This window comes from Pristis pectinata, chromosome 1 (genome assembly GCF_009764475.1).
Source record: "Pristis pectinata isolate sPriPec2 chromosome 1, sPriPec2.1.pri, whole genome shotgun sequence".
NCBI lineage: Eukaryota > Metazoa > Chordata > Chondrichthyes > Rhinopristiformes > Pristidae > Pristis > Pristis pectinata.
Window position 1 is genome coordinate 104,160,841 of NC_067405.1, and position 520,564 is coordinate 104,681,404.

Here is a 520,564-nt window from a genome sequence, read left to right on the forward strand (position 1 = left end):
GAAAACTGCGTTAATCCTGCACGCTCGGGACTTTGATGGTGTTGGACCGGTTGATTTTCTAGATTGTAGGGTGTTATTTCAATTATTACTCCAAGACACTTTTAATTCACTTTTTTTTAACAGATGTAACACAAATAAATTTTCCAGTGATCTTTAAGGAAGTGTATAAACGGGGCGCCGGTGAGTTTGAAGGGAGAGCAAGAAACAACGAGGTGAGTTTCAGGAGAGCGGGGGGGAGCCCGGGATTCCGGCGTGTCAGGGATCGGGCGGCTGATTGACAGGTGACATCACCACCCCGTCTATGGGGTCAGAACGTTGGGGATCACTTCCGGGGCGATGGAAGGAGTGTGCCGGAAGCCGGGAATTTGAATCTGAGCGCCATTAAGAGTAACAAAAGAGACGAGGGAAGGGTTGTTGTTGGCGCCGCGAAACGGCCGGCACAGGCGATGAGGAAGCCGGCTCGACGGTGAGTTGCCTGCCGCGGGTTGAACTGGAGATCCCGGGCTGCACTTGGACCGCAACGATGAACGGGGGTTAGAGCGGAGCCCGGGAGGCCCAGGCGCGGGGAGGTGGGGAGGGGTCGGGAGGGGAGGAGGATGTGGGCTGAGGAGAGGAGAGGAGGGAAGGAAGGAAGGGGTGAAGGGAGGGGAGGGGGGTGTGGGGTGAGGAGGGGATGGGTGGCGGGAGGGAGGGAGTGAGGGGATGGGTGGAGGGAGTGAAGGGGGTGAAGGGAGAGGTGAAGGGGAGGGTGGGAGGAGGGGAAGGAAAGAGATGGAGGAAAGGGAGGGAGAGATGGAGAGAGTTGGAGTGAGGGGGCATGGATGGATGGAAGGAAGGAGAGACAGGGGACCTGGTGCGCCCAGTAAGTAGGAATCCGGCGCCCTGAGAGATCGGCGTCTCGTAGGGCGTCCGGTATATTTATGCCCCCGAGTGTAGATTGCACTGTGACATGACGCAGATGCACTCGCGATTACTTCAGTTATTTTCAAAACCTAAAAGAGGAACCGAGGCCTGCTTCTCTTTGGCGACGTTTCTAATTGTTCTAACTAACAGGCTGTTTAAAATGGGCGTTTTTCCTACCAAGAGGGGTCTTATCCCGCGATAACAGGTGACAGTCCAGTCTCCAGGTTCCACAAGAATAAATAATTTGTACCTTTTTCGATGACTTTGTCTGTTGAATTTGTTATTTGCGATTCTGGACGACTTTTTGCACCTTGTGCTTTTCTCTAAATCAGTCACTACTCCATCACTGATTGTTCTTTAACCCATGTCCTCCAGAGTCCCAGAATAATACAGCATGGAAAGAGGGCTTTGGCCCAACTCATCCATGCTGACCAAATTGGCTACCTGAGCTAATCCCATTTGCCTGCATTTGACCCATATCCCTCTAAACCTTTCCTACTCATGTACCTGTCAAAATGTCTTTTAAATATCTTAATTGTATCTGCCTCTACCACTTCCTCTGACAGCTCATTCCATATATGCACCACCCTCTATGTGAAACAGTTTCCCCTCCGATCCCTTTTAAGTCTTTCTCCTGTCACTTCAAACCTATGCCCTCTAGTTTTTGACTCGCCTACCCTGAGGAAAAGACTGTGCCTATTCACCTTATCTATGTCCCTTATGATTTTATAAATCTCTAAAGCATCATCCCTCTGCCTCCTTTGCTCCAGGGGAAAATACTCTAGCCTATCCAGCTTCTCATTATAACTCAAACCCTCCAGTCCAAGTAACATCCTCGTAAATCTGTTTTGCATCTTTCCAGTTTAATTTCAATCATCCTTCAAAATCCTTACTTTCAGAAGCCTTCCCAAGCCTAATCTGCTGCTACTTCTCTCCAACCTTGTACTCCTGTTTTGTGTGCACCTTTTGAGGTTTCCCAGAAGAGATTATTCTCTTTGTACTGAACATATCAGAAATTGCTTATTTGCATCCAATTGACTACTAGAATTTTCCAAGTTTGTCAAGAAGCTCAACTTCTTTTGGTACCATTTTATCTCTTGCATTCATTGCTGTTGCAGCTCTTGACTGTTTACAAGTATCTAAATCATGCAGGAAGTTAGTCACCTTTGCTAAACTGGCTCTACTGGTTGTTTTTTTGACATTTTTTGAGCTACATTTCGTTATTCCAACTCCTGCTTTGATTCTCTTACCATTCTCCCTGTACCCCAATAATAACCACTATTCAGTTGGTGTAGATGGTTTCATATCAACCACTGACATTTCTGCCAGTTTCCACTTAAAAGCAAGGTCCATCTGTGTCTGAAAACAGCATTAATATTTTGCATCTAGATCTGTTTCCTGAAAGTTCTGAACTGCTAGTGTTATGATTAGAAAAAGATGTTTTCCATCATCTCCACAGGTTTCTCGCTGTCAGTTGCCAAACCTGTCTTGCATTAAATGTAAGATCTTCATTCTACTTTTTCATTCTAAAATAATAGTAAAGGAATGTTGGCTGTTCCAACAGTAGTTTTGTACTCTTGCATGAAAGGCCTTCCCTCCAGCCTGCAATTTTATTAAGATGCAAATAATTTTTTTAACCCTGCAGGGCCTGTTTGTTTCTTTGTGGATTCCACTTTAGATTGTTTTTATGTTAGGACACCCTCCAGAAAATGCTAGAGATACTCAGCAGGTCAGGCTGCATCTGTGGGAAGAGAAACAGAGTTAATGTTTTGGGTTGAAGACCCTTTGTCAGAACTCTGCTTCTTTTCCCACAGATATGACTTGAACTATTGTGTATTTGCAGCATTTTCTGTTTTCACTTTGGATTTCCAGCATCTGCATTTTTTTTGATTTTTCATTTACTTGTAGGATTTCCTGTTTTCTTGAGATTTGTGGTTCTGAACTTGCCTCGTACTCTGCTGTCACTAAAATCTATTTTATCCTGAAAATTGCTGGTATTCATAACACAAAAAAGAAAATGTTTTAAATTATTGCCACATTGAACTTCATTCAGTACACATAGTTAGTGGTGGGAGGCTGTCCACTACAGACTTGCAGGTCTCAAAATTTCAGATGCTGTCTGTGATTGCCAGCCCTGCTGATCTTGTTGCATATATCATGCATCTTCGGTTCTTTGCACTTCAAGGTTATGCCCAAACTTTTGACATAGTGATGTGGTCTGCTGTCAGTTTTTTCCTCATCACTTTTCATTACTTATCCTCATTTTCCTTCTTATTAACCTGTTTGCCTTGGGACTTTGAATAACCAAGGCTTGTCAATCAGTATCAGTTTTCAAGAAAATTTGATTCCATTATACATTTCTTCATACATCTTTTTATGAAGAAACAGCTGTTTAACTTAATAGGAAAGTTAACAAGTTCAGATGGTAACACCTTCCAAAGTAGCATGGAGAAATTATCAAAGCATTAACTGCAGTTTCTTTAAAAACAATGAACCAGAAACTGTACTCAATGGCACAATCATCCATTTTTTCCTTCCAACCCTCAACTTGCCTTTTATTTGTATGTTGTGATCGTGTTTTTATATTTCACAAACTTTTTGAATTTCACTTTGTCTTAGCAATAATACTTTAAACCATGACCTTTATTTTCTTGAGGCGTGTGGTATTGTCAGATGAATTGCTGAAAAAATGTAGCCTTATTACTCCAGATTCTATTTAATGGAGTACATTTAATGGAGTTTCAATGTGTTTGTGATTTGAAAGTTTTTCTATTATCCATAAAAATGTTTAAGATAATGAGCAGAAAATTGTGAATTATCTTGCTGTACTAGATCGCCTGTGGAGAGTACAAATCAACTATGATGTTTAGACAAGGATTGTTCAAGTGCATGAATGATTAGACAAAAGTACAGGTGTAATTTATTTTACATTTTGATAATAAATGTTCTATCCTATTCATTTGTTACTTTGATTTTATTATTGAGTTAATAGCTCAACCAGTTTGAATTTGGGAAACATGAAGATCGAGTTGGCTGAATTCTCTGTGGCACAGGCTGAAAAAGAAGCATAGCTAAAGAACTACAGTTCCATCAGTGATATGAGGGTTTAAATTCAGCATGTTAGCTTACATTGGCAGTGTCTACCCTTAACAATAGATTTTGTTGTGGGGGTATTGCTAAGTGTGGAAGAATAAAAATTGGAACTAAAATTTGTATACTAGATACAAATGTTAGAAAGTGAAACTGACTGAATTGAAAATGTTTAATAGGGAACTTGGATCTTGGATTTGGATATTTAGCATATTTGGATGATGTGCAGTCTTTCACTTGCATTGAATTATTTATAGTACAGACATGAATAGTTTGTTGCTACTTGTGTGATGTATATAGGCATTAGATCATCGCAATGTTTTTGGACTTTGGATTAATTTTGGTCTACAACCACCAACATTGGTGTGAAATTAATACACTTAATATTGCTTATCAAAGTGCATTTCTTTGCCAGGCATAACTTCATTTTTGCATAGCTATCCAATAATTGGCAGATTCTGTATTTAGAAAGCTGGTCTGATGTGAAATACCAATTTCTTCTCGAGTTAAGTTAACATGCACATTTCATGAAGCCATATGTCCTTAAATTGAGGCAAAATTAGTCCAATGAAATTATAGTAGTTTTTCTGCAAAGGAATTTTCTTCCCCTTCTGATTTTTCTGTTCCTTTCCCTGTCCACTTGGGTTAGAAATATAGAAATAGTAAATATTTTTGCGTTTGGATATGGTCAGAGGTTGGGTTCCCCATTTCTAAGGGTAAAGAAATGAGCTGGATGAATTGACAGCAGCTGCACTTGACATCAATGCAGCATTTGGTTGAGTGTGGCATCAATGGCCATCAACGGGAAATACTCTAGTGGTTAGAGTCATAACTCACTCAAAGAAAGATGGTCATGGTTATCAGAGATTATCCTAGCCATGAAATATCACTGCAGGAATTCCTTGGGGAAGATTTCATCATTGACCACCCTCCCCACCCCCACCCCAACTTCTGCTACAAGGTCAGAAATGAGGATGTTTGTTGATAATTGGCTGCTGATTGCGCAATGTTGAATTCAATTTGCATTTTTGGACTGCATGCAGTTAGACCTTGACAATATTCAGATATGGGCTGACTTGTGGCAAGTAATATTCATGCCACAAACATATCAGCCAGTGACTATCTCCAACAAGAGAGCGTCCAACCACCCACACCTCGTCATGCTATTTAATTGGCTTCCCATATATCTTGAGCATTCATTCATTCCCTCCACACCATTACAGTTCTATCTTTTACAAAATGCACTGCAGTTATTTGCTCAGACTACAGAAACAGCACTTTCCAAACCTGTGACCTCTACCACCAAGAAGACAAGGTCAGCAGCCACCACCTGCAGGTTCCCCTTCAAGTTGCGCACCATCCAGCCTTAGAAATGTATCACTAGTCCTTCATTCTCATGGGATTTAAATCCTGGAGCTCCCTACCCAAAAGCATTGTGAGACTTTCTTTATTAGAAAGACTGCAATGGCTCAAATGGCTGCTCGTTGCCCATCTTCTTGAGGGAAATTAGGATTGAGCCTTGCCAGTGACACCAAGATTTTTTTTCCCAAAAAAAGCCTACTTCTGATCAGTCTTATGACTTGTATCGAGCAATATGTATATGCTGGTCATAGAGCATGGCAACTTGGCATGACTGGCAAGCCAGCATTTATTGCTTAACCTTCCCCTTGAGAAGCTGGTAGTGGGCTGCTGCATTTCTTCTGAAGGTGCCTGTGCACTGCTACTGAGGACTGTGTCAGATGGATTTGGCTACTGTGATGATGAAGGACTGCTGGTATCTTTCCAAGTCAGGATGGTGTGAGAGATGGAGGGGAGCCTCCAGGTGGCACTGTTCCCGTGTACCTGAAGCCCTTGCCCTTTTATGTGATGGTGGGTTAGGAAGATACTGTTGGAGTAAGAGAGTAACTGCAGTGCATTTTGTTTTGGGTGGTGCAAACTGTAACGACTGTGTACCAGTAGTGCAAAGATTGCTGGATTGGGGAGTAATAAAGTGGGCTGCTTTGCCCTGGATATTTTCAAGCTTATTGAGAATTGTTGCTGTTCTTCGTCCTGTCAAGTGCAACCATATTCTATCGTACTGCTGAATTTATAGGCAGTGGAAAGGCTCTGAGATGCGTCAGGAGATGATTTGCCACTGTGACCTACTCTTATAGCCACAAGATGTAAGTGGCTCATTCAGTTGAGATGGTAATGTTATTGAATGTCAAGTGTAGGTGATTGATGTCCTGCTTGGGCAAAGAGGAGGTTTATAATTTGTCGTCATTGGCAATTTAAATGGAGATCTGTCTAACTTGGAACAGTTTAATCACTCCATGATTACATTGTTTGTCACTGTCTACTGGTTGGGTTTGCAAAGAATGGAACTGGGTTCTTCTAATGTAGCTAAAAAGAGCTAGGGAATTAAGTTGGAGAGGCTGGTCTTGGCTTCATGGCCAGCAGTACCCTGCTGTTTCACTGTGCTAACACTGCTGCACCATTTTGAAGCTCCAGTTGTACCCGTGCTCTCTTTCCTTTCCCTTTGCAGTTGTAGCCAAAAGACCTCCCGTATGGGTAAATACAGGAGCATTCAAATGGAAAAATGTGTATCCCACATAGGACAAAAAGAAAGATGTGAGATGATAAATCTCCATTAAAATAAGCAGAAACAGACCTTTGGAGCTCCCAGAAGGAAGCTTAGTTTGTGAACTATGAATTTTTCAAGTAATTTCTTTACAAGCTCAATCAATAGAATAGTGTTATTTTCAAAGTCTGTTTTTGATGAGAAACTGGATTTTGGCAGTCTGTTTCATATAACTAACAATTGGCCGCCTGCTGTAAATATGAATAGATGGTTTACAGTATATTTCATGTCAGCTGTTAGATTTGATATCTAGTTCAGCTGTCAGCATTTTTGTTAGACAACTAGTTTTGTTGGATTAATTGTATTTGCAGTCCCATTTTTAGGAAAGGGAGAAATGTGCCTCAAAATCTATTTTAAAAGGCTTATTTTGTTATGGCACTTAGCAATATAGCACAGGCTTATTATTAAACAATTTCATAAAGAAGCCACAGCAATAAATTCAAAAATTTTACAATTAGAAAGATGCCCTTAGAGTATCTTGCAAAATCTTATCAGTTGATAAATATATTGATCTATACCTGCTGGCTTTGCTCATGGGTTGGGGAAAATATGGATAGGAAAATCCATCTGCAAGATAGAATAATGCTTATGAAACACAACCAAAAAAGTCCAAAATATAAATGTCTATTGCAAATGAAAGATTGAACTTCATTGGTGTACAACTTTCACCTTTAACCCAGGCAAGTATCCAGATTGGTTTACAAACGTAATCTTTGTCCTTTTTTGCTTTGTATAACTGACAGCAATTTAAGTGTTATACTTTGATCATCTGAAGTATAGTTGATGTAAAATGAGGAAGAGATGATTCTGCTTCCTGCCAACTTATTGAGAACTTTTTGAACAAGGTTCCATCTTGAATAAACAAGGTTAAATCTTGAACAATATTTTCTGAACCTTTAACATGCTGAAACACAAATCCCAGTGCACTTCATAGAAGTTAGTTAACAAATCAAAATTTTACATTGTGCCATGTGACAGCCAGGTGACCAAAAACTTAGGCAAAGAGGAGGCTTATAATGTACCATCAGTGACGGTTTAAATGGAAATCTCATATGCCTAACTTAAAATCACATACAGCTGACCTGGTCCATGCCAGTGTTTATATTCTGCACAAATCATACAAATCTCATTCCTGTTCATCCAACCCTATTAGAATAATCCAATTTCCCCTTCTCTTCTGTGTCCCTCTCTCCTTAGGAGAGATTTTTATTCAGGTAGGTATACAGCCTGTTTTTGTTTGTTCATAAATATTTGTATCTGTTTTATCTAGGAAGTTTTCTAAATCTGGCACTACAATTAACTATGTCACAAAGGCAAAAAAGAAGCTGCAGCTGAGTCAAAATCCTCGTGAGTATCGCTGATATTACACCTGCTGTCTTAATTTTGTATTTGTATCTGAAAATCGAAAATGGAGAAAGCACATTTGGGTAATATTGGATATCATCCATCTATACATTTTTTGCGATAAATTTGCATATGATTGGAGCAATATTTATAAGCCTTGAGGTTCTTAAGCCTCTACATGGCCTTTATGGAGTGGGAGTTTATCACAAATGTATTCCCAATGAACCTGTATTTAGGTCAAGATGTGATGACTTGGTTCACTTACTGATAATACAAAGGTAAGTGGAAAATTAAATTACAAGGACGTCAGGTGCTACAAAGTTAAGTTAAGTGAGTGGACAAAGATCTGGCAAGTGGAGTATGCTGTGGGAATTGTTTTATGTAGGCATGAAAAATAAAGCACATAATCTGAATGGCAAGAGGATGCAGAAGTATTAGGTATCCTGGTGATTGATCTGAAAAAATACTATCATGCAGGTATAGCAAGTAATTAGGAAATTTAATAATTGTTGTTTATTACCTGTGGAATTTAATACGAAAGTAGGGAGGTTATCCTTCAATTATATAGGCCATTAGTGAAGTCACATTTGGAGAACAGTACTGTATTGGTCTCTGCATTTAAGAAAGAATGCTAATGTGCTGGAAGCTGTTCAGAGAAGATTTACTAGACAAACATTTGGAGTGAGCAGGTTGTCTTATGAAGGAAGTTTGGACAGGCAAGGGTTGTATCTACTGGAGTTTAGAGGAGTGCAAAAGGATTTGATTGAAATATATGGACCTCGGGGATATTGACAAGGGAGTATGGAGAGCATGTTTCCTCGAGGGAGAATCTGGTACTAAGGTCACTTTTTTTAAGAAAAGTTAGAGGCCACTCATTTAAGACTTGGATGAAGTGCTACTTTCAGAAGGTACTGTGGAAGTTTTGCCTTTGAATATTTTTAAGGCAGAGGTAGCAGATTCTTGATAAACGAGCGTGAAAAGTTAATGTGGATAGAGAGGAATGTAGAGTTGAGGTTACAGTTGGATCAGCTGTGATAATGGAGCAGGCTTGAGAGGCCAAGAATCCAATTTTTGTTAAATTCTATGTGTAAAATGCTGGTTAGCAATATTGAGGTCTGTGGAATTGGTAATTGGCAACTTCATAGATTCGAAGAAATTCGTAAGAGTTGTACCACATACTAACAGGCCCTTTGCCCAACTCATCCACGCTGACCAAGATGCCTATCTATGCTAATCCCATTTGTCTTCGTTTGGCCCATATCCCTCGGAACCTTTCCTATCCATGTACCTATCCAAATGTCTTTTAAACATTATAATTGTGCCTGCCTCTACTACCACCTCTGGCTCATTCCATATACGCACCACTCTTTGTGTGGACAAACTTGCCCCTCAGATCCTTTTTTAAATCTTAAACCTATGCCCACTACTTATAGACTCCCCTATGCTGGGAAAAAGACTGACTTTACCCCTCAATTTTATGAACCTCCATGAGGTTGCCCCTCAGCCTCCTTCACTCCAGGGAAAACAGCCCCAGCCTATTCAATCTCTCCTAATAAACAAGCCCTCCAGTCAGACAACATTCCTGTGAATCTTTTCTGCACTCTCTCTAGCTTAATCCCATCCTTCCTGTGGCACGGTGACCAGAACTGCACATAACACTCCAAGTGTGGTCTTGCCAACGATTTTAAAACTTGGATGGGATATTGGCTTAAAAGTAAAAAGGTGGAACTAGTGGTTTAAAAAGATGACCATATTTGAATTATTGCTGCTATTCTCATCTTCCTATGTCTTTGGAAGAGGCATGGTGCTGTCTGAATTGGGGGACTGCTCACAGTTTTTTTTACCTCATTGTTTAGCAACTGACTGCAACTGCACCTACAACCATGTTACTTGTGTGAACACAAGTTTTTAAGTACCGTTATTAAAATAATTTGAATGCTTGTTAACTTTAACAATTATTCAACCTGCCCAGAAAAGATACTTGCTTATAGTTATGTCCATAATATAGTTCTGCAAAGCCATTGTTTTGTCAATCATGAATATGTACCAAAACCTAGATGTCAGGCTATAGAAATGAACCACTTTCACTAATCTGCATGAAGAAACTGAGGAAAAAGCATGGTAACATCCCAAACACTGGCAGGCATTCTGAGCATCTATACGGATGCAATCTCTGATGAAACGAGCAAGCCATGTCACAAGGATGTTAGACACACGAAATTCTGCAGATGCTGGAATCTGGAGCAATATACAAAAAGTGCTGGAGGAACTCAGCAGGTCAGGTAGCGTCCATGGAGGGAAATAAACAGTTGACGTTTCGGGCTGAGACCCTTCGTGAGCACTGGAAAGGAAAAGGGCAGAAGCCAGAATAAGAAGGGGAGGGGGAGGAGCACACACAGGCAGGGGATAAGTGAGCTCAGGTGATAGATGAGAGGGGGAAGGTATGTGAGTGGGGGAGGGGAGAAGATGTAATAAGCTGAGGGGTGATACGTAGAAGAGGCAAAGGGCTGAAGGAGGAGGAATCCAGTAGGAGAGGGCAGTGGACCATGGAATAAAGGATGGGGAAGAGAGGAGATGGGCAGGTCATCAAGGCAGGGGAAGGGAGCCATAGGAATAAGGAGTGGGGGAGGGTGGGGGAAGAAAAAGAAGTGATGGAGTTACTGGAAGTTAGAGAAATCGTTGTTGAGGCCATCAGGTTAGAGACTCCCAAGGCGGAATATGAGGTGTTGTTCCTCCAACCTGCGTCTGGCCTCAACATGGCAGTAGAGGAGGCCATGGATAGACACGTCAGTATGGGAATGGGATGTAGAATTGAAGTGAGTGGCCACTGGGAGGTCCTGGCTGTTGTGGCTTTAGAATGTTAGAACAACTTCCAGACATGATCTACAGTGAGGTAAAAGAGGACAATATTTTCATGAGGCGGCTCTGAAGCTTTTCAACATTTCCTCGTGTTTTGGGTGAATTTTATTCATGTATGTTTCACCTAATTCAAACATAGCTACAGCATACAAGTAAAAGAACCCCATTGAACCATAAGAACACAAAATAGGAGCAAAAGTAGGTTACTTGACCCCTCGATCTGCCTCAGCATTCAATACAGTCATGGCTGATCAACCCCAGGCTTCAACTCGTCCTCTCCCCATAGCACTTAATTCCCCAGTCTTTGGGGGAAAAAAAATGTTTCTACCTCCACTTTAAAGACTTCCATTGAGCTCTTCTCCACAACTCTTTGGGACAGCGAATTCTAAGTATTCACCACCCTTTCTATGTATCTCCGTTTTAAATAACCAGCCCCTTATCTTGAAACTATGTTCCCTCATTCGAGATTCTCTGACTAGTGAAGGTGAGTTAGAACAGAAAAGCAATCTAAACATTGCTCATTTGCTATTAATCATACAACCCAAAGCTATTTCTTTTGTTCATTGTGCCATAGTTTAAAGCACAAATCAACAGCTACTCATGTTCACAGAAGCCAAACTAAACAGTAACGTCATAGTTGTTTACAAACTCAAAGGATAAACAACAACAAAAAATTGTTGTCAATGCTGGAAATTCTGTGGCTCCAGTTTTTTTTTAAATTCATTTTCTGGGATATCAGCATTGGTAATAAAGACAACATTTATTGCACATGTAATTGTCCTCGAGAAGGTGGTGGTGAACTGGCACCTTGAACTGCTATGGACCTTCTGGTGAAAAGACTCCTGCAGTGCTTTTGGGTAATGAGTTCCTGGATTTAGAACCAATGACGATGAAGGACCAACTATATATTTCCAAGTCAGAGTGGTGTGCATTGCCTCTGTCCTTGCTAGTTGAGATCATTGGTTTGGGAGGTGCCATTGAACTATACTGGGTGAGTAACTCCCGTGCATTTTGTTAATGGTGTACACAATACAGCCACTGTTCCAATACTGGATGGGGTGCCAGTCAAGTGGGCTGTTTGTCCTGGATGGTGTACAGTTTTTGTGAATTGTTGGAGCTGCACTCATTTAGGCAAGTGGAGAGTATTTCCTCACACTCCTGACTTGTGCCTTCTAGATGGTGGAAAGTCTTTATCCGGTGGCGAGTCACTGGATATACAGCCCTGGCCCGTTTTTATGGGGGTGGTATTTATTTGATTGGTCCAGTTGAAATTTTGTAAGTGATGACCAGGAGTTTATGATAGTGAAACTGATTTTAGTAATGCCATTGAATGTCAAGGGTTGTTGGTTGACACTTGTTTGAGAAGTGGATATGTGGTGAAGACAATAACGGTGGAGGAGGGAAGTGAGAGAAGGAATGTGTGGTCAACCATATCAAAGATTGCTGTGAAATAGAGGACTAGAAACAATAGTATGTCATAGTCAGAAATGATTTCATTTTCTCATCAGTTTTCTCCATTTCTTCAGAAAATATCTTGGCATTGTTTGAGGATATTTGTATCGTTACGGTTGTGAATCAGCTACAAGAAACTACTTGAGTACTGTTCAGATGCATCTATTTCAGTACTTTCTCATCGGGTTTGCTGCAAAAAGTGCCTCATCCATTAGATTGTTCCTATATAGCTTGCTGTAAATGTGAATTATTTGAGTGTGATGAGTATCACAAGCTTGTCTAATCCAGCCCATGGAAGTGAAATACTGCAGATGGTGGAAGATAACATAAGTAGCAGGAGTAGGTCGTGGTCCCTTGAGCTAGCTCTGATCTGATCTGCACTTCAGTTTCACTTTCTTGCTTGTTCCCCATAACTTCTATAAAACACCAATCTGTCTTTTGTCCTTGAGTATATTCAATGATTCAGAGTCAACAGCACCTCTGGATAGAGTATTCAAAAGATTCATGAACCTCCAAAAGAAGAGATTATTCTGTTTTATTCCTTTTTTTCTGAAATGACAGCTCCCAGCTCTAGGTTACCCTGATGAGAGAGGACATCCTCTCTGCAGCCATCCTGTCAAACCTCTTTAGAATCTTGTGCTTCAATAAGATCCTTTGCTTTTAAGTTCCCATGGGCAGAGGCCTCATTAGCTCAACTTTTCCTTGTCAATCCTTGAAGTCAACCTAATGAACCTTCTGAGCTGTCTCCCTAAACAAGGAGTTCTTACCAATAACCTATGCAGGCAGCAGCACAATTTCCTTGTGTTTGTATTTGAATCCCATGCATTAGAGGCCCACATTCCATTTGCCTTCCTATTAACTTTGTGTCTGCCTGCTAATTTTGTCTCATGTTTTGGGATACCAGGATCTATCTTTACTACAGCACTGTGTAATATCCCTCCCATTTAAACTATCTTCTGCTTTTCATTTTTTCTTATAAAGTGAATAAGCATAGATTTTCCCCTCAATAAACTTCATCTGCCAAATTTTTCCCACTCACATCCTATTTATATTTTGTAGAATCCTGCTCTCTCCTCACAGTTTGCTTCCTTGCCTACTGTTGTGTGTGGACATATTTGGCTGCAACGCACCCTGTTGTTTGTAAATTATTGATTTAGATTGTAAGTAGATGAGGCTGCAGCACTGATTAATGAGGCTCTCCATGAACTCATTGTATTTCCCAATGACTGACCCCAGGCTAACTGGGTAAAGGTTGAAAATCAAAAAAGCTGGAAATTTAAATTAAAAACAGAAAATCCTGAAATGTTACTGTTTCTCTTCCCACAGATGCAGATTGAACTGCTGAGTATTTTCCGCATTTAAGGTTCCTGCTTTGTTTCCCTCCTTCCCTGATTAGGGTTGTTACATGTGTGCTTTTCCAATCAGCTTAGACCTATCAGAATCTGGGCAATTTTTGCAGGTCACAACCACTATATCCACCATCTCTGCTGCCACTCCTTTTAACATTTTAAAACGTGGGCCTTCAGATCCAGGGAACATATTAGCCTTCCCCTTCCTGTAGCAATATGAACATCAAAATCTAATGCAACTGTGTTCCTGTCTTCACCAGTGTCACAGTAGAATGCAATTGACAATTTTGGTATTGCTCATGCACAATTGTATTAGGAAATAACAGGTTGCACTTATACACTATAGAAGCCTAGAAGTAACAGACCCAGCATATTTTGAGCAAACATTGCCCTGACCAAAACCATGTGTAATATCTTTCTTTTTCTGCAGTTTGAGGGGTGCTTGTAATACTACTTTTCCATGAGCTCCCCTCATCAAAAGTGAAGGTACCTGAAATTACCATGATTTGAGGCAGGTTGGCACAGGAATTGTTGCTAACAGGAGTCGACTGGAATAACAAAGCTGGAATGGGGAAGATCTTCCAAAGTGATTTTTGCTGGTGCTGCTATGTACTTTTCATTTGAAACATTTTCAGGCAATGGTTTGCACTGTGTTTTAATTCAGATCATTGTGAACTTAATTTATTTTCTTGTAGCTTGTGCATTTTGTCGACGGAATGATGACTGCCCAGAAAAATATGGCGAGAAGAAGACCTGTGATGGTGGGATAACTGTGCATTACTACTGCTTAGTAGGTTTAAAACATCTTTTAATTTATTTTCTTGTTTTGGTTTAATGAATGACTGAATTGAAATGGTTATTATACTCCCAGTATTTTTGAAGGAGAAAATTCAGACCAAAATATCCTAAATTTGATTGCTAGCCCCGAGTGGGTTGAATTATTATCCTACTATTAGCTTTAAAAACACTTGCCAAGGGAATCTATTAGGATTCCTCAGTTGTATGCTTTGCCAGAAAGTGCCCAATGAAGGGAGGACTGGATCAGGCTGACAGTGATGTCCTCAATGCTTTAATGATCTGCTGTGCTTGTAGTTCAAATTAGTGCAATAAAATGCCTGTTTAAGCAAGTTACCAGCAGATGAATGGTATCCATGGAAATCTTCCCCCAGCATGAGTTAACTACTTTGGGGAAAGGTGGGAAACTTTTGTTTTAGATTTCCATAGTGGCATATGGCATGGGAGGCATTCAGCCCATCAAGATTGCCAGCTGCCAGGAATCCCATGTAATCTATTCTGTTCCCTATAATCTATTCTCTCTCGCATGCCCAATAACAATCCCTGTTCTCCAAGGAGCAATTTAGCTAACAGCCAACACTTTGGGATGAAACCAAAGTACCCGTGCACACCCTAGGTAAACATGCAAATTCTACACAGCTCCCAAGGTCAGTATTGATCCTGGGTCGCTGGAGCTGTGAGGCAGCTACATTACCTGTTTAAAGCAATGGGCAAAGTAGCATAACCATTCAGTACAATGAAAAACATATATTTTCTGTTCGGATTTTCCATGTTATTAGCCTGATGGGTGTGACCACACAACTGTACCCCAGGTAATTCCTTGTCCAGAGATGCAATAAATCATGTATTGCTGACAGCAACTGCAGAATTTGCTAATGTGTGTGCAAATGCATGGAAAGCCTGAACATTATCAGTTTTGTGATGTAATGTTGCAAAAATTGCTGCCAGGTTGATTTTGTAATGGCAGAGATTTCTGCCAGTTCTTGCGTCAATATCTTGCAAAATCTAGGCCATCGAGTCTTGCACTTAGCTTTAGTTGTGATCCTCCTGTAGAAGTTTCAGTGCATCAGTATGCTTTTCTGGACGAACCCAAGTAGCTTGGAAACGGACTGGAAATCATCTTCATACTTTACATACTTTATCTTGTCTGCATTGTGCTCTGCTGCACTGCTAACCGGGCAGAGATTGGAAATTTCCAGATGTAACAATTTTTAAATAAGCAATATTGAAATAGGATCATTTTTCTTCTTGGTGGTTTAACTCCTTCAACATGGAGATTGTTACTTAGCTGATGGCCTTTAAGTTTGCATGCGTCATGTGTACAATCTATATGATGAATTCAACAGAGTCCAAGTCATGCCATAACCAGTGCCGAAGGTCTACCAAGTCTGCACTGAAGATCAATCACTCACCTACGCCAATTTTATGCTAATCCCATTTTATTCTCCTCAGATTCTACCAATTACAGACACGTTATAGGCAATTTTCAGTGGCAGTTAATCTACCAATCCTTGGGTCTTTGGGATGTGGGTGGGAACTGGAAACATCTAAGGAACCCCACATGGAAACGGAGAGCACATGCAAACTCTACACAAGCAGCACCGGAGGTCAGGATTGAACCTGGATCGCTGGAGCTGTCGTGTGCCTACTCTACTAGCTGCTGCGCTACTGTACAGTACCATGACTTTATGTAAATACAAACAATCCTTTAAACTGCAATGCTGAATTTATTTCATCAGCCTCTCAGTTTGAAACAGAATTATCCGGTTTCTTTGTTGATTGCAGATTTCAGGATAAAATGGTATTGTCAAATATGTGCAAGCCTACTGGTGTGTAATCTGTAGAAACAGTAGGATTTCAAGGCTATAACATTTTTTTTTAGACGTGAAATTTTTCTTTCTGTTGATGTTTACAAATTTTGAATTGAATATTGGGTATTTGTTTCCTCGTGCGAAACATTTTTGATGACAACCAAGGCAGCACTGTAGGAGTTGGAAGAGAAACCATTGTGGGTGATTGTCTGGCTATAATTGAATTGATTAAAAATGAAACATGGCTAGAATGAACCCGCACAGCTGGATGGTGCTGGCAAGGCATTGCAGGAGGGTGGTATAGTCAGATGGTTTTGGATGAGGAGCCATTGTCACATAGAGTTTCTTGTAACTATGATAGCTGTTTTCTAAGATGCTGCATCCAAAGATGTTGCAGTCATCTGTTTAAAAAGACATTGGGCACCATTAATAGTTAGTAATAAGATTTTAAAAAGTTATAAATCATATTGAATTTTACTGTTTTTATCATGATCACAAAATCAGAGTTATGTAATTTGACTTTGTAGATTATGTCAAGTGGCTTATATCAACGTGGGAAAGAGAATGAAGGAATTTATGGATTTCTAGCTGATGATATCAAAAAGGAAATTTATAGAGCTGCAAGGATGGTAGGTATAATTCACAATTTTATTAAACTTCTTTCCGCATTGTTCCTTTTTCAATTGCAATTCCTAACTGTAGAGGGCAACAGTCGAGGGTAGTAAGAACAGAGACTATGTCAGAGGAACAAAATCATTGTGTGGCTTTGGACATAGAGGGTGGTGTGCTGGCTTTTGAGATTCTTAAAGGATAGAAACATAGAGCAACACATGGAGTAGGTACAATTTGAATAGAAATCAGCTAAAGTGTGATATAATGATGAGAGGCCACACTGCCACTGGCAGTTTGTACAAGGCAGATGGCACAAGCAGCATAAGGAAAATTTAGCTAAATAGCAAAGTGTCACCATCAACTGATGGTGCAAGCAGTAATTACATTCTGATTTGAAGTTTTCAGTGATTTAATAAGGCACTTTTACTCTTGATTATGTAGGATAGAATTTTAGCACCCATTTTATAGATAGTATTCTCTGGTTCTGTCCACTTTTAGGTGAAAACTGAATATTGGCAGACTTGGTGTTCACTTTCTCAATCCATATTCCATTCCATATTCCAACTGAGTCCATTCCATATTCTGCATTACGCTGAGCTTCTAAACTCTTATTTTCTCTGTAACAGTAAGCACCAACCTCTACTTGGTGATATCCATTATTTCTGCTCCTGCATTATCTGTATGCAACTGAAACTCTTACCAAAAGGTTTATTACCCTCATTTGACAATTATAAAACTCCCTAAGATGACCTGCCCCCTCAACCACACCCTAAAACCTCATCTCATTGAGGGCTTTGCTAATCTTAACTAACTCAAAGTTGTATTTGTTTATCACTCCTACCCTTTTTAGTTTAATTGATCGCAAGTCTCATCCTTTCAATCATTTCCTCTTATGATCTCAAATTGTCACTCCCCAGAACACTTGCTTTGGCAAATATAAACATGTATTTAAACCACAGGAATTCTGATATTGTGAGCAGCTATTTATTATTTCTAATTTGTGGTTGGTCACTTCAGCATCCCCTCTCCCCCTCCACTGTAGTTTTCTGTCGTATTGCAGGGTCAGCCTGTTTGAATTTCATATTTGCTAAGGTTATTGGATTTTATTTCAAAGATTTCAAATGAGATTAAATGCTTCATTTCCAATTTATTTTTGTAGAAATGTCGAGTGTGCAACATACGTGGGGCATCAATAGGCTGTGCCATTAGGAAATGTCGGAAGAGCTTTCATTTTCCTTGTGGTGTGGAGAATCAATGTATTTTCCAGTTTACAGGACAGTTTCCGTAAGTTCTTTAAACATTTTCCAAAAGAGCAGGTACAACCTAATTGCAATCGTCTTGTGCATTTATGCCCTCTTTTTCTCACTTTCTCAAACTTATTCCCACCAAACTGCTGAAAACCCAACTTGCTTTCCGCCACCTATGTTATATGGTATTGTTAATGGCTCTCCTTTGATGGCATATTTTCCAAATGCTCCCTCGTATCCCTTTCAACCTGATGTCATCATTATTTTCAAACAATTTCCAGCTTTGCTGGCACAACCTTTCCTCTTAGTCTTTTAATTTTTCTCTGCTTCACAAACCAATGACCATCTTTTCTGCTGTTCAATTTGAATCCCATGTTTCAATACTAAAGTAGCCCATGTCACAGTCACAAATGCCATCATATATTGTCCTCTTCAGGCAGGAGGTACAGAAGCCTGAAGTCCCACACCACCAGGTTCAAGAACATCTACTTCCCTTCAACCACAGTTCTGGAACCAACCAGCAAAACCCCAATCACTACAGTTTAGCAATGACCATTTTGACCACTTTACACTAAAATGGACTTTGTTTTGTTCTAATTGTGTTCTTTCTTGAAAAACTTGTGTGTAATTTGTTTAATTTGTTTTTTTGTGAATGCTGCTTGTATGATGCTATGTGCCTGTGATGCTGTTGCAAGTAAGTTTTTCATTGCACTTGTGCATATGACAATAAACTCAACTTTGACTTTGACTCATCCTTAACCTGTCTGCAGTCTTTTTTTGTTGATTACTCTTTCTTTCCCTCCCTACCCCCCCCACCACTGCGCTTTTCTGTCATATAGCAGTTTCAGACATACCCCTTGATCCAACAGATCCAGTCATATCCCACAATGACTTTTTTTCCATTCCCATAATTCTGTGAAATCACCCAAGAGTTTATCCTCGAGGCCCCTTATTATTTCTTGTCCACTTACTGCCATTCAGTAGCATTTGAAAACATGTCAGATCTCTCATGTGGACAATGTCTGCCACATTTACTCTCCCACCATCTCTGTGTCAGACTGGATGAGCAAAAATTACTTCCAACTAAGCACTGGGAAGAATGATGACATAGACACCTGTTCTAATATCTCTGACTTTGTCAATTTTTTGTTCATAAAGCTTTTGTGAAATGTTGAAGGCACTATGCATGAATGTTCTTGTCACATTAGACATTGAAACGAATAAACGAAATAGTAAAACCTCTAGTCCGATGCAGTGTAATTTTACTGAAAAAACAAGTAACTGCACCTTGCCATGTGGATAAGGCCATTCATTTTAAAGTTGTTTTTTTTTGGTTCTGTGACTGAGTGACGCCAGCACGACCACATTTACTGCCTTTTCTCCGGAATGTTTTCTTCAAATAGAAAAGTTTCTCCCTTGGACACCATATTGGTCTCCCTTAAAATTGCAACATAGACCCAAGGACATTTTCCTTGTAATTTAACTGTTGTTGTCCCACAACATATACATAAATTGAACTTTTAGCATATATGTGAGTCCAATAGTTAATATCTCCCAAATAAGGATTAGTTGGCAATAATTGATTTAAAGGAACAATGTTGACGTGAACAAGTGAGGTTGGATGACACAACTCAGAATAAAAGGTCAACTTGTTGGAAGAACAGTCAATTTAAAGAGCAAAGAACAATGTATTTTAAAGGGCAGGAGAACAAACCAAAGCAACTTACCGCAGTAAGAGAAGGGTGAGTCAAGGATAGTTGCGCACAAATTATATGCATATAATCAACTGTCAGTGTTGGTTCCCAAGTTTGATGGGCAAAGCAATGCATAGTGGTTAAGTTACTCAATTTAGCAGCTTGGGACCAGAGTTTGAATCCAGGGCAGCTGGCAAATTTCAATTCAAATAATTAAATAAATCTGAAATTTAAAAAAACTATCTCATTAGCCATGAAACTATGGTTTCCCATCTGGTTCAAAAGTGTTCTTCAGCCTAGCTTTTATGTGACTCCAGATCCATCAATGTGGTCAATTCTTAACTGTCTCCTTGGTTCAGAGGGACACTCAGGGATGCATAATAAATGCTGGCATTAGCCGTGATATCTACGCCCCACACGTAAATAATTTAAACAAAAACAATCATAGAAAATAGCAGGAGGAGGCCATTCCAACCTTTGAGCCTGCTTTGCCATCCATTACAATCATGGCTGATTATCTGTATCAATACTGTGTTCTCAATCTTTGCACACATCCCTTGATATGCTTTGCATTAGGAAAGAGAAAGTAGAAACAGGAATGGAGTATGTAGTCCTTTAAGCCTGTTCTGCCATTTCTATTTTGGCCAGCTATGATATAGTCATTGTCCAAGCCTTGAAGGGTTCAGCTGCTTGACTATCAGCTATGAATCACTGATCCAGTATTCAATGGCTGAATATGCACAGTTGAATTACATTTGGATGTTTTTCCTGTTTGGGAGAATAAGCTGTATTGCTTTTAGTGTCAAGGTATCAGTGTTTAGCAACAATCTATCCTGAATGAGCTGAAAATTCCACTACCATGGTAGAAGAAATATTTCCCTACAGTAAGCCAGTTCGACATAGTTTTAAAGTTTTTTTTTTAAAATGTAGATGTTGGAAATCTGAAATAAAATCAGAAAATGCTAGAAATGCTTAGCAGGTCAGGAAACATTTGGGAAGATAAACTGTTAGTGTTTCGGGTCAAAGTCTATTTGCCAGAACAGAGGAAAGGTGATTTTTTTTTAAGAAAAATGTAGTTTTAAGTTGCCAATAATGTGATGAGCAGGATGCATAGGACAAGGGGTGTTTCTCTGATAGGCTGAGGCCAGGTCAATGCATTAATGGGAGCAGTGAGAGGCTAGTTAAACTATTAATAGCAGGTCAGTGGGATATGTCAAGTAGGTCATGCTGTACGAATGAAGACTGGAACAACTGAGCCAATATTATGGATTGATGACTTACTGGAGAAATGACTTGTTCTGGTACAGTCAGAAAGTGAGTTATCTAATATTGGAGAATTTGATATGAAGTCCAGAAGGCTGCAATGTGCTCATTCAAAAGATGAGGTGCTGTTCCTTAAATGTGTTGGGCATTTTATGAGTACAGGAGACCACAAACAGGTCAGAATAAGAGTGGGATGGAGAATTAAACTGGCAAGTAACAGGAAGCTCAAAGTTGCTCCTGTGGACTGAACACAGGTGCTCCACAAAGTGATAACCAAATCTTTCTCTAGTGTAGAGGACACCACATTATTAACTCTGAATGCTGTACACTAGAATAGAAGCAGAGCAAGTGAATTGTCACTTCATTTGGAAAAATTGTTTGGGTCTCCAAATGGTGGAAGAGAAGAGGTGAAAGGACAGATTTTGCATCTCTTGTGGTTGTGTGGGAAAGCCCATTATGCAAACTTTGTAAATGGTATTAACAGTGTTCCTGTTCTTTTAACCTTCCAGGTCTTACTGTTGGGATCATAAACCTGTGCAAAAGATACCATGTGCATCCATATGGTCAGGTGGTCCTAATACATGTGCTGTCTGTTTGGAATCCATTGACCCACTTCCTTCCTACGATGTCTTAAAGAGTCCTTGCTGTAAAAATACATGGTTTCACCGACAATGTTTACAGGTGAGTGAAAGTTAAAAAGAAAATCTGGTTCAGTTTTGGGTATTATTTTCAAAATACTGTGGATACAGGAAATTGGAAGTAAAAACAGGAAATTGTGGAAATACTTTGCAGGTCAGCAATATATGTGGTGGAAAATTGGAGTTAATATTTCAGGTTGACTGTCTTTCATCAGAACTAGGAAAAGCTAAAAATGGATGTAATAGTCCTTTGGGAATGCTAAGAGTGGAAAGAGATCTCTCTAGCATTGGAAAGGATGATCTATTGAATGTGGAGACATGGAGGATGAGGTTTGGAGGAATGCTGTTCTTGCTCTGGGGAGGAGGGGGCCAGCAAAGGAGTGACAGCAGAAATGTAGGAGATGAAACACATGATTGAGAGCCCTGCTGATTATTGTGGAGGGGAAGCTGTGGCTAAGGACAAAAGAAGACTTCTCATAAGCACTTTTGTGGATGGAGTTGTCATCAGAAAGGATACCATGGAGTGGCAGAAACTGGAAAATTGAAATGGAGCCCTTGTGTGATCCAGAGCGAGAGGAGATAGTTATTTGTAGTCTGTGAAGTTGTAATGGATATTGGCTGTTGATCTATCCTAGGATGAAGATAAGTTGAGAATTGTGTTCAGTTGTTTTTCTCTGTACTTCAAAGTCACCCCAGTACATCATTCAGTATTGAAGGTATTTTCATTGATTAGTGATTATTGGACTTGAATGTGATGTGCACCATTGGGACCTGGTTGCTTCTGACTTCTTTTGGAACCAATTTCCTTTTTTTTTCCCCTCCTTGTACTTCTCCAATTTGCAACTTGGAATCTGCTTGCCATTTTTGTCCCATATTAATTTGGACCAAAGCCTTTTGTTTTATCAACCTATATCTTTTCCCACTCCAGCATCCTCTGACTTGTGATTAACTTTCATGGGTGTTTGCAGTAAATCACACTTAGGCATAGCTATAATTTCCCTATTGTTCTCCTCTATCACTTGGCATACTGAGCTGCCAGCCTTGTAGTGTTTCCTTAAAATTGTAATTGCAACCTGGATAAGTGCTGATTATTACCTGTGACTTTTAGTATTTGTTGATGAATGTAATTGCATTTTTTTTTGTAGCATCAGGCACTGAGTGCTGGGGTGTTCTTCTTCAGGTGCACTATCTGCAATAATAAGGAAGACTTCCAAAAGGAGATGTTGCGATTGGGGATCCATGTACCAGAAAAGTATGTTTGCATTTATCAATATAGTTGAATCTTTTTTCTGATATGAAGAAAATTTGTGAAGAGTTAATAGGCTTGATTGCACGTTACTGATTTAAGCTTAATTGAAGGTAATCCTGCCCCAATTAGTTCCCATTACTTTAGTTGTGTTATGTCATTTCCTTCACTTTGCAATAGTGATTTGTCTCAGCCATTTCTCCCGCTGGGAGAATTTAGGCTTTTTAATTATCTCATTTGCATACATGAAGAGATGAAAACATTATTGCAATTTTGAATCCAGATAGTTTTATTTTAAAATGTTTTACCAACTCGTATTGCTCATTGCAGAAAGCATGTCCCCATTTCCACCCTTTCTCTTGATGCAACAACACTTGTTCTTCTGTTACTGACTGCTTTGTTTCATTGTGTGCAGAGATGCATCCTGGGAACTTGAAGAAAATGCATTTCAGGAACTGTTACAGCGTTATCACCGATGTGATGCCAGAAGATGTCTCTGTAAAGGTGGACGAGAATATGCAGAACCTGAAGGGTAATGTCCTGTTTATTTTACATTAAAAATGAACTGTTGTGTAAACCAGGTGAAATTAATAATTCACAACACACTGAATTCTTTAAAACCAAACAAAATAGAGTTTTGAGAAGCAATTGGGGTGACAATTGCTATTTTCTGATGAGATCTCTATTTTTATCTCATTGTGGACACAGCATGTGGAAACTTGCTGTAGGTATGATGCTGAAGTGATCATTTTTTTATTTGTGCCTGTAACTGTTACTTCTCAAATGGTTAACATCTCAGGATTATGAAACATTTGCCTGGAATGTCTACTAAAAATCTGGGAATTCTACACTGAGCTGCAGACTTTTACCCATGTAACTGCAGAAGTCTAGGGCTCCTAAATGAAGGCTGGAATCCTGAACATCCACCTGGCTGATCACAATCCTTGGGTAACTGCATTCTGCCATTGGACTCCTGGAGTCCATTATGGGGTGGTGCTGACATCTACAGATTTCCCTACACTTAGACTGGGAAACCTGCCTGCCAGGTTAACCTAGTAGTAGGCCTATTCATCTTGATGGGGAAAAACAGCTTTGAAGTGAGAAGCAAGTATAAGGTAATTTACATCTTGTATTTAATTTACTTGTATATAATTATTTCTTAATGTCTCTTATTTTTTTAATTTTTAAGATTTATGAGTATTTTCAGTGATTTCTAAATATTGATGAATGTTAGAGGCACAAACATTTATTCAACTTGACAGATTGGATTTAACAGCAAGGTTTAACAGGATGTCAAAGTAGTTTGGTGGGGTGTGCTCCAGGTAACTGGGTTTTGAGGGCAGACACCTGAATAGCTATTCAGCTTGCGGGTCAGTGGAACGTCAGGCAGTTACTTCATGGACGGTTATCTTTGAGATAGGGTATAAAAAACATATACTTCCTATCATACATGGGTGTTCAAATCTATTCATTTGTTGAAATCTGTCAGTCACATAGTGACATAACCAATTAACTTTTATTTTTATCTATTGAGTGGGAGTTTGCTTTTGCATGAGACTTGTGCAGTGACAAATGGACTCTTGATCTGAGGTGAAAAACTGTATATACTTTGTATGTTTGTTACAGTTTAGATATTTTTTATAGGTGATTTGGCAAAACCATGCATCCAAGTAGCTTTGATAATAATCAATGACATTGTTTGTCCACATTCAGAATATAATGCACTTTGGTTTCCAAAACATTTTAAACCAGATAGCAAAAGAAAACATTAGTGGTATCTTTGGCCCCTTCTATTTTCCATCAACGGATAACATTATCTCAATACATGCATCAGGTTCAGTTTTTATTCTAACAGCTTTGTCACTGCCAACTATCTAAGGTAAGATAAGATCTAGATGACTTTGTCAGAATTATTGCCCTGTATTGAGTACTAAATGGGCTGAAATTTCTGTCAAGTACATATTTAGAAGTCCAAAATCAATGTCTTTAATCTCTGCCACAAACACTGCCATTGTTTTGGGTCAAAGCAGACCATCCTTCTTGAATCATGCCTCTGAAGTATTTGGTTATCTGTCCAGATTTTTTTTTCTCTCCCCCCTCTCCCTCATGTGTATTATATTTAATGCAATTTTTTTGTGTGTATTTAAATCTTGTGATAAATTGACCTTTGAAATCAAGTGTTCTTAAGCTTTTCTGTATTGGCACTCAAAAGGATACAGCCCTGTCTTGGCATGGTACCCAATCCTGTTTGTAACAATATACTATTTGGTTGACTTTCAAAGTTTGTGACTGAAATGCCTTTAATTGCATTAATAAGATCAGTTGTTAAACCTGGATTGAACAATGGGATCCTGAGATCTCTGAGCTTGTCGGCCAAAGGTGGTTATTTCCTCAACTTCATGATATCCAATGCAGAAAAATGTCCTTTTTGGGCTTTTTCACTGTAGGATCTTTGCATGGGGAGTGGGTAACATTCAACTCCCTCCATTTCATAGAATAGAATCAAAGAATTGTTACAGCTTTGAAAGCGAGCATTCAGTACATGGACTGTGCTGGCTCCTCGTAGACTAATTCCATCAGTCTCATTCTCCTGCTCTTTCCCCTTAATCCTGTAAATTATTCCCTTGTGCCTATCCATTACCTTTTGAAGCCAATGCGACTGTTTCCATCACTCTTGCAGGCAATGAATACCAGATCCCAACTCTGTAATTTTTTTTCTCCCATCCTTTTTATCTTTTGTCAGTTTTTATTCTTTGTCTCACGGTCCTTGATTCAGTCTTCTAATGGGAATGGATTGGCTCAGTCTGCCCTTTATAAACCAATCAGTCATGATCTTGTACATACCTCAGCCCTTTTTGCTCATTTCTCAGCTTTGTTTCTCTATTCTACCCTTAGAGCTACAATACCTCCTTCCCTTGAATTGTTCTAGTATTTTTTCTGCCCTCTTTAAAGACCTTCACATCCAGTCCAGAAATGAATTTCAGATGTTAATATTTTGAACAGATTCAATAAAACTTTTTTTGTTTTTGTTCTCAATACATCTTTATGAACTCCTTGTGCTTTACTAATCATTTTCTTAGTATGCCTATCACTTGCAGGGTTACATGTACAGGTCTCCCTGTCTCTGAACATCCTTGAGTCTGTTACCTGTCATTCATTCTGCCAAAGTGTATCACCTTGCAATTCTCTCTATTAAATTTCTTCCACTTGTCTGGTTGTTCAGCCAGCTTATCTGTTTTCTTACTGTATGTTCTGTTCTAGCACTAATATTTTCCTCAATTAGCACTACCACCCACCATTTTTTTTTTCCTGCACCTGTGGTTTCTGAAAATGTATGATAATAAGTGCTAAATCCTGTCATGTTTCAGTTAATCACAACTACATCATAATTCTTATTCACCATACTTTACAAAAGTGGGTTTAAAATGTATGTATGTATTTGTTTTAGTCTTCTCCCAAAAAGTACGGTTTACATCCTTCTCTGTTCCCATTTATCTCTCCCATTCCTTTGTGCACTTTATTCCACTTTCTAGTACTATATGCTGGTATTCATTGTCCATTATTTTAATTGCTTTCAGTCACATGAGTGCATCTTTGTCTATAACACTGGTCCCAGTCCTGTTAAGTTGCAAGTAATTCTTCATGAACTTCCAATGAGAGGAGAGGAGTAGAATGACGAAGCTGACAACAGGAAAGAAGTCTTCAGCCCATCAAGTCAAGGCCAGCTCTATGCAAGAACTGTCCAGCTAGTCCCACTCCCCTGTCCTAACCTTGTGGTCCTGCAATTTTTTTTCAACTAATCCAATTCCCTTTGAACACCACAAATGAAGCTAGGCTCTATTATCACCACCTGCAGGAACTCTCTATGTCTATAGAGTTTCTACAGTCTGACTTAGGGGCAAGGGAAGAAGTTTAAAAAATAGAATATCAACTCTCTGGATTATGAATGCCACACACTAGCAAGAAGACATCTCCAATACCAGTCCCTCCTGAGAGTACTGATGCTTTTGAGCAGCATACACCCTGAAGGTTCCAGCTCTTCTTTCCCTTCCAATGGTCATTCACTTGTCATCCAGGACACATTCAGAATGTGGGATGGTACTCTTGGAATTTGCGGTCAGACTTTGAAATTCTGACCTTGAGCCTGTCAGTTGGAGGTGCTTCCTCTATGCATTGTGTGTCCTGATGGTATCGTCTGGTGCTGGAATTACAGGTAGTAAATCTCAGCTGCCCACACGTCTTTTAGTTCATTTAGATGCCAAACAGCGCTTCACCCTTCCTTCACCAAATTCCTCCTCTTAATCAGTGAAAGCTGCTCTTTGTGGTAGCAGAACCCAGGTAGATTTACACTATGAGGATCCCAAGTTCTGACTTAGCATGATCATTGTTTCTAGCTGACCACCTAATTAACTAAGACTTACCAGGCAGCTTGCTTGCTACTACCACTGCATCTGAAACTGCAAGTGGAAGTTAAGGAATTGTAACAGCAAAATTTAATTAAACTTCTGAATGAAATCACCTTCTTCTGAATTCCCTGGTCACTAAATTGCTGTTCTTTGCAGTCAAATTGAAGCTGCACTTTGTGCTTAGCAAACAACTTGGCTTCACTGATCTCTAAATTGTCCAGGAAATTGTCTGATTAAATAAATGTATTGAAATTTAATGCCTCTCAATGTAATACTTTTGGAAAGAATTAATATTATTTCTACATTTACATCTCTCATGCAAGATGATTTAGGAAAATATTATTGATGACTCAAACCTTAGTTGAACAGCTTATGATTATCAAAATGGAATGGAATACAATGCTCAGAAGAATGTAGCTTCTAAAGAAGTCTTATTCAGCTGCAGAAGGTGGTTCTGCAGATCTTCAGAGTTATTCCTGCTCCAGAATTCCAGGTGCCCATTGAGGTTACCTTACAACATATTATGCAGCCTTTCAGCACAGGTAATATAGTTGGAAAGTTGCTATGCTTAAATGTAGTTTGAGCAAAGCAAGTCCATTTTTTTAAAATATGTAATTTAAATGGAATATTAATCCATGTAATTGCATAATTTTTTCTGAAATTCTACCAAAATGGTATCTCTTTTTCATATCCATGGCATGCACAATTATAACTAACCTGAGTTTGTGTATTGTCCTGTCTTGTTTTCAGAAAATGTTGATTATCATCTTCAAGTACCACACCACCCAATTGCTGAAACCACTTCATACAAGATTACTAGAGATGAGGAATTTATTGATGAGCATTTGTGGTTTGAAGCCACTCAGTGTCCATGTTATGAGAGGAGTGCATGGTCATATGATAACCACAAGAAAGAATTATCTCTGGTTCCTTCAGGGACCCTGCTACTTCAAATTTTGAGGTTCTGTCACACCAAAAGGGGCATCTCAACCACCAGAAACCTTTTTTCTGCGTGCTCTTTTTCATATAAATCATTCTGAAGCCAAACAGAAATTTGCACACCATCTAAAGTAAGCATAGGCTTTATCCATTAGAGTATGTAACCGGGCAACAGTGAGAAACATACTAATAGAGTTTAGCTACAGAAATGATGTGGATGAATGATCTGGTCAGTCTTAGCACATGGATGTAAGACCTATGGTCCAGAATTTGCAGTTAGTAGCAAGTTGCCTGCACTTGTTGCCCACCTATGAAAAGTATCCCCTGCAGGAGTTTGCTGCAAGAAGCTTGCTGCAGCAGAAATGGAGATTGGACTTTCTGCAGGCAGGGTGAGGCTGATCTACAAAACAGACAGCTAAACTACAGAATCATACTTATCCAACTGTCAAAAACTATTTCTGACAATTAATAGTTCTCAAACTATTAAAGTCTCAAAAGTGTTAGATGGGGGGGGGGGGGGTCGGGAGAAAATTGACTTTTAAAAGAAACTCTGTTTAAAACCACGGAAGCATAAAATCTGGAAAAAAATATTTAATACAGATATATCTAGTAATAGTTGCTGCTGTTCCAAGCAAATAAAATGAATATAGTTTTATCACTTTTTCTGTTTATTTGGAATCAATATAGTAATTGGGTCTAATCTTTCACAGAAGATTTGTGCAGAAATTACAAATGTGGCTGCCATTATTTACCTACAAAAATTCATTCTGTTTCAGAATGGAATTGTTTAGGGCTTTTGGAAATCCATTAGAAAGAAAGGGTCAGTGACTGCTTCATTCTGATTGAAATAGAGGACTAGTTTCAGTGCAATATTTTTGAGTTTGTGATGACTGATTTGTCCTTCCAAACCTCTTTTTATTTATTTATGGAAAAATTTAAAAATAATTGTATAAGTAATGACTGAAGAGTATTTTAGTGCTGTCTCTTGCACACACTTTGATATTTACATTGTACTGGTACTGTTTTCAGTTGAGCAGATTAACTCAATGTAATGCAGATGATTACTTAATTTCTGAATAAAATATTTACCCATGCTAACAGAAAAATTCTGAGAATAAAGATTAGATCTGTTCTTTTTCTTCAGTGTTTTGTCTCATCCAAAGCTTTCAAGCTCAGTTTGCATTATGGGAACCTCAGAATGGTTAGCTGCTCACCTCTGGTTTTGAAGATAACCCTGCTCACCTGCAGTCAATTCCAACAGATTCTGATCACGTTATTATTGCAGTATCATGCATGGTGCAGGGCTTGTGGTATTATAGTCTCTGTATAACTGTCTTACTATGTATACCACAATGCAATGTACTGTATATGCTCATTGCAATAAAGCAGTGTTTAAAATTGTTTTGTCATTTCTGTTTTTAAGGAAATGCATCAGTTTGGCAGGAATACACTCTATTTAATATTCTTATCACATATTGATGGATATGATCGGTTTGTCACATCAATGGTTCTGTTAGATTAAAAAAAGACTGGAAGAAAATAATTAGATTCACCCCAATGAGTTATCATAAAATGCCAATCTTGTTAAATCCAAAGTAGGAAATTGTGATCTGTGCAATATATTGTAGATGGTGTTAATCTACAGTTAACTTTTTCTTGTTTAGATTAACCTTCATAATTGTACCACTTACTAGTAGACCCTAGTCACTAATTTGCATGTTAGAATATGACAACTGTTAATTGGCATTGATTTGTCACAGTTAATGTAATGAAAAATACCTTTGAAAGAAATTAATAACAGTACTTTTTTTTTCAGTAAATGGGACATAGTACTTTGTAAGTACTGCGGCTCCAGTGGAACTCATCAGGCCTGTTCATTGTTGGCAAGCTGTCTGGAAAATTGGGAGTGCCCCGAATGTAGAGAGATTATATACAAATCAGGTAATTTGCAAATAACATTTTTATTTAAAGCATGAAAATGGTTAATAAGTTGCTTTTGTCAATTCTAGGTTATCACTTGTTTTGATCTTTCACATTATTGAATACAAGGACTTGAGGTTTATGTGGAACTTCTTTCAAAGAACTTAAGATTCAAGTCAGATGTATTCACTAGGTAGCTTGCATCCTGAGCTATCGTGTAGAACTGCAAAATGTGTTTGGTCATTTGACTCAGTAAGATCTTGTAACTTCTCCATAAGCAACCTCTCACCATACTTCATCTCATCCTAACCCCATATCATTCCTACACTAACTAGACTGTAGAAGTGCTTTACTGACCTTAAAATACATTGGTGCATTGTGAGGTCATTATAGCTCCTGTTAATATATTTATTTTTTTTGTATTCTTTTCTTCCACTTATGTTTCTATCTTCTCAATAAATACTTCCATTTGATAACAAATGTCACATTTTCCTGAGGTTTCAGTAGATTTATTAGTGACCATCTTATGGGATCTAGTTTTGGACTAAATGATGTATTACCTCATTGTCCATCACTTCTCACCTCTGCTGTTTTAAACAAACATTCCATGTAGTCCTGAGCTGCAGAGGAGGTTGCAGTGTATGAATCCAGTTGTACGTAAAGATACCAATAATTCCTGCACAGTCAGTATGAACAACTGGGCACCAAATTAAAAAGCAGAAGTTCAAAAACATCTCTGAATTATTACCCGAACCAGGCGCATGTTGCCGCAGAGGGCAAATAAGATTGGAGAAATGAATGCAGGCCTCAAGTACTGGTTGAAGTGAATTCCAGTTCATCAGGCACTGGCCCCAGAAGTCAGGAAAGTGGGAGCTGCACATTGTAACAGTCTGTACCTGAGCCACGTTGGAACCAGTGTCATAGCGAGCTGCATAACTAGGGAAGTAGAGACTATTTTAAACTAAATAGTGGGGCCAAGGGATCAAAGTTAAGATGATGTGGTAAATTGGAGAGTAGAGAAAAGGCTAGTGAGAAAGAAATAACAATGGAAATGATAGATTGTGAAAGGAAGGAGTAGAGAATACAAATATAAGAATAAATCAGTGGATAAGGCTGGAGGTTGCAAAAACAGTAAAAGGTCAAAACTAAAGTCCCTGTATCTGGATGCACATAACATTCAAACCAAAACAAGAACTGCAAGTGCAAATAGAAATGATTTGATAATCATTGTAGAGACATGGCTGCAGGATACAGACTGATATCTGAATATTCAATCCTGAAAAATCAGGATAAATCTAATCTGGCTAAATACTGGTCAATTGTCAGCAAAGTGATGGAGGCTGTCATCGATTGTGCTATTAAGTGGCAGTTGCTCACTGATGGCCATTTTGGGTTTCACCAGAACCAGTTTGCACCAGACCTCATCACAGCCTTGATCCAAATGTGAATTACAGAGGGAGGTAAGTGTGTCTGCCATTTACAACAAGGGAGCGTTTGAGTGTGACACCAAAAATCCCTGATGAACATGGTCAATGGTGGTAAACACTTAAGTGAATGGAATTATTGCTCAAGAAGAATGTGGTTGTTAAAGGTCAATCATTCTAGCCCCGGGACATTACTGCAGGATTTCCTTCAAAAATGACCTTGTACCATATGATTGAAAGTATGAATGTACATATACAGAGAGACATAAGGGCCCTTGTACACAAATCAATTGATGTGCAGGTATGGTAAGCAATTAGGAAGGCAAACAAGATGTTGGCCTATATTGTAGGCAGATCTCAGGGTAAGAATAAACATATCTTGCTGCAATTATATAGAGCCCTAGTGAGACACCACCTAGAAAATTGTGTGAATGTCTAGTCTCCCGATCTAATGAAACCTATGTTTCTGTTACAGGATGTAGGTTCACTAGATTGATTCCGGAGATGCAGCTGTTATCCTGTGAGGAGAGAGATTTGGTACAAGTTCTCAAGTTCAGAAGAATTAGTTAATTTCATTAAAATGTATGAAATTCTTAGAAGCTTTACAAGGAAGATCTTTCCCTGGCTAGGGTGTCAAGAAAAAGTCAATATAGGGATTGAGATGAGAAGAAAACCCTTCACTAGACAACAGTGAATCTTTAAAATTCTGTACCTGAGTGTGTACGGTATGTTCAAAACAAGGGTCAATGTATTTTTGAATATTAAAGGAATCAAGGAAAAAGGTGTTAGTTCAGGAAAGTGGCAGTATATTGGTATTGTATTGGTTTATTATTGTCACTTGTACTGAGGTACAGTGGAAAAACTTGTCTTGCATACCAATCGTACAGGTCAATTCATTACACAGTGCATTGAAGTAGGACAGTGCATTGAGGTAGTACAGGGTAAAACCAATAACAGAATACAGAGTAAAGTGGCACAGCTACAGGGAAGTGCATTGTAGGTAGACAATAGGTGCAAGGTCAAACAAAATAGACTGTGAGATCAAGAGTCCATCTCATCGTATAAGGGAACTGTTCAATAGTCTTATCGTTGTCCTTGAGCCTGGTGGTACGTGCCCTCAGGCTCCTGTATATTCTGCCTGATGGAAGAGGAGAGAAGAGAGAATGACCTGGGTGGGAGTGCTCTTTGATTATGCTGGCTACTTCACCAAGGTAGCGCAAGGTATGGACAGAGTCCATGGAGGGGAGATGTTGAAAGGGTAACCATGATTTTACTGATTGGCACAACAGTCACAAAGGATTGATTGGCCTATTCCTTCTGTTTCTTATGTTATCTACAGCTTTCACACTTTTGCCATCTAACTAACTTGAAGTTTATGACGAGTATTTTTGTTTATATTATGCTTGGTCTTTACTATTTGATGAAAATATGAATGATATTTCATTAAAAGCCAAATGAACAATCTGGTGGATTGTAAAGATTCACTTTTTAATAGATTTTGTAAAGTTGCTAGATAGAACATTATAAAATTATTTTGCATTTTTCCTATAGAAAAATTAAGGAAAAGAAACCGAAGCTCGGGGATAAAATCAAGAAAAAGGAAATTTACAGAAAATCAGGATTCGCTCCATTCACCTTCCAAGTGTCCAAGATTATCAGGTGGAACGCGGAAAGAATGCAAAAATAGGTTAGTGCTCTGGCAAAAATTCATTTTTGTTTTGAAATATGAAATAAATCATACAAATTGATTAATCGATACAATATCCTAAATTTGACGTTCTGTAGGTCACAAATATTTGTCCAATTACTTCTTGTATCCCTTGCCATTTACATCTCCCACTCGTATTTTGCATCTGACCCTATCTTTACATCACTTTGCTCATCTTTGACTTTGATGCTTTTGTTTTCAGCAAAACATTCACTATCTTGCACCCTCATCATCTACTGGTCCAGCCTCATTTCCTTTCAAAGGAAAAAGACTGCCAGCATTTAGCCTTTTAAATGACAATAAGACAAAGACCTCAATGCATGTGTTCTCCCAATTCAGAAGTCCCAAACTTACCGAATGACAGGTGACATCGCATTGTTGCTTGACTTCGCATGGAATTTCAGCATAAAGCTCTATCATGCTGAGATTCTCTTAAAACAGTTCTCCAGGGTAATTTTTTTAATATAAATCCAAGGCTGTTTCTTTCAATGGGGATTGTGGAGTTGCGGAAATCAAGGGAAAGTCAAGTTCCTTTTTAATTCACTTTATTCTTCTAATTCTAACCCTAATGTATGTGGTTTACTAAACTTTATTATTTGTTTGGAGATGCAAAAGACTGCAGATGCTGAAATTATTGGAGCTACACACAAAGCATTGGAGGAACTCAGCAAGTCAGTCAGCATCTATGGAGGGAAATGGGCAGTTGATGTTTTGGGCTGAGACCCTTCATCAGGACTGGCAAGAAGGTGGGGGGGAGGGGTGGAGCAAGAGCTGGCAGGTGATAAGTGGATCCAGGTGAGGGGGTTGATGGGCAGGTGAGGGAGGGGAGAGAGTGGGAATGATGCAAGAAGCTGGGAGGTAATAGGTGGAAGTGACAAAGGGCTGAAGAAGATGGAATCTGATAGGAAAGGACAGTGGACCATGGAATAAAGGGAAGGAGCTGAGGAGGAGAACTCATGGGAAGAATGTGTGGGTAATGGGCAGGGGAGGGGAAAGAGATGGGGGGCCAGTGGGATAAAGGAGAGAAGAAGAATGCAGGGACAGAGGAGAATGGTTACCGGAAGTCAAAGAAATTGATGTTCATGCCATTAGGTTGGAGACTACCAAGTCAGAATGAGGTGCTGTTCCTCTAATCTGCATCTAGCCTCAACTTGGCAGTAGAGGAGGCTGTGGACAGACATATTGGTGTGGGAATGAGAAGTGGAATTAAAATGACTGGCCACCAGGATATCCTGGCTGATACGTCGGATGGAGTGAAGGTGCTCGACAAAGCGATTTCCCCCTGCGTCGGGTCTCACTGATGTAGGGGAGGCTGCAGTGGTTGTAATAAGTGAATCCGATGGATTCACGTGAAGGATCGCCTCACCTGGGAGGACTGTTTAGGGCCCTGAGGGAGGTGGTGTAGGGGCAGGTGTAACACTTAACACATTTGCAGGGATAAGTGCCTGGAGGGGGATTGGTGGGGAGGGACAAACAGACAAGGGAGTCACAGAGAACGGAAAGAGTAATTTAAAACCATTAATTATCCCTCGCAGCTTTTACACTTAACAAAGTAGGTGTCGAGCTTTGCTTGCTGTCGATAATTTTTTTTAGGGCTACTTGGGGGAGTGAGACTATTATTAAATCAAAATGTATTTCCTTTATCCTAATCTAATTATAGAAGGGATTAGGAGATTTACATGGAGTACATATCAAACAGTAACAAAAAGAAAGTTCTTTTGCATAGAAAACAAATACATGCAGACTGTTTTACATTGTAAAACAAAATTGACAGCAAGCCACATAAGGATATTAGAAGATATGAGGAGCTCTGAAGGTTATTGGACTGGAAGGGATTACATAGGTAAAGAGCAAGAGCACAGCTTTGAAAATAAGGATGAGAATTTTAAAAGCAAGGCAATACAGGTTGGCAAGCAGAGGGATAGTTAGTAAATGGAAATTACTGAGTTAAGGCACAGTTTTAAGTGGCTGAAAGATTTTGGAGAATAGGCGGGAGGACAACGAGAAGAACATTGGAATAATCATTTAATTACCTTAGTTTAATTTCACAATCTGGCTACGGGCTAGAAGACAATTACTCATATTTCTGGTACTGATTTATAGGTGTTGTATTCTGCAGAAACGGCTTGTTTAATACCTTGTTTATGCTCATGTTACTAATGCCATTAATTATTTAACAAGTTTCTATCATTTTCTTGAAATTGTCTCTCATCCCTCAAATTCAATTCTGTATCTTGTCCTTGAACCTTATTTCCATTTTTTAGTATATAAATCAGATTTCTCTTTCAATTTTGCCAATTCCATTCATTGTCAATCTGAAGATGTAGCATAAAATTCAATGATTATTGCAATTTACAAAATGTTTCACAAATATACTGTGTTGTTTCAAAACATTATTGCAAGTTGAGCTTTACCTGCCAGGTTGTTAAATCGTCCAAGTCCTTCCACCTACTATTGACTTTTCCGAAGCAAAACCAACAACTGTCATGTTACAGCCTAAGGCCATTTTACAATTTCTGGTATTTGTTTCTGAGACAATTCAGCACGTTTGGCATGCCCAAAAACATGGATTTGGTTTTCCTATTTTGTGAACAAGACATCCTTTAAAATGTAAAGCAATAAGCAAACGTGGCTCAATATTCCCTAATTATACAGAAGATCCTTTGCATAAGAAATCTTCATAGAAGTAAAGATTGCAACTTTAGAAATCTTGTAAAATAATCACATTCTGAAGTATATTCTGCTACTATCACATTAACTAGAAAGACTTGATTTGTACAGAAGATTTAGGATAGAGTTTGAATTGAATGGAGCTTCAGGACTAGATTTTTTTTCTACCTAGCTGCAATTATGTAATCTCCTTGGAGAGGCAAGCACTGGTTGAAGGAGGGGGGAGAGCTCTACCATTGATTCAGGAGGATTTCTGTCCCCTTATTCTCCTTTCAATCCATCAGTAAGTATTGGTTCCCAAAATTCTGGTTTTTGTTTTATATTTCTTGGCTTAAAGGTTAACCTTGTGATCTGTTTGGTGCTAAAGACTATGAGCCATTAGGATACCTTTCACTTTTGATATTATCTTAAATTGTAAAACGTTTCAAAAACTTATTGAGAAGATGCAGATTATTATGTGAAATAAAACGTGACATAGCATAGTTACTTTATCAATTTCAAAATTCTCTTTTAAATATTTTTTCAACAGCCAGATTTTTGCAGCAAGACCACTTGCAAGCATTTTGAAAGAATTAAGGTCACAGATCAAATTGAATGTCATCTCAAGAATCAATGTTGACAGAACAAAAGTATGGGAAGGAGCTCTGAGAGAGATGAAAAGGAAAGTATTCAGGCCTACTAGCACAATTTGCATTCAATATTCAGATGATGCTGGAAAACTTCAAACTCCTGATGTAGAAAATCCTCTTCATGATTTCTTCGATTTGCTCATGCATCATCTTCAGAATTCAACCCTATTTGACGGTCTGACTACCTCAAAGAACTTAACTCTCAATTCTCAAGGTTAGACATTTTTCACAAATATTAGACTTCATGATTGTGGTTTATATCATTTTTTTGCATTCACATTTGATTTTGACATTGTACAAGAAAAGCTGGAGAATTAACACATTAGGTTTGTTTGTTATTTGAGTTGACATTTGCTTGGGTGCATTTTGCAATCTGTGTTTTGCCCAAGATCAGATGCACATAAAATACTCAAGTGGCTGCACAATTCACTGTTAAATGGAAATACATGTTACATTCATTGTAGGATTAAAGCTCAACAGGTAAACTAAAACTTTTTAGACCTCAAATAGCAACCTCTTTAAAAAGTATCAGGTACATGTGCACAAATGAGCATATCCTTTTTGATATCCACATTCATTTGAATATTCTTCATGATGCCCTTCCACAATTATTGCATGTTCAGTTTGTCACGTACTATGAACATCTGTAAAAGTCACTAAAAATGCCCTGTCATGCAAGAAAGAGGGAGCCTCAGAGGGGCAAATGTTTTCATTGCATTAGGATGCGAAAAGTTTGTTAACCAATTACAATGTATACAATCTAAGAGGATTAAAATTAACAGTGCTAATTTGCATTTTGATATAATTTTGGTTTTCCTAATTTTTTTCAATAACAAATGGAAGTATACAAATACTAAATGAGAATGGAAAGATTTGCCTCAGATTTTACTGATGGTTAACCATAACTAATTAACTAATAGTTTAATATTTTACTTCTCTAACAGCACTACTTCCTAAAGGAATTCACCCTCTTGTGTTGTGAATAAATCTACATAGTATGAAGTTTGTACGTGACATTATACTTGCAAGATTTCTTGGGGTATTTCTGTTGGTGTGATGGTTGGATATCTGTGGTCTTGTTCTATTGAAGGAAATGGAGAAATGAGTTATATCTATCGACCTGTGTTATTTTTCGTTTGCTCCATTGCAACAATATCATTGCACATAATTCAACATCAGGTGCTGTAGGCAATTAGCAACAAAGCTTGGTTTGAAACGACGTAAAGCAAACTGTCTGCCAGGGGAAAGCAAATCAATTATGTGGAAACTTGCTTACTTTTAATGCACGGTATGCATATACTCGGTCAAGAATAACTTGTTTCCTTGATATTTGAATAATTCAGGTTTAAAATAAGAGGCATATTCTTCCAAGTTGCTGCTATATGTCTGGCACTCCTGATAATTAGGAAGTTGAATCAATTTAAGTAAATATATTTGTACATTATTTATTGCTAGGGTTGCAAAGTGCTTCAATGCCAAGTATTGATGTTTTGGGTGCTGTAGCTGGTGTAATGGAAGGTAGTGAATGGATTGCTTGCCTATTAAATCTTCCTACTCTCAGTGCATTAGAAAATATAAATCCATGTATTTATGTTTATTTTTTTCTATAGCTCTTAGGTTGGACTGGTATTATGAGGCTGGACGAATGATCGCACTATCCTTAGTCCATGGTGGTCCATCGCCAAACTTCTTATCTAAAACACTATTTAACTGTCTGGCCTATGGACCAGAGATAACTGAACCAACTATAGAAGATGTGGCATCATTTGAGGTGGCACAAAAGATCATAAAGGTAAAATCTTGAACTACTTTTAAATGCTGTTGTCAAGGGCACTCTCCTGGCACAGTTTTTGCCAAAACGAGATTAGTTCCAATCTCAAAACAATTGATCTTGGAATATAAATCCTGTTTATTTGTTGTGTATAAAGTAATAATGCAAGGTGAAGAATGAGTTAAATAAAATTGCTAACAGGCTTAAGCCCATAGCCTAAAAATGTTTGACAAAATTTGGCAGCCCCTCTCAGAGAAAACTTTCTATAGAAAATGGGGAGACAAAGTATCATGTGCAGTTAGAGGCAATGCTCTGAGGAAAAGAGCTTTATTGTGAATTGTTTTATTTAACAAATGCTTGATGCAAATGATTTGTGTGTTTTTAAGTAAGAAATGATCCTTTTCTAAAACTGACCTCTCTTGAAAAATGCACATCTCAGCAACAGGTTGGTGGTCCTCAACCCACCACTCTTCAGTTCTGAATTACAAGTACTTCCCACAGAGAGGGAGGCAAAAAATCTCTGACTAATCCAGGCAGCAATATTGTGTGCCATGCACACCTGAGAGTAACTTTTCTACCCACTCTCTTGATCTTGAATTCAGTATGGAATGTGGGGAGGAGAGAAATTATTGGACTGAATCTTAATGGCAAATGCTGGCTATTCTGAACAAAAATACTCAACTCACTGAATGACTTAATGTGCTCCATTTCTTGACTCCATGTGAAGTCCAGTAAAGGAGCTCCAGATTAGACCTACCACAGTGTCTGAGAATCTGGTGATTCATTGTGGATTATAGTGCTGTATAGGGGAAGGTGAGTTTTTAATTATTCCTGTTTTTAGTTAGTGTTTTTAATTACTTTTGACTACTTTAAGTCCTTTTCCAATGATTTTTTTTCTTGTTTTAAAATAGTTTAAATTTTTTTAAACGTCTCTAAATGATGAAGACATTTTTAAAAAAAAAACATTAAAAGACCTCCTCAGCTGCAGGCAGGGCTTTTCAACATGTCCAAGCTCTCAGATTTTCAGGGCTGCAGCTTCCATAGTATTCTGTTGGAGCCTCAGCTACTGCTCAGGCCATGCCACTGGAGTTCAGTTCATTTGAGGTGAGCAAGTTAGGTCACTATATCCATACCAGGTGAGTATGGTTTGAGAGAGATATGGTATTGCAATTCTGTGCAGATGGCCAGGTGAGTAAGGTTCATCCCCCATTCGTTCAGCGTCTTGACATCCTTGCATCCATCATTCAAGCATTGCCCCATATTTTGAATATTACATTGTACATTAAAAGTCAATACAGCCATGCATCTTGTAGAACTGCAGTCTCGTGGGGCGCCAGTGACCCTGATTCAGTCCTGACCGCCAATGCTTCGGTGTGGAGTTTGCACATTCTCCCTGTGTGTTGGTAGATTAACTGGCCACTGTAAATTAATGCTAGTGTGTACGTGGATGGTGGTTGGGGGGAGTTGATGGGAATGTGGAGAAAATTAATGGGAGAATGGGATTGCTATGCGAGTCAACATAGATGTAATAAGCTAAATAGTTTCATTCTATGTGGTAAAGAAATATGTAGCGTGGAAGCCACATTTGCATCTGATTTAAATTACAAACCAACAAAATGCAATAAATCGCACCTAAGCAGCGAGATTTGCCTTCAAAAGTAGACGAAACTGGTATTTTTTTCCCTATAAAAAAAACTTCTTGTATGATACATGATCCATTTAAGCAAGCCTGCTCCAAGTAATCATATATTTGGCTGCCAAATTGGATTTAACCCCTCATCATTGAGAAACAGTACAGAAAGTCATTTAATGTATATTTGGGAAATAAACCATGTTCCAAAATTTGCAGTGAAACTAAGTTAATTAATACAAAGTTAATTAATACAATCTTAGTGTTTCAGCTCATTGCTTCTTAAAAACTGTTGTTCAAAGCTCAAGGTTTTTATGGCCCTGGTTGTGGGTGAGGGAGAGGTGGTTTAAAATTGATGCTTAAATGTTCAAAGTATTTCTTTATTATGTTTGATCATTCAGATTAAAGAATCCTCAACCTTGGAAGAATTGAAACTATTTATCAATGAAAATGCTGATTACCTTTCAGTAGCTGGATGCTTAAGACCGGTGTGGTCACTGGACGATAAGGAATTGCTCTTGAAAGATGTTCTGATCTTTCACGTAATCAATCGAGTTCACTCACCTTTAGAAAGGTTTGCCTTTACTTTCTATATTCTATTAGTTGTGTGGATAAGTGTTCAAAATGTCCTTCAAAATTGAAAGCCTTAATGTAATCACTCGGGCAGTTTTGTGAATATTTAATTTCTGAGCAATTTTCAATGAAAGTTTAGCAAGAAGTTGCATTTGATTGGAAGCTCCAACAATTTTACATTTGTTGGAAATTCTTTTCAATTTTCACCAGGATGCAAATGCAGGTTGCATTTGACAGATAGCCAGTTAAGGTGGTAATCATCCAACTTTATACAGTTCCAGGTGATTTTAGAGAAAGCTCAAAGCCATTGGTATTGTATCCTCTAGGCCTACCTTTTGTTCTGGTGGAAACACTAAATCCAGTCTTTTCAGTTTGTTGTTCATCAATTTCAAATGTAATTTCATGCTGAAGTATCAGGTCACCAAGAAGTGGAAGCCAACCTTTACTCAGCACTTTTGATCAAAGGCTTGCCATTTAGCAGTTACAAGGAGAGGCTCATGAATCGTTTGCGGTAATAGGGAAATGGCACCAATACTTGCATCATTCGCACTTCAGACATTTAAAAAAAAAATAAGTTTTGTACACTGCTTTAAATCCCCCAAATATAAATCTTCTACTTTATATTTATGCACGAAATAATCATTGAATCCCAGATCAGGTTTATGACTTGTAGGGTGTAAGTATGTATTTCTTTTCATTGTTTGCATGTGCGTCCTTTCCTCAATGTCCCTGTCATAATTCTTGGCTTAATTATGTAGATATTTAATTTGCTCTTGATAGTTTATTGTCAGTCTCCATTTGATCAGCTGTAGGTCAGCATGGAATATCAGCATCCTTAATTATGACTAATTCTAAACTTGTATTATGCTGTAGGATATTAAGATTTATCCTGGGGACTATTCCAGTCTCGTGTTGGAATTCTAATGGGAATCTGCAGAATTCTCAAAGCAGTGAAATCTAGGTGGCCTTGTACCATCATAATTGGTGGCAGCCATTATGAGAACGAGTGTTGAAAATCATGTTCGTCAAAGCTGGAAGCCTTAATTGCTTTGGACGCAAATGCTCCTTCAGCTGTAGAACAAATGGCAAAATAAAAAAAGATAGCCTAATTCTGCTCTTGTATCTTTTATGGACACAAAATGATTAAATGTTTTCATGAAAGAACAGTTGGGGTGACTCTACTTGTATAATTGAGTGAAGGAGAATTTGTTTTGAACCAGTTCTCAACCTAAGAAATTGCATTTGAAATCAAAGTAGAATTCTGTGTTCTAGAAAAGTTTTGATTTCCACTATTTAGGATTTTTGTGTCTCAGCATTGGCAGGGAGGAAAAGTTTATGGGATTAACATAGTGAACATTTGTGGGGCCAAGTTTTTGATGTGTATCAATGACAGTGGTAGGAGTGGGGGGAAAAAAGCTTTCGATGAAGATGAAAGAGGCAAGATTGATAAGGGTAGTTCATAAGCAACCCATCTAGTCAAATTTAGACAGATTGGTATAGCATATTGTCAATGCACAAACCTGTTTGGGCTATCGAAGTTTTTGTTTAAAAATAAATCAGTTGAAGAAATTTTGGGGCTTTAGTTGAAAACTCTAATGCATAATATTCAACAGTGGTCAGCAAAGGCAATGGGATTTTGAACTGATAGGATTTTGGCTAGATGAATGAAACATTGTACCATTTGCTGTCTTTCACATTGCTGGACCTGCAATTTGATAGCTTTTTGGAGATAATTCTAACTTCTGTCTGCTGTCAGATGTTTAAAATAGTGTATGGAACTAGACATTGTAAATCTTGTAAAATATATGGTGTTTATTTTTGGTTTAAAATTTGGTTTGCCAGGCCAGTGGGAATATCGTTCATATAAAATAGGATGTGGTTACATGCCCTGCATCCTTTTATTGACTTTAATGTGTAATATAAATGAACTTAAGTTGCAGTGTATGAAATTAATAAGTTATGCATTGTTTTAATGAGAATGCATTTGTTTTAATGCTAAGTGAAATGTTTGCTTCTCAAGAAATCATTCCGCATGGAATCAGTGTCTTAGTTATCCTCATTGTCAACAGCATGGCCTTCTATGGTGTGCTTCATTAAGTTGATTTAATTCTACCATGCTGATCATCTAATTTCTGTTGATTTTTTTTTGTCCATCCCCATGTTGCCTCTTGAAACTGATATGACTTTTACTTCTAATTTGGTTCCTTATCTTCTCAGGTTTCGTGAAGGATTGAAAATTCTTGGTGTGTTGGAAAATATTCAAACATATCCAGAAAAATTCTCTGAACTGTTGTGTTACAAACCACAGAAATTGTCTTCTGAGATAATTGGAAACCTTTTCTCAGTCAACTTTTCACCAAATGGAAGTAACAGAATAATTGCAGAATCTAAAGTAGTCAGCTTCTGGAGAGATTATTTGGCAGATGTAGAAGGTATGAAAATTTTACAATATGTTTTTGCAGAATTACGCAATTACCAGCAACATTTGTGCAGCTGAACTTTTGTGGTATGTTCCTGGTCAAGGGGAATGAAACAGTAATGATGTTGGATCCAAATAAGGTGATTTCTGTATTGGTCAAAAGCAGTAATCACAAAAGATATTTATAAGTATTACAACAAGGAAATTCTGCAGAGAATCCACTTATCACCAAGAGAAATTACACATTAGGTATATTAGTTGTCTGGTGATTATTCATTATTGTTCATTTTCCATCTTTGAAAAATTTTAACCGTTTGAAAATTTGCTTCCACCAAACTCAATAGTTTTTCACTTGCTATAAATGAGATTCGTAGTAACATTGTGGTTACGTTACTGGAGCAGCACCCAGAGTTCTGGATACCAAGACATGAATTCAAAATCCCAGTTGGGGAATTTAAAATTCAAGTACAGTAAAACTCTCAATTCACCATCCCGTTGTTTGGCAATCCCAATAGTTATGCATCTGACTCACCTGGGCCCTATTCCTGTGCTCCTTTATAAATTCACCAGACTCCCATTCCCACACCCTTCATAGATTCACCAAGGCCCTGTTCACATGTCCCTTTAAACTCATTGGGTTTTATTTCCCACACTTCTTTTAAACTTGGGCTCTTTTCTCAAGCTCTGTTTAAACCACCAGGGCCATGTTTCCCATGCTCCATTTCCAGCACTCCCTTTACACACACCTGGTTATTTCTCGCCCTCTCTTTAAACTCACTGGTCCATTGATAAAGTTATACTACTGTGTAACATCTTTCTTTTTAAAAAAAAAGTGAATTAAAGTATGTTGATGAGTTGATAGTACTAATATCCAATAATCCAGAAAATCTGCCAATCCAGCATCACCAAAATCCAAAAGGCACTGGATTATTGGAGTTTTACTTAAAACTGATTTTAAAAAAAACAGCAATTGTTGCCATGAAACCAACCGATTACTGTTATAAACTCATCAGACTCATTAAGCTTCCATTCTTTCATAGTCCGATCTATATGTGTCTCCGGAGCCTCTAATGTGGTTAGATCTTAATTGCACCTGAACTGAAGAGGCGGTTAAGTATGAACAATAAATGCTGGGATGGCCAGCAATGAACACACCATGTAAACAAATTTAAAAACAGAATGCAGTTTGAAAATAGTGCCAGCCCAAAGGAGTACACTGGTACTTTGGTGTTCAGGATACATTCCCCTGAACAAAGTACACTGGTACTTTGGTGTTCAGGATACATTCCCCTGAACAAGTGCTAATGAAATTGGCACTAAAAGGGGTCATTGCAGCATTATACTGTACATAGATGTGTTAAAGCACTGCTGTGCCGGGTGCCTAGCTGGAAATCCCCGACCTCAGCTTGCACTTCTGCAGCAATGATTCATCAAAGGATTTGATTTTGGGCAGACCGTGGCAAGTGGTGCAACCACAGTTGGGCTTCTTACTGTAGGCTGGGGAGAGCTGAGCAGCAAAATAGAGGGAGGCAGCAGCTTTCCTCACATCCAACAGAAATAATGAGAGAGACCAAAGGAGATCCAGGTGATCAGTCAACACATGGAGGGCTGTTGCCAGTTCCCAGCAGTAGCTAGCACTCACTGTGCTGGTCAAGGTACAACCCTGATCCCCCTCATTTCAGTACTAAGTAGCGGTGCTGTTCACTCCAGCTAGATCAACAGTAACTATCTGGTTTTGAATATTTGGACCACTGGCCAAATTGTTTTGTAGAACCACATTCTAATGCATACTATTTTTGTGAATTAATGGTATTTTTCTTTTCAGGTGGAAAAACTAAAGCTTCTTTTGAAGGAATCTTGACTTTTGCAACTGGCACAAATAATATTCCACCCATCAGTTTTCTTCCCAGCCCAGCAATTAAATTCTTGCATAGTGATGGAATCATACAATACAGATTTCCAACTGGACAAACATCCCTCAATTGTTTGAAACTACCAATGTCAAAAACATATGAGGAATTTAAAGAATGCATGGATTTTGCTATTTGTAACACACCTGGATTAAAAAGAAAGTAATGCTGTAAATATTTTTAATCAAATATTAAATTTGTACATTAGTATGTAGCAATTTTCTTTGTTAGAAAATTAGTTACAAAAGTCTTGGTTTTTAATTTCCAGTTATTTAGCAAAGGCTTGCAGAAAACTTTTAAAAATAAGTTTACAACATGTAAAGGATAATGATTCCTTCTTAGGGGACTTGTGGGGTAAGTATTTTATGCGCAATGTACTGGGAGGGAAGCAGAAACTTAATTGGAAATGCTTTTGTCAAACAGCTTCCCTGCCAACATATTGTGTTTCAGTATGCTTTGCTGTGGAAGCACATTAACAATAGCAATTTGCATTAGTTTCTGATCTTGCTGAAGCAGGAGTGAAAGTGTTCACTGAAAACAAGAAAAGGAATCTTAATGGTTTCTCAACTTGGACAGCCCTCTGCCTGGCTAACTGTAAGTTCTTGAGTCCTCGTAGCAATTCTGTTTTTCTCTGGCAGGGGAGGTGAAGGAACAAAATATTGAAACAGCAGGGAAATTCAAATATTTCTAAATATTCAATGTTATCCACAAGTGATTTTGAAGTTTTGATTAATGTAATATACATTTGCTTATGAAATTGCTTGATTAGCTAATTTAAAGTTTCCTTTAATAACTTTGCATATGACTCCCACATATATCATCAATAAGTTTATAATCAGCTACATGTACTGAAAAAAAGCTTCATTTGACCACACTTCCAGGTGACATTTTTTTTACATTGAAATTTGAATTTTCTAAAGTGCAGTAAATTGTAACTTGCCAAAGTAATATTTTGAATGTCCGAAATATGTCAGGTTTGTTTTGTGTTTACTTTTAAAATGAGGAATTTGAGATTTTGTTTTGTATGTACACTTTTTGGACTATTCGCTGGTTTTGCCAGTAATGAATATAAACTTTATTTTATTTCTGATCTTATAACTATCATGATGGACTATACTTGTAACGTAAATAGAAATTACCTTGTATTGATAACCCATTTAGTTTTCTTCACTAAAAAAATTATAACTATTTAGAATTGTTATAAATATATTTAATTTCCAACAAAAAAATGAAACTTTAACAGTATTATTAGTAGCTTGGTTTTGGCAACAAAAGGGTGGGTTCATTAGGTGCTGATATTGTAAAATATTTGTTCTTGTTTAATGCATTTCTGTGAAAGATACTGCTTTACACGTTGTACATTCTTCCTTGGACTGCAATGGCCTTGCTCTTTTAAATGCTGATTTCTGATCTTAAGCAGTGGGTGAAGCATTCAGTATTACAAATGTATGTTTATATTTGAACAAAATCCACATAGCATATCATTCGTCAAATTCATGATTTCCTTCTGTTAATTTATATCTGAATCCCCCAACATTTCACATTGAGAAAAGATTTGGTGGGTAGATTTATCTGAAGAGAACGTAGTTTGCTGCACATTTAAACAGAAAAAAGCAAACAAAATAAACAAAATTTAAGTACCATTTCTGAAGAAAATAATTAGAGTACGAAAGAAAAGATGAGATTTAGGGGGGAATAAAAGACTTTCAGTACAAAGATTAGCATTAGTGAAGTAAAAATTCATGTAGAAAAACAGTGTGCTGAATGTGTACAAATTAACTGTTATGTGAATGAATATTGTTTGTGAATAAAATAAACTATTGCACTTGACTAGCTATCTATCCTAAATAATTTATCCATGTGATTTACTGCATAATTGTTCGGTTTGACTTACATGCTGTTGTCAATGCATATAACATTTGACTGATACAGAAATAATAGAAAGTATAACCTTGATTACAAATTGAGATGTTAGAATCTGGTTGTCAATTAAAAAGATCATAAAACAACTGCTAAAACATGTAGCAGTAGAAATGTAATAATCTCATTGGAATAAAAAGTATGTTTGGCATTGAATTCTTGGGTTTTTTTTTGGCAAAATTGCTCAGTAGTTGATTATGGATAAGCTGACCTTAATTACATACTTCAACATTTTAATGTTCAAATTGTGAAGACATCTGTAATCTGTGATGTATAATTGTTTTAGCTATAGCTGGATGGAGTCTATTTACATGAGCTTGTTTCTGTATGTCTGCATAAATAATAAATGTAAAGAAGTCACATTTTTTTCTGATGCACTTCAGATTTTTTCCAAGTTTTTTTTTCTTGTTAGCCTCATTTGAAACTTTGATTTCTAAAGTGCAAACTGAAAGGTTTAAAAGTAAGGATTTTGCATATGTTGCAAGCAGAGTGAAATTTTGCAGTCAATTGACATTTGTAAAGCAAAAAAAACCTGCAAATGCTAGAAATCTAAAATAAAAATGGAAAATGCTGGAGGTCAGGCAGCATTTATGGAGAGAGACCCAGAATCAGGTTGATGGCCTTTCAACAGAACTGGAAAAGTGAGAAAACAAGCTTATTTTAAATAATAGTGAGGACAATGGTAGGACAACAGGGATGTCTGTGAAGGGGTAGAGACCAAGATTATCCAGGTAACACAACTGCTTTCAGTGCCATCTAAGAGGCAAATAAATGTTAACCACAGCTGATATGTCTGGAAGAATTTAAAATAAAGGAAGACGAGGGAGCAATGGTGTGAGAGAAAACAAAAATATTGATACAGATGCAGAACACAGCTGCTGGAAATGTTCAGTAAATCAGGTAGAATCTGTGGAGAGAGAAAAAGTGAGTTAAAGTTACAAGTGGATGGGCTTGCATCAGAACTAGTCAGTTTTGACACAAACAGGAAATGCTAGTTTTCTGAAATTGTTAAATTCAAAATTGAATCTCTAAGGCTGCAGTATGCCAAGGCAAAAGAACGAGGTGTTGTTCCTTGAGCTTGCTTTGCGCACTGAAGTGGTGAAGGGGCCAAAGATAGAGATCAGAGTTGGAGTGGGATGTAGAATTTAAGTGACAGGAAAGTGGAAGGTCAGGTATTTTGCAAGCTGACACCCAATCTGCATTTGGTTTATTGAATGCAGAGGAGAATGAAGAAGAATGTGGATTCCCATTCATTCTCTATTTTATATCTTTATTTTCTATCTCTATGGAAGAAATCTCATTATAGTACCAGGACTCTGATTCATTGTCATAATGATTATAGCATGGAAAGTGGCCAGTTGGCTCATTGGCTCCATGTAAAATTAATCTAACTGGACCTACTCCACCCTCCCCATAGACCTGCAAGTTCTTACATTTCAGATACTTACCAAGCTACCTTTTGATTGCTATCATTGACACAGCCTCCGCCTCCACTTCCACCCAGAAAAGTGCATCCCAACCTCTCACTGTATTTTTATTAAAAATTTTCACTCTTGTCATTTTTTTGGTTCAGTTTTCCCTTGTTACTTTTGTGCCAATTATCTTAATTCATTGTACTCAGATTCTTGATCCTTGTGCTTCTACTGCCCATACTCAAGTATCTTTGAAAGATCTCACAATCTATCGTATTCCAAGGGGAACAACCTTACTATCTCCAGTCTACCCACAAAATAAGCTCTTTTCTCCTTGGAATCACTTCAGTAATCCTCTTCTGCACAGTCGTCTTTGCTTCCTTGAAGTGTGTTTCCCAGAACTATAATATTCCAGTTATGGCCACAGAGTTTTATAATAGTCCAATGTGACATTTTTGTCCTTGTACTCTTAAGGCCAGGCAGGATTCAGTATGTTTTTTTTAAGCTACAAAGCCCAGCATCCATACAGTTTGAACTCTGGTGAGAATGGCCTTTGATGAGGCAAGGGTAATAATGCAGCTTTATATTTAAAGAATTAAATTATTCCCATTGCTTCTTAGTGAGCTATTTTAAGCAGAAAGAGGCATGCAAGAGCACCTCAGACCTGTGGAATGTAAATCATGCAATATGGGAACTCCAGGATGCTTCCAGTGTCCCTGACAATTATAGGTGCAGGAAGTGTAAACTAAAGGAGCTTCAGCTCTGGGTTTTGGAACTTAAAAAAAAAACAGCTGTTTCCATATTCTATTCCTGAAACCTTACACTTTAAAGACCTCCCATCATTCAAATGTGGTTTTGCCTGCCTGGCTATAATTCCATTTAACCCTCAGATTGGTTTCTAGGCTTTTTCTGTGCATAGTCTAAGTCTTTATTATGATTGATGTTTCCCAGATATTCTCCTGAAATACTTCTAAATTCACATCTACAGCTACCACTTTCTCTTGCTGTATGATTTCAAATAATTAATTTAAAGCCCAACCTTTCACAAATCTATGCCGAATGAGTATTTCTGGCACTTTCTGTTTTCATCAAAAAGTTAGTGCAAAGTAAAACAGTTCAGTAATGAATAAGGAACTAAGACACAAAGGGAGTAGAAGAGGCATAATCTAAAACTATTGAACTATGTTGTGTCTAGATGGCAACAGTGCACATGATCAAAAGATAGGGTGCTGTCCCTCAAGCTAATGTCAATGTAAACTTGTGGCCCCATTGCCAGGAATGAATGTGCAGCTCTGAGGGGCCTTGCAGTGATCTGCTGCTCAGTTTAAAGTCTTCATACGCTACCCAGAAACTGCACTAAAATATGGGTTGAGTGGGACACAGATTAAATTGACTGGAACCTGAGGGTGACCCTTGTGGATTGAATGGAGGGTTCTGCTAAGTGGTCAGTAAATCTGCATTTAGTTTCCCCAGTGGAGAGAAGAGCACATTGTGGGTGCCAAATGCCATCAGACAAACTGGAAGAAGTGCAGGTTAATGCCGGTGCAGATGAAGGGTCTTGACCCGAACGTCAACTGTCCATTTCCCTCCACAGATGCTGCCTGAACTGTTGAGTACCTCCAGAAGTTTTTTTTTGTTCCAGATTCTAGCATCTTCAGTCTCGTATGTCTCCAAGTTAATTAATTGCTGCTTCACGTGGAAGGACTCTGTCCCTGGGTGGTGGGAAGAAGCATAAAAGACAGGTGTTGCGTTTCCCAAGTCTGGTTGTATGGAAAACAACCGTGAGATGCAGAGTGGTGGTTAAAAAGGTATGTGTGAACCTGGGATTCACGGAAGCTACAGTCCCTTTGAAAGGCTAACTTGTTTAATTGGAAACTACGCAACAGCACGATATGTTGCTTGATCTCCATGACTATTTAATTTTCTATTTTTGTCTCAAATTTCTAGCATCTGTGATGTTGGCTCCAATTATAATTCCAGGCTGAAGCCAAGTTGATAGGCACAATACTGCAAACATTCACTTCTGAAATGGAAACTTACCATGTAGTGAACTTCTTGGTGGGGTAGGGGGAGAAAAACTGCTGGAGGAACTCTGCGGGTCAGGCAGCATCTGCAGAGAGAAATGGACAGTCGGTGTTTTGGGTCAAGGCCCTTTATCAAGATTCTGGAGCAAGAAACATACTGCTGGAGGAACTTAGCGAGTCAGGCAGCATTTGTATATGGAGCAAAAAAAAACAAACCACTAAACATGCAGTTTCTTCTGTCTCCCCTCAGTAGGAAACTCATGTGGGTGGGGGATCCTTTCCAATGAGGAAAAATCATCTTTCCCTTATCATCCCACTCTGGTATCAGTGACAAAGAAATAATTTGGCTCAAAATTTGTTTAAAGCCTCCCCACCCACCTGGGTCATTCTCTCTTCTCTCCTCCCTCATCTCCCATCAGGTAGAAGATACAGCAGCTTGAGGGCACATACCACCAGGCTCAAGGACAGCTTCTATCCCACTGTGGTAAGACTATTGAACAGTTCCCTTATACGAAGAGATGAACTCTGACCTCACAATCTACCCTGTTGTGACCTTGCACCTTATTGTCTACCTGCACTACACTTCCTCTGCAGCTGTGACACTATGTACTGTTATTGCTTTTACCTGTATTATTGGTATTGGTTTATTATTGTCACTTGCACTGAGGTACAGTGAAAAACTTGTCTTGCATACTGATCATACAGGTCAATTCATTACACAGTGCAGTTACATTGAGTGAGTGCAGAGTGTATTGAGGTAGTACAGGTAAAACCAATAACAATACAGAGTAAAGTGTCACAGCTGCAGAGAAAGCACAGTGCAGGTAGACAATAAGGTGCAAGGTCACAAGGTAGATGATGAGGTTAGAGTCCATCTCATCGTATAAGGGAACCGTTCAATAGTCTTATCACAGTGGGATAGAAGCTGTCCTTGAGCCTGGTGATATGTGCCCTCAGGCTCCTATATCTTCTACCTGATGGAAGGGGAGAGACGAGAGAATGACCCGGGTGGGTGGAGGGGAGGCTGGTTTCCATAATGTGCAGGGCTGTGTCCACAACTCTCTGCAGTTTCTTCCGGTCCTGAGCAGAGCAGTTGCCATAACAAACCATGATGCATCTAGATAGGATGCTTTCTGTGTTGCATTGCTAAAAGTTGGTGAGTGTCAAAGGGGACATACTGAATTTCTTTAGCCTCCTGAGGAAGTAGAGGTGCTGGTGAGCTTTCTTGGCTGTGGTATCTACGTGATTTGACCAGGATAGGCTATTGGTGATGTTCATTCCTAGGAACTTGAAACTCTCAACCTCAGCACTATTGATGTAGACGGGTGCATGTACACCACCCCCTTTCCTGAAGTCAATGACCAGCTCTTTTGTTGAGGGAAAGGTTGTTGTCATGACACTCTTCCACTAAGCTCTCTATCTCCTTCCCGTACCTACTACATGCTGTCATCTGCAACTTTGTGGATGGAGTTAGAGCAGAATTTGGCCACACAGTCATGAGTGTTTAGGGAGTAGAGGGCTGAGGACGCAGCCTTGTGGGGCACCAGTGTTGAGAATAATCGTGCTGGAGGTATTGCTGCCTATCCTCACTGATTGCAGTCTGTTGGTCAGAAAGTGAGGGATCCAGTTGCAGAGGGAGGTGTCGGGTCCCAGGTCTCGGAGTCTGGTGACGAGTTTGCTTGGAATTATAGTATTGAAGGCAGAGCTGTAGTCAATAAACAATAGTCTAACATAGGTGTCTTTACTGTCCGAATGTTCCAGAGCTGAGTGTAGGGCCAGCAAGATGGTGTCCACTGTAGACCTGTTTCGGTGATAGGCAAATTGCAGTGGGTCGCGATTGTCTGGGAGGCTGGAGTTGATGCATGCCATGACCAGCCTCTCAAACCACTTCATGATGGTGGATGTCAGAGCCACTGGTCGGTACCTCAATGTGCTCCATATAACTCAATGTAACTGCACTGTGTAATGAATTGACCTGTATGATCAGTATGCAAGACAAGTTTTTCACTGTACCTTGGTACAAGTGACACTAATAAACCAATACCAAAACCAATACCAACTTCAGCAGATGCCGGTGCTGGCCAGCTGCCCGGCTATTAGGATCATTACGGCGGTGCGCGGTGCCCCGGCCTGCAGTTGCCACGTCACCCTGGACTGCGTCAGGCTGGGAGCTGCAAGCAAGATGGCGGCGTCCGTGCGGGAGAAGCAGATCGGTGAGTAACCGCTCAGCGACGCCAAGGGACGGGCTCTGCGCCGGCCTGACAAACCCGGCCGCGCCGACACCGCGGGCACCGGGTCAGCCTGGGGAGGAGAATGGCACCGCGCCGCCCTCGTTGTGTCTGCGACTCCCAGCCGGGCCGGCTGCGGTGCCAGGCCTGAGCCCAGAGTGAGCGGCGCTGCTCGGTGATGTGCGGCTGTTGGTGGCGGGATCCCCGGCCGCTCCTCACGGTCGAAGCGCCTTCTCACTGGCCGTTGGTGGCGGGATCCCCGGCCGCTCCTCACGGCCTCTCTCACGGCCGGAGCGCCTTCTCACTGGCCGTTGGTGTCATGTCTCTGAAGGCAGCAGTCTGTCAGCAAGGGGCACCGGTTTCCCAGGAACGCCGGTGTTTGTGTGCCAGCGGGAAAAACAAACTTGTCTGAGGTAGTTTCTGTGTAAAATGTGTTTTATTACTTTACATAATGGACAATTATTCACCTATTGAACATATTACTGTTGAGCCTCGGTGATACGGTATATAGCTGTGATTGCGTTCCCGCAAAGAACTGGATTCGGTGTCTTTATTTTATTTAATATCCCCTTTACCAATGTAGGATCCCTCCGTTAAATAACGTTCTGGTTACTAATTTTAGCAACAACTTTATTAGCTCTTGTTGGGGACGTGTAATCGATTTACGAGTTTTTGTTTGCGAAATGATAAGTAATGCTTATGTCAGTAATTATCCAGTCGAGAAGAGCGGTCTTTGTTGACATTCGGACTGTCAACAATGATCGCTTTCCTCTTCAATAGCCCCACAGGATCGGGGATGATAGGTTTTGCGCATTCTTAGGTGGCTAATGAGGCTAGTATGGAAACCACAAACTCTTGGACAGATGGTGCAGTAAGTTCCTCCCAGGATGGGTGGGTGAGTGCTCTGCCTCTTTGAACGCTCACACACAGTTTTTATGTGCTCCTGATGCCCAGCCTTGAGGTTCTCAATACCATCCCAAATGCACTTCCTTCACTTTGAGTGGTTGTGAGCCAGATGTTCCTAAGACATTGAACTTCTTAAAAAGATTCGAGTGCATCCTTGAATGTCTTTCTCTGTCCTCCTCATAATCTCTTCCCATGACATGTGCATGTTTAGTGGTGTTAGTCCTGCAAACAACATGACTTGCCCAACATAGCCAACTAAGAGCAACTAAGCAACAAACAATCTGCTGAAAGAACTCAGCAGGCCAAGCACCATCTGTGGGAGGAAAGGAATTATTGACGTTTTGGGTCAAAATCCTGCATCAGGACGTGAGAGTAACTAAGAACTCAGTGATGGGAATGTTGACCTGGGGGAATGCTGATGTTAGTTTGCTTGTCCTTTGAGTGAATTTGGAGGGTTTGTCAGAGGCAGTTTCAATATTATTTTTCCAGTGCCTTTAGCTGTCTGCTGTAGGAATTCTAGGTGTCAAAAGCACATAGGAGGACAGGGATCACTGCTGTCTGATAGAATGTGAGTTTCATATCAGGATCACAATGCATTCAACTTGCAGGAACCTAGGAGCGAGGAGATAGAGGGATGTTGGGGCACTGGGTTAGGGAGGGGAGAGAGATAATGAGAGCCAGTAGGGAGCGACGATGGCCAGAGACTGAAGGGAAGGGAAGGAAGAGAGACCTCTGGTATGTTTCATTTGGTGAATACCCTGATTGTGAGCAAAAGGGTGTTTTATTATTTTAGATGGTTGTATTGATTTTTCAATATTTAGGTTATTTTGGCTGATATTCTTGATTTTTGGAGCACCGATATTTTTACATTGAAGCTAATGGGAAGCACCTTTTGAATTTACGAATATTTACTAATGGAATATTTACCTGACATGCAACCCTCTTCAAAATTAAGGAATTCATGTATATAAGCCAACGTAGCTATAACCAGTACTGAGATCTATGCTGAAGAGAACAGCTGTCTCTTTTTTTTAAAAAATCCCTAATTAGGAAAACATTACATAAACTGAGAGTCTTTCCCATCAGAATATTGTGTTTAAGTATTCCAGCTAATCCTTAATTAAAGGGCTCTTAAAAAGCAAGTCTCTTTTCATATTTTAACCATCATAATCTCTGATTTATCCATATTTACCTGTTGAACAGTACATGGTGTGCAACTTAATGACTTTACACAGTTGGCAATGGATTTTGGTATTCAAATGATGATTGAAGTGAAGAAGTGACATCACGGCTGTGCAATTCCTAGCTCAATATCTGGACAGATTCTTTCACCTGAATGAAGTGCATAGTAGTAGATTGTCATGGAGTATACGGTATATGTGAAGGAGAGTCATTTCTCTATTTTTAAATGGTATAAGTTTGAATGGCATTGATGTTCAGAAGAACCCAAATGTCCAATTATGTTAGGTTCTGGTGAGACGACACTGCGTACAGCTCTGCCCTTGCTACCTAAGGAAGGATACACTTGCCATTGAAGAAATGCAACAAAAATTAACTCAATTGATCCCTGGAATGGCGGGTATTGTCCTGTGAGGAATGATTATGTTGACTAAGCCTATATTCTCTAGAGTTAAGAAGAATGAGAGGTGATCTCATTTAAGCATACAAAAGTCTTATGGGACTTGATAGAGTTAAGGCAGGGGTCATGGTCTCAAAATAAAGGTTCACCAATTTGGGACAGAAATGAGAACAAATGTTCTTCATCCAGAGGGTAATGCATTTTTGAAACTATCTCTATCCAAGATGCTAGGTCATTGAGGATATTCAAGATGGAGTTCAATAGAATTAAGGGAATCAAAGGATGCTGAAGAAGACCTGCCACTATCTAATTGAAAACAGAGCTGGAACAAAGAGCTGAGCAACCTACTCCTACTTCAGTTGCCAATGTTTTTGCCTTCAATACAGTTAGCAGAAGCAGACCAGCCTGACTAGGCAGAGATACGATAGGCTGGGTTTCTTTTCCTTGCAGCAGAAGAGGGACTTGAGAGGTATAAAAAAGGGTAGATAATAAGAAACTTTTCCCCAGGTGTCTAGGATGAGAGAGCATAGGTTTAAGGTGAAGAGTGATAGATTTAGAGGGGATCTGAGGAAGAATTTTTCATTCAGAGGATGGTTGCCTGAGGAGTTACTGCAGGTGGGTTTTCTCACAACATTAAAGAAGCATCCGGACGAGCACTTGAATCATCAAGGTATAGTAGGCTAGGGGGCCAAGTGCTGGTAAATCAGATTTGTGTAGATGGATTGGCTTAGATCTTGTGGGCCAAAGGGCCTTGTTCTGTGTTCTATGATTCTTTGAGCAGCAGAAAAAGCTGATTCCATGTGAAACATTTGGGTAAATAGCTTATAGTATTATTGTGTCAAAAGTTAATTCGAAGTGTGGAATGCACAAGTTACTTTAAAAAAGAATTGAAATATATGAATATTTAAGTTAGTTTTAATTTCTTAATTTGTTAGAATCCTGAATGAGCTAAGTTTGTTAAGATAATTCATACAGAACTTTCTTTTGTAGTTCATTATTTATGGAAGTGGGAGGGATGGGGAGAAGGGAGGTGGAGGTTGTTCCTTGCAAGTGTCCAGAATATCAGTCCGCAGATTCGGAATGTAATTTTATTGAACTACTTATCTCCTCTTAGATTCTAGATTCAGTTTTTAGTTTGTATTTTTTTAATGTGATTTGGTTCCCTAATGGAAAATGTCAATGAATTTAAAATTGTAGCCATTCGTAAATAAATGGGGAAATATCTAGGCCAGGTTTGAAGGGACTATGTTTGTCATGGGAGATTTTAAACCACATATTGATCGGACAAATCAAACTGGCAAGGGTATCAGAGAAGAAGAATTTGTGAAGTGCATCAGAGATTGCTTCTCAGAACATCATGTTATGGATTCTACCTGGGAACAGACTATTTGTCATGTGTAATAAGGAAGGATTAATTAGAGATCTTGTAATTAAAGATCCGCCTAGGAGGTAATGATCACAGTATGATAAAATTCCAGATGTAGTTTGACAGGGCCAAAGCCACTGTTTTCAACGTGAATAAGGGCAATTGTAATAGTACGAAGGTGGAGTACTCTAAGCTTAGAGACAGGTGTCACGAACCAGCAACAAAAGAAACACACTGAGCATGATTCAGTGTTAAAAACTATTTTATTAATTACTACTTATGATAATACGTAAAATAAAGGTAAAAATTTTAGTATGTTAGAATTCAAAAATGTTAAACCCCGAATGTTAACCCCAAAACTAAACTCTTCGTGTGTGTGTGTGACAAAGTCCCAAACTCCAAGTTCCGGAATGGTTCTTAAAGTTCAGTTCCGCAAGTCATAAGGTGAAACATGAGCAAGGGCTTCTTCAACAACCACCGTTGTCTGAAGATAAGACGTAGATGTAGAAAAACAGAGAGAGAGTACATACGAAATCCAAATGTTCCACGATGGAACCCAAACGACACTCCAGTGTTTACTCGGTAGTGACTTCCTCATCCCGAAAAGCATCCGAATCATGGTCGTCCACACACACAAATACCTGTTTCCTTCTACAGGTCAGCAACAAAGTGAACTCCACCGGATTACTTCCAACTTCCATACATGGATTTCAGTGGCAAACACAGTTATTGTTTCTCATCCATCGATAGAGAAAACAAGCAGGCTGGTGTCTCTCTCCCTTCTCTCTCTCTTCTTCTTCTTCAACCACGTCATTACGTCCTTTATCTTCTATTGACGTAAGCACGCCCCACACACACATACACACACACTCTCTATCTTAAAGGGACTTTCACTGAGTCCGTAACACAGGTCAGTAGATGAACAGTGGCAGACTCTAAAACAGCTGGTCCATTACACTCAACAGGAATTTTTCCTGATTAGAAAGAGGGATTCAATGAGAAAGAGGCACAATCTGTGGTTAAGGAAGGAGGTCAAGGATAACATTACATTGAAAACTTGGACTTACAAAGTGGCAAGGGCTGGTGATAGGCTAGAGGACAGGGAATTCTTTAGGATTCAGCAGTGAAAGACTAAAAAGTTCAAAAGAAGGGAGAGAATTGATAGTGACAGAAAACTTGCATGTAATATCAAACCAAACAGTAAGAGTTTCTATGGATACATCAACAGCTAAGGTAGTTTTACGACCTCTAGAGAATGAGGCTGGTGAATTAGTAACAGGAAACAAAGAAGTGGCAGATATGTTAAACTAATTTTTTTTAGATCTGTCTTCACCATGGAGGATACTGCAAATATCCATAATATATCAAATAATAGGGAAAAGCTTTTAAAAATCAAAATCACAAGGAATAGAGTAATAGAGAAGCTCACTGGGCAAAAAGCTAATAAAAATCTGGGACCCAATGGCTTACACCAAGGGGTTTTAAGGGAAGTGTCTGCAAATGACACATTGGATGAAATATTTCAAAACTTGCTAAATTCTGGGTGGGTACCAGAAGATTGGAAAGTAGCTTCCTTATTCAAAAAAGACAGAAAACGGATAACTGTAGTCTAATTGGTTTGGCATCTATTTGTTGGCGAGATGCTGTAGTCAATAATCAAAGAGGAAATAACTAATCATTTAACAAAACTGAATATAATCAAACCTATTCAATGTGGTTTTATGAAAGGTAATTCATATTTGACAAATTTGTGGAATTCTTTTGAGTATGTGACAGGGAGATTTGATAGAGGGGAACCTATAGATGTAGTGTATTTAGATTTCCAAATTTAATTTGTAAGTTTGCAAATGAGAAGAGAATTGGTGGAGTTGCTAAAGGATGCAGCAAGATATAGATTTGGGTGGAGAAATGGCAGATGGAGTTTAATCTGGACAAGCATGAGGTGTTGAATTTTAGGAGGTCAAATGCAAGAGGAAAGAATACAGTAAATGGCAGCACCTGGGAGCATTGATGTACAGAGGGATCTTGGGGTGCAAATCCATAGCTTCCTGAAGGAGGCAACACAAGTGGATAGGGTGGTAAAGAAGGTATATGGTATGCTTGCCTTCATTGGTCAGGGTATTGAGTATAAAAGTTGGGAAGTCATGTTGCAGCTGAAAAAAATTTGTTTCAGCCACATATGGAATATTGTGTGCAGTTCTGGTTGCCACACTATAGGAAGGATGTGGAGGCTTTGGAGAGGGTGCAGAAAAGGTTTACCAAGATGCAGCCTAGATTAGAGGGTATAGCTATAAGGAGAGGTTGGACAAACTTGAATTGTCTTCTCTGGAGGCTTGGGGTGGGGTGGGGGAAACACGATCGAAGTATATAAAATTATGAGAGGCATGGACAGGGTAGATAGTGAGAGTCTTTTTCCCAGGGTGGAAATGTCAGATGCTGGAGGACATAGGTTTAAGGTGAGAGGGGGAAAGTTTAAAGGAGATTTGCAAGGCAAGTTTTGTTAACCAGGAAGGGTGGGTACCTGAAATCTGCTGTCAGGGAAGGTGCTAGAAGCAGATACAAAAGCAATGTTTAAGAGGCATTTGGATGGGCAGAGAATAGAGCTGTACTGACCATGTGCAGCCAAACAGGATTAGTTTACTATGGCATTCTGGTCGGCTCAGATATGGTTGGCCTTGGGGCCTGTTCCTGTGCTATACCTTTCTATGTTTCTAAAAGGTATTTGACAAGTAGCATATAAAATGCTGGTGCATAAATTATTGGCGGGAAGTGTGTTAGCACGGATTGAAAACTGTCACAAAGAAAACAAAGAGTCCTTTGGGAATAAATGGGTCCTTTTCGGGCTGATATAACCAGTGGAATATCACTGGGATAGGATCTTAGCCCTCAATTGTTTACTATTTGCATTAATGGCCTGGAGGAGGGAAAGAAATGTAAGGTTTCCAAGTTTGCCGATGATACAAAAAAACTGGGAGGTCATGATGCGATGAGGACATTGTGATTCTGCAACAAGATACAGATGGAGTGAGTGATTGGGCGAAAACCTGGCAAATGTAGTTTAATTTTGAATAGTGTGAGCTTATGTACTTTTATAAGAGGGATCAAAAGCTGGAGAGAGACTGCAAATGAGTGAAGTTCAGAGTAGATGTTTCTGTGCATGAATCAGAAGAAGTTAGCAGGTAGTTCCAACAAGTAGTTAAGAACAGCAAGTTGGCCTTTATTGTGAAGGAGTTGGAGTTTAAGAGTAGGGAGTTTTGTTACAGTTGTATAGAATGTTGGTGAGGAAACACATAGAATACTGTGCATATTTTAATCCCCCCACCTTAAAAAAAAGATATCGTGGTATTGGAGGCAGTCCAAAGCAGATTCACCAGGCTAATTCTTGGGATAAGAAGGTTGTCCAATCAAGTAAGGTAAGATGGTTTGTGACTATATTCTTTGGAGTTGAGAAGAATGAGCGGTGACTTTATCCAAATATATAAGATCAACAGGGAACTTAACAGGGTAGATAAATGTCGATGTATTTTTACTGGTGTAAGGGTCATGAGCAAAGGACACAACTACAAAATAAGGGACTGGTCATTCAAAACTGAGGTGTTAAGAAATTTCTTAGAGGGTAGTGAATCTTTGGAATTCTCTGCACCCAAGGGTGGTGGAGGCCAGATCATTGTGGACACAACTCAGCACATCACGGAAACCAGCCTCCCCTCCATGGACTCTGTCTATACTTCACGCTGCCTCGGTAAAGCAGCCAGCATAATCAAAGACCCCCCACCCCAGACGTTCTCTATTCTCCCCCCTCCCATCGGGCAGAAGATATGGAAGCCTGAAAGCACGTACTACCAGACTCAAGGGCAGCTTCTGTCCTGCTGTTTTAAGACTACTGAACGGTCCCCTAGTACAATAAGATGGACTCTTCTCCTCTGCCGTCAGATTTCTGAACAGTCCATGAACCCATACACTACTTCGTTATTCCTCTTTTGCACTATTTGTTTTTGTAACTTATAGTAATTTTTGTCTTGTACTGTACTGCTCCTGCAAAACAACACATTTCATGACATATGTCAGTAATAATATACCTGATTCTGATTCTGTTGACCTCAATCTACCTCGTTATGGCCTTGCACCTTACTGTCCACCTCTCTGCACTTTCTCTGTAACTCTAGCACTTTATTCTGCATTCTGTCATTGTTTTACTTTGTACTACTTCAAAGCACTATTGTAATGAAATGATCAGTATGAACGTTAGGCAAGACAAGTTTTTCCACTGTACCTTGATACATGTGACAATAATAAATCAATTACCAATATTTAAGTGGGAGATATATATTTGTAAGATCATGGAATTGAGAGTTACGAGGAACTGGAACAGAAGAATTGAAGCCTGCTAAGATCAGCCATGATCATTTTCATTTGCGGGACAGGCTTGAGGACCCTGATGTCCTTCTTGTGACAAGTTTCAGATAATGCCTGAAGTGCATCATTAAGTGCACTAGTTTTCAAATTTACAACAACTTCATGATTGGTTCCATTGTGAATGTGATTCTGTGAGGCTGGGAATTCTGAGGTTATGATGAATCATTGTAGCAAGTCAAGGAAACTATGTTGGATTGAACAAACAGCAGTACTGAAGTGAAGTGACACCTTCGTGATGGGTTCTAAGTTTCATATCTCGTATGAAAGGAAACTGTGCACACCACAGTTCTTTAGACCTGAAGGTTCCTCTTTAGGTTCACAACCTTTTGTGTACTTCCACTAAGAAGATAGTGTTAGAATTTTCATATTATTTAATGCTTGTTCATTGTTTACTTAATTTGACTGGTAGTTTAAAGCTAGTCTGCTTTGGCATGCTGTAATAATTATCATGGAGTTGAGGTGGAATAATTCCAGTAGTTTAAAAAAAAATGACAAGGTCAGTTTTAATTTCTGTTGAAAGTGGGAGAAGGGGGAAGAACTGAGTGGTTCCCAGAGATCAGATCTCATGTTCAGAAATGTAGTGCAAACTGGTCAAATTCACTTTGAGTCATTAATTTTAAGAGTTGGATACAATCTGTGGCTGAACAATTCATTCAAATTAAATGCATTGAATGAAATTTGGTAAGTTTAGAAATAACTAAAGGTGAAATTGAAAAACAGGTGTAATGATAAAAGTAAGCACTGGTGAGTGAAGAGCTATGCTGTCCAGAGGCAGAATCTCTTGTCTCCTAAATCAAACTTTGCTTACCTCTGGTAGCTGTAGTTAAACAGCTTGATTGGTAGTACTCTCATTTCTCAGGTGGTTTAGAATTCTAAGGTTGCATTCCAGATGCTTAACTTGCTGATGCTCTGGTGCTGCAATGTAAAAGATGTTGTCATTTGCATGAGATGTTAAACTGAAATATAGTGAACCTTCATGAAATAATGGAAAAAGTTATCTGTTTGTATTTAGTGGTTAAGTTACTGATAACCAATATCCAGGGGTATAGGGTATTGATCTGAAGCCTTTAGTTCGAATCTCCTCCACAGCAGTTAGGGTATTTAAATTCAAATAAATAAAATTGAAATAAATACTTGGTATAACTTGTCATAATCGTAAACCTGCCAAACTTTGAAAATGTTTATTAATGTCCTTCAGCTAACAAAACCTGCTGTCTGTACACTTTGGCCTATAAGTGATCCTGGAGACACAGCTATGTGGTTGACTCTTAATTGTATTTTGAATGACCCAGCAAACCAGTTAATTCAGGGGTAATTAGATATGCTGCACTGGCTAGTGACATACATGTGAATAACTTAAAAAAAATTAGAGAAAATCCCATGCCATCCATTATTCTGAGAAAGAGCAAGAAAATCCTCCCTGATGTCCTGAGTACTAATCACTCAACCAGTATTGCTGAATCTGATGATCTGGTCCTTATCACAATGCAGAAAAAATTATTTGATAAGGTATTTGGAGCTTCCTGTATGCATTCTGACATTACAATAGAGACCACACTTCAAAAATACTCATTGGTGCAAAGTGCTTTGGGATATTCTGAGGTCACAAAAATGCAATTTTCAAGCTTTTTAAACTATATTACTAATAAAACAGATTCCTTTAAGTAATGTTGTAATATTTGGAATATAAATCAACAAATTATTTGAATAACAAAGGGGACAGATTATTATTCAATATTACTCTTAACAAATTGGCTTGATCCAAACCATCAGTTTAGAGCTAAAGTGCACTGAAATGACAGATTAAATCTTCAAGAGTCAGTGGTTGGAATAGTGTATTTGTTTGAGGAAATATTTTGATAACATATTGGTAAGTCTCTTTTTTCCCTCCAAGTTCTTTGTTGTGAACAAAAAATCTCTATTAAACAACTTCATGTTCACTCTCACACCATGAGGAGCTGCTGCACCAAATGAAACCAAAGCCTTCAGGGTACAAAGGAGTTTGGTGATTTTACTTTCATTGAAATTAATCAATCCACTGCTCTGTGGCATCACAAGTCAATTTTCTTACCAGGAATTCATTCATGTTTTGAAGAAAAATGGTGCCTTTTTATGGATAATGAGTCCAGAATTCTAGCTTTACTTAAGTCATCATCTCAGCCTTATCCTGGATATTGGAAATGGTCGAAGGTTTCGCATATTCAACCAACAGGTTATATCTGATGAGTAGCTCAGCTGAGAGAGCATGGCATGAGGCAAGGGAATGGGAATGGGAAGGGAGTCTTGAGAGCAAGAAGGAGTACAGGACTTAAGATAGAATTTATGGGAGACACTAGAGATGAACCACTTGCTGGATGATGCTGACATGCAGTTACAACCTTTACCCAGAATATGCCTGGAATAAAATGTGTTCTTTATACTCCATAAAAATTACTGCTCAGATACTGGAATGTATCAAGTCTTCCCTGTGATGAATAAATTATAATAATCACAGTCACCAGATATGAATCAACTCCAATTAATTTTGAACACTGAGGGCTTAATTGAACAAACCAAACAGGTGTTTTTGAGGCATTAAGAGCAATAATAATAATCTGCAAAAAATCCTAAATATAGAACAGGGTATTCTGAGAGGAAATGTGATAAGTGAAAATTAGCACCTTTAATAAAGAGAAGGTCTGCATAAGTTAAAGTGGTGCCATGTTTCCCGAGTCTTTTTAACATTGTAGAATGGCCTATGATGTAAATAATGACAGTTCTCAAAAGCAGCAATTCAAAGCGTACTACTCACCTCACTCCTCTCCTCGCATCCTCTGTTCCTGATTTCTTAAAAGTTGCCATGGTCTCACCACAGCTATTCTATTTGGCAAAGCTTTCTCTGCTCTGAACATCGAGATGTACAGATATATGGTAAAGGCAGAGGATTTACATGTTCTTGGAATAAATGTTTGCTTATATATACCAAATGCCTCTTGTGCGTAAATATAGTAATTAATTAATAAAAGTAATATAAAATAATTAATCACTAAGTTAATTTCCTGCTTTTTTTTATTTTGCAAGTATTGAATCTTTACTGGGGCACATGAAAGTCCACAAATCCCAGAGTTCCTATGGTAACATGCTCTTTGTGTGTAATGATAAATTTCCTAAGAAATTAGTGGAATTTTTCCTGCTGTTTATTGTAATTGAATCATTGCAAAATAGTCAGTTAATACTGTAGAAATGTGTGCACTTGTAATTCTTTGAAATTTAATAATAGCTTTTAGGTTTCAGTGCTTATTTTTCTTTTATTTTACAGCCGCTCTAAAACGAATGTTAAACTTCAATGTCATTCCTGTTAAAAACAGCACCACGGAACCAGTATGGAAGGTGAGGGAATTTTTGATGAATCTAGACTGCTGGCAAATGTCATCAAACATAGAACATCCTAATCACCAAAGTTCTTAAGCTAAGTTTTTAAAATATTGCATCTTTGAACTCCATTCATCTCATTATTAGATCAACAAAATCAAAAGATTCAAACCAGGTCAGCTATGAAAGACTTTTTTGGATACAGTGACCAGATTTAATTAAAATTCTCTGCAGTTGTAGTTCTACTTAATTTTAAACTCTATCACTATAGATTAATACGCACCTTTTTTGGTAGTGATGGAAATTAAAATTTGGGAGTATTTATAGTGTGTTTATTGACAATGGGACAGATGCTCAACTATCAGTGGAGAAACTTGTAACACTGGAGTACTAACATTAATGAGTAGATGCTGAGGATACTCAGCAGGCTAAGCAGCATCTGGTGAGAGAATCTGAGTTAATGTTTTGTTGTCAAAACTAGAAAACATTAAGGATAAAAGCAATTTTTAGGATGCGTGGAAAGTGGAGGTGAGAGCAAAAGACCAAAGGGAAGATCTATGATTAGGTGGAAGTCGTTATAGTGATAGTTCTGGCCAAACTAATCCATAGATTTGAACATGAACTCTGGTCACCTATTACTTAAAATTCTCATCCCATGCTCACTCTGGCCTCTGCCTTAAGCCTACTGCACTTTTCCAGTGCAATATAACCTTCAAAACAGCATTTTATCTTTCAATGAAGTGCAATACAGCCCTCTGGACCCTATTTTCAATCATTTCAGATAATTCTGCTATTGCCATTTGTATGTTCTCTTGACTGATCCATTCCCTTATATCATCATCCCTCTAGCTGTATAATGTCTGCTGTTTCCGATTTCTCTTTTGTCCTTTCCTCCCCTTCCCCTTAGTTACATCTTAAAACTCATTCCAGCTTATTGATCTGAAACATAAACTGTTTATTTTTATCACAGATGCTGCTTTACCTGCTTTTGAGCCCTTTGATTTTTTTTGTTTCAAATTCACAACCTCTGCAGTAATTTGCGTTCATATTACTATCAATAAAAAGTAACAAGTATTCTATAAGCCATAATTCTAGTTTTCTAATATAATTGTTTCTTCTGTAGATTCTGATTTACGACCGATTTGGTCAGGACATCATTTCACCGTTGCTGTCTGTGAAAGAGTTGAGAGACATGGGCATTACTTTGCACCTGTAAGATAAATTTAATTTAAGTCAGTACATAATGGAGCAAGGCATGTTTTAAGGAAGTCCTTTTTTCCCCTCAAATATTTTAAATTAATCATCATTGTCCTTGTTGTTGAATCAATTTGTTTCACTGATAGATTGTTATATTTGCCTCAACGATCTAAAAATTAACTTGATCAGATTTGCATGATTGTAAAAATGTTTACAGAAATTAAGTACATCAGAAATCTGTTTATATCAACCGGACTCTCATAAGCACATGATTGTAATGATAAAATTAGTAGACATGTTAAAGATTCCCTTTTAATTTGATGTTCATTGATCGTGAAGTTGTTTTGATTTTTTTGGTTTGTGAATAAACTGCAAGTAACCATTAGAATTTGATTTGCGATTTTTCTCATCTTGGAATTAAATCTTTGAGTCACTGCAAGATATGCACTCTGTATAGTGCTGTCTACCTTAATCACTCTTAAATAACTACAGAAGTGTCATGAATCATAGTGGTTAGACTATTCATTTAGCATTATGTTTATAATCCATAAGTCATTGGAAAACAAACCATGAATTTTACTTTGAAAATGTGTGAAGTGTTTGCATAAATCAATTTTAGTTTTGTTGTGCTTTATTTTTGAGAAACGTTGCTTTTTCCTGTATCAATATGCTTAACTTTACACTGTAGTATTTACTTTGGTTTTAATTTGCAATTAAATTTTTCAGGCTATTGCACTCTGACAGAGATCCTATTCCAGATGTTCCAGCAATTTATTTTGTAATGCCAACAGAAGAAAATGTTGACAGAGTATGCCAGGTAATTAACGGCTTTTTGATTAAAGCAGCTTTTATAAATCTGAAATGCAAGGCTTTAATTAATGTTAAGAATTTTACTTAGTTATTTAAATATTTTCAATTTCATTTTTATGATTGACTATTAATTCTAAGAGTAATTGTTTCTGTAGGATCTTCGGAATCAACTTTATGAGTCATATTACTTAAACTTCATCTCAGCAATTTCAAGAAGTAAACTTGAAGACATTGCGAGTGCAGCTCTGAGTACAAACGCAGTAGCCCAAGTTGCCAAGGTCAGGTGATCTTATTAGCTCAGGAACTTGTTCTTTGTTCTGATATCCTTATTTTTATTTTGCCCTGGATGCAAAAAAAAGTTGGAATACATTGTTACAATAGATTTAATTATGGATTTCAGTGTTTACATTTGCTTTTTCTAAAATTGCCAATTAGCATGTTTGCTGGATGCTTAGATCTATATTTTAAGTCTTAAGTGTAATCTTTCAACGTAATGAATCATTTATGGTCCTGATCTGTTAAAAGCGTAAGTTCGCAATCAAAACAATAACTGTTTCTTTTAAACACAAAATATTTGAATATGGGTCATTACCATTGTGTTCGGTATAATCAGTTTGTAATCACCAGACTCGATTCTGATACAATTTTAAAGATTATTAAATGGACGCATGATCAGAATTTGAGTATTGCTTGATAAACCTGATTTTCTGGTAACAATTAAAATGTGCTTCACATATAGCAAGCTTAGGTTTTAAGATTATTGTGCAGATTAATAAATTTGATTAATATCACACCAAGTTGATTTGATATATGGCCTTCATGGTGAACAATATTCTATTACTTTGACTGAAATGCAACCATTCGTAAGTTACTCTTGTATCAAAAGAAAATTGTTAGGAATGCTTTAGAGATTATTATTTTCCTTCTAAATCAGAAGTTTCAGTTACACTATGAATTTTGCTGATATTAATAAATTAATGAATCTAGATTCATGCGATATTGAAATCCTTTTCTGCTTTTCTTATTTTTGCAGTTATTTGATCAGTATTTAAACTTTATCACTTTGGAAGATGACATGTTCGTATTGTGCAATCAGAACAAGGAACTCATCTCATATCATGGTACCATCTCCAATCTCTTATTTCTGTATTTATATGTGCATCAGAAATGTTTTTCTCAGATTCAAGGCAGTTTTCAATGATTGTTCAAAGTAATAAGAAATTTAAATAATACTTTTAAAATAAAAAAGAAAGATTATGCATTTCCTTTAGCAAGAAAATTAATCCAGGCCTTGTCTGCTGATGAACCTATGGTGTATTAAATTTGATTAGTGGAAGTGCTGTGCCAGAAATCAAAATAGTATTGACTAGTCTAAAACATGAAATATTTTTGTAAATAAAATGCACAATGGTTGAATGTTTAAAAATAATAAGTTATAATGCTACAGTTATTGATCAGAAATATTTTGTGGTTCTACGAAAATCCTTGTCAGATGTCACCTACAAGAAAATACATTCAATTACCAAGATTTTGAAATGGATTTTTGTACTAATAGAAAAGGAAATCCTGAACTGAATAAAAAATGAGAATTGGAAAATCAAGCCCTACTTATTAACTTTTCTGTGCTGCTCTCTGCTTTGTGACATATCTAAATTTAATCTATTCTTTATCTTTTTTTTAGTGTTATTTAGACATGAGTTCAACTCTTGTGTATTAATTGTGCCATAGAAACCTGAGCATAGGAATCCAGGTGGAAACTCCAGTGCAACGCTGAGGGTATATTGCATCATTGTAGCTAATGTCATTTGGATGCAGTTTTAAACTGAGGCCACTTAGCACCTCTTGGGCAAATGTAGGTCCAAGGGCACCTTTTCAGTGAAGGTGAAGAGAGTTATCTTAATGTCATGGCCAATATTTTTTATTTTGCCAACATTACTAAAACATTTTTTTATTTTATTGCTCTTTGTGATAGCTTGCTATGTGTATATTGTCTACTACATTTTCAACAATGTAATAACTGATTATATTTCGAAGGTACTCAAGTGGCTGTAAAGTGCTTTGGGATCTCTTGATTCATGTAAGACACAATATATAATTTGTTTTTTTTCCATCTTAACTCAGCAATCAATCGACCGGATATCACTGATACGGAAATGGAAATAATTATGGACACTCTGGTGGATAGCCTTTTCTGCTTTTTTGTTACGATGGGTAAGTAGACTGTAGCAAATCCCTATTTTTGTTATTGCAAGTGTTTTTAAGGCAGGAGACTTATGAAATTAGTTTAAAGAAAATATACTCTTATGAATTTCTTTAATATTTTCATAAGAAAATATATGATGAATTTCTTTAATATTTTGAATTTCTTTAATATTATGAGGGAGGTTGGGTGTAATGTGCAATTGCACCTCCATGGTTGCCTTCTAAAGGGTTTTGAATCACATGGACGAAATTTTGGGGAAGAGGCCAAGTGGAGGTGTGCTTCTTGAGTAAGGAATCTGCCAGATTACACTGACATATTGACTGATGTTAAATTTGGAGTGGCATTGAGTGAAACTCGATGGTGAGCACATGATGTATGTGCTCTCTGAAATGGCCTGTGGGGAGGGAATCAGCAATTGGATACAACTGCTCTACACAGACATCAGTGGTGCAGTCCATATTATCAGGTGGGAAACAGCAAGCTTCCCCATCAAATCTGCAGTCTGGTAAAGTTGCCCACTCCCCTCTGTCTTGTTTGTGTGTCGTTTTTAGCTTTGTGCTAATTCCATGAGGAAGGATGGGGTGATGATGCCAGGCAGTTGGGGGCACTCGGATCAAAGCTCGCTGAATGTGGATGATGTCATTGTCTTCTGCTGGTATTCGTGATCAGACCACAGATTGATCAGCATCTGCGACCAGCATGAATTAACCTTGTGGGCTGGTGTCAACTGCAGCAAGGATAAAAGCATTTTCTTTGGCAACTTGCACAACCTTCATCATCAAGTCTGTCTACCTGAAGGTGCTGGGAATCTGATTTAGAGGAGCTGGGGCAAGTGCCAAGAATTAGCTGAAGCATATGGCAAAGGTGAAACAGAAATTGAATGTGGGAATGGCACTCCCTCTTGATGGCAGGCAAGAAAATGGTCATCAGGTGTGAGGTGCTCTCACTATGGCTAAACATGGCGCAGGTGTGGACCATACCTGCTTTATATATATATATATATATATATCTATATATCTATCTATCTATATATATATATATATATATATATATGCCTGATTTTTATAAATGACCTGGATGAGGAAGTGGAGGGGTAGTTTAGTAAGTTTGCAGATGACACGAAGGTTGGGGGTGTTGTGGATAGTTTGGAGGGCTGTCAGAGGTTACAGCGGGATATAGATAGGATGCAGAGTTGGGCTGAGAAGTGGCAGATGCAGTTCAACCCAGATAAGTGTGAAGTGGTTCATTTTGGTAGGTCAAATATGTTGGCGGAATATAGTCTTAATGGTAGGACTCTTGGCAGTGTGGAGGATCAGAGGGATCTTGGGGTCCGAGTCCATAGGACGCTCAAAGCAGCTGCGCAGGTTGACTCTGTGGTTAAGAAGGCATATTATGTATTGCCCTTCATCAATCGGGGAATTGAATTTAGGAGCCATGAGGTATTGTTGCAGCTATATAGGTCCCTGGTCAGACCCCACTTGGAGTACTGTGCTCAGTTCTGGTCGCTTCACTACAGGAAAGATGTGGAAGCCACAGAGAGTGCAGAGGAGATTCACAAGGATGCTGCCTGGGATGCGGAGCATGCCTTATGAAAGCAGGTTGAGGGAACTCGGCCTTTTCTCCTTGGAGAGGCGGAGGATGAGGGGGGACCTGATAGAGGTGTATAAGATGATGAGAGGTATTGACAGGGTAGATAGTCAGAGACTTTTCCCCAGGGCTGAATTGGTGGCCACAGGAGGACGTAGGTTTAAGGTGCTGGGGAGTAGGTATAGAGGAGATGTCAGGGGTAAGATTTTTACTCAGGGAGTGGTGTGTGCGTGGAATGGGCTGCCAGAAATGGTGGTGGAAGCTGATACGATAGGGTCTTTCAAGAGACTGTTAGATCGGTATATGGAGCTGAGTAAAATAGAGGGCTATGGGTAAGCCTAGTAATTTCTAGGGTAGGGACATGTTCGGCACAGCTTTGTGGGCCAAAGGGCCTGAATTGTGCTGTAATTGTTCTATGTTCTATACCCCACTCACGTGCCCTGGCAGTCACCTGAGCCCATCTTCCATTTCATCTGGAGTCCAGAATGGACTTCATCCATTGGTCATTGTGTACAGGTCTTCAGTGAAAGGGGGGAAGAATGTTCCCAACATAGTCCTCATTGTGATGGCCATCTTTGCGTGTGGCTGCATTAAGCAGTGCATAGAGCCAGGGTACGCAAACACCAATTGTCACTATTGCTGAGGTTTTTACCTATCCCATTTTGCGATGGGCCTGGCCTTGTTGCCATGCAATGTTCCATTCTGGTGGATCTTGCCATGCTACCTGTCCTTCATAAAAAGGTTTCTGCAGCAAACACCTTTGACAAGTCCACCAGGCAGTGGTGAGCTTGGAATGTCCTAGAGGCAATTTGGAAGAAGGAGACAGTTAATCCTGTGGGACGGTTTCCTGAGTAGACTGTTAAAGTCATTTAGCAGAATGCTTCATCACCAGATCTCCCAAGCATCCACCAGGACCTTGTTTGACTGGCAGTGAGAAGGGCCCTCCCTGTTAGATCCTCCTTGCACAGCTGGACTCTCACTTCCACCGCACACTACCTCAAGATGGTTGCAGCAAGGATGAAATGACCGCCCATCTCCTCATGCACTGTGCATTTGCTAAGAACACCTGGAAAAGGATGCAGTGCTCCTCATCAAGCTTCACAATCAGCAGCTGCAAACGGATCACTCTGTGATCTATGGGCCAATCCCAGGAATACATACTGAGATAAACATCAATTGGTGCTGGAAGATCATCAACCTGATGGAAGATGCACTTTGGTCTACCCAAAATTTGTTGGTTTTCCAATGTAAGAGGTCCACAAACGAACACTTCTGACTGGCACAATCCAAGTGCAGGATTACATGCTGAGGAATGCACTGAAGCTTGGTGCAGCAACTGCAGAGACTCTGAGTGAGCCTTCTGTAACACTCTCTCAAACATTTAACATACAGTATGCTCTGTTGGAGGAAACATGAGCAGCATTGATATATTATAAGGTAATGTATTGAATTGATAGTATTGTGTGTGTGTGAGATTATGACCAAAGTATATTTTTGAAATTAAAAACAAAATGGGTAGAGCTTAAGTTGATGATGAGCACAGCAGGGTGAGGAAACAAAAAAATCTGCTCCTTAAAAAATTAGTAGGTAAGTTTTGGAGCTTTTGAAAATCTTGTAGTTTGATTGTTGGTCTTAAATTAGGTGCTGTTCCAATTATACGATGCTCTCGAGGAAATGCAGCTGACATGGTAGCAGTGGTAAGAAATATATTTTCATTTGTTTCAGTTTGCATAACAAATAATAAGGTTTATACAAACTAGACATGATGCATGATCCATAATGTGTACCTGATAAATTTGTGTTTATAACTGTTTACTGCTGTTAAAAAGTTTTATTTCCAATCAATCAGTAAAACATTAATTAATGTAAGCTGTCAAAATAAAGTCCCACTTGCCTCCTCACATAGATGTTAAGTATCACATATTGTAGAAAGCTCTTGCAATAGTAACAACAGCTTGCTGTAGCTTTAATTAAAATTACCAAGTCATAATGCAGGACTGAATTGGACCACAGCCTAGAGCCAAAGGAGGGAAAGTTAAGGTCAGTGACAAAAAAAAACGAGTGAAAGGGATAGATTTTATTGAGGAAGATTTGTTGCAGAGTGGTTTAGAGAAGGAATTCCATAGCACAGGGCCTCGGTAATTCAGAATATGTCAATTGATTCAAATCTAATGTTATTTTTCTTACCAAACTGTGACTTGGTTTGGAAAGTAAGCACTAATGAAGAAATTAAAGAACCGGTCTACAATACCTCATAAATGTTAACACCAGGTAGCACCACTTACACTGCCACCTAATGCTCTTAAATACTGAGCAGCACGTATGATATAAGTAAGGTGAATGAAGTGTTCTCAACCTATACTTAATACAGGCATTTGGCACTTTTCACATGCAAGTAGAGGGCATAATACCTGTTTTAGGACCTGCATCAACACTGATTTGCTTTGCTCAGGGGGAAGAAAATCTCTGATCATCACATCATTTGCAAAAGGAAAGTAATAAAAATTTTGCATTTCAACTTTACACAGTGACTACACTTCCAAAGCTAAAAGGCTTGGGCAGATCATGAAAGGTGCCTTTCAAGATTTTAGAAATTTGTTAGGTGCTTTACAGCCATTGAATTACTTCTGAAGTGTAGACATGTTGTAATGAGGCTTTTTTTTTAAACAGTTAGTCATCCAGATGATACCCCTTTCTAATTGGCCTTGAAAAGTTGTGGTGCACTGCCTCCTTGCACCTGTGTGATTTAGTAGGGAGTTTCAGACTTATGACATCGAAACTGAAAGATTGGTGTTACTTTCCAACTAGGATAGTGTGTGACTTATGAGTGTAAAATTTTGTATTGGCTGGTGCAAATGTTCTTGCAAACTAAGTTTTTCAGCCTTTTGACAGTTGGTTAAGAAGTCAAATACTTGTTAATTGTGAAAAAGTATAGAGTGCATGATCCAATGTATAATATGAAGTTTGCATTTTTATTTCTAGCTAGAACAAACTGTCCAAGCCTGTATTAGCTTTCTTACCAGTTGTTTCAAGAGTAATAGTTTTGCAATGATTTCCTTGCCTTCTGCTACATAATTAAATAGATGTTTCTGCAATTAAAAATGACTCCAATTGCTTTTCCTAGAAATTGGATAAGAAACTGCGAGAAAATCTACGAGATGCCAGAAATAGTCTCTTCACAGGTGATAGTCTTGGTGGAGGACAATTCAGGTACAATGCGATAAATTAGCTCTGTACAAAAATAATGCAGAGTTGCAAGCAAGTAGTTTTCTACAATTTAGCATTGTTTAAATAAGTAAAAACACTTGCTTTCACTTTTTGTACGTACACATGGTAAGCCATTGCTGGCACAGTGACACAACAGTTAGTGCTGTTACCTCATAGCTCCAGGGACATGAGTTTGATTGTAACTCTGGTACTGTCTGTGTGAGGTTTGGTTATTCTCCTGGTGGCCACGTGAGTTTTCTGCAGGTGTTCTGGTTTCTTCCCACGTGCCAAAGACATGCTGGGAGGTTAATTGGCTACTGTAATACAAGTTAATGGCAAACTGTTGATGGCATGTGTGAGAGTGAATAAGTGCAGGAAAATAAGGAGAAAGGGAATGGAACTAATGGGATTGCAAGCCTGCATGGATGCGTTGAGCCAAATGACTGCCTCCTGTGTCATATAACGATAAGACAATGAAGAAAAACGTTCAAACAGTTTTTGTAGGACATTTTGGACTCTAACATTTCTTTATTAGTCACTTGTATATCGAAACACACAGTAAAGTGCACCTTTGCGTAGAATGTGCTGGAGGCAGCTTGCAAGTGTCGCCACTCCTCCTGCGTCAACATAGCATGCCCACAACTTCCTAACCCATACGTCTTTGGAATGTGGGAGCACCCGGAGGAAACCCACGCAGTCATGGGGAGAACGTACAAATTCCTTACAGACAGCGGCTGGAATTGAACCCAGGTTGCTGGCGCTGTAATAGCGTTACGCTAACCGCTACACTACTATGCCTGGATTCTGACTCAGGCAGTAATCTTTAATTTTGAGCTTTGGTGAATGGTACATTAATATAGTTTGATTACTGTGTGATAGGCCTACACATTATAAATAATATCAAAGCTGTGTTTAATGTTAATGTTTCTCTTGGAAATCAATGGCTACATATTGACTCCCTGAAACACCACCCCATACAACAGCAGGTGGGAGAGGGATGAAGTAGTTAAAAGCTGAATGCAACCCTGACCTGGTGTGAATGTACTTATTAGGGTGTCCAAAAATCCTGCCATGGACAAGAGGGATGCTTAATAGAGTATTTAAATCGGCATCCTAAAGTGAAATAAGGACCTAATTTGAACATCAACTACTGCACTGGTTTTCTAGAGGGCCAGGTTCTAGAGGGCCAGTTCCATAACCTATGTGGTCTCCTATTGCACTTTGCAGACTACGAGGAGCAGAGGTGCTGCACTATGTTATTTCAACAAAGCTAACTACTTCCACTCCCTTTATTTAGCATTTTAATAAGATTAAATGTATTTTAATAAAGAATGACCAAAAGCTTCTTGAATAAAACAGGAAAAAAACCAAATAAATATGATTCATTAGGCTAATAATTCCTAATGTTCTGCTTCAGACTGCATTGTAGCATTTAACATTGAGGCATAGTATTTTTAAGCTAAATGACAGGTCAGCTGTATATTTTTATTATGCAGGTTAGAATGATAAGTGGTTCATGAGTGTGAATGTTAAAAATGCGATTTCTCCTGTACAAATTAAATAACTAATGTGATTAAAGTTGTATTAAAATTTTGCAGTAGATCATCCACAGTTGAAAGCTCTGACAATTTAAGTTTGTTTCTGAAAAATGTTTGGACCAAAAATTCTCAAAAGTCCTATGGCATAGCATGGAGCTTTTGTTGAAGCATGTCGACACGTGAATAGCCTGTAACTTTAATATAGCAAAAAGTCCAGTTCACTTATCTTCTTATATTTTTGTTCCTTTTGCTTCTACTACAGTTTCCAAAGACCATTATTAGTCCTTGTGGACAGAAATATAGATTTAGCAACTCCATTACATCATACTTGGACATACCAAGCCCTGGTTCATGATGTGCTGGTAAGAAATTAACAGTGCAACACTTTGCTTCAATCCTGATGATGCTGTTTAATGGCAATTATGTACGAAGCTATTGAATTATAGTACAAAAAAAACTAACTGATGAACCATGCCCAGGTTATGATGAAAACATTGTCTGAATGGCACGTGCTGTTATTAATGTACACATTGGTTGGCAACTTCTACCAAGGAAGAGAACCTGCATGAGTCGCAAATCACTGTATTAGCTTTCCTAAAACAATATCTCATGTTTAATCTCCCCATTATTTTTCATGAATTTACTTTTCTAAGCACGGCTTGGGAAGTTGCTACTATTTGACAATGTAAGCATGTTTTTAATTAAAATAGGAATAGTCAGTACCTATCAATCAATCTCACTGGACTATTAAATGAATAGTTATTACCTGTATTGTGAGAAATAGAGGGAATATTTCAATTCATTGATTTCTGTTACTTTTTTTTCTCTTGTGTCCCATTCTTCATCCCTGAGTCTTTCTTTCTCTCCAATTCTCCTTCTACACTGGATTTGACATTGAATTCATCCACTCACACTTACTATCCTGTTTATTTCTTAATTGTTTAATGTGAGTGGTTAAGCAGATGTGCTATTTTTTCTGTTATTCAACAAGATCCCAAATATTCCATTGTATATGTCGCACTGTTTACAATTCACACTTCCTGCAACATCAGAGAATTTTCTCACACTTAAAATGTGTAGATTCAAATCCAGTGAGACGCCACAAGATGCACTAGATTGATGCATGTTTACTCAGAAAGTGATTGATTTTTAGATATTAGGAGAATTGCAGAGAACTGGTTCTAAGATGAAAGATCAGCCATGATCTTATTAAATAGAAGAGCAGACATGAGGGGATAAATAGCATACTCCTGCTTCTGTTTTTCAAGTTATAATTTTTATGTTCTTTATGTAAGTCAGTATTAACCTACAATTACCAGTAGATGGTGATGTGATGCTACAGCACTTTTGTTTTATTCAGCACAACTATATGAATTTAAACAATCCTAACTGGCTAAAAGGCCATTTTCTTAACAGCAATTTTTTTTGCCATTGCATGAAATCATTTTAATATTATTGTATATTAGAAATTTGAATTACAGTGGATGGTTGAGATATATTCCGAGTTTAAAGCTTATATTGGTGAAATAACTAGCCTTCTAGAATAGATTCAGTACTCAAAAAAGGAACAGCAAGCTGGCCAAAGCATAATTATGTAATGAATAGGTTCAAGGATGGCCATGTGCATCATCGAGCCTGATCTCTCATTTGCTCAGATCGTGGCTGAGCTTCTACGTTTTATGACTTTGCCCCATATCTTTAGTGCCTGGAAGTCTATCAATCTCCATCTTGACTATGCTCAGATTCGCAGCCTTGTGAGACAAAGAATTTCAGACACTTAAAACCCTTTGAAGAAATTCCTCTCTCATACATGGATGATAAACAGCTGTGGGAACTGTGGTCGGTTTGGTGAAGGATGCAAGATTGAGCAGGTGATTGAGTTGGAGATGAAACAAGTGAGAGATTGTGGTAAGGATGGTGTTTGGCAGCAGCTGGGGAGGTGATGAATACAGATTGATTGGGGTGGGCAAGACAGGGTTTAAAGGCTGGCTTGTTATGCTTAGAGGAAGCTCTCCTGGCAGATAAGCAGTCCTGTAAAGGCACTTGTCATGCATTGAGCTATTCTGTATGGTTTCTCAAGGTCGTGAGAAACTGATCATCTACAGTTAAAAAATAGAATGACTTAAAATGCAACAGTTTATATTCTTTTATATTGATGGCAAGATCAGGATTTTAGTCCTTTCTTATTTGTCCTCGAGAAGGCACTACAAAGGCTTTGTCTTGAACTGCTACAGACAGTGTACTGAAGGAAATCCCATGAATGGATAAGAGATTCCAGTGACTATGAAGTGATGGAATATATTTCCAAGATAGAATTGTCTGATTCAGAGGGGACTATGCAAGGACTATTCTCCATTGTGCCTGCATTTGTGGTTCTTCTGTAACTGACGTCACAGGTTTGGCAGGTGTTGTTCAGGAGGTATTGGCAAGTTTCTGCAGTGCATTTTGTAGACATGTGCATAGTGTTGCCATGGTGCAGTGGTGCACAGTGATACGCTTCCATGATGTTTTAGGTGCGCACTTCCAGGCAGGTACTTTCCTTTCATGCTTCTAACATCTACTTTTATAGATGTTGAAAAAATTTTGGGGAGTCAGGAGATGAGTCATTCAGCCTTCTGACTTGCTCTTGTCTTAGTAATTATGTGCTAATTCAATTAAGTTTCTGGTCCTGCTGATCCCCAGGATGTTGTTGGTTGAGGACTTAGCGGTGGTGATGCAAAGACCATCAAGGGGAATCTGCTTTCATTAATACATGTAATATGCCCTCTCTAAACTCATGGAGCTACTTCCAATTGTAGAAGGCAATTGTTGTGCCTTGACAAACTGATAATTGTGTCTAATGTTCGAGCAGTCATGTGATCAAACAAAGATCATGACATTAGCTTTAACCTCAGCTCCATTCCCCTAACCCATGAAATCATACTCCGATTTAGAGCCTGACCACCAGTTGTTGAAATTCCTCTCCATGTAATTGTGGAAAACATGCACTTTGATTGTGTTGCTCTGCATTTGACATGTTTATAAATGCTTCATCTCTAAGCAAAAAGTAGACCATTCAAAGAAATTTTTATGATTCCAGATTCCATGAGCAAATAATGGAAATGCATTAGATGTAGTTCATTTAGATTTTCACATGGCCTTTGATAGGGTATCCTATAAAAGACGAATAAATAAGGTGGGAGAATGCAGAGTTGGGGAACAAGCAGGAGGGTGAATTGCTTGCCAACTGCAGGATGGAAAGCAGGGCAACGAGATAGCTATGGATAGTGGTGTTCCACAAGAATCAACTTTGGGATCATTGCTGTTCCCAGATTACATTAATAATTTAGATTCTGGAATCGAAAACATTAAATTTCTGAATGATAGCAAATTATGTTGGGAGGGAGCACAGGGGTGCTGTTGATAGTGTCATTACTTTGGAGGACTGCAACAAATTGTACAAGGATATTAATAAATGAATAATTGACAAATGAGGTTCCATACAGATAAGTATGGGAGCATGCATTTTTGGAAGAAGTATAGTGAAGCCGTTTATAACATGAAAGGTGTGAGTATAGGGGTCTAGATGAACCAAGGGATCTCAGAGTATAAATATATCAATCACTAAATCTTGTGGCACAGGTAGGCAAACTCATTAAGACACACCAAACCAAGCAGTGTGGTTCATTTCTGGATGTATAGAATTGAATCATAGGGAAGTTATGCTATACCTGCATCAAACTTTGATTAGCCCACACTTGAAATGTTGCATGCAATTCTGGTTGACAGAATGTGAAAAGAATATTTAGGCACTGAGATGGTGCAGAGAAGATTCGTAGGGATGGTACCAGAAATGTGAGAGTATACTTATCAGGAAAGGATTTCCTTTTTCCTGAGCAATGGAGGCTGAAGGCTGACCTGATAGGGCTCTTTAAAGTAGTGTCAGGCTTTTGCAGAGTGGATGCAGAGAAAATGATTCCACTTGTGGGGATGAGCATAATTAAAAGCCATCAGTATAAAGCGATCACCAAGAAATCCAGTGGGATCTCAGCAAAAGCTTTTTTTAGCCAAGGTGGTCAGAATGTGGAACTTGATACCATAATTTTATTGAAGCAAATAGTATGGATGTATTTAGGGGGAGAATGGGCAAGCATATGAGGGAGAAGGGAAAAGAGCATTGCATTGATAGATTTAGATAAGAAAAGGTGGAAGGAGATTTGAGTGGAGCATATGTGCTGGTGTGGACAGGTTGGACTGAAAAGCCTGTTCTGTGTCACGTATTCGTTCTAATCTCATATAACTACAGAAATGCCATTGGTCTTGATCCAAGCAGTTATTCACCAAATTATTGTCTTGCCCCTCTGGTAACTTGGTTGGTAGTTACTGTACAGAACCACACTGAGCAAATTAGCAGGTTTAAGGTCTGATAGCTGAACTCAGTGGAACTCTGCACTTCCTGCTGATGCTCAATGTAGAAATAGTGCGGTCTTTCTGTATCCAGGGCAGTTGATTTAACAACAGAATGAGTTCATTTTCTTTGTTCTCTCCTGTTCTCTTGACCTGTTGGTACATGAAGAATGGGTACTTGAAATTAGTACCAGAGATCAGCAAGTGTGCCAAATATAGCCCTCCAAGAGTAGATCTGAACAAGTGACTTCCTTCAAACACTCTAGTTTGGAAAAAAAAATGAATATTCATCTTCTTGGAATGAGAACTAAATAATTTTTGTGGTCTCTTTTGTTTCAAAGTTCTCATTCTGTGATCCATCCCCGTGTCTCTTGAAAGCTTAGCTTTCTTAAAAAAAAATGCTTTTTTGAATGAGTGCATTGTGCTATTGCAGATGCTTATCATTCTTCTAAGCCTTAAGGATATGCAAAAATCCCTTTGAAAATATGAATCTTGGAAACTGCACATCCCTTAAGTACCACATCTGCAAACAGTAACACGTCACTTCAGCTTTGAAATCTTATGAGATTTGATGTGACTTGCTTTCATAAGACACTCTTTCCTTTAGGAAATGAACTGAATAATATTATCTACTTTTCTGACTGTCATTTGGTCATTCAAATCTTGTGAGTTTTAAGCATTCTTAATGAATGTTTAGATTTTGCTGGTAATGAATAGTTAGAGAAAAGTATTTGTTAGATTTTTCATGGAAGAGATTGTGGGTTATACTTCAAATTTTTTGCAGTGATTTAAGCATTCAAATCATTCAAAATGTTTATTAACTTAACCCTTTAAAACGATGACTGCATTGGGCTATGAACCCATGATGGCAGAACCTCTTCAGACAGAAGTTAGTATTTTTCATTGCCAGCATACCTATGATGGGAACATGATTCTTCCACACTTTCCCGTCACAACCATCTGTACCCTTTCAGTTGTCCTTCAACTGCCTTTTTGTTGAAAAATATACTTGCTAGATTGCTCAGAGAACTTTAAGCTAATAGGTGAAACATTTGTAGATGAAATGAAAGTACAGTTTTTAATTATTGTGGTCTTGTGTAGGTAAAAGAATTCCACTTTGTATATATGCATCCAATTATATTCAACTCGCTTTGCCCTGTTTGTGTAATAATTCACGTATTTTGCATAATGGCATTGTTTTCATGGGTTCAAAGTGATTCCAGAACTTCTATTCAGAATCTAATAATTACGGTTTCTACAAATGAGTGTGACCCAATACCAGAAGTTTGTCCTGTTTTCAATGCAGTTTCCAAAGACTAATAGTGTTCATACATAATAATTTCCACACCTGATCTGCAAGAACTGATTTTCTGCCGTGTACAATGAGAGAAAATAAGTTTTGAACTTTCTAGTTACAGAACTTACATTTGGGATAAATTTAATATTTTTGGCAAAGCTGGTCCAATGAGAGATGTCTACAGATGACCCCCGCATTACAGCTGTTCAGGTAACAGAAATTCACCGTACAGAATTCACAAATCATTACCCTGAAATTTGAGATGCACAGCAAAATATGCTCTCATGGAATTTGTGTGGGGGAAAAAATTAATAAATAGAACATAGAAGAGAATAGTACAGTGTAAGAACAGGCCCTTCAGCCTATGATGTTGTGCCAGACTAATTAAACTAGTAATTAAATGCCTAACTGAACTAATTCCTTCTGCTCACGCAATGTCTATATCCCTCCATTCCCCACACATTCATGTGCCTATCTAAAAGCCTCTTAAACACCTCTATAGTATTTGCCACCACCCCTGGCAGCGCGTTCCAGGGGTGGTGTTTTAAAAACAAAACTTGCCCTGCACATCTCCTTTGAATTTACCCTCTCTCACCTTAAATGTTTGTCCTCCAGTATTAGACATTTCAACCCTGGGAAAAAGATACCAGCTGTCTACTCTGTTTATGCCCCTCATAATCTTATAAACCTCTATCAGGTCTCCCCTCAGCCTGCACTGCTCCAGAGAAAACAACCCAAGTTTGTCCAACCTCTCCTTGTAGCTCATGCCCTCTAATCCAGGCAGCATCTTGATAAACCTCTTCTGCGTCCTCTCCAAAGTGTCCACATCTTTCCTATAATGAGGCAACCAGAACTGAATGCCATACTCCAGATGCAGCCTAACTAGAGTTTTATAAAGCTGCAACATAACTTCCCAACCCTTGAGCTCAGTGCCTCAATGCCATATGCTTTCTTTACCACCCTGTCAATTTGTGCAGCCACTTTCAGGGAGCTATGGACTTGGACCCCAAGATCCCTCTGTACATCAACACTGTTAAGAGTCTTGTCATTAACAGTGTACTGTCCCTTTAAATTTGATCTCCCAAAGTGCGGCACCTCCACATTTGGCCGGATTAAATTCCATCTGCCATTTCTCCACTCATATCTGCGACTGATCTATATTCCGCTGTATCCTTTGGCAGTCTTCTACACTATCCACAACACCTCCAATCTCTGTTTCGTCTGCAAACTTCCTAACCCACCATCTACATTTTCATCCAGGTCATTTACATATATATCACAAGCAGCAGAGGTCCTAGTATGGAACACCAATAGTCACAACCTCCAGTCAGAATAAGTCGCCTTGGATTCCATGCTTCTTAATCTTCTGGATGAGCCTCCCATGAGGGACCTTGTCAAACGCCTTACTAATAATCGATGTAGACAACATCCATGGTTCTATCTTTATCAATCACCTTCGTCACCTCCTCAAGACTCCATCTCTCAAGGACAGCTTCTACCCCACGGTAATAAGACTATTGAACGGTTCCCTTATACAATGAGATGGACTCTTGACCTCATAATCTACCTTGTTTGACCTTGCACCTTATTGTCTACCTGCAATGCACTTCCCTGTAGCTGTAACAATTTACTCTGTATTCCGTTTTTGTTTTTACCCAGTACTACCTCAAAGCACTGTGTAATGAATTGATCTCTATGAACGGTATTCAAGACAAGTTTTTCACTGTACCTCGGTACAAGTGACAATAATAAACCGATACTAATACCAATCAAGTTGGTAAGACATGACTTGCCCTGCAAAAAGCCATGCTGACTGTCCCTAATTAGACCATGGTCTTCCAAATGCTTATAGATCCTATCCCTAAGAATCCTCTCCAATAACTTCCCTACCACTGATGTGAGACTCACCGTTCTATAGTTTCCAAGATTGCCTTCTTGAATAATGGAACAACATTAACTATGCGCCAGTCCTCCAGGACCCTGCCTGTGGCTAGAGAGGACATTAAGATCTTGGTCAACGCCCCAGCAAACTCATTGCTTGCCTCTCTCAATAACCTGGGGTATATCCCGTCAGGTCTTGGGGACATCCACATTAATGTTCTTAAAGAGACCCAACACTACCTCCTCTATCTCAAAATGCTCCAGCATATTAGCATGCTCCAACTGATCTCACTATACTCCATGTCCTTCCCCTTGGTAAATACTAATGCAAAGTACTCATTTAGGACCTCACCGGCATTCTTTCCCTCCAAGCACATGGTCCTACCCTCTCCATGGGGGTCCATATCCACAGATCCCTGAAAGTTGCCTCACAGGTGGATAGGGTAGTTAAGAAAGCTTATGGGATGTTAGCATTCATAAGTCATGGGATCGAGTTTAAGAGCCGCGAGGTAATAATGCAGCTCTGTAAAACTCTGGTTAGACCACACTTAGAGTACTGTATCCAGTTCTGGTCACCTCATTATAGGAAGGATGTGGAAGCGTTGGAAAGGGTGCAGAGAAGATTTACCAGGATGCTGCCTGGTTTAGAGAGTATGCATTATGAGGAGAGACTAAGGGAGCTAGGGCTTTACCCTTTGGAGAGAAGGAGGATGAGAGGAGACATGATAGAGGTGTACAGAATATTAAGAGGAATAGATAGAGTAGACAGCCAGTGCCTCTTCCCCAGGGCACCAATGCTCAATACAAGAGGACATGGCTTTAAAGTAATGGGTGGGAAGTTCAAGGGAGATATCAGAGGAAGGTTTTTTACCCAGAGGGTGGTTGGTGCATGGAATGTGCTGCCTGGGGCGGTAGTGGAGGCAGGTACATTGGTCAATTTCAAGATATTGCTAGATAAGCATATGGTGGAATTTAAAATAGAGGGATATGTGGGAGGAAGGGGTTAGATAGTCTTAGGCAAGGTTTAAAGGTCGGCACAACATTGTGGGCCAAAGGGCCTGTATTGTGCTGTACTGTTCTATGTTCTACGTTATCCTCTCACTCTTGATGCATGTTTAGAATGCCTTAGGATTCTCTTTAATTTGACTTGCCAAGGACTTTTCATGGCCCCTCCTGGCTCTCATAATTCCTTTCTTGAGTTCTTTTCTAGCTTCTTTATAAACTTCAAGGGCTCAGTTTGATTTTAGCTTCCTAAACTTTACATATGCTTCATTTTTCTTCTTGACTAAATTCACCACCTCTCTTAACATCCAAGGTTCCCTTACCTTTCCATCCTTTTCCTTCCTTCTTACTGGAACATACCTGTCCTATACTCTGTGTAGTTGGTCTTTAAACACCCTCCATATGTCAGATGTGGACTTGCCCAAAAACAGTTGTTCCCAATTAACTCTCCCTAGTTCCTGCCTAATACTCTCATAAATTGCCCTGCTCCAAGTTAATACCCTCCTGCAAGGTTCATACTTATCTATAGCTATCTTAAAACTTAAGGACTTGTGGTCAATGTTCCCTAACTATTCTCCCACTGCAAGGTCAGTCACCTGGCCAGGCTCATTTCCCAACACCAGGTCCAGTATGGCCCCTCCTCTAGTTGGACTACCTACATACTGATTTAAGAAACCCTCCTGGATGCACCTAACAAATTCTGCCCCGTCTAAATCTCTTGCACTAAAGAGATCCCAGTTTATATTAAGGAAGTTGAAGTCACTCATGACAACAATCCTATTGTTTTTACACCTTTCCCTAATCTCCCTGCATATCTGTTCCTCAATGTCCTGGTGGTTATTTGGGGGGGGGGGGGGTTGAGGGGGGCAGTAGTCTGTAGTATAATCCCATCAGAGTTGACTGCAGCCTTCTTATTCTTGAGTTCTACCCATATAGACTCAGTTGATGAGCCCTCCATTATGTTCCCTCTGAGTGCAGCTGTGATGTTGTCCCTGATTAATAGTGTAACTCTTTCCCCTCCCCTCCCCACCCCCACCCCCCCCTTTCCCTCTATGTCTTTTCTAAAATACATTTTTTTTCAACTTGCTTTTCTTGACTTGTGCACTGATGATATGGCTTTGCATTACGGAAAATTGTGATAGGGATTGTTTTCTAGGATCGCAGTCCCCCTCCCCCCATAGCACGGTCAACTATATATGAATTTGATTTGTGATTGATTCAGTACTTCTAAAATAGCCTTCTATGTTAGGGCATTTATAGTCTAGTATTATGAGTAAATGTAATTATGGTTACCCTAATGAGTACTTTGCTTATCAACTTTCAAAACTCTCATTGAAATCAAATGTTTGCAAATGTCTAAATTGTTAAATCTAAAATATTGACACCCAAAACAATGTAATATGTAAATACATTTAAACTTACTAACTCTAACCCTCCTGAATTCAATTGTTTGTTCCCATTTATTTCAACAAGGCCACAGTACTTGCATCAGGTCTAAACTGATGGAGTCTCTGTAGACAAATGTGCTATTTTAAGAGTGAGAGAAATCTCTGGAAATCTGAGGCATTCCATTGAACTCCAATGGAAGTCCATCAGCACAGCACAGATGTTTCAAGGACTCTGGTCAGCTAACTGAAGGTTGCATCTCGCATCTGCTTGGGAATCTGAAGCTTTTGCTCATTTGAATGCTTAAAAGCCAGAAGATGAATATGTTTTGGATAGAATAAAAAGCAATGCAGTCCATGAACAGTGTACATATGTTATCAATGTTCATTTGAAGGATATAGAAGCACTGGGTAGTGGAATTAAAAGCAATAAGTTATTTAGTTAATGTAGAGTTATTAAAGACTGAACTAATGAAATAAACTTAATTCCTCTTGCATTGCCTTATTCTGCCATAAATCAGTGAACATAAGAATCTCAAGTAATAAAAACTGTTTGCTGTAATAAAACTTTGAAGGTGTTATGAGATTTAGGTGAATTTTCCGTGGAGTACCCAGTCATAATTATTGCTGAACATTTCTCTAGCTCTAGGAAAAAAGTGTTTTTATTTTGTGTGTCAACACAAGGGAATCCTGCGTGAATGTGGAAGTCCAAGACTTGTTGGTCGTAATTTGCCAGTCCTGTTCCACTGTTAGACTTCACATGGATTATACAGGTTACAATTTTTAGGTGTGTTTGCCTTAGTCTTTTTTTAATGGCTTTTTGAGAATTTAATCTTTTTAATTTTTCAAAGGATTTGAATGTTTCAATAGTTTTGGAATGCTTAATATCTGCATATTCTGAATGCCATCAGAGGATATTTTTACTTGGCCATTTCATTGGCAAGGTCTGTTCTAGCTAACCCATGTGCATGGATTTTGTCATCCAAGGTCCAACTACACAAAGGCCAGGATCGATCCTTGAAGCTTTGGAACCACAAGTTAGCCTATCGGTTACAAAATGTGACACTATGCAGGGTTAAAGGTGACCATGGGCAGTGATGTGCTTTCAGTAAATTTTGGGCCTGTATCTCCAGGGCACAGTTTTGCAACTTTTAGTTTGAATGGTCTGGGACTATGTAAAAAATGTTATAGTAAGAAAGTTGTTTAAACATTGTAATTTTCTTTCTCCTGGTGCTTCCATTCATTTGAAGTGGGAGGAATTTTTTTGATGATGGAACCTTGCTTGCTTAAGATTTAGAATGAAGGTTTACATTATTTGTACAGGCCATTTGTAGCCCAATGTGGCAATTGATTAGATGATCCAAATCAATGTGGTGATGTTCTATTTAATCCAAAGAAGAGTTTGGCCTGGTGAGCCTTTCAACTTAATGTTCTTGCATTTGATTGGACTGAGAGAAAATAATGATGCACCATTTATTAATGATAAATGATTTGAATGCCACATAGATTATATTTAGAACAAAAATGTTTTGAATTGGAGGCAAATACAGGACTCCATTATGATTGAAGCTATAAAATTTGCAGGGAAGCTATTTAACATGGAGTACGATTTAGCATTGTAAGATACATTTCTCTCTAATGTGCTGATTGTCTGTAATCACTATGTTAATGCAGTTAAATGAAAAAATTACCAAAATTATTTTTTATATTTTGGACATAATTGGTGAAACTTGATCTTAATTTTTTAAGGCGTTTTTCTGGTTGCACTATTCGTCTAGCAAGCATATGGTTTCTGTTTTAGTCACAAAGATTAATACTTCGTACCTTTTATTATCTGCAATGAACTCACTCGATTCACAAACCAGCTAAGTTAACAGAAATGTTTGAAAGGAAAGTGTAAAAACTTTTCAAAAATTTAGACCTTTCACCGTCAGATGGCTCATAATTAATGCCTTTCTGAGTGGCAGCTTTGAATTTCAGTAGCTTTTTAAAACTGTGGATGTTAAGAAATATCCATTCAAAAATAAGTAATGTTAAAAAATACATCTGTTTTTCATCTATGAAAAAAATTTAACATTTGTTAGCCACCATATGTTTAAACGGAAAGTTAATCATTCTCATGGACAGCTAGGACGTTGTGGTTTGGGCTTAGATGAGAGGTGCATCACTAGCTGAATTGGTCAAACACTATTCTTAGCATCTTCTGACTGGCCACAAGTCAAATTATTTTTGTTTTTCATAGGACTTGTGGATTGATGATTAGGTATGACTGTTTGGATGAATAGTGGCATACAACATCAGATCCAAACTCATGGTGTTTTTCAGTTGAGCAATCAGAAATATTTGAAGTTAGAAGTGTTAAATCCAGTACAATAAATGCTTTCAGGGTGCAGATAAGATGAAACAGTATTGAATTGCAAGTGATTTCTTGTGCGAGTCAAATAAGTTGCGTATTTCCAATGGCAACATGTTATTAAGCAAATATTTTTATATTCCATTGCCTGCAAAGGAAAGATCCATTATTTAAATCCACTATATGTTTCAGCTAAACTCTGTTTTTATATTTTTATTGTTTGGAATGTTCCACATTCAGTTTTCTTTTGAAAGAAGATAATTAGTGTTGAGTAATTAAACAAAAATAGTTAGCATATTTCTGATAAATTCTGAACTTTTTCAATTCTCTGATAAATATGTGATGATAATTAAATATCAGATAATTTTGAATCAAAATTCCAAGTGGATTAAACTAGATAGGAATTCATATTTTCTAGTTTGAGGCTTTGCCTGTAAAATTCAGTATGACAAAACCGCTATAGCTTTGCCCAAGGCCAAGAAAATCAGAATTAATGAGTTGGATGCACATGCTAATAGACTAATGTGCCCCTTTGAAGAAAATTTGATGCTACCAAGAAAATAGTGTGTTTTTCTTAGAAAAAGATGGTTCTGCTATTGGTGCAACATATGGTTGTGACTACAGATGAGGGAAGCTCTTTAAAATGTTGACTCTTGTGTATATTTTTGTAAGCCAATTCCAGTTTATTGTATCATGACTTTATTCTAGTAATAACCATAGTCGTCAGTAATGAACTTTTGAGCTTCAGCAGTCAGCTTTTTGGTGCTCCATTTGTACCACTTATGTATCCTTTTGTACTTTTGCTTTTTCTGGGGATTTAATAACAGTGTTAAGACGATTTTGGAGTTTATTTATGAAAAGCTTGAAAATTAGTTTGTTACAAAAGAAGGCTGCAGACCTTTTTTCTCCTTTCCTGCAATTGAAGTACCAGCTAATCATAAAATGGGGGCAATTCATTCTTTCTGCAGAGCTTTCCTTTTACCAACCTGTGTAAACAAAATTAAACTTTTTTCCTTCTCTCTACGCCATTAGCATATGGATTAGTTTTGTACTATCCTGCATCACAAAGGCGCTTGCTCCAAGAAGGGCTTCATTACCTGTAAAATACTTTGGGACATCCTGAAGATTCTCCTTTGTTTTGTTATGATACCTATCATTCAATGTGCATTTATTAGCAACAACTGCACTTAATCTAATTATGAGATTATTGTTACCTTTGCAAGATTAGGTAGATTTAATTAATGTTTCTACAGTTGTTGAGTAAGGAAAGTAAACAATTCACTATACTTCATTCAATTTAGTAAGAAAATTAAGTGCTTTGTCTGGTCTGGAAAGTTAATGGTCACATGAAGAAAATTATAGGTCCAAGTTAGAACAAATAAAGGTTATAATATGACCATTTTCCCTGCAGCTGTGGGATGTGGCGCTCCTTGCATACAATGCTCTTAAAATATCATTTATTGTCTCATGACAAATAACGGTAACATCTGCATGATTAAGAAACAAAATCCCAATATGATGTACTAGCTATTCTCTAACCCTAATTATTAAAAGTTGTTTTTGCTGTAACTACTTATGACTTCAGTGAACAATCAACATTTCTGCCTTTTGTATATACTACTTGGGCAGCATTCTATAAATACTCAGAAATTTTGAAAAGTGAGTTATATATTTTACCCGACCACAGTTCTCCAACACATTATCTAGTCTGGCACTTCGCTTATGTGCTCAGGTACTGTTGCATTATGGGAGGTAATCTTTTATGTGAGATGTTAACTAAGTCTGCGAATTTGGATGGACACAACATCCGTCTGCACCTTTCAAACAAGATTAAGGGAGTACCCATGGTGTTCTGGCCAATATTTATACCTCAATCAATGCCATTGGCTTAACCTGTCATTTTTTTTTCCTCATAGTTGATTCTGGGATATTATTTTGCAAAAATTAGATAATATTTTCCAGTGCATAAGATGGACAGTTAACTCATTGGCTGTGAAGTGCTTTGGGATGTACATGAAAGAGAATCTGTAAATACAAACTTTGCCATATACGCGGTCAGAAACTTGTACAAATGCCTAACCAGTGCAAGAAGTTAAAGAGGCTGTTATCACATAATTTTAATGATTGTCATCAGACATTTCTGAATTTCATAGCTATGTATTGTTTGTCTGCTTCTGTCTGATTATATTACAGTCTTCATGATAAACTATTCAAGAACTTCATCTTGAGTGAAAGAAATTAAGGTGCAATCTATGACTGGAAATATTGAAGTAGTAAGCAGAAAAATGATAGCCATTAGTTCTAGGATTCATAATATTTTGAAACCATTTAGTTAGCCAAGGTTAATAAAATATTTTCCCTTTTTTGAAGACATTGTGTTTCAAACATTTAACTTTCCAAAATCAACTTTTGCTTTCTATTACAACTAATAAACATAATGTTTGAATTATTGAATGCTGAAAATTAGTTGATAGTTCCCACTGATCAAAACATTGCAATCTGTCATTTTAGTATTTGAATACAGATATTTGACTGCATTCTCTAAATAAATTTATATCATTTGCAAATGGTACAAATTTGACCTTGCAAGATGAGAATAGTTGCTAACTTATTTTCTTATTCTGTTGTCTGTGGAGGACTCTGTGCCAAAGTGCACAGCTTTATTTACCTTAGAAGTTGTTTTTGGATGCACGCAGATTCTGTTTGTGCTGAAGGGATTTTACATTTGTACATCTGGAAGTAGCATTCAGCATTTTACACCACCTTAAGTCTCACTCTTTTTAAAAAAAAATTAAATGGACTGTTTAGTTTCAGTATTACTTGCCCTCTCACTTGCGAGTTATTGTATAGAATTGGTTTATTATTATTGTCACATATGCTAAAGGACAATGAAAAACTTGCCTTGCATACCGTTCATACAGATCAATTCATTCCACAGTGCATTGAGGTAGTACAGGGTAAAACAATAACAGAATGCAGAATAAAATGTAACAGCTACAGAGAAAGTGCAGTGCATTGCAGACAATAAGGTGCAAGGTCATAACGAGGTGGATTGTGAGGTTAAGTGTCCATTTTATCGTATTGGGGAACCATTCAATAGTCTTATAACAGCGGGATAGAAGCTGTCCTTGAGTTTGGTGGTACGTGCTTTCAGGCTTTTTATCTTCTGCCGGATGGGAGAGGGGAGAAGAGAGAATGTATGGGGTGGGTGGGGTCTTTGATTATGCTGGCTGCTTTACCAAAGCAACGAGAAGTATAGACAGAGTCCAAGGAGGGGAGGCTGGTTTCCATGAAATGCTGGGCTGTGTCCACAGCTCCCTGCAGTTTCTTGCAGTCTCAGGCAGAGCAGTTGTCCTTACAAGCTGCGATGCATCTGGATAGGATGCTTTCTATGGTGTTTTGATGAACATTGGTGAGGGTTGACGGGGACATGCCAAATTTCTTTAGCCTCCTGAGGAAGTAGTGCTGGTGCGCTTTATTGGCCGTGGCATCCACGTGGTTGGACCAGGACAGGCTATTGATGATGATCACTCCTGGGAACTTGAAGCTCTCAACTTTCTTGACCTCAGCACTGTTGATGTGGACAGGTGCATGTGCACCACCCCCCCTTCCTGAAGTCAATGACCAGCTCTTTTGTGTTGCTGATATTGAGGGAAAGGTTGTTGCTATGATACCATGTCACTAAGCTCTCTATCTCCTTCCTGTACTCTGACTCATCGTTATTTGAGATACGTCCCACAACGGTGGTATCATCTGCAAACTTGTAGATGGAGTTAGAGCAGAATCTGGCCATGCAGTCATGAATATATAGTGAGTAGAGTAGGGGGTTGAGGACACAGCCTTGTGGAGCACCAGTGTTGAGAATAATTGTGGCGGAGGTATTGCTGCCTATTCTTACTGATTGTGGTCTGTTGGTTAGAAAGTCAAGGATCCAGTAGCAAAGGGAGGTGTTGAGTCCCAGGTTTCAGAATTTGGAGATAAGCTTGCTTGGAATTATAGTATTGAAGGCAGAACTGTAATCAATAAACAGTAGTCTAATGCAAGTGTCTTTACTGTCCAGGTGCTCTAGAGCTGAGTGTAGGGCCAGGGAGATGGCGTCCGGTGTAGACCTGTTTCAGCAGTAGGTGAATTGCAATGGGTCGAGGCTTTCCAGGAGGCTGGAGTTAATGCGTGCCATGACCAGCCTCTCGAAGCACTTCATGATGGTGAATGTCAGAGCCACTGGGCGGTAGTCATTAAGGCATGTTACCTTCTTTTTCTTAGGTACCAGGATGATAGTGGTCTTCTTAAAGCAGGTGGGAACCTCAGATTGAAGCAGGGAGAGGTTAAAAATGTCTGCAAATACCCCCGCCAGCTGACTTGTACAGGATCTAAGGACATGGCCGGGGACACCATCCGGGCCAGATGCTTTCCTTGGGTTCACTCTCCAGAAGATTGATCTTACATCCGCAATGGTGGCCATGTGTTCATGTACATTGGAGGCTGTCGGGCTGGGTGGTGACATACCAATCCCCATCAACATTGACAAAGTGTTGCACATTGAAGTTCAATTCATATTTGTGTCCGTTTTAAAGGTTGCACTGCATTGCTAAGTCAGGTGTTGCAGGTAAATCTGTTTGAGGAGATGAATTGCACTGGTTTAGACCAACTTTTTCCCTCTAGGAGACACAGGACTGCAGATATTGGAATCTGGAGCAACAAACAATCTGCTGGAGGAACTCAGTGAGGTGCAAGGTTTTGACCTGAAACGTCGACAGTCCCTTTCCTCCCCACGATCCCTTTCCTCTCAAGCAATCTGCGGCTCTGGCTCTGGCTCTGATCTACTATGGACTAATTGTCCCGGTTGCCCTTTGATTACCATTTGGTCTCGACATCTGGGCAGCATTGGCAAAGGTGCATTTACTCTTCTCCCAAGTTGCTTTGCAAAGGTAGTGGAGGACCTTCTGCAGTTGTTTTTGCAACTCCTTTAGGCCACTTCAGAAAGTTTATTACACTAAAATCATTTCATTTTCTGGTGCCAGATCACAAATTACCTCATTTATTGAAAGCAATATCATATCTTCCCATGTTATAATTTGGATTTTTGACCTCTGACTGATATCAATGAACTGCATGCAAAGAACTGGATCAATGTGATCCTAGTCCGCAGCAAAAAAATGCCTCACGTTGGCACTAAAGTGGCAGTTTTGGTCTGAGAAGCCTGAAGTTAGCTGATATTGAAAATGAAGAAATTCACACAGCTTCACTAAGGGACTTCTGAGATTTGGAGTAATATGCAATACTCTGCATGAATCTGTTGATCTGTGTTTCATACGTTCAAAGATGAACATGTACTATGTGTTTTTTTTAGTTCAAACTAAATGTTTTAAGTACTCTGCAATTGAGACTCAAACCCAACTCAGACTTATGGGATGAAACTCCTGTCTGCTAACTGAATAAAGTGATAACTGCTCTCAAACTCGTTCTGCTACATGCAAGACCACAGCAAAGTACTGACCTATGTTCAGCACTGACTACTAATCTATTCAAAGTAGCAATGCAAGCATTAGCAAGGGAATTGGAAGATTTGCAATGTAGCTGCAAGGAACGTTGCACTGAGTCTAGGACTTAAGAGCACGTAGTTTTGCCACAGTGAAGGAGTTTGGTTCAGCGGCTGTTTAATATTTCTGTCACGATGCAGGTTGTTTTGGACCCTGGACTGATTGGCTCAGAGAGAAAAAATAAGTGATCTTTTCCCAAGCTTATTGTAAATCTGCTGCAAGATGCACAAAATGATTCTTTTTTTGTTCGCTGTATGTCTATAATATGCCAAGTTTTTCAATTTATGATATAGTTCTTCATTGGAAAATTAAGGTAAATTTTGCAGATATAAACTCAAGAATCTTTATCAGAATAATGCATTTTTTGCACCTTTAGTTTGAGCTGGATTTCAATCCTCATTCAAAGATGAAGTGAATCTTTGAGCTGTTTATTCCACCAAATCACGTGGCATATCATGGGCTGGTTTGTCAAATCATATTGGTGGCACTCAGCTTAGAATGTGTTTTGCAGGCTTTGCCATCCCATCCAAGTTCACATGCCTGCTCTGTCCACGGTGTCTGGAGTTCCTCTGGGATGTGAGAACTCTATGTACGGTTGCAATTGACTTCATCAGCTGTTGAGAGAAATCTGAAATGATGGATTCTTATGAACCATGAAATTTGATTTTTTTTGGTAACAAGTAATACATTTCTCCTCTAGACAGTCTGTTCAGCAATAAAGTAATTCAAATAGAAAGCATTTCTAGAATTTTGCCATCCTGGTTCCCTCATGAATTGCATTTTTTAAAGCTTCTTTTCCAAGAAACCGACTAATGCTGGGGTGTAGATCCACAGGTAGTCAGTGATTTATTTGCCAATTAAGGTGAAATAACTGGCCTAATTGTCTCAGAGGAATATCATAATTTGATCCTGTGCAAACAAGCTGTACAACAGCTAGAGTGCTAATTGCAGATAAGAAGCAAGTCTCTCTTATCACTAACCCAGGGACAAACCGAACAATTGTAGTATCTTAATTAGTAATTAGTCTGAGATTGTAAACTCATCGCATGAATTGGACTTGTGTGACAATTTCCAACAATACAATGTATTTACTCACGAAGCTGACATCTGAACATCTTTTTTTAAGTTTCCAAATGTGACTTTAAATTTCACTTGACTTTTCCAAATCTTATTAAAGATAAAATGTACTGAATCACACCAGTGGATTTAAAGGATAAGAACATAAGAAATAGAAGCAGGAGTAGGTTATGAGGTCACTCATCCTGCTCCACTGCTTAATGAGTATACGGCTGATCTTTTACCTTGGCACTGGTTTCTGTGTAACCAATATCCACCATGTTAATGCAAGAGTGACCCTGAGCTTCTAGTTGTCTGTCACTTTAATTCTCCATCCCACTCTAACTCTGATCCCCATCTTCAGCTTTCCAACAAAGTTCCAGGGAACAGCACTTCATTTCTCATCTAGGCACATTACAGTCCTCGGGACTTGACATTGAATTCAACATTTTCAGATGTTTGTATTGGCACTGGCAGCTCTGATATATGATCATGCCCCTGCAACTTTAATTCATTTTACTTTCTCCCTACACATAGGCTGCCTGAACTGCTGGGTATTGAAAAAAAATATTATCTCTCTTCAGATTTCTAGCAGCAGCTCTGTTCTGCATCTCACTGTTCCAGTAATTTGTTTTTGTTCTCTTGAACTGCCCTCATTTGTCTATTAAATAACATTGTGTCACCTGGCAAATCTTGTTCGGCACACTATCTTGGACATTCCTTTTGTTTTCTCTTCAACTTAAATCACACCTGTTTCTCCTGTTCCCAGCTGTGGTGAAGGATCATTTGCCTGAAACGTTCATTCTCCATAGCTGGTGCAGGACCTGCTGAGTATTTCCAGTACTTTGTTCTTATTTCAAATTTCCAATACATACTGCTTTTTTAATTTTCACAACTTCTATCTTTTGATTTTCTTAATATCCAAACATATGAACACAGATCTTGCTTTATACCATCAGCAAATTTGGATTTATTACATTTGGCCTTCATTCCCATCAATAAAATAGATTGTGAACGGTTCAGCCCTGGCACTGATCCCAGCTGCACCCCATCAGTTACAGTCATTTAACCTGAAAATGACTTGTGTATTCATATTCTATTATCTGTCATTTAACTAATCCTCTCCCTTTGCCTATATATTACCCCAATCTCATGTGCACTAATTTTGTTTAATTGCACCTTATCAAAAGCCTCTGAAAGTCAAATACAGTGCTTCCACTAGTTCCCCCTTATCTGTTTTGTTAGTTACAATGTCAGAAAACTAAAACGATTCATCAAACATGATATCCATTTCATAAATCCATGTTGAGTCTGCCCAGTCATGTTATTTTCTTCCAATATACTTGTTACCACTCATAAGAATAAATTCTAACATTTTCTCTACTTCTGATGTAAGGCTAAATGGGCTTTAGTTCCCTTTTTATTCAATTCTTCCTTTAAATAGTGGGGTTACATTTTCTACCTTCCTTTCTAGCTGTGGGAACAGTTCTGGAATCTTGGAAACATCTTTTATACTGTAGGATACAGATCATCAGGTCCTGAGGATTTATCAGTTTCAGTTCTACTAATTTTCTGTTCCAGTTTTTTAAATTAATGCTATTATTTTCAGCTCCTTATTATCTCCAGATGTGTAATTCTCCACAGTTTCCACAAGATTTTTTTCATTTCTTTGTGAAGGCAGATATAAAATGTTTGCTTTAATTTTTCTACTATCTCTTTATTCGCTGATATTTTCTTTGTCTTATTCTGCAAAGGGCCATATTAACATTTGCTAATATTCTCCGTTTTGCACATGTATAGAGGATTTTGCAGTTTGTTTCTTTCTCACTGGCCTCCTCATTTTCTACTTCCTTCTTCCTTCTGAATTACTTAATCTACTTTGGGAACATTTTCCAAATTCTGAAATTCTCAGTTTTACTCTTTGGTGACATTTGGCAGCCTTTTCCTTTGATCTAACACTACCATTAACTTGTGTTTCACTTTTCCTTTTTAGTTTTGGTGCCCTTAAAAGATAAATATTTGTTTCATACCATGTATTCTTTGAATCTTAGCCACTGCCTGTCTGCTGTCATACCATTTACATTATTTTCCCAATCTTTCATAGCCAACCTGAGCCTCACTTGGGGCAACATCTGTGGGTCTGCCGAGCATTTTCTGTTTTTACTTCAGATTTCCACCATCTGCAGTTTTTTTGATCTCTTGGCTGAAAGTACATCAAATTAAGTAGATTGCTTTGTATATATTTAATACCTAGGTTTCAGATTAAATTAAATAGTTTTCACTTTTAATATAAAATACAATCATATCATGATCACTTTTCACAAATGGAATGCCAGTGGTACTAATTCATTTTACAAAGGCAGTGAATAATAAATGTACTATCAACATATTATCATCAGAGTATATTTTGTTTTTGCAGGATTTTCATTTGAATAGAGTGAACTTGGAAGAAACTCCAGGAATAGAAAATTCTTCTGCAGGGGCAAGACCAAAGAAAAAAACTAAAAGAACTTATGACTTAACAGCTGCTGATAATTTTTGGCAAAGGCACAAAGGCAGGTAATGCATTTCAGGATTGTATTTTATTGATCTTTTCATGAAGAAATACTGCTGGGAATATTTGCATTGTAAAACAAATTAGTTGTAAATAATGTATAGTATGATGGGCATAAGTAGAAATATGTAGTTGTAGATCTGTGGCATTGCTTCTAGTGATTTGAGAGCTTCCTGTTTTATAACAACTGGGTTGTTGGTAATATTGTGCAAAACATTAGAGGTAAGGTGTTCTCGAACCCTTGATTCTACCTCTTCTGTTATTGTCACTTTTGCATTTCTTTTTGCACTACCTCAGTTTACACTACTATACCTTGCACCATTCCGTTGTTTTTGTGCTCATTGCTGTATTTATTATTACTATACCCACTGCTTACACTGTGAGCTTCAAGCGAGCAAGGATTTTCATTGCACCCTGGCATATATGATAATAAACTAATGTGAATCTACTTGAATGATCATATCATCTTTAAGGAGAGATTAACTGATACATTGGGGTTTGAAACCCACAATTTTACCAATTATCATTTGAAAACAATAAATAACAGTATTATGTTTATTTGTCTTGTGTTCTTAATTTATAATCTGTTACCATTTTGAAAATTGGCAATTAACACAAGGAGCTCTTGTTCACCAAGGAATTAATATCCATCCTAATCTCACTTTGCATCTCTTGGTTTGTGGTGTGGGTTATGATACATCAAGTGCTTTTTAAATGTAGTGTGGATTTTTCCACTACCACTCTTTCAGGCAGGAGTTCAGACCCCCACCACCCTTTTGGTTATTGTCCTAGCTACTTTGTTCCTGGTCCTGGAATAATCCTGGAGTTTGCTGTTCGTTCTTTTTCAATCTTTATTAGTTTTCAAATTAATACAGATTAATATATCAATGTTTATACATGTAATACAAAGAGATCAGGAGAACAATCATGACATGGATAATCATAAAGAACAATAGAGTATAAAAAAAATCTGTAGATCCAATGATCTGTTAGTGAATGAATATAATATAAAAGAAAAAGATTTATTATAAAATATAAAAGAAAAACCCCAAAACAATAAGAAAAATTATAAACAATATATCAAACCAAACTAAGCTAAAAAATTTTTTAAAAAAACAAAAAAAAACTGGACTAAAATTTCTCAATAGAAACAGAGCAATATTATGTCATCAACTCCGTTCCTCTAAATTGAAAGGTTATTATAAGGGGATCTATATCATGTGAAAATATTGAATAAATGGGCTCCAAACTTCCTCAAATTTAAGCAAAGGATCAACAGTACCACTCCTAATTTTTTCCAGGTTTAAACATGATATAGTTTGAGATAACCATTGAAAAGTAGTAGGGGGTATTGGATCCTTCCATTTAAGCAAAATGGATCGTTTGGCCATTAATGTAACAAAGGCAATCATACGGTTAGCGGAGGCAGATAGATGGCCAGGTTCTATCCTTGGTAAACCAAAAATTGCAGTGATAGGATGAGGTTGTAAATCAATCTTCAATACATTTGAAATAATGTTAAAAATATCTTTCCAATATTTTTCCAAAAGAGGACAGGACCAAAACATATGTGTCAAAGAAGCCACATTCGATTTACATCTGTCACATATAGGATTTATATGGTTATAAAAACGAGCTAGCTTATCTTTTGACATATGGGTCCTGTGAACTACCTTAAACTGTATCAAAGAATGCCTGGCACACATTGAAGATGTATTAACTAAATGAAGAATTTTCTTCCAAGTCTCTGTAGGTAGAGATGTCTGGAGTTCACTTTCCCATTCATTCTTAATTTTGTCCAGTGGATCTGAACGAATTTTCATAATTAAATCATAAATTATTGCTATCAAGCCCTTCTGACAAGGATTAAAACCAAAAATTTTTTCTGTAATTTCAGTTTTATAAGGTGTGGGAAAAGAGGGTATAGTAGCTTTTAAAAAATTTCTAATTTGCAAATATCGAAAAAAGTGTGATCTAGGCAAATTGTATTTGTTAGACAATTGTTCAAAAGATGAAAAACAGTTATCAATGAATAAATCACGAAAACATACTATTCCCTTCCTTTTCCATATGGAAAAAGCTGAATCAACTCTAGATGGATAAAAGAAAAAATTAGATTGAATGGGACTTGATAGATTAAATTTATTCAATCCAAAAAATTTACGAAATTGAAACCATATTCGTATTGTATGTTTAACAATTGGGTTAATCATATGTTTACTTAATTTGGTAAGTGCAAAAGGGAATGGAGCTCCTAAAATAGAAACTAATGAAAATTCAAGTACTGATTGGGATTCAAGGTGTACTCATTTGGGGGCATTGAATTACATCTGAATCTTGTGTCCAAAAAATTAAATATCTAATATTGATTGCCCAATAATACAATCTAAAGTTAGGCAAGGCCATACCACCATCCTTTTTTAGTTTTTGTAAATATTTCTTACTTAGCCTTGGGTTTTTATTTTGCCAAATATATGAAAGAATGTTAGAATCAATAGTGTCAAAAAAAGATTTCGGAACAAAAGTTGGAATCGCTTGAAATAAATATAAAAATTTTGGTAAAATAGTCATCTTAACCATATTAATTCGGCCTACCAATGATAGAGACAGTGGGGACCATTTAGTAAATAATTGTTTAACATGGTCAATTAAAGGCAGTAGATTAGCTTTAAATAAGTCCTTCTGTCTCTTAGTAATTTTAACACCTAAATACATAAAATAGTCAGTTACCAATCTAAAAGCTAATTGGCTATAAATTGGAATTTGCATATTTAATGGAAAAAGTTCACTCTTATTAAAATTTAATCTATAGCCAGAAAAAACACTAAACTGATCTAATAGTGATAGTACTGCGGGGATAGATTCCTCCGGATTAGAAATATAAAGTAACAGGTCGTCTGCATAAAGAGGTATCTTATGAATCTTCTGTCCACGAGTAATACCACATATATTTGAAGAATCCCGAAATGCAATAGCCAAAGGTTCTAAAGCAATATCAAATAATAAAGGGCTTAACGGGCAGCCTTGTCTAGTACCTCGGAAAAGCCTAAACAAAGGAGATCTTTGATTATTAGTAAGTATTGAAGCCATAGTTGCATAATAAATCATTTTAATTGCAGATATAAATTTAGGACTAAAATTGAATTTTTGAAGTGTACTGAATAGGTATTTCCATTCGACTCTGTCAAACGCCTTTTCAGCATATAGTGAAACAACACATTCTGGAATTTGGGATGAAGGGGTATATATAATATTCATTAATCTCCTAATGTTAAAATGTAGATAACGATTCTGAATAAATCCTGTCTGGTCTTCAGAGATAATTTGTGGAAGAACCTTTTCCAATCTAAAGGTCAATATTTTGGAAAATATTTTGGAATCTATATTTAATAAAGAAATAGGTCTATAAGATGCACAATCAGTGGGATCTTTATCCTTTTTAAGAATTAAAGTAATAGTTGCTTCATAGAAAGATTGTGGTAGTTTACCCACTGATAGGGCATCTTTAAAAATTTTGGCTAACCAGGGAACAAGAATATCAGAAAAGGATTTAAAAAATTCAGTTGTGTACCTGTCAGGGCCGGGTGCTTTACCCGAATTCATTGAAAATATTACTTTCTTTATTTCTTCCACTGAAATGGGAGCATCTAATATAGAGCGTTCATTTAAAGATAACTGGGGAATCTTCAGATCTCTTAAAAATTCATGTGTTAAAGTAGGATCCTCAAGGGATTCTGATTGGTATAAAGAAGAATAAAATTCTTGAAAGGATTTGTTAATTTGAACTTGATCTATTGTGTAGGTACCATCCGGTTTACGAATTTTATTAATCTGACGTTTAGATATGGTAGCTTTCAATTGGTTGGCCAATAATTTACCAGATTTGTCACCATGTATATAAAATTGACTTTTGTTTTTAAGTAGTAGATTTTCAATTGAAGATGTTAATATTAAACTATGTTGTAGTTGCAGTTCTGTTCTCTTTTTAAAAAGCTCCAGATTAGGAGTAACAGAATATATTTTATCGATTTCTTTAATCTTGTCAGCTAATGTACGTATTTCATTATTAGTTCGTTTTTTCAATCCAGCGGAATATGAAATAATTTGACCATGGATGTATGCTTTAAATGTATCCCATATTATCCCACTGGAGATTTCTTCAGTAAAATTAGTTAAAAAAAATGAAATCTGTTCTTTAATAAATTGGATGAAATCTAAGTCTTGTAATAGCGAAGGGTTAAATCGCCATTGTCTGACATCAAAAGATACATCTGATAATTTAATTGATAATCTCAATGGTGCATGATCAGAAATGGCAATTGCATCGTATTTGTAGTCCATAGTAAGTGGAGCTAATCTAGCATCAATAAAAAAAATAATCAATCCTCGAGTAATTATGGTAGACATGAGAAAAGAATGAAAATTCTTTATCAACCGAGTGTAGAAATCTCCAAACATCTAAGATTCCGGATTCAACTAAAAAGGAATTAATAAAGACAGCGGATTTGTTTGGAAGTGTAGGATTTAACACAGATCTATCCATCGAAGGGTTTAGGCAGCAGTTAAAATCTCCACCCATAATCACAGTGTATTCATTGAAATTAGGAAATAATGCAAACAAATGTTTAAAAAAATTCAGGGTTATCTACATTGGGTGCATGAGTTTGCTGTTCTTGTGGGAAAACATTTGATACTTGCATCCTTTGGCAAGCATGTTCGCATTTTGGGGAGAAGTGAAAATGCATGCTGATAAACATGCTTTTCATTTTAGTTGTGATCTTGTGTATCTAACAGATATTCTTGACTGTGATTGCACTGTGAATCTCTGATCTTTTCTTCTACAGTCCCTTTCCAGAGGTAGCCGAATCAGTCCAACAAGAACTAGATTCTTACAGGGCACAAGAGGATGAAGTCAAACACTTAAAGAGCATCATGGTAAGGAATGAGACAATAAAGTGAGGAGATCAATTAATAATAAAAATAAATAAATAATCTGTACAGGTACATGCACAGCATTCAAAACCATAGTAAGGGAACTGAAGGCCAAAATTCAAAACACACAGCCACTGATGCTAGAGAATAACTGAGAAAAACAATATAAGGAATAGGATGAGCCATTAAATATTACATCTTTAACATAATGAAAAAAGGATGTATGAGTTTGAGGTAATAGCAGGAAAAAAACTAACAAAACTAAAATTAAGATAAAATGGTGTAAATCAATTCTGTTGATTGGACTATTCTACAATCTGCCTCATAGTGTAATAGAAATGGAATTGTGGAAGATGAACTGGAAAAAGATATTGACAAAGAGGGAGAATAGCTGAGGAAGGTCCTCCTTAGAAATAGAACAATTACAGTTAGATTGGAACTTTCTTGAGAGGCAGGAGACAGATGTCAATTAGTTCAAAGAGACAACTGTCTTCTGATGTAAGTGAATTGTTAAGTTTAGGATAAAAGATGAAGGTCGCCAACAGCAAATTTGAGTTTTACTTTACCTTTAGAAAGTTAGCTGAAATTCAGCTATTGGCTCAATGTTCTTAAATCTATAATTATAACTGCTCTCATTTTAAGGGTTCTTCATTGGAGGCTGAACATGCTATTTCCTGAGCTTCTGTCTCTTTTAACAGTTCAAATTTGTACTGTGCTGCATTAGATATGACTTTGGAGTTCAGTGCTGACCATGTCTATGACTTTTTCCACAGGGACTGGAGGGAGAGGATGATGGTGCTATTAGCATGCTTTCTGATAACACTGCAAAACTTACATCTGCAGTAAGGTGAGCGTTGACTCGAAAAAGCATTACATTCACAAGTATGTATTTTGCAGAATTAGTATTTACAAACAAACCTATGAAATATTATGGAGGTTATTTATTACTAAATGTGATTAACTCAGCTCCATAGCCCCAGTGCTTAAGATTGATGAAAAATATTGTAATATTAAACAGCAATACATCATGTTCTGGACATGCAAGCTGGCTGAAGTATCTCTATTGATTTCATTTGCTCCAAAAGAAATAATGAGGATCATGATTTTTGACCAGATTGCAACATGTTTTCCTGGAATTCTATGCTCTCAGTTATTTGTATGGCCAGTCTGAAGTTGCAGCCCTGCTGTTTCCAATGGAACATATTTGTCATATTCCAAGAGAGACAAAAGAGGGACGAAGATCCAAACAGAGAGTTCTGGACTGGCAAGAAACTTGCCATTCAGCCAAACAATCTATTATTTTTATCTGGAATGATAATATTTTTAAATTTAATGTTCTCTTACTCCCTGCTGCCTTAAATTTGTTCCCCGCTTCAGCATTGCATGGCTGCTTCTGAGCTGCTGTTCACATTATCCAAAGATGGAAAAAAATGTACATTTAGCCAGAACTATCTGGGAAATGCCAGTACTTGCACAGTCAATGCTGGCATTTGCAACCCACAAATGTCAGAAAGTTTGGGATTCCTGCAAGTCCAAACCTTACAGGCTAAGTTCCACTGGCAGTTTCTTGGTTGTGCTCCAGATTTGAATTCCTGATGGAGTCTAATAGCGAAGCATAGTCCTGCTGAATTCACCAGCCATTGCGCAGGTTCCTGTGAACCTGCACTGTTTGTGAGCTGAATCATTTGAATGAAGAGGAGTGGCTATGATAGAAAAGGGTAAGTATAAGGTAATTTACATTTTTCTAATAAATTAAGTTTGAACATTGAACATAGAAAAGTACAGCAAAGGAACAGGCTCTTTAGCCCACTATGTCTGTGCCGAACATGATGTTGAATTATTAAACTAACTCTCTTCTGCCTGTACGTGATCTATATCACTCCATTCCCTGCACATTCATATGCCCATCTAACAGCCTCTTAAATACCACTATTGTACCTGCTCCGACCACTCCCTCACCCCCGCCCCCACCGGCAGCCCCATTCTAGGCACCTACTACTCTGTGCACAGAAAAAAAATCAACTTTCCCTGCACATCTCCTTTAAACTTTCCCCCTCTCACCTTAAATTCATGTCCTCTACTACTTGACATCTCTACCCTGGGAAAATGATTCTGACTGTCTCCCCTATCTATGCCTCTCATAATTTTATAAACTTCTGTCAGATCTCCCCTCAGCCTTTGCCACTCAAGAGAAGACAACCCAAGTTTGTCCAACCTCTCCTTATAGCTCATACCCTCTAATCCAGGCAACATCCTGGTAAACTTCTTCTGTACCCTTTCCGAAACCTCCGTATCCTTCCTGTAATGGGGCAACCAGAATTGCACACAGAATTGCTTTAATGTTTTTAATTCTTTAGAAGTATTTTCAGTGAAGTTTTCACTTTTTTATTATTTTTATATTTTAATTTTTAATAATTTTTGAATGCTTCTAAATGTTGGGAACATTTAGAAACATTCAAAGTCTTTGACGTCTTTGAAAGCTTACAAAGTTGCAGGTGAGACTTTGCCAGCTGTTAGTGTTTCATTCATTTTCTGGGCATGATTTATTCTGGCCCACCCACATCACAGCATTACTCTGTGAAAAGCCCTGCTACAATGCATAACCAGTCAATTTACCAGTTGACCTTGCCTGTCAACAAACCAACAAGATCCACAAAGATAATTACAGACATTTTGTGTTTGTGAGCAGCAAATGTGATAACTCACCTTTGGCAGCAATATCTGGCCCAATATCAAATTCTGGAATAAATAACCAGACATGGGTTCTATTATGCATAATAAACAATGATTTTCTACAAACTGTAGTATAAAGAGCAGTAAATGTTCTTCAGAATCAGATCAGTGAGTAATTTTCAATTTTTCCCCAATGTGGCTGCCCCTTTCATCTGTGCCATTGCACTCAGCAGTAAAATTAAATTATTGAAACATTGTTAGACCTGGAAGAAATTGTACCTTGGAAATGCAAACTTATTTGCAAGCTGATAATATCTAACAAGACACCTAAATACTTAAAATTACAGCAGTAAAGAGGAGGGTTGGTCAATGTTGTTTCTGTGGACTTTCAAAATTATTTTATAAAATTTCATACAGAGGTTACCAGCAAAGGTTAAGTTGCAACCAATTGGAAACGGGCTTCTTGTGCAAACAGGAAATCAGCTGAGTGGTTAAACAGAGACAGTAGATATCAAAGGGGTAATTCTTAAATAAGTGAGCAGTGACCAATGATGTTTCTTTTCCAAGAGTCCGAGCTTTTTACCTGCTTGCATGTAACCTAGGTTAGGGACAAAGGCGGTACATAAAGTTTGTTGGTGATACTTGGGAGATTCAATGAATTTGGAAAAAATGGAACAACAAATTGCACAAAACTATATATAGATGAAATGAGTGCACATGGCAAATAGAGTGCACAATGCACATAGTTGTTGTTTAAATGATACCCTCTCGTTCTAAGAATGATTGGAGCTCACAGAATAAAGTTTTTAAAGTGGAGACTCCAATGTCACCCAGACCTTATGCGCAGTGAATAATGTGATCTTTTCCTTTATTAATACTTCTCAGAAGGTCTATAAAATCAGTGAGTTTGATGAGGATTACCAAACAGATTTTGCTGGGAAAAATGAAAAATATTGGTTGCTAATGTCATAGCCTGAGTTATTCGGTGATGGTGGTTGTTCAAGCAACCACCATTAGGTCTGGATGGAACTTTAAACCCTTGAAATAGCTCTTTGGATTGATTAATTCTACTGGATAAATTCCTCTATAATCTGGAATGAGAATTTTTAAAATGTAAATTTACTAAACATATATATGTAAATATATAGATTCTGCATAGTTTTTCATTTAGTTTTCTCAACTGCATAATTTAGAAAAATCAATTAGCAATTTCTTTTTTTGCTTTAGTTGCTATCCTATTGCCAGTCAGAATTTTTTTAAATACAGTATTTCTGTTCATCATAAACTTACATTATAAGAGGTATTCTTCAATTTCTATTTGTATACCAGAATTTTAACTAGGTCTTTTAATCCAGCCATCTTTACCAGGAATTTTTGAGTGCTAGCCTACTATCAGATACAATAACAATAACAAAATGTAGAATAAAATGTTACAGTTACAGAGAAAGGGCAGTGCTGGCTGACAATAAGGTGCAAGGCCAATAAGGTGTGAGGTAGATTGTGAGGTCAAGAGTCTATCTTATACTAAGGGACCATTCTATAGTCTTATAACAGTGGGATAGAAGCTGTCCTTGAGCCTGGTGGTACATGCTTTCAGGTATTTGTATCTCCTGCCCGATGGGAGAGGGGAAAAGAGAGAATGTCCGGGGTGGGTAGGGTCTTTGATTATGTTGACTGCTTTACCAAAGGATTGAGAAGTATAGACAGAGTCCATGGAAGGGAGCCTGGTTTCCATGATGTGCTGAGCTGTGTCCAAAACTCTGCAGTTTCTTGCGATCTTGGGCAGAGCAGTTGCCATACCAAGCTGTGATGCATCTGGATAGGATGCTTTTTATGGTGCATCAATAAAAATTGGTGAGGGTCAAAGGGAGTATGCCACATTTCTTTACCCTCCTGAGGAAGTGGAGGTGCTGGTGAGCTTTCTTCGCCATGGCATCTACATGGTTGGACCAGGACAGGCTATTGGTGATGTTCACTCCAAGGAACTTGAAGCTCTCAACCCTCTTGATCTCAGCGCCGTTGTTGTAAACGGGCATGTGCCTCATCCCCCTTCCTGAAGTCAACGACCAGCTCTTTTGTTTTGCTGACGTTGAAGGAAAGGTTGTTGCCATGATACCATGTCACTAGGCTCTCTATCTCCTCCCTGTACTCCGACATCATTATTTGAGATTTCAGCCCACTACGGTGGTGTCATCTGCAAATTTGTAGATGGAACTAGAGCAGAATCTGGCCTGGCAGCCATGAGTGTATTGGGAGTAAAATAGGGGGCTGTGGATGCAGCCTTGTGGGGTGCCTGTGTTGAGGATAATCGTGGCAGAGGTGTTGCTGCCTATCCTTACTGATTGCAGTCTGTTGGTCAGAAAGTCAAGGATCCAGTTGCAAAGGGAGGTGCTGAGTTGAGGTCTAGGAGTTTGGAGATGAGTTTGCTTGGAATCATAGTACTGAAGGCAGAGCTGTAGTCAAAACACAATAGCCTAACATAGGTATCTTTACTGTCCTGATGCTCCAGAGATGAGAGTAGGGCAAGGGAGATGGCATCTGCCATGGACCTGTTTCGGTGGTAGGTGAACTGCAGTGGGTTGAGGTTGTCTGGGAGGCTGGAGTTGATGTATGCCATGACCAAAATATAATGCACTTGAAATGCACTTTATAATGAAGCAATTTGGGATCCTGAGGAATTCAACATAATTTTGAAAAGTGCTTATCTTTGGAAGCAATCTGATTTTTTTTCTTGCTGGAGCAGAATACGGATAAATTGTGATTGGTTTGTGAAAATTTTGATGAAGATATCAAAAAACGCAGTCACAAGATTTGTAAATAACCAGGTAACACAAATACTTTAGTGTAAAGTCCCATGGTAAAGGAATATAAAGCAGTAGAGGGATGCAGAGCAAAAACAAATGAAAGCCACAGTGATCAAGAGACTTAATCATTTTGTATGTTTATAATATATTCAAAGCCTTATCTGGGCATATTTTCATTACCAGATTTTATAACTTCATCAACAATTTATCCCCATAGCAACACTTGTCTCAGCCTGTCAGAGATTTTCCCTTTGTCTTATCCATCACCTCCCCCATTTAACTTCTTAAGGCTAACTTATTTTCTCTCTTTCCCAGTTCTGAAGAAGGGCCCTGGATGTGAATCATTAACTCTTTCTCTTTCCACAGATGCTGCCAAACCTGCTGAATGTTCCCTTCATTTTCAGCATCTGCATTTTCTGTCTCTCAAAACCATATTTGTGTTTGACTTTTTGTCAACCTTCCACCATCACAAATTTCTATGCCAACTTTTAAAATAGATATAGTCAATGTAAGCACAATCAAAGCTCCCCAAAGGTGGAGGTGCTAACTCCGCACCCTCAACTACAGATAAACCCCGTGCTTTAACCCATTCTATCCCTCTTTCTCCTAAATTGTTTAAATTTGCTATTCAACCATATTTAATATAATTAATGTTTATACTGACCATAATTTTTGAAGTTGTTTTATCTGCCCTGTTCTATTTATTTCCTAATGCCACTTCTGAATACTACAGTTTCATCATGACTTTTTTAAATGTAAGAAGTCTCTGTTTTGCTAATTAAATTCTGTCCTTCGTAAGGTTGCCATTTCCCCGCCAGCCCATTAAATCCACTGAGGAAAAAAAAGGTGATTTTTGCACTGCCTTTCAAGCTACTGGAAAGAGTAAACTAATCTTCTTGTTATTTCTTGATCTATTCCACAAAAGCAATAGTTAGGAACTGTAATTAAGCTAAATTTTATAATTCCTAGAGGGAAGATTTGCCTTTTAATTTTGTATCCATTTTCCTTAAAGCTCTCTCCCTGAACTGCTGCAGAAGAAAAGACTTATTGATCTTCATACAAACGTGGCAACAGCTGTCTTGGAACATATTAAGGTATTTTTATTGCAATGTGCAATTTATAGTAATTTTATCAACAAGTTCTTTTTCATATAATGTCATTTTTAATTCCACCTTTGCTTGAAATGTTGCATCATTCAGTGTATGTAACCAATATGGTTACCATTTCTGAATCTCTGCATCTGAATGTAATAGAGTAGGTTTTGAATTTTACTGTATCTAAATAACCTATTTTAATGGATTTGTGATATCCTGCAATGCATTACAATTTTATTAGTGGAAAGAAATATTATTGAAACATATTTTAAAATAAGGACAAATATAAGCAGAAACTGTTGAAAATAAATGTATGAAAAATTAGCTAACAGAGTGATTTAGAACATGGTCTGTTCGAATCCTGTTTGGATTTTTGGTCGTTCCTTCTCCAATGGCATCAAATATGTCTAAAATAAACCTGATTTTCCTAACTTTCATTTGGGTTCTGTGTAATATTGCAAGTTTGCAGTAGTGGGTCTTAATTTAGAGCTAAATTGGCAATCTCAATTCAAAAGGCGGTAAATGACTAGGTTGGGTCCACTGGCACAATAAATTGAGATTAAAGAATGTATTTTTGACCAGAATACAGGGAGGTTTATCTGTAACTAATTCATGGTACACTTGACTGCTGATACTGGTTGCTACAAAAAATGCTTCAATTTTGCTTCTGATATTCCCTTATTTACAAAAGAAATTTAATATAATTGATAAGCAATATAAATGAAATAATTGCTACATTTCTAATAAGAACATGAGAAATAGGAGCAGGAGGAGGCCAATTATCCCTTTGAGTCAGCTTCCACCATTCAACAAAGTCATGACTGACTTTCTCTCTCAGCATTACTTTCCATGTCCCATATCCTTTATTCCCTTAATGCCCAGAAATCTATTGATCTCTGTTTTTGAATGAACATAATGACTGAGCATCTACATCCATCTCAATAGAAAATTCCAAAGATTCAGCACCCTCTTCAGAAAGAAATTTCTCCTAGGTCCTAAAGTGAAGACAAATTATTTCTGGCAACTTTGTAAGATTTTTTTTAACTTAGTACTGCCTTTAATCTGTTGAATTGCCTCTGAACAATACATTGTTTAGTATTAGATTATTTTTTCTAATTTTTCCCTTTTGTACACTGAATAACTATATTGCCTTTGATCCAAACAATGGAAGTTTTCATGGCTGTTGTCATGATTATCAATGAGAGGCAATTTAATAACTTTGTTTCCATTGACTTTGCAGTCTTCAGGCTGAATGGCATTTGTCATTTCATTGTGCCATTGTAGCAGGCAAGCTAAGTACTGGGAAATCTTCAGCTGATATGAGCAAGTACAGTAATTTTCTGACTAAACTGCAGTGTAATTCCTGTCAAGTTTAATCCAGCTGCAGCGTTTGGAGCACTAAGCAGTACACATTGTCTTGGATTGTTCGCCAACATTTCTGTCAAAAGGAAACAAGCTGACTTAGGCCCTTGACAGTTATTTTGACAGAAAGGGTTTGGAAACATTTTTGGAAACCTGGGAGATTTTGAAGTTACTTATCCTAGTGTACTGAAAACAAAACCTGCAGTGTGGAAGTATTGAGCAAATCTTCCCATGTTGGAAGAAATTCTGAATGATTAATACATAAGTGATGCTTTCAAGACCCAACTTTGGAAACTGCTAGACTATATTGTCAGAATCAGAATCAGATTTATTATTGATGACATATGCTGTGAAATTTGTTGTTTTGTAACAGCAGTACAGTGCAAGACATAAAGACATTAAAAAATTACGATCATTTACAAAAATAGTGCAAAAGAGGAATAACGAGGGAGTGTTCATGGACCGTTCAGAAATCTGATGGTGGAGGGGGAGAAGCTGTTCCTAAAATGTTGAGTGTGGGTCTTCAGGCTCCTGTACCACCACCTCAATGGTAGTAACGTGAAAAGGGCAAAAAAAAGAGAAATTTAACCATGATAACCCTCCTAATTATGTTTTGATAAATTGTTTCTTTCCTGTGAGTTTAATAATGAAAGGAATTTTATCTGAAATTTATATAGTTTCATTTATATAATTTATATAGGTTCCCTTCATAACTAAGAACACTAGAGAATGGATTAAGGAAGATATTACCTTGGTAGGGTCAAGGGTGCAAGAGCAGTAATAGAAAATGGAAACATACAACTGAGTTCTCTCATTGTAAAAGAAGTACAGCAGAACTTCAAGATTCATATGACTTCCCAGGAGCTAAGTGGTACTATGTTAAATCAAATAGCCCAGGGTTAGATTCCTGGTTTGTAAGTAATAGACAGACCTAATAGGCAGAGTTTATCATGGTTAGCTAGCAAAGTTAAAAATAAGCTGGCATTCCCTTTCCTGATTTCCTTCCTGTGATCATTCAAGGATAGTAAACCTGGGCAATTTTGCGTGAATTGGACCTTTCTGTAGATACACTGCTGCCCTCTCAGTCTATGCTCTGAATTACAACAACGCTGTTTGAGATACTGAAGAGCAACGATACCTGCCCAGAAGAATTGTTCTATGTATGAAAAAGAGGAAGAAAGCTTAAGGAGGAAATTGGGCTGATTAAACTTTGCTTAATCATTTGGGTGTTGAGTTCCTTTGGCAGAAAGTCAGTCCTAGAGAATGTTTGTTTGAAAATCTATAGCATTATAACCCCATAATATGGCAACAACATCAAATATGGTTTTTAAAATGTGTGCACAAACACACATCCTCCCAGATGAACACTGCTTACTTTTCAAAGTTGATCGATTCATAGTCACTTACAATAGGCCACCATTCCATTACTTCAATTATTGTCCTTCGCTCTTATCATTTTCTGTTACCTTCTATCTATGAGAAGTTGCTTCCAGTATTTTTCTGCTTGAATTTCAATTTATCTACATATATGATGTTGGATACCTATCTATTAATAGTCATTTCAAAATATTTAACTGCTGAAACCAGATCAGTTTGTTTGTGATAGAGTCATACTTGTAGGCTTTTTTTTCTGTGTCAGTGTTTGAATCTAGATCAGTGTAATGGAATCAAAATGCTTTTATTGTCAGCTATTAGTACCTAAATGAAGAATTTTGACAGATACAGTCCAGTTCCAATTAATTTACAATCCTTGGGGAATAAAAAAATTACCTTTTAATAGACAGTTTTGGAGACTACAAAATAAAATGCCTCAGTGAAGGATTAGGGTTGCATTACAGATGTTGGATTCTGGATGTATTTAGTGTTCTTAACAGACTCCTAATGAAAATGAGAAATATTTCAGTTCAGACAGGATGTTTAATTTTCTGTATCTTTTGAGGTTAACATTTTTGGATTGAGTAAAAACAATCATACTTCAATGCTGAATTTGTTGATCCTTTGAACTTTTTGAGGGAAGCTGCACTTTTCTTCCAATTTTCTCGTCTGATTTTTATTCAGTTGCTGCTTTTTCTGTTGCCCAACTATTTAATCAGTTGCATCTGCTGTATTAGATTTATTTTTGAAAAATTTGGTTATCTGCTTCTCCCTATTGCTTCATTATCATCCACATTGTTATTCATTTTTTGTGAAAGTTTATTTCATTTATATTTACTTCCACTTACCAAAAATGTTCTGTGGAAATCCTAAAGTTGGTAATGTTTTTTTCCCTGTTAGGCTCGAAAGCTGGATGTCTATTTTGAATATGAGGAAAAGTTGATGAGCAAGTCCACACTGGACAAATCACTACTGGATATGATATCTGATCCTGATGGTAACTATTGCATTTAGAATTGAAGACTGATCTTCAGATCTTATGTAACTGGCGAAAATACAGAATGTATGCACTGACTCGCTGCACAAACAGAATTTATATCTTATTGCAAAGTGCCATAAATTGCTTGTATGTAGACTTTTTAACTTAAAGGGCAGAAATGTATTTAAAAGTTAAGAACAATGTCCACATTCCATGAACGAATAAATTAAGCTGAGAAATAAATTTGTCTAAACATTTGAATCTTATTATTTTAACATTAGTTCTGATACAAAGTCTGCAAAATAGCAATTTCTTTGCTATATTCTCATTGTTCTGAAAAATATTTTGCTTTCATTTTGTAGGAGGTACCCCTGAAGATAAAATGAGGTTGTTTATCATTTACTACATCACTGCACCACAACCACCTTCAGAGGCAAGTTTTAGCTTATTGTTCAGCAACTAAAATTATTTTCTACTTTTATTTTGAAAAGTTTCTGAAAAGCTTGCAAGATGCCACCTAATTCTAAAGGACAACTTTTCTGTATTCTTAGCTAAGTTACTGTATTCTTAGTTAACTTTATTATTACCAGTCCAGTTGATTATTTCCTAAATGGTAATAAAAAAAGTGTCTGCATTTTCACATTGAGCAATCAATAAATTATTTTTGAAATACTGTACCTGTTGTTATGCAGGGTAACCTACATCTGCAATCTCGATTCCACATCAATAAATTAGTTGTTCCACAATTTAAATTGATTTTGGTGGTGTTGATTGAGAGGTGAATTTTGGCCACCTTGCAGTTCTTCAAATATTGTGATGAGGTTTTCATATTCATCTGAACAGGAAAATGGGACCTCAAGTTAATGCCTCATCAGAAAATCAGCATGTCAGACAATAGAACATTCCCTCAGTACTGCACTGAAGTATCAACTTAAAGTATGTGCTTAAGTCCTGGAGAGGACTTGATCCACAACCTTCCCAGTAAGAGTGAGATTGGTACCATTGTAAGGGGAAGCATAAGGTAAACAAAATACCTGCATTCAGCCAACTTCCAGGACTACTTTATTTGAAAATTGCAACACCAAGAACCTGCCATGCACCCGCACCAATGAGAAGCCATGTTATCATGGCATTAACCAATTTAAAGATTTCCACCAAATGTACAGGTGATTTTCTGTACTTGTCATGATTCCATGGATACTTTCACAAACATGCACAAAGGTTTTGGACAATATTAGCTCTGTTATAATGATCAATGAAATGTTAATCAAATTCTGGTTGAAATGTTTAAATTTATACAAGAATAATATCCACTTAGATTAAGTACGATTGGGCTAGCCCTACTTTCAGCAGAAACAGAGAGAAACAGAAGGAAATTGATTTTCTTTAACCATGGTTGTCTCAAATTAAGCAAAGAATGTACTTACAAATACCAGCAAGTATCTTTGGTAATTTTGATATCATTGTAATATCTCCAGAAGTTAATGCATTTCTTTCTATCAATTTCATTTGTGCCAAATAAATCTAAAATTCCAAGCTTATGGCAATTAGGATATGCATTTAAAAACAATAATGGTGTCTGCTTTTCTGTTATTTCTGAATTTTGTGTGAAAATGAAACCTGATAATGTGTTAAAAGTTTTGTGACTGATAGTTTGAAGCTGTGATTTTGCCACATTTTAACAGAACTGGCTTGACTTGATGTCATTTAAATTTTGTCATTCTTTCTGGCTGTTATATACATAGCATGGTGTATTTATTCTGAAACAAGTTGAAGCCACCCATACTATTGTTGTAGGGAATGATCAAGGAAGATTAAGTTCAAGATTGTTGACCAGATTATGGTTGCTGTGTATTTTGAGATGTATGAAATATGTTTACTTGTTGAGATATATTATGTAATCTCCTCAAATCCCTTATGTTTGTCCAGAAATAACAATACTTCACATTGAGTTAGCATGCCAACATTTATTGTTGCAGGCTACGCTAATCAGTGGCTTTAAAAGTGCTCTGTAGTTTTGCATTGTAAAGCCTTTTCCTAATTAAAAGTTCAAATTTCATCTTTGGGCAAATCAATATTTTCAATCTCTTTTAAAGATCAAATCGCCTGTCTTATTCTTGAATTGAAAATCTTGATTTTTATTTAAAACAACTGTTAGGCCCAAATAAATGTTTCATTGAATAAAAATGAAGCTGCAACTTAGATGTCAAGATACTTGGCTGTTCGATTTAACATTCTTTTTAAAGATCTTGAACTTCATCAAAAATATCTATCTTTATGGCTCTCAATGCATACTGGAGATGGTTGTACTTCAGATCTTCCCTTTAGCTTACTTATTCTATCAGTAATAATCAACAATATAATTAAAAAGGTATGATGTAAATATGTTACGGTTTTGGTATGCAAAGTAAAATAAAATCACAAAGTTAGGTCAAATTTCAGGATAAAAATATTTGCTCAAAATTTCCTTTATATTTCAAGAATGTGTATTGATATCCTTTACCTTTTAATCCAACCAACTAATGGCCCAGATTTTGCTGGGATTTGCTGGTAGCTCCATGTGGAAATGGGTATGAATGTGAAATTATTTTCATGTACTTGTGTTTTTCTTAATCTTTTTAATTCAATTTGAAATGTTTTTTTGCTTATTTTTGCTATTGCTTATTTTTGATCCCGGGGCGAGGGTCTGTATTACTGAGCCAAAGTGCTCCAGACTCCAGCAATGAGGCCTGAGCAGGAGCAGCGCTTTGAACAATGCACTAAAAAAGCCCTGGCCTCGGCTCCCAAAAAAAAGCTGTGATGACTAGTCTATTTTACCAGCTGTTTTTCACATTCTGAAACATTTACAAATTATTTTATAAAAGCTGTTAGAATGAACCATTTAAGTAATTGAAAGCATAAAAAAAATGATTTTTTTTTAAAAGTAGCCTTTCTTCCTTGCCATACTAAAATCCTAATCATCTGTGTACACAGGGTCAGGGAGGGTTCATCAGGTTTATCCTGGTGCAAACTCCAAGAGCCAAATTACACTGGGGAATTTCAGCATGGTGGGGCTCTGCTGCTCGACTCCAGGGACAAACCGCACAAGTAATGCAAAATCAAAAACTGTAGGTGCTGAAGATCTGAAATCTAAACCAAAAATGCTGGAAGGAGTTAGCAGTTCAGGCTGCACGTGTGGAAAGAGAAACATTTCAGGTCCAGAACCCTTTGTCAGAATGGGAAAGAGAGTAAAGCAAAGTTACTTTTCTGTAGCAGTGGAGGGATGGGTAGAACAAAGAGAATGTCTCTGATAGGGTGAGTTGAAATGAGTTAATGAGGGCAATTATAATTAGTCATAGAGTTATACAGCACAGAAACAGGCCCTTCAGCCCACTTGTCCATGTCCATGCCGATCAAGGTTCCTTGCTGAGCTAGTCCCATATCCCTCTAAACCTTCCTATCCATGACGCTATCCAAATATCTTTTAAATGTTGTAATTATACCCACCTCTATAACCTCCTATGGCGGCTTGTTCCATGTACTCAACCTCATGTGTAGAAAACCTTGCCCTCCAGGTCCCCTTTAAATCTTTCCCCTTTCACCTTAAAACTATGCCCTCTAGTTTTGGACTCCTCTACCCTGGGAAAAAGACCATCCATCTTGTCTATGCTCCTAATGATTTTATAAATTTCTGTTAAGTCATCCCTCATCCTCCTTCATACCAAGGAAAACAGCCCTCGCCTATCCAGTTTCTCTTCATACTCAAGCCCTCCAATTCCAGCAACATCCCTGTGAATCTTTTCTGCACCCATTCCAGCTGAACTGCATCCTTTCTTTAGTATGATGATCAGAACTGCACACGATATACCAGGTGTGGTCTCACCAACATCTTGTACAGCTGTAACATCATGCCCCAACTCTTGCATATCATGCTTCTTTGTGTAATATGTGGTTAATTGTGAAGCTGTGGGATGTGCTCAGAAGGCCGGACTATACAAAGAGAGTAAGAAAAACTGAGACAATATGATAACAGGCAGTAATGACCAGTTCTGACACAGAGTGAAGAAGTGAATTACCTAAAGATGGAGAATTCGATAATTCTGCAACATACTCAAACGGAGTGTTGTTCCTCAGGCTTACGTTGGGCCTTGATGTAACAGTGCAAGAGATCACAGGCAGAAAAGCCAAAGTCAGACGGTGATTTAAAGTGACAGGCAACCAGTAGCTCAGGGTTGCTCTTGCACGGTGCTTAGCAAAGTGGTTATCCCAACCTGTGTTTGCTTTCTACAGTGTAGAGAAAACTACATTGTGAATACCCAATGTAGTTTACTGGATTGGAAGTGCACTTCACTTTCACTTCACTTGTACTTGCTGCTAAAGAAGTTTGTGTATCCTGTTCAGCAAATGCCGCAAGTGCAGGAATTCCATTGAAAATCTTTGTTAAAAGATGCAGGCAGAGCTTTGAAAGCTGTCAGAAGTTTCCAACAAACTTTCATGGGTGAAGCCTATAACTCACTCACGTTCTTGCTTGGTTCCAAAGACTGTCTGGACCAGAGAGATTGGTTTTTAGGGGAATAGAATGTAGACAGTGAATGAAGATGGTGGGCCCCTCCTGGGAAAAACCAGGCCAGGGTGTCTGCATTTTATGTTCCTATAAATTGTGACAGCTTAATGATGGCATTCTGCACTAGCCAGGGTGCAAGATTATATGTGCTGAAAGCAACAGCAACTGTTTAAATAATCCACTTTTTTGATTAGCAAAATTTATCTTTTCTGAGCTGCATTGTTACAGTGTGGGTTTTAAATATTTTCAGTCTGTGTGTGTGTTTGTCGATTGGCAGCTTTCTGGATGTTTTGCTCTACAAATCCATTATGCGTTTGAGAATGCAGTTGTTGTAATAGATCAATTAAATGAATAGGTAGGCTATACTGCTAACATAATTTAACAATTTAGTCTCAATCAGGAATTTAGAACTTTCAAGTACTTTATTTGCTGCTTACCACTGAGCCAAATAAATTTGATCCTATACTTTCGTAGACCACTGGTAGAACTACTTATAAATGTAAGATGATTCATCCTAATGTGATGAAGACAACTACAGTATCAACCTATTGCAAATTGATTACCAAAGTAAATTCAGATCTTCCTTCGTGGAATTCTGTCTTCTGAACTGGATTTTCAAATGGAAGAGATGGAGTTCTAGCCTATAGTTTTGTCATGGCTAAGAACCTGACAAAAGCGTCTCATTTGAAAATTAGTGTTGTTGTCTCCACTGATGGTTTCATAATTTCATCAATCATCAGTGCCTGAATGCAATAAAGTCACTTAAGTACTAAAACTTAGTTATGTGCATGAGAACATTGAGTAAAAACAATACTCACAGTTCATCAGATTTGACCTTGTGCTCCTCTGAATGCAAACCATTTTATTTTGGGTTATCACACAAAATGACCTGGCAGGTGATGGATGAATCCAGGTGATGGGGGGGAAGATGGGCAGGTGGGGGAGGGGGAAAGTGCAAATAATGTAAGAAACCATTATCGCCCGCCAGCTCTTGCTCCACCCCCTCCCCCTACCCTTTTATACTGGCTTCTCCCCTCTTTCTGTCCAGTCCTGATGACGAGTCTCAACTCTAAGCGTCGACTGTCCATTTCCATCTGTAGATGCTGCCTGACATGCTGAGTTCCTCCAGCATCTTGTGTGTTGCTGCAAATTTCCAGCATCTGCACTCTCGTGTCTTACTTTGGGTTATCATCTGACCACTGGAGGGAATGGATAACAATGGAATCATGTATCTTAAAAGAACCACTCCCATAAAGAATGACATCTCTGTTCCCCCTTGATGTTTGCATTGCTTGGGAAACCAGCCATGTGCTCCTGCTGGCCTCGATAAACAATGTTTGATACATTTATGGACTGAAAGTTGCAGGATATAGAAAATATCTCTTGGCATGAGCCGGCTTTAACATTTACTGCAAGTGATTGGAATACCTGTGGCAGATTAAAGACTTTGATAGTTTTTTTTCAGGAACCTTGCTCACTGTTGGCAGACTTTGTCACAGAGGCCCCATATGCATAATAAGCAAATAGTCCTTATTTACTCGATCTCCACCCCTCATAACTGTAAACATTAATCAAATCTCCCCTTAGACTTCTCTGTTCCAAAGAAATAGACCCTAGCATACATAAACTTCCCTCACAGCTACAATTTTCCAGTCCTGGAAATATCTTCATAAATCTCTGCACTCTCTCCAATGCATCCACCTCTTTCCTGTAATTTTTTACATTAAGAATACCTGTTTGAATGAGACCTTGTAAAACCATACCCAGTAAGGTTCAGCCACTTATGTTGACTTTCAGATATTTCCAATGTGCAGACCAGAATAGTTTGCAGTGCTCAAATGTTATATACTGTTCTCGCATAACCTCTCTGCTCTTGTATTCTGTGTATCGGCTAATAAAGGAACAAATCCCATATGGGAGGAAACTTTATTTAAACAAAAATGCCATTATTATTGAGCTTTACAGACAGTCTGTGCTTGGGTTCCAAGTGGATGTAGCATCTCCCCACTATTTCATGCCCTGTACATACATTAAACAAAAATGCCCCTGGACTATATCTTTTTGTGCCATATTATCAGTTGTATAGCATGATATTTATTTATTTGTTGACAGCATTTGGATTATTTTTTCCAGCATTAATTTAACAGTTGAAATTTATTAAGCCATATCTCCTTGCTTGGAAATATCTGAAAATCAACATAAGTGGCTGAACCTTACTGGGTATAGTCTTACAAGGTCTCATTCAGATATTCTTAATGTAAAAAGCTCAGGTAGTTAAATGTCATCTGGCTGCTTACCATGGGGAGGAAGGGCATGTATTAGTAATGGTGGAAACCTTGGCAATGTCTATTATACTGTACTGAGCCATTAGGTTCTAGGGCAAATTGATCTTAATTCTCTGATGTTCTCCCGTGCATTCTTTGTTCCACAGCATAATTTAATAGGGCTTTTGTTAAAAGTATTACTGAAAAGTTTCAAATTTATTTCCTCCAATATCCCTTCTCTTTCCAAGATCCTAGCAAAACTTATTTTGTAAAGCAAATCTGCAATGAATTTGGAACTCTGGAGTTCATTGTTCTTTGTCTTCTAAGTAACTTTATTTATACCAACAGGTTGACCTAGAGCAATATAAAAAGGCACTGACTGACGCTGGATGCAATTTGGCTCCTTTAAATTACATCAAACGATGGAAGTAAGTAACATCAGCACAGACAATGGTTTTATTATCAAGAGAACAAAAACTTATTGGACAGCACATGACTAAAGACCACTAAAGCAAAACACAAAAATAAGAAAAGTGCATGTGTTACAGTTTTAACCATTTATTCAACTGTTTGTTTATAAAAACTGTCTGATTGTTGATGTCAGAATTGAAAACCAGTTGGAAGATGAAAAGGCGAATCTGAGACTCAGGGTACTAGAGAATAAAGCACCAATTGAGTTTAAAAGTATCAAAAATATATGGTAGTATTAATAACTCCACAGAACAAACCTCAAAGACTCATTCTGTGTTTGGCAAAGCAGAAAAATGTTTTTGGGAACATATACATAGACGCAAAAGGACAGCAACTTTAATAATATGAAGATGCTGTGACTGCGCTAGCAGAATGGGGAAGAAAAATCACGTGACAATTGAAAGTCTAAAGGTAATTACTGTCTACCTATCATCAATCCAGGAAAGTGAGGAATTTCCAATCGCACATTGATTGAGATTGAATATTATTTGGGGAGTAAAACATATGACACCCTCTTCAAGTAATTACCATTCCCTGTTCTCATTTCATGTGAAAATACAAAGTAATGGTGCTGTCTTTTAAACTTTTTTGAAGATTTTTTTTCATGTTATAAGAATGGAATGCACTGCATTGAGCTCCATTAGCATGCTTCACCCAGGAATCAGAAGTCACAGCCAGTGAAAAATCCAATTAATAAGAAGTGCACCTGGTTAAAATTTGAAGCTTTCTCCCATCCCTAATGTAATTGTCCAGCTTGGGCAAATAATTCCAACAGTTTTGCCTTCCCAAACTACATTTCATAAATCTACAGCTCTGGGAAGACTGAGGGAAAAATATTTTCTTACTCTTAGATTCACTTTGATCATTTATCTTCATTTACAGAGCATTTACCAAAATGGCATCAACTCCTGCTAACTTCGGAGGCAGTGGACCAAAACCAACAAGGTACATGCTGTTACTACAGAATAATTCTGCTGCAACTACAGAATAATTCTGCTGCAATTCTGCTCTATTACAGAAAGAAGTAGTTAAGATATTCCATTCGGGAAGTATTGAACCTACTAGTAATTTGATGACTGAATGGCCAAAAAAAAAGTACATGCTGGAAATCTAAAATGCTGGAGATAAGCAGAAGGTCAGCAGTGACCTATTGACCTGAAACACAAATCTGTTTCTCTCTCCACAGATGCTGCCTGACCTAATCTATACCTCTAGCATATTCTATTTTTATCTGTAATTTGTTGACATTTGTTTATTCAAAATAAATGAAACGTCCAATACATGTGTCTAGCATAGAGCAAATTACAGTATAAAAATAGGCCATTTGGCTCATAAATCTGTCATTAGTTTGTTGCTCCATGTCTAATTCCATTCTCATCACTTTTCATATCTTTTAATCCCCTTTTTCAAGAAACATTCTATTTCTCTTCTAAATTACTGAGACAGCAGTGTGAGGTGTGGAATTCTATACCCGAAGCACTATCTATAATGTTTTTTTCTAACCCTCCCTTTGATCCAAAACATTAAAATCCCAGAGTATGGAAACTAAGCTGATTATAACCCTTCATAATAGTATGATGGGGCGCGCGCGCACACACACACGCACACACACACTTTATTGCTCTGCAAAATAGATTCAACTTTTCACTTTCTTCATAATTATCAGTGTCACCCTCCTCTTGGGAACACTGCATCTACTTCAATGCTTTTACATATTTGGTTTTAATGGATTACTAAAGCTGTAGGTGAGGTGAAGTCTATTTTAATGCTTAGTTTTGCATTCTTGCATCTCAATACAAAATTACAGCCATACTTTAACAGATTTTACCGCCCTTACTGCAATTTTCAATTACTGTATCCCTTGAAATCAATGCACGAGTATGAGCATAACATGCGAGTTATAGTTGCAGGAGCCTTTCTTATCTCCTTAAAATAATTATTCTGCTTTGAAACCTAGCAATGGTATTGTAACCATTAAATGAATTTGCCGTTTCCCTGTTTTGATTGTTACTGATATATTAGCCGAATCATGCTAATGGCTGTAAGGAACAAAGTTTTGAAGCTAGGGTTATAAAATTTTAGAAAAGACTGAAAAGCAATGAAAATTCAAAATTAGCAATACGTAATAAAAAGAGCATCTAATTGCCAATTCACAAATGATACCTTTCTTTAAGAAGTCACTTTAGAGGAGGTTATCCACATGCAGCTCCACTAGTTTTAGATAAGTAAAGAATGAATAAGAAAACCAACTGACGAGACTTGTGCTGATCTCCGCAGTATCTTTAGTCAATGCCACAAAATGTGGTGAGATGGATGATACATCCATTTTGCAACTGAAAGGAAACAGCAACAGTGCACATATGTTTAATCTATTGAAAATATGTATGCTAGGAAAAAACTTGCATTTATAAAACTTGCATCTTATACTGTTACATGGTCAATTATGTTCTGTAGCTGCATAGAATTTTGTGCAGTTAGAAGTGCAGGTAAAAAGATTTTCAGTATTTGAATTGATCATAACAGAGAAATCGGCTTTGCACAAAAAATATCTTTAGCAAATTAAATGATATTAATGAAAGCATATTTTATGGTTTTGTGTTGTAAAGTTATATTACTTTGAAACAGTTTAATTGAGTATGTTGTGGCTGCCTTTCAAAATGTGAGCAACAAAAATAACATGTGACTGGAACATTTGTACAACCGCTATAGAGAGTAGCCATAGCTTTATAATTGAAAGCAGCTCCTGTGTTATAGCAGATCTTTTGTTTCGTGCTGATGACTTGTAAGCAAAAATACTAGGATGTTTCAGCATTTTCTAAACTGACAAAAATTGTATCAGAAACATTTGCAAACATGGAAGATCTCAATGTACTCTTTTGTTTTGAGAAGAAAAACAAATAATGAATGTACTCAGTAATCTATAAATGTTTTGCTGGGCAAATTGAAGACAAAAAAATTATAATGCATGTTTCCTACTTTCAGCTTGCTCTCACGTGTAATGAATACTGGATCACAGTTTGTGATGGAGGGAGTTAAGAATTTTGTGCTGAAGCAGCAAGTGAGTATATTTATTTTAGTTAATCCAAGTGCAAAGCAGTTTAATGGTAGAATCAAAGTAATATTAGGGCACAAATTGAAGACTCCAGGCATGATTTGATTTAAAATCTGCTCAAGTGCTCCTACTTGAATCCAGCTTTGGAGTGCTGGAGTTTTGCTGCATTTGCAGGTTGTACCAGAAAAAACTGAATTTAACTGTAGCCTATCTGTGAAAAAGATTCATTTCAGCTAATAATGCCACAAAGGTGTCTTCATCTGTCTGAGCAGTGCTGCAAGGCAATATCAGAATTCTGTATTGCATCCTCTGCCTCTTGTGCACAATAGCAGCATTGTTTCCTATCTAAAGGATATGTAACAGCAACCCATGTCTACTTCCAGAATAGTTCCAAGTCCCAAAACTTCTACAGTCAAGGGCAGGAACTTTACAAGAACATCTGCAAGTTTCCTTCTGAAACCATACTTTCATTATTGCCAAGCCAGTTCCTATTTTGTATATTCGTTGGAGTGCCATCACTACAAAAAAAAACTGCAGGTTAATTTCTCCTTGCCAATCCAAAGCAACCTGAAGGTGCAATTATTCAGATTGTGCAATTTTTGTTGCTTTGACATAAGCATTTGAAATGGGTGGAGGAATCAGGAGAGTTTATTTTTTATTGAATTCACCTTGTGTAGGAATGCTAACAGTACTATTCCATGAACATGCAGTTTTGTTGTCCATTTTACAATTGCCTTCAGGTTGTTCAAATACTACCTTGCAGCACTGCTCAGACAGATGAAGACACCTTTGTGGCATTATTAGCTGAATTTGTTTTTCATGGAAAAAAAATTCAGTTTTTTCTAATACGTCCTGCAGATGCAACAAAACTCCAGCACTCCAAAGCTGGATGCAAGTAGGGACGCTTGAGTGGATTTTAAATCTAATCAAGTCTGTATTCATTACATAAGTGTTCCTTGGAGACACGAGAGACTACAGGTGCTGGAATCTGAAGCAAAAATACGAATTGCTGGAGGAACTCAGCAGGTCAAGCAGCATCTGTAGAGGCAAAGAATAGTCAATGTTCAGGTCAAGACCCTGCATCAGGAGTTCCAACAGCAGTTTGTTTTCTGCTACAAGTATTCCTATATTGATTAGTGAGAGTGCAAGTGTAACACTGCAGCAATAATGGAGCATCTGTTTCAGCAAGCAAGCCAGCTGAAAGCTTTCTGTGGGTTGATCCCAGCACAGTGTAAGTGCTTCTACTTCAGGATCACCATTTACACACTCCAAAGGATAGGATCACACTTGAATGAGCTTGTGCTGGCCACTGTGCTTTTCTCATGGCTGCTGGTTTCCAATTGAATTCGGGGCCTGGTCGCTGTGGCTGGCCTGTGAAACGAAGTAGGTTGCAAATGGCAGCAAAGCTCTGTGATAGCCTTTTGGACAGATCAGAGACGTAGAAATCTATCTGAACTCTCTCTAAATTATATTAAAAGGATATTATTTATTTTAAAAATAGATTTGCTTAAACTTCTAGAACATAATTAAAGGCAAGGTAAAGAAGCTTTAATAAAGAACTTATTTACACTTACCTTTTCAATCAAATGAATGTGGCTTTACCTTTACACCAGTAAACCATGGTGTAAAATTGAGGAGCTGGGTGTAAGGTGCATCCAAACCCTCAGCTCAGTATGTTCATGCTCCACCTCTGAACTCAATGCTGAGTTCAGCTGTAGAGAGTGGAAGCATCTCATCGCCAGTTTATCTGTGACTTGCACATTGCAGTGCTCAATCTTAAGTTAGAAATCAACTGACCAGCAAGGAGGAAATCATCAGCAGTTCCCAATGGAAAAGCCGGCCAGAGGTGAGTATGTTTTGGCCCAATCTTATCACGTATTGTCCAAGCCCTTGGGGACTGTTACAATTGTCCATTGTCAAACCTCTGAGAAGTGTTTGACTGCATGCCCTGGACTTTGTTAACACTGTACATTGCTTGGGAACTGAAGGAGTGTTAAGTATGCTGTATTTTCTGAACTGTGAGCCTTAATGCCAGCAGAGCTACCATACATTTGCCATTATTTCTGAATTCTCACAGCATTAACTCACAGGTGCCTCCATTTGAAAATATTATTGTGTTAACCTATTTCCAGCAAGTAAGACTTCCCAAATATTCAATTATTCCTAGAGGATGACTATCAATTACCAGCCCACCCAATCATACTTTACACCTTTTGTAATATAAGTTTTTCTTTGGAGAATAAAAACAGAGAAGCTGGAAATACTCAGCTGGTGATGGATTGCAAACAGTAACTCTGGTTTTTCTCTCCACAGATGCTGCTTGTATTTCCAGCATTTTGTGTTTTTATATAAGATTTCCAGCATCCATATGGTTTTGGCTCTCTCTTTGGGGAACTTTGTTTGCAACAGATTGAAATTGTGTTTTTATTTTTTTAAGTATTTGAATTGTATCATATTGTCATGGTATTGGTATTCTTGTAAGATGTGAACCTGTTTTATTAGTGAAAGCCAGGATGTAAATCAGTGTTAGTTGTGTGGTATACATACATGAAATGATTGGACCCCATCTGAAGCAATGCAAGCAATATGGACTGTCCAGTTATGAAAAAAAATTATTCTATCCTTTAAAAATGGGTAATGAACAGTTATCAGCTAAGCTATGAGGACAGGAAGAAAATGATATTGTTTCGATAAAATGCAGTTTGAAGGCTCTAAGGAAAAAAATTGCAGTGAAACATTTGTGAGAAGGATCGTAAACTTGTAGAATAAATTACGAAGGTAAGCCATTGAATAGGGCAGTATAGATAGGTCAATGAGAAGATTAAGTTAGTTTGTGAAGGTATCATGAGGCTTTAGAATAAGATGATTAGATGAGACTGGCATGTTTCTCAAATGCCCTGGATTGTTCCTTATTTGTTCCTTTCTGGTGCACTTGATAAACTGTTGTACTGATAATGATCTAGTGTGCCCACTAATGTGTATGCATTAGCACTCATGTAGCAGAACCTGGTCTCCAGTTGGACTCCCTTGCCACTGGATCAAAGCCTTGCTGTGTGAAGCTTGTGTGATAAGTGGTGTGCAACAGCTACCTCATGTTAAAAGAAATCACACACAGGCAATCTACATTCTACAGTATGAAGTTCAGGATCTGGAATGTCAGGACTCTTGTGGACAACCTGAGTTGCCACTCTTCTATCATAGATCAGGAGCTCAGATGCTTTGATGTCGGTGTTATTGCACTGAATGAGATCGGACAGGTGGTAGAAGACAAGTCTAAAGAACAAGGCTGTGGGTACACCTTCTGGAGGGGCAAACTGGAAGGGAAATGCTGCCTTCATTAAGTGACCTTTCCATCACGAATGACCTGTCCAGCATTTCAGTGACTTGCTCTTCAGAACAACTGAATGCTTGATGACCCACTAGCTCACTCACAGAATCAACAAGCTTTGGCCATCTGTGCATATGTGCAACCTTTGAAGCTCTGGACAAAGCTAAGTAGGACTCCTACTCTGATCTTGAAAATATCCTGGTCTGCATCATACCATCTAATCTAATCTGATATCTCCTTCAACTTGATCCCAAAACATCATTACGAATGGAAACATCACAGCAAGAAGATCAACTTCGAAGCTCTTAAGGACCCCACAAAGGTAGTTCTTCTCGGACAGTTCCACATACCTGTTAAATCGCAGCCTACAAAAACCTCAAAATATCCACAACTTACGGTCTCCTGTAACTGGCACCTGTAGATAGACTTTTAGCTTCTCTAATAACAAGAATCAAGACTGGTTTGGTAACAGTGACTAGGAGATTGAGGAGCTAATTAACTGCAAATGAGACATTCCTGGATTGGAAGCTCCACCTTAAGGAAAAAGGGACAGGTTTACAGGCATTTGATGGCAGCGATCCTGCAGAAAACCTGGTACCTGAAAAGAAAGATGGTAGATGGAGAGAGCAGAGGATACTCAGCAACTTGTCAACAGCCATCTCACACATGGATTCTTTAGCACTATAAAAACCATCTACAGTCCATATTCTCAAGGTCTGACCTCACTGAGAGCCAGGAATTAGGGGGTGAATTCATCAGAGACAGAAGAGCAGTCAATACTCACTGGAGGGAACGCTTCAAAGACCTCCTCAACTGTGACTCTGGCCTTGATGCAAGTGCCCTTGACCCCATCTTATAGCAACCTATCCAATTCAGCTTTGGCCCCACCACTGACCAACAAAGTTGAGAAAGCCATACCCCAACTGAAAAATAGCAAGGCTTCAGGAACAGACAGTATCCCCGTTGAAATCCTCAAACTCAGTGGTCATGAGCTACAGTCACAAATTCATAGCCTCATCACCCACATCTGGCAAGTGGAAAAAATATTCCAGGGGACCTCAGCAATGCTATAATTGTGAGCATGTTGAAAAGCAGAGACTATTTTGACTGTGGTAACTATGGAGAAGTCTCTCAGCTGTCCACCACACTGAAAGTCATTGCCATGGTCTTCCTCGACCACATTCTCCAGGTGGCTGAAGAGTTGTTCCCCAAATCACAGTGTGAATTCCATACATCCAGAGGCACAGTGAACGTGATTTCACCATGCATCAACTCGAGGAAAAATGCAGGGAGCAGTGCCAGCCACTATACATGGTCTTTTTTGATCTTGATCAGTCCACCATCAATAAGGAACGCACTCCACATATTCAGCTGCCTATAGAAATTCATCTCAATCTTATACTTGTTCCATGATAGCATATAGGCCATGATGTTAAGCAGTATGTCTCCAGCACAATCATTGTGTGTGATGACTGGTATCAACGAAGCCTGCATCATTGCCCCAACACTTTATCAATCTTCCTTTCCGGAATATTGTATCTGACCTTGATCAACAAAAACATTTCCCGTGGCAGTGGAGATAACCTTCAGAACTAATAGGGTGCTGTTCACCCAATGGGAACTTCATCTTACGACCAAGTTTACCCAACCTCAGTGGTCAAGTTGCAGATGATGCCTATCTTTGTGCACACTCAGAGGTTGAGCCATTATGGACCCTTTCACTTGTGCATCTGAGAGGGTGGGCCTATAACTGGGCATGCGCAAGAAGTTGTTCCTCTGCCAATTTGCCCCCTACGCACAACACTGCCCTCCAAAGGTAAAGGTTCATGATAGAATCCTGGAAAATGTGGGACTCCCACCTTGGGGAAGATTAACTTCATTTCCAGCTCAAATTCACCACTGTGGCCTTTGATTGAAGAAGCTGTCTGAAAATCAAGACCTCAAACCTGGCACAAACTCGTGACCTATCTAGCAGCAGTGATCCCTCTTCTGAGACCTGGACCACATATGGCAAGCATTTCAAGACACTGGAATAATACCACCAACACTGTTTCTGCAAAATCTCCAGATTCACTGGAAGGATAGTAACCTAATGCCAGTGCCCTCTCCCAGGCCAGTGTCCCCGGTATTGAGGCCCTGGCCACACTTGGTCGGTTCCATTGGGCAGGGCCATGTCTTTTGCATGCCTAATACCAGAGCCTTGAAATGGAAACCTTATCTTGAGCTCTTTCATGAGAAGAGATTACTAGGTAGACAGAACAATGATTGAAGGATATTTTTGAAAGCCTCCTTGAAGAAATGCACCATCCTTGCCTTCAAGCCCATGACTTCTCAAGGTGAGGAGTATTCAGTATTGAGAACCTCAAGACAGTGGGAGCACACAGAGGCCCTGTGTAAATACCAGAAGGTGTAGACCACCTCACACATTACCTACCCACCCACTCCAGGAGCCGGCACCTGCCCCATCTGTAGAAAAGTTTGTGGTTCCCATATTGGATCCGTTAGCTGCCTCAGAACCCACACCATCTGAGCGAAAGTAAGACATCCTCAATCCTGATGGCTGCCAAAGAAGAAGCACTGTAATTTTAAGCATCCATCCTCCTGTAGTTTGTGTTCATTGTGATTCAAAGTTAGTTCTCTGTAAGATTATGCATGCGGTTCTCTTAGCTCATGAAGGGAAATTGTTTCCTTCTGCAGCATGTTTCAATAATTCTTATGGATTTTTTCCCAGACATTAATTAATCCACCTTGACATGTAATTTTACAAAGAATTAGTCTCCTAGGAAGCATTTGATGAAAGCTGAGGCATTGGTGATGTATGTCTCAACAAAATGTTTTCAATAATCCAAATGTTATTTAATCATTTTAAATGAGATTACAAGAATCCTCAGAAAGTATTTCTACAAAGGAAGATTTAATTTTTGGAAGATTAAGTAACAGTAAAGATTTTATTTTGGCCGAGTATTTACAATACCAAACAAGTAGCAGGAATCATTATAGCCATGCAATTTATTTTCTAGTGGAGCTTGATTTTTAAAAATGCAATTGGTTGCTGATTATATTCAAGTAGAATTTAAATATCATAATACAGATTATAAATACATTAAAATACAAGTTTCTTTTGGTTTTTGTGACTTGTTTAATATCAAAGCTAGATTTTTTTTAATCCTTGGTATTTGATCTGGCATTTATTTCTCCATCAATAATTGGCTTTGAGAAGCTTTTTTGAACTGCTACAGTCCATGTGATGAAGGTGCTTGTGTGAGCGTACAGTGCCAATAAATTGGAAATTCTCTAAATCTGTCCTGCCAAGATGGCAGCATTATATTTTCAATTGCAAAGGTATGTGACTTAGGGGTGATATGTCAGCTGCTTTTGTCCTTATGCATAGTATGGTTGACAAATTTGGGAGATCACGAAGAAGGCTTGGTGATTTGCTGCAATGCATTCTACAAATGAGCAGTGCTCACTGTACCTGTCTTGTGCTTATTATAAAGGGAGTACATATTCCTTTGGTGATCAAATGCACTTCTTGGCCATGGTGATGCTGAATATCCTCAGTGTTATGAAAGTTGCATTCCTAACTTTTGCCTTGTAGTTGGAAGAAAGGTATGAGATGTGGATGTCGGGGAAAATGTGGTTGTTGGAAGTAGGGTGCATTGATGGGCATTGTACCATTAGGAAATAGAGTGTAGTTGGGAGTAAAGGCCATGGGTGGATATTGGTCTATCAGGAAATGAGGTGGGGTTTTGCAGTTGTGTATTTGGAGAAAATAGGTGGATTTTTGGCATCATGAGTTGGAGCAGTGTGGTGTGGTGGTTGTGAGTAGAAGGCATTGGTGAGTTTTGGGCCACTAGGAGATTGGGGAGGTGCATTTGTTGGAAGTGAAGGCCATGGGTAGGTGTTGGTCTATCAGGAGATGAAGTGGGGTATTGCAGTTGTTAGTAGTAGAGGGTATTGGTGTTAATTGTGTCATCAGTACATGCATGGAATATCCTGTGAAGGGATGTCAGTAGTTAAAATATCTAACTTTGTGCTCTACAAATTGCTAATGAATTCTTCAGGTAGAATTAAAGGGAAGCAATTTAGATTCTCAATTAATTTAATATGTCTTTATGTTGTGGGGTGTTTGTACAGTAATCATTTGCATGTTTTTAAGGTGAATTTAATGTTTATGCCTTTTCCATATCAATGTATACATGTGATTTTGAATGTAGAAACTAGGCAGTTTCATTTCAAGCACCCCAAGTGAATGGTACTCCCCACAGATACCTCATTTCCTATGCAAACAGCCTTTTAGTGGCCCAACTACTAGCAGATCTCCAAGCTACTTTAATGTAACAACAGATCACAGACCATCTGTGTCTTATCTCTCCATCAAATAATAATTTATATGGAAATCTCATCCAGTTCACTTTTACTCTTTATTCAAGCTGACTGAATATCATGCAAATCTGCATAAAGTATAAATGTTTATTGTATATTGTAATTTATCAAAGAGCATATTGATATGATTTAGCCAAATTATCATTAGTTTATTTCTTACAACCTTACTGGCTTTACTCCTTGAATGAAATGATAAAATTATTTGTAAGCGGGCAGATTTCTACTAAGATGGCTCACTGATGCAACTAAACACTAATTTTGGGAATGTGAAATGCTGTTCTTGCAGTTTTTGTGCTTAAATGCCACCAGACCTTTTGCACTATGTCCATCTTCATCCTTTGGATTATATAAGAATTTCTGCTTTATGAAATCTGAAGCTGATGTACATAATATTTAAATTATCTTTGTTTAGTATAACCATATTGATATCGTATTGCTTGAGTTAGAATGGAGCTCATAAGAAATGTGCAGACATAATTATGCATCTAATGTGTACATTGTGCCATATCTTTCACTGGTATCACACTCAAATGATGATGTGGATCATGGTCTGCTGATTCATTAAACACAAAGTAAGCATGCAAGTACATTAGGCAGTCAGGAAGAAAAATTGAATATTGGCCTTTATTGTGTTGATCTTCATTGTAAAGGATTTGAATGCAAAAGCAAGGTATTCAATTTGTTGTCCATTAATCTTGCTAAGTCATCCTCCATTCAAAGCAACCAGAACCTATAGCAATATTACAACATAATTCTAAATTTTGTATTTGATATCAAAACACAGCCACTTTGAAAGAATGGATTTAATAATGTTCAATGGTTTTGCTACTATTTCAAATTACTAAGGAAGCTTCATTAATTATATCATACATTCCAAAAAATGTTAGTTTATTCCATGTAATAATGAAAATTTCCCAAGTTTCCACTGTGGTTAAACCAAGCTTGCAATCAGCTTTGATAATTCTGGACTTGATGATCCTATTTCAGTCATTCCATATCATTCTTGAGCAGAAAACCCTGATGTTTTTGCTCTAGTTGGAACCTGTTTGGTAATGCATAATTTAAAGCAGATAAGCAGTAACATTATGGCTTACAGGGAAAATCCACATAATTTAAAGGGATGCTGCAGAGACTTTGAGTGCTCTTTTTATGTCAGAGTAAAACTAATTTTAAATATTTTCTTTACATAATATTTGCAAATATTATTGCTAGTGTGCTAAAACTGCTTTTGTTGAGCCATCTTTCGATGTCAAAAGTCCCAACCTGCCAGCCATTTACCAACAGAGCTTTGATATTGTAGCTCAGCAGTGGAGTACAAAGTTGTAGTGGACCTCCAGATTTAAGATGGACAATTGCCACAACTGCCTGTAAAACATGTACCACTTAAGAACTGGTGCAGGAACAGCATCTTCATTAATTTTAAAGGAGAGGAAAACCTATGAGGGGCAAAGGTAAATATTAGGCCTTTTTAATTTTGAGTTTTGATTTGGTTTAAGCATTCTTAAGTGTTCCTTTTTTTAAAATATGAATTAAGTTCTAGTTTTGATTTATTAAGTTACATGTTCTTGAATGTTTCCATATGTTAGACATGCAGAAATATTATAGGTTTTTGAAAGGAGGAGCAGCCAGCTAATCCAGGAAGTGTAAGCTTTTTTCAGCTGTTTCATGAATGGGGCCTTTTCCTGCTTTGCTATGTGACAGCAATAATGTGCACAGGAGACTGTTGTTCTGCAAGGCCTGACAGATGAGTATTGGGATGGCTTCAGTCAGGAAGTTTCCTCAAATGGGTCCACAAAAAGTATGTTTGTATTTAGTCCATGGCAAGCACAGGTTGTTTGCTGCTGACAGGAAATTCTAGACCATTAATGGAGTATCACTTAGCCAAAATTGAGTTAATAAACCGTTATACAAGTAAATGAAAACAACCAAAGAATAAAGAAAATGGCATTTTACTCTCTGCTTGGCTGAACTTGAAAGCATAGAACAAATCTTTTGGCTTCTGCAACTATATTTACATGCTGTTAGTTTAAACCACTAAAATATATTCTTTTTGTTCCAAAGCTGCCATTTTATTCATATGTACATTTTTACAATGTATTAATGGTTTCATTACTTGTAAATTCATTTGATCATTGCAATATATAAAATATTCCACTGGTAGAATAATAGATTGTCCACATCTGTGTAAATATGATGGTATCTATCTGGCTGCTGGAAACAGTTCACAGGAATGCCGAACAGAAGTACTTTTAATGTACTCTTCCTTTATTTAATCTTCATCTATCTCTATTTTTTTGACTAACTACCATGTGCACCCAAGGTCCTCTTAAACAAAGGACTGGCTCCTACTCCATTGTTTCTATTTCCAAAAAACAACAGACCACCCAAATGGCTGTCATGATAATTGATGGTGTAAACAATTCATTTTCCTCAGTTACTCTCCCTTTCAAATCAACTTCTTCAAACCCTTTCATTCTGTAACACTTCTATTTTTTCTTCTATCTCATCTCTTGCCCTTGCTGAGTTTGTTGTATTCATGAGACCACCTCCTGCTGTCTTGCCTCTGTCCATATCAATCTGCTGATCATCTAACTTCCCTTCCTGGTCCCCAGTTGTAGGTGGCTGAAAATCAAAAAACAAACTGCATATGTTGAAAATCTGAAATAGCAGAAAATGTTGGAAGCACTCAGCAGGGCAGGCAGCAAATCTGGATAAAGAAACAGAATAAGGTTTCAGGTCAAGGACCTTTCATCAGAACAAGTTCATATCAAGCTGCAGGGAGGGTGAGGCCAGTATTTCTGAAATTATTACAATGTTTATAGAGCTGTCTGAATAATAGATTGGTAAAAGCAGTTGGAGAAAAAGAAAACAAAGGGGCAGGTCAGAGCTGCTGCTGAAACCTGATACCAAAAAGCGAGTATTGGAAATGCCCACCAGATCAGGCAGTGTCTATGGTGAAAGAAGAGTTGATATTACAGGTGAATAGCCTTATAGCACAACTGATCAGTACTGATACAGGCAGGAAAAGCAAGTGATCTGAAATAGTTGAATTTAATATCAAATCCCAGGGGCTGTAACATACCTAGACAGAAATTGAGGTGCTGTTCCTTACATTGGTATTTGATGGAACAGCGTATGAAACCCCAGGCTGATGGGATGGAGAAATAACATGACCAGTAACTAGGAAGACTCAAGGTGGTTCTTGAATACTCAAAAAGGAGTCATGCAAAGCGATCAAACAATCTACATTTGGTTCTCCAGTATAGAAGATATTGGATTGTAAGCACTGAATGCAGTATACTAGTTTGGAATAAGTACAAGTGAATTGCTGCTTCACCTAGGAGAATGGTTTGGGTCCCTTGTTGGTGGAAAAGGTGTTATATCTGCTGCAGTTATATGGGTAAGTGTTGCGAGGAGTGGAGTGGTTAATGGAAATGAAAGAGCAAACTGGGGGTCACAAATGGAACAGTCCCTTTTGGAATGCCGAAGGGGAAGGTGGAAAGTGAAAATATGGTGGAATCTTGTTGAAGGTGGCAGAAATTACAAAGGAAGATTTGTTGAATGTGGAAAGTGAAGGACCACTGGAACCCTGTCCTTGTTCTGTCAAGGAAGGGAGAGGTGAGAGCTAAGGTACGTGAAATGGATGAGATGCAATCAAGGACTCTGTCAACTATGGTAGAGAAAAGTCACATTTAAGGAAAAAGAATGACATCTCAAAGGCACCTGTGTGGAAAGTCTCATCATCAGAAAACGAACTGGGAGAATGGAATGTAGTCTTTGCAGAAAGCAGGGAGGGAGGAAGCAGGATTGAGATAGCTGTGGGCTTGTAATGGATGTTAGTTGTTAATATATCCCCTGTGATGGCAACACAGAAATCCAGAAAGGGAAGAGTTGGAGGTTGACCATATGAAAGTGATAGTAGGGTGGAAATTAGCAGCAAAAATAATGGAATTTTTCTGTTTGTACAAGTGTGGAAAGCAGCACTACAACAATCATCAGTGAACTGGGAAAAGGTGCAAGCTGTCCCCATGTCTCAGAAGAAATTCTCTTTTCAGATCTGCTATCGTTGTCCAGCTTAGGAAAAGGCACCCCTCCAGTCAGGCTTCCAGTCTTGCCACAATACTGAAATGGACCCAATCAGGATCTCAAATTATTTCCTTTAGATGCCGTTTCTTTTGTCCATTTCAATCTTTCTTCAGACTTTGCCACAATTGATACCACATTGCTTTCAATACCTTGTTACTATTGTTCATCTGAGTGGAATTGCCCCACCTCACTTTTGCCTATCTGTGATTGCTACAGAATCTCCTGCATTGTTTTCACTTCTTTTCCCTGACCATTATCTCTAAATCCATCAAGGGTTTATTTTTAGTCGTCTCTTTTATGTCTCATCTATATGTTGCCCCTCGTTGACAAAGGAAGGTGACTGCAGAATCCACAGGTACTCAGCCAAGACCCATTGTTACTTCATCAATTCCAACCCCACCTTATCAATTGCCTTTGGCTAAACCATACTGTTTGCACCAGGAGCCAAACTTCCATCTCTTTATCTTTTCATTCACAAGGAGCCTGACTTCTTCTCTATAGCGTAGCAGTTAGCGCAACGCTATTACAGCGCCAGCAATTGGGGTTCGATTCCCGTCGCTGTCTGTAAGGAGTTTGTACATTCTCCCGTGTCTGCTTGGGTTTCCTCCGGGTGCTCTGGTTTCCTCCCACATTCTAAAGACGTACGGGTAGGTTAATTTGGGGTTTAAAATGGGCGGCGCGGACTCATTGGGCCGGAAGGGCCTGTTACCAAGCTGTAAATAAAATTTTTTTAAATATTTAAAATTTACTATCACCAGTATATCTTCTCTATAGTATCTTGTTTCATGGTATTTTAACTAGGAGCTTATGTCAAAAACTAGGACTGTTCCAATGAAGGGTCTTTGACTTGAAATGTTAACTCTGTTTCTCCTTCTGCCTAACTGACTGTTTCCAGGGTTTTCTGTTTTTAATGCTTTTAGATTTAATTTGCAACCCATGTTTTGTGTTCTTATAAAACTGCAGTTAGATCTACACTATTATTTGATTTGCTTCATGTTCTTATTCCCAGGGTAATTTTACTAATGTAGTTGTAATAGCTTTCAAATAACTCTCCGATTGGATAGAAGTTGAAATAGGGCAAGGATATCTTATGTCACAAAAACAGGCAAATCCACAGCTGCAGCTAAGAGGATTTAAAAGAAAAACGTTGGAAAAATATAAAGTCAAGCTATCAGTCTATTAGCAATATGACAGCAGAAGAAATGAGTTGAAAGAGAACAGAACATCCCAAATGACTATTTCATATGTAGCCTGTTATACGTGGATTAATATTAAATTTTGTTTTGCATTCTGTGAAGTTGGGGCAACAGTGGAAGTTTATATTTCCTTGGGCCAAAGACCTTGGTTGTCTAATTGCAGGAAGAATATTAATGACATAAGTGAGCATTATGATTATCCAGTCTCTTGGTTAAAAAAAAATTAAATATTTCTTTTGGAAAATAAGAAATTTAGAAATTCTCATAATTATGAAATAAATTAAATCGATTAAGTGCAAAAGTAATGCTAAGTTAAAAATTAGGACAGCATAAGGGATGTCGGGTATAATTTTTCATGGTATAAGATGGAATTCCCTGGAACCTAAAGTAATGACAGCATAAAAGCAACATAGCACAAGACTGTTTTACCCTGAAACTGATACCTGTAAATCTATGCACTGTTTCTGAAATGCCTCCACCAAAAGCAACTGCTTTTTTTCTTAGTTTATACCACGTAAAGGGGGAGTTCATGATATGTTTATGTATTTATATCATTAACACATTGAAGTAGATTTATAGGTATAGTAATGATTGAGGGAAAAAAAGGGAAAGAGACTGTGGCACCATGGAAGAATATACGTAGCTGCACCATTGGTTAATATCCCCATTGATGGCTCTGCAGTTACATTTGTTTCAACACTGCTGTGTAGATAAGATCTTTATTGGTCACATGTACTTCGAAACGCACAGTGAAATGCATCTTTTATGTAGAGTGTTCTGGGGGCAGCCCACAAGCGTTGCCACACTTCCAGTGCCAACATAGCATGCCCACAACTTCCTAACCCGTACATCTTTGGAATATGGGAGGAAACTGGAGCACCCGGAGGAAACCCACGCAGGCACAGAGAGAATGTACAAACTCCTTATAGATGGCAGCGGAAATTGAACCCAGGTCACTGGTGCTGTAATAGTGTTACGCTAACTGCTACACGACTGTGCCTGGGGAATTTGGGCAAGGTCATTGTAAGAAAAAAACTTTCCTTTTGTTCGTACAAAATTTTGTTTTCTTCCAAGGGATGCCCGTGGAGGATGTACAGCTGGTTATGCACATTTAATGAACAAAATGAGAGCAAAATTGTTGATTGATGGTATTTTCCTTATCCTAAAAATATTTTCATAATTGTGTCATAATAGGAAGTATAATTAGGACTTTCTTAGAATCTGACAATTAATTCTTTATTTAAGAATAACAAAAGGTATAATCACGATAAACTGAAAAACAGTTGAAATAATGTGAACATTACATATTTCAATAGTGCCGAAAAGATTGCCTCCTAAGAACTTGGTTATCAAGTTTTACAGTGAACAAAATTTATTATTGTCTGTCTTAAGAGCTGATCTGTTATGATGTTACCAGTTAGCACAAGAGTAGGCCCTTCAGCACATCATGGCTGTGCTGACCACATTGCTAATCTAAACTAATCCCATCTGCCTGCACGTGGTCAGTTCACGTGTTTGTCCAAATGCTTCTTAAATGTTGCCATCATGTCTGCTTCTGCCATCTCCCCTGGCAGTAGGTTCCAGGCACTACCACTCCATGTTTTTAAAAAAAGGACCTTAAGCCTGTGTCCTCTGGTATTTGACATTTCAACCCTGGGAAAAAGATTCTCTCTACCCTATCTATGCCTCTCATAATTTTATATACATCAGGTTGGTCCTGACGCTCCAGAGAAAACAATCCAAGTTTGTCCAATCTTTCCTTTTAGCTAATAAATTACAATCCAGGCAACATCCTGGTGAACTAATTCTGCATGCTCTCCAAAGCCTCCACATCCATCCTACAGTGTGGGGCCAGAACTCCATGCAAAACTCCAAATGTGGCCTAACCAAAGTTTTATAGAGCTGTCACATGACTTCCTGACTTTTATATTCATTGCCCCGATCGAAAGAAAAGCGTGCCGCACACCTGCTTTACAACCCCTGCTTTCAGAGAGCTATGGACTTGCATCTGAACGTCCCCCTGTGCATCAGTGCTCCTAAGGGTCCTGCCATTTACTGTATACTTTCCTCTTGCATTTCTCTTCCCAAATGCATCACCTCACACTTGTTAGGATTACACTTTATCTGGTATGAACAGTGAATTTTGCGAAATTCAGGTAATCCTCACCCCCAGTGTCCTCCACCCACCCACACTCACCCAATCCACCTAGTTTTCTTCTCCCTTTGTTCACATCTCCCATTCTATTCCCCCGCCTTGCTTTATCTGCCCATCACCCCCTCCCCATCTGGTTCCACCTTTCACCTACCAGTCTCTATCGCACCCCCATCCCCACCATCCTGTTATAAACTAGCAATCTTTCCTCTCCCATGTCAGTCCTGATGCATGGTCTCAACCTGAATCAACTTGCACCTTTTGCTAGTTAACCCACTCAGTTCTTCCTTTCATTCTGTTTTTTAGAAAACATAGAAAAACCTACAGCGCAATTCAGGCCCTTCGGCCCACTTACCCATAGCCCTCTATTTTTATAGAAAAAACATTCTAGGTTCAATTACAAGTTAATTACAAGTAGTCAATCCACTACTTAATGTCTCAATATCATTTGGGATGGCAAGCACAGGAAGAGAAGCAAGAAGATTAGATGGCTAGGAGTCTTGGGTCAAACCAGTATTTGTACACCATTTTCCCTTTCAAGCTTGTCAACTAGACACTGTTTGAGTTGATTACTTTAAGTGATGGTGCTGGAGAAAAATTGTATCTCAACAAATCTTAAACCAAGCCTAAACTCATGTAGAAACCCCAACTAATGCAATTCCATGGAAATGTTTCTACGCAGTGTCTCTGACTGCTGAGTTTCGTGATTGCAACTGACTGACTTTACAACGTTGCTTAAACCCAGCAGGTAGGATAGTCCATTAGTGGACTGGGGAGAAAAAAGCCTCGACTGACTTCAAACAAGGGTAGAAATTCATTTCTGTACATCAGCAATTTGTAGCACAGTACATCAGAAATATGGTTATTATCATTGTACAATATTTTAAGGAAGACTGAATTGGAAGTAAAATTACAGAAATGCCTAGGAGTGATTACAAGTTAATTTGGTTGTTCATGTGTTCCTTAAAAGATTGCATTTGGAATTTTGTAAACTTAGAAAAAGATCTAGGCCACTACTCTGAATACCTTCTCTTAGAGGAAGTTGAGTGGGTGGCTACTTGGCTAACTACAGTACATGGCTGTGTACAAGAATGCAGCTCCAAGCAATCAGTGTAAGATGTATTCTTTGGTTTGGGGTAGGGAAAATCAGATGCTGTCCTTGGCATGAATAAAATTATTCTAACCCCCTCCCCAAAATTAAGACATCTACATAAAATCACCAATTATTTTTCACATTAAATTGGTATAAAGTGTAAGCTGATTGTTGTTTGGTAGATCAAATATGGAGATGAAAACTGAATACATTAATTTCAGAAGAAATGTATCTATTAATTAGTGAATTCACCCAAGAATAATTTAGGAAGGCTCAAGTATTGAATAAATTGCTGAAAAGGGAATGGAATCATATGATTTCAATTAAAAGCACCTGTTTATGAAAAGAAATAATATGATATAAATTTGTGAGTAATATCACATTTTGAATGCAGACATTGTCTCACTAGACTTAAAATATGCAGTCTTCTGCCAGTGCTGCTAAGACTGGAAAATTTCAGTGTAGTAACTACTGCCAGTATAAAACCAAAGAGGCGTTAAACACTGATATCTTTGTAGTTTACTACAGCACCTCTTTATGATAAAGTTATATAAGGGAATCCATGTGATCATTGCATACAGCAGCTTTCCTTTTTATGCCTAATTTTTAATTCTGAGCCCTGTGTCCTAAATATAAAAGTGACAGAGAGCACAGTCTATGTATTCTTAAAACACACTTTATTCCAGTCCATCGGTCAGTAAATGAAATCTGAAAATAACTGTATCACTTCCATTGATGAATCAAATGCAGATAATAGATTTTTAGATTGTTTCATGAAAATGGACAATTTTCACATTTAAAAATGAAAAGAAATACTGTTAGCATTTGGCGACTATAGGTCATGACCAGAGACAAAAAGATTAATTTTGTAGTTGTATATGCTATTTTGAACTGTTGCAGTAGGAGTTCATCATATGCATCCATAAAATACAAAACATGGAGCAGTTTGCTTTTATTGGTACTTAACACCATCATATTGGCTTGCATGTAAGATCTTTTTTGGTGGCATTCTAAAGGGCCTTTTAGTACTTTTAGATCTGTTTGAATTGAAGCTATGTTAAACTGAGCAATGTAGCTGATGTTTATTTTGTTTTCTTGTGGCGTGAGGAAGAGGATTTGAAGTTGGAAATGCATATGATTTTTTTTTCCAAAAGTAACTGGCTGATGCTGTGAAATCTATTGATGGAAACTGAAAATAATTATTAATTAATGTGAATTTAATTGAGCATTCTTGATTATTTATGTTGATAAGAAATATTCAAGAAAACATTGGAACTCAAACTGGAGTAAGCATTTGGATGCTTAGGTCTGTTCCTTCATTTAGTTGATCCATGATTAATCCTTATTCCTTGATATCCTTATCAATACATTTCGTATCCCAGATATATTACATCAACGTCAAGGAGCTATCATGTTTGTGTTTGTAATTAAGCTTGCAAACCCTGTTATCATTCAGGTGATCGTTCTGTGCACTATTCCTCCACCATCTTTGAGCTTTGATGCCCAGGACTCAATGCAGTGTTTGCAAAAGAATTTTTAGAACATCCACTTTGAGTCTGAATGAGGCAACAAGGCATAATTTTTCTTTTTCCAAACCCAAATGACATTCTATTACCCCTTCGTACTTTTATGAAGTGTCTGTGTGCAAATATCAACTATCAAGAAAGATTTTCTAAAAAGTGAGGAGCTGCAGTCTAGTAAGAAGCTTAAGGGATAGATAAATTTAGATATAGATTATTAAGCAATATGTAACATAAATCTTGAAATATTGCATTGAAATGATTTCGGCTAGTAGTTCAAGAGGGCATGAATTGTAATTATAGAGAAGCAAATTAAAAACAATCTTGGAGGAAATAAATTTGCTAGAAAGTGTTAAATATTTGACATAGAATTGAAGACCAAAGGAGAGTTCAAGATGTAGTTGAAAATTCTTTAACTATCTGCTTAAAATATTTTGTTCAAATAATTGACTTTTTTGGAGGAAGGAAGAAACTTTCTTCATAATAAGCACTTTATGTTAGATGAAATGCTGGACACTAGATGTTCTGGAAAGATTTGAAATGAATTAAAAAATAGGATGAAATAGTGACAAGCTTTGAAGGTTTTTTCATTTTGGAAAAAGTATTTTAAGATGCAAAATTCCTTTATCTTTACAATTGATGCAGGGTTTCTTATAGTATTTCACCAATCATTGTCAGCAAGCACACAAAGCAGGCAAATTTGAATTCCAGAGGCCTATGTGACTTGAATATATGAACCTGACATTGGCACATACTATTGCTAAACATCTCCTGATCACTCATACTGCTGCCATCTTTACACTTAGTGCGGGATGGGGATGGAGGTAGCGTGCAGTGGAGATAGCAAGGTTAATGGGGTTTAGGATGAATTGTTGATGGTTTAGTAGGTGGTGGGATTGTAGCACTGTTGATTTGTTTGGTATGGAAGGAATGGGTTAAGTAAAATGTTCAGCTGAGTTGCACTTTCAGAAATCTGACTGCTACTTATAATAGTTTATGCTGTTTTTCTTCTGTCTTCACTTGCAGCCCAGAATGCAAAATGATAACACAAGTAATATGCTTGGAGAAAATGAAATGGCTGATGCTGTTGGAAATCTGAAATAAAAAGAGAAAATGCTGCAGGTACTCAACAAGTCAGGCAGCATCTGTGGAGAGAGAAGAAGAGTTGACGTTTGAGGCTGTTGACCTTTCATCAGAATTGGAAAAGTGAGAAAACCAAAGCACTACTCTCCCTGTTTCATTGACCTGAAACATGAACTCTGTTTCTCTTTCCAGAGATGCTGCCTGATTTGTTGAGTGTTTCCAGCATTTTCTGTTTCTTTTAATATTAAAAAATCTTATAGTGAATTAATGATTATCCATAGAGCAATGATTGGAAATGGCTATGAGGAAATAAGCTCAATCATGTATTAATTTTGTACTATATACCCTGAGGAAAGAACTGAAGTAGCTGCATCTGAATGTTATCTAAAGATTCTCATCATATTTCATTCCTTTTAGACCAGCTAATCACCTCTCATGTTGTACAATGGAGTCAGGACCATGTACAATCTGAAGTGGCATGGTTAGAGGGAGGCAAGAGTGTGTTGAAATAATTCAGTAATTGTCTAAAGCTGTACATTCTATTCATTATTTATCTCCATTTGTTTTGATATTATTTATATTTCTGCAGTTTAGGAAGCAGAGTAGGAATGGTTCGATGCAGAGAAGTTTACAGTGTTGGTTTGAGGAGCCTGGAGATGCAGAACCAAATTGCTAAAGACTTAGTGAACTTTATAAATATTTCACTGTCATTATTCATAGCTAATAATTGACAAAGTTCTGATTATCTCCTTTTCAGAATCTGCCAGTGACTCGTATCTTGGATAACTTAATAGAGATGAAATCGAATCCTGTGAGTAAAGATTAAGTATTAGCCTTGATCAGAAATACAAGATAAAATTATGTGACTATCTGTACTTCAGCAAAAATCATAGGCATTTATTGTAACTTTTCAAGTTTGTTCCATTACTTCCCTGATTACCTAATCTGTAAACTTCATGCTCTCATTTTTGTTCTTTTTTTCTTGACAACTTTCAGCTAACAAAACTCTACTAGGCTCAGTTTTGTAAAATCTGATTGAGCCAGCATTTGAAAGTCCAGTGCAGAAAGTTCCAAATTTCCTTTATAAAATTATGTAAAGTAACTTTCATAATATTCCATTCAAAAAGCGCGTGTTTATTATTGCAAGTGTTGTGTTGAAGTACATGGATGAAAATCATATTAACATTAATCCACAAATGAATAATAGAGACCTTGCTTTATTTTTCCCTTTCTAATGCACAGTTTACTTACTTATCACAACACAGAAGGACGATGTTCACAAAATGCCAGCTCTACAATTACTATTGAATTAATAGGTCCAGGTATCTTCTGTCAGACCTAACCTGCTGCAGGATTTGAGAACAGTTTCCCAAGTATAAGTGCTGGTGAATCACAGCAAAATCCAGCTTCATTTCTGGATTTGGAGGGGTCCAGGGAAGCGAGAAATCCAGGAATTGGCCTGTGGAGCTAGTCCAGTAAGTTAGGATCTTCTGAGTTTGCATGGAAATCCTAAAACTCTTTGGCACTTAGACTGAGAAATGCTGACAATTTTGTGTGGAACTACCACTAAAAGTTGAGCTAATGTCTGTCATTTGGGTATGGTTCAGCCTGGCTGAGTGAGAGATTAGGGCAGAACTTGGGCGAATGCTCATCAGTAGGCTGGCAAGAATATTGAATGAAAATGAACAAAAACTGCTGATGTTGGAAATCTGAAACAAAAACAGAAAATGCTGGAAACTCTCAGTAAATCAGGGAGCACGTGTGGAAATACAAACACAGTTAACATTTCAGGTTGAAGACTATTCATTAGAACAGGAAAAGAGAGAAAATAAGTTAGTTTCAAGTGGCAGAGGCTGGGGGAGTGATAGATAGGACAAAGGAAATGTCCCTGATAGGGTCAACCCAGGATAGCTGTTACAATAAGCTATTGATGAAGATCCCCACCAGGTATATTCCCTTGTCCTATCCATCCACCCTCCACCATCTCTGCATTTAATACTAGCTTGTCTTCTCACTTTCCCAGTTCTGATGGTCTTTGACTTGAAACATTAACTCTGTTTCTCTTTCCGCAGGTGTTGTCTGATACCTTCCAGTGTCTTCTGTAGAATATTGAATGTACCTTATATAATTTATTGATGAAGCTTGGTACATTGACAAGGCTTTGTTAAATCCTCCTTGCCCTTGGGGAAGGTGATTGTGAGCCGACATCTTAACCCTCTTCATTCCTTGTGGATTGCACGGTATTCCCACAATAGTCAGGTAGTGAATTTGAGGATTTTGATTCCGTTATAATAGAGGATTGATGGGACTTTACAGTCAGTGTAACCTGGAGGGTGATGGAGGTCGCTGGTTTGGAGTTGCTGTCAAAAAGGCATGGAGAGTTGTTGAAGTGCATTTTTTAAAACAAGACACTTTGCAGCCACAGACCTGTGTGGAGGGAATAAATGTTTAAGGTGGTAAATGAGTGCCAGTCACACATACTGCTTCATCCTGGGTGGTGTTGAGCTGAAGTTCTAATCACTGAAACAAATGGAGAGTATTCTCTACTTGTAACTAAGTAGCTGCTTATAATAAGACTATCTCTGTGTAGAACTAGGAAGGAGTAGAACGTCTTGTTTATGATTTGTGATAAAAATTTTACTCTGAAATGCTATCCAAACTTTATCAATCGTATGCTTTCTTGTGTTACCAAAAAGATAATTACAGGCTTAAAGAGCAGGTTCTCAGTCAAATGATGCTCCTTTGTCTTTGATTTTGGAAAAGAGAGTCAAATGAACATTTAATTTCATAAGAATAGGTTACAAGGAAAATTAGTGATAAATGGTTTGCTCTCTGAGCCAGAGTTGTCTAGATGGGCCAAAATGGCCACCTCCTACATTGTAAGGAAACATGGAATATGCTTTTAATTTGCTAAGGAAATTACCTTTGATTTTTAATATGGAAATACATTCTAATTTGAATATTTAGTAGAATAAGTAGATAAAGATAGAAATTGCAAGATATAGTTGCCACCATTTTCCAATCTACCTTGTATATAGGTGTGGTGACAAAGTACTGGAGATTGCAAATGTTGCCCCTTGCTGAAAAACAGAGAGAAAGATAAACCTGTCAGCTACAGGGCAGTCAGTTTACTTTGGTGCTGGGGTAACTCGAAGCAATAATCCAGGAGAAAATTAAAAACTATTCCGACAAATAATGAAGAGCCACCATGGACTAGAACATTTTGTACTGGTAAGGGGTGAAAAAACAGAACTGGGAGCTGCTGGTTTTTTGAATTGGTGAGCAGTACACAAGGTTCAATGTTAGAATATGATGTTTTTGATAAATATTAGTGACAATTTGAGGGCATGGAAGACGAATTGACAATTTGAAGATGAAACTGAACTAAATCGTAGAATCAAAAGGAAGATGGTATTTGACATCAAGAGGACAAACAGGTGAATCGGTAGATAAATGGCAGAAGAAATTTAATACTGTAAAGTGAGAAGTGATGCATTTTAATTGAACGAAAGGGGAGTGAGAATTCAGGTTAAAAGGTAAGTTTAAGCATTTGAAACTACAACAAAGAGAGAAGGGGTCTTTGTGTAAATCTTTGAAGGTTTCTGGACAGTTAGCAATACTGCTTACTCTGAGTTTAATAAATACAAGGGTAAAATAAGGCAGGAAGTTTTGATGTTCCTTTATAAATTAACTTTGGGGCCCATCTAGAGTATTGTGTCCAATTCTAGGCACTTAATAAGGGTATTGAAGCTTTGGAGTCAGTGCAGAAGAGATTTATGAGGGTGAAGGATTAGTGTTGTGGATAACCCAGAAAAAAAGGGATAGTTCTCCATTGAGCGTAGAAGGCTGGGAGGGAATTTGATGGAAATATCTTAAATAATGAAGACATTTTAGAATAAATTAAGAAAATGTCTAAATGCATAATGTCTAAAAGGTTGATAATGAGAGGAACAGATTTAAGATGATCCTCAAAACAATCCCGAATCTTCAGATGCAACCAATAGTTAGAATTTGGAGTGCATTCAAGTTCCAGCCTTCAAAAGGTAATTTGGTTGATGCTTGATGTGATGTGTGAAAGATCATAGTGTGTGGGTCCAACTCAATTGCAATAGAAGTTCAGTGCAGGTAGCTACCTTATTTGCCATTTTATTCGCATTCTATGACCTTTATTTTTGTGCTTTGCTGCTGATGCCAAAAATAGTGAATGAGGCTCAAAAAGAGATGCTCTAAATCACAGCTTGAAATGAGTATTTAACTACTAAATTCATTGTACGTGTACTTTTCCGTTCAGCGTGCAGGCTCAGATTATGCAATTGGCAATGAAGGGCCATTGCTCACTAACCTCAAATTTGCCCACAAAGCTTCAGTGGACTCTGTGGCTTACGTTTCCCCCTTTCCTAACGTAAGTTACTATCTGCCAAGTTCTATAGCAAAATCTGAGTTTTTAGGATGACTCAAAGGCAGGCTGAGCAATGAATCCCACTGAAGAATTTTGACAGTCATAAAAATCAGGAAGTAAAAAACTTAAATTTTTATATCTGTTTAAATATTTAACTAAGAAGAAGAAATAGAAATACCTTAATCTTTAAAACAAAATAAAAAGTTGAAATACATGTCAATTCACTGACCTTTGCTGAGCATTAAAGCAGACCCTGTGGAGGAGCAAAGTATTGCTGATGGTTGGTTCTGGGTTTCCATATTTAACAGCTCAGGTGCACACTGCAGAAATTGTTGTCATGTTTCCCACTTTATAATGGTGAGTACTGAAAGCCTCTATTATTTTAATAGGAAAATTCACGTCATGGGGAATGAGAGTTACAATGCAGTTTTGCACATGGTGACTTGGCTTTTTCTGAGTGTAAAGATACCTTAATGTTTCTGGGAGTAGGAACAATTGGAAAGTATGTTTTCCCAGCCTCCTATCTTCCATCTGCAATAGCAGCATCCTAAGTTGTTCACGATTGAGCTCTGTTCTGGGGAATCTAAATAAGAGGAGACAAAGTGAATTAGCATATTCTTTCATAAAACTTAGCTAATGCTTATTTTGTATGTTTCATTTCAGGTATTATATGTCTAGCAGTTAGTTAGATGAAACCTCTTTTGAGTTAACCTACAACTGGAACAAGCTTTAGATTACTGCTTCAACTTTTGGCACATTATGTAGCCAAGGAAGTCTTTCTGAAAATGTAATGAATTATTTTAGTGATGGTTCGTTGGTCCTACCATCTGTGGAATGAATTAAACATCCGAATGCCAACAGGGCATACATTGTGCTTCCATAGCTGGTGACTTGATAAATGTTCTTTCTTCTTGCTGATGTTATTCATCTTTGCAATGCTAGTTTTGAAGAAAATTCCTTCTTAAATATTGGGAAGGCTTAAATTTAACCAAAGATGAAGATGTGCTCAAAAATCAATCATTCATGCAGCATAAAATTTCAGTGATTCAGTAGCAAAGCAGATAAGAACATGTCAATAAACAGTTGTTCTTGTCAGAAGGCACAATGTCCCACCTTCACCAGTCAAGGTAAAGAACATTAATTATACGTTAATGATAGGTAACAGTTTTACAGAAGTGCCTTAGGAAGTAATTCTACCTTGGAATTAAAAGCCTCCTCATTGTTTCTATAGGAAACCGATGATTACAGATACTTTGATCCAAAAATGCTTCGTGGCAGTGAGAGGTAAGCTCAGTACAATTCATCAAATACCTCTAGCACTATATGTAGGTTACATTTTGAGGAGCAAGTGTTCAAAGTTTAAGAGAATAGTTGGATTTTACAAGTTGAAAGAATTTCTGCAGAGGAAGTTTAAAAAGAAAACTGCAAAGCTGTTGTGTAAAAGGAGTAATTTACAACATGTTGAAAATTGGGTACTTGTATAATATTTACTTTTTTCAATTAGCAAAGGGTAATTTCAAGGACTTTGGTCACTTCAAAAATCAATAACAAAATTTATAACTCTTAATATTCTTTCGTATTTGTTCTTTTCGTTAGTAAAGGACATTTGTTTTTTAAAAAAAAGCTTTGTTACCTGTGGACAAGTGGTTTCCCCAACGGAGTAATTGAGATTAACAAAACCACTTTTAGGTTATACCATCCACTGTTCTTTTTTTTTAATCCCTGACACAATGCTATGGGCTTCTTCCACAAGTCGTCACCATTCTAATACATTGGAGTTAAGTTCAAATTTATTACAAAATTAACTTGTTTCATAGTGTACATGAAATTATTCATTCTTGGATACCCAACTGAGTATCCACTTTGAGTGGTCATGAGCCAAATGAATTCATAGATGAGTAAACCATATGATGTAGTACTGAGGCATACCATTGAAAATGATTCCAAGTCCAGCTGATCTTGGACAAGGCAGCAGGAAGGCAACTAATAGCATCAGTGTCTCTTTAATTCACTTGATAACAATAGAGAAATTATTCATTGTTTCCACTCCTAGTTGTCTGGTGAAGCTGTGTAATGGTGTGTACATTTTTGGCTGTAAAGTGTCAACAGGTTGAAACTCAACCATGATATCTCTGCAGACATCCACCATTATAGCTTCCTTTGAGGAATAGGTATTTCAGAAAAGTAAAGACCTGTGGGATCATTCTTCTTAGGCAATCCCTCGGATTGAGGCTGACTTACCTCCAGTCTAGCTTTGTGTGTTCTGAGGTCACTAATGGGTTCCATGTGGGGAGCCTACACGCTTTCACTGATGGAGCAATTGGTGGCTATCAGATCAGTCAGCTGGGTAAGTTTGTGAGATGTCCTGCTTCTGCTGCCCATGCAGTGCATCTGTGTCGTTCTGATGTATGGCTTCTGGGTTTTCAATATCATTCCAAATACTTTTTCACCACTTTGAGTGGTTATAAGCCAGAGGGTCTCAGGAGTCGGTGGGAATTCCAGTTCACCTCAGAGTAGCTGTAATCAACAAAGGAGGTGTCTGATTGTGGCAACGACAGAGGACTCCCTTGCTGTCGGTCTTGGGGAAAGTCATCTCTAGGATCCTCCTCATCCCCCTCCTCCCATTGGCCAAAGAACTGCCCCTCGAATCACAGTACAATTTCCATCCATCTAGAGGTACAGGGGACATGATCGTCACTGCATGATAACTTCAAGAAAAATGCAGGGAACAGCACTAGCCACTATAAGTAGTTTTTTTTTGACCTCACTATAGCTATTCACAGAAATTAATCTCAATCTTATTTGAGATCATATCCTACAATGAATTACTACCTTTAGTGGAGAAAAACAAGTTTTCAGGAAGTACAGTCTTGCTGAGAGTCTTGCAAAATATCTTTGGGAGGAAAAATGCAATTTTAGAGATATGGAGATTAAAGCCCAGGGTTCTCAAAAATCAGTAATAACTGATGGCTGTAAATCACTTTTAATAAAGTGCTGGTTTTAACTTCTTGAGCATGTATCACACACCAAAAATGTAACAATGCACCAAAAAGGATCTCAATTTGTAGAACTGTGCCACAAGAAAATAAAAAGCATTGGAGGAAGCAGGTTTGCATTTTCAAACTCTTTGCATGAGTTTAAATTTTGATGATCATGGTTGAAATATCTTTATAAATGAAATCCATCATTCTTCAACTATTCTAAAGTGGGAGCACACAAAGGGCAGATTTTGTGCTAAATGAATTTAGTGCATGATTAAATTTATAGAAACACATATCAGTTACAGTGCAATTGCTTTATTTTGTTCATTGGCAAATCAGCTTCAATATAAAATGTGCATCCATCATTTGTAATCCTAACTCTGGAACAGATTATAAGTATCATCTTTTGCATTACACAATGTACACATGAATAAGTGGATTTGGAAAGCCAAGTGTTGAATTACAGTATCATTTATCAAACTAACTTTGGAAGTGCACATGGATTTTAACTTATTTTTGGATGATATACAGATTGTCTGAACATCTTAAAATCTAGAAAAATTATACATTTCATAGAACTTTTGGACATTGGACTAGCTAAATATATTTACATCCAGTGCATACCATTAAATATATACAAATCCAGGAATAACATTATTGAATTATTAATTAATAGAGCTTAGTTTTGACTCCTTTTTTATTAAGTAGTGAAACAAAAATATCTCCATGAAACAGATTTTGCTGCTTTACAACTCCTACGCTTGCGCATGAATCAGCAGTCATATGTTACTTTTATAGCCATTAGATCCATGGGAGAAAATTGACAGCTGCAGAAAATGTAGATGAAGCTTCATTTTAGTCTAATATATTTTTTCTTGTTGGAATATATTTTCAATGCAATAATTTTCCATTGATGAGTAGGTATTGCCATTAGTCCTATAGCTTTAGTCAATAATTTTGTTTGCCTTGCTCTTGCTTTGCAGCTCTGTTCCAAGAAACAAAAATCCATTCCAAGAGGTAAGTATGCTGCTCTCATAGTTTGGAGATACTCAACCACTTTTGCAAATTGTCTTAATGAATTCTGACACAAGCACTGAGGATACTGGAGAACTGTCAGGATAGTTGCAGCTGGTAAGCTACTGGAACCACATTGAAACTATTAAATTTGGATTTGCAAGTGGAAAGTCATATCCAATGATGAATTTAGTGAAATGATGTTTTATAGCTGCAAAGAAATTTAGTTGGGATATTTTCATGTGTATAAACTAAATCAGTAAGTGCCATATGTTCTTTTGCTGCCACTATGTGCTGGCTAAATGTTTCAAAATACAGCAATTTATTTTTACTTTATTCTGATATTTATTGATTTAAGGTTGCATTGGAGCATGATGCCTCAGTCTGTAGATGTCTTAACATTTAGGTGTTAACATTGAGGGACTTAATTTTATTTCTCATGTAATCTCTAATCTTGTCTAACCTCAAATATCCTCCATCACAGTAGAACAGAAGTTAAGCCAAGATTTATCCCAGTTTCTGCACCAATGTTTTTGATGGGAATAATTTGCTCCAATTTTTTTGAGGAGCTGATTAGCCAACGTTTTCCAATAGCTCTGTTCCGAGTTGTATGTAGCTTGGGAAGGCCATGCCATCTGTTTATTCACCTGAAGGCAACAAAGTATATCTGTGAGTTTTTGCTGTGAGACTAGAAAAACACTGGGTAAGTGCAGGTTCAGTAAGTATCTATCTTAATGCACTTAAATTCACAACAGTGGTTGGATTATTATTGACCTGCCTGCTACACAAATGTGCTGCTCTGGTCCCTGTACACCCACAGTGTGGTGTGATGGAGGCATACAAACCGATCCCCGAGCAGTCTCATGAGGTGAAGTAGCCACAACCGGGCAGCATGTCCTGGGGCCTTGCTCCAGAATGCCTGAGCAATTTTGACAACTTTCCAACTGCAAACATTTAAAAATTATTGAAATAGATATAAATAATGAAATAAAAATGAACTAAAATAATCAAAGCTTTTTAAATAAATAAATACATTAAAATACAGTGAAATAAGTCAAACACTTGCCTGCGCTTCTTTTCTTCACAGCATCACAGACTCCATTCAAGTGAATGGGGTTTCCATTACAATGCCCCTGTCTGTCATAAATTTGAAAGCTGGATGTGAAGCAGTTCTGGCCCCTCTTTTCAGCATATCATTGGTCTGATGTTGTACTCAAGGGTGAATGGCAGAGTGGACAGTCAGATACACTGACATCTGATCTTCAACTTGTCTTGAGCTCCTGCCTTTCACTGCACACAGGAGAGTCATATTTTCTAGTGACATAAAGGAGGCTGTTCAGTCCTTTGACTCTATGCTGGCTCTCAGAGCAGTCCCATCAATACCACTCCCCCACATTTCCCTCTGACCTACTTTCTGTAATGTGCCCATCAACTCCTCCCTACGTTGGGGTAACTTTTTTATGGTAGCCCATTGATCCAACTGATCAGCACATTTTTGGGATGCAGGTGGAAACTTGAGCACTTAGGAGAACTGTCCTACCAAATCCAAGAAATGCTGAAGTTCGAATGGCTGATCTGGCCAAGCGTATTATTTGTATAAATCCCAGATATTATATAGAGGGCCTGAAGTTAACCTCTCCCTGCTTCAATCTGAGGTTCCCACCTATTTTAAGAAAACCACTATCATCCCATTACCCAAGAAAAACAAGGTATCATGCCTTAATGACTACTACCCGGTGGCTCTGAAATCCATCATCATGAAGTGCTTCAAGAGGCTGGTCATGGTGCACATTAACTCCAGTGTCCTGGAAAACCTCAATCCACTGTAATTCGCCTACCGCTGAAACAGGTCTGCAGTGGACACCATCTCCCTGGCCCTACACTCATCTCTGGAGCATCTGGGCAGTAAAGACACTTTCGTTAGACTATTGTTTATTGACTACAGCTCCGCCTTCAATACTATAATTCCAAGCAAACTCACCGAACTCCGAGACCTGGGACTCAACACCTCCCTTTGCAACTGGATCCTTGACTTTCTGACCAACAGACCACAATCAGCAAAACCTCAGCACAATTATTATCAACACTGATGCCCCACAAGACTGTGTCCTCAGCCCTCTACTCTACTCCCTATATACTCACGACTATGTGGCCAGATTCTGCTCTAACTCCATCTATAAGTTTGCAGATGATACCAGCGTAGTGGGCTGTATCTCAAATAACGATGAATCGGAATACAGGAAAGAGATAGAAAGCTTAGTGTCATGGTGTCATGACAACAACCTCTCCCTCAATGTCAGCAAAACAAAAGAGCTGGTCATTGACTTCAGGAAAAAGGGCAGTGTACGTTCACCTGTCTACATCAATGGTGCTGAGGTCAAGAGGATTGAGAGCTTCAAGTTCCCAGGAGTGAACATCACCAATAGCCTGTCCTCGTCCAACCACGTAGATGCCACGGGCAAGGAAGCTCACCAGCACCTCTACTTCCTCAGGAGGCTAAAGAAATTTGGTATGTCCCCTTGACACTCACCAACTTTTATCGATGCACCACAGAAAGCATCCTATTTGGATGTATCACGGCTTGGTACGGCAACTGCTCTTCCCGGGATCGCAAGAAACTGCAGGGAGCTGTGGACACAGCCCAGCATTTCATGGAAACCAGCCTCCCCTCCATGGACTCTGTCCATACCTCTCGCTGCCTTGGTGAAGCAGCCAGCATAATCGAAGACCCCACCAACCCGGATCATTCTCTCTTCTCTCCTCTCCCCTCAGGTAGAAGATACAGGAGCCTGAGGGTACATACCACCAAACTCAAGGACAGCTTCTATCCTGCAGTGATAAGACTATTGAATGGTTCCCTTATATGATGAGATGGACTCTTGACCTCACAATCCACCTTGTTATGACTTTGCACCTTATTGTCTACCTGCACTGCACTTCCTCCGTAGCTGTGACAATTTACTCTTTATTCTGTTATTGTTTTTACCCTGTACTACCTCAAATGCACTATGTAATGAACTGATCTGTACGAACAGTATGCAAGACAAGTTTTTCACTGTACCTCGGTACAAGCGACAATAATAAACCAATACCAAAGTTAAATAAATGGACTTCAGAGAGTTCAGCAGGCACATTTCTGAAGTAGTGCAAATGATTGAATTTGTGTAAATTATTTGGGTGAAAAACCTTAATAAATCAAGGGGGAAATAGTGTAATAGCATTCTTGCATTGCAGTTACACCAAAAAACTTATAGAAATTTGATGCCTGTGTCCAGATGCTTTGTGAAGTTTTTAATTCCGTCCATTGTGCTTTCTCCAATGTCATTAATTCTCTTCCTGTTTTTTCTGTTTTTTACACATTGTACTGTAAGTAGGTTATGATTAAGCAGATTAGTGGAAATAATTCCAGCAACACAGCTAATTTACCTTTCCATCCTTCATTATCAAAAGAAGGAATTTGGCTTTAATGTAATTGTAGTATGCCTGTAGGCTTAAAAATTAATGTCATCAAAGTAGTTACACAATGATATTGCCACCAAGATGACAGCTTCAGTCATTTGCAGTTCATTTATCAACAATTCTTTTGAATTTTACATGGTCTAATGCTTAAGCACCTGTGGTATTCAATTCTTACTGATTTCCTATTTTGTCTTGGGTCCAAGTTTTGAATTCTAATGTCAGCAATTGCAGAACCTATTATAGATTTTCCTAAACCTGTATTCATTATCAAGTCCCATCCCCTATGTTGTTTATCTCCTTATGACAATGATTAATATGGGTGCTTCAAAGCTGCGCATGATGAAATCTATTGCATTTCAGAACACCAGGACAAAACAGTTCATAGAATGAAATAATACATAGATTGTAATATTTGGTCAGTCGGGTTATGTGTGATAACCATAAGAGCTGCAAGGAGCTTTCAGCACTTGAAAATTCATTCACTCTTTGAATCATCTCAAGCCAAGGCTGTCAGAGATGAATGAAAGAATTGTTATTGATATTTTTGAAGGAGAAGAACTTCCAGAATTAATTTATGAAGGTTTGAAAGGCCAGCAAGGGCCAGAAATGGCTTCCAGATGTGGTGTGTTTTTGTGGCTATAGAAATGAGGTCAAAGTATGCGGATACAGTATTGCCAACTGTTAGTAAGTTGTGTTGGTGATGAATAAGATCTCAGACTTGAGGCTCAATTCTAAGTCAAATAGAATGTTGCATTTCAGCACTGATCAGGAGAAGGAGGGACTTACTTCTTTAATGAGAGATTCGTGGCAGGAACAGTTGACAATTGCTTTGCTAATCCTGGTTGTATTCTGGCTCGGCCTTGCATTAATATCAAGTCTGCAAGCTAACATTTTAAAGGGACAGTAAAGGGAAACAATGAAGATCTGGACTGAGAGATTGTGATGATGCATATGGATTGTGTGACAGTATCAGGGAAAGAAAAGGAATGGGTTAAAAATTAATGTTTGTGAAACTTGGAAAGCAACAGGGTTGGATGGCAAATTTGTTGCTGGAGATAAAATTGCTGAATTGAGAATTTTGGGGAATCCCGGGGAAAAAAATCAGTGGAGAAAATATGTACATGGTCAGTGATGTGATCGTTTCAAAATGTCTGAGAGCCACAATAAAATTTATCCCTATGGACATTGAGAACAAAAGATAAAGTTAATGGAAAAAGCAAGCTCTGATCAAAATAAAATATTAAAAATGTTTCAGATGTTCCTGGTGGTTCCCAATGATTCCCAATGTATAGAGTTTGATATGTTATATCATCTGTTGTGACCAAAGCTCAGGCATTAGTTGGAGCTGAGGGATGCTCTGTTGACTATTCTTTCCTCTCTGGTCTGTTGATAAATTGACAAAGATTCACCAACAGCCTTCTTGTCCTCCCTCCAAGTCTTGTAATAATGTATGCCACAAGGCAATAAACCTGAACAGAAGGAAGTTAATACATTGGGCCGGATCATCCTTGACTTGATCCACTGCTTAGATTTGCTGCCTATGGTTTCTGCTCACTTGCACTTTTTTAAGATGCAGAGGGCTGGACTAGCTGACCCTCCACACACTGGCAAGACACTGTATCCTGAGGTGTAACCCTTGAACATGATGACAGCATTTGAACTGTTTGAAAATATCTCTGATAACCAGAGACATTAAAATCTATTCAAATAGATTTAAATCATTTAAAAAGAATAAGTTTTTACATGTTTATAGTCTTTTAGGAAAATACCTTAAAATAATTAAAAACATGAAGTGAAATAGCTAAAGCACTTACCTGCAATCACCATTTTTCCAATGGAGTCCAGAGCCTCTCCTCAGCACTTCAGTGCTCCACAGTTGGGCTGAATGGTGAGTTCAGTGATAGAGCGAACAATCAAATGCTTTGCTCTCTGGCCTACAGTTCATCTTGGACACATGGGGAAGTTCGAGACAAGCTAAGGTCTGAAGGATAGAAGGGCCACTATCTGTCAATTGTGCCTTTTGCAAAAAAAAAACTACATTTATAATAATCATGCAATGTTTTTCGGCTGGTTTGCCTCATGCCAGATTTCTGGTGTGCTGGGTGAATCATAAGATAATACCTACACTATAAGCTTGTAATAATTTATTGTATCTTATAGTTGCTTCTTTGTCCCTTCTTAATATATTCTGATGAAACAAATGCTCCTAGATGTATGCATTTATCCTTTGCAATAGACTAACACATCATGATTGGATTCTAGTAATTCAAAAACAACCATAAAAACATCAGTTTCTTTTTTTCACGATTTTAGTCAGACTTCCTTTTTTCTTTAATACTGGTTTATTGATGTATTGTGATTAAAAGTGTCAGAGAAAGCTGCACTCAAACTAATTCAATTCTTATGTTTAAGAATTTCACTATCAGGCCTAATCAAATATAATTGTTGTGTTTTACATTGTATATTTGTTTCTAATGTCTCTTTCAAATAGGGCTTTTGCAAAGAGTTTGAAATAAAAATCCTTTAAGTAGCTTTATGTAGCCAGGGAGATAAAGCAGTTGATCTAGCATTGTTTACTGAATAGTCCTTCACATCCATTGTCCCTAATCTGGGATTATTGATTCATATAGAGATTTATGTGTTTTCTGAGTTCAATTCAATTTGAATTAGTTTGAGTGCAGCTTTCTCTGACACTTTTAATCACAATACATCAATAAACCAGTATTAAAGAAAAAGGAAGTCTGACTAAGATATAAAATAATAGTCCCATCAAGTTTATGCTTTATTTTTCAAGGAATCATCAATCATTAAAATTGACATCAAAATTCCCAAGTAGCCTAGTGGGTAAAAGCACCATTCCCACAAAATCTCCCAGCTTCAGATCTCTCTGTCAAGTTCATTGAGCTCTGCAAGAAGTTTTAAAATTCTGCCATTGGCCTTAACATCTAGGAGTGAGGAGGGGGACAAATCAGCATGGTTGCAGCTGTTGGTGGTAGTCCATTTACCCTGTAGTAAAATCCATGTACATAAATGATGGGTAAACACAGATCTACATTACTCTCCATGCTCACGTTGCCAGTCAACATTTTCTGTTTACAGTAATTACCCAAGGAATGACCTTTTGGGCCACGCGATAGTGAAGGCAGGAATAGGAGGAGGTGGCAGATAAATGCGTGGCTGAGAAGCTGGTGCAGGAGGGAGGGTTTTAGATTTCTGGAACATTGGGATCTCTTCTCGGGAAGGTGGGACCTGTACAGAGAGGACGGGTTACACCCGAACCAGAAGGGGGCCAATATCCTTGCGGCGAGATTTGCTAGGGTGGTTCGGGAGGGTTTAAACTAGTTTGTGAGGGGGAAGGGAACCGGAGGAGTAGGTCAGAGGAAGAAGGGGATGGGGAAAAGTTAGATCAAACAGGTAGAGAGGCTTTGGGGAAGGAGAAGCAGAATACAGGCTATAAAAGTAGTAAGGTAGGTGGACTGAAGTGTGTTTACTTATATGCAAGAAGTGTCAGGAATAAGGGGGATGAACTGAGGGCTTGGATAAGTATGGGGGACTATGATATCGTGGCTATTACTGAGACGTGGCTGACGTCAGGAGAGGAGTGGATATTGAATATTCCTGGTTTTCGGTGTTTTAAGAGGGATAGGGAAGGGGGGAGAAGAGGAGGAGGGGTGGCGATACTGGTCAGGGACACTGTTACGGCTGTGGAAAGGATGGATGTTGTAGAAGGATCATCTCTAGAGTCTGTATGGGTGGAATTAAGGAACAAGAAAGGAGCAGTTACTCTACTAGGAGTATTCTGTAGGCCCCCCGGTAGCAGTAGAGATATAGATGAGCAGATTGGCAGGCAGTGTTTGGAGAGAAACAAAAATAACATGGTTGTTATAATGGGAGACTTCAACTTCCCAAATATAGACTGGAACCTGCTGAGTGCCAAAGGTTTAGATGGGACGGAATTTGTTAAATGTGTCCAGGAGGGATTCCTGATGCAGTATGTTGACAGGCTGACTAGAGGGAATGCCATGTTAGATCTAGTTTTAGGAAATGAACCGGGACAAGTGAAGGATCTATTGGTGGGTGAGCATTTGGGGGACAGTGACCATTGCTCCATAACCTTTAAAATTGTCATGGACAGGGACAGGTGCAGAGAAGACAAGAGGATTTTTAATTGGGGAAGGGCGAACTATGAGGCTATAAGGAGAGAACTTGGGAGTGTAAATTGGGATGTCCTTTTTGAAGGGAAATGTACCATGGAGATGTGGTCGATGTTCAGGGATCTTATGCAGGATGTTAGGGATAAATATGTCCCGGTGAGGCAGAGAAGGAATGGCAGGGTGAAGGAACCGTGGGTGATGAGAGAGGTGGAACGACTTGTTAGGGAGAAGAAGGTAGCGTACATGAGGTATAAGCAGCAAGGTTCAGACAGGGCCCGTGAGGAATATAGGGTAGCGAGGAAGGAACTTAAGAAAGGGCTGAGGAGAGCTAGAAGGGGACATGAAAAGGCGTTGGCTAGTAGGGTTAAGGAAAATCCCAAGGCCTTTTTCAAGTACGTGAAGGGTAGGAGGATGGCTAGGGTAAAGGTAGGTCCGATTAAGGACAAAGGTGGGAGAATTTGCCTGGAGGCGGCGGAAATGGGAGAAGTTCTCAATGAGTACTTCTCTTCGGTATTCACCAGGGAGAGGGGTCTTGATGACACGGAAGGGAGTGCTGGTAGGGGTAATGTTCTCGAGGTTCTAGATATCAAGAGAGAGGATGTGTTGAAGTTGTTAAATAGTATTAAGACAGATAAATCTCCAGGGCCTGACGGGATTTTCCCCAGGCTGCTTCGAGAGGCTAGGGAGGAGATTGTCGAACCACTGGTAAGGATCTTTGAGTCCTCGTTGTCCACGGGGATGGTGCCAGAGGATTGGAGGGGCTGCGAATGTTGTCCCCTTGTTCAAAAAAGGTAATAGGGATAGGCCAGGGAATTATAGACCGGTGAGTCTCACGTCTGTGGTGGGTAAGCTGTTAGAAAAGATTCTAAGGGATAGGATTTATGAACACCTAGAGAATCATGGACTGATTAGGGACAGCCAGCATGGCTTTGTGAAGGGAAGATCTTGCCTCACAAGCCTGATAGAGTTCTTTGAGGAGGTGACCAGGAAGATTGATGAGGGTAGTGCGGTGGATGTGGTCTATATGGATTTTAGTAAGGCGTTTGATAAGGTTCCTCATGGTAGGCTTCTTCAGAAGGTCAGAGGCCAAGGGCTCCAAGGAAGCTTGGCTGTGTGGATTAGGAATTGGCTTGCATGTAGAAAGCAGAGGGTTGTGGTGGAAGGAGTGCCCTCGGATTGGAAGGCAGTGACTAGTGGTGTCCTGCAGGGATCGGTTCTGGGGCCTCTACTTTTTGTGATATTTATAGATGACTTAGATGAGGGGGTGGAGGGCTGGGTTAGTAAGTTTGTGGACGACACTAAGATCGGCGGTGTTGTGGATAGTGTGGAGGGCTGTCGGAGCTTACAGAGGGATATTGATAGGATGCAGAGCTGGGCTGACAAGTGGCAGATGGAGTTCAATCCGGAGAAGTGTGAGGTGGTACACTTTGGAAGGACAAACTCCAGGGCAGAGTACAGGGTAAATGGCAAGGTACTTGGCAGTGTGGAGAAGCAGAGGGATCTGGGGGTTTATATTCACAGTTCATTGAAAGTTGCCTCACAGGTGGAAAGAGCAGTTAAGAAGGCCAATGGGATGTTGGCTTTCATAAATCGCGGGATTGAGTTTAAGAGCCGCGAGGTGATGATGCAGCTTTACAAAACTCTAGTTAGGCCACACTTAGAGTACTGTGTTCCGTTCTGGTCGCCTCATTATAGGAAGGATGTGGAGGTATTGGAGAGAGTGCAGAGGAGATTTACCAGGATGCTGCCTGGATTAGAGAGTATTGAATATGAGGAGAGGCTTAAGGTGCTAGGGCTTTATTCACTGGAAAGGAGGAGGATGAGAGGAGACATGATAGAGGTATATAAAATATTGAGAGGAATAGATAGACAGTCAGCACCTCCTTCCCAGGGCACCAATGCTCAAGATGAGAGGGCATGGCTTTAAGGTTATGGGTGGGAGGTTCAGGGGAGATGTCAGGGGGAGGTTTTTCACCCAGAGAGTGGTTGGTGCATGGAATGCACTGTCTGGGGTGGTGGTGGAGGCAGATACATTGGACAGGTTCAAGAGCTTGTTGGATAGGCATATGGAGGAGTATGGGATGGGGGGATATGAAGGAGGAAGGGGTTAGGTAGTGTTAGGGTGGTTTGATGGACGGCACAACATGGTGGGCCGAAGGGCCTGTTTTGTGCTGTATGGTTTATGGTTCTATGGGGCTAAGTGTCAGCATCCACAAACTCAACAAGAATCAGGAAGAAAAACATTGGGTGGGAGAAATTAACAAAAATTTTATTAGGAAATAATAGTGGTGTGTAAGTTTTATCTATTTCACAATATTAACTATACTTGCGTCTTCCATGCCAATTCTGATCATTAAACCTGGGATCCAGGCAGTGATATATTCAGTTAGCAACAATATGTTCTGCCTTTCATGCAAAATGCAGTGGTAAGCTTTAAGAAAAATAATTCTTATCGTGGAGAAAGTATTTTAACATTATACAGTCCCTATTAGCATAATACCATAAGAATTATATAATCCTATATAGTTCCAAGTTTAAGCAGATTTACCTAGGTTTGAATAATTGTTGCTGCCAGTTATAATGTACTCCAAAATGTTTTCCACATTTTATATTTAAATATTATAAATAATTGTATTAGCTTAAAATAAAAATGGAAAATGCTGGAAATGCTCAAGTCTGGAAATACTCAATACTGGGAGGAGAAACAGAGTTAATGTTGCAAGTCAGTGACCCTCATCAGAACTGTTTTGGCCAATACCTTAATAAAGATAAGAAAGAGAGACAACGGAGGGTGAAAAAAGCAAGAGAGAAAGATGGTAATCCCATCGGAGAGCAGAGTAGAGCATCATTTTAGGCATTCATGGCAGTGAATTCAACAAGTAAGAGAAAATTTTAAAAAAACTGAAGTTGCTAGAAATCTAAAACCAGAAAATGCTAGAAATTCTCGGCAAATCAGGTTACGGTCTGTGGTAAGAGAAACAGAGTTAATGTTTCAGGTCAAAGACCCTTCAATAGAACAGCCTTGTCTCTCTTTCCCTGCTTGCCCTCAGTGGTGGGTCATTCCCTTCTTGTCTTTGATAATTGTATGAGCTTGTCTGTCTTTGCATTCACCTTGATCTTCATTTAACCTTAAGAGATCAGTTAAAAACTTTATGTAGGGCAAAAGAGACTAACATTTCACTAAGTATTGTGTTATGGTCCAGCTGAGAATCTGAGTTTGTTTATTTTCTAGGCTATTGTCTTTGTTGTTGGTGGTGGAAATTATATTGAATATCAAAACCTTGTTGATTACACAAAGGTAAGACAATATTTAATATGGGGATAAACATAAAATACTTAAGGATGCATAGTGAGCAAAGAGGCAGTATTTTTCAAATGCCAATAGTCCTCAGGAGAATCAAGGGACAGTGAAAGTTCCACTCAACTGGAAAAATAAACTTCAAATTGCTTGTTTGGAAAAGTAAAATAAACTTGGACCAATGGAACTATTAATTCCATATTAGTAACTTGCAAAATAAATACTAGAAGAAAGTTGAGTATCTAAATGGAAATAACTCATCAATAGCACCGATCATTGTTTCAATCTGTGTGGACTACAAAACCATCACAGATTGCATGGGCTGCTCATTCTGATGTTGTGCTATGCATTTTGTGTAATATTCTGAAACTACGAGAGAATATGCAAAACATAAAACCATCAATTTAAAACTTCATGGCAGATAAAAAGGACTAAAGTTTAAATGAATATTGTGTTATGGTCCAAAAGAGAATTTGAGTTAGTTTGTTCATTTTGTAGGCCATTGCCTTTGTTGCTATACATCCCACTTGTCTGAATGAGCATGTAGAAGATGCAGCCAGGTTGACCGGCATCTTATCCACCTACCTAAACATTCATTATTTCCTACAATGCAGTTTAACTGCATCTACATATGCACTGCGTAGGCTACTCTGACAACAATTCCCAAACTGGCAAACTTTACCGCTGAGGGGGAGAATAGCAGCAGGCATGAAGGAACACCACCACCTGCAGGTTCTTCCCAGGTTGCACACCATCCTGACTTGGAAGTGCATCAACCTACCTTCACCATCACTAAGCCTAAAACCTGGAACTCCCTACCCAACCACATTGTGGGTCTACCTTCACTAGAGGGTTATAGCAAATCAAGTAGGTGCCTCATCACTCCCTTCTTAAGGCCATTAAAGAATGGACAATAAATTCTGAACTCGCCAGCAATACCCATAACCTACAGAAATGAAGATGTAATATAAATAAATGTAATATTAAAAGTTAATCCTGACAATTATTTCAAGTTGAACCATGATTTCCGGACAAGCAATGTTTGTTGTTTCAAAAAATAACCTTCTGCATAAATGTCAAGAAACATTACCAATGTCTAAAATAGTCAACTGGGAAAGGAAGAAATACTTAACTGTAAAAGGTACAGTTCAATTACAGATTGACTGAAGCTGCAAGGAGCTTGACATCTCATCCATCCTGTAGTTATAACTGGTGTTTATATTTTTCTTTATTATTCTTAAAGCATGATTTGATTTTTTTAAAATTTTCTTTGTATCCTGTGCCACAAAGTTGTATCTTACAGCATGGAAACAAAGCACTCAAACAGAAGTGGTCTAGGATGAATCCAGGGATAATAAGATATGAAGGGAGATCTTCAGAACTATCTAATTAAAGAAGGATGGGAAAGATTATATTTTAAAAACTTTAAAACATAACAAATATAGACACTGGCTTCATTTGAGCCATGACTGCAGAACGAGAGTACATCAATGCAAAATTAGCTAGCCTCAAGCAGCTAAAATATATTGAAATTTTTTTCCCTTTGCAGTACTAGATAAAGCAAGGGCCATTAATTGTTTGCTTGCTTAAAGGTGATTCTAAACCTGCATAAGAACATGAATTAAGTTTATAAGTATCAGTTGATCTAAACCATCATGGAAAGCAATGTTGGAACCCAATCTTCAATGTTATGTTGCTATCCTGAGGAAGAAAAAGGAAGGCAAGTAAAAGATATATAACTTAACAGGAAATGGATCAAATTGGATAAAAAGTAATTTTTAAAAAAATCTAAATACAAAAGAGGCAAAATATGTGAGGCGGGAATTGAATATAAATACCAAAGAACAACATAAGATGATAGGAGCTGGAGTAGTCCCACAAATTAAGCTCTGACGTTCAGTATGATCATGGCTAATCTGCCCCAGACATTACCTCCTCTTTTGTGCAAGTTGCCATAGCCGTCAGTTCCCTGGCCTTTCAAAAATTTATCCAGCTCTTTAAATAACCCCAATCATCCAGCATCGACAGTCCTCCAGGATAAAGAATTCCAGAGTTTCACCAGCTCTGAGAAGCTCCTATACACTACAGTTTTAAATTACTGCCCCCTGATCTTGAAATTATGTCTGCTCATTTGAGACTCTCTGGTAGAATAATATCAATATCTATCCTGTCATAACCCCAAATGATCTTATGTGTTTTAGTAAGATCACCACCCTACTTCTTCCCCCCCCCCCCCACCCCAATTCTTCTACAGTCCAAAGAATATTAGGTGCCTTGTGGTCAGCATGGTCTCATTGGGCTGAAGGGTCTGTTTCCATGCTGCATAACTGTCATATGGATCGAATTTCTTTAACTCTCTTATCCCAGAAAATAAGACGAGCAGAATTTAAGCATTTAAAGCTTTCATTCAAATTCAAATATTAAATCTGTAATAATTTTACTGTGGAAAAAGTTTTATGACATTGGAGTTTATTTTTGGGATTATGTTTATCAATGCATTTCACATTATTTTGAGACACTGCAATTATTGTTGTCCTTGATTGGTTATGATAAAGTCATGTGCCAGCAGCCCCACCCCTACAGCATTTATAGACTTTACTTAAAGGCGGTACCTTTTGTAGCTACACAGCAATATCAGGTGAAGGAATCTGGAGTCCAGGTGTAGTATAAAGATGCCTGGGTTCTGACAGCATAAAGGGGAGTGTTGTGAAGTCTGTTAACAATGAGATGATGGTAGTGGGGTCTGACTTGGCAACGATTTGCTGTGCCATGCTTCCCATTGCTGTATTCCCAACAATATCTCACATGAACTCAGCACCCATTTGCCTGTGCAATCCAGCATTGCCTTATTCAGTGTCAACCTATGCTATAGCATCTTTAGGGGTATGTGGTCTTTATAAAGTTGTGTGGCAACACATGAGGCAACAGCAACTAGTTATGCATGAAAGCACAGAAAGATCTTTTTTTGACTCTGCAGCATTGGTGTGCGAGACATAAAGAATTCATGAATACTTGTCAAAAGAATAAAATTAAAAGGTCGTTATTGTTGAAACAAGCATAGCTTATGTCCATACAATGATTGCTGTGATTTTCCTTATTGGTTCCCAGTCATGGCCTCATTTCAGATGTAATTCTGTGTATTATGCTCTAGAATAAATACATTTCTTTTATATTTATTCAGAATAAACCAGGTAAACATGTATTATATGGCTGCAGTGAGCTCTTCAACGCTGGTCAGTTCCTGAAGCAGGTACAGTATTTTCATTCATAGTTGCATGTGGTACTGATTAAAAGAGCAGCAATTGTATGATTGATGTAAACATTTCTGATTCTGAAGCAAAGATATCAGTGAGTGAATTGTGCTCTCAGTATTTGTGCATGGTGACATAAAATATGCTAAGGAATAATTCATTTATACTTAATGGGCCTGGTTAAATTTGCTATTCAAATTGTGTACTATTGATGGACAGTAGGAAGTTGGAATTATCTTGTTGCAACAAGCTGCTCATGTCTTGGAACTAGGTATATATATGTTATCTTGTTAGCCCAAACTTGATATGGCTGCATCATAATTGGGCAATGTCTGAAGCAAGAAAATCAACAGCAAAAACTCTAAACCTTGGAATGAAATGGAAATCTTCAGCTAGAGATAAATGGGCCAAACTTTTGTCACTGAGCAAATCCCATAGACTGTTCGGGGCCCCAAGTACAGTTGCCCTACAACTAGAACAAACTTGCCAGAACAAATTGTCAGAAATTATCCTTTGCCATTGGAGGATTCTCCCAATGATCATTGTTTTGCAGATCCTTTTGCACTGCTTGTTCACATGATACTTCGATGTTCAGTATCTTGTCACTGAAAATAATGCCAAATGTACAGAGGAAAAGATCCAGGGGTGTTCTCAAAACCTCCTTGAGAAAGCATAACATTCTCACTGATTCATGGGAATGCTTAGCTAGGAATACCACTCAAGATGAAGAAGAAGCACTTAGGATAGCATTGAGAACCTCGAGTCAATTTGTCAGAACAGACAGAAATGCAGTGCAAGCTGCAGGAATGCATTTTTTGCTCAACCTGTAGCGGATTCTGCAAGTCCCACAGTGGCTTCGAAAACCACCTCAGAACTTTCAGAACTGGATCAGAAGCAAGTCATCCTTGATTCCCAGGGACTGCCTAAGAAGGGGAGTTCTGATGTTCAATTCTTAAGCATCAAAACTGAGTGGTTTACCAGGACCCATAGCCTTTGCCCTGCCTTGTTCTTAACGTCACGTGAAGCAAACTGAATTGCATGGACAGTGGTCTATGATATCCTTGGAAGCAGGCTCATATCATTCAAATTACCTTTACCTTAAAAGGCAGTAAACATTTCATCCTTATCTCACATTTGTTCGAAGTTCTGGTATGACAGAGGATGAGGATGTCCATAGACCATCCTCTCACTAGTGGCCCAATTATTCACCACCATTCTCAATGGCACCACCATGTCATTGAGCTACAGAATTTTGGTTGTGTCTATTAATGGTGGGGCTGCCTGTTGCTGTCTTCTACATTGCCCCTTTTGGTGTTCAGCAAGCACTGTCCTTCATTAGGTTGGTCATTCATTCCCGGAGATGCTTTTGTGCCATGTCTGTTTACTTTCATTATCTAACTAAAGTTTTTTTTTCTGTTCTTCAGCTATCACAACTTGGGTCTCAGAGTTAAGACACACCATTGTACTCTCTATACATCTTCGTTGAAAGGTGGGGAGAATACAGAAGGCAAATTTTAATACAGCAATGTCATGTCACACTTTATTTACATTATTATTTTTGCTTCTTTACAATCTTGTAATTCCACTTATTTGATAATTCTTGATGCAATTGGATGTGATTTCTGTCATTTTTAATACCAAACTGTATATCATGTAATTGTGCAAATAGTTGAAATAAATTTGAAAATAGAAATCTGTAGAGTCAGTAATTCCAATTAGTACAATAATTGCAGCAATTTGTATTTACTATTTTAATTTTATGATATCTCCTACCAATTACGGCATATATGATTTTTTTTAAATGCAAGCTATAAGATATAATTGGAAGGGGGATCTTGTCTTCAGCATTTCACTTCATGGGTAAAAATTGTCACAGTCTTAATGGCCTTCCTTAATTAAAACAGGCTGAACCTGAAACTATCTTGATCGAGATGGATCAAGATTGTACCCTGCAGTGCTTTCACCCACTAGATGGCGGGATGCTTTCTCAAAAAGCAAAATTTATGACACTGGGGAGGCCAGGGAAACTAAAACAATGTATTTCAGGACAGAGTTACTGCACATTGTGCCCTAGATACTGAGTTGCCCAGGAACCCAGGGATCCACATGGTTTTCTAATCTTTGTTTCTTTGCCCTCTGTGATCCAAGTAATTAGCTCTTCCTAGTGGAAACATTGGGTACTGCTTCTCTGGCCTGATCTCACCCAAAAACTGACTGAAATTTTCATTGCATTTAAATGTATAGTTTTATGAAAAAAAAGGTAAAAGTTACTTAGGAATTGTATGGTAAGGATTGAATATTTTGTTTAAAATATTGTTAGATTGAACCAGTTTTTTTGGTTGTTGCTGATCGAACAACACTATTCATTTTTAGTCATGTTATATTCATTGAATTTATTACTTCATGGAGCCAAATTCTTTACAGAAAAGAAGCTGGTTTTATGTATTCATTGATGGGATATGGGCATTGCCAATCCCTAAATGGCCTTGAGAAGATGGTGGTGACCCACCTTGAACTGCTGCAATTCAAGTGAAGGTAGAGCGATGCTGTTCAGTTGGGAGGTACATAATTTTGACCCCAGTACCAAACAATTAATAGTGATTACATTTCCATGAGACAGTGTGTGATTTGGAGGAGGTGGGCTTCCTAGTCATCCTTGTGGTCCTGTGTGGTGGAGAATTTGGGAAGTACTATTAAAGTAGCTTTGGGAAATTGTAACCACAAATGTTTTGGTGGCAAAACTGCACTCATGTATGAAGTAGCTGAGAGGCTGAAGGTTTATGGTATTGGATAGGATGCTTTATTCTGGCTGGTGTCAAATTTCAGTGCTGTTGAGTCATCCAAATCTCTTGCCTGGCAAATCCCTGTCTCTGCTGTCCTTGTGGACTTACATTGCTTCCCTGTTAAGGAGTGCCTCAATTTTAAAAATTCTCATTCTTGTTTTCAAATGCCCCATGGTCTCACCCTCCACATCAGTTCAGCCTTCTCCAGTTGTAGAATTCTCCAAGCTATCTGGACTTTCTCCAATTCTGACATCTTGATCATCCCCAAATTTAATCACTGCACAGTTGGCCATCACGCCTCCTGCTGCCAAATCTAGGAGCTCTGGAATTCTCTGCTTAAAACATGCCATGCCTCCATCTTTAAATTTCTCTCATAATGATACTCCTTAAAACTTTGGACAAGATTTTCAGTCATCTGTCCTATCTCGCTCAGTGTCAGTTTTTATTTCATAATATTACTGTGAAGTTCCTTTGGAAACTGTAAAAGAAATTGTTTTCCACTTATTTAAGGACGTGTAGGGTATTTCAAGGCACTCCTGACTTGTACCTTAAAGGTGCTGGTAAGATTGTGGGGAATCTGACCATCCATTTGATGAATGCACTCCCATAGTGGTGTTTGGTAGGTAGAGTCCAGCATTAAACCTTCATCATTTGAAATTTTGATTGGGGGCTACAGGCACTGACACTAATACTGTGTGAAAAAGAGCTGCTCTGTTGAGATTGTCTATACTTAAAAAGGGTAGGGCCCACTGCCCCGGTGAAATGATGACCTGGGTTGGAGGTGGGGGTTTATGTTTTTGAAAAGAAAAGGGGTGCAGAGTGCTGGGTGAGGAGAAATTATACATTTAGAAAATCAATACTGTAAACAGTGTGGCAGTTTGGCTGAAGATGATCAGAGTGAGAGAAAGTGACAGTGAGAATCTTGGTCATAGTACCTCATTGAATAAGGTCAAATCAGGGAAAAACAGTTAAAGGAAAGGTAAAATTAATGAAATTTTGTTTGAATGCACAAAGCCTCAAATGGAGATAAATGGGTTTGATCTAACAGCCATTGTAGAATATAACGTAAGTGCATAAGAAATAGGCCAGTTGGCCCTTGCTTCACTTCCATCATTCAGTCAAGATCATGATTGGTTGCTAACCTCGGCAGGAATCAGAGGTATAGAAATTGGCAGGAACTTTGGACTTGAAGTAGAGGATCAATTATAATCGTATTAAAAGGCAGAGCAGACTCAAAGAGCTATATGTCTCTCTTGTAATATATTTTTTGAAAAACTCAGCCTCTGGCCTAGCCCTTGTAACCACAGTGTTTGTGGCTAGCCTACTTTTTGTGTTTAATCATTATTCCCACCATGTTAACAGGGGATTTGATGATGACAATGTCATTGCTTGTCATAGGAGTGTGATTAAACCTTTTGGAGATAGTCATTTCATCCATTTGTGTCACACATCCTTGCCATTTATCAACCCAAGGGTAGGTGTTGCCCAGGTCTTGAGAACAGATGGTTTCGTTATCTAAGGCTTTGTAAATAAAGTTGAAGAGTGCTTTCATCAGTTCCCACTTCTAGCTCTGCAATGAAAACAACAACTCACTGATTAGGCAGCCCAAGATGTTGGGCCTATAACACTATCTCAGGCTGCTACTGTACTGCTTCAAATGTCCACAATTTCAGTAGCTCAGTCAGTCAGACAGCATCTGTGGAGAAACAGATGTAACATTTCAAGGCGATGACCTTCCATCAGAGCCTGAAACATGAGCTCTGGTTCTCTCACCACAGTATTACCTGACCTGCTGACTGTTTCTCTGTTTCTGTTTCCAGATTTCCAATATCAATGTTTTTATTTTGCTTTTTATAAACTCCGTTTGTTCTAAGGATCAGCCGCTGCATCTTATTATTGCTTATCTGAAATCCAACTCTAGCTTTTTGCTGTGAGACTGCTTATTATCTCTTCGAAATGAGTTCCATATTTTCATTCCACTGCAACTGGTATCAGAAATAATGATTTCATGTCACAGTTGTCATAGGTAACAATGAAATAATATTATCTATGACTAACATTTGAAAGTTTTCTCGTAGAGGGATGAGAAACAAGGAAAATATGAAACTTTTGTCTTATCTCTAATTTGGATAAGAGCAAAAATAGCACAACAGGAAAAAATCGCCCAAATCTTGCTGTGTGGGGCCTCATAACTTCAAACTTGTAGGACATGGAATTTAGGGTAATGTACTAAACATGGATTGAGAATTGGTTATCAAACAGAGTGAATGGGAATAAACAGAACCTTCTCAGGCTAGGAATCACAGGAATCAGAGTTTCAGCCCCAGCTATTAACAGTCTATACCAAAACTTTGTCTGAGGAGACCAAATGTCATATTTCCAAGTTTGATGTCACTAAAATAGTTGAGAATGTAAATGTGATGAAGGAGGTAAAGGCTTCAAGGGGATGTTGACAAACTGAGTGAGTGGGTAAGAACATGGCAGGTGGCGTGTTCTGTTGCGAGGTGCAAGGTCATCCACTCTGCATGTTACAGAGAGAAGTATTCGTTAAATGGTGAGCGAGAAGGTAGTATCTATGTTCAGAGGGACTAAGGTCTGCTTGTTACAAATCTCAAAGGACAGCATGCAGTGCAGCGAGCAATTAGGAGGTCAGATGATATGTGAGCTTTTATTACAAGAGCTTGATTACAGAAGTAAGGATTGCAATTGTACAGGACCATGGTGAGATACATCTGGAGTATTGTATACAGTTTTGGTCTCCTTAACTAAGAAAGGTATTGGTTTATTATTGTTACTTGTACTGAGGTACAGTGAAAAACTTGTTTTGCATACCCATCGTTGTATGGATAAAAGTGGCAACAGTTCACTCACTAGACTGGTTCCAGGGATGGTAGTCTTGCTATATGAGGAGAGATTGAGTAGACTGGAGTGATATTCTCTAGAGTTAGAAGAATGAAAGGATACCTCATTGAAACTTACTAAATTCTGCAAGGGCTTGACAGGTAAGATGAAGGGAGGATGTTTCTCATGGCTGACGAGTCTAGGACATGTTGGTGTAGTTTGAGAATAAGGAGTAAGCTGTTTATGACTGAGATAATGAGACATTTTTTCACTCAGTTTGGTGAATCTTTGGAATTCTCTACCCCAGAGAACAATGGAGGCCCAATCATTATGTTTATTCAAAACAGAGATGAATAGATTTCTGGGCATTAAGGAAATTAAGGAATGTGAGGATAGTGCCAGAAAATGGCAGTGAGGTTAGGAGATCAACATGGTCATGTTTTCAATGCTTCTGAATGGTCCTGACATTCAGAAATATTTTTAAATGATTTGCAATTTTAAAATTCTGAAATCACTTAAGCAATTAAAGCAATCACAAATAATTAGAAAGTAACTTATTTTTTACCTCTCTTCATCACAGCTTTATCAACATTGGGTTCCTGGATCCTGCTGGGTGTAAACTGGTGCAGAATCCAAGAGCAGATACTCCACCATGTGAAGCTGGGATGTTATCAAATTTGTCCCCAGGTCACAAAGAAGTATCAAGATGTATGACGAAAAGCTTGGTCAAAGTGGTAGATTTTAAAAAGCCAATGAGGAGAGAGTTCCAGATTGTTTTGCAAAGAGAATTCCTGGCTAAACCAGCTGCAAACATTCCTACCAAAGGTTAGGCAATAAAAATCGGCAGATCCTGAATAGGAAGAACAAAGTGATCTCAATGCTCTATGTGGCTGCAAATGGTGACACAGGTATGGGATAAGCAAAATTTTGAAATTCAATGTAGAAGCCACTGCAGGACAAGAAACAAAGGTGATTCTACAATATATCAGTAGGTAGTTTGGAGAAATATTATTTAAGTAAGATAGGTTTCCTGAAAATCTTTATACCTGGATAAATTTCCAGAAATTAAATTTATATGAATCTTGCCCTTTTTTGATGAAAATACCGAAGTATATTCTGGAAATTGCAAAAAGCACATGGTTATTGTGACTTTATGGATTTTCAATTGAGAAGCTGTCTCATGAGAAATGCTGCTGTATTTGTTTGATGATGGTGTGCATTAACATTTTTAGCTGAAATCATAGACCTTTTACCTTGGTATTAGTGTCATTTATTGACCAATTAATGTTCTTCCATCAGCTTTAGGAACTCTAATTTTCCTAGAGTTCAATCGAATGCTATAAACCAGAATAGCAAACCTGTATCTGGCACCAAAAACTATTTCCTGTCTGCATTGAAAGAAAATTCAGTGGCTTGTTGTCTAACATCAAGGTTAATGAAAGGTTTGCTCTATTAGAATTTTCTGTAAGATCTATGCCTTCTCCATGAGAACCTTAATTTGGTATTAAACAAGCTACTGTTACAACTGGGCACATGGCCACATTGTACTGATATATATTTATTCTGGAAGACTGCTTTTCTAGTGGCAATCCTAATTGGAAAACAGGTTTGTGAACTAAAAACATTAAACATTGATATTCCTTCCAAGCTGTCTAAACGAGGACAGAATTAGGCCAGATCATACTGACTTTTACCAGTGATTCCAATTAGAACTGCATGCATTCAGATATTGAATCGGAGTCCACTGCTGAATTCTGTTCATCCATTCCAATCTTGCTGAGATTTCGCAGGCATGGGAATTTCTCCTTGGAACCTGCATCAGCTTAGACCCAGCACAGGTTCCGAAGGTCCATTGATTTCAATGAGGATTGTAGGGAAAAGATTTAGGAAATAAAGGGGAAAGTAAGTTGCTTAATTATTTTATTTTAGTTTAATGTTTGGTCAACTGTGTTCCTTAAATCATTTTAATAATTATTTTAGTTCAATTTTAAAATCTGTAAAGGGTTAACAACTTTCACAACCAGCAGAGCTCCTTCCCCACCCACCTCTGCCTCCACCTTTTGCTGGCTGTGAAAAGCTGTTCACGTCATTTCAGGAACTGACCCTCAGATCTGCATTACCAAGGCCCAGCCACTGTCCAGAATATGCTGCTGGAGTCAGGGTTGACAGCGCTGATGAAATGGGCCCTGTGCCATCAGCTCAGGTATACTGTACCTGGAAGGGAATGCACCATGGGTTGTGATTACTGGGGGTGAAGACAGTGGCAGCATAATTCATCTAATATATATTTCATGAGTCACTGATGTGCTAAATCCCTTCCATTCACAAGTCCAGAGCAATTAATTTTAACAAATGTGAACCTGGGAAATCCACCGTTGTCATGATGACAATTTTTTTTTGCTATTTTGGGAGTCTACAACCAAGTTGCAGAAAAAAAAACACTGAACTATTTACCTATTTGAATTTTGTGAAATAAAATGATCAGGCATCTGCTATTCCAGTGTCTGCATTTGCTAAAACTAAATGGAGGAATATAATTGACAAAGTTTTGCTGGTGGACAATCCTTTTAAAAGTTGGATTTATAGCACCAAAATATTCAATAGAGATCAATCATTACTAAATATATTAAGCAAGCTAAAGAAAAATACGCATAATCGTACAGTTACTTAAAAAGCAGTAAGGTAGAAAATTTCAACAAAATTATCTTCTTAGAACTATAGGACATTAGTATATTTTTAATTCTGTAATATTTTATGAGAGTTGTCTATAAACTTTTAAATGGTTTCATTAGACACAATATTGATAATACTCTCTCATTGCACTGATTGCATTATTATCTATTCAATTATAAATTATAGTTTCATATCTGCAAGATGCATATCTTTTCAATTTTAGGAGTACAAAAATTTTGTAATTAAGTTACTGAACTAGTATCCTGAGTCTCTGGATCAGTGATCCAGGTCATGAATTCAAAGCTCACCAAGGCAAATGGGAGAAATTTAAATAATTAAAATATCCATTGAAAGGCTAGTATTAGTAAAAGTGACAATGAAACTACCAGTTTGTCGTAAAAACCTTATGAGACTACAGATTCACACAGCTATCTTGACTTCATCTGTTCCATTCCTTTCTTATAACTATTCTGATGACCAGACTTTCCACACCAATGCTTCTAAGTTGTCTTCCTTTTACCTTAACATGGCTTCCCTCTTTCATAGTTGAAGGGCTCCACCCTGCTGCTTTCATCCCCTCTCCTTCCAGCCAGAACAAGGATAGGATTCCCCTTATCCATGCCTCCTACTCCACCAGCCTGCACATTCAACAGATAATTCTCCATAATATTCGCCACCTCCATTGAAATTCCACCACCAAGCTCATCTTCCCTTCCTCTTTCAGCATTGCAAAGGAGCCATTCCCCCCCTTGACTCCCTGATTTACTCATCGATCTCCACCAACCTCTTCCCCTTGCACAGCACTTTCCCTTGCAATTATTGGTGATGCAATGCCCTGCCCCTTTCCACCATCCAGTGATCCCCAAAATCGTTCCAGGTGAATCAGTAAATCACCTGCATTTCTTCCAATTTAGTGTTTTGCATTTGGTGGTCATGATGTAGTCTCTTCTGCATTGGATGAAACAAATGTACATTTGGGGAACATTTTACAGAACACCTCCATTCTGACGACAAGGGGTGACCTTGAGCTTCCAGATGTCTCGTCACTTTCATTCTCCATCCTACACCCATTATGAACTCTCTGCCTTTTGCCTTCTACAAAGCCCAATACAAGCTCAAAGAGCATCACTTCAAGTTCCATCCAGGCACATTGCAGCCCTTGGAACTCAATATTGCCTTCAATGATTTCAGGTAACCAGCCTTTTCTGTTTGTGTAAGAACTGACCACCTGTAACATTAACTTAGTTTTTCTGTTTCCACAGATGCTGCTTGATCTGCTGAGTATTTTCAACATTCTTATTACCAGATTTTACAGCAACTATTGTGCTCTGTATTTTACAGTTTCAGCATTGTTTTTATTTCTCTTACCATCATTCGTCGGCCACTTACATTTGTTCAGGCAGATCAGCTGTGAGTAGCAAGCATTCATCACCCTCTTAGACGATACCAACAGCATTCATGTCACCTGGATGATCTTGGTTTCCACCCTATAAGAGACATTCCCTCCGTTCTATCCACCCCTCCACCCCTGGACATAGACTATGGTGTGATTTGAATGGCTATAGTCACAATTTGGCCTGTTCCTCATGTTCTACATGGAGCAGGTGGCCACATCTTCCTTGGCTTGTCCTCAAGCCTTTCAGAGTCATTTTGGTTATCCTTGGAAGATCAAAGCCTGGGACAGGGTTGTGGTTGGTGATGTTTGCAGTGAGCCTAGAGGTGCACCATTGATCATTAGTTTGTTGGGTACATGAGAGTTTGCCTTTGGTAATGGGAGAACTTTGTTTCCTGTTGCGTTCTTCAGCTGGAAGTTTCCCCAGTGGAAGCCATTCCATTTGCGTTAGCCTCATTGCCCTAGACATGATCTCGTGGTTTCCCAGCAAAGCATTCATGTCACCTGGATGATCTTGGTTTCCACCCTATAAGAGACATTCCCTCCGTTCTATCCACCCCTCCACCTCTGGACATAGACTATGGTGTGATTTGAATGGCTATAGTCACAATTTGGCCTGTTCCTCATGTTCTACATGGAGCAGGTGGCCACATCTTCCATGTTACACCCATTATTTTCATAGAACTTCAATGACGTGGGAGCCTCACCCACTTCAAAAATGAACAATGAAGTATTAGTTGAGTATTTGGCATCTGCCTTTACTGAGGGGAGGCAGGGGGTGGAAGGAGGGGAGGAAGTGCTTCCCAAGTAATGGTGAAGGAGGAATTCATTGAGATACTGGATATATTAAAAATTAATAGCACAAATGTATTAGAAAAGTTAGCTAAATTTGAAGTAGTACCAGATGGGATGTATCCTAGGATTTTGAGGGGAATGTGGGAGAAAATTGCAGGGGCACTGACCATAATCTTCCAATGATCTGTGGATAAGGGGGGTGGTTGCCTAAGAACTGAAGAGTAGCTAGTATTACTCCCTCTTTCAAAAATGGGAAGTGACAGTGAGCCACGCGACTACAGGGCAATGTTTAACCTTGGTGGTGGGGAAGCTTTTGGAAACATTAATCCAGGACAGGTTTAAAAATTACCTGGAAGAAAATGGATTAATTAAGGCAAGCCAGTTTGTTAAGGGAGAATTTTTTTTTATGAGTTTTGATAGAATTTTTTGTTTGTGTTGATGAGGATAATGCAGGAAAATAGTGATGTTCCCCAGGAATTGGCGCTATGGCCATTTGTTTATTTTTTGATCTGCAACCAACAATTTCTGAATTTGTGGACAACACAAAACTTGGCAGTGTTGTGAACTGCGAAGAGGATACAGCAGGATCTAGACAGACTAGTGAGTGACCAGGTGAATGACAAATAAAGTTTAATGTAGAGAAATGTATGGTGATGCATTTTGGGAGGAAGATTGAGGAGAGGCAATGTAGAAAAAAGGATACTATTCTAAAAGGGGGTGCAGGAGCAAAGGGACCTGGCAGTATGTGTGCACAGATCATTAAATGTGGCAGGACAGGTTAAGAGAGCAGTTAATAAGACAAAATCCTGGCCTTTATCATTAGACATATAGAGTATGAAAGCGGGGAAGTCATGCTGAACTTTTATAATATATCTTCAACTGGAATATTGTTTTAAATTCTGTTCATCACATTATCAGGAAGAATGCAAAGGCATTAGGGGGGATCCAGAAAAGATTTACAAGAATGGTTCCTAGGATGAGAAACTATAGTTACAAGGATAAAATTGGAAGGTTGGGACTGTTTTGTTTTGAAGAAGGCTGAAGGAAGATGAAACAAAAATATATAAGATGATGACGGTTTGGATGAAATAGATAGTAGGAGGCTGTTTCCATTGTTGGAGGAGTCAGGGACTAGAGGCCACAGTATAAAATGAAGGAAAAGAGAATTAAGAGTGACATGAAGAAAAAATTTTCCATGCACTGTATCATTGGAATCTGGAATGCACTGCCTGTCGAAGTGAAGGCAGATCCAATGTGGCTCTCAAGAGGAAATTGGATAAATACATGGTAGATAAAAATTGGCAAGGCTACAGAGAAGGACCCAGTGAATGAATTTTAAGTGTTGCTCTGGTACAGAGAGGGTGCAGATATGATGCACAGAATGGCCCCCTTCTAAGCCATTACCATCCTGTAAATCGATGAGATCCTTAAGGAGCATTATGCTGCACTTAGGCCATTGATAATAACTATCCCAAGTCAGCCTAATATAGGTCATGATCATAGAATCAGACAACCACAATTGAACATGATACTCCAGTTGAGGCCAAACCAGTATTTTATGAATTGTATTATAAACTCCAATATCAGTTTGCAGAAGCTAGTGGAACCCAAAGAACATAAATCATGTGGACATAGAAAACTTGGTGAATTCATATATATTTTCACTATTGTTATCTTAGTGAACTCATCAAACCCTTCTGACTCCATTTGTTATTTGTTCTAAACCAGTTTTGTTCCTCAATCATATTCCCAAGAGTTTGCAGTCACATTGTTAAACATAATGCAAAATACATCTTCTACATAGTTTTTAAACAATGAAAAGCAAGAAGACTCATATGATTGGAAATTCATAAAACAGTTGCATTTATTATAGATAACTGCCATTCTTGTTGGATTCAGTGCTGGTTTGAAGCATTTCAAGTTTATGCAAACTTTAATTGAATTATACTACTGTTTGAGATTTGAATAAATCTTCTGAAATCGTTAGTTTGATTTTGAAAGCCATGTCTTGTTTTCATTTCCAACTTTTCTACCCTCAGTCATTGACTCTTGCTGAGTTTTGAGCCCAAATGAAGTGATCTTCAGAGCTTCCCAAATTCTTGCCTTCATTGACAGTTTCAATATAAATGCAGGTGGTATTGAAATGTAGTGCTAGTTTTGAGCTTGGTTGTTTCATTAACCTCCCGTCAAAGTTCAAAAAAAGGTGTCAGTGAAACTAAACATTTAAATGTTTGCAATATTCCAACATGCTCAGCTGTACCCACTGTAAGGTGATCTAATCAGAAGATCATATTCAGAGAGAACTTTGTAGACAATGATTCTCAAACAACAGAATCTGAATCACATTTATTATCACTGAATGTTGTGAAATTTATTGTGTTGTGGCAGGAGTACAGTGCAAGACATAAAGACATAAAAATTGCTATAAGTTACAAAAATAAATAAATAGTGCAAAAGAGGAATATTGAGGTAGTATTCATGGGTTCATGGACCATTCAGAAATCTGATGGTGGAGGAGAAGAAACTGTTTCTGAAACTTTGAGTGTGGGTCTTCAGGCTCCTGTACCACCTCCCTGATGGTAGTAACGTGAAGAGGGCATGTCCTGGATGGTGGTCCTTAAGACACCACCTCTTGAAGATGTCCTCTATGGTGGGGAGGGTTGTGCCCAAGATGGAGCTGGCTGAGTCTACAACCTTCTGCAGCCTCTTTCGATCCTGCATATTGGAGCCTCCATACCAGGTGGTGATGCAACCAGTCAGAATGCTCTCCACCTTACATCTATAGAAATTTGCAAGCGTCTTTGGTGACGTACCAAATCTCAAACTCCTAACAAAGTAGAGCCACTGAAGTGCCTTCTTTTTGATTGCATTAATGTGTTGGACCCAGGATAGATCCTCTGAGATCTTGACACCCAGGAACTTGAAGCTGCTCACCCTTTCCACCACTGATCCCTCAATGAAGACCGTTGTGTGTTCTCCCGACTTCACCTTCCTGAAGTCCACAATCAATTCCTTGGTCTTACTGACATGGAGTGCAAGGTTGTTTTTGTGACACCACTCAACCAGCTGATCGATCTCACTCCTGTACTCATCTTCATTACCATCTGAGATTCTGTCAACAACAATGGTGTCATTGATGAATTTATAGATGGCGTTTAAGCTCTGCCTAGCCACATAGTCATGAGTGTAGAGAAAGTAGAGCAGTGAGCTAGGCACGCATCCTTGAGGTGCGCCTATGTTGATTGTCAGCAAGGAAGAGATGTTGCTACCGATCCACACGGACTGTGGTCTCCTGATAAAGAAGTCGAGGATCCAGTTGCAGAGGGAGCTACAGAGGCCCAGGTTTTGAGCCTTGTTAATTAGTACTGAGGGGATGATGGTGTTGAATGCTCGCTGTAATTGATGAACAGCAGCCTAACGTATGTTTTGCTGCTGTCTAGGTGCTCCAAAGCTGAGTGGAGAGCCAGTGAGATTGTGTCCACTGTAGACCTGTTGTGGTGGTAGGTGAATTGCCCATGCCCACGTCCTTGCTCAGGCAGGAGTTAATTCTACCCATGTCCAACCTCTCAAAGCACTTCATCACAGCAGATGTGAGTGCTACTGGGCGATAGTTGTTGAGGCAGCTCACTCTGCTCTTGGGCACCGGTGTGATTGGTGCCCTTTTGAAGAAAGTGGGAACCTCCGACTGCAGCAGTGAGAGGTTGAAGATGTCCTTGAACACTCCAGCTAGTTGTTCAGCACAGATTTTCAGTACCCGACCAGGTACATCGTCGGGGCCTGATGCCTTGCGAGGGTTCACCCTCTTGAAGGATGTTCTGACATCGGCCTCCGAGACAGAGATCACAGGGTAGTCGGATGCTGTGGGGGATTCGTACAGGTGTAGTGTTATTCTCACTTCCAAATCATAACTGGTTACATTGATTTAGTCATATATTTTAGAAACAAAACTGTAAATCTTCAACTTGCATCCTGTTTACTTATCAGGGTTAACATTGTTAGTGTCCTGGATCCCATATCTCCACATTATACATTTTCCCAGCCTGTCTAACCTTGCTCAGTGGAAGAGACCCAGCTGATTTCAGAAGACTGTCCTACATCATTGCATTAAGCACTGCTGGAGATATGTATGCAAGTCTCATCTGGGGATCTGTTATTTGTGCATTTTCAATTTTTGCACAATAGGACAAGATAAGTTTCATAGTCTGGAAAAGGGGAAAGCATCTAAGCCAATTCACTATCATCTGAAGGACATGCTATAAAAGCACATAAGAATAAGAAGACTGGGAAACTTTTAAAAACCTGCAGAAAGAAACTAAGAAGGTCGTTAGGAAAGAAAAGATGAATTATGAAAGGAAGTTGGCAGATAACATTCGAAAGGATACTATGAGTTTTTGTTAAATATATAAGGAGTAAAAGAGAGACACGGGTTGATATAGGACCAATCGATAACGGTGCAGGAGAGATTATAATGGATGATAATGAGATGGCAGAAGAAATAAATGAGTATTTTGCATCGGTCTTCACTGTGGAGGACATCAGCAATATACCAGTTAGTCAGGGGTCTCATGGAATGGAACTGAGTTCAGTTAAGATTACTAGAGAGAAGGTGCGAGGAAAACTAAATGGGCTAAAGACTGATAAGTCTCCTGGACCGGATGAGGTGCATCCCCAGCTTCTGAAGGAGGTGGCTTTAGAGATAGCGGAGGCATTGGTGATAATTTTCCAGGAATCGATAGAGTCCAGCATGGTTCCGGAGGACTGCAGGGTCACAAATGTAGTTCCGCTGTGTAAGAAAGGTGGGAGGCAGCATAAAGGAAATTACAGACCTATTAGTCTGACGTCTGGTGGGAAAGTTATTGGAATCGATCCTCAAGGATGAGGTTATGGAATACCTAGAGGTGCAAGGCAAGATAGGTCCTAGCCAACATGGTTTTGTGAAGGGAAGATCCTGCCTGACCAACCTATTGGAGTTTTTTGAAGAAATCACAGGTAGGGTGGATAAGGGAGAGGTGGTAGATGTTGTGTATTTAGACTTTCAAAAGGCCTTCGACAAGGTGCCACATAAGAAACTGATTAATAAGATGAGAGGTCATGGAATTACAGGTAGGATAACAGAATGGGTGGAGCATTGGCTGGTTGGCAGGAAGCAAAGGGTGGGAATAAAAGGATCTTGTTCTGGTTGGCTACTGATTACTAGTGGTGTTCCACAGGGGTCGGTGTTGGGGCTGCTTCTTTTTACCTTGTACATTAACGATTTGGATGATGGAGTAAATGGTTTTGTGGCTAAGTTTGTGGATGACACCAAGATAGGTGAAGGAGTAGAGAGTATTGAGGAGACAAGAAGGTTGCAGAGAGACCTAGACAGTTTAGGAGAATGGGCAAGGAAATGGCAGATGAGATTCATTGTTGAGAAATGTGCAGTTGTACACTTTGGAAACAGAAATAAACGGGCAGATTATTATCTAGAAGGAGAGAAAATTCAAAGTACAGAAGTACAAAGGGACTTGGGGGTACTCGTGCAGGATACCTTAATGGTTAACCACCAGGTCAGATCGGTGGTAAAGAAAGCAAATGCTATGTTGGCATTCATTTCGAGAGGTATAGTGTATAAAAGTAAGGAAGTGTTGATGAGGTTCTACGGGGCACTAGTGAGGCCTCATTTGGAATACCGTGCACAGTTTTGGGCCCCATTTCTTAGGAAAGATGTGCTGATGTTGGAGAGGGTCCAGAGGAGATTTACGAGGATGATTCCCGGAATGAAAGGGCTTACATATGATGAGCGTTTGTTGGCTCTTGGACTGTACTCACTGGAGTACAGAAGAATGAGAGGGGACCTCATAGAGACATTTAAAATGTTGAAAGGACTGGACAGAGTAGATGTGGTCAAGTTGTTTCTCTTGGTGGATGAGTCCAGGACCAGAGGGCACAATCTTAGAATTAGAGGGTACAGGTTTAAAACAGAGATGAGGAGAAATTTCTTTAGCCAGAGAGTGGTGAATTTGTGGAATTCTTTGCCACATACAGCAGTGGAGGCCAGATCATTGGAGGCATTTAAGAAAGAGATAGATAGATAATCTAAATAGTCGGGGTATCAAGGGATATGGGGATAAGGCCGGAAATTGGGGTTAGAATAGTGTCTCCCCCCCCCCCTCATTTCTCATTTCTTTTTCTTTTTTCCCTTTTCTTTGGAGCAGACTCGATGGGCCGAATGGCTGCCTTCTGCTCCCTTGTGATCTTGTGAAGAACAGGCCAGTCCAATTAGCTAAGCATTTGATACTGGGTCAGGCACTGTTTATGGTATTCAACATTTTGCTACTTTGAAATGCTATTTTCAAGGATATTTAAGAATTGCTAATAAGCTGAGGTATTCTGGCAAAATGCCCCAGTGTAGTTAGTGTTGCTCTTTATAGGAAACAGAATTGTGCAAAAACAAATATTTTGCCTGTCCTTTTGGGGTGGGGGTGTGTGGGTTGTTAAGTATCTGTTGCACTTTTTCATTTTCATCAGATAACAAGAAGAATATGGTCATCCTCTCAACATCATAATCTCTCAGGGAAATGTACTATTTTATTGAAACATTAGGAATTTGCATAAAATATTAGAGTGCTTCAATTAGTGAACAAATGCGTAGCTTTATTTTTTTCTTGATATGGTGCATTAAAAAGAGTCACAATACATTTTTGGTTTTATGAACATTTTATTTTCACTGTATATCAAACATTCCACCTTCAGTTAATTCTGTTCCACTCTGGTACTGCCCATTGGTATTAAAATTCAGGTGAGGGTCAGTTATTCATAAGTTGAAATTGGCAATTTTCTTTAAAAGTTCAACCTCTAACATATAACTCTGTGGATGCAGGGAGTTCATTTCAAATTGGCCTTCTAGCTACAGTGCTGACCTTCTGCCTCAGCCTTGTAAAACTGGACCCAGACAATCTGAAAATGTCCTTCCCTGGTAGATTGACCTTAGACCAAAGAGGTGTGGACTTTGCAGCAGATCAGTGCTCTGAAATTGGTTTTGAAGATCATGGTGGAGCAACAAAATTACTTCAAAGTGGGCCAGACTGAAGCAGGCACAAGTTGGCAGCAGTGGGCACTAAGCAGAACAAGCCCAATGAGAACATGAAAGGCAAAGCAGCGAAGTTCAGGCAGATGGCCAGTGTCCAAGGAGGAGATTTGATTGTTTTATACATGGACTCCTCCAACTTTCTCCATCTAAGCTTTAAAGAGCCTTGCTTTATTTGTCCTTCTGGCCTGGTAGAATTTAGCCCAGAGTCCCAATTGGAAGTAAGAGGATAGATGGTATGGGATGCAATAAACTTGGACCTGAATTAAAGTTGTTCTGAAAGTGGATTGAGCCTTGTTCACTTGTTCAAAGAGTTTCATGTCCCTTGTGTTGAAAGAGTTTCATGTCCCTTGCATATGCTGCGCCTAATTTGGACATTCTTGTTGGTGGCAAAGTGGAAAGGATGTTATTCCTCATCTGGAAAAGTACAAAAAAGGTCGTTTACAAAAACACCAACCCGTATGGAAGCAACTGCAGACAGATCACAGAATCATGGGTTTTGGGCAATCAGAAATTTGAACAGGTATTTCATATTTCTTCATAGAAAATTGACAGTCAAAACAAATAACTAGCTTTGCAATAATAAATGCACTTTGCTGCACTAAGATCAAATATTTTATTTATTGATGACACTAGCCTTTGTGTGTGTGTATATATAGAGAGCTTTTGAAAATACATTTATAAACTTCACAAATACTTAACATCAGAGGTTCTATGATTAAAGAGGTCAATAGTTTACCAATCTCTATGAGCTAAATTGTAATTTTTGATTGAGGGAAAACCACTCTAAATCATGGACTGTACAATTATTAAGCAGAAGCTGCAAGGATGAAACCACCAGATAAAATGATGATTTCACCAAATACACATATATAACCTGGAATAGTTTTAATTGTGCTCTAGAAGTGCCTCATTTGGACGAAATATATATATGTATATGTATAGATCCTGGCAAAGCTCAAACCTTGGCCTGTGCTGAAGCTCTGCATTGTTTTCAATGCCAAAATAGCTTCTGTGACACAGATAACTGCCAGTTCTCATTCATGTTAATGGAATGCAGCTATACATAGATTAGCTTAAATCATCAAGCCAGCCTGGTCAGCCAGGTTTGTATGAGCTAGTGTGTTGATTGAGAATTATTGCACTTTGAATAGAAGATTTTATGTTTGTTATTCTGAAGAACTTCATATTAATATATGGGAAGTTATGCATCAGATTGCAGTTCATTTCTGTAACATTACAACTTTTATCACACTTTCCCTGTCACTCTTTTCTGGTGGCTTAAAGTCAAATAGAAAAGAGGATGATGCCTAACAGGTAAGGCAGCTTCTGTGGAGAGAGAAACAGAGTTAATGTTTCAGGTTGATGATCAGAAGTAGGAAACGTGGAAATAAAACAATTAGAGAAAGGAGGAGAGAACTAAGGGAAATTTCTGTGATAGGGTGGAGGGCAGTGCCAACTGAAAGGTTATTGAATAACAAAAAATGTGTCTGGGGGAGATGTAAGCAGGAGATGAATGTAAACTGAAATTACCAGAAGGGAGAATATAAAACAATGCCGGATAAATTAAAGATGCAAGGTTGGAATGACTGAATATCTAAAATTTTTGAATTCTCTGTCAAGTCCGGAAAGCTGTAATGTGCCAGTCAGAATTGAAGTGTTGTTTCTTAACTTGCATTGAGCTTCATTGAAGTAGTGTAGGAGGCTGAAGGCAGAGTCATAAAAGTGGGAGTGGGATAGAGAGTTAAAATGAAAGGGAACACTGTTGATATACAGCTTTAGAAAATACACGTAAACTTCCTGAATATTTAACCTTAGAGTTCTATGATTAAACAGGTCAATGGTTTACCAGGAGTTCTGCATAGATGGAGACAAGTGGAATCCTATCATGGTTCTTGGTGGAAGAAGAGGTGGCGAGGGCAGAAACATGGGAAATAGAACAGGATTGATTGAGAACCTCTGTCAGCTAGGCTGGAGGGACAACCACAATTAAGGGAAAAAGATGAATCAGAACCACTGGTGTGAAAGATGGCGTCTCCAGAACAGATGTGACAGAGATGGTGAAATTGGAATAGAAAGGAAGCCTTACAGGAAACAAGGAATGAATACTAGTTACTTAATTACTCCCACAATGGAGGAAGAGACGAATGTGTCGGGTAAGTTTGCCTGCTCTCCTCACCGGCAATTCCATTGTTCAATGGAGAATAAAACAGGCAGTAGATTTGTAGATTATATTGTAAATCACTGTTTCAATACAGATGTTAGTGAGGAAATGAGTGATCAGAAATTGGACATAACTTTCAACGGTGATCCAGAAGTGATAGCAAAGCTGTACCTGGGAAACACCTGCATAACAGAGCTGACAGTATTGCTTAATTTCACCTAATGAGCCAAACTAAGGCTGCTTAAAATGTAATACTATTACCATAATATTAAGAGGGCATGATTTTCAAGATGATAAGTCATTTGAAGTTGATTGAATGGTGAGTCTTATTATATGGAAATTTGAGCGACACCGAAGGAATGGCTTTATAAAAGGGTACAATGTAAGGCTTGAAATTAAGACACATGGTGAAATAATACCAACTCACCAGCTAGTGAAGTTCAAAGAAAAACTGCCTTAAAGTAATATTTTCATGATTAAATTACTTAGAGTCATAGTGTCATACAGCATCGAAACAGGCCCTTCAGCCCAACTTGTCCATGCCGACTGTGTTGCCCAGCGAGCTAGTCCTTTCTGTCCATGTTTGGCCCCTGGCCCTCTACACCTCTCCAATCCATGTACTTACCTAGACGGCTTTTAAATGTTGCTGATGTGCCCGCCTCATCCACTATTTCTGGCAGCTCGTTCCAAATACGCACCACCCTTTGTGTGAAGAAGCTGCCCCTGATGTCCCTTTTATAAATCTCTTGCCTCTGATCTTAAACTTATGCCCTCTTGTTCTTAACACCCCCTCCCTGGGAAAAAGACTATGTGCTTTCACCCTGTCTATGCCCCTCGTGATCTTATATACCTCTGTCAGGTCACCCCTCAATCTTCTTCGTTCCAGGGAATAAAGTCCTAGTCTACGCAACCTCTCATTGCAAGTCAGGCCCCCAAGTCCAGGCAACATCCTGGTAAATCTTGTTCTAGTATAATAACATCTTTCCTATAACACTGTGACTAAAACTGTACACAATACTCACCAATGTCTTGTATAACTGCAACATAACTTCCCAACTCCTATACTTAGTGCCCTGACTGATGAAGGCCACCGTGCCAAATGCCTTTTTCTACTCTATCTACCTGTGACGTCACTTACAGCAAACTATGCACTTGCAATCCGAGGTCCCTTCGTTCCATAACACTCCCCAGGGCCCTACCATTCACTGTACAAGTCCTACTCTGATTTTAGTCTCCCAAAATGCAATACCTCACATTTATCTGGATTGAAAGCCACTTGCGAATCCTCAGCTCACATACCCAGCTGATCAAGATCCCTCTGTAATTTTTCATAACCTTTTACACTATCTACACCACCTATTTTAGTATCATCCAAAAACTTACGAAACATGCCTTATACATTCACATTGAAATCATTTGTATAAATTACAAACAGCAAAGGTCCCAGCACCGACCCTTTGGCACACCACTAGACACAGGTCTCCAGTCTGAGAAACAACCCTCGACCATCACCCTCTGCTTCCTACCACTGAGCCAATTATGAATCCAATCTGCTATCTCCCCCTGGATCCCATGCAATCTAACCTTCCAGAACGGTGTGCCATGAGAGACCTTGTCAAAGGCCTTGCTAAAGTTCATGTAGACAATATCCACTGCCCTACCCTCATCTACCCTCTTGGTTACCTCCTCAAAGAAGTCAGAGATTTGTCAGACATGACTTCCCATACACAAAGCTGTGCTGACTGCCCCGAATCAGACCCTGTCTCTCCAAATGTTGGTAGATCCTGTCCCTCAGAATCCCCTTCAGCAATTTGCCCATCACACAATGTCAGACTCACTGGCCTATCGTTTTCTGGCTTGTTTTTGCAACCCTTTTTAAACAACGGTACCATATTAGCCACTCTCCAGTCCAACAGAAGCTCACCTGTGGCCAGAGATGAAGCAAAAATCTGCAAGGGCCTGCACAATTCCTTCTCTAGCTTCCCACAAGGTCTGAGAATGCACCAGCACAGGCCCTGGGGATTTATCCACCTTAATGCACTTTAAGGCCTCCAATACCTCCTCCCTGCTAATTCTTACATGGTCCAAGACAACAACACTCATTTCCCCCATTTCCTTAGCTTCCATCATTTGCTCCACAGTATAAACTGAAGAGAAATATTAATAATCTCTCCCAATTCCTTTGGTTCCACACACAGATGGCCATACTGATCTTTAAGGGGACCTATTCTCTTCTTAGCCACCCTTTTACTCTTAATATATAGAATCTCTTGGGATTTTGCCTCACCTTGCCTGCCAGATCCTTCTCTTATCCTCTTCATGCCCAAAGAATGGGCAATACTCTGACTTCTCAGAGAATGGTATCAATCTCAAGAACACATGGTCACACTAGTTTTGTTATTGGTTTGCTGTTCCAAAGGCCTGGATTAATGATTCAAGAGATGCAACATTAAATCCTATCACACCACAAGGGAAATTAACATCATTTGGTTAAAGAAAATCTGTAATTGTAAGAGTGGAATCAGTAAGGGTGACCATGAAATTACCAGATGGACTGGTTACTTACAAAATCCCCTGGGATCTGTATAAGTGCTGCTCTTCACGTTTATCAATGACCTAGATAAAGGGATTTGTGCAAGTTTGAAAATGACACAAAGAAACATTTGTTAGGACCTTCGTTGAGGAAAAGTATCTTACAGCGTGATATACATGGAGGTAAGGCAAAGATAAAGGGAGAAAAAGGTCCTTATCTGGTAGATGCAATTTTGTGTAGAAAATTGTGCTGTTATGCTCCTGAGTGGGGAGGCACACGCTATTGCAGGGTGGAATGCTCCAAGCTGCTATATGGAAGCTTGAGTGTACGTGCATTGTAAAAGTCATAGATACTCAGTTGTGCAGGGGCAATGTCTAAACATCTCAGACCACACTGTCTCCTGTTTGGAAGTGGATGCCAAAATTTCTAAACATGTCCAAATGCTGTTTATAAAATCCATTAGGAAAAATAGCAATATTAGATAACTTGTCACCATCCTAATGGCATTTCAAATGCCTGTTGTGGGAGACAGCCAATTACCTTGTTTAGGTACTTGCTCAAATGTGTCAAAACCTTCCCATCACATAACATGGAGAATTCCTGTGCAAAGTTTGAAGCCAGCTTATTTCTGAAAACAATGTTGAAACCAGTCATAATGAGTAAAGAATGTTAAGAACAGCTGCCAAATCCTATAATGCTCTGCCCAATTTTTTTGCATGGTGTTTGTTGTTCACCGGTCCTGGGCATTTCTACAAGAAATGAATCTTGAATCTTTGGAATTGATATTGGCTTATTATTGTCACTTGTACCAAGGTACAGTGAAAAACTTGTCTTGCATACCGATCGTAGAGGTCAATTCATTACACAGTGCAGTTACGTTGAGTTAGTACAGAGTGCATTGATATAGTACAGGTAAAAACAGTAACAGTACAGAGTAAAGTATCACAGCTACAGAGAAAGTGCAGTGCAATAAGGTGCAAGGTCACAACAAGGTAGATCGTGAGGTCATAGTCCATCTCATCCTATAAGGAAACCATTCAATAGTCTTATCACAGTGGGGTAGAAGCTGTCTTTAAATCTGGTGGTACGTGCCCTCAGACTCTTGTATCTTCTACCCGATGGAAGAGGAGAGAAGAGAGAATGACCCGGGTGGGTGGGGTCTTTGATAATGCTGGCTGCTTCACCAAGACAGTGAGAGGTAAAGAGAGAGTCCAAGGAGGGGAGGCTGGTGTCCGTGATGTGCTGGGCTGTGTCCACAACTCTCTGCAGTTTCTTGCGGTCCTGAGCAGAGCAGTTGCCGTACCAAGCCGTGATGCATCCAGATAGGATGCTTTCCATGGTGCATCGATAAAAGTTGGTGAGAGTCAAAGGGGACAAAATGAATTTCTTTAGCTTCCTGAGCAGGTAGAGGTGCTGGTGAGCTCTCTTGGCCATGGCATCTATGTGATTTGACCAGGACAGGCTGTTGGTGACGTTCACTCCCAGGAACTTGAAGCTCTCAACCCTCTCGACCTCAGCGCCATTGATGTAGACAGGTGCATGTACACCACCCCCTTTCCTGAAATCAATGACCAGCTCTTATGTTTTGTTGACATTGAGGGAAAGGTTGTTGTCATGACACCATTCCACTAAGCTCTCTATCTCCTTCCTGTACTCCGACTCATCGCTGTTTGAGATACGGCTAACAACGGTGGTATCATCTGCAAACTTGTAGATGGAGTTAGAGCAGAATCTGGCCACACAGTCATGAGTGTATAAGGGAGTAGAGTAGAGGGCTGAGGACATAGCCTTGTGGGGCACCAGTGTTGAGAATAATCATGCCGGAGGAATTGCTGCCTATCCTCACTGATTGTGGTCTGTTGGTTAGAAAGTCAAGGATCCAGTTACAGAGGGAGGTGTTGAGTCCTAGGTCTCGGAGTTTGGTGACAAGTTTGCTTGGGATTATTGTATTGAAGGCAGAGCTGTAGTCACTAAGCAATAGTCTAACGTAGGTGTCTTTACTGTCCAGATGCTCCAGAGCTGAGCGTAGAGCCAGGGAGATGGCATTCGCTGTGGACCTGTTTCAGCGATAGGCGAATTGCAGTGGGTCAAGGTTGTCTGGGAGGCTGGAGTTGATGCGTGCCATGACCAGCCTCTCAAAGCACTTCATGGTGGTGAATGTCAGAGCCACTGGTCAGTAGTCATTGAGGCATGTTACCTTGCTTTTCTTCGGTACCGGGATGATTGTGGTCTTCTTAAAACAGGTGGGAACCTGAGATTGAAGCAGGGAGAGGTTAAATATGTCCGCAGATACTTCTGCCAGTTGATCAGCACAAGATCTGAGCACACGACCAGGGACGCCATCTGGGCCAGATGCTTTCCTCGTGTTCACTCTCCGGAAGTCTGATCTTATGTCCTCGATGGTGACCATGGGTTCAGTTGCACTGGAGGCTGTCAGGGTGGGTGGTGACAATCCACTCCCCTTCTGTTCAAAACATGCATAGAATGCGTTAAGCTCATCAGGAAGGGATGCGCTGTTGTTAGCTATGCAGCCCGTCTTCGTCTTGTAGCCTGTTATGGCATGTAAGCCCTGCCATAACCGATGGCTGGTCTGGGACTCTATTTTGAGTCGATATTGCCTCTTGGCACCCCTGATAGCTTTCTGAAGGTCATATCTCGATTCCTTGTACAGATCAAGATCACCAGATTTGTGTGCAGCAGTCCTCGACTTCAGTAGGGAGTGGATCTCCCGGTTCATCCATGGTTTCCTGTTTGGGAACACCCGTATAGTCCCCTTTGGTGCACAGTCCTCAACGCAGTTGCTGATAAAGTCTGTGATGGTGGTGGCATACTCATTAAGGCTGGCAGCTGAGTCTTTGAACATGGACTAGTCCACTGTCTCGAAGCAGTCACGAAGGAGCTCACCTGCTTCCTCAGACCAGCACTGCACGACTCTCCGTACCGGATCCTCCCGTTTCAGTTTCTGTTTGTATGCAGGGAGAAGAAGCACAGCCTGGTGGTCTGATTTCCCAAAGTGAGGACGAGGGGTGGCTCAGAAGGCATCTTTGATGGTTGTATAGCAGTGTTCGAGGGTGTTAGCGCCCTTGGTTGAGCAGGAGATGTGCTCTTGAGGTTGTCCTGTTTGAAGTCACCTGCGATAATGAAGAGGGCTTCAGGGTATCCTGTCTCAAGGTTGTTGACCACGGAGTATAGCTCATTGAGTGCAGGCTTCATGTCCATCTGTGGTGGAATGTAGAAGAGATGAAGCATGTGTACAAACTCCAGAAATAAAGCTAGTCTTCACTTTCAATTCCCTCTCACACCTGTTAGGTTAAGATTGAAATTCTGAGTATGATTTTTGTATACTTCCAAAAGAGGACTTTATTGAACAATCAGATAAGCACAGCATAGGTGCACAATTGGATCAGCAACCTTGTGTTTGGACATTAATTCCTCCCTCTGCCAGCAACTTTTTCAATGCACATTTGGGTGTACTGGGTACCATGTCCCCACATATTTATTTACTTTGTCAGCAATTTGTTGGGGTGGTTATAAATACAGACTGTTTGACAGAGAACGTCATTTGCCTGCATTACTCTCTGAGTGACAGGCAGATCTAGGGCAGGACCGGGGACGTGTGTGGCAGGTATAAGAATCTCGGCAATCAGCAGAGTGTGTTTCTCACTGTGCTGTGTGAAAGATCAGTGAGGAGTAAAATGGAAGAGAGTATTATCCAGAACAGTAACTGGCTGTGGTCTAACAGCTCGGTGTTAAGAGACAGAGTGGTGTCTGAACCTGGAAAAACAACCATTGGAATCTATCTACTGACTCTAGGTGGGTGTAAACATTTTCCTTACACAAAGCTTAGAATTGGTCAATATTCCACTGGGAAATGACACAAAATAATTTACATAATAGTAAAATCAAATTCAGATCAATTTCAATTGCAAAATATGGCTTCTCTTGAGAGTTCTCTTGTTCAATGATTGTTTTGGTTTGCATTGAACAATAGTCAGAATGTAAGAAAATAATCCTGAAATGTTTGCTCTGGTTTCTATTCTCTTTTTTTCACAATGCAACACCAGAATTGACCTGATGAGCTAGATATTCCAATGAGGAGAGAAGGATCAGGTTGCATGTAAAGTTGTAAACAAATTGAAGATGAAACTTAAAAATATCATACTGCTTGTATTTGTTAAAAGTTTTTTTCATGAAACTGGCAAAGACATAAATTGGTATGTATTACTTTTCCAGCTTAATATTGTTCCCCCAAATATTCCTTTCCCTAAGTTATGATCAATTGATTCTCTGAGAACCAAATTAATTTTCAAATCGATGCCAGCAACAATTTATTCAAGTGCTTTGGATATATTTAACTTGTAAGAAGATTTCTAAAGGTGTCTTTGTAAGGAAAATAGTTGCAGAGTTAGATTTAAACCCAGAAAATGTTAGGTTTGTATGTGACAACACTGGATGGATAATATGACCTAGAGCCCAGGCTGAAGAACTATAATAATAGATTTTATCATGCAGTCAGTATTTTTAAGAAAACTGCTGTGTCACAAGATTATTAACTAGGTTGTTGCACCATGGAATGTGGAAGCATTGAAACCCAAGATCCCTCTCCTGAATTCACAGGTCTCCATTGGTCTGGTTGAGGAATAATGTAGTTGGTTTGAATGTTCATGAGCTGGGAAGAATAATTCTAACCTTATTCATACCAGAAACTATGTGTGAACATCCGATCATTTCAGCACTTGAAAACCTCTCCCAGTTCCACAGCCTGCTGATACTCAGTATGAAAGCTTACATAAGGTAAAAAAAAACCTTTTCAATTAGGTTTTGGGAAAAGTTAACAATATCAGTTGTAATAATTTGCACTTAATTCTATCTTAAATTTCCTTTTTTGAAAAAAACATATTCGTGCGAGCAGTGGTGGGTTCACTGAGACAGATGGTGTAGGAAGCTTAACTAATTTGTATAATTGAAATTGAAATAGCCAAAGCTAATTACTCCTCCTATATTGCTGTTGCTTCAGACCTCGTATAACGAGGCTGGATGTGCCCATCAAGGTAGCTTCATATATCTTTTATACACACTTTTAAAGCATTAACCTCATTACTCTTAAAGGAAGAACTATTTGTTGAATTTTAAAAGAAAATGAGTATTGTTGATTCTTCAGTAATCGTACAAGCAGCCATCACTTGTGGCTGTGTTTGCTCAGTCAGTCCCAAATATTCCTAGTCTATTTCCTTATGCATGCAGAATGAACCTAAGAACCATGGTTACTGGTACAATGTTATAGCTGAATGATTAACAGTAATTCACTCATCGAAACAGGAAAAGTTAACAAAAGTAAAGAACAATACTTGTATGAAGGTAGTGCTTGAGTAAAGCAGAAATGGGAAGGATTGATAACAGCCAGAAGGAGGAAGGACTGGCATTATAAGGGCACGTTATGACCTCAGGACATCCCAAAGTGCTTTGCAAACAATGAAGTACATTGTAATGGTGGAAATATGGAGCCAGTTTAAGCATAGCAAGGTGCCATAAACAGCAGTGTAACAAATAATCCATTTTGGTGATGTTGATTGTGAGATAAAAATTAGCCAGGAAACTGAGAGAACATCTGTGTCCTTCTGTGAAAAGGTTCTTCGGGATCTTTTCTGGACACCTGCATCTGGAAGGACAAAAGTATCCTCGGTTCACTGCTTTTGTTTGAAAGAAGAGCAAGGAAAACAAAGGAAAATATAAATGCAAATTCGATCCTGCTGTTTTCAGCATTCTCAAGATCACAAGATAATTAAGAATGAGCAAGGCCAGTCAGCCAATCCTAACTCATCCTGGAGCACCATGTGTCTCCTCCTATGCAGTAACCAGCTGTTTCTCAAACTGTGCCAGAGTTTTCATTTCCAACACCACCAGGAATGCGTTCCAAATGTAAAAATTTGCATAATGAAGATTCTTGTAATGTGTTATTATTTGACCCCATGTCTCTATGTGGATCAATAATAACACCTCCTCCTCAACGACTACCAACACAGGCACACCTCAAGGATGTGTGCTTAGCACACTGCTCTACTCTCTCTATACTCATGACTGTGTAGCTAAGCACAGCTCAAACACCATCTATAAATACACCAGTGACACCACTGTAGTTGATAGAATCTCAGGTGGCGATGAAGAGGCTTACAGTCATGAGATAGATCAGCTGGTTGAGTGGTGTCACAACAACAACCTCGCACTCAGCAAGACCAAAGAATTGATTGTGGACTTCAGGAAGGGGAAGTCGGGAGAACACACACCAGTCCTCATTAAGGGGTAAGCGGTGGAAAGGGTGAGCAGCTTCAAGTTCCTGGGCGTTGACATCTCAGAGGATCTATCCTGAGTCCAACACATTGATGCAATCATGAGGAAGGTGTGCCAGTGGCTCTCCTTTGTTAGGAATTTGAGGAGATTTGGTACGTCACCAAAGACTCCGACAAATTTCTATAAATGTACGGTGGGGAGCATTCTGACTGGTTGCACCTTAGCCTGGTATGCAACCTCCAGTGCACTGGATCGCAAGAGGCTGCAGAGGGTTATAGACTCGGCTAGCTCCATCACATGCACAACTTTCCCCACCACTGAGGACATCTTCAAGAGGTTCTGCCTCAAGGAGGCAGCATCCATCACTAAGGACCCTCACCATCCAGGACATACCCTCTTCACGTTACTACCATTGTAAGGAAAATAGTTGGGAAAATAGACTAGAAAAATCAGGTTGGCACTAGATTCCAAAAGAAGGAATTTGTAGAATGCCTATAAGATAGCTTTTTAGAGCAGCTTGTGGTTGAGCCCACTAGGGGAAAAGCAATTCTGGATTTGGTGTTGTGCAATGAACCAGATTTGATTAGGGACCTTAAGGTAAAGGAACCTTTAGGAGGCAGTGATCATAATATGATAGAATTCACACTGCAGTTTGAGGGGAAGAAGCTAAAATCGGATGTATCAATATTACAGTTGAGTAAAGGTAACTACAGGGGCATGAGAGGAGCTGGCCAAAGTTGATTGGAAGGGGACCCTTGCAGGGATGTTGGTAGAGCAGCAATGGCAGGAGTTTCTGGGAGTAATTCAGAAGACGCAGGATCAGTTCATCCCAAAGAAGAAGCATTCTGAAGGGAGGATGAGGCAACCGTGGCTGACAAGGGAAATCAAAGACAGTATAAAAGCAAAAGAGAGGGCATACAATATTGCAAAAATGAGTAGGAAGATCGAGGATTGGGAAACTTTTAAAAACCAACAGAAGGCAACCAGAAAAGCAATAAGGGGAGAAAAGACGAAATTTGAAGGTAAGCTAGCCAATAACATAAAAGAGGATATCAAAAGTTTTTTCAGATATATAAAGAGGAAAAGAGAGGCAAGACTGAACATTAGACCACTGGAAAATAACACTGGAGAAGTAGTAATGGGGAACAAAGAAGTGGCGGATGAACTGAATAAGTACTTTTTGTCAGTCTTCACTGTGTAAGACATCAGCAAAATGCCAGAAATTTGAGAGAGTCGGGACAGAAGTGAGTGTAGTTGCTATTACTAAGCAGAAGGTGCTTGAGAACCTGAAAGGTCTGCAGGTGGATAAGTTACCTAGACTGGATGGACTATACCCCAGGGTTCTGAAAGAGGTAGCTGAAGAGATTGTGGAGGCATTGGTAGTGATCTTTCAAGAATCACCAGAGTCAAAAATGGTTCCAGAGGACTGGAAAATCACAAATGTCACTCCACTCTTTAAGAAGGGAGGGAGGCAAAAGACAGGAAATTATAGGCCCGTTAGCCTGACTTCAGTGGTTAGTAAGGTGTTAGAGTCCATTATTAAGGGTGAGGTTTCGAGGTACTTGGAAGCTCATGATAAAATAGGCCAAAGTCAGCATGGTTTCCTTAAGGGGAAATCTTGCCTGACAAATCTGTTGGAATTCTTTGAGGAAGTAACATGCAGGATAGACAAAGGAGAGTCAATGGATGTTGTTTACTTGGATTTTCAGAAGGCCTTTAACAAGGTGCAGCCCATGAGGCTGCTAAACAAGCTAGGAGCCCATGGTATTACAGGAAAGGTACTAGCATGGATAGAAAATTGGCTGACTGGCAGAAGGCAAAGAGTGGAAATAAAGGGGGTCTTTTCTGGTTGGCTGCCGGTGACTAGTCATGTTCCGCAAAGGTCGGTGTTGGATCCACTACTTTTCACATCATATGTTAATGATCTGGATGAAGGAATTGAGGGCTTTGTGGCCAAGTTTGCAGATGATACAAAGATAGGTGGAGGGGCAGGTAGTGTTGAGGAAGCAGAGAGTCTGCAGAAGGACTTGGACAGGTTGGGAGAATGGACAAAGAAGTGGCAGGTGGAATACAGTGTAGGGAAGTGTATGGTTATGCACTTTGGTAGAAGGAGTAAAGGCATAGACTGTTTTCTAAATGGAGAGAGAACTCAGAAATCAGAGGTGCAAAGGGACTTGGGAGTCCTAGCAGGTTGAGTTGGTAGTAGTGAAGGCAAATGCAATGTTAGCATTCATCTTAAGAGGACTAGAATATAAAAGCAAGGATGTAATGCTGAGGCTTTATAAGGCATTGGTCAGACTGCATTTGGGGTATTGTGAGCAATTTTGTGTCCCGTATCTAAGGAACGATGTGCTGGCATTGGAGAGGGTCCAGAGGAGGTTTACAAGAATGATCCCAGGATGAAAGGGTTAACATAAGAGGAGCGTTTGATGACTCTGGGCTTGTACTTGCTGGAGTTTAGAAGGACGAAGGGGGGGAATCTCATAGTAATGTTGAATATTGAAAGGCCTGGATAGAGTGGACATGGAGAGGATGTTTCCAGTAGTGGGAGAGTCTAGAACCAGAGGGGCACAGCCTCAGAATAAAAGGACGTCCCTTTATAACAGAGATGAGGAGGAATTTCTTTTGCCAGAGGGTGGTGAACCTGTGGAATTCATTGCCAAAGACGGCTGTGGAGGCCAAGTCACTGGGTATATTTAAAGGGGAGGTTGATAGGTTCTTGATTAGTAAGGGTGTCAAAGGTTACAGGGAGAAGGCAGGAGAATGGGGTTAAGAGGGAAAAATAAATCAGCCATGGGCTGGCAAAGATGGGGGGATAGGTTAGCCCCCTATCCTTCCAGCTGTTTTGTAAGATGGGCTTGTCCTGGCCGGGCTGTGTCCTCCATTTCTGTAGGGGAAGACCTTGCAGTGAAAAGGGCCAGGTTGCTGAAGATCAAGCAGTTTCTTTCAGCAAATTCCCTCCAGGACAACAGCACATGGGAAGTGAGAACATTCTTCATAGGTCAGTGGTGAGCATAGGTGGCCCTCCACTAACAGCAAATTCTGCACATTTAATCCTCACCATGGCTGCCTCCTCCTAAGGGTAATTGAGATGTTCTCATTCTAGCCTTTTGTACATTAGCCCATAAATGCGAATAAGCTCCCAATTCAAATGTCTAAATGTATGGGGCAAGCAAAAGCTGTGTGATCTGCACATGGATGGGTTGATGAGCATAACAAAGCAGAAATAGAAGTTACTTGTTAAAAATTTATCTTGAAATATTTGGTGATTATTAGTGATGAAATCAAAAACGTAAGTTTTTCAACAGTGTGGCACCTTATTGTTAAATTTTAAAACAAAATATTAGGAGAATCAATGCATCATTAGTTCCCAAAAGAATGGTGAGGTTAATAGTGCTCAGTGTTATGTATGTTCATTTGGCACAACAACTTCAGAGAACAGTAGGGGTGAAGTTGAATGCAGATGACAAGTTTCTATCCAAAATCTGGTACTCTGTCATCAGCTTCACCAAAACACCATCTCAATGCCCACTCACCATTAAAGTGCAGTGAATAGACTGGAGTTGTTACATTTGTCCAATAGGCACTAACTAAGTTCATCTAGGAACGTTCAGTCTATTGTTACCACTGCTCATAATTTTGTTTCCACACTGAGGAAACCAAACACAGATTGTGGAATGGAAAATGTTGGAAATGCTCAGCAGGTCAGGCTGCATCTGTGGGAAGAGAGACGGAGTCAATGCTTCAGGTCAGTGACCCTTCGTCAGAACAAAAATGGAGTCAAAAGAAGCTTGTAAAGCTGCAGGGAGGGTGGGGGAGGGGGATATCTCTGATAGGACAAAATCAGCGTGATCTTGAGGACAAGCTGTTAACAAGATTATCTGGTCAATGAGTGAATGTGAGCAGTTAGAGAGTGAGAACATAGAAGAATGTGGGAGTTGCTAAATGCAGAGCAGGACAAGCCCAGCAGGTCTGATTGGGTTTGTTCTCCATTTCCTGAGAGAGAAAAAAAGAAAAGAAAAAGCTGAGCCAGTCTGACTGATGGATGACTGATACAGACGAAGAACTCAAGTTACCTGAAGTTATAGAATGTAGAATTAAGTCCAGAAGGCTGCAAAGCACCCAGATGGAAGATGATGTGCAGTTGCTCAAGCTTGTGTTGGGCTTCATTGTAACAGTGTAGGAGGCCGCTGACCAATAGGTCAGAATGGGAGTGGGATGGAGAATTAAGGTGGCAGGCCTTAAGTGGGAAGCTCAAGGTCACCCTCTGGACTGAACACAGATGTCCTGCACAGTGATCACCCAGTCTGCAATTGGTTTCTCCGGTGGAAAGGAGGCCACATTGTGAACACCGAGCGCAATGCACTGGATTGGAAGAAGTGCAAGTGAATCGCTGCTTCACCCGGAAGCACTGGTTCCCTGAGGACAGGTTCCCCATTGGGAGTGAGGGCAACCAAGCAAGTGACTAGGCCTGGAGCAAAGCCTGGGCCTTTTCTGGGCCCCTGTAGTGGGGACAAGGAGAGGGCTCGGGCCCTGTCGGCCCAGGATGGAATGCACTGCCAGCAAAGGTGGTGGGGGCAGAAACATTAGGGACATTTAAGAGACTCTTAGATAGACACATGAATGATAGAGAAATGGGGGACTATGTGGGAGGGAAGGGTTAGATAGATCTTAGAGCAGGATAAAATGTCGGCACAACATTGTGGGCCGAAGGGCCTATACTGTGCTGTTATGTTCTGTGATGGTAGGAAGGGAAGAGGTGGAGGGCAAGTGTCACTGCTTCACCTGGAAAGACTGGAAATTCACTTGCACTTCTTCCAGTCTGGTTTATTGCATTCTGCCAGATGCAGGGTCTCAACTTTAAAAAAAAATCATCTATTTGCCTCCACAGATGCTGCTTGACCTGCTGAGATCTTCCAGCACTTTATTTTTTGGACCAAATAACCTTGTTTACAGCTTATCCACATGGTCAACCTGGTTTTATCCAGTCAGAGACATCCCCCTCCCACACCCTCCCTGCAGCTTTACAAGCTTCTTTTGTCTCCTTTTTAGTTCTGACAGTGGGTTGCTGACCTAAAATGTTGACCCTGTTTCTCTTCCCACAGATGCAGCCTGACCTGCTGAGTATTTACAGTTTTAAGATTTCCAGTGTTTGCAGTTTTTAATTTTTTTTTGCTAAATGGAACATCTCTGTTCGGTCCTCAAGCATGACCCTGACTTTTCATTTACCTGTTCCTTTAATTTTCCACCCCTCAGCCTCTCTATCATCTTTGTCCTTGGCCTCCCTTGTTGCAGTGAAGCTCATGGTAAGTTCAGGGAACAGCACCTCAAATTCAAATATGCACATTGGATTGTTCTAGACTTCCCCTTTTTATTCTTTCTGTGCCTCTCTCTCTGCATCTGAAAACCTGTTTATCCATAACCATTCCCAGTTCAGATGGAAGGTCTTTCATTCTGTTTCTCTGTCCAAGGACGCTTCCTGACCTGCTGAAGGTTCCCATCATTTTATGATTTTATTACAGAAAAGTATATTTCATCCATTTTAGTGTATGTGCACTATTAATGTTGTCATTGTGCCATTAACCTCTGGAACAGAAGGATGGGCTAAATTGCCTTGATGGCTAACTGGTGTGAATCGCCAGCTATCAGCAGTGTCCACATCAGCAGGTTGCAGATTTACACACCAGTGCATTACAGCAGATGCAGCAAACAGTTAAGAAGGCAAATTGTTAGCTTTCATTGCAAGAGGTTTTGAGTACAAGAATAATGATGTCTAGCTACATTTAATTAAGGCCTTGGCGAGATGACGCCTAGACGGAAACCTAGTGCGGTTTCAGTCTTCTTGCATAAGAAAGGATATGCTTGCAAAAGAGAGAGAGGGCAGGCATATGGTTTTGAGATAGCAGATCAGCCATGACTCTGTTGAAAGGATGAGCTGGTTCAAAGGGCGAAATGGCCTCCTCCTCTAATTTTTCAATATTTCTACTCTTTGTGCCATTAATTTCACAATAAGAATTATCATAATCACTTGCTCTTTTCACTTAAATTCCAGTTGTCCTCACTGTGACATTATAAGCTCATTCTTCAGCAATTAAGATCCTGAGGCACCTTGCCAGCGTGGGTGTGGAACGGATGGGTTTCCTCCTGTGGGAGGATCTGGAACTAATGGGTCACAGTTTAAAAAATAAGGGATCTCCTATTTAAGTTACAGAAAGGGCAAGTTTTTTTTTCACCCCCGGGGTCTTCGGAACTCTCTTCCTCAAAGGGCAGTGAAAGCAAAGTCCTTAAGTATTTGTAAGGAAGAGGTAGATAGATTCCTGATAAGCAAAGGGGTGAAAGATTACCACAAGTAGACTGGAATGAGGCTGTAATCAAATCAGCCATCATTTTGTTGAAGGGCTGAGTGGCCGACTGCTGCTGCTTGTTCATATGTTTATATGTAGCTATGAAGAACCTATCCCTGTACCATGAGTTGACCTCACTCAGGAGTTCATGGGTGAACGATTTTTAATTTCAATGTCAGTTGAAATCATCTTAGTTTTAATGAGAAAATAATTTTAGAAGAATTCAGAGGGGAAAAATGGATTAAGTAGTTTAATTCCTTGCCTTTGTTGATTTAGCTGAACTTGGTGGGAGCTACAGTGGAACTTGGCTAAATGCCCCTCAGCCAGGATCACTGATCTCAACCATGATCCAGGGACCGGCATAGAAAGTGCGTTTGTATTGAGAATGACTGGCTTTCCAAAGTCAGAAAGTCTGCCAACGTTTTCTGTGAAGTCTCACTTGAAAAGTGATCACTTTGGAAAGATTCTGGCATGCATGGAAAAGGACTGTAGCCTGAGCCAGAGTACCTTCAAGAAAGGAAAAGAGAAATAGAGGGGAAGAAAGTACAAAAACATTTGAGGGTTGAAACACCTAGATTTTGGTTTAGTATTGATCTCGCCCAAGACTTTGCTCCAAATCTTGGTATGTATTAACTGTAAAACAGTTTACATGGAAGCTGTACATATGTTTTTTTTAGAAAGTATGAAAAAGAAGCTTTAGGTTATTGGTTAACAGTCTCCCAAAGCTGCTTTCCTTGAAGAGCAGACACAAAACACATTTTTGTGAAGTATTTATTTTTGTGGTGCATAAGTTTATCCTAAAGTGATCTCTGCTAGAATTTGGATGTATTGTTGGCATCCCAAGTAAATTCTAAATCCAATCTTATCATACTCCTGGCGTTCTTCCAGTCTTAGTGGGCTGAGGGAAGTCAACGAAAAAGAGCTACTTGTGCTCCAGCATTTCAAATTACTAGATATTCAATCAAATAGGAAGACTACTGAAAGTGCAAATACAGGAGAGGTATTCATTCAGTGTCCATACACTTTTTGAATTTGTCTGAATTTATGGCTTTTCCACACAAAAGATTATGCCTCTTGATTGACAGCTTTGCCCACAAAGTAATGGACCTGCATGGTATCTTAGATGGATTGTTGACAATTGAACTCCATTTAATCTTATTGAAAAGCAGCATCTTTCTTGCATCTCTATACTGACTGGGGGCATGTCCAATGGTTGCTTATTGCCCAGTCACACCTTAACCAAATAGTTGAAGTTTGTGTGCCCAGACTTAAGGAGTGGGAATGGTACCTAACAAAGAGCAGTCATCAAATGTGTTGTCACTCAACATGCATGTGTACTTTTATAGACTGATAGGTCTGGACTAGGATCTGGTCTGTGGTACTAAGGTCTATTGCAACCAACTGGCTAAGATCAGGCAATTCAAAGCAGGGGTTGAAACCACAAATTTCTTGGTCTTTACAAGTTCCCTATTGAGTATTTAGCAAGCTATCAGTCACAGTGAGGATCTATAAACACTTCCATAGAATTTATTATTTCACACTCCTATATTCTTTGCCCGTGCACTGAATAATTTACACAGATGCGCCAAAAGTAGATATCTAATAGCATGTTCAATCCACTGACCTCTAGCACCAAGAGGACGAAGGCAGCACGCACACGGGAACACCGCTACTTGGAAGATCACTGTAATTTAGAGGAATGAGAGGAGATCTAATTGAACCTGCAAACTCTGACAGGGTCAGGCACACTGGATGAGAGGAGGATATATCCCCTGCCTAGGTGTCTGGAATAAGGGATGAACTGAGGAGAAATATCTTCACTCTTGAATGCTGAACCTGTGGGATTTGCTATCACAGAGGATTGTAGAGGTGACATCACTCAATATATTTAAGGAGGATAAAGAAAAAAGGCATCAAGGAAAGTATGAGGAGAGAGCAGGAATGTGGCATTGAGACAGGTGATCTGTCTTTATCATGTTGAATGGTGGAAAAGGCTCAAAGAGCCCAATGGTCGACTTCTGTTCCTACTTATCTATGTTCCTAAATTGGAACAGTTTCTCCATGTCTACCCTATCAAACCCCTACATTACAGCAAATGGAACCTCAGTCTGATTGATCTTCCCTTCATATCGTCTACTGCATTCAGTGCTCCAAGTGTGGCCTCCTCTACATTCGTGAGACCAAATGCAGACTAGGTGACCATTTCGGAGAACACCTGCGCTCTGTCCGTAACCACGATCTGCATCTTCCTGTTGCCAGTGCCTTCAACTCCCCCTCCCACACTATCACTGATATGTCAGTCCTCGGCCTCCTCCACTGCCAGGAGAATTCCAAGCGCAAACTGAAAGAACAGGACCTCATTTTCCTTCTTGGAACCTTGAAGCCTAACTGCATGAATATTGAATTCTTCCACTTTAGGTAATCCCCACCCCCCTTCCCCACAACGCCCCCCCCCCCACCATGCTTCTTCTCTTCTTCCCTTTCCTAGCCTTTTTTTCTTTTCCTCTCTCTTCTCACCTTTTACCTCCTCCCCCGCATCTGCCCATCACTATCTCTTACCTGCATCTACCTATCACCACCCTGTGCCCACCCCTGCCTCCCCTCTTTTGTCCACCTATCACTGCTCTGCTTTTCCCTCCGATATATTGGGCTTCCCCTTTCCAATCTTTGACCCTGAAGAAGGGTCCTGACCCGAAACATCGACCACCTGCTTTTCACCACGGGTGCTGCCTGGCCTGCTGAGTTCCTCCAGCATCATTGTGTTTTTCATCTAGATTCCAGCATCTGCAGTCCTTTTGTTTCTCTGGTCTTCCCTATTGTTGGATTCTTTACCGTTCACAGCTCATTTAAAGAATGCAGTTTGTTTCCTAGTGTAAAACACAATGATGCTGGAGGAACTCAGCAGGCCAGGCAGCATCCGTGGAGAAAAGCAGGCGGTCAATGTTTCGGGTCAGGACCCTTCTTCAGGTCTGCTGGCCTGCTGAGTTTCTCCAGCATTATAGTGTTTTTCATCTAGATTCCAGCATCTACAGTCCTTTGTTTCTCTTGTTTCCTAGTGGGTTTTTTTAGCATTTATTGGGTAGTCTTAATTGCACAGTTCTTCCTTCCACATTACAGGTATATTAATAGAATGATCAATGCTTGGAAGAAGTTTCCAAGCTATGATTTACTGAAGAGGCCCTCATGTTGATATAAGATTGATAGCCGAATTTGAACGATGCTTTATCATAGAATGTCTAACCCAGAAAAAGACTACTGTGCCAGTATTTGACCTTTGATATAGTCACACTCCTCTGTTTCCCCATGCACTGAATAACTTCCCATCATTTTCCGTCAAATTTTCCAATTTGGGGAATATGGCCATCCATTGGATGAAGCAGCCTTGGCCAAAGCTGTTTCAAGTACTGTTCAGTTTGGTCTTTGTCAATGTTTCTTTAATAACAAGAGTAGCCCATCTTATTCTTTTAAAAAATGATCACACTATTGTCATCAAAATAATCAAATTAATGCCATTTATCTATGATATCTGAAAATATAAACTGTTAAACTTAAGCCTCTATTGATCTGTGTTGTGACTACTTTCTCTCTATAATCTACTGGGGTGAATTTTTTGCTGAAAAGCTGTAAGTTCTGCTAGTACCTGCTGGCATTACCCCCTTAATGAGATGCGTGTCCAGAACTTTTAATGGGGGAAACCCTGAACTTCCACTTAACTGATCTACAGTCCCAGGGCAATTACAGTCCACTCATGGAGACCAATAGCGTGTGCCAACTTCCACAGACCTCCCAACACTTAGTCTGTGAGTTAGCCCAGAGAACCTATGTGAGGTTAGCCTGTGTAAGACCTAGCACTGCAGCAGAAAAGACGAGACAGAAGGTTAACAAGGGTAATTGATTTAATTGAGTTGATTTGAATGTTCTTGTTGGTTCTTATTATTTAAATTACTAATATTTTTAAGTTGTAGTGGTTGTGAATGCCATGGGCAACCCTCAATCTCTCCTCCTGCTTTGACAGCCAGTGGGATTGGGGATATAATTGACGGTCAAGGTAGTTCAAGGGGTGGAGCACATTGATTACATGCAGAGGGGTCCTGGTTTTGACCGGGCTCTGCAGAGATCCATTTCAAGTCACAGCAGGTTCAAGAACATGCACAACATGGTGGGCTGAAGGGCCTGTATTGTGCCGTATTGTTCTATGGTTATGGTTCAAATGGTAAACTTGGGTGGAGAAATCAGAAGAGGATCCGTCCTGTTCTAAGCTTCAGTGTCAGCTAACTGCCTCTTGGCAAGGAATTTGTTGTAAACAAGTTTTCAAATTTAACTGCAGCAACTTGTGCCAGTAAATTTAAATTATAAAACAGCTTTGTAAAATACTGCATTATTGAAACTTAACAACTGAATGCACCAAGGATCACTGGTGTTGGCTGTGGCTCAGTTGGTAGTGTCCCTTCCTCTGAGCCAACGGGTTGTGAGGGCAAGTACCACTCTGGAAACTTACATGTGAAACTACGGGCTTATGCCTCAGTACAACAGTGAGGCTCTATGAGGTGCAAGTTCCAGCCCTCTTGTTCCTCATTTAAAATCTTCCTCCATGACCATCCCCTTCCTCCTGTGTTCACCTTCCTCCTGCAGCCTCTGCACTGAACACCAGCTCATCTGACATTTTAAACTCCACCTCAATTCCTAATGCTCTCTGCTTGGAACAAATTGCTCCCTCTATATTTCAGTCTTCCCTTCCATACAACTGCCCAGCTGATATTCACAGCTACTCATTGACCTTGCAACTTCATTTCAATCACACTGACATCGTTGATCACCTTATTGTGCCTAAATGTACATCCATCTGGCCAGCTTTTCCAAAGAGAACCATCAACAGTATTCCCTCACAGGTCAGGTCTAATCGGAGCTCCACTTCTGCGTGTTGCTGAGACCATGGACAAGCTGAGGCACCAGGTTACTTTGCATCTGACCCCTCAACTTTATATCAGGGTGGGGCACCCCCATTCATGTGATTGAAAAGGTATTTTCCTTTGCTTTGTTTTTAATTTCTACTTCTTTAGGTATTTTTAAGTAAATGTATTATTTTTCCAAATTTTTATGACTGAAATCTATTTGAAATGTTTTTGAATATGTCTGATAATCAAAATAAAACAATTGAATGGAATGAAGATCCTGCCAAAAAGCCATCAGGGTATTCCAGCGTGGGCCGTCAGCATCCCTCACCTGAGCCGAGTCACTTTGTGCTGACTGCTCAAATAGGACACCTGCAACTGCCAGTCCTCCACCTCAGTCAGTCCCACAGGACCACAGAAAATAAGTGTGGGGACAAGCGTGAACCATGTCATTAATTTATTTTCACTCGCAACCTCCCTTGCACTCCAAACCATACTTCTATTTCTACCCCTGGAAAAACTCTCCCAATTCACTTATTAATGTCTCAACCTTTTGGCCTCCATTTCTCAGCCACTGATTTGATCAGTTACACCCTCCCCTCCATTTTGATGCCTTTAATCTCCTTTAAAACAATAACTGTTGTTATAGTCAGTGCCCCTGTTATGGTTGTCATCTCTGCTCCCTTAAGTCCAAAGGACAGATATATTGATAACTGGTTTAGCCGTCACCAGCACTCTAGGGGCCGTGTTGTCTGCAATATTGAGATAGGGCAACCTAAGTGTCAACATTTGGAGGAGACCAAGCAAGCCCTCCCACAAAAGCACTGAAGGAATCTAACAACCCTCTGGCTTACCTGGCTGCCAGAGCTAAAAGAAACTACAAATGTTTCTGACATTCAGAAATGTTCAGAAACTAAAAACTGTTTAAAACTATTCAAACTATTTAAAAACTATTTAAAAATACCATTTAAAAAATGTAAAAATGCAAACACAATTTTAATACATTCTAAATAAACTAATATTTAACTTTGTCCTTCACAGTCAACCTTTTCCATTGCAATGAATTGGGAAGTTGTCCTTGCTCCAGTTCAATCCTTGTGAAGGTTGCTTGAGGAAATTCCCCACTGTAAGTGGTGAGGACTCACAGGAAATTCATGGTCCCTTACTAAACTCTGGGGGATGCAACTCGGAGCACAGTCAACAAATCTACTGCTAATAAGCAACTAAAAACCTTTGGACTTCCAGGCTCATGCAGAAATCCTGAAGTTACACAGTCTCACAGGGAAACGTTGACTGTTATGGCAGCAATTATTGGTATTGGTATTGGTTTATTATTGTCACTTGTACCGAGGTACAGTGAAAAGCTTGTCTTACAAACCGATCGTACAGGTCAATTCATTACACAGTGCAGTTATATTGAGTTAGTAAAGAGTGCATAGAGGTAGTACAAGTAAAAACAATAACAGTACAGAGTAAAGTGTCACAGCTACAGAGAAAGTGCAGTGCAATAAGGTGCAAGGTCACAACAAGGTAGATCGTGAGGTCATAGTCCATCTCGTTGTATAAGGGAACCGTTCAATAGTCTTATCACAGTGGGGTAGAAGCTGCCCTTAAGTCTGGTCGTACGTGCCTTCAGGCTCCTGTATCTTCTACCCGATGGAAGAGGAGAGAAGAGAGAATGTCCTGGGTGGGTGGGGTCTTTGATTATGCTGGCTGCTTCACCAAGACAGTGAGAGGTAAAGACAGAGTCCAAGGAGGGGAGGCTGGTGTCCGTGATGCGCTGGGCTGTGTCCACAACTCTCTGCAGCTTCTTGCGGTCCTGGGCAGAGCAGTTGCCGTACCAAGCCGTGATACATCCAGATAGGATGCTTTCTATGGTGCATCGGTAAAAGTTGCTGAGAGTCATTTCCTTGCAAAATCCAGGAATCTATTAATGGTGGTTTATCCCTCTCCTCAAGTTTGCCAATATCAATTTTCTCCTCAGGACAAAAAAATGCTGGTACAACTGACCTTGTCCCTATCACTCCACTTCCATTTGACTTTCTTGTCCAAGATCCTCATTTGAAGCTCTCCCAATCGAATTACTAAAACAGCTGTTATCAAAATCATTGCAATGTCCTGCATAATATGACAAAGGGGAATTGCTCCTATTCATTCCTTGACATGGTTGGCTACATCAGCTTCCACCGTCACCTTTAGATTGTCTTCCAGTTGCACTCACCTGGTTCCATTCTTATCCATCCAGTCACAACCAGAGAGTTTCCTACAGTGCTTTCTCTTTCCAACCGCACTGAAACTTCCAATGTCCTCTGAGGAACAATCCTTAATTCCCTTCCTATCTGTGTGCCTCATCTGAAAGTTCAGCATCAGTTTCCCTAGATAAACTGAAGGCACACCCACCTTCCCACCTGCCTCAATCTCACCACCATCTCTCAATGTCGCATAGCTTGTCTGATGTCCAGCACTGCACCAGAAACATAATTTGTTCTAATGAAGTATTGAGAAAAGAGAAGCCACTGAGCCACTAGCTTCTGAGCTAATCACAAATTCCATTCTGTAGCTTCTTTCCTCATCTGTGGAATGAAACTGAACCAGAAAACTTGGTGAATATACTTCTAGACCTCAGGTTACATATCCTCAGTATCAAAAAGAACATCTATTTACACCTCCATAACATTACACCAGTCTCAACTTAAGCTATTGAAACCATCATCCAATTACTGTCTGCATCTCAACTAGGAGCAATTCCCAGTCACCCCTCAGCTCTGCACCTCCTGGCTCCTGGGTAAGCAATGCCTTGATTTTAAAATTACCATTCTCGTTTTTAATCTCTCCATTTCCTCTAGCCGTACAACCCTGCAAGATATTTGTAGTCCTTCAGTTCTATCCTCCACAGATGTAATTGCTCCACCTTCAGTTGCCATGCCTTCAGCTGCCAAATCCCTAAGCTCTGCAATTCCCTTGCCTCTCGACCTCTCTTTCCTCCTTTAAGATGTTCATTATAAACTCCCCCATGAGCAGTTCTTTGGTTATCTGTCCCAATATCATCTTGTATGGATTGGTGCTCACTGAAGGAAATATTGGGGCAGATGACCAAAAAAATTGTTTACGCTTCGATAACGCTCCTGGCAAATACCTTTTGACATTTTGCTGCATTAAACATACTCTTTAAATACGCGTTGTTGATTAAATCATTCCACTTAAAGCTTTTTCAGCCAAAACTGGGGAAAAAACTTTTTTTTTGGAAATGACTGAGAGAACATTGATGACATTAACATAAAGGAGCAGTTAGTACTTTGATAATAAGGCACCATTTTTCTTTTTCCTCCAAATAATCATCTCCTGTGAATGTTCTGTTGTATAAATTCTTTAAAAAAAATAAACTTTAAATTTAGAAATATGTGGAATATTTAATAATGTCTCAAAGACTTTATTTAGATCAGGATGCTGTAGAATTCTGAATCCAATTGCAGCTGTCACTCCAGTAGTTTTGGCCCAGATACAATACACTGTTTATGAAGTGAACTGTCTGCAGTATAATTATGAACTCTTTTCATAAATGAAAAATGACAACCTGGTGAAGAAACAAATTATATGTGACACAGAAAATGTATTTTGAGATTTTAGCCTCTCTCTTTTGGAAAAACAATGTATTAGATCATGGATTTAAATCATTTTTGTTTAATCATTTCCTGGTTTGTTTCAGGCTGGCTGTCCTGGATTGGGAATGGGATCGTCATCTTCATCATGTACAAACAAAGGCTAGCCCTCGAGCCCCAAGATTATCTTACATTGAATCTTGCTGTATCGGACGCCAGTGTTTCAATTTTTGGCTACTCACGAGGAATCATTGAAATTTTTAATGTTTTCCAAGATGATGGGTTTCTCATCACAACTATATGGACTTGTGAAGTAAGTTAATTTAAATCCTTGCAGTTAAAAATAAAGCAATACTCTTATCTTGTTTTTTTTGTATTCTCTCATGTTATATTCAATGGTCATTATGTGCTTACAAAGCTACATTAAGTGTAAACAAAAAATGGCACAATAGATGGACAAACCCCTTAATCCATATTATACTGAGTTTTAATCATTCCACATAGCTTACACTTAAGTAATTTCGTGAACTGTTGCCATTATCGTGGTTTTTCACATGTTTATGTTAAGGAAGGTATCCTTTTTGTCTGCTGGGCAACTTTACAGATAAACAATCTCCTTGCGTGCTAAACACTCCTTTAATCAGTTCCAATCGTTGCTGTCCCATCTGACAGTATTGGTTATACAATTAAACACTAAAGAATTGTGCCAGCTTATGTACAGTTGAGTGCCTGTTGGGCACCATAAATACTCCTCAGCTAGATTAGGCTGTATGAGGGTAAACTGAATATGGATGTTTCCCTCCAGTCAATAAATATTGGTTACATTTTGCAGCCTGTTTGCAAAGGTATTAGGCAATATTGATTCTGGAGTATGATATACCACCTCTATAGTGTCACTACTTTAGTTCAACAGTACTGGACCTGGCCTGCCACCCACCCTGAGCCTGCCCACCCACACTTACTTTCTCTGGATGCAGATGACCGTGTGAGCTGACCATCCCCATCACCCAGTCTGCGTCCAGCGAGGTGGAGCATGCTCTACACAATAATTAAACTTCAGGCATCACTTCCCAAGTCCCTGCCCTGGGACATTGAGGCCTTTTGATATTTCTCCAGCTCAAAGGGGTTTCAGCTATTTTTAAACATCTTTCAGCGTCAGAAAGCTATTCAGATTTAAATAATTAAAAAATAAAATGATTGAAATTACAAAAAAATTAACATTAAAGTAGTAATAATTAAAAACATTAAAGTGAAACAAGTCAAGCATTTACTTGCACTTCCCACTTTTCATTTTTCACAGGTCAGTGGTGTTGCAGTCTATATGCCAGCCTTCCCTGGTGTGAAGCTGAGGGCTGGATGTGAAGTGCATCCTGGACCCTCTTCAGCCTAACAATGCTCTGCCACTGGATTCAATGGAGGGCCCATTGGCAGATTGGACAGTTGGTTACACTGACATCTGACTTGCAGCTCCTCTCAGACACCTGCTTTGCATGGTGCACCTGCAGAATTCTATGATAAGCTGGGCCAGGAACAGTCCCATAAGAAAAATTAAAACATAATTTAAAAGTTTTGGTTAATTTAAAACAATGATATTTTTATGCAGTTCTAACTAAAAATATAGGAATAGTTTAAAAGCATCTACCTTATCACAATATAGTTTGTTTACTGAAGGGCTTCCATTAAACATGGAGCAAAAATAAATTTTTGCAAGGTAATTCCTGGGAAATGCTTTCACAAGAATGTAGGCCTAAATTTTGGCCATGTTGTAGCTGCCATATTTGTAGAACCTGCCTTGAAGTATGGTTTTAAAACAAAAATTAGAAATTATAATTTTCCCTTGTCCAAAGGCTACAAAGATGACTTTTGGATATATATAGATAGACCATATAATCGCTAGCTTTAGTTTACAAGTTAGAGAGCATATTGAGTAGAACCGCTTAGATAATTGTAGGAGACAAGAGGTGATGAGAGAGAAATATTTGCAGAGACACAGATCTTAAAAATGGGGGGACGAAGGAATGAATTAAAAAAACAAAAATGAATCCTGACAAGGTAGTCGTAGGTTATCCAAATGTAAACTGTGGAATATGACAACATCCAAAAATCTCAATTCTGTTTTAAATTCAGTGATTATCTTCATTCTATAAGTGGCAGAAAACTAACACCTGAAAATTGCACATCTAGCCATTCAGTATCTCTAAAGGAAAAATACAGGTTGAGATCTTCCTGTGAAGGAATGACACCTCAACATAACTTTTTGTTCCAAAGATTATGGTTGAAGTGAAGTGTTGGAGCGACAGAAGATGAGAAGTGACCTGATAGAGGTGTATAAGATGATGAGAGGCATTGATCGTGTGGATAGTCAGAGGCTTTTTCCCAGGGCTGAAATGGTTGCCACAAGAGGACACAGGTTTAAGGTGCTGGGGAGTAGGTACAGAGGAGATGTCAGGGCTAAGTTTTTTACTCAGAGTGGTGAGTGCGTGGAATGGGCTGCCGGCAACGGTGGTGGAGGTGGATATGATAAGGTATTTTAAGAGACTTTTGGATAGGTACATGGAGCTTGGAAAAATAGAGGGCTATGAGTAAGCCTAGTAATTTCTAAGGTAGGGACATGTTCGGCACAACTTTGTGGGCCGAAGGGCCTGTATTGTGCTGTAGGTTTTCTATGTTTCTATCTGAAGCATGCCCTCCTTCCATTGGTTTGGTAGCTAGTGAGGAATAGTCTACTCAACTCTGGAACCTTTTGCTAATTTTTCAATGCCAATGTGGTGTAATGCATTCAAATGTGATCTTTATAGTGACAATATGGCAAAGACTGCATCATAGTGGGAATTATGAGGTGCAAATGACTGGACATATACAAGTACTTTGGATCACTCAGATGCAAGTATTTTTAGGCTGAAATGAACTACAACAATGTTCAACTTAAAAGTTAGATAAAGAATCCACTAACTGGGGGAATAGCAAGAGAGTTCCTGTTGTAAAATATTTAGGGATGACTTTTAACTTATTCCAATGCAGGGAGGAGGTGATCTCATTAAAGGTAATCCTTATACTTCTTACATTCGCCCTCTGCTCAGTAGCCTCAGCAGTGACAGGCTACCTTCTCTCACTTTCTAGCACCCCCAATCAGATCAATGTCCTCCAGTGCAAGACTTTCTGGGGTAACTGAGAACTCTACTCCAGTCACTGCCTCACCGTTGCTTCCACAATCTTCTACCCTGACATAGACATCATTGTATCTCTTCAATAGGCCACGCCAATAATATTTAATATCTCATGATATGGCTTGTGAAGCACCTTGGGATGTTTTACCATGTGTAAAGCAATATGTTGTTGTGGATACCAGTGAACAATCTGCCATTTAAAAAAGTGGGCAGAGGGCAGACCAAATGCAGGAGAATATAGTCGGCAGAATGTTGGACCATCCTTCAGTTCCTGCTGGTCTTTCCCTCAGACATTGTGCCATGATCCAGTGCTGTCCCGAACTACTACCTCAGTGCTCATTATTCCTGTTTATTCAAGCTACTAATTACTAAACTTTGCTCCACCACAGGGCTTGCCCTATTTCTAACTCCAGCTATTTGAGCACAAAGTCTAGGCTGACACACTGGTGTCACACTGGGAATATGCTGCACTAGTAGGAATATTATCTTTTTAAATGAGTAATTAAAGTGAGGCCTTGTCTTCTCAGAGAATTAAGTGATACAAGAACTGCACTCCTCCCAACTATTCATGGCCAGCACATGTAGGTGGCCTTTGGAACAGGCAAGTCCAGCACTCATTAATTAAAAAAAGGAGTGTGATCATGAAGCAGTCACAAGACCCTCAATTGCATAATATATGTCTGGCACCTGCTCGTTTTCTGCATCTCTTTGGATAATCTATGCATACTCAACCAAAGCTAGTGCAGTTAGTCAATCTGCAATTGAGGCCAATTTCAAGAATAAATAAATTGAAAAGTGCCCCCATTTGCTTCCAAGAGGTCCCTAATATCCACGTCATGCAAATTAAGAGGTTGAAGTCTGTCCTAATTTGCAGCTGGATTTGGCACCTCCATCAAGTAAGATCCTTGCAAAACTTTGATAAGCTAACATATAAGCATCTTTTAGATATTGTAATAAAAAGAGTTCTTAATTATTTTGTGCTGGTGGTGAATATGTCACTACTACAGTTTGTTTAGAAACACTGTAGGTCTATGTAACAACCCAATAAATAGCTTGTATACATTTGGTTTGGAAACTGCAGAACAATAGCAGTCCTGTTAGAGCTGGGAGTTTTACAGCTCTGGACTTAAATGAAAACTAGATGAAATAGAAGTACATTTTCTCTGGCGGCAAGCTTGTCTATAAATCGGCATGCTTCTGCTAGAATTGTTTGATTCGTCAGATATGGCCTGTGGTCATATTGAGAAAGTACTAATGCTGCTTTACGTGTCCATTTTAAACAGGTTATATAGCCATTGGTCTTGCATAATGGAAAATGACCTTGAATGAAATATTTATTTGTGAAATTGAATTAGAGCTTTGGCATTTGTCAAACTGCTATTTTAGGATGTAGTGGCTACAAAATTTCCTGGAAGTATTTAGATTCTGTAATGTGGACTGACGTTTCTTTATCTTTTAGGTGGATGGGTTTTTGACTCTGCTGTTCGGTCTGGGCAGCATTAACACTTTGACAGCCATTAGCATCATCAGATACATCAAAGGCTGTAAACCACACCAAGGTAAACCACCAGTAGGGCTACTAAACAGAATTACTTTTTCCCTTCAGTGAATGATTCCATTAGCACCTAGATTGAAACACAGCAAGTGAGATAATATAACAGCGAACTCCTATAATCTTTACTACGTAATAACAGTGAGTGAATTGTAGTTGGTAGCATATTGAAGTAAGTGAAGTCAATTAAGATTGAAACTATGCATTTCAAGGGATTCTTGTTGCAAGAACATGAACATTCAGTTGCAGTCTGGCTACCTTGCATTCAAAGCAGCAGTATTACTCAGAAATAGGATTCCTTGTCTCAGAACGTCAGCATCTTTGCCAAAAGGTTGCTTTGCATTCTTATATTCTTCTCCTGTCTCCCTGCAGCTCACAGAGTTGACAAATGCAATATTATGCTGGCATTGTCTTTTGTGTGGTTGATCGCTCTCTTCTGGTCCATAGCACCTTTTCTAGGATGGGGCAGTTACACAGGTGAGAGGTGTGGTAGAGTGTTATGCTGTAGTGAAGTGACATGATACCTGTCTTCAGAACAAATCTCTGGGACTACATCCCAGTTTGAATTCGGAGATACAGAAACTAGTTTTGTAGATATTTTTCTTTTATATTTATTATAAATTCATGATATATTGATGCAAAATTTTGTAATTATTTTCCTAATAACAGATCTTAGACCTGGCAGTAGCATATAGCAGTTAACTATATTGGTAGGGCACAGCCTTTGACCAAGATATCACTCCAGGTACTCTGTCACCTAAGACAGCTGCTGCAGATTCACATCCTTACATGTTAGTCTATAAATATTGATCCATTGTTTCCTTCAGCTGGAGACTCCTCCTCCACTAAATATCCAGGCAGGATTCCCATTTCAATACACCATATGTGTGTAGTGAGGGAAAGGGACAATATGAACATGTCCTTCCAACTGCCCAGAAAAGTGAATGGCGTTCTTGTCAAAGAGTGGATGTGTGGTTACCACTGAGAAAACTGTACTAGCCTGCACTTCACTTATGGCCCTTGAAATGTCCCCAGGACATGATGATTGTCTGCAGCTTCTATTACTTATCCAAGCAACTGTTTACCAACTAATTGAAGATGAGCCATTTGACCTTTTCCAAAATCATGTTGTTGCTTTCACATTGATCCACGTGAGAGTGTTTGTTTGCTCAATGTTAATAGATACAGGAGCTGTGGTGGTCCTACAGTCATGTGTTCCAATATGACCACTGACAGGCTAGCCCCTGTTTACTGTGTCATCACTGTTGCTTCTATTTTGCTTCTGCCACTTCTGACCACGAGGTTCTGTGAACTGGCGCCCAGCACCCACATTTGCTCCATGGTCAAGGCAGAGAATAATCAACTGTTGTTGATGCAATTAAAATTGTTTTCTAGTCTGTTGATGCTATGTGTACAGGTCAGATGTGGTAGGGCTGTGCACTTGCAGCCACCACCGTGCATTAGATAGTGAGCTGTATACTAAGTTGGGTCTTGATCACATGCAGGGAAGGGTCTTCCATAGTCAGGTGGGGATGTCTTTGCTTACCATATGTTAAAAGAAGCTGAGTTTACAAGTAAAGAATCATCTATATTTTCTAGTGATTTGGGGATTGAAGTTTTGTGTTCAATAGTCATTGAGTTCATTCTGATGTGTATCTGTGGATAGGACCAAGGGAAGGGCAGATGGAAGACAAATCTGGCCTCCAATTCCGTTGATGGAGTGAAATTCAGAAGAACAAAAAGTAATAGTTAATACTGTGTGCTGGTGACAGAAATGCAGTATTTTTACTCTTTTTCCCATTGTGTCACCAAAGGGCACAAATGTGATTTCTGCTTCCATAAGGCTATGGAGCATGTTTGTTGGAATATTGAAGTACACCATTTTAAATTGTTCACTAAGTGTTGTGTGGCCCCCAGATGAAGTCAATTTGACTTTGGTACACATTAGATACTAGACCTAATGCAGAAGCTAGGATTCTGGCCAATATACTTCTCAATGCTGAGCATAAGTTATGTGTTTTCACAATAATGAGTATTAGGAATATATTTTGGAATTCAGAAACATGCATTGTCTGTGCAAAATACTAGGCTGGAATTTCACTGTGGATAGTGAGGTAAAATGGAGAATATTGTCTGCTCCATACTCAGATCCAGTTTAAGTGGATATCAGGTGGACAAATTAAGTGATAGTTGACTAAAGCAATACAGGCTGTTTTGAGTTATCTCCCAAGACAAATTCCTAACCTTATGACTTTCAAGGTGTGTTGCAAGCACAGGCTAGTACAGTTTTATCAGTGGTAACCACTGACAAAGGGAGGCTGTGTCAGTGAATTAATTATAACTTATCTAAGTGATCACTTGGGATAAAGTGTGTTTGGTCCTTTTTAATCTTACAACAGTTAGAACAGTCTAAGATCAGTCAATAGTATCACCCCCACTCCTACTTGTCCTCCTCCTAACCCTTGCAAACGTTGAAGTCAATGAATTGTCTGAATATAGTTTCTGCCTGATTGAACTGCTTTAAACTAGTATAGCCCAGCATTAATTAAGAGATTTGCTCCAGGGAAACTCTGCAACTACTGTTTTTCTGAATGATTATTTTATTAACAGTGACCTTTACCCAAAGAATGTGGTACTTACAGCCACAGGGACTAAATGAAGAGAAAAGAGTGTACGCAGTCAAGGGGGAACTGACTGAGCATGCAAGAGATAGGAATAGAACAATGTATTGACAGGGTTAGATCAAGGAGATGGGCGGAGATCTGTGTGGCATATAGACACAGATATGAAACTTTTGGGTTCAATGGCCTTTGTCTGTGCTGTAAATATGATGTAAAACTTTCTAATGCCACAGCAAAAGCGTTAGACTTCTGATATTTGTAACAAATTGCACTGAACTTTGCTTCATCTCCATGCTTGACTCTCTTTGCAGCCATCACATTCATAAACATTTAATGCTAAAAGCATTTTTACTGCCAAAGGAACAAACTTGCCTCAAAGGAATCTGGAAAGAAATGTGTTGAATATCATTTATGGCCCAAATTCTAAATAGCAAGTTTGCAGAAGAGTAGACACTGCAAATTGATTCTGAGGAAGATTATTCAGTGCTTTCTGAATAAGTAAATTTCTGAAGAATAATTTTGATTTCTCTTTCTTGATTTGCTTTAGGATACTTAATTCTGTGAAAAGTTTTATTGTTGTTGAAATATGCCATGTTCAGCTATGCCTTTGGTGGTCTCTCCACAAAAAAACAACCTGGAAGGTATATTCTGCTTCCTCTGAGCTCAAGGCACTCAAAGAGGACTATCACCACAAATTAAGCTATATTTTAAAACTGACCTGTTCCCTGAGCTTTATCTGAATGATACTATAACCTGACATTGAGGTTCTTTTCATAGCAGTAATAGTTTTCTTCAAATAATTTTAATAACACCTCACTGAACAATAGCCAAAAAATAATAGCCTACAAAGGGCTGAGGATTAGAGAGAAGTAATTTCCCAGCTCACATGTCCTTGCAAGAATGTTCATTCATATAAATTTCAAAAAATTAACCTATTGTAAGTGAAAGGGATGTTTTGATACTAAATGTTGGATGTATTTAAGACTCAGCTATTGTATTTCTCGGTTAAACCAAAGAGGAGTCTTACTTTAATGTAGTTTCTTAATGTAATCAATAATTAAAGGACACTACATTTGTTCATGATAATAAATTTCAAAGTAGCATCAGTACCCATAAAGTTATTTAAGGTTTTTAACTACCTTAGTTTGTAACCATTTTACTTTGTTCCAATATTTTTTCAAACACTAATCTGAATTTAACTTGTAAATTTTAAATTCTCATATTTTTCCAGATTTGTTGAAGAGAGCTGAACCTACAGGCATCTGGTTTGGGAATTCAGGCATACACTATAATAGTGCTGTCCTTCAATTTGACTCCCTTTTACATACTCTTCCTAATAGGAGTACAAACAATAATAATAACTTCCACTTATATAGCACTTTTATCACCGCAAAAAAATGTTCCAAGACACTTCACAGGAACATTAATGAATAAGAGATTGACACTGAGCCAGAGATAAATGTACCTGTATCCATGCTGTACTTCTCTATGACTCAATAACTCTTAAGTAAAGGTAATTCTCTCATGGTATTTCAGATTTTATTCTTCTGCTCCAGTTTACATCTCCTCCAGGTATATCTTTGCCACCCACTTGTGTCACTCAGTCTCTTCTGCCTTCAATCCTATCAAGTTCCATCTGTTCTCTCCACCCTTCCTCCTGTTCTCTGCAACTTGTAAGACAGATTTTTTTCTGACTTCTCACACTGCTGTTAAAAAGTCATCAACGTGAAACACTGCCTCAGTTTTTCTACCCGCAAATGCTGCCTGACCAGCTGAGTATTTCCAGCATTTTCTGTTTTAATTTCACATTTCTAACATATGCAATTTTTTGCCTTTAGATTGCTGAAAGCTTGGTCAAAGAGGCAGGTTTTAAGGAACTTGGTAAAGACAGAAACAGAAGTATTAGGCAGAGAGCTTTAGGAAGGAAATTCCAGAACTTTGGGCTCAAGCAACCAAAGGGATGGAGTGATTAAACTCTGGGATAACCGTGAGGCCAGAATTAGATGGGTGCAGATAACTTGAATAGTTGTAGGGCTGGAGGAGATTATAGAGATAGAGGAGAGTGAAGCCATGGGGGGGTTTTGAAAACAAAGATAAGGATTTTAAAACTGAGGCATTGTTTAACCGTAAGCCTATGTAGTTTGGCAAGCATTCGGGTGATGGGTGACCAGAACATGAACCCTGTATATGGAGTTTTACCAATCTAGAATTACTTCATGTATCTTAATGCTGATTCCCTTGGCTCTTCCTTTCTTTTCATTTTGACTTCTGATCTCATCCTCCACTATAAACATGCATAGTCCAAAAGGCTTGTTGGCCAATGCAAACCATCGTGAGACTCAACATCAGCAACAATAGCATTCATGTAGGGCAACTGGTTGATACTGCTTGGTAAACATTTGAGTATTGCCTAGTTTTCTCTTCCTTGCACAGTTGGAGAAGTTGTGATCTAAAGAAAACAGAAATCCAATACAACCGCAGGCTCGCACGGGATGAAGCACTAATGATTAAATTAATGTTGTGTAACTCGTGCTCTAAATGTACTGCCATCAAAATTTAACTGTTACTGAAAAGGTTCTGAACTATTTTGGATTCTAGGTCACCATTTCACTTCTGGTTTCTCATTTTAGCTTATTATAAATTAGTAAATGTCTGCAATCTATCCATGACACAGGCCAAGCATTATCTTAATAATACATTGCATTCTGCAATTTAGTAGTGTCTTAGGTGAAAGTATTAGGAAAGCAAATGCATTTATATAATACCTTCCAGAAACTCAGTATGCTCCTCAGCACTTTTGATGTACTGTCATTCTTGCCCTGCATTGTTTTTTTTTGGAATCTGGGCATTATAAACACAGGCAGAATTTATTGTCCATCCTTAATTTTCTTTGAGATAGTGGTGGTAAGCTGCTGCCTTAAACTGCTGCAGTCCTTACAGTGAAGGTACTCCCACTATGTGGGGAGGGAGTTCTAGGATTTAGACCAAGCAGTGATGAAGGGATGGTGAGATATTTCATGTCACCATGGTATTTAGTGTGGAGGGGGAACCCACAGGTAGGGATGTTTCCATATGCCTGAAGCCCTTGTGCTTCTAGGTAGCAGAGATTGTAGGTTTGGGAGATGCTCCTAGGGTGACTTAGGAAAATAACCTCAGTGCACTTTGTAGATGGTATACATTGCAGCCCCTGTGTGCCAGTGATGGAGGAAATAAATGTTTAGGGTCCTGGATGGTGCCAAGATCTGAGTGTTGTTGGATTCTGCAGCCATTCAGGTAAATACCTTGTAGAGTTTAAAAAGGCCTTGGGTGTCACAGGAGGTAAGGCACTTGCCATTGAGTGCTCAACTTCTGATCTGCTCTTGTAGCCCGAGTGTCCAGTTGGCTGGTCCAGTGGAGTTCTGGTCAATGGTGACCTCCAAGATGTAGATGGTGGGGAACTCAGTAATGGTAATGTCAAGAGTAGACAGTTACTCTCTGCTGCAGATGTCATTGCCTGGCACTTCTCTAATGCAAGTGTTACCTGTCGCTTATTAGCCCATACTTGAACAATGTCTAGTTTTTGTCACATGTCAGCATGGACTGTTTCATTTGTTAAGGAGCTGCAGATAGAATTCAACATTGTGCAATCATCAGCAAACATCCCAACTTCTGACCTTATGGTAAAGCAGCTGAAGATGGCTGGGCCTTGGATACAGACCTGAGGAACTCCAGTAGTGATGACCTGGGGCTGGGATGACTGACTGCCAACAACCACCACCATGTTCATTTGTATCAAGTATGACTCCAATGGAGTGTTTTCTCCTTGATGCCTGTTGACTTCAGTTTTCCAGAGTTCCTCAGTCAAATTCTGCCTTAATGTAAATGTAAAGTAACTCTCAGCTTATCTCTTGAATTCAGCTCTTTGATCCATTTTTGAATATTTCTGACAAAATTCATGCCATCCATTGATGAGTAGGTTTCTGGTGAATAAGTGCTGCTTGATAGCAATGACCCCTTCCATTGCTTTGCTGCTGTTTGAGAACAGACAGGGCACTAATTAGCTGGACTGAATTGTCTTGCATTTGGTAAACAGGACACATCTGGACAATTTTCCACATTGTCAGGCAGGTGCCAGTGTTGTAACTGCCCTGGAACATCTTGGCAAAATGTATTGCTAATTCTGGAGCACAGGTCTTCAGTTACTGTAATTTACCATAATTTTGAGTTGGGAAGGTTCTGCCATTGCCAAGGCATTAAAGTCACTGAATAAAAGTACAAATATAAAATGTAACAGTAATTTCTGTTCATATGGAGTGCTGTAACCCATCATAGTCTGGTTTCTGAGAATGCCCCATGTCAATCTAATTCTTCACTTGCAGTTGGTATCCAGAAATGTCGTTTGTTCCTCATGTAATAATCGTTCATTCCATCATTATGTTGATGTAATACGTTGATTTCATGTTATTTCCACTTGGGAAACAAAGGAAGAGAGTTTGAATGTAACAAACAAGAAACAGGAGCAGGCTAGGGTCATACAGGCCCTCAGAACTCCTCTGTCATTCATTATGCTCATGGCTAATGGGGTTACTTTGCATCATAAGTTAAGGAGCTGAGTGATGTCAAGTATGTGCTTTATAAGCAGCACTGAAGGAAAAGTGTAATTTCAGTTCAATATATCTACATAGTCAGTTTCCATTCCAAATACACAGAAGTTTAAAATAACAGGTTTTTGGAATGGAAAGTTATGTCCAATATAAGGGTCTGGGTTTTGCAGCAACTGACCTCAATCAAAATGGACCATAACAACCCAGTGGTCTCTGTGCATAGATTTCTCCTTTCTGATATTGGTTGGGACCAAAGGTTTAGTTCAACATTGTTTCTGGCATCTAGCAGCTAAAATCCCATCAAGCTGGTTGAGCTATGAACTACCTTAAATAGTTTTCTCAGACAGCAGACCAAGAGGGGAAAAATATGTTTTTGGGTAATATTTTTATAAAATGGTAAAGGAAAGATTGGAACATGCACATAAGGTTTAAGTAGAAGCTGAAGTATCATAACCATGTTTAAAAGATGGAAAAATGTTCTTAATTTCTCAGCCAATAGATCATAAAATAAGAGTTGTGTGGACCTATTTTATCTGTATTACTGGTGCCAGCTTGCCTGCAAATTCAGCTGTGAACTGCGTCTGTGCACTTTTAGCATAATGCACTCCTCACAGTTTGAACTGTGGGCACTGCGTCTGCATACCAGAAGTAGAAGTAGTGTGTGCAGCTGGTGATGTCAGACCTTGCACGTTACTGAATTAAAGCCAGTCCTCCCAAGTTGGTCCAAATGAATTCAACAAATGCAGTGTGTTAGCCATGCATGGGAAGCCTGACCTTGGCAAAAGGAATAAAACATCTCTCCCACACCATTAGCATCATTTAAAGGGATCATCAATGACTTGCAAGTTTTATGGGGATTGATTAGGAAGCTGCCAGGATCAAAGGAAATATGAGTACATGAAGTAAAAGATCTGAAGTAAACATCTGAGTCCAATGTGGAAGATGAACTACAAAAAGGAGCACTGATTACCTACAACATAATGAACAGAAGAATGAGAGGGCCCCTGTTCTCAGGCATAAGGGCCTAAATAGCTGCCTTCTGTTTTGATGTTTCAGTGGAAATCTTGCACATTCTGGCCAGTGTTATAGAATACTCAACAGTCCTAGAAGTTCAGAAGTTATTTCTGTTATAAATTGAAATTCAGATTTTGAAGGATTTTATACTAAATGTTTTGTGAATGAAGGAAATTATCAATATGGCTACCTATTGATCAGAACGCTCTACACTCTACCTGCAATGTTTACATACATTTGAACTGTTACAGATCGTATGTACGGCACTTGTGAAATCGACTGGATCCAGGCAACCTTCTCTCTTGCCTACAAATCATATGTTATTGGCATATTCCTCTGCTGTTTCTTCCTCCCTGTTTCAATCATGATTTTCTCATATGTGGCCATAATAAAAATGGTCAGATACAGTCACAAATGTGCCAGAGGAGGTGACGTCAGCATACGCCAACGCCAAGTGGAACGTGAAATAACACGGGTAAGAACTGGGACTTGTGTTGTGGAAATAAGGGAGTAACAATGACTATATAACCTGCTGATGAGGTCGAGCAGAGAAGAACTTGGTTACAATTGCCTGTAAAAGAACCGAATGGAGAATATCAGGAAAGTACCTGGCTGCAAGGTAAAGATGTGATAACAAATAAAATTAGGAAACCACAGTACCAACTAATGAAATTAAAAATAGTAGAAATGATATTAATACTCAGATGTGATCAGAACAAAAGAACTACTGACAGATTATAGTCACAGATATTAATTTTCAAGCCAATGATTGAGACAGAAATCCTGTCTGTCCGTATCAATGCACTCTGTACTAACTCAATGTAACTGCACTGTGTAATGAATTGACCTGTACGATCGGTTTGTAAAACAAGCTTTTCTCTGTACCTCGGTACAAGTGACACTAATTAACCAATACCAATACTGTTGCCAGTAACTTTAACTCCCCCTCTCACACTATCACTGATGATGGTCCTTGGCCTCCTCCACTGCCAGGAGAATTCCAAGCACAAACTGGAGGAACAGCGCTTCATTTTCCATCTTGGAACCTTGCAGCCTAATGGCATGAACATTGAATTCTCCCACTTTAGGTAATCCCCACCCACCTTCCCCACAACCCCCCCCCCCCCCCCCGCCCCCACCATGCTTCTTCTCTTCTTCCCTTTCCTAGCCTCTTTTTTCCTTTCTCTTCTTACCTTTGACACATCCCCCAGTGGATCTGCTCTCCCCTCCTCCCCCACACCTGCCCATCACTATCTCTTACCTGCATCTACCTGTCACCATCCTGTGCCTACTCGGCCTCCCCCCTTTTGTCCACCTATCGCTGCTCTGCTTTTCCCTCCTATATATTGGGCTTCCCCTTTTCCTACCTTCAGTCCTGAAGAAGGGTCCTGACCCAAAAAGTTGACCGCCTACTTTTCTCCACAAATGCTGCCTGGCCTGCTGAGTTCCTCCAGCATCATTGCGTTTTTCAACTAAGTTCCAGCATCTGCAGTCCTTTGTTTCTCTAGACAGAAATCCTGGCTGATTTTGTTTCTTTTCCCAGCCCAGAGAGATTAATGCTAGTAGTAAATACCTTGGTTGCACCATAAAGTCACAGGGATGCTGTACAGGCCAAAAAGCACCCTGATTCATTAACTACCTGGAAGAATGTTCATGTTTAGTTCAGAAAGTTATCTGGTTTAGTCACATAAATATTGTGGCTACTAGAACAGATCAGAAGATGGGTATCCTTTGTCATGTGACTCATCTCCTTACTCCCAAAAGCCTTTCCTCTGCCTACAAAGTAAAGTCAGCAGTGTGATCAAATACTCATAACTTGCTTGAAGCAAGCTGTAATGATACATGACAGGTTTGACACCATTCAGGACAAAGCAGCCCCTTGAATGGCAGCCCAGCCCATGGCCTGAACATTTATTTCTGCTATACCATCAACTAAATGCATTACTGTTCCCTGTGGCAGCTTCTTTGGCAGCTCTGCCAATCTCTCACAGCTAACAGGAAAAGGGAACAGACAATATCACCACCTGTAAGTTCCCCTCCACATCAGGACTGCTGAAACAATCTCGATGCTTAGCTTGTCCAACAGCGAAATGTGTCTCCTCCGTTCCATGCTACCTTTTGCACATTACGAAGATAGGAACAGGAGTAGGATATGTAGCTCCTCAAGCACCTTCCAACATTTAATGAGTTGACAGTGGAGCTGTGGCTGAACTCTCCATGGCTGAAGAGTTGACTTTGGTTATCAAAATTCTTCCAGCCTCAGATCTCAACAAACAATTGACCCAGAAACAATTAGCATTTACAAATTTTGACCACACTCTGCATGCAGAAGCTTCTCTTAACTTTACTTTCTCAAATTACAGTCCCTGCTCCATTGATACAGACTCCCCAGCCAGCAGGAATACTTCCCCTCCATCTTCCCTATCACTTCCCTTCAGACTTAATTCGTATCATCCCTTGGCCCTCTAAATTCCAGGAAATAGAACCCTGGTCCCTGTAATGGCTCCTTGTAATTTAACCTCTTGCAGTCCAGTTTCTTCCTGGTAAATTTACACTGCACTTCCTGCAAGGATATTGTATTCTTCCTGTCGTGTGGTGGCAGAACTTCCCCATGTGTGACTCAGCTTGGGTTTGTGAAGGTGTACTGAGGCTACAATGGGAATGGTTAAGAGGTGAGGGCTGAAGATGACAATGATGGTCTGAATCATCCTACCCATGTTTCAGTGATACATTGTGCTACAAAAATACATCTGGAGCTTCACTTACTGCTACCTGCGTTGATTCAATTAATTAGTGGAAGTTTAGCATCAAATTGTAAAATCCAAAACATAAGGCAAAATGCTGGAGATACAAAACACAAGATGCTGTAAGTACTGTGCAGTCAGGCTACGTGTGAATAGAGAGAAGCAGAGTCAACGAAATTTCATGTGGAATCCAGCTGAGAAATTGAGTAAAGTGATTCTCTGCTTTAACCATTGTTCTAACAGTTGCTGTGCTCTGCCTTACAGGTGTCTCTTGTGATCTGTACAGCCTTCATTCTGGCTTGGTCCCCTTATGCTGTCATCTCAATGTGGTCAGCATGTGGTTACAGTGCACCAGCAATCACGAGCATACTGGCTTGTCTTATCGCCAAATCTGCCAGCTTCTATAACCCCATCATTTACTTTGGCATGAGCCCCAAGTTCCGCAAGGAGGTGCAGGCTCTGTTCCACTGCTTGAAGGAAAACAATGATGTGGGCACCATGAAATCTGGTAATCAGTTTGTGGACAGGAAGATACCAGAGCCTGGAAACAAAGGTGACAAGTACCTGGTACTTCAGATTCCTGCATCTAAGAGATCAGACCTGGGAGCAGAACTAGAATCTGGTTTAGACTCCACACAAAACATCAATGTGACCTCTAACTTGAAAAATATGCAGACACAAGGGCTGGAAATTGAATCCGAGCACCTTTAATCTGCACTGTTTAAGTTTCATTCCCAATTTCACTTTCAATCTGTGGGGGAAGTATTTTGCGATATTTTGGGATTTATTAATGATGCTTTGTTTATGTTTAGTATAGAACCAGTTGTGAATACAAGTGTATGTATTCTTAATCATTCCATTAAGGTTCATGATAATCATCAGAAATGTCAGGAGCTTCATCAGTAAGGAAACAAGTGATGCCCATTACTTGGCATTCCTTGTCCAGTCCTTTGTATGGAAATAGTTGCACGATATCCAGAAGCCAGTGTTCCGAGGCCAATGGCCTTTATGTAGTTGGGGAAAAAGTACAAAAACTGTTAACTCTTGGATTTAGTTGGCTGGATTTTGTCTCACTTAATTACTTTAATTTTCACAAATGAAAATGTGCCATGCAAAAGGCAGCAGAGTTTTGTTTATTATTGGAGCTTATTATAAAATATTTAGTGCAGAAGTTGGTTCCATCGACCATGTTTTGTTTGGGTGCCCAGGTGCCATTTTGTTTTCAAACTGGGTCCAATATGCCCTTGCACATTTGAGGGAAGGATGATTTGGTAGGCTATATGAGGAGTATGCAGCCCAAGAAGACGGTGACATCAATTAGCAAGTGGGGCTGATTTGACACCAACACTGCCATTTTAAACCCGCACTCCTGACAACAGCTTAGTTTAATGTCACATGGCTGACCATGTTTAGAGTACCAGGAATGGCCCAACTCTCCATGTCACTCCACCAGTGCTATTTAAGGAATCATTCTGGTCTGTTGCTGATTTATTTCTGCAGACTGTTCTTAATATTTTTTAATAGCTTGCTGCTTCAAGTTCTTTTCAAGTTGCTGAAAATCCACAGGAGGTGTTGTGGCCCAGTGCTGAAGGATATTTAGCTGACTTCAAGCTTCTACAAGTGTGTGTATTCATTGGCATTACCCTTGTAATACAGTGTGGCTGGGAGAGTACAGCTGCACAGATGCCAAGCCCCTAAGGTCTAATTTTCCTCAGATAACCACCTTCCTCCTTTCAGACATTCCTGAAAAACTGCCTTTGTCATGAAGCACTGAAGAGGATCGAACTGTATGGTGACAGCTGGGGGAAAGTAAAACCATTTGCGGTTTGTGAATCAGGAGTGTTGGACGAGGGGGAAATGGGATGCAGATCTCCAGATACTGGCTTTCCCCAATGTTTCAACCTTGCTACTGCAACAACCTCATTAAAGCCGACTCCATTGATGGCCGGCACTGACTGCTGATGGGGAAGGGCATGCAGCTGAGGCTGCCATTCTCTAGTTTATTACCACAAAGAATAGTCCTGTTAAAATTTATTTTCCCTTGTCCTGTTTGTTATATGTGTGGAAAGAAAACAAATGCTTGGAAAGGTGACATTGGTAATAGCTTCATATGGATAGCTGGACTTGTTGTAACTAATCACTCATTTTCATTTTTTTGAAGACTAAATACAATATTCATATTTCCATTGTGCAAGGTAGCCATACGAAGATTCACCTCTGTTATTCATACTTTATGTTGGAGAGCAGGTGGAGATGAAAGCTGACTCTGCTACCATTTTGTATCTGAGAAATGTAATCTAATGTATTAATGTATTTTGTATACATGATTTTGAAAAATGTATTTTGTTAAAGAGAGTGAAGCAACAGAGAAATGATGTTGCAGTAAATGAGAAGACTACAAACTGAACCAGAAGAATCTCAACATTTCCTCTTCCAAGAGAATCACCAAGGAAGATCCAGGAATGCTCTCTGTTGGAACAGAAACCTGCTTTATAAACATTTGTACAATCTGGACTCGCTCTTCCAAATCATATGGGAAGAATTTTGGTTTGGAGGTGCTACAAAAAGGTTTGAGATCAATATGACATGTTACCTACATCAGTGACCCATTCCCCCATCAGCTAAATTGAAAATTAGCTTATTTAAATATACTTGTAAAAGTTCTGCACTGCCTCTGTTCCATTCCGTCCTGTTCATACCTCTACTGTGATATTGAGACACGAGAGACTGCAGATGCTGGAAATCTGGACCAACACACACAAAACACTAGAGGAACTCAGCAGGTTAAGCAGCATCTATGGAGGGAAATGAACAGTCGATGTTTCGGGCCGAGGTGCTTCATCAGGACTCTGATGAAGGGTCTCAGCCCAAAACATCGACTGTTCATTTCCCTCCATAGATGTTGCCTGACCTGCTGAGTTCCTCCAGCATTTTGTTTGCATTGCTCTAATGAGATATTTATGGTATTGTGCTGTCTCAGCAACATATTATTAACCGATATAATTTGAGAGAGACAGTTTGTGATACCCAGTATGTTCTTCATTTTCCACAATCAGATTTGTTTCTGTGAAGACTCTTGGGATATTTTTCCATGCTAGAGGTACTATATGAATGCAGATTGTTGGTAAACCTGATTGTGAAATACATTGTTGTGTAAAATGGAAATTTAGGCATTTTCATTATAAATTATTAAAAATACGACATTAAGTGAGGAAATGTTCTCCAAGTTCTTATGATTGCATTTGTGGTGTATTCTAGTTTTAATGATTTCCAATGTGGGGATGACTTGATATGTGGTGATTTCCAGTTCTTTGGTTATTTTCAATTCTGATTATTTGTATCCTTGATCAATTCTGGTTCTGTTTCTTTTTTGAACTCTGGTAATTTCCAGCTGTGTTTATTGCCATTTATGGTCATTTTCCTTATTGTGAATTTCCATTATGAGTAATTTCCTTTCTTGGTAAGTTTTGGTTTTGTTGATTTCCAGTTCTGGCACCTTCCATATGTGATGATTTTGAGTTCTTATGAATTTCTGGGTCTGGTAGTTTCCAGTTTAAGTGACTTTGATTCTGATGATTTCAGGTCATGGTGCTTTCCAGTTAAGATTTTCTATCCTGGTTACTTTTAGTACTCATAACTTCTGGTTATTTGTGATTATTTCAGATTCTGCTGAGTTCCCAGTAGGGGCTATTTCCACTTCTGATGAATTCCTGGAACTGAAGATTTTCAGTTGAGACATTTGGGTGTAGTAATTTGCACGTGATAATTTCCAGTCCTGGTAATTTTGATTCAAATAATTTCCAGTTGTAGTTATTTCTGGTTCAAGTGAATTTGCAGATCTGGTGATGTTTAAATTGTGTTGATTTTTGTTCCAGTGTTGTGCACTCCTGCTGATTTTTAGTTCTGGTGTTTTCCAGTCACAATTATGCCCACGTGGCAACTTCCAACTGAGGTGATTTTTAGATCTAGTGATATCTGGTTGTGTTGACGTCTGGTTGTGTTGAAATCTTAGGGATTTCTAGATCTGACCACTTAGTGTTGTGATGAATTTCCAATTGTGGTGAATTTCGAGAACTGATGAATTTCCAGTTGTGCTGAATTCCCGGTCCTGATGATTACTATTTCAGGTGAGTTTCAGTTCTGATAGATTTCCAGTTCTGACAAATGCCATTTCTAGTGAATTATGATTCTGGCCACTTTGCAGTTGTGACAAACTGCAGTTGTGGTTAATCCCCATTTCTGGTGATTTCCAGTTGTGAAGAGCTTGCAGTCTGCTGATTTCTGGTCATTGTTGTTGTGATTTTAATTTTGGTGATTTGCACGCGATCATTTCTGGTTCTGGTGTATTTTCTGTTCTGGTTAATTTCCAGTCCAGGCGATTTCTTTCTCTGGAGAATCTCCAATCCTGGTGACATTCCAAAGCAGCACCCTTCATAAGGTGGAAATCTGAAATAACACAAAAAATGCTGGAAATATGTATCTGTAAAGAGGGAAATATAGTTTACGTTTCAGATTATGCAAATTCTCCTGAATCAGAGACAGCCACAACTGACAGGTTATCGAGTTATTTTTGGATTTTTCACAACTCCGTTTCTCACTCCACAGGCGCTGCCTGAGCTACTGATTGTTTCCAATCTTGCTGATTTTCGTTTCTGGTCAATCTCCCTGTCCTGGTGAGTTTCCCCGTTCGGGCGATGCTGCCCGCTGGTTTGTGCTTACACGTTTGCCACATCGGGTCCCCGTGATCCGTGGCTGGCTCTTCCACCGATTGTTTTCTCCTTGCTGGTAATTTACTGTCGCTCCGTTCCAATCCCGCAAGTTTGAAAACCCCTTCTGCCGCCAGAGTGCCAGATATTAATATGAAATATACAGTGATCCGCAAAATTGCTTCTGGAACGCCTCGGCGTGACGCAACCGGGCGTATTTAGGTGAATTGGAGAAGTTGGGACTCAGGCTGAGATTTGAGCCGTTGGCTGATTCCGACAGCACAGAAAACCACAGAGTGAAGCAAAAGATCATCTCGTTTCCGCAGCGAACGGTGGAAGTACCTTACGCCAGTGAGTAGAAGCACGAGGTTCTAAGGAATAGTGGGGAATGAAAGGGTCGCTCCTCTTATTAACATTGGATGGGCAATAAATAAACTACAGGACATGGGGACTGTCGTTAATACTGATCCAATACCAGATACTGTCAGGTATCTGGAGCAGTTGGTGTGAGTTTCGGGCAATGAGATCACAGAGAGAAACAACAGAAAGAGTCGAGGTAAAGCCCTTGTTAAGTGCATCTTCCCCAGACCTTAGGAGAAAGGACGAGAGGTGCCACCTGGGTACAGGGTAGGAGTTGGATACCGTCCCTGAGGTGGATCTGCTGCTTGTACAGTCGTAAGGGGCTATTTCAACCGTGGTCTTCCTGTGGTGCAGGACATTGTTAACTCGTCTTAAACCAGGCTTCTTCTTGTGTGGTTGGTTTTGTTTCAGGTATTGGCCCGTAAGCATTTTGTCGGGCGCCTTGCGGTTTCAGCCTTCCTCCCGTGATATTCACCTTGTGTGTTTTTGTCATTGACTGTAGCTCTTGGATCGGGATACCCTGGACGCTGTTACCATGTCTGTTCTAACTAGGGTGATCGTCTTTCTCGGTAAGTGCCTCATTCCCACTGACAACTCGGCAATTAATTGGTGGCGGCGAAACTCCGTCAGGTTGGGAGAGGAGATTCAAACGCCTGCAATAACCCGAAGCAGCTGAACTCACCTGCAGCCGATCTGAAACGCACCAACAGCCCGTTCCCAGCACAGACTGGGCAACGCTTTGGGCGAAGGTCCCAACTTACTGAAATCCAGCCCAGCCGTGCAGAGAGAACACCTCGCTTTTCCGCGCTCGGCGCCCCGGTTGGTGCAAATAATGTAGATTTAGAAATGGGAGAGAGCTGAACTCTCCGCTGCACTGGGCTTGGTAAAGGGTAAGAGACACAAATATCACCAGAGTACCTGACCTGGGAACCTGGATTTTATAGGGATTTGCACAAATGAGATCCTGGTATTTTGTACACTACTGAAAATTCAAAGTTATTTTCATTAAACCCCGAATATGCTCACGTAAAGGTTACTGGGTTGTGTTGTAAATTTAATTATTGGGACTGGACGGTCGTTTATTTGACTTTTAACGCAAGCCATCATTTCCAATTTCTCCAACTGTTGTGACTGATTCTTGAACTTGTGTCAGGAAGTAACACCCTGGAATTACAAGGAATTCTTCTTTTAATGCATACAGGAACCTTAACATTTACCTCACCAGCAGCGGGAGATCAAGGAGAAGGTATGTTTGTAAAAGTAAACATAATTGTATCTGTGTATTATTGGACATCATTGTATTATTGGACAAGATCCAAATCTTAAAAAAAGACTTCTAAAATTCTGCACAGGTGATCAATAGATTTATTGAAGCAAGATGATGTGTGTTTGTACAGATCCCATGAGGCAGATGTATATTTTCTTCTCTTAAATCTTACCTATATTTATCTTTAATTGCCTGTTGCCTTTTCAGTATTAATGGAACAATGTGCAATGTTGTGATGTTGGTATCATTTTGTGAAACTGTGTTAGGATTTAGTTATTATATGATTGTAGATGGGATAGCCTTGATGGTTTTGTTCCATTAATGTTATTGTGAGGTACATCACAGTGTATGCTTTGTTCTTCAAGTGCCAGTTTCAGTCCTCTGTTCCACCAGAGCTGCTGCCTTCAAAGGGGACCAGGTGGATGTGCTGTGCCCACCACATTGTGATTTTTCCCAGCATGAAGTCTGGGGATCTGGTGTGTATGCCTCAGTCTCCAGCATCTGCTCAGCTGCTGCTCACAGGTGAGAATTTCTCGATGATGTTTGCTCTTTAAAAAAGATCAAAGTGATCTCAAAAGAAATTCCCATGAGCATGATGAATATTCACTATTTAAAAAGTCCAAGGGTTTTGGCATCTTGCCTGATGAACACTTGTAAATCTCACACAGACATGTGACAGTGTAGATGGCATCATGGAAATAATAAGTACTTTTCCTTTTGTTTATCTGTAGAAATGTTGGGCAGGGTTTTGCAGTTGTAATGATGGTGAAAATATGAAACTTACGATTTCTACACATATAGAGTTTAACAGAAACAGTTTAATGGAGTTTTATTTCCCTGGCACATCATAAGCAGGAGGAGTCAATTGAATCAAATAACATCTCAAATGGTTACAAACTAGTCTCGCTGTAAAGTACCCTGGAATTGTTTTGTTGCATGAGGTTCAAATGAGTTTTAATTGCATACTAAGGGATATTTACCATCTAGGCTCTCTCTGGGCTGAAAACAATATTTAGGTATTTGGATTATAATATCCCTCTACCCCAATATCTTATCCTTCAACTTCTACTGTATGATCTAATCTTTATTTGATACTTTGTTTGGAAAAAAGCAACAGGTAAAAGTTGTTTATTTTCCTTGTCTGCTGCTATGAGAATACTTCAATGTGAATGGCTGCTCAGCCAACTTGATAATATCATAACTGCAGGGTGCCCTTTTGAACTGACAGCCGATAACAACCGGCATTGAAAAGGGAGCAGTCCTCATTGTCGAGATTGCTTGATCTCTGCAGAGAGCTTTCTTTAGGCACCATTATTTTACCAAATTCAGGGTAAGATCTTAAACTCAGTGTTTATGAACACTGGCAACTGCTCAAAAAAAACACAGTCAGCAAACCTTTTAAGTGCGGCTTTTGGAGCTGGAAGGATCAAGAGAATTTATACATGCTCCACGGAAGTTCAGGGGTCGAAGCTCCCCCATTCTGGCTTGAGGAAGAATGCCAAAGGGAGTCTCATGTTTGACTTGATAAAACACTTAGTATGTCCAACCAATGTAAAGCAAATGGAATATTGAATTGCCAAGCCAAAATGCTAAAATACAAAGTAGAAAAATTTACAATCATGTGGCATTATACCCTGTCCAGTGCATGCTCTGGGAGCTGTCTGTGTTTCTGGTCACCAGGATACAATCAAGTACTGAAGCGAGTGCAGAAATGAGTGATAGCATTTATCCCTGGTGTTATGGGTCTGATCGGTGAGGAAAGACGAGGGAGACATAAGCTTTTTAACTGGAGGAGACACCTCTGACCAGGGATCATGTTGGAAACCTTTAGTTTAAAGCACAGATTTATTTTGTTGAAGGAAGCAACAGAATGTCTAATAAATAGCAAACACTGTGAGATTACCTGTCCAGTAAATTCCAGGTGAAATTCTACTTATTTGACTTGGTGTTTGTTTTCTTCATATCAATGTGAAGCATACACACAGGTTACGACAGGGTTCTGTTCCTAACAACTGTTAGTAACCGGAACTGTTCACGGGTTGGAAATGAACAACAGTGTGTGGGAGAGGACACAGAAACAGCCGTGATGGGAGGGGACGAACAGGTGTAGGAAGAGCAGCCGCCAGCTGGCCTCACCGACTCAGTAAGCGAGTGAGTCTGCTCAGCGGTCCCAGCTCAGTTCAGGGAGTTGGGGGGGTGGGGGGTGGTGGGGGTGCGTGGGGAGTGGGAATGTGGAGAGAAGGCACACAGAAATACCACATCCCCACCTGGCAGAAGATGTCTGCATCCCCACGGCAGCTGGCAAGTCCATCCCCATCCGTCCCACCGGTCTCCCAGATGCTCATTCATATGTATGAGGTGTCCATAAGTCAGGCATTCATAACCTGGGGAGGACCTGTATTGGCTATTTCTCAATTACAAGTGTTGTATTGATCTAGTGTTGCTAATTAGGAGAAATATTTTTACTTTATTTAATTAAAGTCTTCTAACTAGACAGCACGTAGAGAAACGCCAGTGACCAGTGAGACAGCAGTGGTCTTGTTAAAGTTTAAAATTTTTAGATTCTAAAACAAATTTGTCTGTTAAGTGATAATATGGCTCATGTAAGGTAACATCTTAAAATGACTTTTAAATTAACTATTGTAAAATCTTCTGCTCCCCCAGCTATTCTCTCTAAACTCTTACTTTTGTATGTTCTCTTATAATTTTAAATCTTAGATACTTGTTATTTAACTAATAAAATATCATGAAACCTTTACTCAGTTGGGGTCTGTTGATCAAGTGTTCTTGATGGTAGAAATGGACATTCCATTGATCTGACTTTCTAACTGATTGACAATCTGGCCTTGAAATTCATTATTAACCAATGAAAAATTAATCTCTAAACTGCCTCTTCTTTCCTCAAAGTGAATGCTTAAATCAAGAGGATAACAAAGCAATACCAGTCATGGTTTTAAACTTTTTTTAGGGAAAAGCCAACAAAATATAGTGCAGGCTGATTATTGGGGGAAAAATTATTTGAAATTGTGCAAATAATGTAGCATATAAGGAATGGTGAGGAGGTTGAGTACTTTATTAAATGACTGAGATCAGGTTTAAATGTTCGCTTTAGTTCCATAGAGTTAAAAACAAAATAACAAATTGTTACCTAATACTGTAGTATCTTTATTATTGATATTATCACAACTGTTCCTCAGTGTAACAGAAAATCACGTGTCCTGCAGAATGTTGGATGTGAAATTAGATCTTGATACAATAGGAATTTTCTAGCATCTTTTAAACTCTTTGGAATAAGCCTGTTAAAAAGATAATTTAAAAGTATAACAGGATGATGTATATTCTGACTCTCTATTTATCAGAGTGTACAGATTAAATCTAAATCTTTGTATATTGAAAATTTTGGTCTCCTCACCAATCATGGACTTAAACTTTAGGAGTTGAGAAAAAGCGATATAGCATCTGGAATTTTTTTTTCAAGGAATATCCATTTATATCAAAGCACATGAGCTGAAAACTTGAAAAACTTCATATCCAGTGAGTTGTTTTCCTTATTCTCAACAACCTGAGAATAAAATACTCATTCTATTTTCCTGATAATTTAGTTTCAGTTTCAATAATCTATACATCTGTTTTCATCTGCCTTTTTGCATCCTCCCGTTTGGGAATTTGGAATGTTTCAAACAATGACCTGCCACTGATTCCAGTTACCATCCGTAAGTTGATTGGGAGAATGAATATCATCATGTTGCCTTTATACATGGTAGGAGCTGCCAATTATTACAGTGAAAGCAGTCAAGATTCAGGAGACCAAATAAGCCCGCATCCCCAGGACAATCCATCAGGAGCATAACTAGTTGAGATATCATAGGGATTTATCCTGTCAATAATGAATGAAAGTCAATGAAACAAATTGGAGTGTTTTTTGGCTCTAAATTTTCAAATAGGAATGTTCAAAATATAACACAACTTTTTTCAATTGGAACAAGTAAGAATGGTAGTGGTTGGAACAGATATACCAGCTCACAGCAAATCACTGGAAAACCATAATCTAATTTCTTTCTATCGTGATTCTAATCCAGTAATTTTTATTGCCATTTTCAAAATATCAAAAAGTTTCAGCAAAAAACGAGTATTTTAATAAAATCTGTAGTAAATCTGCTGCTTATTTTTTCCCGCTGATAACCTCAGAATGATTGCATCAGCTTCACTGAAAAGTGATGTTGTAAACTAGGTGAATCCAGATTATCTGAATTTGAAGGATATTTAAATTGCTCTTACCTTGATATGGCCATAAGATATAGGAGCAGAATTAGGCCATTTGGCCCACTGAGTCTGCTCCACCATTCAATTATGGCTGATTTTTTTTTTCTCTCTCAACCCCATTCTTCCACCTTCTCCCCATAACCCTTAACCCCCTTACCAATCAACTATGAAGGAATGATGGATTAAACTGCATGACAATATATTTCCCAACACTGCAGTGACACAGATTTGCACTTGACATCCCAATTTGCATCTCAGCATAATTTTTAAATAATGGAAACAGAGAAAGGGAGGAGAATGGCTGTATTTGATTATTGTGAGAATGTCATTGTAAAGGAGGTTTCACCATACCTCCTCATCATTCTGCTAATTTCCATATCTTGGTTGATATGAAAGCACTGGACAATTGGCCATTTTAAATGTACAATACAGCATTATTAGCAGCAACTATCACATTGAGGAGTTAATGCAAAATGTAAGATTTTAACTTCATTCAAAATACACTGCTATTTGATTTCAATACAAACTTAATCCAGCAATCTGTTTGTGCCTACCTTTGAATCACATTCACATTCAACACTTTCATCGGGGAGACTTGCCAATTCTTAGAAAGGCCACTGAATGGAGCACTGTAAGGAAACAGAGTGCTCCATTTCAGATAGGATAATAAAATACATGACCCACGCTGCCTTGTAGATGTTTGCATTTTATCAGCTGACCTTGGGCCACCCAAGACCAAAGAGTGAATAAACCTTTGTTCCAGGTATAAATTGAATAGAATTAACCTCAGATGCAGGTAACCTCACTGCTGAATTGACTTGAACCACAGTGAGCTGTCAATGATGAAAACAAACTCCCTCTTTCACTTTCCCCAGTACCTGATCCAATCATTGAAATAATCCTAGTCTTGCAGTGATTTTTATGTGCTATTTAAAGATTTAATGGCAACAAAAGTGAAAAATGCCAATTACTATTTCAAGTAGTAATGTTACTGCTATATTGATTGTATCTACTGGATGAAATAGCTGTACCATCTGTTCACAGTGGAGTGCTCTACCTGCTTCCCTGGTGTTCCGTGAGTTTATTGAGCCAGTGAGTGATGAGTTAGCTGATCTCATTCAGGACAGCAAGTCAGGCAGCATCTGTGGAAAAAAAAACAGAGTTATGTTTCACCTGAAACATTAACTGTTTCTCTCTCCACAGATGTTGCCCGACCTGCGGAGTGTTTGGAGCATTTTCTGTTTTTATTTCTGATTTCCATCATCTCCAGTTTTTTGATTTTTCAGTTATGACAGGGCTATCACACTGGACTGTAGCTTCGATTTATTAACTTAGAGAAGGGAATTCCACACAGTTTCTACTCCCCAGTGCTACCACAAGTACACGTGATTTTAAAGGAATTATGGAGGACACTCAGCAAGTTAGTTAGCCACTTGGAAAAATGGCTATGTTAAAAGTATCAAAGGGATCACAAAGAGAAAGAGAGAGAAAATAGATAAAAGAATGGCAAAAAGACTGGAAATCAAGAGTGTAGAAGGCACCAATCATGCCTTTATATATATTCATTAATGATACAAAGCCAAACACTACAGATGTTCGAAATATAAAATAAAACAGAAAATGCTGGAAATATTCAGCAGGTCATAGTTGTTTTTCTTTCCACAGATGCTGCCTAACACAGAGTATTCCCAGCATTTTCTGTTTTATTTCCTAATACTTGCATTGTATTTCACTGACATGTCAGATTTTCTCAACGGCAACAAAGTTGCAAATTTAGCATTGGCAATTTATCAACAAAAGCAAAAGAATATGAAAGGTACACACTTAAAACATCTTAAAATTGCAGACTGACCTATTTATCTCTAGCATTTCCTATGTTATTTCAGGAAGCAGGATTCACTGGGTTAGAAGTATGGTAGTTTCCTAGAGCATAGAGGAGGCCATTCAGCCCTGTTCACCAGAGGAATGAAGCTAAAACATAGCTTTATTTTGTAAGTAAATAAATAAAACAAAATATAGAGAGAAAGATTAACTTAAAATTAACAGCAGCATGAGTAAAGCTTTTTGCATTAACTTCTCTGAGTGTAGATCCAAAGTGTTTACCTGATGTGAATGGGTAAGTTTGTATCACTAAATTAATAATTTAAATTTTTATTTGCAGAGACCTATTCTGCTCAGAAATACTCATCTGAATCAGATCTATCCTTTGAAGTCCAACTTTGCAGAACTGCTTTTATATAAATAAGTTGATTGAAATCCCAAGTGCCACATTGTCATTGATTTTAATTTTAAATATTGAACATCGATATGTACTTAATTGTAAAAATCATGTTAACACTCAAGTGCACTGACAATATCTTCAGGACAGTCTTTTCAATTAACTATTGTGTACAGTTCTGGTCATCGCACTATTAGGAAGGATGTCATTGTGCTGGAGAGAGAGCAGAGGTTATTCACCGGGATGTTTCCTGGATTGAAGGATTTTAGTTTTTGGGAGAGATTGGATAGGCTGGGTTTGTTTACCCCAGAGAGAAAGTGGTATATAAGATTATGAGGGGCACAGATAGGGTAGATCTGTGCATCTTGAAGATGTCCTCAATGGTGGGGAGAGTTGTGCTCGTGATGGAGCTGGCTGAGTCTACAGCCCTCTGCAGCCTCTTTCGATCCTGCACATTGGAGCCTCCATACCAGGTGGTGATGCAACCAGTCAGAATGGTCTCCAGCGTACACCTGTAGAAATTTGCAAGAGCCTTTGGTGACATACTAAATCTCCTAATGAAGTAGAGCCGCTGGCGTGCCTTCTTTGTGATTGCATCAATATGTTGCAGAAATGTTGACGCCCAGAAACTTGAAGCTGCTCACCCTTTCCACCGCTGACCCCTCAATGAGGACCAATGTGTGTTCTCCCGACTTCCCCTTCCTGAAGTCCACAATCAATTCCTTGGTCCTGTTGACATTGAATGCAAGGTTGTAGTTGTGACACCACTCAACCAGCTGATCGATCTCACTCCTGTGCGCATCCTCATCGATATCCGCTAGTGGTGAAATCGGATACAATTACTTCATTTAAGAGGCATTGAGGCAGACACTGAAATAGAGGGCAAAAGCATAGATGGGCAAAAAAGTCAGCATGGATGTGATGGGCCAACTCTGACTGAGAAAAAGTCTCATTTTCAAAATACATAACGAGATATACTTGTGCTTACAATGCAATATTACTCAATCTGAAGATGGTTTTATAAATTAAAGCTCATTAGAAATTCAACTTTATTTCTTATTTATTTTACAACATTTACATTTCTCTCTTTTGGATGAAAGTCTGCTTATCATCTAACTCAGGCATTCTGCACATTGTATATAAGGAGGTCACTGACTACACTGCAGAATTTTAAAAGTAAGTGCATTAACAAGGTATTTATGCTTGTGTACTTCATTCCAGCAATAGCCAATAATACTGCTGAAGCTTTGGCATATTGCGTTCATGTTGGATACGTTCAATAGTAATTTATGCTGTTAAAAATTATGTTGTGGTTTTCTTTTTTGCTTTTAAGCTCTGGATTTGATTTAGCATCTATTTATATGGCTGTTTATAAAAGAAATGTATAAACCCCTTCAGAAATGAAGCAAGAATTGTAATTCACGAACCCTTTGTCCAAACACTACAACTGAGCATATCAGAATTAAATGCGAAACATAATCCAGAAAGTAAATTCCAATTTGTTAACTCAGGTTTATTGTGAGTAAGTGGATAGTTTTCAGACACAATAGGTAGCAACAATTTATGCCAGCCACCTGACTATGTCACCAAAATTTTGTTCATTGTGTTCAGTTTTTATTCAATTACTTGGAGTACCAGTCTTTAGTCACTGGTAGCCCAAGTAATTGAGGTGTGGGATTACCTAATTTCAAGGATGAAGAACATTTTAGAGGTCCAATTTCATCCACATGGAACTGTTAGCTTGAGTTCGTGTTCCTTGTACCACCATGTCAAAGGCTATATTTAATAATACAGCAGTGGAGGTGATGGTAGACAAACATAGAAACATAGAAAACCTACAGCACAATACAGGCCCTTCAGCCCACAAAGTGTGCTGAACATGTCCCTACCTTAGAAATTACTAGGCTTACCCATAGCCCTCTATTTTTCTCAGCTCCATGTACCTATCCAAAAGTATCTTAAAAGACCCTATTGTATCCGCCTCCACCACCATTTCCGGAAGCCCATTCCACACACTCACCACTCTCTGAATAAAAAACTTACCCCTGACATCTCCTCTATACCTGCTCCCCAGCACCTTAAAACTGTCTCCTCTTGTGGCAACCATTTCAGTTCTGGGAAAAAGCCTCTGACTATCCATATGATCAATGCCTCTTATCATCTTATACACCTCTATTAGGTCACCTCTCATCCTCCGTCACTCCAAGGAGAAAAGGCCGAGTTCATTCAACCTGTTTTCATAAGGCATGCTCCTCAATCCAGGCAACGCACTTGTAAATCTCTTCTGCACCCTTTCTATGGCTTCCACATCCTTCCTGTAGTGAGGCGACCAGAACTGAGCACAGTACTCCAAGTGGGGTCTGACCAGGGTCCTATATACCTGCAACATTATCTCTCAGCTCCTAAATTCAATTCCATGATTGATGAAGGACAATACACCGTATGCCTTCTTCACCACAGAGTCAATCTGTGCAGCTGCTTTGAGCGTCCTATGGACTCAGACCCCAAGATCCCTCTGATCCTCCACACTGCCAAGAGTCTTACCATTAATACTATATTCTGCCATCATATTTGACCTACCAAAATGAACCACTTCACACTTATCTGGGTTGAACTCCATCTGCCACTTCTCAGTCCAGTTTTTCATCCTGTCTATGTCCCACTGTAACCTCTGACAACCCTCCACACTATCCACAACACCTCCAACCTTTGTGTCATCAGCAAACTTACTAACCCACCCCTCCACTTCCTCATCCAGGTCATTTATAAAAATCACGAAGAGTAAGGGTCCCAGAATAGATCCCTGAGGTACACCACTGGTCACCGACCTCCATGCAGAATACGACCCGTCGACAACCACTCATTGCCTTCTGTGGGCCAGCCAGTTCTGGATCCACAAAGCAATGTCTCCTTGGATCCCATGCCTCCTTACTTTCTCAATAAGGCTTGCATGGGGTACCTTATCAAATGCCTTGCTGGAATACATATACACTGCATCCACTACTCTTCCTCCATCAATTTGTTTAGTCACATCCTCAAGAAATTCACTCAGGCTTGTAAGGAAGGACCTGCCCTTGACAAAGCCATGCTGACTATTTCTAATCATATTATACTTCTCCAAATGTTCATAAATCCTGCCTCTCAGGATCTTGTCCATCAGCTTACCAACCACTGAAGTAAGGTCTATAATTTCCTGGGCACTGAGCCTGAGAAAACAGTGCTGTCTTCTTGGGCTCAGTGTCAAGCTTGGACTGAGGAGTTGGAAATTGGTAAATTGGTTTATTATTGTCACATGTAATGAGGTACAGTGAAAAACTTGTCTTGCATACTGTTCATAGGGATCAATTCATTACAACAGTGCATTGAGATAGTACAAGGTAACTTGTGTGTCAACTCAAGGAGATGGACTCAGTTACACTAGAGGTCAACAGCCTGACCAAGACAGCAAAGGAATGGTTTATGTCTTTCTGTCTGTATCTTTCTGTATTGCACCTTCTCCCCACAACACCCCAAATTCTCCTCATCCCACTTCTCAATCACATCAGATCATTGTGTCGTCATACCTTCTCCTTAAACTCACTCTTCCAGACATTGGCTCACTCCTGATTACACGTTTTTCACTGTACCCGTTATTTTGTACATCACAACCATGACTTGCTGCTTCATGCACACCCCATGGAGATATCATACAACACTTCCTACAAGTTGTAATTGTTGTGTAGAAGAGGTTGCCTCAAGAACAAAGAAAAGGCCAGAAATAACAAGGGGAGGATGAGGGTTGGGGTTGTTGAACTGAGGTACAGTCTCCATGCAGATCCTGACAAAGATGGGAGTGAAGAAATGCTCATCACTGGTGATTGGAGAGTGAGGAGCTTCAGCAATGGTGAGGTTGGAACCAATGTCAAAAAATTCTTGAATGCTTGGCTTAGTATTTCACCTTCTCTGAACAAGAAATCACATGTGCAGCAAGGTATGCTGGTAGTGCCAGCCAGAGGGTGCAGAGGAGATTTACCAGGATATTGCCTGGATTGGAGAGCATGTCTTATGAGGATAGGTTGAGCGAGCTGGGGCTTTTCTCTTTGGAGAGAAGGAGGATGAGAGGTGACTTGATAGAGGTGTACAAGATGATAAGAGGCATAGATCGAGTGGACAGTCAGGGTCTTTTTCCCAGGGTGAAAATGGCTAACACGAGGGGACATAATTTTAAGGTGATTGGAGGAAGATATAAGGGGGATGTCAGAGGTAAGTATTTTTACACAGAGAGTGGTGGGTGCGTGGAACACACTGCCGGCAGAGGTTGTGGGGGCAGGTACATTAGGGACATTTAAGAGACTCTTAGATAGACACATGAATGATAGAAAAATGGAGGGCCTTGATGGAGGGAAGGGTTAGATAGACCTTAGAGCAGGATAAAATGTCGGCACAACATCGTGGGCCGAAGGGCCTGTACTGTGCTGTAATGTTCTATGTTCTATCTGCTGCTCCTGCTATGCTGACCCTTGTCTCTCTCTCCCCTTCATATGGATTTTTTCCATGACTTGTATCCTGCAAGAGAAGGAGTGGAGGAGATGACTCTCCTCACTCACAACATGTGATCCAAGTGCCAACAGAGGTTGGTGCACTGATAATGGGAGATAACTAGACAAAATAGTTGGAAAAGGATGCAGAGAGTGTGTCTGAACAGTACATGGCCAGCAAAAGGAGTAGCCTCCAGTACTCTGGATGACAGCAGTGACAACCACTGTTTAAAAATTAAACTCTTTCCTTTTGTGCACTGTTAATCACTGGAGGTGTTGTGTTGAGTAGTCTGTCTGTGAGTCGCCGCAGTCTGACCACCCAAATGCTGCGTCAGCAACATTCTGGCCAGTGTTGTTAGCAAGGAGATTGTGGTCAGTTCTGTGAATGCCACAAACAAACCTTCTCCACAGGAATCCCTGTCAGATGTTCTTACATCTTTGATCAAAGTTTAAACTGGTGCCATTCAGGCGCTGGGCTCCAGCATTTCTGCCAACTTCAAAATCTCCTGTAATTGGAACTTCACTCATTATTCAGATCTCTCTCTCTCTCAAGAAGCAAAAGAGATGAACAGTAGTTACATGCAAGTCAAAACAGTTTGGGTGTTATGTATAGACTCCTCTCACAAGGTTTCCTCCTTCATCACACGCTCAGCTAATGCCTGTCAGTGTGCAGGAAAGTTCACTGGATGGGACTTTCCCAGCAGTAGTCCAGACAGTGAGGTCCACATATGAATCCTCAGGACACTGAACTCCTTGCTTTGCCAACCACGGGTGTCTCAGGAGTCCTCATCAAACTTGCACCACTCATCCTCAGGCCACAAGAAGAGCTCACAGGGGCAATAGAATGGACAATAAATTGCTTGAGAAAAACACTACGGACTAAACGTTGCATGTCTTGTGATGTGACCGGAGGCAGCATGTCAGGGAAGCAAGTGAGGTAATGCCTCAGCTTTAGTTATAACAGAGGGCTGGTGGGAACTCCACATCGGTGCCCATTGATTTGGTTAAGTTGTTCTTGCTATAACGTTAAGATAAGATTTTTTTATTAGTCACATGTACATCGAAACACACAGTGAAATGCATCTTTTGCGTAGAGTGTTCTGGGGGCAGCCCGCAAGTGTCACCACGCTTCCAGCGCCAACATAGCATGCCCACAACTTCCTAACCCATACATCTTTGGAATGTGGGAGGAAACCGGAGCACCCGGAGGAAACCTACACAGACACGTAGAGAACGTACAAACTCCTTACAGACAGTGGCCGGAATTGAACCCGGGTCACTGGCGCTGTAAAGCATTACGCTAACTGCTACACTACCGTGCCTGCCAATGTATACCAGAAAACTGTTTATATCTGAGCTTTGTTATTGTCTTGATAACGTGTATTGCTCCTCTTGGATTTTGTTAAGGTTGCAAAACTCTTTTTCAGAACGATGCCTGGAAGAATAGGTTTGAGGTGTTAAGTACCAGTGATGACCGACTTCCTTTCCTCTTATCTTCAGTTAATTTCTCTGTACTCTTTTCATGTTTTATTTGACTTGCAATGTAAAACCACTAGTGCCAAAAGACCAATTGCACAGGTATCTGTTGGAAAGGCATCTCGTGGTCTCCATATTATGATGAGGCAATGCACTGATACTTGATGTGTTGAATTCCTGTTATCACAGTAGTGGCCTCCAGGTGTCGCTCAAATGCATTGTTTCCAGAAAATGCAATAATTCACAACTTTGAGTTAAGGTTTAGTATTGGAAGTTTGGTCAATAGAAAGAAAAACATGATAAAACCAATTCACAATATGATGGAATTCGATGACACAAGTGAAGCCTTAACTGGATTACTTAAAAAAAAGACCAATAGTAACATTGGTATTTTGCAATACCAATTTCAAGCTTTCTGTATCAAGTGGTATAAAATTTCATTCAGCTTTCTGATTTCTGTGGTAATACATGCATAAAATGCATGATCATTTAATTCTGACAATTTGACCATTGTTGGAACAATTTTTGTTCTGCATCGTAATACTTTAGATAAAACACACACGACTGAGAAAGACTAAAAAAAATCAATTATATTTATAAGTCATGTCACAACTTGTGTGAGATTGGGCTCAAAGTTCATTTAAATTTTTCTTCAGTTTTTGCTTTCTTGTTAATCTCAAATTAACTGGCAAAAGAAAATTTTAGGACTTGCAGGTAATGTAACGCATGTGACATTTTGTAGTGTTTAAGAGACTGCTCTATAATGAGAGAAGTGTAGGAAATCCTGGGGGGGATGAATTAAGTTTGGTTGACTGGTTTCCGTCATTTTCAATTATTTTGCAGTCTTGTATTCTTTTCAATTACCATAAACTGTAAATCCCATTCTGACTAAAAGAGTGGAGAGACTGGTTACACTCAGAAATAAGAAAAGAGGTCATTGATGTAATGGGATAATTTGCTTTCTCTCTCCACAGAACCTACTGAGTATTTCCAGTATCTACATTATTTTGCTTTTAGAGCAACTCTTTCGCCTAGCTTGTAATATGCTGTAACCAGTCCTGGGGAAATGCTTAAGCTTTTAATCATTTTGTCTCATGCTACTGGAGAAAGAACCTCTTTAATGGATCAATTACTACTAATTTTAGAAAACTAAAAAAAATGCATGAAGAAGTGAACTAAAAATCAAAGTTAATCAGCATCTCCATAAACAAAAATTTTCAAATCCCTTCACTAGAAATTTACTGTATTTATTTGGCACCTGTGGAAAATTAGAGTAGCTATTTGTAATTTTATCATGGTTGGTGAGGTTTCTATGAAACTGCTTGTTGGCTATGCATTTGTACCTTTTCAGTATTAAAAATGATCATGAAATATTATTAATAATGCTCTTACAATAACCAACCACTATTATCAGTGATATTATTCAGACTCAAGGCATGTGTTGTTTGGTACCACCTTGGTGCAATTGCATGTTTTCTTTCATTGTCCTTCAATTGAAGAAAGAATAAAGTAATTTCAATGATTTCATCAATCAATGAAACACTTTCTACTCACTATTATAATGTTGCCAACTGATTTACTTAATAGCAACAATCATCCCAAACACACGTGTAAATGACATTTCCTCACTGCCGCCTTTCATTGTGATGTATTGCAGCGGTGTGATTGACACCATGGGAGGACTGGTTCGTTTTAAGATTCTACCAGGACAGGTTGGTTATCAGGATTCCTTTGCAAATGGGATAAGGTCCTTACCGCTTAATCGATGGATGAGCTCCTTTTCAGTCTCCAGTGAGTGGTGCTTTGTTCTTTTCAAGAATTTCAAATAATAAATAACAAACTTCCCATTGTAGGCAAAAACAATATGTGAAGAGCAAATTGAGAAACAAAACAACTGTGAATGCCGAATATCTGAACTAAAGTACAAAATAACAGGAAATACTCAGTAGGTCAGACAATATCTATGGAGAGAGAAAACCAGAGAAAACATTTCAAGTTGGTGACCTTTCATCAGCATAGATGGTGACTGACCTGCTGTTTCCAATAATATTTGGTTTTATCTGGGAAAAGTGAATGCTTCACCATTCGTAACAACCTACAAATTAAGTCTCACATTCCCCATGGGAGTTTCCTGAAATTGCAGTTTTGTTAGCGTTGCTTAAATGTGAAGGCAATATTTTCTAAAATAAGTTTTAATCTTTGTTTATAAAGCCTGGGAAAGTTTAAATCAGAGCAATGGAAACTATATCGGAATAATTAGCATTACATATTAACAGATTTGGTTAAAGTTTTTTGGAATATTCATTTTGTATAAAAGTTGCATTAAATTGTTCTAATTAATTTGCAAGTTAACAACATTAATCACCAAGTTTGTTAACTTGTAAACTATTAAATATTCAGTAAAAGTTAATTTTGCTTTCATAAATCACCAGCTGATATTCAATGGCAATGTTCACAGAAACCACTTCCAAAATAAAACATAGAATTCATTTGGCTTCAAATTGACCTTGCTTTCAAATTGAGATCTAGGTTTGACTAGGCACCATGGTTTGCCTTGACCTGTATGCAGTGGTAAAATTTCAATGTGGCTAAATTTATAAAGATGTCATTTTAAACGGTTTAAGTTCTTTCACCTCATTTCACATTTGGGTGGGTGTGAAAATCTCATGCCTGCTTTCTTTATTTAAAATTTGATTGGGCATTGCAAATCACATAACCAGCATGCGGTTTACACTATTTTCTCTCAGCTTACCAAATTAAACATGTGGTGTGCATAAAAAATTCAAAAGGCAATAAATACCTACTTGCATTCAGGCACAAAGATGTAAAGACAGTTTTGTAAATAAGATGGTCATATTTCACACAGACAGAAAGCTGTTTCTCAAAGTTGTGCAATGTCTGAAATATTAACTTAATTTCTTCTGCAGAAGTGAAGAGGAAAGGTCTTGAAGTATCTGGACTGCCAAAAGCAACGGTAGTTCCATCTGGTCTGTACTGTTTACTACACATCTCATAACACTCTATGTTGTCTAATCAGACTGAAAATCTGTTGTAGAATTTTAGAATTATTAGAGCACCAAAGAAGGCCATTACGCCCTGCGATTACATCCTGAGTATTTGTAGATCAATCCAGTTAGTCCCATTCACTTACTTTTTCCATAGCTCAGTAATTTATTTTCCTTAACTACCTCTGCAATTAACACTTGAAAGCCCTGATTAACTCCTGTTTCGACCATCAATTAGTTCTACATCATTGTCACTTTGTTTTTTTTGAAACAAAGAGCTTTCCCTTGCATCTTTTGTCTCTCACTTTTAATGGGAATAACAACAATTTACCCCAGCTAAACCAGTCATGGTATTGTAACCATCTACTAATTTTCCTTCCTCCACAGAAAACAACTCCTAACTGAAGACCCCCAACCACAGGACTGTTCTAGTAACTCTCCTCTGCACCTTCACATCCAGAGCTGTGGCTACCAGAACCAGACCCAATTCTCCAGTTGCACCTTCACCAGTGTTTTATATGAAGTCAATTTTATCTTCCTGCTTTAGTAGTCTCTGCCTCTGTTTATGAAACCCAGGAAACCGTTTGCTTTATGAGCTGTTCTCTCAACATCTTCTCCACTTTTCCAAAGATATATACAAATGCTGGACTGTCTGTTCATGCATACCCTTTATAATGGTGCTATTTGGCTTGCCTGGTCTCCTTTATGCCAACATTTATCACTTTAAATTTCATCTGCTGCTTGTCTGCTCCCACTGCCGGTCGATCTCTGTCCTCTCCCAATTTATTACTATCCTCCTAATGTTATTAAATTGATTTCATCCAAAATTCCTACAGGAAGGATTCATATTTCTATTTTGGGTGTATTAAAATGTATCTATTTATGTAACTTTGAATAATTTTAGGTATTTTTTGCCTTTCAAAAGCATTTTCATTCACTTTTTGAAAAAGATTAGTTAACTCTTAGCGAAACAAAACCAGAGACATACTGCAATATGATCTATCAAGTCTTTCTCATTACAATTTTCAAAAGCCTTAAATGTTTACTGCTACAATCTGAGCTTCCCCCCCCACCCCCAGACAATTTTACTCCTGCAAACATTATATAGAGGAGTCGCCCGATATGATCTGAATCTTGTACCTTTACCCTCTGGCATATTTGTCTTGGCCTAATCTAAGTCTAACAACCATCCCCAAATCTAAATTTCTCATATTCCAGACAACAATGTACAGGAAACCTACTATGTTCTCCTGTTACCTCAGAGTGTAGATGATCAGATTGTGAAAATGTAGTTCAAAACGACCATCTAGTTTTACTTACAGATTAAAATAACAAACAAGCAAAAGATCAGGAGTAAAGTTGACTGTTTCAAAGAAAGTAAATATGTTTATGCTGCTCTTGGAAAACGTAGTGTATCTGATATAAGTGTCAAGTTTTGAGGGTTTTAGTTCTGTTGAAGTGTAATGTCATGTTTTAAAAGATAATTTACTCAAATTTTAAAAAACCCATGGCACCACAGGTTGGAATTCACATGCTGCTTTGCAGATTCCGGATTCATTTAATCATTTTCAACATTCCTCCACAACCTGGGAATATTCAAACTCTATCAGTCTAAATAGATATAATTTCACTAATTGTTACTAACTATATTCTCTTGATGCTAATATCACTAAAATGTCCAGGGCATTATAGCAAAACGTGCAGAAAGAAATTTAGTTTATAGGACAGATATAAGTTTCAGCATTAGCCTATTTTATGTGATGCATATAAAACATTCCCATTTCTATTTTGTTTTATTTACTCCTTTTTCAGGATGTGGGTGTTGATGGCAAGGCCAGCATTTATTGTCCATCCCTAATTACCCTGGAGGTGGTTGTGAGCTGCCACCTCAGTCTGGTGCAGTCCTTCAGTGAAAGTACTCCCACGGTGTTTGGGGGAAAGAAGCTTTGGCAATGAGGATATATTTACAAGTCAGGATGTTGGGAATCTGCAGGTGGCTGTGACTCCTTGCTCCTGTTGCCTTTATCCTTGGTGGTTGTGGATTTGGGAGGCAGTGCCAGAGTAGCCTCACAGTGAATTGCATTGTGTTCTGTAGATAGTACACACTGCAACCAATTGCCACAATGCCAGAGGGAATAACTGCTTAGAGTGGTGGTTAAGGGGACTGCTTTGACATATGTGGTGTTGAGTTTCCTGAGTATTGTTGTAGTAGTCATTCAGACAAGTGAAGAGTATTTCAAACACTCCTGACTTGTGCATTGTATGTGGTGGAAATGCTCTGGTGTGTCAGAAGTTGAATCACTTGTCACAAGGTATCCAGCCTTTGACCTGCTAATATAGCAACAGTAATTGAGTTCCTGGTCAACAGTGTCCCTAAAATTACTGATGGCTGGGGACTCGGTGATGGTAGTGTCATTGAATATCAAGGTTAAGTGGTTTGATTTTCTCTTATTGGTCAGGGTCATTCCCTGGCATGTATGTCATGAATGTTACTTGCCACTTATCAACTTGTGTCTGAATGTTGTTTTGATCTTGCTGCATGGAGGCATTGTGCCATTATCTGCAACCATCCCACTTTTTCTTGTAAAGGAAAGATCATTGATGTATTAACTGAAGACAGTTGGACCTGGGACACAGCCCTGAGGAGTTCGTGCAGTGACGTCCTTGGGCTGGGAATCTTAACATCCAATAACCACAACCAACTCTTTTTGTGTGAGGTACACCAGAGAAGGGACTGATTGGACAGTAAATAGCTGAAGTGGATTTGTCTTATTTTGGGTAGAAAGGGTACACCTGTGTAATTTTCCACATTTGATAAAGGGTCATTGAGCTGAAGTGTTGACTCTATTTCTGTCTCCACAGAGTGTTTCCTAGCCTGCTGACTATTTCCAGCACTCTATTTTTATTGTTGGATTGATGCCTCTTTTGTAACAGTGTGAGAGCAGTTGATAGTTCGGGGATGCACGTCTTCAGTTTTACAACTTGGACATTGACTTGTTTCAGCTGTAGAACTGAATCCTCTTGCTGTATCCAATGTTCACAGCCTTTTTGTGATAGCACATGGAGTGAAATGAATGGGCTGAACACTGGCAGAAGTGTTCTGATCTGTTGGTTACGTGATCACAGTTTTCGTTGTTTAGCGTGCATGTCATCAGCATCGTCATTGTAGGGAGACCCCCAAGATTGAGGATGACATTTTTTTTATTGGCACCACCAGTAAGGTCAATGTTTATTGGTCATCTCTAATTGCATAGATGAGGTGGCGAGGTGTCGCCTTAATCTGCTACAGCTGAGTTAACCATGCAGCAAGATCTGGAGTCACATACAGTCCAGACTATGATTTCCCCCCCCTCTCAAAAGGCATTAGTGAACCCGCTGATGAACAGCAATCCATAGTTTTTGTGTTTATCATTACTAATGGCTAGTTATTAATATTCCAAATTCCAGATTATTAATTGAATTTCAATTTCATAGTTGGTGGTGGGATTTGAACTAGTATCTCTGGATTGTTAATTCTGGCCTCTGGCACCTTGACCACTTGGTTATGACCAGTTGGTGTTCCAAGTGTTTTTACAGGCAGAGGACTCCAATGCAGTTAGCTGACTCAGGTGAATGATTTGAGTTTTCAGTCGAAGGAATATGAGCATCAACCATGAAGTCCAGTCTTATTCTCTGAACTATTCCAACAATAAGAAAAAGCGACTACCTTGTTTTTGTTTGGGAATTCTCTACAAGACTTCACCCTACTTAACATTGTGGAGAGTATTAATGTCCTAAAAAACACGAGCCTGGTCTTCAACACACCATATTGTAGAAAATATAGAAGCATCCTTTGCTCATGGAGCAAGTTATGTTCACAACTATGCAGACTCATGGCCTGGGTGAGAACAATGTACTCCATATCAGATCCACCTTTCTCAAATTAGAAATTAGCTATCGCCTGCCACTACTGCAGAAGTTTCTGGCAGTTTATCTGTGCCATTTAATCAATCCCAGGATAAAACAAAACTGTAGCTGTTGCATATTGACATTTTATCTCTAGCCACAAACTCTATTTTGCATTCCAGCAATGTAACTTCACATTTCTGGCTCAGAGACTTATTATTTGAAACTTGGTCTTTCATATGTGGAACAGTAAGTTTTCCAAAATATTCAGGGATCTATAGAATATAATTACCTTTTGTTATCCAAACATGTTTTCTGGACAATTGTACAAGATATTGGGTATTACAACGATTGTTTTGGTCTGTGCCCTGTTTCCAAGTGCCCAATATATGTGAAAGGAACTTCAGACATGGCAAAACTACACAGACCTACAGTTATTTTTATTTAATTCTGAACTGCATGATCATCTTCATCTAATTCTATTCAGTTGAGGATACAGGATTATAGGATTTTCAGTCAGACATTCATTCAAGGTTGATGGTTGAAGTTTGTGAACAGTTATTTTGTGGAGTGCTTTTGCACTTTCATGTTAGTAAAATTAATTAAAAGAAAGGTACATCCAATAATAGGTTGTTCAACTTTATTGCATAATACTAATACAAGTTTTTTAATATTATGGCAGACAAATATTTTGGCATGCAAATGAATATTGCAATATTAGTGAAAATCAAAAGACTGTAGATACTAGAAATCTGAAATAAAAACAGAAAATGTTGGAAATACTCAAGTAGTCAGGTGGTGTCTGTGAAGAGAGGAGCAAAGTTGACTTTTCAGGTCAATGGCCCTTCTTCAGAATTGGTCTGGAAACTCTGAAGGGCCATGGACTTGAAACGTCAAGTCTATTTTTCCCTCCAAAGAATGCATTCTGACTATTTCCAGCACTTTCTGTTCTTATGATGTTATTGCTTTGCTAGATTGTGGAAGTTTGAAGGAAAAAAAACTCTTCATTTAACATGCTATTTCTCTCTCATTCCAGAACTTCAGCAAGATCTGTAAACTACATGTAATAAAACATGTAAGAACTGTACTTCACCTAATACTTTCCATTATTCATATTTTAGTACGAGCTATAAAGAAAAAAGCTGCAAAACATGGGAAAAAGAATTCAAAACCAGTAAACAAAGGTAAGGTCCTTCCACACACAGCTCTTTTTCGTAACTTTTAACCAACTGATTGAAAAACAGCACATTCTCTCTTCCACAGAGTGCAAAGCTGATATTGCCTTTTTAATCGATGGGAGCTGGAACCTTGGTAAACGCAGGTTTAACCTACAGAAGAATTTTGTCATTAGAGTTACCAACTTGCTTGGTATTGGGCCAGAAGGGCCACTTGTTGGCATTGTACAAGTCAGGTAAAGTGGGAAAAGATTGTACAAAATTCTTCTCTTAACCTTTTCCAAATAAGGTTGAACCAACATTTGCAATCTTGAAAATGTGGTAGCCTCTATTGGTGTAAAATGAGTCACAATGTACTTCATGTATTACTTATACAGTGACAGTCCTAAAACTGAGTTCATGTTGAAGGATAACACTAATTCAAGAGATCTTGTTGCTGCCATCAAAAATGTGACATATAGAGGAGGCAACACCAATGTTGGTGAGTGACATGTTTTTTATAACAATATACATATTAACATTATTCCCACTTCTGCATTGTTAATTTGAGCAATACTTGTGTAACCAAATTTGTATTTTCCACACTGTTCCCCAATCAAGCTGACAACTTGGAACTGCATATTGTGTCCTAGGAATGGAATGAGATGCTGATTCCTAACCTTTCTGGCCTCTTTACTGTAGGCTGTACATATTGTTCTTGAGTAAGGCAGCATGTAATTTTCATGGTACCATTTCTGCAAATGATACTTACCAGGTTTATTTCCATTACTTTCTCTGAATATCCCAGCTCTGAGAGGGAACATACCATGTGAAGAAAACTATGTTGTGTCCCTGCTTGATTCAGTGAACTGTACGGCACCTCTTGATCTGTGCACTCATTTAATATTTATGAGGCTTGACAAGTTATGTTTTAGGGAAGCCTTAGTTTGTCAGATTTTTTCATTTTCTGGTATAGATACTCTATCCTGTGGCTTGTTCCAGAACACAAATAATTAATTTCCTGGTTAGTAATAGTGAGTGAGAGGTTTTCATTAATGTCATTAAATCTGCAATTTTTCCAGACAGTTTGCACACAGACTCACTGGCAGCAACTTTCAAAGTCGAGAAACAGTAAATCACTGTGGTAAATAAAAAAAAGAGCTTAGTTTTAATCTAAAACTCATTCTGTAAAATTGTCAATGAGAGTGAGATTGGTGGTAGATGAATAGCTGGTTTTGTTGCTGACCGTTGATCCAGCCATCTCCCTCTCCTTCATACTACCCCACACTTGCCCGCTGTGCTTCACCGCAGCCCCACTTCTTGGGGCCTGCTGGAGACCTGACTACCACACACCCTTTCAGCAAGGCAATTGTGATGTGTGAGCAGCAATTAGGCTTCAGACAGTGGATCCCGAAGCCCCACCCCCAAATCTCTCTGACAGCATTCTGCCAGCTTGCCAAAGCTTTTGAACGATCTTTAAGTGTCTCAGATAATCATAGACATTTAAGGACACTTCAAGTAGATTTAAATAATAACAAATAAAGAATTAAATTAGGTTAGGAACTAACAACTTACCTTTTCAATCAAAGTCAGTGACTCCATTCATTTGAAGGAGTTCAAGGTAGATGTGCCGTTCATCAGTAGCATAAAAGTAAGAAGGTAGATATAAAGTGCATCTGGCCTCTTAGCCCAAGATGTCCACCACACCTGGTCACTGTTGAGTGATGGGCAGAGAAGGAGGGCCGATGCATTTAACCTCCAACCCATCTGCATTGTAATGCACTGGTGTGGGAATCAGAGATGACTGATTGACCCACAGGAAGGATACTGCCAGCAGCTCTCTGAAACCACTAGTAAATGGCATGTACGCTTGGGCCCATTGCAATTAAATGAAAAGTCCCCATGTCTGTGATGAGATTGATCTCCTTTACAAAATGATAAGACAAGACAAAGGCTATCTTTTTTAAAAAAATAAGGATTGTGGCCAAGAGAAATTTAGTGGGTGAGGCTTGTTCTGGTTCCATCCACCTGATGGTCTTATTGCAAAAGACTCTCTTAATGTGGAGGAACTTGCCACAAAGAATTAAGACAACTCCAGGCAGTAAGTTCGAGTAATTACTGAATTAATTTACCAAATGCAAGTATTTTTTGCCTTACACATTTTCAATATTTTTCATAGCTGAAGGGTGAAATAGATACCCTACTGAAATCAATAGAATGAATAGAGTCCAAGATACTGACAGTACAGTAGAGTACACTTATGATCATCAACCAGGGATGAATTTCTGGGCAACTGCTCCATTTTACAGAGGAAGAGATACAGAAGAGCAGAGGATGCAAAATTAATTAATGATAAATAAATGCAAGCACTTAAATCAAGTTTGGTGAGCACACTTCAATCAAATTTCAGTGCATAATTTGTATAAAAATCCTTCATTCACTGCTTTTTTATTGAGGAAGATGCTGCTGTTTTTGTTTCTCCCCTCTCTAAACAAATTTATTCAGAGAGGTGAAAAACTGAAATAACTCTGGAAAATGACCTTGGTGCACAATAGACTGCTAAGAGTCATAAGCATTCCCCTACCTGCTATTCATTAGTTGACACAGTGTTTTAAAAGAAGACAAATATTGACAGCAATCTACCCAGATTCTCTAGTGACCAATTACTTACAGTTGGATCAATTATCTGCCATTGATGCCTGTATTTGAGGGCTATGGCACAAACCACCTTTAGTGACTTATTGCAGGTTGTGGATATTATGTTTTGGGTAATGTACCAACTATCCAATCAAAAGCTCAATCATAGTCACTATTTCTAGACTATTGACATTGCTGGTTTTACAGAAAAGCACAGAAAATGGATAATCTCCAAAATTCACTCACTGGAAAGTAGAAAGCTTTGCTTTCACATTCATCCCAGTGGGAATGATTTTGGTGCTGTTCCAAAGGACTTTATATGAGTTGGTCTGAAACTCTTTCTTTCAAATAAGGAAATTCATATGTTGAACTATATATTCCAAGAGGCCACTTTTACTTTCTTTCCCAAAGTTAATTAATTTCCAACCAATATAAAATGTATCCAGTCACTTATGTTTTACACATTTCTGCCTACAGTTATCATTTTCGAGCAGGAATTATAAATTGAATGACAGCAGCCCAGAAATTGGTTGAATCCCTTCACCTCTTTTTCAGTAAGTGTAGTGCCTCCAATCGAGATTTTAACAAACTGATCTAAACAATTCCAAAATGTGAACAAAAGTGTAGCAGAATCCTTGAAATATTAAGGACCCTTTATGAAACTAAGTTTCCTTTTACACTATGGATGATTTTATTTTATGAGGAGAAATTATTTCATAACAGGACACACAAATAAGCTATTTTGCAAGACTGCAATTTATTAAGATAAATATGATAAAGGAGTCTCAAATTATACCTTTTCAATGTTAACAAAATCACTGATTCCTTAAAGAGGCAGAGGATGGTCACGGTAGCTTTAATGTTTCTCATTCCTTGTGTTTGCATCTTCTGCTCGGCACAAACAATATCATGAAATGAGTTGTTCAGAAGTTTCTTTTTATCAAATGATGAACTTCTGTGAGGTGGATGCAGTGTTTTGCAGTAAGGGTGGTGGTGGTGGGAAATGAGGTGGAGCTGTGCATCGAAGGTGTCTTATGTTTCCTACCAAATAAGCTAAGAACAGATGCTTGCATTTCCCTCCAGCCCAGTGGTAATCTTAAAATATCCACATGGTTGTAAAAAATTAAGAAGATACGGAAAGGACCCAACACTGATAGCTTCCTTGTTTCTATACTATTTGGATAAGCTCAAATTTAAATGATGTAGAAACTTTCTAAATGTTTACCTATTTACTCAAAATGGTTCATTGTATTTACCAGGTAAAGCATTGATGCACACAACAGAAAGCTTTTTCACTGCTAGCAAGGGTACACGGACTGGATATCCAAAAGTTGTGGTTGTCCTGGTGGATGGATGGCCTTCAGATGAAGTTGAAAAAGCTGCAAGTCAGGCCAGAGAATCGGGCATTAATGTTTTTATTGTCTCAGTTGCAAAAGCCCTTCCTGAAGAGCAAAAGATGGTGTTAGACCCGAATTACACAGACAAGGTAAGATCACTGCACAAACAAAACAGTATAAATAACCCTAATCTACAGCTTTTCTGTTGAAGCAAGTGTAATAATGTAACCATTTATGTTTTCTACTTACTAAATTACACAAGTGTGTTAAAGGTTTTTATTATTTCCAATCCACTGCACCACTGACATCTACCCCCCCCCCCCCATCACTTTGTGAATTGTGTTATCTGCTAATGATGGTTTTGAATTTTGCCCTCTAGCTGGTAATATTTTAAAACTCCTTTTAATAATTTTGTAACTAGTGGCATATCATGTAGTTTGTTTTTTTTTAATATTTGCTGATAAATCTTTAGCAATTAACACATGCTGAGTTGTAAACATTTTATGGAATAAATAAAGGCACAGATGTTAATGGAAGCGAATTTAAAAAGCAGAGTGGAACCTGTGATGCGTTTCTAGGCAAATGATGACCAGCATTAAAAAATACCCACTATAATCACGTATGTATTATAGTTTAGCGCATTGTCATTGGTATAAATATAGGGGAATTTAATTGATGTCTCCATTCGCAAGTATGTCCAAAATTTCTTGTTATCACTACAATAATGATTCATACTTGAACATTGTTTTTCTCCATTCTCAGATTGTTTGCAGAAACAATGGATTCTTTTCTTACGCTATCCCAAACTGGTTTGGTATGTACAAGTTTATAAAACCTTTAGCACAAACATTGTGCTCTTACAACCAGATGACATGCAGCAGAACATGTCACAATTCAGTCAACCTGGGCTTCTTAATTGATGGATCAAGCAGCGTTGGGGATAGCAATTTCCGCACTGTTTTGAACTTCATCAGTGAAATTGTGAAACCCTTTGACATTCATCAAATTGGTGCAAGAGTTGGTGCTGTGCAGTTCACATATGATCAGAGAACTGAATTTGATTTTGATGACCATATGACAAAGGATGATGTGTTAAATGCCATCAGCAGCATCCGTTACTGGAGCGGTGGCACAGCCACTGGAGAAGCAATTACTTACACCTCAAAGAACCTCTTTGAAAAACTGAAGAACAACAATGTAAATGTGCTGATTGTCATTACTGACGGTCAATCTTATGATGACGTTAAGGTTCCAGCGACTTTGGCACAACAAGCAGGTGTGTAGATGATAAGATCATATCACTGTAGACTTAGCTATAATGTGGAAATAAATGGTCCTTTTTTTTTATAACAAATACATATAAATACAGGGCTAGCTAATGTATATCTTATGCTATATGTCATTCCCCACTTGAGGAATCAGGCAGCAAATCCATTACCAGAGATCATTCTGTAATCAGCCAGTAGGTGTCCTGTGAGTTTAATTAACTGTTTCTACTGTTTATTCCACTGATGGCTAGCGTAAATTTTGGAAATTGCGAAGCACAACATGGTCAGGTGTGATTAAAAGTACAATCCTACCTCTTGTGATCCTCTTGGCAGGAAAATGCTGGTGGAATTCTCCATGGTTAAAAATGACTGCATTAGAGAAGCAACACATGGAGCAAATACTCAGTCTGCCCACAAATGAGAAAACAAATTGACTAAATCTTAAGACTAAATCATTCACAGAAGTTATTAAAACTTGTTATTTTTTTAAATTTAAGGACATAAAAGTTGAAAACATATATTTTAAAGGTCTAAAAAGGCTTAAAAGAGTAGTTTTAACCTAATAATCCATTTGAAATACATTTTAAATTACCAGAATTGAAGTTGATGTGTATAAAATTAGGAGGAAGCCAGACAGAGAAAATGGGAATAATGAATTTCCCTTACCAGGGATCAAAAACCAGAGGCCACATACTTTAAAGTAATTGTTAGAAGGATAGAGGGATGATGAAAAACATTGTTTTACCAGCCAGAGCCTGGTAGAGGTTTAGAACTCAAGTTTGCTGTCATGACTCTTAAATCTGCGCCACAAACTTTCACCAGTAATAACAATTTAACAACAGCAAAAGAAATTTACAATCCAAGCTGACATTTTAATAATTTAGTATTTGCAGTGATTAGAGATTTGAACAGAAAGAAAGCATGATAAAAGAGAATCCCGCATTTGGAAAGCATCTTAGAAGAATTCTATTTGAAGATAGGGTAGCCATATTCATTAAGTCTCACTGCTTAAGACAACCAAGGCCACACAAAAAAACAATGCTTTAAAAGGTTGCCCACTAAAAACCAGCATCTGACAGTGGAACCCTGGTGAAAAATCTTGAGTAATTTAAAAAGAGGTAGCATCCTGAAAAATATACCCCTAGAAAGCTTAAGTAATATTGGTTTGGATTTTAACAATGGAATGTTTCTCCTAGGTATTCATGCATTTTTTTCCCCTTTCAGGTGTCATAGTTTATGCAGTTGGAATTTCGTGGGCAATGCCAAACGAACTCAAAGCGATGGCTTCAGAACCGAAGGATTCACATTATTTCTTTGCAAAGGATTTCCCAGTGGTTAACAAGTTGGTGCCTGATATTCTTAAAGGAATTTGCAATGACTATTCAGAAAAAGCAATGTGATCCAACAGCTGCCTTATGCCTTGATATTCGAAGAGAATGAACTGTCTTTTACCAACAACATATTAGATCTCTTATGACAATACTAACAAACATGCTAGTGCAATATTTTGTAGAAATCTAGGCCTGACTATTAACAAACGGTCCTGCATGTGCTATTACTCCTACAAACTATCCAAATTGATAGCAGGATTGGAAAAGCTTAATTCATTACATTTATGTACAAAGATGCATTTATAAACAGCTTGTATTGTGCAAGAGAGACAATTGCATATTTGAGGAAAATGTTGTTGCAGGTTCAGTGAGTGTTGGAAAAATGTTGTTGGCCATTTGATTTCAGTGACAAGTAACCTCAGTTAAAGATTTAAATGCGAAATGCATTTAAAGTGTCTTGTTTGCCTGAATGTTATATAAGCCACTCCGCAAAATATCTTGCTGTTTGCAATAAATCCCACAGTCTGTTATTATATTTGAGTGGGGAAGTTGGTATCATATGACGTAATTATAGTCCAGATTAATTTAGCAACTTTCCAAAAATTGTTATTCATTAATAAATAATCCTCCTCAAAATAGAACCGATCCCAAGCACTGAGTCTCGCTAAAATGTTTTACATTTTCAGAATGTTATATATTCTTTCTGTGAAATACAAAATGTCTTCCAAAACAAATTTATGGTGGCATGAATCATTTAGCAGTGAAACTTTCTATTATGTAATTTTTAAACTGTTTTACTACAAACTATTCACAATAATCTTACTGGATTGGTTGCAAGATCTGTCAGAAATAAAGTCATTATGGTAGTTTGAAAGTATAGCCCTTCACTCGTGTTTTTTTTGTAAAACAAGATTCTGTATTTACTGTTAACTTATCATAAAATGGATAATTGCATTCTGCATTTCAGGCGTGTATTGAATTTATTGCCTGCAAATTAAAAATATCAATTATTTGCGAAAGCCTTTATAATTTTACACACTTTTATTGCCTAGTGCTTCAATATTGCCTCTGCTACAGCCAGTAGGGAAGGTTTGAGTGAACCAGTCTAATTACATACTATGACTATAGACATTATAGCAAAGGCTGAAAAAGCATTAAGTAGGAACTTTTCCCAAATTCCGTTAAAGCAGACAGTACCGGCTAAACAAAAGTTTTAGTTCCCAATTTGCACTGAGCTAACTGATCTTAAACTTCTCAATGTTGCTGAAAAAGCAGGTTGAAAATGAACCAAAGTCCTTTTTGTTGGTTATAAACTTGTAATTCTTGCTGGAAAGATGTACATGATGGGTTAGAATAAAGTTACCCTTACTGGTAGAAAAGCTTTTGATCAATGTTAATAGTATCCTATTAAAAAAATGGTCAGATAGACAAAATACACAAAGGCTCTCTGTGCTCATGTAACTGCACCTCACATGAATTAGCATACATACTTGTAAATTAGGAGGAGGAATAGTGCAGCTGGCCTTCAAGTCTGCTCCGTTATTACATTCTGATCAACCATGATCTTATTTAACCTCAACTTCACTTTCCCCTATACCTACTTCTGCCTTAAAAATATTCAAAGATTCTACTTCCACCATCCTTTGAGGAAGAGAATTCAAAAGATTTACCTTGTCACTAAATTTAAATAGGCAACTCTTGTTTTTAACAATGATCCCTGGTATGAGAGGAACCATTCTCTCCCCATTGACACTGTACGTTTCAATCAAGTCCTTTTGCTCTCTTCTATATTCCACTGGATTCAAGCCTAACCTGTCCAATCTTTCTTCCTAAAACAAACCACTTGTTCCAATTTAGCAAAGGTTCCCTGAACTGCTCCCAATTCACTAATATCCTTCCTCAATCAGGAGATCAATGCTGCCCACAATAGTTCAGATGCAGGCTCAAAAAAGGTCATATATAATTGGAGCATGAACTCCCTACTTTTATTCAATTTCCCCAAGAAATAAACAAAAACATTCTGCAAGCTTTTCTAATTATTTGCTGTACGTACGTACAAACCTTTTGCAAATCATGAAATAATCAGAATCTGAATCAAATCACTCTGTATTTCGGAGCTCTGCAATCTCCCATCATTTAGATAATATGCTTCCTTTGTTTTCTTGCCAAAATGAAAAATTTCACATTTACTTTACCCGTCTATAATCCCTTCATTGCCTCCTTAAGTCTTCTTCATAACTTACTTCCTCCTATCTATGTATCATTACAAAATTTAACAATTACACCTTTGGTACCTTCATCTTACTCATTTTTGAAAATTGCTAATTGTTGAGTCCCCAGATCCCTGTGGCACACCACGTGTTACACCTAGGCTACAAGAGAAAGATACATTCACGCTTATTCCTGTTAGCCAGCCGATCTATGTCAATTTGTTACCTGCTACTGAGTTTTTCTAATGACCTTTAATGCAGCACCTTTGCAAATCGCTTTTGTAAATGCACAGCAAATGAACGGTTTCCCTTTTATCTACAACACATGGTAGTTCATCAAACAACTCCATTAATTTGGTCAAACATGAGATTCCTTTCACAAAGCCATGTTGCCTGATTACTTTCAATTATTCCATGTGCCCTTCTGTGACACCTTTAGTAACAGTTCCAAACATTTTCCCTATGCCAGACGTTAAGCTAACTGGACCGTAGTGTCTTGCTTTGTCTCCCCTTTTTGAATAAATGAGTTACATTTGCAATTTACCAATCAAATGGAACCTTCCCCATTGTTACATCTTTTAAGACCCCAGAATGAATTCCATCAGGACCCAGGACAGCACAGGCTACATGGGTACTGTGAAAGGATGGGAGAAGATCAATGAGTGAAAAACATATTACCTGTGTTTTCTTTAAACAAAGGATAACAGAGAATGGTGGTCAAATCCAGGTCAGTGTCTTCTTGATACTTTCTGACAGGAAACTCTTTTCAGCAATTCATTGAATGCTGCTGCTGAAAACAAAGAAAGCCAATAAATGACCAAGCCTAATTAGAAGCACTAGTAGTCCTGTGAGAAATACAGATTCTGAAATTAGATTGTAAAAATTGTGTTTGTTAACTGCCCAAGTTCCATGAAGAAACCAAATGACATCAGTCAAAACAAATTGTATTCAGGAAGCAACAGAACAATCTTGTACAGGATGAGGACTTTTATTCATCTGAAATTCAGAAACAGAAGTAGCCACTAATCCAAATGCTTAGGATTTTTAGCACCTTCTTGAAAAAAAATGCCGTGCTCAAATTGTTTGTGGCATATCGACAAGGTCTTATTCGATGGCCATTGCCTGTACTTGTAGTAGCAGAAGCCACAAGGCATTTGGATGCAGCGTGTGCAAAGTTTTTGGGGCCAGATCAGAGTCCCAGAAATCATCCAGTGAGGAACCTTGGAGTGGAAGAGGGTTGAGGATTGGGACCCATCAATGGGATGGGGATGAGGGTTGGTGGTCTGGGGATCACTGTCACTGTCAGTTTACTTGGAGAGTGGGATCCTTAGATTGCCAGTCAAGAGTGGAGTGACCTCAGTTAGTTGTGGGCTTGTGGAACAATTAGGAAGAGGTTGGTTAGGCTTGGTAGTTTGGGGGGGGGGGGGGGGGGGGGTGCGGAATACAGTCTGTAATCAGGGGGCTGATTAGTCTGGTAAGGAGGTGGGTGGGAGGGGGTGGGAGGGAAATCTAGTCCTGTGAGGGTTGAGTCTGGAGCAGTGAGTGGAGTTTGCTCTTTCTGGGTGGGGATGCAAAAAAGAGAGCCAGCTCAATATGTTACCTGCTACAAATATTGTCAGGCCCAATCTAAGTCACATAAAAGCAGATTCCACACATGCTGCAAAACCTGCTTCAGCATGAGTAGCCACAAGAGCATGCTTCAAAGTTACAGTAATGCCACATAGGCCTATATTGCATGCTGTTGGACACCCCAAGTGCATTTGGAGTCCTCCATGCATCATTGAGTCAGATGAACACACAAAAATCTGTGGACTTCATAAAACTGGCATGAAGTTCCCCAATTTTCAAAGGTTTCAGTTTTTATTGTGAAGCGCACAAAAAATATAGTAATACAGGATCCAGTTTCCAGGCCAATATGGAGTCACAAGAAATTCTGCAGATGCTGGAATCTGGAGCAATACACAAAAAGTGCTGGAGGAACTCAGCAGGTCAGGCAGCATCCATGGAGGGAAATAAACATCTTCTCTGCCTCCCCCACCCTATCTTCCCCCTTTCACCTGGACTCGCCTAACACCTGAACTCACCTATCCCCTGCCTGCGTGTACTCCTCCCCCTCCCCCCGCTTTCTTATTCTGGCTTCTGTCCTCTTCCTTTCCAAGTCCTGATGAAGAATCTCTGCCCGAAACGTCAACTGTTTATTTCCCTCCATGGATGCTGCCTGACCTGCGGAGCTCCTCCAGCACTTTTTGTGTATTGCTCCAGGCCAATATGCTTGCAAGACTTGCCACAATCAAAGATATTAGCACAAAAAGGTGAAATGGATATGCATAGCTAATGATTAGATGGATGAATAGTTGGCATTGATGAAGACAGAAAACTAAGCTAGACAAATAGCAATATGGCAGAACAGCATAATCTTGGAGATCACAACCAGGTGCCCCACAAGTTCTCCTGGAACCAACAGTCTCCTTGGAATATGCAGATCTCAATGTCTCAAAGTATTGCTATGATTTCTCTCCCCAAGAAGAGATTCAAGTGAGCTTTAAATGTTTACTAGTGTTCAAATGGTTTTAAGGGTGAACAAATGAAGCATACAAATCACAAAATGTTAAAAATAAAGGCCTGTGTGCTTCCTAACGATATACGCAACATCTGCCTCTGGAATATGATTAATTGTGATAGGTGGGAAATGGATTTGAAAGATAACAACATATTCCAAAATAATTGTTTGGATCACAAAGGAGGGGGAGCATACTGTTCAGCCAGAGAGAGCTGAAACAATTTGGACACAGATTTTGCATTGTTGATCCATGGTAAATTCTGGTGTTCTTGGCAGAAAATTCAAGAACACATTAAGAGAGTTGCAGATCAATGCAATGTTACTGTATACGGGTACCATCTATTAATTCTAATCTTGTACAGCCAAGGGAAAAGTAATGTGGGATGCTTACTGCTGACATTGTTATAATTGTATCTTACTCAGCATATTAAGATAACCACAGTAAAGGACAGGTTCAAATGTGTTTAGTTTCTCAGAGCTATTATCTAATCTTTGTGAGAGAGCATCTGGGAAATTTTACTGTTTTGTTAGATCACAGTTGACAAAATATTAAATGATAATTTATTGTTATTACCTAATTTTATAAGGGAATTTTTTTCACTGCTGAGGGAATGCATGAGAATATGCTGTTGGCTAATATCTGCCTTGAAGTTAAGGTGCAACCTAAAGTATTGTCGGCTTTCACTGATAACTTTATTCCATGTGCCCCTGATGCAGAAATCCTATCAGGGAAACACACCAGATGCTCACTTGAATATCCAGAGTGTCACAAAAAGATTTGGAAATGGTCATTATCTCATTTCACTCCAGGGAAAAAAATAATTTTCAATTGCGTAATGCTGCAAACACAAAATCATACAACTAAATTTCTGGGAAGGTGACTATTCATCAGCCTTCCATCCATTCTCCCTTCCACTGCCTTCAAAGACAATCATTCCTCAGGCTTTTTCCTGCCCTAATCCCAACAGTGTCAAAATTTTCAAAACTGCTACAAAATACCTCCAAGCCACCTCATATTTATAGATGTCCGTAAGTCAACTTCTCTGTAAGACAGAAATATCCTATTTCTGTAGCTTCACTACATGCACTTGCTATAATTCTTTCATTTCATTGAATAATCACCATAACACTATCCATAATTAAACTAATGGAATATATATTGTGTCCAGTCATTGAATACTATGAAACATATTATTATTATTAGCTTGAAAAATGCTTTAAAAATGGATAGGCAAATTTGTGTTCAGTCAGATTTCCGTAAGTCAGGTCATTAGTAACCTGGGGAGCCCCTGTCGAGGGATACTCGAGAAAGCAAAATGAACACGAACTTGACAAATGTGTGTTGCATTCTAAATTCTCCAGAGAAATATTACATGTTCTTTATCGATGGACATAACACATGCTCAAAGGCCAACTCCTACCAATTTAAAAATCTAGATATGGAACTGAAAACCTTTATTAGATATAAATATATTCATAGAATGATACAGCATAGAAGCAGGCACTTTGAACCTACCTCATCCATGCTCACCGTGATGCTCACCTATGCTAATTCCATTTGTCTGCATTAGGCCTGTAACCCTCTACTGTTTTCCTGTCCAATTGCTTCTTAAATATTGTAATTATATCCGCCTCTACCACCTCCTCTGGCAGCTATTCCAGATAACCACCACTCTGTGTGAAAAACTTACCCCTCAAATCCCCCCTTAAATTTCTCCACTCTCACCTTAACCCTATGCCCTCTAGTTCTGGACTTCTCTGCCCCAGGAAAAAGATTCTATCTATCCTATCTATGCCCCTCACAAATGTTATATACAAAAGATATATGTACACACATGCATATAAAATCACCCTTAGCCTCATATACTCCAATGAGAATAAACCCAGCCTATCCAATCTCGACCTATAACTACAGCCTTCCATTCCAGGCAACATCCATTGAATCCCTTCTGCACTCGCTCTATTGCTACCACATCCTTCCTGTAGCGTGGCACCAGAACTGTATGAAATACTCTAAGTGCAGTCTAACCAAAGTTTTGTACAGCTACAACATGACATTCCAACTCCTATACTTAATACTTCAGCCTATGAAGGCAAGCATACAAAACACCTTCTTCACTTACCTTAACCACCTCTCCATTTTCAGGGCGCTATGGACAAGCACTCAAGTCCTCTCTGTACATTATTGCTCCTTAGATCCCTGCCATTTACTCTATCTGTCTTACCAGAATTTGACTTCCCAAATTGCATTACCTCACACTTGTCTGGATTAAATTCCATCTGCCACTGATCTGCTCAACTTTCCAGCTGATCTATATCCTGTTATATTCTTAGACAACCTTCGTTATCTACTATTCCACCAATTTTTGTGTTGTTTGCAAGGTTACTAATCAGACCACAGACATTCTCATCCAAGCTATTTAATATTTTACAACTGACAAAGATCTCAGCACCGATCCTGGCACACCACTGGTTACAGACTTACAATCAGAAATCCAGAACTACTCTCTACCTCCTATCACCAAACCAATATTGGATCCAGTTTGCCAACACACTGAGATCGCTTGTGCTTTAACCTTCTGGACCAACCTACTATTCAGGGCCTTGTCAAAAGCCTTATTAAAACCATGTAAGCCACATAGACCACCGTCTTCATCAATGTTCTCAGTTACCTCCTCAAAAAACTCAATCAGATTTGTGAGATATGATCTCTCCTGCACAAAGCCATGCTAACTCCTCCTAATCAATCTCCACTTTTCCAAGTGAACATAAATCCTGTCTCTCAGAATCTTCCCCAACAAATTCCCTACCACTGATGTAAGGTTCACCGGCCTGTAGTTTCCAGGCTTATCTCTATTGCCCTTTTTGAACAAGGGGACAACATTAGCTATCCTCAAGACTTCTGGTACCTCACCTAGGACTAACGAAGATGCAAAGATCTCCATCAGAGCCCCAGTTTATCCCTTGCTTCCCTTAACATCCTGGGATAGATCCTGTCTGCCCCTGGGGATTTATCCATAATAATTTGTACCAACAATTTTAACACTTGCTCCTTCCTGACATATACATGCTCCAGAATATCTGCGTATCGCTCCCTTAACTCTTCAGTCTCCACATCCTTCATCCTGGTGAATACCAATGAGAAGTATTCATTTAGGACCCCACTTATATACCCTGACACTGCAAATAGATTACCCCTTTGGTCCTTGAGGTGACTTGCTCTTTCCTTAGCTACCCTCTTGCTTCTCAAGGCTTTAGGTTTTTCCTATTTGCCAAGGTAATTTCATAGCCCCTTTTTGCCCTCCTAATTTCTTTCTTAACTTCTCTCCTATATCCCATCTAGGCCTCAAGTGACTTGTTCGATACTAGTCTTCTAACCCTGACATGAACTTCCTCCTTTTCCTTGATCAAACCTTCAATATCCTTTGTTAGCCAGGTTTCCCTTAACTTACCATCTTTGCTTTTTACACTTACATGTTGACTCTGAACTCTCACTATCTCACTTTTAAGTGCCTCCCACTTTTCCCCTCTAGCAGCTGCTTCTGATCTACTTTCACCAGGTCACATCTTACACTATTGAAATCCGTCTTCCCTCATTTTAGGGCACTACATTGAGAACCGGCCTTATCTTTTTCCATGACTACCTTGAAGCTTAACAAACTATGGTCACTGTTCCCAAAAGGTTCCACCACAGACATTTCTAACACTTCCCTAAGATAAGGCCAAGTACAGCTCCAAGTATGACTCTCTACATACTGCTTCAAAAAACTCCCTTGGGTGCCTTTTACGAATTCCAACCCATCTACACCCCTTGCACTAAGTCAATCCCAGTCAATATTTGGAAAGTTAAAATCCCCCATTGCTTTTATACCCTTCTGCAATACCAAAAACATCTGTTCTTCTAATTTCTACTGACTATTGGGAGGCCTATAGTATGACCAGGTCAAAGTGATCACCCCTTTCTTATTCTTAAGTTCTACCCATATAGCTACATTGGCTGATCCCTCCAGGACATTCTCACTGAATACTGATGTAATGCTCGCCCTGATCACATCCCTCTGTCACACCTGAAACTTCTATACCCTGAAACATTAAGCTGTCAGTCCTGCCCTTCCCTGAACTACATTGTGATTGCAACAATATTATAATCCCATGTGCTGACCCATGGTCTCAACTCATTCGTCTTACCTGTGTGGCTCCTTGCATTAAAGTAAATGCAGTTAAGCCTACCGGCCCTCTCATGCTCCCCCACCTGTCTCTGGACTTGCCTGTTCTACTTTCTACGTAAGAGTACACCTCCCCACCTGCTGCACTGTTGTTCCGAGTCCCACTTCCCTGCCTCACTAGTTTAAATCCTCCCGAGTAGCATTAGCAAATCTCCCTGCAATTTGTCCTTCTTGCACAGGTCATCCCTGCCACAAAGAGATCCAAGTGATCTAAAAACCTGAATCCCTCGCCCTGGCACCTGCTCTTTAAGCTATCCTATCTTCAGCGGTCCTATCTTCACATTCTATTCTCACTAGCAGTTGGCACAGGGAGTAATCCTGAGATTACATTCCCAGAGGTCCTGCATTTCTACCCTGAATTCCCTTTGCAGGACCACATCTCTCTTCTTACAGATGTCGTAGTACCAATATGGACCATGACCTCTGGCTGCTCACCCTCCCTTTCAGAATGTTCTGTACCCACTCCAAGACATCCTTGACCCTGGCACCTGGGAGGCAACACACCATCCTGGAGTCTCACTCACGGCACAGAAGTGCCTGTGGCCCCCCAACCATCGAGTTGCCTATCTCTACCGTTCACCTAGAATTTGTCCTTTCCTGTTGTACAACAGAGCCAGTCATGGTGCCACTATTCAGCTGCTTTTGCCTTCCTCTGAAAGGCTATTCCCAACCGCATCCCCCCCCCCCACACACACACACCCTCCCCACAACTGTATACAAAGCAGTATCTGTTACAGAGGGGAATAGCCACAGGGGACTCCTGCGCTGCCTGCCTGCCTTTCTGGCAATCACCCATCTACTTATCCAGCTGAACCTGGGGTGTGACCACCTTCCTGAAGCTCCTACCTATGACACTTTCTCCTGTATGCTCCTCAGTGAGCCCAGCCGCTGCTCCAAGGGATGCATGCAATTTGAGAGGAGCTGCAATTGAACACATTTCCTGCAAATGTGGTCATCAGGGACACTTGACTTCTCCCTGATCTCCCACGTCACAGGAGGAGCATACTACTCCACTGATTTCCATCACTAATTCTTCTAACTACTGATGTAAATAAAAGGGAACAACCTTACCTTACCCTACTGCTGCTCAGCTTTTTCAGTGAAGCCTCCCTCATCAAAGCCTTTTCACTTTGACCTCAACCAAAGCACTTCGACCTCAGAAACACCCATTCTCAAAATGGCTGCTCCAATATAAATGAATTATCTCAAATCTGCATAGAGAGAAATAAGGTAACTCGAAGAAATTGGAAGAAAGGTTTAAAGGACTTTAAATTTCTCTAAGGTATGAATTAAAACAAGAAATGTTGGAAACAATCAGCAAGTCAGGCAGCATCTGTGGAAAGAGGAACTTTTTCCACACATGCTGCCTGACCTGCTGTGTCCAGCATTTTCTATTTTTATTTCAGATTTCCAACATGTGTAGTTCTTTGATTTTTATCTAAGGTATGAATTATCCATTTTATAGTAAAAGAAATACTCTGTTAGATTAAAGCATCAGAGAAAACATTTTAGAGCAAAAGTCATCAAACCAGTAACAAACTTCGGGCAAGAAAATATTGATCAAACTAAAACACAATGTGATAACCTTTATTCAAAGCAAGCACAAAAATATTTTAGCTTAATGATTTAAAAAGTGGAGAACCTGATTGTTTTTTTTCTGCAAGCTAAAACAATGATACAATTAAATGAATGTTGTGTATAAATGTAGTAAGATCAGCTGAGAACATTGGCCAACACTAACTCTTTGACTGCCACTCTTTATTCAAGTATGGCAAAAACAATAGCGTTAGTAGGTTAAAAGGAGATAAAAGCTGTGCTTATGACTAATTCTCCCAACAGGAATCATTTCTACAAAATTTTTGGGAAAATAGTATTTTTGACTGCTGATTTTCTTAGTAAGGCAAACCAGAGAGAAGAACTTGTAATATTGCTTCCATTTAAACAAGTAAATGCCATTTATAGCAACCAGCTTTTAACAACAAGCTACAAGCCATAAAATATCACAGGCTAGTTTATATTTCATTTTATATCAATCTTTATTGGACTATGGTCAAGAGAGATGGAATGATGCTAAATTAAAATTAAAAGAAAACAATGTCATTTGCAGAGAATTTATTTACCCAGCTGCTGTGAGGGGATTTAACTCATGCTTTCAGATCTCCTGGACTTTGGATAATAGTTTGGTAATTTAACTACTATACTTACATAGAATCTTCCATTTTATTAGGACATCCCAAAATACTTGGCAGCATTTTACTGTGAAGTGTGGTCAGTTGAGACAAGCATTAACAATTTGCTCATATAACAAAAGGAGAATTCTTCAGCTTTCCTTTAACTAATACTATCTGATCTTTTATGGTCACATGAACAGTCAGAAGATGTATCCAAAATCTGACTATCAGCACTGTATCAGACTCAAACAGTTATGCGTTCCTACTTGATGTAAAAAAATACAAATGGAAAAGTGACCCAACCATGGCTAATAAGTTAAAGACAGTATTAGACTCAAAGAGAATCACATAAGATTACAAGACAAAACAGCAAATCTGAAGATTGGAGGCAGTTTAGATTTCTGCAAAGGATGACAAAGAAATTGATTAAGAGAGTAAAAATAGAGCACCAGATTAAATTTGCAAGGAATATAAAAACCGGACTGGTAAAGGTTCTACAAATATGAAAAAGAAAAAAAGTGACGATCCCCTACAGTCAAAATTCATAATGGGAAGCAGGGAAATTGCACAGCAAATTAACAGAGGACACAAGTAACTTTCCAGAGATGTTATGGAACCAAGAATCTAATAAAAGTGAGAAATGAAAGGAAATTAGTTCAAGTAAGGAAGTAGTGCTGGACAAATCAATAATACTGAAAGGTAGCTGTGGAATTAGTGGATGCATTGATCATCGTTTTCCAGAATTCTATAGATAGTGGAATAGTTCCCACAGACTGAGGGGTTGCAAGTGCAACTGTAACTCCACTAATGAAAACAGGAAATGATGGACTAGTTACCCTAACAACAATAATGGGAAAAATGCTAAAGGCTACCATAAAAAATGAAATAACAGCACACTTTGAAAATATGAAGATCAGACCAAGTCAACACTGATTTCTTAAAGGAAATTTGTGTTTGGCAAACCTACTTGAATTTTTGAGGATATAACCTGGTTGAGTAGATAAGGGGGAACCAATGGATGTGGTATAATTGGATTTTCAGAAAGACCTTGATGAAGCCCCACATTAAAGGTTACCGTGTAGATTTAATGCATATGATATTAGTATAATGCACCAGATTGAAAATTGATTGACAAGCAGCAAACAGACAGTAGGAACAAAAGCTTTTTTTTCCAAAGGTAACTAGTGGTGTACAGCAGGGATTAATGCTTGGAGCTCAGTTATACTTTAATCAGAAACCCAGAAGAGGGAACAGAAAGCAATAATTCAAAGTTTGCCAACAACAATACACTGGGCAGGACTGTGAATTGCAAGAAGGATGCAAAGAGGCTTCAAAACTACAGGCAGATTGAGTTAGTGAACAAAAACATGGGAGATGCAGTATAACATGGAAGTTAATGTGCAAACAGACTTGGTTGTCCTTGTATATTAGTCACTGAAAACAAACATACAGGCATAGCAAGCAGTAAGCAGGTAAGAAGGCAAATGGTATGTTGGGTTTCATAGCAAGAGAGTTTGAGTACAGGAGCAATGATGCCTTGTTACAAATATTCAGAGCCTGAGGAAGACCACACTGGAGTATTGTGTGAAGTTTTGGTCTCTTCATGTAAGAAAGGATATACTTGCCTTAGAGGGGGAAAAGGTGGGAAACTGGGATTGATGAGAACTGACATAGACAATAAGCTGAATGGCCTTCTTCTATGTCATAAGTAAATCAAAGAACAAAATATGAGTGTAACAAAGATTCACCAGACTGATTCCTGGGATGGTAGGGCTAGGTTTGAACTCACTGAAGTTTATAAGAATGAGAAGGATCAAAATAAAACCAACAAAATTCTGGTGGGGCTGGATGGACTAGATGCAGGGAGGACATTTACCTTGGCTGGGTGTCTGAAACCAGGGGTCACAGTATCAGGTTACAGGTCAAGTGATTAAGGACTGAAATGAGAAGAGTGGTGAACCTGTTAAATTCACTACTACAGAGGGCTGTAGCAGCCAAGTCACTGAATATATTATTTAGGAAGGACTTGGACAAAATTCTAGATGCTAAAATCATTGAGGGGTATGAGGAGAGAGCAGGAATATGGTATGGAGATACATGATCAGCCACTTTCATATTGAATGGTGGAGCAATTTTCTATATTTGTAAATACTAAACATAAAGTGATGAGGAACAGAGAACAGTATGTTAGTAATGTGCCAAATATTAGTCTCCACTGATCTCTGATATGGCCTAATCAAGTTCAAATTTTAAGTCATGCTCTTTAAAGTACCATCATGGGTCAGATCGTGCTGGCACAGGCCCACTGCCTGCAATGGCACTTGTGGTGGCCCCAAGCACAAACTTACCTGGTCTAGATGCAAGGGGGCTATTCCATTGGTCTAAAATGTCTCAGACATCAACAGTTTATCTAGAGTGGCATCAGGGCCTCCAATGGCTCACCTAGGAAAGAGTGCCCTCAGAACACCTGAAAGACTTTGACAGCTGTCAAAATCCTGTCCTCAGCTTTGTCAGCTGTCAAAGCTGTTAACCTTCTAATAATTTTCAAATGTCTCAGATAGCCAGAAAGGGTCATTTAGAAACCTTTGCAAATAAAGTAAATAATAAAATTATTTTTAAAAAGCTACAAACATGTAAATATGAAAACATGCAAATTAAACAAAAATAATTTGAAATGGGGTCAGTTTTCTTTGCAGCCCTACAATTCCCATTGAAATCTTTGGGTTCTTGATCCTGCACCATGTCTAACCTGGGCCCATGTGGATGGAGCAGGCCAAAATAATGGAATAAGCAACCATCCACATCCACAGAAGTCCTGGACTTGTTTCCATTTAAATGGATAAAATCGGTGGCTTTGTTCATAACAGTGAGCATTTACCAGCAAGGCCTAAGCCATGAACTATCACAGGCTACCTTTTACTTCATTTTATATTAACCTTTACCGGACTTAAGCTTGGAGAGATGGAATGACTGTGGTAAATAAAGATAAAACAATGGTCAAAATGTACACGAGAATTGCATTCTTCTGCACAAATAACTCTTAAATTTATGGCTCGAAAAACAGGATGACCACATATTTCAAAACAAAAATGGCAAAAATACATTCCTATCATTACTTTTCTAAATAAATCGTGGAAATGCATTCCAGGTCAATCAACATGTAAAAGGAGGCATGTCAACATTCTGAGTTTAAATAGGATTAGGTGTTTTTACTTACTTGTTAATGAGATGAAGGCATCGACCTGAAGGAGTTGTGGTGCACTACCTTCTTGAACAGCTGCAGCCTGTGGTGAAAGTACCCATAGTGCCATTTGACATGTTGCAGAACTTTGATCCACTAATGGTATATTTCCCAATCAGGATGCTGTACAGCTTGGAGAGAATCTTGAAGATTATGCACCTGTCCTTCAGTATGGGAGAAGGCAAGAACCTGCAATGCATCTCGTAGATGGTACACACTGTAACCACATTGCACTAGTGGTAGAGCAATGAATGTTTAGGTGCATACCTCAATCAATCTTTTTCTTTCTCAGGTACAGAATGACCTGCTAATTTTTTTCAGCATTTTCATATGAATCAACTTTCCAGCATTCATGGTTTTACATTTATTTCTTAGGTAGTCAGATGATGCCATCATGAGGTTTCTGTAGTGGATAAAAATAAAAATGCACCTTATATCCTTGTTTAAAAATGGAAAATTATGAATGGTCCACAATGCAATTCAGTGGAGTTAAAGAATATATACTAAACAAAACACAGAATAAGAAATTAAAAGCCTCCTCACATTCACCTCTGTGTCAAATTTGCTCAAAAGCTGGTTAAGGGAAAGCTGCACAACAAACTGATGTAGAATACATGAATATACCTGATTGGTGATTAAAGAGAATTGGAAAAATCCCTTTATAATTCTAATGTACACATCATTGCATTTACTAATGGTCCAAAGACTTGGATATGTATTGAAATGCTGACTTAGAAATTGATTATGATTTTAACTACAACTGAATTAAATGATAAATGAAAACTTTATGCCAATCTGTTTTAACCATAAGCTAGACTCAAAAGCAATGGTAGTAATAATAATGAATATACAGGTCAATGTGATGCACATGCAAGGAAGAGACGATTGAAAGATGATATATTACTATTTTGTAATGTGACAAACTAAGGCAAGGGGCATCATTTCTAAGTGATCACAAGTCAAGTTTACCAAAAATGCATCTGACTTCCTCCCTCAATAATTGAAGGGGTTTATAAAAATTATTATTCTTTCCTTGATTGGTGGTAGACCCTTCATATAGTAGATTCACAGTTTTCTTATGTCTAATTGTATAAGTCAACAGCTAGCCTGCCTCTTTTCAGAACAGTACTTGAAGATCTTCAGAACAAGATATGGCCTTCAGCCTTCTGAGTCCGTTCTACCTGCCAACTTTGGCTCAATTGGAAACACAGTTTCCTCCAACTCACTGATGTGGGTTCAAATTCCCACTCCAGATCAGTGAGTATAAAAATCTTAGCCGTCCTTTCGGTGAGGGAGTGCTGCACAATCAGAAGTGCTCTCTCAGAGAGTGTGGCCTGCCTGCTCTCTCAGAAAGGTGCAACAGATCTCACTACAGTATTTTAAAAAAACAAGGGACACATCCCCAGTGATATTGATGATTGCCAAACTGATGGTCTGAGAATTCTCTGTATGAAAATTGGCTTCTGCATTTCCTACAACAGAGATTATATTTCAAAAAGCACTTCGTTAGCAGTAATGTGCTTTGGGACATCCAAAGTCATCAAAGATGCAATATAAGCACAATTCTTTCCGGATGATCTCTCGTTTGCCAGTTGACCCAGATGCAACATTTGTGGAGAAATGATTCCAGATGTCTACAAACTGTTTTGCAAAAAAGTGCTTCCAGACATTATCTAATTCACAAAATCTTTTAATCACCTCAGTCATCACCTCAATCTTCAGCACTCAAATGGTATTATAAAACTAATCTATTTACTGTGCATTCATAAATTAGCCTGTTTATCCAGTACTATTCAGGTCAATCTTGCTGCATCTCCATCAAGGCCAATAGATTCTCTTTGAGGCAAGGTACCCAGAAATGAGTATACCACTAATTACAATCACTGGTAATGCTTGCTTTAACAGTGAAGTTGGGTCTGGTTGGAAGTTAAGAAAGTGATCTATGCATGACTTCACTCACAGTAACTGTTTACTCCTCACTACCCTTGTACTTAACATTCAAGCTTTTTATTGAAGTACAACAAAGCCAGGTATCAGAAATGTTATACAGTCACAAAACCTATTCAACCATGCAAAGTCATTCTTTAATATTTGGATTTGTGTTTCAGACAAATCAAGCAACATCCTGACATTCAACCAAAATCTGTTTTCTCCATGGCCATCCCTGGGTACATCCTTTCTTACCAGCAGAAGTATGCACATGCAAGGAAGAGACCATTGAAAGATGATGTATTACTGCTCAGAAGTATGCATTTGGGAGTGACATTCAACATTGACTCCAGATATCAGGAGATTTTATGACTTGCCAAACATGGGAAACAACTCCTCCTGCTAATGACCATCTACCTATCACTTGCAACCAATTAATTATTGTTGAAAGAACCATTATGTAAAGGCGCAAAAGTAGTGTGTACTTACTGAACCATCACTGGTGACAGACAATGCTTAAACCCTTAAGGAACAAAGCTATTAGGCTGGATATGTAGTAGTGATGAGGCAACCAACGTGACAAAAAGATTTATTTGGCCTTACCCTTTTCAATCTGCCTTTCACAGATATACTTAACCAAATAAATATTGGTAGAGGTGACTACTGCACAGCCCTCATGAATTTCTCTTCCCACTCGGGACACAATATTATGTGTCCCTGCCATTACATCAAATGAAATAGATTCAACAGGGGATGTCACAGCTGCAAACTGGGCATTCACATGGAGATGTGGGTTACAGGCAGCAGAACTGTGCTCGACCATGTCGTCAAGCAAATTCCTCACATTAGCGTAAGCAAAGTCAATGGATCAAGGCTACTTCAATGAAGCATGTTAAAAAGCAAACAAGGGACAGTAGAGAGAATACTTAAAATCAGGTACTAAAGTTGTTAGGCTACAACTGAGAATTACATGCATGCTAAACAGGAGAAGCAACATGCTATAGGCAGAGCTAAGCCTACTGATAACCATTAGATTAAATCAAAGTTCTATAATCCTGCCACTGACCAAAAGAGTTGGTTCAATTAACAACTTAATCCTTAATGATGGTGGATCCCAGCAATCTATTTCAAAGGGCAAGGCTGAAGAAGTCACAATCATTTTCAGCTAGATCTCTCTTGGGATCCACTCATAACAAAATAATCTTCAGACAATTCAGTTCACCTCGTGAAATTGGGAAATTTCTGTGGGTGCTGGATATAGCAAATGCTGCAAGTACAGTCAACATTTTGGCTGGAATGCTTCAGAATTTGGTATTCCGTTAATCAAGTTGTTCCAGCTACTTCAATGACACAAATCCAATGAAATGTGAAATTGCCCCGTTCACAAAAAGAATAGCAAGTCCAATCCAACCTAGTACTGGTCCATCAAGCACTCAAGCACTAGCAAAGTGATAGAAGATGACAATGACCTTTTTAAAACATGGAACTTTAATCACCAGTAAGTGCTCATTGAAATTCCATTCAGATTACACCAGGATCACTTAGTTCCAGATCTATGACAGATTTGGTCCAATCAAGGACAAAAGTGCTGAATTCTCAAGGTAAAATGAGAGGAAGTGCCCTTGGTATCATTTGACTGGTCTTGCATCCAGAAACTCCAGCAAAACTGAAGTCAGTGGGAAGGATAAAATTTTACCCGGATGAAGTTGTACTGAACACAAATAAAAGTAGATGTAGTTATTGGATATCAATCATCTCAGTCCCAGGACAGTGTCTTTGGCTCAAACATTTTCTGCTGCTTCATTGTGTAGTTGGGATATTTTCTGATGGTTGCCTGGCACTTGGTTCCATTTGCAGTTGCTCAGATAATGTGGCAGTATCCACATATAGCTGCATGCAGACAACATCCAGGTTTTAACTGATCCGTGGCAAATAACATCTGGGCCACAGAAGCGCCAGTAATGATATTTCCAAGTGTACAACATTTCCTCTTTACATCTGACATTACCAATTTCCCTAAACTTCTGGGAATCACCAATGAATACTTGACTCGAGCCTGTTCCAATATTCAATGAGATCATGGCCAATCTGCAACATAACTCCACATCCCTAATTAGTTATCAAAAGTCTGTTAAAGGTATTCTCAAATTTAAAATTAACAAGTGACGTGGCATCGATTGCCACTTGCAGGAGAATTCAATACTTCTACCACCTTGTGTACCCAGAAGTATTACTCAAGTTCACTATTCAAAAAGCTGACTCTAATTTTTACACAATGCACCCAAGATCTAGACATCCAAACCAGTGGAAATAGTTTCTCTTTTTACCCTCCCCTTAATATCTTGGAAGCTTCCTAATTCCATGAAATACAACTCTATTTTGTGTCAACTGATGACACAAATCTCAGAGACCAGTACCATTGAAGAAGAACTACACTGCACTGCCCAAAGACAATACATTCTTCCTAAAGTATGGTCTTAGAACTATGGAAAGTACTCATTTGTGGACTAACCAAGACTTTGTATAGCTGTACCTAACCTCCATTCCATTGTATCATCATTGTATCATTGTACCTTATCACAACTCCATTAAATGGGGAGCATCTTCATTATCTTACTTCTAATGAAAGGTAGGCTCCCTGTCTCTAGCTTCTCCTCCCAAAATGATCAATCAGCACTTCTTCTACAATCTGCAAATCTTAATGTCTTGAGATCCTTTCCAAAGTAAAGTAACCAAAAAGGGAATCAATATTATACCTCTAATCTTTTTTTGTCTTTCCTTCTGCACCCTAGTGATAAAATGTACAGCTCCATAATCTGTTCCAAGCAGTTTATCAATTTCCACTTTTAAAGAGGGCATATTTGAACCTTTAAATTTCCATTTGTTTTTAAAAGGTTTTATCATTTAATTTACAAATTTCTTTATTCTTCATCCCAAAATGCATCATTTCATATTCTGTACTTTAAATTTCATTTTACATTCACCCGTCAAATATACTAACCAGTCTATGCTGTCCTGAAATTATTCATAGGCCTCTTCACAGTGAAACAAACTCCTTACATTTGATTGTGCACCCATATCTAAATCCACATCATGTCTATGTACTGAAAAAAATACATAATAGTTACATGGATTGAAAAAAATCTCCAATCGCTTTGGGGAAATTGGAGAATGGTGTTTTAGGTAACGATTGTAAAATATTCAGATTCAATGAAATCTATACTTAACCTCCAACAATTAGGTAGAAAAATACAGTACTTGGCTAAAGAACATAAATGAAAATGCAGTTGCACCCAGAAGATATATATTTGTTTATTTCCAAATCCCTTTTCTAAATTGATAAATGATAAAAGAAGGGACATAATTTCAACATAATCTTATTTTACATCATTAGGACAATTAAGGATACTCTGAATTCCACAAAATACTAAGGCGGCATTTTTGAAGCTATACAACTCAAGTAATGTAATAACAAACACTAATTTACAGGTACACCATTTAATATTTATTATATGCATTTTATATACATTACTTTTAAAGAACTGTATTTTAGCTATGTGGTACAATCTTACAAATTTACTTAATCATGTATTGTAAAACAAAAACCTTACAAAACTCATCAGAACTTGCAAACTCATCAGAAATCTTTGTGGAAGACTAGAAAAAATACTTTATTGTATTAATCATGCATTACACAAACAAAATCTTTAGTTACACCATTAACTGAAGCACTTTGAAAATCTGGGATAGCTAGATCAAATACAGCAGCTTTCTGAATCTTGATTTGGCCATTTCAGTTTTCTATATTTAATCCAAAATAAAACCTTTTCACTCCGGATTTCACACAAATTCTTCAGTTTCACGGAATTAGGGCAAGCCCCTAAAGCAAGTATTCTGACAGGAAATCCTGGGCTGTGATATAAACAGTGTTCCACTTTAAACCTATATTTAGAGCTTGCTAGTCTTCTGCAAGAGTCCCATGTTAGACAAAGATATACAAGGCCCGTTAACACACAATACATGAAGGATATAAAGACCAACAGAAAAGTGAAATAAATAACAGTAGGCCAATAGCATTAAGATGGTTAACCCTTGATAAATAAACTTGTAAATACAATAAGATGTACAAAATATCACATAGTGATAGGATGCTGTAATTTTATTTAAAAGAGTTAATTATGGGTGTTAAACCCTCTGTGTTTAATTCCAACACATTTTACAGTTTTCAATGATTACACTTAACAGCTTTTATAGTGATGTTAAAATAGCATCCACGTGGAAGGATTCACTGAGGATTTTGTTTCCTTTAAGCTGGGTAAGGGAACGATGCAGTTACATAATAGTGGATCAGTGAAGATTTTACTGGGTTTTAAGCCAATGAAACATAGTATTAACCCTGTTTGGAGCATTATTCTGACAGGAAAATTATACAAAAGACATATAAAAACTAGACATCCTGTCAAAAATACTGTAAAACTAAGGTTAAAATATATTTAATTTCTATTTTCTTTATAATGCTGAAAGTTGATTAAAAGTATGTTTGGTGGTGGAAAACTGATAAAGGAATTGAAGGATGACATTCTATGGTTCAACTTTAAGCTTGCTGCCCACCACTGTACCATAGTCCTAACCATCAGGCAGGACAAGAGCCCAAAGTATTTACTGCTGTAAGAATAAATTCCACAAGACTTTGAATACACCTACATAACAGTAAATTAGCTCAGTTTAAATCCAGTCAAGGCTACAAATACTGGTTTGTTTCTTTTTTAATTACAGTAATTAAAATTAGTCAGCCTGACATTATTCAAGGATCTGGTGATACCTGATCAGTAAGCACCTGCCCTTAACAGATATCAGGAAACCACTGCCCAGGGAGAACAGACCAGTACTTAGTGTTGTATGATAACCGGGTAACTAATGGCAGTGTAGCAATTCCTGTTTGTTTCCAGCTCACCTGCTATTTTGGGACTAACGTGTTCTAGCAATTGTTACACAAACACCTTGGCAAGGGCATCAGCTCCTGCACTAGCAATATAGGCCTTTGATGGATGGAAGGCTACATCATAAATAGATTCATCACATTTCTTTCGATGGACAGTAATTTCTTGAACACATGTCTTGCTATCCAAGTTCCATAGGCGAATAGAACAATCATGACCTGGTACAAATTAAATATAAAAAATCTGTATTACGGTAGAAGTGTTCAATGCTAATCAGTGATAATATCAACAATTCTTTTTTGCAGGCTTATTACAAAATTTTGATCCAATTATAATCAAAAGCCAAAGTAAAGAATTTTCCATAAACAAACACATGCAGCCGTTAGTCAATATAATTCCAAATGCTAAAAGGCTTTAAAAATTACATAATTTCTGCAAACTGTGTGTAATTCTTTTGTATAATTCAGTGTTTTATTTAATTCTTGATTTGGAAAGTTTAACTACAGTAGATCACCTTAAAATATCTTAACATTCAAAAACAAATTTTCTATCACAGAAAGGAGCCACATACTTCCTGACATCAAGTAGATTCCATTAGGATCCACTGCTAGACTAGTAACAGCATCCAGGTGAGCGACCATAGCATGGATCAGTTTACCTACATAAACAAGCAAAGCACTTTCAGAGGTAAGCTAGATGAATGTGTAATTTTATGTCACAATTCTTGATACTTGCTATTACTCACCTGTTTTATTATCAAAAAACTTAATATGCCTATCTTCATGAGCCGTGATAGTAACGGGCAATGTGGGATGACTGACAACTTTATTTATTTGATTGGCTAGAGGAGACACTGTGAACAGAAAGCAAGGCAAAAATTGATAAAAAAAAACATTCAAATCTAAACAAAATTATAATCATACCAAACTATGAAGCTCTTATTGTGCCATATCCAGAAATCCCAGAGACTGAAGTTTTTATGAAATGGAAAAGGTGCAACTTGATCAAAAAGTTGCAGTTCTGAAAATTAAGCACAGCCTCCTTGGGCCAAGTTCCAAATTTCTCTTTCTATGCCTCTTAAACTACAGATCCCCTCACCATCCCCCCCCCCCCACCCCAAGATGTTCCTCAAAAGTGATCTCTTAAGAGAAAATTTTGAGTCCTGTGACCTTACATCCCAATGTTTCTCAGTGCCAAATTTTGTTTGTTAATGCTCTTGTGAGGGACCTTGAGATGTTGGAACTGTTGTTTATTGCTGTTTGTGTCAACTGATTACTACATTTCCCAATCTCTGGGAAACTGTACTGACTTATATATTGTACACATTTTATTATATTATATTTTATTTTAGTTTGACTTAAATCATCCACAATGTGACAGTTTGGTTGCTTTATATGCGCAGTATAATAGATAAACAAAATGAATTATTCAATAGACATGTCTGAGAAGCATTCAGCACTTCATGTCCAAACTGTGTGGCTGACTCTTAAATACTCCCTGAAGTGGTCTGGCAAGCCACTCAGTTGTACCATCACCACTACAGTTGGTCCACTGGCATTGATTCGGACTCAGCAAAGTTTTGCCAAGCTCAGCAACCTTGCAAAGTCCTATAAACATCTGGGGACTGATGTCAAGATTGGGAGAGCTGTTACACAGACAAGTCAAACAATAGCCTACATTATAGTACTCACAGAATCATACTGTACAGACAATGTGCCAGACTCCTCCATCACAATCCCTGGGTACGTCCTGTCCCACCAGCAGACAGGACCACCAAGTGTGGTGGAAAAGGTAGGGAGAGAGTACCCCTTAATGTCTTCACTATCAACTCCAGACCTCATGAAATCCCATGAAACCTTCCCCTGATTACCACCTACTGTCCTCCCTCAGCTGATGAATTAGTACTCCTCCATGCTGAACAGTGCTTGGAAGAAGCAATGAAAGTAGCAAGGACACAAGATGTATTCTAGGTGGAAGATGCCTATGTCCATTGGCTTGGTAGCACCACTAAAGAGCAAGATGGTCAGTTCCCAAAGGACATGGCTGTCAGACAGAGCCCAAAGCAGGTTATGAGTAAACCAACACAGGAGACAAATCTACTTGACTTTGTCCTTACCAATCTACCTGTGATATATGTGTCTGTCCATGAGAACACTGGTGAAAGTCTTTATGGAGACAAAGAACATTTTTACATCCAGAACACTCACCACTGTCTTGTGTGGCACTACATACATACTAAATGGAATAAATTTAGAAAAGATCTGGCAGATCAAAACAAGGTATCCATGAGACACTATGCACCATTAGCAGCAGTAGAAATGTACACTGCCACAATATGAAACCTCAAGACCTGGTATATTCCCCAGCCATTACTATAAAACTTGGTTCATAGAGGGGAATAGGAGGGGAGGACAAGAACGGCTTTAGGTAAATCGAAAAACAGAGGTATCACCCAAGTGAAATTGCAATACAGGACTATATGTCTGCTAAACAACAAAAACAGCATGCAATAGACAGTGAATAGCAAAGTGATCTCACAACCAATAGATCAGAATGAGGCCCTGTAGTTCTACCACACCTTCCCATGGAAGGTGGTGAATAATTAAACCATTAGCCGCAGAAGGCTTTCAAAAATACCCTTGTCCTTAACTTCATCCTCAACAACGGTATGGCCTTGCACGTGAGTTCTAAAGAAAATGCCAAAACATTCACAATCATGTTCTGCCAGAAGTGCCGAATACATGACTTACCTTGGCTTCCTCCTGGGATCCCCACCATCACAGAAGCCAGTCTCCAGCCAATTCAATTCAACTGATGTGATATCAATAAACAGCAAAGGCCAAGGAATCAGACAACGTCCACCTCTAGAGCCAGCTGTGCCTCTAGCCAAGCTAATGCAGTATAGTTACAACAATGGTATCTACCTAACAATTTGGAAAATTGCTCATGTATTACTTTTTCCCAAGAAGAACAATTTCAATCTGGCTAAGCATCATTCAATTCATCTACTCTCAATCATCAACAAAGTGATGGAAGCTGTCACAGACAGTGCTGTAAAGTTGCACTTCCTCAGCAATAAGCTATTCACAAATGCCCAGTTTGAGTTTTGTCAGTACCATTCAGCTCAAGACCATGGACGAATGAGCTGAATTCCAGGGGTGAGATGAGGTCTTGACATCACAACATTTCAAAATGAAAACACTCCAGTGGCTGAAAGTCAAACTTCACACTAAGGCGTTGGATATCAGAGGACAAACATTTCAACCCCAGTTTATCACGGCCCAATTGTCTTCAGCTGCTTCATTAGTTACTTTCCTTCCATCATAATGTCAGAAGCAAGTAGGTTTGCAGTGTCAAATTCTGTTCACAAGTATCATTGACCAGAAACTCAATAGGACCAGCCAAATAAATACCATGGCTATGAGCATCGTCCAGAACAAAGGCAGTCACTTGATCCATCACTCTAAATATTCACCCAACCTCCACCGGTACACAGTGGTTGCAGTGAGTATCATCGACAAAATGGTCGACATTTACTCACCTAGGCCACTCTGACAGGACCTCTCAAACCTGTGTCCTCTCTTTCACCAAGAAGAAGAGCAGCAGGTGCATAGCACCAACATGTCCTGCAGGTTCCCTTCCAAATTGCATGCCATCCTGAAGTAGAAATATATCACCGGTCCTTCGTTATTGCTAGGTCCAAATCCTAGAACTCCCTACCCAACAGTACTGTGGGACTACCTTCACCAGCAGTTGAGAAGACACTTCACCACCACCTCTTGAGGACAGACAAATGGGGGTATGCAACAAATGCCTTGCCAGTAATGCCCAGATCCCAGAAACGAATTAAAAACCATCTTTACAAATTTATATAAAACTAATTACTTATCAGAATCAATTTGAAGGAAGTTTGCAGAACTATAATAAACAAAACTTCTATTACATCTTTACCACATAATTACCATTCTTCTTTGCTGTACTGACCCTCAGTGCTATTGTTTTCAATTTTATTAGTTATAAGCCCACATGAAATTACTGCTTTCAATAATTAGAACTACATAAAGGATATGGGTAGTGAAGGAAGCACACTAACGTGACAAAGCAGCAACCCAGCTATCTGAGTCAGACCACTTTGGAAGGATGTATTTCTATATAGGGGGAAAATGAAAACCAGCAAACTTCCATGGTATTACTCAATCCTCCCTGAAGATGTGTTGGCCTAGATCCAGGCCATCTGCCCACCTATTTTTAGGGAATAGTGTACGATGTGGAATCTAAATTTATCTGCAAGGGGTAGAAGTAAAAAGAGAAATAATTAACTGGTCGTTTGAAATATGTTTGTTTGTTTTAACTTGCATTATAAAAGCATAATTTAAACTAGCATTTGCAAGAAGAGTAAAAAAATCACTTTTTTTTGTACACAAGTCGAAAGAAAACATAATGGCTTTCATACCTTTATCTTGCCATAAAGAAATTTTAATGTTTCTGTATCATTAAACAACATGATAGCTTAATACTTATATATTAAATCATCCTCAAAGTACATTTGTATTAAAGGTGATCCATTTCTTATTAAAGATTTAATTGGACATTCAGTTTGTTCTTGCATCAAAGAACCCTCCCTTCCGGAAGAAAACTGTAGACCGCAGCAGAGTAATGTGACAGGTGGAATACTGAACCTCGTACCAATGTAGTATTCCCTTTGATTTATTATTAAAGAAAGACCATCTGAATGGTTGTAGGAAGTTTTCTGCTGAATGCAGAAGGCTTGTTTCAGGTGTCTTGCATAGTTTAAAGTAAGGAAGACAAAAGGAAGCTGAAGAAAGGGAAAGAGGTCAACACTTTCAACTAATTTGGATGCATTGGTGAATGCAGAAATGAAATTGGATCTGCAGGACACTGAAGAACCATGACCAGTTAAAAAGTCAGAAGAATCACTATTAAATCTATTGTTCATATTTTCTTTCATAAACTAGAATCAAAAAGATACAAGAATCTGCTCTGCCAAAATAATAGGGTATGAATCCAGCCCTGTGTTGGAGTATATAACACACTGTCATATTTCAAAATGGTTATATAAAATAGACCCGCTTGTGGAAATATATTTTATGAATCACGTCCATTTCATAAAAAACTAGTCACTAAATAGCATTGTGCAATCAGACCCTAGCAAAGCTGCTGGTTCAGAAGAAGAAAGGTACTCAGTCTTATTTCAAATCAATAAAAGTAAATTCCCTTTTACTCCAAGATATCAAAAATATAATGAAACAATCATTCTTGTGACTTTTTATAGTCAAGATAGTTATTTCCTTTGTTCAATGCCCTTCTTTTATCCTGACCTTGAACAACGCGGGAATCCCAAAATAAATGTAGTGCACTCAGTAGAAAAATTCTTATTACCAATCAGGAATTTTTATGTATTAATGAAAGAAATTTGACCTTGGTATTAGGTTCAATTTTCTACCTGCTGAGAAGGTCAGAAATGCTTGAATGTTCCTTGAATCAAAAAAGCAAACTACAGTACAGAAAACAGAAGAAACAGGAGCAGGAATGGGCATTTGGGCCTTTAAGTCTGCTCTGTCATTCAGCAAGATGGTGGTTGATTTGCTTTTGGTCTCAGTTCCACTGTCCTGTTTCCCAATAGCCAAGCCACTATAGACCAAATATTTGCCAGTCTTTATCTTGAATATATTCAATGATTCAGCCTTCACAGCACCATGGGGTAGAGATTTCCAAAGATTCATGAACCTCTAAAATTAAATTCCTCTTCGCCAGTTTTAAATGGACAACCCTTATTCTTAAATTAAGTCCTTAGTTTTAGATTCCCCCCCACGAGGAAAAATACTTTCGCATCTAGTTCGTCGAGCTCACTCAGAACCTTATACATTTCAATGAGATGACCAAATACAATAACTCAAAGAAACTGTATGCAGAATAAACCTTTTATAAGGTAGTATGAGGTGTAATTTGAGAATATAGTAACAGGAACACAGCCTCACTCAAATGCCGTCTAAAGCATGTTTTAAGGGTCAGCATGGGAGAAGTGGGATGCGTGAAAAGGGGGTATAAAAGGAGCCAATTTAATGATTTTCCTCAAGGAGTACCTGATAGCAAGCTGAAGAATGAATAATTTCGAGAAAAAAATGTTTACTGCATAACAGAGATTTTCTAAAACTTATCTTCATGCAACTCACCAGCATCCACCTGTGATGCCAGCATCACCAAAGACTGAGAAGTTTCCATATCATAAATGACTGTGTTGCCACTATTAAAGGAACCCACTATATGCGCCGGATCAGCACCTACGAAGTCAACAGATGTTGGGATTCCATTCTCTGAAGAAGAAAGTTTAAAACAAATTAATTATACTCTTATATCTTCATAAAGAACTATTAAATGGAGGACAGAACGGTAGAGTGGGTTAGGCATAGATTTTTCATCTCTGAGACTAAAATCCAATTATACACGCCTGCTTGTTGCAGAGGTTTTATGTGAAATGAATTTTGCAGTCTCAATCCAGTTTCTGTAGGGCATGGGTACAAAGCACAAAACGGCCCAATTTGACTTTAAATAGAAAACCTGTGAGCTGGCTATTGGAAGGAAAGGAAAAATGTTGCATTGGTAACATTTGGGGCATTAGGTCACATTAATTATATGGAGTAGAACCTTACTTTGCATCCAACCATATTTTACCTTCCTTAAAAGTGCTTAGTGTGAACAATAAATATTCCACTCATGATCAAAGAAACAAAAATGTAGCTGAAATACATATAATTTGAATATTTAATATTTTCTCTCTGGACACTTCTATCAATTCTAATAAATGTATGTAATTTACTATTAAGAGTTCATTCCACAAGTGAACCAGCTTTCCACTCCAAAAGGCTGGGTTGGGGATGGGAAGGGAGAAAGAATGCCTTTTTAAGTGAGGATGACGTACAACTTTAATGCAGCCGAAGTATTAACGTGGTGGGCTTTTCTCATTCCAGGTACAGAACACCACAAATTAAAACAGCCCCAGCCACCATAAAGAGATGGTGACTGCAATATCTCTCAACTATCTAAACCCTGAGTTAACTTATTTTTTAAAAATTTTGCTCATAAATCAAGTACACTAATTGCACTTCACAGTTTGTTTGCTTTGTATGTAAACTAACAAATAACTGCACCTGGCTCCTTCAATGTTTGAAGTACATACCTTTCATCTTTACATCAACAGTCAAATCATTTTTCTTTTTTAGCACACTATTTGCCTTGTACAATTCACCCACATTAAGCAAAATTTTAATGCTGCAACTATGCAACTGTCCAAAAAGAATACACTTCAAATCTAGTATATGAAGAAAAATTCATTTACCCCTTTCTACATTATAAGTACTGAGGCAAGGAGACTTCTCAGCTGGATTCCATAACCGAATAGTGCCATCTGCTGAACAAGACAGCAACCGGTTCTTTATACCACTAAACGAAAGACCCCATACTGCGTCAGTGTGGGCGGCCAATGTACTTAATATGACACTTGGATCTGCAGGCCAAAGTGAAACAAAACAGTTAGCTTGGAACTAGTTAGAGCTCTTCCACACTTTCATCAGATCTTTTTTTAACAGCAAAGACACCCTATCACATTCATAACCCTCTTCAATAGAATTACAAAAAAAAAGTCATAAGATGATCATCCATGAAAACAAAATTCAAGTGGTTCAACAACCCACTGGGGCATTTCACTGACATCAAAGCAACTCTCCTAATGTAGATTAAAAAATATCAATTTGTTTGTGTAAATACTTCTTATTTGTAATAGTGAGGCAGGTGGTGACTTATTTTGATTCATTTGAGTGATTTTACAACCACTCAAATCAATCAAATGAGTGTGATGATGTACCATGATTTCATAAGCACAAATTTTGGAATTTAGCTTATACATAGAAGCAAAATTTCTATGTACCAACTGACAACTTATCTTGAGATTATTATAAGAAAAGAAAAATAACTGACAAAAAAATTTCAAATCACAGAAGTAATTAAAACCGTCAAGACAAAGCTTAAAGTCCATAACCTTTCCAATTCGTAGCCCATTTTCCAATGCATCTCTTTCAATGGCAATGCTCCTTTTGTTCTTTTAACTGGAGAAACATCTTCCATTTCCCATATTCACAAAACTATGTGCAAATATCATAAGCATTTACAACTGTGGGACCTGACTTAGCACTCAGGTGGTGTTCTTGGGATTGGAAGTGGAAGCTCTAAAAATGGTCAAGGTGTGCAGCACTCTCATTGACCTGGCACTAATTATGTGATGTACTCTCATTGGCAGAACAAGCAATAATAATGTGGCTGTGATCAGCAAGCTGTTGTTCAGCAAACTAATTAACTGCTAAGTTTTGATGATTTTATTTTTAATTATTGTTTACTAATATTTTAAGTAAAAATATATTTCCCCAAAACCAACTGCACTATAATGGATCAGGGCTCAGAAGGGTAGTACGAAGCAGGGCCCCAGAACCATGCAAAAGGAAAAAATAACTTATTTACTAGATGACCATGTCATTTCAAAGTCACACATTCTGGGCAGATGTCTGAAGGTTGATCTTCAATTTCCTTCCATTGGAATGTTGACTTTAACCATTACATATGGAACAATCTTAATGACTGAATTGCACATTGATGAAAATACATGTTCTAATGCATGTTATAATGCATGTTTTTATATGATTAAAGCAGTTACAAAATATTCAAAAGCAAAAATATTGAAGTTATTTAAACAGGCAAGAAATAACCTCATGAAATATAAAAGTGAACAAATTCACTCAATTTTAAGTGAAATCAAAGGTACAGTTTTGAAAATATACTTTTGATTCAGTACATACCATATGTATCATATGGATCAACACTGGGACTTGGCATGTTCCAGCATCGTATTGTTGCATCAATTCCACCACTGAAACACTGTTCACCATTAGAACTGACAGCCAAAGAAAGCACGGGTCCACTGGACACAACAGAGAAATATTTGTACAGAATTATCAACATCAGTATTTCACTGCAACAACTTATTGAACAATTTAAGTATACAAAGAAACAATATACTTCAACAAAGTATAAATATATTTCATTGGCATTCTAATTATAAGTGTGCTTACAAGGGTTTCATTTTATCCAAAATTAACAAGTAATTAGAGTCAAGTTAATGTATTGCTTAATTTTTGTGGAAACTTCTGTAAGCGTACTCCACTGTACATTGCTGAATATCCTCATCAATGGTAATAAACTATACAAGTGACTTATCCGACATTACTTACATATGGGCTCTAAATGTATATATTGGCTCCACATCTAATGAGGTGCTCCTGAAAGAAATGATACAGAAATGATATGCAACGTGGCTACAGTTAAATACAGAAGAAATTATTTTCCAAACCATTAATTGGCCCATATGAATATGTAGAACAACAGAGAGTTGCCACTTAAAGCCTAACAAAATCTCAGCAAATCTAATCTTTAAAATTACAATTAAAATTCATGCTAATATAACAGCAATGCAATACAAAACAAACACTGTATTTGAGAACTTCCACATTTCTTAACTTTTCTAAGCATAAAACAGGTTACAGGGGTTGATAATTTAAAATAATGTCTCATGGGGAAAGCTTCTGAGTACTGTGTCCAAAATTTCTAAATTCATCAATAAAGAAGCAGCACATAACACACTGAAAAAGTCATGTAGCAATGAATAATGAATGATCCTGAGGACAATATATGCAATGCAATTCTAAGCTTCACTTCATTTTCCTCTGGTAACTGAGCATTACAGCAATTGATTTTAAATACAAAACACATTGGTCATTTATAAACCCACCTGTCTGCAGAAATTCTCCTTTCCGATCCTCTCTATTAAAATCTGCCAATTTTTCTCAATCCATTTACCCACAAGAAATCCTTTCCACCTTCAGCTCTGCACACAGAAAAACTTCATATTCTCAATGATTTTGATATCCTTTCCAGCACCCCTTGATCTTCTTTGAATTCACTGCTCTCCTGTCATATCCAAATTACCATATACCTATATTAACAATCACCTTCAACCTTGATATCTTCTGTGACCACTGTTTTAAAAGGGACATATTTAGAATGACACCTGACCACGTGCCCCTATATGATGTTGTGACACACAGAAAGCAATGTGGAATCTTCCAGTGTGGCAAACTGCTTATGGCCACATCTGTCTGATGTTCACACAGGTGAACACATCTACCATTTATTAAAAAAGTGATTAAATTTTCCTTCAAAATAACCACATTATCTTAATTGATGAGAGGCATTTTGAGACACGGTTGAATTAAAGTTGTTATTGAAGTGGTTGGTGAGGTGCCACATATAATCCATTCTCCAGGGTGCAAATGATAACTTTTCTCTGCCACTACAAGTTATGGAAGTCATAGCCCTCCATGGCTGAGTCATTACTGAGTAAATCCAAGCCAAACTCCTTCCAGCTGGGAAGTGCCCACGATCAGCACTGATGCAACTTGGGGTTCCTCTACTTTCAGTTATTGATCTGGAGCTCTACGAGTCAGGGAAGCTGGCCACCACTGGAGGTATGTGATGTATCCATCTGGAAGCTCTGAGACAAATGCTGTCGAGGTCATTCAAAAGCCCTGGCCTGGACTTCAAAATTCTTTATAATTACAATCCACCCAAACAGGTCACTCAACAGGTAACCTCTCATTTTCATAGTTGTGTGGGCAGGCATGATAGTGTAGCAGTTAGTGTAACGCTATTACTGCGCCAGCGACCCGGGTTCAATTCCAGTCACTGTCTGTAAGGAGTTTGTACGTTCTCCGTGTCTGCATGGGTTTCCTCCGGGTGCTACGGTTTCCTCCCACATTCCAAAGACATACTATGTTGGCGCTGGAAGCATGGCAACACTTGCAGGCTGCCCCCAGAACACTCTATGCAAAAGATGCATTTCACTGTATGTTTTGAGGTACATGTGACTAATAAAGATATATCTTATAATACAGCCATCAATTTACTTTGCTTACCACTGACACCGGCCTACTCTTACAATCACTCTTTCTATATTTGCTGTTGGGGAAAAACTCTTCTGTTAATCCCCATGCCAAATGAAATGATTTAAACTCAACCAACTTTGATGCTGTCATCCGCAACAAACCATTCACATGTGTGAACTCATTGCCCCACTACTTGGTCTTCAATATTGCCTCCTCAATAACAAAGGGCAAATGCTTCAATATTTGTAGCTCAAACTGCATTACCCATTCATTAGCAGATCTATGTGAACCCCATCTAGCCATAACAGTTTCATTCTTCTCCATCAAGACCAAATATTACTCTGAAAGTGCTCCTGATGCACAATGACAAACTCCTATTTCTTTTCACCTTTAAATGTCCCTGATCTGCACACTCATGCAATTAGTAAGTCCAGCAATGTGGAGTCATTTATAAAACATGGTGAATTTCTGCAATTCCTTTGGGTCGTGGAAGCTCAGTCATTGTGTTCATTCAAAACGGAGGCTAATAGATTTCTGAATGCTTAGGAAATCAAGAAATATGGGGATAGAAAAGGAAAATGGAACGGAGGAAGAAGACCAGCCATGGTCTTGAGGAATAGTGCAGCAGGCTTGAAGGGCCAGATGGCCTAACCCTGTTCCCAAATTCTTTATGTTCTTACGTAACTGAGTCAGTTATTAGCCCCCTTTCCCCACTCATCCCCCAACCCAATCCAGCCTTTAATCTACTTTCTCATACAGTTATACAGCAAGGAATCAGGCCATTTGATCCAGAGTCAGCACCGACAAGAAACACCAATTTACACCAATCCTGCATTAACACCATTTTATTTTCTGCACATTCCCATCAACAGCCCTCAAATTTACCACTCACTTACACACGAGGCAAATTATTGTGGCTAATTAACTTGTCAACCTGCAGGTTTTTGGGATGTGGAAGGAAAATGGTATACCTGGAGCGATCACAGGGAGAACATACAAATCCAAAAGCAGATAGCACCAGAGTTGACTGAACGCAGGTCACTATTGCTGCAAGGCAGCAGCTCTACTAGTCGCCCCATTGCTTCGCTGATTTCTCTCCCAATTTCCCATTCTATCTCCAAGTTCACCTCATGAGATCCAACTCTATGTAGTTTCAATCCAACCAAACTAAATTATTCTCCTCATCACAAAATCCTTGTAAATTATGTTTTCATTTCAGGTGTCTGCCATCACTTTCCAAATTACAGCTATATATTCCTCCTCAACAAAGATCCCTTCAAAGTTCTTAAATGTGGCATCACCTGCCAGATATATTCCTTCCCCTCTGTTTCAAATGCTCTGGTCAGGTTCTCACCACACTACAACATGAAAACAGACTCGAACAATTGATTGCTGTGACTGAGTCTTTGGTGCATTATCTCTCTTTGTTCTCCTCAGCCTCCTGCAGTCTTTGACACATCATGGTGCTATCATGGTGCAACTGATCATTGTTTTACCTTACCTATTCAACTGCAATCAGTGCATTCATCGGGGAACCTCCCGCCTTTTGACTTGCTATCTCCAAAGTCCTGCATGGGTTGATCTGCCCTTGGTCTCACCTCTTTCTCATGTTCCCTCTGGCAACATGAATTAGCAAGTATACCCTAATGTCTCCCAATTCTCTCTCTCCACCACGTTCTCAGCCCCACCAATGCTTCAGTTGCTTTTCTGACAACTACTCTTCTATGAATTATAATAAGTGTGAAGTTTTCATTCTATTTTATAATTCCAATTGGAGGTGTTTTCTTTGGATTTTATTGGTTGCTGCGAAATCAGTTCATTTTTGTTATTAAAAAGTTTAGTCAAGAGATACATCGATTTCAAGCTTTTTCAGTCAAAGTACAATTATATTGAATTGTAACACACCCACGTTCAAGTCATATTAATTGACTTCAAGTTATTTGATCAGTTGCTTGTACTGTGGAACCTTTTTACCATATAAATGATACAGAGATTATAAATATTTAAAATATATCCATGACAATAAAAAATAACATAAATACATAAAAGGAATGGAAGTCTGGGTGTCAAAAATTCATAAAATTTAAAGCAGCAAAATATACTTTCAATGAATCTGTAGCTGTCTATTCTTTGCAGGCACTGATGATGTGAATCTGACAGAGGTAACACCTCACATTTGTATTGGCTTTGGGCACTACCAACATAACCAAAAATGAACGCAGCATTGTTTTGATCATGCCCTTGTGTAAAACAATTAAAGATCAAGCTGTAACATCTGAAAGTTTTGATAAGTTACTCCTTGTGTAGAATCTTCAATGCCAAAATTGGAATGCTTACTCTAAATATTCCATTGTCACTTGCCATTTGGTAAATATGGAACAGGGGAAAACAATAAAAGATGCTTCAAGCCTTCCATACATTGAATGGATAGTTCAGCAGACCACAGGTTTCAGACCATAATCATGAAAGTCTTCTTCAAATTTTCATTGAAATGTGGTTTTAATTCTCACTCCAATATGTCACAAACCTGGTGAACATTGGTTGCTTTATTTTCTAGGATTTTGGTTGAAACAATCAAAGGGATGATGTTCTCTGATACCAATTTAAGTTTACAAAATAGAAAGCTTCCTTTTTTTTAAGAACAGATGAAGTTATCAGTCTGAGGAATTTTGCAGCAGAGGCTTTATCATCTAGCTGTAATTTTGTAAAAAGTCCCCAGTATTCAACCAAGGATTTAATAGATATAGCAAAAGAAAAACAAAGCGTTGCAACTGACATGATCACTTTCAGTTCTAATCTCACCTGCTGATAATTTTTGAAGTAGTTTTACTTCAGTTCTTTTGTATGTTTGAATCAAGCACCATCATGAATGACAAATCCACTCCTTAGAAAAAGTAGAGTTAAGGCCTGCCTTTGACATTCTAAGGAAGGAAGGAAGGATCTTGCATATGGATTCCTCTAAAATCAAGATTAGTAAATTTTAAGTCACTGAAGAACTTCACCGAGTGGCTTGCAGAATCAGTACAAATATACTACAATTGTCCAAGACTTTGAACAGACAAAAGGAATTCCATGCTTGCGCTATTTCCATGTTTAACCATTATTATTCCTCCCATTCGTGTTATAATCGTAGAAAAATGATACTTAAATCTGGATTGGCATGTAGCTCAGGGTTTTCATTGACATTCATGGCTTTTGTTTTCCAAATAACCATGCTTGCTATGCATCACAATCTTTTTCTGAAAATCTCAGGTAAATATTTGCTGTAAAACTGACTCAGATCGCAAAATTCCCACAGCAGGAGCTTTTTTGCCAGACAGCTCACCAAAGGGATGTACATGCTGATTCAAAGTGCTTTTTGGTACCACAACGTGAACAAATTCATGAAGAAGAGTATGTCACTCCTGGTTTCTTTTTATTTTAGTTCAACTTTCTGAAGAGCACTTGAAGTTGAGACTGGATTTTTAAATTCTATTTGCAATGCATTGCAAAATCCAGCAGGTGTTTTTGCCAGTAACCACAAAAGTGGCACGCTGTAGTATTTACAAACTCCTGCCATGCACCTATGCTGGCAGTCCATTAACTTACCAACCAGCACATCTTTGGGACATGCGAGGAAACTGGAGCAGGCAGTCACATGGAGAGCATGCATATTACATACAAACAGCACCTGAAGTCAAATCGGGGTCACCTGACTAACTGCTGTGCCACCCTCCAAGTTGTGCAACACAAATATACAACTTAGATACTTAGATGGAGTGAGGTGTACACATGGTGAGTAATTGCTGTTATCAGCTTGGAACTAGGCCAGTAGGGAAAGATAACCTGGGTACCATTTCCCCAAAGGGCAAGGTTTGACAGAACTTCTGTGGGTGGGGGTGGGGGAGAAACATACATGGTTGCAGGAAGAATGTGCAAACCCAACACATACACCATCCAGGGTCAGGATCAAACCCAAGCCACCAAACCTTGTATTCCATACCCTTCCTGATAAACCACAACACCCCAGATGTTCTTTTCACCACATTCTCAATCTGCCCTGTCACTTCCAACAATCTAGGCACATACATCTCCATCTCTCTGTTCTTGTACCCTTTTTAGAACTGTGTCTTCAAGTTTATATTACTTCTAATTCTTCCTACTAAAACTTAATACTTCATAATCCTGAGCATTAGTTGGCAGATGAAATTTATCTGCCCGATCAACCAGCCTGTCCACATTTCTTGGAAGTCATGCCAAAACCTGCAGAAATAAGAAAGAAACAAGGGTCTAGTAAGAATGAGGAGAATTCAGTAAAATTGAGTGCTGATAAATACCAAGGATCCAGGACATCAGATGGAGCACTGAGCTCCTGCTTAGCAGTGTTGGCATCATTTGATCACTACACACTTACTGACTGCATATTTATGGTATGCATTTGCTGACAAATGATATTGCCTTTCCTAATGTAATGACCGGTGCAATTGGCACCACAAATGGCACATGAGAACTGCACATTTGGCCAATTTACTTGATCTTCACAGAGTAACACTGAATTATCAAGATGTGCATGCAACAAATGTGCATTTTGAGTTGCATGTCTGCAAGGCCACCGGCAGCAAGTATCAGAAATAAAGGCCCAAACTGCACTCCCCTTTGGCCACTGATTCTGGACAGAACTGGAAGCTCTGGAGGAATGGTGCAGTCAGCACATTCCCAAATTCCATGCCTATACATCGCAGTGCAGAAATACAGCACGTGCTGGAAGTTAGATGCTGGTACATATGATCTCCAATTCTATTTCTGGATTCATCACTGAACTGGGGGCCTGGACACAATTTCTATCTGTCCCCTTGCCCCTTGGCTTTATGTCAGCATCTAATGCCACAGCATTGAGTGGAATGGCGTTCCTGATCTGGGTGAAAAGGATGTGAAGATAAATGTTCTCATTTTTCCTTATTTTAATTAATATTGTTTTAATGACTGTACATCAATTAATGTTCAAAATAATTCTTACCTTAAATTTTTAAAATTATTTATATCTATTTCAACTGATTTAGCAAGTTCAGAGACCTAGTCACCACTCAAGAATTGCTTTTCTTCACAGGAAAGCTGCTGCAGCCAGGTCTCAATTGGACATGTAGGCCAACAAAAGGTAACTGTGGCTGCGGGGATGGTGCAGCAGAGTGCAACATGTGGGCCAGGTATAGCACATCCAGCACACTATCTTTCCACTGGCTCTTTATGCTAAGTTGGGAGACAAAGTTCCCGACTCCAAGGTACTAGGGGAGCCAAGTTTCCAGGCTTACGTACTTTTCTTGCAGAAAGACAGTTCTAGCAGTTTGGATGGCAAACAGTTTCCACGACTTTTATATACGGAGAATTCACAGATACGTCAAGGCTCCTGGGACAGTGTAGACTCAGGTTGAAGATGCTTGAAAGAGAAGGTTTTTCTTTGCATCAACTGTAAAGCTTAAAAGATATCCCTAACAACAGGGCACTTTAGGGGTAGGGGTTACATCAAGCAGTAGACAAAAGAAAATAATGAGGAAAATGTATTAAGCATCAAGTGTAAACGTTCTTCTGGCTTCACCAGTTAGCCCTAAAATTTACATCAATATCTACTATGGCAATGTCCATCACTTGAGAATTAGTCACTCACAAATATTGTAATGTAGAAAATTAAGTGAACTGCTTTAGCAGTTATATATCTTTCAAGTTTCAAGACTGCTATTTTTCAAGGTTATAGCCTATACCTATATGTTCAACACTGCGGTTCCCTAAAATTCTGAGCTCTTTGGACTATATTATGATTCCCAGATATGATTAATGAGCCTTGATAGATTTCTATTTGAATTTGAATAAAAAGTAAGTTTTTTTTTAATAGGAACTATAGAACGTCTCTGCACAATACAATATAGAAACCTTACTTGATGGATTGCATGTAGAATCTTGAATGTACTTTCAAATGTAGTGACAACCACAAATTGCTATTAAGTTTGAAAGTAAAGAAAGATCATGTACATATGATTAGGCTGATCAAAGAAGTAGCCTTCACACGTCATTCTTACAAGTCATTTAAAAACTGCGATCTTCCAAGGCCATACTGGAAATTATACCCATTGTTAGGATTATACAACTACTGTACTCTGGGTCAATGTCGAGTCAGGTTGCAGATGCTTAGAACGTGATCTTTTGCATTAACAGCACAGTTGCATTCTATTATTCCAATAACTCTGGCTGCTAGTAATAGTGATGGACCAGATCTCACAAAACATCTAGTCCAATAAATTTTGCAGAATTTGTATTCCATAATGCATTTTTTCCAGTGTCGTTGAGACTTCATTATTTTCTTAAGTCTTTAGCAGTTAGTCTAGGCCAACAGCATTTCTCAAATGTTTAAGAGTTTACCTCAGAACATAATGTGTTAATTAAATTGAGGTTTTAAAGATGAAGCTAGCTGCAAGATTTAACAGAATAGTTTTACTAAAAAATTCGCCCAATAGTGAAATTAGAAAGGTTAACACTGAACACGCTAAAAATTGCTATATTGTACTTATAAGTAGTTCAGCATTGACAATTTGCCATTAGTTATGTGCATAAGTATGATAATATCATCACAAATCATACAGAAAACAAAATATGCAAAGTCTACCTTTCTCAAGTCAAAATTAAAAATGTAAGATTTTTAAATATTTTTATCTTGCTTAAGCCACGCACCTGAATTGTTTGAATTCAAGTTTCATTCAATTGTGAATTCATGGAGTCATAGTGCATAGAAAGAGACCTTTCAGCCATCAATTACCTATCATCCTAATCCTATTTTCTAGCACTCATCTTGTAGCCTTCTATGCTATGGTGTTTCAGGTGCTTATCCAATAACTTCTTAAATGCTGTGAGAGTACCTGCCTCCACCACGCCTTTAGGCATTCCACTGCATTCCAGATTTTAATCACCCCCTGGGAGAAGAAAATTCTTCCTCAAATCCCCTATAAATTTCCTGCTGCTTACCTTAAACATTTGAACTCTGGTTGAACTCTTTCTAAAGGGAAAGCTTCCCACTTTCTACCCTATCTTTGTATACCTCATGAACGTGTACCCCATAGGAAAGAGTTGGTTCTACAATAGGCACTTGATTGTAAACTGTTGAACCTTAACTTCTGAACCTGATTATTCAAATGACATTGATGGGCTTTCAGTTCTATGCATGCATTCAGAGAGTCTGTCTAATTGAAGGGTGGAAGGTAGCATCAAAATAACACATTGCTGCTACTATAAAAAAGCAGCTTGCACTCTTAAAAGGTGTCCTTTAATTAGAAGGTATTGTAACAATGGTTAATTGCGAGTCTGCAGGGACATTGCATTTTACTAATGTTGTACTAATACTGGTGGAGATGGTTGGAGGGAGCAAGAAATTTTCTCTCTGGCAGCAATGACAATTCATCAAAACAAACTGCCCAACAAGATTAGGCTCAGGTGGCAGAGTGTGTCAGTGCATACAACATTATCCTGAACACACAGCAGCACTGCTAGAGATCATCTAATAAAGTCAAGAACAGTAAATTGTGACACCTAACATATCTTTCATTACCTTTCATTTAGACCTTCACCATGCATTAGCCCAGAATTCTCAACTCTTGCCTGGACACCAATGGTCTCTCATCACCTCAGAATACTTCCCTCTGCCACTTCCTGTTTTAAAAGTACCATTAGATTACACAGATTGGGCCCCTATTCTCTAGAGTTTAAAAAAATGAGAGTGACCTCATCGGAATGCCTAGATTTCTGAAGAGGCTTGGCAAAATATATGTTAAGCCAATGCTTTGCCTGGCAGGGGTGACTAGAACCAGGAGTCACAGTCTGAAAAATAAAAGATTGAACATTAAGGTGTGACACAAGGAGAAATTTCTTCACCCAGAGGATAGTGAATCTTTGGATTTCTCTACCCAAGAGGGCCACGGAAATTCACTCGCTGAGTATGTTCAAGATAAATTGATAGATTTTTTAGATATTAAGGGAATCAAGGGAAAGGGGATGGCTGCAGGAAAGTTCTACTGAGGTAAAAGATTAGCCATGATCTTACTGAATGGCAGAGCAGGCATGAAGAGTCCAACGACCTCTTTCTGTATGTTTTTTTGTTGTGCCAATCTCCTTTCAATACTTCAACTATCTGCCTTTGTACATACACCACTCTACCTTCACAAGCATGACTTCAAACTTCACATTGTTCAAATACTGTCAAAATTTCTCCTTTCTTACACATGAGCTTGCATACAACAAGAAGCTGGCAACTAGAAGAGGAGATCATGCATCAGCCATTTCCTCCATCAGGAAGAACCATTGACTGACATCATGGGAAGAAGGCACATTGGCGCCTTGCATCTGCTGATAATGAAGGACAAGTACTACTGCAGGATTTTATTTAATATTCCCATCCATTTAAATCACACTGTTACACTTTAAGTTTTAGAAGCCAGTCAGCTGTCCCTGCCTAGCCACGTCACTAGAAAATATTATCCCTTCTATTTTAGCTCCAGAAGCTTCACACACTTCAAGGAGCACAAGAAAGTTACAAAGGGGAAAGGAATGCATTACACAACTTAACGACTTTCAGACACCAACTCAGAGGCTGGTACTGTACATATTTTAGAGGGTAGGCTACAAAGGCACATGCATGGAGGTACGCACATAGGGTGAAAGCTCCTCAATGATGCCACCACTGTCCACATGAAGTGCTCCATAGAAAGTTAAGACATATTTCACCAGAAACTGTAGACATTGAAAGAAACCATCTCATAGGACACTATGAAAGGTAATCAAGATCACAGAGGAAATAAAGTTTTGCATAACATAATTTATAAATAGACACCGATCATGTAACCATTAAAGAAGTGAGCGTTTTGAAGTACAAGGTGAAATATTTTGTTTTAACCATTGGTCTTCAAATGTTTCGTAATGAAGTGATACACTGCTTCAGGACATTAATTTGGTGGGGATCAGATTTGAGTCAGATGGAAGGAGGGATATTGGTACTCTGGGTCTGGTAAGGATGATTCAGGAGAATTTCTCATCAATAAATTGAAATCTAATAGTATTAGCAACTTGCTACACTGAAGGGCATGATCTTTCTTTGCAGACATTGATTCCTCCATCTTCTTGCAGCAATTTTACCTCTTCAGACACCTCTGCAGCAACTGATTTGAAATCTTTACATTTACTTAGGGTTGCACTGAAGGATCTCTTCCATATTGTCCAGACAAGGAATCCATTACTTCAAGATGGCATTGGTCTGCTCAACCAGAACCCTTCTTGCTGTCAGGTTACCTTGCTCTGCTCAATTACAGCTCTTTTTGCAGCCAGTATATTGATGCCCAACATTGTTCCCAGGGTTCCTACTCAGAATCACAAGCCATCTGACGAAGGGTGGCCCTCCTCTGTCAGCAGCACCTTCTATGAGAAAAGGTGGTAAATTGCTGACATACGCAATCAGTTTCTCAGTGATCTTCTGGATCGCCATGTGCATAACAAGCTAATTAACATCGCTAAAATCATCAGAAGAGATGCAGAGGAGCTAGAGGGACAAAACGACCCAAACTCACAGTGCCCTTTACTGCCACAGACGGTGCTGTGCATACCCTGTGTTGGACCAATTCTCACTCCAACAGGGAACATAAGTAAATGATTGTCTCCTTGTTAAGTATATTGCTCTGCTTCAGAATATCAACACGCCATGATGCCGCATTTACTTGCCCGTTGAAGCTGTTGTATTTGCTACCCTCCTTGCTGCTGCTCCACATTATTCGTAGGCTTCAATGGCAAACCCTGCAGTATTCTTATAATCAGTTAATGAAAACAAGCAAATCCTTTGAATCACTTCTCGTCTACACACTTTACTCTATTGAAGTGTTTCACATGCATAATTAACAAAACAATCAAACACCCTAGCACAAAACCACCTCCAGAACCTAAAATGACTATCCAGAGACTTGATGAAGACATCTTACAACAAAAAGGACTAAATAGAAGTGGCAAAAAAAAACTGCAGATAATGGAAGTCTGAAACAAAAACAAATTGCTGGAAATATTTAGATCAGTCAGAATTTGTGGAAAGAGAAACAGAGCTAACATTTCAGATCAACATTTCAACAAGTCATTGACCCAAAAAAAATCACATTTTTTTATTCTCCCCAAATGCTGCCTGACCTGCTGAGATTTTCCAACATTTTCTGTTTTTATTATAGATAGAAGCAGGAATTGTTTTAAATAGCATTGGTGAAAGTTGACCCATTTATGATATGATGGGCAAGTTTTAGGTGCATCTGGTCACAAATTTCACCGAAAAGTCCTGACTGAGGCAGAGAATCCCCTTTAGTATCTTTCATTAACACCAGTGTTTGTTTCAAGTGGCCTCCAGGGATCGTTACTAAGTGGCAAAACCAAGGCAGAGGTGCCAACAAAAAAGCTGTTTCTCCGACACAAAATTATGCTTTGCCATGTCTGCTTGGACCCAGAAAATATGCATGTGCTTAACATATACCACCTCCATCTGACATATAAATATGTAATGGTTTAAAAACTGAAAACATACTTTTTGGCAGGGACAGTTTTCTGTAGATTCCAGAGCTTAAGGGTGTGGTCTTCAGAGGCTGTAACCAGCACAGGCTCTACAGGATGGAAAGCTAATGCACGTACTCCATCAAAGTGACTCCGTAGTGTGTACTTGGGGTTCCATGTCTTCCTAAACGCATCCTTATTAGCCGGTAACTGAAAATAAATTTAAAATATATTACATTGCTGAATTACATATTCAGAATAAAGATGTTAACATCAAAGGAGGAAGTAATCTTCACAAGTTATCACGAAAGCTGCACAAAAAACGCGGATTATGTCATCTTCCAAGTGTTATGAAAGCAATATTCAAAGTATGTAGCACCTCAACAAATACACAGATGAACAGATTATAACCAAAGTACTAACAAGTGGGCCTAATTTTAATAATAAATGAATTTCTCTGAACTCCAGTTCTCAGTGGAAATTAAAACACAATTGTTCTTTGGCATTGACAGAAAGTTAACATGATCCATATATGGAAAAAAAACATTAATACTTCAAGTACATCAGATTAAAGGGATGTTGAACAAAGGGAGTTTTGCTTAAGGAATAAAAAATACATCCAGAGAATGTGGGCAGGAGCCACAAGAAACATTGTTACAATTGCCTCTTTCTTCAAAATCCAAATACAAAATCTTAGCAAAGCTCAATGCTGGACCACCAGTGATGTGCATTATAGAATGAAAGAGTTAGATATATCAATCTTGGAAACAATGACAAACAGCCTCAAAAAAGTTAATACCACTTCTACTGGCCTGATAATTGAAAAAACATGCAACTGTAAAACAGCTCTGAATACTGACCACTGGCCAAGACCACAGTTTCAAGTGACTGAAATTACTTCTTTTGTTACATTGGATTTTACAAGCATTAATTTTTACTGTGAAAACTAAAACCCAATATTCTCACAATAGGCAGACCGAGGACACCACATTTATTAGTGAAAATATAGTTAAACATGAAACTAATGGTGCTGAACTACAAGGGTATTCAAGTTTAAAGTTAGAAACATTAGGCAGCACCTATGGAGAAAGAAAAATGTGCTTAATTTTTCCAGTTTGGGACCTTTCAGAAGAACCAGGGAACGCTAATTAGGAAGTTTATAATGAGGAACCAAGCTTGGGAAATCAGAGCAGGGAGAAAAATTCAGGTGGGGAATTAAAAAATGTAAGTGATGATGACAATAGCGGCAAGAGTAAGCAAAACTGGAAACCTCAGCTCAGAAGCTGCAGGAATGCCTGTACCAGAACATCAGCAGGGGAAGGAAACATGGAAACCCCTGCCAATCAATCTTCTGATACAGGGGAATATGATGGAAGTGAAAATAGGTACCAGACAGCAACCTATGCAGGATAAGCTGTAATAGAGAATCCCTAAACCAAGCTAATCTCCTCAATTTCCTGAAATGCAAGGAGTTTAACCACAACAATAATGTTCTCTTGGACAGCAGGTATTGGGAGCATTGGATATCTGTGAATGAAAAATCTCTCTCTCTCTCTCTAGATGAGGGTGCTAAATGCCATGAATTTCCCATCTGTGCTGTAATTTGCCCTTCCTGCAGTCAGAAGTCCATTAACTAATGACCAGTAATCAGGCCACCCACTCTCTGCTATGTAACATGAGTCCAAGATCACACATTCCAAATGGTAGACACCAAACAGATTTAAGCGGAATCAGGGTTCAATCACAAAGTGAGAAGCAGGTACTTATTCACATTCACTGGGGAATTTCACATAACAATTGAAAGCAGAAAAGATGGCAGAGCATCCACTAACAATAGAACAGCAATCATCAACTTTCAAAAATCATCACCCATTTACTCAGTACCAGGAATGAGACCGTCGAGTCCTTTCTGACTATCAATCACTCTTACTCAAATTTGGATGCAAAACCAAGCCAAATATTGGCTTGACTCACATTTGCATCCATTCAATTATCTTCATAATGTCTCCTGCATACTGCTGGACTCCATCATGGTTGAGAATGGCTATATTCACTGAGCCTCTCCCTCCTATTAGCTATCAATAATTATCCTTCAGTGTTTGACCAACATGACATCTAGGAGCCAAAGTAAAGGTGAAGTCAATGGGGATTTGGCGGAAAAATCTCAACCGGATAGACACCTCGCACAAAGGAACACAGCTATAATTGCTGGAGATCAATCTCAGTAACTCCAGGAAATCCCTTTAAGACTATCTCCAGGTAATATGTTTGGGGAAAAAAAGACATTTGAGTTGCTTTGTCAATGGCCTATCCTCCATCCTAAGGTTAGAAGATCAATTTCCATTCACAACTAGATAATGGAGTAATCTGTGTCAACATACAGCAAGACCTGGTCAGCATGGAGGCATAGTGTTATGTGTCACGAAACACCCTTGCCTTACAAAGGTAAGACACTGACTAGAATCTAACCACCTTCTTTAGATATTCTGCAGCTTTACCATCATTAACTACTTTGCCATCAATAGCCTGGAGCTCATTATCAACCAGACACTTAACTGGACAATTCACATAAGTATCATTGCTACAAGAGCTGATCAAAGACTAAATATTCTGTTTTAAGTAATTCACTGAAGACACTAAAGCCTTTTTTGTTAGCAATAAAGCACTTCAGGAACACTCACCATTTGCCTGGATGAGTGCATCCAAAAATATTCAAGAGACTCAACATTATCTAGGACAAGGCAGCTCACTTGATGGGCACCAGGTGCAAACCACCTTGGTCAACACTGTCAACAAGATGTACTGCTGCAACTCACCAAGGATCCTTCTAAAACATCTTCCAAAACATCCGGAAGGACAAGGCAGCAGGAACTTGGTTACCTGCCAAGTCACAAACCATCATGGCCTAGAAATATACTACCATTCCTTCAATATCACTGGTTAAAATGTTTCATCTAACAGCATCATGGGAACACCTTCATAAAGTAATAACTCATCAATACCATCTCAACATCATTTAAGTATTAGCCTTACAAGGGCTGAATGAATTAATAAAAGGAAACAAAAATCCGCTATGCTTGGACATGGTAGGGCTATGGAGCATTATGGGACCACCCAGCTTGGACCTTCATATTTCAACGTTGGCGATTGGTGTAGAAGTAACTCCATGTTATAACTTCACTAGCTTATCATCTTACTTCAAGGTAATATTGGGTACTGTTCCTCATACGCATGTCTCTGCTTCCTGGTGAGACTTTAGTGCCCCAGATAAATGATGATAGGGAAGTTGAAAATGCAATGGAGTACAATTTTATCAATTGTGGCTACATACAATTCTGCATTCACTGTTGGTTTTCAATTTTTCACAAATATCAAATATTTGTCTGCTGAATAAGTACTTCATCTGGTAACAATGTCCTTAAGCACTCTGCCAACTTAGCCAGTCAACAATGGTACTAACAAATCCCTCTTTGTGGCTGACATTGAAGTCAGCCACCCAGAGTGCCGATGAATTTTATATACTCAGTGCTTCCTACAAATCGTTTGTGGAGTTAAATGATACAGAGGCAAGGTTTTGTATAATCCAAGACAAAGCAGACATTAGATCTGCCACTTTATAATCAGGTAAGGGAAGTATGACAGAAGAGAATAAATGGTTAAGATGGACCAAATCTTCTGGGCTAAATTGAGAGGAATAATATATGAATAATGAAAGAGAAAACAGGTTTTCAGATATACTATATGGTACAAATAATTACAAAGCCGACAAAATGGCAGATGATATTGCTTATGGTGAAATTCAAGGAGAAAAATAAGAGCAAAAACTCTGTTTTTATAAAGCAAAGTGGACCACACATTCAGGAGGGAGGACGACAGAGTCAGAGTAAAATAATTTCACAAATATACAACCATACACAGCAAAGTAACCATATATCAATTAATTAAGGAGGAAATACAGCTGAAAAATTCCAAACCAAAAATACAATGTCAACAAATAGGATGAATCATTGCTAACATTATACTCAAGTTCATGAACATAATAAATAACAGGAGTTGGTCATTCAGCTACAAGAGCTTGACCTGCCATTCAGGGCCAAGCCCTTGCCTGATACTATAATTCCAGCTAAAGAAAATCATCCCTTCATCCAGCCCATCAAGCCCCACACTTTAATGGACTTCCCTCAACAATGGCCACAGGGAGTGTCAGGCCGACATCAAGACTCATCTTCTAAGCAGCCTTTCCAGCCTCCAAATGGATTCCTGCGTCCCACCACTCCCTCCTCCCACTTCTGAGTTTCATCTCTAGAGTTTGAAGGTCAACATGCAAGACATGTTGGCTCCTCAAGTCCTAACCAACCCCACCAGAGCAAGATGGAACCAATGCTTGTGCAATATCATGCATTACACAGAATAACATTTCAGCCTTAACCTATAGACTGAGGCAAATGCTACAGCAATTCTACTGATACAAGATATATTTTTAGAAAAATGGAATCTCATGTGTAAAGATGACATGTCTAAAATCAGAGTTCATAATAGGCAGAATTGTTCTAACTTTGTGCTTTCTGACTAGTTATTCCAACATTCACCCCAGAAGTGAAAAGCAATGGTAATTGCTCTGATAACACTGCCCAGTTTTGAATATTTATCAACCTCTTGTTGTCCAGTCTGTTGCCTTGCACTATGTTAGCCTTGTCTTCAGCTAATTCATAATTACTTGACCCATAGTTGGATCAGCATCTTTTCAGTACCGAATCTCAGCCTTTATTGTTCCCAATCCCATAGGTTTCATTTTACCACCTTTCAGAACTGCAAAGTCAAGGGAAAGGACTGCATATCAAAGAGTGAGGGCTAGGTTAAGGGTTAGGATATTATTAAAAGAATGATATTTAGGTTGCATAAGCAGGTAATAGAAAAGCTGTTCGCTGAAGATGATGTTAGGGGAAGAAATGGGGTAAATAGCAATGTGAAATAAAAGCAAACGGGGCGGGGATGATTAGAGAGATAAGTAGAAGTTAGGGAACAATAATTCAGTGGAGACACAAGAGACTGCAGATGCTGGAATCTGGAGCAAAAAAACAATGTGCTGGAGGAACTCAGCAGGTCAGGCAGCATCTATGGAGGGAAATGGACAGTAGACCTTTCAGGTCAAGACCCTTTATCTGAATTACTTGACAATAATTCAATGTCAGAAAGACAAAACTGTAGATCTTGAAAATTTCAAAAAGAAACACAAGATCCTGGAAATACTCAGCAGGATGGACAGCAACTATGGAGAACGAAAAATAGAGTTCATTTCTCAGGTTGATGGTTTTAGACTGAATATGACACAGGCAATATTGCTAAAGAGAAGACGGTAATGAATAAGAGGCCTACAGAAAAATATTGAAAGGGCAAAGGAAGACATCAGGATACAGGAAGGCAATCTTGATAACAGAAGAGAACACTGTATGGATAAATGCAACTTGGAGGAAACAATAAATGTTAGGAGGGTAATATAAGAAGAGATAAAAACTTAAGAAACAGCAGCAGCAGTTGCCCATTAGGCCCCTCAAGCCTGCTCCACCATTCAATATTATCATGTTCTTGCTCTCAGATGCAGTTTCCTATTTGAACCCTATTACCTTCAATTTTCCCTTAGATCAAAAACATATCCCTGTCCTGAACATTTGTAATGATTAAAGCTCTACAGTTCTGAGTAGAGAGAATTGGGAGTAGGAATGTGGCAGGAAGACAAAATGTTAGGGGTGGTGCAAGAGGAGGTTTACAGATTATGGTAAAGGTGAAAGGTAAGAGGGCACTGGAGGCACATTAGTTCAACATAGGAGAAGACATCAGGGGATCATCTTCATATTTTTTTCCCCAAAATTACTGGTGCAGTTATGCATGACAACTCATTCTGCTACCACTCCAGTCACTCACTCAAAAGATAAAAAAGTAGAAAGCAAATCTGATATCCACTGAGATACAGCAACAGGCGAAAGGAACATTAAATGCTTTCACAGCTTAGAAGTGACACCAAAGTATGATCAATGGAATATTAAGGCCAGGACATAGCAGTATCAATTGATATCCAACCTACGGGTCTGCACTTAATATTTCCCTTCCGTGCCACCAGGTGGTGCTTGAATCAAACTTTTAACAACGTGAAGGAGAGAAAGGAGAAAAGGGAAAGGAAACTGAGATAAACAGAGAGGGGATTACGAGGACACAGAATGAATTAATCAATAGCAATTAAATCTAGGAGAACACAGCAAGACTAATAGATTTCAAGGAATTTTAGGATTTGTGAAAGTGTAAAATTGGTAAAAGAGAAAGAAAAATAGAGCAGTCACACAACAGAAGGAGAAAAATACAAGTGCCAAGTGGAATGGTCTACACTGAGTTCTACCTTAGATTTTCACCATCACAGAAGACAGTCTTCGGCCCGTTTGATTCACTTTACATTTTATCAAGGAATAGCTGACTACACTGAATACAGCAAAGGTTACAGAGCTAAGCAACACCCCATATATGTTGCTACTGCTTCAGAACTAGCCACACTCCAAGCAAAAAAGCAAAATACTGCAGATGCCTTAAGTCCTAAATTAAACAAGAAGTGCCGGAAATACTCAGCAATCAGGCACCATGAGTGAAGAAAGAAAAAGAGGTAAGGTTTCAGGTTGCTGTTCTTTCATTAGAACTGGAATAAAATAGGATGAGATAAGTTTTAGGTTGCAGAGAAAGCCAGGAGTGGAAGAGAGAATGAAAGGGAAAGATCTATAAGGTGGAAACCAGGAGATGCAACACCTGCCATTATATCATGTCCTTTCCCATCTCCTGGAAACCTAATGGCCCTTACAGGTGAAGCAGCAATTCACTTGCACTTTTTTCTAATATAGTGTATTACATTGGGTGCTCATGATATGGTTTCCTCTACTCTGAAGAAACTAAATGCAGATTGGCTGACGTCTTTGCTACATAACTCTACTACATCTGCAAGGGTGACCCTAAGCTTCCAGCTGCCTGTCACTTTAATTCTCCATCCCACTCTGACTTTGGCCTTGTGGAACAGTAGCTCATCTTCCATCTAGGCAGACTGCAGCTCTCAGGACTCAATAATGAATTGTATAATTTCAATAACCAATCTGTTTATGTCAGAACTCGCTACTTTTGATGCAAGGTCACCCACCCAAAATATTAACTCAGTTTCTCTCTCTTCACAGCTGTTAGTTGGCATCCTCTACCTCTTCATTCACTTCTTTCCTCATTCATCTTCCTCCAATTGTACTCTTTCAGACCGACCAAGCAAGATTAAAAAGTATTCACTTCCTTCTCTCAGACAGCACTGAAAGCAATAACGTCATGTGGACAACATTGGCCCTCACCCTAGAACAGACATTCCTTTTGTTCTCTCCACATCCACTCACCACCCCTACCAAACTTTTGCCAGTTATTGTTTTCTCACTTTTCCAGTTCTGATGAAAGTTTATTGACAGATGGTACCTGACCTGCTGAGTCTCCCAAGTGATTTCTGTTTTTATTCAAAACCAGGTGAGATTGAATAAATCAAGTGGTGGCCATGCTAACTGAAAGAAGGTGGTAAAGGCATTTCCTGACAGGATTGGGATAAGAAGGAGACGACCAATGAAATTAAAAATATCAGGAGAGAAAGAATTATGAAATTCAAGTCTCAATTAGCAATTTTTTTTTGTTGCAATTGCTAAATTTGATGTTGGTCCTGAAAGTACTAAGGTGGAAGAGGAGGTGCTCTACTTTGAGCTTACACTGAACTGCATTGGACCAGCGTAGGAAACCAAAATCAGAGGTCAGAGCAGGAGTGGAGAAATAAAGTGACAGACAACTGGAAGCTCAGGGTCACCTCGGGACTGAATAGAGGTACTCTGTGAAGCAATCACACAATATGTGTCATCTTTCCCCAATGTAGAGGAAACATTTTAAGCACCAAATGCAGTTTACTAAATTGGAAGTAGAAGTAAATTGCTGCCTCACCTGAAAGGGAAGTGTGAGCCCCTGGAAACAGGAAGGAGGTAAAAGGGCAGAGTTGACAAACCTTTTGTTGGCATCAGAGGGTACTGTAAGAAGCAGAGCATGTATTGGTGTAGGTGGAGAAGGTGACCAGAGCATTGCTTTTGGAATGTTGTAAAAGGGAGAAGAGGGGAAGAGGCATCTGTTTGTGATTTCACACTGAAGGTGGCAGAAATCATGGAATACCATCCCTGGAATGTGGAGTCTGGTATGGTGGAAGCCAAGAACAAGGGCAATTCTACCCATATATGGAAAAGTAGAGAGAACTGCAGGAAATGGTTGAGCCCTATCAACTATGGTGGAGAGGAAGCACAGTTGAGGAAAAAGGAAAACATATTAGAAGTACAGGTGGAAGGTGGCGTCATCAGAACAGATGCAACTAATATGGAGAAACTAAGAGAATGGCACGGTGTCCTTAAGGAAGTAGGGTGGGAGGAAATAAAGACAGGGCTCTCAAATGCATCTGTTTCCTTTCCCACACTTGTGTGCTCAACCCTTTCCTCCCAAACAAAACACAGATTCTCAGTGGTTATAGCACGTGTTTCATTCATTTACGTCTAACAAGAGAAAACACAAAAATAGCATATTCTGAAAGAGTTTCATCTGTACTTATATATTTCAGCACACAAGCCCCATTCAAAAATTTACTTCAGCATTCACTATGACAGCAACTGGGCTTCAAATCTGTCCCGTCCTTTAACTACACAGTAGATAATCTAAAGGACAACACTTACCCACTAGTGATCCTATCAATGGATACATTTACCAGTAAACATCTATTCTTTAAAAAAAGTGGATGTTCAGACCCTCTATTCTTCTACTCCCAAAAAACTGGCCCCTCCACAATGGCAGTCAACCCAGTTAAACTTGCCTAAAATTGTTCTTGTATTGAACAACTTCTCACCTGACCCTTGCCTTTTCTTCCAAACAAAAAGTGTTTCTATGCGAACCCATAAGGAACCTGTCTTCATTTGATGAGGCACATTCTGTGTTTATATCCTACTCAGGTCCATTCCCTCACATTGTACACTGATGACTATTGATGTCATTAGCCTTGAACTAAAAATGTCAAAGTTTCCTTCATATTTCCACCACACCATCAGCTTCATGTGGTCGATGTATAACTCTTCCCTTCCACTCTGAATGCAGAACAAGCAAGCTATGATCATGAGCCCATACACCCAACCCTGCTAACTATGGATGTAGCCAAGGAGAACTTCTTTTCCAACCTTGAGAAAACCTTGGTTCACGTTCCAGAGAGAGAGAGAGGGGGGGGGGGGGGGGGGGGGGGAGGAGGGGGAGGGAGGGAGGGAGGGAGGGAGGGAGGGAGGGAGGGAGGGAGGGAGGGAGGGAGAGAGAGAGAGAGAGAGAGAGAGAGAGAGAGAGAGAGAGAGAGAGGGAGAGAGAGAGAGAGAGAGAGAAGCTGATCCTCTTGGGTGACTTCAATGCTAGGGTCAGAAATGAGCTCTCTTGCTGACAAAGTGCTTGGAACGAGTCTTGTCATAAGCAACATCGTGTTTTGTCAGAGAAAAGCTCCTCATGGCAACAACCTCAATACAGGCAACGGCACCTGTGAGAATCATCCAAATAAGACACTGTTCATAGCACCAATGCCACGATGGGTACCAATGTCTGTTGAACTGACCAGTGCCTAATCTATTACTTGCATTACCCTGGCCCAACACAACAGTAACAACAGAAACTTTGCTGCAAAAAAAAAATCAACATTGAAGGTCTCAAGAGATTCACAGACATAGCTCTCCTCAAATGACACCTCACGTGCAATATGACAACCCACAAGTAACAAGAGCCACAGAATGTTCAACATATGGACTGCCTGAAGTCCACTGTAAATAGCACTTGTGAAGAGACTCTCGACTTCTCTACCAGAAAACATCAAGACTGGTCTGAGACAAATCTTCAGGAGAGCCAGAATTCGAAGTCTCAAAAGAAAAGGAACACCTTCAGGGCAAAATTGAACTGAAAACCTGTGACTTCGAGAACAGGTGGTGGGTGGAAAAAGTGATGAGGTCCATGGCATGCATGGATTCTTGAGCACTGACGAGGTAATCCACAACTTAAACAGCCAAGGGTTCACCCTGCTGAGAGCCAAGAACCAAGGCAAACTTAGGAAGGGCAAAAAAGCAGTCAGCATCCACTGGAAGAACTTGAAAAAACTCAACCATGAATCTGCCCTTGATTCTATTCTGCAGTTTCACAGCTGCTGCCTCGCAGTTCCAATGACCCAGGGTCAATTCTAATCTCCAGTGCTGTGTGGAGTTTGCACATTGTTCTTCTGACTGCATGGGTTTCCTCCATTTTCCTTCCACTTCCCAAAAGTGTGCAACGTAAGCTAATTGGCCACCGTGAATTACCTCACTGTATAGGCAAGTGGTAGAATCTGGAGAAATTGATGGGATTGCTGAGAGAATAAAATGGGATTATTGTAGGATTAGTTTCAGTTGGGGCTTGATAGATAGTACAAATTTGCGGCCCAAAGAGCCTGTTTCCTTGTCTTATCTGATCCAGCCTCACTGCCACCTCTGGCTGACAACATTTTGAAATGGCCTTAGGCACCTGAAAAACAATAAGGCCTTGGAAGCACAGAATTATACAACACCAAAATGGGTCCTTTCAGCCACCTCATCCATGTCGACCGTGATGCCCATCTATGCTAATCTCATTTACCCACATTAGGCCTGTGTCCCATTATGCCTTTCCTATGCAAGTACCGGTCTAAACACATTTTAAACATTGTAATTATATCTGCTTCCGCCAACTCCTCTGGCAGCTCATTCCAATTATTCACTACCCTCTGTATGAAGAATTTACTCCTTGGATCTCCTTTAAATTTGTCCCCTCTCACCTTAAATCTGTCCCCACTAGTGCTAGATTCCCCTGCCCTAGGAAAAAGATGTCTCTCTATTTTATAAATTTCTGTAAGGTCACCCCTCAACCTCTTACGTTCCAGTGAGAGTATACCTTGCTGATCCGATCTCTCCATATAACCACGGCCTCCGTTCCAGGCAACATCCTGGTGAATCTCTTCTACATTCTATGTGGTAACCATAACTGTACACAGTAATCTAAATGCAGTCCAACCAATGTTTTTTATGATCCCTTAAAAAGTGTAACATCCACACCAATTTCTGGGAATCCCTGCCAGAGGTCTGTTCCGAAAAGACAACTTTTTTTCTGAACCAAACTGATTTAAAAGAGAATCTACAGCATAGACAATGAGATTTTTTTCACATTATGCTGTACTGATGATCATACAGATGGACAATTAATTAGATGAACTATATCAAAATTTTCTTGGCCTGTAGAACTTATTTCCTTTTCACAAAATATGATCAGATTTGAAATCTTCAGAGTACTGCAATTTAGCACATCCAAAACCTTTACAAAACTCTCCAGCAATATAACATAAATTTTAAAAAAATCAAAGGCTCAGCTTCAATCATTGACCTATATTTCAGTATCTGATTTATAGATTTCACAAAACAGCAAGTCATTAAAACTTTCATCATTTTGGTATTCACTGGTAACTTTGCTGAAAGATAAATCAAAATGCTATTATAAAGGATAATATAAAATGCATTCCTCATGCCAATGTATTCCTAATATCTTCATGCAAATCAATTCAACTCATTTCAATTTAAAGACTTGTAGTTATTAATCCATCAGCCACCAAATTACCAAATTGTGAATTTTATATCTTCAATTGCTATTGTAGTAAAATCTTCTGAAAGGACATACGTTGATAAATGTGTTATCAACTATATCACAACTGAATCAATTGCCAAGGGGGTTGAGGGGAATGAAAGATTAATAGTTACAGCAAAAATTAATCCTCTTATTCTATCATTTAATGAAGAGTCGATTTAGCAGAGATAATCCTCAATGTGAAGGTTAAGCAGCATTTAAATAACAGAAATAATTTGCACTCAATGCAATGTTCATATTTTCAGGACAACTCAAAGTAACTCATTGCCAATAAACTATTCTGGATCATAGTCACTGTTATAAAGACAAGTTGGTGTGCATCACGATCACACAAACAGCACAGATTTAAATATCCAATTGAACTATTCAGGCATGTTAGAATAGAATAAATATTGGCCGGGAAGAATGCCTTTGCTTTTCTTTGAAGAGCAGCAAAGATTTTCTCTGTCTACCTGAACCAGTGAGAGGAAACACAGTTTTAACATCCGACCTTACAAGACAGCGCTTCTGAAAACAAAGGCCCTTTTCTGAGTCCATCACTCAAATGCCCTACAACTGTAAATTCATGCTGTGCAGATTTCCTGCCTGCCACAACGTCATCTTCTTAATTTGCTTCATTCATGTAGCCACTACGGGCACTTACTGCCTATTCAGTATTGCCCTAAGCAGTTGATTGGTTTTTTGTATGATTGTTTTTAAAACCAGTTAATTTAACTATACTATTTCAAAGGACATCAAGAGTAAGCTATATATTGTTGGATGATGTGAGGCTGTAATACCCAAAGAACATGAGTGAAACAGTTGGAATTTTTTCAACCATCTGGCAAATTTCATTGGTGTACCTTCTGAAACTACCCAAAAATTAATACATTTATTGAATTCAATTTCACTTCTAGAAATGTCATCTGTACTCAGAACATCTAAGTGGCAAATTAGGTATAATAATTATCATAATCATTTCCTCAAGCAAAATAAAATGACTGAGGGAATGACATGGCTGAAGGAAGGGCAGAACATAACGGAAACACCCCTGAGAGAAGGGCAGGAGTGGCAGCTCAATGTTCCAGGATACAGATGCTACAGGCATGACATAGGTATAGGTAAGAGAGGAGGGGGAGTTGCCTTCTTGATGAAAGGACATAACAACGGTCCTCAGATTGGATATTCTTGGGGGATCAACCAGTGAGGCCATATGGGTAGAACTCAGAAACAAGAAGGGGATGATCACTCTGATGTGATTGTATTATAGGCTCCCAAACAGTCAGGTGGGAATTGGAGAAGCAGACATGTAGAGAGATTGCAGCTAGCTGTAAACATAATCGAATAGCATTAGTGGAGATTTTAACTTCCCTAACATTGACTGCGCCAACCATAGTGTAAAAGGCTAGGACGGAGTGGAATTTGTGAAATGTGTCCAAGAAAGCTTCCTTTATCAATATATAGAGGGACCTACCAGAGAGGGTACAACAATGGACCCCCTCCTGGGGAATGAGGAAGGGCAAGTGGTGAAAGTGTCTATTGGTGAGTACTTTGGGTCCAGTGACCATAATTCTATTAGTTTTAGAACAGTTATGGACAAGGATATGACCAGTTCACAGGTTGAAGTTCTGAACTGGGGCACAGCAAATTTTGGAGCCATTAGGTGGGATCTTGCAGAGGTTGATTGGGTGAGATTGTTTGCAGGGAAAGGAATGTCTGCCAAGTGTGAGGCTTTTAAAAGTGTGATGTCAAGAGTTCATGGTCTGCATGTTCCATTAGGGTGAAGGGCAAGGCTGGCAAGTTTCAGGGACCCTGGTTTACAAGACATATTGAGCCTCTGGTTAAGAAAAAGAGGGAGGCATACACTGCGCATAAGGAAGTGGGAACTAGTGAATCTCTTTATGACTACAAGAAGTATAGGAGTGTACTTAAGAGATAAGTTAGGAAGGCAAAAGGAGGATCTGGCAAGCAAGGTGAGTCAAAATCCCAAGGTATTCTATAGGTATACTAAGAGTAAAAGGGTGGCTAGGGAGAGAATAGGTCTCCTTAAAGATCAGCATGGTTGTCTGTGTGTGGAATTAAAGGAAATGGGAGAGATTTTTAATGAATATTGCTCTTCAGTTTTTACTGTGGAGAAGAAGATGGAAGCTAAGGAAATGGTGGAAATGAGTGATGTCTTGGACCACATATGAATTAGGAGGGAGGAGATTCTGGAGGCCTTAAAAGTTCATTAAGGTGGATAAATCCCCAGGGCCTGACCTGGTGCATTCTCAGACCTTGTGGGAAGCTAGAGAAGAAATTGTGGATGCCCTTGCAGAGATTTTTGCTTCATCTCTGGGCACAGGTGAACTTCCGGGAGGACTGGAGAGTGGCTAATGTGGTACCATTATTTAAAAAGGGTAGCAAAATCAAGCTAGGAAACTACAAGCCAGTGAGTCTGACATCAGTGGTGGTTAAATTGCTGGAGGGATTCTGAGGGACAGGATCTACCAATATTTGGAGAGACAGGGTCTGATTTGGGGCAGTCAGCATGGCTTTTTGCATGGGAAGTCGTGCTTGACAAATTTCTTGGAGTTCTTCGAGGAGCTAACCAAGATGGTAGAGGAGGGTAGGGCAGGGCAGTGGATACTGTCTATATGGACCTTAGCAAGGCCTTTGACAGGGTCCCTCATGGCAGGCCAGTCTGGAAGGTTAGATCACATGGGATCCAGGGGGAGATAGTCGATTAGATTCATAATTGGCTCAGTGGTAGGAAGCAGTGGGTGATGGTCGAGGGTTGTCTCAGACTGGAGGCCTGTGTCTAGTTGGTGTGCCACAGGGGTCGATGCTGGAGCCTTTGTTGCTTATAATTTATATAAACAATTTGGATGTGAATGTTTAAGGCATGGTTAGTAAGTTTGTGGTAAAATAGGTGGTGCTGTAGGCAGTGTAGAAGGTTTTGAAAAATTATAAGGGGATCTTGATCAGCTAGGCATGTGGGCTGAGGATTGGCAAATGGCTTTCAATCCAGATAAATGTGAGGTACTGCATTTTGGGAGCTCAGACCAGGGTAGGACTTATACAGTGGGGCCCTGGAGAGTGTTATGGAACAGAGGGAACAAGGAGTGCAAGTGCATAGTTCGCTGAAAGTGGCTTCACAAGTAGATAGGGTGGTGAAGAAGACGTTTGGCATGCTGGTCTTCATCAGTCCGGGCACTGAGTATAGGAGTTGAGAAGTTATGTTGCAGTTATACAAGACGTTGGTGTGGCTGCACTTGGAGTATTATGTACAGTTTTAGTCACCCATAGGAAAGATGCTTTAAACCAGAAAGAGTGCAGAAAAGATTTACCAGGACATTGCCTGGACTTGGGGCCTGAGTTACAAGGAGAGGTTCTATAGACTAGGACTTTATTCCCTGGAATGTAAGAGATTGAGGGGTGACCTGATAGAGATATATAAGGTCATGAGGGGCATAGACAGCATGAAAGCACATTGTCTTTTCCCAGGGAGGGGATGCTAAGAACAAGAGGACATCAGTTTGAGATCAGAGGCGAGAGATTTAAAAGGGACGTCAGGGGCAGCTTCTTCATGCAAACCGTAGTGAGTACTTGGAATGAGCTGCCAGAAATAGTGGTTGAGGCGGGCACGTTAGCAACATTTAAAAGATAAGATATTTATTTATTAGTCACATGTACATCGAAATACACAGTGAAACGCATCTTTTTACGTTACTGAGAATTTGCTGGGGGCACCCCGCAAGTGTCACCACACTTCCTGGGCCAACATAGCATGCCCACAGCTCTTAACCTGTACGTCTTTGGAATGTGGGAGGAAACTGGAGCACCCGAAGGAAACTCATGCAGACACATAGGGAGAACGTACAAACTCCTTACAGACAGCGACGGGAATTGAACCCGGGTCGCTGGCACTGTAATAGTGTTACACTAACCACTACATTACCGTGCCACCCACTAGCCATCTAGCTAAGTACATGGATAGGAGAGAAGGAGAGGTTTAGAGGGCTATGGGCCAAACATGGGTAGAAGGGACTAGCTCACTGGGCAACACAGTCGACATTGACAAGTTGGGCCGAAGGGCCTGTTTCCATGCTTTATGGCTCCATGACTGAAACAGAGATGCTTTGGAGCCTTTGAATGAAATGTTCTTCACTTACCATCTCCATTCATTTTCATTAATTTATATGCAATATTTAATCTGGCAAATAAAAGCTGAAGAATTCCAAAAAAATACATTCTAAACCCAAAGTGATCAGAAGATAAATAAGGAGGAAACAAAGCCTTAACTTCCAAAACTCTTCAAACACAGTGATGCAGTTAGTAGAGCCAATGCCTCACAGTGCTAGACCCTTGGCTTCAATCCTGACATTGGGTACTGTCTGTGTGGAATTTGAACATTCTCCATGACTGTGTGAGTTTCCTCTGGGTGCCCCAGTTTCCTCCCATATCCCAAAGACACACCAGTTGATAAGTTAATTGGCTGCTGTAAACTGCTCCCAATGTGTTAGCGAGAGGTAGAATTTGAGGAGTTGATCAGAATGATGGGAAAATAAAAAGTAGGGATTAATGTACGATAAGTGTAAAGATGGCTCAGAGTGCGGATTTGGTGGGCTGAAAGGCTTGTTTCCGTGCTGCATCGTTCTATTACTCCATAACAGCAGTGGCATGTGTACTGGTCATAGAATATTCCTCAAAAAAGCCTTTGCAACCTGATATGTAGGGTTAATAAGTGAAAAGTATCCTGGCATGAAAAATATTACAAATGTAGATTTTCACATGGCCCTAACTTGGAATCTGGTGGTGGTATTCTCCCAATACAGAAGCAGTGCAGAATGAAATAAGAAAAACTTGCCAACACCTGCCTTAGACACGCTTGCTATGTACACTGAAGCAAATGCATCTCTGTTTGTAGTTGGGTTTGGAACAACAAGTTTAAAGCAGAGACAGGTACGTCCTTGACAAGGGGGTAGACAGAGATGCAGAGAAGGGGTTACAATCAGATCGGCAGATGATTGTAATTGATGTCAAAACAGGCATACAAGCAAGTGCCCTGCTCCCAGTCCTCATTCATATGTGTTGCCATATGGGTAGTTGCACAAGAGTTAAGCAAAGAGTTTGTATGTTCTCCCCGTGACTGCATGGGTTTCCTCCGGGTGCTCTGGTTTCCTCCCACATTCCAAAGACATACGGGTTAGGAAGTTGAGGGCATGCTATGTTGGCGCCAGAAGCGTGGCAACACTTGCGGGCTGCCCCCAGAGATGCATTTCACTGTGTGTTTCAATGTACATGTGATTAATAAAGATATCTCATCTTATCTTATTAAATGTTTAAAATTGCAAATCTGCCACAATTACTGCATAACAACTATCTGACCCTAAAATTCAAACTTTAGGTATGCAGAATAAACTTAATTCAAAGATATTTCAAAATACAATGGATTTTAAAGTAGCTTGCAAAACATTTAACATTTCAGCTGCTTAATTTTGCATGTCACTTCAATCTTCATTATGCACTCTTCAAAGTATTTAAAATCAAACATTTTTTATTTTCCTTGTTTGCTCTGTGAGAGATTTTCTGTATGACTGTGATAAGACAGTTTAGTGACCTTGCCATTGCTGAGTTCCAGGAATCCCTTTGAAATGACAATGGGAAAAAGTCAAAATAGGAAAATGTCCACACCACAATGCTGCCAAATCTTTTAAGTAGCTTTCAAGAACAGTGGCAAGCATTGTTACATTACCACTGACTGTCAAAATTGGACTACACATGTATAATAATGCTTTTTCTATCAATCTGGAAATAGACTTCCTTCATTTTTTTGCTCCAAAACACTCATTTCGTTCAACTGCAAAAAATTTCGAACTTACTTTAGAATAACTTCAGTCAATATACTTACATCATAACTGAAGTCTGCATCATTTGCTACTGTCAAGTCTGCAAGGTCACCAAGGCCCAAAACACTTTCCAGCACATCATCTGGACCCATAATAAATGATTTCCCAGTTCCAGATGGAAATGTTAGTGGCTCAGCTGTTTGGGGGAAAAAAAACATTTCCTGTCAAATAAGTAAATTAGAAAAGTAAATGTATTACAGAACATGCGTGGAATTTTTTATACATTTCCCTTATAATACGTATTTTATTTCAAACTGGTCTACTTTATCCACTCTAATTTCTCAATGATCAAACAAGCTGCCTCTGTAAAGTACCTGCAAACTATCATTAATTTTAATCTTGCCATGCAAAGTCCAGACATGTCACAAGATTCAACAGAAGACACATTGATCAATCTAGCACACATACCAGAGCCAAGTTTATAGAGTATGCTAGCCTATTCTTATCTTGGAGAGGGGAAACAAGAAAAGAAAAATTGTAAAAAAAAAATCCACAAAAGGTAGTAGTTACATCAAAAATACTCCAAAAATTCAGATACTGCTGGGAGGAACTAATTTGGGCAGCAAATACTACATAAAGTTGTATTCTACTTGCACATTATTATATACCAGATGGTAAAGCACAAAAAGCATCATTCAAACAATGCGTTTTTCTCCTTGGTGTTTTTATTTTTAAACAGCTCATCTAGACTTGAGCATTCTCCCTTGCTTCCCAAAGAACACATTTATTACACTCAAGGATGTTTCTGGTTCCAAGGATTTTGCTCCCTTTCCTTATGATTATTATTCTTGAATAGTCATTCCTTACGTAATTTTTTTCATTTAACTCAAACAATAAAGCCAATGGAGAGAAATGAAAAAGAAAATTCTAAAGAAAAACCAGAAAACAAGGCAAGATTACCACTGAGAGAAGAAGTCAAATGTGAAATTATGAAAAGGCAATATAGCCCAAAATTTTCAATGAAACAGTAATACTCAAGCAGACCTTGCATGCAGCAAACATATTTACTCCGAAAAACCAATCATTCAACACGTGCCATGACTGTGGGTAATGCTTAAAATCAACTGAGTGAAGGAACACTGGTAATCTACTGTGAAAAAATATTCTCAAACGCAAATGGGGAAAGTTTAGTCATCAGGAATTTCCTTGCCTTAAGTACTGGCAGGTTATCTACTTCTCTCTTTGACACAACTGAATAAATATTAAATGTAACCATGCTCTGTAGTTTTGCAAATAATCTATTACACTAAACAGCCATGACACAGTATAGTATCTACCAATGTGAATGTCTGAGTTTCACCATTTCTTCATAGTTATTGCAGCTATGTTGTCTGTGGACTAAAGTAGATAAGCGCAATAGAGAGCAAGGAAAAGAAGTTCTTAGCAGAAAATACACGCTCCATCTGACAGGAGGAAACAAAGTAAAATAAATCAAAAGACAAATAAGCCAAGATCATTTTCATGCACGTTCCAAATACCAGCTATGAAGCAAGTCATCAGTCAGGAAACATCCTAACTGGAGGAGCTAGATCGAGTAAATAATATGGGCATTCTTAACTCTTAAGTATTATATGCATTGTTTATACAAAGATATGGGATTAACTCAATCATGCAAAGAAAATGTTTCAACTCTTCTGTTGCTCTACAACAAATTCTTGCTCAGATTTCTTTCCCAAATATTCTGTGTTCCCTAATCCATACAGAGACATTACTTTGCCAACAATACAAAATATTTTAAATTCATTTTCAATTACAATCAATTACTGTACAAAACATTGGGGAGATTTACACTTGCAAATCAGAGAAATACTTTTTTTTATTAAATATGTGGATACATGTGCAAAGGTAATAGATTATCAAATTCAGAAGTAAAATGTGGTCTGGAAGCAGTCTCCGTGATTATACAGGTTTCACATGTTTGGAAAACAATTTTAGCATATTCAAACAATCACTTAATGGGATATACAGTATAGTGCATCATTTCTGTCATTAACTCTAAATAACAAATTGTATCATGCATCACCACAGTCCAATATTCCACTGATAAACTGCTTTATTAATTTTGCCAATTTACCCAGGAGAATATGGTGCTTTGAACGTCACAAAGATTTTTTACTACATATCTTAAATGATTTCCACATGGATTAAAATAATTTGGTTCAGATAACCTTACAAAATCCAGCAACAAACTGATCAGTCTGATTTTATTATTTAGTAAACAGAATCATAGAATAAAATTAGTGAATTGTTGCGGCATTCAGTTGTGGCATAGGAGGAGGCCATTCAGTTCATCGAGTCTGTGTTAGCTGTTTGTAGTATATTTCAGTTCCATTCCTCCCCTCTTGCCCATTCGCTGTACAAATTATTTTCCCTCAAATGCCTATCCATTGTCTTTTGAAAGCCATGATTGTCAGTTTCCACCAACCTAAAAAGCAGCATGCTCCAGGACATAACCACTCTCCTCATCAAACAGTCTTCCTCACTGTATGTTTTGTCCATTGGCTTAAATCTGCACCTCCTGGACTTGGAACCATCCACTCATGGGAACAACTTCTTTCTATCTAACCTATCTAAACCAATCATGATCTTATACACCTCTATCAAACCTCCTCTGAACTTCCTTTGCTCCAAGGAAGACAACTCCATTCTTTTCCAGTCTTACCTTGCAAATGAAATCCATTGTCCTTGAAGCAATTCTAATCAATTTTTTCTGCGTCCTTTGTAAAAATTTTCCCGTTAAAAGCAACATACTTATAGCTTCAAGGCTACATACTACAAGTAGAACCTGGACTATGAAATACAACCATTTTGTAGTCCACTGACTCTATTCATGTCCCCTAGGGAAAAATCTTAACATTATATTTAGATCTGAGTGCTATGCCCACTCATTTTCCATTCTACATCAAAATCAAAAACTGACCAAAAGTACTGTTTTTCACCATCAGTGATAGCAAGGCCGATGCATTGTGAGGTTTATATTCTAGGCACGGATAGAGTATAATTATCAGGATGTACATTTCATTCACTTCTTGCCTCTACTGCAAGTATTATGGTGGGAGTTGCCCAGCACATTGGGCAAAACCTATTTGTTAAATTCAAAGGATGGCTAGGTTTGGAGGATAATTCAGAATTATGATCTAACAAGAATTATTAACTTTTGCCTAGGTTTTGATTTAGCAACAGTCCCTTCAAAGCTCAATCAATATGCTTAAAGCTTAACAGCCAGAATCATGCATCAGGTTCATGTTGATAGAAAGTTTGCTCAAAAAATCAACAAGAGCCCTGAGATAGATTCGAATAGAATTTCCAAACACATGCAAACTTAGTAAATGTTTCATTATGTACATACTGTTTGTTCCTTTTCAATTTAGTAGAGCAGATAATCAAAATTCAATCAGTCCCAGTAACTCAAGTCTAGAATGCAAAAAGGAGTTGCTCTGTTCAAGCATATGAAAGACAGCTGTAAAATCTTTACAGAGTGGCAACTTAAAAAGATGCAGCAATACAATTCGTCTCCTCCCAGAAATGCTTGATGCTCTTTCGTGAAACCTTTAATGATTCTTGAAAGTTAAGGCAATTCTTGTATGCCACATTAACTTGCAGAACTACAAGATTTCAAGGTTGGTTCCTGACCTATGTGGATTTCAGCTATACAAGCAATTAAGACTCAGGAAAAATGACTGGGAATTCTTCTAATTAGATACCTTTTATTTAATTATCTTCCAATGATGCCTACTGGAAATTAAATCACAGCAATTGACAAGAATCCCATCAAGTCCTTGTAGACAAATACTCACATTTTTCAAATTTTTTGAATATTTATTCAAGAAAAAAGTTATTATATGAAACAATTGCTATTACATAATGTGTAACAATAACAGACAAGGGATTAAATTGACAAAACATGCAAGATACCTCAGAAAACATCTGGGACATTAACTGGAAGTAGGTACAATAATTGAAATTAGACAAAATGGTTGTTCATAGAAGCATAGAAATTTATAGCACAGAAGGCCAATTGGCCCATCTTGTTTTAGTGGCTAAAAAAGAGCTATTCAGCCTAATCCAACATTCTAGCTCTGGTATGCAGTCTTGTAAGTTTTAGAACTTCAAAAGCAAAGCAACATACTTGTCAAAAGGCGATGAGGTTTTCTGTCTCTGGTGCCCCTTCAGGGTGATCATAGCATCATCTTTTCAACAGATATCTCAACTCTCTTCTCATCCAATCAATAACCTTAAATCTATTCCCTCTTACTAGTGACCTCTTAATAGGTCCTCTTTATTCCTTACTTTTTGATGCCACATAACTTTACATACAATTAAATCTCCCCTCAGCCTCTTCTGTTCAGAAGAAAACAACATCAATCAAACATTCCTTACGGCAAAAGTACTTCAGTCCAGGCAACATTCTTCAAAATCTCTTCTGCTTTTTCTCCAATATAATTAATCCATCTGTAACATTGTGACTACAACTGTGCAGAATGCTCTAGGTATTGGCTAACTAGTGTTTTACAGTTCTCGGCCAATTTCTTTGTTCTTATGTCTCAGCTAATAAAGTTATCTAAATGAATGATGTTGAATTGATTGAATGGTGTATCATGCTATAATATCAGCTTGAGGTTGTTCATTCACACATACAATGTTAGAGTGGCATCATTCAGTTTAGTCTAATGACCCATGCCAAGTAGAGCACCAGCTTATTGAGTTCAATAAACTAATCCTATTTGCTGAGTCATTTTATTTCTATTGCTGAGTCATTTTAGTTTTCTGTCAAATTGGAACAAGAAACCTAGAGTGAAAACAAAAGAAGAAATCTCTCTTTTAAAAAGTATAAACAATTCTGCAAACTGTAAGTTACAATGTGAAGTTAGACCATGTGAAGGGCTGAGTTTCCTTTTATTCTTCTTTTTACATGGAACAATAATCACACTGAATTATAATAACTGTATTCCATTCAGTCCTTTAAAATATAAAATTAGTTAGTTTCTTGGCTTTCAATTACCCTCAACTTATTGCAGTTTCAGTCCATCTTCCAGAACCTAGGACAAATACACAAGCAAGGTTACAGTCTTCAATGCACACAAGATGCTTTATTGTTATGCTTCCTGTGCAACATATTAGCATGACTAGTTGAGAAATATTAATCCAAACTGATGCAAGGTCTACTCATGGGAGCAATCAATGATACTGACCCAGAGGAAATTTGGTTTTCATAAGGACATCCAAAAGTTACAACATCTGCAAATACACAAAGCAATGACCACTTGGGTCAGATACTTGATATTTTGCCAATGCCAATAGAAACAGATCTCAACATGAGAAGAGAAAATTGAAAAGAAAATGGAAAAATTGGAAGAGGAATTGCAAAATGAAAATTAAATGTGACTAGTGTTGATTGATATTCCAGAAATCTATGCAGAACCATATTACTTAACACAAGAATTAACCTTTATAGGTAAAATTTAAGATATGTTAAAAATTATAAATATGTACCTGAATTGCAACTTGAATAAAGCACTGACAGAGATACATAAGTATGCAGAAATAGTCAACTGAACAAATGAACCTGCTTTAGACACCATTAATGGTCTTACAATTTTGAGTATTACACTTTAAAATTCCTAATGACTGTGAATCACAAACCTTAAGACAAGTCTTGCAAACGTAGCATCAACAAGGAAATCGCAATTTAATTACAGAAAAATCTGGTTTCTGATCGGCCTATATGGCAAGAGTGACTAAGTTTTGAAGCAAGGGCCATTAAATGATATGAAACATTAAATTGGTATAGAAACGCCAATTAATTTTCCTTATTTCACGTATTTTGTGTAGGTTGATTTCCACATTATTCAGTTTTGTAATATTATGACAATTTAATCAATTTTCAGGATCAGTAAAATTTTATTTAAGTACTAGACAAACTAAAATTATGTCCACAATGCAATCAGTTTTCCTCAGTTCAGCTTCTAGTGTGCAATCGACCAGAAGAATACATTCCTTAAGACAACTTCCAACAACAACATTACTAAAGCTTACAAAGGCTGTGATGCTTTAGAATTAAGTCCCATGAGACATATACTAGATTCTCTCAAATCTATCATAGTGAAAAATTTTGCGTGAATGAGACGCAAAGATTGTGTCTCAATCATGCATGTGTTAAGATTATGCAGTATTTTATAAAATAATGCAGTACTAATGGAAGTACTTATGAAAGTCCTAATGAAAGTACTGCATAATCTTAATGCATGCATGATTGAGTTAAGAGAGCTCTTTCAGAAATAGAAGAAGCAAAACATATGGTGGAAATCTAATTAAACAGCTACCTGGAAAATTAATATCATTATTTCTTTGCAAAAAGAATACACCTAAAAATCAGACAGCTCATAAGACCAGATCACAAACAATGGCTAAAGCACGTGAGCATATTTAAAAGCCAGTCCTAGAATATTTGTCCATAAACTAATAATTTTCTTTCTATATTCTCTATATTATAATTTATTGGAAGCTGTATGGCTACTTAATTAGCATTATTAAAATTTCTATGGTAAGAAAATTTGAATAAAAACTCATAAAACTATTACATTTTAAGTCATGACAGTACAACTCTCATATTTGAGAAACTGATGACTCAATTCCCACTGCATGATTTGAATGATTATTTTTAATTCACTTAAGGAATTATACATAATTGCCCTTGCAAAAGTGATGGTGAGCTACTTTCTTGAACCACAACAGTCCTTGTGGTTTGTTTATAGTGGATACATTAAGAGACTAGGGTGGATCATGCAAGAACCACTTCTGTCTGAAAATGGTTTCAAACTCTTCAGATCTGTCATTTGCACTATGTGTTACATCTCCAACCTGATGGCCTCAACATTGATTTCTCTAACTTCTGGTAACCCCACCCCTTCTTTTGCTTCCCCCCCTTGTCTTCCCTTATTCCTGTGGCTCCCTTCCCCTGCCTTGATGACCGGCCCATCTCCTCTCCTCCATCCTTTATTCCATGGTCCACTGCCCTCTCCTACCGGATTCCTTCTTCTTCAGCCCTTTGCCTCTTCTATCTATCACCTCTCAGCTTATTACACCTTCCCCCCCTCACCTGGACTCACCTATCACCTGAACTCACCTATCGCCTGCCTGTGTCTGCTCCTCCCCCTCCCCCTCCCCCCCCACCTTCTTATTCTGGCTCCTTGGGCCGTAACGTTGACTGTTTATTTCCCTCCATAAATACTGCCTGACCTGCTGAGTTCCTCCAGCATTTTGTGTGTATTGTTCCAGATCCCAGCATCTGCAAAATCTCTTTTGTCTCCACCTTACCAAGCTGCTCAGTTGTTGTCATCGGATACTGATCTTCCATGACATCAAATATCTCATGTGTTACACCATAATCTTTGAGGATGGGGATTTTCCAAGTGTCAGCTCCTGCCGGTATTGTTTAATCAGCCACTGACATTTATGACAGGACAAATAACTTCAATCTGATCCAGGTATGCTTAGCCTCATTTACAGCAAGCGGCTTTCAATGCTTAGGTTCAGTATGGTGCATGCAGCTCCTAACATGTCTCTTTACATTCATAACTGAAACAGGGTCAATCCCTGCATTCCGATTTGATGGTGATGATCAAGGAAGAAAATGATGAGCCATGGTGTCAGCTTCAAATTATGGATGAATTTAGTATTAATGCCTCAGGGGGTCTTATTGATTCTCTGGCTTTAACTTCTAACTATCCAATTTAGCATAGAGGTATTGCTGATGGCTGGTGCTCTCCATGACTTTATGTCCACAAGGAGCTACTAACGATACTTGGATGGGCAAATGGATTTATAATAGGCTGATTGGTAAATATGTTTTGGAGGTGCTTTTTTGAATGAAAATATCTAGTAGTCTGCTCTCTCATGTGGAAATAAAAGATTCCATGATTTGCATGGGGAGTTCTTCCAGAACAGATCTCCCCAATTAACAAAAGAGTCAAGTTCCTAAAAAAACCCATTATTGTGCAAAAATTCATAGTGAGAGGTACAGTTGCTGCAGATGGTAAGGAAATAAGTCAGAAGCTGGTTAATCTCCTCCCATTAAGAGTGCAGTAAACCAAAACATCAAGCTTACAAGCTGAACCTTAAAAGTCATTCATCCAATGACTATTGTTGCCAGATGGAAGAGTGCAGGAGCTTGGTATTTTTTTAATTTTAAATACATTGCAACTAGAAGAGACTCTGTCCCATTAACCCGATCAAAAAGACTGTTAAACATAATGGTTTTCATGGACCTATGTTTGAAAGACAGCATCCAAATGTGTTCCCTAATCTTTGTTGTGGCAATTAAAGCCTTTGTTAAGTGACAAATTACATTAAATAAACCCCTTCATTAAGTGAAGCAACACATAAAAAAAATGCCGGAGGAACTCAGCAGGTCATGCAGCATCTCTGGAGGGAAATGAACAGTCGACATTTTGGGTCAAGAGCCTACATCAGGACTGGAAAGAAAGAGGGCAGAAGCTAGAATAAAAGTGGGGGGGCATGAGCTGGCGGATGATAGGTGAATCCAGGTAAGAGGGGCAAGGTAGGTATGTGGGGGAGGGGGGGAAATGGGAATGATATGAGAAGCTGGGAGGTGAATCATGGAAGGGGCAAAGAGCTAAAGAAGTTGGAATCTGATAGGAGAGGAAGTGGACCATGGAATAAAAGGGAAGGAGGTGGGGAACTAGAGGGAGGGAGGTGCTGGAGATGGGCAAGTCGTGAGGGTGGGGGAAGGGAAAGAGGGGGTAAAGGGGCCAGAGGGATTAGAGAAAACAAGGGGTGGTGGTGGTGGTGGTGGGGGGGGGGGGGGTGGAAACAGAGGGGAGTAGTTACCAGAAATTTGGGAAATTGATTGGAGACTACCAAGACAGAATACGAGGTGTTTTGTGTGATGCTCCAGATTTCCAGCATCTGCAGTCTTCCTGTGCCTTCATTAAATGAATGTTCCCTAACTAGGGTAGACCTGTATATTTATCCCTCAATCAACACCCTCAAGAAATAGATTAGATGGTCATTACTACTATTGCATGGGAATCAGCTTCATGTTTTCCTTTAAAACAATGTTTATAATTTAAAAGTAATGAAATTGTATATTTCACTTCAGATAGCAAATGTTTTCCTTGGCTCTATGTCCAACTGGAGAAGAGAATGTTAATTGCGGTTTAATCCATTGATCAGACAAACCTGAAAGATTTTCTTGATTAGCTTCCTTAAATCCATAAGAAACTTTTGCCTTCATTAAAGGGATGGATAAGGGTTGGGGAAAGGTAATGGTGAAAACCTAATAAATTCTCATTCCACCACCTCCACCCCCACTTCACTTTCCTTTCCTTCATTTGAGAAGAGTGCGGCAGTTTTACAGCTGACTGCTACCTTTCAGTATTTCACTTAATTGACAATTCTACATGTGCTATCAATGCATGCAAAGTATTCGCTAAAGGGGGCACCACAATGGTATTGCACCAACACTCACTTGAGTATATTCCAACACGGATTATCTGAAATAATGGATTAAGATGCAAAATCCATATTATAAAACTCAAAATGTAAAGTCACAATAAAAATTAATGAAGTCTTGAAAAATATTCATGTACAGAGTTTAACAATAATCCAGATGACAAAAATTCCTTCTACTATTACAGCAATTTCTTCCAGGATTTTATCACTGACCTCTTGATTCATAAAGTGAAACCAATTGATTCCACTCCACATTAGAACAGGATGTAATGGAGAAATTCTACTTCTATTTGAGAAAGTCTTTGAACTATATGATTTAAGTTTATGATTTTGGTTGATGATTTAGTTGGAAACAGCAATGTCTGTCAGTGCAATAAACATAGTTTTACCAGAGAAGGAAACCGATGTGGTTAATCATCCTATTTTTCAGATTCTCACATGAAAATAAATCTATTTTTCTGTATCAGATTAGAACTGATGGATATGTTTGCCAACACAATTATGTTGGGATGAGAAGAAGATACCAACACAAAATACTGACGGCTGAACAGGGAGATACAGTAACAATTTTAATTATACCTTCTTCTGCTCTTGAGCTGTCATGATCAGCCAGTCTGGAAGGGATTGGTCTAGACTGAATCATGGTTCCAGATGGCATGTGAGGCAGCTCATCATCTCTAAGATCTGCAATCATATCCTGAAGTTTTGACCTGTTTACCCCTGTAAATGAAAGCCATCACAAACTGTTCAGTCACATATTTACATTCTTGTTTGTGTAAAATAGGTACTATGACTACATCTCTCTTTGTTCTGGTGGTCAAATTAAACATAGATTCACTCTAATTCTTGCAAAAGCAGTCCAGTCTAAATAATGTTTCAGGCATCATTAAACAATTTTCTCAGTAATCACATTATAGAAATTCAGTATGTACAATTTCAAATAAACTGAAAAAAGAAAGTCATTATGTTACTGTTGAATTATATGAATAAGAGTTCATTGATTATGCTTGGAAAAAAAACATGGAACAATTCATTTGAACAACATGAATGGAGAACAAAACAAAGATAAAAAAGGTTTAGACTTTACTCTAGGGGTGCAACCAACTAGAACTTCAACTCTGGGGTCACAATATTCAACAAATGATCAGCCTCTACCATCATGATTTCATTTAACATCTTCTGACAACAAAGAATACTCCAGGGTACATAAACAGGAGCAAAATATGAAGCTACTATTAATCTTTCCCTTTGTCTTCATTTCCTCTTCCTATCCTACCTAGATATTTCACCAAAGCAAACTTTAGAAACCTTTCTTTTAATGAAAGAGCAACAACCACTAGCAAGTAAATTATATTTCTCAGATAACAACTACTCACCAGGGTAATTCCAATCCTCCGTGGCAAGTCTTCTATGTCGTTAGGTTTGTATCATACTACCTCATGATCCAGAGGTTGAGTGTAATGTCTTCTAATCCATTTATGGAATTAGCTTTCACCACAGGAATCTTCAAAGGCCAGAGGAACTTATGCACCAAAGAACTTTGTGGATAAAAGATGTGGAAGTGCTCTTGATTCAAATCGCTCCTGGGACCATCTGACATATCCAATGGAGTCCTCACACTCCAAGAAAGCACTGTCAGTTAAGGGATATGAAACTGAGGAGTAAGATCCAAACATAGACTGAAGGAGTTCAATCACCAAAAACAGAGGAATGGACTTAAGTGCTAAAGATTTTCTTATTTAGAAACGGTCAGCAGAAAGTCCAAAGAAAACATAGTAAATAATTGTGTGCAAATGCATAGCAAGCAACTGTTCTTCCATATTCAGTATTGGTGCTTCTAGCCTCACTCTAGCGTGAAACAAATTGGCAGTCGAAAAAGAACAAGACATTGCCAGAAGGATCATGAAACAAACATCCATGAACGGGGTTTAAGGGAAGAGACATTCCAGACAAGGCGAAAAATAGATAGTTTAATTGCTCAATCAGTTAAATGATAGCATTTGAGTCATCCTGTGGAATCTTATCAACTGTTAAGAGATGGAACGCATATATAGTAGGTAGCATTCATTCTTCACAGATACAGCTTCTCAAAAGCACGTAAAATCTAATACCAACACCAACTTACAACTAAAACACACTTGCAAGCCTTCTACAACTTTCCATCTTCTCTTTTAAAAAAGAACATGGCCAGACTATAATTCCAGCACACTTTGGGGTCTTTTTTATTGAACATTAAGTGCTTGCTTCCAAACAGAGTCCATATCAATTTTAGTAAAGTCACACAAGCACAGAAACAAGCCTTTCAACCTACTGAGTCCATGCTGGCCATCAAGATCCAATCTAATCTGACAAATGAAAAATGTCCAGTCCATGTATCACAGGAAGCAATATTCACTTCCAAGAGGGAAACATACAAGAATGCTACCCATGTTTCCATCACCCAATGAACAGCACCAATCGCTGAGATTTGAAGCTTCACTGCTTTTCTCTGCTACTGAAGATACAGAAAGCCATGCAAAACTGCTTACAAAACAATACTTTACACAAAACAACTGCAAATGAATATAGAACTAACTGTTGTTAAAATTATCCCAATGGCACCTGGCACATTTTAAACCAAAAATATTAGGATATTTCCACATTCAACCAATGGTTTTGCTGGAGTCAAGTGACCTCAGCTGGTCAGTGGTTGAAAGATTGCTAATGATGTCCAAGACACTGAGCTAATGAAGGACCGGGTGAGGAGAAAAGTGGAAAATTAGCTTAAGCTCCAGGATGCAATGATTATCCCCCAACTCCCCATCCAAAGTAAATATGTGCATGTCAGGTATAAGCAGGATGCCTGTGTTCCATCTTGAACAGAATAGTCTGTTGACACTCACTATTACAACTCATGTAAGAATAATGCTTATTTCAGCAAAAGTCAACATCTTCAAAATAGATTTTAAAAACTATTTGTTATGGAAACATTCCAAAACAGAAGAATGTTGTTTTAAGTAGATAGGCTGCAATTCCAATATATAGCTTTGAAATTCGCCAAATTGATGATATCCCGAAATTGTTACAAAACCTGTTTCTTGCACAGCAATCATCAGACTATGTACTCATCTCAGCAAAATGACACAGTTAAGATTATGACAGTCTGGGGGAAAAAAAGTCCTTGGAGACCTATACATGTTGAATTATTAATCCTTAATTGTAATCATTGCACTTCATTTCCAAACTATCACATATGGTCCAAGATCCAAATACTGAGCTTAAACAACCTTGGCTAACCATGATGCTGTCTTGAAAATAAATTACTTCTAAATCAGCAATTTCAGACTTACAGCATAAAACTATGTATCTCTTTTACAGCAGTATTCATTTGAAATTTAATGTCTACTTTTGCTGATTATTGGTTTGTGGTACATAGATGCATTAAATAACACAAAAGTAGTAACTTATACTATCACTGTCAGAGATTCTCCCACAAACAGCAAGTGCTGAAGAGGACATGGATGCCAATGTCTTTAACTGCAATCTGGGAACATAAAGCAGTGCATGTTCTCTTCATAGCCAACTGCATAGAAGATTCACAGGGATGATGACCTGAATGCATTTGTCTATGTTCCTTTCTTTTGGAAGGATTTTAAATAAATAACTGGAGTTTTAAATATGTATTAGTAATACTTTACATGAACAGTAGGAATGAAAGAACTTATTTGTTACTTATTACATCAAAAGGTGCCCCAATGGTTGAAGTGACCTTGGAACTGTCTTGACTTGAAACAGTAACAATATTTGTAATACCAAGGACTAATGCTTCAGTTAGTTTTAATATCCACCATATTAAATTGCTTATCCCTGGTGAGTTTGATCCAATGCAAGTCTCATACTACTACAAAAGAACTGTAATTGATGACCAACACATGACAAGTACTTAACAGGAATTTTTGCATTAATGTTTCAAAGGCAGTATAATGAACCTTAATTTGAAAACTACATGTTGAACTAATATTTGCATATCTGAATCACATTCAGGCAAGGCATCAGAGCTAAAAACTAAAATTGTTATTTTATAAATACTTAATAACCTGGTCCTCTATCTTGAGAGAGTCAGGCAAAATAAATGTCACACTTTGATGCATACCATCACGGTTCACACAAAAGTCTAATAATAAATCAATAATATAGCCAGAAATCACAATGGATAAAACAAGTTTATTTTAACCTCCACACTTGTACACTTAGAAATCATGACCAATGTAGTCAAGCATTTCTCTCTTCTCAACACAATATAAAATTTTTATCACTATTAAAAGTATCATTGCAATGTTATACTGTTAACTAAAATTAGCTCTCCTCACTTACTAAGTTTAAAATGGCTTCCCTCCCTTGTTTCCAGGACAAACTGCTGCAAAAAAAAACTTGAACACAGTAGAAATACAATTTCTGACAAGAAGTAATCTGCTTGTCCACATCACTATGCGAGTTAAAACAACCCATTAAAACTACATATTGCATATTTGTCTAATTCTGCATTTGTAGTTTATGACTCAGATGCTGTACCAGAGGTCAATATGCAACTCTCACTATTGTCCTCAAGTCCTTTTGTATTTTTTAAAATTCTATCCATTAAGTGTCCACATCCTACTTACCTCTCTGCTTATCCACTCACCATTGAAGGAATTTCATTCTTAAACATGATGGCTACTCATGTCAATATGCCATTCCCCAATTCTTCCTAAAGACAATATATAATGCTGAATTGAGTTTCCAACTGCCTTGTAGCTATGCATCAATAAGAATTACTGCATCTTACCTTCCCAGATGAACTTTTTAAGATTAGCTGGATTAGCTAAGGTTAGCTACAATCTGTTGTCCTCTGCAAATTCAAAATCTCTTTCAATTAAGTTTCAATTTACAACACTTGTAAATCTGACAATCATGAAATAAATACTTGTTTGCGATTCATTTCCAGAATAAGGATGTAACTGAGAAGGCCATCAACGGTGCTGAAATTGGACAAGGATATCCCTGGAATATGAAAGCAAGGTTGAGAGTTTCAAGTTCCTGGGAGTTAACATCACCAATAGCCTGTCCTGGTCAAATCACGTAGATGCCACGGTCAAGAAAGCTCACCAGTGCCTCTACTTCCTCAGGAGGCTAAGGAAATTCGGTTTGTCACCTTTGACTCTCACCAACTTTTATCGATGCACCATAGAAAGCACCCTATCTGGATGCATCACGGCTTGGTACGGCAACTGCTCTGCCCAGGACTGCAAGAAACTGCAGAGTTGTGGACACAGCCCAGTGCATCAAGGACACCAGCCTCCCCTCCCTGGACTCTGTCTTAACCTCTCACTGCCTTGGTGAAGCAGCCAGCATAATCAAAGACCCCACCCACCCGGGTCATTCTCTCTTCTCTCCTCTTCTATCAGGTAGAAGATACAGGAGCCTGAGGGCACGTACCACCAGACTTAGGGACAGCTTCTACCCCACTGTGATACGACTATTGAATAGTTCCCTTATACGATCATATGGACTATGACCTCACGATCTACCTTGTTGTGACCTTGCACCTTATTGCACTGCACTTCCTCTGTAGCTGCGACACTACTCTGTACTGTTATTGTTTTTACCTGTACTACATCAATGCACTCTGTACTAACTCAATGTAACTGCACTGTGTAATGAATTGACCTGTACAATCAGTATGCAAGACAAGTTTTTCACTGTACCTTGGTACAAGTGACAATAATAAACCAATACCAATTTATTGTCCATCCCATTCTGTTATTGGGTTGGGATTTCAAGGATTTAGACCCAACGATGAAGGAATGGTAATATTTTCCCAAGTCAAGAAAGTGCAAAACTTTGAGGGGAACCTGTAGATAATGGTATTCCATGTATCAGATGCCCTTTTCCTTCTTGCCAGTCAAGGTTAGGGATGAAGGAGGTGGTTAAAGAGGAGCCTTGGCTAATAACTGCATTGCATTTTGAAGTCAGTACACACTGTAGCCATAGAGTGCCTGTAGTGGAGATAGTGAATGTTCAAAACAGTGGACTGAATGCCAAACAGTTGGGCTGCTTTGCTTTGGATGTTATGGTGTTCTTGGAGCTGCATTTACTCCGGCAAGTGGAGAATGTTCCAATGTACTCGTCTTTATCGATGGATTGCAGAATGAAGCAAATCACTCGTTGTAGGATACCCAGCCTCTGAGCTGTTCTTGTAGCCAAAACATTTAGGTGGCTAGTCCAGTTTCTGGTCAATACTGACAACAAGAATGTTGATAGTGGGAGACTCAATAACTCTGACTTGCTGGACATGGTCTTTGCTTGGCATTTTTATACGGCAAATATTACTTGCCACATATCATGCCCCATATTTTGGCGAAGTCCTGATATATGCAATTACACACTGCTTCATTCTCCGAGGATCAGCAAATAGAATTAAATATTGTGCAATCCTCAAGTGACGTCCTCACGTGTGACCTTATGATGGAAGGTCATTAACGAACCAGCTAAAAATTGGTGTGACCCTGTAACTCCTGCAGTAATGCCCTGGGGCGATGAAGATTGATCATTAACAACCACAACCATCATCGTTTGTGTGAGACACAATTCTAACCAGCGAGGAGAATCCTCCTCAATTTCCATTGACTTCATTTCTAACAAGACTCCTTGACGCTACTCTCAGTGAAATGCTGTCTTAATGTCAAGAACAGTCATTCTCACTTCACCTCTAGAATTTAGTTCTTTTATCCATGTTTGGACCACATGTGGGAAGCAAGTAGTTTTAGTAAAAATCAAACTCAACAGTGGTAAAATTAACAATGATAGGTTCTGCTTGACAGCACGGTCAAAATCTCGAACCATCAGTTTGTTGATGATTGAGTGTAAACTGATGGAATGGCAATTATCTAAGTTGAATTTGTCATTCTTCATTCCACTAATGATACATCACAGATTTAGCATTGTGGTCGTACCAATGTGCCAAGCCATCACATGAATGACACAAATTTGATATTGCTGCTAAACTGCAATTTTAATTTCACTATATAGTGAAGCCTGGAATTGTGGCCAGAAAACACAATAATGAAAAAGAAATCTCTGCTCCGATCCATTCTGCACATCTTCCTGAGCATGAACAGCAGAAAATTGAAAAAAGATCATGGGCACATATGGTACTTACAGTGACAAAACCAAGACTGAAAAAGACAGATGCACAGTACTAAAGAGTTTAGTGCAATTATATCCTATTTTATCAGTTGCAATTAATTGGTAATGGTCACCTTCTTTGAATTCTATTTATCTAAGATTATAAAACTGATAGAAAGGATCATGTTTAGAGTCAGAGAAAATCTTATGCTTCTCCACAATTAATACATAATTCCCTGGGAATTTAATTTCTTTCACCTTTGTCACAACTGTATTAAATTTTGTGCTTATCAACGAAATAATTCATGTTCGTCCACTTCCATTGTGATCTCAAAGTAAACCACTAGTATATGATCCCTAGCATTTGTGTACTTGAAATGTGTGCTTAGATACTTATAGCAGCACAAGCCTCATTCAGAAGATTTCTCCACGGAGAACTAAAGTTGCCAGAACATAACTAAACAACTGCAGCGATAGCTCTTCGTGATTCCCTTTGCAGGTCCAGATACTGATTCTGCATTTTTAAAACATATGGAACATGAACTCTTCTTGTTTTCAAATTTTCAGCTTAAAATCTCCTCCCCACATGTATTTTTGTTATATATAAAGCATATAGATAGGATTTAAGGATAACATGGACTGCATAACAATAATATAGAATTTAAATATTTTCTTCATCAGTGTCCTTAACACCAATGACATAAATGTAAATTGTTTTTTCAATCTCAATTATATATTCCATTTGATAAAAATTATCGAGTAATATTGCATTCATGGACTTATATGGCTTTAAGTCTATGTTAATTCTGAAAATGAAACTGTCTTTAACTTAAAAGTTAGTGTCATCTTCCCCTCTCCACCCCTGTCGTCCCATTCCAGAATCCAGTTACATGTGAAAAATGCAATAATCCTATTTCCAGTCAACATTGCAGAAAATAATGAAGGATCTTTCTTTGCAATTACCACAATCAACAAAAATTAAAAAGCTTGAGGCTCTCTTACTAAATCCTACATTGTTCACTCCCTGCATCTTCCATGTTTCTTATAGGATTTTATTCTAAGAAAGCCGACACTTTAATTATTTTGATAAAAGAATTATAGTCATACACATGCATCCATCTGAAAAAAATATTTGCAAGACTAAACCAGTGTGCGTGCACTTCTCTTTGGATGACACACATGCAGTTTAAAATGTTTAACATGCAATGTTAGTTCTGATGTGGCATATGCAGTATTTCAGCTTTATCCTAAGGTAAAATAGTTTATATTTCACTTGCTATCACTACATTAAAGACAGAATCAGTAATTTGATGTTCTGCATCTTGAATCTTCACTATTTAATAATCTCTTAATCAACTGTTTTAGCTTTCAACAAACATTCCAAACATTCTTGAACTTTCTGAAACAGCGTTTAGTAGTTTGCTTATAAGGTACAAATATATCACTTTAGAATTATATCAACAATTAAACATGTACATTTTTGAAAATAAAGCAATCTCACCAACTGGTTCTGCCTGATACAAAGGAAATGTCAGTTTATGAACTAAACAATTTCAAGAGAATAGAAAATTTAACAAGCATTGTATTCTGAAGGTTTAAACTGCAGATATAACTATTCTCAGAGATGCAACCTATATGACTTCCACACTGCAAATTCAAACCCCACTAACCAATGTTTGTTGCACCCCTAATCTCTAGTTTTAGATTTTAAAAAAATGAACAAATAGAAAGGAAGTTAATGAAAAAAATGAGGGTAGAACAGATTCATGTCAATAAGAAAGGTTGCACTATATGGTTAAGAATCATCTGCACTTACTCTTGACCCCCTTCTTGCCCTTCCGCTCCTTCATGTACTGTTCCTTCAGTTTACTTATTAGTACCTTGTCTACAGCCCAAACCTCCGAAGATGGTGAGAAGTCATCTTTGTCTACATGCAGCACATCATTAAAAAAAAATGTCAGCCAATTGGAACGCAAGCAATCATTGCTGCTATTTCAAGAGGATTAGTGGCTTATAATAGAACCAAAGAATAATTACACAATTTTTTCAACAATTTTAACTCATAACAGAACATTTGCAAGCAAATTATTATTTTGTTATAGGCCCTATTCTTAATGGCCAATGTGAACAATGTGAAAATGTTATTGCAATTCCAAACCATTGTATCCAATATTGCAAAACACCATTACAGCCAGCATTTTCGCTATTACTTTCCTTACAAGCAATAAATTGGACAGCAAACATACAAGAATGGTTCTCCCTTCACCCTGCTAACAAGTTCACTCAGAGGCAAGCATCAACATGTGCCAAGATCAGTAATAGACTTCTTTAATTTGATTATGCTAGGGATTGTCTGTTTATTGAATAATTAGCCATAGATTAGTTTCACCATTATACTATATTAATTTATTATCTTTTGAATTGTATTTCTTCTGTTTTTTTTGTCCTTTTACTATGTTGCTTACTGATGGCACGAAATTGCTTTGTGGTCATAGCCTGTTCTTGACATTGATAATCCACATCAGCAACAAGAGGCCAACTACAAAATGTTTAGAACCCAGATAACAATATATTAGTAACTAGAGAAACAAAGGAAATGGAGGATAAATGATGGAAAAAAAATGATTCAGAGTTCTTGGGACTGTGAAGTTGTTAATTCTTGATCATTTTATGGACCTATTCAAGGATTTCATACAACTTATGAAAGGAAAATAGCGTTTGCAAAATTAATGGAGGTTTTGGTGGTTCAAGGCAAAAGAGAGAGTGGGAATTGAAGTTGATGTACACATTCAACCACAATCTTATTGAATGGCAGCTTTGGCTCAACCATCTATATAATCGCTACCCTTAAATTTTATCTTCTTATCTTTTTAATGGTCCTCCAGGAAGATGTCCCAATTCAGTCAAGTCCCCAATCTAAACAGCTTCTTACTGACATACGATTATTTAACTATTAAGGGGGAAAAATCTAGTACAGGAATAAATGCTAAAAATTAAGAAAACTTATGAGAGAAATTTAAAGGTTTTTTTGGATAAAGAGCTAACATTCACTTCTCCTAGAACCCAATATTTCTTTTTGCCTCCTATTTCATCTAAAGAAATTGGAACTTTGTAATAATAAACAACTGAAAGCAAAATGTCTAAAATCTTGCTTTGAAAGTTAACGATACTATTAAGACACAGCACAAATTCATCACCACCTGCAACTCACAGATTTTCAGATATACATTTATCAAGAGAGAGGTTTAGAATCAAACTAATTTGATTCACTATTCATTGGACAAGTGATAGAGCTTAAGAGAATAAAACAGAATACTTCTGGAAAAAAAATCTGGGGTTTTCCTTAAATTTCATAACATGATTATAAATTATTTATCCCAATCAATTGAATTATGCAAAATTCCAGCAAACAATTGAAAACTTCAAATGCTAACATTTTGTTTTCAGAATTATGCTGATTACTTTATTGCAAGAGATATTGTGTAGAAGGTGAATTTTTACAACAGGATAGCAGGGAGAGCTCTTCTAAGAAAGGTAATATGTTATAGGGTTGTGGGCCATCACACAGTCACAACAGAAAAAAGGCAAAATGAACTTCCAAAGTCAAGGCACAGCAGTAACACATGCTTTAGACAAATTCGCAGCACCAACAGCTGGCAATTTACTTTTCTTCTTACGACTGCATACACCACTACTTACAGCATCTTATCGATTATTGATGATCGATTAATCAGACAAACTAATCATAGGATGCATAGGTAAGACTAGCAATCACTGCAGATTTCCTGGGTTACCCTCAAGGTAATGGTGGGCTGTGCAATTTCTTTTGAACTGTTGAGATCCACATGTTCAAAGCATTCCCATACTGGAATTCTTTAAGTTTCAGGATATTGACCAAGTGTTGATGAAAAGCTAATATAGATCCAAGCCAGGAATGTGCGAGACTTGGAAGAGGATTTGGACATGATTCTGCTTCCTTGCACCTACTGAACCTGACCTTCCAGGTGATGGAAGTCAGTTTTAGAAAGAGCAGCTGAAGAAGCTTCAGTGGATAGCTGAATTGCATTCTATAGGTAGAACATGTTGCAGCCAAAGTATGCCAACGATGTAAAGGGCAATCGTACTGAGTAGTAAATAAGTGCCAATGAAGCAGACTGCTTTCAAATGGATGGTGTTAAGTTTTTCAGTATTATTGCAACTTCACCGATTCAGCCTACGGATAGTATGCCTTCATACTCCTGAATGGTGGTGCCTTGTAGATGTTAGAAGTGCTTTGGAGGTTTAGAAAGTGATCCAATTGTCCTAGCCTCTAATCTGCTCTACTTAGTCACAATAGTTATGTGGCTGATCCAGTCTAATAATGACCAAACTCCCTCCCCAGATGATGTTGGGAATCACATGCAGTAGTAGCATTGAATATCATGGGGAGAAGGTTAGACTCTCTCTACTTGGAGATGTCACCATATGCCACCTATCAACCCAAACTACGATCTTGTCTAGATTGTGGATATACATGGTGATATACATTGTACAAAATGCATCATTACCTGAGGAACTAGAAGTGAAGCTGAACCTACACTGCTGATCTTATGATGGAGGGAAATTCTTTCATGAAACAGATGAATATTTGGATATAAAATATTAATGCTTAAGTGCAAATGCTAAGCCCTCTGGTTGTTTCAATAACAATCTCAATTTCTTCCTAGTTTAATTAAGTTGAAGTGTGAAGAAATAAAACTCTGGAACTGTTTGTCTATCTGTGACACAGCTAATAAATTCAATCACATCAGGATTATGCTAAATTCTGAAAATCTATTTTTGTAAGACCATTGGTGACGTTGTCAGAAGATTCACTGAAACTTAGATAAACACCAATAAACACCATATCACACGCAATGGAATGGCCTGGCACATGCAATTTGTCAGCAACTCTATAGGTTTTCTTACCCCATTCTGTTCCATCCCCAGAGCTTCTAGCTTCCCCAGCTCCTTCACCATCTTCAGCTGTTACTAAGAAATCAAATTCTTTCAAAGCCTCTTCAGTGTCATCAGGCAAGTCAGTAGCTAGCCCCTCGTTACCGATCTAGAAGTTCCAAATATTGATCATTTTAAAATCACTGTTATCTTATCCAGACACATGCTCCTCAATTTAAAGTGGCTAGCTGATACCATTCAAGGGTTTTACATATGTCATTGATATTCTTTTAAATTAAAAACTTAATTTTCAAAACATCTTGCAAGATCTCAATCAAAGAAACATGTTGCAAAAATGTTTATCTAAGTATGGAGAACTAGAGTACTATTTGAGAACCAAAATTCTTAGACAGGAAAGTAACCAAACTAATGTTCAAAAGCACTATAACTAATTACTGCTATTTTGTTATATCTCTCAATTAACTACAAAACAACTTGTTTAGGCCTTTGAGCAACATTGCAATGTAATCATCTCACATTTCAATACAAAATTTAAAACATTATTAAGTAAAATACTTTAAGTTTCAGGATATTGACCAAGTGTTGATGAAAAGCAAAAATAAGTTTTACTACTGCTTAATGTTTCACATGATGTACTTATATTCTTTACAAAGTTGCACAAGTCCCTCAAAGACATTAGCACAATAGATCTGAATATTTACTTTATGTTTCTTGTTTATTCTGTGCTTTTCTTTGCTGTCTGTGATATCTTCTGCCATTTCACCTTCTTCTTCATCATCATCACTGTCATCATCTGTGTTTTCTAAGAAATTAAATGTTTCAAGAACAGCCTCAGCTAAGCCACCTCTCGGCTTATCTCCAGCATTCCTGTATATTGAAGAGTATAGAAAAAAAATAGCAAAATCCAAAGAGAGCGTTGGTATTCAGAAATCAATTTTATAAAACAAATTAAATGCTTAGAGCAGAAAACATTTTCTTTAAGATTTCTTAATACTGTACCTTTTACTCTCGTTATCAACATATAATTAAACCCCCTTTCAGCAGCTTGAAAAACTTGATATAGCAGAAATCAAAAGTGGCTATTTTTTTCTGCTGTCCCCTTCCTCTCTTTTTAAATTTGCCCTTTCAAAAACCAAATCTATAAATTGCAAAACTAACCTTCTCCATAATAGCATGTTCTTGGTAAAACAGGAGAAATAAATGAGATCTGAATTTGAATATGAGCAAAATCTGACATTAAGCTTTTTGATTCAGAGATTTTCAATCCAACTACTTTAATTCCACTTTGATTAATATTCAAAATGTTTTATAAAATCTACACCAAATACAAGTGTTTGTGCAATCTAACTTTATGTTAACCATGACTCAACCACATGAGCAAAGTGCAATTATATTGTCAGAAATGAAGGAGCAGAATTTCAACGACTTGTAGGGAGGAGGAGAACAAGTCAGGAAGAGATTTAAACCAATAACAGTTTTAGAATCAATGTATTCTTCTTCTATGAGCATCTCACTTTTCTACAACCCTTCACTTCTTTGTAATTCTTAATTTTCTATCTACCCCCAAATAGCTTACAAGATACAAGGATATAAGCAAAGCAAAGAGAAAGAATGAGAAAAGACTGGAAGCAAACATAAAAGAAATCAAAAAAGAAAAAGGATCGGAAGAGGATATGTGGGGACAATTCACAATATAGATTGAAATGATTCATGAATGTTCTCAAAGTCTCTAAAAAAAAAGTGCAATATTCCCACTGACTCCTGAGAATCTGTGGTCCACAACATTTTGGATTGGTATTGAGAACCTCGAGTCCATGTGTCAGGACCACAAACAAGCCAAGTGTAAACATAAGGAGCTAAACCCCCTCACAAACACACCCACCTCACCTTGTCAAATACCTACTGCCCCACCAATGGAAGAGTCTGTGACTGAGAAGTATATTTTAATACTGTGTAATATACAAATAAAGTGAATTTAAAAAGTACACAATGAGCTGCTGGAGGAAGTCAACGGGTCAGGCAGCATCTGTGGAGTGAAATGGAAAGTCGATGTTTTGGGTTGAGACCCTTATCTGGAGTGAAAGAATAGAGGGGAGATAGCCAGTAAAAAAAGGTGAGGGGTAGGAGTGGGGCAAGAGCTGGCAAGCGATGGGTAGATACTGATGAGGAGTTGATTGTCCAACAGTCGGGAAAATCTGCTTGTCGGGCACTACCAATGTCCCAAATGACTGGAATTTTACTGTATTTGAAACCTTGAACTGTACAGACAGAGTTTATAGATAAAAACTGCTCCTGTTGGCAGAGGGAGCACAAATTCAGGAAGACAAAAAAAAGTGATTGCTAAAAGGACCAAAAGTGACATGAGGTAAACCTGTCTCATGCAGCAAATAGTTAGGGTTTGTTATGAGTTGGAATGAAGGTAGATTCAATAGTGGCATTCAAAAGGGAGCTGGATAAGTATTTGAAAAGACAGAATTTCCAAGGCTATGGTGAGAGACAAGAGAATGGAACTAGTTGGATTGTTCATGCATAGAGCCAGTATGGACTCAATGGCGCTCCTGTGCTGCAGTCATTCTACAATATATTCCCATCTTTATTCATTCAATCTTTTGACTTTGCAACTTTGTCTACAGACTTCAGTCTTAATTTCATCTTCTTGCACTCTATTCTATCTTTCTTATTCTTTATCTCTGTAACCACTCCCTCCATTTAAGTTTTCCTACGTCTAACTTTGTCGAAAACCACCACTAACTTTGACAGTGTTAGCGGTCTCAACTCCTGGTTTATAGAGCAACCAAAACCACCTCCAACTATTTCTTTCTGTCCCTCACACTTCCACCTGCTTCTAACTCCACCTTTCTGTGTCCATTCTTGGGGAGAAAAAAAATCAAACTACCAATTTATTTGCCACTGCTGTATAATTCCCCTTTCCTTACCATTGGTAACTATGTCTTTAAACCATAGGCACCACACTATGTTTATTCTTCAATAAGCTGTTTCTCCTTTTAAAAGCAAGATCTTGACACCCATCTGTCACCAAATATCTAATCTCTCCTCCTCTAACTTGTGGTCTATTGTTATCTGATTATGTCCTATGAAGAACCCCTATATGTTTTCCTGCATTAAAGATGCCACATAAATTAAAGCTGCACCTTTTCTTCTCAAATTCATTTAAATCCAAGACAGTGAATGTTATCACCAAAATAGCCTAAAAGTCAGCCACCAAGAGAGACTGTAAAATGCTTGCTTATGTTTCTTCTTATTTCTGTTATATAACAAAGGGAACACTGCAGCCACCATTCAATGCTACTCAAAACAGAAACTAAATTTGGCATGTTCGAAAGAACCAAAAACTAAGAACTAATGAAAACCTAGATTAGTATGTAAATTTGATTGAATGATGCTCTACAGGATTTGTTTTGTAAGTTACTTCAATAATTATACCATTTTGTTTACATATATGAATAAAATTTAATGAAGTCTCCAAGAAGTGAGGTTTGTATGATGCCGATTTTAGTCAATGTACCTAAACAAAAACAATGTTGGGAAAAGCAAGATACAGTTGGAAGACAGAAAACCTATAGGTTGCATTCTTCGTCCTTTTCAAGCGAAACGCTTTTCTTTCATCCTAACCTCCATCCAGAAGAGCACTCAAAGAGACTGGTACTCACTAAAGTGTGTCATCTGAATATTAGGAATGAGGAAATAATGAACATTTTAGTTTCTCACCTTTTAACTTCTTGCATTTTTTGCTTAGATGGTGAGTCTCCCCCATTAAGAATCTGTTCCAGATTTTTGGACTCAACTGAGCCATTCTGCTCAGAGCCAGTAAGGCCTAATAACGATCGCACTCTTTGTGATCGAACGTCTAGAATTGTGTCTGTGTAACCGACTTCCTGTAAATACCTGTGAAATTTGAAATAAAATTGTACAAGTTTCTGATTCCAACCCATGGTTTTTGTTCGGCAATTATTTTACTTTCAGATTTTATATCAAAGCATTTTACATTTTCTGCTGTACCTTTAAATTGCTACCAATGAATACTGCTGAGAAGTAATGCACGTGGAAATTTACAGTAGAATACTGGACAGTAAATGTAGGATCGAAGTTATGCCATACTTTATAATAGCTTTCAATGCTAATATTATGAAAATTTTACAAAACTTGCACAATTAACATGTTATTAGCCGAATTATAATTATCAAGTACATCCTTTCACTAAACTATCATTTTTCCAGTAACAAGAGTTGCTTTATTAAAATGTATATTTAAAATTAGTACAGGCCGTCCCCAGGTTACGAACACCCGACTTATGAGCACCTGTACACATGAACAAACTCCCATAATATTATTAAATACAAAAGTTTGACGTACGCACATATATTTGTGCTTGCAAACAACAGTACTAGTTTCCCCTCACTTTCCAGTTTTAGTAATTGTTCTTTATTAATAGTCTTATGTGCTTTTGATGCCATTCATTACAATAATGGGGGGTATGGTTATTATAATCGAATGATTTTGTGTATTTTCCAACTTACAGACAAAATCAACTTATGTATGTCTGTAAAAAAGGAAATCATTCGTAACCCGGGGCCAGCCTGTAACTGTTAACCATCGAAGAGTACGAAACAAGCCTTTACAAATTAAGACCGAACAGTTGGTAAAAAAAAAGCAACTACCTCTTAGAAAATTAAACAAACATCATATTCCATTTTTTTCCAAAATCTTGATCTAAAATGCTGTAATAATAGAACAAAATTTAGTGTACTTACTGTCTGAGTAACTGTCTGCCTTGTTTCCAAGTCAACTGACTGTTCTGAGGTACAGGTGGCACCTCCGTGTCTTTGGTTTCATCTAGAAAAGAAAACATACATTATTGAAAGATTAGAATAGTAAAACTCCATCAAAGAAAGCAAAAGGTAGCCAGCAAAAGACAATATTGCAAACACTGAGGTCCTGCCCCCACGCACAATTGTTCTGCATAGGATCGGTCTAGCTACATTGTGGATCAAGGTTCTTGAGCATTTCATTTGATATCTTATAGGTTTACATGCTGATGAGAGCCCCCAACCTCTACAAGGTCATCAACAAAATCAAAATGAATGTGCAAAATAAATTCACTTGTGTTAGATATGAAACAACTTTGCTTTGCTCATCACCAAATAGTCCGAAGCTTCAATGTTTTTCAGATCTGAGAAATGGAAGTCAAAACATTGTGCTCCAAACAGTGTGCGATTCTCAAAATGAACCTAAGTGATCACTCTTAGCTGATAAAATCTTCACACAATATACTTGCTTTCTCTTCTTTGGGAAGGAAGATTTATTTTTTAAAATGACCATCTAGTTTGTGGCAGAAATGAGCAAGGGAAAATGGTGCATAAGATATACTCTCGTTTTTCTCTTGGAGAAACCCGTTGGGCCAAAATGGCCTCTTATTAGACTGTAAGGAAATACTGCCATGTGAGCTCCCATTTATCTTGAATTGCCGAACTTCCTCCACGGACTTAAGCTAACCTAGCTTAAGTCTGTAGCTATCCATATTAGGCCAAAACCAAAAAAACAGGTGGCCAGTAGTGCCTTTTCAAATGTGAGCCGCATCTAGATCTATCCAAGCTGTTCCAGTGTCCATTCCCATGGAAATAACGTAGACTCCCACATACACACACACCCAAATTCAGATCAGAAATTGAAATGGCAATTTTCCCCACATCATGAAGATACACAACAAAAACTACTTCTATTGAGTAGAAATATTGTTTTTTTTAAAGCTTGCACAGGAAGCAATCCTTGCAAGCTTCTATAGAACATAGAATACAGAACAGGAACAGGCCCTTCGCCCACAATGTTGTGCCAAACTAATTATGCTAATGACACCTAATCCGTTCTGTCTGTCCATTCTCTGCATATTTATGTGTCTATCTAAGAGCCTCTTAAACGCCTCTATCATATCTGCATCCACCAGCACCCCTGGCCACGCATTCCAGGCACCCACCACTGTGTAAAAACAAAACTTGCCCACACATCTCCTCTGAACCTTCCCCCTCTCACCTTAAATGTATGCCCTCTAGTATTAAACATTTCAATCCTGGAGAAAAAAAATCAGCTGTCTAATCTATCTATGTCTCTCATGATTTTATTAACTTCTACCAGGTCTCCCCTCAGCCTCCGCCGCTCCAGAGAAAACAACCCTGGTTTGTCCAACCTCTCCTTATAGCACATGCCCTCTAATCCAGACAGGATCTAGTAAACTCTTTTGCATCCTTTCCATAGCCTCCCCATCCTTCCTATAAATGGGACAACCAGAATTGAATGCAATACTCCAGATGCTGCCTAACCTGAGTTTTATAAAACTGCAACAGAACTTCCTGACTCTTGAACTCAGTGCCTCAACTAATAAAGGCAAGCATGCCATATGCACTCTTTACTACCCTATCAACTTATGTGGCCACTTTCAGGGAGTCATGGACTTGGACTTCCAAGATCCCTCTGTACATCAACACTGATTAGGGTCCTGCCATTAACTTTCCCTTTACAGTTGATGTGCCTAGGTGCAACACCTCCCATTTCCCTTCAATTCATCAACGTTCCCAGAAATGCAAAGCATTTTTTGAATTGTTATTAAGTTACATCTGGTCTTTGTATTCTTCAGAACAATTAAAGAGTTATTGAGAAAGTAACACAAAATGATCCTAGATTATTTACATTGCACGCCATCTGCAAGAGTGAACCTTTGCCCACCCCATTTAGGGCATTAGTGATTCTGCACAAATTGTGCATGATTTAAATAGTCTCCTCCAAAAACCTCTATGTAGGGTTCCCGTTCAAACACTTTAGCACACCATTGAATGGAAAGTCCACCATGAACTCTTGCAATTAGACAGTGTTTTAAAGTTCTTTAAAAATTTACCATATATACAATGGCATGCAAAAGTTTGGGCACCCCTGTTCAATATTTCTGTTACTGTGAACAGTTAAATGAGTAGAAGATGGACTGATCTCCAAAAGTCATAAAGATGAAACATTCTTTTCAACATTTTAAGCAAGATTAGTGTATAATTTTTGTGTTGTACAATTTTAGAGTGAAAAAAGGAAAGGAGCACCATGCAAAGGTTTGGGCACTCCAAGAGATTTGAGCTCTCAAATAACTTTTACCAAGGTCTCAGACCTTCATTAGCTTGCTAGGGATATGGCTTGTTCACAGTCATCATTAGGAAAGGCCAGGTGATGCAAATTTCAAAGCTTTATAAATACTCTGACTCCTCAAACCTTGTCCCAACAATCAGCAGCCATGGGTTCCTCTAAGCAGCTGCCTAGCACTCTGAAAATTAAAATAAATGATGCTCACAAAGCAGGAGAAGGCTATAAGAAGTTAGCAAAGCGTTTTCAGGTAGCCATTTCCTCAGTTCGTAATGTAATTAAGAAATGGCAGTTAACAGGAACGGGGTGGAGGTCAAGTTGAGGTCTGGAAGACCAAGAAAACTTTCCGAGAGAACTGCTCGTAGGATTGCTAGAAAGGCAAATCAAAACCCCCGTTTGACTGCAAAAGACCTTCAGGAAGATTTAGCAGACTCTGGAGTGGTGGTGCACTGTTCTACTGTGCAGCGACACCTGCACAAATATGACCTTCATGGAAGAGTCATCAGAAGAAAACCTTTCCTGCGTCCTCACCACAAAATTCAGCCTCACAAGTCTGCAAAGGAACATCTAAACAAGCCTGATGCATTTTGGAAACAAGTCCTGTGGACTGATGAAGTTAAAATAGAACCTTTTGGCCACAATGAGCAAAGGTATGTTTGGAGAAAAAAGGGTGCAGAATTTCATGAAAAGAACACCTCTCCAACTGTTAAGCACAGGGGTGTATCGATCATGCTTTGGGCTTGTGTTGCAGCCAGTGGCACGGGGAACATTTCACTAGTAGAGGGAGGAATGAATTCAATTAAATACCAGCAAATTCTGGAAGCAAACATCACACCGTCGGTAAAAAAGCTGAAGATGAAAAGAGGATGGCTTCTACAACAGAATAACGATCCTAAACACTGCTCAAAATCTACAATGGACTACCTCAAGAGGCACAAGCTGAAGGTTTTGCCATGGCCCTCACAGTCCCCCGACCTAAACATCATTGAAAATCTATGGATAGACCTCAAAAGAGGCAAGATGGCCCAAGAATTTCACAGAACTAGAACCCTTTTGCAAGGAAGAATGGGCGAAAATCCCCCAAACATGAATTTGAAAGACTCTTAGCTGGCTACAGTTAGAATTTACAAGCTGTGATACTTGCAAAAGGGGGTGTTACTAAGTACTGACCATGCAGGGTGCCCAAACATTTGATTCAGGCCCTTTTCCTTTTTTGTTATTTTGAAACTGTAAAAGATGGAAATAAAAAAGTAATCTTGCTTAAAATATTAAAGAAATGTGTCATCTTTAACTTCATGCCTTTTGGAAATCAGGTCATCTTTTTCTCGCTTAGCTACTCACAGTAACAGAAATTTTGACCAGGGGTGCCCAAACTTTTGCATGCCACTGTACACGTTAAAATGTATTTTGAAACATTTAAAGCTGCATGAAATACACTTATCACAAAATAATTAGTCACATTGACAATCAACACCTGCATTACCCAAATTTAAATCATATATTTTTAAAATGAATTTTATTAAAACAATTTTCTAGTTTGTACTGTGGTGGATTCTTAATGAATTAAAACAAATATTACATTAAAAATATTTGAAATGGACATTTACTTAAAAGAACCAGGTCAATTTTGTTTTACAGCTTCTTAAAAAGCTTGCTGGTAAACCCAATTAGTGGAAGGCTGCAGATGATGACAACACTATTTCGAGCAAGAGTGGAGACATTTGGGTAATTACAATTATTGTCAAGGTCTTTGATGAGATAGGAATAGGACCATTAAGCATAGCTAGGACAATCATCACAGATACCGAAAGGAAATGGCAGAAATACTAAAGTATTATTTTTCTTCGGAAGATAGAACAGGTGGACGTGACATTAGATGAGTAATGATTTAGAGCCATAGAGTAATACAAAATAGAAAAAGGACCATAAGATATAGGAGCAGAGTTAGGCCATTTGGCCCATCGAGTCTGCTCCGTCATTCAATCATGGCTGAATTTTTTCAACCCCATTGTCCCACCTTCTCCTAATAATCCTTACCAATCAAGAACCTATCAATCTCTGCCTTAAGTACACCCAATGACTTGGCTTCCACAGCCCTCTGTGGCAATGAATTCCACAGATTCACCATCCTCTAGCTGAAGAAATTCATCCTAATCTCAGTTTTAAAGGGATGTCCCTTTATTCTGAGACTGTGCCTACAGATCCTAGACTCTCCTACTAATGCAAACATCCAAGCCTTTCAGTATCCAGAAGGTTTCAATGAGATCCCCCATCATCCTTCTGGACTCCATCAAGTACAGGCCCAGAGACATCAAATGCTCCTCATATGTTAAACCTTTCATTCCTGGGATCATTCTTGTGAACTTCCTCTGGACCCTCTCCAGGGCCAACACATCCTTCCTTAGATACGAGGCCCAAAATTGCTCACAGCATATTTTTTCAGCAAAAAAAGAGGATGAATTAAATAAACAAATTAAGTTCTAAAGGGATAAACCCCTGGTCTAAATGGATTACATCTGCACATTTTAGAAGTATCTACGGAAAAATTAGCAAAAGTAATGCTACACACACACACACTGAGTAAATTATTAGAAAAGGGCACAGTACCAGAGGATTGGCAGGTAGCTAATCTAATTCCTATATTTAAGAAGGGGGATAGAAAACAGGGAGTACGTTTCCAATTAGGGGAAGAACATAACAGGAGTCCATCAGTGTAAGATCATTAAGAAAAATCCAAAAAGAAATCCAGAAGAAACATCTTTACCAAAGGTGTTCTATGTGGTTAGAATGTGGAGCTCACTACCTCACCAGGGAGTGGTTGAGGTGAGTAGTACAGATGTACTTAAGAGGAAGGATAAATGGTACAATCCCCACTAATGAACAAAAGGAAACCCCACAATAGAATAAATATCAGAGAATGTGGGTCAAGTGACAAGTAGCAGAGTGGCTTGCAAACTAGCTTCAGAAGAGAAAGCAGAGAGTGGAAGGAAAGGGGGAAGGTGGTGTTCTGTAAGGATAAGTGCTGGAACCACTGCCGTTCACAATTAACAAAAATGAATAAGATTCGGGAATCAAAGAGACAATTCGAAAGATGCAGATGATACCACAATTTTTTGAGATGAAGGGACAGACCTAGTCAATATGAGCAATGCAACCAATTACAAGAGAGCATTAATAAACACGGAATGGGCAAATAATTGACAAGCTAAGTTCAGCATGGTTAAAAGTGAAGTAATATCTTTTGATAGGAACAAAAGGGAAATCATTTTCCATTTGGCAGGTATGAGTACAAGTGGGGTAGAAGAACAAAGAGATCTTGGAATACAAATACACCAGTTATTTGAAGTTGTGCCACAGTTAACAAGGCCATAAATAACATCAAACCAAGCTCTATTGATTATCTCTAATGGCAAGAGAATTGAAAAATAAAGTTGTTACAGTAAACCGCTACTGAACCTTGGTTAGACCACGTTTATAATACTGCATTCAGTTCTGATCATTGTATATTATGGTGCAGTCATAAAGAAGATTAAAAAGGATGATACCAGAAATACCAGGGTATAAACAATACAGAAAACAGTGAACAGATTGGGACACCTTCCTTTTGTGTGAAAGCACCTTAGGGGTACCCTAATTGGAATTGGTTTATTATTGTCACATGTACCAAGGTACAGTGAAAAAGTTAGTTTTGTAAGCCATCCATTCAGGTCAATTCAAAACCTACATACACTAAGGCAGTACATGGGGAAAAGCAATAAAAGAATGCAGAACATAGTGTTACAAGTACAGAGAAAGTGCAGTGCAGGTTGACAATAACTTGCAAATTGAGGTGTTTAAGATTGTGAAGAGTTTTGACAGAATGGATAGAGAGTGAATGTTTTCATTTATAAGGAAGAGTATAACTGGAGGACATCAATACAAGAATGATGCCAATAAATCCAACAAGGAAATCAGAAGAAATGCCTTCACCCAAAGAATGATAAAATTTGGAACTCACTATCATAGGAAGTCAATGTAAAGCACAAATAACCTTTACATGGAGGCTGGACATGCAAATAAAGGAAAATGGAAATACAAGGTCACACTGATGGATTTATTTAGATGAGGACAGAAAAGTTTAAGTGTAGCATAAATGCTAAGAAGAACTGGTTGGGCCACATATTCTATGTAATCTTATGTCTTAACTACTACTTCTGTTTCTGCTTTTGGTAAATGTTTTTCTGAATAAATTAATTTTGTTTTCTGTCAGCGCAATCATGTGCTCCAGATGATCCTCCCTACAGTTCAATGGCTGTCACTAGTTTTGCCAGCAGAATTCCTGATGTTGATGAATTTACTTTGTTACTTCTAGCCGAATGTTTTTGAAACTTGCGAAAACTCCAAGTGCGCTGAATGGAAATTATATTTAACTTTCTGCCAAATTTATTATGTAGGTGGCACCAATTTTGGCCAAGTCATCAAAATCTATCGAATTAAACAGAAGATCCAGTCTTGAATATTGATTCTAAACTCAGGATATTGGCTCTTAATAAATTTGCTTTCCCAATCCAGCTCAAATAGTTAATTTGAAAAATATCATTATATTGCTAGCGGTGATGCCCACAAGAAAGAAGGGACCAGGAGTTCAATTTTTGATGACTATTGCAATATTCTATCAATTGATATATAACACAGAAGGAGGTCATTCAGCCTAACCAGTCTATGCTGATGTCTATATTCCACATGGGCCACCTCCAGTCTTTCTTCATCTAAATCTATCAAAGTAGCATTTTGTCTTCCGATTAGTTGTATTTTATTAATTATATATTCATGTAGAAAGATAATATGGTTTGTCACATGGAAGGGCAGAGAGAAAAATTAAAAACATGACTGTTGCAAGGAGCAGTGAATTTGTAAAGGTGCAAAGTAACATGCTTGACTATCTCGACCAAATCAGCAGGATTCTTTTCCAGTAATTTAACAATAAATTTAGATATTATTAGACATCTACTGTATGTTTAATACATCAGTGCCTCTACTTCCTCAGGAGGCTAAAGAAATTTGGCATGTCCCTGTTGACCCTATCAATTTTTATCAATGCACCATAGAAAGCATCCTATCTGGATGCATCATGGCTTGGTATGGCAACTGCTCTGCCTGAAACAGCAAGAAACTGCAGAGAGTGTGGACACGGCTCAGTACATCATGGAAACCAGCCTCCCCTTCATAGACAGCTTCTACATTTCTCACTGCCTCAAGTAAAGCAACCAACATAATCAAAGACCCCACCCACCCGGTCATTCTCTCTTCTTCCCCCTCCCATCAGGTAGAAGATACAATAGCCTGAAAGCATGTACCACTAGGCTCAAGGACAGCTTCTATCCCATTGTTATAAGAATACTGAATGGTCCCCTTGTATGATAAGGTGGACTCCTGACCTCACAATCTACCTTGTCATGGCCTTGCGCCTTGTTGTCTCCCTGCACGGCACTTTCACTGTAACTGTAACACTTTGTTCTGCATTCTGTTATTGCTTCTCCCTTGTACCCTGCCTCAATGTACTGATGTGATGAAATGATCTGTATGGATGGCATGCAAAACAAAGTTTTTCACTGTACCTTGGTATATGTGACAATAATAAACCAATTTACCATGATAGCTGGTTTTCAAGATTTAGAATCTTAATGGATTTAAGGAATAAATTATAAATAGAGCTTGAATTTTTCACTTTTTATTTTTGGTTTGGTTTGGGAGTGCTTTTTCTTTATAGGTATTCAGCAAAATCAGTTAATTTGTCATAAAAATATATTCAGTAAGGTGCATTAACTTCTGGTGTCTTTTAGTCTCTATAAACACAACTAAATTATGAGGAAGTTATGTGCTGCTGTAACATTAATGTGTACATTCATTCTGTATCCTATATGGCAAATCTATTCTGTGATTCAGAACTGACTTATCCTGATCTTAGAGGATTACATGTGCAGGACCTCACCACTTGTTAGACATGGATTATAAAGGCTGATTTTAATGCTGCTTCTTTTACAGAGGCATTGGGTATCACCATTCATGCGGATGCTTTATTCAAATATGCAAAGGAGTTAAAACAAGCATACTTTGCAATGCATCACAAAATGAGTTTGAACACCAAAGATGAACCTGTCATTCATCATGTTTTGTTGTTTTTTTCTTTTCCCCACTCTGTTAGTACCTTGGTAAAATTTCTGAGATTTTCCACAAAACCCCTTGGTGAAATCCTTCAGATTGAACAGCTTCGGCAAAATTTTCATTTTCTTTAATGTAATCATTTCTACCTGCTCTTTATTCCTCTTTATTGCTCAACATCACACCATAATCAATACACATAAAACACTATCTCTGTACAAATTGAATAGGACATGCATCATTCTGGCTGGGATTGGAGGTAGGGGGCAGTTGAAGGTTTCCTTTTTTTTAATGTGTTTAAACTGAAAAATTCAAGCCCTAGCTCTAAGTAAAAACAATTCTCTAACATTAATGATACACTTTTTAAAATAAATTTATTGCCCATCTCTATAAACTAAGTGACTTGCTCAGGCACATTGCTATGGGTGCAAAGTCATATATATAGCGGTCAGGCTGAGTAAGGATTGCAGATTTCACTCTCAAAGTAAATTAATATATCAGATAGGTCTTCACAGCAATGTAATCAGCATCATTGATAATGTTTTCTATAATTGCACGTACTTTTCTAAATTTAAATTCCTTGCAGCCATGAACTCATGGCTCCAGATTATTACCCCAGGGCTCTGGATTTCTAGTTTAATACTTAACTATCGCTCTACATACACTTTGATTTTATGTATTTACACAACAATTTCCACAATCTCTGGATGCCCAAAGCACCTGAATAGCAATAAAATTCTTTTTAAATGCAGCCCTTTGATATGGTGTTGTGGAGTAATACGGCAGTGGGTCACTGGCAAGATACAAACATGTGCTAAATTACCTAGAAGAGATTACTGCTGCTAAAGTTTATTGATTGATAAAAGACTTATATTTTTATTTACACTATTTGTACAGAATTAAATTTATTTTACAAAACCGAAAGTTAAATATTACTCAAAAACTAAACAAAATACAGAAATTCTGAAATTTATGTGGAAATGACTGCCAGCAATGTTTTATTTTAAATATAACTCAAAACGATTTAATTTGTATTATATACCCCTCAAGAAATTTAGATACTAGGTCTCTTCTCAATGGAGAAACAAGTCTCAGGGATCATAAAAGATTTTAGAAGAACACAGGGTGCTGAACTAGGTTTTATTACTGTTATAGCAAATCTTTTAGAGTCACATACAGCACAGAAACAAGCCCTTCAGCCTAACTGGTCCATGCCAACCAAGATTCCCATCTGAGCTAGTCCCATTTGCCCGCATTTGGCCCATATCCCTCCAAACCGTTCCCATCCATGTACCTGTCCAAGTGCCCTTTAAATGCTAATAATGAACCTGCCTCAACCACTTCCTCTGGCAGTTCATTCCATATACTGACCACCCTCTGGGTGAAAAAGTCTACTATTAAGTCTCTCCCCTCTCACCATAAACCTATGGCCCTCTAATCCTTGATTCCCCAAGCTTGGGAAAAAAGTGGTTTATAAGTAGTTAGGCCTAAAATGAAATACTCTGCTCCTATCTTGGCACCAAACTTTAAGCAGATTTGATAAAATATTCTGAATCATGAAAGATTTTAATGTAGTAAATAAAGAGAAAGTGTTTCCGATGCTGGTGACCAAACAACAGAATGGCATAAGTTCATGTTTATTGTTGTCATAGGCATATATACACAGGGTATAAGTGCCATGAAAATTAGCTTTTTTTGCAGTAGCAGCTCAGTACAAGACAAGGACAAACATTAGTTAACATTAGTTATACATAACTTACACAGGAGACAACAACACTAGTACAAGATTGAGAAAAAGAAAAAATATTCTAAGGTAGTGTGAAATTTTTTCAGGTCATTTCAAGAACCTGATGGCAGTGGCGAAGAAGTTGTTGTTGAACCTTGAGGTATGGGTCTTCAGGCTCTTGTACCTCCTGCCTGACAGCAGCAATGAGAAGAGGGCATGGCCTGGATGGTGGGGGTCCTTGATGATGGAATTTGCATTCCTGAACCGGCATCTTGTAGATGTCCTCGATGCTGGGGTGATGGAATTGGTGAGTCCACCACCCTCTGTAGCCTCTTGCATTCCTGTGCATTGGAGTTTCCATACCAGGCCATGATGTAACCAGTTAAAATTGGTAAATTGGCTTATTATTGTCACATTTACCAAGGTACAGTGAAAAACATTGTTTTGCGTGCCATCCATACAAATCATTTCACTACAATAGTGCATTGAGGTAGTACAAGGGAAAACAATAACAGAATGCAGGATAAAGTGTTACAGTTACAGAGAAAGTGCAATGCAAGGAGACAATAAGATGCAAGGCCATTACAAGGTAGATTGTGAGGTCAAGAGTCCATCTTATCATACTAGGGGACTGTTCAATATCTTATAACAGTGGGATAGAATCGGTCCTTGAGCCTGGTGGTACGTGCTTTCAGGCTTTTGTATCTTCTGCCCAATGCGAGGGGGGAGAAGGGAGAATGTTCGGGGTAGGTGGGGTCTTTGATTATGTTGGCTGCTTTACTGAGGCAGCAAGAACTGTAGACTGAGTGCATGGAGGAGAGGCTGGTTTCCATGATGTGCTGAGCCATGTCCACAGCTCTCTGCAGTTTCTTGCTGTTTCAGGCAGAGCAGTTGCCATACCAAGCCATGATGCATCTGGATGGGATGCTTTCGATGGAACATCAAAAAAAATTAGTGAGGGTCAACAGGGACATGCCAAATTTCTTTAGCCTCTTGAGGAAGTAGAGGTGCTGGTGAGCTTTCTTGGCCGTGGCATCTACTTGGTTGGACCAGGATGTTCACTCGGAGAAACTTGAAGCTTTTAACCCTCTCGACTTCAGCAACATTGATATAAACAGGAGCATGTGTGCCAGCCTCCTTCCTGAAGTCAATGACCAGCTCTTTTGTTTTGCTGACATTGAGGGAAAGGTTGTTGTCATGACACCATGCCACTAGGCTCTCTATCTCCTTCCTGTACTCTGACATAGTTATTTGAGATTCAGCCCACTATGGTGGTGTCACCTACAAACTTGTAGATGGAGTTAGAGCAGAATCTGGCCAGGCTTTCCACTGTACATCTGTAGAAGTTTGTCAAAGTCTTCGATGACGTGTCGAATCTCCTTAAACTTCAAAGAAAGTAGAGATGCTAGTGCGCCTTCTTCGCGGTTGCATCTATGTGCTGGGCCCAGGGTAGGTCCTCTGAGATGTTGACACCTAGGACCTTGAAGTCTTACCCTTCCACTACAGACCCATCAATGAGGATGGGTGTGTGTTTGCCTGACTTCCCCTTCCCAAAGTCTACAGTCAGTTCCTTGGTCTTACTGATGTTGAGTGCAAGGTTGTTATTACGACACCACACAACCAACTGACCTATCTCACTCCTGTATGCCGCCTTGTCACCATTTGTAATTCTGCCAATGACAGTAGTATCATCAGTGAATTTGTAGATGTCGTTGGAGCTATGCTTAGCCAAACAGTTGTAGGTATAGAGAGAGTAGAGCTGGGTCTAAGCACTTAGCTCTGAAGTGCACCTGTGTTGATGGTCAGTGAGGAGGAGGTGAGATTTTCAATTGGCACTAATTGGGGTCTCCCAATGAGGAAGTCGAGGATCCAATTGCAGAGGGAGGTATAGAGGCCCAGGTCTTGGAGACTGACAATAAGTTTTGAAGAGATGATAGTGTTGAATGTCGAGCTGTAGTCAAAGACACAGCCTGACATATGTGTTCTGATTGTCCAGGTGTTCCAGAGCAGAGTGGAGAGCCAGCATCTGCTGTAGACCTATTGTGACAATAGGCGAATTGAAGCAGGTCCAGTTCCTTACTGAGGCAGGAGTTGATTCAAGCCATAAACAACCTCTCGAAGCAATTCACTGCAGTGGTCTAACTGCTACTGGATGGTCATCATTGAGGCAGGTGACCCTGCTCTTCTTGGGCACCAAGTATAGTCAATGCCATTTTGAAGTAGGTGGGAACCTCAGACTGCAGAAGCAAATGGTGGAAGATGTCCCTGAACACTCCAGTCAGTTGGTCAGTGCAGGTTTTTAGCACTCGACCAGGTACGCCTTCAGGGCATGAGATGCCTTGCAAGGGTTCACTCTCCTGAAAGGTGTTCTGACATCAGCCTCCTTGACTGGGGAGTGGGTTATCGTGTGCTGTAGGGACTCATGCAGGTGTGTCATTATTCTCCCTCTCAAAGCATACATAAAAGACATAAGCTCATCAGGGAATGATGCGTCATTGCCATTAAAGACCCAGAACTAACATATAAAATTCCTGTTTTTTTTTTACAAAGAGTTGTGACCTGAAATAATCTACCTGAAAGACCATGGGTGGCAATTTCAGAAATAGCCTGCAAGAGAAAAATCAGTAAGCACTTATAAGAGGAAAGGAGTTGGGAAGAACACTGGTTTCTGGGGCAAGCGCCAAGTAGCCAGATTAATTGGCTAAATGCAGATGCAAGCATATCTGGCATGATGAGCTGAACAGCTTTCATCTTACTGTCGTGTTACTGAATGATTTGAAGTGGTGGTCCTATGTTATAAATTTACTCAATTTCAAAAATATCAGTTCTGTTTTTACAAATTCTTGCCTGATGACACTTAGAACTCTTCTACAACCTATCAATAAATGAATGGATAACTTTCACACTTACTAACACAAAGGAGGCATCTATTTGGGGCAATGAATCCATACCAGCTCTCAGAGAAACCTTATCAATGTTATTCCCCCACTTATTTCTCTGTAACCCTGCTACCCATATGTCCATCTACTCCCCTTTGAGCCTTTTGCCAATTAACTACACAGGGGGTACTTTATAGTAACTAATTAACCTGCCAATATGTCATTGGGTTGTGGGAATAAAACCAAAGTATCAGGAGAAGCCTATGCAGTCACAGGGAAAATGTGCAAACTCCATAAAGGCAGCATCCCATGTCAGGATTGATCCTGGTTTGCTGTAAAGGTAAGGCAGCAGCACTAATCATTGCACCTCTGTGTACAGGATGTCAGGAGCTTTCTTGACAAGTAAACAAAATAGAGGATCACGCAATATCTAAATGGTACATAAGTTAAAATAGGTAACACTTTTTTTTCCACATTTCTATTAAATTGTGCAAAATTATAGTAAATGTCCTTTATCTAGTGGCGGTACATTCGGCAAGATACTATAATATTGGGATAGGATCAGATACACGTACAGGACAAAAGTATGGCAGTGGTGCAATTACCAGATGAGTAATGCAGAGGTCTGGAATATTAATCTAAAGACACGAGTTCAAATTCGAGCAACGCAGTTATGTCAGTAACTAGTCTTAGTAATGGTAACCATAAAACTATGACGTTGTGGTAAAATCCTGTAAATCCTGAACAGTTGTATCATCACTGCTTCTTTACGACAATAAGAACAGAACTGAGCAGACCATCCGATGTTAATAGAAGCAATAAATGTGGACGTGGCAAAATCTGTACCAGCCCAGTTGAACTTGTAAAGCCCCCCTACTGAAATGGTGCAGATTGGTGTCTAAATTAGGAAAGTTGTCTCACCTGTAGGCAAAGGTAATATACTTGCACTCAAAGAATCACACTTTGCAGGCAATGTACCTACTCCTCCATTACATCTCCCAACAGCTCTCACCAAACTTTCTTAAGTCCTGAGATCTTCCCCCCACTTTAAGTATTTATTGAGTTCTCTCGTGTAGGATACTATGCTTCTATACCGGAAATGGCAATACCAAGAATAGAGGAAGGAGTAGACCTGGGAGCCCTCAATGACTCCAAGCCCCATAAAGTTTTACAGCATCAGGTCAGACGTGGGAAAGGAAACCACTCGTGACCACCACCTACTCTCTTCCCGCTGCTGATGAATCAGTATTCCATCAAGTTGAACAACACTTGTAAGATGCACTGGAAGTAACAAGGGCAGATAGTAATTTAATATACTGGTAATAACCTGAACAGACATAACCTTGACTTCAAAGTCTATCACCAAGAGTGGCTTGGTAGCACCACCACCCCAGAACAGGCTGCCTGAGCTGTGCAGGACATGATTGCCAGAGCAAACAACATAAGTTCACACAACAACCTAACTTGAAAATATATATGTTTTCATCATCTTTGGATTTGAATCCTGGAAAAGTTAGTTCAAATTAATATTTAAGACTATGTGGAAATTCAATAGAGAATTATTCTTTCAGATATACATTAACAAATATTATCGAAATACTCTTTGTATGCTTAATTTGAAGGCCAAAAAATTCACCATGGTTCTGCAACTGTGTGAATGGTCCTGTTGGTGCATCTTTTTAGTTCCAAACTTCTGTGCTGTATTTTGATATGATATTTTTAATAATGGTGTGGCATGGCCAACTGGGCAATGGTGAACAACAAGATCAGCAAAGATTCTCTTTAACCAAAGAGATTTCAGAATTGAGTGGACGAAGTCAGTGCCAAATTGGGTACAAAGATTAAAGGCAAAAGCAGATTAGCTTAAGAAAGAAGGAAAAGAGACAGGAAAGGAAAAGTGAAAATGTGAAAGAAGTAATTTTGGCACTTTATAAACATTTGGATTCCACACCTACAACCTTACGGAAAAGAGTAAGGATGATTAATGGTCACTGGCAAGCATCATGTTGTTACAAGTGCACTTAAGCTAATAACTTTCTGCAATGCGATGGCCAATTAACTCACAGACACAGCAATATCATGTAAATCTTGTGGAGGGCAAGTGAGATGCCATTATAATGAAGTTAATTAACAGTACAACAATGCAAATCAACTTAAACATAGTAATTTTAACTTAACAGGATCTCTTTTCCTTGCAATCTTGTTGTTTAATTGTGTATTTACAAGCCATCCATTAGTAAAATGCATTCCTTTGGCAAGACCTGACCTCAAGTCATTGCCAATTTATGTGTAATAATTTCAACTTGGCAAAAACAACTCATTTCTTGTTACATCCGAAAACAAGTGCATTTCAAAACAGTTTCAAGATTGCCCTAAATAATTTGGTATACAGTCACATAAATACATAAAAATATCATCCAACCAACTTCAAATTAATAGTTGAACACAAATCAGAAACTACTATAAAGTAAAAATGTTTCTTTAAAAAAAACATGCTTTGTATAAGTACTTAATCCGCTTTTATTACCTGATTCAAATGTTGGCATCCTTAAGTCACCTTGATTCAATTCTGTCCCGTATTTTAATTTATGATATTTTGCCCTTTAGAAAGAAATAAAATTGTTAGCATATGTCATTGTTCTAAAAAAAAATCTTATTTAGTGAGCACAATAGTGATGCCCTAAATAAGAATGGGAAAAGTCAGTCATTGTTCTCACTCCTATAGTGTTCCCTCATTCAAATGAAGGGCAAAACTGCTAAATGATGCAGCAAGCTTGATTGTTGACCACTGCCTTCAACATGAAAAATTATATGGAAAAATATCTATTGAGTAGCTGAGTTTTCAATGTTTTTGAAAGCAAAATGCAATAAAAATCAATCTTTACTTCAAAACGTATTGCAATGTTCAGTGTGGAGAATGTTCAAAATGTACTGATTGCTATCACAGTCTAACATAGAGAAAGGAAAAGCCTGACATCAAAATTTTCACACAAATCTGAATAATTATTAAATATAAAGGCACATAAATAAGCAGGTATCTAAGCATAACACTGTCATGAGTGCTATATTTCAGATTAGACATTCTTACAGGTTGGGGAACACAGTGGCACTGCAGCTGTTGCACAGTTTCAGTGACCCAGGATCGATCCTACTGTTGGTGTAGAGTTTGGACACTCTCCATGACTGTGTGGGTTTCCCCTGGGTGCCAGGTTTCTTACACATCCCAAAGACGTCCTGGTCACTAGGTTAATTGACAACTGTAGATTGCCCCCAGTGTAAGTAGGGTGAGGGGAGGTATTTATGCATATGTGAGAGGGTGATTACAGGGAAATAAGTGAGGGAATGGTACTGATCTGAGAGTTGGCTTGGTCTTGATGGGTTCTTCTCTGAGGTGAGAAAAGTATTTTTTTAAAAATTAGGTTCCCATCTGAGAGCAGGTTTTCCTGGTGTGTTGATGACAGTCATCAACCCACCTGTGGGACTTCACTGTGTACAAACTGGCTGTAGCATCTCTCTATGTTACAACTGTGTAAAACAAAGTTGTTTTCACATGCAGTAAATATGCAGTTTAGGAAGGAAAATAGATCACAATATATTAAGAAATATAGCTTGGGCACGAAAGTCACAATTGTCTGCAAATGAAGTAGAACTCTTATATTCTGAAACCTAACTTAAGCTTCACACATTTCATTTCCTAAGTTATCACCTTGCTGGAATTCATTCACTCCTTTCAAAAATTCTGTGCCTGTATTATTAAATTCAACAATTAATGCCAAGTAATCCATGAGATTAAGATTAATAAAGTGAATTTTCATTCTCAAAAATTTTGATTTTACCACAAATGGCAGAAAGGTAGCACAGCTACTAGCATTGCTGCCTCACAGCTCCAGGGACCCAAACTCAATCCTGCCCTTGGGCACTGCACATCTTCCTCATGACCATGTGCGTTTCTCCTGAATGCTCCAGTTTCCTTCAACATCCCAAAGACATGCTGACTGTTAGGTTACTTGGCGACTAGCATGGGTAGGTGGCAGAAGAATAAAGGGGAATAAAGGGGAGGTGAGAGAACAGGTTACCCGGAAATGTGAGGGTATGGGATTGAGTGGTCTGCTCTGAGTGCTGGCATAAACCAGATGGGTTTAATAATCTCCTCCTATGCTGTGAGAAATATGAAATGCTTCATACATTATTGCATTCCAAGACATACTGGGCATGTGCATAAAACTACACAAAGTTACTTGAATTACTTTCACATTAGTCTTACAGTGGGTGCAAGTAGAATGAACTCCTGACAGCTTCTACACAGTCATAACAATCGGAACTACAGATGTGCCAAATTCACCAAATGAGACCTGCAGAGTGCAGGTTAGGAGGTATTGCCACAGCAAGGATTTAATGAAATAAGTTTACTTTGCAATTTCTCCCAGCTGCAAGAGACTCTGTTTCCATAATGTTTTTATAAAGTTTCATTATAAAAACAGATTTGTAACTGATACGAAGAAAATTCTTAACCTGGTTTACTTGCTCTAACCCTCTGGTTCAAACAGGAATACAAGTTAATAGGTTATATCAAGTATAACAGGTTAAGAATTTTCTTTGTATCAGTGACAAACTGTCTGAACCTTATACAACCAAACACTACTTTTGACCATTTAAAGAAATGAGTCCATTTATATAGCACCTTTCATAACCTTAGGACTTCCCAGGTGTTTTTTTTGCAATTAAATGCTTTTGAAGTGGCGTTACCACTGTAATTTAAGTGCCATGGCACCAAACCTTCAGATACGGTCCCACAAATAGCAATTAAATAAATGACTAGTTAATTTTAGAGATACTTCAACTTCTAATCATGTAACTAGTGGATTATAGAGGCAGGATTCACATCTTCATGACTTAACTGATTGTATAACCCATAAGAAGTTCACTTAGCCCAATAGGCCTATGCCAACATTTATGTTAAATCAATAGCCTCCCAACCTCTTTCATCAGTAAACCCTTATATTTGCCACAACTATACCTTCTGGAGGCACATTCATTCTTATGGCTCTTTGGGTAAAAATTTTCACGCAAATTCCCTGTTGAATTCATCAGTGATGCCATCTAACTTTTCATCTGAGAGGCTCAGTCTATTCATCCTTTTCAGTCAATCTTCTCAGTTCTAACATACTTAAAAATCGTTGTTGCATCTTCTTTGTGCCTCTACCTCAAAGTTATAAAATGTAGACCAGAATTGTGCATAGTACTCCCAAGTGTCACCTCCCAACGTTCTATGTATTTAACATATCTCTTTTTACTTTGTTATGTCTAGGAATTAATCCAGTTTTTAGCTTTTTTCTTTGACTTTATTTCTTTCAATCATCTGTGCATCTGCACTCCCAAATCCCTTTATTCTTCCAGTCCATTCTTGTATGCAGCTTCCTTATTCTTCCCATCAATGCATGCCAACCTACAATTACCTCTACTGAAATTAATTTGTTAATTACATACCTGTTTAGCATGTAATTTATTTTGATGTCTTCTACTTCGTTATTAACTAAGCCACATCACACACACACATTAAATTTAGCATCATCTGCAATTTAGAAATTATATTCAAATTCCTAACTCTAAAATATAAGCGACATGTTTGCTGACACCACATTAGGATTGTACCATGCAATATCTTAACAAAAGATCTTTAGAAATAATATCTTGTATTATCTCACGTACTGCGTTACTTAAAGAATTCAATGAAGTTAATCAGGCACAAACTCATTTTGAAATTCATTATTACTAATGGATTAAAATTAGCAGGGAAATGTCAGCAGTTACACATATAATTTACAGAAATTCCCTGATTAAGTGCAAGCAAGTTTAGAATTTTCATGCATGTGTGCATGGGTCTGCTGGTGATTTCTTGACCATTTTCCACCACTGGACTCATTAAGTTGCAATTGATATGGTTGAGTGTCAGTATTTCTTGTTTTTTGTTAAATGCTTACCTGCAATAAGGTTTGTGTCACAGGTTGTTTTAAGTTTAACAGTTAGAATTAATTTTTAACAAAATTTAGACTGTTTTTGAATATCAGAAACAATGTTTTAGCAGCTAGCTAAACAGGGATGTAGATTAACCGACTATCTTTTTTTTAGTATTTCTGTAACCAGAGCTTATTTTCCTGCAACACCATATAATGATATTCACAAGGCCCTCTCATAGTGCAGAATCTCACTGCAGAAATTGCAGCCAGAGCTGACAGCAATTTATCCACTATTACATTTTCAATGTTCAGCAATTTCTCCATTGCACGTTGGAGTAAAGATTCTATTATATTTCCTAACGTCAATAATAAGATAACATAACAGCATAAGGAACAGGACAGCATAAGAAATAGGTTATTTGGCTCTTAAAGCCTGCTCTGCTATTCATCAAGATCATTTCTATTTCAGCATCATTTACTGCACTGCTTCATATCCCTTGATTCCCTTAGTGTCCAGAAATCTAATGACCTCTGTTTCGATTCAACGACTCAGTCTCCAAGGACCTCCGGACTAGAGAATTCTAAAGATTCTCCACCCTTAGAGAAAAGAAATTTCTTGTCATTTCAGTCCAAAATGACCTTCCTCTTATTTTGAGACAGATTCTCAAAATAACTAGGCATCCTTGGCCAGAGAAACATCTTCCCATCTCATGTGCCAAGTCCTTGTATTTTTGTATATCCAAAAGAGATCTCCTCTCATTCTTCTAAACTCCAGAGAATGGAGGCCAAGTCTCTCAAATTCTCTTCCTGCAACAGACCCATTATCCTTCAAACCAGTCTAGTGTATCTTTGCTACACATCCTCAATGGCAGGTTCATTCTTTCTCAGGGAAGATCAACACCATACACAATACATTGTGCACAATTTCACCAAGGCTCTAAACAATGTCAGTGCTTCCTTACACTTGTATTCAAATATTCTCATAATAAAGGCTAACATAACATATGCCTTGCTAATTGTTTGCTGCATGTTGGCTTTTAGTGACTTACAGTGGCATGCAAAAGTTTTGGCACCCATGGTCAAAATTTCTGTTACTGTGAATAGCTAAGCGAGTAAAAGATGACCTGATTTCCAAAAGGCATAAAGTTAAAGATGACACATTTCTTTAATAGCTTAAGCAAGATTACTTTTTTATTTCCATCTTCTACAGTTTCAAAATAACAAAAAAAGGGCTCCGAAGCAAATGTTTGGGCACCCTGCATGGTCAGTTCTTAGTAACACCCCCTTTGGCAAGTATCACAACTTGTAAACGCTTTCTGTAGCCAGCTAAGAGTCTTTCAATTCTTGAGGGATTTTCACCCATCCTTCCTTGCAAAAGGCTTCTAGTTCTGTGAGATTCTTGGGCTGTCTTGCATGCACTACTCTTTTGAGGTCTATCCACAGATTTTTGATGATGTTTAGGTCGGGGGACTGTGAAGGCCATGGCAAAACCTTCAGCTTGTGCCTCTTGACGTAGTCCATTGTGGATTTTGAGGTGTGTTTAGGATCATTATCCTGTTGTAGAAGCCATCCTCTTTTCATCTTCAGCTTTTTTTTACCAACGGTGTGATGTTTGCTTCCAGAATTTGCTGGTATTTAATTGAATTCATTCCTCCCTCTACCAGTGAAATGTTCTCCGTGCCACTGGCTGCAACACAAGCCCAAAGCATGATCGATACACCCCCATGCTTAATAGTTGGAGGGGTGTTCTTTTCATGAAATTCTGCACCCTTTTTTCTCCAAACATACCTTTGCTCATTGTGGCCAAAAAGTTCTATTTTAACTTCGTCAGTCCACATGACTTGTTTCCAAAATGCATCAGGCTTGTTTAGATGTTCCTTTGAAAACTTCTGACGCTGAATTTTGTGGTGAGGACGCTGGAAAGGTTTTTTTCTGATGACTCTTCCATGAAGGTCATATTTGTGCAGGTGTCACTACACAGTAGAATAGTGCACCACCACTCCAGGGTCTGCTAAATCTTCCTGAAGGTCTTTTGCAGTCAAACAGGGGTTTTGATTTGCCTTTCTAGCAATCCTACGAGCAGTCCTCTCTGAAAGTTTTCTTGGTCTTCCAGACCTCAACTTGACCTCCATCATTCCTGTTAACTGCCATTTCTTAATTACATTACAAACTGAGGAAATGGCTACTTGAAAATGCTTTGCTATCTTCTTATAGCCTTCTCCTGCTTTGTGGGCATCATTTATTTTAATTTTCAGAGTGCTAGGCAGCTGCTTAGAGGAACCCATGACTGCTGATTGCTAAGACAAGGTTTGATGAGTCAGGGTATTTATAAAACTTTGAAATTTGCATCACCTGGCCTTTCCTAATGATGACTGTGAAACAAGCCATAGCCCTAACAAGCTAATGAAGGTCTGAGACCTTGGTAAAAGTTATCTGAGAGCTCAAATCTCTTGGGGTGTCCAAACTTCTGCATGGTGCTCCTTTCCTTTTCTCACTCTAAAATTGTACAACACAAAAATTATACACTAATCTTGCTTAAAATGTTGAAAAGAATGTTTCATCTTTAACTTTTGGAGATCAGTTCATCTTCTACTCATTTAACTATTCACAGTAATAGAAATTTTGACCAGGGTGCCCAAACTTTTGCATGCCACTGTATGTACAAACGAACCTAGATCTCTTGGAACACCAACTTTACTCAATCTCTCACCATTTAAAAAATGCTATATTTCTCTGTTTGTGCACTGAAGTAAATGATCTCACAAATTTCCTCATTATTTCCACCTGTAATATTCTCATGCACTGACTCAGCTTGTCTATATCTCCTTGAAGCCTCTGTACATCCTCCTTGGAATTGAAAATTCCACCTTGTTTTATATCATCAGTACTCTTGAAAATATGACATTTGGCCCCCTCAGCCTAATCATTGATATAGATTGTGAATAACTGGGCCCATGGCACCAAATGCTGTAGTTCCCCACTTGACATACTCTGCCAGCCTAGGGCAGGTCCATTTATTACCTCTCTACTTCCCATCAATAATTAGTTCCCAATCTATTCAATCCCAAGTGCTCCAACCTTGTTGACCAACATCCTGCGTGGGACATTATTGTAAATCTTCCAAAAATTGAATACACCAGATCCACTAGATTCTTCCCCACCCCCCCCCCCCCCCCCCCCCCCCCCGCATCTTACAACTTACATCCTCCAAAAAAACTCCAGCAGGTTAGTCAGGCATGATTTTCCTTCCATAAATCCATGCTGACTTTGGTCAATCCTATTATTCTTTTTAGGGTCTTAAGTATAGATTGCAGTTTTTTTCTGCTAACCTACGACTAACATTAGTCTAGCATGTCAGTATTTCTCCCTCCTTCCTTCTGAAATAGTGGGGTCAACATTTCCCTGGTTCCCCTTGCTAATTTTTAAACAAATATAGTAAAATATTGGAATTAACAGATATCCGTAAGAGAATATGGCTGTCTCTTTGAAGCATGTCACGCCACATACAAGAAGAGCAAAAATAAAACGACAGATGCTAGAAATCTGAAACACTTAGTGGGTCAGGCAGCATCTATGGAATTCAGGTCTAGGACCCTTCATGTTAACTCTTTCTCATTCCACAGATGCTGCCTGATCTGCTGAGTGTTTTCAGCACTTTGTTTTTATATTATTCCGTGTATTTTGTCAACTGCTTATATTGAGGTATTGAAGAAATGTTCTAATACTGTGCTCATTAAATCTAATTGCTCATGTACAGCAAGTCCATAATTGCAAATACTTTAGTCCATTGCGTGGTCCAAATGTGAAATAGGAGGGGTAATGCTGTTACCACAGTGCTGTATTATTATTGAATATGAAAAGGATATAGGGAAAAGTTACCCAATTCATAAAACTGAAAACAAACCAACAATTTCAAAGAATATTTCCTTCTCTTTAAACATGATGTAAAATATGCTCCATAGTGAAAAAAATTTCACACCTGTACAATTAACTTTAAATGAAATCTTAATGGAAAAATGGCCATTGTACATTGCTTGAAAATTTCACAAGGCAACCTAGAAGTACTGACACTCAGCCATAATCAATTGCATCTATTCTCCTTAATGAATCCAGTGGAGGAAAGTGGTCAAGAAATCACCAGCAGACCCATGCACGCATGCATGAAAATCTTGAACCTTCTGGCACTTGAGCGTGTTATGCTTAAATCTTGATGACAACATAGATTGTGTACAATTTGTTGCCAATTACGAAAGGTGGTCTAGTCATTTTTTTGAACAAACAGCCCAAATTACTGAGTTGTAAAGTATAAGCAGCCTTAAACTTTTTATACATTGTTGTTATGTGATAGGCAACTGCAAAGAACCAGTATTCATAATTGTTCTTCAGATCTTTTAATGCATATTATATAAATTGTTCAGCACCCCATAATCAAGCATTTGCTCCTCCTTAAAAAAAACTGTTTCCAAAATCTCACTGATGTTAATCACATCAATTCATTACTGTCGAAAACTAAATGCACCAAGTTCTCACCAGGTTTAGGATAACTTGCACAAATTTCGGATGAATTTCTTCCACAAAAAATGTAAACCCTTGGCTTTCACACATCTTCACATGAACACTAGTAGTTTACGAACAAAAAAAATCATCAATAAAAATGCTTTTGGCACCACATCAATGCCTGTAAGTGACAGAATTTTATTCATGGGCAGTGAATGCACTGCATTCACTCCACCCATGTATGAGATGTAGGGTAGCACAATGGCACAACTAGAAGAGTTACTGCCTCACCACTCCAACAACCTGGGTTGAATGCTAAACTCCAGTGCTGCCTGTGTGGAGGATGCATGTTCTCACTTTGCCCACATGGGTTTCCTCTCATGCTCCAGTTTCCTCTCGTCTCAAAGATGTACTGGTTAATTGGCTACGTTAATTTGCCCTTACACTGGTCCTCACATTCCACACCACCAGCCTCTGCATTTGTTTCTCAAAACTTTCTTAATCTTGAGTACTTTGGAGTCCACCCAGAGAAAAGCCACTATCACCAGGACCATAACATCACATCAGAAGGTCTTCCTTCCACAATCTCCAACGTGATCATGCCCCAACTCCATATTGCCTGCTCTATCTCATACCCAAGACCCACAAATACAACTGCCCTGGTAGACTCACTGTTTCTGCAAGCTGTTGCCCCACTTAACTTCTCTCTTTCTAATTTGATTCTATCCTGTCTTCCCTTGTGCAGTCCCTTCCTGCCTATATCCAAGATACCTCTCATGCCCTCCACCATTTTAACAACATTCAATTCCCTGGTCCCAACCACCTCATCTTTACCATGGACGTCCAGTCTCTATATACCTCCATCCCCCATTGGGAGGGACTCAGACTCCTCCACTTCTTTCTTGAACCAAGACACAGCCAGTTCCCTTCCACCACCACTGGCAGAACTTGTTCTCATCCTCAACAACCTCTTTCAATTCCTCCCACTTTCTACAAATCAAAGGTGTAGCCATGGGCACTCACATGGGCCCCAGCTACGCCTGTCTCTTTTTTTTGTTTAGCTGTGTCAAACAGTCCTTGTTCCAAACCTACTCTGGCACCCCTCCCCAAGTCTTACTGCACTACTTTGATGACTGCATTGGTGCTGCTTCCTATATTCATGCAGAACTCGTCATCTTTGCCAAATGCTACCCTGCCTCAAATTCACCTGGGACAATCTCTCTGTCTCTACCTCACGAGACAAACTAGCCACCATTACTTACTATATAACCACAGACTCACACAACTACCTTGACTACACCTCCTCCCATCCCGTCTCCTGGAAGGACACCATTCCTTTCTCTCAGTTTCTCCATCTCCACCGCATCTGTTGTCAAGATGAGGCTTTACACTCTGGGACTTCTGAAATGTCCTTTTTTTTTCTGGAAACATAGCTTTCCCTCTGCTGTAATTGATTGAGCTCTCACATGGTTTTCCTCCATTTCCCGCACATCTGCTGTCACTATAAACGGGACAGAAATAGAGTCCCTTGGTCCTCAGCTTTCACCTGACTGGCCTCCAACATGTTATCCTCTCTCATTTCCATGAGCTCCAACAGTCTCCTATGTCTTCCAACCCTCTCCCCACCTTTCTGTTTTCCACAGGGACAACTCTGTGACTTCCTGGTCTGCTCATCCCTCCCCACCCCCTGGCACATTCCTCTGCAACCACCATTCAGGGAACTAAACAGTCTTTGCAGATGAGGTACAGAGTCACATGCACCTCCTCCAACTTCATCTATTGCACTTAGTGCTGTTAACATGGCCTCCTCTACATTGGCAAGACCAAGTGTAAACAAGGCAACCATTTTGTAGAGCACCTGCAATCTTTCCGCAGTGTTGTCTTGAACTTCCAATTGCATGTTATTTCAACTCCCCTTCCCATTTTCACACCAACCTGTCTTTGGCCTTCTCCACTGTCACAGTGAGGCCAAATGCTAACTAGAACAACAACATATCATATTCCAGTTGGGTAGCCAACAGCCCAATGGTATGAACACTGAATCTTCCATTTTCAGGTAACCTACACCCCTTGTTCCTACCTCACTCCCACCAGTCTACTTAAGTTCCCTCCACCCCCCCCAATTACCTACCCCCACCTGATTCCATCTGCCCACCATCCCTCTATTATTTGGTTCCACCTGAAACCTACCAGTCTGTATCTCCACCATCTGCCACCTGCCCCAACCTGGTTCTATCGGCCCAATTCTGCCAGCACCCCACCTCAATCTGGTTCCATCTACCACCAAACAGTTCTTCTCACTTCTATATACTGGCTACCTTCCCTCTAAAGTCTCAGTCCTGATGCAGGATCTCGATGCAAAACATCAACTATCCCTTTGCCACAGATGTTGCTTGACCTACCAAGTTCCTCCAGTTGATTTTTTGCTCCAGATTCCAGCATCTGCAGTGTTTTGTGTCTCCATTCTACATGGATTTATGTCATATCCCAAACTATAGCTATTTTCTGAATGTAACTTGACAGAATTAGGACTGACACCCTTCACTATCTTCCATAGACTGGGCACTTAATCAAAATGTTTCTGCAGTAGTTTTGAATTCACCTCCATTCAAGCACACTCCATGTTGTGATCCAATAAAAAGGTTTATTGTGGTTCAGGTTAACAAGTCCTTTTAGAATGCTAAAAGCCACCTTTTATCACAGACCTTTCCTTTTGATCTCTTCTTCAGACCACCCTTTCTCTGCATGTTAAACTCATTTAGAACATAGAACACTACAGCACAATACAGGCCCTTCGGCCCACAATGTTGTGCTGACATTTTATCCTGCTCTAAGATCAATATAACCCTTCCCTCCCTATAGCCCCCTATCATTCTATCATTCACGGGTCTAAGAGCCTCTTATATGTCCCTAATGTATCTGCCCCCACAACCTCTGCCGACAGTGTGTTCCACGCACCCACCACTCTCTGTGTAAAAAAAAACTTACCCCTCATATCCCCCTTATACCTTCCTCCAATCACCTTAAAATTATGTCCCCTCATGTTAGCCGTTGTTTCCGTGGGAAAAAGTCTCTGACTGCTCACTCGATCTATGCCTCTTATCATTTTGTACACTTCTATCAAGTCACCTCTCATCCTCCTCCTCTCCAAAGAGAAAAGTTCTAGCTCACTCAACCTATCCTCATAAGACATGCTCTTCAATCCAGGCAACATCCTGGTAAATCTCCTCTGCACCCTCTCCAAAGCTTCCACATCCTTTCTATAATGAGGTGACCAGAACTGAACACAATACTTCAAGTGTGGTCTAACCAGAGTTCCATAGAGCTGCAACAACACCACGTGGCTCTTGAACTCAATAACCCAACTAAAGAAGGCCAACACTCCATACGCCTTCTTAACAAGCCTATCGATCTGCGTGGCAACCTTGAGGGATCTATGGATGTTGATCCCAAGATCCCTCTGTTCCTCCACACTGCTAAGAGTCCTGCCATTAACCTTGGATTCTGCCTTTGAATTCGATCTCCCAAGTGTATCACTTCACACTTATTCGGGTTGAACTCCATCTGCCACTTCTCAGCCCAGCTCTGCATTCTATCAATATCCTGTTGTAATCTACAGCAACCTTCTACACTATCCACAACACCACCAACCTTTGTATCATCAGCAAACTTACTAACCCACCCTTCCACATTCTCATCAGAGTCATCTATAAAAATCACAAAGAGCAGGAGTCCCAGAACAGATCCCTGTGGAACACCACTGGTCACCAACCTCCAGGCAGAATACACTCCATCTACCACCACCCTCTACCTTCTATGGGCGAGCCAATTCTGAATCCCACACAGGCAAGTTTCCCTGGATCCCATGCCTCCTGACTTTCTGAATAAGCCTTCCATGAGGAACCTTATCAAACGCCTTACTAAAATCTATGTACACTACATCCACTGCCCTATCCTCATCAATGTGCTTTGTCACATCCTCAAAGAATTCAATCAGGCTCAGAGACACTACCTGCCTCTCACAAAGCCACACTGACTATCCCTAATCAGTCTATGCTTCTCTAAATGCCCATAAATCCTGTCTCTAAGAATCTTCTCCAGTAATTTGCCCATCACTGAAGTAAGACTCACTGGTCTGTAATTCCCAGGGTTATCCCTACTCCCTTTTTTAAACAAAGGAACAACATTTGCCACCCTCCAATCATCTGGCACTACTCCTGTGGCCAATGAGGACACAAAGGTCAATCACCCAAGGCGCAACAATCTCTTCCCTAGCTTCCCATAATAACCTTGGATATATCCCATCCGGCCCTGGTGACTTATCTATCCTAATGCCTTTCAATAGCTCCAGCACATCCTCTTTCCTCACATCGACATGCCCTAGCCTATCAGTCTGTCGTACGCCATCCTCACAAACATCAAAATCTCTCTCTCTGGTGAATACCAAAGCAAAGTATTCATTATGGACCTCCCCTACCTCTTCCGACTCCAGGCACATTTCCTCTTTTATCCCTGATCTGTCCCACCCTCATTCTAGTCATCCTCTTATTCTTCACATACGTGTAGAACGCCATGGGGTTTTCCTTGATCGTACTCACCAAGGACTTCTCATGCCCCCTTCTAGCTGTCTTAAGTCCATTCTTAAGCTCCCTCCTAGCTACCTTGTAACTCTCCAGAGCCCTGCCTGATCTATGCTTTCTAAACCTTAGGTAAGCTTCTTTCTTCCTCTTGACAAGATATTCTACACCTTGTGTAAACCACGGTTCCTTCACTCCACCATCCTTACCCTGTCTCAATGGGACAAACTTAACCAGAGCCCCATGCAAGTATTCCTTAAACAGCCTCCACACTTCCACCGTACACTTCCCCAAGAACATCAGTTCCCAATTTACGCTCCCAAGTTCCTGCCTAATAGCATCATAATTCCCCTCCCCCAATTAAATACTCTTCCATATCGTCTACTCCTATCCCTCTCCAAGGCTACGGTAAAGGTCAAGGAGTTATGGTCACTATTTCCAAAATGCTCTCCCACCAAGAGATCTGAAACCTGATCTGGCTCATTGCCTAGTACCAGGTCCAGTATGGCCTCTCCTCTCGTCGGCCTGTCCACATACTGTGTCAGGAATCCTTCCTGGACACACCGAACAAACTCCGTCCCATCTATCCCCTTTACACTAAGTAGGTGCCAATCAATATTAGGGAAGTGGAAAGCACCCATGACAACAACCCTGTTATTTTTGCACCTCTCCAAAATCTGCCTCCCGATCTGCTCCTCAGCACCTCTGCTGCTGTTGGGGGGGGGGGGTCTATAGAATTATATCAGTTAGTTTTCGTTCTAATGAAAGATTATTGGATCAAGGTTAACTGTTTCTCTCCTCAGAGAGTACCTGGCTTGTTGAGTATTTCCATTATTATATTTACCAGCTTGAAATCTTCCTTAAATTAATGGAATCAAATCAGTACTTTACTACTGTTACTGCCAATTAATACAATACTCAAGACCATTTGTCAAGGGTATTAAAGTATTTCAACTTTATTTTCTGATTATCAGATTTCAACAATAATCCTGTCCTACTTCATTGTCTGAATTATTTTTTTCTTAAAGAATATAGATTATTTTATATTATTATAAGAAAAGCAGGGGATCTGATTAAACTTAAGTAAATTTCTTGTGCAGGGGGTCCCCGGGTTATGAATGATCTGAATTACGCAAACCTGACTGCAAATTCTCCCCTACAACAGTTTTCAAGCGAGTGATATGTTTTGTGGTATTTATTAATGACTGGATACGGTATATATTCCATTAGCTTAATTATGGATAGCGTAGGGTGATTATTCAATGAAACAAAAGTACTATAGCAAGTGTATGTAGAGCAATACGATTTGGGTAGCGATAGAAAACGGATGCTTCTAACTTACGGAGAAATTGGCTTATAGACACTTCTCAGGAACAGAATCCTGAAGTAACCTGGGGCTGCCTCTTTTACCCACTCATTGATAGCTATACAAATGATTCCACTGGTACACAGCCAAGAGGTGGAAATTTTGATATTGGACAGATCTTTCCATACTGAATTTTTGAGAAGACAACTGCAGCACATTTAATTAAGATTTTAATGAAAAATAATTATACCAGGAAAACAGAACAACCATGTGCTCTTGGACTATAGGATCACTTAAAATGTATAAAGGAGGTCATTCAACGTATCATATCTGTGACAATCATAAAGGAGACAACTAGCCTAATCTGGCCTTCCAACACTTGGTCTCTGGCTCTGTAGTGCACAGCTCTTCATATATAGATCTAGTACTTGCTATAAGCGATGAGGGCTTGTGCCTCTACCTCACCTTCCTTGGCGATAACCCTTTAGTCACAGAATCACCTGTCAACCATTACCTTTCACTTCCTATCCCTGAACCAATTTATTTTTAATATTTTGATAAAACAAGATAATAGTAGATTTAAATTATTTACAAGAACACAGATAACAGAAACTGAAGGAGGAAAAAAAAGCAATTTCAATTTAATCTGAAGTACATCCCAAATGAAAGCCAGTTGGAAATAAAATTCAGCTATACTGCACTTAAATGGCCAACATATTTTATTCATTTAGGAGATACTTGCATTGTTGTTCATGCCACCATTTCTGACTATCTTCAATTTGCTCTTGAGGTGGCTGTAGTGATGAGCCACTATCTTGAACCACTACAGTGCTAAAGATATTCCTACATTGCTGTTAGGTAAGGAGTTTCATTGTCTTGCCCAACCAGTGATAAGCAACAGCAATTCATGTTCAGGTTAGAATACTGTACAACTTGAAGGGAACCCTGCAGGTGGTGCTAAATCCATACACCTAGTGCCTGAGGAAGAATCTATCCTCTTTAGCCACCTCAAAATCCACAAAACCAGGATGATTTCCATCCTCAACTGAGAGATCACGAAAGAAGAGCATCTTAGACCTTCTCGGTGATAGAGATCATGTGTTTGGGAATTGTCATTAAAGCTAACTGACAAGTTGCTATGTTGCTTTGAGAGATGGTATATATTGCAATTACAGTGAACTGCTGATAGTGAGGGTGAATGTTTAACAGAAGGAGTGTTGATCAAGTAAGCTGCTACATCCTGGATGATCTTGAGCTTCTTAAAATTCTGTTAAAGCTACATTCATCCAGGCAAGTGAAGAGTATTCTATCACACTCCTGACATGTGCCCAAAAAATGTTGTACAGAAACCCTGAGAGTGCTCAGGCACATGCAACATTTTATGCTAAGACATGAATAGGAATTTATACACTACCACTTCAAATGACAGGCCAAAAAGGTTGGATACCCCAGTGGAACGAGAGGGATGCAAACATGCCAAGCCTCATTGAGAAGGACAAAAATACATGACAGAGCTGCTTTAATGACAACACTGAAGCAGACATTCAAGCAAAGTTTAATCAATTATTTAGGAACATTTATTCAAAGACAAATTTATCCAATCAAAACTCAAAAGCTTCATTACATTATATTCTTCAAAAACTGTATGCTTTAAAAGCTTCAAAATAAAATTCTCAATCAGCAAATGTTAGTACCACAGAAAATCTCAGTTAAGTTGCACAGAATTTGATTTTTAATTTATGATTTTTTAAATTAAAACTTTCCATACGCTTATACACATTTGCTTAAATTGATGTTAGGTCTCAACCAGATTCATTTGGTGTTAAAATGAACCATATAAGGATTACCATGGTTCAACATCAGTAACCTCTCTTCTGTCCCATGCTCTACTTTGGATAAGTGAACTGTTAATCCAACTTGGCACTGGTGCAGTACTGAGAGAGCATAGCACTGTTAGAGGTGTCATCTTTCATTTAAGACATTAATTCAAGATTCCATCTGCCCTCTCATGTGAACATTATAGATCATTATAAATCCCACATCACAATTTGATAAAATGTCTACAGGAGTTCACTGACTGTCTTAGATACAGTTCTGCCCACAATCAACATTGTTTATTTCACTGTCCTTGTGAAATCTTGCCGAAATGAAAAGGACCATATTTCCATATTATAAATGTATTGTGCTTAGAGTCTTTTATGCTTCAATTGTCTTGCATCCACTTGAGATTATAAAAGGATACCATATAAACCCATATCCTCTCTTTCCTTAACCATTTAGAAACATCATTTTTTTTTAAATCCATCATTTTATGTGATGGCCTCATTTCAGATATACTTGCAAATATCAGTTATGTATCAAATCATTAATATCCCAGAGCATCGTAACTCAATTCAATGCCCAGGGTGGCCTGTTTAGAGTCATTAAACAGCAGAAAGCATGCTTTTCCTCCGTTCCAATTTTATTCCATTTACATAAAATTTTATAACTTCTACGGAAATTACTGGTGCTAACAATCTACATTCATTTACATTCTAAAAGGCGGCAGTTCCTAAAAGTGTAACTTTAAAATGAAAACAGTGTCCAGGTACTCAAAGTAACTGTTGTTCATCAATAATCTTAACTATTATCAAGGGACCATTCATAAACCCCCACAAATCAGCCCCCACTCCACCTGACAGGTGAGGAAATTTCCTGCAGCAAATATCTCTCCCTTTTTTCCAACTTGGGCCCCATTCAAATCAAATCTCCTTGCTGTTACTCAGTGCTACCTCTCTGATCCCAATCTCATTGCATTCAGCTTAGTGAATTGCACACTGACTTTGATCGTGCTGTAACTCATTCAAGTGATATATTAGCACTTGACAAATTTCATTCTTTCATTTATCCTGGGCTTGGAGCCAAAACCTCTCTCTCCAGGACAGCCTTACATTGATTTTTTTTAGCATTTTGACTGCATGAAATTTACGTCAAATTAACAGCTGGAGAGATAGATATGGGAAGGAAACTATATTTCCATTCCTCAATGTGAACATAACCTGCATTTATTTTAGAAGTATTTGCACTCTTGGCTCTACATAGTTCAATAAATACAAAACTGTCAATTCCTCATGGAAATTCTTGGTGGTATGATTTTTCAATGTGCACAAGTTAGCAACAATTTTGATAGTTACCCATATACAGATAAGTTGTCTTGTTTGACAAATATGTAGCCCACTACTTTATTCACCTTAAAGTACAATCGCTCAGTGAGATCAACACCTTCTATGGCTAAATAAGAGCAGAAAATTCTAGAAAAAAACTCAACATGTCAAGCAGTATCTGTAGAGAGAGAAACAGGGCTAATCTTTCAGACTGATGTTTAATCAGGACAAAAAAGTTATCGACCTGAAACATTAGCTGTTTCTCACTCCACAGATGCTGCCTGATCTACTGAGCATTCCCAGTGATTTCTGTTTGTATTTCAGATTTATTGCATTTCCAGTAGTTTTTGCTTCTCAGCTTTTAGGGTTGAATGGTTAAAGGTGGCATATAAGCACAGCATATTGATCTCCATTGTGTAATTATTTAATAAATGGTACCAGTAGATAAAAGTATTCAAAAATTTGGCCTTTAGATTTCAGAAAGAAGTTAAAAATGTTTATTCCTTACTCCTCCTTCCAAAGCTGCCATAGTTTTCTCACATTAGGCCCAACCAGCTAATTTTCACATGAATCCAAATGGAAAGCTCTCACCAGATTACTTCAGAAGCACATCATATTTAAACCTAAACAGATTCTCATCATGAATACACAAGCATAAATGCCCAAACAAGCAAAGGGTTCCCACAGTCTCAGTTGCAGTTTAGTTAAAATGTCCCTTGTAATCAATCTGTGTATCAATAACTACTTCATAAAAATTAAATGCAAATAAAGCAGGTTATAAAGAGTACTGAAATAATCACTCAGAACAGATCAATAAATATTCATACTAAACTAATTAACAAACAGTGAGTAACCATGCTGATACAAATATTCAAATAAGGAAGAACTTTAATACAGGTTTGCTGAAAACTAATACATTCTGGCTGGAAACGCACCAACTTATTAAGTTAAATTCATTCTTTTATAATGTTACAGTCACCAGTTGAAAATATTCAGTATAAATAGTACTTTAAAACAGTTACCTTTCTTGTTTTAAAGCATATTCTAACATTTTTATTCTTCTTACTAGATCCTTCTTCAAGTTTTCCTGACCTTTCCTTTCTCCTTGTAAAAATGCTATCCGAGCCTGTAAGATAAAAGAAATAATTAAACAGCTAAATCAGTATCTTGTGGTTTCTACAACAAAAAAATCCTAAAATCTCAAAAGTTAGGAAGACAAGTGTAAGACAGAACATTTAGACTCTCATTTTAAGTATCCTTTACCAGGGAGCAAAAAAGAAGGTATTTTCCTCCAGCTAGGTTTCAGCAATTGTGAAAGGCCTGGCAACAGCAGAACACTTCTGTCAGGAGTGCAGGACTGCCTCTCTTTGAGCAGGTTTGATCTATGTTGTACACCATCACTATTGCCAGTGAACATCAGAAAGCAATGAAGAAGTCTTGTTCCGCTTTTCTTCAACAAAGAAACTATATAAATCTTTCATTCACCTGGCATCATTTGAGAGATAATTTATCATCATGCTTCCTCCCACCAAGACTGCTGTAATTTTCTAATTATACTTCACAAGCTACCGAAGTAAGGAGAACTGGGAAACCCGAACAAGTTTCATGAATACCCTTTGGTTCAGTGTAAGTCATAACAAGATTACTTTCACAGTTTTAACATTCAGCAACCATTAAAAAAGTACTTTTTTTTAGAAAAAAAGATTCCCAAGGAAACCCTATTTGAACAATTTGTTCATGAGTTCTTCTCCACTGATTTCAATCAATGAGAAGGGCTGAGAAGATCAAAGTGCTAGTAGATTTAGATTTAAGAGTTTGTTTTTATTTAACAGTTAATGCAAGCCTTCTGCAGTTCATGAATGTTTCTGAATGTCAAAAATCATTAGATTTCTGGAGGCTTTAACAACTGGTTAAGTCAGGATCTGTGGGTTAAGCAGCCGTCAAAGATTTCACAGCTGCAATGGGGATTGGGCATGTGATTCTCAACACTCCAACCTCCCAACCAGCCATTATGGAAGTTATGTCACAAAAGGCCTGTGCATTGATTGCTGTGCTGCAGATGTTGGAGCCACAAGTTCCTATGAGAGAGCTATTCAAGATTACTTCTAGTGACAGTACAAGATCCAGCTTCTGACCGTAGCCTATTTAGAAAGTTAAAGGTTCCTTCAAGAAGGAAGCCCTTAGATTTTTAGTTGAGGGAGTTTACCCAAAATTATCACCATTCTATAACATATTCCGTGAATTCTATGGAATTTTTGCTGATTGCTATATCAAAAATGTCCCAGAAATTAAGATAGCTAATCCCAGGGATGGAAAGATCTGGTTAATCCATGCTATTTTTGTTCACGGATGGAAGTAAATGAGTTGGGCAAGCAATCCTTGAGGCATCAAACCAGAGAGAGCTGTCTGAAATACAGTGGTAGCACAGTAGGTTAATTACCAGGCTAGTAATCCAGAGGCCTGGACTAACAATCCAGAGACTAGTGTTCAAATCTCACCACAGCAGCTGTGGAATTTAAGTACAGTTCATAATTAAAAATTTAGAAAAGTAACAAGCCTTGTAATGATAAAAACCACATGATTTCTTTAAAAGCCCATATGGTTCACTAACATCCTTCAAAGAAGTCTGCCTTTATGTAACTACAGAGCCACCCAATATCATTGACTTTTAAAAGCCCACTGCAATGGCCTTGGAAGATGCTCAGTTTTATGTGGCTGACCATCAACTTCTCAATAAATGCCGGCCTTGTCGGCAACACTCAGATCCCGAAAAATGAAAAAAGGAAGAGGACTTCACCGAGATTTTCCCCCACAGTCTTCCTCTGGGAACAATGATTCCAAATGAAGCAGGCAATCACAATATTTGAATAAAAAAATTATTCCTCCTGTCCATTATGATATTTATTAATGCCCATGTTAAATTGAGGACACCAATACTCAGTGCCGTGTATTGTGCTGTGAGACGTATTTTGCTGCCAACTATTAGAATTTAAGCAAAGGAGGAATTAGACAGCACACCAATACTATGATAACCCAAACTATATGGTCAAAGAATAGGTTTTAAAGAGGCCCTTAAAGGAAGAAAGCAAGGTGGAAAAGTGGAATGGTGTGGACAGGCATTCCCAAGAATGGCTCCTAGATAGCTAAGGGCTTCAGTAATGATGGAACTAAAGATCTCATTGATATTGTGATGAAGATTATTGTCAAATGATGTGATTAATTGTCATGTGCATGACAGAGCTAACTTTATAGTACAATTATCTAAAGAACAAGCTTGCATTTATGTAAACATTTCACAAACTCTGGATATCTGACAACTATTTATTGGCATTAACAGAATTTTACTTAAGATTTTCAAATGACAGGAAATCTAGTAAAAAAGTTAGATGCAGGGGCAGACGGCCTACATAGTTGACAAAGGTTTCTTTCAATAAATGTTTCAATATAAGGGCATCAATTGTCATTTTTAAACCTAGTTCAGTTCCTGTGTTATGCCAGACCATGCCACGCAGGATTAGAAGACAAGGAATAAAGTGTAGGAGGCAAACAAGAAAGCCAGGGAGAAGGTCATAACTTAAGTGGTTAGTGCTCGACAAATCCAAAAAATATTTTATAATGATGATAATTTTTTTTATTTCCCCCCCCCTTCTCCCTACCGCCAGGATGCAGGGGGGTCTAACATTAATCATTTACTCCGAATTGCCCTCTTCTCCCTACTGCCAGGATGCAGGGAAAGCTAACATTAATTATTTACTCCGAATTGCTCTCAATGCTGGTTAGTTGAGTTCTTGAGCTCCTGCAATCCAAACTGTTGAAGGGTATGAAACAAGTGATAAATAACTTCAGCTGGTAATAATACTGCTTGTGAGGAATTTGATTGGTGAACTCTAAGCCCAAGGATTTCAAACACTTATAGAGATTAAGAGGTTTAGAGATTAAGAAGTACCTGAATTAGACCTCCTGGCCAAGATTTATCAGGTAAGAAGTTTTTAAATCTGACAGGGTGGAGATGGGGTGATTGGAAAAGAACTCAGAACATTAATTTCTTTTGATTTAATGGCTATGTTGACATTGAAACGCATGCTGGTTTGTTTGTTGAATTTACAGTCTCAACATATGGTTATAGTTAATTCAGAGTAATAGGGCCAGGGATGTAAAACATATGTTCATGATAAAAGAAGGTAGAGTTCAGAAGAAAGACTAACCATGCACTTTTAATGGTGCAAGACGTGTTTCAAACTTTAATGATACTAAAGCTGTCATTCACAAAATACTTTAAAATCAATTTTTGCAATAACTGCTGTACAGTGGTAAAATTGATCAGCACTTGGGAAATGAGCAAGGAGTCTGCAAAAAGGTGGGACATGTCAAGTGAGCAAGAAAGGGGCTGACAAAGTATAATGTTGAAGTCATTCACTTTGGTATGAAGAAAAATATTATTTAAAAAAACATTAAATATGGAGCTTACTTGCATCTTTTACTTCAGAAGAAAATGAGCATGAAGGTTAGCCTTTATTGAGGCTTGGATGATGTACAAGTAACTCTTGCTACAATTCCATGAGACCACACTTGGGGAACCATGTACCATGTTGATCTCCATACCCAAAAGAGATGCACTTGCCTACAACGGGAACAAGAGTGTTTAGTAGGGTACTTCCCAAGTTGAAATGATTGTCCTTGGAGGTGAAGCAGTGAAGAAAGGACACGTATTCTAAGAGAACAAATGCTGAGGGTGTTTTTTTCCCAGGCTGGAACTAGAAAGCAGAGTTTTAGGATAAGATAGCGGGACCAAGAAAGGGAACAATTTCTTCACTCAAAGGGAATGTATAGCTCAAGAATGAAGCATCCCTTTGGATCTGGAAGCTTAGTTATTGATTTTATTCTTGGCAGATATCATTTTTTTTTGTTTTAAAGAATTTGTGGATTATGGGAATCAGATGGAAAGGCAGAATTGATGCTGAAGATCAGCCATGATCTTACTTAGTGGCAGGTTTGAGGGTCTTTGCCCTACTCTTATCCATACTTATTTTCTTTCATGCTTTTTGCTCCCTACTTTCTTGTTATGTAATTTTCAATTTGATTGAGTGATTAGCCTAGCTGTGCTAGACACTACAGATCACCTATAATTGACTTCAAGTTCAAAATGACATCAGAAAAGAAGAAATTTATTAGAGCTCAATTATTGTCAACAATTTTTTTTTTTGCAAAGTCAGCATGAACACATTCCATTCTCCACAAATTGCAAATTCCACACCGTTGTTGTACAGTTATATTTAGTAGAAAGTGATTAAACTTTGCTATACCACCACAAAACCTGGAGATATTAAATTCAGTTAAATAAAGTAAATAAATTTGGAATTTAAAGCTATCAAGAATGATGACTGTAAAATGGCCAGATACCATCTGGTTGAGGGAAGGAAATGTGCTGTCCTTACTCATTCCTGTGATCACATATAGGCCAGATTAGGTCAAGGCCTCCAGGTCCAGAGGAATGTGGTTGACTTTTAACTGAATATAAGTGAATGAAATAAAAACATCAAGCAGCAATGCTTGGATTGCTATAAAGCAGATCCAGTGTTCAGTGTTGCTCTGGAATGGTGGCCAGAGCATGTTGCTCTCCAACATCACCAAAATAGTGCCATATATTGGTATTGGTTTATTATTGTCACTTGTACCAAAGTACAGTGAAAAACTTGTCTTGCATATCGTTTGTACACAATTCATTACACAGTGCATTGAGGTAGTACAGGGTAAAAACAATAACAGAATACAGAGTAGTGTCACAGCTACAGGGAAGTGCTTTGCAGGTAGACAATAAGGTGCAAGGTCAAACAAGGTAGATTGTGAGGTCAAGAGTCCATCTCATCGTATAAGGGAACCATTCAATAGTCTTATCACCGTGGGATAGCAGCTGTCATTGAGCCTGGTGGTATGTGCCCTCAGGCTCCTGTATCTTCTGCCTGATCGAAGAGGAGAGGAGGAGGAATGACCTGGGTGGGAGTGGTCTTTGATTATGCTGGCTGCATCACCAAGGCAGTGAGAGGTATAGACAGAGTCCATGGAAGGGAGGCTGGTTTCCGTGATATGCTGGGCTGTGACCACAACTCTCCGCAGTTTCTTGTGGTCCTGGGCAGAGCAGTTGCCATACCAAGTCGTGATGCATCCAGATAGGATGCTTTCTGTGGTGCATTGATAAAAATTCATAAGTGTTGAAGGGGACATGTCAAATTTCTTTAGCCTCCTGGGGAAGTAGAGGCACTGGTGAGCTTCCTTACCCATGGCATCTACGTGGTTGGAGCAGGACACGCTATTGGTGATGTTCACTCCAAGGAGCTTGAAGCTCTCAACTCTCTCGACCTCAGCACATTGATGTAGACAAGTGCATGTACACTGCCCCCTTTCCTGAAGTCAATCATTGACATTGACAAAGTCAATTGCTGACATTGAGGAAAAGGCTGTTGTCATGACACCATGCCACTAAGCTATCTCCTTCCTGTACTCCGACTCATTATTTGAGATATGGCCTGCTACAGTGGTATCATCTGCAAACTTTTAGATGAAGTTAGAGCAGAATCTGGCCACACAGTCATGAGTATATAGGGAGTAGAGTAGAGGGCTGAGGATGCAGCCTTGTGGAGCACCAGTGTTGAGAATAATCAAGCTGGAGCTTTTGCTGCCTATCCTCACTGATTGCAGTCTGTTGGTCAGAAAGTCAAGGATCTAGTTACAGATCGAGGTGTTGAGTCCCTGGTCTTGGAGTTTGGTGATGAGCTTGCTTGGAATTATAGTACTGAAGGCAGAGCTGTAGTCAATAAACAATAATCTAACGTACAAGTAACTTCCCTACCCCTCCAGAGTGATCAGGTGCAATGCACTTGTTCTGTGTGAAACTTAGTTTACAATTACTCATTTCAATTTACACCTTTAGATCACATGACCTAATGTTTAAGCACTCTTTTCACAATGAGATTTGCAATACAATACATATAAAAAACACATCAATTATAGAAATCCAGAAATATATCATTTAACACTGGATTTCTGGATAACAATAGCAACAATAATAAAACTAAAGGACAATATTGACGTCAATTAAACAAAATTATAATTTTTTACAAAAATTAATCACAACTGTTTTTTTAATGGCCTAACTGCTTTTTACTTCCATTTTCCCAATAGAACATCTATATTTTGTGGCAATGTTCTGCTTTCTCTCCCTCTTAATTAAATGTATTTGCTACTGAATTTTTATTTAAAGTAAGTCTATAATTATCAAGCAGGGAAAGATAACACTTTAACTTATTCCAATGGAAACTAAATTGTCAGCAGGGAACGATGAAAAGCAACAGCTGTCTTAATGCAACTGCTTTCCAAATTCTATATCTGTTGTATGGACTGAAATCACTCTCCAGATTTACACCATTGGTTAAATGAAAACATATTTCCTACTCTGAGCTTGTAAACAATGTGGGGGGGAGGGGGGGCAGCATTTTGGAAACTCCAAAAGTTCTTCACATATTGAGAATTATTAAATCTAATGCATATACATTATGCCAGAATGGAAAAGAAAGATCTTTACCAGAAGTTCTTTTAAAAATGAGGCAATTTTTATAATTGTTACATGACATGATTACATGACAGAATAAACAATTAAATTGCTGGAGAGAAGATATATTAGATGGCTCAAACCCCTGCTGAAAAACTTGCATGGTATAAAACAAGTTCTTGGCCAAACTACAGACATGTTCCTCAAGAATATACTCAGAAAAAAGACTATTGACAAGAGAACATAAATGTTCTAAAGTCTAGGGTACTTGCAAAAAAAACAGAATTAAAAAGGTGGCTAGCAATCGTGGTAAGAATGCAAAAACCTACTAAAATAGAAAGTAACCATGAGCTGCGTTTCTATAACTCTTCTAATGATCTTCTTAAATCTCACTATCATCTTACATTACAGAATGTGATGCCATGATTCATCACATCTTATATCTTCACTGTCGCTTTTAATTATCAAGATATGACAAAGTAGAAGATTATTTTTATCATTAGTAACATTTGTTTGGATTTTACTTAGAATAATTATAAAAAAAAATAAGCATTTTAAAAATGCCTGTTCAAAATCCAAGACAGCCAAACCACACACAGAACAAAAATAGGAACAGGCCATTCAACTCTTTGTGTCCCCTCAGCTTTTAATTAGATCTGTAATTAAACGTCATCTACGCAACCTATAAGCCTTAATACCCTTGCCTAACAGAAACATTAATCTCAGGTCTTGAAATTTTCAAGCTAACATTGCTTAAAAAGTTTTTGAAGGTGGGGGGTGGGGGGAGTTTCAGATTTCCATGACCTTTGTACTGACATATGCTCCCTGGTATCACCCTGAAAGCCCTAGTTCTAATTTTAAGCTGATGCCTCCTTGTTCTGGGCTCACCATCTGATGAAATCTTTTAAAAAAATATTTATCAAATGCTTTAGTCATCTTGAGCATTTAACTAGTGTTCAGATTGATCTTCTGTATTCAACCCTACAGAACCCTTCTTCATGATTTAACTCTTTAGCTCCAGTATCATTCGGGCATAAAGATGAAGAACATCTCATGCATTAATAGTTGAAAGGAGATCTAACAAACTCAGTCAGCTAATAATGCACAACAGTGACATGTCAGACAAACAGCAAGTCCTTGCAGAGTGGTTAAGAGTCCATTTACCAGAAGGAAGTTGGAGAAAACTCTGATTCCTTGTTCACCGGCACACTTTAACCTAGACGCTCTGGTGATTCAACTGTGACTGCAACAACTTTGTCCTGTCTTTTCCACCAAGTGAAGTTGTGGGATGGGTTCTCTAGGCTGTGGAACTTCTTGAGATTTTGTTTGACCTTGTCACCAAATGAGCTTTGGCTTTCCTCTATGCCACTGAGCTCAGCCTTCGACAGGTGATCTCCAGACATGTATCCAATGGGTCCCAGCCAGCCAGAGGACCCAGAATAGTCTGCACAGATTGTAATAAAAACAGAAAATGCTGGGAAATACTCAGTTCAGACAGCATCTGTGGAGAAAGACACAAAGTTCACATTTCAGATCAGTGACCTTTCCTCAGAACTGGGATAATTTAGAACTTTTCTAATTTCACCTAGTTCTCTTAAAAAGGTCAACCACCTGAAATGTTAACTATGTTGGTGCTGACTGACCTACAATTTTAAGTATTTTCTGTCTTTATTTCAAATTTCTAGCATGTTAAGTTTTCTTGCTTTTCAACTTCTGCAGACTGTCATCAAAACATTAAAAATGCAAGGAGCAGAACATTTGGCCCTTGGAAGTCCACGCTACCATTCAATAGAATTTCTGAAGAATGATACCAAGAGTTGGCAGTTTACTGCAGGCAGGAATTTCTGACCCATTACTTTCTTCTTCAAAACATCTTGAAATATGCTAGTTTTGCTCAATTTATTTTAACTCTTTTTAAATCATAGGTAACTAAGGACTGATGCAAAGCAGCTCATTAGTAAGTCCGTCATTTCCGCTTACCAACTATGATATCACTAGTATCTGATACTAGAGGTCTCAGGTTTCACCTAGCCACACACTTTCTCTCAATATAAAAGGGTAAAAAAAAACTTGTCTTGTTTTCTTTTGTATTCCCTTTCTACAGATCTGAAAACTTTCTCTGTACTGCTTGCTGTGGAATCTCTGGTTAAGTTTCTATACAGTTATTAATTTTATACTGTTTTACTTTATGATACTGCCAAACTCCTCAGCTCCAGCATTCCTTCCCTGAAGCTCATCATATTTCTATTTCCATCTTTAAAATACTTCTTAAAAATCCAGCTCCTTATCTAATCTTTGGCTATCTGTCCAATATTCCTTACAGGGCACTTTTTTAAAAAAGTATATTTGATATCACTCCTGTGACGAGACATTTTGGCTCAATAGAATTTTGGCTCTATAGAAATGAAAGTTCCTGTTACAACATCTCACTTCCCCCGTGACAGTTGTTTTTAATTGCACATGGAGAGTTAGCAAATGCACAGATCTTCTATTCATCAAGTACTTTTTCTTAACAGCTTAAAGTCTTAGAATCATACAGCACATAAACAGGGTCTTCAGTGCAACTAGTTCACATGAGCAATCAAGTGCTCACTTAAACTAACCCCATTTTATTCTTCCCACATTCCCATTAAGCTCCCCCAGATTCTATCACTCACTTACGCACGAGGGGCAATTTACAGCAACGAATTAACCTACCAACCCACAGGTCTTTGTGATCTGGGAGGAAACCGGAGCAACCCCACACCATCACAAGTAGAATTTGCAAACTCCAGTCAGCACTGGAGATCAGGATTGAACCAAGGTCACTAAAGCTGTGAGGAAGCAGTGCTACTAGCTACTCATAACTCGTCAACTCATAATTGTATCCTTTACTACTCCTTAATACTTCTACCAAAATTATTGTGGTCAATTGCTGCTCCACTCCTTAAGTCAGCTTCGCTTAAATTTAAAACATTGATTTGTGACTCAGTCTTCTCCCTCTCAAACCGAACACTAAATTTGAACAGTCAAATAAATGATCCTTCACATTAGGTTACTAACTTGTTTGGTCTCAAACTTCATTATAAAATGTCCTGAAAGCCTGCTAGTTCGAGAACATAGTATTCCAGAAAATTATCCCAAATAAAACTACTGTATTTGAGAGTAATTCTACTTTCCATGTCCTGTGTGAAGTTGAAGGCTTGCATTCTTCCATCAGTAGCCAAAGAATGACACGTGAAGCTAATCTCAAAGAAAAAGCTGCCTACATAGATCTGGTAATCTGTGGCATGGATTTATTCTTAGCAGATATCAGTTGTTGTCAGATGCCAGTATCTCTGACATCCAGCAATAAGGAGCCAATCACATTGAAGAATTCTCTCAGACCACAAACCAGAAAATAAAGAGCACTAATTTTTAGTTAACTCTTTAAAACATTTTAGTACAGACAAATACAGATTGCACATGAACATGAGATTAAAGATAGAAGAGGAAATCTCAAACAAATAAAAAATAAAGCACAATGTTGAAATGATGTCTGATGGTATGACAATCCACACAAAATCTGCTTTACTTTTAGGAGAATATGGTGAAAACAATTCACACGGAGACAGTTAATTACTTCAGAGAAGGCGACAACAGCATGCACTATGGAGGCGCAGGGAATCAGTAACAGCAACCTGTGGATTTCCACATCTAACTGCTCAAATGCTTACGAAGCTTGGTGTCAGATTTCCTCCATTATAATGATGAGCAAGGGCCTTACTATTAATCTTATCACAAGTCAAATTCCCCCATTTTGAATTCTCTATTTTAGCAACAAGTTTCTGACAGATTTAAGTATCTAGCTGACTTATCATTGCTCTCCAAAGACATAAACTACAAACATTAAGCATCCTTTCCTATTCTTCATTTCTATTCATTGCCTTTCTACTGTCTGTGCACCCTTACCAATATTCCTCTTTAATCTTGTAAATCCCTTAGTAAACTTTGCTTGTCCTTCTTTTCTCATTTCCCTGTCCAAGGACCAAACAACTCAATCTATTTCTCTTCCAAGTTATTCCAAGCTTTTAACCAGCTCTCAGTTAAGACCATCACATAACATCCCAAATTCAATTTGCAGTTCTAATTAATGTTTTATTTCTTACAACATTTTCATTAATATACAGAATATTTAATTTGGCAATTGACCCTATTTTGCCCTTACACCCTGATATCTTTGGCAGACATTTTACTTTTCTTTTTGAAAATCACTTTTGCCATATGTTGATTAGAAATGCATTGTTACTCCCTTCATTTTTACTGAACCTGAAATTTTTCCTTTGGAACTATGGAAGGCAGACTGCATTCTCATGCCCTTTTAAAATCTTTATAGCTTTAGGAAAAGAGAGACAGCTGAGCAAAACACAACCTTCAATTCCAACTTGCACTGATTTTATGGAACTAATCAGAAAGAAAAAGTGGGTGATGGATTAGTAATGAGAAATCAATGAGGATCCCAGCTCTAAATATATTACAGCAATCATTGTTGAAAGTACAGATGTACAAGCACAATGCAAGGACAACTGGGATTAGTAAAGTATCCATGATTGTTGAATTACTTCATGCACTAATGAAAATTGTTATTCTGACTGACAAGGTCAAGACATCTATCAACAGTATACTGAAATTTGAGACAACTGATAATTGCTCTTTCAATTAGATGAATCAAGAAAAGCACAAGTCATATTCCAATACAGTGCAGAAATGGGCCCTTTGGCCCAGCACCTCTCTCTTATAAAGTAATTCTGGTAAAATGTATGGAATTATCATCACATTCCTGGACTACCAAACATTTGTTCGTGTTCTTTTTTCAATTTCATTTCTCACATCAGTACATTAAGCCTTTCCTGTGGTATATTATTTTTCACATACTCAAATTGATACATAAACTTATTCTTAAACAAAGCCACAATAATACATAAATAAAAGAAAATATTTAATAATATGTATCATTTAAAAGCTCGTGAAGTAGGAATTAATGTACACCATCTCCACCATCCGTTGCAGATCTGTGTACCCGCGAGGTTGGCTATGTATTATGTGTTGTTAAAATTGCGCATTCCTCTGGAGCCTTCTCCTATGGCATCTGATGAATCCTGTTTGCTACAAGATGGACTGTAGTAGATGTCTTGTGCTGGCAAATAGTGAAATCTCAATAGTCAGTGTACAGCTGGAGCAGAGGTCAAGAACTTGGGTGGGGTTTTCTTTTAATTGGTTAACGTGCAAATTCTTCACAAATATTTAAAAATCACATCTAACCTTGCACATTTTGTCTATGTATGTGACTTCCCAATTCCTGTGGTCACTTACAAGCAAGTTAAAGTAACAGCTACGTTGGTACATGAACTAGTTTTGCAGCCAGAGCTGGGGTCAGGGTCAGAAATGTGGGTAGGTTTGCAGCTGGAGCCAAGGTCAAGAACATGGGAAGTTGTGCTGACAATTCTACTGTTTCTGCTTCAGTGGTAGCACTAGCTACTGCTGCTGTGGATGGTGAGAAAAGTCCGAAGCTTGTCAATCTCCTCCCTGTAAAACTTCAAATCAAGAGCAAACTGAATTTGTTTTGACAAGCTGAAACTTACATAGAGGCTGTTATATCCACAGAAGGTTTGACCACTAATTGTCATTGCAGGCTTCATGCCATTGCCAGCACCCTTAGAAGTATGTGTTTTCTGTAGGAAGAGGGCCTCCCTATTCCTCATGAATAACAACGACTTAATGCATATTCTTTTGAAAATTACAAGTAAAATTCTCAAATCTCATTTACAGAAGCGATGGGACTTCACAAGACTGCTTTGCTTCAAATCTTATATTCACCTATACTTATACAGCCTGAAAATTTCCTTTCGTATGATTTTCTCCATTTTCATGTTGTATCATCCAGCACAACTACTCAAATTCAAACTTCACCAGCACTCAATCTCACCCCAGGCCCCTTTATTAACCTGGAGTAAGGGACATGCGATTAATCTCCAACCCCTCTATCAACCCACAAGATCTAATGTTTATATCACCATTTATGTCTGCACCAAAATGCTTACTTGAATGCTACCAGAGATCAAATTTAGGAAAATACTCAGAAAATCACCTCTGCAGAGCTTCTTTTCTCTGAATTTACTTTTTGCAATCTGAGCCCCGGTTTACAGTATTATTTTCTTTTGTTATTAAATTACCAGGCAGAGATACAGATAAGATGAAATGGTTACAACTGACATCAGAGTTCTGCAATGAAACTATCCAACATAACTCTTGGCATAGATCATGGACTGAGTTAGGATATTATCTTGCAGATCAGAGTATCAGAATTGCATTCAAGGACAAATTACAAGTGCTGACAAGTGAAGTTTCAAATTGGGCAATATGACTTTCAAACAAAAACTTCATAATGTTCAGTTTTCTAAAAATCTAACATCAGATGAATCAAAAGCTTGCTTCTTTCTCACAAGTTTAAAAATCGCAATAGCGTTATTGGAAGATGCTCACAACAAATAAAATCTTCCATTGTCAAGTTTACCCAATTTTGTACTTTCCCAGACAAATTACAACTTTGTTATAACAGTAAGCAAATACCCTTAAAATGATTGCAAAAATTACCAGACCATTTTGAACTCATGATTTAACAAAATTTTGGAATGGTTGCTTCAAAATTGGATCACCAAGTTTCTTCAACTTTTGCCGAACCAGCCAATAATTGAACCAAACAAATTTTCAGATGAACATTGCAAGTACTAGTAATGTTAGGAAACACTTTGAGACAGAAGCAATGTCGTCAGCTTCAAAATTTATGCTATCCTACCTACTTTTGTTATCTGACTCTAACTCCAAGTTTCAATGGAATTTCAGGTGACCAGAGTCAATCCAGACTGAATAACATTAACAAGGATTAAACCTCTTTGGTAAACTCATTGCAATTTTGGAAACTTTGCAAATACTGCAAAACAAAATGCACCTTCAAGTCAATTTCAATTTCATTGACCATTTTACAATGCAGTTCTGAGTCCTAAGATTCCAATTCTACCAATAACACAGCAAATTCATCAGAAATCCATCTTGGCTTCCTAAGCAAAGTCATCTTCCAGCCAGAAACCTATACAATAACCTTTGAAGATCAGAATAACTTCTTTCAGTGATATTCAGTAATCAATACTGAAATTGACTGGGCTCTCTATTTAACTTACATAATTTATATCTAACAAGTCTCCATTCGTTTCATGATGCAGGGATATAATCAATTGCTTGGAAATCCTAATGGTTTGACATCTCATTCAACAGGTGCTAATTTCAATGCTCCCTCAAACCCACTGGGGACCCAGTTCCTGCATTTCTTTTAAGTCACTGGGGCCTCAGTTCCTGAGGTCCCTTTAAACTCACTGGGTTTGCTGGAAAATATATCATACTATTGTGTAACATCTTAAAAAAAGTTAATTAAAAGTGCATTGGAGTATTAATTGGAATAATATTCAACAGTCTGGAAAATCTGCAGTCCAGCACCACCAAAGTTCTGAGTGTGCTAATTAACAGAGTTATATTGTAGTCCTGTTTAATGGTGGCTAAAGCAAATTGCAAATATCCAAGAAATATCCTGATACCTGGACCAAAGACTCAATTTCCTGTACAACTTTTAAAATCAAATTGTAGCCATGTTCAATAGTGCAACCTGCCGAGTGGGCAGTTTTAATGTAGCACCACTCTAGTCAAATGCCTTGGTTAGTAGCCTGCAACTGCTGGCTGGCTGGCCTAGAACAGAGTATCTTCTAAAATACAATTAAAAGAGAGAATAGTCTGGGCTCTCTTTTAAAGAAAGGCTCAAAAATCACAATACAATGTAGGAGATACCAGGGGACGGTACTTTTGAAGCTCTAATGCTTTTCTTTAGGGATGTTGAGAATATAGATCAGCCCTATTGTATCATGATATAGCAAACATACAAGCCTTGTTATAAGATACTAAACATCAAAAAAGTCCCTGAACAAAAATCGTCATTTCCTTGCAGTTATTTTGTCTCCATGGGTTTAGTCAGCTCATTATAGAGTGGTGTTCTATCCCTACAGTTAAAGCTGTAACACATTAATACGGAAAATATGCACTACAAGTCCTTTGTCATGACTTCTTGCTTTCACTGCAGAGTTTATGAATCGGCATGGAAAGTAATGTGATGAAATCTCATAGGAAAAAATAGACCTTTATGGACTAAGAACTCAGGTTTGAACACTTGACATAAATGACACCAAAATACACAAGAACACAAGAGACTGCAGATGGTGCAGACCAAAATATATATTACGCAGAGACTGAATCGTCAAACTGAGATTCTACATAAATTCTGCATTAGTGAGTGACATCTAAGGACTGTTAATGTTTTTATTTGGTGGGTTGTTGCTCCTGCTGTAGTGACAACCATCATATCTTTTTCCAAGAAGAGAAAAATTGAGCTGAGCACCAAGAGAAATAGAAAATTTCTTGCTTGTTTTTGCCATGAATGGAAAACTAAAGGGCTTGGTTTGTAAATTGCAGGTAATTGAAAGGATGCAACATTCAACGTTATGTATTAAAACATGGCAAAAAATAAGAAAGCTCCCCATAAGATACAATTTCTGCACAGCAAGTTGCTGCAACACAGAGGTCAGTAATTACGACAAGTTGATTTTTCACCAAATAGACACTTCACTGAAGAATTTTTTTTAAAGAAGTGCATGTGAAAGTTAGAGATGCTACCAAATAAGAAATAACCTTTTACAAATATCAGCCTCTTAAAAAACAAATCACACATTGAGTTTCACTCTACAGGAGTCACGACTTGGAGCGAGAGCAGGAGAGTTTAAAAGAGGTAGGACTCAGGGCTTGCTTGTGAGTTTCACTTTACAGGAATTTACAAGAGGCAGGTTTGGTAATTGTTAAGTTTATTGGCTAATTAACAGCAGCCAATTTAAAAAGGTAGCGTCAAGCAGAGCAGTCATTGAGAGAGAGGAGTTGAGACTAAGAGTGGATCTATAAAAAAAAGGCTTTGGTGAGGAGGCACAGGTAAGGTTTTTATTTTGCTACTGATCCTTAGTAACTGGTTCAGTGTAGGCAGGATGGGAGTTAGGACAGTGGAATGCTACTCCTGCAATATGTGGGAAGTCAGGGAACCTCTCTTTCTGATGACTACATATGTGGAAGGTGCACCCAAGTGCAGTTCCTGACACTCCAGGTCAAGGAACTGGAGCTAGATTTGGATGTAGTCTGGATCAACTGGGAAGCTGAGAGATCACAGATGAGACTTTTACAGAGGTGGCCACACCCAATGTACAAGCTTCAGATAGATAGATGGATGACCACCAGGAAAATTAAGGGAGTGGGTAGACAGTGCAGGGTTCCCCTGTGGCTATTTCCCTCATTAACAGGTATATCTCTTTGAATACTGTTGAGGGGGATGTTCTTTCAGGGGCTAGCAGCAGTAGTCAAGTCTCTGGTGATAGTGATAGGAAACTTGATAGTGAGGGGGACAGACAGGAGATTCTATGGCCACAGAGACTCCAGGATGGTGTGTTGCCTCCTGGGTGCCAAGGACATCTGAGTGGCTGCAGAAAATTCTTGAGGGGGAGAGCAAACAGCCAGAGGTCATTGTACAGGTTGGTATAAATGATGTAGATAGAACAAGGGATGAGATCCTGCAAAATGAGTGCAGGGAGATGAGCAAGAAATTAGGAAGCAGGACCTCGAGGGTAGTGATCTCTGGATTACTCCCAGTGCCACATGCTAGTGAGGTCAAAAATAGAAGGATAGGCCAGATGAATTTCCAGCTGAGGAGACGGGGCAGGGATTCAGGTTCTTGGACCATTGGGAGCTCTTCTGGGTAGAGGTGACCTGTATAAGAGGGAGGTGTTGCACTTGAACCAGAGAGGGACCAATATCCAGGGAAATTTGCTAATGCTACATAGGAGGGTTTAATCTATATTGGCGGGGGATGGGACTCTGAACAGGAGCAAGTCATGGGATAAAACAGTAGCTGGCGAGAGCAAGTTTAGTAATCAGGATAGCAAGGAGCACAGTAAAGTCAGGGAAAAGGTATTTCAATGCATGAGGTTTAACAGGTAAGATGGATGAATTCAGAACGTGGATTGGATCGGAGGATGGGATATTACAGCCATAATGGAAACACCCCTGAGAGAAGGGCAGGAATGGCAGCTCAATACTCCAGGATACAGATGCTACAGGTGTGACAGAGGTACAGGTAAGCAAGGAGGGGGTGTTGCCTTTTTTTTGATAAGGGAGGACATAACAGCAGAGTATTTTCTTGGAGAATCGTCCAGGGAGGCCATATGGGTAGAACTTAGAAACAAGAAGGGATCACTCTAATGGGGCTGTATTATACACCACTCACCACCCACACCACCCCCCCCCCCACCCCCAATAGTCAGCAGGAACGAGGAGCTAGTGCGTAGAGAAATTGCTTGAATTTGTAAGAATAATAGGGTTGTATTAGAGGGAAATTTTAATTTCCCCAGTATTGACTTTACTACCCAAAGTGTTAAGGACCTGGACAGTGTAATTTGTGAAATGTGTCCAAGAAAGTTTTCTGAGTCAATATATAGAGGATCCTACTTGTGAGGGTGCAATACTGGACCTCCTCCTGGGGAATGAAGTGGCAGTCAGAGAGCTCTTTGGCTCTAGTGACCATAATTCTATTAGCTTTAAGATAGTGATGGAAAAAGGATAGGTCAGGTCCACAGGTTAGGGTCCTAAACTGAAGCAGAGCTAATTTTGGGGGAATTGGGCAGGATCTAGCAGAGGTCAATTGGGTGAGCCTGTTTGAAGGGATATGTATGAATGGCAAGTGGGAGGAATTTAAAAGTACAATAGCAAGAGTCCAGGAGCAGCATGTTCCTGTTATGGTGAAGGGTAAACCTGGCAAGTTTAGAGAACCTTGGCTGATGAGATAGTGGGGCTCTGCTCAAGAAAGAGGAGGAAGCATACATTGGGTTAAGGGGGTCAGGAATGAATGAATCTTTTTATAACTATAAAAAGATTAAGGATATTTTTGAGGGAAATCAGGAGGGCAAAGAGGGTATGAGATGGATCTGGTGGGTAAGGTTAAGGAAAATCCCAAGCGGTTCTATCGCTATATAAAGAATAAAAGGGTGGCTAAGGAGCGAGTAAGTCCCATTAGAGATCAGCAGGGCTGCCTATGACTTGAGCCTCAGGAGATGGGTGAGATTTTTAATGAATATTTCTCCTGTTTACTGCGGAGAAAATTGTGGTTGCTGAAGGGATATGGGAAACTAGTAGAGATGTTTTGGAGGACATTTGTATTACCAGGGAGGAGGTATCTGCAGCCTTATTGTGCATTCAGATGGATAATTCCCCAGGGCCTGACAAGTCCATCCTTGAACTTTGTGGGAGGCTAGAGCAGAAACTGCAAAGGCCCTGGTGAAGATATTTCCTTCATCGTTAGCCACTGGTGAAGTTCCCAAAGACTGGAAGGTGGCTAATGTCCTCCCATTGTTTAAGGAGGGTAGCCAGGACAAGCCAGGGAATTACAGGCTGGTCAGCCTGATATCAGTAGTGGGGAAGTTACTGGAGGGAATTCTGAGGGACAGGATCTGAGCATTTGGATAGACAGTCTGATTAGGAGGAGTCAACATAGCTTTGTGCTTGGAAAGTTGTGCCTGACAACTTTTGTGTTTTATAAAAAGGTAGATGAGGGTAGGCTAGTGGATGTTGTCTATTTAGATTCTAACAAGGCCTTCGACAAGGTCCCACATAGTAGGCTAGTCTGGAAGGCTGGGTCCCGTGGAATCCAGGGAAAGCTAGTTGGGTGGATTCAAAATTGGCTCGGAGGTAGGAAGCAATGGGTGGTGGAGGGTTGTTTCCCTAAATGGAAGCTGGTGACTAGTGGTATACCATAGGGGGTCAGTGTTGGGACCCTTATTCTTTATTTGTATAAATGATTTGCATACAAATGCACAAAGCATAATCAGTAAGTTTACAGATGACATGAAGTTGGGATATGTTGTTGATAGTGAAGAAGATTATCAAAGATAACAGGAGGATTGTTGGTTAGGGGAGTGGGCCGAGGAATGCAGATGGATTTCAATACAGACAAGTGTGAGGTGATGAATAGGACTTGTACTATGAATGGTAGGGCACTAGGGAGTGTAATGAAAGAGGGATCTAGGAGTACAAGTGCATAGTTTGTTGAAAGCAGTGTCACAGGTAGACAGGGTGGTGGAAAAAGGCATTTAGCACACTGGCCTTTATCAGTCAGGGCATTGAGTATAGGAATAGGGACATCATGTTGCAGTTGTGTAAGTTGTTGGTGAGGCTGCACTTGGAGTGCTATGTACAGTTTTAGTCACCCTGTTTATAGGAAGGACGTGGTTAAACGGGAAAGGGTGAGGAAAAGATTTGAGGATGTTGCCAGGACTAGAGGGCCTGAGTTATAGGGAGAGGTTGGCCAGGCTAGATCTTTATTCCTTGGAACACAGGAGAACTTGTAGGAGTGTTTAAAATTGAGTGGCACAGATAAGGTAAATGGTAAGAGTCTTTTCTCCAAAGTAGGGGAGTCCAAAACTAAGGGGCATAGATTTAGGGTGAGAGGGGAAAGATTTAAAAGGGGTAAACTTTTTCCACACAGGGAGGTGATTATATGGAACGAGCTGCCAGAGGAAGTGGTTGAAGCAGGTGCAATAGTATAATTTAAGCACTCAGATAGGTACACAGAAGGGCAAGGCTTGGCGAGATATGGGCTGAATGCAGTATATTGGGACTACCTGCATGGGCACTGTAGTTTGCATGGACTTGTTGGGCTGAAGGGCCTGTATCTGTACTGTATTGCTCTACGACCCTGGCTATGATTTAACCAATGGTTCAGTTCAAAAAACATAGTTCTATGCTACTTTTTGTATTTCAAGTGCAACTGACTAAAAAATTTGATGCAACTGTCATGATTCAGCAAGTAGAGTTCATGGAGAAGGAGTTTCAATCTAAAATTATTGAACTGCACTTCAATAATACACAAGAACTGGTTAGTTCATAACAAGAACTCTCTTCAGCGTGAGACCATGTATGTATATTTTAAAAATGTGTTATGAATACCAAACCTAAACAATGTTCTCAACTTTGGCACGAATCTAAATAATACCCAAAACAGCCTTGGGTCAATCACATTTTTCAAATGATAATGTTTCAAAACTTTAGGTATTGGGGAGCACTGTGGTAGTAAATCGAACAAATAAATCAATGAGGTTTCATCGTATATAAAGGTCTCATAGGGCAGAGATGAGAAATTTCTATTTAAATCTACACATGATTACACTCAAGGGGCACTTAAATTTTTGATCTGTCTCACAGGCCATAAAGCTTTCAAACTGTTTTGCAGAGACTCAATTACACAAATTGAAGATTTTCTCCCTTAAATATTCTGAACTCAACTAGTCCAAAATGAACTCACTAGCTTTATGTAAATCCAAATAACAATTTGCATCCTGCTTCAAGTAAAAAGTGTCCAAATTAAACTAATAAGGATTAGCACCCTGATTTTAAACTAAACCAGTGGAGCTTGAGGGGAAAAATGTTCAAAAGTAACATTGTTTGTATCCTGAGTGAAAGAAATCAGTCACAAACCAAAAATTAAAAAGCTTGCATTGATTGTCTCAACAAGAGAGCAAGTTTATTCCACAAGCAGCTGATACAGAACTGGAAGATCCCAGTTGCGATCCTCAATCTATACTGAGGAAGAGGTACCATGATTGGAGAGTTGTCCAAGGTTCCCATTTCTGGTCATTAACAGCTTCTTTTCATAGAACTGTGGGCCTAATGTCAAGTGAGAATTAGTCCCCACCAACACTCAAAGTTCATTTGCAATACTTCAAGGCAAAAGAGTAAAGGACAGCCAGTATCTTTGGCTGGTTAATCATGCAAAGAGTCATTAATTTTGTGCTGTGGGAGGGGGAAAAAAACTAAGAAAATTAACACCACCAAAAAAAAGTTGAAATTCAACTATTTTTCTAAAATAAAACTATTGCATGGAACTTAAAGCTAACACTTCTACAAATCACAAGAACCAAACTAGTAGCATTTTTCTAGTCTCTTCTGGGGGTGTGATCTATTTTTTACTTTGGAATGAATACACAAGTCATCAGCATTTCAAAACTCCAACTTAAATACACAAACAGCAGTAGAAAACTGGATGGTTCAACCATATTAAAAGTTTCAATTGTAGCCCAATTCTCACACATCCCACCTCAACTAATGTAAAATTGACTCCTATCTTTGGAAAAAGCATTTTACAAAAACAAAGGATTGCTGTTACATTCAAAGAAGTGAAGGTTCAACCAAATTGGCAAGAGCAAAATACAAGCATATACTGGACACCAAGAAGAAAAATAATCAGAACAAAAAAACATTCAATATACCTTTTGTTAAAATGAGAAAAAATAAAAATGGACAGGTAACTAGATAAAGACTATAGTATGGACATCCTTCATAGTCAAGAAGCTAGTCTTAATGACTAACAATAAGCTACAAAACAAAAGCAACAAAACAGGCTATTTAGCCCTTGAAGCCTCTTCTGCCATTCTTCAACACCAATTTCCTGTCCCATCCCCTATCCTTTTCTTCCTCTGATCTGAGTTTTGAACGCAATCAATGACTGAGCCTCTATGGCCTACAGGACAGAACTCTAAAGATTCACTGCCCTCTGACTGAAGAAATTTCTCATTTCTGTTCTAAATGACTTTATTTTGAGACTGATGCCAAGTTCTAGATTTCTTAGTCAGGGAAACACCCTCCCTAGATCTACTGTGTTGAGATTTCTAAAAATTTTGAATGTTTCAGAGAGATCACGTATCATTCTTAAATTCTAACTCAAAGTCTAGCCTGTTCAATCTTTCAACTGACAGACTGCCATTCTGGAAGTGATCTGATGAACCCTCATTGCACTTAATCTACAAGCATATCCACCTTTTAGATAAGGAGACCAAAAGTGAACACACTACCCCTGATGTGGTTTCACCGATGCCCTTAAAAACTAGAGCAAAACATCCCTATTCTCATACTCAAACCCTCTTGCAATAAAAGGTTAACATACCATTTTCCAGTATCTACAGTTTGACTTCCAAATATAATTTTGCCCTCCTTACTGCCTACTGTACCTGCCTGCTAGCTACCAGTGACTTGTGTAAAAGGATACCCTGGCCCCTTTGAACATCAACATTTCACAATCTCTCATCATTTAAAAAAACTCAGTATTTCTATTCTTTCTACCAGCAGATAACTTCATATTTTCTCATATTATTCTCCAACTGCCCTGCTGTTTCCCACTCATTCAAGGTAGCTATATTGTTTTGAAGCCTTTTGCAACCTCTTCATTATACACATTTCCACTTAGTTTCTTCCCATGGGCAAACTCGGATATTTTGGTCCTCTCAGCCAAATTGCTGACTTAGATTATGAATAGTTGGGGCCCATGCACTGATTCCTGTGGTAATCACCAGTCACAGCCTGCCAACTGGGAGGACCTATTCCTTTCTCCTCCTCGTCATGGCTATCCCTCGAGGTAGAGGATGATGGTCTTTGTTCTGTTGATCAGAAGTAGCCCACAGAGCGAGGACGCCTGTGCGTGTATTTGTTTAACGTGTACTTGATGTTGCACTGCAAAAAGCACACGATACTTCACCAATCAACCAACTGATTCCAATGGCATGGAAACCACAACGATTGGAGCTGATGGATTTGTTGCAGCCTTCATCTGCCTTCATAGCCATTGAGTTTGAAATAACTTTGTCTGCCTGTTCCACCGTTGAGGTCTTGGTTGGATTGTTCTTTGTCAGGGACCTCACCATCGACCTTACCGCTGTGGGTGACCCTACCAGGAGCATAGCTCCAGTCGGCATCGCTCTCGGGATCTCAGGACCGCACAAGCTTCTCCACCACGACAAGGTGACAATCCACAGAGATTTCTACAGTTTTGTTTGTTAGCCAAGTCTCAACCTATGCAAGTCTATCATCACCATTCCACATGTTCTAAATTTGTTACGCAACCACTTGTTTTGGGATTTATTAATGCCTTCTGAAAAGGTAAATACATCACATCCACTGGTTCCCTCTTACTATTCCACTAGATACTTTCACAAAGAACTCAAAGAATAATCAAACATGATTTACCTTTCATAAATCTGTTAACTCTGTTCTCCCATATTATTACTTTGTCTTTATCACTCCATTTTTAATGGATTCCATTTTTCCAACTACTGAAAGCAAATTGGTAATTTCACATTTTTTTCCTCTCTATTTCCTTAAATAGTGGGGTTACATCAAATCTGCAGCAATTATTCCACAATCTATAAGATTATAACCAGAGCATCAACCATCTTTGTACCACGTTTTTTTAAAACTTTGGGATATAGATTATCAGGTCCTTGGAATTTATCAGATTTTAAGTTTATTATCTACTTAACTAATATTAATTCCCTTTGCATCCTCAATTACACTGGACACTTAGTTCTCCAGTATTTCTGCAAGGTTTATTTGCATCTTCCATGAAGAAATGTTCAATGTATTTGTTTAATTCCACTGATGTTTGCTGATTTCCTCATCATAAACTCTCCCCTCTGTCCTTATAGCACAGACTGTAGGTTAGTCGCATTTAATCTTCAGCCAGCCACTATGATTTTCCTCAGCTTTACTCAAATTAGTGTTTCACAGCTAAGGTCAACTACTATCAATGCAAACTAAAAACCATATTTGTATGACAAACTATGACGCAGCTTTTTTTTTGCTACAACTGGCTTTTTACCTTGATATTAAACATAAATATATTAACTTTTAAAGAACCATATGTAAAGAAAGTAATTTGTTCATGCATTTATCTTCCTTTTGCAGTGCTATGTCTCTGCGGCAACCTGGCAGGATTAGATTCAGATGGACCATTGTAAAAAAAAAATTCCAGTTCTTTTACTGGCTTTTACCAGCATGTGAACTTGAAATCATATTGGTAAATAGTCCATATTGGTAGGATCTGTGCTATGTTCATGTTTCAACATCCCAAGCCTCTTAACTATTTAGTAAAGAAGTTGATTCTAAATACAAAGTAACAAAGCTGAATTATAGAAACAGAACATATGATATTTCTTGTACAAGAAAAACTGATAAAGATCACATTAATTGTAAAAGAGCCAGAAATGCTTCATTAACAAAATGTTAAAAGAAAGAAATTCATATTTATTCCTGGATATTATTCCAGGAAATTAAGCACTGCAGCCTGCTAATGGGATACCCCTGCATTTGTTCAGATAAAACATTTGGATGACTTCAAGATTTCTTTTTTCCAGTACGGTGGTATAGAACCAGAATGCAGAGTAATTAATCATGAGGTGATTTTTGTTTATGACACACCAGCAACTGATTACATGATTGATTCATATGGCTCAATTTGTCTCACTTCTAAAACTAGCTACACTCAAGTTTAAGGACATCTTCAAGAGGCAGTGCCTTCAAGAAGGTGGCATCCATCATTAAGGACCCTCACCAACATGCCCCCTTCATGTTACTACCATCAGGGAGGTGATACAGGAGCCTGAAGACCCACACTCAACATCTCAGAAACAGCTTCTCCCCCTCCACCACCAGATTTCTGAACGGTCCATGAACCCACGAACATTAACTCATTATTCTTCTTTTGCACTATTTATTTTTGTAACTTATAGTAATTTTTATGTCTTCCACTGTACTGCTGCCACAAAACAAATTTCATGACATATGTCAGTGACAATAAACCTTATTCTGATGTTTCATATTTATCTCCAAGAGATAATTAACCAGAAATAACATTATTCCTGACCCAATATCTATTTAAAATATACTGCTATATTAACTTGTTATATTATTTTCACAGATGGGCAGCAGCATCTAGTGCTCATTCCTTGTTGTCTTGAGGACACTGAGTCACTCACATCGTTTAGGAATGGAGTGACACAGCAGCCAGACTAGGCAGGATGACAGATTTCCTGTCATCAATCCACTAACCTTCATGATCGTTCTTTGGTGGCAGGTGACAAATTCCAAGATTTATTGAAGTGGATTTCACTCCTATTCATGGTGGGTCATAAATGGTGGTGTTCCAAATCAGCCCCATAACCCAAAGGCTAAGTTTCACACTTGCAGGTGGATATGACTTAGCTGCTCATGTTTAACTTGCTGGGTGCCATTAGGATGGGTTTCCATGCAAAAAGTGGTCCCATAATTCTCTCTAATAAAACACCCATCTTTCACAGGAATGTAACTGGTCACATTCTAGACCATTTCTCAGAGAAGTCAGACATGCTCATTTCCCAACAAAATGAATTCTTCAACAACCTTCTTCCAGAGGACCTTACATAAATTATTCAATTAAATATTCCTGTCCTAAAAAGACTTTCAATAAACAGAAAACATGCAACATGATACAACACAAATATTTCTCATATCAATTATGTAGATCTATATCACATGCACCAGCTGAATTCAAGAATGGATTAAATTCTGAGTAGTTACTCCAAATAAACAAAACATGAAAAACCGAAAATACTTTATAACAGAAATCCATAAAGAATTTAGCAAAAAGCAGAACTGATCAAATGCTTAAAAACATTTGATTAACACACAAGAACCACTAGTGAGGATGATATCTGATATGATTGATTAACCAAAAAAAATACTGGATGTCAGAAGTAGACCACACTTGAAGTATTGTGTTCAGTTCTGGTCACCTCATTATAGAAAGGATGTGGAAGCTTTGGAGAGGGTGCAGAGGAGATTTACCAGGATGTTGCCTGGATTGAAGAGCATATCTTATGAGGATAGGTTGAGTGAGCTAGGACTTTTTTCTTTGGAGAGGAGGAGGATGAGAGGTGACTTGATAGAGGTGTACAAAATGATAAGAGGCATAGATCGAGTGGACAGTCAGAGACTTTTTCCCAGGGCGGCAATGGCTAACATGAGGGGACATAATTTTAAGGTGATTGGAGGAAGGTATAAGGGGGATATGAGGGGTAAGTGTTTTTTTTTTTACACAGAGTGGTGGGTGCGTGGAACACACTGCCGGCAGAGGTTGTGGGGGCAGATACATTAGGGACATATAAGAGACTCTTAGATAGACACATGAATGATAGAACGATAGGGGGCTATGGGGAGGGAAGGGTTAGATTGATCTTAGAGCAGGATAAAATGTTGGCACAACATTGTGGGCTGAAGGGCCTGTACTGTGCTGTAGTGTTCTATGTTCTAAAATGAAGTAGGCAATAGTTCAAAAACTTAGGCCCAAGGTAAACAAAAGGAGTGGAACTGCCCCTTAAGTGGCTCCAGAGTCAACACTCAAAACTCAAGTAACTCAGAATATAGCATAGTGTTGCCACATCTAGAGTTTCCATTCTGGGATGAAGATTCATGGTCCTCAATCTTGGAGCTCATCCTAGAGGAAGAGGAAAATTTCAACATACAATTAAATCTTCCACCATTCCCAATCAAGTCTTTCAATGTATTTTCTTCTTACAGCAATAAGTAGTACATTGCTGTTCTTCCCAACCAGCATTGAGCAAGTTTGACCAGCATTTACAAGTGCCCGATTTTATTTACCTTTGTACTGTGAATTTCCACATATTACATGGGAATGGAGTCCTCCAATTACATGCACCTAATGTCAGGACCCTATATCAGCCAGCACATTAGATACTTACTCTCTTCACCCTATCCAAACATAATCAGCCCCAAATTCAAAAGCACCCACTGAAAAGGCATTTTTATCATTCCCATACCAAATATTCACCTCCAGTGTAAAATTATTAACATATTCACTGGGGGCTTGAATCTGTCAAAAAAAATTTCACACTAGTTCCCAGAGCTGAAATGACAGTGTGTAACCCAATCTGTTACGTTGGATGTTAAGCAATTGAAATGACAAATTGTCATCCTAGATTCCAAGAAACAAGTTTAATTTTTTTCCCTTTTAATATTATAAACTTGTGTTAACTTTTAAGATGCATTCTTATATCACACAGTACTCTCTATTTCAAAGTAACGTGCTGTCGAAAAATGCCATGTTTCTCTTCCTTACACAGCTCTCAGGAACCTAGCTCACAGGTCAAATTTCAATCAGGGCACATGACATCATTTTAATAAATTTGTTCTTAAAATATACTCATTGTATCCCTTGATACCCACTTAATAAAACAAGTTTCAGCTATATAATTATTTCAACAAATTCACCCCAACTTCCCAATAAGCTCTCCTAATCTAAAAATTATGTAATTAAACGCAAACATGGATGAATCTAAAAAAAGTTCAGATTTTTATACTTAATTGACTTTACCCTTCACTTTGACAATTTGAACAAGTTGTTCAATAGACCAAAACAAAAATTAAAATGCTATGGAAGCATACCATGCATGACAAATCTACATTTACAAACTTTCCCATTATAGTACTGGACAGGAATACTAATGTAAATATGTGACATCAAGTATGCAAAAATTGATATTCTCTGGGGCCTTGACAAATAATAAATTCAAGTACATTAGATCTAGCTCCAGCCCTGAATAACTCTTAAGCAAAACACATCATAAGTTATCTGAAAAACAATGATAGTCATATAATACTACTAAGATAAAATCACAGCAGGCATCAAGAAAGATGAAGACATCTCAACTTTGAAAAAAGGGTCTTGTACCAGTGACCTATGAATAGGGAACCCAACAATCTAAGAAAAGCTAAAAACTGCAGAGGCTGGAAATCTGAAATAAAAACACAAAATGCTGGAAATGCTCTGCCGATCAGGCAGCATCTATAGACAGAAAAAAGTGTTAAAAGTTTCATCAAACTGTTTCTCTTCCCATAGATGTTGCATGACCTGCTAAGTACTTCCAGGATTTTGCTTCTTATTTAATCTAATTATGTAACTATGTTTATATAATAATAAAAGCAACTTTGCAAAGTAATGTAGCATCCAGTTCTATTCATGGCTAATATAATTTTGACCTATAGTTAATGAGAAGATTAATAAAAAGAAAGCCATTTCGCACCAAAAGTAAAACAATCTTTCCTACCAAGAGAAACACAAATAAATGTTCAATCTTATTTCATCAGTGCAATATTTCAGAATTCACCCTTCAAGACCTCCCTATTTTTCCACAGATCTGAATTATCCCACTTTTCTACATGTGCGTCTAACCCTCAACCCCATTCATAATGATTTATTGAGAACCTTTGCTGGCTGTTAATCAATAAGTAAAAATAACTTCCAAGAATGTTGCTTCACACATTCACTAATCTGTACTCTCTGATCAAATACTACAGCTAACTTGCAATGCGAAATAAATTTAAAAGTAGCCTCCAAAACAGAAATACACCCGACAAAAAGAACTGGAAAGTCAGACCTTCACAAACAAACTAAAAATATTTTACAAGCAAAAAAGGACAAAGAAAAATTTGACTTACAGCTATCATTCCAGGTATAAAGCTTTGAAACCCTCAAATGATCCCAGATTCCAATATTCAAACCAAACACAAGATCCAAATACTAATCCGAAACTAGAGACCAAACCCTTGGTCCCCCAGCTATTGTACCCATTTAACCAACGATATTTACACTAAGTCTCTTTTCAAGTTTGTTACTCACTTGCAATGATCCTATTCCAAGTTCTACTATATTTGTGATGTCTACTTATGCTGTAGCTCTAAAACTGGAGAAATTACATATCGTAAAATATAGTTTATTTTGTATCCCTCAAAAAAGATACCAAGTTTATTTTGTAACAGGAGTTGGAAACGCACAATTTTCCAATAGTGGCTCAAAATCCATACTAGTTATCCCCCTCCCACCTTTTCTAAATATATACAACTGAGTCATCAAATTTAATCAGAGTACATTATATCATAGTTATCGCTACATTACAACAGGAACCACATTTCAAACAAACTTCATTTGTGATAATGGAATATTTTTCTTGATATGCAATGTTATTCATGGAGTATTACTTCCTTGAGAAGTCACAGAAATATGACCCTTAATTCACTGCCTTTGTATACATCACGAAATTACAGTCAGCAGAGAGCCAGGCCACATCATTGACCCAGGCAGTAGGGCTTATTAACATTTGCAGGATCTGCTGAAGTCAATTTATTTACTCTCGTCAACCCAATCCTCAATGTTGAGCCTGTGTATGACTTAAAACTTGCCATGGAACAGATGAAACCCACTCACAAAAAAAGCCTACAAAAAACTTTCACAAATCTGATTGCTTGTAAATTTTGCTGATATTCAGGAACATTCAAAAAACAAAAGTTAAAATCATTGAAAATATTAAAAAGCAAAAACTAAAAACACTCAAGAACACGTAAATCAATAAAACAGGAGGCATAACCTCATTAATATTTTATGCTGTAATTGTACACAATACCTGCTAAACCACAGCTTACCACACAACCAGCCACTTGATTAGAATAGCAAAGAAATATATTTCAGTGAAAGTAAAATAATATAAAGTGAAAGAATATGTTTTGTTCAGAAGTTGCACCCAATCCATTTCACTGGTTTGTTTGTCCACTCCAAAAAACTTTGCCAGTTATGATTCTGATGCTTTTATAGCACTTGATTTTGCCCAAGCTCACTAATGAGCAATTCTATGCTATTGCCCAAGCAAAACTGGACATTTACTTGTCCTTGCATACTTTGGCTCCAAGAATTTTGGCAAATAAATTGGCAATTGTCAAGTTATTTAAAGAGTGGTTACTCTCATTTTCTGCTGTGTGTTTGGTCTGTATCTACTGCCAGAGTACAATAATTCATAACAAAGCATATTACTAATGAGGCAATGATCAAAATCTCTGTTGAGAAATCATTTCAGATAACAACTTTTGTTTTTTTACATCTAATCTCTCCACTGTCCCTGCCTAAAGCTGTATAAATAACGGTCTGTGCCATTACCTCACTGTTTCTTAAACCAATATTTGGTATCAGTTAAAATTTCACTATTGCTGATAACTCCATTACTGTCAGAATAAGTAACTTCTGCCAGCTAGCATTCTCTTTTTCAATAAAAAGAGCATAATAGTTAGCCACAATAACATACAGACTGCACAACAATGGCTTGTTCGTTGTAAATTTATAAAACCAGTAGTTTCAGCTCCCAATATCAACAACACCTCTCATGCCCAAACAACAATCTTTTAAATGTTTATACTAATACTCACTTGAAATCTACTGTCTTTCAATACTTAATACTGTACAGCTGACAGCAAATTGTGGCCATGGCCAGTCAGAGTAAATCATTAAATTGATCCTTCATGACCAATAATTGTGTAAAATTAAATATTTTCATTTTTAACAACTTAGTGGGAAAAATTGTTCCTGCACTGTCAGATTTTAGATCTTAACTTATACAATTATGTCCAACATTATATGTTTCTTTCCTAAATTATTAAGCCTTGCCATACAACTCTTTAAAATTCATGGCTAATGACAAGCAGATTATGTTCAAACCAAAACAAAATCCTCACATCAGGGATGGCCTGCCCACTCCATTGAAACCATCATCATGACTCAGGGGTGGACACAAACAACAAGGCTTAATTTAAATATTAATATTCTATCTGAAAATATTAAACATCAAATAGAAATCAACCATGTAGCATCCATGCCAACATACCATACCTAAGACTACCACCAAGCAACTGAATCCACCACTTTAAATTAAACAAGATATCAAAATGGGAAATCAGTGAAAACAATGAATCAAGATTTGAATTATGAGTAGACTATATGAAATGCTGAAAAATTCATAATTGAAAAGCACGTTAATGTGAATTATTTCTCATTTTGAATGGTCAATTCTCATGTTTAAAGAAAACTGAAAGTTCAGCTTTCAAGTACAAGCAAGGCAGTCATCAGTAACCAGATAGCACCCAATAGGAGTCCAATGTCTCTTATTCAAAATTAGTAACCACTGTTGGTTGAGACTTTGGTCAGATCTCAACTAGAGTAGCTATTTAAAAGATCAGTCAAATGTATGACTTACCATCTCAATTATAGTAAACAATTGAGTTACATCATTTAAATACACATATCTACAACCACTTGTGACTAAGGATCAACTGGACTGAAATCTAGGCAGTAATAATAGCTTGCTAACTCGGTATCTTGAAGAACCATAGAACTTAAGAGCCATACAGTCAGAAAGATAGAGCACAGAAACTGGTCCTTCAACTCACAGAATCTGGGCCCAATTACATTAATTGCATAATTAATCCTACATTAATTGACATCATCACAGGGATAATATGCAAACTCCACACAGCACCCAAGATCAAGAATGGCTTTGTGAAGCAGCACCTCCACTAGCAGAGAAACAAAGGGAGAGCCAAAGGAGAAAAAAAAGTTAATTAAAAATAGCTTTTAAGAAAAAAATAGCAGACTTGCAATATTTTCCACAGACAAATGTTAATTTGAATATGTTGAAATAACTTTTGCCTTAATATTTTTAAAATGAAACACAATCAATACCACAACAGCCCTCATCCTCAACACTTCAAAATCATACTTCAAACAAGTACCAGCGATGATTAGTTCAGTATCACTATTCCTCTCTGAAGTTACTCAACTCAAAGTCATACTCCTTATTTTCAACAATGTTTTTACGTCTGTCACCTGCTAACTACTCATCAACTGGCAGTGGATACAGGTGCACAGACAGTTCTCATACTTCAAACAAATTAAAATAACTGGTTTACTCATGACAGTAATAAGCAGGTAGGAAACTGCAATTTTAAAATCACACTTTCCCTTCATCTCAACTTTCAACAGAAATAAACCAAAAATGTTCTTCTGATCAGGAATTCCATAAATGAATGTAGAAAATAGAACAGAACAGCACAGGAACAGGCCTGTTGGCCCAATCCAGGCAACATCCTAGTGAATCTCTTCTGCACCCTCTCCAAAGCCTCCATATCCTTCCTGTAATGTGGTGACCAGAACTGGACAAAGTAATCAAAATGTGGCCTAACCAAAGTTTTTACACAGCTCCAATATGACTTGCCAACTTTTATACTCAATACCCTGACGATGAAGGCAAACAAGTCACAAGATCACAAGACAAAGGAGCAGAAGTAGGCCATTCGGCCCATTGAGTCTGCTCCATGAGCTAAACTAGAACTATTCCTATCTAGCCCCCAATTTCTGGCTTTATCCCTATATCCATTGATACCTTGACTAATTAGATACCTATCAATCTCCTCAAATGCTCCCAATGATCGGGCCTCCACAGCTGTATGTGGCAAAGAATTCCCTAAATTTACTACCCTCTGGCTAAAGAGATTTCTCCTCATTTCTGTTTTAAACCGGTACCCTCTAATTCTAAGACTGTGCCCTCTAGTCCCGGACTCACCCACCAAGGGAAACAGCTTAGCCACATCTACACTGTCCAGTCCTTTCAACATTCTAAATGTTTCTATGAGGTCCCCTCTTAGTCTTCTGTACTCGAGTGAGTACAGTCCAAGAGCCAACAAACGCTCATAGTATGTAAGCCCTTTCATTCCGGGAATCATCCTCGTAAATCTTTTCTGAACCCTCTCCAACATCAGTACATCCTTCCTAAGGTAAGGGGCCCAAAACTGCAAACAGTATTCCAAATGAGGCCTCACCAGTGCCCCATAGAGCCTCATCAACACTTCCTTACTTTTATACATTATACCTCTCGAAATGAATGCCAACATAGCATTCACTTTCTTTTACCGCCAATCTGACCTGGTGGTTAACCTTTAGGGTATCCTGTACAAGGACCCCCAAGTCCCTTTGCAATTCTGTACTTTGAATCTTCTCCCCATCTAGATAATAATCTGCCCATTTATTTCTTCTTCCAAAGTGTACAATGGCACATTTCTCAACATTGAATCTCATCTGCCATTTCTTTGCCCATACTCCTAAACTATCTAAGGCTCTCTGCAACCTTCCTGTTTCTTCAATACTCCCTACTCCTCCACCTATCTTAGTGTCGTCCTACTCCTCCACCTATCTTGGTGTCGTAACACCATCTTCACCAACCACCCTTTCCACTTATGTTACCACTTTCAGGAAGCTTTGGACTTGTACATCTGTACATCAATGTTCCCAAGGGTCCTGCCATTTCCTGTAAACTTTCCTCTTGCATTTGGCCTCCCAAAATGCACCACCTCGACTTGTCTGGATTAAACTCCATCTACCATTTCTCCACCCAAATTTCCAACTGATCTATATCATGCTGTATCCTTTGACAACCTTCTTCACTATCCACCACGCCACCAATTTTTCTGTTGTCTGCAAACTTGCTAATCAGACCACCTAATGTTTGTCCAAAATATTTATATATATTACAAACAACAGAGATATCAGCACCCTTAAGGAACACGACTGGTCACAGGCCTCCAGTAAGAATAGCAGCCTGCAACTTTGACCCTCTGTCTTCTATGACTAAGGCCAATTTTGTATCCAATTTACCATGGATCCCATGTGACTTGATCTTCCATGAGGAAATTTGTCAAATACTTTACTGAAGTCCATATCGATGACATCCACTGCACTACCCTTATCCACGATGGTTGATTGTTACCCCCTCAGAAAACTCAAATCAATTTTGTGAGACTTGATCTCCCCCACACAAAGCTATGCTGACTGTCCCTAATAAGCCCCATACCTTACCAAGTGTGAGTAAATCCTCTCTATATGAATCTTCTCCAACAATTTCCCTACCACGATGCAAGACTCTCTGCCTTATAATTTCCTGGATTATCCCAATTGCCCTTCAAAAACAAAGAAACAATGTTGGCTATTCTCCAGCTTTCTGGGAGCTCACTAGTGGCTAAAGCAGATACAAAGATCTGTCAACGCCCCAGCTATCTCCTCCCTTAGTATCCTGGGATAGATCCCATCAGGCCGTGGAGACTTAACCACCTTAATGTTCTTCAAAGATCCAACACCTCCTCATTTTTGATATCAACATACCCTTTCTGATCTCGCTATAATCCATCCCTTCTTGGTGGCCACCGATGCAAATTACTTACTTAGTACTCGCCCGCTTCCTCTGGTTCCAGGCATAAATTTCCTCCTCTGTCCTTGACTGGACCTACCCTTTCCCTAGCTACCAGCTTGTTTTTAATATATGTATAAAATGCCTTGAGATTTTCTTAATCCTACTTGCCAAGGACATTTCATGGCCCCCTTCAGCCCTCCCGGTCCCTTGTTTACATTCTTTCCTGCTTCCTTTATATTCCGCAAAGGTCTTGTCCAATTTCAGCTTCCTAAACCTTACACATGCTTTTTTTTTTCTTTTTGACTAAAAGGAGTGGTTAAAACCTGATTATTTGTATCAAATTGTCCAATTCATCTCAAATGAAATTTAATACCAAAAGAATTACCAAAAGAATGTGTGATTCAGAAGTAGCTGTGTCTGAGGTTACCAACATTATTCAATTTGGTACAATTCTGAAAACTAAGAAATTTACCCTCCCTGTCAAAAATTGGTCAAAACTTCAGCTTATTTAAAAGTCAGGCAAAAAAAGGTAACAATTGAAATTGATTTGACAATATAAAAAACAAATTATCTGCAACAAAACTTTTGTTGTAATTACAACAGACCAATACTGCATATAGGATATAGGACCGAAATAATTTTTTTTTTCTTTATGGGTTACAGCACAGCTTTCAATATGGACAAAAGATTGTTTGCTAGAAAGATGCACAGTATTAATGATGGTCCTCATATTTCAATTGGCATCCTTAAATCAATGGGTCACAAGTAAATACCATTCTTGAAAGTGTAACTACACTTTTTTTTACAAAGTACTTTTCTCAGTTTGGCAACACTGCAGCAAACATAGGATTTGCAGACACAAGAATATGCACCCTCCATGTCTACTGCTACACTGATAACATAACACCAAAACAAAACACCAATAAAAATCAGAGGATTTCAGAGGGAAATTAAACTTCCCGATATATACTGGTCACTATTGTTCAAATTTCAAATCAATATTTCTGAATCATACAGATGAGGAACATCTTATGGTTAACAGCACAATTCTTTGGCCCAGCCTTAACAAGGGTAGCTATTATCAAGGAGAGGCTGTTAAATTAGAATCAAAGAAAAAAGACAAGTCAGTAACTCCTGGCTGCTCTGCAGCAACTCCTGCTAAGAGTGCACAGGAAAATTAGTCGAGGGCAGAATCACACCCTCTATTCAAACCACACTCTCATAAAAAGCAGCAAAGTCAATTAATAACTTTAAATCTGAGGCCGATGGAATTTTGCTAAATGGAAGTATTGACGCTGAGATAAGTGGATGGAATTAATATATAGATAAGGCATGATCTCACTGAGCAGAAGAACAGGCTTGTGACACTGAAAGGTCTCCTCTTGTTCAATGTTCAAACAGAGTGATGGACATTCTGACCCATTAAATAATTGTCCCCACCCATAAAAAGGATCAAATTCTAGAAGTAGTCAATGGTTCAAATAAAGAGGAATAAATATTTCTAAGCTAAAACTAAATATGAAAACATCTCACAAAGTCATGGAAGCAAATCTAGCAATCGACATTGCGTAATTAGTGGCTTAGATCTAGAAAAGCCAAATAACTTTGTTGGATCAACTTCATATATTATAATATTCATAATATAAAATAGCTCAGTCAGACAAATCAACTGTACACATCCAGATTAAATGTGGATTTTAAAAGGTACTCATTGTCTTTTCTAAGTAATTGATGAAAAAGCATAATGAAGTTGCTGAAAAGAATGAACATGCAGGCAAAATGTGCGTCATTTCCACAGCTTGTCCTTAATCAGATTTTGCCTCAATGAAAAGCAAAACTGATGCCAGAACTCAAAGAAAATGGAAAATGCTGGAATACTCAGTAGGTCAGGTAGCATCTGGGGAAAGGGAAAGAGAGCTAATGATTCAAGTTGAAGACCTTTTGTCAGAGCTCATTCTCATACTTTCTGTTCTACACCCGAAAAATGAGGTAACCTAAAGTCCACCATACCAAATCCTGAACATCCTCGTCCTATCTGGCTACCAGGTAAGTTATAAGTAATTTCAAAATTGATATTGCGTTAAACTGGAAATGAAATAACACAGACACACATCTCTTTAATGCAATTACATAAACACTCAACTAAGGCAACATAGGAAATATGTACCTAAAGTCCAAAATGACAAAATACTTTATTTTTTATGGAAATTTTTTAAAGTATTAACACTGAAGACATCATCAATTTCTGCATGTGGCTAACACCCAGATTTACTCCACCAACCTCCATTGTCTCTACATTGCTTATGTGAATTCCAGTACTGGATGAACCAAACTTTCCTCCAACGGAACACTGAGAAGACCAAACCATTGTTTTTGGTCCCCTTTAGAAAGTTTGTATCCAAGTCATTAACTCTATCCCTCTCCCCAGCAAATACCTGAAATTCAACCGAGTGTGTTCACAAACTTTGTGTCATATTTAATTACAAGTTGAGCATCACTGAATCTGTCCATTTCCACAAATATAAAAGTGTCCAAAATACATCCTGCCCAAGTTTGGCTATTGCTGAAACATTCATTTAGATTGATTTTATATCTTGGTTTACATTTATCATCTCTAAAATTGAGTATTCCACCAAGCTCTGTTTACTTCCATAAAGGAGGTCATCTAGGAGTCTGCTGTGCCAAATTCTGAACATTACACCTTAACTTATTTGGTAGCCAGTTACACCTCAATCATATCCTTGTTTTCAAATACTTCCACAATCTCACTCTTTCCCTCCCCCATCTCCCCAAACAGCCCAGTTTCTGATGGTTCCCACAGACCTATACTCCTGCTAAATACCTGCACTGCTCAATTCTGGCTTGTTCTCCCATGAATTTAGTTATTTCATTATGGAAGCCAAGACCCCACTACCAAAGCCCATAGCTTTTAAATTCGTTAAACCACTCAGTGTCTCTTCCTCTCTTTTCCTCCATTCATAACACCTCTGAAAACTTCTCTCTTTGACTGGGTTTTCAGGAATCTTGTCTTAATTTCTCATTAGGCATTATTTACAGATCTGAGATGGAACAGATATTTAATATTTCATCCAAAAAAATGAGACTTCCAACAATACAATTACTGAGCACTGAAATGAAGAGTCAGCATAGATTACCAAACTCTGGAGTTCGAATGGATTCCGCATCTTTCTGACATAAAGGCAAATGTTGCCACTCAGCCAAGATAACACATGTAAACATTTTAAAGGAAATTGAAAACTATATTTATGGGAATATGTAGGGAAACAATAATTCAATACTAACACCATTCCATTTTTCATTTCCACAAAGTAGAATGTAATAATGCAATACAAAATATTTGGTGTGTATGTACACAGGTTAGAAATACATTTCCTTTAACAAAGCAGTGATAGCAAATCAATGGGACTTCAATGGGAGTCTTAAATGTAAATCACAATAAAATTGGCTCCAATGAACTCAATTTTAATTAATTGAGCAATTATAGAATTTTTCCTGTTCATGAAATTAATCCACGCTTCATCAAGTTTTCTGTCCATCCTTACAGATTTGGTTTGTTCTTTTCTGGGCATAATGGGATTTGTATTTATGCTGAGTCACATTATACACAGTGTATGTTAGATGTATAAAGTACTGGATTAAAATGTGATGAGTGTAAGAAATTACAAACCAATCACATCCAATACGTGATTAAAATTTGAAGAGAACGTCTTCTCAATGTTTACTTTGCCGTACAATACGTGGTATATCTAGCGGTAAGATTTTAAGACAGTATTTGTTCACGTCTGAATCACAAAGTAAGGGTGATGCTGTAATTAAACAGAAGTAGCACAGAATAAAGGCAGTAAGTTGCTGAACGGTGAAATGAAACTTTATTTATCTCAGGTCTTTCACTATTACTTTTATATATACTTTGCTGTTACTTATCATTCAGAACAAATGCAGGCTGAAAGTCAAGTAACAGATCAATAAAACAAAATAGGCTGTTATCAAGACGACACTACACAATAACGTTATTTCACGTCTAATGATGTAGTCCGCCCCAACTTGCCGGATCACGACTGAAGCGCTTTAAGGAAAACATTTTTGTCTAGGCTGATAGCTTTGGGCAAATGACAAAATGTGAGTCATGCCCAACATGAAGTGTTTCTGCAATGCTGCCCAAGCAACGACCAAACAACCCACATTGTACAATGTCAGATACCCTGCTCAGAAGCCCTTGCGATCTGATGGCAGAGAGAGAAAAAAACAAGATAGGTACAATTCCATATAGCGGCATAGATGTTTGGCGGACGAGAATGGGGTGAGTGAAGTTGATGGATGGGGGACATGAGTGGACCTGGGGCGCGTACACAACAATATGTTCCCAGCTATTTACAGTCAGCAGGCTGACGCCATATTGGAAACCAAAATGGCGGCGGCGAGGAGGCTTCCACATTTGGGTAAATACCAGCCGCCGCTCCGACCCCTTCCCCCGCCGCCGCCGGGCAGTCAGCGCAGAGCCATGGGCTCACTGAAAGCCCGAGTGGCCGCCCCCTCTGCCCCTGCCCTCCTCCCACCCTCTCCTTCCCCGGCGTGCGCGCCGCCCTGTCACTCTTACCTGTAGCTCCGCTCTCTCCACCTCCCAGTGCGCCCGCTCCATCTCGAAGCGGGCCCACTCGTGCTGGATGTAGTGTAGGATCCCGGGGATGGTGTACTGGGGCCGCTGCAGCTCCTCCTGCTGACCCGGCGGCTGCGGCGGCTGCCGGACCCCGCCGCCAACACCGCCGTTGTTGTTAACGCCGTTGCCGTTGTTCCCCGGGCCCAGCAAAGGGCCGCTGGGATTAGCATGCGAGGACATTCCTACGGGGTGTTCATCCATGTTTATTATTAATTAATAAGATTATTGTTATTTCTGTTACATTCAGTGGGAGGAGAAGAGCCCGACGAGCCTCAGCGCCGCCAGCGAGCCGCCATGGACATTCTTTCTGCAGAATATGGCGGCGCGCTGCATTGTGGGCGAGGGGGGCGGCCTCGGGCCGCTCTCGCCGGGCGCGCGGGGGGGGGGGCGCGCGCGAGGGGGGGGGGGGGGGGGAGGGCACGAGTGCGCGCGCGCCGCCGCTCCCGCGGGGGCGCCGGTGCGCGTGGGCGCGCGCACCTCCCTCGCTCATCGTTCCGGGCGCGCGCCTCCCACGTTCCCGACCGGGAATTCCCAACAGCGGGGAAGGGCAGGCTGCAGTGCACGGTGCACCCCTCCCACCGGAGACCTGACACCCGCTCCCTTCCCTTTGGGCTAAAATGCAACCACGGTAACTTAAAGTGGGCATCGGCTTCAGTTCTTATACCAATGTTTTAAATTCTGAAAATTAAGTTTTTCCATCCCTGTTTTGCACATGACATTTTTTTGTTTGGATTTTATGATATTTTATTTAAGGGGGCTACCAATGAAATAGAAAGGGATTCAGAGATTAATAATAATATTTAGCCTTTAAATATTCCAAGTATTCCAAGCGGCTAAAAGTATCATCCCCTGTAGTATTTGGATCATCAGAAGCCAAGTTTGTTTGTGGGGTCTGTGTAAGTGGGCCGTTTGCGAGAATGTAATCAAAATGTGACTGCACGGGAGAGAGGACAGGAAGTAATTTTTATCACTTTCCAGTGATCATTGCTATTTTGAGGAAGGACCATGATAGTGGGTTTGAAAGCAAGAATACAGAAACTGTAGAGAGGGTGTTTTTGACAATAGTTGGTAGGTTTCATAGGCAAAGTGAGTTTGCAGAGAGTAAAGGGGAGAAGCTACCAAAAGGAGTTCAGAGCCATGACAGAAGGGAGACCAGTTGGAAGATTTGTCTAGATGGGGATGAGGGAAGAGTGAATGGATGATAGAACATAGAGATGTGCCGATCTTCCATCAACAGCATCAAAAATAAATTAACTGATCTTTTATCTCTTTATTTGTGGGTCTTGGTTCAGGTTTTTTTTTGCGTGTAGGTCTGTTTGTGAGCGTTGCAATGTAAGTGGAAGAAATTTTTTGGACCTTGCCAATCATTAGGATAATGTAAACTCTAGTAGTCAGTAAATAATGATTAGGAGATAGCCGTTATCTCTAATTCAATGATGCCAAGACTAGCTACAGACTTCCAGAGCCGCTGTGACTGAAAAACCTTGCACTGCTGCTGAGTGTGGCTCAACAGAATTCAGTTCAGCAACCAGTTAAGTAATGGGGAAGGGGTGAAGTGGTGGGGAGCAGTGCTTATCTATTATAAATGATTACATCAGCAGGTTCTAGTTTAAAATTTTCAGTTACAATTCACGTTAAATTTCTTTCAGTTTTGTTTGAGGGAGATTTATTTTTGCTTTGAATTGTGAATGGGGTTTCCTGTCATGTGAACGAGTGATAACAAGATATTTATAGAATCTGCAGAATTAGGCTGGAATGCAGCTGTGGAACTACTAGTGTGGGAGTCACCGTAACCAGAAGCCACTGACGCAGCTGTTTACGTCTTTATGGGTTACACTTTCAGTTGCTAGGGTAGTATCCAATTAGCCAGAAGATAGTTAAGTATGAATATGGTTCTGTATTGTAACCACTCAGAACTACCCTGAGCACACATCTTATTTTATGAATAACAAGTATTTTCTTTCTTAATTTCCTTTGGACATATTGGCGTGGAATTTCGATTGTGTTGCTCTGCTTATTTCAGCACTGTAACATTCCCAGAGTGAATTGTAATGATGACCATTTCCATTTTATTCCAGAAGTTCAACTGGGCATTTCCCAGCATGAATTATGCTTGGGTATCCTCTACGCATTTCATGTTAGACACTCACCAAATTATGTTGTTCCAAGAGTGGTCATATCTTCCGTTGCCCTGTGTTGGATCAGACTAAGATACATCCTATTATTTTAGGTCTTCCCCTCCCCCCATGGTGCCAAACCACCCACTGACCTCAGCTGGGCCCCGACTTCTGCAAAGATTATTCCCGGCTATGAATTCTCATTTGCTGATTTCCCAAACTCCTTGATCCTCCAAACTCCAGGTCACTCACTCCCCTTAATCCCCACTCACCACCCCAACCATCAACACCCCTGCTCCCCTACCACCACCAGCACACAAGGTGATAGTCTCTGGCCAACCGTACAACCCCAATCTTTGGCTGCAACCAGGCCTTCCATGAAGCACCCCCTCCTAAGGGTACTGAATACAAATACTTACTTAAAAATGTTATTTTAAACATTTTGATTGTTGAAATGTGGTTATTAAAATTTTTTGTGATACCTAAACAACAGACTACCTGTCTACAGCTAACTCATTTCACAGTGCTGCACTGTTATTGCTGAAGAATGGTATTGAGAGTTGCTATTTTCTATTATTTTGTTCTTGCAAAGTAATCAGAATGCTCTGCAGTAGAGTTACAGTAATTTAAAAGGTTGTTAGGTCATATTTCTCTTCTTGAAGGATACATTACACAGCAGGAGCATGTTTCCACTTTCCCTTAGTAGCATTTTCTGCCCTTGCAGATCCTATGGCCATTGCATTTCTGGTATCCAAGAAAACAGATAAACATATCTGTTTCCTTGCCACTCCTATCACTCTTTGTGTTGTAATAAGAGGCACATGAGAATAGTTCGTCTTCCACTTTAAATTAGGTGGCCTACCCCAGCTCTGTAAAGCTGCAAGAGTGCAAGAGAGTCGAATTGAATCTGGATCTGATCACTCACTGCGCCACTAAGTTAAATAATAATTTATTTTGGCTCTGCAGAGTTATCTTCTGACCTCACAAAAGCAGATACTGCAATTAAAGATCAAGTATATCTTTATTGTTGAGGAGCTGCCACTGAAATCAGAGAACACAATTTGCATCTGATAGACACACAGTGTAGTTTTACTCTGGCCTCTGAGTTAATGAATCAAATTTTCCATATTTAACAGTGCACATCTGTAGGAATTCTTGTGTGAAAGTTATTGTAAATGAATACATGGTTATAGCAATAAATTTTAAAATTATGGTAAATATATTTAAACATATATGTTTTAACTACACAAAGAAAATCTGATTTATTTACAAAGCATTGTTCTGAATTCCAAAGATAAGTTTAATGATCTAATATATTTTGTTGTTTTATTTTCAGAAATACTATGAAAGAAACATAAAAGGAGCACTCTTTGTCTTTCTTTAGAGATTTACAAAATGATTAAGTTCTTCCTCTTGATGAACAAACAAGGGCAAATAAGACTCTGTCGGTATTATGAACCTGTGGAAATCCAGAAAAGGACATTGTTAGAATCTGATGTCATTAAAAAATGTCTATCACACACAAAGGACCAGGTAAAAGTTTAACACTTTTGGTTAGTTACGGAATCCATATAATTGTTTCTGTCTTTACCAAGTTGCCATGTCTTATGGGATGGCACGGTAGCATAGTGGTTAGCACAATGCTTTACAGTGCCAGCGACCCAGGTTCAAATCCAGCCACTGTCTGTAAGGAGTTTGTACATTCTGTGTCTGCGTGGGTTTCCTCCGGGTGCTCCGGAGGAAACATATGGGTTAGGAAGTTGTGGGCATGCTATGTTGGTGCCAGAAGCGTGGCGACACTTGCGGGCTGCCCCCCAAAATCACTGCACAAAAGATGTATTTCACTGTGTGTTTCGATGTACATGTGACTAATAGAGATCTGATCTGATCTTATCTTATTTCCTTCAGCTACAGTAAGGTAGCATTGCATTGGGGTTTGTTGTTTTAGCAAGTTTTAACAGCCAGATGTACCATCTTGGGTTTGCAGGATAGAAGTAGATGAGGAGCATTCCTTATAAAGGACAAAGATGGCAGGAAATTTTAGGGTAGGAGGAGAGTCAAATCTTCTTTAACAAAATAAGAATCATCTGGTGGCGAGTCCCAAGAGTGGAAGAGGCTTCCATCAGGCTGGATTATCCTGTTGCTTCCTGACAGTCCACTTTGACAGAGCATTTCACATTGCCATCCAGCTGTTGAGGTTAGGATGTAATATGTGACTCTATTTAACTATAGAGGGGAAGAAAGTACTTCAGCAACATAACTTACATATGTTTTTAAATTTGAAAACTTATTTGAATTTACAGAGCAATGTGACCAATTAAGGCCATGAAACTTCTGAAGATGCTTTTTGTCTTTCCTCCAGTGTTCCTTCGTTGAGTACAAGGATTTTAAACTGGTTTATCGTCAGTACGCTGCACTGTTCGTTGTAATTGGGATTGATGATGCAGAGGTAAACAGCATTTACCATTCACATTGAATCAATATGTGCTGAACTTCAGTAATTTTACTGTGCTCTGTTTTTATCTATCTTCAACATATTTTTCATTCTATAACCCTACATTTAAGCTTGGATAACAGAAAAGTTATTAGAGAAAAAGTGAGTAAAAATTGCAGCATTATTTCATACACTTATGATATTAATTATTTTATCAGTAGGCCTGAACTACTTGAGTAAAATAAAATAACTTGAACACAGCAGAATGAAACTATCGGAGTTTCATGTATTAGGGTGTAATTGTTACCTTTTCACCACTGAAGATCTGCTCAGTCTTCGGAACTGCATTCTTATGCACTTCGTGCAATGTCCCATAAGTTTGCCACACTCATTAAGTTATTATCATCAGTAAATTTTGCTATAATAACCCTGTTCTCATATTGAATTTATTCATTTAGAGAATGAGAATTCAAGTCCAGCTTGGCTATTGGGGGGGGTTAAATTTATCTCTAAAGGAATTTAGAAAATCTGGTATAACAACAAGTTGTCATACTGCTGTAAAACCTCAAAAAATTCTAATATACTTAAGTAATGACAATTTACCATCCTTACAGTATCAGGCTTTTATTTGACTTCATTACCACACCGATGTGATTGAGTATTCTATTTGAAAATAATTTGAAAAATTAGAATGGAATTCTGCATGACCTTTACCAGATGGCGGGAGTCAATGAAGAAGAGCCACGAACAGGGCAGTTAGATGGTGATAAATGGCAGTCATACCAGCAACATTGACTTTCTGAGAATAAATTAAAAACGACAGAAAACAAACCCATTCCAATTATTAATCACAATTTATCCATGCAAGAAAAATCCATTTACTTCAATCCTTAGCTTTTTATTTGTCTGATAATCCTTTATTCAGGAATAAAAACAGAAAATGCTGATGCTACTCTCTGGAGAGAGAAACAGAGCTAATGCTTTTAGTTCAAAACCTTCAGGTTGAGGACCTTTCACCAGAATGGTTCAAATTTCTAATAAAATGTCATCAATCTGAAAATTTAACTCTTTCTCTCTCCACAAGTGCCACCTGATCTACTGAGCATTTCCAGCTATTGTTCTGTTTTTATTTCATATTTCCAATAATGGCAGTTTTTTTTTGTTTTTACTTTATTCAGAAGTTTATGCTTTCTATCCGAACTTCTGCTCAAGCCCTTTCTTCAGACCTTGCAAAGTCCATTCTCACGTGAACTGCAGCCACCCAAATTATCAATAACATTGAAAAACAATTAAGTCAACTATTCTTTTTTTTTGTTTTTCAGAATGAACTGGCAGTGTATGAACTTATACATAATTTTGTCGAAGTTTTGGACAAATACTTCAGCAGAGTGGTAAGTCATTAAAGAACACTAATCATCACTGGGAGAAAAAGTACTGTTTGGACAGTTGAAATTGTTCCATGGTGACGTAACAGCACAACTCATCAGGTCATGAAAGAAATAAGAAGAGACACAAATCAGGCCATGGCAATAGATGAGTCATGTGCATAACATAAAAAAAAACAATAATATTAATAATCTTAAGAAGGAATTGAACAGGCATTTAGTGGGAAAATTAACAGAGCAGTTAGTGTTGGATTCTGATACCAGCTGGATAAATTAGATTAACTTAGTGCTCTTTTTCATTTTTGTACCTGTTTTGATTCTGTTAAATATTGGCATTCATGTTATTTTAGGGACAAACTTAATGATTAGTGCCAGTCACTATAGTCAGGATAAGCTAATCAAAATGAAGTAGCATCATAATCAATTATGCCTTACTTATGTACAATTTAAACACACATATTTTGAAGAAATTCACTCTTTTAGTTCAAGATAAACACCACCATGACATCAATATGCATAGGTATTCCTAAAGAAAGGAGACGAGGTATTAGCATTCCATTTGGGTAAAAACCCATTCCTAAGATCCTGTGTGCTTACCACAGCAGTGTGGCATTTGCACTGTTCAGCTCATGTCCAGCATATGCTCAAGTCAAAAATTGTTCTTCTGCCAACTCAGAAAGTTTCATTATCTTCAATGGCAGCTCTGTTTAAGAAAATATGATAGTTACAAATCCTTTTAGTCTTTAAAACCAGTGGATGATGTATATGCTTATGAACTTCAACTTGTCCAAAGCCTTGCTGCACATAGAATGTCTCATACACAGCTAAATCCTACCCAGAACTATGGCAGTAGATTTGGACTACCTACAGCAGGCACTTCAAGCTACTGGGGAGATACCATCAACATTGCCTCCACAAAATCCTCCAAATGCACTGGCAGGATAAGCAGAACATCGTCAGTGTCCTCTCCCAGGCCAAGACCCCTACCTTTGAGGCCCTATTACACTCAGGTGGCTGTTGGGAGGCCATATTGTTCGCATGGCCAACACCAGACTCCAAAACAGACTCTCTGAGTTCTATCACAGGAGAGATCAGCAGGCTGACATAGGAACACATTCATCCATGTTCTCAAAGCCCCAGTGAAAATGTACTACATCCGCACTGACTGCTGGGAATCCCTGGCCAAACATCGCTCAAAGTGGGGAACGTGCATTGGGGAGGTGGCACAATGATCCTCAAGTTCATTTGTCAGGTGCACACAGAAGCTCAGGGTAAACATGAGAAGGAGCACACCACCCCACCAACACATCCCGTCAGCAACCTCCTGTCCCATCTATGGTAGGGACCCCTGCACTTTCTCCCCCATTCAATAAGATCCCATACTTCATCCACTTGCCTGCCTGTTCCCCTTACCCCAGGATCGCCTTCGTGTCCAAAACTCTGTGGATTTACCTTTGAATATCCATAGCTCTCTGTGGTAGAGGATTCCAAAAGTATACAACCTCGAGGTGAAGAACTAGCCCCTCATCTCAGAGCTGGACAGAACATTTTCCTGAGAAGCTGACCCCTTTATTTTGCAACACATCCTATTTCAATACTGGTTTCAAGCCCCACAGCCCAAACTCATTTTTTGTGCAGCCACTTCCTCGATTTTTACCAATTGCTACAGATCACATGTGTCCTATATTTTTGGAATTCCCTTCTTAAACCTACTCCTACTTTTTCTTCTGCCTTTAAAAACAGCCTCAAAATCCAGTATTTTTTTTTGGTGCTCCCTCTGATCTTTTTGGCTCTAGAACTACTTCCTGTATTCCTGTCTATGATGCATTTGGCTCTACTACATTAAAATTTCTCTGTAAATGGAAGTGGCTATTGATAAGGAGTTGAAATTTTAATGAAATTAGTTCGTGTATCTTGGTGATATGACAATAGTACAATCAGCTCCTCCATAATGCAGGTCCTGCACAGCTCAGGGTTTCCATTCTAATTATAGTAGGTTTGTTGAAATACAAGGAGAGAGAAGAAAATTCCATGTTTTTTTCTAATTCTATTTCTGCTTTTTCTTTTACAGTGTGAGTTGGATGTATCCTTTTGCCATAAGTTAATTGTAGTTGATTTCCTCTCAGGTTAAGGGCTTTATCACTTAGCTACCCATGGCAAATACAGGCAACCCCCGCATTATGGCTGTTCGGGTTACGAAAATTTGCTCTTGCAGAACTCACAAATCACTACCCAAAATTGTGAAATATGGAATAAAATTTGCTGTCATGGAATTTATCTGGGGGCAAAAAAATAATTTATTTTTCAGCTCTCGCTTCTTGACACATGCACAGGTGATGTGGCTTCGCATTATGTAAAACTGCAATACGGACTGTTTTCTAGTAATACAACCCCCTTGTAATGTGGAGGTCACCTGTACATTAGGGGGCAGATACATTAGGGACATTTAAGAGACTCTTAGATAGCCACGTGAATGATAGAGGAATGGGAAGGAAGGGTTAGATAGATTCTAGAGCAGGATAAAATGTCGGCACAACATTGTGGGCCGAAGGGCCTGTACTGTGCTGTAGTGTTCTATGTAGTGATGTGCAGTAATAGGACTACATATCTGAGCAGTAGACAAGCACTCAGTTCTGAATATGACCACTTTCCCCACAGAGGTTTTATATTCTGACAGCTGTTCCTCACCTTGTATAAAATGAGGGTATTCAACATACACAGGATACATCTCCCCAGGCTAAATGCATATAAAGTCTGAGTGCATGTTGTTCCTTCTGATCAGCTGATGATTTCATCCCAGCAACAAAATGCTTCACTAAATTGGGGCAGTTCTGAAAAGGAAAGTCAATAGTCAATGACCAATGCTCCTCACCATTTTAACATGTAAGGATTTAATTTTTTCTTATCCTTTATTGTAGCATGAGTACTGCAAGAACCTGTTTTTTTTCAAAATCTGATATCACATCGAAGAAATTAGATGGTCAAAGATTATTTTCTGTGGTCAGCACTTGACAGATGTCCTTTCAGGTATCGTGACCCAAGTGGGTTCAATATTTACAATGCCATTCAATCTAACTATTCGGTAGTAGTATGATTCCAAAAACAATCTGCACCTCAAAATACTTTGTTAATGGGTTACTAATGTACATCAACATACTATATTTGGAAATTAAATTGTGTTCTGTGATATTTTCTCAACTAGGTTATCATTCTCTTTAACATCTGCATTATTCAGATCATGTTTAATTTAGATAAAGTCCATGTCATCTTGGATGAAATGATCTTGAATGGTCGTATTGCAGAGACCAACAAAAGCAGAATTCTTGCTCCACTTCTTGCACTTGATAAAATGACTGAAAGTTAAAATAAAATCATGGTCTTAGTTGAGTTTATTGTCATATGCACAAGTACATGTATGCACAGGTACAATGAAAAACTTGCAGCAGCATCACAGGCACATAACATTGTATAAGCAGCATTCACAAGAAAAACATAAATTATACACAATTTTTACGAGAAAGAACACAATTAGAACACAAAAGAGTCCATTTTAGTGCAAAGTGATTACGTCGTCACTAAATTGTAGTGATTAGGGTTTTGCTGGTTGGTTCAAGAACCGAATGATTGAAGGGAAGTAGCTGTTCTTGAACCTGGTGATGTGGGACTTCAGGCTTCTGTACCTCCTGCCCAATGGTAGCTGCAGAAAAGTGGCATAGCCTGGATGGTGGGGATGTTTGATGATAGATGTCACCTTCTTGAGGCAGCGCCTCCTATTGATACTATCAATGGTGGGGAGGGATGTGCCCGTGATGTATTGGGCAGAGTCCACTACTCTCTGCAGCTTCTTACGTTTCTTTGCATTCGAATTGGTATACCAGAGCATAATGCAACCAGTCAGGATATTTTCAAAAGTACATCTGTCGAAGCTTTTTGGAGTGTTTGGTGACAAGCTGGACCTCCTTAACCTCCTAAGAAAATAAAGATGCTGGCATGCTTTCCTTATGATTGCATCTATGTGCTGAGCCCAGGACAGGTCATCCAATGTGCTAATGTCCAGGAATTTAAAGCTGCTGACTCTCTCCACTGCCGATTCCCCCATTGTAGATTGGCGCATGCTCGCCCTCCTTCCCTTTCCTGAAGTCAACGATCGGTTCTTTAGTTTTGCTGACGTTGAGGAAGAGGTTGTTGTTGTGGCACCACTCAACAAGGTGTTCTATCTCACAAATTGCCCAAAGACTGCACCATCCAATTGTTCTTTTAAATCATGCCAAATGCTGCTTAATAGGTTGCTATGGAGGTTCTAACTTTTACCACAATGAACATGCTCCTTGGATCTGTGTGAAAACTTGCTTTAGAAAATATGGCAGGATTTTTATCTAAACATAAAGATTGTCAAAAAGATGCTGCATTAATTTTGTATTATTGTTTAAGTACTTCTAATTCATTTATAAGATGCAAGCATCAGTGCTTTGGTTGCTATTTGTTGCCCATGCCTAATTGCTCTTGAGAAGGTAGTGGTGAGCCATAGATGATAAAGGAAATGAATATTTAGGGAGAAAAATTGGGTGCCTGCCAAGCAGATTATCTTGTCCTGGACAAATACCATTTCAATTAATTGTATTATAATTTTTGTTTGTTGAAAGAGTTATTTTGGCACGAAAACACTGAACTTGTGAAGAGCTGGTGCATTTCATCTCATAACTCTTTTAGTGTGAGCTGCTTGACCAATATTTGGTTGTCTTCAGTTATCTACAACAAGACATCTGTTACTTATTACAGTGAATGTAAAATTGTGAACAGCCTGGAATATGTTAGATTGTTTCCATTATTAGAAGTATGTCAGAAACTGGAATAGAATATTTATATCGATTTAATTGAGTTTCAGATTGAGGAATAGTAAATCATTCAAATGCTGAAGATTGGTATTCACTCAATAGACTTGACTGGATACTGAAAAAAATCTATTGTCTTTAAGCAATTGATTACATTTGATTTCATCATGACAGGTATCAATTAAATTTTGTGCCCAAAAAGCCAGATCCATTTGTCCAGGAAAAAAAAATCCAAAGGTCCTAAGACATCTTCACAGATGCTGCTTGAACTGATTGTGTTCAGTCCTTTCAGATTTTCAGCATCTACATTAGTTTTCTGTTTAGAAAATATTCATGATCTATCTTTACTCAGTGGTAGCAGGGCTGAGTCAGAAATACCATTGCAGAGTCTTAAGAATAAAATTCAGGGTTCCGCTTGTGTGCAGTAACACAAGACATTGCACCATTTGTAGGTATTGTGTTTCAGATGAGACTTTAAACTTAACCGTAACTACCTTCTCAGGTAAAATTAAAAGATCCCATTAGAGTATTTGAGAGAAAATAAAATCCCTGAAGCAACATCACTAAATTATGCTATCTGGCCTTTTATCTCATTGCTGTCTGTGGCAGAAATAGGCAGGCACATTGCCTCATTTCCTACATAACAATGGTGCAATTTAGAAGTGTATAAATCAGCTTAGAGGCTTTTGGTGCAAACTGATATTGTTAAATGCAAGTCTTTTAATCAAAGCAGCAGGTTTGATTCTTGGACTGGCCTTAAGTAGTTGAGTTCACCTTAAGTGGGAAGAAAGACACGAACTGGCATTACTGCCTTTGTGTCAGGAAGAAGAAATAGAAAATGTTACTGGAAGGTGATTGTTTAAATATCAAGTAAGGACCTCCAAATTACAAGCTATGACACTATTGTACCAGTTGTAGAACATCCATCTTGCAAAATCACAGAGGGGAAATGGATCACAGATGAGCAAGACCATTTAGCTTATGCTAACTCATCCATGCCGTAGTTTGTGACTAATAATGATTTCATATGGGGACGTTTCAGATACTGACTTGACCAGTAAAGGATGAAGTCAAGTTGAAGCAAACTGTTAACCACAAACTTGAACTAGTCACATGTCTGATTATACGTGATTTGAAATGCACATTTTCTTCTCAGAAGGGGAGGCTTGATTTTCTTGAACTGGAAGAAATGAAGGGATCAAACTTTGGCCATACTCTTTGTGTGGGCATTACTCTCCAAAGTGAAGAATCAGCCTCTGATGACAGGAGTATCACACCAGATTGACAAACTGGATGATTCTTTTCAAGACCCGCCTGCCTAGAATATTAAATTGCTTGACTTCCCAAAGTTTACTTTTGTTAATTCCAAAATAAACTTTATTCATCATAAAAAAACTATATACAACAATAAAACAGTGCAAACCTTTACATTCGTGTACCGATCAATCATTAGTGTTACCTTTTTATATAAAAAAAAGCACAGCACCGATGCCACTCATGTGGCTCCCTGGGGTGATATCCCAATCCCATATTTACAATATTTAAGGGACTTCCTTGCCTGCCCCACCCCTCCATCTCCTGTGGCAGAAGAACCTTAAAATGTAGTGCTTCCCCACTGAGCCCTTGCGGTGGCTGCACCCAGCTTCAGTGTGTCCCTCAGCACGTACTCCTGCAGCCTGGAATGTGCCAGTCAGCAGCATTCCCCTACGGACATCTTGCAGTGCAGGGAGACCAACAAGTTTCGGGCAGACCAAAGGGTGTCTTTCACCGCGTTGATGACCTTCCAGCAGCAGTTGATGTCCATCTGTGTGTGTGTCCCCGGAAACAGCCCATAGATCAGAGAATCCTCTGTTACACAGCTGCTGGGCATGAAACGTGACAAAGACCCTTGCATCTTTCGCCACACCCTCCTTGCAAACCTACAGCCTGCAAAGATGTGGGCGACCATCTCATCCCCAGCGCAGTCCTCCCAGGGGCAGCACACGCTGGGACTGATGTTTCGACCATGCAGGAAGGATCTGACTGGGAGGGCCCTTCTCACCGCCAGCCAAGCAAGGTCTTGGTGCTTGTTGGTGATTTCTGGCACTGAGGCATGCTGCCAGATGGTCTGGACAGTCTGCTCCGGGAAACACCCCACAGTATCCATCGAGTCCTTCTGCACTGTCTGCAGGATGTTCCATGCTGACCACTGCCTGATGGACATGTGGTCAAAGGTGCTGGTCTAGAAGAACTTTTTCTATGATTGTAATCATGCATTGCTAGCCTCCAGGCATTTGATCAGATTCATTCCTGCAGAAATTGCATCCTCCCCTACCCCTTCTGATGATGATATCACTAATTGGTCATTGGACAACTAATAAGCATAGTTTTGGGCATCAGCTACCATTCACTAAATGTAGAGAAGTCAGAAGTGTCAAAACTCCATAAGACACTTTACAAAAAAGTACAATGTCATCGTCTTAGCTACTGCATGAACAGATGACAACTTCCACTAAGTAATGGTGAGACCAGCCAAAGGAGTAGAGTTTTGGCAGCAATGACCTATCATCCAATCAATACCTTCCTCCAGCTGTTTCCTAAGTCTCTTCCAACAATATAACACCACATATGATCTTGCCATTTTCGATGACAGTCTGGTGTTATGACCTAGGCTTATTTAATCAACAACCGGCAAGTCCTCCAGGATGCTTTGCTGAAGATATAGAACCACCATCGGATTCAGTACTGTTCCAGGGCAGTCAATGACAGATAAGTTTAGGCCAAAATTCTGCACAGTTGAGACAGTTTCCCACTGTAGTCCTTCAAACAGCTAGAGTTAGTTCAAAAAGTGGACAAAAGGATGATCTTCAACATGACAGAAAATTCCGAACTGTGAATGAAAACTACTTAGGTTTATGTCTTGTCACAACTTTAAATAATGTTTGGAACTTTCGTGACATTGAAGCAACACACAGACCAAAACACCCCCTTGCTACTTTTTTTGGCATTGTTCCAGTGAATTTTGATTAAAGTTAGCTTCAAGCAGAGCTTCCAATTTGAATCAAAAATTAAACTAGGTGGTCCTTATATATTACAAAGGATTTATACTTTCTTATGCTTTACAAAACCACATCTCTGTATCCAGGAACAACATGTCATCTGTATATCTGCTGTCATTCTTAGAAAAAATTGCCTGGAAGACATTCCATGAGCTCGACATTAGGTGCTATTAAACAAGAATTGTTACAATGGAGAACATACCCTGAGTACAATCCTTCAAGATCGAAACTTGACTTGGAATACCTTTGATAAAATGAGAGATGAAGCCATGTATTTCCCATAGCTTTCAGCTTTTTATCTTGAGGGTACCAGTTCAAATAATTCATTAAAGTCAATGAAAATGATGTCAGTGGGTTTCTTCTAAACCTTGCAAATTCCAATCTTGTTAATCAAGCTGCTGACAGGAAGGTCAGTATATTTTGGCCTCATGCACCCCCTTGTGGTAACATTACACCAAAGGAGATTTGTTTATTGGACATTACAGCAAGTCACTTATTTACACTCAAAATAGGGATTGGCGTAGGTTGGTGTTGTGGAAACTTGCACCAGGTCATCTAAAGAGAGGAAAACAATATTAAGAATATATTCCATCAAGAAACATTCCAAACAACTATGTATATTTTGCATGTGCTGACTGTTGCACAAAATACATAAGCCAATTGTGGAATAGCAAATTCCCACAAATAGCATAATGGCTCTGACATCAATAATCTGCCTTACACATGCTGGTTGAGGGATAAACATTGGCATAACACCAAGGATAACTCTCATCCTCTTCATAAAAATGGTGCTGTGGGATTTTTTTTTAAACAAACAGCTGAGAGAGCAGATAGACCCTAAATTAAAACATCTCATCAAAAATTAAACAGATTATGCACTCCCTTAGTACCAGGGCAGAGTATCAATGTGGACTTTTGTTCTCTGTTCTGTGGAGTTGGTCTGGTTATTAAATGATACCAGCTGGATTACAACGGGCAGCTAGTTCCTGCTTGTATTGAACCCTTCAGTCAGATTTTATGGCAATTACATTATAACAACAAAAACATGCCCCAAATGTTGTTTTGGAAATCAGTTTGAAATAAATTATATTTGCACATACCACAGATATGTGTTCTAGTTTGTAGAATTCATACAACATTGTGTATCCAACAACATTCAGTTGCAACAAAGTCAGTCTATTCCCATTATGAAAATAATAATTCAACTGTTTGTTCCAATAACATAATACATTGCTTTCCTTGGCTTATGTATGTTACATTTCTTTAATAAACTAATACTTTTCAATAATATTCCAGTTTTCATAGGCATGCATTACTAATGGATGTAACTGTCACAGGAAATCTTATATGTGACAAAAATGATACTCATCCATCATAGGATTCTCTAAATAATTCACAATAGCTAGAATTTCCCAGCTGTTGCTATACTAAGCAACCTCATAGCAATAGTTAAGTTATGTGAACTAATTCATAGGTCTTCAGGAACCCCATTCCTTCTCAGTGACCCAAAGGTAATAGGATACAACGTATTCCTACCAGCAATGAAATCAGTCTTTTCCCAACACATTGTTCTCATGTAAATTGTGTAGCAATTGTTCACAAAAGAAAATGCTTGCAAACAATCCTCTGCATCTTTTATGCAGTGCTGCAGCCCATGTCCAACAAGGAAGTTAGCAATTGTTTTTGTCCTTTTCACTGGAGACACCCCACTTCAATCCCAGATGGCTGGAAACAAGATAGAGAAGCAGAAGTGTGCTGAGGAAGTAGGTGAGGAACAGCACACTGCCTCATAGGGTGTATCGCTACTAAGCACCAGCTCAGACACTGGCATTGCAAAAGCAGAGCACAAGTTAAAAGGTTCGATACACAAGGAGAGAGACTTGGCAGTAATGGGCCACAGTCATGTAGAAGGGTTAGGCAATCTATTGTCAGTTCACCAGAATGCAAAGGCACAGAGTTGTAATCCCCAAAAGGAATCAAATGAAAAGGAGACATTCAGGGAGAGGGCATGCAAAATAAAAATGCTCAGCAATTGTCCATTCTGTCAGACTGAACACACGGGATGATAAAGAGCATCAAGGTTTTAGCAATAGCCAGGTTATGCAGAGTTGGGAAAGCATCACTTCCACTCAGGTGACGACAAGCTCTTCCATGCCAGCCACTGACAACAGCTTGGGAATGGAGCAATTGATGAACCAAGTCTCTGCTTCCATCAAGACAGCAACTCAGGGCATTTGAATCTGCATTGGAATATTGTGGAACATCCAATGGATCTCATCAGAGCTGTCCTAACTGTGAGCAGGTCCATCTCCAGTGTGATCAGCTTGCTGATTTATGGGACCACATTGCAGCTCAGAAGGCAGACAGCAGTTTTGCAAGTGTTTGAGTTCGCAGTGGTCTGGAGGCAGTATTGCAATCTGGATCACAGCACAGCACACTTGTCTGCTCAATCCCATGGACCCCAGTGACATTGAAGTGGTCAAGTCTCCAGCACCATTCCCCCCTCCCCTCAAGATGCAAGGATTTCAACTCCCACACTGGCTCTTAGCCAGCTTACTGCTGACACTCCTGTTGGAATACAGTTGGAAGCATGTTCTTCAGGAACAAGGGCTCATTATGTGCAACCAGCATGAACATCTGTTTGCAGCTTAGAAAGAAATCTTTCAGCAGACATCAGTCACAGAGGGAAGCACTGCAAATTTGTGGTGCAACTATTAAACCCACAGGGAAAGCAATAACAGAAAGCACCAAGGTTTGTTTAATAGATAATTGAAACTTACTGCATGATTTATAATTTTGCTCTTTATCCTAAAATTTTTGATATATTTTGACCTTAACCTTCACATTCAACGTGAAACAGAAATATTTTAGGTAGCTATGAGTGGAGACGGACCGATGCATTGTGCAGCTTTGACTTGTAACACGAAGTACCAGATTAAACCTTCACAACATAGAGAGAGATGACAATTAACCAAGACACAAGGACCAAAGCATTTACTTTCATCAAGTTATTTTCCTGCACAGGAAATACAAACTTCTACACAAATTCTGACCCTTGCCACAGGTTCAATGAAGCAACTCCAAGGAAAAGTCTCATGGCTGCAAACATTGCAGTGAATGCTAAAGGAGACTTGCACACCTCTGTGGAAAAGCCATCTGACAGTTGATCTTGGCACATGTTGAGAGAATATCACTTTCCTAGATATCTCGCCCGATATTTGTATATTCCCTTCCTATTCTTACAAAATAGTTACAGGGGTCCAAACATAAGAATCAATGGCTCATGAGTTATCCAGTAGTGGCTTCATTCCCAAAGCTGCTCCATTATTACTTGCATTGTTGTAGGCAGGGCCCACGCAACAGTGGACTCTGTGAAATCACCTTTAAATACACCCTTGATAAGTATATAGGCCACCTCATTCCTTTCAAATGCCTTACAACACAACGACCTCAGTGACAACTTGTCAGGCAAAAATATTCAGATCAAAGTGAAATGGACTGTGATGGTAGTTGTCAAAGGATACAGCAGAATAAAGATCAATTACAGATATGGGTGAAGGAATAGCAGATGAAGTTTATTCCAGGCAAGTGTGAGGGTTGCACTTTGGGAATTCAAATACAAGGTCACATGTAAATGTACACAGTTAATGGCAGGACCCCGAACAGCATTAATGTACAGAGGGATTTTGGGGTCCAAGTCCATAGCTCCCTAAAGGGGCAACACAAGTAGATAGGGTGATAAAGGTGGTGTATAGCATGCTGGCCTTCATTGGTTAGGGCACTGATTACAATAAGGAAGTCATGTTGCAGGTATATAAAACTTTGGTTAGGCCGCACTTGGGAGTATTGTGTACAATTCTGGTTGACCCATTACAGGAAGGATGTGGAAACTTTGGAAAGGATACAGAAGAGGTTTACCAGGATGCTGCCTGGATTAGAGGGTATGAGCTACAAGGAGCAGTTGGATAAACTTGGGTTGTTTTCTCTCAAGTGCTAGAGGCTGAGGAGAGACCTGATAGTTCATAAAATTATGAGAGGCACAGATTGGATAGACAGTCAGGATCTTTTTCCCAGGGTGGAAATGTCAAATACTAGAGGACATGCATTTAAGGTGAGAGATGGAAAGTTTAAGGGTGGTGTGCAGGGCAAGGTTTTTTATTTAGGTGCCTGGAATGGGCTGCTGGGGGTAGTGGTGGAAGCAATCACAATATGACATTTAAGGGGCTTTTAGATGCATGGATCATGTGTAGGCAGAAGAGATTTAGTTTAATTAAGCATCGTGTTCAGCACAGACATCGTGGGCTGAAGATGTTTATTCCTGTGCTGTAGTGTTCTACGTTCCATGTAAAGTGCTGTCAAAGAAAGGTTAACATTTCTTGTTTTAGAACTAAGCTTCTACATGAATCTAAATGAACTAATATTGCAAAAAAGGCCATAGTGCTGAGAGAAGACGGAAGCAAATACTGCACTCCAGATGCTGTTCATATGTTTGGTTTCATGTTATATGCCTGAAACAAATTTCAAGTGGACAAGAAGTGGCTACACACTAGAAAATAAAGCAAAGATCTTTTTTTAAAAAGTTATTCATTTGTCAGGATGTGGGCATCACTGTGAAGGCCAGCATTTGCTGTCTACCCCTAACATTTCTTGTTTTAAAACTAAGCTTCTACACAAATCTAAATGAACTAATATTCTAAATGATCTCAAACAATTACTAAGATAAAGCCTTCCACCATTTCAGAGATCAGCATTTGCCCATTATGCCTCAGCATGACATTTAACATTACCGAGAACAAGACTGCCACTAACCCTGTGGATTTAATCTTGGATTAGATTTGTTAGTTGACTGCAGGGCTCTTCGAGTATTTCATTTGATCAACAGCTGAAAGGCTGATGAATGGAAGGAGCTTGCCATAAGGGGATTGACCCTGTCTGGAGATTAATTATAAAACTATAGAAGCAGCAGGTGCAGTGCAGCCAGACTGATGTAAATGGAACCTGACATTTTAAGCAGCCATTGCAAAAAAGGCCATAGTGCTGAGAGAAGACTGAAGCAAATACTGCACTCCAGATGCTGTTCATGTTTGGTTTCATGCTGTATGCCGGAAACAGATTTCAAGTGGACTAGAAGTGGCTACACACTGGAAAATAAAGCAAAGATCTTATTTAAAAAGTTATTCATTTGTCAGGATGTGGGCATCACTGCAAAGGCCAGCATTTACTGTCCACTCCTGACTGCCTTTGAGAAGGTGGCAATGAGCCAGTTTCTTGAGCCACTGCTCTCCTTCTGTTGATAGTGCTCCAGTGTACAACTTGGAGAGGAACTTGCAGGTGGTCGTGGTTTTCATGTGCCGATCAGAAGGTCAAGATTGGGATGTCCTGAGAAGGAAAATCTACAAAAGTAATTTCAATTTACTTTTGGCATTTTTAATACAGGTTTTCCTTATCCAAAGTATTTTTCCACCTCCAAGTTTAATTAAGACTGTAGCAAAAACGATTGTTCACTTAAGTACTTTGCAAACATTTTAATGATTATTTGAGCATACACATTTGAAAATAGTTTGTATAACTTGAAACTGCAACTCGAGTTAAATAAATGTTTATAATATACAAAGAAATACAGAGAAAAGCTTAGCTTGCTTTTAAAGTGTGCCTTGCACCTAGAACCAGTGTTTCTAGCTTTACTGTAAAATTGCACAAATGCATTCAAGGATTTGATCTTCAGAGCAGGGCATTCAAGAATGAAAACATACACCAAAGAAACAGGGGAAAAAAATAAGCTTATTCATGATTGTATTACAAAACTGAGGGCAAGTAAAACTTTAATACTCCAATAAACAGTGCAGGCACTAGTAAACAAGAAATATTTTGGGAGAAGTGCCCATTCACTCTCTACATTACAATTCTACTCAAGCAGTTTCTTGACCATTAGCATTAGGCCAGCAAGAGATCAAAATGTGGCATTCTTAGTGAACCCAGGTACCAATTGCTGTGAGTATTGAAACAAAATATGACACAATGCATTGTCAAAAATTAAACACTGAAAACATGACAAAAAACTGCCCTTGGGAACATTGAGGAACTGTTCCACTTTCAGCCTCTTAAGCCCTTGAAGCAGCACACAGTGCTCTGTGCCATTTTTATTTGCTGGCTTTGTAATTATTAACAGGAGAATTTTGTTCCTGCCAAAACATTAGCAGCTAACAGTTACTCATTATGTTTTTTTCTCTAAAGCCTCAAAAAGGCAAGCTGTATCAAGAGCACAGCTGGAGGTCAACATTTTTTTTCCACACAAACACAAGAGGCTTTTTTAAGTTTCAGATTTAGTGTCTGTTCACTATCCACCAATGATCAGCTCAATTGAGATGAAATCCTTTTTCCATTGTAGCAGCTAGCAAACGTTCTCTCATGATTTCTTCAGAGGAATATTCGGGCAATTTAAGGTAGTGCACACATGTGTTCACTGACGGATAACTTGCATCTGTTGCATCAACCTGATAGGAAGGAATATGTTAAAATTAATTCCTTGGGTAATTTACTGCATCATTTCTTTTAATAATAGACATATGACAGATTTTATGTAGAATTCTACAGATCTAACAAGATTCATTGTTACAAGTCAACACCACTTGATGACATCCTGTTTAATAATTTGCAGACAAATACGCAGATTTGCAGCCCATTAAAATGGATTTTCCCGGTGAGAAACAATCTTAAATCTTCCCATTCCTCCACAGATTTGTGAATCATTCACACAAAAGTTTGCCTAAAATTTACATGTTTACCAACATGATTCACTAGCTGGCAATTTTAAGGCTATGTTACATACCTTGCGTACAATAGTGAGCCGTGGGTGAAGATTGGCAAGTCCACCCGGTGGGAGTGTGGAACATCCTGTGGTAAATTGCAAAAATGCTTTCCTTTCATCAGATGACATCCCACAAAGCACCCTCACAAATCGGATAAATCCCGGACTGAGGGAAAGAGGATGAAGTAGGTATTGAGTAAGAGGGTACCGAAATAGGCATTAAGAGGGTACTGAAGTTGGTTCATTTCTAATCATATTACTGAATTGTAATGTTTTGTAGAATTCAATGTTTAATAAGTATAAGATGATGCAACCTTTAAAAAAGCAGAAATTGTATATAAAATCTTATTGACCAATTGAATAATGAAACACTGCTTGTAAAACTGGCTCTAGAATATGTTATAATCATAAATATGTTAGTCATATCACTGAGAATGGTAGACAATTTTGGATCCATGGTATCCAATGGAGGCATTGCAAGAATGGAAGAAGAGGAAATATTTATGGATTATTTTCCAAAGTAGTCTCAGCCTCTTCATGCGCTGTGAGCAGCAGCAATAGAAATCCTCAGATATTGTCCCATTCTCTCATCAGATTTGTCACGTAACATACACACTTTAAAGGAAGAACATGAAGTGTTTAAATTTGCATCTCAGATTACATTCTTTAACCAATGATAACATTTTTCTGCAATTTCTTTCCTATTCATCCTGTTTATTTAGCTACAGCACTGAAGGACATTCCACAGAAAATTCCATAAGATACATAGGATTTCTCCAGCATCTATACAGCTAACAGATAGCTCAAACTGCCAAATGAAACCACTCAGCTTACAATTACATTGACTACTTTTATGACAGGAAATGACACAAAAATGTTAATGGAATTTTCCCTTCCTTTTAAAAATGCATCCACCTGTTCACTTCAACTATTCCTTTTGATAGAGAAGCTTCTTTTAAGTTTATATTTGATTTCTTAAGCAATCTTATATTGATAGCCTTTGGTTTTGCTCTTCCTCACAAGTTTAAAGTCTGTAGAAATTTAAATTCCAAAGAGAACCACCCTTCCCTAACAGCTCCTTACAGTTTTCCTTGTGCAAACCACCAGAACTGCACACAGTAATGAAAACGTGGTCTAACCAAGGATGAATTAAAATTATTCTCTTTATGTGCTGTTTCATAACTTATCATTTCATCTTCCACCATCATGTCCACCTGATGTATCTCCCTGGTAAATACTAAGAACACAATCAATGAGCAATCTACAATATCAAACAGTGAAGTTTGAAGAGGTACAAAAACACCTTGTAGTAAAAGGAACCATGGAAAACAGCAACTAGCAAATCTGCACTGTGCAGAGTTATCTGGCCAGTATTTCAGAAACAATTTTGAGCACTGGAATTTAGAAATCGCAGCATAGGAGGACTGATGTTTTGATCAAACAAAAAGGCAAATTTTGCAGGACATGGTCAGATAATTTGTGGCTGGTTGAACAGCATTTACTGCATCCAAACTATAGAAACCTGGGCCAAAAGTGATAGTGTACGTGAAGAGTATGGCAAAATTTACTGTAAAGGATGGGAGAGTGAGGGAGGTCAGAAAGAGTAAAAACTTCTGCCCTCTAATTTTTTTTGCTATGTTTAGATTGTGGCAATGGGAAGCCAACATTGAGACTCACTTTGACTCTCATTTTGAACTGTATTTGGTTAACAATTGACTGAAAGCTAAATCTTTACCAGTCTTGGAAACAACAAATTTCAGCTAGTTGCAATACACTGGTTATTAATAATCCAATTTTGAACCATAATATTTCTTCAAAGATCAATCACAATCTAAAGGTTAATAGGGAACTTGTTAATAATCAAGTTATCCCCAAAGTTTTTCCTAACCAACAAGTTACTCCTGAAGCGCAACAACTATTATCAAGGTAAATAGCAACTATTTTGCACAAGGGAAACAAACTAGAATAATTAAGTGGGATTATTGCAGGATCTTGGTGAGTTCCCTATATGTCAGCATTTAATAGAATACAGGCATTGATTTCATAGCACAGTCATTGAAACAAAAGATTTAGAGTTTTTACATATGGATCAGGCTACATGAGTCAGAGGTCATGAGACAGCAGTAAAGTTGTGCAAGCACAGAATCAGATTGGTTATCAAGAGGCTTGACCTTCTGTGCTTTTTATCAGTACCTGCAACATATGCACTAGGCATAGATTTGCTGTAAATATTCAAAGGGAGATAACAATGACCAATTACAAGTTGGACTTTAGTAAATCTAAACATCACTGGTCTCCTGAAACCTGTCTTAGTTGTTTTCAGTGGTAGGAAAAGCATTTCCATGAAGTTTTCCCTGTATGTGCCATAGCCTCCCCTTAACAGGGGAACAACAGGGATCATGATGCTCAGTTACTCCAGCAATACTCAATACAGGCTCTATTTTAACACAGTGCTGCTAAAAGATTGTGTATTCACTCACAAAAAAAATGCAAGTGGCTAAGTCACCTAAAATTGCTCTTTAGAATAGGACGGTTGTCTTAATTAATTCCTTATCTCCTGGCACATGTACCAAGTACAAATAAAATATCATGACTCAGCAGTAAAAAGTTAGTATTGCTAAAATGAAAAGATTCACTTATTGTTGATCATTATTTGCATACAAAACTATTCATAAATACCTATCACGGGTGTAACCCAATTTGGGTTCAGTATAGTTAATTATGTCCTCTGCAGTCCAAGAAGGTGACTGGTTTCCACAAAGGATCATTTGAACTTCTTCATGGCTGAAAGAACTCAGCTTTTCCATAGGAAAGACACGGTTGAACCCATCTAGATAAAAAAAAAACAATTCTCAATCAAATTTTAAATTTTCTAATTGAGTCTTTTAATTTATACTGCTCATTTAACTTTGACATCTAACTTGCATTTTTAAGGAGCTTTGCATAGAGTTGCCAAGACTGCATCAAAATAATGATATCACCATTCATTTATTAAAATGACATTCTCAAGGTTCTATCCTTTAGAGCTGCCTTTACTTAAAACTATACATTGCTTGTGTAATGTTCAGATAGCATGTACCTCACCATTTCTCTCAATACTACTGTGTATGTACAGAAGTTCACCATGTCTTGACAGGTGACGATTTCTCATGGGTATTACAGTGTTTAAAATGCACTAATAACAAGCCATTTTTCCACGGAATGCAACAGGATCCAGCCAGCTCCTTTCCCCATTAAACATTGTAACACATCATTTTGGTATTGGTATATTTTTGTCACTTGTACTGAGGTACAATGAAAAACTTGTCTTAGGTCACAAAAGAATCAGGAGAAGGAACTCTAACCAACTCTTCTGCACTGCTCCCATTCTCTTCACTCTTGTACCATTAAGTTAAGGCAAGTAAGTACTCCAGCTGAGATCAGCTAACAGTGTAGATCAACAATCCTTTTATGACTTCCTAACATGTTGTGCAGTACACATCAGGGAAGCTGAAATGTTCAATTATTCCAATCAGAAAATTAATTTGAAATAGACTCACCAAACTTAATACTGCAAGATGGACAACTAACGAGGCATTCTTATGGTAATCAAAACAAAAACAGCCATGAAAGTCAAATTAAATTGGGATATTAGGCAAGGCCTTGCAAGTAAACTAACAGTATGTTAACTGCATACACTGGTTATTAATATGGAAATCTGCCAGCAAATCAGGGGATTAAGAGAGATGCCGTAAGCTACAAATGTTTAGAATTTGGATCAATTTATACTGCTGTGAGATTTATTTGCTACAAATGCAGTCTTCTCACATTGCCATTACTACACGACTATCAGCTTACATTTAGGAAGTTATGGCCTATAAACATTTGGAACATTAAACAGAGCAGGTGCAAGATACCCTACTCCACAGTAAAAAATCAGACCCATTAAATTTTTACAAACAATAGAAGTACCTCTGAAAGCATCCATCTGCTTTTGTATTCCAGTATGCATACAGAAGTCAAACATCAATTCAACATACTCTTCGGCATTGTCTATTGTTACCATCTAAAACAAAAATACATTTGATGAACTCAAAGTAAAGCAAAAATAAGAACACAAACAGTAACATTTCATTCCGACCACTTTGACAAGTAACAGAAATCGAACTCAAGAATCAAAGGCAAGCTGACACAAAGGGAAGATTTGAAGTGAAGACTATATGGAGGCAAAATAAAATTTGACCTCAATTATTTTTGAAATTACTACTGACCTCATCATCACCATTCGGCTTTAGATCAACAGCTGTAAACCCATGTACTTTGGATGAAGGACAAAACTGGAAGTTCAGCCTGCAAGATTTATACAAAGTAGTTAAAGCAGCAATTGAAAATGAACACTGTCAATTACCTTGTTTCTAAGAGCCACAACTGGTAATATTTACAATATGTGCAGAATCACTAATATCTGAGGGATTTTCCTCAAACATTTATGGCTCAATCCAAGACAATGAGCAGATGCAGCCACAGACTCAGACAACCAACATCATTTTCCAATACGAATCAACCATCAGGAATTCATTTTGGTAACAACACCAAGATCAATACCTAACTTTTCAGAAGAGATGGTAAGGGACCATAACACTAACAGATATAACCTATGATAACCAAAGGAAATACCACCTGCCTCCAACCATATTCTTCTCCTAACCACATATATCCCATTCAGAGTTTGGCAACAGAGGACTACTTTGCCCGTCAATTTAAAAACATACTGGAACACCACCATTTATTTTATGATGTATCAATGAGAGACATTATCTATAGAGAAAATTGGAAGCTCCAAGTAAACCAGTAAAAATAAAGGACCAGGTGGTACAGAGCAGTTGTTTTCTATGTGGGGTTGAACTCTATTCAAAAGAAAATGTAACATTTCACTTCCAGTTTTCAGCAAGCTACGTCAAATTGGTAGATGAACAACTGATTTCTGGATAGTGCTGAGGCCCATTACAAGTTCAGCAATATCAATGGGTTACTATGAGTTACTCCAGGATCTGCTTCCAGATGCCAAAAACCTGCCATTCTTGCAAATGTGCCTTGTTCTACTCACATAGAACGGCTGAGTTGTGCAAGAAACAAATCAAGTAATACTTTCTTACAAAAAGCAACACCGTGGTGACAGGATTAAACATTCTCATTACAATTTCTTAATTTAAACAGGTCAAAAATGGTTAAGCATTAACTGAGATATTATGTGGCACTATCCACAGATGAATATGAAGATGAATAATCTTGCGAATAATATTACAAAGACACAAAGTAAGGTAGGTGAGCTCATAGCGCAGTTAGAAATTGGCAGATATGACGTTCTGGGCAGAATCATGGTTGAAGGAAGATCACAGCTGGGAGCTAAACATCCAAGGATACACATCCTATCAAAAAGACAGGCAGGTGGGCAGAGGGGGTGGGGTGGCTCTATTGGTAAAAACTGAAATCAAATCCTTAGTAAGAAGTGATAAAATATCAGAAGATGTACAATCATTGTGGATAGAGTTAAGAAAATGAAAAGGTGGAAAGACCCTGATGGGAATTATATACAGGCCTCTGAATAGTAGCCAGGATGTGGGGTACAGAAGATAGAAAAGGCATATAAAAAGAGCAATGTTACGGTGGTCATGGGGGATTTCAATATGCAAGTAGATTGGGAAAATCAGGCTAGTACTAGATTCCAAGAGAAGGAATTTGTAGAATACCTGCGAGGTGGCTTTTTAGAGCAGCTTGTGGTTGAGCCCACTAGGGAAAAGGCCATTCTGGATTTGGTGTTGTGCAATGAACCCTTTACCAGCTACCAACATGATAATCCTGCCATAGCTACCAACAAGATAGTCCTGCAACCTAGGACTGCCTGCTTCTATCTCCTCCCCAAAATCCCACAAGATGGACTGTCCCAGCAGACCTATTGTCCCTGCATGCTCTTGCCCCACGAAGCTCGTATCCTCATACCTGGACACTATCCTGCCCCCCTGGTCCAATCCCTTCCCACTTACATCGGTGGCACATCATACGCTCTCCAGTAACCACGATCTGCATCTTCCAGTTGCCAGTCACTTCAACACTATCACTGGTACGTCAGCCCTCGGCCTCTTCCACTGCCAGAATACCAAGCGTAAACTGGAGGAATAGCACCTCATTTTCCGTCTTGGAACCTTGCAGCCTAACGGCATGAACATTGAATTCTCCCACTTTAAGTAACGGCTCCCTCCACGCTCCCCCCCCCCACCCCCCACCATGCTGCTTCTCTTCTTCCCTTTCCTAGCCTCTTTTTTCTACCCCTTTCTCTCCTTACCTTTGACCCATCTCCCAATGGATCTGCTCTCCCCTCCTTCCCCGCACCTACCTATCAGTATCTCTTACTTGCATCTATCACCACCTTGTGCCCACTCTGCCTCCTCTCTTTTGTCCACCTATCACTGCTCTGCTTTTCCCTCCTATATATTGGGCTTCCCCTTTTCCTATCTTCAGTCCTGAAGAAGGGTCCTGACCCGAAACATTGACTGCCTGCTTTTCTCCACAGATGCTGCCTGGCCTGCTGAGTTCCTCCAGCATTATAGTGTTTTTCATCTAAATTCCAGCATCTGCAGTCCTTTGTTTCTCATGATAGAATTCACCCTGTAGTTTGAGGGGAAGAAGCTAAAATTGGATGTATCGGTATTACAGTTGAGTAAAGGTAACTACAGAGGCATGAGAGAGGAGCTGGCCAAAGTTGATTGGAAGGGGACCCTACCAGGGATGAAGGTAGAGCAGCAATGGCAAGAATTTCTGGGAGTAATATGGAAGATGCAGGATCAGTTCATCCCAAAGACGAAGCAGCATTCTGAAAGGGAGGATGAGACAACTGTGGCTGATGAGGAAATTCAAAGACAGTATAAAAGCAAAAGAGACAGCATACAATATTGCAAAAATTAGTGGAAAGCTAGAGGATTGGGAAGCTTTTAAAAACCAACAGAAGGCAACTAAAAAGCAATAAGGGGAGAAAAGATGAAATATGAAGGTAAACGAAACAATAATATAAAAGAGGATACCAAAACTTTTTCAGATATATAAAGAGTAAAAGAGTGGCAAGAGTGTACACGACATCAGACCACTGGAAAATGATGCTAGAGAGAGAGTAATGGGGAGAAAAGAAATGGCGGATGAACAAGTATTTTGTGTCAGTCTTCACTGTGGAAGACACCAGCAACATGCCAGAAATTTGAAAGTGTCAGGGGGCAGAAGTGAATATAATCACTATTATTAAGGAGAAGGTGCTTGGGAAACTGAAGGGTCTGAAGGTAGATAAGTCACCTGGACCAGATGGACTACAGCCCAGCGTTCTGAAAGAGGTACCTGAAGAGATTGTGGAGGCATTGGTAGTGATCTTTCAAGAATCACCAGAGTCAGGAATGGTTCTGGAGGACTGGAAAATCACAAACGTCACCCCACTCTTTAAGAAGGGAGGGACTCAAAAGACAGGAAATTATAGGCCTGTAAGCCTGACTTCAGTGGTTGGTAAAATGTTAGAAGCCATTATTAAGGATGAAGTTTCGAGGTTCTTGGAAACTCATGATAAAAATAGGCCGAAGTCAGCATGGTTTCCTTAAGGGAAGATCTTGCCTGACAAATCTGTTGGAATTCTTTGAGGAAGTAACAGGCAGGATAGACAGAGTCAGTGGATGTTGTTTACCTGGATTTTCAGAAGGCCTTTGATAAGGTGCCACACGTGAGGCTGCTGAACAAGAGCACATGGTATTACAGGAAAGGTACGAGCATGGATGGAAGATTGGCTGACTGGCAGAAGGCAAAGAGTGGGAATAAAGGGGGCCTTTTCTGGTGACTAGTGATGTACCACCAGGAACAGTGTTGGGCCCACTACTTTTCATGCTATACATTAATGATCTGGATGTCAGAATTGAGGGCTTTGTGGCCAAGTTTGCGGATGTTACAAAGATAAGTGGAGGGGCAGGTGGGGTTGAGGAAGCAGGGAGTCTGCAGAAGGACTTGGACAGGTTGGGAGAATGGGCAAAGAAGTGGCAGATGGTATACAGTGTAGGGAAGTGTAGGGTCATGCACTTGATAGAAGGAATAAAGGTGTAAACTATTTTCTATACAGGGAGTGAATTCAGAAATCTGAGGTGCAAAGGGACTTGGGAGTCTGAGTGCAGGATTCCCTAAAGGTTAACTTGCAGGTTGAGTCAGTAGTAAGGAAGGCAAATGCAATGTTAGCATTCATTTCCAGAGGACTGGAATATAAAAGCAAGGATGTAATGCTGAGGCTTTATAAGGCGTTGGTCAGACCACATTTGGAATATTGTGAGCAGGTTTACAAGAATGATCCCAGGAATAAAAGGGTTAACGCATGAGCAGTGTTTGATGGTTCTGGGCCTGCACTCGCTGGAGTTTAGGAAGATGAGGGGGGACCTCGTTGAAACCTACCGAATATTGAAAGACCTGGACAGAGTGGACGTGGAGAAGATGCTTCCAGTAGTGGGAGTGTCCAGGACCAGAGGGCACAGCCTCAGAATAGACGGACATCCCTTTAGAACAGAGATGAGGAGGAATTTCTTCAGAGGGTGGTGAATCTGTGGAATTCATTGCCACAGGTGGCTGTGGAGGACAAGTCATTGGGTATATTTAAAGCAAAGGTTGCTAGGTTCTTGATTAGTCGGGGGTCAAAGGTTATGGGGAGAAGGCAGGATATTGGGGTTGAGAGGGAAAAATAAATCTGCCATGATTGAACAGCGGAGCAGACTCAAAGGGCCAAATGGCCTAATTCTGCTCCTATATACTATTGTCTTATTATACACAGAACATTCTGGATAGCTTATGTTCATGGTGCTAAACCTTAAGTGCCATTTTTGGGGATTCCTAGAGCTTTTGGTGAAAGTATGAACTTAGCTACAATTAAATGAGATGTAACCTGGTGCAGGTACAGCAGCCAAATGCCCAGTGTGCACTCCACCCCTGGACCTCAGCAATTTGAGACTCATGGATTTGTGCACAAATCATATTATTTTCATATTTTCCTATGACATTTGGCTCACTGTATCTATGCCGGCTCTCAGCATTCCCATCAGTCTCATCCCTCCCACTTATTTCCCTGTATGCCATTTACTCTCACACGTCCATCAACTTCCACCGATTCTACCATACACCAACACGAAAGGAGAATTTGCACTGGCTAATTAACCTATCAGCATGTCTAGGGGATATGGGAGGAAACCAAAGAACCCCAAAGGAAACCCACACAGTCACGGGCAGAATATATAAACAGACAGCACCTAAGGACAGAATCAAAGCCAGATCACTTGAGTTGTGTGGCAACAGCATCAGCTGCTGCTTCACTGTGCCACAGTTTTGAACTTCCTGAAACTCATGGAGGTAAAGGCTGGCAATTTGGCACAGAAGTGCCAGCATTTTCCATCAAGTTCCATAAGTATGCTGATAAACAGTGCATGGTCACATCAAGTTTCTTAATAATGACTGACTGCACCAGCTGCTACACAGTTTGGGGGAGCTTTGAAATAACTGGGCTTCACTTGGTTTCAGTGTATGGAGGGCAGGCTGGTGTTTGCTATTAGAATAGTGGTTACATCCATTATGGACCTTTCTGCTCAGCAATAGTCCAGTTACCTTAATATTTTCACTCTGCTGAAAAGTCAAGTTTCATGTGTTAGTTTGTTTTAATTTTTGCCTTACTGAACTCAATGGCTTACATCACTGGAGGTTGACAGCAGTATGAAATATTTCCATTAATGCTGATGGAGGGCGACTAATGGTGCAGCTATTAGAACTGCTGCCTCACAGCGCTAGAGACCTGGGTTCAATCCCGACCTCTGGTGCTCTGTGTGTTTTTGCACACTCTCCCTGTGAGTCTGTGCATTTCCTCTGGGTGCTCCAGTTGCTTCCTACATCCCAAAATGTGTGGGTTGCTGGCTTAATTGGCCACTGTAAATTGCCCCTAATGTGAAGGCGAGTGGCAGAATCTAGGGGTAAGAGTTGATGAGAATATAAATAAAAAGGATTAATGAAGGATTAGTGTAAATGGGTAGCTGCTGGTCCGTGTGGACTAAAGGGCCTGTTTCCATGCTGCATCTCTCGAGGACTCAAAAGTTTCAAAACCTTCCACCGTTGAAGAATTATAAAAAGCACAATCCCCACTCACAAACTAGTACCTGACAAACAGTATATAAAAACAAAATCAGGACCACTACAAACTGTCCCATGAAACAGTTACTGAAAGTTAATACTGTTATTTCACTTCATACAGCACAACATCTTCAACTGGGATTAGCACTGTTGCTCAACAAAGTCAGTATCAGGAGAGCTCGGAACTAGGAGTTGCTACAGAAACACACAGATTGCTCCTCTTTCCAAAGTTAAACTTTCCACACAAACTGTTCAAGTTGGATGTAAATTTGTTATCTTCTCCTGACATGCATTCACCTTACAGATGTTCTTTGGTGCCAAATTAGGAGTTACTTTCATCTGACATGATTTTGAAATTTTCCAGCTTTACACATCTACATCTTTATCACTTAACCAGTACCGCCTCTACAAAATTGGGAGAAAAAGTATATAAAAATAACCTCATGGTTATGACGAATGAAGAAAAAAAATCCATACCCCAAATCTTCTATGCCAAGTGGTGGTCCTGATCCTGACCGATTCTTCAAAGTAAGCTCTTGGAGCTGAGTGTTTTTTTCATCTTCTGAAAGAGCTCTGTTGCTTAGTATTTGCCGCCTTTTCACAGAAAGTTCTTTTATTTCTTTCAAGAACCTAGCTCTGTGTGGATTTACTAATTCAAAATCCTCCCAAGTCAAAATTCCATGGAACCAACCAGGGGGTTTGGGTTTAGGAGGATCAAGAATAAATTCTGATTTGGAGTCCTCATCAAAGCTTCCAACAGATATGGAATCATGACCTTCCTCGGTTGAAGCTTCAGATTGGCTTTCGGTATAATGCAAGTCACCATCTACCCGGGCCCCATATTCATGTAATAGTTTACTCATATTGCTTTTGATGTCTCCCATACACATGAGTTTAAAGAAAGGCTTAGAAATTGGAATGTCCACCAATCTGTTGTCCTGAACACACTTGGCTAAGAAAATTCCAAGGAAATGGAAAAGTTTGGTTATTCTGTCCATTTCTTCACTATCCTGTGGGAATGCTGCAGAAAAAAGTCCACAAGATCGCTGTACATAATATCCTGGCGGCTTAAGTCCACCTCCCAAATCGACCTATTTAAACCAGAAAAGTTACACATACAACAAAGTTAGATAAAACTTCAAGCTTTTCATTTCAGGAAAACAATGCTATTACAACTTAATGATAAAGCTAATCGTCATTACTGCATTTCCAAATCAAGTTTTCCATTTCCAATTAATTACCTGTCGGGACTCATCATCAGGAAAATCATCATCGCACAACCAAATTCCGAGTTCTTTCTTTTGAAACTCTGCAGCTACGAGTGCATAAAACTCTAAAGTGGGACCAAGACCCGTCCCTTCTTCACCTAAAAATTCAACCTAAAAACACCAGTAACAGATAGATCAATGTCAAAGGATCAGGTTAACCAAGTGCAGTGCAATCTTTGTACTAGTCATAATGTAAATATATATTCAAGTCCTGTGCATCTCGGTGTAACTAAAACAATTTAAATACAAGTAGTCCCTGACAAATCTCTCCCTCCCCATAACACACAAAAAATCTGGAAGGAGAGCATGATACACTTTCACCAGTAGTGAGGCCAACACAGGCTGAGGACTGCAAATTCGGCAGAAACCACGAATAACCCGTGGTTGTTTTATAGCGTGAAAGGCTCAACCTTTTACTCGCTAAGATGCAATAGACTAAAATTTTCACCTTTGGGAATTTCAAGAATTGCAAATCTGTTAATTTTAAATCTTTTCCCCAATACAATCACCCAGAGCCATAATTACTTCAAATGAAATATAACGCATTTCTTTCATTGCTTACCTCTAGAACAGATTTCCTGTCAGCATGAATCTGCATGACATTCTCTGCCCATTCCATTAATGTATCACCCCGAGGAACCTTAACCCGCTCATGTTTTAATCTTCCAACTCTAAATTCGCCTGGATCATCACGTCTCACTGCTGTGGTTGTTCGGGTTCGTTCCATGGTGGCCTCACGTCTATTCTGCAGCCAAACTATTGCTCTAAAAATATATTAGTAAATATAAAAATTCAGATAACAAGTAGGAGCAAAGGTTTCAAATAATCATCTTCAGCAAAATATAGGTGAGATTTAATATGAACAGAAATCACAACCAGGTTAAACAGCAATATTTTTGATGCTATGTCAAATTTTCAACTGAACATTTATCATTTCTCAAGGAAGATAAAGCAAACACAAAAGCTATACTAGAGTCAGTGTTGACATAGAAATGGCTTGTAGCGCAAAGAAAGGATGGGTTCTAAGGGATATCAACCTAGTGCATCTTTTACCTTGATGCACCAAATGCTGTGCAGGTAAAGTACAGTTGTCTAGTTTCAAAAGGGATTAAGAATGGGCACTTGCTGGTCAGCTGCTCACACCAGTCTGGCAATGCACTACTAGCCAAAGCCAAAGGTTCCTATAAGAAAAGACAGCATAAATGGAACAAATTAGTAAGCAATTTAAGTCTTGAAGTCCCCCTAAAAAACTAAATTACAATTCCCTTACAACTAAATTCATATAACTATGTAAAATGAAAATTCCCATTAAAGTTAATAAAATTACTCAGGCAAAAATCTCAAAAATAGTACAACTATCTTCTCTGTATTTGGCAATCAAACTAGATAAAACAAATATGCACCATTGTAATGCTTCAGTCTTAAATCAAACTGGAAATAAAATGTGTGCACATTTTACAACTTGTATCAATTTAAAATTACCTCAATTTGCTGCAAGATTTTTGTGGTGACTTTTTTGCTTGTGAATTCCTCTGGTGAAACATTGAACTCAAGTTGACCATCAACATCTGTCAGGAAAAATGAACACTGTCAACATTAAACTAAGGAAAAAAAATCCACATTTTAATTGATACATTTTATGCATTCATCTTTTATTTTCGTGAGGAAAAATTTAGCCTAACCTTCCTGGCTTCTCCACGTTGAGTATGGATCACTAGCAACAATATAGAGAATTCGAAGTAATTGCAAAACATCTTCCACGCCACAAGCATTCTGTCCACTCCCAGCCTTTGCTTGCGGCTGTTCTCGTGTTCCACTAAGAATCTCACAACTATGCAAAGATGATATGGACCCATGGCTTAGTCCAGACGATTTTGTTCCATGCTCACAGAACTCCTACAAAAAGTCATTTAAATAGGAAGAAAAACCTATTAACCCATTTAAATAGTCAAATGCATCTCCTTCTTGTAAAAACCCTTGTAAATCATAACCAGCATAAAATCTATCATTTAATTATAAAGGCATAGAAATACTTCTTTTCTATCACATAAATGCATTTAGGTGCAAACTTACATTAAGCTAATTTCAAGCGTTCATTATAATGCAAGCATTGTTTTTGTTTATACAGATGCAGACATACATTATCCAGAAGAAATATGTTGCACAATAATATACCTTGTATGCAGCTATGAGCTGAGAACAATTTCTGTTTTTCCTAATGCTTTTATTAGTGCCGGTTAATTTCCAGTGCCGCAGGAAAGCTGAGTCTGCATTCTTCTGCAGGTAGGTTATCAAGTCATTCTTTGGTAATTCATCAGTGCCAAGGTATTGTTCCACATGCTCTACAGACCAGCAGCCCTACAACAGGAAGAACCAAAGGTTGGTCTTTCCTGATTGTAAAGTCTTACAGGTTGTACATGCATTAAAACATATGAACTATTAATTCATGCTTCTCAGATTTTAAAAAAGTTTGCCAGAATTATGTTAGTTCATCAATTTTAACAGTAAACATATGTAATAGTTTAGTCTGTTATTCTTAGCAGCAAAACAATCTACTGACAATACTGCAACATGAAGAGAAACACTACTTACCATTTTTCCATTTTCTCCCCTCTCTTTATCAGAATCTTTCATCTCTCTGTACATAATCCTGGAATAATCACACAAGCACTCATCATAGAATCACAAATTCTACTACACAGAAAGAGGTTATTTTGGCTATTAAATCTGTGCCAGTCAAAAAAAAGAGCTACTCAGTCAAATGCTACTTACCAGCATGAGCTCGGTATTCCTGCAGATCAGAGATCTTCAAATATACACTTTTAAAACGTGAGGGTTTCTGCCTCAACCATTTCATGTTATGAGCTCCAGATCCCTACCACATTCAGGATAAAATTTATCTCCTCTCTGATCCCACTATCAATTAACTTAAGTCCATACACCCTAGTTTTGGACCTTCTGCTAAGGGAAAAAGATCCTTACTCCATCTATGCCCGTCATAACTTTAAATGCGCAGTCATGTCTTCCCTTCACCTCACCTGTCGCAAAGGAAACAAAGCCAGTCTATCCAATCTTTCCTCATATCTCAAATTTTCTAGTTTTGGCAATGTCATTGCCCATCTCCTCTGTACGCTTGCCAATGCAATCACATCTTTCCTGTAATGTGGCGGCCATCTGGTGGTATAAACCGCTCTAACTTATCATCTTCATGTGCAATTTTGTGTTTAAAGCAGTCAGACCATCAACATCAGATATAGCAAATAACAGGCTAATTAAAGTGCATCAATATAAATTCAAGAGCAAATAACACATTTTAGATAAACTAGTCATTAATAATTTTAGAACATCCAATTAAACAATTCAAGAAACATTGACTTACGTGTATGTTGGTTCCCAAATGCGCCTAAGTTTATCAGATTTTATATTTCCGTTGCAGGAAAGCTGCAAGAGTTTCTGCACATAATAGAAAATGGTTGCTCTGTAGTTTGAGAGTGGCAACTCCACTTCACGAGATGTTCCCAACCCTGCTACCTTAAGAGTCAGCGCCAATCTTGGCGAAGGAGCACATTCCACTTCCTCCAGCAGCTCTGATCGAGGTGTTCCTGTAAAAATTTGTTTTTTTTTCCAAATTAAAGTCCTGAAGTTTATTGTTAAAACCACAACCAGAAAGAATATGCAAAATCAAAGTACTGTTTGCCTTGAGAAAATATTACAGTAAAACCAAATAGTGATATTTGTCTTCATAAGAAGTATCATAATTCTGATATGCAAAAAAGGCTACATTTCAAGCCAGAGAACAGAAGTAAGAAAGTCTCAACTGGTGTGATATATGCTGGTGGGAAGATACATCATTGCACAAGTAAAATGATCTTCAAACTCCTGTTGATTTTTATTTGTTGAATAAATAAATGTACCTGGGGGTGGTATCTCCAGGTCAGTTGTTTGCTGAACATTTGTGCGACCAGGGCGTGGATCAAAAGCAGGTACTAAGGCAGAGAACTGCCTTTTCAGAACGAAATCATCATCCCACGTTCTACGACGTCCTCCTTTCGTTTCATATTCCTCTTCTTCCTGTAATCCAAAGTTAAAATCAAAGCAATTTTATTAAAAACACAATAAACTGTAAACTTAACAGAATACAAGACCCCTAGCAATCGCAATAACCTGCATTATGATCTCAATAAGCAAAAAAAAGTTCTGCACTTAACATGATCACACTGCAAGAAAAGAGACTAATTTTACAGTTCAGCTGAATAACATACCATTACTTCTTCATATTCTTGATCTTCTTGATTGTCATCTTCATTTTCATCATCTTCCTCATCTGGTTCAGGCAAATCTTCATCATCTTCAAGTTCTGCCAATAAAGTACTAGCACGACAGCTGTCCAGAAAATCTGTACCAAATAAGGATCATTAGTTTGAAATGGTCTACAATCAGTCCAAAATTAATTCTATAAATTAATCTTACATAGGAAAAGTAATTTCAATCTGCACAATAATTACAATTACAGAACAATTGCAAAATAATTTAGTTACGATTCTGTAAAGCCAAATATTTTTAACTTCAAGTTACAAAATGAGTCAACCTGGAACAGCTTTATGAATCATCTTATTTATTGAGTTAGACACCCTCAAAATCAGCAGATAAATGTGTGATGCTGAGCGAGCAAAGGAACACGACACTCTTGGAAAGTCGCATTCGCAAATCTATCAAAACCACAAATTAAGACATAGGAATGTAACCAAAAGTAGGAATTGCAGTTTACTTTCATGCATATTAAAAAAGAGAAAAATAAAAGAAAATACAGAGAAAGGAAAAAATAATATGGATATTTAAACAGATTTTAAATCACATCCCAAGGCTTTCACCAAATTAGTTTGCTTGAAAACCTCTCCCCTCAGTACAAATCCCATTAGATAGATGTAGCATCACCATCCACATATCATTGATGACAAAGAACCAATAAATAAACCTAGGAGCCTCCCAAGTCCTTTAAATTCCAGACTGGTCAACTATACTCCTTGAAAATATAAAAATAGTTCCCAGTTTTTTAGTGCACCTCTAATGGAAAAGGCAATGAAAGCACTCATTTGTAAATATAGCAACATTTTAAAGCCAAGAGTTGACATCTTTTTTCAGTGCAACCATCTCCATACCATTCTAACATGGAGAAAGAGCTTAAAATCTTGTATTTCAGACAGGAGGAGAAGGGACTGTAAAACAGTGTTGGATGAAAAGGAAGGCTACAATTAATGCCATAAATGGCCAAATGGGTTTTATCTTAAAAGTAGGCACTCTCAGCTAAAAGGGCATCGTGGTCAGGGAAGGGTGATCTAATTGAATCACCATCAAATTTTGGTAAGTGTATAACTGAGATAGTGGCTGTATCCAGGGAAGAGTGGCCTGGTCAGGCATGAGAAGTGCGGCTCAATTGTTGCTATATTAGTACTTATGGAACAATCAATAAACACATTTAATTTCAAATTATTTTAAAGATAATGTGTGCACAAATACAAAAAGATTGAAAAAGTCATTATGAATCATCTTCAACAAAACCAACATAGAAATATGACAATTCATTTTCTCAATCATAAACAATAACTTACCATATAAAGAAAATTCTGCTTCTTGACCAGTATCACTTTCACTGGAAGTTGATGTCAGGCTGGTTGTCAAGGTATTACTGAGTGATTGACCAACAGATAAACCTGTGGTTGCAGTGGCTACATTGTTACTGCTGGTGACACTGGAAGTAGACATGGTGACAGTTGATGTGGTACCAGTAGTTGTAAGATTTGGGAAACTCTGGGCACCCATGAGAGGAGATGCTGTAATATTCAAGGAAGTAAAATGCTGGATTACTCTCGTCTCATAAAAATCCTATCCATGAAAATCAACAAGATTAATATGGCTAAAAACTGAATATATGTTTATAATGTGCTGGATATCAAGACAGATGTAAATTGCTTAAATTCCATGCCTTCTAACAAATCAAGGTTTAGCCAATATATAAAGAATAAGCAAAAATACTAAGACATGAGAGTATTCAGTGCTTTTTCCATATTACTTACAATTTTATTCATCTAACACATCAAGTACTCTTCATGTTGTTGCTGGATATTAAAAATCAAATTCAAAAAATGGTGGCATTGTAACTGTAAAAGGAAGTATCCATGAAAGTGAACTGCATTCCTTTCTCGCTGCTGGCACCACATCTCACTAAAAATCTTTAAAAAATGGTGTTTTAAACAGGAGGATACATGGAAGAAACTGGGTAACAGCACCATAGATTCATATGGCACAGAAGCAGGCCTGATGATTCTCCAAGTCTGCACCAACCATCAAGCCCTCATTTGCACTGATCCTGCATTATATCACCTTTTATTCTCCCCACATTCTTTTCAGGTTCACTTCACCCCAACACCCTAAAGATTTTATCAGTGACCTACACACCACGGTCAATAAACCTACTAACTCCCACATCTTTGGGATGTGGGAAGAAAACTGACCCCTGGGAAAACCCACACAAGGGTTTCAAACTCCACACACACAAAACAAGAGGTCAGGATTGAATGTTCATCACTGGAGCTGTGGTGCAATTTAATTGCACCACTGTGCTACCCGTGGACCCATTTAAGAAATTGGCCAAATTCCCGAGGAGTTCTTAAAACATTTTCTTAAGTCTGAACTCTTGATGAGATGATGCCATTGGAAATTTGGAAGGATATTGGCATCAAATTGTGGATCAATGAAACAAAATCTCAACTGTCAAAATTCCTCAGCTTCTCAATGCAATTTTTTGCAGCATCCTGCAAGAACCTCATCAGAGTTCTACATCAATTCACATATTAAAAAAAATACACAACTTACTTGCAGTACTCATTACATTTCGTCCCAAGGTATTAGTGTTATTATCACTGCTACTGCGGCTTAAATTCATGTTGTTGGTGGCATTGGTGCGTGCAATATTTGCAACTCGTCGTACAAAGGATTCCATAAGACTGGAGGCTTCCCTTGAGGACAGATTGGGTACACTGGCACTTGAACTCATGGGCGCACCAGCAGCCAATAGGGAGCTTACTGAAAGTCTGTTACTTGCTGAAGAGCTCAGAGGTCGTTGCGATGCAGCTTCCTTGTTTGACGACTCAGCTACTGAACTCACGTCAGGAGAGCTCACACTAACAATACCCATTGATATTGCCCCCGATTCTCCAGAATTACGTATTGAAGCCTCTGGACCAGGCTTCCTGTCTGCATTTTCACTTGCTGTGTCTGCAGTTAAGGTGCTGGTACTGGCACTAGATGTCGATCCTGCTCCTCCTTGTGGCAAAATATCAGAAGCAGAAAGGACAACAATGGGTTCATGACTGTCTGTACCAGTAGCAGTAGTCTGTTCCAACACGCTTTCAGATCTGCGATCCATTTTAGATGAACTCAAGCTTATATCGCTGCTACTAGCCACGCTACATACAGAACTGCTGCTTCCTTTTCGACTGGAGGAGCCCGGTGCAGTGGCCGCCGTCTTGTCTGGGCAGTTGTTTTTCACCAAGCTGCTCCATGCCTGCGCTGTGCCTGAAACAGTGGATGAAACAGGTTTGGGTGATGGCGCTGAATCAGGGTCGTACCCTGGTGCAAGCTTGAGGTCAAACTTTCCTTCTGCGCCCATACGGTAAGAGTTAGAGCCACCAGCATCCCAGGTGACATCAATCCAGCCTGGAAAGGGACAGGAGTTTATCAGACCCAGCAGAAAGCAGACAGCAGCAATTTGGACAGCAGCTTCACCTGGTGGGACCAGACTTCTGCACATCTATAGCTGTTTAATATTATTTTATTTGAAATAGTCACATCATTTTCAAAAGAATTAGCATTTTTAATGGTTAACCACACTTACTTACTTTCCACTGTATGAAGTTGAGAAAACTTAAAATTTTTTTTTGCCAATGGCATATTATTTTATTCAGAACCAGAGGCCTCATTCAGCACAAAGAAACCCAAAAATGTTCTGTGCATTTATGCAATAATGATTTACAGATTACAGGAAAAGTTGCTGCTGTTTAATATACATTTTGGAATTTGTAACAAAACTGCAGTCTGGTCCCAGTGATGTAACGTGAGGAGGAAAATTGAGGAACAGAGAGATAAAGAAATGTTTTGCAAATGCCAAGCCAAAAGCCACATAGAAAAGTGTAATACCTGGCAGAAAATCTAACTTTTATGCATACAATTAGTTCATATGCATAGTGATGCAGTTATGCTGTTGAATTATAATTTAGTTAAACAAAATAATTCTTAAAGTACTTAGATGTTCCAAGACAATAATGGAATGCACATCTTGACTGTAACATCACAACTAATAAACAGCACATAACTGTTAGTTTCTACTCAACAAGTAGACATTAAAACTGTTCCCTGCTGCTATAAAGCAGGTTTAAACAGCCTTCATTCAATTCATATTGGACGTCAGGCTGCAACACAGAGCTGCCCCTATTTCAGCAGCATTTAGCAATCTTTTTAGATAAACCACAGAATGGCTGGTTTGTCCATTTGAGACTGGGGCTAAAGTACAATGATGTGATAGAGCTGAAGCAGCTTCACGCTGTATCTGAGTGTTCTATTCCTGTTCCAGACCAAACTAATCACCTCTCTCATATCTCTTGTTGTGCTACCCTGCATGATTATCTGTGCCTTGGTTTCCCAAAAAATTTCTTTAGAAAAATGTAATTTCGTGTCTTTATTGCTCATTTGTGTCTTTTGAAGATGCACCCTTATTAAAAATTCAATGAAGTTGATTATAACTTGCACGACAAGGTTTATTCTGACTGACCTAAATAGCACATGCACTTCACGATCTTAATATTGGCCAAGAACTCCAAATGCCTGAACTGACTACAAATTACTGAGTTAGCCCTTTCACGAACACAGCTTAAAATATGCAAACCGATTTCCCAACCTTTTTGAAAATTGATTAGTGTATCTGTAACCGAAATTCTTCTTGAAACGTATTCTTATTCTTTCCTTTCTTGTACGTGTCCAGTTATGCATTCATTCGCATTTTCCTCATCCTTCCTGAAATTCACCCTAACTTTATTCACTAAAACGGAAACCTTAATCACCGTCAATATTTTCTCTCTCTGACCAAAGAATTCAGATGCCAGAACACAAACCTATTCATTTCTTAAGAATCACAAAACTGAGGAAAAGAACAGCTGCATGACACTGGAAATTTTGTCACCAAACTGCCAACCTCAAAAAATTCAGTCAAAAAGCTTCTATTGAATAAACTATGCCAAATGGGCAAAAAAATTCACTTCAAATGCTTGTTTTTCAACAAGCCAGCTGAGGTCTGTGTAAAGTCCAGCAATGAAAGAGTAATAATGCCAGTAAACTAAAAACAATGAATTGCAGACATCAAAAAACTGAAATAAAACAGAAAATGCTGAAAATATCTGCAGATTAGGCAGAATCTGCAGAGAGGGAAACTAAATGCATGTTTCATGTCAATGACTTTGCGATTCAAAATAGAAAGATCATCCACCTGAAACATTAGCTTTGTTTCCCTTAACTGAAATGCTCACTATAACCAGAGTTTCTGTTTTTATTCAATGTTAGTGATATCCCACAGAGGAAATATGTTCTCAGCTGGTTTGTATCATGATTGGAGACATACATTAATTAAAGCTGCATCCAAACTTTTGTAGCTTATGTTCAATACACAAAAGCAATGAGTCAGTCAAAAGTGATGCACATTTTTTCTTCTAAATATTGCAGTGCACTTATGACTCTTTCTTATCAAGTATGTTTCAGATTCTACCATTGTATATTAATAATGCTATTAATAATTGAGATGGGAATGAATACTGCAACTAGTAATATCAGTTCAATTGCGAAAGAGCAAGGTCATGAAATCTACTGTTTGAATAGATTCAATTCATACCAAGAACCTTGGATTTACATTTGACATAAACCAAAGTTCTTGCTTTAACCACATGACAATAACCCCAAAAATGATGAACCCATGTTTTCAACTAGAATCCACTGCACACCAGTAAGGACTCCTCTTTAAAATCACATTCAGTGCTGCAAAGATAAAAACAAATCTTACTGGTTTACCATTATGTAGTTCTCCTGTGATAGTGCCCTCGCCTGGTGGATTGCCATCCTGATCTCGCCATTTCCAATCAATGCCTCTAACGACACGTGCACCTGGGACCATATACTTCAGAACCTGAGAACGCACCAGGCGCCTCTGCCTCCTTAGGTTGGCTTCTGCTTCCTTAGCTGCTTTACCTATTTAGAAAACAACATTAAAATCACAGTATTCCTCCTTTGGAGACACAGAGAAAGAGAGAAAGAGAAAAAGTAGCATTCAATTAACAATACAAAATAAACTATCTTTGAATTATGTACATTTTACAGCGTGGTAACAGGCCCTTCCAGCCCAATGAGTCTGCGCTGCCCATTTTAAACCCAATTAACCTACCCATACATCTTTTCAATGTGGGAGGAAACCCACGCAGACACAGGAGAACATACAAACTCCTTACAGACAGCGATGGGAATCGCAACCCCAATCGCTGGCGCTGTAATAGCGTCGCGCTAACCACTACGCTACTGTGCCATCCAGATTTGGATTACAATCATTTAAGAGCAAAAATACTAAATGATGATTTTCTTTTTAACCAATAATTCTCATCTTTAGGATCAAAATTAACCAATGATTTGGCTGTGCCAACTTTATTAAGTGAATTAGAAGAAAACATGAGTCCACACCTATGTTAATTTAGTAAAGGTAATCCAGTATCTTAAACTTTTTTTTGTTAAATATTACTGCTAAAAAAAACTACTTTCTTACCAAGTTGGTCTTCACAAACACCGGACACTGTCCCATATAATTCAAAACCAGACAGGGAAAGGTAGTGTGTCTGTCCACTTGCATTTTTACCCATTTGCTTTATCCGAATATGTCGCCAACCCTGCTTCTCATCCTTTGGAAGATCGAGAGGCCACGTTGCTGTGGATCTAAAACAATAATTTTTGGCATGCATTCAAATAAAAGATATCTTGAGGCTTATTTAACCAGCCAAAACAAAATGACAACCTCTTCACAAATAGTCTTTCAATCACATTTTGAATCTAAATGTATACTGCAAATTCTCCATTCAGCAACATGCTGAAAACATAAAGCTATTATCAAATTAAGGGAGTTATATAAAAAGCTCTTTTAAATTATAATGTAGAAACTTGAGAAAATAAATATGCTTTAATTTCATGCTGGAACTCAGTGGTGACACATTAACATTGAAAAGAATGGTTTGCATGACACTCTCCACCTTGCTGAAATCACTAACAGAGTTAAACTTCTCAAATGCTTTATAGAAACAAAAAGACTCAAAACGTACAAGGCTACGAAGACATCTGTAGATGTGATTGATAGCTTGATCTGAATGATTAGTGTTCAGATCTGAGAATTTTATAGATGGTGGTTGCTGAAGTTGGGGTTCACAGTTGGGTACGATAAATTTGCATTTAGGGTAAACATTCCAATGTGTGCAGGCACAGCTGCAAGTTGTGAGTTGCAGGGATGCATGAAAATGGGCTGCAGTAATTGGAGGACAAGAGGATTCAAAGATAAGTAGAAAAATATGAAAGGATTCAAAGTAAAGGATTTTTTTTAATATCAGTTGAGCTATAAGAATTGTATTCAACATAGGTTAGCGAGGACAAGAGGAACCGATCAATTAGGCAAGGAAAAGCTGGGACACTAGAAATTTGATGAGTTCAAGTTTGAACTTGAAACCAGCCAGGACTGCAAATTAATAGTTGAAACTTAAGGTAACAAAGTATGGATCAGAAATTGAGCAACCGCTATGCTGAGGCAGCAAAGGGGATGGAGGTAGGAATAATCAGTCTTTATGATGAGAAAGGCATAGAATAAGACATCTAACTCAGGGATGAACAGGTTGACATACAAAAATACACAACTATTTTCAATTGTAAAATCACATTATTCTGCTGAATGTGTTCATCTCAAATCTGATCCAGGGCTGGCAAAGTGGTAAATCAATCAACAGACACTACCAGGCTCAAGAAATAATTCTGATCAAAGGAAATTGCAAAAAAAAAATCAATATTACAGAATTCACAAATCACTACCCAAAAATTTGAAATACAGAATAAAACTTGGGGGGGGGGGGGAGGGGGTCAAATCAACACAAAATTTATGTTTCTTCAACTTGCATTTCTTGATGCATGCGCAGATGACACCGCTTTGCATCATGGTAAATTGTGATACAGACTGTTTTCTAGAAACGCAACCCCCTGTAACGCAGGGGGTCGCCTGTATGTAAAAGAACAATGAAATCTGAGGTTCACATTCACATGATACAAAGGGCAATATCTGCAAGTGCTTGGACAAAAAAAAATTAAAATTTTAATGTTTACAAAAGACGCACAATATAAAGTCACAATGCAGCAGTAAATATAAAAACTTTTTTTAAGCTCAGTGTTAAGTTTAGGCATATAAAAAAACCAAAGCAATAGAGTGCACATTCACTACCATATTGATAAGATGAGATAGATTACAAAGACATTTTGCAAAAAAATTAGTTGGGTCACAGGCTGGAAGCACAAATGGAAATAATGATTGTGGTTCGGCAACAGTAGCCCACAGAAGTCTGAGTGCAAGAAATTTAGAAGTAGCTTTTTTTTTTAAGTAAAACAGGAGGGTGAAGTTGTGGAGTACACCAACAGAATTGATGACTGAAGCAAATTCAGCATTCAGAAACAGCAGGATATAGTTGAAAAGGAAACAAAATACATATCAGCACTGCAGTTAGCACGGAGGATAAACAACAATGATGAAAACTGAGCTAGTTCACCTTTCCTACATTTTAATTTTAACGTCATTCCTCAAAACTTGATAAATGCAAATCTCACATTGCACACTATTTGTATATAGATTAAATACAACTCGATCCTAATCTTGGTGACTCACCCTGGCTCATTCAAACTGCAGTCATCCACATGGGTGTATAGGGTTGTCCAGTTTTGTCCATCTTTGGACACTTGAAAAACCCAGTTCCTCAGAGCAGACCGACCATAACCACGTGCATGTCGCAAAGTGTAGGCTGAAGGAATCACCCACAGACCAAGGTCAATGGCAAACCAAGCGTTCTTATCATCATTTGTGTGGCAATTAAGAGCTGAGCTGTCACGACTCAAAATGTCTTCCAATCGTCCATATGGCAAATTCCTACCCTCTGAAGATGTCACAACCACCAAACCATAAGCCGCAGGATTCACCCACTCATATGCTGTTCTGTAATGCATATTGAATATAACAATGTTTGATGAGAAACAATTATACCAAAAATTACAGCTGTGTGACAGAAAGAACATTAATTTTACTGAAAAGCATACTCAAAAGATAAATGTACTACATTCACCACAGAGCAATTACTGCAAATTAGAAAGCATAAAAGGCAGCAGTCTATTCAATGATGGATCAGTTGCAAACACAAATTTAAAAAGATTCTTAAACTTCACTATTAGTTAACGTTATTCCCTGGTGCTAAACCTCAAGGAGCTCCAAGAAAAGCAAATCAGGAATGCCTACTGCATACAAAAATATTCACTGGTCAAACTTTGGTACAACAGTCATGATTAACCAAGCTTTCCCAAAACTTATGTACAACTCATCATCCAAATTTTAAAAATAGTTTTGAATCTTACTTTGCATTTGTCCCAATCCAGTATATTATCCCATTTTCATCAAAATTATGTTGATGTCGGAAGATGAATGTTTGTCCTTCACGCAATTTACGCACAAATACAAAAGTTGATCTGTCAAAGTCATACCACTGTTTAGCCACCTGAAACAAAAATTAAAGCTAAAATTTGGCACATGTTCAAATATCACTTCTTCTTCAATATACTTATAAACTTTAAAATGTTGAATTTTTGAAACACATCACATTGTTTACCATTTTAAGAAGATACTGCTCTAAGGATTCAACTGTGGCCAAAGGTTCCATTTTGAGCATTCTTCCAGTTCTGTCTATCAAAGATGTCTCCCCGGGAGCTCGTTCTAACCTAAACCTCAGCCTTCTTGTAAGTATCTTGAAAGGAGGAAAAACAGTCTGTAAATAGATTGGTAGAATTTTCATCTGAATTTCACGGCAAGTTGCGACATGATTGATATTAACTTTTATTTAAAATACAAGATTTTAAACTTAGAGTATTGTAATCTAAGTATGATTTAATACAACGTATTCAGTAGTATTTTTATTCTCTTTCTTGATGCATGTACTCTTTTTTCATGGATTGAATAAAAATATCGTAAAAGAAGAAAATACAAGATTTGTTTCAACAATAATCACTAAAACAAGAGTGTGAGGTGGAAGACAACTGAAAATACTGATTAGTAGGATTGGGGAAATCACAATTATTAAATGGTCACAAACTACTTTAACTTCTTCACTATGTTTTTTTCCAAACCACATTACATTAAGAACCATGTCCTAAAACAGAGGACTGGATTTACACGTTTGCACAGAGTAAAGCTAACAAAATAATTTCTCAGTATTACAAGTAGAGCTGAACAATATCCTTAAATGTAAAGTAAAATTATACACAGTAATTGTTAACTGTAAAATACTTCATCTACTATACAACTAAAACAAACTCATAACTGCAGGAAAAGAAATCAAACTTTAAGCATCAAAGATTAGCCTTCATACCTGCAAGTTATATGAAGAGCCAGGGGTATCATACAGATGAAGAGGAAGCCTCTCAATTGATTCCAACACTGCTATCAGCTTTCGAACAAGGGCAACAGCTGGCCGACTATGAAGAGATATATATTTTGTTAAAAAGGCTTAAAATATTAATAAAAATAATTTTAAATGTAAGAAACCACCACTCACCTTTCCTCATCTTCATTTTCACTGAATGCAGTTTTGAAGACATTTATTCGTTCAATTAGTTGACTACAATCTTGTTTCACTTCCAAGTCCACGTTCTACACAGCAGAGGAAAATGAGTTGATATTCCAAATACAAGTAAAAAAAGAAATAAGTATTCTTCTGCAACAACATACTCACGTTATTGAGGACAGTAAGAAGTGCTTGCACCAGACCACTGCTGCACATCTCATAGGGTGAAATTGTGTTTTCATCCTTTAGTAGTACAATCAAGTTCTCCAAAGCTGTTTTCATCAAATCTCTCCATGTAGCCTCCCCATCCACACCCTGCAACACAAAGCAGCACTTTGTTAAAATATTAAGCAATGCAATGTAACAACTTAAATTTCCAATTTAGTAACCTCTAAATTATTACATTCAGTAAACAGCATCTCAAGTATCAATGACAGTCAAGATTTAGACCTTCAATTGGTCAAACTCTTCACAATTATGAAAGATAAGCATCATTCTGGTGGAAAGTATGCAAATTTCAAGCTTTCAAGCTGAAATAAATTTGCTGATTGATAAAAGCATTTGATGTTTGTAAGAATAGTCAACATTTAATACATACAGAGGGAGAGAGAGAGAGAAAGAGAAAGAGAGAGATACATTGAGTGGTGTGCGTACAGTCTCCCATATCTGTCCCCACACATGTGGGGCACAGCAAAAATCTGCATGTTGCAGCAATTGAACATCATTGCAGCTTAGTTCACTACAAATATAGCCACTCTGTAAACTCATCCACAGAAAGCATATTAGACATGGGACACACAAGTTGATCAATGAAGTTAGCCAAAAGAGAGACATTGCATGCACCTGCAGTGATGTTGCAGAAGCAGAGCTATACAACAGTTTGTCAAGGTAACCACTGCCAACTGAATAGTTACTATGCAATTGAGTTCCAGTTGAGTTCTGACAAAGGGTCTCTGACCCAAAACGTTAACTCTTGTTTCTCATCTCACATATGCGGCCTTACCTGCTGAGTATTTCCAGTATTTTCTGTTTTAGTTCAACAGTTACTGTGCTTGGTCTGGTAACTTAATGCGGCCCAACTCTACTTTCCAAACACACAACAATTCATATTAACTCACCTTCACCAGGTTGAAGTGCTCAGCTGCCTACAATATGTGGACATCACGCAGCACAAGCTCGTTTTCAAATTTCACAAACACCCTTGCAAACTTTTGCTTTAATTCTCACTCAGTAACTTATTCACTGTTGCTGCACAGCAGTCTACCTCCTTGCAATCAGTGGTCATCAAATACGCTTTTATTCATCTTTGAGAATTTTCTTGTGCTTCAGAGAAAGGCAGCAAGAAAATTTGGAGGTGGAAAAGCCAGAGTCATCAGATTCAGGTTACTCATCCTAGGGCACTCGTTTTGCTTAAAACCTCCCTTTCCAAGGGAACTTAGCTCCTCAATCGTCCACTTCATAGATACCCAAGTTTTAACTTTATCTACCTGTCTGTTTGCATGGAGCTCCCAAGCAGACTCAAGCTGTGTGGCAATGTTTCGCAGTGTGACCACCACTCCTCGAGGCATACTTTCTACAGCCTTAAAATGATCATCATACAAGTCTCTGGCCATGGTTCGCACCTGCAAATAAAAATATTTTATGTTTTCAAGGAAGGTAATAGTGGTTCACTCTTCATCGCAATTGTTAAAAAAAAAACTGCCACACTTTTTAAGCCAACTGGGTTCTAGATAATCATTTTTGTTGGATCTCCTGTAGATTCACCCACTGAAACGAAATAGAATTATGGACTCTGACTGGACTCTGCACTTCACTACTCAGTTTGAAACAGGAATTGCCCAAGTAAAATTATATCTATTAGGTAAGAAGAGAGAAAATCAGAAATAGTTCCAAAAAGTGTCACATGATAGAAAGTTTATCTAATGCAGAGATTTTAATTGTCAGGAGACAATATGTTGGAGAATCGCCTCATCAAGCCTTCAAACAAGAAACTTGTGATATTTAATAGATTAATTTTTTTTTAATATGTTGGAATAGGTACTGTCTGCATCTCTAATAAGACTGAATAAGTACCAAACTATAACATTTTAATTTTTCCTTAGTTGTGCCTCTAACTGTATTCAAAAGGAGGAAAAACAAATAGTTTACATTGAAAATATGCGCTTCTCACTGCCCTGTGGAAAATTTCTTGATCTTGGTGACAACAACAATCCTCTTTAATTGTGAGTATAACCTGAAGCAGAGTGGCACAAGTTCACATTGTGCATAAAGTGCTACAATCTTCACTTCTCAACACTCTGAACTTTTGCCTCCATAAACTAGCTTCAATGTACAAGGGTTAACATCAAGAAGGTAAATGCTGATTATAAATTATTAGCATCTTTGATGTTAGCATGTAGATATAATCCATTTAACCATAAAATACATTTAATTCCCCAAGAATAAACTCACCTTTTGTTTAGTTTTCTCCAGCTTTGATCTCAACTTTCTTCCTCTTTTGCCAGTCCAGCCAGCAACAAATTCTGATCCTGTGAAGCAAGAAAATCAATTCAAACAAAAACATTCTTGCTTCAGAAAAAAGTTTTTGCAAACACAAGGAACAAAAATAGTATTACAATAAATAAGACTTCTGAAATAATCTGCACCCTTACCAAGTGAAGTCTCTGCAGTAAATGAATGCTTTGTCCCCCGATTTGACTCAAACACAAATCCAGGCAGATCCTCTTTCAATATAGTGGCCTGCTGACCATCAGAATTGTGTATTGCAATTTCTCCTTCTTTCAAACAAGTCAGAGACCAGTTGCCTACTGTAAGCTTTGTTGGTCCTGGTGCAGTGAGAATGGGTTGGCTACTGGTAGCTGGTTTGACTTGACTTCGAGCTCGTTGCAACTTTTCCAAGAACTCACTTCTGCTTTCTGTCAATATACAGACAAAATTAATTCACATACCTCTTGTAAATGTACTTCAGTTACAAACAAATAACTGTTGATAACAAACATCACAACAACTTCAAATTCTCAAAAGGTGTTTTATAGAAATAACCTTACAAGCTGAAAAACCAGGCAACTAAAGCAAAACTATTATTGTGTGGCATTTTTCCAGCAAATGCAACCAACATACAATTATGTTTTCCACTAGCAGTATACTTAAGATGGAGAAACAAGCCATTTGGATCTAGTATTATGCAATACTACAGATGACAAGAAGTTTCTCCATACAGCCTCACAAAACACTTTTTTTTAATCAATCACATCAATTTAAAATAATTGCATAATTTGCTCAAGGTTCTGGAAACACTATTCCATGGAATGGGGAGATACCAAGTTACACCCGTACATTCCCACTCATTTGCAATGCCAGGGGTGACCTTACAGAGATTTATAAAGTTAGGCCAAAGGGCCTGTTTCCATGCTATACAACTCTATGATTCTAAAGTTCAGAATATTACCCAAACACTTTCCCCACAGAAGGGATAAGAAAAATAAAAGTTACATTTTGCTCCAAAGATTGAACGCTTTTTGACTGTGTACACACAAACACTTCCAATGCTTCTCAGGTCTCTATGCTAGGATATCCCTCCACTGACAATGATATTCCTCTTGCATTTTCCCCACATTTAGCATAAACATTTAGCTTTTCTATCACATGGCCCTCAAGCAAGAATAATTCCATGCAAGTGCTTCAAGCACAATCACCCGTCACTTTCTTTCTTTCTCAATCCTACACTCTGTTCAACTAAGCCAACACACACTCCCAGTGCTAAAATCAGAAGGAGAAACAAGGTCTGATTTACAGCTTTCTTGACCTACATGGATCAGCACTATTTCATATGATGCACCTGCACATTTGAACCATCTGGATATCTGCACATTTCTAACTTAATGGACAAACATACTTTACCTGAGCTGTCAGAACCACCTTCTGGGCTTCCACTAGAATACATAGTAGCTAATTTCCCATCCAAGATGAATCGAAACCATCCATTACTCCCATTTGACAACTCCAAGGCTGCTGCATCACTCCAGATGTATAAGCAATCTCTTCCACGGATGACAGACCAATCCCTCCAATGGTATGGCCTGCCCTGCTGAATTTCTTTAGCATCTTCTTGAGGCTCATCATCCTAAACAGAAAAGATAGTCAAATAAAACAATAGGGCAGACTTCGTGCCCTGAGATCAGAGACTACTTCCACCATGGTACCAGATCCAAACTTCCACTGGAAGTCCAGATCCCAACTCATCAGCAAAGTGCAGTGCTTCTCCAAGTCCCTATGGCTGACGTCACTGACAAAATGACTTTAACAGCTGGTAAGACAGACTCAGAAGTTATTGCAATTACTAAAAGTTTGAGAAATTTTTGACTCAGGATGAAAAATCTTCAAATCACTCAGGATCTGTTTAAAAAACAAAAAATTAGACCAAAAAAACCTCTCTCACACACACATTTAAAGCCATCTTAACTGCCTACATTGAAAGCCATTTGTTACAGTTTTACCCATTTGCTTAATCTATTAATGTCTTTTAATGCAATGCATTCATTTATGCTGTCTACAGGGTGACCCATCTCTGTGTCATCAGTAAATAAGTTTTATTTACCTTTCAATCAGCAATCTCCCATTCACAAATGAGATTACTGTATTTACATTAATTAAGCATTCAAGCATTTTGGGAAATCTGCAGAATTTAAGGCTGAATCAGTGGACCCTTGCGGAGAAGTTCATTAGCACAGGTCTCCCTAAACTGTCATCCTGCTGATGACCACCCAGTGCCCTACTCTTGGGCATGCCACTGTAGCAGGTTTGTCTGCTGCCAGATCAGGGCAGATCTCAAGAAATAACTGAGCAAAAAGGCGACCAGCCTCACTGAAATTGTTATTAATTGTATCCAGTCATTGTATGCCTTAAAGAGCCCTTGATATCATTAACAAATAGACTAGCCAATTGCCCAGTTACCACATAGCTCATTTCAAATTAATTTGTGTGCACTTTTTCAACCATGAAGTCAAACTACTGTGTTCTGTTACACCAAGCTAAAACCAATCTTCAATTCAAAGTCATGACTTTTTAGTAACATCAATTAATTTGTTATATGGTAAATGATCCCTGCAAAGTTTACAAACATAGGTGAAGCCATTTTACTCAAGCAACAATCTGCTGGAGGAACTCAACAGTTCAAGCAGCATCTGTGGGTGGGGTCAACTGTCAACTTTTCGGGTCGAAACAGAGGCAGGTGGATGATATGTGGAGGCAGACAAAGAAAAAGATAGGGCCAAGAGGGGGGAGGAGAGTGTGAAGGTGGAGACAGCTGCTGAGGGTGATAAACAGGAACAAAGGCTACCAGTGCTGGAATCTGAAAAGTAAGGAAGGCAATAATGGGAACCATTAGGGGAGAAGTGCAAAGCAGATTGAACCATGACCAGATGAGGGTAGGGGCCAGTACAGGAAAGGGGACGTAAATAGGAGGACCGTAAGGGAAAGCGGGAAGGGGTGAGGGGGAGGAAACCTGAGTTAAGTGTTACCTGCAAATTGAAAACTTCTACGTTCATACCATTGGACTGTAAACTGCCCAAGCAGAATGAGGTGTTGTTCCTCTAGTTTGCGAATGGGCCTTACCCTGGCAGTGGAGAAGGCCAAGAACAGACAGGTAGGTGTGGAAATGGGAAGGGGAATTGAAATGGCATGCAATTGGGAACTTGGGATGGCCATTGCGAACAGACCACAGGTGCTCTGGGAATTCATTTTTCTCATTTGGTGCCATCTCTATGATTGGAGAAACATTTATTGTACAGCAAAGAAATTAGTCTGGAATCTAACAGATGAAAGGCAACAGAAGTTCACAGATAAAGCTTTAATAATTTTTGTACTAGATATATGATTTGATCCACATCCTTCCCATCAATTGCTGAAGTGGGCTTTGAATTATCCAGTGCCAATGACAAGGTGACACGAATGACCTTTAATTTCAGGTCAAAAAACTTGGTGAGCAACTACAGTCAATTAAATGTTTCCTCCTTTATTTTGCTCAATCCTAAAACTGAAAACTCCATATTCGAGTTATCTTGTAATGTTTTAGAGTTACCAAATTAGAAAAAATGTCCTCCAGCTGAGTGATGCCGGATGTGTAGGTTAGGTGGAGTTTTTAAAATCAACCTCTAGGCCACTAAAAAAAAAGCAGCCTGATTATCAACAGGTCTGTATCTGCTCCAGATGGAAACAGTTTCTGAAAACCACAATGTACAGCAAAATAAAAAGATCTGGGGTATAAAAAGATACAAGTAATCTGTAGAGAACATACACATTTACACCTCCTGATATATAGTGGGCTGAATTCAAGGCTTCATTTAATGCTTCAGGAAGTGTTATGGCTTATGTGAATTTTCTACCTTAACAAAGAGGGTGGCTGTTGTCACATGCAACTTTTCTGGAATTGAACAACTGTCAAGTGAATTCTGCATGGCCTTGAAATACAGAACTTGAAAGTTAACAGAAATGATATTAGTGGCTTTAAGCCAGGCATTACTCACATGAATTCCAACTGTTTGTTATGAATTGTGAAACTGCAAACGTAAGCTGACTTTCTGTATGAAAATCTATCACATTAAATAGATATGATCACCTTATCAGGCTTGCAATCCTCTTCATTTTCATCATCTGAAGATGGTCCTGCCAAAGTGGACACTTTATTGATTACCCCAAGTCTCGCAAGTTGATCCAGAAATAGGTCACCTCCTTTGTCTACGAGATCTCTAATGATTTGCAGAGCTAATAAATGGCCATCATCATCATCCTGTAACAAAAACATCACATGAGCTTTATCCTCAAGAGCTCAATTTTTATTTTCACGTATATATTTTTCACTGCAGGACATGATACACCAAATTCACTGATTATTCAGCTGGTGAAGAGAAATGCTCTACTTTAACAACCTAAACAAACTCTGAAAAACTGGCATAGCATCAGAATATAAATCTAATTCTGTATTGAGCATTTCAGGGTTCAATTTCTTAAAGGCATAAAAATGTGATGCAATACTCAGCTATGCAATTTTTTTTCCCCCAACAACCTGGATTTATATAGCATGGTGAACATAGTAACATTTCCTGAGATGCTTCATCGGAGATACCAAGATACAACATGAGATGTTGGGACAGATGTCCTAAAGCATAACCTTTGAGGGTTTAAAGGAAAACCTTGAGAGGGAAGGGAGGATAAGGATCAGGGAGGAAATTTCAGAGCCTAAGATCAAGCAGCAAAGCACAATTTGTTGAGGATAACTGTGGTGCCAGTGGGAATACAGACTGCCCTTAGGTGCAATCCCAAGCAAAGGAAGAAAATGAACTATAGCTATCATTCCCAATTGTTACAAATGCGAACAACTGAAAACTATCGAAGTCAGGAATAGACAATAACAACTGAACAATCTGCACATATACCATCAATTACTATCATCAGGAACAAAAACTGGGACAAAAAAAAATAAAAAAAAAATTTAAAACATTGGGCTATGAGATTGTATACGACTGTCCCTTTTCAATAGCACTATTTCTGATTTACCTATACCAAGCCAAGGCAAATAACAAGGCTAGCTAAGGCTAGCTTTGGTCTAATCATAAAGGTGTAGAACAACCTCATACTGCCACTTCTCTCAGATAAAGTGAGTACATTACAAACCAAACAATCAAGAATCTGCAGATGAATAAATTTATCTTATCAAGTCCTATTTTATCCAATTTTTTCTTTCAACCATCTAGAATTGATCTTGCTTTTCTTTTATGAAAAACAAAGGGAATAACATGTTTTTGTGATCTATTCATTGATAACTGTTTCTCGTCTTTTGAACAGTTGTCTAATAAATACAATTTGCCTAGATCGCTTCTTTTTTTAGATATTTACAGATCAGAAACTTTTTAAATGTCACTCTACCTACTTTTCCGATACCACATCAAATTGAAATTACAGAAAAAATTTTAGGTTTTAACCCTTATCAGAAGGGCTTGATAGCAATAATTTATGATCTGATTATGAAAATATGTCTACTGATATCCGATAAAATTAAGAATGAATGGGAAAGAGAACTTCAGATACTTTTACCTATAGAGACATGGAAGAAAATTCTCCAATTAGTTAATACCTCTTCAATGTGTGCTAGACGCTCTGATACAGTTTAAGGTGGTTCATAGGACCCATATGTCTAAGGATAAGTTAACTCGTTTTTATAACCATATAAATCCTATATGTAATTCTGAGGTGGCTTCCCTGACACATATGTTCTGGTCCTGCCCTCTTTTGGAAAAATATTGGAAAGACATTTTTGATATTATTTCAGTGGCATTGAGTATTGATTTACAACCTCATCCTATTATTGCAACTTTTGGGTTACCAATGATGAATTCTGGCCATTTATCTGCCTCAGCTTGTCATATGATTGCATTTGTTACATTAATAGCCAGGAGATCCATTCTATTTAAATGGAAAGATCCTAAACCTCCTACTACATTCCAATGGTTTTCCCAAACTATAACATGTTTAAACTTAGAAAAAATTAGGAGTGGTACTATTGACCCTTTGGTTAAATTTGAAGAAACTTGGAGCCCATTGATCCAGCATTTTCATATGATGTAAGTTGACCTTTTCTGAATCCTTTTCAATAACTTTCTATTCGAATATAGAGGAGCAGAGTTAATGATATAATAATGCTTTTAACCAATGAAATACGACAGCCCAGCTTTTGTTTAGTTTTTGGTTAGTTTTTGTTTATTATTACTTTTTTTTTGTTTTGTTTTTTTAAAGTTTGTTTTTTTTCATATAATCAAATTTCTTTTTAAATCTTTTTCATGTTCAATTATTAAGAGATTGGGAGGTTCAGATTACATATTTTACTCTTTGTGTCTTTATACGTTAACTGTTATTATTGTAATCCCGATCTCTTTGTATCATGTGTATAATTACTACTGTTATGTTTATTAATTTGAAATTTAATAAAAAGACTGAAAAAGAAAAGAATCTGCACATCCAATCCAACACATGATTACTTCAAATCACATCAAATCTCACAATGCAAAACTCATGTCTTAGTCCATTTATAACAGTTTAAAAAAATAATAATATTTAAAGTTATGCCCCTGAGAAAATCAAAATCCTTGCTAGTTCTAGTCTGGTGCTAGCAGGATTTTGGTATTCTCAGGGACACAACTTTCAACATTATTATTTTAGATGACCTTCCTCACTATCAATGTCACCAATTTTCATGGTCACCAAGAAACTTATTAATCCTACATTCACATCGAAGTCATTCATGTTTATAAGAAATATCAAAGGCGGCAGTACTGATCCTTGTGGTACACTGTTGGTCACAGGCTTCCAATCACAATAGCATCCTCCATCACTACCCTTTGTCTCTTATGAACTGACCAACTTGCTTGGATCCCATGGGCCCTAAGCTTTTGGACCAGAGTTCCATGGGAAACCTTGTCCCTGCAAGTCAAATTAACTGCACTTTCCTTACCAATGTACTTAGGTACCCTTCAAAAAACTTCAATTGTCAGAAAGGATCGCCCAGCAACAAATCCATGCTAACTGTTCATGATCAATCCCTTGGCTTTCCAAATGTAGATTAATCCTGTCCCTCAGAATTTTTTTCAACAATTTCCCTACGACTATTGTGCACAACTATGCACACATACACAGATCTCCCTGTTCTTGGACTCTTGTTAGATTTATACCTTCTTGTTTATATTGCTTCTTCTCATTCTTCCTACTAAAAATGGAAATTGGCCCTGTGTACCCAAGACCAATTCATTAAAGTAGATTAACAGCAGTGATCCTTCCAGCCCCTGCAAAATATCATTACTAAATAATAATCATGTAACTTAATCAAAAAATTAACATACACACTGAATTTTATAATGAAGATGTTTAGTAGAATTAGTGGGCTCTCCTTGCAAAATAACAATGTCTATTTCAAAACATTGGTGGAGAAATGGAATATTCTGTATTTCATCATCATTCCATTGGGTTCCAGAACCACACACTGTTCTTGTTACGGACTGATTTGCGACCCATGGATCTGCATATTCTTAAGTTTGGCGCCAACCCCATGTGGACATTTTTGTATACATAAACACATCAAGGAACCAATCATGGTATAAGTGTGGCTATCTATTTCCAGACCACTTGTGTCAAGTGACTCCCTGTTGTGCACTATTTTAGGGCCTTCTTCATTTACACAGCTCCACCTTACAATTTCAGAACCAATCCCTGCTTGCACACTTCAAGGGAATGTTTGTTATCCAATATTATTTCCTCCCAGCTTTTAAATATTTTAATTTATTAATGTGCATTAATGCTCATGGAACACGATAGGACATATTTACAGTTATATGAAGGGTGCATCAGGTACAAAGTAAAGGGTCTTAGTAGTATCTATGTTTATTGCTATCCATGGGAAGTCCATGCCCTATCCTTCACAGATGAGGATTTAGTATACATGTTTGCATTGTTTGATGAAAATTATCCAGCTCTGTAAACATACTTACGATAGGCAAGGAAGATTTCAATGTATTATTTTTAAATGCCTTACGTGGCCAATTTTAGCGTTCCTCAATAATAGTTTAATTCAACTGCTTGGCTTATATTTAACATTTTGAAATGGGTACCAGAAGACATCTGATAATCTCACGTTACCAAACTTCCAAATGTCCAATATTTCTCTGCTGGAAATAGCATTTTATTTTTTGAGAACACAGTCTGACCTCTTGATCCAGGACTGTGGCTGTAATTTCCACCAGCACTGTTGGCAAGTTGTGGCCAGCATCTGAATCACACACTTCCTTCAGAAGTGCCTCAGAACAATAATGTACCATCTTTCGAACAAGAGCGAGACTTGCTTTCCTAGGAATACAAGGGAAAATAAACATTGGTCACTGGAATAAAGAGAATGAGTTGAATAACTGATGAAAATAAAGTAAATTTACATCCATTTCAAAGTACTGATGATAATCATGAAAATATGTTTCTCACAAAGTGGAGTACATATTTCAATCCATTTTTAGTGAAATATCCTCTAAACACAGTTTAATATATTTACTGCTGTTTATCGTACCAACAGCACTAGAACCAGGGATTAATGGATTTTCTTTTAAATTGGAACATATACATCCTATAAACTGTATTATACAATAAGTTGAGAATTTGAGTTTAATTATGTATCTGATAAGTACCAAGGGAAAGCAAGAAAAAGGCAAACAACTGAAGGAGAAATTTGACAGTAACATACTAAAGAACGCGAATATTGTGTTAGCCCTCAAACGTGGTTAATCATGTAATTTCAACTAGCTGCAGAATAATAGTGATAATTTTGGCCAAAGACATTTTTAAATATGGTGCCAAGCTTCAATATAAATGATAGGATAGAAACTGTATTGAAACTATTTGAAACAAAGTAAAATTATGCGGTGTAATAAGAGAGCATGTAAAGAAAAGGGAGGGGGGAAGAGTAAGCTCAAGCAGTAGTTGTTAAGCTATAGAGTGGCTTATTAAATCAGTAATAAATTCCAGAAACTCTATTAAAGCTAAAATTTTCCCTTGTTTGCAATATTAGGTTTCACTAAAAATGTAAACCATCAGCCCAGGAAGCCAAGCAAATTTGGAGTCAAAATACAAAGCTACAATTTTCTACCACTTCCTTCCATTCAAAAGCATTTAAAAAATCCCAAAAAATTAAAAAAAGACAAAAGATGAAAACCTTCATTTCTTTTACAAATACCAATTCACGTTTTAAGTATTCCTGTACTTTATGAAGCAATGTGGAAATCCAAACAAAAACCCATAATCCAATCCTTCAGGTGGTTTGCTTGGAAATCAAAGCTTGTTTTAAAGGAATTTTTTCTTAATTTATCCATTTTTCAGTATGAGGCTTTGCTGACAAGGCCAGAATTTATTGCCCATCCCTAGCCACCCATGAGAAAGTAGTGATGAGCCATTTTCCCTGAATCATTGCAATCTTTTAGGTGGAGGTAATGTATCAGTGTCATACAATTGAATTACTTGCTGGGCTTCTTCAGAGCCATTTAAGAGTTAACCACATCACTGTGGGTGTCTGTTTATTAATTGGCTAGACCACATGAAGCTGACAGATTTCCTTCCTTGAAAGACATTAGTGCATTTTTATTAAAATCTTGATATTCTTTTTGTCAGTATTACCAATTGGAACTTTTTTTTGAATTGTAGATTAACTGGATTTAAAGTCCACACCTGCTTTGATGAATTCCAACTCTTGTCTCTGGAGTGTTAATTCAGCCATCTGTTTCTCATCTAGAAACCTTAACAGCTGCAGCACCACATGAGTACAGTGATATTAGCACTAAATGTAACAATACTTTAGTGCACCTAATATTATGCAGAGCACCAATGGCAGAGGAAAATCAACCCAAAAAAGGAACACCCCCATGATGGCCAGACAGAAGCACACACAACAGCTGCAACGAAAAAGAGACAAGAGCTTAGAGATCCACTCAACATGATAATAATGTCTTGGAGCAGATGGGTGGGGAGTGGAGGGTGAAGAATGGATTTCCCTACACACTAGAAGGTGGCAGAAAACCTTACAGGCTGCCGCTAAAAGCAAGTGATATGTGGGATGTTATGGCCAGGAGGAGAATCCCTGGAGCAATGCCAAAAGAAATTTCAAGGCCTTACTGGCTATGTCATGATGAGCTCTGGACTAAAATACTGCTCTTTTATGATGATATTCATGTTTCATGATGACACACATGCTCACACATCTCTTCTCTCCACACAAACCATCTTCACCTACACTCCCACACAATGGCCAAGTCTCCAAGGGAATGATAATTATTCAATGCACTTCATCATCCCCATTGAGCTAAAGACACTGAGGAAAAGGTGAGATTACCCACACAGGGAGGGAGTCATCAGGAGTGTAGTGCCCAACTTTGATGGAAGAGACCGTTCTCACCAAATAAGCAGAGGGACAATCATATTTCAAGAACAAGTGTGATCAGCCGTCTGCCACGTGTGCTTACCAAATCCCCTTTGACTCGATCAACAGCAGGCACCTTCATTACCACCTGTGCTGTAGCACCATAGAGCCTTTTTGACAAATATAAACCAAAAGATGGTGACACTTGTAAACTGGTGTGGGGGGGGGGGGGGGGGGGGCATTACAAGTATAATCATCTGTTTTGTATTCAAAGAGCATTCAGCAAAGGTCAGTTTTATCCACTCCCCATTAAGGCAGAGCAAGATAGGACATTGAAGGGAGATTTCCCCCACTGTAGCAGCACAGCAACTGGCAGAGTTAAGGTACGAGCAAATTGGACATGTTCTTAGGGTGTTACACCAGGCAATAACAGACCACAATCCACCACAAAGCAGAGTGAACCTAGTACAGGAGCAGACCAGGGGGAGTTCTGTGGAGGCACTAATGAAGTCTTAATGCTTCTATTCAGGATCATCTTGATCCAGTCAGCAGTCTGTGCCACAAGAATAGCCTGATGCTCTAAATGGAACAGCAAAATATCATATCCTCGACTCATAGAAATATGCCACTCATTGTTGTTTTCACTGAGCATCCAGGTACCATTTGTGAGCAAAAAGCTGCTCGCAGTAGATGGCACATGAGCAGACGTCTATTCTGCACAAATAGATGTGCATGTCAGCAAGTTGCTCTTCTTATGGAGAGGGACGGCAAGTGAGAAATGGTTTTTCCTCTGAAGCAAAGGCTGTCCCTCCCCACCCACCCACACCACTCTTTACTGGGAGCAGAGTCCTGGTCCAAATGCACAGAGAGCTGACCCTAAGAAGAGTGAAGACAGCAAGGATCAGAGGTCAGCCACCCAGCTCAACTCTGGATTTGGAGGCTGGAACATTGGTAGTGCAGGCTGAGTGCCAACATATTGTTGTACTATCGTCTCCCCAGTCCTTTGAGGTTACCCCTCATGGGCCACCTTCACTCTTCCCCCATCCCTCTCCTCAACAGAGTGGGCCATCCCAGACTGCTCTTTTGATTGGCTTAGTCCAATCCACTTATGGCAAGGACTTCTCATGGGTCATCATGGACATGCAGTCTCAAAATAGAGCAAGCAAACTGCAGCCATATTTCAAACCTACATTGAAAGGTAGCAAAATTGGGTGTTAGAAGTTCAGATCCACATCTTATGACTTTTGTAATGTAACCATTTTTTTTCTTGTTCCAAATGATTCTGATTCTAAACATTAACGATATTTATTTTGGGCAAATCACGTCTTTTATTATGCAACGACAAATAAAAGTGGCATGACAGCAACTGGCTTTGTTGCAGACCTTGCCCCTCAGAAAGGCTAATGGTCCCGGCAGCGATATCACTCAGGCACCCATTGAAACAATGTTAGCTGCTAAACTCTGGAGAAGGCATCCCTGTTAGTTTCCATGGTCTTTGGAAGGCTTGGGAGAAACCTGAAGTCTGATGCTGTCCAGGCAGATCTCATGATATCAACAGAGTATCACCTTAAATAACAGAAAAGGCAACAAGTACAATGCTCCAAGTTGCGCTAAGAATGTTCCATGTCTGTGATCAATTGCAATTCGAATGTGCAACATATGAATGTATGGGACATTGCAGATTGTGATGTCATTAGCTGCATATCTGATGCCAGAAAAATGTTAGGCACAATAACATGAATAGCACGCTGAAGTGCCAAGACCATGGTTGGTGCAATTTTAACAGGGAATGATCACTTATGTGATATGAAGTACTTTAAATAATTTTTTGTATGATTTTCACATAAAGATGGTGAAAATCAATTTCTAGCTTGTATTTTACAAGTCTGCACATGCTCTTGTTTCTATGTCTTCAACACTGCACCCATATGACTTGCTCATAGTGGGAAGAGGACAATTAAAATGTTTTGCAGACACAAGGAGGATATATCCATCAGTGACTGAAGCAGAGGAACAAATCCTCAGATGAACTAATCAAGTCCACAATATTATTTGGACTTCAGCAAACATCACATGGCACTTAGAAGAGGAGGAAATGTCAATTGAACATTATTAACTTAAGCTGACAACATTCATACTACATTCCCTTGGGAATGGCTTGGTATGTTACATAATAGGTTAGTGAATCATAAATCTATAATTGGAGGATGAACAAACACAGCCGTTTATACACTTAAGTACCAGCTCCTGCAGTTGTATCTAACTTCAGCAAGGACGTGCTTGCCTCATTACTGATTACATTTTTAGATTATAAACATGATTGATTTGTATATTAAAACCACTTTTTATTACTGCTGCTTTTACTTAGACTTTCCAACAGAGGACAGAAATTTTAAGAAATATACACCTGATGGATGGTAGCATAGTTTGCTGAAATGTCTGTGCAAAAACCGGCAACAATCTCTTCAAGTATAGTGGGGCCATTTCAGGATCTCCTTTTGGTTCATTTCCATCTTCATCTTCTCTGTTGGCATCTTTCTTCTTCTTATCCTCCCCTTTATTTACAGGACACATCCAGTCTCCTAAAATCAATACAATTCAAAGATATTTCATGTACATTTCCTTCTATTCAAAAAGTTTGCAGATTTTTCACTGGGGGAAACATTAAAGCCAAGTAACAGAATGGCACGAATTCTCTCCCTAAAATTTTCCTTCCTCGTTTAAGATACTCCTTAAAATCTCTACCTGTACATTTCCTTATGTTGTTCAGTGTCAAATTTTGTTCAACAATATTCCTGTGAAACATTCTAGCAAGTGTTACTACTTTAAGCTACTACACAAACAGAAATAGTTATTTAAATAAAGTAGTTGAATAGAAGAGGCTTATGTTCCTCGGAGTTTTTACAAATGATAAGTGACCCTATTGACTGATTTGGTTGGGTGGATTCTAATTGCCCATTTCTACTGGCTGATGAGCTTCGGACAAGGGATCATCAAGATAAAAGGAGCTGGCCATTTAGGACAAACACGAGGTAAAATATTTTTCATTCACGGAACTGTAAACCTTAAAAATTCTCTTCCTCAGAAGGCTGTTAATATAAAATGAGTGCATTCAAGAATATGACTTACAGATATTCAGATCAGAGGAAACAAGGGATAAGAGTTAAATGAAAGAAAGTAGACTGAGGTAAAAGATCAGCCATGACATTGCTGAAAGTCAGAGATAATGGGAGAAATGCTTGAAAAGCTGCATGGCCATTTCCTCTTTCTGTGATCCAAGGAAATAGTTTGACCCAATTTACGTTACAATTTTAGCTTGTTGTCAATGGACTAAAAGAGCCAAATTGACATTCAGCCATCATTCCAATCTCACGCAGACATTAAAATCAAACTCAACACATTACTACTGTCCAACTCTGAGAAATGTCTACATGACATTTGTAACCGATTCTATCAATTTTCATTTTCAAAATTCAGTTGAGGATTTAGGCACAGTAGTTCAATGAGATCAAAAGCAGAAACATTATTATATCAAATGAATTCAAATCATTAATATTTTGATTTTAATTTGCTGAACAAGACTTCGAACCTGGAGACTGTAATATGGCCACAACCTCACTGTGACCTCTCTCTCTTGCTTTATCCAGAGGGGTTTTACCATCTTCATCACGGAGATCCGGATTTGCTCCATGCCGTAACAGAGTCTAGTAAAAAAAAGAGCAAGCTTTTAACTTAAATATTTAATTAAAATCTCTTGCCATTGAGTAATTTGCAAATCAAAAGTGTATTCAAATATTAATAATAAATACATAAATTTGGTCTGATACACTTGAATGAACATTCCTGTTCAGAAACTAACCATCCATTAACAATTTTAAATATTCAGGAAAAAAAACTAACAAACAGCTGATTAGAACAGTGTGTAATCAAAACAACTGACCACTTGCATATCTACACAGGGGGTGAAAACAGGACAGCAAGCAAGCACTTCCAAATGCTCACATTAAAAGGTTGACCTGTCTGTTCCTATCCAGATCTATGGCTGGTTTTCAACTGTTCTTTATTCCTAACTTGTTTCCAGCTCTGCAATGGACAATGGATGCAGAAAGGCAGAATAGGAGGAAACTTCATTCAGTGTGTTAGAATAGATAAAAAATTAAAATTGGACATGTTTGAGATAATTAAAGGAAAGAGTGTTAATAAAACAACGCCACAACGTGGGTGCCACAATTATGAGATATTATAATTTTAACAATTTATTAAATGACTCTTCAGTGTGCAAGACGAAAAATTCTGAAGATAACAACTCTTCTCATTCATGGTTTCCGATCCCTGGTATTATCCTGATGTATTCAAACCATACAGCATTTATGGTTATTACGATGGGCGAAGCAATGATTCTTTCCAAATGTAATCATTGCTCCTTCTGCAATCTAAAAAGCTACATTTAAAAGGTTAAAAGTACTTTTTTTTTAAAATGCACCTGTCCTTGCATTTAAAGGATGTAACCCTCATTCTCTGTTCATCTGCATTTTCCAGTTGAGTTATTTCTAGATTTTTCCTCAAAAATTAAATTGCCACATTAAATTGCACCTTTCACCTGCTTGGCAAACCCCCTGCTTTTGTGTCAAAATAAAATGTGGAGATCATATTAATCCAAGTCAAACAGAGTCAGCAATGGCCTTGGATTACATCAGATTATGCACAGCTCTGATCCAAGTAACATCCAATTATTCTAATTCTTTGGGGCAGCTCTTTATCCCTCAACTTTCAACCAAATCTGCTTTTAACTCCTATGAAAGATTTATGATTTTTTAAAAAAAAAGACAAGCCTTGCAGACATTATCAGAAAAACTCAACATCTATTTAAGTCTATTATTTTACCAACCCATACAGCCATCATTTCCAAAATATGATTATAGTACTCAAGTAGGCTGCCTTAAACAAATGTGTGCTAAGCATCTTTGATTACCCTTTCATTTTAAAGAGCTATTTCCATTCTAAAAGTTAACCAAAAAATTGGTCCACAGTTCCTCAAATGATCCCATCATTTGTCATGTTATGTAACAATTCTTAAAACCAAAGTTAAATCTCGAAATATAATAATACAATTAAAAAAGTCTTCAATAATTGCAACATATTCTTCCAATTCTTCCCCCCCCCCCCCCCCCCCCAAACTGTCCCTCAATTCTTTTGCTGGGATACACCTGTACAGATGCCAGCAACTTTAAGAACTCATCTAAGTTCCCTTTAAAGTGTGTAATTCATAGAGAAAGGACATCACAGCCATTTAATTGCACTCTCACACAATGTTCACACAAACATAATTCCAATTGGAGTCCACAGACAGCAATCAGGGGGACCCATGCTTAATTTTGATCATTACACGTGCCTTCCCCCCACCCCCATTTCCTTATCAAACTGTTTTCCTTCATAAGGACATATCAACGAACAGATCAGGAAATTCATATAGATTGGCTGCAATGAATTCATATCACATTGCCCTCTGTGCATTAATTAAACTCTTGGCCACAACAGTTAACTCAAAGAGAAGAATCAAACCTTTGCAACTTGTGGCCTTCCAAAACAAGCTGCATAATGCAAAGATGAGGATCTCTGACCCCTGTTGACATCCGCACCTCTCTCACACAGAAATTCCACCTGAAAAGATAGTTTGATGAGACATTCCTGCTTTAAATGACTACTGACTTTTCCAATCAATACGTTGTGTAAAATTTTATTCTTGTTCTTAACGTACCCAATTTGACTGAAAAGGATGACCTTCACTGTATTGGAGATTATTTTACTGTTCACAGGAAATATTTATTACATAGGAAGCTCAGACTTTCAAACAGTTCAAAAAATGGAAGGATTTGCTTACCATTTCCTGAGTTCCAAACGCTGAAGCCCAATTCAAAAGGGTTTGGCCCACGTCATCCATGAAGTTCACTTCAAAAGCTAATGAAAAAAAAAAATCAGATTGGGGGAAAACATACTTTACAATAATGAATGTAGTTTTCCCTCTGCAAACATTAATTTACCTCCAGTATCAATGGCATCTATTAGTGCATCGGTGTCTTTACTACGAATGCAATCAATAAGCTGACGATGAGAACGCTCTCCAGAACTATCCAGCCTCCTTAGGCCAGGGATCCTCCCCGTGGAACCAGCACTAGACTTTGGCAAAGCTTTACGTCCTTCAAAAAGTAATACCAGAAGTAGATCCACCAATCGCATAGTGTCAAGCACACATCTTTCATCACCCTGTAGTGCACTTTCTATCGAGTCAGGTAGCGCAGATCTTAATAAATCCTAAGGGGAAAACATCTATTAACAATACAATGAAGAAATCAAACAAGAAATGTTAGAACAGGACGAAAACCATTAATAACCTCACTAACTATGGCTTCCTGTTGCCCAAGAATACAGGTAACTGTTTTAATTTGAACTACAAAGAAATTTGATATAAAACCAGAGTAACTTTATTAAGAGAGTTTTGATTGCAGATCTCCAATTCAGCACTCAAACATTGTGCTTGAATTCTCGTTTCAGTAAATTCACAAGCAAGTGATCCCAATTTGAGTATGAATTGTACCATCAGGAGAATTCTGAGACAATCCATACATTAAATGCAAATATAATATTCTAAATATATTAATTATAAATTACAATATGGAAATCTGATCAGGAAGTACTGTTTATATGTATAATATATATTAGAAACAGCTGCAACATTCTTCAATTAAAATGATCTGAAATAATAGTTTTGTGTCTTCTTTCCCAAAAAACAAAGTGATATGCAAGTCTCTTGCAACCATCCCTTGATTTTCTTTTGTTACTGTAGAATCATGCCTGAGTAGGGTGTTAAAAGAGCTGAATCCTTACATGTGTCACAACAGGAGAGCCTCTGCAAAGTGTTGAAAGTAGACTAACAATTGTTGATACTTGGTTACTAAGTTTAGAATCAGCAGCATTGGGAGTCGCTCCTGTGGAAGTACGGCCAGGCTTGCAAGCAGATGAAGACCCTCCTGCTACTAAACCACCTGCTGCTGCCATACGTGAAAGCAGCTCTTCAGTCAATCCATGTTTTGCTAAAGGAGCTGGATCAACTCCACGACGAGTGAATCGATCCGCCAATGAAGCAAAACAACGCAGAGCTCCATCTGATACCTAAAATAAGAAAAGACTCATTATTTGGATTAAATCTATGAGACTTAGAAATAAAAATAAAGATTGCAATCAAAAGAAAATGCCATCTTCTTCTGCTGCTGCATTATCTGAAATAACTAATGTTAAAGAGAACCAAAGGCTTAATGAATGTGTTTTTGGAAAACACAAAGTATTTTTGGTTTAAAATTGATCCTCCTTCCTCCCAACAACAAAATCAAAATATCTCAACTTCAGGCCAACATTCATTCCCTCAGAAGGAAAGGAACAGAACTTTGGACTAGCAAAAGCATATTTTGAAAAGGAAAATAAGGAAATAATTAAGGTTGTTAAAATCAATCTTGATAAAAGAAGATTATTACCTCGATTATCACCTAGACACTAATGCTTGATTCTTTGTTCTACTTACCTGTGGATCTTCATGTTTCAATAAACTGGACAAAGACTCCACACAAGTTTCAAGTGATGAATCCTGAGGCTCCATTTTCCCACAAAGTCTGGAAACTACCGCCATTGCAGAATGTAATGTGTCTTTATGCACAAGATGACCACTATCCCGGATAAAGGTTAACACACAATTTAAGCCTCCTGCTTCAAATACTGCTCCTGATTCTCGAGTACAGATAAGTTCAAGTACCTGTAAAATTAAATCATATTCAATGTCAATTGTGAATTTTGTTAAGATGAATGACAAATAAGGCAGAAAAAAAAATGAATAAAATAAACAATTTCTTCACAATAACCAGGACTCATTCAGTCCCTAGTTGGGGTTTTTGGAGATCAATTCATCTCAGTACCAGGACATCACTGCAGGAATTCCTCAAAACAGCGTCCTGGGCCTAACCATCTTCTTCCTGCCATCACAATATTCTGAGGTGGGAATGCTCACTGATGATTTAATTCCAGTTAACTGCCACCTTTACAAAGGCCACAGGGATGGACAATAAATGCTGGTCATGCCAGCAATATTTTCCTTCAATGATCGACATAGTAGCTCCTAACAGAGACAACACAACTACAAATGACCTTGCATGTTATGGCAGTTCAGGTAACAGAAATTTGCCCAAAGGGAATTCACAAATCACTATCAAAAAAAAATCTGGGATACGGAGTCAAAGTTCACTCTTATGAAATTTGTGTGCAAAAAACAAATAAATAGACACCTTTTTTCCAACTCGCATTTCTTGATGCATAGATGATGCAGCTCTGTGTTACGGAAAATTGTGATACGGACCGTTTTCTTGGAATGCAACCATTCCCAATAATGCAGGGTTCACCTTGTATTTTGTAGCCAAAAGAAATAGAACACAACATGTAGGTCACAGGATATAAAGCTTATTCAAATGGGTCACCATGATCTGAATGAAAGGTAGTGCAATGTTGAGGGGCTGACTGGTGTTCTTTTCTACTTTTGATAAAAGAATTATTTTTGAATTCAACTAAGAAAACAATAAATGTTAGAATTAAAGTCATATCAAAAATGTCAGAATAGTGCGGTCAATCAACATCTGGAAAAGAAATGCAAGCCACAGTTTCAGGAACTGAGCCACACCAGTGAAGAACGTTAACATGCATTTCTATTTCACATGTAGACAATGAGTACTTTTCATTTAGGATTCAACAGTTCAATCACCTGGAATTCAAATCTTGTCAATATCAATATTCTTAAATGCCACGGATGTTTTTAAAACCCAACTTGGCTTCTTAAAATAGTGAACCATATGTGCATGCAGTCAGAGATCTGATCAACATCGTCTGCCAGAAAAATTTTTGTTTAAGCCGTCATCTCAATATTTGCTCGTTAGGTCTCACAGACTGAATTTGCAAAACACTGCTCAGAGTACTTATCAATACATTGAAACACATCAGAGTCATGCCCTCTTCTCACTACCATTGGACAGGAGGTACAGAAACCTGAAGTCCCACACCACCAGGTTCAGGAACAGCTCTTTTCCAACAACCAGGTTCTCAAACCAAACCGTCTAACCATAATCCTACCTCAGCAATGGAACACTACAGACCACCTCTTGCTCTACCATGGACCTGTCTGATTCTGTTTTTTTTTGCAGTGATGTCTTGTTTTGCAGTTTTTCTTCACTGTTTGTACAACTTGTGTATAAATTATTTTTCTGTTGTTGTTGTCTGAATGTGTGTGTCCGTGATGCTGCTGCAAGTGTTTCAGTGTACCTGTACCTCACCATACCGAAGCAGATGACAATCAATTCGACTTGAATATGTATCAGTTCAAAGACCAAATGTTAAGGGCAAATGTCCATTGAAGCTAGTCCCAAACAATACATGCAAATAAACATTTAATAATTAACAAGCTCTAATAGTACATCGATTCTTTTCAGTCAACAGCAGTTCTTTAATAATGTCACAATCAGACAAGTAGCAAGTAAATTTCAAGCCACAGAAGTATCAGGCAATGAACATAACCAACAAGAGTATCCTTGATATTTAAAGGCATTATCACCACCAGGTACCCCACCATCAATATTCAAGGAATAACCACTGACCAGAAACTCAAACACATAAATGTTGTGGCTTCAAGAGAGGTCAGTGGCTGCTATCTGTGGAAGTCAGTGGGTTAAACTTGACTACACCTCTTCCCACCCTGTTACTTGTAAGGATGCTATTCCCTTTTCTCAGTTATTCTGCCTCCGCCACATCTGTTCTCATGATGAGGCTTTCCATTCCAGGACATCTTTTTTCAGTAAACGGGGTTTCCCTTCCACCACTCTTAATGCAATGTCACCCGTACCTCCGCCATTTCCCATACATCTGCCCTCATCCCATCCCCTACCCCCGTCATAACAGGGGTAGGGTTCCGTGTCCTCACCAACAACCCCACGAGCCTCTGCATCCAACACATCATTCATTGCAATTTCCGCCATCTCCAACAGGATTCCACCACCAGGCACATCTTCACCCACCATGTAACCACGCCCTGCCCCGCCCCCCCCCCCCCCCCCACCCACCCACACAGCCTTCCACAGGGATTGCTCTCTCCACAATAAACTCCCTTGTCCACTCATCCCTCCCCACCGATCACCCTCCTGGCACTTATCCCTGCAACCATGCAAAGTGTTACACCTGTCCCTACACCACCTCCCTCACCACCATTCAGGGCCCAAGACAGCCCTTCCAGGTGAGGCGGTGCTTCACCTGTGAATCTGAAGGTATCATTTATTGCATCCGGTGTGGCCTCCTCTACGTCATGAGACCTGACACAGATTGGGTGACCACTTCATCAAGCACCTTTGTTCCATCTGCCACAACAGCTAGGATCTCCCAGTGGCCAGCCACATCAATTCCACTTCTCTTTCCCATACGGACATGTCTATCCACAGCCTCCTCTACTGCCGCTTTGAGGCCAGAAGCATGTTGGAGGAACAAAACCTTATGTTCCATCTTGATAGTCTCCAATCTGACAGCATCAACATCAATTTCTCTAACTTCTGGTAAACCCTCCCCTTTGTTTTTCCATCTTTTCATTCCCCCCCCCCCTTTGTTTTCCCTCATTCTTGTGGCCCGTTCACCCTTCTCTTTCCTCTCCCCTGCCCTCATGACCTACCCACCACCCCACTTCCTTCCATTTATTTTACGGTCTACTGTCCTCTATCGGACTCCTCCTTCAATCCTTTGCCTCTTCCACCTATCATCTCCCAGCTTCTCACATCATTCCCTTTCATCCTCCTCCCTTCCCCACCCAGCTACCTCCCCCTCCTCACCTATCACATGCCAGCTTATGCTCCTCCCCCTCCCCCTTTTCATTCTGGCTTCAGCCCTCCTCCTTTCCAGTCCTGATGAAAGGTCTTGACCCAAAACATTGACTGTTTATTTCCCTCCATAGATGCTGCCTCATCTGCTGAGTTCCTCCAGCATTTTGTTGCTTAAGTTAGTATGTGGAAATAGAGTTAATTTGGACAGGCTAATGAATATTAGCAATTATTTCAAGGAGTATAGAATATCAAAGTAGGGAAGTTTTGTCACAAGGTTACAGAGTACCAGTGAGGCTACACTTGGAGCACTGCATACAAGTCTGGTCTCCATATTTAAAAAAGGATGTATGGGTATTGGAGGCAGCAGAGACAAGGTTGAATAGGTTAATTCCCGAGATGAAGTGATTAACATACAGTCATACGAGTCTGAGCAGGTTGGGCCTCTGCTCTTTTGAATTTAGAGGAATGAGAGGTGATCTTATTAAAAATGAGAAAGGGATTGACAGGGTGGATGCTTTGAGGCAAGTTCTCCAAATTGGGGTATTTCGAACTGGGGGCATAGTTTCTGAACTGGAGATTGCCCATTTAATATAGAGATAAGGAGGAATTTCTTCTCAGAGGGTTGAGATCCTTCAGAATTCTCTACCCCATAATGTAGAAGTAAAGTCCTTGAATATATTCAAGGAAGAGGTGGACAGATGTTTGAACTGCAAGAGAGTCAAGGAGCATGGGAGAGCAGGAAAGGGACATTTTGGCCAAGAATACATCAGCCATAATCTTATTGAATGGCAGCACAGTCTCCAATCACCATTTATTCTGCTTCTGCTCCTATTTATGTTCATTCGCAAGACAGAATTTGCTGCAGCTATTGGCTACTACTAGAACAACCAGGTGCCTTAAATAAACATTTTTGTTAATTTGTCCAAATACTTCCAATACTCTAAAACTCACAAGAAACTATTCGTTCACATTGTTTGAGGTCTGCAGTTTCAAACACCACCCAAGTTTGAGTATGTCCAATAAAAATCTTGTCTCAGCTCAACACTATTAGCGAAATATTTTCCCATTACTCTATTAAAAGTGAAGTGGTACCAGTCAATGCTACTTAAAATACAATATGGTAATTACCATTTTCAACTCAATAACTAATCAGCATGTGATTAGAACTACTTTTGCTACAAAACATTTATTAAAATGCTTGTAATCATTGCATTTTGGCAGAGATTATTTGACAAATAATCATCCCAAATGAATTTTGCAAGAAACTTGACAAGAGATTAGGAACTTGCATTGGGAAAATCTTAGCAAAAATAATTTGATGTTTCAACATGCATGCAAAATATAATTTTATTCCCTTTTAAATAAAACCCTAAAGCTTTGGCAAGTGTAGCTTTCCAAAACTTTCTGCAGATGATACAGCAGAACAGAAAATAAACAAAACACCTAGCAGCCATTAATTCTGAGGCAAAAAACTGGAAACTTGGAAGTTAAATAACTCTTGATTAAGATAATAATTAAAATTTCCTGACATTAAGGTATTTCTGAATTTTGGTGATCAGTGTGGGCTACTCCCCACTCCAGAAACAGAAAGTCATTTCCCATTATTTCTCAAAAACAGTTCCTTATAAACAATACCAAAAGACAATACATTTTTTTAAATCAGATTCATTGCAGAAAAGATCATTACCTTCACACATTGTTCAGCTAGATCTCTACTAGTTCTATTATTGAGCTCAACTACAACCAAACGATTACAAAGTGCTTTAATTGCTCCATCCACTCCAACAATCCTTCTTGTGCACTCAGCAGACACATCCAAGTAGTATGTAATGGCACGGGCTGTCACTTCCAATACATTATCAGGAGCACTTTCATCCAGAAAAATTTTGCATAGAGCTGGTAGGAAAGTACGAGGTGGGCACCTACAAAAAACAAACAAAAAATTAATAGGACTTCATTTACTGAAAAATACTGCTATAAATTTATATCATTTTTTGTGTTCTATTAATAGTAAAATTCAAGATGGCAACAGGAAACTCTCATCTCACTCCATATTAAGAAATTAATTTTTTTGGCACTTCAATGAGAGTTAATGGAAGGCTGCTGGTACACAGCACTCACCTGCTTTACAAAGCGAGACTTTGCAAGGCATCTTTTTAACGATCAACATATCAAAAATAGCCCACTTCATCAATAGCACAAGCATACAGATAAAAGGAACTTTTCAATTCAATCAAATTTCCATCCCCATATGTTAACTTTGTAAAATTCAGAAACAAGCAAGTTTTAAAAAAAAATCAGGTAACTGTCCAAAGAAAATAAAACATAACAGAGAGGTTTCCTGGGAGTTGCATCCAAAAGCACAACTACATTTCCAATTTCAACCATGTGTGGAATATTGCATTATTGAACTGTAATGACCTTTTCAACACTTGAGGTCTGTCCATTATGGACCACAGGACTTGTTGTTCCATTATACCATTCCTCAAATTTGTAAACAGTCTCTCCATTTAAGTGGCTGTCCGTTGTTTGCAACTATGAAAACAAAGTTTTTGTGCAATGTTTTTTTCCTCAAGTCAGAAACAGCAATAAATAACATCAGTGGGGAAAAAGGGACAGGAACTACAGATTTTCCTTCACGATCTCTTTTGAAGCTATCGAGGCATAATCTTTCAGGAGGCACGGATCAAGTCTGCCAAAACACTCAATGATCTTAATTACAGTGGGAGAAGATCCAGATATTGTGCATATGCATATGACAGCGCTAACTCAAGTTTTTTTTTTACCTCGCTGCTTTTAGGGAGCTCCTGATAAGGTCCCCTTACAAATGTTCAAATCTGCGCTCACCAACTTACTGATCAGGCTTCATTTTATGGTCTAGGTGGTTGTGCCAATGCATGGCGCAGAAAAAGAAAGGTAAACTACATCAATCCAATGTGATAGATTTGGTAACCCAATACCTAAAACTGACAGGCTCATGATATTCCAAAATTCTTAACAGACCGCCACCCAGGTGCACGATGGAGCCAGAAGACAATAAGGCAAGGTGATTGCAGTATTATTGCAGCAGGTAAAATTGCAGCAGTTTTCTTATTTCCAAATTACTAATTTTTACAGTGAAATATATCCATACAGAGAAAGACTTCCTACTCCAAACTGAACAAACAGAAAACACTACAGGAGACAGAGATTACCAAAAACATTGAAGTGGACTCAAACATACCAAATTCCAAACCAGCATTAACTATCCATACTAAATACACAGCTAAATGATCAAAGAGAAAATAATGTGAAATTCTTCCCCATTATGCTCCATGCTGCAACTTGCCAAGTAATTAGGCGAGCTTCAAATGCAGAAAAAAATGTTTGCCAACTCCACGAATTAACTATATATTCTTCCGTACTCAATTCAAAGAATTAATCTCTGTTAAAACAAGTAGGCTTACCACACAACCCAATATAAATGGCTTCATGTTATTTTACTATCCAATTGTTTAAACACCTGTGGAACTCAAATTACAAGGTGTGTGGTTGCATGCACATGCGTATCTTTAGGAAAGGAGAAAGACGTGAAACAATGTAGTTTGGAGTCTTAACCGACAGTCTCCCAAAATAGATTTCAAGAGTTAGGATGAAAAGTGAAATAAGTGTAAGAAATCCTGTTAGCCAGGATCACAACACTAATTTTAAATGCCAGGCTATTGTTTCAAGCACTTGCAATAACTCAATGTTCTCGCAATATTTTCTTTAAGAAAAAAATTACGGTTTCAGGCAGTGCCATATAAATACTTGATCCTGACATGGTTTATATTTCACTTCTAATTGCTGTGATACTTTAAAAAAAAAGTGACCTTTAAGCCATGAAAACTAATCAGCAAGACCAACAACTAAAATTTAAAAGCTTAAACTGCATTTCCCTCATATGCATGAAAGAAAACTGACATGCAAGTAAGCAACATGTTGCAACTGTAGGTTTTAATGCAGTATACAGGTATAAAAACAAGATGTTACCCTTTTGCACGTTGTGGCTGGAAGGAAGATGCCCAATGCATTTTCTCATTCAATGAAAATAAATAAGTGGCAGAAGGAACTGAAAAATAGTTCTATGAGATGAACCAATCTTCCAAGATCGGTGTGGTTACCAAGGAAGTAGTACTTTTATTCAAAAACACAGCTGTTCCATCTCTGTATCATGAAATAATTCTGAATATTTTTACAGCACAGGCAAAAATGCTTCTATAATATCAATACACTAGTTGAGGAAATCAGCCTTTCAATCACATGTATAATAAAGTAGAACTACCCCTCCACTTGTGCCCAAATACTGTGTCCATAAATACTTGACAGTGCTGAATTATTTTTAGCTTATGAGTTGTGTCAATTATAATTGTGAATTTAGGAAGGGCCTTACATCTCCAAACAAGAACTTAGCTGTTCTGTAAACAGCCCTTTTACATTTTTTTTATATAAACAGTGATTTTCCTTCCCAAAAATATTTAATTGTTATTACTTTAATGTTATATACTCAAATATTCACAATCTTATCTAAAAATGCAAAAGTTTCCTCACACTTTTCTCTTATTTGTGTGCATTAAAATCCAACAACTGGGTTGTGTTGCTTGATGGCATTTTACTTCAGATGTGGTGGACAACTTGTTTCGGATCAAAAGGAAAGTTTGGAATTAACATTTCAATGTCAGGGAGGCAAATAAATCAACATAGTGAGAAGATGAAACCATGGAATACTATACACAATAGCCAACACAGAAGGCAATTTAGGCAAAATTAAGTAGGATCGCACCCAGATCATCTCACAATAACTTACAATTTGATTCCTACCACTCTGTTTCAACAACTAGGATAAGAGGAGACCACTACAGCAAAAAAACTTTGTCACCAAAGCAGAGGCAGGATGTCAGAAAAATATCCATAAGCAACAAAATAAATTTGAGAAAATTGGAAATACAATTAGTTGCTAAATCTAAGATGCCAAACAAAAGCAATACAACATGCATCCTGTCAACTCTGTTTTAAACACCCCTACAGGAACACATTCAATGAATCAAACTTGAAAAGTAGCAAGTACAACTAAATAATATCTGAAACTAAAATACTTCTGAATACAATCAATGATTTTGTCAAACTATGAAACACTACTCATTCATTTCTTGCAACCTGGTTAATAGGGGAGAGACTGCAAGACAATTGCTGGGCTATCCTAATTTGGAAGGTCCCATTTACCATCACTATTAGCTTCCGCATTCTAAGTCAGTTGCTCTCGGGCACCTAAATGAATAATCTTACTTTAAACAATAAAGTCACGTGAAAACTTTTGTCCCCTCCATCGAGGATAACAGATTGGAATGACTATTTACAATGCATTTGACACATTCATACTAAACATTCATGTCACTGCTCGTGGTCGTCAGTCCAACCTTTCACTAAAAATTATTGTATGATGCATGATGATGGTGTAAAATTCAGTCAACCTCCAGAGCATGTTACTGCACCATAAATTTTTGCCATTGCATTCCTGCATTGCATCTGTTTCCCATGGCCAATTATAATTTTTAACTTTTGCATTTGTGCATCAAGTATCTGCACCTGGAGACACAAGAGACTGCAGATGCTGGAATCTGGAAGAACTCAATGGGTCAAGTAACACCTATGGAGGAAAATGGACAGGTGACATTTCAGGTCTGGATCCTTCATCTGGAGGAGTGTAAACTCCCATCAGTTTTCAAAGTTTTATAAGCATTGAGGAGGCAGTCAAAGGCTAAGCACATGCATCCTTGCAGGCTTGCAAAGCTGTTGAGATCGTGGTAGGCAGGAAGAAAATACATTTTCTCCACTTGCTGGATTTCCTTGACATTTGAGGCATTGTACCAAATAGACAGAAGCTGCATGCAACTGCATAAGTGTTTGGATCCACTTTAGCATCCCAATTATGCATTGCAACATTCAATTGAATATTAATAAGCAAAACAACTTTCTTTACATTATGGTGCTTAATACTCAGCTATGGTATACAAAACAGCCTCTCCTTCAGCTAAAGCACAAAACCAGTATTTCCAGCTTGTATTTGCCAATTTCTGGACTAAGCTGATCTCTCTCTTGGGGGATCATTCTGCAAAATGATTCTGTTCCTTCTGCAGCAGAGACCCTAAGCTTCCAGTTGTCTGTCACATTAGGCCTACATATCTTGTCCTCCCATACTGTTTGAGCCAAGCTCAATGCACGTTTAAAGAATAGATTTACTTTTTCCAATCAAGAACATTACAGCCTTCCAGACTCAACACTGAATTCAAGAATTTTAGCCTATCAGCCACACCAGCCTTGTATCTCATATCAACCAACATTCAGTTTTTTCTCCCACTCTCTCCTTCTGGAACTTTCAGATTTCCTTCTTCTTATCCCATCTTTACCTCCTCTAAACAGAGCTTTACACATCTTTTAGCTGACCTCATCATCACTTGTTATTCAATCTCTCTGGCCCTTCACTTCATCACAGATCTCGCTTCACCATTCCCTTCAACTTTTTTTTTACCTTAAATTTTTCTCAGTTTGAATCAACTCAAAGTATTTTTGCGGTTTCTCCCTGCAGAGTTGCTGCCTGACCCATTTAATATTTTCAACACGTGAAGTAGTTTGCTTTTATGACCCTCTTCTTGCCAAGAGGGTCCAACAATGGGGCCAAATCTGTGTCAATACTATGGAATCTAAACACCTTAAATACTTATTGTCACAATCAAACTTAGTAACCCAACTTGCAGACCAGGAAGTGCCAAGCCAATATCATTCTTGTGAATAACCCACAAACTCCAAGAACCCATCATCCTCTGTAATATCAAGGATTTGGTAATCCCAAGAAAAACAGGTGGAATTCAAGTTCAAAAACATTCGTTATCAACTTTCAAGTCTTGCCTCAGAATAAGACCTGGCTCATTTCTTAACAACACACAACAAATAGAATTGTCAGGCGATACTGCAGTGCTGTACTGAGAGAACACTGTGACGATGAAGATGCCACGTTTCAAATGAGGTATGAAAATCAGGTCCCACATGCCTGTTAAAGTAGACCAAAAATATTTCAGTACACTTAAATGGAAAGGCCAAGGTGCTTCCAATATCAGGATCCATATTAATTCCTCAAATGCCAGAGAAGTTAGTCGTGTGCTGTCAATGGCATGTTACTCCAGCCAAAACAGCCTCCCTAAAGCAGACAAACTGATGTAAACCATTTCCAGACAAACGGCGACAAGGGAAGAGTCTTTCTTATAATACCTTGGAATAATATGTCAGCAATGGTACAAGCCTCAAGTTGATTTCCATTTACTTCATTTAGGGCTGAATTTGCACAGACGGTCTGGTGTTCCACTTTATTACTTTCCAATCATGATCACCATCCCCATTCCCCTACCACGTACTCTGTGCAACCAGCATTAACAACATGTTTGGCAACCAGATCAGGAAATACACAGCTAAAGCAAATTAAGTACTGCAAAGAATCAACCACAGATATGTTAAGCAAAAAAGGTCCAAAAGAGAGATGCAATACACTTCAATTATTAACTGAAAACAATAGATACCCAAGTTTCAAAAAATTAAAGATTGTTAATTCTTTGATCAGAAATCAGTAAGCTTTGTCAAATTGAATAAGAAGCCAGCTCAAAAGATATCATATTGTTTGCTAGATGAACAAAACTCACACAATGCATTAAAATTAATTTCCATAAATGTTATGACTGAGAAATAAACCATGTTTCTAAAGTTGAATTTAAGTGGATCACTACAAAATGGATACTCTGTTCATTTGACACCCTGCCAGATTTATGCATTTCTACAGTAACAACAGACTTCAGGAATGACATCCAAGTCATGAAAACATCCAACATCATACAACTAATCATATTTATACTTATCTTTACACATAGAAGAACTCAAGACATTACACAGAAGTGATATTATCTGGACAAATGAGCAGAAGATTAACAAAAAGGAAGTTTTAAATAAATTAGGCCCAGTGGACTGGGAAAAGGAAGCAGAAAGAGCAGCTAATTGAGAACCTCAGTCTTAACAACCAAGGTGTCTGTGAGATCCCCGCATGATGTTGGAGATGATGAAACAAAAGGTAAAAAAGAAAGGGATTAACCGGGGTAATGAATGGGATTACCTCAATGTATAATACAAAAACACATCAAAAGGCATCAGACTGAACAGCACAGTTCATTATAACATCAGCACAGCATCAAGGATCCCCACCATCCGGGCCATGCAATCTTCTCGCAGCTACCGTTGGGCAGGAGGTAGAGAAGCGTGAAGTTCCACACCAGCAGGTTCAAAAACAGCTACCTCCCGACAACCAATCGGTTCTTGAGCCAACCAGCACAACCCTAATCACTGCAGTTTACTAATACCATGACCACTTTGATCACTTCGCATTAAAATGAACTTTTTTTTGTTCTAGTTGTGTGCTTTCTTGTAAAAATTGTTTATGTTTTTCTTGTGAATGCTGCTTATATGATGCTATGTGCCTGTGACGCTGCTGCAATTTTTTCACTGCACCTGTACATACATGTACTTGTGCATATGACAATAAACTCGACTTTTAAACAGTGATCCCTACTTTTAGATTCTCCCACGTGCATGCCGCATCCAGCCTGCCAAACGCCCTCAGAACCTTATCCATTTTAGTTGCCCCATACAAGTCCGTCCAACGTTTCCTTTTCAGACAACTTATCCACTCTATGTCCTAATCTAGTAAACTTCCTCCAAATATATTAACATCCTTCCTTAAAAAAGAGGCCAATACTGTACACTATAATCTAGATGTGATCTCATCAATGCTATTAAATGAAGCACAATGCCCTACTTTTGAATTCAATTCTTAACAATAAGTAATAACATTGTTTGCTTTCCTAATTATTTTCAGTACTCCAAACTAGCCTTTTGCATATCATGCTTTAGGACACCCAGACCCCTCTGTATCTCAAAACTCTGCCATCTCTCATCACTTAAACATTAAGCCTTTTATTTAATTTTTTTCCTGTTAAAATGAACAATTTCAGATTCTCCCACATTATATTCCATTTGCCAATCCTTTGCCTACTCACTTAAACTATCTGTAGTCTCCTTCTGTCCACTTCACCATTTACCTTCCCGTGTTATCAACAAATTTAGCCATGAGAAAAAAAATCTTCCTTTTAAAAAAAACCATTCACATCCTTTTCAGGACATCCCAAAGTGCTTTACCACCAATACACATCTTTTGAACATAATTCCTTTTATTATATATGAAACACAACAGCCAATGTGAACACAAACTCCCACAAAAAAGCAATATGATAATGAACTTTTAGAAATATGGAGCAGGGGATAAATAGCTATGACATCACAATAATTCAATTGCTCTATGAAAAAGTACCAAGTGATCTTTTACCTTTATCTGAGAAAACAGACAGCTTCCAAATTCAAAGTCTGCACTTCTGACAGCGCTGGACTCCCTCAGTACTGCACTGAAGTCTTGGCCTTCACTGACATTCACATCACTGGAAGGGAATTTCTACAGGGAACTTTCGGACTCAAAGGTAAAGGTGCTATTGAGCCACAGTTTCTCCTTGGATCCATCCACCAAAGTCATAGATCTTTCCGTTAACCAGTATAAAGTCAAAGTCGTCGGTAAGATTTCAAACTCTACAAGACCCATTCTTGAGCAGCATTCAGAACAAATGGCATGCTGTCTCCCTCTTTCCACCATCACAGATCTTAAGTATTGCAGAACTGCCTTATTTTACCATATCAGCTATTGCTTGGCCAACTTGGATATAAAGGCAATTCAGACCTTCCAGAAGACCCATTTATATCCCAACAGCAACTTGCTCAGTCATCAAGGTCTGCCAACTTACACAATTGATGAACTAGGCCAAGTCTCTTCCCCCCCCCCCATTAGTATTAGACTATTTGCCCATCCCTTGGCCAGATAGTCCAGGGAAGGATGATCCAGTCTTCCTGAATATCTTCCAGGAAGGTCCAAGTTCAGCCCACTAGGTCTTGGAGTTGGGTGGAAGCAAAGTTATGTAATAAAGGAAAGTGAAGGAAGATTGAATTTTAATTGTTCTAAAGTAGGATGTATTACCCAAGACTGTAAGACAAATAAAAGTCCTATCATAAACTGGAATACAAGGAAACTCTGAAAATGTCAGACTTCTGGTTGATGTGGAGATGTTTGATTGTTCGCTTGTCCATGACCAATAATATCCAGCATTCCTTGTTTCAAAGTCTTAAAGTTTAGAAGACTCTTTAAGGTGGTTGTCAAATGTTTAATGCTTAAATAGCAAGTCATTTTCTGAAGTGGTTTAAAGTGTGAATGGTTTGTGAGTTTTAAAATGTTACATGAAGTATGACAACTTGAGAGTTCATTTTGATTTGCACGAAGAGTAAGGGAATGAGTGAGTGAGAGAATGAATGCAAAGACATCTGTGTTTGTTCAATCTGTATTGGGAGGATGTTTGAATTATTCCTATTGTCCCGAAGAATAGGATGAGGAAGATTCTGTTGCTTTATGTGAAATAAACTTGCAGGACCTCTCGTGTTTCAGAATCAGATTTATTATCACTGTCTTGTGATGTGAAATGTGTTTTTTTGCAGCAGCAGTACAGTACAAAGATATAAAATCACTAAGTTACAAAATAAATTGTGTAGAAAGGAATAATGAGGTAGTGTTTATGAACTGTTCAGAAATCTGATGGCGAAGATGAAAAAGCTGTTTCTGAAAGATTGAGTGTGGGTCTTCAGGCTCTTGTACCACCTCCCCAATGGTAGCAATGAGAAGAGGGCATATCCCAGATGGTGAGGGTCCTTAGTGATGGATGCCACCTTCCTGAGGCACCACCTCTTGAAGACGTCCTCGATGGTGGGGAGGGTTGTGCCCATAATGGAGATGGCTAAGTCTACAACCCTCTGCAGCCTCTTATGATCCTGTGCATTGGAGCCTCCATTCCAGGCTGTGATGCAACCAGTCAGAATGCTCTCCACCACATATCTATAGAAATTTGCAAGAGTCTTTGGTGACATTCCAAATCTCCTCAAACTCCTAACGCTGGAGCTGCTGGCATGTCTTCTTCGTGATTGCATCAATGTGTTGGGCCCAGGACATATCCTCCGAGATGTTGAAACCCAGGAACTTAAGCTGCGCACCCTTTCCACCGCTGACCTGTCAATGAGGACTGATGCGTGTTTTCCCGTATTCCCCTTCTCTGAGTCCACAATCAATTCCTTGGTCTTGCTGATGTTGAGTGTGAGGTTGCTGTTGCAACACCACTCAACCAGCCGATCTATTTCGCTCCTGTACACCTCCTCATCGCCATGAGATTTTACCAACAAGTGGTGTCATCTGCGAATTTATAGATGGCATTTGAGCTGTGCCTAGCCACACAGTCATGAGTGTAGAGAGTATAGAGCAGTGAGCTAAGCACGCATCCTTGAGGTACACCTGTGTTGACTGTCAGCAAGGAGATGTTACCACTGATCCATACTGACTGTGGTCTCCCCATGAGGAAGTCGAGGATCCAGTTGCAGAGGAAGGTACAGACGCCCAGGTTATGAAGCTTGGTGATTAATACTGAGGGAATGATGGTGTTGAATGCTGAGCTGTAATTAATAAACAGCAGCCTGACACATTTTGCGGTTGTCTAGGTGCTCCAAAGCAGAGTGGAGAGCCAGTGAGATTGCGTTTGCTGTAGACCTGTTGTGGCGATAGGAGAATTGCAGGTCCTTACTCAGGCAGGAGTTAATTCTAACCATAACCAACCTCTCAAAGCACTTCATTACAGTAGATGTGAGTGCTACCAGTCGATAGTTGTTGAGGCAGCTCGCCCTGCTCTTCTTGGGCACCGGTATAATCGCTGCCATTTTGAAGCAGGTGGGAACCTCAGACAGCAGCAGTGACAAGTTGAACATGCCCTTGACACTCCAGCCAGTTGGGTCGGCACAGGTTTTCAGTACCCGGTCAGGTACGCCGTCGAGGCTTGCCACCTTGCGAGGATTCATAGTCTTGAAGGATGTTCTGACATCGGCCTCCGAGACAGAAATTACAGGGTTGCTGGACGCTGTGGGGATTTGCACAGGAGTAATGTTATTCTCCCTTTCAAAGTGTGCATAAAAGGCATTGAGCTTATCGGGGAGTGAAGCATCACTGCCATTTATGCTGTTAGATTTCACCTTGAGAAGAAACAAGAAGTGTCGCTTTAAGAAGTTATGTGAATGTGTATGTGGGAGCCCCACCCATCCATCTTTTCTTCCCTTCTATTTAGAATACATGTTAAAATGTTCTTAAAATATGGAAATAACTGTTTATTCCAATTTTTCAGGTATTTGCAAAGGTCCTGAGGAAGAATTCTCATTTTGTTTTTCCAGTGCTTTCAGTTTGTGTTCATTTCTTTCTTTCCTTTGAAATGGATATGGAGGAAGAGATGCCCAGATTCCACACTAGCCATGTGGAATACAGGTCAAGGTATTAAAATTGTGAGATGGGAAGTTCTTTTTAAAATATGGGATATGAGATTCCCACATTTAAAAAATAACTTGACATTTTGGGAAATTTGTAATTAGTGGATACTCAAATTGGGAATTTGAAATTGGTCTTTTGGGAGGAAGGTTGGAACATTTGGGGAGTAATCTTAAATGTTGTTTTTCTGAACAAAAAAATGTTTCCTTCCCCAAAGGATTAAAAGATATTGTGTATAGTCAATGCACTGACTAAGTTTTACAGTTCTTTTTGGAAAGCTTGTTTTTGATAGAATTACAATGCATTGTTTTGTAAAATGTAAATGAACAGCCAGAATTCAAGTCCCTTCTGTCTCCTGGAATGCAAGTGTGTGACGTGTTCGAAGTTCATTACGTCTGGTGAAATGCAAATGAGGTTTCAGCTTAGATCAGGGACTGGACCAATCAGCAGCAATCCACTACTGACCATAGGGAACCAGGGAGAGAAGGCTGACCAGGTGAGAGTCAGTCCACTAACAATCTCATGACAGGAAAATGAAATGACGGACGCCCACCCCCGCTTCTCATCTGACCACTCCCGATGGAAGCAGATCGATGGATGCAAGGGAACAGGAATGGGAACACAGAAGACACGGAGACAGCGTATCAGCAAACCGTGATGGAAGTGTTGTAATGAAGGCTTGTTCTGGGAGTTAGATGCTTAATGGGATAGATCTGAATGGAAATATATTGGGAAAACAGACAGAAAGGGATTCTAAGGCAAAAGACACCAAGTTCCACATCTTGTGCAGCTATAACATGATGTCACAATGTTGCAGCTATACAAGACATTGGTGAAAACGCACCTGGAGTATTATGTGCAGTTCTGTTAGTCATAGTATAGGAAGGAAGCATTTAAACTAGAGAGGATGCAGAAAAGATTCACAAGGATGTTGCTGGGACTGGAGTGCTTGAGTTATAAGGAGATATTGGATAGGCTGAGACTGCTTCCCTGCTAGCTCGATGGTATGGATAAATTGGACCAAAGGGCCCATTTCCGTACTGTTTAACCCTCTGACTCCATGTAAAATGCAAATTAATTATTTGTATTGTAAAGTTGCCAACATGGTGTATTTTATTTGATTTCCCTGGTAATGATGAAGGTATCCTTGAGAAATGAGTGACTAAAAACTGAAAAATTTCAATTCTAATTACAATCCACCAAACCCCACTGGAAAATTAACACCTGGGCAATAGACAACAAGGCAAGGCTTGGTTGCAATAGCCTTTAAACAAATGTAAAGTAATCTGCATACACATTAAAGAATAAGTATAGTAAGATATCAGTGGAATCTGTTAAGTACTAGCCAGGCAGTAAAGTAACCTTGAGCCCATCACTGCCTGCAGAATCAGACACAGCATGATGAGCACAATCAAGGAAAAAAGGTGAAATAAAGTAGCTCAGAAAATTAGTATATTCAAAACATCACTACTTCAGTTATATTCTGTAAACATGAAAATACTGAGTTAGGCTTTAGGCAAATGATTGATAGCTATCAAAATGCCTCAAGATTTGAACGAGGAAAATCAAGTATAATTTGCATTCCTTTCATTAAGCAACAATATTTGCCATTGAAGAACATATTCTCAACCTTCCTATCCTCAGGCAGTATTCCTGCATTCATTGAGGCTCGAAAGCTTGTGAGTAGTGTCTCTGCTATTTCTAATTTCACTTCTTTGAGCAACTATGCATCCCATCAAAGCTACCTGACTTGTCCACTTTTTCAGATGTTCATATTTTTTGTGTGAACTCTCAATTGTTATCTTGTCCATAAAACTTACTCTCTCTCTTCGAAAACAACTTTCAATTCATCTGTTTCCTTGCAAAGTATTCATTTTATACTTGTTATATCCACCACTATTAACCCATGAGGCACTTAATAGGCCCAAATTTTTATCCAGCTAACTTCTTGCAACCTATTTAAGATATTTCTGTGTTCATAGCCTCTATAGTAATGGGACACACTATAATCTCTAATAAGCATGATCAGCCACCTGCAGTACATTGCAATAAAGCCTCAATTCCACACTGTTTTTTCATCATCACATAATTCTGTATAACTCTGCAAGCACTTAAATACATAAACAAGACCAGGACATTTAGCTTTCTCAAAGAGGAGGGAGTGCTTTCAGATAAGATTTTAAACCAAAGTTCTATCTGCTCTCTCAGGAGAATGTGAACAAACCCACAGTGATTTTCAAAGAACAGGCAAGCTTACACTGCTGTCCCTTAACAAGCATCATTTAGAAAATGTGAATGATCAGCATCATGTTGTTTCTTGTGGGAACTATATGCAGCACTTTTCAGTTTATAACAGTAAGAGCATTTCATTGGCAAGAAGGCATCTTGAGATTTTGAAAGGTGTTATCCAAAATATATGTCCCCACAGGAAAACCAAATTTGGAATTGTGGCATTCTGCATGAATAATTTAGATCCCCAAACATCCTACAAAATTGAAGAGGAACATACACACACAAAGAGTTATTTGCAATTATAGTATGATTGCCTTCAACATTTTCCTCACATTAGATGCTTTAATAAAATGGGAGCAAATGCAACTGATTTATACTTTTTGAACAGCTGCATCTCTATTCTGCTGAAACTAGTTATACCACTTCTGGACTCATCTTTTGTTCATCATTTTTTTTAATCTTGCACTCATATTTGACCAACGTAATCACCACTGACCTTACTTTTTTTTCCCCACCAGGCTTAGTACTTGCTTTAAATGTGTTCATCGCTACAATTTCCAGTTCAAATGAAAGCTTCTCTCACACTCGTTCAGTTGGCCAACCATTTTAATTCCACTTCCCATACTGATATGTCTGTCCATAGCCTCCTCTGATGCCAAGAGGAGGCTAGATACAGATTAGAGGAACAACACTTCATATTCCATCTTGGTATTCTCCAACTTGACAGCATCAATAATGATTTCTCTAACTTCCAGTCACCACTCCCCTCTGCACCTCGCCCCCTGTTTTCCCTTATTCCTCTGACTCCATTACCTCTTCTCTTTCCCTTCTCCCGGCCTCATGACCTGCCCATCAACCAAACCTCCTCCCTCTGGTTCCCCACCTCCTTCCACCGTCCTGTCCTATCAGATTCCATCTTCTTCAGCCCTTTGCCTCTTCTACCCATCGCCTTTCAGCTTTTCACATCATTCCCACTTCCCCCCCCCCACCTACCTCACACCTGGCTTCACCAATCACCCGCCAGCTCATGCTCCATCCCCTCCCCCAACCCTTTTACTTGGCTTGTAACCTCTTTTCAGTCCTGATGAAGGGTCTCAGCCCAAAACGTCGACTGCTCATTTCCCTCCATAGATGCTGCCTGACCTGCCAAGTTCCTCCAGCATTTTTTTTTGTTGCTCCAGATTTCCAGCACCTGCAGTCTTTCCTGTGTCTCTTGTTCAGCTGTTCAGTGTTTCCAGTATTTTCAGTGTCTGTTCCAGATTTGCAATTCTTGAAGTATTTTGTTTGGGAGTATAAATTCTGTTGTAAAATTATGTAGCTTGCCTGAGGAAATGCTCTACTATTCAAACGTAAATGCCCTTTAAGTGTTAAATTGCATTTGCCTCCAAATGCCCCTCATACCAAAATCCTTTTTTGGAAGTGCCAGTCCAGTTTGGAATGAAAAATATTTTGCAATGGACTCCAAATCATTATGCACAACTTGCTACATTCCTGTTAATGCAAGAAATATTTCTCCAGTTCTCGGGAAATAAGTTGCTTGTCTATTTTTCAAGAAGCCAAACAGGGAGACATATTCAAAAGACCAACATACTCCTCCTCCAGGGCATAAACTGAACCATGCAATGTTCTCCATCTGGTTTTCATTGTTCTTTTAGAAGTAAAAGTTAGAACACAGATATGAAGGAATTAACAACATTGAATCAATTGTCAATGCTGTTAAGGTATTGTTAAGCCATTGGTTAAAACGCTGAGCAAAACAAAAAAAAAATCAGTCAATACTGATTATTATTCAAGGATCTAAATGAGGATCTAAATGAATGAAGTAATTCAGAGATGAATAATTTTTTTCAAAAAACCGTTGACTCTTGAGTGCAAAGACCAATTAGTAGCATGTTCAAACGTCGAACAATGCCCAATACACTTCAGAGGTCCAGGCCCAAGAATGAAATTCTAAACATTTTGCAAAATAGAGTCTTACAAAGGAGAAGAGCAAATCAGAGTGGGGATGGGAGGGGAAACTCTCAATTAACAAAGCATGAAAATATCTAGATGCAATTGTATAAAAATATGCATCACTTGAGACTTCATCAATGTTTGTTTTATCAACAACCAATAACCTGCACACTCCAACCTTAACCCTGGAGAATACAAAAGAAAATATTAGCGACCCATTTCCTAAGTATCAGGATATTTTCATTTGTAATTAAAGAGAAAACAAAGAACAAATTTCTGTTTATACATTACTTCATGTCCTCAGAAAATGTCACCATAAAGCTTAAGTGAGAAAACAAAGCAGCCACTTCATAACAAGATCCAAGAGAAATGGAAGAATGGACCAATTTTGTTTTTGTGGTTTTGGTTGAGGGATAAATACTCTAACACATAGAGAACAACCTTTGTTTTATACCATTATACTTTTTCTTTCCACCTACAAGTACCAGAGGTCTGGGCTTCATTGCTGATCTGCAAAGCAAAATCTCAGAAGAACAATCCAACAGTGCTTTATTTATAATGACTGCCACCATGTGCTCAAGTCTCTGGAGTGAGGTACAAATCCCAAGTTCTTCCTTTTAAGTTCATTAATGCCAAATCTTCTTAATCACCACTTTCTGACAAAGATGTGTGTCCTTTCACATCATGTGCCAGAAAAATTATATTCTAAGCCAACAGCTAGCAGTACAAATGAGCCATTTCAGAAAATGGAATTCTTAAAATCTTACACAACTACAAAAGACAACATACTTGCACCAATTTCACTTAGCTTAGGTAAAGACAGCACAGAAGAAAACTTTTTGGTCATCAAAACTCACCAAAATGCTTAAAATCCACTTGAAGGACAAAAGAACGAACAATGTGATGAACAGCTCTAACAAAGGGTCTCTGACCTGAAACATTAACTCTTTCCACAGATGCTGCCTGACCTGCTGAGCATTTCCAGCACTTTGTTTTTCATTTCAAAATTTCCAGAATCTACACTTATTAAAAAATTTTCCCATCAGTATTTTGTCTATTTCAATGAGATCTCCCATTCTCCTAAAACATATTGAATACAGGCCTTGGCAACCCAATCCCTCCTCATACAACACTCCCACCATGATTAACAGTTGTTTTGACAAAGGGTCTCAAAGCTGATGCTGCCTGACCTGCTGAGTGTTTCCAGCATTTCAAGCATGGCATCACACATGCAAACAGTGTGGGTTGACTAAGTGTAATTAGGATCTCAATGCTGGGGATGTTGGTCTGGAAGAGGACATTGATCTTGGTTTACTTAACTTTCCAGTGGATTGGAGGATTTTGCTCAGACAACACGAGTGATATCTTTCCAGCAACTCCAGGTACTTAATTCTAGTCTCAGGCATTTAGATCAAGGGGTCACCCTTCCCTTGCACACCGTGAGTTTTGTGCCAGATCTGAGGTCTTAATTTTCAAATGCCCTTTTCCTCAATGGGCTAAAGACAGTAGTAACAAACTGAAGGCAATAGCAAAGTTCATCAAATTCAAAGCTTTTCAACCTCATGACTAGTTGGTGTTGCTCCCTGCACTTCTATCTTTACAAAAATCTTCAGTTTATTAAATTTGCCCATACTACATTAGCACAATTTAACAGCAATGAAAATACATTATTAAAAATCCATAGCTTCATTTTCAAACATTTCTACCAGTAGAAAGTCCAATATGTCAATCAAGACTTGTTCAAAACAATGCCATCTGGCCTTCAAGTGGTTGTGTTTTAATGTGTTTTAACACAAAAAAATTCTTCCAACTTCCAAGTTTTAATGAGGCAGAAATATTCATATTCCAGGCAATGCTGTCTGTAGTGTCTCTGCTACTCAGAGTGCTTTTAACATTCCCAGACCCACCAAACTATGCACAACGAGAAATAACAGAATTGCTTTTCAATATAAAAACATGGGGGGGGGGGCTTCCTTTGGCGCAGAATTGTAGATCAGAAACATCTTCAAGACTCAGTACTTAAATAGTCCTGTTCTCTCTTCTGAAATAAACCTCACAAGCAAACGATTTAAAAAGTAAACCACCATTACACAATGAAAGGAATTTTGAAGTGTGGCATGCAGTAAAAGAGAACTATAAGCGAAACTGGCACATTATCAATTTTACTTACGTTTCAAAACAACGGTCCACGTTATCGGACATAAGAAGGAGCATACACAGCTGTTCCAATGCTATCAGCTGCATGTCCCTCTCGTCTCCCTGGCCCATCTGCAGCCATTCCAACAACGTATCGGGATCCACATCGGCCATACTGAGGCCGCCTCAATATGTAATTATATTCCCCACTGTTCTTCTGGAGTTAAAAGGACTGGTGGATAAGAAAGTCACTGTAGGGGGAGAGAGAGAGAAGACCGTAAAGTCATGAATAGTTCGAACAAAACTGATCAAAAGCAAACTAAAGCCTTAACATCAACTATTCACATACAACTGTCTGTAGCTTTCAACATTTTAAGCCTAAAATGAAAGGTTATCAGAAAGCGAATTTCACCAGAATTTAATGCACTAACTCAACTCCCCTCCCCCTCCCTCCAGGTCGCAGCCGCCATTTAACTAACAGCTCAGGACTAAATTCGTCTGCACTGTCGCTTTAATTGGATCCCCGGGCTCGGCCTCTCGCCGCCCAGTAACACTGGAACAAACACACGGGCCTAGGCACGGCCTCCCGGACACTCACCCTGGCTCTGCTCTAGCGGAAGGTCGTGACCGCGCTGCCGGCGGACGCGGTGGACCCCTTGGCTTCGGGGGGTGGCGGAGGCGGAGGAAAAAAACCCTGAGTCACCCGAGCAGCCGCTCCACCGCCCTCCCCGGAGATACAAAGAGCCCGGCCTCGGAAACAAGCCTTGGGCCACCGCGGCCTCGGAGCGGCTGCCTATGAGCTCTCGCTCGCAGCACCCACCCGCGGCGCCCCACTCGCTCCCCCCCCCCCCCCTTCACCAAACGGCCCCATTTTCCACTTCACTCACCGGCTCTCGGAGCCCAGACCAACCCCGGGACTTCTCCTCCGGCTTGGAGCTTGCCGCGACCTTCCCGTCGGTATCCTTCAGCGAGACCGAGGATTGGATAAATGCGAGGAGGCCGAAACTGCGCCCGATCCAGCAGCCGGCCCCAGTCTCTCGGGCACGTAATGCGGCTGCGGCGGAGGTGCAGCGTCGCTCCTTCCTCCCCGTCCAGGGAGCGTCGCAAAAATGCCGCGGTCGCCCTCGAGCGTCAAATAGTGTGCCCTTCTGAGGAGTTTAATTTTTGACCACTGTTTTAACATGGTAGGTTATACAAGAAAAAAGTAGTACGAAAATACGTAGGCGACATCCTCAATTCATCAATTGCTGCCAATTTTTGACCATCTCCCACTTTTCCCTTCGATAACCATTTCAAGGGATGGTATAACAGCCGGCCTCAACTCTAAGACCGATAATTACTACTACAAGTTGGACTACTTTTCCCCTTAATGCCAGCAAAAAACATGATTCTATTTTCAAGTTTCTGTCTGTATCCCATCTGCTCTCATGCTGCCTCTATTCACATCAGTGCTTTTATGACGTTTTCCTCCACCTATACTTGCCCTCTGGCACTTAAACAGCATCGGAGACACGAGGATCCTGTAGATGCTGGAATCTAAAGCAACACACAAAATACTGGAGGAACTCAGCAGGTCAGGCAGCATCCCTGGAGGGAAATAAACAGTCGACGTTTCGGGTCGAGATCCTTAATTAGGACTCACAATGGTCCTGATGAAGGGTCTCGACCCAAAACGTCGACTGTTTATTTCCCTCCATCGATGCTGCCTGACCTGCTGAGTTCCTCCAGTATTTTGTATGTGTTACTTAACAGCAATCTGTTCCATTTCATTACCTGACTCGAGTAAAGGAATTTTGATTCCCTCTGTACTCTCCTCACAGCAAAAAAGAAACAAGCTGCTGGTGGAACTCCGAGGCTCGAGCAGTATCTGTGGGGTGAGGGGAGGGATAGGAATTGTCGACGTTAAGCCATCCCTCCGTAAGCAAAACACTGCAGCTGGTAAAAGAATCTTAAATACAAAAAAATGCTGGTCATACTTGCAAAAAGCAGGATCTCAAACTGCAAAGATGAGGATGGAGCAAACGAATGTGGAGTTAAAGAACTGGAGTGGCTGGAAGCTTCCGTTTTTTTGAGATTTTTGACACAGTTTCTAGGGCAAGTGGGACCTGACAAGTCGAACAGGTTACACCTCAATTGGACCAGAACCAGTATCCCTGGCTGGGGTTGGGGTAATGGGGAGTAGGTGAAAGGTGATCTGGCCACGTGCTTTTGGTGAAGGTTGAAACTAGATTGACAGGGATGTGGAGGGTTGGAATGGGAACGTGAGGGAGAATTTTGGAAAGAGAAAAACAAAGTAAAAATAAGAGAAATAAAGGCTAGCATTCAATGGAAATAGACTATAGAAAAATACAGAAAGGCCAATTTTTTTTATTTATAGGTGTGTGTGTGTGTGTGTGTGTGTGAGTGAGAGAGAGAGAGAGAGATCTTCCTAGTTGCAACTTGGTTCACTAGATCGTGGTAGAGAATTAAAATCAATTAATCAATTTATGTGGAGCTAAGCAGCAAGGGAAAAAAACATTGCTGTGAGATTTTCTTATGCCTGTGAATAGCAGTTGTGATTCACAGCATGGTAATAAACAGGAAGAGAAGCATTTGGTCTGCTTACCTTGAAATGGATATAGTTGCTACAGAAGGATTCATAGAAAAGATTCACCTGACTCATTTCTGGGATGCATATGAAGAGAGATCAAGTAGACCAGGTCTCTGTTTGCTAATATTTGGAAGAATGAAAGGTGATTTCATTGGAATGTACAAAATTCTTAGAAGGCTCCATAGGGTAGATTTGGGGAGGACGTTTCTCCTGGTTAAGGACTGAGAACTAGGAGTCACCGTCTCAAATCAGAAGCAATCTATTCACGACTGAAATGGGGAGAAATTCATTCTTCAGAGGGCTGAAAGATTTTGGAAGTCTCTACTCCAGAGAGTTGTGAAGGCAGAAACTGACAGACATTTCAATACAAGAGATTCAGATATAAATTTCTATTTAAAGAACACAAAATAAAACAGGAAAAAAAGTGAATGAAATTGTGAGGGGCTCAGATGTGGTGGATGGCAGCATATATTTCCTTATAGCAGAAGTATGGGTTTAGGATAAGGTCTAGACGTGGAGGTGGGTACACTCACATTTCAGTATCTTGATAGCACTTGAATCGCCAAGGCATAGAAGGCTACAGTTCAAGTGTAAATGGGATTAGTATAAATAAATACTTGACAGTTAGCCTTGATGTGGCAGGCAAAATGGTCTATTTTTGTTTTCTATGACTCTATATTCTAATAGAGCTTAACGTAGTAGTTCGTAAGCAGTCAATGAAAAGGGGGCTTTAAAGCAATACATGTTAGTAGAGAGAATTTGTGAAGCAAAATGTTTAGATTTTATATTTACAAGTTTAAATTTACAATTTATTTAAACCAAAGTAATGCTGCAATACTAAATATTGTGCACGTAAAGACATTCTTTGGTTTCCAAGGATGCATTAATATCAGAGAAATATTAAAAGACAAAAATATGACAATCTTCACCCATACAATAGAAAACATGAATAGTTTTTAATTGTTTACCATTCAATGTGGATAGGGCTGAAAAATTTCTTACTGATCCATTAGTAATGACAGATGCTGGTTTCAGAACAAGGTACCACCCATAGAAGGACGAGAAGGAACTTTTCCCCTCAGACAGTCATGAATATTTGGAATTTTCTTACTCGAGCGCGCTATGGAGGATGCATCATGACTGAACAAAACAAACATTTTCTGAGAGTCAAGATTTATGTTAAACAGGCAGGAAATTGGAACGAAGACATTTATAAAATCAGCCTTGATATTGAATTGCAGACCAGATTCAAGGGGCTACTTGGCATTTTCCTGCTCCTGCTTTTTGTGGCATTGTTGGAAAAGAGAGAATTAAATGGTCATCCATTAAATTGAGAGCTATCTTACAACTGCAATTGAGAGCTCCTTGTGAGTTTAAAACAAATCAGATAGCATGTTAGACCACGTCAAAGAGTAGTTAAGGGTGGATTTCACAGCTAGGTCCCAACTACAAAATACAGAAAGTATTTCATCTACTAGGTTATTGCACCAAAAGCCTTCTTTCAATAGTCAGGAAAGTGATGAGGAGATCCCTTCAACATTGTGGTCAAGCAGCACTTGCTCTCCAATGACCTGCTCATTGAAGATTACTATAGCATCATTCAAAGTATCCAACATCAAATAAAAACATTTATGATTCAGCTGTTAACATGGGGAGCTCTGTGGAAAAAGCCATTTTATTTTATGCACTAATCCTCTAGATAGCCTTCATAATAAAAGGGATTACAATGCAAAAACTCTTTTGAGGCTGGGTGGTACACAGTTGTACTCATATGCTTGACTCCATTCTTTCTTACGAACTCTTCATTGTCCATCAAAAGTATCTCCAAAGATCATATAAACAGAGATTATTCTCATTTTTCAAATTGTTGCTTGAGGTGTAGAAGCATCCATAAAAATTCCTTCTTTCTAGTTTGAATGCACATCAACTATCATCATTTTTCCCCATAAACTGACATGCAATATCTACATATATTCTTGTCCATGGATTTTTGCTATGCTTGTCAGTGCACACATTCCTTCATAGTGTCCTTCAACTGCTTGTCAATTCCTGGCCACCAAACAAAGTCTCAAGCAGCTTTCTTAATTTGAGATGCCATTGGGAGTCTTGAATACAATTACTTTAGAATAACTGATCCACTGTGGTGGAACACCAATTCTAGATCCCTAAATAACCTATCCTTTTGGGATGTTTACCTCAAAACCTTTCCTTTAATATGATAAATAATACAATATGATATGTCATCTTCACAGTCTCCCTATTTACCCATGCAAGGGCAGGATCACATCATGGGAGAAAGTTGCTGGATTCTGGCTTAAGTACAAGCCATATATTCCAGCAATGAAACAACCTCATCCAGTACTGGTGTCTCAATGGTTCACCAAATGGCAGTTGACTTAACACATACATATTCTGATTGTACACCCTTATATTCCTGAATGTGTTTGCACATGGACAATGTTAATTCCCATATCTGCACTCCAGCTGTCATCCAAGGTTCTTTCTGGAGTTACCCAAAATATTCCGCAGAGGTTTGTGAATCATAAAAAAATGCACGTTTCTTGTCATAGTAGCATTTGTGAAACTTGTCACACTGTAAATAGTAGCTAAACCTTATTTATTTTCAAGCATTTTGATCTGCTTTCAAGAATGACTTCAATGTAAAACCACCCATTTATCTCCATATGATCAGACAAAATGAGAACACCATGTGACAATTCATCACAAGATTGCAGCAACCACTTGACTCGATCATAATGAACAAGAACTATGAAGTCAGCAGAAATTACTTCAACTCTTATTTGTGCACTTCCACTTTGTCTTGTGATTCAGCAATTTGTGCAGAAGTCTTGACATTTGGCTTAAAAAGGGGAGGAAACAACTATAGTAATTGAGGTCCCAAGTTGGCCTCAAACTCCATCAATTGGTTTGAGTTGCATCCATCTTACAACCATTTTACTTTTGAACTACTTTGTAACCAATATGGACTACTCTGAGGGAGCGTTGAGACATGCTTGTCTTTCCTCAACCTCTCCTCATGCTCCTCTTCTGCCAGAGGCCGAGAATTTCACTTTGGTTGCATTCAACACCTGGCTGACAACTATGCATTGTTTTCTGGAGCAAATACAATTCCAAATGGAAATATGCTGAATTGGAACAGTCCAAGGCATATGTTGAACATTCCTTAAGACACTTTGTCAAACTCAATCTTCCAAAGACATGTCAAGAATCGTAGACCCATCATCTTATTATCGAAGTCAACAATATCAGAGATGGAAGCATCTGGCTATTTTATTATCTTCACAGATCTTCTTGCTACTTTCTATCTTCTTCACAGATATAATTGGAGTAGCTCTATCAAAAAGCCTGACTGGTTCATTTATATCCATTTCCTATAACTTCATCCTTCAAAATATAAGGCATTAGGCAAGCTGTGAAGAATTGAGTAGCAAAAACAAAAACACCAGAAAATATTGGAAATATTCTACAGGTCAAGCAGCATCTGTAGAGACAGAAACAAAGTTAATATTTCAGGTTAATGATCTTTCGGAACTTGCATAAACCAGAAATCAATCCTGCTTTGCAGGGAAGGAAGAGGGGTGGAGAGAACATTGGGAACGTCTGTGATAGAGTGGAGTTCAAGAGAGACGGAATGACCTAAGTGTGGTTGTGCCACTGGCTTGTTAGTTGTAGATGATCTGCCGTTAAGAAATTTAAATAGGAGATGGATGAGTGCAAGAAAGAAAAATGCTGAAGCCAAGTCACACAAAACACTGCATTTTTTTAAAATCACGTGACATTCTCCTTCAGGTGAATCTTGGCTGTCACGCCTTGAATTCTTCCAAGTTCATCAAAAAACCCATCCAGGTACTTGTCAGGTAAAGATGATACAAACAGTTTCCTTCTGCTCTTGACCTCTCCCAATTAACCGTCACCTTTGTCAGCCAGTTCCAGCCTTCCTGTCCTGGAATAATCACAAGGAGCTTTGCTTCACTTTCATCGCTTCTCATGAACTTCATACATCCCTTGATCCTTGCCCTAGTGTAGAGAAAAAGGATGGTGGATGATAACTCAAGCTTCAGTGTACCATCTGGCCACTGTCACTTACATCCTTGCTCATAAAATTACCAATACTACACCAGTGTCAATTTCCATGGAGACAATTTTTCATTCAGTAAAAGTCTAAGCTGGTATGACAACTATACAATCTATCCACGTCACCACCTTTTTGATCTAGTTCATGTGTATGATGTCTTTTGTTAGCAATATATGTTTTGCATTGTTTGGTTGCCAGAGTTTGTCATGTTCTTGCTGTGCCTTTGTGCAAACTATTCATACATAACCTTTGATACCACAATTATGGTAAACAGATTGCTCAATGTTGCATGCTACCACATCTACCCCTCAGCTAATTCCTATGCCTTATCTTGATGATGCAATAGATCCAGACCGTGAATTGTTAGCGCACTGACCTTGCTGGGTTTCATTATGAACCTTATGCTTGTATGACAGTGATCTCCATTGTCAGGGCAACATTAAACACCAACTTGAAAATCAGGTTTCTTCTTGCTAAGCAGCCTCCCTTGAGTACACACATCTTGCACAATATGATACCACAATCTCTCCTCACTTGCACCATACAACATTCAATAAGTAGTCTCAAATCCTGAAGTGCACAGAAGTCTCGTGTGAATCTTTATTCCAACAACTTGCACTGATGAACTGCAAGGCTGGATTTGGATGCTGTTCAACATATTTAACTCATTCTTCAAATATTTGCAAGGAGCCAGCAAAATGTTTACCTGTAATTCATAGCATTTACAAATGAGAGCAATACTTCTCTTTGATGATGTTTTTCACAGCAATGGTGTTCCATCCTTTCTATATATTCAATCCAGATTTCAGTCTAACTATTTAAATAACCTAAAGTACCAACTGCAGTCATCCAGATTTGATTACGACATGAAACTGATAGAAGCACAAAAGATTAAATCAATGAAATTCAAGTTGATCTCAGTAAACCATATTGCTCCATAAAACTTCAAAGGCACCACCTATTCCTTAGGCCATCATAGTTAGTCTTCATTCACCCTTGCTACCAATAATCATAATGATATAGTTCAAAGCAATGAGCAAAATCACTGACAACAGTTTGCCTAAACGCAGATTACAGCTCAGCGTTCAACACCATCATCCCCTCAGTACTAATCAACAAGCTTCAAAACCAAGGCCTTTGTACCTTCCTCTGCAACAGGATCCTCAACTTCCTTATCGGGAGACCACAGTCAGTGCAGATCAGTAGTAATATCTCCTCCTCACTGGCTATTAACACAGGCACTCTTCAAGGATGTGTGCTTAGCCCTCTGTTTTACTCTCTCTACACTTATAACTGTGTGGCTAAGCACAGCTCAAATGCATCTATAAATTCACTAGTGACATCACTGTTGTTGGCAGAGTCTCAGACGACAATGAGGCAGCGTACAGGAGTGAGATAGATCAGCTGGTTGAGTGGTGTGGTGACAACAACCTCACACTCAATGTCAGTAAGACCAAGGAATTGATTGTGGACTTCAGGAAGGGGAAGTCAGGAGAACACAAACCAGTCTTTATTGAGGGGTCAGCAGTGGAAAGGGCGAGTAGCTTCAAGTTCCTGGGCGTCAACATCTCAGATGATCCATCTTGGGTCCAACACATTGATGTAATCATGAACGGCTATCGGCTCTACCTCATTAGGAGATTGAGGAGATTTGGTATGTCAAAGACTCTTGCAAATTTCTACAGATGTACAGTGGAGAGCATTCTGACTGGTTGCCTCACCACATGGTATGGAGGCTCCAACGCACAGGATCAAAAGAAGCTGCAGAGAGTTGTAGACTCAGCCAGCTCCATCACGGGCACAACCCTCCCCACTGTCAAGGACATCTTCAGGAGGCAGCGCCTCAAGGTGGAGGCATCCATCATTAAGGACCCTCACCATCCAGGACATGCCCTCTTTACATTACTACCATCGGTGAGGAGGTACAGGAGCCTGAAGCCCCCCACTCAATGTTTCAGGAACAGCTTCTTTCCCCTCCACCATCAGATTTCTGAACAGTCCATGAAGCCATGAACACGACCTCTTTATTCCTCTTTTGCACGATTTATTTTTGTAACTTATAATAACTCTTATGTCTTGCACTGTACTACTGCCACAAAACAACAAATTTCACAACATATGTCAGTGATAGTAACCCTGATTCTGACATGTGGAGCTGTTTAAAAGCCATATTTAATTTGTGTACTTATCCACTGGAGACTGTTGCCAATAATAGAACTAGAAAACAAAATTTCCTAATGTAGGTCTTGAAGTGCCCCTGCAACACAGCCTAATCACATTGACTCAGTTTGGATTTCACCAGAACCATGTGGCAGCTAACCACATTACAAGTCCTGTGAACAAGAGGTATCCCAGAGGCATGGTCAAAATGTCATTTTTTTACATCAAGATGGCATGTGACAAAATGTGGGATCAAGGATCACCTATAAATGGGCATAAAGGGGAAAGCTCTCCCCAGGCTGATGTCATACCGTCCACAAAGGAGGGTGGTTCTAGTGGTTGGAAGTCAAACAGCATCATCTCAGCCTATCTTCAGTTGCTTCATTCCTTCTACTCCCACAGTTAGAAGTGAGATTGTTCTCTGATGATGGCACAAATGTTCAATTCCACTCACAGCTGCTCAAAATGTAGCAGACATGGCCTGCACGCAGAAGGACCTGGACAGCATTCAGACGAAGAATATTAAATGGCAAGTAATGTTGCTATCACACAAGTGCCAATCAATTACCATTTCAAAGAGAATGTAACCATCCACCTACATTCAATAGAACTTCCATTGCTGAATTCAACAAGAGCATACCAGAAGTGGGTATCCTGTTGATTTGATCCCTGACTTTCCACCACCTGCAAGGCACAAGTCGGGAATGAGACAGAATACTCTCCACTTGCCAGAATGAGTGCTGCTCCAACAATCAAGCCTGACAGTTTTCAGGAAATAACCTCTTATTTGATTTGCCATCCTCTACCATAAATATTCAATCCCTTCAACTGTACACTGTGGTTGCAGTGTACACAATCCACAAAAGGCACAGCAACTTGCCTGGGTTAATCTGCCAGCACCTGCTGAACCCATGACTTGGAAATGCAAGCAGAGAAGGTGCATGAGAATGTCACCACATGCATGTTTGCTTTCAAGTCACACATCAGTCTGATTTACCAGATTTATTTCATCATCAGAGAGTCTAAATTCTCAAACTCTTTCCAACTGCACTTTAAGAACCTTCGACAGCAGGACAAGCTGACAGTTTACCACCACCATCTCGAGGAGGATTAGGAATATGCAATAGATGTCAGCCTTGCTAATGACACTAGAACTCATCAATGAATGCACAATTCCTTTATGACTGTATGTAAGTGCCAGATTTCCTTCCCTCCTGAACCTATTATGCTACTAGTTTAATTTGGAATTATTAATCCACTAAACCTAAATTCTCCAGCTGCAGTGAAGGGATCAGAGTTCCTGTCTCTTTATTACCAGCGTGAGTCTTTGAATTACTTGTCTAGTTAATTAACCACTATACAATCCTTCCCACAGCCTTTTATATGAGTCGTACTCAATACATACAAAATATTTTTTCTGGGTTATACAGAAGCATTGTATTCAACACCAACTACATACACCTGGCCTTCTGCTTTCGAGCTCAACACGCATCATATAAAGATAAACCTAACTGTTCATAATCTTGGCAACATTTGTTTTAAACTTAACCAAACAAATTTACTCGCTATTTTCAAGATCATTTACTTCCATTTCCAGCAAAATCATATGCCCCTGATCATCTGCTGCTTTAATCTTCATCCATGCCTTTGTTAGCTCCAAACTCTAATATCCCAAAGATCTCTTGGCTGTCCTCCCAATACATGATTGTGTTGCTTTTATACCAAGCCCCATCATCACCTATGCTTGTTGATCTGTATTACTTCTTGATCAAGCAGCACTTCATTTAACATTTTCATTTGGTTCAAACCCACTGTAATCACTCCAGTTCCCTTCTCTAATGTCTGCAAGCCCTCAACTCTCCCTGCCTTTTAATTTTGACTACCCATCATTTCCTTCACCCCTTCATTATGCCAGTACTTTCAGATGGGTGGGGTTCAACCACCGATGTTCCCTTCCAAAAATTATCTTTCATATTCCCAATATCTCTGTTGTTCAGGGCAAATTTCCTCCAATATTTTTGTATTGAGGGTGCTACATAAATGCAGGTGGTCTTTAGGAACTTGAAAAACTTGGTTTAATTCTTTTGTGATACATATACCAGAAAGGTTCCAGTTTTGTTACCTTCATTGAGTTTGTTGGTGAATTGCCAACAAGAGTACACACATTTCCCAAAGAAGGAAGCCTCTCAGCTTCAAGTATTGTGTTGAACTTGCTTGAAAAAAATGTTCTCCCCTTCAAGCAGGAGAAGGAATGGATGACGAACTGGAGAGTGCCTCAAGAAAACTTCTTAAAGTGAACAGTAATAATCTGCTAAAACAAAAAACAAATACAGTCATAGTTTCAATTTTTGCAATTGCTGTTTGAAATGTTATTTAGCTGCAAGCCACTTACAACTTGCTTTGAACTGTCATGCAAAGGATGTGTTCCTAGAAAACTTTTCAAGTGAAATGCTGTAAATTGAGAAGACTGGGAAAATTGATTATGGGTAGCTTCGTTAAGTGTACTCCTGTGGACAGAGACTGGCATGCTATCCATCATAGTGAGAAATAACTTCATAAATTAAAGACACAAAACTCAATGGTAATATTCCAAAAATTAGTAAATTAGATATTTGTAAAATGGTAATACTGCAATATCGAAAACTATTTTAAATGCAGTTACTGTCTTTCTAAATAAAACCATTCTTTTACAATAGCTATGTTAATTCTTATCAGTGATCAAAACAATTCATTTTCTTAGAATGTTGTGCTCAATTTAGATCATAAAACAGATCAGCAAAAATAATGATGTTATTTGTACTAAAAGAGTTATCTTAATTTATTTCCTTGCCATATTTAATCTTCAATTTGGACAAGTTGCATTACATCTTACAAAAATTAGTAATGTATTTAACAAGCTAACTAGCTCCATATTTTGACAGATAAAAGCATTTAAATTTTACATTTTAAATATGAAGCATTGAGTCTTTCTCCTTGTCTCTCTACTGAAATATGATTTTGTTTCTTTTTCAGTGAAAGAAGATTTGATATAGATTGTTTCTCAATTCACACACTTGATAGCAGCCAATATTTCTATTCGAGCTTCAACTCATTATGTCTGCCCTTAAAAAGACTGGCAGAGCACAGAAATGTGAAAAATTAAATATTATGTTCAGACAACTGGGACATCATTTGTTTTTAACACCCCCAGATTATACCACTGAATAATTAACAAGAAAGATAGGCACACTGGAGTGCAAGATGCTTCAACTGTTTCGGAGTGGCCAGGACAGCTATACTGAAAACAATAATTGCAGCAAAACCAAATGTCAAGGGAAACTACAACATGCTGTCATTTATTGAATGACCCAAACTGATTGGTTCAATATATAAAGAACATTTTCATTTCTTTCAAAGAAATTATGTACCCACCTGTTTGAAGTCAATTGTTAAAGGCTCTATCAAATAAAATAATTTAACAGTGTACTAGCACCTGGAAAACCCCAATGTAGAATAGTGTTGACAGTGTGAAAATGTTGACTGACATACAAACAAACGTGAACGAGTATTGTCAAGAGTCGACAGACATCACTTCGGGTCAAAGTAATTTTAAGATTAGTTGTAATGTTATAATTTGACTTTTCCCAATCACTTTCACTGTACATGTTCACTCTTGAATTAGGAAACTGCTCCTGTTCGGTACTTCATATATTTGCAAAATCCAAAAATGGGTTTCTGGTGTGCAGAAATAATTAAACTTAAAAGCAATATTTCTTCATGCCAGTCATTCAGCACAATTCTGTTTATGTACATCTTGCACATAAAAAACAAAATTAAAAATTGTAGTGTTTCATAATGGATCAGCAAGTGAAAATCTGAACCAAATGGACTTGGCAATATCTCAGTGCCTGAGAAACTAATTTCAAGGATACAAGAAAACAGGAGCCGGAATAGGTCACTCAGCTCCTCACGTCTCCCCACCATTCAATATGATCATGGTCGACCTACGCTGACCTCAACCTCTTCTGTACCAATTACCCAAAACCATCAATTTCTCAATCTTTCAAATACTTACCCATCCCCAGCTTTAATCTATCTAATGATCTATCCTCCACCACCATCAGGGACAGGGAATTCCAGAGATTCACCACCTGAGAAGAAATTTCAACACACCTGAGTTTTAAATGAGCAGCCTCTTACTTTGCAGCTCTATATCCTTGTTTGCAACTCTCCCTCCAGTGAAAACTACCCTGAAAAGTCCCCTTATGATCTCTCCTATGTTTGAATAAGGTCATCCTTCATTCTTCTAACCTGCAAGGAATACAGATCTAATGTATCATGAGGCTTCACACAGTTGACCTTTCAATGCATGTATTTAAGTTGAGAATCTTTATCAATTTTTCCCACTTTACCATTATTCAGCAATCCCTGCGGGGAGGTACCTGCATGGATTTCAGGAAGGATGCAAACTGACTTGTTACATAAAGTGTAATCGTCTACTATTCATGGCTAGGTTCAGTCACGAAGAACATAACTGGACAGCTTGCCAGCCATGAAACTGCACCCTACCATGGAGTCAGTAACCTCAGGCAGAAGGGAACTAAGGAATGCAGAAGGATTTTCCTTTAACTTTTGACTTAATTATCAAATTATTTTCAGAACTCAGTTAAAATAATTTTATTTTGTCCTTTGCCCATACTTACCAACTACTTGGTTATTTGAACACAAGAATAACTTGCATTTGTAGAGGAAATCAGGGAGATCTGAGATATTCAATATTTCAAAAGGAATATCAACCTTTTCTCACTCTCACTTGCACACATACCCCAAAGTCCTTTTGCTCCCATTCAAAACAGTATCTTCTTTTCTACATTGCCTCTCATTCTTTTCCTGATCAAAATACATCACCTCACATTTCTCTGCATTAAATTTCATCCACCATGCATCAGTCCGTTGTATCAGCCTGTTTGTATCCTCCTGCAATCTAACACTATTCTCTTCACAGTTCACAAAACTGCTAAGTTATCCACAAATTTTAAAAAATGACTTGCACCCCAAAGTCTTGGCCATTAAAGAAGATCAAAAAATTGTTAATTCATTTCCACTTTCAGTTGGATTGCCCTCTGGGAGGCAGAGCAATTAGAATTCTCAAAATGAATCGATCGCTTCAAGGAATAGAAGAATCAGGTGTGCAACCCACAAACTTTTTTTTATCTTGTTGTATTTATTTCAACGGTGACAAAAGTTCCTGTGACATTATACATATCCAAGTTTACCAAATCAGTTAAAACAGTGGCCTTCCCTGAAGCAACAGTGGCCACCCAGTTTACACCCCTCAGCTTGGAAGATGCAAAAACATTTCACTGCGAGCTCTCAACTGATACAGAAACATTAGAATGGGAGTAGGCCATTCAGCCTTTCGAGCCTATTCTGCCATTCAATATGATCATGCCTGATCATATTAAGAAATTTATCTCCTTCTTAAATATATTCAGTGACTTGGTTACTGTAGCTTCTGTGATAGCGAATTCCAGAGGTTCACTACCTACTGAATGAAGGTATTTTTCCTAATCTTAGTCCTAAAGTCTTACCCATATCTTGAGGTACCCCCTTGTTTTAGACACCCCAAGCTATAGGAGACATCCTCCGTGCATCTAGTTTTACAGACCTAACGAAAACTCTGAATTACATTGGATTAGGTGGATGCCCAGTGATGGCAAGGCAGTCACTATTTTGATGCCTCAATGCAATTGAACAGCCTGTTCACAACCACTGGACATGCTATTCAATTCCAGGTTATATTTAAATAATCATACAGTGCTTGCTTCGGGTACCAGTGACATCCTGCTGCACAAAAATCTACACACAACATAAGGGTTCTTACCAGTGAGTTCATCCAACAAGTAGCCGAGTATTCCATTACTATTTGCCAGTCAAGATAACACTGGGTTATCCATGAAATACAAATAAAATGCCCACATTTCAAAGGGGAAAAGATATATATCCAAATTGTAAACAAAACAAAGGAAACATCAAAAGTAAGAATACTACTTTTTGTGTCCACTATGTAGACCAGTTCTCCTGGTTGAAGAAAGTCTCAAGCTAACCAGCAGATGTTGCAGGCTACTTCTGAGGCCAAGTGCATAAGTCAGCTAACTTAGTTAGTTACCCCACTGGTTGCACCTAACCCGGACCTGTTCACGGAAAGCTTGCACACAAGTTTAACATCCACATTTAACTTCATCACAGTGATGGTAAGCGATCAACTTAGCACAGCAATTCAATTTATAAGGAACTAGTTCACCTGCAACTATGGGGACTACAAGTGCATGTGCTTTGCTGTAATGCTATCAGCCCCAAAATAGATAGTCGACGTTAACTGCTTTCACTCTCCAAAAAAATTACCTTGGGATGGTAATCAATATATTGGTATTCTTAACATTGTACTCCAGCTAGAACAACTGCTTTTCGAAGAGGAAAAGCTGTTGGGAATTGAAAATTTGATCTTCAGAAAAGGGAAAAGCCATTACCCAATCAAAGCTTAAAGCTAAATGACTCGTTAAAATAAAAACCAAAAACGTTGGCAGCATTTTCAAAGAGTCTTCAACCTCATTCATCAATTGTTTCTTTCCAAAAATGCTTCCCTACGCTCAGTGTTTTCAGCATTTTCTATTTTGACTGCTGATTTCCAGCATCTGCAAACTTTTGATTTTCATTCACTTATTTGTTGATCCGCATGAACAATAGCTCAATTAGTTACTGGAAGTTGTCTAGTGCTTGTGGAACTATCCCAATAGGAACAAGCATCTAAAACAAGAGATGAAAAATGCAAAGTAGGGGAAAATACAACATTGGAAAGTAATGCCTCTTGGTTTCACACTACGTGAAATTGCTACCGATCATTGGGTCCAGATGGGCACAAAACCTGTTCAGGAAAAGAATATTGTCCTGCACAAGCCAAATCAACCACTTTCTAATTTTCCCCATCTTTGGTCTTTATTGCAAAAAAACTTGTTTTTTCCCCCCAAGTTGTGGATTTTGGTTCAAGGCAAGTTGGGCAGTGATTTTCCTTCATTTATTTTAATAATATTATTGAAGTCCACTGAGCAATATTGATTTCAATTTACCTACATAGCTTTTTAAACAAATCAGTCCCAGATATCTTCATCAAAATATTGAGCAAAATACCTTTGAAAAATTTGCCTCTTATTTTTGCTTTGTCTCAATTTCCCAGCACCTTTTTGCAGTTTTAAAACATTCTGACCAATTTCATCCAAGTACTTTCAACTCTTTTGTTCCAAAGCAGGTATTTAAATGAGATAGGTTGCTACAGTGATGTATTTGAAAATTAGAAATAGTTTTACATATTGAGCTGAAAGTCATACAGGAGTACAGATGGTAAAACCAATTCACTCAACAGTCAGCAAAACACAAGTACAAGGATGATAAAATTCATTAAATCCATCAATATTTAAGACCCCAATAAAACAGAAGAGTAAAACTGCTCACAAGGAATACAAAATAAGAACTAAATACCCAAGTTTAAAAAAAGTCAACTATTCTAAAGACAAACATTTAAGGATCCAAATCAATTAGCACATAATACACTACCTCTAATGATAAGAAAACACAGAAGAAACTTTGGTACAGTATAGTTATTGACTATTGATCAATACCAGTTATCACTTCCATACATGAGAAAAGAGTAATCTCACCAATTTTTGGTCTGAGTTAATGACAATTCTTAAGTCCATTTCTTTTCTCATAACTATTTTCTGAAATCTACACAATTCAATACGTAAACCATTGATAAATTGATGCCCATTTGGACCTTCATTTCACGTCAATTGCAATTCAGTGTTTCCTTCAATTATCTTAAGTGTTCTTTCCATTTAAACCAATGTTAAGCACCACCTCAATGCACTCAAGACTCACTTGGGGATT

General features: G+C 38.7%; 7 protein-coding genes across 18 annotated transcripts; 5 read left to right on the forward strand and 2 right to left on the reverse strand.

The window, feature by feature from the left end:
* The first annotated feature begins 324 nt into the window (after nt 1-324).
* On the forward strand, nt 325-47,263 carry g2e3 (G2/M-phase specific E3 ubiquitin protein ligase). 2 transcript variants are annotated; one of them, XM_052016689.1, is made up of 15 exons: nt 325-466; nt 7,884-7,960; nt 14,313-14,407; nt 16,751-16,852; nt 17,995-18,119; nt 21,549-21,720; nt 22,823-22,929; nt 23,339-23,455; nt 30,085-30,209; nt 33,164-33,299; nt 36,520-36,833; nt 38,230-38,411; nt 40,422-40,594; nt 42,811-43,025; nt 44,838-47,263. In XM_052016689.1, exons 1-15 carry the CDS (start codon nt 447-449, stop codon nt 45,086-45,088), a joined length of 2,211 nt encoding a protein of 736 aa, XP_051872649.1. In that variant the 5' UTR covers nt 325-446; the 3' UTR covers nt 45,089-47,263. The 2 variants fall into 2 exon arrangements, with proteins under 2 accessions (XP_051872649.1, XP_051872656.1); XM_052016696.1 differs by lacking the exon at nt 7,884-7,960 and having other exon boundaries at nt 360-466.
* A 5,167-nt stretch (nt 47,264-52,430) lies between these two features.
* scfd1 (sec1 family domain containing 1) lies at nt 52,431-164,752 on the forward strand. The gene is made up of 25 exons (XM_052024523.1): nt 52,431-52,491; nt 64,072-64,142; nt 65,248-65,336; nt 66,048-66,138; nt 66,287-66,409; nt 67,165-67,252; nt 68,253-68,342; nt 71,563-71,618; nt 73,046-73,131; nt 74,929-75,028; nt 95,986-96,125; nt 100,965-101,055; nt 101,826-101,899; nt 107,542-107,623; nt 111,260-111,356; nt 111,701-111,771; nt 118,494-118,573; nt 119,499-119,561; nt 121,599-121,674; nt 141,270-141,323; nt 146,143-146,195; nt 148,876-148,909; nt 159,752-159,817; nt 162,999-163,067; nt 164,493-164,752. Exons 1-25 carry the CDS (start codon nt 52,461-52,463, stop codon nt 164,517-164,519), a joined length of 1,902 nt encoding a protein of 633 aa, XP_051880483.1. The 5' UTR covers nt 52,431-52,460; the 3' UTR covers nt 164,520-164,752.
* Nucleotides 164,753-182,621: 17,869 nt separating this feature from the next.
* Nucleotides 182,622-222,831, forward strand: opn6b (opsin 6, group member b). The gene is made up of 6 exons (XM_052015335.1): nt 182,622-182,775; nt 206,547-206,752; nt 211,066-211,165; nt 211,531-211,635; nt 219,628-219,851; nt 222,385-222,831. Exons 1-6 carry the CDS (start codon nt 182,622-182,624, stop codon nt 222,829-222,831), a joined length of 1,236 nt encoding a protein of 411 aa, XP_051871295.1.
* A 3,326-nt stretch (nt 222,832-226,157) lies between these two features.
* On the forward strand, nt 226,158-256,505 carry coch (coagulation factor C homolog, cochlin (Limulus polyphemus)). Its single transcript, XM_052017752.1, has 13 exons — nt 226,158-226,247; nt 226,726-227,177; nt 227,689-227,755; nt 228,388-228,432; nt 228,819-228,975; nt 242,585-242,718; nt 243,855-243,914; nt 248,939-249,001; nt 249,081-249,228; nt 249,370-249,473; nt 252,868-253,094; nt 253,708-254,221; nt 255,438-256,505. Exons 3-13 carry the CDS (start codon nt 227,722-227,724, stop codon nt 255,611-255,613), a joined length of 1,662 nt encoding a protein of 553 aa, XP_051873712.1. The 5' UTR covers nt 226,158-226,247; nt 226,726-227,177; nt 227,689-227,721; the 3' UTR covers nt 255,614-256,505.
* Nucleotides 256,506-274,911: 18,406 nt separating this feature from the next.
* LOC127569164 (striatin-3-like) lies at nt 274,912-414,477 on the reverse strand. 5 transcript variants are annotated; one of them, XM_052013563.1, is made up of 19 exons: nt 414,099-414,477; nt 375,925-376,028; nt 357,950-358,023; nt 342,312-342,393; nt 341,269-341,445; nt 338,241-338,406; nt 337,552-337,687; nt 334,421-334,531; nt 326,041-326,181; nt 315,990-316,123; nt 298,398-298,573; nt 286,121-286,168; nt 285,689-285,810; nt 284,179-284,346; nt 283,016-283,156; nt 277,567-277,674; nt 277,393-277,479; nt 276,836-277,039; nt 274,912-274,985 (listed from the first exon to the last, which is right to left on the reverse strand). In XM_052013563.1, the coding sequence occupies exons 1-18, from the start codon at nt 414,357-414,359 to the stop codon at nt 276,870-276,872; spliced, it is 2,406 nt and encodes an 801-aa protein (XP_051869523.1). In that variant the 5' UTR covers nt 414,360-414,477; the 3' UTR covers nt 274,912-274,985; nt 276,836-276,869. The 5 variants fall into 5 exon arrangements, with proteins under 5 accessions (XP_051869523.1, XP_051869537.1, XP_051869516.1 ...); XM_052013556.1 differs by lacking the exon at nt 274,912-274,985 and having other exon boundaries at nt 275,258-277,039; XM_052013577.1 differs by lacking the exons at nt 274,912-274,985; nt 326,041-326,181 and having other exon boundaries at nt 275,257-277,039.
* On the forward strand, nt 413,898-426,211 carry ap4s1 (adaptor related protein complex 4 subunit sigma 1). 2 transcript variants are annotated; one of them, XM_052013605.1, is made up of 6 exons: nt 413,898-413,940; nt 417,612-417,808; nt 418,638-418,724; nt 420,032-420,100; nt 422,166-422,177; nt 423,330-426,211. In XM_052013605.1, the coding sequence occupies exons 2-6, from the start codon at nt 417,671-417,673 to the stop codon at nt 423,456-423,458; spliced, it is 435 nt and encodes a 144-aa protein (XP_051869565.1). In that variant the 5' UTR covers nt 413,898-413,940; nt 417,612-417,670; the 3' UTR covers nt 423,459-426,211. The 2 variants fall into 2 exon arrangements, with proteins under 2 accessions (XP_051869565.1, XP_051869559.1); XM_052013599.1 differs by lacking the exon at nt 413,898-413,940 and adding an exon at nt 415,362-415,490.
* A 7,269-nt stretch (nt 426,212-433,480) lies between these two features.
* Nucleotides 433,481-504,962, reverse strand: hectd1 (HECT domain containing 1). Of its 6 annotated transcripts, none has more exons than XM_052015037.1 (42): nt 504,683-504,960; nt 503,830-504,046; nt 486,657-486,891; nt 481,654-481,881; nt 480,963-481,247; nt 480,119-480,389; nt 479,959-480,035; nt 479,640-479,738; nt 477,667-477,781; nt 476,485-476,659; nt 471,889-472,027; nt 467,754-467,924; nt 465,038-465,260; nt 463,789-464,052; nt 463,589-463,665; nt 462,625-462,759; nt 461,306-461,452; nt 461,129-461,223; nt 460,943-461,048; nt 460,187-460,342; nt 459,936-460,075; nt 459,199-459,522; nt 457,057-457,223; nt 456,315-456,491; nt 453,075-453,917; nt 451,811-452,032; nt 450,464-450,597; nt 450,116-450,272; nt 449,581-449,803; nt 448,794-448,851; nt 448,377-448,559; nt 447,884-448,097; nt 447,684-447,769; nt 447,255-447,382; nt 446,764-446,965; nt 446,175-446,312; nt 445,411-446,024; nt 439,023-439,101; nt 438,724-438,817; nt 437,452-437,602; nt 434,794-434,938; nt 433,481-434,458 (listed from the first exon to the last, which is right to left on the reverse strand). In XM_052015037.1, exons 2-42 carry the CDS (start codon nt 503,967-503,969, stop codon nt 434,321-434,323), a joined length of 7,755 nt encoding a protein of 2,584 aa, XP_051870997.1. In that variant the 5' UTR covers nt 503,970-504,046; nt 504,683-504,960; the 3' UTR covers nt 433,481-434,320. The 6 variants fall into 6 exon arrangements, with proteins under 6 accessions (XP_051870997.1, XP_051871004.1, XP_051871011.1 ...); XM_052015044.1 differs by having other exon boundaries at nt 460,187-460,321; nt 504,683-504,959; XM_052015051.1 differs by having other exon boundaries at nt 453,075-453,776; nt 504,683-504,958.
* Between the last annotated feature and the right edge of the window lie 15,602 nt (nt 504,963-520,564).

Excerpts from the sequence above, each read along its gene's own strand:
- g2e3 (XM_052016689.1), top strand. The coding sequence starts at position 447 with ATGAGGAAGCCGGCTCGACG. Across the intron at positions 7,961-14,312 it reads GCAGCTGAGTCAAAATCCTC|CTTGTGCATTTTGTCGACGG; the intron begins GTGAGTATCGCT and ends ATTTTCTTGTAG. Across the intron at positions 23,456-30,084 it reads GAATATGCAGAACCTGAAGG|TAAATGGGACATAGTACTTT; the intron begins GTAATGTCCTGT and ends TTTTTTTTTCAG.
- scfd1 (XM_052024523.1), top strand. The coding sequence starts at position 52,461 with ATGGCGGCGTCCGTGCGGGAGAAGCAGATCG. Across the intron at positions 65,337-66,047 it reads ATGGGCATTACTTTGCACCT|GCTATTGCACTCTGACAGAG; the intron begins GTAAGATAAATT and ends TAAATTTTTCAG. Across the intron at positions 159,818-162,998 it reads ACCTTGTTGATTACACAAAG|AATAAACCAGGTAAACATGT; the intron begins GTAAGACAATAT and ends ATATTTATTCAG.
- opn6b (XM_052015335.1), top strand. The coding sequence starts at position 182,622 with ATGAATCAGAACCACTGGTGTGAAAGATGGCGTCTCCAGAACAGATGT. Across the intron at positions 211,636-219,627 it reads AGGATGGGGCAGTTACACAG|ATCGTATGTACGGCACTTGT; the intron begins GTGAGAGGTGTG and ends GAACTGTTACAG. Across the intron at positions 219,852-222,384 it reads TGGAACGTGAAATAACACGG|GTGTCTCTTGTGATCTGTAC; the intron begins GTAAGAACTGGG and ends TCTGCCTTACAG.
- coch (XM_052017752.1), top strand. The coding sequence starts at position 227,722 with ATGTCTGTTCTAACTAGGGTGATCGTCTTTCTCG. Across the intron at positions 228,433-228,818 it reads AGCGGGAGATCAAGGAGAAG|TGCCAGTTTCAGTCCTCTGT; the intron begins GTATGTTTGTAA and ends TTGTTCTTCAAG. Across the intron at positions 249,229-249,369 it reads GTTGGCATTGTACAAGTCAG|TGACAGTCCTAAAACTGAGT; the intron begins GTAAAGTGGGAA and ends TTACTTATACAG.
- LOC127569164 (XM_052013563.1), bottom strand. The coding sequence starts at position 414,359 with ATGGATGAACACCCCGTAGGAATGTCCTCGCATGCTAATCCCAGCGGC. Across the intron at positions 298,574-315,989 it reads ATGCAGACTTCAGTTATGAT|TTACCGGCTAATAAGGATGC; the intron begins GTAAGTATATTG and ends ATTTATTTTCAG. Across the intron at positions 277,480-277,566 it reads GTTTTTTGATAATAAAACAG|GTAAACTGATCCATGCTATG; the intron begins GTGAGTAATAGC and ends TTGTTTATGTAG.
- ap4s1 (XM_052013605.1), top strand. The coding sequence starts at position 417,671 with ATGATTAAGTTCTTCCTCTTGATGAACAAACAAGGGCAAATAAGACTC. Across the intron at positions 417,809-418,637 it reads TATCACACACAAAGGACCAG|TGTTCCTTCGTTGAGTACAA; the intron begins GTAAAAGTTTAA and ends TCTTTCCTCCAG. Across the intron at positions 418,725-420,031 it reads TTGGGATTGATGATGCAGAG|AATGAACTGGCAGTGTATGA; the intron begins GTAAACAGCATT and ends TTTGTTTTTCAG.
- hectd1 (XM_052015037.1), bottom strand. The coding sequence starts at position 503,969 with ATGGCCGATGTGGATCCCGATACGTTGTTGGAATGGCTGCAGATGGGC. Across the intron at positions 461,453-462,624 it reads AGCTCCATGCAAACAGACAG|GGTGTGGATGGGGAGGCTAC; the intron begins GTAGATAAAGTT and ends TTTGTGTTGCAG. Across the intron at positions 448,560-448,793 it reads GGGGAGAAAATGGAAAAATG|GGCTGCTGGTCTGTAGAGCA; the intron begins GTAAGTAGTGTT and ends TTCCTGTTGTAG.